This window comes from Kogia breviceps, chromosome 5 (genome assembly GCF_026419965.1).
Source record: "Kogia breviceps isolate mKogBre1 chromosome 5, mKogBre1 haplotype 1, whole genome shotgun sequence".
NCBI lineage: Eukaryota > Metazoa > Chordata > Mammalia > Artiodactyla > Physeteridae > Kogia > Kogia breviceps.
In genome coordinates this window covers 90213581-90647038 of record NC_081314.1, presented here as the reverse complement: position 1 = coordinate 90647038, position 433458 = coordinate 90213581, and the positions used below count along the sequence as shown (strand labels likewise).

The window sequence follows — 433458 nt, the reverse complement described above, 5'->3', positions numbered from 1 at the left end:
CCTGTGTGACTTTTGTCTGTCCTCATGGACTTCTCTCTTTACAAGAGAAGGGAAGGCAACTCTGAAAGCCGAGTCCAACAGGAGGGTAACGGGAGCCAGCCAGCCACTGAGAAGAGGCTCTTGGCAGAGAGGCCCAGGGTAATAAGAGCAGTTCCCTTGGAGGACACAGGTGTGGTAGCCAGAGGGGCAAAACCGCACATAAAAAGGCCTCTTCACACCTCTGACAAATGCTGGGGAGGCAGCCCCACCTGTTAACACTGGATGGCTGAGGGATTAGCCCGGTTTTATTTTAGCAGCAGGAGAAGCCAGTGGAAAACCAGAGTCTATCTGGGGAAGGGACTTTCCATGGTTGAAGGAGATCACCCAGTCAGCTCCTGGGGTAAAGAGAGTGACAGCTTCTTCTTTTGTAGCTCCAAGCAGCCACCAGAATGTCCTGTGAGGTCGCAAAATGCATGTGTCTGGGGAACATATAATACCCAAATGTTTCTCCTCCTGTGAGACAGTCTGTCTAAAACTCGGGAAAAAGGGAAAAACAAAGAGTAACATTCTTCATAGAAGGAACAGTTGAATCCAAGAAAAATTCTTGAGTCAGATTTAGTCCACATATGTTCGCCTGCTTGCTGTGTGACCTTGTGCAAATTGCTGGAACTCTCTGATCTTTATTGCCACATCTACATGACGCTACATGAAGGTGACAAAGGTGGAGCTGTGTAGAGCATCTGGAGCGGTGCCCGCAGAGAGAAGGTCCTCACCTGCACCTCTCGAATCCTGCAGGGTGGCAGGGCCAGAGCAGGTCTCCCTGCTGGGCTGCACCTATTGCCCAAGGGGGCCCTTCACTGAAACCAGCTAGCTGTTTCCTGTCCTCAGGTCCAGGAGGACCTGAAGGTGCTGGGAGGCCTCTTCACCTTCAGAGAAACTGCCCAGAATTATCACACCTCCCAAACCCCCTTCCTTGCCCTTTAATTGCTGCATTTCATTGTCTCTGGCCCTTAATACTCCAACACAGATGAAAAATTGCTGCCAAAGCTGGGGCCAAGTGGAAAGTCTGGCTGTGTATAAAGTCACACCTCATTACTGCCAGTTCTTCTCTGGGAATCTCAAAGAAAACCTAGACTTTCTCCTCTTTCCAGCATCTATAGCTACTACAGTGCAGGGAATGCCAGGTGCAAACGTTTCCCCTGACCCTTATCACCAAATGTGCCGTAGGGAAAGCCTGCATGTTCAGCCTGTCTGAAGAGGGACTTCAGCCTGCGGGTGAGAAAACAGGTCCCAGAGGAAGCCTGGGAGGGTCGCTCTGGTTTTGAACTGATTCTAATGTCCCCTGGTGAAACTAAGGAAAAGCATTATGAGTAAAGATACAACTGGCTTCTGCCTGAAGCAACGTAAAACCCAAAATTACAGTCTTTTTTTTTTTTTTTTTTTGCGGTACGCGGGCCTCTCACTGTTGTGGCCTCTCCCGTTGCGGAGCACAGGCTCCGGACGCGCAGGCTCAGCAGCCATGGCTCACGGGCCCAGCCGCTCCGCGGCATGTGAGATCCTCCCGGACTGGGACACGAACCTGTGTCCCCTGCATTAGCAGGGGGACTCTCAACCACTGCACCACCAGGGAAGCCCCTTTGCTTTGTTTTTAAATGCTGTTTGGTGGTTTTAGGGAACTGGGTTCATTTTACCTGAAGCACAGCAACCAAAACGCGGAAACACTGACGTCTGCAGCAAAGACAGGGCTTATCCACAAGGGAGAAAACTGGAGAACAAATCTCAAATCCTCCTCCCCGAAAGTAAGAGACGCGGGTATTTATGGGACGAGGAATGACGAAGCGGGCTGCTCTGAGGCACGGGGAGCATGGGAAGCCGGGGAGGTGGGGAAAGTTGATTGGGAAAAGGTGGGGTCATCACCGTACTGCGCAGGCGTAACTAAGCTACGGGCCTCTGCATGGCCCAAAAGTCACGGGTGGACATTCGCGCATGCCCAGTTGGAAGGTCAGTGGTTCCCACCCACCCAGTTTTTTTTAACTCTTGACATTCTTTGTGAATTAGGACTCTAAGTCCTTTAAACAGAAGACTATCCAAAATAATTCAAAAGCTCTCTCTTTTAAGGTGCTCTAATGTTGCCAACACAGAAAAATGTTGAGTTGCATTTTATGATTTATTTTTAGAAGTACACTTTTTAAAATTAATTAATTATTTGGTTGCACCGGGTCTTAGTTGCAGCACATGGGCTCCTTAGTCGTGGCATGAGAACTCTTAGTTGCAGCATGCATGTGAGGTCTAGTTCCCTGACCAGGGATCGAACCCGGGCCCCCTGCATTGGGAGCACGGAGTCTTATCCATTGTGCCACCAGGGGAGTCCTGCATTTTATGATTTTTATTACATTGCTTACCTGAGCGTTTCACAAGGCTCAGTACCCGGTTCTAGGCAGGCCCCTTTGAGGAAGAGGACAAATTCAGGTCTAAGGTTTACTCTGCTTCTCTCTCAATGTGGGATACCTTGTAAAGTAACCTGCTTTTTAGGAGGTCCATTTATCCTTTATCCTCTCCTTCCTCACCATTTCTCTGTTCAGTTACATAGAATCAGAAATACTGGGCTTCCCTGGTGGCACAGTGGTTGAGAGTCCACCTGCCGATGCAGGGGACGCGGGTTCGTGCCCCGGTCCGGGAAGATCCCACATGCCGCGGAGCGGCTGGGCCCGTGAGTCATGGCCGCTGAGCCTGCGCGTCCGGAGCCTGTGCTCCGCAACGGGAGAGGCCACAACGGTGAAAGGCCCGCGTACCGAAAGCAAACAAACAAACGAAAAAACAGAAATTCTGCTTCAGCCAATAGTCAGTCAAGAAATATCTGGGCCAAGCGCTGTGAGGAACTGGGCAGAGCAATGGGCAAAACACCCAGTCTCTTCAATCACGGGGTCTATGATCCAAAAGGGGAGAGATGCATGAAACAAATAACTTGTTCATTATAAGTGGGCAAAGAGCTCCAAGAAGAGAATAGCCTTAGAAGAATCTTATTAGGTACAGATGCAAAGAAAGTCCAAGTAATTATCAGCAATTTTTATCCCTAGATGTGAAGCCCCTAAATTGCTGCCCCCAGAAGATTAAAGTTGGCAGAACCGATTATTAAAACAGCAAACATTTGTTATCAGACATTCTGCCAACGGTTTTATATACATTCCATGCTGGATCCTGAAACACTCACCACCACCAACCCCATGAAGTCGGTATTATTACTATCATCCCCATTTGCCAGACAGAGAAACTGAAACTTAGAAGTCAATGTCCACTAGATGAAGTGAAGGGTGCAGAAGCCTGGATTAAGAGTCAGAAATGAGTGGTTCAGGTAACAAGAACAGAGACCGGGAAGGTGGATGGTGTTGCAGCCCTTATTTGTTCATGTATCTATATATGCAAAACACACAGGCTAGAATTCTATAACCCTTGAACATATTAACAAAAAGAGAAGGTTTTTCCAAAATTCAGAAGATGTGTCTGTTATATAAACCTGAGTGACAGTGAAACCTATCATGCGTTAGGAAAGTCAACCAATAAAACTGCAGCTTTGGATCATTTTGGCTCTTTAAACTGGAACAGTGGGATTCAGAGGATCTTGCTTCAGTTTCTAAGCTTGTAAAGTTAAGGACCAAAGTCCTTTTTATACATTCAATGACTGCATTTGGCAAAGGGCTGTAGACCCAAAGATTCATTTTATTTTATTTTTTATTTATTTATTTATTTTTTTTTTTTTTTTTTGCGGTATGCGGGCCTCTCACTGTTGTGGCCTCTCCCATTGCGGAGCACAGGCTCCGGATGCGCAGGCCTAGCGGCCATGGCTCACGGGCTTAGTTGCTCGGCGGCATGTGGGATCTTCCCGGACCAGGGCACGAACCCGTGTCTCCTGCATTGGCAGGCGGATTCTCAACCACTGCGCCCCCAGGGAAGCCCCAAAGATTCATTTTAAATTAAAATATATGTAGCATAAGGTGTCAGGTTTCTACTGGGAACCTGTTGGTTCAGAAACAAAATTAACAGTGGAGAGAAAGCACAGGAATAAGTGGGGGATTTTTTTGTTTTGGTTTGGTTTTTTATCTGCATTGGCTCTTAGCTGCAGCCTGCGGGATCTTTTGTTGAGGCATGTGGGATCTTTCACTGTGTCGCACGGGCTTCTTTCTAGTTGTGGCGTGGGCTCCAGAGCTCGTGGGCTCTGTAGTTTGCGGCATGCGGGCTCTCTAGTTGAGGCCTGCGAGTTCAGTGGTTGTGCTGTGTGGGCTTAGTTGCCCTGCAACAGGTGGGATCTTAGTTCCCTGACCAGGGATCGAACCTGCGTCCCCTGCATTGGAAGGCGGATTCTTTACCACTGGACCACCAGGGAAGTCCCTGGAATAAGTGGGTTTTTAAATTTCCTAAAACATGTTCAGAGACTCAAAATACTGTCAAGAGTCCTAAAGTCCTCCAGAGCTGCCTCTGAAACCAGTCTATGCTGGTCCAATAGGTCAGGCAGAATCTACGACTCCCATCGATGGCTGAACCATCTTTGTTCCTGGTGGCTGGGAGTATTTCCATTCCACCAAATTGAGGCAGAGGAACTGGAAAATCATAATTCTTAAATTGGGGGTACAATGATAATGGAGATAAAATTTTCTAAATTGTCCAGAAGTAAGACCAAAAAAAAAACCAATACGACTTCGTTTGAAACACCAACATACTAGCCAATTTTCTTCTCCTATACTAAGCTGTCTCTTAGGCTTAAAAAACAAAAATTAATGTGAATTTGCACATTTGCCACTCAGCAGCATTTCTTTTTTGAAATGGGATTTAACCTAATTGAATCACAAGTTCCCAGAAGGAAATGTCCCTGAAGCAGTAAGTTCTCTACCACTATTATTAGGCTTCAGTCTCTTTCCAAACCACAGATTTGAATGTGATAAAGCAATGTAAGAAAACACCACCCAAACCAGACCTGCACAGCACACACTTAGTTAAAACCTGGATTTTCACATCTTTTCCAAATCTGTAGTTTATAGGGTCATGTGAAAAATTAAGTGGCACATTGGTACTAGGTAAGCAACCTACCTGACTTCTGAACTTATGTAGGCAGCAAATTGGAATTATGTCCTTAATTTCTCACAGGAAGAAGAAAAGGTCAAAAGAGGTGTTGATACTGACCAACGAACCATATACTAGTGGAGCCCTGCATTTCAGTCTCCCACGTAGGGCAACAGAAATGAGGAATGTCATGGAAAGTAATCGCCACTTTACATTTAAATATTCCTTTGCAACTATGTGAAACCTCTTCAGATATAAAACCTCATTTGTCCTTCACAACAACCCTGTGGTCTGGACAGTACAGATAATGTACCAGCAAATAAATTAAGATGCAAAGAAGTTATGCCACTTGCTCAAAGCCACATAGCCAGGCAACAGGAGCCAGATACAAAATAGTGCCTTGGCCTTTTCTTTTGCTAAAGAATGACAGTAAAATAACTTTTAGGTTTTGCTGACTCAAGAAATTTATCATGAGAAAACCAAGATCATCAGATCAGACTTCCATAGTTTTTCCTTAACCTTTTTATTTAGGCACAAAATATATTCAGTAATGTACAAAATGTGCACTAATCATAAGTGTATACTGATGTGTAAATTTTTACAGATATATTTACACACACACACCATTGTAACCAACACCCACATTAAGAAAGAAAACATTTCCAGCATCACTGTGCCTGTTCCAAGTTAATCCCTCCCCAGAGATAACCACTATTCTGACTTTTCTCCTCCTAGATGAATCTTGCCTATTCCTGAACTTTATAGAAATGGAATTATGCAGTATGTACTCCTTTTTGTCTGGCTTCTCTCACTCAATGTAATGTCTGTGAGAGTCGTCTGTGTGAATCAGTAGTTTCATTGTGTGAATATATGACATTTCACTTATTCATTCTCCTATTGATGGATGTTTGGGTTGTTTCCAGTTTGGGGCTACCTGTAAAGAAATCTTCTATGAACATTCTTATACATTTCTTTCGGTGAACTTATACATACATTTTCCCCAGAGTATATACACAGTACACTATGGAATTGCTGAGTCATGGGATAAGTCTTTAGTTTTCAAGGATACTACCAACTGTTTTCCAAAGTGGTTGTATCAGTTTACACTCTCATCAGCATCATATGAGAGTTCCAATTATTCCACGTTTGCCAACACTCGGCATTTGTTGGCTCTTTCAATTTTAGACTTTCTGGGTGAGGTGTAGTAGTATTTCATTGTATTTTATTTTGCATTTCTCTGATAACTACTAATGTTGAGCACCTTTTCATATAGAATTCTTGGCCATTTATGTGAAGGATTTTTTCAAGTTCTTTTCCCATTTTTTAAATCGGCTATGAGTCTTTTTCTTTCTGATATATATAATCTTTGCTAGTCTGTGACTTGATGAAGAGACATTCGTGATTTTAATGAAATCAATCTAACTTATTTCTTCCTTTCATGTTATAGTCAGATGATATTTCCTGTGGTTTCTTCTAGAACACTAGTTCTCATTTTCTGGTCTCGGGACCTATTTACACTCCTAAAGATTGTTGAGGACCCCCCAGAGTTTTTGTTTATGTGAGTTAATATCTATTAATATTTACCACATTAGAAATAAAAAATGGAAAATTTACAAATATTTATTCATTTAAAGATAACAATAAACTCATTACATAACACAAATACAGTCCTCCCCTGGTATCTGAGAGGAATTGGTTTCAGGACCCCCTTATACCAAAATCCACAGATACTCAAGTCCCTTATATAAAAGTGGCATTGGGCTTCCCTGGTGGCGCAGTGGTTGAGAATCCGCCTGCCGATGCAGGGGACACGGGTTCGTGTCCCGGTCCGCGAAGATCCCACATGCCGCGGAGCGGCTGGGCCCGTGAGCCATGGCCGCTGAGCCTGGGCGTCCGGAGCCTGTGCTCCGCAGCGGGAGAGGCCACAACAGTGAGAGACCGGCGTACCACAAAAAAAAAAAAAAAAAAAGTGGCATAGTGTTTGCATGTAAAATATGCAAATCCTCCTGGGTACTTTATTTTATTTTTTTTTTTTTTTTGCGGTACGCGGGCCTCTCACTGCTGTGGCCTCTCCCGTTGCGGAGCACAGGCTCCGGATGCACAGGCTCAGCAGCCATGGCTCACGGGCCCAGCCGCTCGGCGGTATGTGGGATCCTCCCGGACCGGGGCACGAACCTGTGTCCCCTGCATCGGCAGGCGGACTCTCAACCACTGCGCCACCAGGGAAGCCCCCTCCTGGGTACTTTAAATCATCTCTAGATTACTTATAATACTTAGTACAATGTAAATGCTATGCAAATTGTTGCCAGTATGCAGCAAATTCAAGTTTTGCTTTTTGGAACTTTCTGGAGTTTTTTTCCCAAATAGTTTCAATCCACAATTGATTGAAACCTTAGATATGGAACCCGAGGATACTGAGGGCCAACTGTAACATCTTTTATGAAAAATAACTATATTTCCCAAATTTCATGTTTTGTAATGTTAAAATCCATTGGTCTATCTTTCAATTTGAATGGATCTTTTTACCGATGCATGGTTTTGTAACAGCATGCCTCAGTCACTTGGAAAATATTGGCTCACTGAATTGTGCAAATCTTTCAAACATTACAAATTGAATTGTATAATTATTAATTATATATATGTGTATACATATACTATTCATTTATATCACTACTGATCTCATCAGAGCGGTCTTAATGGGAACCTGTCAAGCTCACAGTAGTGGATACAGTGCATGTACATTTCATTCATTTTTGAGAAAATGTCTGCCAAATACCCGTCTGAATAACTATAGATTTTAGTCATTCTCTCAGCTAAAAATAGTATTCCATAAAGAAAACCAGGAGTTCATTCTGTAATTTAACACCAGTGCTTTTCCTTGTGAAAACCACCATCCTCTGGCTTGCAGCAGAAGTGCTTTTTTTTGCTTCCCATGTGCTCACACAATATTTAAAAAGGATATTAAAAGGAAGCGTACCCAAGAGTTAAGATTGAATGAAATTGTTAATTTCTGTTGCTTCATCAAGGAGATTCTAAACTACGTTGTTTGGGGGGTTTTTTTCTATGACTTTATGATGATTAAAAATACAGTGACTATTACTACTAGCACAGTAGTCAGTGTCACTGCCTTGATTTGTGCTGAAGTACTAGCAGTTTTACCCACCATTGCTTTTGCACCATCAGTGCATATGTCAACACAGTATATAGGCGTATCACATCTTGGTTCTATCATAAAAATAATTTTGACCTCACAGATTCCCTAAAAGGGTCTCAGAGAAACCCAGGGAGGCTGGAGACTACATTTTAAGAAGCACTACTCTAGAAGCTTTAGTGTTTTACCTTTTACATTTAGGTCTTTGACCCGACTCAAATTAATTTTTGTTTATCATGTGAGGTGGCGGTGGGGGGCAGGTGTCTAGGGCTTCTTCCCCTTCCATACTGATATCCACTTGCTCCAGCCCATTTACAGAAAAGACCATCCTTTACTCACTGAAATAGAATTGGCACCTTTGTCATCAATCAAGTTGACTATACGTGTCTAATCTATTTCTGAATTTTCTGCTCCCTTCCATTGGTCTACTGTCCATCCTTGTGCCAATATCACACTTTTTAATTATTGGAGCTTTATAATAATTTTTAAAAAAATTTTATTGAGGTATAATTGACATATAACATTATATTGGTTTCAGGTGTACAACAGAATGATTTGATATTTGTATATATTGTGAAGCCATCATCACAATAAGTCTAGTTAACATCTGTTACCATACATAATTACAAAAAAATTTTTTTCTGGTGATGAGGATTTTTAAGATCTACCCTACTAGAGTAGTTTTGAAATCTGGTGGTTTAAGTCTTCTAACTTTGTTTGTAAGATAGTCTAGGGCTTCCCTGGTGGCGCAGTGGTTGAGAATCCGCCTGCCGATGCAGGGGACGCGGGTTCGTGCCCCGGTCCGGGAAGATCCCACATGCGGCGGAGCGGCTGGGCTCGTGAGCCATGGCCGCTGAGCCTGCGCGTCCGGAGCCTGTGCTCCGCAACGGGAGAGGCCACAGCAGTGAGAGGCCAGCGTACCGAAAGACTATTCTAGGACTTTCACATTTATATAATTATTATATTAAATACTATATAAATTTAAGAATCTGGTTGTCAATTTCCACCCCCCCCCCCAAAAAAAAAATCCCTGCAGTGATTTCAGTGGCCATTGCCACTGATCATCTTTGTCTTGATCCCAACTTGTTAAGTATGATATTAGCTGTAGTTTTGTTTACTAGGGTTTTTTGGGCAGAAATGCTTTATCAGATTGAGATTGCTCCCTTCTCTTCCTCTTTTGTTTAGAATTTTTACCATAAATGGATGCTGAATTTTATCAACTAAAAAGTTACCATATTTTAAAAATAGGGTAATTGAGTTACCATATTTTTTAATCTTTTATTCTGTCAATACAATGAACTGCATAAATTGATTTTAAAATGTTAAAACAGCTTTGCATTCCTGAAATAAACCACATTTGGTCACGATGTACTATTCTTTTCTTATATCACTAGATTTGATTTGCTCACATTTTGTTTAGAATTTTCAGGGAATTCCCTGGGGGTCCAGTGGTTAGGACTCTGCACCTTCACTGCTGTGGGCCCGGGTTCCACCCCTGGTTGGGAACTCTGGCCTGCAAGCCATGCTGTAGCCAGGAAAAAAAAAAAAAAAAAAGAATTTTCACAACTATGTTTATTAGGGATATTGGGCTATAATTTTCTTCTACTATAATGTTGTGACCGATTTGGTATCAAGGTTATATTAACTTCTTAAAACAGGTTTGGCAATGATCCGTCTTCCTCATGAGTTTGGGTAGATTGGTATCACTTCTTCCTTTAACATTTAGAGGAATTCCCCACTAAGATCTCTTGGGCTTGAGGGTTTTTTGTGGGAAGACCTTTAAAAAAATCAAAACAGCTATTGAGATATAATTCACATACCATAGAATTCCCTCATTTAAAGTGTACGATTCAAAAAAAAAAATAAAGTGTACAATTCAACAGTTTTCAATGTATTCACAGAGCTGTACAGCCATCACCACAATCAATTTTAGAACATTTTCACCATCCCCCATCAAAACCCCCCATACACTATAAGCCACCTCTCACTTTCTCCCGAACTCCCCCACCCTAGGCAACCACAAATCCACTTTGTTTCTTTAGATTTGCCTATTCTGAACATTTCATAGAAATGGAGTTATGTAATACATAGTAGGAAGGTTTTTAATTATAGATTCAATTTGGCTAACAGGTATAGAGGTATAAAGATTTTCTGTTTCTTCTTGTGTTCCTTTTGGTAAATCATATTTTTCAAGAATTTTGTCCGTTTCATCTCAGTTGTCAATAATATTGGCATAATGTTGTAAGTGATCTTTTTATGATTTTAATTTTTGTATGATCTTTTGTGAAGTCCCCTTTTCTATTCATTTTATTGGTAATTTATATTTTCTTTTTTTCCCTGATCAATCTTTCTTAGGAGCTCTTTTTTTTTTTTTTTTAATCTTGTCCAAAAATCAACTTTTGGGTTTGCTGATTTTCTCTATATATGTCTGCCTTTTCTTCTGCTTATTGGTCACATTTTTCTGGACATTGTATCTATTTCCTGGATATTGTACATAAACGAACAGCAAAGATTGAAGTTGTGTTATTTTTCACCAGAAGGGAATCACGCTTTTCCTGTTAGACAGAGAGTTGAGCTGGGTGAGAGCTGGGATGCAGCTGTAGTTAGAGGCAGCTCTCTTGTGGTTTTCAGTGTCTTGAAGATGAGACTGCTTCATCTAGCGGGAATTTGTCTCCTAAGCTTCATAAAACTGTGGGAGCTTTCACTCTGCCTTTTCAACCCATACTCATCCAATGTCTCAAGGGGATAAATAGAAAGGCCAGAGATCTCACCTCACCTAGGGAGGCCTTTTCTCTCTCTGTTTTGTTCAGATCTATTTATATAGTTAGAGGAATTTTGTCCTCTATATCGATGGGTTTTAGTATCTTTTTAAACATAATTTTCTAATTTGTTCTAGAGGTGCAGTGAGATTGATAACATGCCACTAGCTATTACATTCTATCCAAAAGTGAAAATTCCCTGGATAGCTTTTTAAAGAGATGTAAGTTACTAAAATCACTTTCCTTCAAACATCTAACTAAACTGGAAAGCTAATAAAACATTAAATATATGGCTGTTATGACTTGCACATTCATTTTAGGGATATTGAATCTATGCACAGTGGTTGCACTATTACAGGTTGTATGCACTTTGCAGCATATTAGGATTCCTTGTATAACCAAAATATATGATACATCTATGACCTCTGTATGAGAGGCAGTGGGCAACAGCAGAAAGAATACTAAACTCTTGATAGTCAGAATACTGAGCTTTAACCTGAACTCGCAAAAAGCTAGACCAGGAAAATATAGTGAGCACTAATTTCCTGGAGAACATGTGAAATAAATGCTCTCTAAAGTCCTCATTTTACCTGTTTTAGTATTAGGACATGTTTTACTCATTCATAAGACAAAAATGTCAAGTGTAAGTGAGATGAACACCTGAGCATCTGCTCTCAGATTCAATAGAACCTACCAATGTTTTGGGAGGTTTTTTGTATAAATTTATTTATTTATTTTTGGCTGCATTGGGTCTTCGTTGCTGTGTGCGGGCTTTCTCTAGTTGCAGCAAGCAGGGGCTACTCTTCGTTGCGGTTCACGGGCTTCTCATAGTGGCGTCTCTTGTTGCAGAGCAGGGTCTCTAGGCGCGCGGTCTTCAGTAGTTGCAGCACATGGGCTCGGTACTTGTGGCTCGCAGGCTCTAGAGCATGGGCTCGGTAGTTGTGGCTCGCAGGCTCTAGAGCGTGGGCTCAGTAGTGTGGCTTACTGGCTTAGTTGCTCCACGGCATGTGGGATCTTCCCGGACCAGGGCTTGAACCTGTGTCCCCTGCATTGGCAGGCGGATTCTTTTTTTTTTTTAAATAAATTTTTATTTATTTAGTTATTTTATTTTTGGCTGTGTTGGGTCTTCGTTTCTGTGTGAGGGCTTTCTCTAGTTGTGGCGAGCGTGGGCCACTCTTCATCGCGGTGCGCTGGCCTCTCATTGTCACAGCCTCTCTTGTGGTGAGCACAAGCTCCAGACGCGCAGGCTCAGTAGTTGTGGCTCACGGGCTTAGTTGCTCCGCGGCATGTGGGATCTTCCCAGACCAGGGCCCGAACCCGTGTCCCTGCATTGGCAGGCGGATTCTTAACCATTCTTAACCAATTCTTAACCATTCTTAACCAGGGAAGTCCCCTACCAGTGTTTTTTTTATTTATTTTTTTTTTGTGGTATGCGGGCCTCTCACTGTTGTGGCCTCTCCCGTTGCGGAGCACAGGCTCCGGACGCGCAGGCCTGGCGGCCATGGCTCACAGGCTTAGTTGCTCCGCGGCATGTGGGATCTTCCCGGACCAGGGCACGAACCCGTGTCTCCTGCATCGGCAGGCGGATTCTCAACCACTGCGCCACCAGGGAAGCCCCCTACCAGTGTTTTTGAAGTATCTCTCTTGATACCTTCTCCCTCCCTCCTTTCCTAAGAAATTCAGGGAGTTTCCTGAATTGTGGGTTTCTCATTTCCTCAATTTATAATTTTTGTTATTTGTTTCTTGGCCACACCATGTAGCTTGTGGGATTTTAGTTCTCTGACCAGGGATCAAACCTAGGCCCTCAGCAGTGAAAGTGCAGAGTCCTAACCACTGGACTGCCGGGGGAATTTCCCCTCAATTTGTAATTTTTCCCACATCTGTAGGCTGTCCCCAAAGAATAAATTGTTTGATTTAAAGGTATTTAAACTTTACATAGCTTTATACTGCACAAGATCCTCAGCAACCTATTTTTTCCCCTCAAACTTCATGCTTGTGAGATGTGACAAGTTGATGTGGTTAGTTGTAATGAAAGACCTAATTCTTGTCCCAAAGTTTTGTGCTTCAGTTTCCACCACTACAAATACACAAGGAGGAGAGTTTAAATTGAATCATCTATCAATTCTCTCCAGATCTGAAATTCTAATTCTACTTTTTACAATAAATATAGAGGTGTACAGTTTACTCCAAAAAGATAGCGCTGATCATAATTATGATTTAACTGAGGTTGACTCGTTGATCAGAAACAGAACCCCATGGGAAACGTCATGGTATCATTTTCAGACATTTTGGCAAAATTTAAAGATTACCTGAATATGAATCTTCAGTATGTAAGACAAATCATTTTAATACCAGGTTTGAAGCGGCGCAGGCAATGATGAGAAAAGGCAGAATTCACAATGCAAAAATGCAAAGTTTATTTTCTTAAATAAAATACTATATTCATATCTATACAAATAATTATTACAACCATTAAAATGTTACATTTACCAATAAAAATTTCAAAACTTTAAACAAGAGCATGGTTCAGAATATTCACACCCTAATACAATGCATTTGTAAAAAGATGTCAAAATAAACAGGACCTATTCTTATTTACAACTGTAGGACAATCCTGACCATATTATACATATCTGCTCTGGATTCTATTACAAAACAAATTAGTTCGCATTAGAATTATAAACCAGGTAATTTACAGTAATAGGACACAGTGCACAGCAGACATTGCTGGCGTGAGAATAGTTACAAATATTACATACACTACTGAAAGCACTACAGTTAGATTTTTTCTGGTGACTGCCCTACAGTAAGCTTCTCACCCAGTGTATCTATAAATAATTTGTGAAGGTAACTATGTTCTCAGATTTTTCCACCCACTTTTACTGAAATGAATATATATGTGTATATATGGAGATATATATATATATATATATATATATATATATATATATATATATATATATATATATCTCCTGTTGAAAGTGGAAGCAAATCTTTTCTTCACAGTAACACAACTGCAGCATTTTAAGCAACACTGTCTGGTCCCTTTCTTCTTGGAAGATCAACAGTTCAACTCCCCCTAAAAGTTACCAATATAGTCATGTCCAGTGCCTCACAGATGAAAAATGGTTTTAAGACTTCGGGGATGGGGGAACAGAGGTCCAGAAAAGCGAAGAGGGGACTGACATGGAGTAAACTTTAAGTTCCTATGACATAGTATGGTGTATAGCTATACGCACAACTGAGGGAAAAAAATTAATGATCATCTTTTCAAAAAAGTGTTAACAAATGAAGAGTTGTCATCTATGTCTCATGAGATCCCTAGTGACAGATTATGCAGTCATCCCAAATAACACCAATTTGGATACTATCCCCAATGTTTTCAACCCAGGTTGGCTCATGTTTATGAAGCATCTGAACACAGGCATGCGCCAGAAAACGATTACAGTTGACAGGGTTTGTGCAAATCTAGAAAGAAGAATGTTGAATGGCCACCACATACAAGCTCTGAGTTTAAAAGGTGTCTTGCATCTAACTAGTAAGTGTTCTACAAGATCAGCTTTAAAGATGGCTCAGAGAATGATAAGGCAACAGTGAGAAACATCAGCTGTACTTGTCGTCTAGGTGTTTGATTACACAGCATGTACCATCCCGGCCGGTCCTTCGCTGTAACAGAGGAGTGAGTGAGCAGTATGTTCCAATGGCTGGTCCTAGGACCAGAGGCACGGTTGCAGGTAAAGTGCAGTCGCAGGGTAGCGGCATGCGGGCACAACTAGAAGCTCTGTGTCCAAGAAGTCCCTCAACACTTCTTCCCAGAACACCTGGATTGCCTCAGTCTGAACCTGATGTCCCCCACAGACCCTAGTAGAAACACTCTTAGGCTCACACAGGAGTGTAGAATGCAGGGAGAATATTGTTAAGTAAAAAAAAGGACCCTTTTCTGTTGAACTCTGGAGGAAGGAGAAATGGTATCCTTCAGCCAAAAACGTATCGGAGAAGAAACTAATTTCTGGTCGTTAATTTGCATAAAGGTATCATAAAATCATCACTTATTATTATTGCCCTCTGGAAGTACACAGCCATAGGTCTTTATCTCTGGGCAAAGGCAGATTTAGAGAGACAACAGAATTAGAATAACGACTCCCAGGTTCCGAAGGATATCAACCCAAAGCCGTCTGATTTTGGTACCACCTTTGCCCTTTCTTTACTCCTCCATGGGGGAAAACAAAACTCTCCCAAACAAGGGACAGAACTATATGGCACATTAAACATTTTCAATCGGTCGTGAACTACTTTTGTTTCAAGAAATTCTCGTTGCCCCTTAATAGAATAGGAGATATAATGGTTTCCAAAGGCAGACATTTGGGAATCACTGATTTGGAAGTATGAGTCCCTATCACACGCTGATCCAATAGACACTGGACCCAATATATGTTTCAAAGCAGAGGAGTAATCATCCTTCTAAGGAAATGACCAGATTCCCTGCCACCTGTTTGACATGGAGCAGACGGAAGACAATAAGAGCCTAAGTACTTACGTATCAAAGGAAGGATAAAGCTAAGAAGATGCATATTAGTGAGTCTTTACCCTTTCTCAAATTTTAAAAACGTCACTCCCATTAAAATGTATTGCTACATTTTTTTTGCAGTAAAAATCTTAGCCTCTCCATGAAATGGCCAACGTTAGAAGGCAAGAGCAAGGCAAATGAATTATCTTGAAAATGTTTAAATAATTTTGTATAGTAAGAAGCCTGATTTTTTAAAGTTGATCCTCATTGCAGTTCACCCTGATGTGTGACTGAAAATCACTGAAAAAGAACATTCTTTCCTCGTTCTTCTCTTCCCAAAGTTCTGATACATTACATTTTATAAAGCATGATCACTCTGGAATTTAGACTCCTTACTTAGAAAAAGGGTGCCATCTCTGGTACACCCCAAAGGTCTTAAAATAAAAATAAACTACCTGGAGCAGTATAAAACATCCCGAAACAACCTGTATGTACCAAAAAAAGAGAAATGACATCAAAGTTGATTTCTTTTATCCATGATTGACACATTAGAAGTTTTTACATGATGAGAAATCTGAAAATTTTCACCTCATCAGAAGTTGCTGTGTAAAATGTTCAGAGGAATCAACCACTTTCTGAAACTGATTCTATGTGATCAATAACACTACAAGAGAGAAAAATGATTTAATCAATGACTCTCACTTATGACTCATACATAAGTTAGTGTATTTCTAGAAATTACAAATTTATCTGTGGAAATGGTTTTACATTCTATAGACATATATTAGCAAGCCATGAGTAACATTAAATTTACTATAATAAAAACTGACTATGTTCTCTGCCATTCCTTTGCCAAAAATTATATCCAGAGCTCGTTAGATATTAAATAATAAATTTCCTCTCCCAGATCATGTAGCTCTAATTATCAAATACTTAATACTGCTGGTAAATCTCATATACTCGTGCTTATAAATCAAGTAAGATTACTGTGCTCTGAACACTTTCAGAATTGAGTTTGTGTATAAAATGATCTCTTACATACATATATACATGTCTGTAAGATAATTAGAGCTACATGTAAGCAGGAGCCAAATTATTTGCAGATGGTCATATCTTTCCTCCAATGGTCAAATAAGCCTTACGTAGGGGGTAGAGACTCTTTCGGGATCAACGTGTTATATTCCTGGAATGAAAGCTCTGAGGAATGTAAATGCTATCTCTGAACAGAGCTGAGCAGAAAAATACAATCGAGGCAACAGAGAAATATCTGCAAGTACCAGGCTTGGGGCCTTTCCACTGAATGTTCAAATCGAGCTTCTTCTTAGCCTGTTACCTTAGTTCCAATTCTAACAGTCCCCAGTTCTTCAGAACTCAATAGCCACTGTGTGTGTGTTGGCGGGTGCAGGAGGAGGAGGGGGAGACGGAGAGAGAGAAAGACAAGGTGAGAAAGAGAGAGGGAGGAAGGGAGGGAGGGAGAATGAATAGCTGGACACATTGAAACCAGTCCTTGAAATTAGCAGACTGGACTTTTTTCAAGAACAAAGAAAAACTTGAATGTTAAAGCTTAAAACTCAGTTAGTTTGTTTTCTTTTTAAGTTATAAACCTCACATATTTTTTCTCAATTAACTGCTGTGTTTATCTGCTGTCTTGTTTAAGTAACTTATTCATGATGCTCTCCTTATTCCTCCCCACGAGCGTTTTGAAGGGAGAAAATACAAACATTTTTCTTATATTTTTTTGCCCCCAGGAGGCTGCCTCAGTTGGCAGCAGGAAGAGACAGGAAAATTTGGTGAGAACAGTTGAAGAGGCACAGATGACCCTTTTGCTGAGTCTTTAATAGAGGTATTCACTGGAGTTAACTGCTCTAACCAAGCCTTAGGAGGCTTTTTTTTTTTAAGGAAAAAAAACCAAAATTCTGGTCCGTGGGTTCACTTTGCTAACAGAGTAGACAGAACAGTTTATATCTCCCACTCCATCCCATTTTTGGCAGACTGTAACAACAACAAAAATTAATGGGCTTGAGAATGTGAGTATATATGTTTTCTTAATTTTTAATTAAATTTTCAAAATTCAATACATGAATTTTGAATATATTTTTAAAATTCATTATTAACTTCAGCGGGGCTTTTAAAAAAACGCTACGTCAAGTTCTTCTACACTTCAGCAGGTCTCAGGTCCCAATTCCTCATTTTCAGATGGCAGGCCTATTTTTAAAGAGCCAGTTTATACTTTAAAATCTATGTCCGAGTACACACACACTCACACACATGGACACATACAAAGACAATTTTTTGAAGCACCATTTCACATCTACCATTAGGAAAAATAATGAACAAATTCATCTTCTCACTGTAATTCTACTATGAAGGGTAATAATGCAATATACAATGCCATATTTTAAATATAAATATCAGTAATGAAAATACTGACAGAGCTTAAGACTCTGTTCAGAAATATTTTAAAAGTGAGGCTCAAATAACTGTGTAGATTCCAAACACACTATTTACTGATCAGTCCCTAATGATTAAACAAATATAAAAGAACTTATTTCAAGATCAAATAAATAGAATTCTACAACAAAACTCAATGAATGAAAAAATCTTTAACTGAACACATGCAAAACTCCACAATACAGCTGCTTTTATCCTTATGGCCTGATGCAAAATCCAAGTACAAAATGGAGAACATCTATGTACTTTGCTTTTTAGCTTTCCACTTTTAAGGCTACTTGTTTAAGGAAGACCTTTGCTTTACAGGATCTTGGCACATTAAAGGATAACATGGCTCCCTAATTTGGAGAACAAGACATGACATTCAGATAATTTATGAATTGTTATAATTAAGAAAGAAACCTCTACCTAAACCAAACCTTGTGAATAAAGGTCGATTAAACAACTCATTTATTTGCTAACTGCTTGACTTGAATCATGGACATTCATTCTACATTAATTCAACACCTGCCATGGGTAAGAAACTGTTCTAGATGCTGACACTGGCCCGTACTTGGTTATGAGCCATTGTGTTATATCAAACTGTCTGTACTTTTGGAAAGCAACTCAATCAGCTCAACTATCTATTTTACAAATTATCAACAATCAAGTTTAAAATCTAGGTTCCTTCCCAGCACCCAGGACACACCAAGATGATCTCCCTCAACTTCCAGCCAATTAATATCTAGGGAATGTCAGATTACAGATCAAACTTGAAAATGTAAATCTGCTTGGAAAATTTAAAAAGTACCCCATGCAGTTAAAAATGAAAGATAATTAGTTTTCGACAACCCAGTATTTGCCTCATCTCTGACACGGCTTCCCTACATTCAGAAGATAACTGACAATTGATTATACAAACACAAGGAGATACACTCACACAATCTCTCTCTTCCTGTGCACATGTGTGAATACACACACAAATACATTTGTAATCTCACCCGTTACATTTATGTTTAGTCAGTCAGTATTTAAACAGCTGAACTGCAATCATGACCTAAAATATGGCTTATGTTGTGGGCAGGTCTGTTTGAGGACTGCTTGGAAGAGTCCGAGGCAGAGGCGTTTGCTATCGTAAGCAAAGGTGACATTGCTGAGCCGTCAGGGAGAGCTGTAGCTATTTCTGGAAACAAAGATGTCATATTAAAATTGGATAAGTGAGAGTTGGTCATGTGCATTGGGGGCATGTCAGGGAGAAGAGGAAAACTTGGTTGAGCAAAACCAACAGGTCTGGGAGGAGATAAAATTGATCCAAATCGGTTATTCAAACTTCCACTGTTTACCTTCTCTGTGCTAGGATTCGAGAACATCTGATTAGAAAAATAAGGGATTGAAATATCATTGGACAGTGTAGGATGAGCAGGAGAGTACGGGGGATAGAAGGAGGGGAGAGTATTTTGGGGATCTACAGGGATGAGGGCTGGAGTTCGAGTGGCACTAGGCTGAGTAACCTGTGGAATGAAAGAAGTGTTAGCATTTATTGGTGGATTCATGCCACCCTCAGGAATAAATGGAAAACCAAAATTTTGTGATAGTGTATGCTGGTCAGGTGCTGAATTATCATTAGGTACTTGTGGGCCATCAGGCATGAAACGAACAATACTTCCTCTCTTTTCTGTAGTGGGTTGTTGGCGTCCGAGAATCATACTGCCACTAGTAGACAGAGGAAGATGGGGAAGACTTGGATCAAAGACATTACTGTGTCTTTGGTTTCCAGAGCGATTCCTTTCAGGTTGACGAATTTTGGAACCGCTGCTGTCTTGCAAGGGATGCCTTGATCGCTGGGGGACTGAAGAGCTAGTCTGACGTACAGGAGGCCCTTGGTCAGCATTTCCGTGAGACACAGACGGATGCGGCAGACCTGGCCTTGCAACCCCATGCATGTTGGTTGTGACTGGAGGGTTCATGTGGCCCTTGGTCCCGTGACTGTCAGTAATCCTCATGGGATTGGACTTCTGTACAGAAACGTTGGGACTTGTGTTTCGACCTTGAATATCTCCTGAGGAAGAAGAACTCGAAAATGGAATATTCAAAGTGCTGTTCCTGGTGTTAATTGCACCCAGGGACATGTCACAACTCTCCCTATTCTGACTCTCACTCTCTCTTCTAATATGGACACTTTCATGAGTTGGGGGACAATTATACTCGATTGCAGAGGAGGGACCACACTGTGTATTCCTCTGATGCTCAGGGAGTGATCTCTGGCTCCCAATGACCTGATCACCCAGCTGAGGGGCAAGTAAACTCTGCATGAAACTCTGGTGACATGTATTTTCACTGTCCCTTGGTGGGATAGCATTTCCTGTTGGGATGCTCTGAACTGGTGGGTAAGGTAATCTCTTTTGGCGGTCAATTGGTGGTGGACCAGGGTTTTGACTAATTCGAAAAGCCTGGGACTGCATGCTCCTCAAGGATGACACAGGGTTACCTATTTCATTATTTCTTGAAGACTGTACTTCAAAATTACTCTGGGGCTGCTGACTGGCTCCGCTTGGCTTAAATGTCTGACAGTCAGAAAGGCGGATATCTGAGGTAACAGTATGGTCCACACGACCCTGCATATTATGAATGGCCAAACTCTTATTTCTGGGAACGTCAAGGTAGCTTCTCATTTCAAGCTGATCTGAAATTCTGGAACCCTGAATCGATATACCCATTCTCTGCTCTGAATTGGAAGATGTCTTTCCAATGAGCGCCTCCGCAGAGTAACTTGAAACTCTATTTCTCTCTGGCCTGTGTGGAGTACAAGTCATGTCTGAAGGTCTCGTCACGATACTCGGTTGGGACACCATTTGCTGCTCTATGCCTCTTGATGTCAGAAGCCTCTGCATTGGATTATGCCCAGATACGTGTTCAGAAGAAAGCCCCGCACCTTGCTGCCGGCTTCCCACCTCCTGCTGGTGCATGAGGTCTTGACTGAGATGGTTATGGTGACTCCGGCTTGTGGAAGGGTTTTCACGACTCTTCTCTGGCTGGGAGCTTCCAAAGTGTTGCTGCATCTGTTGCTGCATCTGCTGATGGTGGGGGTGTGGCTGACCACTCTTGGGTCGGGATTGGTCAGTTCCATGGTGCTTGGGTTGTAGAGAAAGCTGAGAGGCCTGAGTGCCCTGAACAAGAGTCCTCTTTTTCTGCATCTGAACTTCCTGTTGCAGGGTTCTCTGTTGGTGGACGTGGGGCTGAGAGTGGACAGAGCTCTCCGCATGAGGTACGTGATGCTGCAGTTGATATAAGTGATGCCTGTCTCTTAACTGCCCCGCTTGCTGCTGCTGCTGCTGCTTTAAGTAGAGATGGTTACTATGCAGGTGAGGCACCCCTTGAGCTGGCACATGCTGCTGCAGGGCCTGCAGACGTTGGCTGGCCTGCGTTTGCTGCTGCTCAGCCACGGAAGGCTGCGAATTGCACTGAACCTCAGTTTGCCTCAACGCAGGGGCCACAAAGTTGTTACCAGGTGGGAATAACCGTGTAAGGCCGTCTCCATGTGCTGGGTTGCTAATAGGCACAACTGAGTTTGAAGAGTTGGGAGGGATCTGACTAACCATCATTTGAGTTTGATCGGAAATGCTGTCTGGAGTTCGGCTCACCAGGGACAGACCTTCAAGCCGGAGGGGAGCCGGCTGACAGTGCTTTTGACGTTTAGCTGAAGACAGTAAAAGGTCATCTTGGACAGCACGCTTAGCAGAGTTTTTACGGCTTTCATGACTTGGCTTTAAGAGTGGCTCTTGAATCTGTGGATTTGGTATGGTACCAGCCATAGTATTTAGCTGTTCTTGGGAGTATTCGGTCATCAGAGATGGTCCAGGAGGCTGACTGCCATAGGAGCTAGATGAAACCGTCAGATTAACTGTTGCAGGAACAGCTGTTTGCTCTGAAGTTTGGGATAAACCAGCGCAGCTGACCAGAGGATGGGTGATGCTGCTCTGATGGATAAGATTATTCACACTTAAACTGGTGATGCTTGGTGGCTGAGAAGTCGAAACCTGTAGAGAGGCATTTGATGTTTTCATTCCTATAGAACAACTTGGTTTTTCAAGGGGCCGACCCACAGTTGCTTCAATTGAATCCTGAGAATTAAATTCATTTGGTGTTGCATCTGCCTGTCCTGGGCCATTCTCTTTAGATATCTGTGTTTTGAAAGGCTGGTCTCCCTCTAAAGAGGATGCTTCAGAAGGCTTTGAAGGAACTTCCCTTATATCGGCCTGGGTGCCAGCTCTTCCCTTCTCAAGGTTCTCCTGGTCAAAAATAGCTCTTGCTGCAAGAGCAACTATATCAGTCTGCTCTACAAAGGTACAGCTGTCACATGTGTTAGTCGTTGCATTGCTGGTGACATCCTCTCTAGTTGTTTCAGGAAGCATGGATGCCACTGAGAAACTACGACTACTGCCAGAGCTGGTTGACATGGGGGAGTCAGCCTGCCTACTGGTGAGCAAAGAACCATTAATAACCTCCTGATCAGGGATGCAGGAATGATGCTGTCCTGGATCTCTGTCGTCACTGCTCATCAGTAATAGCTCCTGTTTGGGATGTAAATCAATACTTGAATGGACTATTTTAGAATTTTCTGAAGGAAAGTCAGGATGGTCCACCTGGACTGAAAGAGATGATTTCTGAGGGTCTTTGTCTTTAGCAAGACCAGATAGCAATGCAGTTAAACCCTGCCCCTTTAAGAGACCTGTGGTTTGCACTGTAGCTGATGAATCTTGCTCAGCCCTGCAAGGTTCAGCAATGACTTCTACCTCAGAAACACAGTCAGTACTTGCAGTGCTTGTGGCAGATGACAAATCAGAAACCTGAGAAACCAAAACGTGGGGATCATTTGCAGACGAAATCAACACGTTGGCTGAAGTGCAGGATTTGGCAGCATCTGGCAGTGCCGAACTAGTTGGTGACTTATCCTGAGATGTCTCTCGTTGGAAAACGGGGAGAGAATCTTTGGATTTTGCTGGGGCCATTGTAAAATGTTCACTTGTTACAGATTCTTGGGAGGATGAGCTAGACTCTTCTGCTGACTTAGATTTGGGTATGGACTCAGGTATCACTGATTCAGAATTCAGAACATCCAAAGAATGTGAGCCAGAAACACTTACACTATTTGCCTGGGTCATAGTGACAGATGGTAACACAGCAGGGAGGCTGTCCAAAAGTCCATCATTACACGATGGCTCTGTGGAGCCTTCGGTGCTGGGGCAGTCTAACTTACCCACATCTCTGGCTGGATTCAGGGTGCAGGCTGACTTATTAGTGGCTAAGTGTTTCTTGACACTCGGCTTCTTATTCAGCCTTTTGGACTTCACGTTAGGCAAACAAGCTACAGTGTTCATTGAGGGAGTGGTCACTAGATTATACGTACTGGGTGGTGTGACTGAATTCTCCGTTGTCATGGGAGATGCTACAGCTGTTGTTAATGAAACACAGTTAGCTGGGGTGGTTTGACTATTTGCAGCAGTTTGAGGATTGGCAGGCTGGCTAACAGACAGTTGTACACAGCTTTGCCCAGCCATCTGCGATATGCTTTGATTGAGGCTGGCCAAAGCGCCAAATGTATTCAGGGCAACATTGGTATTTGGATCTTCGCTGGTGGTGGGTTGAATAATTTGCATAGGGGTTTGACTTGTAGTGCCTGATGAAGACATCACAGGCTGCAAAGCAAAGAGCTGTCCATTTAAAGAAATGGTTTGAGGCTGTTGTTGGTTTGACATGGTTACAGAAAGTGTTTGTGTTGAATTAGATGCTGATAAAGATGAAGGTCTTGGTAATATGTGGACAAGGTGCTTTCCTCCAAAACTCTGTGGGGTCGAAACATTTTGCACTGAATTGTTAGACCCTATGATAGCACTGGCTCCATTGACAGGGAGTCGAACAGAACCAGGAGGTGGAGCGGAGAGGAGTGGCAAAGGATTCTGATTAGCTGCCTGTATGATTACTATCTGTTGACCTACTGTTTGGTTGGGAACCTCTGCCCTCATCATTGTTGGGCACGGGGTGGTGCTGGGTGGCTGAAGAATGATAACGTTTTGATTAGCAGGAGCTGCGTTAACAGCTGACCCAACTGGCTGAGCCATCTGAATCACTTGCATTGCTGAATTCAATGGAAGGATACTTTTTGGAGGCTGAGATTTCACTTGTGGCTGGGCAATCAGTGACTGCATAGGTAAAGATGGACAAGAAGGCAAGGTTACAACTACTTGCTCAACTGGCTGCCCATCTGCTGGAAAGGAATTATTCAAGGTGACACCTGTAGCCACACATCTACTGTGGTTGGTCGTGGTCGTGGCTGTGCTAGTACCAGACTCAGTTAATACCGGAGTCACAGAAGAAGACGGTGTCTGGCTTAAGGGCTGAATAGTGTTTCCCGCCAGTTGCAAAGTAGTCCACGTCGTCTGCGTGTTTCCAGCTGAGGAAATTCGGGTAAGGCTATTAATGTTTTTCAAATCTGAAGCACTAACAGCTGAAGAAGGCAAAGAACAAGAAAGAGTCCAACCACTGTCCACAGGGTTTGCAGAAAGGGTGCTCACAGGGGTGGTGGTCTCCCCTCCTCCAGGGGCAGATGGGGCCACCACTGTAGTAACACTTGTCAAGTCTGCACCCTTGCTAATGCTCGCTGGACAAGAATCACCTGCAGATCCTGGAGGCTGGGAGCAGACTGCCGTGGTAATGGAAACAACAAAGGTGGTTTGAAAATCACTTCTGCACTCCTCTACGCTCAGGCAGGACTTGCTTCCTTGGTGTCCTTTAGTGGCGGTTGCTGAGCAGCTGGAGGAGATGCTTGTGGCACAAGGGACTGTTTTCTTCAATAATTTGGGGCTCTCTTGCCCATTCTTATTTTCAGAAGAATTTTGATCCTTTAGACATGTGTGCAATGAATGATGCTGGGGTGGTACAGGCCCGACAGGGACAGTGATCAGTGAGCCACTGCTGGCACCAAGCACACTCGACTCGCTTTCGGAGGTGGAAACCTCAAGAATATTTTGAGCAGAGATGGTAGCAGGAAGACAAAGAGGAACAGGCTGGTTGGCAGCCAGTGCAGAAACCGTGGTCTGATGCCATGGCTTGTTTTCAGAAGGGTAAACTCCAGAAATAGACACAGGAGTCACAAGATTGCAAGTCCTCTGTACTGGCACCACATTGGCAGTTTGCTTCTGTAAATTATGACCAACGTTAAAGGTTATCCCCTGAACAGCTGTTCCCTGGCTATTTCCACCAGGCTGACTCCCATTGGAATAAACAATGATATTCTTTTGAACCTGGTCACTGGGAATAACAACAGAGACCTTTGAGTTTTTAAGATTTCCTTTCCAGTGGATTGTGGGGTCGTCGTATAAACATATGTCATTTGCTTTTAGTAATTCAATATATCGGCCATTTTCTTTTTGAATTTCTTCCAGTTGTTTCCGTAGCTTTTTAATTTCTTCAGCTACAATATCAAAAACAAAAATAAAAAAATTACCTCTAAGTGTCAATATTTATAATAATTTAAGAAACAGCTGTATACTAAACTACTGAATTCTAATTTTAGCATTCTAAATACCTCAGTTGAGAATCTTCAGCTCTTTTCTAATATAAGTTCTTTCTTCTTTTTAGAATGGTATCTCAAATCTCTATCCTAATCCTTTGAAAAGTATGTATCTTTAAAGGTCAACAATTCAAAGGTCAAAAATTACTCATAATGTAGAAATCTCAAAATTCCAACATTCAAAATATGGCAGCAAGGAAAGACATACTGATCTCATGGTAACATGCTAGGAAAATAACACTGAATATCAATATAATAGCATTTAAATGTTGCAATAACTAACATTACTTTATGGTGGTAACAGAGAGTCTTTTTTTTTTTTTTTTTTGGCCCCTCTGCATGACTTTCAGGATCTTGGTTCCCCAACCAGGGACTTAACCTGGGACCACGGCAATGAAAGCCCAGAATACTAACCACTAGGCCGCCAGGGAACTCCCGACAGTCTCTTTTATTTTATTTATTTATTTTTTTTTTTGCGGTACACACGCCTCTCACTGTTTGTGGCCTCTCCCGTTGCGGAGCACAGGCTCCGGACGCGCAGGCTCAGCGGCCATGGCTCATGGGCCCAGCCACTCCACGGCACTTGGGATCCTCCCAGACCGGGGCTCGAACCCATGTCCCCTGCATCAGCAGGCAGACTCCCAACCACTGCGCCACCAGGGAAGCCCCCAGTCTCTTTTATAAATGGCTCTAAAATGGTTTCTATTTCACCCTTTGAAACAATAGAGACCAAGCAGAACGTGTAAGAAGTAAGATGGGAGAGTGCTGAAGAAAGCACCAACCGTGAAACTTGCTTTTTCCTTGGTAGGGCCAATGTGTGTATGCTAGTGAGTAATGAAGATGTCCATGATGCCCTACACTGTTTTAAAGGAGACAGCCTCAACCATGGATACTAAGGGTCAGCCTTGGCTATTGGTATGTATGCTCTGTGACCCTATACATCCCCACCTGCCTTGCCATAGTAGGTATTCTCCCCCATTCCCTCTGCCAAAGGCAGCCGATCCTCAAGGCCAGTACCTTATAAGGTAGCCTGAAGTAACAAGTTCTGTTCCAACAAGGAGGAGCTGAGACTATCAGATTGTTTTTCTCAGCTATTTAAAGAAAGAGCCACAGAATAAAGATGCCAATGTGCTATGGACATTAGAAATTAAAGGACAATTATCATAGACCAAATAATAAAGAAGATTGTTCTCACGTACTGTGCACTTACTATATGCCTGGCACTTTTCATTCACTGTCTCATTTAATAATAATAACAACAATAACAGATAACATTTATCAAGCATTTACTCTTTTTTTTTTTTTTTGCGGTACGCGGGCCTCTCACTGCTGTGGCCTCTCCCGCTGCGGAGCACAGGCTCCGGACGCGCAGGCTCAGCGGCCATGGCTCACGGGCCCAGCCGCCCCGCGGCATGTGGGATCTTCCCGGACCGGGACACGAACCCGCGTCCCCTGCATCGGCAGGCGGACTCTCAACCACTGCGCCACCAGGGAAGTCCAGCATTTACTCTTGTGCTGAGCTTTACTCTAAGTGCTTTGCCTGTGTTATCTCTTTTAATCCTCATAACAACCACGAGATGGGACAACCACCTTTGTCATCGTCACTTTTAGCTGTAAGAAACAGGTTCAGAGTAGCTATATAATTTGCCTAAAGTCGACTAGATAGATGCTATGATTATCCTCATTTTAAGACAGGGAAACTGACACTTGGAGAGGTTAAGTAACTGGCCAAAGGTACTGAGTGAGCAAAGGAAGCCAAGACTCAAGCCCAGGTGATCCTGACTCCCAAGACCACTGCTGTGGCCACTGTGCAAGACTGTCATGTGGACAGTGAGTATGTGGAGGAAGCTGCTGGGAAAAGAAGAGAGAGCAGATACAAAAAAGAACCAAAGAAAGGATCATGACTGCAATGACAACACGGTCGGACTTAAGGGGCCTCGGGTGCTGCCCCAACCCCAGGCCTGGCTGTTCAGCTCTTCCTGAACCACCTGTGACTTGTATTTCTTCAAGTTTCCCTTTTCCCTAGGGTAACTCGATTGCCTCCGATGCTGGGCTGTGAAACCAGAGGAGCCCTCATTAGAAAAGTCTATACATCACTCTAGCCTTACTATCCCTTTCGTGGGTGCCTCAAAATGGTTACCAAATATTGATTATGTATCTAATTGCCCGACAGCATCATAAAACAGGACCTGGACCATAAAAGACAGCTGACTGAGGGGAGGGGTAAGTTGTCAGCTAACTGAAAGCAAACAAGAATTCAGAATGCCGACCTTCTGGATGTGCTTTCCAGCATCCTTCTCACTTCCTACAATAAACACAGCCCAGCATTGCTCCCACATCAGCAAATTCTGAGGTTTCTCTCCTTTTAAGGTGACCTACTGGGTTGTCACAGGAGATTCTCTCTGCTCTTGTCAGAGACATAAATAAAAGACAGTTCAAACTGGCCTACCACTCGGAGCTTTCTACGTGCCTGGGGTATTTTTCTTTTTGGCTGTCACAAGGAAACCTCTCCAATGCAAATGGGAAAAGAGAACTCATCTGATAGCATAAAAAAGTCACCTCTAAAAATCAAATGTCATTAAATGACCAGGCAGTCTCACGCACACATTACATGCAGTATAAACAATTATGAACTGAATGTTTTGGCCTTCTGAGTTAACTCCTAGTTAAGCTGGCACAGGCATATCTTTATCTGCTTTAAGTTACACTGAGCAGGACTCCTGCTGCATCTTCTTATGGGATTCCCCTAGCTGGAAGATCCACCTGGAAGGAAGGAGATCCAGTATTATCTGCATCATGAGTTTAGCAAACATGAAGTACAAGAAGAGTAAAAAATCAAAATTGTGTATGCCTACAAGGTTAGAGTTGCTCAAAGAAGGGGGAAAAGAGGTCAACTAGGTTGAATTTATTTGCAACGCTATTCTCACAGGCCCACCCAATGCATGATCTTAAGGTACTGGGGCAAAAAAGCCTTCTGTATCCTAATATAAGTTGCACTGTGACACAAAGGCCTGAACATTGAAAAAAACAACAGAAAGTAAGAATCTTAAAATCTTTACCTTGTTCATTGTTTCCTCCATTAAGCAGGAGTTCATCATTTTGCCTTTTCAATTCTGTTATATACTTAAAGGCTTGGTCCAGGATCATATTCTTGCTCTGCCAAAGAAAATCAACCATTTAAAAGTTTCACTGAAGGGTAAGAACTTGCCAGAAGAAAGTTAAAGCTTTGGTTTTATCACATATATGTGATATGTATCTTTTCAAAATTTAAAACTGCCACCATATCCAAAACTTCTACTGTTCCTCTTTCATTTAGTAAGTATTTATTGAGGCTCTGTTCTAGGCACTGGGGATGTAATAAACAAAAGGGACAAAGTTCCTGACCTTGAGGAATATTATTTATTTATGAGGAACTATTATATATTAATATCTATTTATATTTATAAAATCAGGTGGTGATAAATATTATGAAGAAAAATCAAGTAGGTACTTCACTCTCTGTTAATCTAGTCACCTCCCTTGCCCAGTCCAGGTTTGAGTTTAGATGCATCTTTCTCTAGGAACTCTTCCCTGGGCCTCTCTGTTCTAGCACTCTATACTTCCTTGGCTAGACGGTAGGTATTATTCCCCTCTTACTATGATATTTACTGTGTGCTTTATTATTTCAGATCACAGAAGAGCATAATGGGTGGGAGCACAGATGCCCCCACTTAGCATTTCTGTAACTTAGGAAAGTTACTTAGTCTTTCTAAACCTCAGTTTTTCATTTGTAAAATGGGGATAATAAAAGTACGTACCTTGAAGGGTATGGTAAGGATTAAAGTCTTTAATATAGAGAGAACATGTAACACTCTGAAAACACAGTTAGTGGGGTATGGAAAGTGCTTAATAATTGCTAGCTTCTTGTAGCTACTCTGTGTCAGGTCCTATGTTAAGTACTTAAAATGCATTATTTCTTGGACTCATTAGAAGAACTATATTGTTATTGCTTATTTGTTCAGCTTTATTGAGGTATAATTGACAAATAAAATTGTAAGATATTAAAAAAATAATAGTAAAGTAGGGTAAGGAGGGGGCCAGAGAGATGGCAGAGGTTACTCTGTACTGTGGACTGAATGTATGTGTCCCCCCTACAATTCATGTGGAAGCCCTAATCCCTGATGTGATGGTATTTGAAGGTGGGGCCTTTGGGAGGTAACTAGGTCATGAGGGTAGATCCCTCATGGATGAGATCACTGCCCTTAGAAGAAAAGACATGAGAGAGGTGATCATTCTCTCTGTCATGTGAGGACACAACCAAGAAGAAAGCCCACATCAGGAACCGAACCCGCTGACACCTTGATCTTGGACTTCCAGCCTCCAGAACTGTGAGAAATACATTTTTGTTATTTAAGCCTATGATAATCTTCTTATAGCAACCCAAACTGACCAAGACATTCTGCTACAATCTATTTCATATAGGGAGGTTGGGGAAGGCCTCTCTGTAAGGTGATATTTAAGCAAAAATCTGAAGGGAGTACAAGAAATTATGCCCTGTGGATATGTGGACGAAGAAGGCTCAGGTATCAGGATCAGCAAGGACAAAGGTCCTCAGGCGGGGCTGAGTTTGGCATGTTGGAGGAATAGCAAGGAAGTGAGTGAGACTAGAGTCAAGTATATTGGGAACAGCAAGAGGAGAGAGGCCAGAGAGAGCCTTCAAGACCATGGAAAGATTTTAGATTTTCATGTTATTCTTTACTCTGTCAACCACAACTACAAACTATTCTAAATAGTAAGTTGAGATAACAATGTCACTTGACTGAGTTTTGGTGTCATGCTCCCAATATATTCCATTCCTAAGCTTTCTCAAAAAGATCGTATTTTATGTCAAAGTTCCTGTATTCTTTACTTAAATTTTTAAAATTGAAAATACAATATATGCATATGGCAAAAAAAATGTAAATAATATGAAGAGATATATAATGAAATGTACATTCCTTTTGACTTTAGCCCTCCAAACCCCTTTCCGGAGTCAACAAATGTAAGTTACTTATGTATCTTTCCAGAAATATTCTATGCCAATACATATATATATATATATGTATATATATATATATATATATATATAAATCTTTTTTTAAAAACTCAGATAGAAGGATACTATAAACAGTATGTTATATGGATGCAACTAGAGGTTATCATACTAATTGAAGTAAGTCAAAAAGAGAAAGACAAATACCATATGATATCCCTTATATGTGGAATCTAAAATACAGCACAAATGAACCTATCCATGAAACAGAAACAGACTCACAGACATAGAGATCAGACTTTTGGTTGCCAAGGGGGAGGCGGGGAGGGAGAGGGATGGACTGGGAGTTTGGGGTTGGTAGATGCAAACTATTACATTTAGAATGGATAAACAATAAGGTCCTACTGTACAGCACAGGGAACTATATCCAATTTCCTGGGATAAACCATAGTGGAAAAGAATATTTTTTAAAAAAAGAATGTATAGGGCTTCCCTGGTGGCGCAGTGGTTGAGAATCCGCCTGCCGATGCAGGGGACATGGGTTCGTGCCCCGGTCCGGGAGGATCCCACATGCCACGGAGCGGCAAGTCCCGTGAGCCATGGCCGCTGAGCCTGCGCTCCGCAACGGGAGAGGCCACAACATTGAGAGGCCCGTGTACCGAAAAAAAAAAAAAAAAAATGTATATATGTGTATAACTGATTCACTTTGCTATACAGCAGAGATTGTCACAACATTGTAAGTCAACTGTACTTCAACAACAACAAAAAAGTTTAAGTATGTTACATTGTTTTGTTTTAATTTTCAAAAATATATTTTGGGGACTTCCCTGGAGGTGCGTGGTTAAAAATCCGCCTGCCAATGCAGGGAAACGGGTTCGATCCCTGGTCGGGGAAGATCCTACGTGCTGTGGAGCAACTAAGCCTGTGTGCCACAACTACTGAGCCTGCACTCTAGAGTGCACGTGCCACAACTACTGAAGCCCGCATGCCTAGAGCCCGTGCTCCAAAACAAGAGAAGCCACCGCAGTGAGAAGCCTGCACACCACAACAAAGAGTAGCCCCCGTTTGCGGCAACTAGAGAAAGCCCACGTGCAGCAACGAAGACCCAGTGCAGCCAAAAATAAAATTAATTAATTTAAAAAATATATTTAGGGGGCTTCCCTGGTGGCTGGTGGCGCAGTGGTTGAGAGTCTGCCTGCCGATGAAGGGGATACGGGTTCGTGCCCCGGTCCGGGAAGATACCACATGCCGTGGAGCGGCTGGGCCCATGAGCCATGGCCGCTGAGCCTGCGTGTCCGGAGCCTGTGCTCCGCAATGGGAGAGGCCACAACAGTGAGAGGCCCGCATAACGCGCAAAAAAAAAAAAAAAAAAGAAATTTTATATATATATATATATCTTGGATGGTATGGTCATTTTATGGACCTTCGAATCCTTGAGCATGGTATATCTTTCCATCTGTTTGTGTTGTCTTTAATTTCCTTCATCAGTGTCTTATAATTTTCCAAGTACAGGTCTTTTACCTCCTTATTTAGATTTATTCCTAGGTATTTTATTCTTTCTGATACGACTGTAAATGGGATTGTTTTCTTAATTTGTTTTTCAGATAGTTTGCTGTTAGTGTATAGAAACATAACAGATTTCTGTATATTAATTTGTATCTTGCAACTTTACTAAATTCATTAATGAGTTCTAGTAGTTTCCTGGTGGCATCATTAGGATTTTCTATGAAGAGTACCATGTCTTCTACAGACAGTGACAGCTTTACTCCTTCCTTTCCAATTTGGATTCTTTCTATTTGCTTTTCTTGTTTGATTTCTGTGTATAGCACTTCCAGTACTATGATGAGTAAAAGTGGCAAGAGTGGGCATTCTTGTCCTGTTAGAGGAAATACTTTCAGCTTCTTACCATTGAATATGATGGTAGCTGTGGGCTGTCATATATGGCTTTATTATGGTGAGGTATGTTTTCTCTAAATCCACTTTGTTGAGAGTTTTTATCTTAAGTGGATGTTGAATTTTGTCAAAAGCTTCTTCTGCATCTATTGAGATGATTATAACAAATTCTTCAATTTGTTAATATGGTGTAACACACTGATTGCTCTGCAGATAGTGAACCATCCTTGCATCCCAGGGATAAATCCTTCTTGATCATTGTTTATGATCCTTTTAATGTACTGTTGAATTCAACTTGCTAACATTTTGTTGAGGATTTTTGCATCTATGTTCATCAGTGATACTGGCCTGTAATTTCTGTGCTCATGGATTGGAAGGACTAATATTGTTAAAATGAGCATATTACCCAAGGCAATCTACTGATTCAATGCAATCCCTATCAAAATACCAATGGCTTTTTTCACAGAACTAGAACAAATAATTTCAATATTTGTATGGAAACAAAAAAGACCCCAAATAACCAGAACAATCTTGAAAAAGAAGAACAAAGCTGGAGGTATCATGTGTGATTTCAAATTATACTACAAAGCTACAGTAATCAAAACAGTATGGTACTGGGACTTTACTGGTGGTCCAGTGGTTAAGACTCCGTGCTTCCAATGCAGGGGATGTGGGTTTGATCCCTGGTCAGGGAACTAAGATCCCACATGCCGTGTGGTGCAGCAAAAAAAACCAAACAAATAGTATAGTACTGTCATAAAAACAGACACATAGAGCAATGAAATATAATAGACAGCCCAGAAATAAACCTATGCACTTATGGCCAATTAATCTATGACAAAGGAGGCAAGGATACTTTGGTGGTACTGGGAAAACTGGACAGCTACAGGTAAGAGAATGAAATTAAAACATTTTCTCAGACCATATACAAAAATAAACTCAAAATGAATTAAAGACCTAAATGTAAGACTGAAAACCATAAAACTCCTAGAAGAAAATATAGGCAGAACACTCTGACATAAATCATAGCAATATTTTTTTGGATCTGTCTCCTCAGGCAAGGGAAACAATAGCAAAAATAAACAAAAGGGACTACATCAAACAAAAACTAAGACAGTGTCCTTTCATAAAGCAAAAGTTGAGACAAAGGCAGAACCTGATAATGCCCACCTACTGCACAGTGAATGAAACTATCAACAAAACCAAAAGGCTGCCTACTGAATGGGAGAAGATATTTGCAAATGGTATATCCAATAAGGAGTTAATATCCAAATATACAAAGAACTCATACAACTAAATATCAAAAACCAAACAACCCAATTTAAAAATGGGCAGAGGATCTGAATAGACATTTTTCCAAAGAGGAAATGCAGATGGCCAACAGGCACATGAAAAGATGCTCAACATCATTATCATGAGGGAAATGCAAATCAAAACTACAATGAGATATCACCTCCCACCTTCCAGAATATGTTATCAAAAAGACAACAGGGACTTCCCTCGTAGTCCAGTGGGTAAAACTCCATGCTCCCAATGCAGGGGCCTGGGTTCAATCCCTGCTTGGGGAACTGGATCCTGCATGCATGCCACAACTAAGAGTATGCATGCCGCAACTAAAGATCACGCATGCCACAACAAAGATCCCGTGTGCCTCAACTAAGACCTGGAGCAACCAAATAAATAAATAAATAATTTTTAAAACCAGAAATAACAAACAAACAAAACCCAAAAACAACAAATAAGAAGTGCTGGTGAGGATGTGAAGAAAAGGGAACCTTCATGTCCTGTTGGTGAAAATGTAAATTGGTGCAGTCACTATGGAAAACAGTATTGAGACTCCTCAAAAAATTAAACATAGAATGACCATACAATCAAGCAATTCCACTCCTGGATATTTATCCAAAGAAAACAAAAACAATAATTCCCAAAGATATATGCATCCTTATGTTCATTGCAACATTATTTACAATAGCCACGATATGGAAACAACCTAAGTCCTCATCAATAGATGAACGGATAAATAAGATGTGATTTGTGTGTGTATATATCTATATCTATGCTATACTTTCTAAAGGCTGTATTTATTTTGTTTACCAGTCTATTACTGATAAATACTTAAGCTATGAAAGAGGAATTTCATTTTTTTTATTCTTCAGCTTTTATAAATGTTACAGTGAATGTTTAAGTTCTACCCAGTATTTATACTATTAAATATCTCCGGTACTTTATCTGATAGCTCTCTTCAGGTAGCAGTTGGTGATTTAGGGCTTTGGTTCAGCAAGTTACGACTTTGGGTCCCTTAGGCTGGGTCCCATCAGAAATCCAGTATAACCCAGGAAACACTGTACTTTAGAGAAAGAAACTAAGATAGCGTCCTTTCTTAAAGCAAATGTCGAGACAAAGGCAGAACCAGATAATGCCCACTTACTGCTTCTCTACTGCAGATGGGGGTGGGGACATGTGGCAATAGTTAAGAAAATCTAAATCTATTCAGCTTCTGGAGACCAAATAGTGACTTCCATTGCACATTCTAGGACACCAAGAAAGAGAAACGATTATGGTTTCCTTTCAGAGAATCTTGTAGGAATAAAAGCCAAGGGGAGGAACATTTTATTGGGCAAACACCAGTACTTAGTGAGCAGCTACTATACATTGATATGTGAAGAAAAACAATCAGAAGACATAGTACCTGCCCTTAAGTTTGCTTGTGTGTTAAGGAAACAGAAAGTACCTTTTTAAAAAGACTAAAAAACACATTTATGCAAGACTAGGTACCATCTTGTAGGTGAGAATGAAAAGAAACTGAATTGTAATACCTTGCTGAGGGAGACAGTGCTGTGAAGTGAACACATTGATCTGGCCCTCCCCATCAAAAGCCTGGGATGGTTTGGGACTGGGAAGCTCCAGCTACCCCAGAAGGTGGGGTGAGGCATGGGTTAAAACTGAGGGGACTGATAGAAAGATTCTTCTTTTGCAGTAATAAGAACCATACACACTCACACACACACACACACACATCCTATGCAGCTGGATGACTTCCCCTCTTCCCCAACCACAGGAGACAAGTTTATTTTCTGTGAAATTTGAACCAGAAGATTTCAGCCTCAAGGATACTTACTTGGCACAGAAGTGGACAAGATGAGGCTCCTAAATGAAAACAGGGAGGTAAAGTAAAATCCTGCCTTCTAAAGCATGAGACTCTCCAGCACCCCTTCCCCATCCCAGCTCCCAGAAAAATGGCAATGAGCCTTATAGTTCTTTTCCCACCATTCCCACTCCTAGGTAGGGTGCTGAAGGATCCTTCTCTGGAAAATAAAAATTAATAGCTAACCCCAAAAGAAGAAATCTACAAACACTGATATTGTTTAGTTCAGCAACAATAACAACAACATCAGCTCACTAGCCAATCACCAGACAGTTAGGACCACGAAACCACAAGCCTGTTCAATCAGCTTTTTAATGCCTCGTTCTCAAATATGAAAAAAACAGCTAAGTATCATTAAACATTTAAGGAATGTCTCCAAAAAGAAAGACAAAACCTCAAAACAGAGGAGGGGAAAAGGAAATCAGAAGAAATGAAGACAATATAGAAAATAGAAGAAACATTTAAAAAAACCAAAACCCTATATAATATTCTCAAAGCTGAGATGATATTATATCCATTAAAAAAACATGTATGAAAAGGAACAAAGAATAAGAAAAAAGGACTTGGAAATTTAAAATATAAGAGCTGAAATTAAAAACAGAAGAGTTGAAAGAAACCAACTAATTGAGATTGAAAAGGAAGGGTAAAGGGTTCCAGAAGTAAAGGTTCAAAGGAAAAATAGGGAAAATGGAAATTATGTGGCAATTTGATCATATAGAAACTGTAGTAAGAGACTGTTGGAGGTGTGGAAAGAATTAAAGATAGGCAGGTATATAGATAATTGAGCAAATGAAAAACAATGAGGCAATTATTAACTCTAAAAAACCATTAATGGCAGGGAACAAAAATAATCATTCTGAGCACAGAAACAACTTAGGGAATTATCTGATCACAAGCAATTGGTGAAAGTATGAGTGGATTTCTTACCTGTTTCAGCGCAGGGGAGCATGGGATCAGCTCTCCTATTCTGTTTATCCCAGCATTGATTTTCTTCTTTCTATGCCTCTCCACTAGATAGAGGAAAAATTCATTTATCAAACCTTACAGTACTACTGCCAAAGTGTCTCATTCTCCCTGGGTAAAGAAATTTTAGGTAAAGAAATCCCTAAGAAAGTCTTATCAAATAGTATCTACTGAATACAAACAACTACAATAAGATTTCTAAGAATGTCATATTCTAGGTCTAGTGTTATGGAAATCAATCCATTTATTAGGATTTAAAATAATGGAATCTATAACAATTAAATTCAAATTATAAACACAAAGTGCTAATACTACATTACTCTTAGGCCATTATCATATTTCAAGGAATTATTAGAGACTTTAATGATAACTAAATTACAAGAACCCACTAGCTATGTTACTAGAAAGCTGCTTCTTTATAGCACATGGGCAAATTAGATCTTTCAAGACAGATTAAAGAACTTTAACACACCTTTTAGGCTGACTAGAAGGCATTTTTGGAATAGAAACATCTATTAGTTGTGACTTAAAATAGACAAGAAAAGGCACTGGTTTATTTTTTTCTATGGGGTCTATGCTGTTCACTTTGGCCCATCTAAGCTGAACAACTGACAACTTCTCCATTAACTGAGAAATGTTCCAGGCTTACGTGCTACAACTTTAAAAGTTGTATGAGAGGGGCAAGAAGATACAAGCGATGATCTAAATAGTTTTTCTATAAGACACTGTAAATAGAAAAATCAGTCTACTTTCTGTTAGTTTTCTAAAACCTTCCTTTTAACAAAGGACTTCAGTGCTTCTAAGAGGATGATCCTTCAGATATAGCACAAGTAGGTCTTGTTTTTCAAAATATATACTTTTTGCTTCATAATCTAGCAGTAAGAACATCCTTTCAATGACATCCATTTACTCTCTCTTAATAAATTACTATCAGGACATATTTATGGTCCCATGTGACATTTGATTCCAATAAAAAGATTTAGTTCATATGGCTAAAAAAATTAGATTTATTGATGTGGCCAAAAAGAAAAAACAAACCACAAAGCAATAAAGTATAGCTCACCTTTCTTCTGAATTCTCTAACAATAGTATTTGCTGTTATCTAAGAGCATAGTTTTTAATGTGTGTAGATAAAACAACAAGAACAACAACATTAAGACTCTATCCACAGTGATAAAAGGGAATTCAAAGGTAGTAAAGGCCCATTCTGGGGAACAGCAATGTCCTACCAGTGTTCAACACATCTTTCCATAGATAAAGTTTTCCCCAGGGTCCTTTCCTTAGGGAAGGGAAGATATTATTTATAGAGTAATAGAAATTGAGTCTAAAATATATATTTTTAGATCTGACTGTAGTCCCTGATGGAAAATAAAATGTTAAAAATGTACCAAATTGTCAATGTATGCACAATTACTTCTATAAATATTTACCTGGCTGTGGCCTATAATTTTGATGTTTGAGATAAAAATCAAATATTTTTTTCTAAATTTTTTCTTATAATTGAGAACTCCACAGCTTAATTTAAGACTGTTCACATTTCAAGTACCTTTAAGATCTACAGCCTGCTCCCCATTTCTTCCCTACTCCTCTAGGCAGCTAGCCCACTCTAGAATTTCTGCAGAGGTACATACTCTTCACTCTTTTCAGGAGGAGTATATCTGGAATTCCTCAATGGGTGAAATCACTTAAAACACTAGCTCCAGGGGTATATTAATCCTTAAATTATTTAATAGGCTGTGAATCAGAAAATGATAAGCCATCTTCATGAGACTTAGGGAGTATTTTGTCAACTAAAACAATATAGAACAAATTATTTTGTATAAAATAAGTAAGATACAAGGGTATATTGTACAACACAGGGAATACAGTCAATATTTTATAATAACTATAAATGGAATATAACCTTTAAAAGTTTGAATCACTATGTCATACACCTGTAATTTATATAACATTGCACAACTATACTTCAATATAAAAAATGCAAAAAAAATAAATAACCCAAACAATAAAGGAACACTTTCCTAAAATGTAATGAATAATGATTCTGTGCTTATAACATAAAAACACAATCAACTGCAGTATAATTTCATTTTGAATGCAAAAAATGCTAACAAATAAAACTTAAATTGCTGTTTCTACCTGCATTGTGTGTCTCCCGATTTTTCTTTCTGAAACAAAAAGTACAGATAAAAGGAATATGAAAATAATAGGAAAACATTTTACTTTATATTTTCAGAACCATAAAAATTAATTTTATGAATTTGTATTTGTTCTATCAATGAGAAGCCATTTGAAGGAAAATTTTCTTAATAATATATTATGGTATAAAAACTTAACTGTAGATACATCAGTATAAACTTAGAATTCACAATTTCTCAAAGTAACTACAATTCTCCATTTTTCCATACCCAGAAGTCATTTGTTGGGAAGTAAGTCAATCACTGAAAATCTTACCTATTTGAAAAATGTACTTAAGGGGCTAGTCAGCTCTCTAAGTGATGTGCCAAGCACAGCTGCCCCTTGAACAACATGGGTTTGAACTACACGGATCCACTTATACTTGTATTTTCTTCAATAGTAAATACTACAGTACCACAGGATCCGCAGTTGGTTGAATCCATGGATATGGAACCATGGACATGGAGAACTGTGAATAGGAGGTCTGGCTATACCCCTAACTACACACTGTTCAAGGGTCAACTGTCGGTGATCTCTTTTTTTTAATAAATTTATTTTACTTTTTTATTTTTGTCTGTGTTGGGTCTTCATTGCTGCACATGGGCTTTTTCTAGTTGTGGTGAGTGGGGGCTACTCTTTGTTGCAGTGCGTCGGCTTCCCATTGCAGTGGCTTCTCTTGTTGCGAAGCACGAGCTCTAGGCACGTGGGCTTCGGTAGTTGTGGCGCGTGGGCTTAGTTGCTCTGGGGCATATGGGATCTTCCCAAACCAGGGCTTGAACCCACGTCCCCTGCATTGGCAGGTGGATTCTTAACCACTGCACCGCCAGGAAAGTCCCTGTAGGTGATTTCTGATGTTTGCTCTGGCATCTGGCCAGGGGTAGGGATGAGTATGCACAGAAGACAAGCAATGGTACAGAAGAGCCTTGTAATCCCCAGGGAGGGAAGTGTGGTAGTCACTAGCACTCATGCACTAACAACTGGCATCTGAGCCGTCTTTTGCATTTATGTACCTTAGGTTATCCAAACTCTTACATTTTCTTAAAAGCTGATCTACTAAAAACACCATTTTTCCCTTTTATGTACAATTACTCAATACATAAGAATTCTCTAATAGCTATTTGGTAAGGAAAGAAAATAATGATTTTAATATTTAATAATGGAAGCGTTGGCCATGCAATTCTAAGCAGAAACATTGCCCAAAATGCTAGAAATTTTGAAGGAGGTATTATACAAAGAACCAGAACTAATACTGTAATAATGTGCATATTGGCATTAATGGTTTGTAATGTCACAAAATGTCTATTCAAACTGACTGCAGCCTAAGTGAACTTAGTATCCACCACAAAGACTAATATTGAATGCAAGTAAAAATTTCAGGAGAAACTAAACATTTAGCATAGATTAGCTATTATACTATTTTAACTACTGATAGTCATTTTATTTCTTACACTGCTAGTAGAATTTAAAGGACAGGTAAATTTTAATTATGTACCCCTTTCAGTTAATCTATTTATATTTATCCACACCTATTTTTGAAGAGTAATGGTTTTCTAGGCATCCAAATGAAAGTTCCCTAAAGAACTACCTATTTAGCAAAGTGGGGATTAATTCTGCCTCTTATCTGCCAAACTGTATTATTTTTGGACTGTGTCTTCATACCTGTGCTGCTTTTTTGTAGGAGTCTCATTCTCTGTCATTTCTGGCATGGTTACAGTGATAGGAACCTACAAAGCATGGAAAGACATGTCAGAAAGTCTAAAGGCATTCTAGTACCTTGGAGAAACTGATTAATAGCAATTTGGTTTGAATACCAAGGTGCTAAGAAATAAAAGTGACATCATGAAAAAGCACTGGATTAGGTGTTGTAGATAAGTATAAGAAGATAGGACAAAAAATATTATAACCAGCAGGTGGAGAACACGGTGAATGTCAAATGTGAGGTATAGCCAGAAAGTGCTTGAGAAGATTGGAGGAGAGAAAGGTCATTATAGGTTTGGAAATCAAGAAAAGCCTAAAGGGGGTGTAGATTTGAGCAAGACCTGGAAAGACAGGTAAAACACACTTGTGGGGAGAGTATGTTCTTTGTTCATGATACTGTTTGTTCATGACACAAAATTTAAAACAATGGTCCTCCTCTCTGAATGCAGAAAAAACAAAAGTGACAAGTACACAAATATATAATATTCCATATATGGAAGCAAGTATTCATTCATTTATTCATTCACTCATTTGCCAGGCTTCTTTCATTTCAAACTGCTAGAAGTCTTAAACATTACCACTTGAGAATCATTAAAATCTGAGTTTGAGTATGAAAACTCTATTTATATTTAAAATATCATGATACTAAAGAATATGTACAATATGGAAATATACACCTATGCCAAAAAGCCTGAAAGCAAATACATTAAAATAGTAATCACAGTTACATAAGGCCAGGAATATTATAGGTGACTTCTTTCTCTTTTCTGATTTTTAAGAATTTTGTAATGACAACTTTAATGCTTTTAAATCCCAGGGATTGACAACTTTTCAAAAGAGGTCTGTCAAGTTGGGATAACTGTTCTGATACACTGGAGGAGGTTGCAAGAGCAGTTTCCTATTTTCTCTTTGAGAGAAAAAGAAGGCAGCAAGTAAGGAACCGAAGTCAGCGTGAGTTTAAAATCTGGTTCTGCCATTTCCAAGCTGTGAGGTCCTGGGCAAGTTATGTAACGTCTTGGAACCTCAGATGCTTCATCTTGAAAGTGGGTCATAATCACAGTATCTAGATTATTGGGCTGTTTCAAGAAAGGAATGATGAAATAATGCAGGGAGAGGACAACAGCATGGTGCCTAGCTGTAGTAAGAATTTAATCAACATTAGCCATGGATATTAATGAGGTATTTCAGGTTAAGGCTTTAGCTCTAGAAAAAGTTCCTCCTTCTAGAAAGAAGGAGAAGTAGATGCAGACAAGGTGCTGACAGAAAAGTACTACTAAAGCAGCCTGAGGAGAAATGTGTGCTCTAGACCCATTTCCAGCAGCTTATTCCACCTTCTCCCTAACATTTATGAAGGTCCAGATCAACCTAAAAAACAAGTTCACATTAGATAACCACAGAATGACAATGTGAGACACGTGGGTAAATAAATCAATCCCTGTGACCTTTCTCACCCAAGGGCTTGCAGAATTTCTTCACTTTTGATTCCTGGCTTCCAACGCCTCCCGTTTCTGATCCAAATCTATCATCTTCTGCCAGAAGATGGTCTATAAGTTATGTTTTCTTCTTACTACACAAGAGAAAAATCAGTGAATGTTTATAGGTTTCCATTAGCAGCATGGAAAACAAGGACTAGCAACCTAGAGCAGGAAGGCAGATTTTCCGTGGCATACAGGATGATCCTGAATTCTCCCCACCTCTCAAAAGTTAATGAACCTGGTTGCTTTCAAAAGTCACTTCCCCATGGGTTATGAGTGCTCCACCCTGCACAAAGATGGTAGCACAGCAGCCATTGAACAGTCTCCAGGAGGTGATTCTCCCCTTTCTCATGCATGCTCAGTTTTCCTTGCCCTCTGCTGTCCTCAATTCTAAAATTATCTTTCTTTCAATCTCCTACTTCCCTATTCTCTCTTGTGTGAATGACTGAAAACTTACTCAAGGACCTACCGCTAAGGCACCAGGAAGACAGCCTTCAGATCTGCGCGGTCTGGGCTCTTAAAAAATGCAGATATGGGGAGGGCAGAATTCCCTGGTGACCCAGTGGGTAGGACTCCACGCTTTCACTGCCAGGGCCTGGGTTCAGTCCCTGGTCGGGGAACGAAGAGCCCACAAGCCTTGCAGCATGGCAAAAAAAAAAAAAAAAAAAAGCAGATATATAGGGGCTTCATCCCAGACAAATGAGAAGTGCTATGTAGGGCCCAGGAATCTGTATTTTCAACAAGGTCTCTGGGTGATTTGTTTACTTTTTTTTCTTTTTCTTTTCTTCTTTTTTTTTTTGGACAAACTTAGCTCCTCTTTAGGGCAATATTTCCTAAACATTCCTGATAACCTGAAGGTACTAGTTTAAAAATACAGATTCTCAGCCCATCCCAGACCCACTGAATCAGTCTCTAAGGAAGGAATTCAAATCTCTGAGGGAGGGACCTGAAATTTAATGAGTGCCCCCAGGTGGTTCTTATCAGGACAATTTGAAAGCACAGGCAGATACCTTGGTGAAATTTCAGCGACCTGACCAATACTCTACTGTAGGAGAGACTGTTTGGGATGTGGTATGAGAGTTGACCAGATAATTTTACCTATAAACCAGTAAGGTCAGATTTGCCTCATACCCACATGAGTCAGCATTTGGTCATTAATATCACAGTTCCAGTTGTTCCCCTGTAGCCCTTTTGCAAGTTTGCAGATTCATGTTACAATTAAGATACATGAACTAAAAGTCTTAATTTTTTTTAACATCTAGAATCTTAAAGTGAATGGCACTAGAGGCCTATCACATAAGTAAACACATTCAATAAACTTCACTGTGGTGAAAGCCAGTAGTTTACTGAAAGAGGAATATAATGGCAAATCAAAATCATCCAGTTTACCAAATGTCACTATAAATATCCATCTCAAAGCACATTTTAACCAATTCAATTAATCTAATCAGTGCAAAATTATTTCCATGTCCATTACCTCCTGATATTAAAATTGCATTCCTGACACTGAAAAAGAACATTTACTGGAATGAAGAACTATATAATATTGTCATAAATCCTTGTCCACTTATTAATTAACCTACTAATAAGGAAATGGCACTTTTAATACAATATTTATGTAAGTAAATACAAATATACCCTTTAAAATACTTAAAGTGCCATGAATTTTTGAAAATTGTCAAAACGTTACATTAGTAATCTATGGATTATTATTTTTCACGGTAAGAAAGAATTATTTTCTGAAATCAGTCAAACCCAGTGGTTCTCAAAATGTGGCCTTCAGATCACCTGCATCAAAATTACATCTTTTAAAACTTTTTTTCCCCTCAGGGTAAAGCTTACATATCAGTCAAATGCAGATTTTAGTGTAACATTCAGAGAGTTCTGACAAATGCATACACCTGTGGTGACACAACCCCTAGCAAGGTACGGAACATTATTATCATCAGAGAAAGTTTTCTCATGACCCTTCCTAATCAGTGCCTTCCCCCTACTCCCAGAGAGGTGACTAGCCTTCTCATTTTTTTCACCACAGAGCTTTATAATGTATTAACTGCGAATGCTACTGTTTCCAACTTTTACTCAACATGTTGTTAAAATTCATTTGTAGTTTGTTCCTCTTTACTCCTGAGTACGAATATATAATGTGTGTGAATTATAACCCAATTTGTTCATTTTTCTGTTCACGCATACCTGGATTGTTTCCATGTTTTGGCTACTATGAATAAAGCTGCTACCCAAGAACACTGTTGTGTAAGTCTCTTTGTGGATATAGTCTTTCATTTCTCTTGGTAAATACCTACAAGTATAATTGTTAATCACGTCCCCTTAAGTTCCACTCCTAGGTATTTACCCAAGAGATGTCACACTTTCTCCAGAGTGGTAGTACCATTTTGCACCGCCCACGACATAGAAGAATTGCTGGTTGCTCCACAGCCTCGTCAGCACTGGGTTTTGTCAGCCTGTTAATTTTAGCCATGCTGGTGAGTATATAGCGGTATCCCATTATAGTTTAATTTGCACTTCTTCATGACTAAATATTGAATGCTTTTTTTTTTTTTTCTGCGTCATGCAGCTTTCGGCATCTTAATTCCCCAACCAGGGATCCAGCCCATGCCCCCTGCAGTGGAAGCTAGAGTCCGAACCACTGGACCGCCACGGAATTCCCTTGAATGCTTTTTATGTGCCTATTAAGACCATTTGTAGATCTTCTTTTGTCTGTTCATATCTTTAACCAGTTTTTTTGTTTTTTTTTTTGTATGCGGGCCTCTCACTGTCGTGGCCTCTCCCGTTGTGGAGCACAGGCTCCGGACGCGCAGGCTCAGCGGCCATGGCCCATGGGCCCAGTTGCTCTACGGCATGTGGGATCCTCCCGGACCGGGGCACGAACCCGTGTCCCCTGCACCGGCAGGCGGACTCTCAACCACTGCACCACCAGGGAAGCCCTAACCAGTTTTTTAATTGCACTGTTTATCTTTATATTATTGATTTATAGGAAGTCTTTATATATTCTGAGTTATTAACTGACATATCTTCTGGACACCTGTCCTTTGTCTGAAATATATTTTGCAAATACTTTCTCCTATTACGTGGCTTGCCTATGCTTTTTCTTATTTTCTTTTTTTCTTTCTTCAAGTTCATTGATTCTCTGATTTGATTTGATTGATTTTTTGGCTCCACCTCAGGGCATGTGGGACCTTAGTTCCCCACCCAGGGATGGAACCTGCGCCCCCTGCACAGGAAGCAAGGAGTCTTAACCACTAAACTGCCAGAGAAGTTCCTACCTATGCATTTTCTTAACTGTGCCTTTTGGTGAGCAAAAATTCTTGATGAAATATAACATCACTTTTTCTTATCAATTTTTTCTTTTATGATTTCTTTTTGTGTCCTGTCCAAAAAGCCTTTACCCATCCCAAAGATATTCTCCTATGGTTGCTTCTAGAAAGTTTATAATTAATTATAAATTAATTACTAATTAATTATAATATTTAGGTCAATGATCCATATTATTTATGGCATGAGGTAGGGGTCAAAGTTCTTTGTTTTTCATATGTACATTTAGTTGTTCCTACACCATTGCTTGAAAAGATTTCCTTTCTTCAATGGCATCTTTGTTAAAAGTCAAATATCTGTAACAGTGCAGTTCCATTTCTAGGCTCTCTGTTCTGTTGCTCTATATTCTGATCTATCCTTATACTGTCACCACACAGTCTTGATTAAGCTTATGTTTAAAATATAGATTCCTACACCCCACTCCAGACCTAATGTATCAGAATCATGGGAGGGAGAGGTGCAGGAATATGCAGTTCTAACAAGCTTCCTAGTTGATTCTTATACACCCCAAAGTTAGAAAGTATTACATTACTTTAACAGTCCTTCCTCTAAAACTGATACAAATTGGTGAGCTTACAAATTAGGGTCCCCTTGGAAAGACCAGTGAACTTGCATTTGGGAAACCTGAGCTCTGTCTCAGATTTGCTACTCAATAGCTATATTCCATTTTATTTACCATAACCCAGGGCCTAAGTTTTTTCATGTGTAAAAGAAGAGGGTAGGTCTAGACTCAACTGTTCAAGTATGGATTGAGTATGTACACTGCCTAGCAATTGCAGAAATAAATATGAATACAGTCTAGATCAGGGCTTTCCAAAAAAGCTTTGTGAAGTGGAAAATCTACTTTCCATATCGTCACCACTAGTCACACGTGGCTATTAAGTGCTTGAAATGGGGCTAGTGAGACCATGGAATTAAATTTTTCACTTTATATATTTTTAAGTAATTTAAATAGCTACTTGTTGCTAGTGGCTACTGTACTGGACAACACAGGGAATGTAAAAAATAAGTTAAAAGGTGAAAGATGAATTAAAGGATTGGTTAATGAATGTCAGCTTCCTGGTTTTGGTATTGTCCTACAGTTATAAAAGATGTCACCTTTGGGTGAAGCGGGGTGAAGAGTGCATGGACTCTTTGTACTGTGTTTGGGTATTCCTTTGAGTCTATAATTATTTTAAAAATAAAAAGTTTTTCGGGCTTCCCTGGTGGCGCAGTGGTTGAGAGTCCGCCTGCCAATGAAGGGGATGCGGGTTCGTGCCCCAGTCCGGGAAGATCCCACGTGCTGCGGAGCAGCTGGGCCCGTGAGCCATGGCCGCTGAGCCTGCGCGTCCGGAGCCTGTGCTCCGCAACGGGAGAGGCCACAACAGTGAGAGGCCCGCATACCGCAAAAATAAATAAATAAATAAAAATTTTAAAAAGTTTTTAAAAGGGAATTCCCTGGTGGTCCAGTGGTTAGGACTCCGCACATTCACTGCCGAGGGCCGGGGGTGTGGAGGGCAGAAAGAGAACCTGGACCAGACTGTAAAGGAATTTTCTATGCCTAATGAATGTGTTCAGATTTTATCTTAAAATCAGTGGTTCTTGAATAGCAATCCAAGAAACTAGCCTAGCACCACTGGTCTGAAGTATAATGAAGTCCCCCGGTCTACAGTAAAATAGAAAAAAGGACAATGCAGTTAGGATATTTTTCTTTTTTATTGCTAATATAACTTAAGTACAATCAGTCACCAACTTAAGTTCACTGCTCCATGCTTTTTTGCAGGCCACAGCAGCGAAAGCCCGTGACCCTAACCACTAGGCCACCAGGGAACTCCTCATGTATTTTTATACATGAATGCAACCATGTAACCACCACTCTGATCAATATATAGAACATTACCAGCACCTCAAAAGGCTCTTTTGAGGTCACTGCCACTTAAGTCCCTGAAGTTTCTTTTAAAAGTATATATCCAGGGATTTCCCTGGCAGTCCGGTGATTAAGACTTCGCCTTCCAATGCAGGGGGTGCAGGCTCGATCCCTGGTCGGGGAGCTAAGATCCCACATGCCTTGTGGCCAGAAAACCAAAACATAAAACAGAAGCACTACTGTAACAAATTCAACACAGACTTTAAAAATGGTCCATATCAAAAACTAATAAAGAAATATATATATATATATATATATATATACACACACACAAAGAAGATATATTTCCAAAGAAGACATACAAATGACCGACAGGTATGTGAAGATGCTCAACATCATTAATCATCAGGTAAATGCAAATCAAAACCACGAAGAGATCTCACTTCACACCTGTTAGAATGGCTATTATCAAAAAGTCGAAAGATAAGTGTTGGTGAGGGTGTGGAGAAAAGGGAACCCTCTTGCACTGTTGGTGGGAACATAAACTGGTACAGCCATTATGGAAAACAGCATGGAGGTTCCTCAGAAAATTAAAAATAGAACTACCATATGTTCCAGCATCACACTTCTGGGTGTATATCCAAAGGATATAAATCACTATCTCAAAGAAATATCTGTACTCCATTCACTGCAGCATCATCCACAGTAGCCAAGATATGGAAACAACCTAAGTGTCCACTGACAGATGAATGGGTAAAGAAAATACTGTACTATATGAATGTATTATTTTGTATATTGTATGTGATATATATATGTATATGTATTATCATTCGGCCTTAAAAAAAGGGAAATCCTGACACTTGTAACAACATGGATCAGCCTGAAGGACATTATGCTAAATGAAAGAAGCCAGACACAGACAGACAAACACTGTATGATCTCACTTATATGTGGAAACTAAAAAAGTCAAACTCATAGAAACAGAAGGTAAAATTGTTGTTACCAGGGGCCAGGGGGTGGAGGAAATGGTCAAAGTGTACAAACAATCAGTTATACATTGAGAAAGTTCTGAAGACCGAATGTACAGCATGGTGACTATAGTTAATATAAGGTATTGTATATTTGAAATTTGCTGAGAGAAAAATCTTAATTGTTCTCACCACAAACGGTAGCTATGTGAGGTGATGGATGTGTTAATTAGCTTGACTGTGGTAATCATTTCACAATGTACACTTATATCAAAGCATTATGTTACATACCTTAAATATATGTAATTTTTATTTGTCAATCATACCTCAATAAAGCTGGAAAAAATATATGTATATATTCAGAAGTGTGCCACTACCTCATACATTGCTGGTGGGAATGTGAAATGGTGTGGTCACTTTGGAAAACAGTCTGGCAGTTCCTCAAATAGTTAAACACAGAGTTGCCATATAATCCAGCAATTCCACCTAGGTATATACCCAAGATTGAAAACACATGTTCACACAAAAACTTATACATGGATATTTGTAGCAGCAATAGTTTAAGAGTTGGAACAAGCGAAATGTCCTCAAGTGACAAGTAAATAAATGTGATATATCCACACAGTGGAATATTATTCAGCAATAAAAAGACATGAAGTACTGATACATGCTACATCATGGGTGATCCTTTATATTATAAACATTATATTAAATGAAAGAAGTCTGACACAAAATGTCACATATTGTGAACTTTATATATTCCATTTATAAGAAATGTCCGTAACAGGTAAAGCCATATAAAAAGAAAGTGGTTGCCAGGGGTTGAGAAGGATAGGGAGTGAATGCTAAAGAGGAAGGTGGGGGGGGGTCTTCAGGGGATGATGAAATGTTCTAAAATTAGATAACGGTTATGGTTGAACAACTCCATAAACATACTAAAACCCATTGAATTACTCTTTAAATGGTAAACTTTAAATGGTAAACTTCATGGTATGTGAATTATATCTCAATCAAGATCTTAAATTTTTTTAAAAACTGTTTGATAGAAGTCTCTTTGGGTAATTTGAAACTCTCTACCCATTCATATTTTTCATCACTTTGTACATCTGCTTTCTTTCAGCATATAATTTCAAAATTCTACTTAGTTACCAGTCATCCCCAATTTCCCTAATACGGGGAAAATGTGAAGCCACCAAAAAGTACTGGCATTTATTTAAGATTTAGTTTAACTTTCAGTGGCAAGTTGCATTTTCTTCCCACCAAGAAGCAAATTAGTGGTAAAGGTTAATTTTAATTGTGTCTTTAGATACTATGAAGAGAAAAACCTAATTCTTATAAAAATTTCAAGTTGGAATTAAAGTGTCTTAATTGAAAATATTTTATGGCACATTGCTTAAACATTATTTGTCCATGGGTTGAGAAAGATCTTTTCAATCTCTGTATTTGTCTTGCTGCTGTTTAACGCATTCCTAAGCATTTTATAATTACTTAAAATGTTTTAAGAGTGGCTATGTAGATATGCAATTTTAAAATATGTTCTATTTCTTTTTATGAGATCTATTATAAATCCTTAGTCCTCTCCAATCAAAATGATTTACACTACTGAACTAGAATATGATCCATGGAAATTACAATGCAATCAAGCATTAATTCCTGGTCTGGGTCACAGTCATTAAAATGTCAGGCCATAGGCAATGCTATGTTCTGTTTTTTACTTAAGGTGGGCATTTCTCCATGTCATTCAAAATTGTGATTACAGCATTTATGTTTAGTATCTTGGATATACGTAGGCTATCATCTAATTTAGTGCTTTGAGGCATCTTTGCTCTCTGTATTTTGCTAGATGAGCTACTATTTGCATTTATCTTCTCCAGCATTTTAGGTTAATAACCTCCTACCTGGCCTATGGGGTTCAACTCATTAAATCTTGAAATCTGGCATATATGTATTAATAGTGGGAATAGCACACGGGTGCTTTTCACACCCAAAAGAATCCTTTCTCTATGCATGTGGTTTCAGCAGCTGCTTTCCATCTTGGTGGGAACTTGAGGAGCTGTTTATGAGTGTTGTCTTCTGCTTTCTGTAAACGCTATCAGAAGTTCTAATTTTCTCTGCCGTTAAAGAAATATTACATCCTTTAACAATGTCTGTTGGCTCCCACCATCATGTTGGGTGTAATCAGTCATAGAGTTTTCATAAATGCCAACCTTGAGATGCTATGACATATATAAGAATATGAAATAATGAAGTCCTGCTTTTACTGTGCAGTTGAGTGAAACTATATTTCAAGAAAAAGAAATAAGCCAAGGGCACAGTAATTTGCCGAATGCAGTTTTAAATTTTTATTTTTAAGCTACATAAGTAACCTGTTTGTATAAAAAAGGTTTTTATTGAGATATAATTGACATATAACATTATATTAGTTTCAGGTATACAACATAATGATTTGATATTTGCATATATTGCAAAATGCTCACCACAATAAGTCTAGTTAACATCCATCACCACACATAGTTACAAAATTTTTTCTTGTGATGAGAAGTTTTAACATCTACTCTCTTAGCAACTTCCAAATATTCAATACAGTATTATTTTAAAAATCATTTTTGAAGAGTCTAGAAATGTATAAAGTTAAATGGAAAAGTTATTTAGCTCTATAATTGCACTCTTCAGGAATAACCACTGTAAACAGTTCAGCATTTTTCAGACCTTTTCCTTGCTCTTGCCCATACAAACTACAAATATTGATACTTCTGGCTCAGAAACTATATCATAATTAAATTCAAAGAGAACTCCATGCTTTAAAGCTTTTTGTTTTTTAATTCAGTTGCAAAAATAATCCTTGCTCTTTGTAAAAATTTTACAAAGTAAAAAAAAATCTGCTTTATTTTTACTTAGAAATACATTATGGACATCTTTCCAGTAAGTACATATCAATTTAACTTACTCTTTTTAATACCTGCATAGCATTGTGTAACATGGATGAACCATCATTTATTTAGATGTTACCCATTGATGAATACTCTTTATCCCTCTTTCTTATTTATTTATTTTATTTTATTTTAAAAATTTTTATTGGGGTATAGTTGATCTACAATGTTGTTATCCCTCTTCCTTTTTTACTTCTGGGTTTTGTTTTGTTTTGTTTGCTATTAAAAACAATGCTGACCAAAAAAAGGGTACAATCAACATCTTTTAAATTTTTCAGTCCAAAGCAACACAAAATATCTTATTATTGCTTAACTTGCATCTCCTTGAGGATTAGTGAGGCTGAATACCCTTTCACATGTTATAAATCATTTATATTTCTTTTTTCCATGATTTGCTTGTTTTTATTACCTTGACTTTTTCTTCCTTGTAATTTCAACTTTTATATCCTCTTCAAACTTAGGTAAAGTAAAAAGCTTTCCAAGAAGTTATATTTCTTCTTTTTTGGTTCCACTTTTGTTAAGAGTGTGTGTGTGTGTGTGTGAGAGAGAGAGAAAGAGAGAAAGAGAGAAAGAGAGAGAGAGAGAGAGAGAGAGAGAGAGAGAGAGAGAGAGAGAGAGAACTATTTCCATGCATTACAACTGGCAATAAAAAATTTTCAATTTTCAGAATTTGAGATCTTCTGTGTAGCCCTGTTACATGATATATTTTTGTTAAGTGTTATCTGAGTATTTGAGAAGAGTGTGTATTTTTAGCTCCTTAGGTATAAAATTTTATCAACTATTTTAAATTAAATGTTTGTTGTCTGAGTATGTATGTATTTTATTTTTAACCTTTCTGCATTATTTTGTTTATATTTGTTTAAAATAATACAAATCTGGAGATTTGTTTCTACATAATTTAAGAGCATTTAAAAAAATGAGAATATATTACAGTCACATTTATTGTAACTATTGCTACATTTGGTCATATTTTGCTTTTTTTCTCTTCCCTCCTCCAGTAAGTTTTTACTTTTCCTTGGCTGGCTTTTTGTTTATTTTCCTCAATATGTTCTTTCCTTCTATATCTATTCTATTCATAAATATCCTTAACAATTTTATGAAACATACTGTAGTGGACATTTGTTAGACATTTTCTCCTCTCCGCTCCATGAACTTCCCCAATTCTCACTTAGGTACGTACCCCTCCCCTGCACAGCCCTTGTGCTTTAGTAGTAGGCCTTGGCAGGTCTTGGCAAATGATTTTTTTTTCTGACAACAGTGACTGGTCTCTGACCTATCCAATCAAAGCAAAGCTCAGGACTTTTCTTTGATGATGTGGGTAGCTGTGCCCTTTCTCTCTCCAATTTAAAGAGAAAGCAGGTATTGCAAATACTGAACTTGCAGACATCTTGCAAAAGAGGGAAGCCAGTCTGAGGATGAAATTGACACACAAAGAAAAGCAAAGCTGAGAGGATAACGCTGACAGAAAAGGAATCACATATCAATAACTTAAGCTATACTAATATTAAATTTAAACAAATTTTCTTCCTATTAAAAACAGCATCTATGGTCTCCTCTTCTACCTATAGAAGTTTTAACACACTCTAATTCTTACCCACCAAATGCCCACCATCTCCCCTCTGCCAAAGACTTACTGAAATTGTGCAGAATTTTAGTTCTAGAATATTAGTTCTCCTCCTAGATATATATTTCATGTCCAACAGCTCATAGTTTTCTTCTTTGTTCTTTTGTATCATGTTTTGGAAAAACTCCTTGGTCTGATCTTCTAGTTCATTAATTCAGTCATCTATTACAACCATGCTGCTATTCAGCCTGCTATTAAAGTTTTTATTTCAGAAAATCTGTTTTCAATTTCCAAAAACTGACTTGTTATTGTTTCTTTTTCATAGCACCCCGCTCTTATTTTACGGAAATTGTATTCCCTAAAATCTTTCAGGATATTTTTGAATAACAAATATTATCTTTTATCTATTATATTCAATTTGTTTTCTCAAAAATCAATTCCTCTGTTTGTTCAGCTTGGTGTCCCTCTTTCACCCTCTTGATTTTCCTTAAATATTTAGTGAGTCTTGGTTAATCGAACTGATAGCTAAAGTTGGTTTCCCCAGCACAGTGGTTCTCAACTCTGGATGCACTGTAGAAATTAAAAAAAAAAAAAAAAAAAAAAAAAAGCTCCCTAGGTGCTTTTAATGGGCATCCACCACTAACAACCACTGCTTTAACATATGTGAATATCATTCTTCTCCCCATCATGAAAGTGTATGCTGATTATGAGAGTGCTGGCTATCCAGAGAATCATGCAGAGATGGAGGAGAGCAGCTAGATGGGTAACTTCTGAAGGAAGGAGCCCTACATTCACAGGGGCAGTTAGAAGTTCTCTGAGGTAGAACCCTGATTCTCTCTCTGGCCCTCAAGCCCAAGATGGAGATACACCCAATTTATATAAATAAGTTCTAGTAGCTTAGCCCAAGAGTAAACACTGTAATTAGCTGTTCTAATTAGGCCTCGTACAGTTGTTCTAAAATCCAGTAACTAATTACCTTTTGACCACTGTTACCATCTGAATATTGGCATCCCCCCAAAAATTCATATGCTGAAATCCTAATCCCTGAGGTGATAGTATTAAGAGGTGGGACCTTTAGGAGATGATTAGGTCATGAGGGCAGAGCCCTCATGAATGGGCTTGGTGCCCTTATAAAACAAGGCCCAGAGAAGTCGCTTGCCCCTTCCACCTTGTGAGGATTGTAGCAAGAAGTAGGCAGTCTGCAACTCAGAAGGCCTTCACCAGAATCCAACCATGCTGGCACCCTGATCTGGACTCCCAGCCTCCAGAACTGTGAGAAATAAATTTCAGTTGTTTGTAAGCCACCCAGTCTATGGTATTTTGTTATAACAACCAAAATGGACTAAGACAACCAACCTCAACTTTTCAAAGTCTCTGAGAACTGGGGTTTTCCACAATTGTGTTGGCAAAACTCACTTTTCTAGTGTTTCTCCTTTAAGCCTGTATCAGGTTGCAGATTTCTCAATGCTATAAGGTTTGTCATCAACCGGCTCCTATATGCTTTTCACTTCTCCTAAAGTCCTCAATGTTTTTCATCTTTAGATGACACCTTTCCCAGCTTTTCAACACTAATAAGGATGTGTCCTTATTCTCCCATTTTCTTATTCTTCTTATTTAACTGGATTTTTTTCATTATACAAATAAAACACCCTTATATTAAACTACTCCGATCATTCTGAAGGATTTAAGTTGTAAAAGTAGTAGTCTTCTCCACCAACTGTCCTCTTCAAATTTCCTATTAACACTCTTTAGCGGCCATGGCTCACGGGCTTAGTTGCTCCGCGGCATGTGGGATCTTCCCGGACCAGGGCACGAACCCGTGTCCCCTGTATCAGCAGGCGGATTCCCAACCACTGCGCCACCAGGGAAGCCCCCTATTAACACTCTTTAGTACTTTCTTACTTTTTGGCACTGTAAGATGCTCCAGACTCATCTTGTGACATATATCCTATTGTTTCTCTGCAGAAGCCTGACTAATAGAGTGGGTAATCAGTGAGCATGCTGCTAAAGGAATGAGTGACAGGGGTAAGGTGCAGGAGCTTTTTAAAGCTCCTCAAGTGACTCTGAGGCATGGCCACTGTTATCAGTAATACAGATTCTCTCAAGTTCCCCATATTCTTCACCTCACATTAATGAATGAATGGTAGAGTGGAATGAGACTAGCCTTTGATATCAGACTGAGGATCAAACCTCAAAGTTGACATTTACTGGCTATTCGGTTTTAAAAATAAGTAGTCCTTGAAGTCTTAGCATCCTCACATTTGAAATTGGGAGATTATCACCAACCCCTCAAAGAACTCTTAGGAGTTTACATGATAATACGGTTAATGGATCAAGCAAAGTGTCTGGTATGTAGCAAGAGCTAAAGACACTCTACTTGCCTTTCTTCCATTTCCCCCCTAATTCACTGGGAAGATGAAGGTCATGTGGTTCACGTTCCTTAACTGGATCCTACATTTATCATAACAGACCTCTGTCTATACATCTGCCCTTTCAGGCTACCAGAACATCCTAAAGCTAATTCCACCATCTGTGGAGAAAGATTCTATACTTGATTCTTTCCTCTTTAGTACTATATTCCCTCCTTAACCATTTCTCTCTTGTTTCCAAAATACAAAGAGTTTCCTCATATTAAACTGGCATTTACTGCCTTTTCTGTTTATCATTCCGTTTCTTTCCTCCTTTCCTATGAAACTTCTCACCTTTCCTTCACTGGCCAATCTCTTCTAAACCCCATGGCAGTATGCCTTCTGATTGCTCCTGCCAACCAAAACTGCTTTCTTAGAGGTCAGGGACTATTTTTCACCAAGTCAAAGGTCTTCTCCTCTCTGCGGGATTTGAGGATGCTGATCTCTGCCTTTTCTTGAAATTCTCTCTCCCAGGCTGTCTTCCTCTCTCCAATTATGCATCATCTTTCTCTAACATGAATCCTTGTCTTTCTCTCACTTTGACTTCCAAGGCTGAATGATTTTTTTGTTGTTTTGTTTTGTTTTTTGTGGTACGCGGGACTCTCCCTGTTGTGGCCTCTCCCGTTGCGGAGCATAGGCTCCGGACGCGCAGCCTCAGCGGCCATGGCTCACGGGCCCAGCCGCTCCGCTGCACGTGGGATCTTCCCGGACCGGGGCACGAACCCGCGTCCCCTGCATCGGCAGGCGGACTCTCAACCACTGCGCCACCAGGGAAGCCCCTCGCAGTGAAGCCCCTCGCAGTGAAGCCCCTGAATGCTTTTTCTCTATTTGCTTTTTCACTGCAAAGTTTCAAATTGTTTCTGTGTAAAAGCTGTTATGTTTTCTACAATAAAGCTACATTTCAACACTGATCTTGTTCCAAATCTTCCGTTAGGCAAAGCTCTCCTCAGAGCAATTCATTTCAAAACCAATAAACAAGAGTCTGTTTGCAACATGTCAAATGGCCTTGCCTCTTAAGAGACCTATTTCCAATTTCTCCATTTTATCAACAACACCAAAATTTTAACAAGACTTTAAACTCAAAAGTAACCTTCAGATCTTCTCACCGAATCCTATCAATTTGTTTCACAATGTTCTTCTCATGTTTGTTACTACCACCTTAGATGAGTCCCCATTTTACACAGGTCTGGCTCTTTTTAGCTCCCAGTCTTTTCCCTATTCTTCAATTGTTTTATACTCCAATGTCGCATTCATCTTTCCATTGCACTGTATCCCATCACATGCCTGTCCTGCTCCAGAATCTACAGTACCATTTTCCAGCATCTACTGTATCAAATCCAAACTCTTGGGTCCTACCTTTCATGACTCTACCTCACACTGCCTTCTTTATTGGCAGGGCTCACTCCATTTCTAACTAGTACAACACACAGAGGAGCAGGGTTATACAGCTGATCACATCATCTACTCTTCCCTCCTCCCCAGTTCAGACAGATTTTTCCCTGTGCTCCTTATCAGCTAGCTTATTTTTTGCTAAATCTATGCTATTTTCCCACTGACACAACCTTTCCACTTTGCTCTGCTTATCCAAATCCTATTAACTCTTTAAAGCCCAGTGCAAGTATGTCCTCTTCTATAAAACCTTCCCTAATATTTCCAGCTATCACTAAACCTTCTACCTTTGTTGTGGACTCTATCACTCCCACTTCTTAGCAATTTTGTTACAAAAATATATCCTTTCTCTCATATATTAATCTCTCCTTCCCTATTAGTGCTTTTACATTAAAATATATTATTCATTTTTTTCCTATTTAAAAGATTAAAAAATTTTTTTTTCCTTTTCTGACCTTGCCACAGATTCTAGATGTTCCTATTCTCTTCTCCCTTCCCACCAACAGGCTCCTTGAACAAGCAGTTTAGACTCACTGTCCTTTCTTCCTCACTTCCCATTCGCTCTTCAACTCCCTGTTACATGGCTTTTATTCCTAAAACTGTTTACATCAAGCTCACACATCAAGATCTCCACACTGCCAGATCCTATGAACTCTGCAGGAAATATCTTGGTTTTGGCCTTCTGGCAATACCACCAGCTCTTCCTTTGGACAGCTTCCCTGTCCGATTCCTGAGGTCTGATATGACTATCAGACATGGGCTCACCTCTGGGGCGGGCGCAGGGCTGACCAACAAGACTGTGCACAAGGAGGAAAAGTGGCTGAGGCTGAGTTAGCCCCACAGACCCATGTGATCCTAGAAGCTGCTTTCTCTGGTCTTCCCAAGGCTTCATTATTCTACCTTCGTTCACTTCCATGAACTTACCAGTTATCTATCCATAAATCCCCCTTTTTTGCTTAAGTTAGCCAAAGACAATTTCTGCTGCTCTAACCAAAGAGAAATTGATCCTGCAAGTGGAGTAGAGGTATAAGTGGTACCTCTCATGGTTACACTACAAATTTCTTCTCCCTGTCACCTGCACTACAGGCTTCTGCTGTTTAAGAAATTATAGTAGCTAAGGGGAGACTGCTTTCGCCAAGGGCCCCAATAAGGGCTTCATTAATTTGGAGGGAAGGCTGTCTGGGGCTCCTCATGCAGCCAGGTAAATAGACAAACGGGAAGTCACAAGGAGCATAGGTGGGAACTAGGAGAACCCTGGGACACCTCGATTTACTAATACTAGCAGCAAAATTACCACACTACTGCTACATTACACAGACAAGGTCTGCCAGGGCTCAGACCTCTCAGGAATAAAAGTGTGCAAACCACACATGTTTGACTCCAAAGTCCATGCTCTTTAACATACCACTTTCTACCATGACAATCTACTTGTAGCTCCTTAATCAAGAAATGCCCCCTCTCATTTCCATGCCTTTGCACCTATTACTTTGTTTGGAATGCTCGTATCAACTTTCTAACTGGGAACTCCTAATTATCCTCTTTGAAACTTTCTCTGATCCCTAGAGGTTAGTCCCAAACATCCTGACATAATACAGACTCCACAATATCTTAACAGGAAATACACTCTGTATGCTTACTGGCTATTCCTACTAGACCATAAGCTTCTAAATGGTAGACACCACATCTTCCATATTTGTATGCTCAACAAGTAGTACTCAGTATGGGAGTAATAAATGTCTATTGAAGGAATATCTGGTCTTTCTTAATTTTACATGGTATTAATCACTGCATCATCAATTTTGAGTACTTATATTTAAATTAGCTAATGATTATTGTGTTCAGTCCCTTATTTGATATGATGCTCTCCAGTCCTCCCAGTAAGTCTAAAAACTTCTTGAGAGCTGAGTCCACACCATTTACTACTTCTGTATTCTCTTTAGCACCTAAGAGTATTGGACACATGGTAAGCACTCAATAAATACTTGATGAACTGAATTAAGAACAGGATATTAGCACATTAATAGGAGCAACTTATTATGCCCTACTGATCTAATTAAAAGATCTGGACTTCTGAAGTAGTGCAATTGTACCCATATGGAAAATTTAATGAGAAAAAGAAAAATTATCTAATTGGACAGTTAACAGCTTTTCTCTTAGAGTTCCACAAATATTTTACAGATAACAAGAGTCAACTTACAGAGCTCAGAATAAAAGACTCAAGGCATATATCTCCATGCATATTGGAAGGATGATTACATGTTTAAGTGATCTATCATAACCATAATTACTTAAATTCCACTAATCCTTAATAAATCCATAATAGGAGTCTAGGACATAAAAATATTTAATAGTGAAATCAGTTAATGCCAAATCAACCTATGCTAAAGATGTATATGGTTATCTTTGCATAATACATAACACAACAGTCATTTACTCATTTCACAAACATTTTTTGAGTGCCTACTAATAAGTGCTATGTTAGGTCCCAGAAGTACAAAGATGAAGAGAACACAGTTGCTATGTTCATGGGGTTCTAGCTCCACATGCTGCAATGGTATTTAAGAATACAGTGTGAATCGTACCTCCTGGAGCTCTCAATGTGGATGCTCTAGGGGTAGCAGGCTCATGGAGAAGGTGGATAAACACATACTCAACGGCAATGTGATTAGTGTTAACACAGAAATAAGTACAAGCTGTTATGGGGCCACAGAAAATAATCAACCTACTGAAGAAGTCAGGAAAATACATGGAAGGAACTGACATCCATACATGAATTCAATGTGAGTTAAGGTGTGAGGAAGCTACCACGACAGAAACATCTGGGACCGAATCAAACCTGAAACTATTGTTGCAAGCAGAGTGGGGAGGTTTCAAAGCAAATCAATCCAACTCACAGCGAACTGTTGTAGAAGAGCGAAAAATAAAATACTCCTTGCCGTTAAGTTTGAGAATAATGAAACACATATACAAAAGAAGTTATAAATAAATGTATTAAAGAAAAAGAAAGTTAAATCACCACATGATGTAACCACAAAGGGAGTTTTTTAAACAATATGTGGATTAAAAGTTCAAAGGGAGCCAATCACTAAAGAGAAAGAGCTGTCCAGGAAAAAACCTTCATTGAAGTTTAGGGTTAGAACTGTTGTCACTGGGGAGAGGGAGCACAGGGAGGGGCATTCATATGCTGAGAAAGACCAATGTCATCAACAAAAGCAGGGATCTGAACTGCATATCTGTGGGACCACAAGGAGGCTCATGTTGGGAAGTAGTGGGGGGAAAGCTGGACACATGAGTGAAGGCCTAATTTAGAAGAGCCTGGAACGCAAGCCTAGTAGATTGGACATTGTTCTAGACACATTAGTAGTTCTCAACCCTGACTGCTGAATAGAAACACCTGGGGAGCTTTAACAACTACACCTACAGCTGAGGTTAACCCCACATCAAAAGTAAGAGACTCTCTGGGGCAAGCAGTTTGGGCATTAAAATGTAAAAGTACATAAGATGATTCTACTGTATAGTCCAGACTGAGAACCACTGGGTTAGAGGATAAAAAGATAAGACATGAAAGATATGGTTAAGACCCAAGCTTGATTCAGTCTCTGTTTATGAGCAACAATTTTGAAGCCTATCTCCTAACTTGAGTTAAACATTCTCAGTTTTCTGATGTTTCTTTTCCCTTGTTGACAATGCTAAGGTCTGAAAATAGGAAAACAGCAGATCAATTTCTCTTACCTGCCTATTTCACTGACTGCACAGTCTGCAACTTTAGAATTTTATTTCCATGAAATAAAATTCATGGAATTTTATTTATAGCATTTCAATCCTATGCTGCCCTTGAATCCCTGCAATGAGGTGCTTTTATTCCAAAGAATATTCTAGGCTGCATGCATGTCTGGATTTTATAAAACTTCTTTTTTAAATATAGAGAGAATGTACTACCTATGTATAAAAAAGTCATACTGCTTAGATTAGAGCAAAACGTGAGATTAAGTTCTTCTTTACACTGTTCCTGAGACAGGATACTGTTCCTGGTTTCTGAAGTGCAATGATTACAAAGTATTTTGCTTATTGTAACAATTACTTTTAAAGTACTTCACAAATAAAGGGAAACACCAAATGTATCCCATACAGCAACTCTGTACTACATTAAACGCGCGTCCTGTGTAGGAGGAAAAAGTCATCAAAGTGATTAGAGTGCATGACAGCCTGTTGATCCTTCAAAAAGCAGGTTTGCTTGTTTGCTTGGCTGCTTTTTAAGAAAAAGCAAAGGTACAAATATGCTTCAAAATCCATGTTACTCACGGAAGGGTTTATTCAAGAAATCTGTACTTTGATTAAGCAACTGTCTTTTTTCCGTAAACTTAAGTTAGCCACAACTGTCTAGTTTTGTGTGGTGTTAGGTCCATATATCTACTTAATAGTAAAAGTAGCATGAGAACGTAAGCTGGAAGTCTTTAGCTGGGATCCCACATATAGGTTTATGCATTCTCTTATCTCCAGATAAAGTTAATAAATTCGAAGGACCATATCCCACTGTAACAGTAGTGGGGGGAGGGGGAAGGGGACAGCGGGTATGGGAGAATCGTTCCTATTCAGAAAGGAAAAGAAAGGCTTCTAAAAAGAAGACGCAAGCCTAACTCTCCGACACAGGTGTCAGAGTTAAAAAGCAAGTCACAGGAGTCTGACCATTGGGTCCGAAGGAAATTCGGAGGGCAAGGAAAGAAGAAGGAATGAAGGAAACAGGAAAAGGTGAAGGAGGCGGGCAAAGGCCATCCGGTATGAACCTGAATGCCCAGCTCTTTATGCACCCGGGGCAGCGTGGAGCCCTTCTCGCCCCGCGCGCATGTCGGGGGTCGGGACGCAGCGCGAGCCCCCCACGGGCCTGGCACCAGGGGACGCGGGGCGCCGGGAGGTCGGGGAGAAGAGGGGTGCGCGCACCTTCGGCGCTCGCGCCCCACTAGGCTCCGCACGCAGGGGTCCCCAGGAGGAAGACACACTTTGCACAGCCCTCGCCTCCGGGAGCGGGGAAGGGGTGGGTGGAGCAGAGCCCGGAGCCGCCCCCCGGAGCCGCCCCCGCAGCCCCGGCCCCCGCCCCGGCTGTCAGCGGCCCCCTCCAGCAGTCACTCACCCCGGGGCTGCGTGGTCTCGGCCGCGGCAGCGGCGGCGGCGGCGACCCCAGCCTGGGTCATGATCCCAAGCGGGTTCCGCAGGGTTGTCCGACCGCCCGGGCGAATCTCTCAGTCTGCGGCCGCCGCCTGCTCCTCTGGGGCTGGGGGAGCGCGGGCCCAGGCCCTCCTCTCCCCCCGCCCCCGCCGCCTCTTCCTGCGGCCACTGCCGCAGCTGCGAGCCCAAGCCTTCAAGGCCGGAGACCCGGCGGCAGCGCGGCCTCAACTTTCCCAGCCCCCCTCCCCCCGCCCCTCCCGACCCCTCCCCCCGCCCCTCCGGAGGCCGCCGCTCAGCTCGCGAACAGCCTATCCTGGGTGCACCGCGGTCCCGCCTCTGCCACTCATGGCACCAATCCGATCCCGGGGAGGCTGCCGTGGTAGCCGATCAGAACCCGAGACGCCGTTGCGCTCGGCTAGAGGGCGGGAGGAGGTGGAGGGAAAAGTGAAGAGCGAACGGGCCTCTGGCGGCCCAATGAGGAGGGCCGGGGGGCGGAGGTGTGCAAGTTGGGTTGAAGGAACAGGAAATATTCTTAAAGGTAGAGTGATGGGCAGGACGGAAAGCCAGTAGGTGAATGGGAATGAGGTGGGCCTGGTTCCTTAAAGGGGATGCCTTGAGAACCTAGAAAAGGTGTTTTAAGAAACTTCTTTGTATCATGGTCTCTGTTCTGCTTTACACGTCTTCGGTAGGAGTTTGGAAGTGGAAAAACTGGAAAGGAGGAGGGCACGGAAGGCTTTCAGAAACGATTAGAGATCCTCTTAGCCTAGAGGGCAGGAAGGCGGGATGATGCCTCTGTAACACAGGAGGTGGGGAAGAAAGAAGAGAATGCAGACGTCTCCGGCTGCCATTTCACTGGAAGATCGTTGCCGACCTGACGCTGCTCAAATTTGTTGGCTGTGGTCATCTGTCATCTTTCATTAGCCACAAAGGCGGATTCCTGCGAACTGGAGATGACCCTGTTCAGAAATGTCCTGGGGGCCTCCTAGCTGGGGGAGGCGAATATGTGACATTCGGGGATGGGATTTGGAACTTCAAGCTTGGGTTCTTATGGACCTAAATCTGGGAGGTACAGAGCCGCGGGTGATGGCATGGAGACCTGAGGGTCCGCTAATTCCAAGATGGGTTTGGGGCCCTGGAACCGTGGTCACAACTCCCTTTTCCTGGTTTTACTTCTTATTTCATAACCCCTCCTCCCCTGAAACAGGTGTCCTCCACCTAGTGGTGGTGAAAGATTTCCAAGCGCTTCCACCACCAGGTTCGGAAATGTCCCAGATCTTACATGTCCAGGGGCTAGACCAGGCAACTTCCAGAAGGTGCACACAGGGCATGGCATAGTGGGAATTACTTGAGCCTGTGTACAGAGAAAGCTGACCTTGTATTGGGAAAAGGTGTAAAGTTAAACAGTAACCACACCTTATGTTTGTACAGCAGTTTAAAAGCTATGATGAAACAGAAGGCCTTTAGTGTTACTTGTAAACTACGGCATGATAAACAGCCTGGAAATTTTCTTTAACTCTTGCATCTCAGCATATCAAGTTCTTGCCTCTGAATGCATTTAGCATACCCAAATCAAAGCTGCAGATAAGAAAGACCCTAGGATTCAGAGCCTAATAGTAATGCTAATATAGCACCTGAAATTGTATAGAATTAGTTAGTATGTCCAGCTGTAGGAAATAATTTCCATTGTGATCAGAATATAAGGTATTCTGGTTAATAAACATCGTATCTCGGGTATGTATGATTTTCTAAGCAAGTGCAATGCATCGAGCCTAAAGTAAAATAACACAAATAGTTTTGACAGTTCAGAAAACAGTTGTTAAGAGTTTCTTTGGACCACCATTGAAAACATATGAATACCTTTCTGGCACAGTGTAGAGATGTTAAATAAGATAAATTTCTATTTGATAAAAGGTGGGGGTGGTAAATTGGGAATTTGGGATTAACAGATACAAACTATATAAAAAACGAGGACCTACTGTATACCACAGGGAACCATATTCAATATCTTGTAATAACCTATAATGGAAAAGAATCTTAATCACTTTGCTCTACCCCTGAAACATTGTAAATCAGCCATACTTCAATAAAAAATTAAAAACAACAACAGAAAGGTCTGAATGTTCGCTTTTTAATTTAATCCTCATTCCTGACTGAAGCCCAAGTCCCAATCATAGATCTCTTAGTTGACTTTGCCTATTCAACGTTGGTTTACAGCTCTAGATGAGAGGATGACATCAGAATATCACACCAGTCCAATTCCCGGCTAGCTGACATGTGCTTATAGTGCCTACACTGATAATAAAATATGGTGGCCGAGTGAAACTGGTCTCCCTGCCTCTAGGCCAAATCCATTCTTCACACCTCTGGAGTAAATCTGATTTTCACCCACATACTTAAGATCCTTCAGTGGCTCTAAAAGACTCTGCATGATTTACAAGCCCCTTGCTTGCCTTCCCAGTTTCATTTCCTGACACCTCTTTTTTCCTGTTCCTGGGGATGAAATACTAGGGGACGGAGGGGCTCTCTGGGCTCTGCTCTACCCAACACCTCCCTGCTCCAAGAGGAGGGGGTCGAGCAGAGTGTGCCTCCTCGCGGGGGACCCCTGCGTGCGGAGCCAGGTGGGGCACGAGAATGGGTGTGCGCGCGCCCTTCTTCTACCCAACCTCCGGGCGCCCCGTGTCGCAGGATGCCAGGCCCGCGGGGGGCTCACGCTGGGCCCCTAGCCCCAGAAGCATGGAGGGCTAGAGAGGCTCCAAGCTTGCGTGTTCTTTTTAGAAGCTTTCGGAAATGAATGGCAGCGGTACAAGCGAACGGTCAATTGTTTTCCAGGATGGTTGTAGTATTTCGCATTGTCAACAGCAATATATGCGGATTCCAGGTACTCCACATCTCCAACTCTTGATATGGTCAGTCCTTTTCATTGTAGCCCTATGGTGAGTGTGAAGTGGTCTCTCTTGATTTTAATTTGCACTTCACTAATTACTACTGGTGTTGAGCATATGTTCCATGTTTATTGGACAGATACACATCTTCTTTGGTAAAGTGTTCAAATCTTTAGCCCATTTTAAAAGCAGGATGCTTGTCTAGTTATTGAGTTGTAATAGCTCTTTGTACCCTCTGGATAAAAGTTCTTTCTCAGATATATGTTGTGCAAATATTTTCACCTAGTCTGTATCCTGGTGGCAGGGGGACAAAACCAAGATCACTTTCTTAAGGAATCTTCAATAAACTGAACATATTCAAAATGTACAACATGGCAGTTTGTAAGCACCTGTGAAACCATCTCTACAATAAAAAATGAACATATCTAGCCTGCCCTCAGTTTTCCTTGGCCTCCTTATTCACTCCTTCCTCTTGCCCTCATCCTGTTCTCCAGGCAGCCACTAATCTGCTTTCTGTCACTATACATTCGTTTCATTTTCTAGAATTGTATATAAATGGAATCTTTCTGTTTATACTCTTTTTTTTTTTGTCTATCTTCTTTCATTCAGCATGGGGTGGAGGGAGAGATTCATCCACTTTGTTGTGTGTATCAATAATTCACTAGCTTTTGTTGCTAAGTAGTATTCCATCATATGGATATATCATATATATTCACGTTGGTGGACAGTTAGATTGTTTGCAATTTTTGACTACTACAAATGAAGATGCTAGAACATTTGTGTATAAATTTTTGCATGGACATTTGCTTTCATTTTCCTTGAGTAACAATTTGGTAAATATCCAGTGGAATGGCTGAGTCATATGCTAAGGGTACCTTTTTTAAAAAAACCGCCATATTGTTTCCCAAAGTTGTACTATTTTATATTCTCACTAGTAGACTCTAAGGATCTGAACTGTACCATAGCCTTATCATAATATGGTCAATCTTTTAAAATTTTAGTCATTCTAATAGGTGTATAGAGGTATTTCCTTGTGACCTTAATTTGCATTTCCATAATGACTAATGATACTGAGCATTTTTCATGTACTTATTAGCCATTTGTATATCTTTTATGAAGTTCTGTTTAAAGCTTTTGCCCATTTTTATTGGGTCATTTGTTATTTATGGAGTTTTAAGAGTTCTTTATGGATTCTGGCTACATAGCCTTTATCAGATATGTGATATACAATATATTCTCCCAGCTCTGGGTTGTCTTTTCATTCTCTTAACTGTGTTTTTCAAACAGTTGTTCTTAATTTTAAGTCCAATTTATCAATTATGGCTTTTATGAATTATGCTTATGGGGTCATATCTAAGAAATTTTTGACTAACACAAAGTCACACAGATTTTTCTATTTTTCTTCTAGAAGTATTATAGCTTCATGTTTTATATTTAGATCCATGGTGCATTTTAAATTAATTGCTGTATATCACAGAACTATGGATGAAAAATTCTTTTGTATTGGGAAGTCCAGTTTTTCAAGCACCAATTGTGGTTTTTTTTATTTGTTTGTTTTTCTTTCTGGCTGCACAGCACAGCATGTGGAACTTCCCCTACCAGGTATTGAACACAACCCGTGCCCCCTGCAATGGAAACATGGAGTCCTAATCACTGGACCACCAGGGAAGTACTCAAGCACCAACTGTAAAGACCATCCTTCTTCCACTGAGATGTCTTTGTACCTTGGGCAAAAATCAGTTCACCATATATGTGTGGTTATTTCTGGACTCTATTCTGTTCCATTGATCTGTTTGTTGATCTTGACACCAATACCACACTGTTTTAATCATTGCAGCTTTTTTGTTTTTTTTTAATTCACTGCAGCTTTATAAGTCTTGAAGTCAGGTAGTGTATGTAAGTCCTCCAATTTTCTTGTTCTTTAAAAAATTGTCTTAACTATTCTAGGTCTTTCACATTTCCATATAGACTTAAGCTTGTCAAGTTAAGAAGAAAAAAAAAAGCCTGCTAAAATTTTGTATGGGATTTATAATTCAATTTGGGAAGAAATTACAACTTAATATTAAGTCTTTGGATTCATGAATGTATTCTCTCTCTCCATTTATTTGGGTCTTTTAAATTTTCCTCTGAGAAGTGTTTTATAGCTTTATGTATACAGGTCTTGCATATATTTTGCTAAATTTATCTCTAAATATCGCATGTTTATACTACTGTAAATGTTATTTAAATATCTAATTTTAATAGCTGGATGTATGATTGATATTTGTATCTTGTGGACTTGTTACACTCACTTATTTAGTCCTAGTAATTTTTTTTAAGTTATCATTTTCTACTACATCATATTATCTGCAAATAAAGACAATTTTCTTTCTTTCTATCCAATCTACCTACAGGCTTATTATTTCTTTTTCTTGTCTTACTGGACTGGCTAGGGCTTCCAGGGCAATATTGTATAGAAGTGGTGAGAGCAGTCATCCTTGCCTTTTTCACAATCTTACATATAAAGCATCCAGTTTTTCACTATTAAGTATGATGGCAGCTGTAGGGTTTTTACAGATACCCTTTCCAAGTTAATTTCCTTTTTATTCCTTTGTCATTGAAAGTTTTTATCATGAATGAGCACTGAATTTTTCTGCATCTACTGAGATAATCATGAGGGATATTGGTCTACTGTTTTCTTGTAATGTCTTTTTCTGGTTTTGGTACTAGTAGAATGCTGTTCTCATAACATGAGTTAGGCAATATTCTTTTTTCTACTATTTCTTGAAGAATGTAGAATTGGTATTATTTCTTCCTTAAATATTTTTTAGAATTCACAAGAGAAGCCATTTGGGCCTGAAATTTTCTTTGCAGGAAGGATTTTGACTACAAATTCAATTTCTTTCATACATATAAGGCTATTCAAGTTACCTATTCCTTATTTTTTTCTAATATTTGACTTTTTTTTTTGGTTATCAGCTTTATTGAGATATAATTCACATACCTTACAATTCACCCATTATGGTTCAATATTCCATTATACACATATGAAACATTTTGTTTATCCATTCAACAGTTGAACATTTGGGTTGCATCCACTCTTCGGCTACTATGAATAACACTACTATGAACACTCATGTACAAGTTTTTGTGTGGACATGTTTTAATTTCTCTTGAAATTATATACTTACATACCTAAGAGTGGAACTGCTGAGTCATATGTTCAACCTTTTGAAGAACTGCCAAACTCTATTTCTTTTTGGGTGACCTGAGTAACTTGTGTCTTTCACATAATCTGTCCATGTTATTTGTTGAATTTATTGAATAAAGTGGTTTGCAATATTCCTTTATTATCTTTTTATTGTAAGTTCTGTAGTGATGTCCTCTCTTTCTTTGCTGATGTTGGTAATTTGTGTCTTCTGTGTATGGGGTCGGGGAGAGTGGTCAGTCTGGCTAGAGGAGAGGTCTATCAATTTTAGTTTTTTGAAGAAATAGCTTTTAGTTTCATTTAATTTTCCTACTCTTACTGTTTTCAATTTGATGGCTTTCTGCTCTTTATTATTTCCCTCCTTCAGTCTAGTTTAGGTTTAATTGGCTCTTTTTCTAGTTTCTTAAGGTAAAATCTTAGATCTTTGATTCAAGATCTCATATACAAGCAACAAAGATTTAGCGTATAGCACAGGTAACTAGATTCAATATCTTGTAATAAACTATAATAGAAAATAATCTGAAATAAATAACTGAATTACTTTGCTGTGCACCTGAAACACAATATTCTAAATCAACTATACTTCAAGGAAAAAAAAAGATCTCATACACACATTTAATGCTATAAATTATCTTTTAAGCATTTAATCCTACAGCTTTGACATATTTTCAGTTTCCTTCTATTCAATTTTTTTCTAACTTCTCTTGAAATTCCTTTTTAGACACATGAGTATTTAGAAGAATGTTGCTTAATTTCCAAATATTTGGGGGATTTTTCAGATTTATTGATTTTTTCTATAGTTCTGGTGTGATTAAAGGATGTGGTTTGCATAGTATCAATCCTCTTCAATATATTGTGACATACTTACCGAGAGTTCAAAATCTCTATAACAGATTTGTCTATTTCTCGTCAGTTTCCTCTTATTATTAGGTTCATATTCATTTAAGATTATATTCTCTTGGTGGATTCCTTTATCATAAATATCCCTCTTTTATCCCTGGAAATATATTTTGTTCCAAAATTTACTTTGGTATTAGTTTAGCCACTCCAACTTCTCTTTCATCTGTGTTTACATGGTGTATCTTTTCCACCCCTCTTCTGGTTCACTTGTTTGCGGGCCTCTCACTGGTATGACCTCTCCCATTGCGGAACACAGGCTCTGGATGCGCAGGCTCCGCGGCATGTAGGATCTTCCTGGACCGGGGCACGAACCCGTGTCCCCTGCATGGCAGGCGGACTCTCAACCACTGTGCCACCAGGGAAGCCCGTGGTTCACTTCTATTTAAAGTGGGTTTCTTATAGGTAGCATGTTATTTTGTTTAATTCAGTATGAAAAATCTCCGCCTTTTAATTGGTGTGTTTAGACTATTTACATTCAATGTAAGGATCAATATGGTTGTATTTGAAGTTTCCATCTTGCCATTTGTTTTCTATTTATCCCATCTATTCTTTGTTGTGTACATTTTATACCTTGCCTTCTTCCACTTTAATCATATTGTTAGTTTTTAAAAGCTGGGTAATACTGAGATATCATATTTTATCATATTTATTGTGAACATTATTATACAGCTCAGTCCCTTAACTAATTGTGACCTTGAGAAAGTTACCTTCTCTAAGCCTGTTTCTGAAACTGTAAAATGGAGCTAATGAAAGTTCCTACCACAAAAGACTGTTGTGTGAATCCAGTGAGAGCATCGATCAAAGTGCCTGCCACATGGTAACCTTTCAGTGTTATAGTAATGAATGAATTCAATGCCAGACAGTGGTGTTAGGCCCTGAGGATGCACGTATTTTCAAATTCTCATCATTTAGGCAAAAATAAGGCCATACTTTTGCAAGCTGCCTTATTAGTTTCCTTTTCCATTAATTGTATTTCCTTTGTGAATTATGTCCTTTCACCATCAAAAGATCTCAATGTTTTTCTTAGGTATGAGCTCTTTAGACAGAAAAACTGTGTTAATGCAAAACTTTGCAGTCCCCTTTCTAATACACTTATTTGTAACTGTTAAATCTGACCATATTTTTTAAAACTTTATGATTTTTGTAACTTTCCTGGAGGATATGCCTATTAGAATTTTTAAAAACTTCACTCTTTCAGACATTTTTACAGGCATTTTATATTCTTCACATCCACGAATGTGGTATATCACCACTTTATCTCTTCCATTAATTCATTCAGTTTCAAAGGAACTTCGTATTTTGTATAAACTATAGCTTTTACTAATCTCTCTCCTCTGTGATCACTGTGAATGGGTTAGTTTCCCATTATCTAGCTGGTGAGTGCTGACAGTATGCTCCTGATACTTGTGTCTAGCTTTTTTTTTAAACTTAGTTGGTTCTGTATTGAAATGTTGAGATAACTTGGGCTTTTCAATTCCAAAGTTTTACAATGATCATTCATCTCTCTTTTTTCCCCCCACTCTTAGGTATAAAAACATTAACAATTATTCATTTTGTATTGAGAACCAAAGTAAAAATGGACTGAAATGTTTTCTCCAAAATTCTGTAAAATGTATTACACCTACCACTCCAACACAGTACCTCATGGCAACTGAAATAATGTAATGTTTGTTCCCTGTTAAGATCACCAGGGCAGGTCTGTGCCTATCTTTTTCACTGTTGTATCGTCAGTGCCTGAACCATTGTGGGTACCTTCTTTGACCTTATCTCTCTACTAAGTCCTGCAAGTTACAAGAACATTAAAAAAAAAAAAAAAAAAACACCAACTTTAAGGACTGGCAATAATCCAGGAACCATGCTCTAAATCTGTCCCAGGTTACATATTACTAGCTGGATTTCAATTTGGAGTGAAGAGACACTAGACAATCTCATGTAGGGAAAGAGGGTTTTGCAAGAGAAGGGGAAGCTTTTAGTATACGGTAGTTGCAGTTAAAATTGCAGGAGTGGGCTTCCCTGGTGGCTCAGTGGTTAAGAATCCACCTGCCAATGCAGGGGACACGGGTTCGAGCCCTGGTCTGGGAAGATCCCACCTACCACGGAGCAACTAAGCCCGTGCGCCACAGCTACTGAGCCTGCGCTCTAGAGCCTGCGAGCCACAACTACTGAAGCCCACGTGCCAAGAGACCGGGGTCCGCAACAAGAGAAGCCACTGAAATGAGAAGCCCGCGCACTGCAACGACGAGTAGCCCCCGCTCGCTGAAACTACAGACAGCCCACACACAGCAACGAAGACCCAACACAGACAAAAAAGAAAATTAAAAAAAATTGCAAGTTATCAGTGCTTCAACTAACCAACTAAATAAGACATCTGATGAAACCTGCACAGTATGAACACAGGTCATGATTTACTTATATGTAAAACAAATGAATTGAATCAAGTCCCTAATAGGTGGTCTTTCCTAGTGTCTGTCAACAGAAGAAGTTTGTTAGAGAAACCAATGAAGGAGGACCTAGGGAGGTAGAAGTTTTCTTTGGATTTTGATGCAAAAGGTCAAATTTTGTGGAAGGTCATTCTTATTCTGGCTAATAGTATAATCTCCAGCTAAGATGCCAGTTGCGCTAGTTTGCTGTTTCTAAATTGTAGCTTTCTCAAGGCAGTTTAGAATGGGATAGGCTGAGAACTGGGTGACAAGCAGAAACTCTACAAAATGTAACTTAGATGGTTTCTGTTGTATACATTCTGAATTTGTATCCCTTTCGCACTCCCTTTCATATTTTTAGTCTCAGCTCTTCTACGGGAATTAGGCTTTTTGTTTATACTCAAACCAATGTTAAAGAAAGCAAGTCAGCATAAGGAATATTCCTCTCCACCAAGTTCCTTCCAGTAAAGTCAAGGTCCTTGGAGGCTCTGGTTGTTATTTTAGTAAAGAAGCTGGCCTCTACTTAGAATGAATTCTATGTAAATTAATTAGAATTTTACTTCCCTTTAAAGAGACTATGATTTTTATCTGCCTAGTTCACTGACATATCCCTAAAGCTTAGAATAGGTGTTCAACAGATTGCAAAAACAATTTTCAACATTTACACCAGCGAAAGGCAGATAACTTTCTCACATTGGAAGATGGTAAGGATAAAGAAAGTCATTAAACTGCTTTTAGATTGCTATAAGATAGCCTTCATCTTACCAGATTTTACTGCTCTATATACTAATTATTTCAAGTTGTGTATTCAAATTTCACCTGCTAAGCAGTTATACTTGTGGTACCTGTTTTTAGTATAGTTTTCACTTTAGTATAGAGATTACTAATGACAAATAGGATTTAAGATTGTTCAAATTTTTATAGAGAAATTTTGATATCGCCAGTACGGTTTCTAAAAGATGAACTAACTAGATGAGCTCAGAAGTTTGGTCAATGAAACAAAGAAAAACATTATAATCAGATATCTTGAGGGTACAGCCACTTAACGTGATTTAATTTATACTACTTAGATTCCTTTATAAAGGATGTCTTGAGGGTTTTTTAAAATATTTATTTGGTTGCACCAGGTCTTAGTAGCAGCAGGTGGGCAGGCTCCTTAGTTGCAGCATGCAAACTCTTAGTTGCGGCATGCGAACTCTTAGTTGCAGCATGCGTATGGGATCTAGTTCCCTGACCAGGGAACGAACCTGGGCCCCCTGCATTGGGAGCGCAGTCTTACCCACTGCGCCACCAGGGAAGTCCCAAGGATGTCTTGAGTTCTTGAAGACAGTAAATAAATAAGAGTAAAAACCGGGGCGAAATTCAGCTATGTGGCAGATTAGTTTCAGTATATCAGGAATAACTAATTCCAAGTTCACTCACTCCAAATATCCCTGCACAATAGACTATTTTCCCAAATGTTGGATTTAAGCTTCCATCACAAATTAATATAAAAACAGGCTATAAGTCTTTGAGATTTAAATTCCAGCCTGTTTAAGCGGTGATTGATTCATACTAGCTTTATGCTCCCAGTTATTCTTGGAGTATGCTTTGATTCTAGATACTTTTTACCGAACTGTTTTAGAGAATTGAAAAGGTTGAGAACTTCTGCCCCAGTAACAGATTACGTATTCTCTTCACTTAAAATTCCTCAGTGTTCCAGCAAGATAACTATACCTATCAATACATTTAAAAATCTGACTCAAGCCTTTTTTTCCATATGGCTATGCTACTTGGCTGTATCTTAAACTAGGACTAAATTTCTGTAGTACAGCACTGTAAAGTCCAATTCAGGACCCTCTGTCATATGGTTTATTCCCTGAAAATTTCTCAAAGGCTCATCACTCCTACTCATCCCCACAGTACTCAACTTCCCAGGAATGTTCAGATCACACAACTAGAAAAGCACGACCTGGAAGACAGATTAGTGAGCCCACACAGTTGAAAACTCAACCCAAAGAGCAGAACTTTTAGGTCCACTCCCTATTTCTTTAACATTCTTTTTGCAAAATTAATTAATTAATTAACTTATTTGGCTGCACCGAGTCTTAGTTGTGGCCCGTGGGAGATCTAGTTCCCTGACCAGGGATCAAACCTGGGCCCCCTGCACTGGGAGCACAATCTTAGCCACTGGACCACCAGGGAAGTCTCTTCTTTAACATTCTGAATATCGGTAAAGTGCAATGCTTTCTAACCCTCATTTAGGAAATTAAGCCCTTCAAAGTTAAGATTAACAGAACCTTTCCAACTTCCCTGTGTTGGCTGTCAATAAAGCCCGACATTTTCTCCAAACATGACATGGTAGCCGGGTCCACTGATTCCCACCTCCTGGTATTAATATCCTTGTGTATTCCCCTCCCACACTACCAGGCTAGTACAATGGCTGGTCTTTGTGACCAATGCAATATGGCAGAAGTAATAGGTATGTCACTCTGAAGGTAGGTCATACAAGAGTATGGCTTCTGCTTATTCTCTTGGATCACTTGCTCTGGGGCAAGTCAGCTGCCAGCTGTCACTCAGGCAGCCCTGTAGAGACACCCACATAGTGAGGAACTGAATCCCTCCAACTAAGTGAGTCAGGCATCTCCGAAGTGGCTTCTCCAGCCCTGGCTGACAGTCCTGTAACCTGATGAGACCTTAAGACAGAACCATGTAATAACTAAGCTGCCCTTGGATTTCTGACTCAGAAACTGTGGGTGATGATGCATGTTCATTGTTTTAAGCTGTTAAATTTGGGGATGACATGATTAAGACACATCGGGCAAAGATCACCCATTGTTTCTTGAATGGAATAAGCAAAATTCTAACACTTTTGACTAAGATATTGAGTTAATTTTGTTAAAGACAAAATTCTAAATTCGTATGTTTGGTACTCAGAAAAAACTTAAAAAGCTATTCCCAACTCACTCAACTAAACTCCTTCCTCACTGTTAACAGAAAGAAAAAAATCTGAATATGTGTTATCTCTAGTCAATGCACACTGCTAATTAGCTCACAGCCTAAAGTGTCAGGTGATTTTAACAATTGCATTCAAAATATAGTAGCAGTTAAGACAGCTCTTCAGATCTTATTTTTTCTCTCATTGAGACTGAACTGCAGATACCAGGCAGTGTTTCTAGCAAGTTCCAAAAGGTCTGAATTACGAGGCCTTGATTACACTGGCCTATTTTAATTAGTTTTAAATTAGGTCTTAAAGAAAAGTGAAAGTACATAAACCAGTATGGGCAACAGTAAACAATGACTACATATAGCTGCTGATCTCAGAATTCAACACAATGCATTTACATTTCTTTGACATTTACCAGACATCACAGATTACTACCAGAACATCATGTAAGTTTATTTCAGATGTAACAGCAATGTTAAAATCAACAAGTTTAAATCTTAACTGCACCAAGTAAACTCAGCTATTTAAGTATTTTTAAAGTTATTCCCTCCAAAAAACTGAGGGAGCTTTTCTTTTCCACCCCATATGTCATGGTTTCCCAATAGTTCTATTTTTGGAGGTCTTTCAATTGATGAGTAAGCCGCTTTGGGGATATTTCAGAACTTCTTTCCCCAAATGAAAACTAATCTGGACAAATTATATATTGCATAGATTTCTCTGCAGATTCTTTTCTTTAGAACCTAAATGCAATTACCATACAATAAAATGTTTATCTATTTGCCCTACAGAAAAAAACTATCTGCCCTGAAAAATATGATGGATATATCCTGTGATCTTCCAGTTAACAGAACTGTTTTACCTCAACGATAATTTTTATCAAAATAACCAACTGAACATGGGACATTATTTGCCTTTACTGACTCATAGGCACATGAACTAGTGCCCAGCTTCTACCTCTTCTACATCCTCCTCCTCCATAAGTGGATGGAATTATTTCATGTAAGTTTGATGTAGGACAATTCACCCTTTACAAACACAATTTAGGTTAAAGTCAGTGACTAGTGTGGAAAAAGAAACACTAAAATGATAGGGAGCCTACACACTCAATTCAAAATTTAATATTTTTTCCTCCATAAATAATATGTACTTAATTGTCATGAGGCAGCTATTCGGTTTTCATTAACCACATTCAGGGATACATTCATAGGACTGATTAGATAGTCCAGGTGAAATGGTTATAGAAATAGAGGCAGTGTCATCTCACAAAACTCATTTATATATCAAAATCTATTTTGATATGCGAAGTTTACAAAAAGGTTGAATCTTCAAACTAATTATGCCTTCTGTAACTCAAGCACTCTTCTCTTGGCAAGAGCAAGCTGAAGCTTATCCATGAAGGTAAAGGTGCTTAATGCTAAACTTTTCTTCTAAGCTTAGATTTGGACTGCTTAAGAAACTGATACCCAAGAAACCAGCATGGTCTTTCTACATTTTTACTATCTTAAGATTATAACCCTATAAACTCATTTATCAACTATCTTCCTTTTCTACATTATTCTTGGCACTCAACTAAGACTGCTGAAGTCTATTGTACCTTGTATTTTTACATTCTCAAATAAGAACTTAAGATTATAAAATGTGCATCAACATTGTGTAAAATAATTTTGTCATTCAACATATTTGAAGAGATGAAACTTTTTGCCAGGATTTACATAAGAGGATAAATATTATGAATCAATCTTCCTTTTAAAGTCAAATGACAGAAAATTCAAGCTCTGTGCATTGTTTTAAAGTCTAATGAAAACATTTCTTGGGCCACCAGTATTGGCAATGTAGAAAATTTTAAATATTGGAGATGGGATTATGGAGGAAAACATGAAAATTTCAGATGTCTTCTATCCTACAAAAAGTTATCGACCCGTCAAAGCCACTCCCTATGTGCCAGGAAACGATCTGGCATAAACCAGTCCTGTCAGTAGAGGAGGTCACAGTGACATTTGCATTATTTAGACTTCTACTTTTTCCAAGAATAGAAGCAATATGTTTAATAATTCCCCCACCCCCAAATCCTTAAACTCAATATCACAGGCACAGAATGTAAGCAAATCTGGGATGTTCTCCAACAGATAAGCAATTAGCACAGCTATGTTATTCTCAAAAATACTGTCTAGATAGTCCTTCCTCTAAAATCAAATGCTCAGTGGCCACACTTCTAACAGTCTGAATTAGCTGACATTTAATGCATTTGTTGTGCCACAAGTCCATCTAAGCTTCCTTTTAGGTATTTTTTAACATGTCCAAGAGACAACACCTGCTTCAGGTTTATTTAGGGGCATTGACCTATAAGGACATCAACTCCATTTTTAAGGTCTGACTAACTATTGTGGATTTACTGAAGAAAAAGGACAGGAGAAAAAAAAGCAAATCACAACAAACCTCTTTAGGTCAGTTAAAGGCCATTATCTCTAGCTGGGATATTAAAAAAAATTAATCTCACCAGCCCACACTCCTAAAGTTAATGCCACTTCTAACAATCAACAGCAGGAAAAATAAACCTGCTAACAACCAGCCCACTCATTAGCAAAAAGCGGTTTAACTCAAATGCTGAGACCAAAGTATAATACTACCTACTCAGACTGTTCCACCCACCGTCAGCCACCAGTGAGGAAGGAAGAAATAAATGCTTAACAGAACAAAATAAGCTTAGTACTTCTTACAAGGATAACAATGGTCCGACTCCTGAGCTAATACTCAGAAGGACAAAAGGTGGAGTGAAGGCAATGTATAGGGATTAGTATCCCACAAAATCTTGAAAATCCCAAAGTACCACAAACACACTAAACTTGTCTATGAGTCAGAGAACAAGATATTGCTGCTGCTGCTTCTTGTCCTTTGAAATATACAATATTTTGTAGGCTCTGCCCTTCAATGTGAAAGCAGGACATTAAAAAAAAAAAAAATGAAATTGACACTCAAGTTTTTGGGACCATATATCTTAACTGTGAAACTAAACAGATCTCTATACCTTCTCCTTCCTACAATCAAGCCACCTCACAAAAATAAGAAAACTAAAACAATCCAAACATGATTAATAAGTCCTTAAAAGTTTAAAACTTTTAGAGGAAAGGGAAGGAAGTTCTGAAAGGAGGAAACACAAGAACAAGGAAGGGGGAAAGGTTTAAAAGAAAAGGTGGGGGGGAATCAATGGGCCTCTCTTTTATTTGGCGACAAGCAAGTGCAAGAAAGTTCATCTGTAATTTGTTCAGTTGTCTGTCTTTTGCACATCTGCGTTCTGGCCAGAAGGGACTTTGAGGTTTTTCTGCAGCACATGAGCATCAGCGGGCTCTATCCTCTTATAGTAGTTCTTCTTTGTCTCAATAATCTCAAAGCCAAACTTTCTGTAGAAGTCAATTGCAGACTCATTGCTGATCTGGACATGCCTGAGATACAAGAGGGTATTGGAAAAAAAAAAAAATTAAGATTCCATCAGCTTCTATGTGTCCTCCACAGACAGCTATTGGTTGGAGCTGGAATACTGCAGACCTTTGTTAGACTCTCTTTACAATACTAGTTATCAACAAAGATTAGGTATTCATTTCAGAGAAACTTTGATGACAAATTCATACTTCTAACCTAACTCTTAATCTAACATTTGGAAGACAGCTAGCTGAGATTAGGAAATGTAGGAACAGTGTTTATTCTTAAAATCAACAAAGGTTAAAGTATCATAACATTTTTTATTTCAAGAGGAGAAAAGGTTCCTGTAACTAGAAGTGCATAAATAACTATAGGGATGATTCAAAGACCATAGTAACACATTAAAAAATAAACAAACAAAACCTAGGGTCTCAAATGCCTGAATATATCTTTCTGATTGATAAAAAAACACGTTAGATTTTAAAAATAATTTGTGCTTTCTCAATTTCTCCTCAAAATAGCATTATATAATTTAATCTCTCCCAATGCCAAAGTGAAAATGAGAATAATCTCAATATCTGTATTATAAAGAATCCACATAGGGAACTATATTCAATCTCCTGGGATAAACCATAATGGTAAAGAATATTAAAAAAGAACGTATGTATGTGTATAAGTCACTTTGCTGTACAGCAGAGATTGGTACAGCATTGTAAATCAACTATACTTCAATGAAAAAGAAAGAAAAAGAATCCATAGTTGCCATCTTAGCCTTACTCTTAAGATTCAAGTATAAATCAGCTAGGTACTCTCTGATTTTGATGATTAAATTCTACTACTAATGAGCATGTCACTGAGAGCCTTGAACAAAACTCAGAGTGCAAACAGATGGCATGATAAAAATAATATTAATGGTATTAATTTATTAAATTCTGAATTTGAGTTTTAATCTTGGTTTCACATATGTGACTTTAGAGCTCCCACCCCAATGTAATAAAGCAAAACAAGAATGTTTTATCACAGGTTCCTTATCTATTATTAAAACAAACTTCATAACTACCACTTCCATGGTATTTCCCAAAGACAATAAGTGACCAGATTTTAAATTTTCTAGTAAAGATTTCTATTGCCAATTTATTAAATTATTTAGATAAGATCATTAAATGACTTTACTTACAGATAGATGTTGTCAAAAGTGCCATCTTTTTCACAGATGTTTAAGACATGATTTAACATTTTAGTTCCTATTAACAAGACAAACAACAATTAAGTAATCTCATAAAAATCAATCTTTAAACTAAACATCTTACTGAGTCCTAAAAGAATTTGAGGTAAACACCAGACATCCTGATTTTCCACAATTTTTTTCTCTCTACACTACCTACTGTGTTTAAAACTGCTAGCAGACAAGCAATCTTTATATACAGCCCTTCCAGGAAGAAGGAAAACAGAAAAAGCAAAAGGGGTATTAATAACAAATCTATTTATATATAGGGCTTTCAATTGAATTATATTCAACTGACATATAAAACAGTTCTTTTCCACCTTACTTTATATAATTCAGTAACCCTTTCCCAGTATTCCTAGAAGAAATATTGTCTTAGTGGGGCCAGGAACAGTACCAATGTATTTATGCTTCTTTAAAGAAAAAAACAAAACAAAAAACCACAAATAATTTTACCTATTCCTAGCCTTCGGTATGGTGCCAGACATCCTAGTGTCATGATGTAAAGTCTCTTCTGATTCTGTGAATGATCCACCCTACAGCATACTGCACCTACTGCAATATCATTGAAATAGGCTGCCACGGAAAATATAAAGATATAAAGTTTAGCAGAGAGAATAACATATTTTACTGAATCTTTCCCTCCCCTTATACGACTAAATTGTTGTTATTAGCATTAATTAAATTTTATCAGCTACTCAATAGCCTCAAAAATATCCTATACCTTAAGAATTTAAGACCCCTCTTAAATATGTGAAAACACAGACACAGCCTAAATAAGAAAAGATATTTAACATTTCCTTTTGAAATTCAAGTATTTTATTTTATCTTGATTTTTCTCAGAACCTGGATCACCCCCATTTCCTCACTTGTAAAACAAGGAGATCAAATCAGTTAACTCTTTTTTTGCCCTGATATTAAAAACTAGAGGTCAAGAACATGAATAAACAAATGAAGGGAAGAAGAAAAACCATATCATACCAAGTTTTGCTAGCTCGCCAACCTCCAGCACATCCTTATAGAACTTGTCATTGTAGCTGACTGGAAAGATCACCTGGTTTAATCTCTTCAACTGCTTAATATTGTGTGGTGTCACATCTCCCAGCTCGATCCGGCTACTGGAACAAACCAAAATGTACTCAATAAAATATAATTAGCTTCATTTGTTAAGATGGACATATTAAAAGGGTACCCAGTCTTTTTTACATGACTTATAAATCCAACCCTTTCACAGTAATCTTACACTCCTATGAAGATCACCATTTATAAGCAGATTTTGCCAGTCATTCCACCCAGGTTCCAACTCCTAGCTTTCATACAATTTTATACATTTAGAGACAAATACAGTAAACAACAATTACTAAGAAGGCCAGAATAATAATCTACATATAAATGCTGCAATTTTCTGAAAAATTTAAAGACATCTATTACTGACCAAAAAGACTGATGATACCTAATTGGCAAAGGGGTGACAAGTAAGATATTTATACTCTGCTGGCAGAGATGTAAATAGATACAATATCTCTGGAAGACAATCTACAACTATGTACTAAAAAGCCTAAAAAGTACACCTCCTTTGTCAAAGTATCCCCACTCTAGGAATTTATTCTAAGAAAATAATCAAAATATGCAAGAATCAGGACGTCCCTGGTGGCACAGTGGTTGAGAGTCTGTCTGCCGATGCAGGGGGACAAGGGTTCGTGCCCCAGTCCGGGAAGATCCCACGTGCCGCGGAGCGGCTGGGCCCATGAGCCATGGCCGCTGAGCCTGCGCGTCCGGAGGCTGTGCTCCGCAACGGGAGAGGCCACAACAGTGAGAGGCCCGCGAACCGCAAAAAAAAAAAAAAAAGCAAGAATCACGTGTATTCTGGTCACTGGACACAGGAACCACATACACCAGAGTCACAGAGGGTGGCGACCAAATCCAGATTCCTGGACGCCCCACCCCCACCCCCTTCAGAAGCAGAGTCTCTGGAAATGGAACATGGGAATCTACATTTCAGAAGCAAAACAAAACCAACCAAACAAAACAAACCCCAGCTTGAAAACTATTTATCAAGAACACAACAGTAGCATTGCTAAGTAACCATACTTAACCAAAACAATCGGTTCCATGGGAAAAGGGATAACCACTAAAAAGTTTCAGACTCATGGTAATAAAGTTGATTTGACTACAGAGCTGTCAACAAATTTTTAAGCGCTCTAATCAATCTCACCACCACATGCTAAAGGTAGATCAAAAGTGACAAGACAGGGCTTCTCTGGTGGCGCAGTGGTTGAGAATCCGCCTGCCGATGCAGGGGTCACGGGTTCGTGCCCTGGTCCGGGAAGATCCCACATGCCGTGGAGCAACTAAGCCCGTGAGCCATGGCCGCTAGGCCTGCGCGTCCGGAGCCTGTGCTCCGCAACGGAGAGGCCACAAAATAAAAGTGACAAGACAAACCTGAATAGCATCTACACAATTTTTCTTCCTATTATCACCAGCACTATCATTTGTAGAGTTGCTTACATACACTATTTGCCTTCTTAAAAACCTTAACACACCTGAAACTAACACATTGTTAATCAACTATACTCCAATATAAAATTAAAAGTTTAAAAAAATTTTTTTTAAATTCTTAACAGTGGGTCATAAAAACATTTAAAGAAAACAATGTCATTCGCCTGCCAATGCAGGGGACACAGGTTCAATCTCTGGTCTGGGAAAATCCCACCATGTGCCACAACTATTGAGCATGCACTCTAGAGCCCATGAGCCACAACTACTGAGCCCACGCGCCACAGCTACTGAAGCCCGCGTGCCTAGAACCCGTGCTCTGCAACGAGAAGCCACCAAAATGAGAAGCCCGCACATTGCAACAAACAGAAGTCCCCGCTAGCCGCAACTAGAGAAAACCTGAGCGCAGCAATGAAGACCCAACACAGCCAAAATATAAATAAATTTTAAAAATAGTATCTTATAAAAAAAACTGTCAAATCAAACTAAAAATGAGTTCAAAAATAAAACAATCTGATGCCAACCAAGCAGCAGAAAATGACGTATGTCCTACCACTAGGTGCTAGTTCCACATCACAACTGCATTAGTCAATAGCAGGAAAATGCAAACAATGTACCCTAATAAACCATTTACATCATATGCACAGAGGTTTCAAAAACTCTGTTAGAGAAGCGACTAAACAAGAAAGCTAATCATCACACTTTTATAATGGTAAAAAAAAAAAAAGGAAAAGAAAAAAATCTGAGTGTCCACCATTAGGGGATTGGTTAATTAAATAAAGCATGATACATTTATATTAGAAAGACATTGATATATTGTTTCCTGGGGAGATATATATATATATATATATATATGTATCTCCAACTTTTGTTAACATACAGAAAAATGTTTAAAAGCACATTCAAACAATGTGTGGTTTGTGGATAATTTTTCTAACAATATTCTCTGAAATGTTAATAAGATAATCAGAAACCAACAGAATGTATTACAGTTCTTAAAGAACAAAAAACCCTGATTACAGACCATTATACTTATTTGGAACTTTAGCCTTCCTGCCTCAATTATTTCATTTGTATGCTACTGTTTTTCATTATTCACTATTGTGACTGACCACCCTTGTATATCTTGCATGTCTTCTTAAAATGTAAGCGCACTGAGTTTCTTAGCAGCCACATAAAATTTTAAGATGCAGGCATCTTAGTAAAAAATATATAGATTTGTTATATTCTCTTTCAATTTCTAGCCACATGAGTAAATATGAAGTAAATATGGCCTTCTTCCCAAGTATTTGACTAAAATGAATTCCCTTCATGACTCATATCTCTTTTTTTAAAGTTAATTTATTTAATTTATATTTATCTTTGGCTGCATTGGGTCTTCATTACTGCGCGTGGGCTTTCTCTAGTTGCCACGAGCGGGGGCTACTCTGCTGCCATGCACAAGCTTCGCAGTGTGACGGCTTCTCATTGCAGTGGCTTATCTTGTTGCGGTGCACGGGCTCTAGGTGCGTGGGCTTCTGTAGTGGTGGCGCATGGGCTCAGTAGTTGCGACGCATGGGCTTAGTTTGCTCCATGGCATGTGGGATCTTCCTGGACCAGGGATCGAACCCATGTCCCCTGCATCGGCAGGCAGATTCTTAACCACTGCGTCACCAGGGAAGTACTGAGTCATGTCTTCTTTACTTCTTTTTCATGTTACATCTCATTCACAGAAAAACTTCCATTTTCATTAAAGCACACCCTGGCTTTCTCTTCTTTAAGGCTGAGGTAAATGACATTTCCCCTTAAAATACAGGGATCACATCTTACCTGCACAGTCTCTTTTTTTTTTTAAAAAAGGATTCCTCCCACTTGATTAATACATCCATCACCTACTTTTTTTGGGTAAGAACATTTAAGTTCTACTCTTGTAGCAAATTTAAATTATATGATACAGTGTTATCAAATATGTTATACTTTAGATTCTCCGAACTTATTCACCTTATAGCTGAAAGTCTGTACCCTTTAACCAACCTTTCCCTATCTTCCCCACCTGGAAACCACTTTTCTACTCTGTTTCTACGAGCTTGACTTTTTTTTTTTTAAGATTCCACATACAAGTAATACTATGCAGTATTTGTCTTTCTCTATCTGGCTTATTTCACTCAGCCTAATGCTACTCTTTAGTATTGTACCACAGATTGGGTGCAGTAATTTATTTTAAATATAAGTTAGCTTATTATATTGATTATATTTAGAACACACCATTTAAAAATTAATCCAGGGGAATTCCCTGGCGGTCCAGTGGTTAGGACTCCTCGCTTCCACTGCAGGGGGCAAGGGATCAATCCCCGGTTGGGGAACTAAGATCCCGCATGCCACATGGGGAAAAAAAAAAAAAAAAAATTACTCCACTGCACTTAAAAGCCAGTCTCTGTATTTTAATAGTGATTGAAAAATTACATTATGAAATCTAATAGTAAACAACAATAAAGGAAAACTTCAGAATCTAGGAAGTTAAGCTTCTAGATAATAAGTGAAAGAACTTGAGTTTTTTTTTAAGAATAATTTCAAGTAATTACCATGCTTCAAGTATATGTATAAGTTTTAAAAGAATAATAACCAGGTATTTCATGACTTCATACCGAAGGAAAAGGCGGTCATGGTGCAGTGTGGTAGACTGAAACTAATAAAAGGTAACTACTAAAAAAATTTCCATTAGGGTGGGCAGATCAAGACTAAATACAGAATACAATATTGAATCATTAGGGAATAAGCAGCTTAATCCTTCCATGTCTAATTTTAAAAAATGTGTCTTGATTAAAAAAAAAACAAACCCAACACCATAGAAATGAGTTAGACATATAGTCTTCCAATATTCCTCTATGCACATATATACTGACAAGTTTTCAAACAGAATTGGAATACTGTGAGTATTGTTCAGTAGCTGTTTAAGAAAGAAATTAATCAAGTTTGATTTTTTAAGTTGAAGTATAGTTGATTTACAATATTGTGCCAATCTGCTGTACAGCAAAGTGACTCAGTTTTATACATATATACATTCTTTGTTTAATATTCTTTTCCACTATGGTTTATCCCAGGAGACTGCATATAGTTCCCTGTGCTATACAGTAGAACCTTGCTGTTTATAATCATTTTTACTATTACCAGACTGTCAGCATATGCTAGAAACAGAATTTTAAAATGTCTATTAAATATAACATTGTCAGCAAAATTCACCTTCAGATACAGTTTAACTCTCCTGAACTGGAACACTTCTGTAATCCTGATCACTTAGCTCCAAATTATTCTAAGATGTGGATATTCTAAATATATCAGAGTAATATCATCAACTTGTAAATATAATTCAGTAAAGAACGTGTAGTACCAAAGGCATAAACATAGAGTTATGTAAAAATATCAAGTAAATTAGAACATCATTTGACTGTAAACAACCAAAAAGCTTTTAGAAGTTAAAAGAACTTGATTAGAAAATTAAATAATAGAGATTTTAAGAATTCCATCATGAATCTAAAATTTTCTATAGTTCTTATAAACGTAACAGTTGCCTATTCAAAGCATAAATCAGTTCTACTTCAATAAATATTTCAACACCTATGTGCTAACACCTGGAATGCAAAGGAGTTTACATTCATGTATTCCCCAAACCACAGGCAGTTTGCTATGGTAAAACAAAGTATGCTTTGTGTAAAAATGTGGAAGCCAGGGTTGGAGAGGAGGGCCTTGCACATCAAGATGGTACTTCATTGTCTTCTCTACATTCTCTCGGTGACCTCAATCTATATAGTCTTATGGATTTAATGCTGCCAACTCCCAAATTTCTCTCTAGCCTAGAAATCACTCCTAAATGCCAAAGCATCTCAAGTAGACAGCTCAAATTAAACATATCCAAAACTAGCTATCTGATCTTCCCCACACAATCTGCTTTACCTGTAGCTTTCCCTATCTCAGTTGGTGGCCTTTCCATTCTTGGCTGCAAGTTTACTCTCTCACCTCCTTTAGGTCTGTTCAAATGATATGTCAGGAAGTCTTACTCTGACACATCTTTTTTTTCCCTTATAATATTCTTGATAGGTTTTCTTATAAATAAGGTTTGTTGGCCTCAAAGAAAGTTTGGAAGTGTTTCTTCTTGCTCTTCAGTTCTGTCAATACTTGCTTCTGTATTTTCAAGTTATGTTATTAACAGCATAAATATTTGGGACTGTTATGAGTTGATGAATTGATCCTTTTATCATTTTGAGATGTCCCTCTTTGCTGTAATATTCCTTGCCTTAAAGTCTACTGTGTTTATCAATATAGACACACTGTTTTCTTCTAATCAATGTTGCATGGTGTATCTTCTACCACCCTTTACTTTGAACTTCTATGGCCTTATATTTAAAGTGTCTTTCTATAAACAGCAAATGCATACATAACAGTCTTGTTCCTTTAATTTGGTAATCAGAGTATTTAGTCTGTTCAGATTTAATATAATTATTGTCGTAGTGTATTCAAGTCCACCAGCTTGCAATTTTCTAATTTGTATAAACTATTAGTTGCTCCTTTATTTACCAGCCGTTTTGGGGGGTCAATTTACTTTCTTAGGAAAAAAAAATTTTCTTAGCTAAAACAAAACAAAAAAAACTTTTAAAAGTTCACATAAACTTTTTTTTAATTCCTTTTTTTTTTTTTTTTTTGGCTGCATGGCTTGTGGGATCTTAGTTACCCACCCAGGGATCGAACCCAGGCCCACAGCAGTGAAAGCACCAAGTCCTAACCACTGGACTGCCAAGGAATTCCCTATATAAAATTAAATTAACTTCAGGCGTATAGCTCTGAGTTTTGACAAATACGTATAGTCACCTAACTACCACAATTATCAAGAAACACAATGGTTCTATCACCCCAAAAGTCTCCCACATGACCCTTTGTAGTTCAGCTCTACCACCACTCCCAGGGCACCATTAATGTTTTGTTTCCCATAGTTATGCCTTTTCAAGAATACCATATAAATGGAATCACACAATACATTCCCACTTGCTTGGCTTCTTTCATTCAGCACAATGCCTTTGAGATTCACCACACTACTGTATCAACTTCATTCCTTGCTTTGCTGAGTAGTACTCCATTGTATGGATGTACCATGGTTTATACTTTTGTTGAAGGGCATGTGGGTGTTTCCAGTTTTTGGAGATTATGAATAAAGCTGCCACAAACAATTTCTGTACAGGTTCTTGTGTGAATGTAAGTTTTTCTTTCCCTTGAATAAATACGTAGGAGAGGGGATACTGGATCATTAGTTAAGTGTACGAGAGTTTCAGGTGTTCTGCATCCAAACCAGTGTTTGGCACTATCAACTTTTAAAATTTATGCCATTCTAACAGGTGTGTACTGACATTTCACTGCAGTTCTAAATGTGCATATCCCTAAATAATGGTGAACATCTTTTCATGTACTTCTTTGCTACCCATATTATCTTCATTGGTAAAGGTGCTACTGAAATCTTTTGCTCTTAAAGAAATCCTGGGTTCAAATTATTGAGATTTAAGTTACTATGAATACATGTCCTTTGCGAGTTATGTATGTTGCAGAGGATTTCTCCCAGTCTGTGGCTTTTTTCATTTTCTTAACAGTGTTTTTCACACAGCAGAAGTTATACATTTTGATGAATTTCTTTTGTGGATCACGCTTTTCAGGGTAATATCTAACAAATCTTTGCCTAACCCAAGGCCACTAACATTTAGATTTTTGTTTTCTTCTAGAAGTTTTATTACATTTAGGTGTATGAGCCTCATCCCCTTACATCCCTCTCATTTATTTTTCTCTTAAAACAGCCTTCTTGTGGTATAATTTACATACTATAAAATTCACCTATTTTAAATGTACAATTCAATGGTTTTAAACTATTTATAGGGTTGTGAAATCATCACCTCAATTCAGCTTTAGAGTACTCACATCACACGCCCAAAATCCCTTGTGCACAGCTGAGATAAATCCCCTTACCTACTCCAAGCCAGCCACTAAATCTACCTTCTTTCTGAAGACTTGCCATTTCTGAACATTTCATACAATAAATGTGGTCTTTTGGACTAGACTTCCTTCACACAGCATAATGTTTTTGAGGTTCATCCATATTGCAATTTGTGTCAGTAGTTGAACAGTACTCCATTGTATGAATATACCACATTTTGTTTATCCATTTGCCACTTGATGGGCATTTTAACTGTATTTACTTCCTGGCTATTATAAACAATACTGCTATGATTACTGCATACAAGTATGTGTGCAGACACAGGCTTTAGTTTTTTTCTGGTAGATACCCACAAGTGGGACTGCTGGGTCGTATAGCAAATATGTTTCACTTTTTTAAAAAAATTGGAGTAGAACTGCTTTACAATGTTGTGTTAGTTTCTACTGTACAATGAAGCGAATCAGCTATATGTATACCTATATCCCCTCCCTCTTGGACCTCCCTTCCACCCCACCCATCTAGGTCGTCACAGAGCACCGCACCGAGCTGAGCTTCCTATGCTTTATAGCATGTTCCCATTAGCTATCTATTTTATGCATGGTAGTGTATATGTCCATCCTTATCTCCCAATTCATCCCACCCTCCTCTCCCCTGCCCCATGTCCACATGTCCGTGCTCTATGTCTACGTCTCTATTCCTGCCCTGCAAATAGGTTCATCTGAACCATTTTTCTAGATTCCATACATATGTGTTAATATATGATATTTTTCTTTTTCTGGCTTACTTCACTCTATGATAGACTCTAGGTCCATCCACATCTCTACAAATGACCCAATTTCATTCCTTTTTATGACTGAGTAATATTCCATTGTATATATGTGCCACATCTTCTTTTCCATTCATCTGTTGTTGGACATTTAAGTTGCTTCCATGTCCTTGCTATTGTAAATAGTGCTGTTATGAACATTGGGGCACATGCTTTACTTTCTAAAGAAACTGCCTGTGGTAGCCAGAATAATGGCCCCCAGAGGCTGTCCATGTTCTAATCTCAGGAACCTTTAATATGTTATTTTACATGAAAAATGGATTTTGCAGATGTAAGACCCTGAGATGGGAAAATTAACCAGGATTATCTGGGTGGGCCCCCTGTAATCACACAGGTCCTTAGGAGTCAGAGAAGATGTGATTAAGAGCAGAGACAAGAGAGACTTAAAGATGCTATGCTGCTGGCTTTGAAGATGAAGGCTCATGAACCAAGGAATGCAAGTGGTCTTAGAAGCTGAAAAGGCAAGGAAACGTATTATCATCTTGAGCCTCTAGAAGAAACACAGTCCTGTTGTATCAGTTTCCCAGAGCTGCCTTAACCAATTACTACAAACTCAGTGGCTTAAAACAACAGAAATGTATTCTCTCGAAGTACTGGAGGCTGGAAATCCAAAATAAGAATGTCAGCAGAGCCATGCCCTCTAGGCTCCGGAGCAGAATCTTGCCTTGCCTTTGCCAGCTTCTGGTGGCCTCAGGTGTTTCTTGGCTTGTGGCAGCATAACTCTAATGTCTGCCTCTATCTTCACATGGTCTTCTGTGTGTATGTATGCTCTCTCCTTATAAGCACATCAGTCATTGAGTATGACCTCATCTTAATGACATTTGCAAAGACCCTATTTCTAAATAAGGTCACATGCTAAAATTTCAGGTAGACAGGAGTCACTATACCTACCATCATGTTGATTTTAACAGAGTGAAACCCCTTTCAGACTTTCCATCTCAAGAACAAAGATGATACATTTGTGTTGTTTAAGCCACTAAATTTGTAGTAATTTGTTACAGTAGTAAGGGAAATCTAATATGTTGCTAAACTGTTTCCCTAAATGGCCAGACCATTTACATTCCCATTAGCTATGTTTTATGGTTCCAGTTTCTCCACATCCTCACCAATGCTTTTTACTGCCTTTCTGTTTATAGCTAGTGGTGTGAAATGATAATCTCATTTCAGAAGTAAAAGAGTAGGAGCCCATAAAGATGTCCAAGAAACAATGTTCAAGAGAGTAGAGATAAATCTAGAGAAGTAGGGTCATAAAATCCAATATTGGGTTCCAAACCTGGCTATACACCAGAATCATTCTGCCGGTTAAAAATTCAAATTCCGGGGCTTCCCTGATGGCACAGTGATTGAGAATCTGCCTGCTAATGCAGGGGACACGGGTTCAAGCCTTGGTCTGGGAGAATCCCACATGCCGCGGAGCAACTAGGCCCGTGAGCCACAATTACTGAGCCTGTGCGTCTGGAGCCTGTGCTTCGCAACGGGAGAGGCCGCGATAGTGAGAGGCCCGCAAACCACGATGAAGAGTAGCCCCCGCCTGCCACAACTAGAGAAAGCCCTCGTATAGAAACGAAGACCCAACACAGCAAAAATTAATTAATTAATTAATAAACTCCCCCCCCCCAATTCAAATTCCCACATCCTACCTTGGAATCTTTACTTCTGTAATAAAGCTTGTTCTTTTAACCATACAAATGAAACACCCACTTTAATCAAGAAACTTCCTACTGCATGTGTGTAAATTTCTAAATCCAAGGAGTCTGGTAAGGGAAATAGAGACTAAAGACAGGCATAGGGAAGTGGAATAGACCACTGCAAAAAAAAAAAAAACTATATGATCAGAGTGGGTTTCCATAAAATGTTAATCATTTCCCCATAAAATGTTAATCATTTCTCTTATGCAAGCGGTACAGTATGTTACACTATAGCTTTAATGTATGTGACATAACTGGTATTGAGGAACTGTGACTCAAACTCAAATCAGCCTAACTCTGAAAGCTGGATTTTAAAAATCACTACACTGACTGCTTACTTCAGGTAAGATTTCAATATAATTTAACAATATAGACTATTTTTAATTTATTGGTTCAAGACCTCTGTTCTGTAGATAAGCCCCAAATTCCTGGCCTAAAAGTCAAATCAGCCATGTGGCCACATCTACTTGACTCAACAATTTTTCGTTTTTCCAAATTAACTTGGTTGCTAATACTTAAATCAGAAGATTTTACATAAAGCCTACGTTTCTTGTTTTACTCATTTACCTTATCTGCTTGGTTCCAGGTCCTGGGTTCCTGTTGGCACTAGAGTTCACAACTCTAATTAAAAAAACTGAAGACAGTAGTTATTAAAGTAACTAAATTATTCTCTTAGCTCAAGTAAATTCACGTGACATGTTATTTTTTCTTGTTTTTCAAATCCATAACAAACTCCAATGCATCTTCATACCAAAGTTTTGAGACTAAGATCTAAGAAGGGGGGACAGACTCATACAGCACAAGAACCCACAGAAATGTGAACCAAGTCCTTAGATCTGGAAAACACAGCTACTTGCCTCCTACTTTTAGCACCACAAGATTAGCCTGTTACTCAGTCAAATCTCAGATAATCTTTGCGCTTAGAATATAGTAGTAGGAAATCTTTACCCTTGGCTTAAAAAACAAGTGGTATGATAAAATGGGAAAAGTATTTAGTACAGCAACATCAGATAACAAGCACTCAAATGTTTCTAGCTTTTAAGGGTAATGTCAATTATGGCCATAATTAAAAAAACTAAAATTTAGTGGCAATATTCTGAAAGGCCACAAGATGGAGATACAACTACACAAAAGTGGGTCTTTCTTGTGCAAAGTCTGACTGCTAAAGTTACATAGCAAAAAGAGGAAATGATGTATAGAGAAAGCTTAAAGCCTTTATACTTTAGATGGGTATTTAAGTGCACCTTGGCACAAAATTTTAACTGTCTGGTCACTTCTTATGAAGAGTGTTTGATCTGAAAGGGACCTTAGAACCACTGGCTCTCTTCCCCTTCATTTTGCACATGATGGAAATGAAGCCCAGAGCCAGACGTGCCTGTAGTTATACAGTCAATTATCAATAAAGCCAGAATTAGGCTTATGTCTACGAATTCCATTATAGTGCAAGATTAGCCACACCATATGACTTCCCTCAAAGGAGTCATCTTTACTTCTCAAGGTTAAGAGAGAGAGAGAAATACCCAACATTTATCTAAGGTGTACTGATGAAGAACTTTTGCATAAAATTTAAGTCTTTTAGCAAGGATCAAAGTATGCCCACGGTCCTTTGATTAAAAATTTCAAGGGGCTTAGAGATAATTTTTTCTTAGCTAGCAGTAATCTGGCTCTAAACTCTTGCCTTCAAGTAAATTACATGAAAGAGTGATTCCTCTAAAGTATAAATTCCTTCAACCTAAAAGTAAGCCCACTCAGCATTTATCAAAGCACAGCTTAAATACTAACTGCTCATGAGGCCTTAACCTGTCATCCTGCTGAGATTTCCACCTCATTTGAACTATATTACGGTTGTATTCTTACAAGGCACAGAACTTCTGCACTGCTATAAACGTCTGTTTTCGAACCTTACCTCTTCTCCTGAACTACAAGACTTAGGGCAGAACCTCAACTATTTCAAGGATTGCTAAATTACTTTTAGTAAATCTAAGAATCTCTAGGATCTTAGTAAAACCGATCAGCTCTCTTTCATCTCATCCAGATTTTAGAGCAGTTTCTCAATCTTCGTACTACTGATATTTAGGGCTTGATAATTTTGTTGTGAGGGTTTTCCCAGAGCACCTTGGGATGTTTGGCAGCATTGCTAGCCTTACCCACTAGATGTCAGTAACCATCCCACCCCACTGTGACAACTAAAAATGTCTCCAGACATTATCAGATGTCCGGAGTGGGGTGGGAGGTGTACCGCTGGTTGAGAGTCACTGATCTAGAGGTTTAGCAGGTATCAAAAAAGCAGTGGTGGGTGAATCAGTCCTCCAAGCTGTGTGACTGCAAGTATCAGGTGTGTAAAAATCTCAGTAATTATTTGGTTGGGTACTAGAAATGCTAAACACACACAGGGACACAATATACTCAAGGTTATAACCTAAAAAAGAATAAAATTATCCTTTGAAAAGTTTTTCCATTGTTATCAATTAGGAAAGCCCCTTCCCAGCTATGGCTCTTCCCCTACTACTACCTAAACACTGATGTTTTTACTTACAAATCTCTGAATTCAAGCACATATTTCCAATGGCTTACTATCTCTACAGGAATCACAAATTCAACACATCAAAAACTGAACTCAGGGCTTCCCTGGTGGCGCAGTGGTTGAGAGTCCGCCTGCTGATGCAGGGAATACGGGTTTGTGCCCTGGTCCAGGAAGATCCCACATGCTGCGGAGCAGCTAGGCCTGTGAGCCATGGCCGCTGAGCCTGCGCGTCCAGAGCCTGTGCTCTGCAACGGGAGAGGGCACAGCAGTGAGAGGCCCATACTGCAAACACAACAACAACCACCAAGAACTGAACTCATGGTTCTCCATAGGAAATCTGTTCTCTACCTTTACGAACAGCTCCATAATTCATCCAATACAGACACTGAGCTTTAGATGTACTCTAACATCCCATTTTAATCCCTGGTAATTCTGCCTCCCAACTAACTTTATAACCTGTTCCTATACCCTTTCTCTTAGCAGCATGGTTCAGGCCATCATTTCAACCCCTCATTTCAACACATATTTTAATAGCCTAATAAAGGGGAATAAGACTAGAGCCAAGGAGACAAACCCATCACAATGCAGTCAGAATAATCCTTCTCAAACACAAATCTGATCACTTTACTTCTCTGCGTAAAATCTTTCAAAAATTTGTGCATAATCTACCAAATAAAATTCAAGTAGCCCTTCATCACCTAGCTGTGGCCACTGGCCTAGCCTTCTCCCCACCCCGCCCCCATTGTTTTTTGGCCATATAAAACCACTCAAAAACCCCACCACCCAACAAGCTTTCTTCCCTTCTTGGCCCACCTCTATATTTATTTTATACTATATTTATAGATACATTAGTAGACTATGGATACTATCTTAGAGCTACTGTGAGGATTAAATGAGACTATTGCCTGGCACATTGCCTTAACAGTGCCTCCTCTGTAGAACGTAATAGTGGCATGGGGAAGGGATGGGAGAGCAGGTCCCAAAAAGCAGACACAAGAGCAAAATGAAGAGCACAGCTTAAAAGAGAACAATTCAAATATGATTCCAAAGTTTTGTTTCTTGTTATCATAGAAAGCTAGAGCTGACAGAGGCCAGGAATGGCAAACATGCAACACACGTGCCATTAATAATCAATGACATCACTTGTTTTCCCCACAGTCTGAGAACTCATCAAAGCTATCAACAGACTATAATACTGATAAGATACTATCAACAGGTTAGAACTGGCACAAGAACTCAAACCTTCGGCCTTTCCTATTCAGGTTCAAGCTGTTCTCTTTAAAGACAAAGAAATGAGGGAATTCCTGGTGGTCCAGTGGTTAGGACTCAAGTGATTTCACTGCCGGGGCCTGGGTTCAATCCCTGGTTGGGGAACTAAAGATCCCACAAGATGCTAAAGAGACAAAGAAATGAGGGCCCAGAAGTCAAGAAACTTATTAGTCAGTGTCCCTACTACTGCTAAGTATTATTGGTGGCACACTGAACTATAAAATGTGGTTGCTTTTAGTTCAAATGCCTTTTGCATTATAGTAAGTCTCCTTTTTGAAGATAAATTATGCTACAAATAACAAACTCTACATTCTGGGGGGTGGGGGGCATCCAAATATTTCCTTAAATATATCTTAGTTTTCTGGAAGGAGAAATAAGAAATGTTTAAAATACATACAAATGGCCAGTATAAATGGGAAATGTCCAACTCCACCAAGTAAGTAATCAACAAGAAAGGAAGAAAGAAAGGCCATTTATCACCTAATCAACAAAGTAAAATTAGAATTAAGGGTATACGTGTGTATGTCCTCAAAACCAACTTGTCAAAAAACTATTAGTTATTTCTATCATTTTAGAAATGCTCAATATATGCCAATATATGTAAATTACAAAGGTAATTTACACCACCCATCACTGAAATGGCAGCCACAATGTCTTCCTCCATTTCCTTTAAGTTTCTGCAAGTGCTCCTCCCTTTCTCCATCAGTCCTTGAAGAAGAGAAGGGCACTCTCATATACTGCTGGCAGTATAAATTGTTACTATCTTTCTGGAGGTCAGCTGGCAACAAATATCGGAGCTTTAAAATTGGCAGTACTTTCTGATCCAAAAAATTCTCTAGTGAATTATCCAAAAGAAATAATTAAGGATGTGTGTCCAGTAGTTATACAAGCAAGCATTCTGCTCCACCGAAGACTGAGAGGAGAAGTCTGAACTTGGGAAACAAGGTTTTCCCTTAAGAACAGCTTCAGCAATGACAGAGGTAGAATACAGGTTGTACTAGCTCAGGCAAGGCAAATACATACTTCCAATTACCCCTTCATTTACCCAGAGGATATGACTGGATTATAATATCTTAATCAAAAACCAGGAGTGGTTACCACAGAGGTATAAACAGCCACACACTACGTGTCGTCCCACATTTGAAACATTTACCATCCAGGAACTAGATCCTAAGGGAAGAGATCATGTTTTAGACAAATTTGTTTTTTTCAGGGTCTAGCACAGCACAGTCCAACAGAAATATAATTCGAGTCACATATGTAATTTAAAAATTTCTAGGTCCAGGGTTCAAATCCCTGTTAAAAAAAACTTTTTTTCCCTAATATCTACACTAACAAGGCAAAAAGAAACAGCTGAAATCATTGCAATATGTAATCAAAATAAAATGACCTCTTAAAAAAATCTTTTTTTCATACTAAGTCTTTAAATCCAGTGCACATTACACTTACGGCACATCTCAGTTCAGATGGTAATTTTCCTTGGAAATGTTTTATCTGTACTTATATTTCATAAAATTTACAGTGGATTCACATATCCAAGTTGTTTGAAATATACATAAAAATTGTCCAACAACTGACATTTTAATTCAGCTCTTCAGCAACACAAGACACATTTCAACTGCTCCACAGTGAATCATAGCTAGTCACTACTGTATTGGACAAGACAGGACTAACGTTCTGCTAATAAGTCAGGCACTAAATGAATGTAAACAGCAGATGATGGAAGAGAACAGCTCAAGAGAAAGGAGTGTTCTGTGACAGCACAATTATATAACTTTGTAGTTATTAAACTATAATCATACAATTCTCATTTTTATGATGGGAAGGATGTTTCTATTGATTACTACTGGTATTCTAATGGTTTCTGTAGGCTGCACTTTAAAAAAAAGAAAAAAGGACAGCCATTTAAATAATTGAGAAGGTGTTTCTTTCCAGATGGCACAAAGCTGGAAGCCATAGCTAATACCCAGAAGAGAAAATCAGGAGTCAAAAGAATTTCTACAGACCAAAAGAGAGGATTTAGCAAAGTGAAATTTAATATAGATATTAGTTTGGTCTGGCAAAAGCACTGGCTTTGAAAGATAATGCTTTATGAGTGCCTTTAAAAAATCTTTTCCAACCCACAGTTCTTGATTATTGTGCGTTTTGTTCAGAACTTTACCAACAGCTGCCCACAATTTGGGGAAGAAATCACAACACTGATGGCAACACTGCATTACTCACCAACGCACACATCTGTACTGGTAGCAGATATACTTTTTTTTTTTTTTTTTTTTTTTTTTTTTGCGGTACTCGTGCCTCTCACTGCTGTGGTCTCTCCCGTTAAGGAGCACAGGCTCGGGACGCGCAGGCTCAGCAGCCATGGCTCACAGGCCTAGCTGCTCCGCGGCATGTGGGATCTTCCCGGTCTTCCCGGACCGGGGCACGAACCCGTGTCCCCTACATCGGCAGGCGGACTCTCAACCACTGCGCCACCAGGGAAGCCCCAGATATACTTTTAAAATTATACACTTGATTATATTTACAGATAGATGCAAACACCTGATCTTATGATTTATGGTGGTGTTGTACCTGCTCATCTGCATACTGAAATAGATATCTTACTGCAGTTTACTTTCTTTTTATTCTCCTTTTATATTAGTTAGGATATTGATTTTTTAAAATTATGGTACAGACGGGTTATATATATATATATATTTTTGGCGGTACGCGGGCCTCTCACTGTTGTGGCCTCTCCCGTTGAGCACAGGCTCCAGATGCGCAGGCTCAGCGGCCAATGGCTCACCGGCCCAGCCGCTCCGCGGCATGTGGGATCTTCCGGACTGGGGCACGGACCCGTGTCCCCTGCATCGGCAGGCGGACTCTCAACCACTGTGCCACCAGGGAAGCCCCAGACAGGTTATATTTTATATGAATTCATCTGAACAAAGCAAGGCAACATTACAAAGTATTTGTTAAAATCCAGTAACTTAATCAACATCCCACAAATCATTGGCTTCACAGAAGCAAGGAGTATGAGTTGCGGTTTTACAAAAGTTCCCGAATTCTATATACTTCAGGCTTACTGGTTTTCTGTTTTTATTTTTTGGGTTTTTTTTCCCCCGACAAAAACAGCAATAAAACCTTAAAAAAACACTTTTTTTGACGTATAAGATACACTCAGTAAAGAGCACAAATGTTGTTACAGCTCAATGATTTTATATATACGTATAAACCAGTGCAACCAATACCCAAGAATGTCTCTAGCACCTCAGTAAAGTTATTTGTGCCCTTTCCCAGTCCATAAACTGTCAGAAGTAACAATTACTTTCTGAGTTCTTCAACATAGACTCATTTCTACTTGCATTATCTTATATTTTAACACTTCAGTTAGGAAATTACGCTGTTCTATATATTATTGCTGTCATCTTTACTTTGTTCACATGTATTCACATCTAGTTAAAAACATCTTTATTAGAATTTACACCTCTTTGCTACAATTAAAGGGCAAATGGATTCAGTTTTACTTTCTATTATATTGACTAATTACACTGCCATCTCAATTCAGTTATGGCTGTGTGTAGCATACCTTCTTGCTTGAATATCACCCTCCCTAGAGGGGAACAGATAAAAATAATCAGCTTATCATCCACAAATTCAACCTATAATATGTCCCTGGTTCATAAAAACAAGCAACATCAGTACAAGGGAAGTAACACCTCATAATATACTTCAAATTTCTAAACCATGCATATAAATGCATGCAGTAATTAACAACTGGAAGTTTATCTACTATGAAGGAAAGGCAAATACATGCCAATACCATGGAATGTCCTACTGCTACCAATAAAAAACTAAGTAAAAATATGAAGAAAAAGCTAGGTGAAATAGTTAAGTTTTAAAAGTTTCAAAACGATAGACAGTATAATATAGGCAACGATGTAAAATATTTTAACAGTAGACTGATTCAGAGTGAGGAGCTCTGCATGTTTTCAATTTTAGATATTTGTATTCAACTTACAGTTCAATTAGCTCAATATACAATAAAACACTTAGCAAATAAAATTTCGTACAAAAACCACATAATCAGGACCACTGTTTCATTTTCACAGGCCTTCATAAACCAAGAGTCAGGACTATAACACTGACTACACTGTACACAGTGATACAAATCTTTGAACTCAAGGACCTTAAAATCTTTTAAATAATATCTACTGTCTTCATTTGTTCAGTGCCTTAAGTGCAAGACTAACAAATGAAAAAAATTTTACAGTCCCATCTTACCCTGGGAATTAGTTCACTTTAGAAGTTCCTCTGAAATCATCTTAAAAGTTTACCATTAAAAACATGATCTTAAGCTCCCAACAGTAAGAGGTGATAGGAACTAGATTTAAGGACTCTACATTTTAGGCATAGTTGCTGGCATAAGGTACAGATTCAATAACTATAAATTTCCTCTAAATTTGACCAGTTACTCATTTCTGGAGATTGGCCTCCATCAGTTTGTTACATATAAAATAACCATTTAAAATAAAAAGACAATTGCCTCATGAGTATGTTAACTGAAGGTAGATTATTTCTACTGCCAAGTTGGTATCAGGAAGACCATTACATCCTAAGCAGACTGAGCTAGACCATAAGATTTTGGATCTAAACATCCAGAATAATTCCTTGGAGGCACTCCTTTATAAATCCATGCACAATCTCAACACCAAGAACTCTTCAGCCTCACTTTTATTACTTTAAACAACGACAAATAAGCACTGAGTGCCAATGAGAACACAAAAACAAGTAAGAGACAGCATCCATACTCAAGGAAAAAAAGAGATAAATCTCGCCAAGTTATACTGGATCGTATACAAAACAGCCAAACTTCCTATATCATGATTCAAGTGCAGCACATACTTCAAATACCCCTCAATTAGTATCCTGATTGGAACTCTTTAGAACTTGATGTGAATTAATACAGGTACTGTGAAAATTTCTTCATGATTTCTAAACTTGATACAAAACACGCAATTCGACATTACAGTGGATTCTCAATATTTAAAGCAAAATCAGAGTAAGGAATCACGCTACAGACCTTCAAATTAAACTTTCTTGGATCTCTTCTGCGACCTCAAACACATATACACACCGAAGTAATATACAGACCCTTGTTTTAGGCAGTATGAGATTACTTAGAACACTGACGTCTACTTCATCTTCAAAAGGGCTGCTGAACAGTCTGAAAGGCTTCGCTAACTCAAAACACAGTTACAATTCTTTAACTGACTTGCTATCGTAGAGAACACTCAGCACCTCAGAAAGCTTTTAACACTGATTAAGATTCCATTTCGTTCTTTAAGGGGGGTAAAGGCAAGCTTCAAAACGGCTCACTCCGTCAATATGTTAAAACACCGTGTTAGGTAATTAATACTTTAACAGTATGCTATTTAATAGTAAGATGACATCTTATCCAAGTGGAAATAGTCGAACCAAAATAATGCCTAACTTTGTCCAAAGGAACCTGTGAAAGAATATTCACTTTGCCAAATCCCTGAAGAAAGCGTCACTGGGAACCCAGGACCCCCTCGCGGCACAAGGGCAACAGTAAACGGCTGGAGCAAGAGCTCCACCTACTGATCAGCAATACTTCCTTAAACATTTTGGCACCCCAAGTCTTCAGTGCTCACGCTCTCCCCCTCCTCCACTCGCTCTGACCCAACCCAAATCCAGTTGAGTCACTAGCTCTTAATACTCCTTTCCGTGCTCTTTATTCCAATTCCTGCTCCCTCCAGAAGGTTCTGCACCGCTTCCAAGTGTGAATAAGCCCGAAAGGTGTCAAAGACCACAGTTCTCAGTGTCGAGCCGAAGAAGACAACCAGACCTCTTCACTCGGAGTGGCGGGCCGGGGGTGGCTCCGCCGTCCGCTCCTGGGCAGGAGGCCTCAGGCGCCACAAGACAGCTTTTCCCCGCCGCCCCACTCCGCAGCTGGTGTGCACTAAACCCGCACTCGTCCTCCAGGCCCAAACCCTAGGTTCCCCGGGTCTCGCCCTCCAACAGCCGGAGCCGAGCCTCCGCCCCCTCCATGAGCAGAGAAGCCCAGAAACCTCCCTCCGCCGGGTCTTCGCCCGGAGTCTCTCCCTTCCTTCGCAGCCCCCTCTCCCCCGCCGGTCGGGCCCTGCCCGGCTGCCCTTCCTCACCCTTTCATCTTCCCTGCCTGCTGAGGCCGTTGTTACCACCGATATCAACGCCGTTGTCGTCGCCGCCCTGAGCTCTCCGCGCCCTCAGCTCGGGCCACTCCACCCCGCAAGCCGGCCTCCTCGCTTAGGGCAGGGAGCTGAGCGGGTGACGGAGGCCGCGAGAGTCGAGCGCGGCCCTGCGTCTCCAGAGGGGGCGGGGGTGCCTCCCGCCGCCGCGCTGGTGCCGCCGCTTCTCCACACGTGCACACGGGGCACTCGGCTCCCGCCCGCCGCCACCGAAGCCGCCAGCCAGACCCGCCGCCGCGCTGTGACCTTTCACCCCGCCCCCTCTGCGCGCCGGCGCGTCGGCAGCCCGGCGCGCAGCCGCACTGCAAGCCTCCGAGTACCCTTCCCCCTCCACTTGAGGACCTCCATCTTTCTACTGGGCTCTGCCTTCTGGCGTCATCTTCCTCCTCCCATCCCTTACGACGCAACTTGTGGGGCTTGCCGGGTAGGCCTTGGCGGTAAAAGTCAGATTTTTCCACCCCTCCCTCACCTCTCCCACTTCAACAAGATCAGTCTTCCCCGACCCTGGTCTTCCCAGCTGGTAGTCTCCAGTATGACCTTCAAACGCTCCTGTCTCATAATAAGATTTTATAAAGCTGGTTCCTCTAAATGTAAAGAAGCCTGTGGCAGACTTAAGTAAATTAGTGCTTTTAAGACAAATAGGTGTAATTAACAATTGGCCGGATAAGTTGGCTTTCGTCCAGCACGTTTCGGTTTCGATATCACGTGATGGCCCCAAACCCGTAAGCCTGGGATTTTGCCGGCGGGCCCCAGGGGGGCGGAACTCTATCGCCATTTCCGGCCCTAGACCACGGCGTGAACGTCACTTCCTTAGTAATGCACTTTAGCCCGTTCTACCCACGCCTTCTACGTTGCACTTTACAACATAATCTTTGTGGATATTTCTGATTTGTTTTTGTTTTCGTAAAATCTAACCGCAAGAAAATTAATGTTCAAACGATCCGCGAAAATACAGGTGCCGGAGATACGGCAAGCCCGGTTGGGGAGAACAGGGCGGAGCCCGGGGTCACGTGACTGTCTAGACCCGCCCCCCCCTCTGCAGCTGAAGACTTCCCCTCCCACAGTGACAGAGCCTCTGGGTAGGTGATCGGCAGTTTCTGGATCTCGAGCCCCGCAGGTGAGTGGCGACCGGTAACCGGCGGCTGGTTGGGATAGAAGAGAAGAGGTGGGAGGAGGAAGAGAAGGGAGAGTGTGAATGGTGGCCTCTGATGTCCCGGGCTTCTCCCCGCTGTCATCCTGCACTGGCGATCTCATTTCTCCAGTTATCTTGACACCCGCTCCCTCACTGTGGTTGCCCCTTCAACCTAGGAGTTCACATGCCCACCTTTCCCGGGGCTGGGGTGAGTGCCGCCATTATGCTTCCCCTTTCGAGTCTTTGGGGCTTCGGATAGTGGGATTGGTTCAGGCATTCTTCGGGGTCTGCAGTAGCCTCCAGGTCTCAATCCCCAAAACCCGTTCTTTGGCAGAGGCCTTGTAAGGTCTTTACCTTCAGCCCCGGGCTGGGGAGCGGGGAGATAGGAAAACCCCGGAGGCAGAGGCGTCTCCTGTGAGACAAGCTTGGGAGAGAATGTCACTGATGTGGCCCTCACTGCGGAGTCACTGTAAAGCTTGCTTCCGAATGTGCATTCTCAGTTAATTCTGAGTTTTTATCTGATATTCCTGCGAGAGGCGTTTTATAGATGTCCACAAGGTTTGAATGGATCTGGAAGGGTAAAAGGTGGCTGTTTACCTTTCTCTTCTCTGACTTAATGGTGCAGAAAAGGAGAGGACAGTTGAAAGAATAAATATATACTACTTTCAAAACAGGAGGTGTTGGTAATGCGACAGTCTAGATTGAATGGGGAGGCGTTGAAAGATGGTGTTGGCGGTGTCATGATCTGCAGGAGAGCCAGGCTAGCTTATGGAAAAGTGACCTCCCTGAAAGGGAAGTAATTCTTCAGAAACTAATTGGGCTGGAAAGATAATTAAACTAACGTGTTTGACCATAAACTTAAAGGTAAGGAGGTTAAGTCGAGATATTGCTGACTTCATATTTTCTGCCTTTGACATCCTCTTGCCATTTCTCCCTAAAATCCTACTTAATTGCCATTCCCAGTCAATTCCTTGACTAGTGGTAAATTTATATTAAGTAACATTTGTATCCCCCCTTAGCTTTCCCCATTTGTAAAACTCCAGGTGACCTCTTCAGATTTTGATGAACAGTATTTTCTGAAAGTGCAGAAAAGATTGTTTAGGTTTTTGCCCAACCCAGTGTACTCCCATTTCACATGTAATATAGTAACCAGTGTTTTGACCCCAAACAATGTGCCTTAGGGAAGAGTGTTTTTCTGTTTGGGGTTAAACTCTTGTTTATACTGCAAACTCAGAAAGTCCCTTGGTTCTTTTAAATTGAAAGGCCTTACAGAAATCACAAATTTGATTTTTAAAATTTAAATTACACTTTTTCTTAATCTGAAAAAATTATATTCTTAGTTAAGCCTTAGAGTTTTCTAACCCATGTCATTGAAGAATCCATTAAAAAGACAGCTGAAAAATGAGGAAGATGGAATCATTATCTTTGAGTGGTGGGTATGACTGACTTATTTTTATTTTTCTGGTATCTTCCAAATTCTCTGCAATAAACTGGTCTTATTTTGTTAAGGGGGAAGTTAAAATTCTAGAGTAATATCAATTTAACAAAATGTTTTATGGTAAGTTCAAAATAGAGAAACTCGCTTATTTGATGCTCATTACTAGAAAACATAACCTTAAAGATCTTTCTTGCTTTCTCTAAGTAATGACGAAGGCCACTGTTATGATTTACAGTTTTAGCATTTTGTGCATATAAACTATATTGGACAAAAGCACTAATTTGTTCGAGATGTTTATGTATCGGTATGCTTGCTACCGATATAAATATAGTTTTATCCATTAGTTTGCTACCGATATAAATATAGTTTTATTCATTAGTTTGCTCCAGAGTGAGGTTCCCTGATCACTAGAGGAGAGAAAAATGTAAGCAGTGTTGCTTCATTGCCCAGGTAACATTCCACCAAATAAGAGGAATTCTTGAAGTCCAAACCAGTCCTGTCTGGGTGAGACCAAAATGGAATAGAGAAAACAGTCTAAAAAGGATTGAGTACTAGAGGAGAAAATGTCAATGTGAAAGGGGTTGAATGAGTTTGCAATTTTACTTCACAATTCCCCTGATTTTAGGGAACTTGCAAAAGCAATAATTTAGACCACTAATGAAATCTGGAAGATTGGCAGCAGGAATTGGTGACTAAATTGCTACTAAAGTTGAATTTGAAAAAGAGCTTTGACGTTATACACGATTTACACACACAAACAAATGGTATGAAGTGTGGAAACCATTTCTGAGATGAGCTTTTTATCAATCTATGAGTATTATATGCAGAAATCTTTTTTTTTTTTTTTGACCACGCCACGTGGCTCATGGGATCTTAGTTCTTAGTTCACTGACCAGGGACTGGACTGAACCGCCCCCCCACCCCCCACCCGCAGTGAAAGCGTGAAGTCCTAACCACTGGGCCACCAGGGAATTTCCTATATGTAGAAATCTTAACATTCATTAGAGAATTGTGCTGTAGTCCAACATTAAATGGCACACGGGGTTTTTTGTGTTCGGGTCCCTGACACCTCTAGTGTGCTTATTCTGAGGTCTTTCTTATATTTCACTGCCTTTGTAGATTATGGCCACCACCAAGATGCTTTTTTCCTCTGTGGGCAGAACTAGGCACTCACTTCTATAGACTACTACACAGTATTTTCTATTCTTCTATTTTCATTTCTAGCACGTTGTATTTAATTACTGTTTGCTGGGCTGTTCCTTAGGAAACTGTAAAGCTCCTAGGAATTCAAGGACAGTGTCTCTACTGTTGTGTCCTTAGCACCAGGATGCCGAAGTACTTGATAGGCATTCAATAAATTGTTTATTGAATGAGTGTTTGACAGTTGGACAGGGAGATTAAACTACTTTTAAAGTTCTTGCAGATCATAGCTCCTACTGAGTATGCACTAGGTATTAGCTTTGAAATATAAATTATTAATAGTAACCATCCAAATCATGGTCAATAGAATAGATATAAACCTCAGATGGACTTTATTAATGTAGTGATCAACTTATGTTCACAACATATGTGTTTGCATGATAGGGAAGGGAAGAGGAGTGAGTTGTGTTTATTGAAAAAAGGGGCACTGTACAGGCTACATGTGATATAGCACTAGACTAAAAGTCAGAAAAATCATCATTAAGTACTGCCACTTTAGCTATATGCTTTTAAGTAAAGTTGGGGATGGGGGCTTATGGTTTGATACTTAGGAACCTTTCTATCAAGGGTATTATGATTTCAAGTGAGATAAACCCTAGGTAATCTATGTGAAAGTATTTTTAAAACTAAGTGGCATTTCCTGATCCTATAGACCTGGGTTCAAGTCTGGCCTTACCACTTATTTAAGCTGTGTGACCTTGGACAATTTACTTAATCTAAGCTTAAATTTCGTCGTGTTTAAATCTATGCCATAGATACTATTAAATTAGATCATGAGTGCAGAGGGCCTAGTACATACTTTGTACATCTAAAAAATTAACTTTGCTGCTATCTAGTTTGATTTTATATACTGAATTTCTAAAGGAGACTTTTAGACATCCTGTAAAATTGAGCAACATGTTTGGGGTATGGAGTAAGGAGTAGAATTTGAAATGAGGCTATTACCCAAAAATAGCAAGAAAAATGTACTTCTAGCAAATATTCTAAAATAGATTTATTAATAGGAGCTGAGAAATATCAACATAAAGTCTATTATTTTGGCAACTGCAGTGACTTAATATTTTCTATAAAGATTTTCCAGAGCTTGTGATCATTAATATGTGGAATCAATTTAAGGAAATATTGTATTTCTAAATTATTATCCCTACAATGGATTATAGAAATATATTAAAATTATACTACCCTATAGAGGTAGAACTTTTGAGTTTAGCTTATATTTAAAATTTCTGCCTTTTATTCTAAATGTTTTTATGCCTTATTTTTATCCTCACTTGAAGTAGACATAGGAATATAGAGAACACAATGGAGACGTGAACTAGAGTAAAATTTTTCCCTTCCTAGGTTGATGATTCACAAGGTTTAGTGGTTTTGTGTTGGAAAATATCAGTAAATTAAACAATAATTGAAGTGTAGCTATCATGAGTTTATGTTTCACCTTAGTCCTGAAAAAAATAACTCATTTGTTCTAAGGAAAGATTTTATTAAGAGATTATTGAATATTCTCTTTAATGTCTTTAATGTCAAGTTTTCTATTATAGTGAAATAAATTATGATCAATAACCATATTTTCCATTTAATTTTTCTGTAGAGACTTTAAAAGTTTACTATTTTCTTTGTTTCCTGTTGTGAACTGAAAGTGACTTCGGTTTATATAAGTGTATTATTTTATATATATATATAGGATATACATATTATATGTATAGTTAATACATATACATTGTGTGTGTGTGTTTATAAAGATAGCTGAAATAGATGTATATTTTCATAGTAATAAATATTTTTGCCTGTAACTATTAAAGTCATCTTTAGAATTACTTACTACTATGAATAAAATTATTTAATGATTAATTTTTTTGAAACGCCCCTTTATATTTGTTTGTAGTTAGCTCTGTTTAATAAATTTCACAACTGCACTTAGCCTTCAAAATTGGTGGTATTTCATAGATATTTTGAGATTTAAACTGTTTTTTTTGTTGCTATTATTTTGGTGTCAATATTATGACTAGCTACTACAATAAAATTTTCAGTGTTTTTCTGAATCTTAATGCTATCTGTAGAAACGGTTGTTCTTTCATTGACAAACCTTTAAAAAATTATATCAACAACATGCCATGTTTTATTTCTTTTCTGAAAAACAGTGAAGCTTATTTCATTGAGAATAAAATGGGTAATGCATGATACAATGCAAAAGAGCTCCACATGTGCTTGAGCAATGAAAAACAACCAGACTGTTTTGTTTCAGTTATTTCTTAGTTTAATTCTTTTAAGTGTTTATTTAAAAATAGAATAGAGAAGACTAAATTAGAAAACACTTATAAAATTGAAGAAAGGGCATGATACAGAAACTGTATGTGTAGTAATGATTGTATATACATTTTGAAAAAGATGGACAGAAATGCATCGAAATAAGTCAGATTAGGAGATTTAAGAAAGTTTTAAAATTTATATTTGAGTTCCTACAATCACTGTTTATTTCTTTGGGCAATTTTTTAATTTGGTATGGAGAATTAAGGCATTTAAATGATGATTTCTTCTTAATTACTTGGATATCCTAAGTGAAAATGTTTTGACTTATCCAGATAACTGACTACGTTATTTAAGTTTATAGGTGCAGGTATGTTTTTAGGCCTCTGTAAGCTCAGCAAAATTTTAAAAAGCAGAAGTAAATCCCAGCATATAAAAGAATTTAATACATGGTGAAGTGATATTTCAGTCCAGTGGGGAAAACAGGGACATAGATAGTAAATGTAACACACAGCTTGTCTGTCTGGAAGAAATTAACTTGAGCCAGTACTTTGCAGCATATGCAGAAACTAGTTTCAAGATGGATTAAAAACTTATATATTTTGGGGGCTTCCCTGGTGGCGCAGTGGTTGAGAATCCGCCTGCCGATGCAGGAGACACGGGTTTGTGCCCTGGTCCGGGAAGATCCCACATGCCGCGGAGCAACTAAGCCCGTGAGCCATGGCCGCTGAGCCTGTGCGTCCGGAGCCTGCGCTCCGCAACGGGAGAGGCCACAGCAGTGAGAGGCCCGCATACCGCAAAAAAAAAAAAAAAAAAAAAAAAAAAAAAAAACACCTTATATATTTTAAATAAAATATTAAAAATATTAATTCCTAAAATTTTTTTATATATACAATCTAGATGTAGTGATGACCTTTTAAACCAAGATTGGAAATCTGAAAGTCATAAAAGTAAACATAGGTGTATGAGAACATATAGAAATGAAGAATTTTTCAATGGCAAAAATAGAGGACAAAGGCCAGATTGAAAAAAAATTGAAATATGTATAAGAAAGTTAACATTTGTCAGAACTTTTACATATTAAGAAAAAGTCCACACAATAGAAACATGGGTAAAGCATATGACCAGAACTTCAAGAAGAGAAATCCAAACATTCAACAAACTTATGAAAAGATGTATAACTTCACTAGTAATCAGTATACTAACAATGAAAATTTTCTTCTGATTAACAGAAATTAAGTGGTAAACCTACCGCTAGCAGGGATGTGTGGTAAAAGATTTTCTCATAAAATGCTAGTGGAGATGTAAATTGTTACAGAGATGTAAATTGTTACAGTTTTTTTTTAGTAAACAATCAGGCAATGTCTGTTAATATTAAAAATACATATTCTTCCATCCAGCAATCCCAACGTATGGACTCTTTTCCTTAGAATAAAAACACCAGTAAGTGGCAAGTGTTCACATGAATGTCCATTGAAGCAATGTTTGAAGTAGCAAAAACCTGGGAACAAAGGGAATGTCTGTCAGTAGGAGTATTGATATATAACTTATAGATTTTATGTTTTTAAAGTCCATTAAAAGTAGGAGTTAAATCCATACTGGTGAATCGAAAGGATTTCCAAATACATCCTAAAAGGATCCATCGCGTATCTTAAGTGAGAAAGGCAAAGTTTAGAGAAATATATGTAACGAGATCCCATTTTTGTTAAACAGCTGAAAAACACCATGAGTTTTGTATATGCCTATATGACTGTCAACACTGGAAGGAGGAAGTAAGCAAAGGAAAACAGAAAGACAAAGAAAAAAAGGCAGGGTATTCACAATAACACATGCATAAAACTACATGTTTGTGCGTATCTGTACAAGTTGAATTGCAGAAAGGATAGTCACCAAAGTGTATGTTTAGTGGTTACCTCAGTACATGGATGGGCATTTTAGGTGGTTTTTATTTTCTTACCCTTTTCTGTATTATGTGGTTTTATTTTTACAATGAACATGTAGTGTTTCTGTAATTAGAAAAAACTACCTTTTTAAAAAAGAAGGGATTTCCCTGGTGGCGCAGTGGTTGAGAATCCACCTGCCAGTTCAGGAGACACGGGTTCGAGCCCTGGTCCAGGAAGATCCCACATGCCATGAAGCAACTAAGCCCGTGTGCCAAAACTACTGAGCCTGCGCTCTGGAGCCCAACGAGCCGCCACTGCTGAGCCCACATGCCTAGAGCCTGTGCTCCGCAGCAGAAGCCCGTGCACCGCAATGAAGAGAAGCCTCCCCTCTCGCCGCAACTAGAGAAAGCCTGCTGCACACAGCAATGAAGACCCAACACAGCCAGAAATTAATTTATAAGTTAATTAATTAATTAAAAGATCTGTTAGGCAAAGAAGGAATTAACAAAAGGAAGAATTCCATTTGAAATGGCCAGAAATGGTAATTGTCTGAAATTTTTTTTGTCTTAATTACTTAGGTATCTGAGGGGAAAGTGTATAAATTACCCTGCTAATTCCATAAATTCTCCTTAATTTTGTGTATGTGATAACCCATGGGCATCCAATACGAAGTTGTCATTAAAAATGTACAGGAAAGTGATAGGCATTACCAGATAGGGTTACAAATTTTATTTTTGGTATGGATTTTAAGTCCTCCATAAATGTTTTCTGCCTTGGAGATAATAGAGCATATTGCACGATTATGGAGTCTGTTACCTGACGTAATCGTTTGACGGTCAGCATAAGGGAAAGTCCACATTTGGGTTTTGGTGAATAAAAAAACTAGATACGGTCTTCCCTGGTGGCGCAGTGGTTGAGAGTCCGCCTGCCGATGCAGGGGACACGGGTTCGTGCCCCGGTCCGGGAAGATCCCACATGCCGCGCAGCGGCTGGGCCCGTGAGCCATGGCCTCTGAGCCTGCGCGTCCGGAGCCTGTGCTCTGCAAGGGGAGAGGCCACAACAGTGAGAGGCCCGAGTACCGCAAAAAAAAAAACAACAACAAAACAACTAGATACAACGTTAACTCTCCTTAGAAAGCTTCAAGTAAGAATGCCTGTAAAGAAGCAAAATTAAGTTAATACTTGATTTCAGTCCTTTTAAGAATCTGAAATTAATATATCATTCAAAGCCGTAATAGAAAATAACAGATGCTTTAGAGCAGCTGTCCCCAACCTTTTTGGCATCCGGCACCGGTTTCATGGAAGACAGTTTTTCCGACGACGCGTTGTGGGTGGGGGGCGACGGTTCAGGCGGTAAAGGGGCGTTGCAGATGAAGCTTCGCTCGCTTGCCTGCCACTCACCTCCTGCTGTGCGGCCCGGTTCCTAGGGGTTAGGGATCCCTGCTTTAGAGTGAGATTTGTTGCGTGTTTAAAGCATTTGTATTTGTTTCTTATGTTGATCTTTTTTGTTTCCCCTTTTCCTTATCCGTTTTACTAACTTAATTATGTATATGTTCTTTATTGTAAACTGTACACATTTTTCCCCTCCAGTTTTATTGAGGTATGATTGACATACAGCACTGTGTAAGTTTAAGGTGTACAACATAGTGACTTACATACATCATGAAATGATGACCACAGTAAATTTAGTAAACATCCATCATCTCATAGATACAAAATTAAGGAAAGTTAAATTTTTTTTCTTGTGATGAAGACTCTTAGGATTTACTCTCAACAACTTTCATATTTAACATTCAGTAATATAATTATATATCATGTTATACAGTACATCCCTAGCACTTATTTATAACTGGAAGTTTGTACCTTTTGACCACCTTCATCCAGTTACCCCTCCCCCTGCTCCCTTATTTCTAGTAACCACAAATCTGATCTCTTTTTCTATGAATTTGTTTTCGAAGTATAATTGACTTAAAGCAAATACCATGTTAGTTCCTGCTATACAACATAGTGATTCAATATTTCTATACATTTAAAAATAATCACAGTAAGTCTAGTTACGACATGTCACCATGCAAAGATATTACATACTTACTATATTCCCCACACTATACATTTCATACCTGTGACTCATTTATTTTGCAACTGGAAGTTTGTACCTCTTAATCTCCCTCACATGTTTCTTTCCTCCCTCAATCCCCTTCCCTCTGTCAACCACCTGTTTGTTCTCTGTATCTATGACTTTTTTCTGTTTTGTTTTGTTTGTTCATTTGCTTCGTTTTTTAAATTCCACATATAACTAAAATCATACAGTATTTGTCTTTCTCTGTCTGACTTATTTCACTAATACCCTGTAGGTCCATCTCTGTTGTTGCAAATGGGAAGATTTCATTCTTTTTTACGGCTGATGTTCCATTGTATGCACACACCACATCATCTTTTATCTTTATCCATTTTTCTGTTGACGGGCACTTAGGTTGCTTCCATATCTGGGCTATTGTCAATAATACTGCAGTGAGCTTAGTGGGGTGTATATATCTTTTCTAGTTAGTGTTTTTGTTTCCTTTAAATAACCAGGAGTGGAATTGCTGGATCATATGGGAGTTCTGTTTTTCATTTTTTGAGGAATGTACAAATTCCTTTTTTTTTTTTTTTTTTTTTTTTTTTTTTGTGGTACGCGGGCCTCTCACTGTTGTGGCCTCTCCCATTGCGGAGCGCAGGCTCCGGACGCGCAGGCTCAGCGGCCATGGCTCACGGGCCCAGCCGCTCTGCGGCATGTGGGATCTTCCCGGACCGGGGCACGAACCCGTGTCCCCTGCATCGGCAGGCGGATTCTCAACCACTGCGCCACCAGGGAAGCCCCAAATTCCTTTTGAAAAGAGTTGGGATATATGTAAATAAAAAATAATTTTAGAGTAGTATTGAGAGGCAACATAGCAAGTAAGGAGGTTAGGGGTGTAGGTACTGGAGCCAGACTGGCTCAAACCCTGGCTATGTTACTTCTTAGCAGTGTACTTTCGGGAAGTTTCTTTTATGTTTCTGTATTGCATTTTTCTCAGCTTTAAAATAAGGATATTAAGAGTATATTTATTTCGTTAAGTGTTGTGAGGATTAAATGAATAATATAAGAAAAGTGATTAGAACGACTGTTACATAATAAGAGCCATGTACATATCTGCCATTATTATTTAGTTACTACGCTCTTTGCTCAGTTAATTAGGTATATATAGTAATTTTATCACTTGGCTTAATTGGTTTAGCACTCATCGAATCACTCAATATTTTTAACTAAGTTGAATGGATAATACATGTACAAATACAGTAAAATTTTTATATTCATACATGTGTGCGTTTTCTCCCCTTCTCTTCATCCTTACTCTTTTTTCTCATATATTTGTTCACAAAGGTAGCAGCATCTTGTTATGTTATTCCCGGGCCTTACATTTTTCATTTAACACTCTTACCTTGGAGATTTTTCCACATTGATACAGTTAAAGATGCCACATTCTTTTAAATAATAGTCTAATATTCAGTTGTACTAATGTACCATCATCATCCTACACAACAATTTTTGGAGAGTTTACTCTTGTATCAGGCACTTTTCTTGAATTAAGTCATGCAAGACTTGCAACAACCTTATGAGATAGGTATTATTTTTATCCCCATTTAACAGATGAGGCAGTTTAGGCTTTAAGTGGTTAAATGCCCACCAATGTCACACAGTTCATAAGTAATAGGACTCTGGAGTTGAACTCAGAGAGTCTTTTTCTAGAGATTACTATCTTAACACCACAGCTCTCAGACTACCAAAAGTTATTTAACTGCATAGTCTCCATATTAATGGACATTCCAGTCTTTTGCTGTAAGAAACAGTGCTGTAATAGATTATTTTGTTAATAGCACATTTTGTACACATAAATTCCTAAAAATGGAAGAGGTGGGTCAAAGGATTTTGAATTTTGGTGGGTATTGCCAAATTATTGTCCAATTTAGGGATGCACTGAAGGTCAGGTTTGTCCTCAGTGTTTTGCCAAAATCTGCCCATTTAGCTTGAGTCTTCGGGAAGCTGAATAGCTGAATGCCTTTAACATTTCTAGCATCCCTGAATTACGTGTGATCTACCATCATGTGATAGCATAGGTTACCCTATATCTAATCAGTATATAACAGTGTCAGTATGAGAACAAGGTCTGACAAATGTCATGACTTTGTTACTTTCAAATAATGGTAAGCATTCTAGATATAACTTGACATGCTGTTTATGTGACTCATACATTGAAATTCTATCAGTTGAATGTAAATTATTAAAAGTAAAATACCACAGTTGTTAATAATTGTGAAAGTTTCTGACTTTATGTACCAAAACAATTATGTTAGAGCTCTCAAATAATACATAGGGAATCAGATTGCCAATTAATACGAACATTGAGAGTGTGATAGCTAGCTAAATGTAAGAATAACTGTATTTTGTGAAAAATGGGTTGTCACTCTATAAGTCCTAGTCTTAGGTAATGCAGAATCAGACAGTGAGGGACTTTATTAAGATGAGTTACAATATCCACAAATTATTTTGAATATAACATACTTCTGTTCAGTGTCCTCTATTTCATTTGTTTCAAGAAAGAAAAGTATCTCTTATTAATCCAAAGAATAGGCTAAGTGACACCCAGATTCTTCAATGTGATCCAAAGCAGACACTTAAAATACAGAATGTTCAAGTCCCAACTTGGTACAGCCACAGGGCTTGAATGTAGATTTATAGTACCTGCTATTGTTCAGTGGTGTGTGTGTGTGTGTTTTAAATATGATCTCATCCTCACCCAAAGATGCTGTTGGATAAGGAGGGTGGGGGAAGTACCTAAAAATAGGCAATGATAAAGACTATTAATTCTTTATTGTAAACTATTTCTACCTCAGAGAAGAATATAACAGACTATAACAGACAATAACTCCCTCTACCTTCACCCTCCAAATGAATCATTGTACCATAGCAACTTTGATATCTAACATTAGAGCTGAGCCTGAATCTTGGAGGACAAACCCTTCTATGCCTCATGCCTCATGGCTCAACAGTTCAAGATAATATTCCTAAATCCTCACCCAAGATATTGCCATTAAGCCCTGTTCTGAAACAAAGATGAGTAAGTACTTTAGAGGCATCTCTGACTAATATACTCCTGAGCTGTTAAGGGACTGTGGAAATTCTCAGGATTTGCCAAACTTGACTGGACAAGTGGGTGCCCACACAGCCTTATCAAGAGCCACATTAGTTCATTCTAAACAGACAAACGCCTGTGTGGTGGTTTTCAGCTGTTCCCCCTACAGTATTCCTAGGGTTAAAGTTCTCTTCTTAGCATCCTAGGCATACATAGCATCATGTAGTCTTCTGTAACAGCTGACAAGTAAAAACAAAAGGGAATATGATGTATTCTGTGTAAGCATTATGCCCTTACAGGAGTCATATTGTCAATACTTTGTGCTTTTTAAAAAAAGTTTTATTGAGGTATAATTGACATAATTGCAAACATATTTCAAGTGTACTGTTTGACATTTTGATATATGTATACACCCATGAAACCATCACTACAGTCAATATAGTGAACATACCCATCACCCTCAAAAGAAATTTCCTCGTGCCTCTTTGTAATCCCTTCTTTCTGTACCTCCCCACTGCCCATCCCCAAGGAACCACTGATCTCTTTTCTATCACTATAGGTTAGTTTGTATTTTCTAGAGTTTTATATAAATGGAACCCTTTGCCCGGGGCGGGGGGGTCTACCTCTTACTTTTCCATGTTTCAATGATGCATTTCTTTTTATTGCTGAGTATTCACTTTATACCACAAATGCCACAATTTGTCTATCCCTTCACCTGTTGATATTTGGGTTGTGTTTCTGCTTTTTGGCTGTTATGAATAAAGCTGCTATGAACATCCACGTAAAAGCCTTTGGACATAAGCTTTCACTTCTCATGGGTAAATACCAAGGAGTAGAATGGGTCATATGATAGGTGTATGCTTAACTCTCTAAGAAACTGCCAGATTGTTTTTTATAGTGGTTGTACATTTTACATTCCTACCAGCAGTACGTGAGAGTTCTAGTTCTACATCCTTACCAACACTTCCTGTGGTCAGTCTTTTAAAATTTTAGCCCCGCTAGGTATGGAGTGGCATTTCATTGTGGTTTTCCTTTGCATTTTCCTAATATTAAGCATATTTTCATGTATTTATTTGCCAGTCATGGGTCTTCTTTGTGCAGTATATCTTCAGATCTCTTGCCCATCATTTTAATTGTGTAAAATTGTCCATTTTAGTCAGTTGTCCATTTCTGTGTGTGGTTGTATAGCCTTTTTAAAATAATAAATTTATTTTTATATTTTTGGCTGCGTTGGGTCTTTGTTGCTGCGTGTGGGCTTTCTCTGGTTGTGGCGAGTGGGGGCTCCCCTTCGTTGCAGTGTGCAGGCTTCTCATTGTGGTGGCTTCTCTTGTTGGGGAGCACAGGCTCTAGGCACGTGGGCTTCAATAGTTGTGGCACGCGGGCTCAGCAGTTGGGGTACTCAGGCTCTAGAGCGCAGGCTCAATAGTTGTGGTGCACAGGCTCAGTTGCTCTTCGGCATGTGGGATCTTCCTGGACCAGGGCTCAAACCCGTGTCCCCTGCACTGGCAGGCAGATTCTTAACCACCGCACCACCAGGGAAGTCCCTGTATAGCCTTTTTGAGCTAATATTTGTTTGTAAAGTTTTAAATAATAATACCAGGCAGAATAATGGAGATAAGATTTTATCTATTCTTTGTATAATTATTTGCTGTTCTAGCATTTATAACATCAAACAAAATAACCACTAAAACTTTAACATTTTAAACTTTTAACAAACATTTTTATTCTTTTAAATCAAAAGGTCATTCTATGATGGTAATATTTGGCTTCAGCTTGGCCTCAGGTAAATACTGATTTTTAAAACTTTGGCTGTTGGGCATTAGGCCAGAATGTGTATTCAGTGCACTTCAAAGGGGTTGTATCAGTTTTCAGTCAGTAAAGGCGTGTGCCTGTTTCCCACACACCTTGCCAGAATGTCTCTGAGCAATATTTTGTAATTGCCTACTATGTGTCAAGGCGCTTTACTATCTCATTGGGGTACTCATTGAAGAAAGCAGGTGTGGTCCCTGTTTTCCTCACACTTAAAGTCTGGCAGTAGAAACAGACACTGAAAAATTCTGTTCCCAGATTTTTAATTACAGCAGTGGTAAATGCTACAGAAGAATAATATTGAAGGCTGTGAGCACATACCAGGGGGAACTGGAAGTTAATTCCTTAGCAAACCATACTATTGAAAACCTCCATCTGTGGTTAAGTCCTCCTCTCCCCACAGCCAATTTAGTTAAATAAACCCTGGTTGTTATTAATCATAGAATACTAAGCAGACTGTTAGAAATGCAAATTTCTTGCCCTCTGAATTCAGTCTGTGGACTTTGACTGAAGTCATATCTTTATTTTTTTTTTTATTTTTATTTTTTTTATAAATTTTTAAAAAATTTATTTGTTTTTATTTTTGGCTGTATTGGGTCATCGTTGCGGTGCGCGGGCTTCTCATCGCGGTGGCTTCTCTTGTTGCGGAGCACGGGCTCTAGCCACGCGGGCTTCAGAAGTTGTGGCGCACGGGCTCAGTAGGCATGGTATGCGGGCTCTAGAGCGCAGGCTCGGTAGTTGTGGCGCACGGGCTTAGTTGCTCCGCGGCATGTGGGATCTTCCCGGACCAGGGCTCGAACCCGTGTCCCCTGCATTGGCGGGCGGATTCTTAACCACTGCGCCACCAGGGAAGCCCCTGAAGTCATATCTTTAAATCCAGATTGTGAAGTGTTTTTTCACCTATATATATTAAAGTGTTCTTTTCCTCTTTTGTCCCCAGTTTATGCTTTATGTCATATTTTTATTTTATTGCAGAGATTTTATGAATTCCTGAGTTGGAGGTAAACCTAGTTAGGGTGATGGTTCCTTCTAAACATTGAGTTAATAAGCCTTCGCACAGTTTGTGAATTGTCTTTCTTTTCTATCCCATCCATGAAATAAATGACAGGACAGACCCATTTGAATATGTAAGCATGATTTTATAACACAAGGTGTAGTAGCATTTTTACTGCAACACTGCTGAAGCTGACTCTTCTCCTGTGTATACCATTCTCAAATACATGCATTGCTTGTGTTTGGCCTGCTCATGATGTGTTTTCTTGGCAAAGCAATCAAGGAAATTTCTCATTAATTAACATTCAAAAGAGTGGTATGGTAATTGTAGGCAGTTTTGAGCAATAGTTGTTTTTTTAAGTAGTTGTAAAATTTCTGGGTTTACTGCTTTTGAAAGGGATAGTTGTCATACAAGACTGTTGGCATTTAAAAAAAATAAAAGCAACTCATAGGCAGTGTATCTGAGAAAACCTGTCCAAAAGCCGAAGAGCCATTGCAATGCTCAGAGCCCATGAAGAGTAAGGATCCTCTCAGAAGAAAATTTGTTAAGGACAGTCCTCAGCACTGTAAACCTGGAGTTATAGACTGTTTAGCCCAAGAAATTTCATTATTATTATTATTGTTATTGTTATTATTAAATACTTTTTGGGGGGAAGACTGTAGGATTTTAAATAAACTAATACTTCATTTTTTATCATTATTGGATTTTAAAGATATTTCTAGTTTTTCACTATTGTAATGTTAAACACATAGGGAATTCCCTGGCGGTCCAGTGGTTAGGACTCCATGCTCTCATTGCTGAGGGCTCGGGTTCAATCCCTGGTTGGGGAACTAAAATCCCACAAGCCGCGCAGTGCAGGCAGGCAGGCAGGCAGAAATAAATAAATAAATAACACATATATAAATAAATCCTTATCCACTTGTCAGATATATTTCCAGAAATACAATTTACAAATCAAAAGGTTTGGGGACTTAACCACTGGTGGCACAGTGGTTAAGACTCCACACTCCCAATGCAGGGGGCCCGGGTTCAATCCCTGGTCAGGGAACTAGATCCCACATACATGCCACAACTAAGGAGCCTGCCTGCTGCAACTAAGGTGCCCATCTGCCACAACTAAGACCTGGGGCAACCAAATAAATAAATAAATATTTTTTTAAAAAAGATTTGAATATTTTTAAAGGCCTTGTGTATTGCCAAATTGCTTCCCACATTTCTTACAAAATAATAAACCCAAATTGACCTTTCTTTGATGCTTATAGGTCATTCTCATGGCCATTAATCAATTCATAAAATCTTTCCTTGTCTCTTCTATTTATTCTTTGAGTGTAGCTCTTTAATGATTTGTTACTTTAAATCTTCAGTGGTCTAAAATATTAGGTAATTGAGTCAATAAGACTATACAAAGTTCTCTTGCAATGTGCAGAAGCTTTAAGACTGTCACTCTAGCAGTTCAGAGATCTTGTTTTTCTGTTTCTTAGGTCTTTATTCCAATAAAGGTTGGCAAGTCTGACCACTTTATATATAAACATTATTGTGCTGTATTTAGTTCTAATACCATATATTATCGTTTCTAAGACATACTTTCCCCCCTCCATATCTCATACCTTTGAAATTAGTGTCTGTCCTGCAGTTTCTGGAGTGCCTTAGTTTAATGTGTTGGTTTTCCTCTTAGTAGTACATCAAATAAAGGAATATGTTATAATTGATGGTATTTTAGATTAGATGAAATATGGTAATACTTCTAGGTAGGAGTGTGTGTGTGTAAGAATTGCTCTTGTGAGACAGCAGCATAAGAGGATTCATATGGATCCTTAGTTGGTTGCCTTACCTTGGCTTCACCTAGTCAGTAAGTTAAAGTGAATGAAAGTATACTAGCAAAACGTAAAAAATAAAAATAGCAAAAAATGGGAAGCCATAAAAAATATAAATAACAAAAAGTGGGGTACTATAGTTTAAAGAGAATTATTACATAAACTATGGTATCTATGTAATGGAATATCATACAGTTTAAGATGATACTTATTAAAAATATGTAAAATTGTATTATAGTATTGATTACAATTAGATAAAAAATTGTGAGGAGGGGGCTTCCCTGGTGGCTCAGTGGTTGAGAATCCGCCTGCCAATGCAGGGGACACAGGTTCGTGCCCCGGTCCGGGAAGATCCCACATGCCGTGGAGCGGCTGAGCCCGTGAGCCATGGCCGCTGAGCCTGCGCGTCCGGAGCCTGTGCTCCGCAACGGGAGAGGCCACGGCAGTGAGAGGCCCGCGTACCACAAAAAAAAAAAAAAAAAAATTGTGAGGAAATAACATCAAAGTCAACAGTATTCAAGTTGTGAGACTTTTCTTTGGGTATTTTTTAAATTATAAGCATATTGCTTCTGAAAATAAATGTTAAGCAAAAGTATGTAACAAATGCTTATTTTCTTTACTGTTTGTATCATTTAGCTATCTTTTTGGCTGTTAACGTTCTTGGTAAGTTAAAATATAAAATCAGTGACTCGTTTTTTTCTTTGTAACCTGAAATCAAGAAATATTCTAAAAATTCACATAGAAGTCTTATGGGATATTAATGTTAGCGTCACTCTAACTTTTAACTCTTTAATAAGTTTTATCTTAGAGATAAGAAAAATAAGAGGAATTTCTCAGATACTGTTTCAGGTAAATTTATTATTCCAAATTTATGATAGTCTATTAACCAGAAATTTTCTACTACTATTCCCTGTAGCAAAATTTTATTGGGTCTGTTTTCATTTATATTCTTATTAGTTCCAAATATGCCCATTTACTTCACAGTTAAATTTATTTTTACTATTATCAGTTATTTATGTTTGTGTTATAAAGCTAGGCATTAATAAAACACAGCATTGTGTGTTGTTCTTTAAAAATCTTAGTTTTTTAGGAGATGGATATTCTAGAAACAGTCAATTCTTGGTTGTTATACTACTTGCTCTTTAGTTTGTGAATGATCTGTTATGTCATCTCTTTGATCTTCTCCCTTTTGCCTGCATATTAGTCTTTGCCATTCTAACAGAGTCAGTTAATAATGGAAAAGAGGCATCCTGGGCTTTTTTTTTTTTTTTTTTAAGGTAATAGAGGTTAAAGCTACTGGCTAAATAAGGTCTTTTTTAAAAAATTTATTTAATTTTGGCTGCGTTGGGTCTTCGTTGCTGCGCGCGGGCTTTCTCTAGTTGACTGCGCCGAGCGGGGGCTACTCTTCGTTGCGGTGCACGGGCTTCTCACTGCGGTGGCTCCTCTTGTTGCAGAGCATGGACTCTAGGCACACAGGCTTCAGTAGTTGTGGCACACAGGCTCAGTAGTTGTGACTTGCAGGCTCTAGAGCACAGGTTCAATAGCTGTAGTGCACGAACTTAGTTGCTCCGTGGCATGTGGGATCTTCCCGGACCAGGGCTCGAACCGCTGTCCCTTGCATTGGCAGGAGGATTCTTAACCACTGTGCCACCAGGGAAGCCCCTAAATAAGGTCTTTTGAATTATTTGTTATGATTATAAATGCTTAGATGTTAAAATCAGAATAAATTTGGGCTTCTCCACTCCATAGCTCTAATCTTGAGTGGGTTGCTTAAAGTCTCAAAACCTGTTTCGTAATCAAACAATACCTGCCTCCTAGGACTGTTGTTAAGGGTTAAATGAGATGTGTTTATTTTTTAACATAATGCCTGGAGTGTGATATGTGCTTAACAAGTAATAGTTTATCTATTTTTAATATCAGAACATTTTATTGAGTTACTGCTGTGCAAGGCTCCATGCTATGTGGAGGGAAGAGAGTAAGAAAATGATAAATTTATGCCCCTTGAAGGCAGGGATACTTGAGTCTGTTCATACGACAGTTCTACCATTGGTCGTAGGCTTCTAGCCTATAAATTTCAAACCATAGAACTTATACACTAAATACAGTATTTCGTTATTCTGGTTAATACTTTGGATTATCACCTCAGTATAACCCAATTTTATTTATAAAATTTTGAAGTGAAAGGAATCTGTGATTGTTTATTTCTAGAAATGCTATCAAAATTGTTTATGGATAAGCTTGTCATCAAAGCATAAGAATATGTAGCCAATAAGATTTGAATTCTATTCCCAGCTTAATTGTCCACCCTAGCTTTTATCTTTACTATTTCTTTTACAGGATTAGTTGTATTTTAATAATGAATTTCACTTATTAAAATTCCTATTGTAGTAGGAATGAATTTTTTCTGATTCTGTTAGTCCAGTTTGCCATCTGTGATCTTCCTATACTTCTCTACTCTGATTCCCACTTTTGTCTGCATATTTCCTTGTAGTCCATCTCAAGTAATTTTTTGTGAACTATTTAAGTAATGACCTTACAGATGCCTTTATTCTTAACCTTTTGGCCTATCCATTAAAAAAAATAACACTATGAAATATGTATACCATATAAAAATATTAATTCTTGAAATCCTCTTCTTTCTGTTTTGTTATAAAGGCAACAGGGACCCAGATGCTTTCTGTCTTTCAGTTTTGCTGTCCTTAGCAAGGTGGCCTGTCTGCTTAGATTTGCTTCTTTCAAGGTCCCAAGATGGCTGCATGTCCCACGCAGATGACCAGATCCCAAAGGAAGAAGTGTTTTTCATGGCCTGTATATTTTAAAAGAGCAAAGAAATCATTCCCAGAAGCTCCCCAGTATACTTTGCCTTACCTCTTATTGGTCAGAACATCATAACATGCTCATTTCCAAAACAGTCATTGACAGGGGACCTGGAATTACCTTGATGTGTCTACCAAAATTTGAACCAATTTAGGGTTTTGCTAACAAGATAAAAAAGGGGGAACTAGTTATGCTAGTCAGTAATCTGGCACATAAGCCTTTCTAATGGTGTTGCTAGGGAGGGCGGTTAAATAAAACGAATAGAAAAGTACTTCAAAAAATGATTGTGTACTATACTCTATGAATATAAGGTAGTGCTATTAGCTGGAATTCTACCAATTCTATAACTTTCATTATAATTTATAGCAAGCATAAAAATATTAGACAGATTCTTGATGCCTTTCTCCAAGAAGGTAAACTGTATATGAAAATAAGTATTTGCTTTTAGTCAACTAGATTCTTCTTCATCTTAAAAAAATAAATCTATTATTTCCAAAGATAGTCTTCAGTCAGTTGTATAGGATGTATATTTCCAAGTGTTATGTTAAGTATCAATGAAGTGCCCCGGTATCAATTAAGGATTTTGTATGTAAATAAATATTGTCTTAGAACCTTGGTATTTAGCTTTTACATAACACCTTACCCTTGCCTCCAACAATTGTATCATCCAAGACTGGTAGTGAAAACATTTCTCGACTAATGAAATTACTAGGTATAGTGCATTAACCAATAGCAATTTGTAAGGGATCTTGTAAAACAGAAGGAACAAAAGTGGGCCTCTGGTGTTGTGATTTGCCACTGCAGTGTTTTGCAGTGTTTGGGGGAGAGACTAGTGACTCATTAGATCAAATGGTTGCCTGTGCTATCTGGATTTTTCCCCTTCTACAGCAGGGTTTTTTGTTTTTGGGGTTTTTTTTAAAATCTTTCACAAATATGGGGGGTGGTTACAGTTTGTGACTATTAGAATTTTGGATTTTTTTTGTTTAGTTTTGGTATTTTTGGCTGCATTGGGTCTTCATTGCTGTGTGGGGGCTTTTCTCTAGTTGCAGTGAGTGGAGGCTATTCGTCTTTACAGTTTGCATGCTTCTCAGTGCGGTGGCTTCTTGTTGTGGAGTGTGGGCTTCAGTTGTTGCGGCACGTGGGTTTCAGTAGTTGTGGCTCACAGGCTTTAGAGCACAGCCTCAGTAGTTGTGGCACACAGGCTTAGTTGCTCCATGGCATGTGGGATCTTCCTAGACCAGGGATCAAACCCGTGTCCCCTGCATTAGCAGGCAGATTCTTAACCACTGCGCCACCAGGGAAGTCCCCAGAAGCTTGGTTTTAATTGCATTTACTTTTTATCCTTAAAAGAGAAGTCCAACAGCTAAAGCCAATTTTAAAAATATAATCAAGTTGATTTCTCTATGAGCACAGGTACATATAACACATTGTTTTAGCGAAAGCAACTGTTTTTAAAGTAAATATCATGCTTTTATTTTCTAAACAATTGAAAGCAACAATAATAGCTGCATGTCGTATTAGAAAGGAGTTATTACATAGCACATAAAACTTCATGTAGGATTAAATCATATCATGATAGTTTGGATCTTATGGAGATTTGGCATAAGATTAACTTTCAGTATAATCTGACTTGCAGTATCATTTGCTTATAGCAAGTTAAACTTGTTTTGGGAGGTTGTTGTCTTAACATTTTTAAAAGCCTACCCTGGGAATTCCTTGGCTGTCCAGTGGCTAGAACTCCACGATTTCACTGCCCAGGGCATGGGTTGAGTCCCTGGTTGGGGAACTGAGATCCTGTAAGCCACACGCATGTAAGCCACACGCACGGCCAAAAAAAAAAAAGCCTATACTTTTTCACATAGATACATAAGCATTCAGTAGTGAAGCAGAAGATTTTAGTGGGGTATTTTTATTTTCACTCTTTTCATAGATAACAATGAAGGGTGGTTAATGGATACAAATTAGTATGTTGTATGACCATGTCTATCAAACTGCTATATGCTTTGCCCTGTTCAGTGGTTGTCAATACAATATGTCTACCTAATTTATCATTTTTATTTTATTTGTGGGGAGGAAGCACTTCCATATTTTTTTTGTAAAACACACATTGTGTATGATGATGTAGAGGGCAAAACTTGTTTGGATTAAGAGGGTATACAAGAGCAGACAAAGAAATTTGGCTGCATACAGTAGACTGCTGTAACATCCTGTTGTCTGTCAAGATTCTGGGGAAGTGGTAGGGAGGTATTTATTACTTTAGTGCTTACTTGTTTTTCTGCAATTGGAGTGCTTTGATGAAAAAGCTTTAGAAGTATATTATCTATATATATGTATGTGTGTGTGTGTGTGTGTGTGTGTGTGTGTGTGTGTGTGTGTGTGTGTATATCCTTATATCAGTGCTGTGGGAATTGCAAATGTTAATGTTCAAGAAAGCCTAGTACCTTGGACTGATCCTTGGAAGTTTCTCAAAGTGTTTCACTGTTAAAAGGTTCAAGCCTGAAACTTATGGACCAGGAAAACATATTTTCCAATATCAGAAAATAGTACTTTAGACTTCTTTTCCTGTGACTGCTGGTGATGGGCTGTATCTAAGGTTTATGTTGAAGGAGGAGGAGCAAGTTCCTTTCAGAAACGAAGGCTTTCGTTGCATGGGAACCTTAGCCGGAGAATTGCCTATTGGGCTGTGCTTCCTAAACCCACTTTTGTATGGTTTTTTCCATTTCACAAAGTAACCAATTACAAGATTACTAAGACAGAAAACAGGCCAAAAATTGTAGTGCTTCAAGTGTGAGTCTAAGTTTCAGTTATCCAGGAAGTAATTATTCAGTTTGTTCATTGTAAGTATTTTAGGTTCTCTGAGATGTCTAAAAGGAGTCTGGTGTATAAGATTTTCTTAAGGATCAACACATGTGAAAGGAAGGGGACGGAAACAGAGTTGGTCTGGGGAAGAAGTGCAAATGCATTGCAAGCCCGACAAAGCCTCAGCTGACCAGGTGGGATGATCTGGAGTGAGCATGTATTGCTTGTGACGTCCCGCATTGGGCTGATAGGGCTGGGCCTTTCTTTATACCTCCACTTTGCTCAGTCAGCCGGTGCATGTTGCTCTGTGAAGGGTGTGAATGTGGGCAAGGCAGCTCTCTGCATCTGAAGGGCTGACAGCTGTTGGCTATCCACTTCCTTGAAGTGGAATCTGAATGTTGCAGCTGTGTCTAATAAGATAAAACATATAGTCTTGAGGTAGAGACTATCGTCCTCTGTACCACATAGGATTGTTTAGATGTATACAATAGAAATCAGCCTAGTTAATTGAGGAGGCAGAGTGCAGTGCTTAAAGAGCATAGGCTTTGGAGTCAGACTGCCTCGGTTCATGATCCCACCTTTACTGTTTTCTGGTTTTTTGATCTTGGGCAAAGTTACTTACATCTCCATTCTTTAGTTTCTGCATTTGTAAAATGGAGATGGTATTAGGGGGTATGAAGTTATTCAGTAACTATTCACTGAGTGCTTATTTTCTTTGCCCAGGCACTGTTTTCTTTACCCTCGTGAAACTAAGTATTCTAGGGAGTGATACAGATGCTTATACTAACCACAGTAAACAAGTAAATTAAAAAGAAAAAATATTCTTTCAGGTAGTTAAAAGTTCTGTGAAGAAAAGCAGGGTAAGAGCATCGAGGATGACAATGGGAAGAGAGGGACTATTTCATGAGAGTGAGGAAAAGACATTCTAGGCAGAGCACAGCAAATATAAAGGTCTGAGTTGCTGAAGCCAAGATTAAAATTTAATATGTTGAAGCATCAAAAATGGACAAAAATGCTTGGAATTCCTACATTTTATACCTTAAAAACTGGTGTTTTCATAATTTTCTTATTTTATCATGAAAGATGTGTTAAGAGCTGGTTTTTGAATGTATTTGTAACCACTTCTCTGCATATCATACAATGGTGTACAAAAAGCTAAATTACTTGTGACCATTATCATGTTTTTCTCCTCTTAACATTGACTTTTTTTTTCCTTCCAGTTTTATACTTATTGACTGTATTCCCTGCACTGTACATTCATGCCTGTGACTCATTCATTTTGCAACTGGAAGTTTGTACCCTTAATCTCGCATTTCTTTCCTTCCTCCACCTCTTTCCCCTCTGGCAACCACCTGCTTGTTCTCTGTATCCATGACTCTGTGTTTTGTTATGTTTTGTTTTGTTTTCTTTTGGCTGCACAGTGCAGCATGCTGGTCCCCGACCAGGGATGGAACCTGTACCCACTTGCAGTGGAAGTGTGGAGTCTTAACCACTGGGCCACCAGGGAAGTCTGGTTTTGTTTTTTAGATTACACATTTAAGTGAACTCATGCAGTATTTGTCCTTTTCTGTCTGACTTATTTCACTAAGCATAATACCCTCTAGGTCCATGTTGTTGAAAATGGCAAGATTTCATTCTTTTTTACAACTGAGAAATATTCCATTATATTTGTATACCACATCTTCTTTACCTATTCATCTATTGATGGGCATTTAGGTTGCTTCCATATCTTGGCTGTTGTAAACACTGACTTTTTAAAAAGTAGAATCATCTTGATTTGCTATAAGAATATTAATCAGATGGATGGAAATTTGTGGATCTGGTGAAAAGCATATTTAAGTGAATTTATAGAATTATCACTTAGGCTCTTGGTTCACTTATTAGTTTGATATCACTGTTCCTAATGCCTGCTGCCTTTGGCATAAATTAAACAATATATGCCAAAAAATAAAGTTTAAAACCGTAGAATCATCGGTTTCCTATGGTGGCTAGGATTATCCAGCTGAGTGATAAATCCACAAGGCAGCTGAATCATGAACAAATTCATTTGATTTCCACTAATTATTGCTCATACATTTGGAGGCTCTTGTTGTTGTTTAAAGGGAAAGTATGTAAACACCTGTTTTTAAAAATCAGAACAGATACTATTATTGCTTCATGAACATTCTAGAACACCTTCATGAACCCTAGGAGATTTAAAGCATCTGTAAGAAAGTTCTACTGTATACGCTAATGCCTCCTTATCTTCCAAGTTTCAGCTTAGCCTCCTCCAAGTCACTCTTGTCCTGCCCAAGTCAAGGTTAGATGCCTCTTCTAAATCACTCTGCACTACTCTCTGAGAGCACATTTGTTACCCTATTGTAACTATTCTTACTCTGCTGTATTTTCAATCTATGATACAGCACCTGGCATATCACTGATGCTTAAAATAAAATCTACTTTGTTTTAGAAAATAAAGTTATGGTAAAATACACATAATAGCTAAGAAAGAAACTAGCCACTTGACTAGATTTGGTTCATATAACAAGAAGATAAGACTATGTTAGGTTCTTTTTAGAAATATAGGCAATATTAGCTTGTACTAACAGAATAAAGTTAGTAGTCATCAGTAATACTTTTCTGTTAGGCTTACTGTTAGGTGCTTCACAACAATCCCAGTAGATTTTACAGATGAAATGAGTCTCAGAAGGTTGAAAGAATTTGATTTGCTCAAGGGCACAATTTATAATTTCAGACTCCCATTTGTCTGACTCAAAGCCTTGGTCTCTGTTTCTCAATAAAAAGAAAGCAGCCAGAACAGATGAAAGTGGTACTCTTCAGAACTTACTCACATGACATTTAGAATACAGTTTTTAATTTTGTTTGCTCTGTTTTTTTTTTTTTTTTTGCGGTACGCGGGCCTCTCACTGTTGTGGCCTCTCCCATTGCGGGGTGCAGGCTCTGGACGCGCAGGCCCAGCGGGCATGGCTCACGGGCCCAGCCGTTCCGTGGCATGTGGGATCTTCCCAGACCGGGGCACGAACCCGTGTCTCCTGCATCGGCAGGCGGATTCTCAACCACTGCACCACCAGGGAAGCCCCTGTTTGCTCTGTTTTAAAAGAAACATTGACATCGTGAAATACTTCTGGAAGAGGGTAGCCTCAGGGGAGAAAGATCTGAAAAAGGCTATCTTCTGAGGGACAGTTGACACCAAAGGTAATTCCTTGGGGAGGGAAGATACTCTGTGTGGCTACAGTAGTTGGAAGAAACGGCCAGAGGGTAGAAGTTGGGGAAGTAGATTTAGGTTGGATACAAAACAACTCTCTAAGAGGGGATTTCTAAAAATAGAATGGCTTTTTCAAAACTGAAGCCCTGTTTAAATGGTACTATTACAGATGAATTTTTTGTGAGCATTTTACATCTCACAAGGAACATTTTGACAAACTAATTTAATCATAGCCCCAGGGTAGGTGGTACTCATGTTTTTCAAATGAAGATATTAAGAGATTTTGATTTATCCAAGATCTCCTGCAGCATGTCACTGGTAGAATCCGGATATTTCCTAAGCCTGCTGACTCAATATTTCATGATATTTCCACTTTAATAGGCAGATGATCATGTATCATAGGAAATACCCATATTTGGGGAAGAAGTTAGACTGTATTATTATAAAGTTCTCTTCTGACTTTGAACATCTTTGATTTTCTGGAGATTAAAATTTGACCTCCTTTGCTTGTTTAGTACTTCTTTGAAGACTTTGCCCAACCCATATCCCAAATAAATGCTTATCTTTAAATTTTGTTTTTTCCCCTGTTATCTAAGTAGTTGCTAGAAAAACTTTCATCTTTTTATAATCTAATCTTTTGCAGTCCCATTCCTACTTACTCAACAGTTCCTTTCTGCATTTTTAGGAGACTGGAAAATCCTAATAAACCAGTTTCCCGTTTTCTTTACTTCCTCCCTCAACTGCCCTTTCTCCAATTTTCCTACTGACACCAAAATCTTTGCCTCCTTTACATTGACATTTGTGACTGTAATATCAGATTTATTATTATTTCTCCATGATTTCTAAGGACTTACACACTAACTTCATCTTTATCAGTAAATGACCAAAGTGATAATAGTCTCTACCTTATCACTGATACCATCTTTAAGGTATTGGTACTTTTCTTGCCCCTTTGATCATATTCTCACTTGGAAGGTCTCCCATATTGCCATGTGGTGTTTTTTTGTTTTTTAACATCTTCATTGGAGTATAATTGCTTTACAATGTTGTGTTAGTTTCTGCTGTGTAACAAAGTGAATCGCCATATGGTTTTGATCTTTAATTGTTTTTACTCTTACTTGTTTCTTTAATCACTCTTTAATTCTTCCCTGTTACCCCTGTACACAGTCCCCCTTCTGAAGGCACTAAGTATATCAAACCAGAAATCCACTGTTAATGACTTTATTGTTACACACCCCTCCCAAATTCTTTGATACCTTGGTTAATGGATTACAAATTGTATTCCAAGGAGTGTAGGGTTCTGTAGCCATCCTTCAGTGGCTCCAGAAAGACTGAAAAACACCACTCTACCCTGCCTGAATTAATACCTAAGCCTCAAGGTTTGATTTTCCTCTCTTTCTGTATTCTTTCTATCTGGACTCAACTCAGCCTTGAAACTTACTTTCCAGTTACCTGTTCCCCTAACTCATCCCCATTGGTTTACGCTTTTCCCACATCTCAATCAATTTCTCCTTTGCTCCCAATGTGTTGTCATTTTGAACACTTAAGCAATTTTGTTTTATGGTACAGTTGTTTAAAGCCAGTGAAGTCTCCTTTTATTCAAGTCTTTATTCCCTAAGTTTAACACAGTACCTTTTCCTTGGTAGAAGCTCAGTAAACATTTAATAAATTGAGTCTATTTGTTACCAGTTAAGTTGTATGGACCCCTGCTCGGGCCCTAGCCCACTGAGGCCCTCTGCCTCCACAGAGAAGGTTTTTTTCCATTCGGGTTCCAGCAGCCAAAAAATGAAACCAAAGCGGAAATTGAAGCAACAGAAGCTTTATCCAATGGCCAGAGAATGGATAAGTGGGAACTTAGTTCACAAATCAGGTTCTCGCCTTAATGGCAAGACGGATTTGCTTTTAAGGAGTAAGGACAATGGGGGGAAGGAGTGAGACTAATGATGGGGATGCATATGCATTCGTTTTCTGGGAAAGAGGCAGGTTTTCCTGGAAATGGGATGCCACCACTTTTCTGTCCGTTTTTGGTCAGTGACTTCCAGTCATGGCCACCGGTAGGTGTGTCATTTAGTACACTAATGTAGTAAAATCAGTGTAGAAAAGGGTCTCTTGGAGTTCAGATTCATCGCCATCTTGGTTTCAGTTGGTTCTATTCGGTTTTTGTTTTTCTCTACCTATAGCTTCCTTTCTTTGTGTTCAGACCCTGTGATTTAAAGATATATGTAAGTTCCTATTCCAAGGAGGGGTTGGTGGGTTTTGAGCAAGGGTCTGGTGACAACTCTGGTAACATATTGACACTCAACGCATAACTATTTCCGGAGCTTTTCAACTTCTCTTCATGCCTGCATCCCTCCCCCTACTTAAAGTTAGATTAGTTAAACATCATTCTTCTCATAACAGTTCTCCCTCAATCTTTGGTTATTTCCTATTGTTTGTAGGATAAAGTCCACTAGGCATTCATTTCAAGACCCACAAATTAGTCTCTCTAATCCTGATTTCTCACTGTTGCCATAACATAAACCTTTTATTCAGTCAGGCTGGTCTGTTAACTGTTGCTGAATTTTTTTTTTTTTTTTTTTTTTTTTTTTTTTTTTTTTTTTTTGCGTTACGCGGGTGTCTCACTGTTGCGGCCTCTCCCGTTGCGCAGCACAGGCTCCAGACGCACAGGCTCAGCGGCCATGGCTCACGGGCCCAGCTGCTCCACGGCATGTGGGATCTTCCCGGACCGGGGCACGAACCCGTATCCCCAGCATCGGCAGGCATACTCTCAACCACTGCGCCACCAGGGACGCCCTTCTGAAACTTTTATTTCCCTTCTTTTGTTCTCATTATTTCCCCACCTGAAATACCTTTTGCTCTCCTTCTTTTCCTATGCTAATTCTATCTGACCTTCAAGATGTTTTCCCCAAACATTCTAATCTTTGAACTTTTAGTAAATAACTGTGTATTATTTGATACTTTATTACACATTGATCTGTGACCTTTACTTTATGGTTGTTTGGAGACGTTATTTAGCTTTTCAAATGTACATATATTTTATCTTCTTTATTAAATTGTCAGTAATAAGTTAGACCAGCAGTTACATAGAAACTTTCTACTTTGGGATCTGTAACCAGTTTTCTATTTGGACTTGAATAGTTCATTGTTTGGGTTTTTCAGATTGCACATCTCTAAAGTAAAGAAGTTGAACTAAATTTCTTACACTATTCTGTGTTCTGCTAAAAAAAGAAAAAAGGGAAAAATGGTCCCAGAAATATTTTAAAGGTAGATTTTTACATTTTAACATTTTAAAAATGTAAGATATAACTTGTTAGATGATAAAAAAATAAAGCAGGGAAGGAGGGGAGGTATTTTAAATAGATGGGCAGATAGGCAGAGAAACCTCTCAGAGAAGGGGACATTTGAGTAAAGACCTGAAGGAGGTATATAGAAGCTGACATCTGGCAGAAGAATACTCCAGAAAGGGGGAACAACATGTACAAAGACCCTGAGGCAGAATGTGTATGTGCTTTGAGTAACGGCAAAGAGTTCAGTGTTTATGCAGCCTGATTAAGGGGAAGAGTAGTTAGAGAGGAGGTCAGAGAAATAATGGGAGGGAAGATGTTATCAGGCTAGATAAGAGGTTAGAAAGAATTCACAGTCTGTTACATTCCATGGGGTATTTTCTATTGAATGTCTTCCATACTAATATATAATTATGAGTTTTAATAACTGTAGACTATCCAAGAATGAGATACTTTTAACCAAATCTTAAGAATTTTATATTTTACTTTGAAGAAGTGGTAATAACTCAAGAATACGCCAAAGTTCACTACCTATATTGGTTCATTTGCTTTAAAGTTTGTAATTATAACTTAATTTTTTTTTTTTTTTTTAACCGTAGGTAAGTTAACATGATGGATTTCTCCAAGCTACCCAAAATACGTGATGAAGATAAAGAAAGCACGTTTGGTTATGTGCATGGGGTCTCAGGACCTGGTAAGTAATACATAATCTCAATAGTAAAAATTCCTAACGTCAATTAATGTCTTTTCAAGGTGTTTTAGGCAGAAATACACAAGTTTCTGTTCACCTACATAAATTCTACTGTAACATTTATTATCTAAATTTGATAATTATTGAGGTACTAATTTGTGATATCCTGTTTATTATATAAATGTATAGTTGGTGTTATATGTCTTAATTTTTTTGTTAAACGTGAGGTTAAAAAACTATAAAGTTGGGCTTCCCTGGTGGCGCAGTGGTTGAGAGTCCGCCTGCCGATGCAGGGGGCAAGAGTTCGTGCCCCAGTCCGGGAAGATCCCACATGCCGCAGAGCGGCTGGGCCCGTGAGCCATGGCCACTGAGTCTGTGCATCCGGAGCCTGTGCTCCGCAAGGGGTGAGGCCACAACAGTGAGAGGCCCACGTACTGCAAAAAAAAAAAAAAGCTATAAAGTTTATAGGTTTTAGTATGTGATACCTAGATGTCTGTTAATTGGATTTGAATTTTAATAATTGCTTTCAGAGCATTTCTCCGAAATATCAGCCTTGGCTCTTTGCATGTATAAATCCTTCTGAATGGTTATTCAGATATCACATAACTAGCTACCTGTAGGAAAATAGTCTTATGACATGATAATGAGAATGGAAAGCAGTTTATGTTTGTTCTGCCCACACTTGGGGTACTGCATTTTAAATAATAAATTTCGTTCTAGTATTCATTTTGTTATTCCACACTTCTACTGCAAAATGTGATTCATAGTTTCCATAGGTAAAGCTGCTCAATGATATGTATCTTTAGTGCCATGGAAATTCATTTTTCCTAATATCTTTTTACAAAGTCATGTTGTAGTCTTTTTCTTGTTCTAATCACAGAAGAGGTGATGACCCTTTTTTGGTGTTAATGCAAAGAAAACACTGTCAGTCACTGTGCCTATTTCTCCCTAAGAAGCTTCTACCGCTTAGAAAGTGGTGTTTGAGCTTGAACTTATTAGCAGATAATATATTTCACTGTTTTCAATCTCTTTTGCCATTCGGAGAAATAATTTTTGCCCCTGAGGATCATAAGGTCTTTAGGAAAGACAGGCTATACACAAGAACTCTTAGGGAAAAGGCAAAAGAACACTATCAAAAGAGTTTAGGTAAAAATATTTTTCTGAAACTTGTAGTTAACTACTCTTGGAACCTATTTATAATTTTTAAGTGTTTAATGAGATAGTAGAAAAATGGCATACTTTTGTTTATGAAATATGATTTAAAACTTTAGTGATCTCTCGTATTTTGGTGCATCTTAACTATTCTTAAATATAGGTTCAGAGGTAAGTATTTATAAAATTAATAAATTTCCATTGTTCAATGTTAAATAAATATTAATACCTTAATAGTTTTCACTCGAATATTACCTAATTCATAGTTCTAATTGATTGTATCAGAAGGCTAAATATTAAAATAGACTTATTCCATTGAGGCCTGCGCAGGTCCCAACCTGTCTGTGGTTTGGGGTTGCTATCCGCCTCATAAAGCATAGTAGAGGCTTTGTCTTCTGGGAAGACAGAAGTCATCTTCTCCTGAAAAGGCCTCTTACATAGCTGGCTTTGGCATCTTCCAGGAATAGGAGGGCAGGAATTGAGGCCTCATGAGTCTGGTAGAGAGACAGAGAGAGGTAGAGGTAGAGAGGTTGAGGTTAGAGAGAGAAGACAGTGGTTATAACCAGAAAGTCCAGAGTGGGATGTTGTTACTTCCATAACTTATCACTGTTAACTCAGCCTGGGCTTCATGACAGTCGTAGAAGTGGATTCCTTAATAACAAAAAAAGACTTATTTCTACATATCTAAAAATGTACAACATTCCCCTCCTTCCAGAAAAGTAATTTTTGCTTACTAGACAACATGATCAAAGCTTCCCTGGTGGTGCAGTGGTTAAAAATGCGCCTGCCAATGCAGGGGACACAGGTTCCATCCCTGGTCCCAGAAAATCCCACATGCCGTGGAGCAACTAAGCCCGTGCGCCACAACTACTGAGCCTGTGCTTCAGAGCCCACGAGCCACAACTGCTGAGCCCGTGTGCCACAACTACTGAAGCCTGCATGCCCTAGAGCTTGTGCTCCGCAACAAAGACAAGTCACCGCAATGGGAAACCTGCGCACCGCAACAAAGAGTAGCCCCTGCTCACCGCAACTAGAGAAAGCCCGCTCACAGCAACAAAGACCCAACTCAGCCATAAATAAATAAATAAGCAAACAAACAAATAAATAAATAAACCAAAATAATAAATGTATATTCTAGTTCAGTATTTATAAGAAATAGGGATTTTTAATTAGGATTTCACCCAGTGGTGGTGACTGATTATAAACATCCTATGGGATATGAAATAAACATCCTATGGGATATGAAAAAAATTTTTGATGCAAATGGGAGGCTTTCTAGGTAGATCCGTCATTAGTTTATCAAGAGTCTTTGTTCCAGAAGAGTTTTAAGAACCACTGGTATAAAGTGTTAGAAAGTAAAGATGTTGTTTTATATAATATTTCTCAAAGCAATGGTGACAACACAGCAAACTGATAATTGTGTGGCATTCTATCATGCAGCTAGCTAAAGCTCTTGTTCTCATTTTAGTTTTAAAGGTTTTTTTTTTATTACTATTGTTCCAAAACCCATCATTCCATATATTATAGCAACCTAGGTTGATCAAAACTTGCCTCAATGCTACTAGGTAAGAGTTTGTCATATAGAACTTCAAAATGAATATAGTTTTCATGTATATTATGTAAATAAGTAATCTTTAGCGTAACAAATTTTATTGTTTACCCCGATTATGTCATATGCTAAAAATGTCTTTTTTTTTTTTTTTGGCTGCATTGGGTCTTCATTGCTGCATGCGGGCTTCCTCTAGTTGCAGCAAGCAGGGGCTACTCTTTGTTGTGGTGCACAGGCTTCTCATTGCAGTGGCTTCTCCTGTTGCAGAGCACGGGCTCTAGGCACACAGGCTTCAGTAGTTGTAGCACATGGGCTCTAGAGTGCAGGCTCAGTAGTTGTGGTGCACGGGCTTAGTTGCTCCATATCATGTGGGATCTTCCCAGACCAGAGATCGAACCTGGGTCCCCTGCATTGGCAGGTGGGTTCTTAAACACTGCGCCACCAGGGAAGTCCCTAAAAATGTGTCTGTTGATCAGCAAAACGAAAAGACAACATATGGAATGGAAGAAAATATGTGATGTGACTGACAAAGGGTTAATAACCAAAATATACAAACAGCTCATGTAACTCAATATTGAAAAAACAAACAACCCAATCAAAAAATAGGCAGAAGACCTAAATAGACATTTTACCAAAGAAGGCACACAGCTGACCAACAGGCATATAAAAAGATGTTCATCGGGCTTCCCTGGTGGCGCAGTGGTTGAGAATCCGCCTGCCAATGAAGGGGACACGGGTTCGTGCCCCGGTCTGGGAAGATCCCACATGCCACGGAGCAGCTGGGCCTGTGAGCCATGGCCACTGAGCCTGTGCTTCCGGAGCCTGCGCTCTGCAACGGGAGAGGCCACAACAGTGTGAGGCCCGCATACCGAAAAAAAAAAAAAAAGATGTTCATCATCACTAATTATTAGAGAAATGCAAATCAAAACCACAGTGAGGTATCCTCTCACAGCAGTTAGAATGGCTGTCATCAAAAAAGTCTGCATATAATAAATGCTGAAGAGGATGTGGAGAAAAGCGAACCCTCCTACACTGTTGGTGGGAATGTAAATTGGTGTAGCTACTATGGAAAACAGTATGGATGTTCCTTAAAAAACTGAAAATAGAGCTACCATATGATTCAGCAATCCTACTTCTGGGTATATGTCCAGCAAAGAGGAAAACTCTTAATTTGAAAAGATGCATCTACCCCAGTGTTCATAGCATCACTGTTTACAGTAGGCAAGACATAGAAGCAAACTAAGTATCCATCAGCAGATGATTGGCTTAAGAAGATATGGTATATATATACAATGGAATATTACTCAGCCATAAAAAGAGTGAAATATTGCCATTTGCAGCAACATGGATGAACCTAGAGAATATTATACTTAGTGAAGTAAGTCAAAGACAAATATTATATGATATCACTTATATGTGGAATCTAAAAAATAATACAAATAAATCTGTATATGAAACAGAAACAGACTCACAGACATAGAAAACAAATTTATGGTTACCAAAAGGGAGAGGGAAGCAGGAAGGGACAAATGAAGAGTATGGGATTAACAGATACAAACTATTGTGCATGAAATAGATAAGCAACAAGGATTTACTGTATAGCACAGGGAATTATATTCCATATATTGTAATAATCTATAAATGGAAAATAATCTGAAAAAAAAGTATATAAGTGAATCATTTGCTGTACACCTGAAACTAACACAGTATTTTATTTTTTAATATATTTTTTTGAATTTTTGAATGTTATTTTATTTATTTTTTTATACAGCAGGTTCTTATTAGTCATCCATTTTATACACATAAGTGTATACATGTCAATCCCAATCTCCCAATTCATCCCACCACCACCACCACCCCACACCCCCCACATTAGCCCCTTGGTGTCCATACGTTTGTTCTCTACATCTGTGTCTCTATTTCTGCCCTGCAAACCAGTTCATCTGTACCATTTTTCTAGGTTCCACATAAATGCGTTAATATATGATATTTGTTTTTCTGACTTACTTCACTCTGTATGACAGCCTCTAGATCCATCCACGTCTCTACAAATGACCCAATTTCATTCCTTTTTATGGCTGAGTAATATTCCATTGTATATATGTACCATATCTTCTTTATCCGCTCGTATGTCTGTGGGCATTTAGATTGCTTCCATGACCTGGTTATGGTAAATAGTGCTACAATGAACATTGGGGTGCATATGTCTTTTTGAATTATGGTTTTCTCTGGGTATTTGCCCAGTAGTGGGCTTGCTGGGTCATATGGTAATTCTATTTTTAGTTTTTTAAGGAACCTCCATATTGTTCTGCATAGTGGCTGTGTCAATTTACATTCCCACCAACAGTGCAAGAGGGTTCCCTTTTCTCCACACCCTCTCCAGCATTTGTTGTTTGTAGATTTTCTGATGATGCCCATTCTGACTGGTGTGAGGTGATACCTCATTGTAGTTTTCATTTGCATTTCTCTAATAATTAGTGATGTTGAGCAGCTTTCCATATGCTTCTTGGCCAACTGTATGTCTTCTTTGGAGAAATGTCTATTTAGGTCTTCTGCCCATTTTTGGATTGGGTTGTTTGTTTTTTTAATATTGAGCTGCATAAGCTGTTTATATATCTTGGAGATTAATCCTTTGTCCATTGATTTGTTTGCAAATATTTTCTCCCATTCTGAGGGTGGTCTTTTCGTCTTGTTTATGATTTCCTTTGCTTTGCAAAAGCTTTTAAGTTTCATTAGGTCCCATTTGTTTATTTTTGTTTTTATTTCCATTACTCTAGGAGGTGGATCAAAAAAGATCTTGCTGTGATTTATGTCAAAGAATGTTCTTCCTATGTTTTCCTCCAAGAGTTTTATAGTGTTTGGTCTTACATTTAGGTCTCTAATCCACTTTGAGTTTATTTTTGTGTATGGTGTTAGGGATTGTTCTAATTTCATTCTTTTACATGTAGCTGTCCAGTTTTCCCAGCACCACTTATTGAAGAGACTGTTTTTCTCCATTGTATATCCTTGCCTCCTTTGTCATAGATTAGTTGACCATAGGTGTGTGGGTTTATCTCTGGGCTTTCTATCCTGTTCCATTTTGATGTATATTTCTGTTTTTGTGCCAGTACCATATTGTCTTGCTTACTGTAGCTTTGTAGTATAGTCTGATGTTAGGTAGTCTGATTCCTCCAGCTCCGTTTTTTTCCCTCAAGACTGCTTTGGCTATTCGGGGTCTCCATACCAATTTTAAGACTTTTTGTTCTAGTTCTGTAAAAAATGCCTCTGGTAATTTGATAGGGATTGCATTGAATCTGTAGATTGCTTTGGGTAGTATAGACATTTTCACAAGACTGATTTTTCCAATCCAAGAACATGGTATATCTCTCCATGTGTTTGTGTCATGTTTGATTTCTTTCATCAGTGTCTTATAGTTTTCTACATGCAGGTCTTTTGCCTCCTTAGGTAGGTTTATTCCTAGGTATTTTATTCTTTTTGTTGCAGTGGTGAATGGGATTGTTTCCTTAATTTCTCTTTATGATCTTTCGTTGTTAGTGTATAGGAATGCAAGAGATTTCTGTGCATTAATTTTGTATCCTGCTACTTTACCTAATTCATTGATTAGCTCTAGTAGTTTTCTGGTGGCATCTTCAGGATTCACTATGTATAGTATCATGTCACCTGCAAACAGTGACAGTTTTACTTCTTCTTTTCCGATTTGTATTCCTTTTATTTCTTTTTCTTCTCTGATTGCCATGGCTAGGACTTCCAAAACTGTGTTGAATAATGGTGTTGAGAGTGGACATCCTTGTCTTATTCCTGATCTTACAGGAAGTGCTTTCAGTTTTTCACCATTGAGAATGATGTTTGCTGTCAGTTTGTCATATATGGCCTTTATTATGTTGAGGTAGTTTCCCTCTATGCCCACTTTCTCGAGAGTTTTTTATCATGAATGGGTGTTGAATTTTGTCAGAAGCTTTTTCTGCATCTATTGAGATGATCATATGGTTTTTATTCTTCAGTTTGTTACTATGGTGTATCACCTTGATTGATTTGCATATATTGAAGAATCCTTGCATCCCTGGGATAAATCCCACTTGATCATGGTGTAATCCTTTTAATGTGTTGTTGGATTCTGTTTGCTAGTATTTTGTTGAGGATTTTTGCATCTATATTCATTAGTGATACTGGTCTGTAATTTTCTTTTTTTGTAGGATCTTTGTCTGGTTTTGGTATTGGGGTGATGGTGGCCTCGTAGAATGAGTTTGGGAGTTCCTTCCTCTGCACTTTTTTGGAAGAGTTTGAGAAGGATGGGTGTTAGCTCTTTTCTAAATGTTTGATAGAATTCACCTGTGAAGCCATCCAGTCCTGGACTTTTGTTGGAAGATTTTATATCACAGTTTCAATTTCATTACTTGTGATTGGTCTGTTCATATTTTCTGTTTCTTCCTGGTTCAGTGTTGGAAGTTTATACCTTACTAAGAATTTGTCCATTTCTTCCAGGTTGTCCATTTTATTGGCATAGAGTTTCTTGTAGTAGTCTCTTATGATGCTTTGTATTTCTGCAGCTAACACAGTATTTTAAATCAAGTATAATTTTATTTTAAAACTGTCTTTTTATGAGATAGTATGTTCCATAGTAGGTATTTTATTTTTCCTATGAATATATGAGAGGTGTATTATAGGATTTATTGGATGTTTTAATTATCTTAATACTCATTTGTTCTTTTCAGTGGTTACAGCTTGTGACATGGCAGGTGCAGCCATGTATGAACTGGTGAGAGTGGGCCACAGTGAGTTGGTTGGAGAGATTATCCGATTGGAGGGTGACATGGCCACTATCCAGGTGTATGAAGAAACCTGTATCCTTTTTGATTCAATTTCTAGCCATTTTCTATAAATCAGAATTGAAAGATTTATGGCAAAGGTAGAAGCAGCACCAATGGTATCAGAAACATGGAATATTGGTGTTTTTAAGAAGCCTGATATAAAGGAGTTTATAGAAGAAAGGTACTAAGAATTAGTGCTCTTATTTTAAGAAATTAGTATTATCTCCTGACCTTTCATTGCTCTTAATATTTCATTGCTCTTATTCTCAAGATCAGCATTACTTCTTTGGCTACTTAATTAAGTTTTATTTGGTACAGCTCTTTTGCCATACTAAAATATATGCTTATGGTACCTGTTCTCTCTGTCAGTATTGGAGTGCTAATTTTAAACAAAATCTGAAAATTTTTAATAAAATTAAAATTTTTAATTTGAAATTTTTAATAAAATTAAGAGTCTTCATAGCTATGAAATCATCACTAATCAAAAGGATTTTTTTCTATTGTTAGGTTTATCTTTTATTTAGTCTTCTACATGGTTTGAAGGTTTAAAATAAACAAATGAACACGTATATAGTGAGAACCCGCTCTGCCTTTGTTATCCTGTATTTGGCCAATTTTCAAAACAGACGTGCATTCATGCAGCCTATTTTGTTAGTTCCATTTATTTTGTATCCTTCTAGTTTGTTATATGAACCAATATAAATACTTATTTTTATTTTTATTTCCTCTTTTCCCCAAAAGATGCACTGTTATGCACCTTGTTTTTTTCACTTAAAAATATATGTGTGGTGGAAGATGGATAAATATGTGATAAATTTAGTACAGTGTTTATGGTAGATCACTGTAAAATTCTTTCAGCTTTGCTGTAGGTTTGAAATATTTCATAATCAAATATTGGAAATGAAAATATATTTTGGAGATCTTTCTTAAAAAATTCATAGAAGTGCCTAGTCTTTTTTACAGCTACATAGAATTCCAGCTTATGAATATACCAACATTTATTAATAAATCCCTTAATGATTGTTAAGTCTAAAGATTTTTTTGGTTGTTTCTTAGTCTTAAGAGTTTAAGTTTTTGTCCAGGTCCTAATATCCTTTTTAGGGAACTGATATTCCTCACCAGTATAGTTGAAACAAAGTATGATGAAGAGGCTTTTGCTTCTATTTTTAAGCCTGTGGTTCCCAAACTGTGCACCAGGGCACTCTGGGCAGTTGCAGCAAACTCATGTGGGTGCCCCAGGATATTTTAAGGTTTTACGGTAAACACGGGAATATTAGACATTTTGTCAGACACCACGAGAACTAGTAGCTTGAGATAATGAACATTTTTATTATTTGACTGTACTATATTCTTGTCGATGATATCATATCTTTGCGAAGCTGAGTTTTGGCAATTGCTAAGCTAAAAGCCAAGTGTCACACAGAAATGATGTGGGATGAGTATTCAATCTGACTACAAGGTTTGGAAATTGTAGAATACCCAACAGGCACATAAATCCCATTCGTAAGAATTGAGATTATTTTAAAATGAAATTTAAATGTTCTTTTTTCTTTCAATTTATGTCTATTTTTCAAAGTACTACTTAGTTGTTAGGACATACACATATATTAACATGTTTGGACATAATTATTAAATAGATGGAATTATTATATATATATATATATCTTTTGTTGTAGGTCACTATGAAAAAGTTACTGAAACACTAAGGATGCTTTGGACTAAAAGTTTGGGAATCTCAGGTTTAGCGCCTTATGTATCATTTCCTGTTAAACTGTGGTATTTCCTTTTTATAGTATCTCTAATCTTTCATAGTGAGTTTTTCTCAACTGCCGTTTCCAGCTGGTGTGTCTGTTGGAGATCCTGTACTCCGCACTGGTAAACCCCTCTCAGTAGAGCTTGGTCCTGGCATTATGGGAGCCATTTTTGATGGTATTCAAAGACCTTTGTCAGATATCAGCAGTCAGACTCAAAGTATTTACATTCCCAGAGGAGTAAATGTGTCTGCTCTTAGCAGAGATGTCAAATGGGATTTCACACCTTGCAAAAACCTACGGGTATGTCTTTGTAACCTAAATTTCTAACATTGGTGAAAGAGTGTGAAAAGAGTGTTTACTGAACTATTTTGTACTCTTAGTCAAAATAAAAATAGACCACAGAAGCATAGTTTACATCTTTTTTTTAGCTCCACTAGAAGGATCATATAACAAATGTGTTCTATTGATAAGTGAAGCAAATGATTTAAATAATAGCAAGGGTGAGTCTGCTTGACATTTATTGAACATTAAATGGCTTGACATTTATTTAATCATTAAACAAGTGCATTTGTTCTCTAGGTTGGTAGTCACATCACTGGTGGAGATATTTATGGAATTGTCATCGAGAACTCCCTCATCAAACACAAAATCATGTTGCCCCCACGAAACAGAGGAACTGTCACTTACATTGCTCCACCTGGAAATTACGATACCTCTGTAAGTATCATATAAACTTTATCTCACAAGAGTGGCCCCACTTATATGTGATAGTTGCCCAGTTTTAGTACTCTGAATAGTTACAGAATTCATATTTAATGTGTATGTTTTAAGTTACTCCCATAATTATATTTTTATTTAAGATTTTTTTCTTTAAAACTTGAGCTTGGGAATACAAAAAGCAAAATATATTATTTCTTTTTGAAGAGAAATAGCTAGTATAGTATTTTCCTACCTTCTTAACTTATGCTACATTATTTAAACCTCTGATTCTTCAGGCATAGAATAGACTTTGATCTTTTTGTCAATCTCTATTCACATAATGAATTATAGAATGGATTATATAAATTCTTACTCTGGGTGAGCCATTTAAAACTTAGTCCTTTAATGTTATTGATAGTCACATCATAGCAAATACAGTAGATGCATGATAATCTTTGTGGGTATGAAGATAACTTTATTGAGAAGATCATTGTAGCATATAATTTTTTCCCAATAAAATATGATAAAAGATAATTTTCTAATCATTTCACAAGAATCAGTCTGTGCTCTACAACATATACAGAACAAAAGAATTAAGATCGGGATTCTGGGCAGTCAGCTAACCTTACTCACTAGCTTAGAGACTCACCTATACTTGAAAGAAAACCCCGAAGCAGACAATTCAGATTCATGCATCAACAAGATTACAGATGTCTATAGGTCTATGGACTGTGAGATTGTTTGTGAATAGTTAAAACCATCTCAGTGTTCACAAATGTTAGAGTATTACTCATTATCTTTTTGCTTTTTTAAATAATTTAAAATATTTAACTTTATTAAATATGTTAGGGTTCTTAATAGATTATTTTTAATTAAAGCAGTATAAGAGCATTATAATAAAGTAAGCAAATAAAGAATGGAAAATACATTATGAAAGCTTTCATTTCTTCCCTCCCTCAGTCCCAGGAGTATCTTCTGTACCCTTCAAGAATTTTTCCTGTGCATATTCATGTAATTTATTTAACTATCCCTCTATTACTTGACATACTCCTTTCTCCAAAACTTATAAGCTTTTTTAAAAAATCATTAAGATAGTAATAATGCACCTGGTTTAAAAAAAATTAGAACAGTATGTAAAGATTTACAATAAAAAAGTATAAATCTCCCTCCCCACTTCCACATACCACCTCCCTAACCCCCAAAGAGAAATCTGGCATTACTTTGATTTTAGAGGAAGAAATGTTTATAATGTACTTAAAGTCCTGCTGTATTTTTGTAGGATGTTGTGTTGGAGCTTGAATTTGAAGGTATAAAGGAGAAGTTCAGCATGGTCCAAGTATGGCCTGTACGTCAGGTTCGGCCTGTCACTGAGAAGTTGCCAGCTAATCATCCTCTGTTGACTGGCCAGAGAGTCCTTGATGCCCTTTTTCCGTAAGTTTGATTTGTGTCCCGTGGTTTTCCCTCAGAGTTATTATATGTGCTTATTGTTTCACTTCTTTATAGATAAAGATTTTACGTGCTAATCCTATAATACATTTTATCTAGAGAAATATATTTTACAAGTGCTTATTTAGAGAATCAAACTGTTGAAGAAAGTTTATTTTTTCACAGTTGCAAAAGGAAAAATTAGTTCTAAAACTTTCTGAAAAAATGAAATTTCCAGAAGGAAATCTGTGCCAAAACAATATAACTATTTTTCTTAAGTTATCCTAGAATTAGTAAATTGGTGTCACTATAAAGTTATCCTAGAATTAGTAGATTGGTGTCCTATAAATTGATGACTTCTAACATCAACTGGGTTCTCTATGCTACCCAGCAATCTTTCTTACCTTGTAGTCTGCTCTTTGCCATTTTCTTCACCACCTGCTTAAAAACCTCCTTTCTCTTTAAATCTTAGGCATCACCATACTCTGCTTTACTTTTAACAAATAACTTCATCATTTAATTCACAGAAAAGACTGAAGCAGTGATGTAGTAATTCTTTCAACTTCTGATCACCAACCCATGTATATGTCTCACGTACTCTTCAGCCTCTTACCTTTAAACCTACTCTGTGTGTTGTTCTCACTATTACTCTCTCATAAGATCTTCAGTACTTTGACTCTTCTTATTTAGTCAGTTCCTCCTGTTTCCATATCCTTCACTATCCAGTTTAAATTTAATAGTCTGTCACTTTTACTAACATCTGTCAGTATTTTAAATTTTCTTGGTTCCTTTGTCTTCTGTCACGCCCACCTGGCAAAATATCAACTGTGAATCAGTCCTGCTGTCTCTTTCTCCCAAATCTACACACAGGCTGCTGAGAAAAATAAATAAGTTGCAAGTTGGTATCTCACCACTGTGGCACCGTCATTCAGCATTTCCCTAATTATCATTCTCCTCTCCTCAGTGACTATTTCAAACCTCTCCACTTGCCTCAGAGCTTCAACTCCAGTCTTCTTTCTCCTTCATTCTCAACAAATGATCATGCTAGATCCTTCACAGAGAAATGAGAGGCCATCAGATTTGGAACTCCATCAGTTAATGTACATTCCCATCCATCCCTTACTTCTCTCCTTTTTCTGGAGTTTATCCCACCTCATGTTTCCTCAAAGACCTCCCATTAAGTGATATTCTCTTTATCTCCCATCTAATGAGAAGAGATCTACCTTCGACCCTTTTCCCCTTTCTACCTTCCACTACTTTTCTCCCTATCTTCACAGCCAAACCTCTTTAAAAAAGTAAATTAGTTGTCTCCACTTTTCCCACTAATTCACTACTGCTCTGCCCGTGGCGCCACCCCTCAACCGAAAATACTCTCACTAACAACATCAGTCACTCCCAATTCAATAAGTTTTAGTGTTTTCTTAATTCCTACAACTTTGGATATTGGATATTGCTTTCTACTCCTTCCTCTTTGAAACACCCTCTTTCTTTGTTTTTCCAGTTAGCTTCTGTCTACAAGAAGCTATTGCTTATTCTCCGTTGCAGGTTCCTTCTCCCTTAATTTTGATATTTCTTAGAGGTTTTTCCTTTTCTTTCCTCATTATAGTCTTACCCTCTGTGGATGACTTCATTCTCTCTCGAGACTTAAATGTTCATCTATATATGATGATTTTTAAACTTGTATCTTCATCTCAGATCTCTTCTGAGTTCCAGACTCATATATCCACTTCTGATTATACCTCTCCTTTTGAATATTTTATAGGTGCCTCAAAGTCAGTATGTTTAAAACTAAAATATCATCTTAATCACCACTCCTTTCCTTGAAACTCTGCTGCCTCTCTCAACCAATGTCATTATCATACATCCAGTGAATGCCTAAAATCTATGACTTCTCTCAAGTATCATTTTTACCCTCCCACATCTAATTAGTGAACTAATGCTGTTATTCTATTCCCTAAATATTTTTTATCTGCATCTGTCATCTCTACTCCATGACTATAATTAAGGATCTTTCCCTAATTCCTGTAATAAACTCATTTAATCAGACTTCCCATCTTCAGTTTTGCCTTCTTTCCAACTGGTTGTCCATATTACATAGTGATCCAACTAAAACACATATGTGATCCTGCACAATTTTGCACAATTTTGCTTGAAACCCTTCAGAGCTCTTTGTTGCTCTCAAGACAAACACACACTCTTTAACTCCTTACAAAGCCACCCATGATCTGGCTATTGCTTACCTTCCAATATTGTCTCAGCCACTTGCCTGCCCAACTGCTTCCTTATGCACCATCTTCCAGGCTTAACGAAGGACTTTTAATTCTTCAAGCAATGCTCCCCCTTGCCCCTGGACCTTTGAGCATTCTAATCCCTCTATGTGGAATGTTATTTCCCTGTATCTGGCTAATTTCTATTTTCTTTCAGGTCTTAGCTTCTTTCGGAAAGAATTCCCTAACCCCACTCCCATCCAGTGTCAGACTTTGTACTCCTTCCTGTGTACTCCCACAAACCTTGGATGGTCTCTATGATAGCACTTTTCACATTGGATTGTTGAACTTCTAAAGTGGGGCATACCCAGCCTTGCCTCCCCACCCCGGCTTAAAGGTGATTTGAAAGACATATACAAAGCCGTAGGCTGAATGGACATGCCTTCTTAGTGTATCAGAGTCACTGAAAGGTTTGAAGGAGAAAACATTTTAATGCGCATTAGTTTCATATGAGAAAAGTCTGTTGTTATTATTAAGGATGCAGTGTTTGTGTGAATTTTATGATAAAACACACTATTACCAAGGAATTTCCCTTAGCATTATGTCTCATTTTTCCTGCCCAGACACTCCTGCCTGACACACACACTCACCCGCACACACACACTCACCTGTGACATTCACTTCCCCCTGCCCTTAAGGGTATTTCACTTTCCACTGACACTTTTTAGGGCAAGTTTGAAAGTGGTTGCTAAACGGTACTGTAATCACAAGCTGACTCTCTAGTTTACTCCACTGGAATGGGAGCTCTGTGAATACAGAAACATGGCTCTTTTCTCCACTGTTGTCTCTCCAGCATCTCCAAGCATAGTTTGTAGTACCTTGGAAGTACTCCATAAATCGTTATTGAATGGGTAAGAGGGGATTGACTTAACACCTTAACCAAAGTCTTTGTTTATTAACCTCTGTAACAAGATAGGAATTTCTTAGATCTTATTTTTTACCTCAAAAGACAACTTTCAAAGTGTTTATATTTTTCTTTCAGCTTTCTTTTTTTTTTTTTTCTTGCGGTACGTGGGCCTCTCACTGCTGTGGCCTCTCCCGTTGCGGAGCACAGGCTCCGGACGTGCAGGCTCAGCGTCCATGGCTCACTGGCCCAGCCGCTCCACGGCATGTGGGATCTTCCTGGACCGGGGCACGAACCCGTGTCCCCTGCATCGGCAGGCGGACTCTCAACCACTGCGCCACCAGGGAAGCCCCTCAGCTTTAATTCTTATATTGTCCTTTCACAAACTAATTTATTTAAGCATTCAGAATATCATTAGTACTATTTTATTTATTTTCATATTCCTCTTCCCCAGTTACCTTATGGAATATACTTTCACTTTTCTCTATTAAAGATTATAGAAATGATTAATTTATAATAAACAACATATACTGCTATAGGTGGAAACTAGGGAGCAATTGTTACATATCTATCTGTATACCTGTCTTTGTATATATATAGATACAGATGACAGTATTATAAAGTGCTTTTGTTCTTTAACTTGTGTTTCTGTGTCACTTACCTACTTTATTTATTGGTATGTATTAGCGAGTAAAGTAATCCGTGCTTGTTTTATTTGTGTAGGTGTGTACAGGGAGGAACTACTGCAATCCCTGGGGCTTTTGGCTGTGGAAAGACGGTGATATCGCAGTCTCTATCCAAGTATTCCAACAGTGATGTGATCATCTATGTAGGATGTGGTGAGAGAGGAAATGAGATGTCTGAAGTCCTCCGGGACTTCCCAGAGGTCTGTATCTATAAAGCTTCCAATACTAATCTAGAGAAAGTACCACTAATCAACTGTAATTGGCAATTAATAAAGCTTTGTGTTGGATCTGGAGCAATGCTCTCATTTGTCAAGGATCTTTTAAGGAATTTTCTAATTATATCTGTGATTCAGTTTGTATACTCAAGGAGAGGAATTTGAATTTTTCAGTCAAACACTTGAAAGTTTCTTTTTGTGGTCTGGTGGTTTTCAGTTATTGGGAGAAAGATACAATAGGCAAAATATTTATAGGTGTGAACTTTACATAGCCTTTATATGATCTACTAGGTTATTGTGTTAATTCCTTTTTCCTTAAAATAATGGGCTTCATTTATGAAATGGAAACACTGACTGTTTTCTTTACAGCACAGTGGGATAGAGGGAAGAGGTTGGAGTGATGGAAATATGGCTTTGGGAACACAGATTATAAGAGGGATTAAATATAAACAAGTTGTGAAAAGGGGACTAAAATGTTCCGGGGATCACTAATAGATTGTTTGCCTCTAGCTCACGATGGAAGTTGATGGTAAGGTAGAGTCAATTATGAAGAGGACAGCGTTGGTAGCCAATACCTCTAATATGCCTGTTGCTGCTAGAGAAGCCTCTATTTATACTGGTGAGTATATGAATTGGAATAAAAGCAATTAACATATCTGTTCGTAAGTTGAAATCTAGCACCAAACTTTTTCTTTTCCAAAGAACTTTTCTTTCATTCTAAAGGACCTTCATACACACAACCATATGTTCCTAGAATATATTTTTTTTAATATTTCACATATTATTATATCTTGAGAATATGTCAGTTTAAGACATTAATAGAGCTGCCACAATCTTTTTGATGACTTGAAAATGATGTATCTTCTACTACTGGTTCTTTTTTTATTACATGTTTCATCATTGCTCTATCTCTGGATATATCTGTATCTCTATAACTTGAATTATCAGCTTTGAACTGTACTTTGAATATCAGTATGTTTATATATTATCTTCCATCTTTGCTCCCACTTCCATCCAGCTTTTGGTGCTTTGATTTCTACATTTTCAGGATTTATAATGTTTATATTCTGTTCTATAACCATAAATCCAGTATTTGTATTAGCCTTAGACCTAGTAAAATGGAGTCATGCCCACTGACAGTCCCTTGACCACAATTTTTCCATTTGTTTCATGGTTGGACAAAATTTGAATTCTTGTTTCTTTGTAAGTCTGGGTTTTTTCAGCTGCCTTTAAATTTTTTTTTTTTTATTTTTTTTTTATTTTTTTGCGGTACGCGGGCCTCTCACTGTTGTGGCCTCTCCTGTTGCGGAGCGCAGGCTCCAAACGTGCAGGCTCAGCGGCCATGGCTCACGGGCCCAGCTGCTCCTTGGCATGTGGGATCTTCCCGGACTGGGGCACGAACCTGTGTCCCCTGCATCGGCAGGCAGATTCTCAACCACTGTGCCACCAGGGAAGCCCTGCCTTTAAATTTTAACAGTTTGGCAGAGTATAAAATTTTTTGATCATTATTTCTTGCCTAGAGGACTCTTATTGCAGCATTAAGTGCTGGGGAGCGAGCTGACACTGACCTACTTTTTTTCCTTTTATAGGTGCTTTTTCTTTTTACCCAAAGGAATGTCTCTTTAACTTTGAAGTCTTCTTTTTTTTTCTTTTTACTTATTTTTTGGCTGTGTCGGGCCTTCATTGTTGGGTCTTCATTGCTGCGTGCGGGCTTTCTCTAGTTGCTGCAAGTGGGGGCTACTCTTCATTGCGTTGCACGGGCTTCTCATTGTAGTGTCTTCTCTTGTTTCGGAGCTCGGACTCTAGGTGTGCAGGCTTCAGTACTTGTGACACAGGGCTCAGGAGTTGTGGCTCATGGGCTCTAGAGCTCAGGCTCAGTAGTTCTGGCACACATGCTTAGTTGCTCCACGGCATGTGGGATCTTCCCGGGCCAGGGCTCAAACAGTGTTCCCTGCATTGGCAGGCAGATTCTTAACCATGGCGCCACCAGGGAAGTCCTAACCTTGAAGTCTTATAACTTTATTAGGATATATCGCAGTATTGATAGTTCTGATAATTTTTTCCTGAGACATAGTGTACCTTTTAAATCTGTGAATATGTCTTTTATTTTGGAAAATTTTTGAGAATTGTTTCTGAAACCTTTTCTCTTCCATTATGGTTATCTTCTTGACACTAAACATACAGCATCTCCTTTAGCTGTTTCCATATGCATCATTTCCTCTCTAATTCTTTTTATTTAGCCTTTTATCCATTTTTTCACAGGGTAATCAACGTGTATTCTTTGTATTGCTTCCAGTGAAGCCTTTATGTCCTTCTAGCTCTTTGCTGAGTTCTGCTGACTCATGAAACATCTTTTGTGATCTTACTGTATATTCCTTGAGATTTTTATTTTGTGGTAGGATGCAATATTAAGATTTTCTTGTATTAATTAATTGTGGTCACAGTTTTCATTTGTTTCTTGGCAGGTTCATTGTTGTACTCTGCTCTTCTGTCTCCTTTTTTCTTTTATTTTTGTTTAGTTCCTGTGCTGATGTTTATTATTACTATTACTCATCTTTGCAGGAGATGGGAGGGAATGGTTGTTACTATGGTCCAGGGTAGCAGGAATTCTTCCTGGTAATCTGTGAAGTTTGTTATAGCATAGGGTTGTGTAAGTTATTTTACTTTTTCTTTCCTGCCAACAAAAATCCACAGCTACAAGGCCACTTACAATGAATTCTTTCTCTTCTACCCTGCCTCATTCACTTTTTACTTACTAAAAAGGAGTGCCTTCCTTTGTTTTATTTGTCCCCATCTCTCTACTTCCCCTTGATGCCAAACTGGGTCCAAGGAACCCCTGCCACTAGCCCTGTACCCCTTTTACTGTGTTCCAGGCAATGGATTCTTGGTTTTGCCCCTCAGGATATACCTTCTGGTTTGCAAAAGCTTAATCTGAGATGTGCAGCCTCAGGTGAATTCTTGGTTTCTTTCCACCCCCTTGTTTGTTTTTTATCTCATTTAGTTGGCTTTCCTCATTATTTTGTTGTGAAGCTAAACATGGCCCCTAGTTTTGTTTTGTTTTGTTTTTGTTTGTTTGTTTTTTTTGCTGTACGCGGGCCTCTCACTGCTGTGGCCTCTCCCGTTGCGGGGCACAGGCCCCGGACGCGCAGCCTTAGCGGCCATGACTCACGGGCCCAGCCGCTCTGCGGCGCGTGGGATCCTTCCGGAACAGGGCACGAACCCGTGTCCCCTGCATCGGCAGGCGGACTCTCCACCACTGCGCCACCAGGGAAGCCCTGCCCCTAGTTTTTGACTATGGAGTTTGTGTTTCTGTATTTCTTGTTCTCCTTGTTTGGTGGTTACTCTTATGAGGAGAAGGAGAAAGTGACATACTCATCTACTATTTTAGGACAAGAAGTCTACCTACTTCTTTTAAATGGCTGCACAGTATCCCTTTGTATGGATATATCATAATTTATTTAACCAGCATCCTTTTAGGGGGCACTTGGATTATTGATAATTTTTTTGCTCCCACAAACTTCACACCATAAAACATTCTTAAGCATGTTTTTTACACTGTGGCTTTGTATGTTTTATGCGCATGTTTCTTTGTATTTTTGTCAGGTAAGTTCTTAGAGGTAAAATTGCTAAGAATACAACTGTTAATGTAGATTTTAGTTTCTAATAGCTCTTCAAAAGGAATAACAGTGGACAAGAATTCTGCTTCTTCATAATGCTCATTTCTTCAACACTTTCTTATGATCATCATACAGAAAAGTTGAAAGAATATTACAGTGAATACCCATGTACCCCACACCTAGATCTGATAATTAGTATTTTACTGTTCCTGCTTTATTAGATGCCTATTCGTTCTGTATTTCTTACAGTGAACTAGCATCTTTTCTGTGTGTATTAACCATTTGAAAACTGCCTTCTGTCCATTTTTGTATTGGTAGTAGTTGTTTATCATATGGATTGGTAAAGTTCTTTGAAATCAGTCTTTCATCTGTTATGAGTTGCAAATATTGTCCTAGTTTGCTTATCTTTTGATTTTGTCTGAGGGTTGTTTTTTTTTTTTTTCTTGTAGGCACTGATATCTTTAGGTCTATGAAACTGGTCTATGCGACTTCTTTGAGGTTTAGTCATGTGTATCTGTCTCTTCTATCAAGTCTTTTTAATAAATACATACACACAGGCATTAGTGAATGTTATCACAGAGACATAGTGTAATTGTATAAGAGAGGATCTGATTCTGCCATCAGATTGAAATATGTGATAATTACTCTGTTTTTTAAGCCTTAGTAATGATAAGTGGTATTTCTTAAAGACTTTATTCCTTGGATCATATTTTGGAAGCCTAAGTCAGTATTTTTTATTCTGAAGGATGTAATATGATAAATAGTAAAGTTCTAAGTTTTCCAGCAACTATTTTGTTTTACTTATATAAGCATCTGTTTCTTTACTGGTAAAATAAGGGAATTAGGGCAGTAGATTTGGGGATGCTTATGATGTAGCAACAAATATACATTTCTAATATCTTAGAGTTGTATAGTACTTTGTACTTTGCAGAGGGCATTTATAGAAATCATTTCATCTGATATGTATAGATAGATAGGGTGAGAGTTATTCCATTTTCACAGATTAGGAAACCACACTGGGAAATGAAGTTATTTTGCTAAGATTAATGACAGAATAGGAAGTAGAACCCAGGACTTCTTTCTGTATATTAGCTTCTTCTAAGTGGTTTACTGTATGTGATTTTACAGGAGAGGACCCAATCTGCATAGCAGAATGATCTGGATAATTAAGATTATTACTCACGTTAATAACATTTGTTACTTTTGAAAAATAACCAAACAAGCTAATTAGTTGAGGATTTTTTGATGCCTGTGTCTAATTATCTCAACAAAGAATGGGAGGAACGTTTTTTCCTACTTCTAAAAATGTATACTAGGCTATGATAAACCCAAACATACAATTGCTTAATAGACACTTATTTCAGATGATCAGGGCAGTCTTCGTTATTCTGTCATTTTTGGGCTGGGATGAAGGCTGAAAAGGGCTCTTTCGTTTCGACACATATCTTGCATGGGTCCTGGGAGTTCTCGCCCTCTCAGTAAGCCAGAAGGAAGAAGTAGCATGGAAGGATGTGTGGCTTGCCTGGTGGTGGAACACATGACTCTTACATTCCATTAGATAGGGGTCAGTTACTTGCCACATCTAAATGCACAGGAGGTTAGACAATATAATTCAGTTGTGTACCCAAAAGAAGCATCACAGATTATGATGAACAGCTAGCAGTCTTAGGAACTTATTGCTTTAAATTTTTCTTAAGGGTGAAAAAGACAGAATTATACTTTATAGGATTATAACTTGTAATATTCTTCCCAATTTAGGAATTACACTGTCAGAATATTTCCGTGACATGGGCTATCACGTCAGTATGATGGCTGACTCTACCTCTAGATGGGCTGAGGCTCTTAGAGAAATCTCTGGTCGCTTAGCTGAAATGCCTGCAGGTAAGTCTTGGTATTGCTTATTACATAAGCAAGACTGTTAGGATTTGGGGATTGGCTTAGAACCTCTCCTTAAAATTTCTTTTCGTTTTTCAGATAGTGGATATCCTGCATATCTCGGTGCCCGTCTAGCCTCATTCTACGAGCGAGCTGGCAGAGTGAAATGTCTTGGAAATCCTGAGAGAGAAGGGAGTGTCAGCATTGTAGGAGCGTAAGTATCAAAACTGTACTTTTCATAAGAAAAAAGGTTATTTACTTTAAAGAGACAATATTTAGCCCCCCTGAGAGCAGTGATTCTTAACCAAGGTTGCACTCGAGTCATCCAAGGAGCTCTTTAAAATGCACATGTTTAGGTCATCTCTCCATGTTCTGGTTCTATAGATTTGACTTGACTGATTTATTATATTCAAGTCACGATATCATAGAAATAATTTAGAAAATTATAGACAAGGTAAGACTGTATCATGATAAAAACAATGTGAAGATTCACGATCCCCACATAAAGCCATACTTTGTTCTCAGACCTTTTCCTTCCTTCCTGCTTCATCTGTTTGATTAGAATAGTGAAATGGATTATAATTAAATCTGTCGCATTTCTCAAACTAGGTGTTTAATAGTTGTCATTCTTAATTTTCAACTTAGTACTGGGTTTTATTTAAGATTTTTGCATAAGATTTTCTTTCCAAAGGTCATATTTCTAAAGTTTTTTACATTAAAATTGACTTGCAAAAAATTGCTTTTATATACAAGTTATTTTCCATGAGCATTTCTAATGACTTTTTCTTCTTTTAAATTTAGAGTTTCTCCACCTGGTGGTGATTTTTCTGATCCAGTTACATCTGCTACTCTTGGTATTGTTCAGGTATATCTTTCCCTAGTGTAGTCAGCTTCTGAGCTCCACCCCACCCCAGGCTGTTCTCGTGTTATCCACATCATTGTGAAGTATTTCGTTTGGTCACTGAAGAGTAGGCAGTGGTGAAGTCTGTTTTAGCAACATTCTTACTACTGAAAGTCTTCAGTGCTATCTGTTCTTTCTTAGCTCTTTATCTAGAGTTTATAATAGACTTAATATCTGTAAGTGGAAAATACATCCGGGTAGCAGAGTTTTATTCGTGTTAGAGTAATACTACACTTTGAGTTAGAGTAGCCCTAGGAGGAGAAACAAATGGGCCCCAGAAAGATATAATGGCAAAAACCTCATAGAAGTTTCTCCTCGTGGTATGGTCCAAGGCAGGTAACCCTATCAGAGGGCAGCTCTTTTCCATTCCATAGTAATCCAGAACCAGCGCTTCTTCCACCTTGGGCTCCACCTAGCCTGGTAATTGTCTGCATCGGGCTGATACAGGGGGACTGTGTGGAAGGCACACCTACTTTGGGCTCAAGCCTGGTCACTCCACTCTGTTAGCCACACCGAGATGAAAGCAAAGCTTGGAAAGTGTAGTTTCTGCCTAGGCAGCTTCCCAGTGACAAAGGCATGAATTCTAGTGGATAGCCAGCCAACTTGGCCATTAAAAGTAAGCCTGGGGGGTGGTGGTGGGATGAACTGGAAAATTGGGATTGACATGTATACACTAATATGTATAAAATAGATAACTAATAAGAACCTGCTGTATAAAAAATAAATAAAAATTTTTTTAAAAGTAAGCCTAAATGAAAGATGTATATATATCAGAGCTATAATTTTTTTAATGTTGACATATTTATAAGCATATGTATTATTCATATGGGAAAAATAAATATTTGCCTATATTTCTGTCAGTTTCAGATAAAGGAAGTGGCAGAGGCTAAATTTACAATTTTCAAGATATTTAACCTTTGCTAAAAGTTTAAATTTTTAATTACAGAGAAATGGGGAGCAAAGTTAAGAATGCATAAAATACATATGAATGTGTAGCCCAGAAAAATGACTGTCAGATCTTTTAGGATTGGCCCTTAATGATAGGGAACTGAATTTATTTAGAACATTTAGAGGTTTTCATTAAAGTGAAGTATCTATCTTAATAAGAATTTTCTGGTTCATCTTTATATTGCACCGTCATAATCTTCAAAGGAGTCAGTTTTTTTGCTCTCACATTTGACATATTACTAAGGAAATTTTGATTTGTAGATATTACCCATACTGAAACTAAAAGAAATACATTTTCCTATTTGCAGTTTTATTCTATTTCATTTATACTTGTTATATACTAAAAAGATAAATAATTTGACCGGAAAAATATAGAATTGCATATTTAGGACAAACAAATATATTTCAATACTTCAAAAAAATTGTTTTTCAGAAAAATGTTTATGTTTTGTTTTTGATTTTATCGTTAAATCAGGTGTTCTGGGGCTTAGATAAGAAACTAGCTCAACGGAAGCATTTCCCGTCTGTCAACTGGCTGATCAGCTACAGCAAGTACATGCGTGCCTTGGATGAGTACTATGACAAACACTTCACAGAGTTTGTTCCTCTGAGGACCAAAGCTAAGGAGATTCTGCAGGAAGAAGAAGACTTGGCAGAAATTGTACAGCTTGTGGGAAAGGTAGGTTGTAAAATCTTGTGGAAGACAGGTCTGTGAGTTGCACTGAAGCTTTTTAAGGACAAACAGAACCTTGGATATGCGGATTCTTGCTGGGAGAATGAGTATTTATTAAAAATTTTTTTTTAAACTAATAGAATTTTAGATTATTCCTTTATCCAGCAGTTATTTGAGGGACCTGCTTGTGTTATGGAAAGTAGAAAGATGATTGGTGTTTAGATTATTATTGAATAACAAACCACTCCAACATTTAGTGGCTTAAATAGTGTTTTTTTGCTCATGGTTTTGGGGGTTAGTGGGCTCAGATGGGAAGTCTTGCTTGGGTCCCCTCATACAGTTTTTGCAGTCATATGGTGGCTGAGACCATAGTCATTTGAAAGTTTCTTCCCTCACATGTCTGGTTCCTGGGCTAGGATGACTGGAATAGCTAAGGGTTGACTGGGCATTTCTCTCTCTATGTGGTGTTTAAAAAAAAAATCAGCCTATTTGTGTACCCATGTTCATAGAAACACCTAAGCACTAAAAGATGGGAGCAACCCAGATGTCCTTTGCAACACACTTGTGCGCATACGTGCACACACATGCACACAAAATGGAGTTAATATTCCATTGCAGCCTTGAGAAGGAAGGGAAATTCTAACACATGCTGCAACATGGATGAACCTTGAGGGGACATTATGTTAGGTGAAATAAACGAGTCACAAAAAGACAAATACTTATATATAACATATCTGAAGTAGTCAAATTCATAGAACTAGAAGGTAGAGTAGTGGTTAACAGGGGCCGGGAGGGTGGAAGAAGAGTTGTTGTTTGATGGGTATAGAGTTGCAAATTTGTAAGATGAAAAGTTATGGAAATCTGTTTCACAACAATGTGAACATACTTAAGCTACTGAATTACACATAAAAATGGTTTACCATGGTAAATTTATGTTATATGTTTTTCACAACAAAATCCAAAAAAGAACATCAATCAGGAAGTAGTTATGAAGTGAATTTATTAGTGATAGGTGATCGTGTGTTGATTATGTGGTTTCTGCATGCTAACTGATTAGAACTATTGGTCCCATGTTATGGCAGTAAATTTCTAAAAATGTATTTTTTCCTCTTCTAGGCTTCACTAGCAGAAACAGATAAAATCACTCTGGAGGTAGCAAAACTTATCAAAGATGATTTCCTTCAACAAAATGGATATACTCCTTATGACAGGTAATCTAGCCTGATTTTCTTTTTTTAATTTGAGGATATTCTATCAAGTTTTGAAGAAGGAGCTGCCTACACATTAAAACCCTCCCCGCCTTTTTTTTTCTCATACAGCCACACTCTGACTCAGTGTATAGGTTTATTTTATATTTTCATAGCAGACATCTAGTGATCCAGTATGTTCCCTTAACTTTATCTTGAGTTGGCTCGTTTTTCCAGTTATGACAGTGTTTTCACTCATTATCCAGACTTTTTTTTTTTTTTTTTTTTTGTAGTACGCGGGCCTCTCACTGTTGTGGCCTCTCCCATTGTGGAGCGGCCATGGCTCACGGGCCCAGCCACTCCGTGGCACGTGGGATCCTCCCGGACCGGCGCACAAACCTGCGTCCCCTGCAACGGCAGGTGGATTCTCAACCACTGCACCACCAGGGAAGCCCCCCAGCCATCTTTAATTAGATTAAATTGTGGCTTAGTGTACGGAGCCTGGGGATCATTGCCTCTTTCAGAAGCTTTTCTCACTACCTGTTACCACAGCCCGTGCTTCTTCTACTCTTTTCCTAAATAATATACTTTCATGCCTCATTTCCCAAGAGTTCTAGTCTTTCTTTCTTTCTTTCTTTCTTTCTTCCTTCCTTCCTTCCTTCCTTTCTGCATTCAGTCTTCATTGCTGCACGTGGGCTTTCTCTAGTTGCAGGGAGCGGGGGCTACTCTTTGTTGCATAGCACAGGCTTCTCATTTTGGCGGCTTCTCTTATTGCAGAGCACAGGCTCTAGGCATGCAGACTTCAGTAGTTGTGGCACGTGGGCTCAGTAGTTGTGGCTCATGGGCTGTAGAATGCAGGCTCAGTAGTTGTGGTGCATGGGCTTAGTTTCTCCGCGGCACGTGGGATCTTCCTGGATGAGGGCTCGAACTCATGTCCCCTGCATTGGCAGGTGGATTCTTAACCACTGCGCCACCAGGGAAGCCCAAGAGTCCTATTCTTTTTCTTTCTACTGAAGTCCCTGTCAGACGTCTCACCAGTCCCTCCTACTCCTGCCCAGTGCTTGTTCTTCTTTATTGTCTCTGCTACTTCCATGGCTTATTTAAAAGTTCCCATTTCTTTTAAACTTTGATAATTTGAACCCTTTCATCATAGGCTAGTTTTTCCTCCCTCAATCATATTTGGGCCCATATAAGACTGAAGTGGAAACTGAACACATAGGAAGATTACCAGAATGTAAGACAAGCAGAAAATATGACAGTATAATCAGTAAGGCTAAAAAGAAATCTGTATCAGGAACTTAAGAAGCTCTAGGAGCCATCCATACAAAGATAACTCCACAAAGGGAAAATTATTTGAAAAGAGTGTAATAGAGTGTGCATGAAATTGTATATGCAAATAAGTTTAAGTGCGTTGGAAATTTGATTAGAATGCATGTGATCCAAGTTGAATATTAACTTCTGTGTATTCATTATTAAAAGATACGGGTAAATGAAAATGAACACATTAATGGAGGAAGGGAATGCTTATTAACTTTAGGAAATTACAGTTCCCTGCTTTCCTATTATTTATTAAACCTTCACTGACTGTCACAAGGGAGTCTTTACAATTCAGTTATGTTACCATTTGGGTAACTCTTTAACTGCACTGTACAAACACAAACCCTCAGAGAGTCATTAGATTGTAGCAGTACTGTTTCATTGTTCTTCCTGTTTGATTGTGTTAACAAAAATTAATGTCACTCTTTAAATAAAAGAATACATAGCTCCATCTCTCCATCCACCCCCTATTCCTGAGACATCTCTGTCCAAAAACTCTGGTTAAGTATTATTGATCTTTTCCACTATTCTATTTTCATTCCTTATGTATCATGCAATAAATATAAGTAGTGTGCATATCTAAATAAAGAAGTTAATGCTTTGGTATTTTACAGATGAAGTAAAAACTATGAACTTGCTTTGGATTTTGTTTTTGTTTATTATTTTGACTTTCATTTATCCTAGGTTCTGCCCATTCTACAAGACAGTAGGGATGTTGTCCAACATGATTGCATTTTATGATATGGCCCGCAGAGCTGTTGAAACCACTGCCCAGAGTGACAATAAAATCACATGGTCCATTATCCGTGAGCACATGGGAGAGATCCTCTATAAGCTTTCCTCCATGAAATTCAAGGTATATTTGTTTCTACCATAAACTTTTTTTTAGTAGTGTTTCTTTTTTATTTTTTAAACTATTTGGGTCCCAAACCTGGTGTGTGAAACTGGCATTTATCATTTTCATACATGCTCGGGTTATGTAAAACCAGAAGAGACCTCAAAGCTATGTTCAAATAGGAATTCACATGATAAAGATTATAGTATGTCACGTCTAAAATAAATGCTGACGTGTTTTCCCTTTTGTCTTAACTGCCAGGCAATTTAGAGCTAAAATCATTGCTAAGCAGCAGTTAAACTACCTTACCTCAAGTGCCTGTTAATATCTAATCCCGATGCTCCTCGGAAACAGTTTCTGCTGCTTACTTCAAGTATCCTATTACACATCATTTTTACTTTTAAGTAGACTCTCATTCTTTGGGAAGCACACAACACATAAATAGATAATTAAGTGAAATTATCTGTAGAAACTCAAATGTGTAAGATTGTTTTTAAAATACTTGATCAGTCAAGTTGTATTTAATTATTTCTAAGTCATGACATCCAATTATATTTACTGATCTCCTACTGAGAAATGAAGAGTGATTCTCTGAATATGTATGTTATGCATATAGTGTTTGCATTAAAGATTGGAAGTAAATTTGTATAGACACTCACCGGTATCAAGGATTTTAAAATATTCACACCCTTTGAGTCCTGTCTTTCCATTTCAAAACATATAACCCAAGGAAATAATTAGAGATTTTGATATGGATGTATGTAGAAGATTGTATATTAAACTTTTAAATGTCATCCAAAAGTGAACGGAGCCATTGTGGCATGTACATTGCAGCAAAAATATTATAAAGGCATTAACATCTTTTTTTCAAAGAATATCCAAAGACACAGGGAAACGCTTATGGTATAATTAGTGAAAAAAGTTGGTTGAAAAGAAATTCCATATGTAATTTGATCCAAATTTTATTTTTAAAAATTATACATTCATAGGAAGATGATTAAAAAATATATGCAATAATATAATAGTGATGACTTCTGGTAGTATAGCTAAAGGTGCTGTCCTTTTCCTGCTTACAGGTACATTGTATCAAATTAACATTTCAGTTGTTCTTTAATATCATTAAGTATTTTTCTGTAGCACTATTTTGTGGCTGGAGAATAATATTTTCCTGTTCTTAGGCATTTAGGAAATTTCCAGTTGTTGGAATGGACAACTTTGTTCATGTAGTTGGTTTTGTGTATTTTCCTAGTATATGTTCTCAGAAGTGGAATGATTGGGTCAGAGGGCTTAAACACTTTAAGGTTTCTTTCATACATTTTACTCAATTAAGTTGCTTTCCATACAGATTTTTTTTTTTTTTTTTTTTTGCGGTACGCGGGCCTCTCACTGCTGTGGCCTCTCCCGTTGCGGGGCACAGGCCCCGGACGCGCAGCCTTAGCGGCCATGGCTCACGGGCCCAGCCGCTCCGCGGCATGTGGGATCTTCCCGGACGGGGCACAAACCCGCGTCCCCTGCATCGGCAGGCGGACTCTCAACCACCGCACCACCAGGGAAGCCCAATACAGATTTTAAATGGGGTGCATTTTGAGGTTATTTTAGAAGTTTTACTCTCCTGTCCCAACGTGATACTACCAGACCTTGAATAGTAAATTCTGTTTTGATTAAATTCCAACTATCATATACACAGAGAGGAACGCATCTAATATGCATTGCTGCATAATTTCCTAATATTTTGCATATTGTTGAGGGTAAATCCATTGGTTATTGAATACAGTTAGCAGGCAAGACACAAATGTGTCTTCTGTTTGGTTGGACGACTACTTTATACATTTCTACCCTTAAAGGAAAAAAGAAAAATAAGTTTAATTCTGCCTCCTGCCTGTGTTTTACCCATGTACCTCAACCTAGTACGCAAATATAGTAAATATAAATAACTCACTATGTGTTCTGAAAATTATTTTCCAAAGGTAAATTGAATTCTGTCATGTCTTCTTTCAGGATCCAGTGAAAGATGGTGAGGCAAAGATCAAGGCCGACTATGCACAACTTCTTGAAGATATGCAGAATGCATTCCGTAGCCTTGAAGATTAGAACTGTGATTTCTTTCCTCCCTTTCCTCAGCAAGCTCTCATATGTGTATATTTTCCTAAATTTCTCATCTCAAACCCTTTGCTTCTTTATTGTGCAGCTTTGAGACTAGTGCCTATGTGTGTTATCATTTGTTTCCCTGTTTATTTGGTAGGTTTTATATAAAACAAACATTCCTTTGTTCCAGTGTTTGAAGGGCCTCCCTCATCCTTTCTCCAAAGTGGTGAATGTAGTAAATAGGATATACAATGCCTACACTACTGTAAACTTGTATGTAGGGTGACGTCTCTCCTTGTCCTACGTTTGCCCTTTCCTCATCGCCATTAAATTGTAAACAAGACTACTGCGTGTACTCTCTTTGCAATGGATTTGGAATGGAAGGCCAGACTTCTATACATTTTGTCAGGTTCTTTGTGAAATGACTCAATATCTGTGTGGTAAAGTTATTTTGTAGCTTAGCATTCTGCTAAGTAACCTGCTTTGTAGGAAATAATTACTTTTTAAAAACATGAATAATTAATGTTTGTATTATGTGTTGCTTCCCCCAGTGTAAATCAAGAATATTTGTGGCAAACTGTTGAGAACTGTACTGTTTTTAAAGCAGGCATTTGTGGGACTCAACACAATAGATGAATCAGTGCCCTCTTAAAAAGTAAAAAAGGAGCCAGGGGATCAAACTTAGATTAACATCATCTTGTTAAAGCCTATTTTATTTCATTAGGAAAAATTCGGTATCAAGGATTATTATACTGCATTACTAGGAAATTCTTTTTAAAATTACATTTAAAACAATCACCGAGAACTTAATCCACATCACACCCTCTTTTTTTTCCTCAAACATCGTAGAAGCCTAAGCTTCTGAGAATCATGTGGCAATGTCGTGGGCAGTAAAATGCCACAGAGAAGATATTTAGTAGTGGTTAAAGGCTTTTTGCACCTTTAAGGACCAGCTGGGCTTTAGTGATTCTTGGGGCCAGAGTGGCATTATGTTTTTACAAGATAATGACATTTGTCACATGTTTGTTTGTTTGCTAATTGAATTTTTGAACAACCAGCTTCGTGATTGTAAAAAATATTATTCTTTCATGTGGTTTTTGATTCACTGGCTCAAAAGATTTCCTAGAATACCTGTAGCTGTAGCAGCATAACAGTTTCCATTCTGTTTCATAGGGATGAAGTTAATTCTTATATCTGCTGATAACAGAATCTGGGTCATGTGGAAAAAAGATCATTTCTTCCTATATTTTAAGTATATGTTTTAAAATAAAAGTTTCTGTGTTTGTATGAAAAGGCACATTAGGTAATGTATTTCTTTTGGTCTGTTAAGGAAAGATGCAGTTAGAGAATTCAGCTATGTTTGTTTAAATCCTTGCAGATTACATGTTCTTACAGTGGCCTGCTATTCAGGATAAGTATTCTGCCATGTATCTTTTTTTAACCTTTTAGAATATTGGAAGATAAAAATTGTGCAGTGATTTGTTGAGACGTGGATGTAATGGTGCTGCTGAATCAGTTTGCTTTCCAATGTGGCCTTCTACCCAGAGGCCCTAAGACCAGTGGAAATTAAAAGAATTTCAAAAACTTTCAATTCCTACCTTAAACCTACCAGCAAACTAGGATTGTGTTAGTAATGAATGATATAACAAAGAAAGTTTGACCAAGTTTCTGTTGTGTTGTTCTGAATTTGCAATGTAAATTCTTACTCCTTTTTAAGAATGTTGATATATGGGTGTGAAGATGCTAGAGAAACTTTGCTTAGAGCCTCATTGTAAGTGTCCCTTCACCCATATGTTGGTAGAATTTCACATTGGTCACTGATCATATTTCTTTAGTAAGAATGTGTTAAAGTTAACAAGTCTTTCAAAAAGATGATGCAGTTCTATATTTATTGTGCTGTGCCTGATCCTAAGTGGAGCCAGTTAACAAGTTTCATATGTATTTTTCCAGTGTTAAATCTCACACATTGTACCCTTTGGAAACTTCATTCCATCCTGACAAACGAATAGAAGAGGTCATATACATTGCCTCCTAATCCTTGAGGTTTCACTATCTTTATGTTAAAAGTTGTGTATAATTGTTAAAATCTATGAAAGAATAAAAAGTGGATTTAAATTAACATTTTTCCCCTTTTTTGTGGGTGTGGCAAGATCTGCTAAAAAAAGTGCCACCTTATTGTATTTTGGCTTGTTTTCAGTATGAACTTTAAAGTTTTTTATTTCCCTCTTTATAGATTGTTACTTAAGATCATGAAATTGAATTGGCACCCTCACTATAGACTGCAAAAAGTCCTGTAATCATGTACCACTGTGATTTGGAAATACAGTACGTGGAATCCCATAGCATTCTGAATATTACTTTAAATTGAAAAAAATGAATGGTTTCTAAAAGTAGACTTATAAATGAAAGGAAATCAGTGTACTCATCTCTGCTTTTGACAAATGAACTAAAGCTTTGTAATTCGTAATTCTGCAAGCCAAATTATTTAAGATCCAATGTAGCAATATGGATTTTATTTCCTTAAGTGTATCTTTAACAATTTCTAAAGGCGTAAGAAGCAGTGTGAAATGAAAAACTCTACATTACTGTTGAGCACCAACTTTATGTAGAGAAATACTTAAAAATTCATGAGAAAGCTTATTCATTATAGAATGGGTTATTTTTAGTCTTTTTTGGAATAATCCAATATTTTCAGATTATTCGTTTTTTGGGTTTTTTTTTTAGATGTTGGGGGTAGGAGTTTATTAATTAATTTATTTATTTTTGCTGTGTTGGGTCTTCGTTTCTGTGCGAGGGCTTTCTCTAGTTGTGGCAAGCGGGGGCCACTCTTCATCACGGTGCGCGGGCCTCTCTTGTTGCGGAGCACAGGCTCCAGACGCGCAGGCTCAGTAGTTGTGGCTCACGGGCCCAGTTGCTCCGCAGCATGTGGGATCCTCCCAGACGAGGGCTCGATCCCGTGTCCCCTGCATTAGCAGGCAGATTCTCAACCACTGCACCACCAGGGAAGCCCAAGTTATTAGTTTTAATATATTGCCACAATATAAGGGTATGATGAAGGGAACCAATTTTCCCAGGTGAGGTATGATAAAATGCCTCTGAAGTTGTTTTAAGGGTTCCCTTTTAGTTCGAGTTCCCCCAGAAGTTGACACTGAGACATGCATTTGCATGCAGGCAGTTTATTTGGGATGTGATCCTAGGAAAGCACCAGTAGGGGAATAGAGAATTAAGACAGAATTGAGGGAAGCCAATACGTGTTCTTAGCAAGCAAGTCAACATTTTGGAGCACCATCCTGCTGGGGAGTTGTGGGAACAACTGAAAGATATGCACCTCGTTATATTCCACCTGGGGTGCAAAGGCGCTAGCGTCCTTTCAGCATCATTGATTGACAGCCATCTGCTGTCAGTCAGGATGTTCCCACTAAGACAAGGAGAGTCAGTGCCCAGCACATGAGTATAAGTAGATCGGGCTCTGGTGGCCACAGGAAAACCTCTGCAAAGAGATTTAGGTGCCGGCAGTTGGGAGGTCAGCTGGTGGGCACTGAAATGGTACTCATGGCTGAAGAGATTTGGGTGGGGAACTCATAGCATCTGCTTCCGGCCTCTTAAGAACACAGAAAAAAAAGATTGTTCAATCAATAACTGAAAAGCCATTCTGCAACATAAAGAAGCACCCTGTAAAAGGATCAGGACACTCTTTGAAAAGAGTTTTTAAAAGAACATCCCTTCAAAGAGAAAAGATGTCTTTTAAAGAGCAGATAGTACACACACCAATTATGGTTATAAATAGGTAGATGTGGTGTTTAATGCTCCTGAAAGTAAAGCAGGTTCTTGGATTAGTGGGGATTTTTATCATATATTCCAACCCCCTCATAATCCAGAAGAGAAATGGAAGTTCAACTGATTGGTCCAGTGTCACACAGCCACTTAATATCAGAATTCAGACCTCCTGATTTCTAGTGTCTCTTTGTACTCAATCATACTGTATATCTTTTCCTTATTATGTACTTTTCATTCAGAACCAAGAAGTTGGGTTTATAAATGAGACAGATAACGTAATCAGAAGAAAAGTAGGGAGAAATGACTGGCTAGCCAAGGTGCTTGTGGACATTGTCATGACTCAAGTCATTTTTAGAAGGAAAATGTGTTTGAGGAATTGTTGACTTTGAGCCAGAGTTTAGGAAGGTGAGTCTAGAAATAGCCATTTTTACCAGAATTATATAACAGAAGTCTTTAAAGTGGGGAGGAGTAAGAACATAAACAATTATAAATACCTTATTAAGGATTTATATCCAGAATATATGAAGAACTCCAAGTCAAAAAAAAAAAGATAAATGATGACATAGATAAATGGATGAAAGTCCTGAACAGGCACCTCACAAAATCGTTGAATAATGATGGTCAGCTTCTAGTCATCAGGGAAATGTGAATTAAAATTACCATGAGATACAATTTTATATACACTAGAATGACTAAAATGGAAAGGACAGAGAATACCAAGTGTTGATACAGATGTGGAGCAACCAGAACTCATACATTTTTGGTGGGAGCATAAATTTCTACAGCCACTTTGGAGAACTATTTTGGGTGGTATCTACAAAGTTGAGTTAGTAATACCTAATACACAATAGAAATGCATACATACATGTTCACAACCAGAAGATATGACCCAAAACGTTTATAGCAGCACTGTTTGTAATAGCCCCAAACTGGGAAGTACCTAAATGGTAGTATGGAAGAATGGATAAGTGGGTTGTGGTATATTCACACAGTGAAATACTATATAGACGTGAGAGTTAATGCAACAACATGAATGAACTTCACTAATAATGTTTAAAGAAGCCAAACAAAAGAAAGTATACTGTATGATTCCATTTATATAGAATTCAAAAGCATAAAACTAATATATGGTGTTTGAAGTCAGGATAGCAGTTACACATGTGGGGAAGGGAGTGTCATCAAGAGGGTGGGATATGGGGGGCTTCTAGGGTGTTGGTAATGTTTTGATTCTTTTGGATCCTGCCATACATGGATGTGTTCATTTTGTAAAAATTCACACACATGATTCAAGCACTTTCCTGTATGTATATCATACTTAAATAATGTTTACCAAAAACATTGCACTTAAGGGATTTCTATTTATTTAAAGTATAGTTTCACACTAAGATATGTATAGTGGTGGTTTTAAAGTGCTTTTGAATTTTACCTAGTAAAATGATCACATTTTTGTTTGTTTGATTTTTAAATGTGCACTTTTCTAGCAGTGGTGATAGATTTGAATTTTTCAATCCAGGAGCTCTCAGATCTGTTTGCAACAAGTAACTTACTTTGCCAGACAGCTGACCAGGATTTGGGGAAAGTATGTTCTTGGAACAGAATGAAGCTAACCAGACCACACAGTCAGAAAATGCAGACACTGTTGGCTTGTTAACAGTGCTATAGCCGGTCCATGCAAATATGTATTCAGGTGTCCCTGAATACACATCACAGCCCTTAAAGCAGCAGTGGATGACTGTTAAAAGCAGCTTTGATGTTTTAAATATAGATGTCTTAATGAGCTGTTTCTCAAACTTGTCTGAATATAGGAAATATGGGACTGTGTTAATGATACAGATTCCTAGGCCCTGCACCAAACCAACTGAATTGGAATCCATTCTAAGGAAAAGGTATAGGAGTCAATTTAACAAATATCCCACATAATTCTTACCATGGGGCAAGTTTTAGGACATAAGTATCTTTATTCAATGCTTAGATATTAAAAGGTAACCCAGGAGACTTAAATAAGTATTCTCTGAATACTAACAGTTCTACTACAATCTCAGTATTTTAAGATTTTGCTGAACCATTTATCCTTTAAGACATCCCCTGTTATTGGCCTTAAACAGTGCTCTACTGATTCATGTGTATTCTGACTAATTGAGATTCAGAACTGTCTGGCAGTAAGACAAAGTTTTCCTAAATCACGAAATTTGAGCAATAATAATTGTTATACCTATGGATTTCAAACAGGATTCTGTTACAGTGGTTTCAGGTATTTACTGAATGGACTAGCAGTTTCTCTTCTGTTCATTTCTTTGTATGCAGGAGATTTCAGAAAGGAATCAAAATCCTGTGATATATTTGAATTTTTTCATACACAGGCTTAATTTGTGAATAAAATGATAGAAGAATATAATTTAGTCTCATTTTTTAAAAACAGCATTTGTCCTGGGATTTTAAATTCCTTTTTCTTTAATCCATTACAATAATTTTTTAGTTTGATTTTCAACCATCATCTGAACAGCTCTTATACTTTTATAACTTCCAAGTAGTACATCTAGCATTTACTAGATGACTTAAAATTGCACTGAGTTTTAGACACCTTGTGTAAAAGCCACGTAACTTTCAGTCACATAAAATCATATTCATGGCCTTTATTTTTATTTATTTATTTATGTCTGCGTTGGGCCAGTTTCTGCGCATGGGCTTCCTGTAGTTGCGGCGAGCGGGGGCTACTCTTCATTGCAGTGCACGGGCTTTTTTCTCATTGCGGTGGCTTCTCTTGTCGTGGAGCACATGCTCTATTGTGCACGAGGCTTCAGTAGCTGTGGCTTGCGGGCTCTAAAGTGCAGGCTCAGTAGTTGTGGTGCACGGGCTTAGTTGCTCCAGCATGTGGAATCTTCCTGGACCAGGGCTCGAACCAGTGTCTCCTGAATTGGCAGGCAGATTCTTAACCACTGCACCACCAGGGAACTCCATGGCCTTTATTTTTAAATTGCATGCTTTATTTCAAAGTCTTTATAAAGACCTTTTGACACTTGTCCTAAAAATATGATTTAGGAAAGTATTTTCTCAAGCATGGTATTGTAGGTTGGGTTCTTTGGAAACAGATGGTGAGATAGAGATGGAGGTACAAGTTGCTTATTTGGAATCAACACTAGAAAGGAAGGGGGTGAAGCGGGATTGGGCAGGGAGGAAATCAAAATACAAAGCAGGTTTGGCAAAGCCTTAGCCACCCCATTGGGGAAGCCATGGAGGAAATATTGCAGATCAGAGTTGACATGCATCAGACTGAGACGGCCAGGCCTTAGTACCCCAGTGCCTCTCTCTCTCTCTCTCTCTCTCTCTCTCTCTCCCTCCCTCCCCCACCTCACGGAATCCCGGTTCAGGCTGCCCTGTGAGGATGTGACCTCAGGTGAGGTGGCATCTGCAGACCTAGCCTAGAAGGAGCTGACAGCTGTCAGCTGTCTGCTGACCACACTTCTGGCAGCTGACCAACAAGTCTTTCCTTGACGGGGGATCGCACAGCACAGCTCTGTGTCCATGAGGTAGTTTTGGGGGAGAGACAGATGTATAGTGTACATAAAAATGTACTTCATGAAAATGTACTTCTGAAATAAGTACATTTTCATATGTACATATGAAAATATACTTCATAGCCAAGATTTTAAGGATTTGCTTAGGGAGGAGGCCAAGCTAGTAAAAAAAAAATTGAGCCATTTCTAAAGAAAAATATTAAGTACAGAAAACTGCTGGCAATAAGAAGATATGGCCAGATCATGAAGGCAGTCTTCAAACCAGAAATTTTAACAACCCCTACGAGTGAAAAGCCGGACTCTTTTTTTTTTTTTTTTTGGCGGTACGCGGGCCTCTCACTGCTGTGGCCTCTCCCCTCTCCCGTTGCGGAGCACAGGCCCTGGACGCGCAGGCTCAGCGGCCATGGCTCACGGGCCCAGCCGCTCCGCGGCATGTAGGATCCTCCCGGACCAGGGCACGAACCCGCGTCCCCTGCATCGGCAGGTGGACTCTCAACCACTGCGCCACCAGGGAAGCCCCGGACTCTTTTAGTGCTTGTTAAAATGTCAGTGCTTACTGAATACTTCTGAAAGGACCAATGTTGGCCTGATTCCATATAGAAATTCATCATCAAGTGCAAAACTCTTCAGGAAGTGACTAATTCAAAAATAATAAAACATATTTCTTCACATTTGAATCATGTGACTTACCTAGTCAAATAGTTAAAATTAAAAATTAAATAGAATGAATGAACCGACAAGAACCATTTCAAATATATTTCTTTCTTGTAGCAGCACCTCTTGGTATTACTTTGATTAAACTACTGCCAGGTAAGAAGTAGTTCTGTGATAAACATAATTAAATAAATCTCTGGTATTTATAGATTTGCTCAAGTAAGAAATAACACAATGCACCTCTGTAGCTGCTTTGTGTCTTTGAGGTGTCTTTTTGGGCTTCCCAAAGGGAATTTTGCATGTGCCAAGTTTCCTGTGTTTTTTTTTTTTTTCTGCTAGGCGGGCCTCTCACTGTTGTGGCCTCTCCCGTTGCGGAGCACAGGCTCCGGACGCGCAGGCTCAGCGGCCATGGCTCACGGGCCCAGCCGCTCCGCGGCACGTGGGATCTTCCCAGACCGGGGCACAAACCCGCGTCCCCTGCATCGGCAGGCAGACTCTCAACCACTGCGCCACCAGGGAAGCCCCAGAAGATTTTTGAAAAAATATTTTATAAAGCATTTGTAGTTATTCTTGGTGGGAAGTTTGGTCCAAGTAAATAGCCCACCCTATTACCAAAACTACAATTAGAACTCTACCATGTGTTCTTTAAACCTCACAACAATTCTAAGAAGAGGTTACTGTTCCTCTTTTTTCCAGATAAAGAAGCAGATGAGGCACATAGAAGAAACTTACACACAATCATACAGCTAGTGAATATTAGAGCCAGAATTTAAATTCACTTCTATTTGGGGAATTCCTTGGCAGTCCAGTGGTTAGGACTTGGTGCTCTCACTACCAAAGGCCTAGATTCAATACCTGGTCAGGGATCCCATGAGCTGCAAGGTGCAGTAACAACAACAGCAAAAAATCCACTTCTATTTTGCTCAAAGCTTTTTCCCTTAGCTACCCAACAATATGCCTTACGCAGAGTGAAGACTTTTGGTAACTTTTCTGAAAAGTAATTTAACCTTTTTGTTTTGCTTTTTTAAAGTATTAGATAACAGTGAACCCAGATGCTAAATAAAAAGGTGTTGGAACACTAGAATCCGTGTTTTTTGCTTTTTTTTTTCTTTTTGGTGCTGGAACCCGGGATCAAATCCAGTTTTATTTTGAACAATTATATTAATAACAACTACCAAAAATGTTCTGGAGTTAGAATATGCAACTGAAGGAAATGGTGACAGCTTAGGAAAAAAAGAGAAAAGAACACAAATAAAAATATTACCTGTAGTTGATCCTGTTGGTGAACTGCCCATAGTCCATTTACCAGGCCAGTTCACCGCCTCCAACTGTGTGTTGACCGCTAAGATTCATAGCAGCACATTTGTACTGAAACTTGCCCTCAACCAAAAGGAGCTGCCACATGTGGCAATGCCTGGAAGGTTAAGCATTCTGTGCCTGTGCTCTCCCACCACCCCACGCCCGGTGGTCCCAAGCCAATATGAGGGTATCAAAGACCAATCCTCTTGCCTCAAGGTGAATGTCGCCATGTGTGCCTGTGACGACATTCATGCTCTAGAGCTTCCTGTGGGATCAGGATGAACTTCAGCTGCACCCACATGAGTGTCTACTTTGCCTCTCCTTTCCTGCTTCTCTTATAAGTTTCCCCTGAGCAGCATTCCCTCAGCATGTCACTTGTACAGGAATCTCTTTCTCAGGTTCAGTTTCCAGGGAATGGAACCAAACACATAACCTTCCATTTCCTCCCTTTGGACCATTTTCTCTTCCACAGAATTTCTCACTGAGTAGAAATAACTACCAGGATTTTTCCAGCCATGTTGAGCATGGTCAGGCATCTTGTTCTGAGAAGTTTCAACTGAAAAAAGTCCTTCAAATTGTAATCTTCATTTTGAAAGAATTGAGAATTCAAGTCCACATATTTTTCTTCGATGACCTTCTTCTTTTCTAGGATCTGAATCACGTACAGATGCTGTTTCCCAGGGGTTGGACTTACTTTTAAATGCACTGTTGTGTGGTCCAAGGCAAGATACTCACTGATATTAGTATTCTGTTCTCTGTTCCCAGCAAACATAGCTACACAAAAAATACTACATATTTTACAATTTGTATATATTTAACATTGAGTTCTAATCACCGTGAGCACAATTTGTATTCTTATCTTTTGTAGGCAGAATTAGCACTTATCCGTGAATTGTTATAATTCAATGTTAAACTGCTAATGATCTTGCTAGAGATTTTAAAACATAATACTCCTGTGGCCTGTTAGATTCAATAAAATAGATAATATAGTTTCCAATATGTCTAATTTCTAGGAAGAGTGTTATATAAGGGAAAACATTGTCTCAACATGTTTGATGATCTCTGAATTTAATTACACCATCAATAGTCTATTAGAAAACATTTACTTATATCTTTGTAAAAGCAAAGCATTTCTACTTAAAGTAGCAATGCTAAAATTGTGAGGTTAAGTGATATCATTAAAGCAAAGGAATAGGAAAGGGGTGTGAGAGATGGCAGGTCAAATTTAGATATGTTTGTTTATTTAACACCATAGGTGACAGTGCTACATTAGATAATATAAGGCATCCGATTTCAGAAATTGGCTCAAGGTAGATTTAAATAATTCATGGTTTAATGAAATGAAATCTAGAAACCCAATACCTTTAGCAAATGACATAGGAGCTCTCTCAGCTTGCTTTTCTCTCTTTTTATCCCAACATTAGCTTCTACTTCACATGTACCCTTAGATTTTGCCAGTCTCTAAAGTTGTTCTCTCCAGTGGATCTTATGCTACTCTCCCAGATAACTTTATTATCCCTTTCCCTTTCTCAATCCTCTTTTTCTCTTTTGGCTCTTTCCTACTAGGCTAAAAATACATTCAGGCCACTTGCATCTTACAAAAGTGATTCAAATCAAGACCAAAATCTTTCTGTCAATCCAACATTCAACAAGCAACATTTAAATAAAAAGGGAATTACTTTTGTTAGTTGTTTATTTTTCATTAACTTAAAAATACTATGAAATGTATCATGCATACAGAAGAATATATAATATTTACATGGGCAATTTAAAGAATAGCATACATATGTATGTACCCATTACTCAGATTAAGAAATAGAACATTAAAGGAACACAGAAATCCTGTGTCTCTCCTCAGTTGCATCCATCTTCCTCCCCGCAAAGGTACACATCACTCTGAATTTTGTGTTAATCAGTCCCTTGTCTTATTTACAGATTTTCCACTCACATATGTATTCCTAAACAATATTCCTTAGTTAAAAAGAAAAAGAAAAGAAAAGCTGAGTAGCAAGCACCAAGCTTCCTGTGTAAAAGAAGGGTGACATTGCCAGTATCAGATAACAGCTTTTAGGAGAAAATAAACTGAACAGAGCCTATGGGTCATGATTTGGTCATTACACCAGTCGGGTTCCCTGAGCATTTATAAGAACTTCTTCTAGGAAGTCAGGGGGCAAGGGCTTTATGGAGCCCTGAGAGCATAGCGCTCATCATAGTTTAGGCCCCTGGACCAGATAACAGATATTTAGCAAACATATGGTCAGAGAGAGTAGACTGCTCTGTGTTTTCTGCTTCTAAATCTCCTCTGGCTACTTCCAGCTCTCAGGAGGAAGTCAAAGCAGAAACTTGTGACGTGAAGCTGCAGAGCATGGAGGGAGAATAGGAGCTTAACAAACTAAGTACGGGAAAGAATCTGAGCAAGACCCCTGTGGGGATTTTGTCCTCAACTAAAAGAAGGTAAATGGCAACAGGGATCTTGGAAATGAGCACTCAACTGGTTTGTCTCGAGTTGCACTGCCCCTGTCTAAACAGTTGTCTTCTATATCTTGTCTCCAGCTGTTGTTCTGGGATCTTCCTTCAGCATCTTCTTGGGGGTTCCTTTCATTTCTCTCCTGGTTCCATTTCCTGTTTTTTGTATCCCACTTTTTGTCTTTACTGGTCTCTCAATGAGCAATTTCTCCAGTAGCTTCTTTCTCAGATGGGGTGGTAAATTTTTTGAGACACTGTATACCTTTAAAAACATATAGTTGCCTAGTAACCTGGAGGTGGTGAGATGATCTAGGGTGTGTAACTGCTTCTCAAACAACTTTGACCTTGCTCTCCTTATTTTAGCTGCTATTCTACTTCCTCTTCCCTTTTTATTTATCACCAGTTCCACACATATTTTGGTGTTGCCAATTCCTATGCTTTTGGGGGATTCTGTGGTATAAATTGGGTTGGTCTCAGTTTTCCCCACTACCAGTTTAGGAGTTGGCTTTCTCAGTTTTATAAGTCAGTTACCACTTGTTCCCCTCTTTCTAGAGTGAATCACAGCTGACCATTGACTCCAATAGAATGTGGTATAGGCAACACTGTATAACTTCCAAGCCTAGGTCATAAAAAGCATTGCAGCTTTCACCTTGTTCTCCTGGATCAACATACTCTGAGGAAGGCCCCGCCAGCCATCTTAGAAAGGTCCATGTGGAGAGAAACTAAGACCCCAAACCAACAGCCTGCACCAAGTTGCCAGTCACTATGTGAGACACCTTGAAAGTGCTTCCTCCAGCCTTAGTCAGGCCTTTGGATGACTAGTGCCCCACAGTATTACTGAGGGCAACCTCAACCTCATGAGAGACAGTGAGCCAGAACTTCCAGGCCAAGCTACTTCCAAATTCCTGATCCACAGCAACCATGAGAGATAATTATTATTGTTATTTTCAAGCCACTAAGGTTTTGGGTGATTTGTCATGCAGCTATACTAACTGGAACACCACTGGGCCCAGAGAAAAAGTGATTGCCTTTTCTTCTGCTGACTAGTACTTCCAGACTCTTCTCCTTCACTCTTCCCTAAAACCCTAGCTCTCACTTTCACGCCAGAAAAGTATGCCACGGACTACCTCCCTTCATTGCAGTCATCTACGAAGTCACAGTCCACATACTCTTTTTTACTGAAGATTTTTTCCCCTTGTTCATGGTCACTTTCCTCTGTGCTACTCTTTTTACACTTGGTTTCTTGGTTTGTTCGGGCTGCTATAACAAAATACCACAGACTGGGTAGCTTATAAACAACAGAAATTTACTTTTTTCACTTCTGGAGGCTGGAAGTCCAGGATCAAGGTGCCAGTATGGTTGCGTTTTCATGAGTGCCCTCTCCTTGATTTATGGCTGGCACCTACTTTCTGTGTCCTTACCTGGTGGAAGGGCAAGGAATCTCCATGGGGTCTCTTTTATAAGAACACGAACTCCAATCACCTCATACCTGCCAGAATGGCTATCATCAAAAAGAACACAAATAACAATTGTTGGCGAGGAGGTGGAGAAAAGGGAACCCTCCTACACTGTTGGTGGGGATATAAATTGATGCAGCCACTGTGGAAAACAGTATGGAGGTTTATCAAAAAACTAAAAATAGAACTACCATATAACCCAGCAATTCCACTCCTGGGTATATATCTGAAAAAAAACAAAAACAGTAATTCGAAAAGTTACATGCACCCCAGTGTTCCTAGCAACATTACTTACAATTGCCAAGATATGGAAACAACATAAGTGTCCATCAACAGATGAATGGATAAAGAAGATGTGGTGTATATATACAGTGGAATACTACTCAGCCATAAAAAAGAATGAAATTTTGCCATTTGCAGCAACATGGATGGACTTTTTCATCTTCCCAAACTGAAATTCTGTACCTATTAAACAATAGGGGATCCATTCTGCCCTGTCCCCAGCCCCTTGAAACCACTGTTCTACTTTCCGTCTCTGAATCTGACTACTCTAAGTACCTCATAAGTTGAACTAATTTTGGAAATTTATACTCTTTATCATGTGTGGCCATGGAAATCTCTGTTAGCTTAGTGGTCAGCTAGAGATTTGACAGAGATTTCCTTAAACTCCAGGAACAGAAAGAAAGAAATAAAGAGGGGGGGGGGGAAGGAAAGAAAGTTAATTCAGTCTTTGCAGATGCCCTGACTTCAAAACTCATCTAGGCAATTTACAACTCTGCCCTAGCTTTCCCTTTCTGAAGAGGGTGAAAGTCAGCCAGAGGTGAGAGCTTAGGGCCTTAGGTCTTTTCTGTGCATGATCCAAGCTCTGACATATGTGTGACTTTCTGGATTCCCTGGAATTTCTGGGAGCTTTTCAAAGCCCTTCTTCCCTAGCCTTTCCTCTCAAACTTCTCAGATTGTTTATTGTTTGCCTCAACTGTTTTCCCTTGTCCCAAATGGCAGGCAGTGGCTATTACAGTGTTTACCTTCAAATGTTTTCTGTAAATACCACCCTCTTCCCCTCCTTTAGGTAGAGAGTTCTGAGTTAGGTGAAATAAGGCAAATCCTTTAGCTGGTCCTTCCAGGAGCCACCAAGACAGGTCAAAGCAAACAACCACAATTCTTTAATAAGTTCTGTGCTACTCCTCTAATAGTGGGAACCAGTTCTAGAAATGTGGGCTATTGTGAAGCAGGGGGTGGTAGCAGAGTAAAGTAAAATGTCACAAAGCTCTCTTACTGAGATTTAGCTCTTTTTTTTAAGTTAAGCTTTCCCCTGATTATTGTAAGCTTTTTGTTGGATTCCTGAGTTGCTAATAAGTAGGTCCTGACAGTTTTTGCCAGCTTAATTGTTTCTTTTGTGAAGATACAGACTTTCAGAATTCCCTACTCTGCCATTTTTGTTGATGTTACTCCCTCTCACTTTTTTTAAAAAAATTGAAGTATAGTTGGGGCTTCCCTGGTGGCGCAGTGGTTGAGAGTCCACCTGCCGATGCAGGGGACACGGGTTCGCGCCCCGGTCGGGGAAGATCCCACGTGCCACGGACCGGCTGGGCCCATGAGCCATGGCCGCTGAGCCTGAGCATGCGGAGCCTGTGCTCCGCAACGGGAGAGGCCACAACAGTGAGAGGCCTACGTACTGCAAAAAAAAAAATTGAAGTATATTTGATTTACCATATTATATTAGTTTCAGGTGTATGACATAGAGATCGTCCTCTCATTCTTAAAAAAAAATCAGCATAGAATTCCAATGGGTGGATGTACATAATTTAGCCAGGCCTTCATTGATGAACATTTATTTTCAATTGTTGCTAATGCAAACAATTCTCCAGTGAATAACTTTGCACATTATTTTGCATGTATGCAATTAAATCTATAGGAAAAAGCCAAGAAGTGGAATTGCTGCAAGAGTATCTGCATTTTGTGATTTTTATTTTTTGTTAAATTTTTTTTTTAATTTTAGGCCATGCCATGTGGCATGCAGGATCTTAATTCCCCAACTAAAAATCCCCTGTGACTTTTATAGCTATTGCTAAAGTGCTATATTACTTTATACTCCCACCATGAGAGTTCCTATATCCCTGACAGTCTTGCCAATAGAATGTGTTATCAAATTTCTGTACCTTTGTCAATCTAGCAGGTGAAAATGATATTTCAGGGTGGTTTTAATTTCTTTTATTCCGAGTGAAATTGAACATCTTTTAATATTTTTTAAAGAGGCACTTGTATTTCATTTCTGTGAACTTTCTGACATATACTTTATCAATTTCTTACCTGATTGTGGTTTTTCCATTTCAGTTTCTAGAAGTTCTTTATTTATTAGTGTGACCTCTCTTTGAATACATGACCATGAATCTCATTTAAGCATTGGTGTTGCCCAGCAACCCTGTTTCCCTCATACATCAGTCCATTTGTTTTCCTATGGTCCCAAGTAAGTGTTTCATAATTTCTCCTTTCTCCTCAAACTTCCAACAACTTGTCCTCCATATTCACTTTCAGGCTTGGGTGTTTTTTCACTGAGAAATATCAATGCCCTTCAGCCAAAGGCCACCAGGAGCACACCTGTAGTGGAACAGCACTCGTTGCCATGAGCGTGAAAGCACATCACGAAGAACCTTGAGGACGTCTCAGTAAAAGTGTGTTAGAAAGGATTTACTATGGGATTTGGGTTTGTGTTGGGGGATTTTGTAGGGAGGATTCAAGAGGTGGGGATTCTCCCTGGATTATATGTTGTCAGAAAGCTGCAGTAATTCTATGATTGGGCATCTTCATACATCTTACCTAGAAGATGGGAGCAACAAAGTGAAGCTAAAGCTGTGACTGGGAAAGAAGCAGGTGTCACTCATTAGCCAGCTTAGGGGGATATTTGGTCATTTTGGTGGTTTGAGTCACGTCTATATTTTTGTGTCTGTTTAGACATGACTATGACCCCGTTTTTGTCTTGTTCTACCGCAGTCACAGAGTGGCTTTGTTTGACATTAGTGTGGTGTGAAATTTATGTGTGCACAGAACACTGTGGCCTGGCTGTGAGTGCCAGGCTGTCTCCTGGCTGTCAGGGCTGCCTTGACGCAGTCAGAAGAGAACTTCCACAAACTCATCTCAGCACATCTGTTCACTTACCTGCACTTGTGCCCATTTATTCTTCCTTGAGACTAAGGAAGAACATCCCAGGTTCCTATCGGGGCCAGCCCATCCACTTGCATACTGAATCCTACCCCCTTACCTATTCAAGGTCTTTGCTCCAGCGGCTCTCCCTACCCTATCTCTCCTACATTAGTGATTTTCCCTCTCTGTTGGGTCATTCCCATGAATCTTCAGACATGTTGTTATCATTCCCGTCTTAACAAACAAACAAAATTTAAAAACAAATCTAAACAATAAGCCCCCTTTTGACTCTAAATGCCCCCTCTAACTCCTTCCCTATTTCACTGTCTCACTTAGAGCAAAACTCTTCAAACTAGTTGTTTATACTCACTGCCTTCTACTCTTTTCCCTTTCCTCCTGAATCGGTTTTCCACTGACATTGTTCTTGTCAAGGTCACCAATGACCTCCAGATTGATAAATGCAGAGCAATCTAGAACTATTCTCAGTTCTTATCTTATCTGATCTATTAGCAATATTTGTCATCTTTGCTTTTTCCATCCTCTTTGAAATATTTTATTTGGCTTCAGGTTGAAGTCCTCTACCTCATGGACCATTCCTTCCCAGAGTTTTTGCTGTTTCCTCTTCATCTCCTCAACTTCTGCATCTTGGATTGTTCCAGGAAGAAGTCATCAGGTGTTTTTACTATCTGCATTCACTCACTTGGTGATCTCATCCACTTTCATAGCTTTAAAAACCATTGATATTCTGATAATTTCCAAATCTCTATCCCCAGAACTTCGGGATTATGCATACAACTTCCTATTTCACATATCCGTTAGGATGTCTAATTTGCATCTCAAACTTAACACATTTAAAACCAAACTCACAGCTCTCCCCAGACTGTTCTTCTCTTAGGCTTTCTTATCTCATTTAATAGTTGTTCCATCCTTTCAAGTGTTCAGGCCAGTAGCTTTAGAGTCATCCTGACTTCTTTCTCTCATACTACACAACCAATCCACCAGAAAATCATTTTAATTCTTCCTTCAAAATACTGTCTATGCAGAATCTCACCACTACCACCACTGCCACTCTGGTCCAAGTCATCATCCCTAATCTGAGTTATTGCAGTAGCCTTCTAATTGGTCTCTTTGATTCTGTCATTGTCCCTTTATCATCTCTTCCTAACATTTGTGGAGTTTGGGACAAGGATATAAACGGATGCGCATATTTGCTTAAATTTGTAAAAATTATAAATCAATAACTTAAATATATTCTACTTTCCTATCTTTGCAAATATATCACTCCAAAGACCTAAAAATCCAGTTAGAATTTAGAGTTCTTGGGCTACCCAGAGTTCTATGCCAGGTATAAGTGATGTGGAGATAACTATTTCCTGGCCACTAGCCTGCAACCTGCCCTTCTTTTATTCCAGCTCTGGCTCCATTCCCCAATGCAAGGACCCTTTTGTCCATGCATATGGACACTTAGTCTACAAATCCAAGCTCCATTTACACCCATTACAAACAGCCGCTCCTTGGTAACTCCACAGGCTTCGGGTGTGCACACCAGTGATGTCATTTATTCTTGGAAGAACAGATTCACGGAGGAGGTCTTTGTGGTTCATGGAAGTGGACTTGGGGCAGTTTGGGCAAGGAATTCAGAGTTCTGGCTCTTTGCAGTGTGGTCTCTAAAGGGAGGAATGTGGCCAGAGGAGGCCTAGAGTAGAGCCTATAAAGTAAGGCTCAAGGCAGGGGCTCTTCTTATCTGGATGTCCGCTTAGGCTCCCCTTTACAGTTTGTAAGGGGAGAGGACAGGAGCACGGAGACCAATCAGGAGACTACAGTAGACAGAATGGTCCTTTTACAGAGCGAGTCAGATGGCACCACTCTTATTCTCACAGCTCTCCACTGGCTTCCATCTCATGCAAAGGAAAAACCAAAGTCTTTACAATACTTAAAATCTTCTGCTAGATCTGACTTGTCCTCATCCACCTTGCCTGATTGGTCTCATTTACTTTAGTCTCCCCCTTGCTTACTTGCTTCTGTCCACACTGGTCTCCCTTGCTGCTCCTCAAACAGGCCAGGCACCCTTCCACCCCAGAGATTTTTGAGCTCACTCATCCCTCTGTCTAAAGCCCCCTTATCCCAGATATCCCTGTGGCATATTCCCTTCTTCCCTTGTGCCTTTATTCAAATATTACCTTCTCAGTGAAGCTATGACCTGCGTATTCAAAATCTTTCTGTTTCTTCCTTGGTTTGTGGTCTCCAAAGCCATTATCACCATCTGGCATAGGTGTAATTTTACCTATGATCTATCTCCCAACTTTAGAATATAAGCTCCATGAAGACTGTGATTTTTATCTATTTTATTTATGAGCTCCCAGCTCTCGGAACAATGTCTGGTCCATACTAGGGGCTCAGTGTTTATTTCTTTCTTTTTTTTTTTTTTTGCGGTACACGGGCCTCTCACTGTTGTGGCCTCTCCCGTTGCGGAGCACAGGTTCCGGATGTGCAGACTCATTGGTTATGGCTCATGGGCCCAGCCGGTCCGTGGCATGTGGGATCTTCCCAGACTGGGGCACGAACCCGTGTCCCCTGCATCGGCAGGTGGACTCTGAACCACTGCGCCACCAGGGAAGCCCAGTATATACCTATTGAATTAATGATTACAAACCATTTAAAATCTTTTTTATTTCAACACAGTGCTGCTTAGAGACCAAAATAAAATGTGTTACAATTTATTAATATAATACCAATTTTGTGTCTGATTAAAGAGAAATAAATTAGCCCTATAATAATCTCAGTCTCACATTTATATGAGTTTTATATGATTGTTTATCTCCATTTCTATATTTTAAATTTAGGAAATTTAAGTTATTATTTCTGCCAAAAGCAAAACATAGTGCCTTCCAGATAGTAGGCTCTTCAGAAATCTGTCTAAAACATATAATGCCTTCCTAAGTTTCCACTCAGTAAATATACTGTAATTTAGTTACTATCATTTCCATTTTTTGGATGTTTACTTTTCTAATATTTCACAAGTATAAGAAATCCTGCAGAGAACATCTTGATGAATAAAGGATTATTTCTTTAGTGTAGATTTGTTAAGTACCAATTTATACTATCACACAATTGAATTATAAACATGGTTTGTCATTTTAAATGTGCAGTTCTTTGATTACTATATACTAAAAAGAGCAAACCTTAATTGAAAATTTGCTCTGTGCTAGAGGCTGTGCTATTTTATATAGATTATCAAATTCGAGTCCATTATTACTTCATACTTATTAGGGACTAAATATTTGTATCTGCTTTAAATTAATACGTTGAACCGTAACCTGTCAGTTTGGTTGTATTTGGAGTCAGGAAGTATTGTAATTAAGGTTAAATGAGGTCATAAGGTTGGAGTCCTGATCCAACAGGATTAGTGTCCTAGTAAGAAGAGACACCAGAGAGCACACCACATGAGGACATGATGAGAAGGTGGCATTTGCAAGCCAGGAGGAGAGTCCTTACTAGAAACCAAACTAGGTGGAACCTTGGTCTTGGACTTCTAGCCTCCAGAACTGTGAAAAGATACATTTCTGTTGTTTAAAGATACCCAGTCTGAGGTATTTTGTTATGGTAGCTCAAGCTGACTAATACCATACTGTTGCTATCTCTACGTATCAAATGAGGACACAGGTAACAAGAGATTAGATGAGCTGCCAATATATGGTGGAGCCAAAATTTGAACCCAGACAATTTTTACTTCAGGGCCAGCCATTTGTTCTGCCTAGCCAATGGGATCATCTAATCATATCTTTTTTTTTTTTTTTTTTTTTTTGTGGTATGCGGGCCTCTCACTGTTGTGGCCTCTCCCGTCGCGGGGCACAGGCTCCGGACGCGCAGGCCCAGCGGCCACGGCTCACGGGCCCAGCCGCTCCGCGGCATGTGGGATCTTCCCGGACCGGGGCACGAACCCGTATCCCCTGCATTGGCAGGCGGATTCTCAACCACTGCGCCACCAGGGAAGCCCTAATCATATCTTTTTTTCATTTTATCTATGAAGGGTCTTTTTTTTTTTTTTTTTAAATTACTTTTATTGAATATTGAGTAGATAGAATAATTATATGATAGGAATATATATATTATATATCTATATAAGTAAGGTATCCAGAATGACTGTATAACAACTTTATACCCCTGTCCAATTTGAAGTTCCCTATGCACCTCCCTGAATCTAACCTCTTTCTTTCCCTCTCAAAGGGAAATTGTGCTTATTGGGTTTTTTTCTTCTCTGGAGTTTTATTATATTTGTATCCTTTAACTGTATTTGCTGTGTACTGTTTGGTTTTACATGTTTTGAAATGTTATAAACTGAATCTTACTGTATTTTTCTGACTCACTTCTTTAACTCAACATTATGTTCTTGAGATTCATCCATGTTATTGTGTCTTAATGTTTAATAACTTCTCTATGCATTTAAAGATACCAAGTCTTTGTCTTTTTTTTTTTTTTTTTTGGTACACGGGCCTCTCCCTGCTGTGGCCTCTCCCGTTGCGGAGCACAGGCTCCGGAGGGGCAGGCCCAGAGGCCATGGCTCACGGGCCCAGCCACTCCGCAGCATGCGGGATCCTCTGGGACCGGAGCACGAACCCATGTCCCCTGCATCGGCAGGCAGACTCTCAACCACTGAGCCACCAGGGAAGCCCAAGTCTTTGTCTTTTAAAACGTGTTATTTGTTTTTAACCTTTGGAATTTTATATTTTAATGGACATTATTAATTTTTCTGTTATATCTTCTATTGTTTACAACATAAATAATTTTTACCCTAGCAGAAATTTGATATTCACTGCTATTCTCTTCTTTTTCTTAAAAATTAGATTTTTAAAACCAATGCCATTCACTTTAAATTGGGTCTAAAACCTGAATAGTGATTCGCTCAGCCCAACCACAGGATCTTCCTTTATCAGATGATTTTCAGTTTTTCAGCCTTTACAAATAGTTTAAACTATTTACTGGGGGCAGCACTGTGAGGGGTTTTAGAACCAGAGCAGCGTGAGGAGAGTGAAGTATGCAGTGACTGCAATGGCTGGGCAAGGGGTGTTAGGGTGGGATGGATGAGGAGCTGTTCTGTGCAGTGGACAGCTTTAATATATATTGCACATCGAAACAGATATGGCAACTGATTGTAACATGATTTGGGACTAGATTCTTTTGCTATAAAGGACATTATTGGGACAATTGGTAGAACTTTAGTGGGGTGTGTGAATTAGAAGCCAGTATTATAATGTTAATTTCTCAGTTTTGTTGGTCATATTGTAACTGTTTAGGAGAATGTCCTTGTATGTAGAAAATATGCACCAAAGTGTTCTGAGTCCATAGTTGACTCTCAGATGGTTTAAGGAAAAGGTTATTGTAATATATTTGCAACTTTTATGAAAGTTTAAAATTGTTTCAATATTTTAGAAAATTTTAAATAGTTAAAAAATACTTTGCATACTGATCCCTTTCATCTTACCATTAACATACTATTTAAAAAAAATACTGGCATTATTAAACTCTTTCAATCCAAAGAAGTGTGTGGCTTCTGGTTCAAAGAATAGACAGTCATTTTTTCTTCAGCCTATTCTTGTACACAACATTGAAGGAAAACACAGCTTATGCAAAGTTTTGCAGGACAAGGACAAGAACCTATCCTTTCTTGATTATCTTATTAGGTAATTTGTCCTTTAGCATGTATTATATATTTTAAAAATACACTCAATATCTGACTTTCTGTGGAACTGGATTTGATTCTTTCCTCCTCCTCAACTTTACATGATTATTTTCAAACATACAGAAATAGAAAGAATCACTGAACAGTGGTATACCTGCCACAAACATGCAATAATTGTTAACATTTTGCTATTTTGCTCTCTATGTATTGTCTTAGTCCACTCAGACTGCCAAAACAAAAATACCACAGACTGTGTGGCTTAAACAACAAACATTTATTTCTCAGGGTTGTGGAGTCTGGGGAGCCCAAGCTCAAGACAACAGCAGATTCGGTGTCTGGTGGGAGCTGGCATCCTGTTCACAGACGGCAGTCTTCTTCACTGTGTCCTCCCACGGTGGAAGCAGATTACGCGTCAATCTATGAATTTGGGGAGACACATCAATTCTCTGGCAACTATCTTTGTTGAAGCATTTGAAATCAAGTTGCAGACATCATGACACTTCACTCCTTAATACTCGAGCATGAATCTTCTAATAATAAAGACATTCTCCAACATAACCAAAAGTATTAATTATCCATAAACGAATATCAATAAATTTATCTATGTCATTCATTATTTTGTAACACTAGCTCTAATAAATGTTTCGTATTCAATATTCCTCAATTGTTCTAGAAATGTCTTTTATAGCTTTTTTGGAACTAGCATCTGCAACAACATTCAATAGCTTTTTATCAATAACTTCAATTGCTTATTTGAAGGAACAGCCCTTGCCATGAAATTCACTTTTTCTGCACATTGGAGCAGCGTACGTATAAATGAGAAGCAGAGTGGAGGCTTTTTGAGGAGTGACTTGTGCCTAAGAAGCCACTTCACGGTAGGCACATGAGTTTGAGGTTGGGAGGTAGGGAAGGACAGGGACTCATCCTGATTCCTAGCAAAGACAGGCCTGCCGGCTAACAAATTAACATTACATACTGGGGTGGGGGTGTGTGTGTGGAGGGGTGAGTCGTGAATGGCCGCCAGAGGGCGCAAGACGCGCCGACGGGACCCAACGTGGCCCTCGGAGGGCGGGCGGGAGGGACGCCCGGGGCCAGGAGCCCGGAGTGAGCGCCGGGGGCGCCGCAGGGCGCGCGCCTGTAGCCCCCTTCCCGCGGCGCGGCGCGCGTGCGCGGTACCTCGGCGGCGGAGGGATCCGCAATGGAAGGCGCTCTGATGGTCCGCCAGGTAAGAGGCGCCGCTCTGGGTAGAGTTACCAAGCGAGGGATTTACCCGACAGTTTTCTTCACAAAGGTTGTTTGAACCCTCTCAGATTATGAAAATTATTTCGTCTTTTTCCTTTTCTTGGTGCTCTTTAGAGTAATTTGGCAAGTTGTTACCGAGGAAACGGTGTCCTGTGCTTCCTGGGAGCCTTTCCGTCTGCGCGGTGGTGGGAAGATCTGCTTGTTTTTGGGCGTGGAACGCTGGCATTTGGTCCCGAGATGTCCTAGTCCGGTCGCCCCAGCCTAAGGCCCCACTGTCCTGATTCCGACCTGGGATCACGTCGATCCAGTCTCACGCCATTCTCTTAACTTTCAGCTCTTGATAAAAGGGCTCACTGTGCTGTCAACCGCGTTTTTGGTTTCAGCTAGTTTTATTTGTTTACTACCTTATTTGATTAACGGAAGAACTTGCTGATTAATCTCTAGGGTGAAAGCCCACTTTTGTTGCAGGAGTACCTGCATTTCTGAACACTATCCTCATTGCTTTTACGTTGGTTGTGTGTGTGTATTCTACTTTTAGAGAGTTGCAGTCAGTGCAGTCCCTTTTAATCAAGAGCATTTTATAGTTTATAAAACGGCAGAGGCACTCAAATAATTGTTGGATGAACAAATAAATGAATGTGCTATGTCAGCTGATTCTCAAAACATTACTGCAAAGTAGGCCAGGTAGATATTTATGGACAGAAGCAGTCACTCATTCAGCTATGTACCCGGCACTGCGTGTTTGGGATAAATGGGGAGCAACACAGACGTGATTCCTGCTCTCAATGAGCTTATTGTCTATACTAGAGAGCATTGTTACTCAGACTGTGGAGAAAACAGATTTAGAGAGGTTGAGCGACTGCAAGTGACCGCGTAGCTAATACCTTAGAGAGCTATGATTCTGCTGTGGCCACTCTGTAAAGCCAGAATGGACTCCTACCCGACATTTGATTTGGAGAGAGAAACTGACGATGCCACACACACACACACACACACACACACACACACACACACACACACACACCGTGAAGAGGTTTGTTACTTTTATTTAAAGGCTTATTACTTATATATGTACATAGTGAAGAGGAAAGAGCAGGGCAGTCTTCTCAAGAAGATCCAAAATGATTTGAAAGGGCAAGGGAAGGAGGCTGGCTCTGGGCTTTTATTGTGGTTAGGGGGTGGGGTCATGGGTTCCTGTGTACCTACAGGGTCTTGCTTGGTTTGACTCTCCCACCCACACCAAAGGAAAGAGCACCCAGGCTTTTTTTTTTTTTTTTTTTTTTTTTAACCAACTTGCCCATTTGAGGGACAGGGAGGAAGAAGGAGGGGGTGAGGCCTAAAAGCTGTCAGCAGGCAAACCTAAAAAAATTGAATGAGACTGTTTACAATTCACCGTTGGTGTCTGACTGATGACTGAAATGTACCGTTTTTCATTGAGTTTAATTTTGAACTTGTTTAAGCCATCATGGCTGTGGTATGAGGGCTGCAGCCTGAAGTCAGTAAGGAAAATGTAAGTTCCATGGAATGCCTTGTTCAAGAGCCCAATGATGTGTATTTTGAGAAATAAAATGAGTACCTTGGTCACTATTAGTAATGTCTGGAACTCTTGATGAGGATGAGTGTATTGGTGAGGCCTTTTATTGTGGCTTTAGTATATGTATAGACACGTGGACCATGATTTATAGTTTGAGTATCTGAAAGCAAGAGCGTTCCAGAGTTCTTTACTCCAAATGGTACAACTCCCAGGCAACGGCCCAAGAGTCTGTGAAAATGTGCAGATGGAGCCGATTGTTGGCCAGAGCATTCAGTGTTAAGAAAACTGTGGGAAGTTCAGCCAGTTGTGCTGACCTCTGGGTCCTTTCCTTCATCAGGGACATCCTGGTTAAGGGATGAAAAGCAGTAGGTCTCCAGTGAGCTCCAGCATGTGTAGGGGTCGTGGTGCTGTCCACTGAACAGCAAGTTTGTCCATCAGACTTAAGGTGGGAGTTAGAAGTGTTGAACTCCTATTGCTTTCACTCAGTTGAATCCAAACTTGTCTCCAGGTATTCAGGGGGTTCGGGAGAGGGGTGACCTCTTCTAGCACCATGACATCTGAATGAGAACAGGGTAGGGCCATGCCTGCCTGTAGGTGGGATATGCCAGAGGGCCCAGATTTGTTTCTGTCCCGTAGTAAGGAGACCTTGGTGGCTATGCTGAGCTTGCAAGGTGTTGCTTCCAGGACCCAAGGCATAATGGACAACTGGGTCTGGAGGGTCATAGGCTCAGGGCTTGTGAGAGCCTCTGCTTCTAGGAGGGTCAAGTGTGCTGTCAGTCATTGCTGTTTAGTCCCTTTTTTTTTTTGCGGTACGCAGGCCTCTCACTGCTGTGGCCTTTCCCGTTGTGGAGCACAGGCTCTGGACGCGCAGGCTCAGCGGCCATGGCTCACGGGCCCAGCTGCTCCGCGGCATGTGGGATCCTCCTGGACCGGGGCCCGAACCCGTATCCCCTGCATCGGCAGGCGGACTCTCAACCACTGCGCCACCAGGGAAGCCCTGTCATTGCTGTTTAAATGGCATATTGTGTGGAGGTGAGGAGAGAGTTTCTTGCATCACAAGCCAGTGGACAACTTATGGACACTGTGGGTGGTCCAGAGACTCCAGGAGTCATGAAAGGAGGCTGCTAAAGTCTCTACAGTGAAGGATTCTTTGTGTGTTTATATGTGTGTTTGTGTGTGGGGTTTTTTCGTGTGTGGGGGGATAGGGGGAGGAAGTAGCACTGGTGGGAGTGTCTGTTATATTATAATTTTGACAAATTTTAGAATCTTTTCTGAGAATCCACCTGTTAAGGGTGGATTGACCTGTAAGTAACAGCATAAACAGGCTTAAGTAAAATTTGTAAATGAGTAATATATAGCCTCCAGTATCCAAAAGGACCTAAAAGATGTTGGACTTTGTTTTTTTTTTTTTTTTTTTTTTGTGGTACGCAGGCCTCTCACTGTTGTGGCCTCTCCCGTTGCGGAGCACAGGCTCCGGACGCGCAGGCTCAGCGGCCACGGCTCACGGGCCCAGCCGCTCCGTGGCACGTGGGATCTTCCCGGACCGGGGCACGAACCCGCGTCCCCTGCATCGGCAGGCGGACTCTCAACCACTGAGCCACCGGGGAAGCCCGGACTTTGTTTTTTTTAATTTATTTTATTCAAGTATAGTTGATTTACAATGTTGTGTTAATTTCTGCTGTACAGCAAAGTGATATATACATTCTTTTTCATATTCTTTTCCATTATGTTTTATCACAGGATATTGAATATATATTGTTCCTTGTTGGACTTGTTTTAATGTTGCTCCTTGACGTCGTCAGGGATGGAGTGGCCCTTGGTTTACCAAATAGTTTTCACGAATGTAACCAAGGTAGCAGGCCTTACACTATGTGTGGGGCAATGACCCATCCTCTTTTCATGAGTATTTATACGTCCTGAATGGGTGTGTCAAAAGAATGTCCTCAGAGGAGGATGTAATCAATGTATCATCATACCTGTGCTCCTGGAGAGAATTGGATACAGTTACCTATAAAGGTTGTATGTGGTGGCAAGGCTTTTGAGATACCTTATGGGTAGCCAGGTAAAGGTATATCATGTCCCTCTGGAGGGGAAGGCAAACTGTGACTGAGAGGTCACTGAACAGAACATATTTGTCAAACGTATAACATCCAAATATTTACCAGTTTCTGATTGGATGGTGTCAGTATTTTTAATAGTATTGTGTAGAGGGGCCTTCACGGGTAGGACCATAGCATCAGGGATACAGTAATCAACTGTGAGGCACTATTCATTTTTCCATCTTTACCAGGCCACATTGGGCTGTTAAATGGAGAAGCAATAGGGATAATCACTTTCACTAATTAGGTCTTATATAATAAATCTCAATCTTTGAAGGCCCTGTTTTATTTTACATTGAGCTATGTTAGCTATTTTAACTAGGGGTTGAGGGGGTGGTCCATACGGTCTGACTTTTATAAAAGCATTTTGTAAGCCCCAAAGACTTGATATAAATTTATTACTCCTTGGGTCAGAGCATCCTTTGCCACTACAGGATATTTTAGGGCAATGTGTTCTATGACCAGGGAGAATTTAGGCAAGATAGTAGTTCTGGTAGTTAAGGTGAGACATACCTATTTGTTGTCTATTTTATGTTGAGTAATTCCTCTAAGATTAGAGGGTAACTTGTTTAAATTTAGTTCTATAGATCTTCAGGTATAACTGTAGTTTGAGCCCAGTATTGATTAGAGCCATGAAGATTTGCCAATCAATGCATTTCAGCAGATGTTGAAGTTCATTCAAAACCTATGCTATAAATCCCACTCAGGTCCTCAAAGTGCAGCAACAATAGATGAGAGGGGGTAGGGAACTGAAAGCACCAAGGTATGGGATCAGAAGGGCACAAACAACTGATGGTTGCAAGGCAAATTTAATAGCAAAGCATAGCCATATATATACCCCTAAAGCAGGGACTTTGCATAGACATTGTAAAGCAGGGACTTTGCATAGACATTGTAAAGCAGGGACTTTGCATAGACATTTTTCTATAGAACTGGGCTTTCATCTCGGCTAGTCGCCATCATATCTGCATCAGGGGGTTTATTGCTTGTTCCACAAAGGCACCAACTTCCCCTCCAGGGTTGCTTTTCCTAGCTTTAGGGAACAACCAGGGACTCCCAGTAACTGAGCAGGTCTCTGGATTGATCTGGCCAAAGGCCATCTCCTTTTTTACGTTCATACCATAAAGTCCAGGATGCATACCAAGGAGAGTACAATCGGGCCCTGAGGCTTATGAGGGTCTTAATGGCGCATTCCTCAGAGGGCAATGCTCGCCACATGCATATATCTAGAGAAAAGATACATGCACCCCAATGTTCATAGCAGCACCATTTATAATAGCCAAGACACGGAAGCAACCTAAGTGTCCATGGACAGATGAATGGCTAAAGGAGATGTGGTGCATATATATACAATGGAATATTACTCAGCCATAAAAAAGAATGAAATAATGCCATTTGCAGTAACATGGATCGATCTAGAAATTATCATATTAAGTTGAAGTAAGTCAAGGACAAAAATCATACAATGTCACTTATATGTAGAATCTTAAAAAAAAATGATACAAATGAACTTATTTACAAAACAGAAAGAGACTCACAGACGTAGGAAACAACCTTATGGTCACCAGAGGGGATGGTGTGGGGGGAGAGGTAAATTAAGAGTTTGGGATTAACATGTGTACACTACTATATATAAAACATAAACAACAAGGACCTACTGATGTTGAATATCTTGTAATAACCTATAATGGAAAAGAATCTGAAAAAGAATATATATTTAGAACTGAATCACTTTGCTGTACACCTGAAACTGACACAACATTGTAAATTAACTATACGTCAATAAAAAAAAGGTTATATATTTTTTAAAAACCCTATGCTGTAGAGGTATGAAAGCCAATCTTTACCTTTGGTTGTATAAATTATTTTAATACGTTTTGGATTTCCAACTGTGTGAAATTGTGGACCTCTGTTTCAATTTTTTGTTGTTGTTGTTGGTTTCTTCTCCCTGTATCCAGCCGTGTTTGTTTCTTTTTTTCCTCTCTCTTTTTGATGATTAGTGAACGTACTTCCTGTGGAGGGGGTCCTCTCTATCCTTTCATATTTGTAAATTTCTTCCTCCAGAGAACCTCATATCAGTAGCACCAGGGTTAGGGGCTTTCCCCATGGCAGTGGTTACTTCATAGAATTTAGGTTACTCAAGCTGAAGTTGTGTTTGAATTACCCCTTTACTGGGCCACATGGGTGCTGTGGGAGCTTTTCCCTGTAACCCTGAGGATCAACATTTTTGTTAAAAGAGGCATAGGTGGTGACTGCAGTAGTGGCAGAAGCATTTAAGAGTCCAGGTGAGCTTTGTGGTCTTATGATGGATGCCGCTCCACCCCCGCCCCTTTTTTTTAGCTCCATAGTGACTGCTCTTTCATGAGTGACCACCCCATGGGCCAATATCTTGCATAGGGTATAACCTTTCCCCTAAGCACTCTATAGGTTGAGGCCAGTGCCTGGTTGAGACATCTGATTCATTTATTTTATTTCTTCATGTTTGTATAAATCAGAGTTAATTTACCAATTTCCCTACCAATGGACAGTAAGGTTGTTTCCACTTTCTTAGTATTACAAACATTGTTAACTTCATGTACCTTAAATTGCTGGGTCGTAGTACATGTATACCCATCTTAGACCCTACTAGGCATTGCAAATTATTCTCCAAAGAGAGAATGGTTCACTCCCATTACTTTTTTTTTTTTTTTCTGTTTAATTGTTCCTCTAGCTGACTATGAACTCCTGGTTCACTCTAGTGCCAACTAAACTACCTAATAAATAGTAGTAGTTGGAAAGTATATGTTGCATGTATAAACATATGAACTATAGAAGCAAAAACATATTAATTACTCTTTTCTAAAAGCTTAAATATTGTCCTTTTTATATTTGAGTATTTTGAACATTAACTGTTTTCTTTTTAAAATGGGGCATTTCTCAGTAAGTAGTTTAATTGTTTGATACTTGTTTCCAGGTAATAAATGAAAAGGATTTAAGCTTTGCTGCTGAGTTACAGGAAGAGTTAGAGGAAAATCTTAGTCCAGTTGTGGATGAGAATAATATAGTGTCAGCTACAAAACAGGGGCCAAATTTACATAACTGGAGTGGTGACTGGAGCTTTTGGGTAATATATTTTCTTTCTTATACCTTCATTTTAATCTTAAAAGCAAGATTTCTTTGTCTATAGCAATTCTTATTTATAATATTTTCTTATTAACTTCTAGACTTTAGATATCCAGAGTCCCAAAGACATTTCTGATTATGCTCTCCTTTGGCCACTAGAATGCAGTGTTGTGGCCACTGCATTGTGATGCAGTGATGGAGTAGAATTATCTGCTTCAGTTTCCCTGGGAGAAAACTACACCACAGAAATGGATTCCACTTACATTGTTGTTCCTTATATTGGCAAGAGACTAATATCATACAGAAACTGTATTTCTCAATGTTACTGAGAAACCAGTCACTTTACATAATTTTGATTTAAAGAATTAGTTTCTGTACCTAAAAGGAGGTTTAACAATGTTTGACCTGTAGTGTGTAATGATTATAGGATAGATTTTAAAGGTAGGAGTTTCATATTCTTTTTGCCCTGTGTTCACCTGGTTGTATATCCTGGATATGCTTCAGGTTTCCCCACTGTAAAATGAGACTCCTGCTTGTTGATTAGGAGCACAGAGTCTTTGGTAAGAACACCATTTCTGTTACCATATGAATGCCAGCAGTTATTATTTTAAAGGGCTCATTCTAAATCTAGCAATTCCTATGAGAGTTATGAGCCGTTTGATAGAATCTGGTGTAATGCAACTGTAAGTGAAATTTACATAGGATTCTAAGGCATATGTAGTTCCAATACTAATTCATTAGAAAGCTCGTCTCTTGAGGATTAGGTATACTTGGTAGCAGAATTTCTTATAATTTTAGACTAGATTAAGAAAAAACATATTAACAGGTTATAAGGATCAGTTTAAGCACCATTATTCCGTTCATAATTAGCAGCTCATTTATTGAATGCTATTGAATCTTAGCATAAATAACAGGTTCTTACTGCCCATTAAAAAATTTAACATCATATTTTTTTTTGGAATCATATCCTAAGGAAAATATTTAATTGCTAAGAAATATACTAAAATAGCTACATATCCTAAAAATCATGTCATCTATATTGATTATATTATTTTTGGTCACATTTTGAGGAAGTTTATGACTGCTGTAGGGTTTTCACCCTTCTGCACTGTGATTTTTATAGCTTATGTTTTAGTTTGGAAAACCTTTATAGCTCCAAGTGTCATCTGCAGGGCTAGACTGTAGCAGTTCCTGTGGCAGACTTAAAACAACAAAAAAGGGTAAAGCAAGAAAAGGAAAAAGCAAAGGAATGAGAGGATTTAGAAATAGAGAGAGAAAAATAGAGGTATGTATTCTAGAGCTTTGCTACTCTTTAAGTTTAGTATGTGGGGCTAGCAGACTTGGCATTACCTGATTAGAAATGCAGAATCCTGGGCCCAACCTCAGACCTACTGAATCAGAATCTTCATTTTCACAAGAATTCCAGGTGATTTGTATGCACATTCAGGTTTGAGAAGCACTGATTTAGGGTGTCGAATGTTCACTTTGGCTCAGTTTAAGTTTCTATGATGATTACAAACACTTTATTTTGAGGACCTTTTATATGAATTCACATGGAATAGATTTAGAGACAAATACAACATCTCAGAAGTTTTACTGACTTTTCCAGAGGTCACTTATCCAGAAACTAGAACTATCAGAACTTAGAAGCAAACAAAACCAAAAAAGAACCTGAAGAGCTAAATCAGAGTTCATGCGGATGGATCTTGTAAAAGGAGAATCCCTAAGCCTTCATTTGGAATTTCTTTAATGTATTTTTGACATGTTTTTTATAAGCCTAAATAAGTAGGTTCCCATTGTATAATTGAATAGATTATTGGAGATGGGAATTATTTGGTGATGACATATAGACAGTAGCAAGAAATGATAGCAGAAGCTCAAAAAGTGTAGGACCTTGGGCCTCTCAATGTGGAGGCCAAAGGTCTATGCAGATCATTGACTCTAATATAGTAATGTAGCTGGTAAAAATGGTTAAGAAGTCTGGAAAATAAATAATGCATTTTTTTCCTTCTGCCATTTTAAATCCATATGCTTCTACCACTCTACTCCACCATGTTGCCATTTTCATGTTCTCCCGGCAATAAAGTAGGAATTGAATGAATACAGTAAGTTGCAGAGTTCACCGAGAGATCCAAAAGTAACAGAACGAAGACCAATATCATAACAGGAAAATATTCATGAGGCACATGACTGGGTAGTTAAGCAAAGAATTAGTAGAGTGTCAGAGCCATTTCACTGGAACACCCAAGGAACCTAGTTTGGCGCCTTTTCACTTTGGGAAAGTTTCTACCAAAAAAGATTGAGCACTTTGTAAACTTTTGGTATTTAAAGTGTTAAGCCCCAGGGATCTGAAAACTTCACTTATGTGGAATATCTCATGTATTCTGGCCTGGCTAACTCTATTGATCTAACTGTAATGAATTTAGAGGCCAGCATGATATAATTGAACAAATTGGAGATCAGGAACAAAACATCTGGGATAGAGTGCGTGCTCTGCCCCTGGTGATTTCACTGTGTAGTGCTCTGGAGTATGTTGTTTAACCTGTTTGGCCTCAGGTGGCTCACTTGTAAAATTCGAGATTGGGCCGTAGTATTGCAGCACCAGTGTGTCTTGAATCAAGAGAAAAGAGGTTTATGGCTAGCCAGTGCCCATAATTTACAGTCCTGAAAGCTTTATGTCAGTCATAAGAGAGTATGTTACATGGGGAGCACCTTCCCTTAACATTGTCCCAGTTGTAAAAAGGTTGAAAAGTTCTAGATAAGAGGACATAATATTTGTACTATTGGAAAATTATTTTGATGCTTTCCCGCAAATAAAAAAAATTGTGAAAACTTAACAAAAGGTTACAAGAAAGTGAACCAAAGTTTATTAAGTTCCCCCCCCCCCGAAGTTGATTTCTTTTAGACCCTATCCATTTAATCTTGTGCTACTTAACAGACTGGCTAGTGTCTTTCTGACAGTAGGATTTTAATTTAAATGAATATGATTAAATCACCATAGTAACTGATACTGAGATCAACAGCTACAGATTTTCGATTTCCATCTTATAATATAAACATAGGAATCTTGTTACATTTGTTTTATTTTTTTATTTTAAAATGAAAATATTTAATCCTAGTATGTAGGAGATTAGTTTTATCATTAACTTTTAAACCCTAATGTAACAAAAAAAATGATGTGAAATGAAGAAATGAAATTTAAAATGAAGCTAATAGCAAATAACTATTTATGCTTTGCCCTTTAATGGTTAGCAAAAATACATAGCAGAAGAAAAAAACCCAAAATCAAAAACTTCTTTTTTTTTTCCTGACTAAAGTAATGGTATAGTCCCCATGGATTAGGTCCCAGAGGAAAAGCATAGAGATCTGCAGCAGATGCATTTATTTAGTGTTAACTTCTCTTAGTGATGTAGAGCTAGCAACTGTTGGGAGTAGATAAAAGCCTTTGAGATTTTCTGTTATGTATGTTTAGAAGACGACATCCTTTACTGGATTTTAAAAAATTTTTATTGGAGTATAGGTGATTTACAATGTTGTGTTAGTTTCAGGCATACAGCAAAGTGAATCAGTTATATATATAATATATCCACTCTTTTTGGTTTTTTTTTAGATTCTTTTCCATATAGTCCATTACAGAGTATTGAATAGAGTTCCTTGTGCTATACAGCAGGTTCTTATTAGTTATCTATTTTATGTATAGTAGTGTGTACAGGTCAATCCCAATCTCCCAATTTATCCCTCCCCACCCCTTATTCCCTGGTAGCCATAAATTTGTTTTCTACATCCGTGACTCTACTTCTGTTTTGTAAATAAGTTCATTTGTACCCTTTTTTTTAGATTTCACATATAAGCATATGATATTTGTTTTTCTGTGTCTGACTTCACTAAGTATGAAAATCTCTAGGTCCATCCATGTTGCTGCAATACTGGATTTTTAAAATAGAAGCATTAGTGCTTTGCGTAAGGTACTTAATAACGTTCCCACTTAAAAGTATTTGTCACTTGTATATACTTATTCCTTAATAGCTGATTAGTTGATATTTGCATTTTTAAAGTGGAAGGATTTATAAAGTTTTCTGAATTGTGTAAGTAAAATTAAAACTTTGTTAAGAGGTCCTTGATGTGTTTTTCTTTAAATAATTGTGTATTTGGAAATCTTGACAAATATAAATAGACTAAAGAAGATATGTGATATCAGATCCTTCAGTTCTTTGATTTAGTAAGGGAAATAGGAAAAAGTAAAGGTAGAGTAGGAGAATTTTAAAAGAGATTAGAAAATTTGTTGTTTCTTTTTTTGCTCTAAAACATCTTAAGAGCAAAACAAGTCTAGATTTTAAAATCTTATCTACATATGTACAGATAATAAGTAGTATACCTATGTTTTTTTTTTTTTTTTTTTTTTTTTTTTTTTTTTTTTGCGGTGCGCAGGCCTCTCACTGTTGTGGCCTCTCCCATTGCGGAGCACAGGCTCCGGACGCGCAGGCTCAGCGGCCATGGCTCACGGGCCCAGCCGCTCTGCGGCATGTAGGACCTTCCCAGACTGGGGCACGAACCCGTGTCCCCTGCATCGGCAGGCAGACTCTCAACCACTGCGCCACCAGGGAAGCCTATACCTATGTTTTAATAAAAAAATATTATGTTTGAAGTTTTCTAGATCATAATCTAGCTTTTCTTATTGTACAAGAAATCAGAAGTCTTGATTGTGTGCTTTGTCATTGACGTATTGCATGATCATATTATGGTTATTCACAGGTAAGCTTTTCCACTTATAACTGGGGGATAAAACTTGCCACAAACCGGATTTATAGGTACATCATGACGATTAATTAATGTTGTGCTGTACATTTTTTTAAAAAGCCCACGGGGATTAATTAGTATGTTTGTAACAAACTTTGGCAACTAAGAGGCTTCCTGTAATATGCTGTCCTCCACAACATATCTTGGATTTTTTTCAAGCTAAAAATGATATTTTGTAATTTCACTTTGGAAACTGATAAAAAGAGTAAACTTGTTTTCCAATTTCTGTTGGCTTAAAAAACATGTTTTATGCAATTAAAAATTTCAATTATAGATAGCTTTGTTTGAAAAACCTAGTTCTCTTTTTAACACTTTTAGATTTAATTATAAAGGGATAGAACTAACATTTCTAGCAATGTGGAGAGAGGACTGTCTAACTTAAGCTCTTTTGCTACCAAGTACCTAGAAATTCTGAGTGAAATGTTACAAACATCTTTTTAATAAAATGCTTTTCTGGGCTCTCAAGATAGCAAGGGAAATAACTAAGGGCTAAAGGAGAAGAGGGAACTGAATGCCAGAGTTGTCAGCATGAGAATTAATGCTGAGGCAGCCCTGAGGAGTTTATTAGTCTCAGCAACCAAAGGTGTAATGGCCACCCGGGGATAGGGGATGATGCCTTGTATTTGTAGGAATTGGAACTGAGAACTATTTACAAAGCTATGACTCTTGAAAAGTTTTACCCTCTGTGAAAGGGCAGGTTGAAGACAAGGAAGCTTATCTGTCTCAACTTGGGCTTGGGGTGGTGGGGGAAACTTGGACTAACTGTTGTTCATCTCTCATGAAGTTTTGGGGCTTGGATTTAATACTGTATGAGTGAGCAGAAGATTCAATAAATAGCATGTTAGTCCCTCTAAAACTTCCTGTCGATCTGCCAGAGTGAGCTTCTATTACCCTAGTCACACTTGGCTCAATCATTAAGTTATTTTAATTGCATCGTTTCTCTGGTCAAGATGTTACCAAGCAGTAAAATGGCCTAATGGTAGTCAGTACAAATAAGGGTATGGGGTGTTGACATCTGAATCAGCATTAAAAGCACTATAAACATTTTCCCCTCTTACATAGAATTAACACCTTTATTCTGTCCCTACCAACCTTTCCTTCTTTTACTCTTTTTTTTTTTTCACTTGTAGTTTTGAGATAATTTTACATTCACATGTAGTTGTAAGAATAATAGAGATACTCTGTACCCTTTAAACAATTTTGCCTAATGGTAACATACTGCAAAACTGTAGTACAGTATCACAGCTAGCATATTGATATTGATAAGGTCAAGATATGGAACATTTCTTTTGCAACAAGAATCCTTTTTATAGGCACAACCCTTTTATAGACACAGCCACTTTATTTCTGCCCTTTGCCCCTACTTAACCCTTGGCAACCACTAACCTGTTTTCCAGGTTAGTGGAAAACATTTTCCATTTTGATAATTGTTTCATTTCAAGAATATTATATAAAAGGAATAATATAGTTATGTAACATTTTATATTGGCTCTTTTCACTCATATTCCCCTGGAGATCCATCCATTTTGTTTTATGTACCAATAGTTTATTCCTCTTTAATGCTGAGTAGTATTCCATGGTCTGGATGAATCACAGTTTAACCATTCTTCCATTGAAGAACATGTGGACTGTTTCCAGTTTTCAACCATGATGAATAAAGCTGCTATAAACATCCACGTACAGGTGTTTGTGTGAACATAAGTTTTCCTCTGGGATAAATGCCCAGGAGTGCAATTGTTGGGTCATCTGATTGTTGCATGTTTAGTTTTTAAGAAACTGCCAAACTTTTCCAGAGTTGCTGTACTATTTTACATTTCCACTAGCAAAGTAAGAGTGATACAGTTTCTCTGCATTCTTGCCTCCTTGTTGACAGTTTTTATCGTGAAAAGGGCCCTTACATATAAATTTAAATTTTAGAATATAGCCGTATCATGTTTTACTGCACTTCACAGATATTGCATACTTTACAAATTGAAGGTTTGTAGCTTGTGTTGAGCAAGCCTATCAGTACCATTTTTCCAACAACATTTGCTCACTTTGTGTCTCTGTGTCACATTTTGGTAATTCTTGCATATTTCAAACTTCTTTTATTGTTATATTTGTTATGGTGATCTGTGATCAATGATCTTTGATGTTAGTATTGTAATTGTTGGGGAAGTTTTATGTGAGAACATAAAACATTTATCTTATCATTTATCTTATCAAGGTAAATGTTTTACCTTGATCAGTAAATGTTTTATGTTCAGACTGCTCCGCTGACCTGCCGTTCCCCTGTCTCTCTTCCTCTCTGTGGACCTCCCTATTCCCTGAGACACAATAATATTGAGATTAGGCCGTTTAGTAACCCTGCAAGTGTTCAAGTGAAAGGAAGAGTCATACATCTCTCACTTTAAATCAAAAGCTAGAAGTGATTAAGCTTAGTGAGGAAAGCATGTCGAAAGCCGAGGTAGGCTGAAAGCTAGGCTTTTTGCGTCAGTTAGCCATGTTTCGAATGCAAAGGAGAAGTTCTTGAAGGAAACTAAAAGTGCTACTTCAGTGGACAGGAATGATAAGAAAACGAAATAACCTTATTGCTGATACGGAGAAAGTTTTAGTGGTCTGCATAGAAGATCCAACCAGCCACAACAGTCGCTTAAGCCAAAGCCTAATGCCAACAAGGTCCTAACTTTTCAGTTCTGCAAAGACTGAGAGAGGTAAGGAAGCTGCAGAAGAAAAGTTTGAAGCTGGCAGATGCTGTTTTATGAGGTTTAAGGAAGGAAGCCATCTCCATAACATCAAAGTCCAAGGTGAAACTGCAGTAAAATTATCCAAAATATCTCGCGAAGATAATTAACAAAGGTGGCTACACTAAGCAATAGATTTTCAATGTAAACAAAAGAGCCTAATATTGGAAGAAGATGCCATCTAGGACATTTATAGCTGGGGAGAAGTCAACGCTTGGCTTCCGAGCTTCAGAGAACAGGCTGACTCTCTTGTTAGGGTCCAATGCTGCTGGTGACTTAAGTTGAGGCCAGTGCTCATTTACCATTCTGAAAATCCTAGGGCCCTTAAGAATTATGCCAACTCTACTCTGTGTACAACAAGGCCCGGATGACAGCACATCTGCTTACAATATGGTTTACTGACTATTTTAAGCCCACTGTCGAGACCTGCTGCTGAAATAAAAGATTTCTTCAAAACGTTACCACTCATTGACAATGCATCTGGTCACCCAGGAGCTCTGATGGAGATATACAAGATTAATGTTGTTTTCATGCCTGCTAACACATCATTCATGATGTAGCCCATGGGTCAAGGAGTAACTTCAACTTTCAATTCCTATTATTTAAGAAATACATTTCATAAAATTATAGCTGACATAGGAAGTGATTCCTCTGATGGGTCTGGGCAAAGTAAATGGAAAGGATTCACCATCCTAGATGCCATTAAGAACGTTTGTGATTCTTGGGGAGAGGTCAAAATATCAGCATTAACAGGAGTTTGGAAGAAGTTGATTTCAGTTCTCATGGATGACTTTGAGGGGTTCAGTACTTTAGTGGAGGAAGTAACTGCAGATGTGGTGGAAATAACAAGAGAACTAGAATTAGAAGTGGAGCCTGAAGAAATGACTGAATTGCTGCAATCTCAGGATGAACCTTTAACGGTTGAAGAGTTGCTTTTTATAGATGAGCAAAGAAAATGTTTTCATGAGATGGAATCTACTCGTAGTGAAGATGCCATGAAGATTGTTGAAATGACAACGAAAGGATCTAGAGTATGACATAAACTTAGTTAATAAAGCAGCAGCAGGGTTTGAGAGGATTGACTACAGTTTTGAAAGAACATCTATTATAAGTAAAATACTATCGAACCGTATTTGCATGCTACAGAGTAATCATTCATGAAAGGATGAGTCAGTCAATGTGACAGACTTCATTGTAGTATTATTTTAAGAAATTTCCATAGTCACCCAACTTCAGCAACCACCACCTTGTTCAGTCAGCAGCTGTCAACAATGAGGCAAAAATCTCCACCAGAAAAAAGATTATGACTTGCTGAAGGCTCGGATGATGGTTAGCATTTTTTAGCAATAAAGTATTTTTTAGTTAAGGTATTTACATTGTTTTTTTTAGACATAAAGCTACGGCACATTTAATAGACTACAGTATAGTGTTAACATAACTTCTGTATACAATGGGAAACCAAAAAATTTGAATGGCTCACTTTATTGCAATATTTACTTTATTGCAGTGAGCTGGAACTGAACCTGTAGTATCTTTGAGGTATGCCTGTGATCTTGTCTATATCTGCAAACGATCTTTCTGGGATTTTGATAGAAATTGTGTAAAACCTATATATCTTTGGGGAAGATTGACATTTTTACTACATTGAGTCTTTCAATCCAGGGACGTGGTATGTCTCTTTTGTGTATTTAGATCTCTTGATTTCTTTCATCAATGTTTCCTAGTTTTCAGCATACACATCTTTTCATATTGTGTTCATATTGGGATTTCTGTTTAAACAATCATATCATATATAAACAAAGATGGTTTTACTTCTCCCTTATTGATCTGTATGTTTTTTGTTTCCTTTTCTTACCTTATTGTGCTAAATAGAGCTTGCAACACTATGTTGAATAAGAGTGGTAAGAATGGACATCCTTGGCTTTTTCTTGATCTTAGGGAGAAAGCATTAAGTCTTTCACTATTGAAGTATTTTGTTAACTATACATATTTTGTAGATGTTCTTTATCAAATTGAGGAAGTTTCCTGAATCCCTATTTTTCTGAGTTTTTAAAATCACAAATGGGACTTCCCTGGTTGCACAGTGGTTAAGAATCTGCCTGCCAATGCAGGGAACATGGGTTCAAGCCCTGGTCCGGGAAGATCCCACATGCCACGGAGCAACTACGCCCGTGAGCCACAACTATTGAAGCCTGCGCACCTAGAGGCCCTGCTCCGCAACAAAGAGAAGCCACTGCAGTGAGAAGCCCACACACCACAACAAAGAGTAGCCCCTGCTTGCTGCAACTAGAGAAAGCCCGCGTGCAGCAACAAAGACCCAATGCAACCATAAACAAACAAACAAACTAATTAATAAAATCACAAATGGACATTGACTTTTGTAAAATTTTATTTCTGTTTCAGATGATGTAGTAATGTGATTTTTCTTTTTCAACATGTTAGTATGGTGGATTATGTTGGTCGATTTGTGAATGTTGAACCTGCCTTGGATTTCTGGAATAAACTCCAGTTGGTCATGTTGTATAATTTTCATATATTGCTTTATTGCAGTTGCTAGTATATTGTTGGGGATTTTGCATCTATATTTACGAGGGATATCGTTCTATAATTTTCTTTTTTTTGTACTGTCTTTATCTTGTTTTGGTATCAGGGTAATACTACCTTAATATAATGAGTAGGGAAGTGCTCCCTCCTCTTCTGTTTTTTAGAAGAGGTTGTATAGACTTGGAGTTAATTTTTTTTAAGTTTTATAAAATTCTCCACGGAAGCCATCTGGGCCTGGAGATTTCTTCCTTGGGAGATTTTAAATTATAAATTCAATTTCATTAATGGTTGTAAATCTTTTCAAATTATTTCATATTGAGTGAGTTGTGATAGTTTGTGTCTATTCATCTAAGTTGTCATATTTCTATTGTAGAGCTGTTTATAGTATTGCCTTATTTCCTTTTGATGTCTTTGGAGTCAGTAGTGCTATATACCTTGTTTTATTCTTCATATTGGTAATTCGTATCTTCTTGCTCAAAGTTTTTTTTCCTTTGTCAGTCTTGCTAGAGGTTTGCCAGTTTCATTGATGATTTTAGAAGAATCATCTCTTTTTTCATCGATACTCTATTGTTTTTGTTTTTCTGTTTCATTGATTTCTCTTACCTTTATTATATACTTTTTTTTTTGCTCTTGTTGGGTTTATTTTGCTCTCCCTAAGTTTTTGAGTTGGACATAGATTATTAGACTTTTTCCCTTTCCTAATGTGTGCATTTAGTGCTATAAATTTGTTTCTCAGCTTCATTTGTGTCCCACAAATGTTGATATATTGTATTTTTATTTTCATTCAGTTCAGTATATTTTTTATTTCCCCTGAGACTTCCTCTTTGGCCCATGGATTATTTAGATGTGTGTTGTTTAGTGTCCAAGTGTTTGGGGATTTTTGTGCTATCTTCCTGTTACTGATTTCTAGATTGATTTCATTATGGTCAGAAAACACACTCTGTATGATTTCACTTCTCTTAATTTGTTGAGATATGGCTGAACATATAGTCTATCTTGGTTTTTGTTCCAATACACTTGATATTATCAGTCTTTAAAGTTTTGCTAACCTTATACATTTGAAATAATACCTGAGAGAACGTAGATGAACTAGACAAATTCCTAGAAAAACACTAACTACTGAAACTCACTCAAGAAGAAATAGAAAATCTCAAAAGACCTATAACAAGGAAAGAGATTGAATTACTAAGAAAACCAAACCAAACCAAACCAAAGCAAGAAAACTTCACAGAGTAAAGCTCAGTACCAGATGGCTTCACTAGCAGATTCTACCACATTGTTTAAAGGAGAATTAACACAAATCCTTCAAAATCTCTTCCATTAAAAAAAAAAAAAAGGAACACTTCCTAAATAATTCACTGAGGCTAGTGTTATCCTGATTCTAAAACCAAAATTAATTGAAAATCTATACATTGCAGTGAACAACTTGAAAATGAAATTGAAAAAAGAATTCCATTTACAATAACATCAAAAGAATAAAATACTTAGGAATAAATTTAACAAAAGAAGTGTAAGACAGGAACATTGGAACTATGAAGCCTCATGTAAGAAATTTTAACTTCTATAAATAAATGAAAAGATATTTTTTGTTCTTGGGTTGGAAGATTTAACATTGTTGAGATAGCAGTACTCCCTAAATTGATCTACAAATTCAGTGCCATCCTTATCAAGATCCCAACTGATTTTTTTTTTTGGGGGGGGTGGACATTTACAAGCTGAATCAAAGTTTATATGGAAATGCAAGGGCCAAGAATATCCAAGACAATCTTGAAAAAGAGTGAAGTTAGAAAATAAAAACATCCTAATTTCAAAACTTACTACAAAGCTACAGTAATCAAGACAATGTGGCCCTGATATAAGGCTAGACACATAGATTAATAGAATAGAATAGAGTCTAGAAATAAACTCTCACATTGATGGTCAGTTGATTTTTGACAGCGGTGCCAAAACAATTCATTGAGGGAAATAGTCTTTTCAACAGATCGTTCTGGGACAATTAGATATCCACATACAAAGGAGTGAATTTGGACCCCCTATTTCATACTGAATACAAAATTAATTCAAAATGGATCATAGACCTAAATGTAAGAATTAAAATTGTAAAACTTTTAGAAGAAAACATAGGTGTAAATCTTCATGACCTTTGGATTAGGCAATAATTTCTTAGATATGATACAAAGCTCAAGGGGCAAAAAAAAGAAATAGAGAAGTTAGACTTCATCAAAGTTATAAACTTTTGTGATTCAAGGAGTCCATTAAGAAAATGAAAAGACAACTCACAGAATTTGAGAATATATTTGCAATCAAATATCTGATAAGGGACTTATACTGGAATATATAAAGAACTCATAGCTGAATAATAAAAACACAAATAACCCAATTAAAATGTGAATAGACATTTCTCCAAAGATATGCAAATGGTGAATAAGCACAGGAAAAGATGTTCAACATCAATCATCATTATCTAAACATAAATCAAAACTACAATCGGATACCGTTTCACACCCTCTAGGATGACTGTAATGAAAAAGACAGACATTAGGTATTGGTGAGTATGTGGAGAAATAGGAACCCTCATGCATTGCTTGTGGGAATGTAAAGTGGTGCAGCCAATTTGGAAAATAGTTTGGCAGTTCCTCAAAATGTTAAACATAGAGTTACCATGTAAGCCAGCAATTCGACTCTTGGGTATATACCCAAGAGAACTGAAACATATTCACACAAAAATTTGTACATCAGTGTTCATAGTGGCAGTATTCATAATAGCCAAAAAAATGGAAACAACACTAATGTCAATCAACTGATGAATACATAGATAAAATGTGGTATAATATATTCATAAAGTGGAATAATATCCATAAACTGAAATGTTGTAATGTTTCATGCTACAATATGGATGAACCTTGAATACATTATGCTAAGTGATAGAAGACAGACACAAAGACCACAATATTGCATGGTTCCGTTTATATGAAATTTCCAGAATAAGCAAATCTATAGAGACAGAAAGTAAATTAGTGGTTGATAGGGGCTGGGTGGAGGGGCAAGTGGGGAATGACTGCTAATTGGTATAGGGTTTCTTTGGGGAATGATAAAAGTTTTTGGAATGAGATAATGGTGATAGTGGCACAGCTTTGTGACTATACCAAGACACACTGAATTGTATATTGTAAAAGGGTGAATTTTATGGTATGTGAATTATATTTCCATTTTTAAAAGTGAGTGCCTTGTTGACATGGAACTCTAAATGACTATTTTCTTCTACATTGAATGGGTAGAAATGGGCTCTCTGAAGAGATTCATTGCCTCTCTAGTAGTACAGTAATTCTTGATTTAGCCCATTCAGTAATCTTAAATAATCATTCATTCTGTTCATCAGGATTTTTGTTTCATTTCCTTCTGGGCCCATGATAGATATTAGTTTCTCCATGTACCTGAATTAAGTGTAGCCATGTGACTATTTTTTTGTCAATGAAATGTGAACAGAATGCTGTGTGTCATTTCTGGGGAGAAGCCATTAGAGTTAGTACACTCTTTGCCATGTTCTGTCCCTGGATGGTGGAGCCTTTATTAACGTATGTCCCTCTGTTAGGAGAGTGTGGAGCTAAGCCTTTTGCCAACCCAAATTGTTCATTTATGTTTAAATGGGAAATAAACCATTGTTCTTGTAAGCACTGAGATTTGGGGGTTGCTGATTACTACAGTACAATCTAGTCTTTTATGACTAATGTACCAAGTTAATTTACTCTTAATTTTTACACTTTCTCTTATTCCAATCTGCTATCAAAACTGCTTTAAAAATCTGCTTATGAGTTTATAGAGTGTGCCATAGATACTAATCAGTGAGACTCTCCAGATCATTTTTGACTAGCTGGTACCAGCCATTAGGATTTTTGGACTGCAAGATTCTAGTTTATTGAATTTTACTGTATTGACATGTATAAATATGCACCAAAAGTGTTGGAATTACTTAGAATGAGAAGATTGTTATTTTTTGAAAATGATTTTAGAGAAAGAAGAAATTGGGACCTTCAAGGACGGATACTTTAAAATATATATATATTTTTTTATATATACTTCACAAAATATATATATATTTGACACACTGCGTGGCTTGTGGGATCTTTGTTCCCTGACCAAGGATGGAACCCAGGGCCCTGGCAGGGAGAGTGCCGAGTCTTAACCACTCTGATTGCCATGGCTAGGACTTCCAAAACTATGTTGAATAATAGTGGCGAGAGTGGGCATCCTTGTCTTGTTCCTGATCTTATAGGAAATGTGAACAAAATGATGTGTGTCATTTCTAGGGGGAAGCCATTAGAGTTCGTACACTCTTTGCTATGTTCCTGTCCTTGGATGGTGGATCCTTTATTAGCGTATGTCCCTCTGTTAGGAGAGTGTGGAGCTAAGCCTTTTGCCAACCCACATTGTTCATTTATGTTTAAATGGGAAATAAACCATTGTTCTTGTAAGCACTGAGATTTGGGGGTTGCTGATTACTACAGTACAATCACCATTTTTTTGGTGATTTTTTTCAGATTTTCACCATTGAGAATGATGTTTGCTGTGGGTTTGTCTTATATGGCCTTTATTATGTTGAGGTAGGTTCCCTCTATGCCCACTTTCTGAAGAGTTTTTATCATAAATGGGTGTTGAATTTTGTCAAAAGCTTTTTCTGCATCTATTGAGATGATCATATGGTTTTTCTTCTTCAATTTGTTAATATGGTGTATCACATTGATTGATTTGCGTATACTGAAGAATCCTTGCATCCCTGGGATAAATCCCACTTGATCATGGTGTATGATCCTTTTAACGTGTTCTTGGATTCTGTTTGCTAGTATTTTGTTGAGGATTTTTGCATCTCTATTCAATCATCAGTGATATTGGTCTGTAATTTGCTTTTTTTGTGTGATCTTTGTTTGGTTTTGGTATCAGGGTGATGGTGGCCTCATAGAATGAGTTAGGGGGTGTTCCTTCCTCTGCCATTTTTTGGAAGAGTTTGAGAAGGATGGGTGTTAGCTCTTCTCTAAATGTTTGATAGAATTCACCTGTGAAGCCATCTGGTCCTGGACTTTTGTTTGTTGGAAGATTTTTAATCACAGTTTCAATTTCATTACTTGTGATTGGTCTGTTCATATTTTCTGTTTCTTCCTGGTTCAGTCTTGGAAGGTTATACCTTTCTAAGAATTTGTCCATTTCTTTCAGGTTGTCCATTTTATTGGCAGAGTTTCTTGTAGTAGTCTCTTAGGATGCTTTGTATTTCTGCAGTGTCCGTTGTAACTTCTCCTTTTTCATTTCTAATTTTATTGATTTGAGTCCCCTCCCTCTTTTTCTTCTCATTATTTCTTTGAAAATGTTTTAAATAACTGCTTTGATGTCTTTGCTAAATGCAGTATCTGGGAACCACGAAAGACTCTATTGCCTGCTTTTCTCTTTTCTTATTATGAGTCACATTTTCCTATTTCTTTTCATGTTTCATAAGTTTTTTGAAAATTGGACAACATAGGAACTTCCCTGGTGGTGCGGTGGTTAAGAATCACCTGCTGATGCAGGGGACACGGTTCAACCCCTGATCTGGGAAGATCCCACATGCTGCAGAGCAACTAAGCCCGTGCGCCACAACTACTGAGCCTGGCTCTAGAGCCCGCAAGCCACAACTACTGAAGCCCACGTGCCTAGAGCCCATGCTCCACACCAAGAGAAGCCACTGCAACGAGAAGCCCGCACGCCACAGCAAAGAGTAGCCCCTGCTCGCTGCAACTAGAGAAAGCCCATGCAGCAACGAAGACCCAACACAGTCATAAATAAATAAATAAAATTAATAAAAAAAGAAGAAAATTGGACAATATAGATAACATATTGTAGCAGCTGTGGTTTATGATTGCATCCTTTCTACCCCTAAAGCTTGTCATTGCTAATTTCTGTTTAGTAGCTTGCCTAGAGTAAATCTGTGAAATATGTTTGTCCTGTGGTATGTGGAAGCAAATGTCTTGGCTCAGTTTATTATTATTGTTGTTGTTTTATTTTTAAGGCTGATTTCTGGTGTCATCCCTTATATCAGCCAATCATTGGTCAGAAATTGTGCTCAGAGACAGAGAGCCAGTAAGGCTTTTCCCTTCTGCTGACAGATCTGTGTATAGATTGGGTAGTGCATTTGAAATTCAGATCATTTTCAAGTTTGTCCCAGTTTTAATGTTCCACTGAGACTTCTTGTATCTCCATCCTGGAATGTGTGGATAGTTTGGGATTTCTCCAATCTGTTACACATGCATGTAGTCCCTGTTTATTTAGGATTACATGGAGAGTTTATCAAGTTCATCTGTGGCTATCTCTCTTCTAAAATCTCTCTGTTACACCCCCTCCTGATCTGACAGTCTGCTTGTTTGTTGTCCTAACTGAGACTTCAACCTCCACACAGTTGGATAGCTTCAGAATTTTTCCTTTCACTTCTGGGATAGGTTTTCTGCTTTCCACTCTGAATCAGCTGAGTCCTGCTCTGTCAGCATCGCTGCTAGTTTTCATGGCCTGTTCCACCTTTGTAGAAGTACTATACTGACTTAACTTGTGGGGCAGGAAGAGTAATGAGCGCAGGCCCAGGAAAGAGTGCCACAGATTTCTGATGCTCATACCCAGGTTCAGTGGATTTTCCTGAGAAAATATTTCTCCATTTATTGTATGCCTTTAGTCAATTTCCAATCATTTGAGATGATTGTTTTTGACAGTTGTTTTCTTTTTTTTTCCCCAGCTATATATTTGACTTTGCAGAGAGCATTTGCCAAAGTCCTCACTCCATCATCCTGGAAGCATCCTTTGCTTCCTTTTGGTGTTTTTTGAAATGTTTATGTGGTTTTTCATATAAAGACAAACAAAAATATTGCATAAAAAGTGTATGATTTAAAAGTCCATTTTAATGTTATTTTCTAAGATACTACAATTCAGTTCATTTAATGATGATTATAATTAAACAGAAAATTAATTTTTTTATTGTTGCAGATTTCAAGTTCTGCCTATAAAGACAGGAATGAGGAGTATAAAAGACAGTTCACACATCTACCTGATACAGAGAAGCTGATAGCAGGTAAAAAACCAGGAAGTTACAAAAAACCCTTTTACTACTTCATCAAAGTAGAGCTCATGAGTGACAATATTTGTAGAAAATTTAAGCCTTTATGCTACATAGAAACTATTTTTCGAGATAAGCAGCATCTTATCATCTGTAATTAGACAATGTAAAACTAAGTTGTCATTCAGGGAGAAGTGATTTCTGCAGTATTAAGTACAATTGACCCTTGAACATTGAAGAGTTAGGAGCGCTGACTCTGCAGAGTCAAAAATCCACGTATAACTTATAGTCAGCCCTTCATATCTGCTGTCCCTCTGTGTCTGTGGTTCTGCATCCATAGATTCAACCAACAACAGGTCTTGTAGTACTGTAGTATTTACTATTTTAAAAAATCTGCATATAAATCCACCCACACAGTTCAAACCCATGTTATTCAAGGGTCAGTGCTAAAAAATAGACCTAAGAGGAAATCATTTGTCAGTTTCTTCTGGTGCTTGTTTCATATGGTTTTGTAGGCAAAATTTAAATTTGATGTTCAGTATATATTACTGTTCCTCAGAAAAAAGTGCTCCTTAGCAGATTATAGAGTAATTTTATAAAAACTTTTAGGGCTTTATCATTATTCATATAGTCTTTCAGGTAGATTTTTTTTGAAATAGGCCTTAAGAGGAAAAATTTAGTCATAGTACTTACAAAAGTGCTTTATTTTTGCTATAAGTATAATATAGATTCATCAAAATACTGAAGTTGGCTTTAGTTTTAGTACATATTTCATTTAAACCATTTATTCATAGGAATTTCTCAGATTTCTGGTGCTGTTGGTTAATATTCAATTCAATGTAACTGAATTTCTAGAGAGTTCAGTTTAGTTCTTTAAATATCAAAGAAATGAATCAAAACAATTTTTAAAAAGATTGGAATGTAATATAGTCTCACGATAATAGAGTGTATGGTAAAAAAGTGAAAGATCATTTCACCCAAGACCACTCTGACCTTCTTCCTGGGTGATAATCACTTTTAGCAATTTCTTATGTATATTTCCAGAAATTTTCTGTATGTATATCAAGAGGAATATATTCCTAAGAGAACTTAAATGGGAGCACACTGTGCTTACTGTTTTCAGTCTTGTTTAGAGCTCTATTAGCACTACTTATGGATCCACTTCATTCTTTTAATGGCTGCCTAGCAGTCAATTGAATGAATTTTGTACCATAATTTGTTTAATAAATCCCCTACTGATGGACATTTTGATTGATTGCTTCCTGTATTTTGCTATTACCACTAATGCTACATTGAACCTTCATGTTCATTTGTTTTGGCACGTATGTGCCACATGTATTGTAGGTTAAATTCCTTGAAGTGGAATTGTGACTAAAAGGTAATGAGCATTTAAAAGGTTTATACTGTTGCCAAGTTTTCCTCCCAAAAGGCTACACCAATATTCATTCTCATCAACAGTGTACGTAAGTATCTGTTGTGCCACACCTCAGGAACTTTGCTTTAGCAAAATTTGATAGATAGAAATTGATTTAAATATGCATTTCTTTAATTATGAGGGAGTTTGAACATCTATAAATCATTTGTATTTTTCTGTGAACCTTTCTTTTCATAAACTTTGCCCATTTTTCTAGCAGTTATTTGTCTTTTTCTTGTAATAGCTTGTTAGATGTTAAAAAAATTAGATATTTTTCACATGTTGTTGCAAATGTGTCTTGCCAGTTTTGTACTTGCCAGTCACTTGAAATCAAATACTTTTCATGGAAACCTTTATAAAATATTTTATACTCATCACTGCTTTCTTGAAAGAAATTAATCTGATAATACAGTGATATATACTCACTATAAAGCATTAAAGCCATACAGAAATGTATAAAGAAAAAATTGAAAATCATTGGTGATCCTACTACCTATATGTAATTTTGCTTAGTATTTTGTAGATATCTTTCAGTATGTATATTTGCTTTTAAAAATTTACATTTTTTGTGTTTTTCCTCACTCACTGCTATAATAAACTTGTTCATTGTATAAAATTTGGAAAATACAGGCATTTACAAAGTAGAAATCTAAAACTACCTATAATTGTAGTATCCGGAAATAATGTCAATGACACACATATCTATACAAATTAAAATATCTAATTGGCATCATTCTGTGCAAATCGCTTTAAATTCTTTGATTTAACCACATATTGGATCACTGTCTTCTGAAACAGAGAATCTTAAATTTAATTTAAACTTTTATTTTAAAAAACAACTCATTGTCATTTCAAATCCACAATATTATACTTTATAGGCTAGTTCAATAAATATTTATTAGTACTCAGTATGTGCCACACACTGTACTGTTTCTGAAGAACTTGGAGTGTGGTGGGAGAGCAAACATATATAAACAAATCACTGGTTCAGGGTGATATGAGCAGTTTTAACAAGGTACAGAAGTGGTACAAAGGAAGACATAACATGGTGGAGGAAGGCAAGTATTTTAATTTGGGGCATGTTGAGGTTGAGTTGCCAAGACAACTAAAAAAAAAATATATATATATATATACACATATATATGTGTATATATATAATATAAATATTATCTGGAAATAAAGATTTAGTGTACACCACAGTAACCTTCTAACTTGTCTCTCCCCTATTCTTACATGCCTTCAATCTACTTTAATACTGTAGCTACAGTGGTTTTTCTAAGATGCAGATCTGATCAGATTAAAACCCTTCATGGATAGTATTCCAATGACCTCAGAATAAAGCATGACTGCCTGACTTACGTGGCCTTTCATATATGTGATGTATCCTCTCATCCCTCATCCTTCATCAAGGTCCCTTCAGTCTCTAGCCTTCTGAAGGCAACCTTCTTTAGATATGTCATTTCCTTTTGTTTTCAGGCCTTTTTACTTCAGTTTGCCTAGAACTGTTTTCCCTCCTCTGTACCTGGCTATCTTTTGTCTATATATTTAAAAATATATATTTATGTATTTTATGTATTTACATATATATTTTATTTGTATATTTCTCATTTAGCAGTGCCTTTACTGTAAATTTGACTGGGCTGGTACAGCTCTCGTATTCAGCTACTGCTAACCAGAGTAACAGTAGTAGTAGTTAAAATACTGAAACATTGACTGGTAAATAGCCATTGCCTTTAGCCCCCCCAAGTGACTCCTCATACCTTAGCTCTCCTGGCTTCCCTTCTAGGATTCCCAGGGCCTTCCCATGATCCAGCAATGAAAGGTTTTATATCTGACATAGAAAGGTCCCTGTAGAACTCTGATCCAACACTATGGTTGGTGATCAGTGCCGTTACTTTAAATATCACCTCTGGATAGATGCCTCCACTCTGTGTTCCCTTAAGTGCCTTGCACTTTTCTCGATCATATATTTACATAACCATTATTTATATTATTTGCTATTGTAACCCTGATACTAAGGTCAGTACTCTACTTATAATAATGGGTGCTCAGTGATTGAATGGATGGTTGATGGATAGAGAAATGAGTGAGTAAATGAATGTCAGTGTCACTTGAAATCAGGAGAATAGATGAGCTCAACCATGGATAACATATAGAGTTAAAAGAACACTAACAAAAGAATCATGGCAGCAGTAGAAGAAAATCCAGTAAAAATATTCAGAAGGAAAGGTCAATTAATGTGTGAAGATCCGGAAGAAAGGAGTATCACAGTGTTTCAGGGTGCAACGAGTTGTAAGAATCAGAATAATTTAACAGTGTGAAATACAGTTGAACTAAATGAAAATAACAGTTTGTGGGATTGATCTAAAGTAAGTATATAGAGGAAATGTATAGTGTTAAATGAATATATTAAAAAACAAAAAGGAAGTAAAATCAGTAACCTAAGCTTACCCCTAATAAATCTATAATAGAAGAGGAAATTAAACCTAAAGGAAACAAAGGGAAAGAATGACAAAGACCAGAGCATAAATTAATGAAATTTAAAATAGAGAAAACCAATGAAGCAAAAGCTGGTTCTCTGAAAAGATGAATAAAATTGAGAGACTGAGAGCCTGGTTGACCAAGATAAATGATAAATGACACATATTACCAATATCAGGAATGGAAAAGAGTCCATCACTACTGATCCCATGGATAGTAAAAGGATAATAAGGAAATACTATGAACAACTCTATGCCCATAATGCAGTAATTTAGATAAAATAGACTAATTCTTTGAAAAATACAAACTACCAAACATCACACAAGAAGAAACGTATAGCTGGAATAGTCCTATACCTAGTAAAGAAATTGAATTTGTAGTTAAGAACCTTCCATAAAAAAGAAAACTTGGTCTAGATAGTGTCAATGGTGAATTCTATCAACCATTTATAGAAGAAATAGTATCATCCATTCCAGAACATAAGAAGGATCACTTCCCAACTCATTTTATGAGACTAGTATTACCAAAATACCAAAACCAGACAGAAACATTCCAAGAAAAGACCAATATCTGTCATGAACATAGAAATAAAAAGTTGAAACAAAATATTAGCAAATGAAATTCAGCATTTATAAAAGGGATTATGGATTATGACCAAGTGAGGTTCATTCCAGGAATGCAAGGCTGGTTAAACACTTAAAGAAAAAAATCAATGAAATTTATCATCTTAACAGACCAAATATGGAAAGCCATATGATCGTCTCAGTAGATGCAGAAAAAGTGTTTGACAAAATTCAACATTCATTCATAAGAAATCTCTCAGCAAGTTAGGGATAGAACTTCAATCTCCTTAGAAGTAGCTATGAAAAACCTACAGCTAACATCATACTTAATGATGAGAGAGTGAATGCCTTCCACTTAAAATTAGAAACTAGGCAAAGATGTCCTCTCACTACTCTTACTCAACATTGTACTAGAAGTTGTAAGTACAATGAGTGCATTAGACTTGAAAAGAAAATAAAAGGCGTATACATTAGAAGAACAGGAAGAAAAACTAACTTTATTGCCAGTAGACATGATTATTCATGTAGAAAATCTCAGATAATCTACAAAAAACTTCTAGATTTAATGAGTGAATTTAGTAAGGTCTCGAGAGTCATATGTATATGTACTAGCAAAGAACAGTTGGAATAGAAATTTTTAAAATACCATTTACATCAGAACTTCCCAATAATGAAGCACTTAGGTATAAATCTAACACATATGCAGGCTCTATATGCTGACAGCTGTAACACATTGACAAAAGAAGTCTAAATAAATGTTTATAGATTGAAAGACTCAATATTGTTAAGATCTCAATGAAAAATCCCAGTAAGCTTTTTCATAGATGAGTAAAATGACAAACTGATTCTAAAATTTATACAGAAAAACAAAGGAATTAGAATAGCCAAAATAATTCTGAAAAGAAGAACAAAGCTGGAAGACACACATTACTCAGTTTCAAGGCTTATTATGAAACTACAGTAATCAAGAAAGTCTGGGATTTGCCAAAGGATAGACATTTAGATAAATGGAACAGAAAAAAGTCCAGATATAAATTCATACAAATATTGTGAACTGATTTTTTTTTTTAATTAATTTATTTATTTTTGGGTGTGTTGGGTCTTCGTTTCTGTGCGAGGGCTCTCTCTAGTTGCGGCAAGCGGGGACCACTCTTCATCGCGGTGCGCGGGCCTCTCACTATCGCGGCCTCTCTTGTTGCGGAGCGCAGGCTCCAGACGCGCAGGCTCAGTAGTTGTGGCTCACGGGCCTGGTTGCTCCGTGGCATGTGGGATCTTCCCGGACCGGGGCTCGAGCCCGTGTCCCCTACATTGGCAGGCGGATTCTTAACCACTCTGCCACCAGGGAAGCCCTGTGAACTGATTTTTGACAAAGGTGCAAAGGCAATTCAATGGAGAAAAGTTAGTCTTTTCAACAAATGGTGCTGGAACAATTAGATGTCCATATGCAGAAAAGCGAACCTTGATGCCTACCTTACACATTTTACAGAAATTACCTCAAAATGGATAATAGAACTAAATGTAAAACTGTAGAACTTCTAGAAGAAAACATCTGGGTTTTTCTAGAGGAAATCTCTACAAACTCGGAGTTGATGGTGAATTTTTAGATGTAATACCAATAGCATGATTCATACAAGAAAATAATTGATAAATTGTACTTTTTTTGCTCTGCAAAAGATACTTTTTAGAGAGTGAAAATATAAGACACAAGGAGAAAACAGTTGTTAATCACATATCTGATTTTTTCTTTTTAAAGAAACACTTCTATCCAGAATAGAAACTATTCTTAAAAGTTAACAGTAAGAACACAAACAACCCAATTAAAAAATGGGCAGATGCTCTACCAAAGGAGATATATGGATAGCAAATAAGCATATTAAAAATTGCAAACTATCATTTGTCATAGGGAAATACAAATTAAAAGCACAGTTAAATAAATGACATAGCTAATAGTCTTACTAAAATTAAAAACAGGGACTTCCCTGGTGGTCCAGTGGTGAAGAATACACCTTCCAATGCAGGGGACGTGGGTTCAATCCCTGGTCAGGGAACTAAGATCCTGCATGCCTTGGGGCAACTAAGCCCACGTACCACAACTACTGAGCCCACGCACCTCAACGAGAGAGCCTGAGTGCCCTGGAACCCGTGCACCACAACTAGAGAGAGAAAAACCTGCATGCCACAACTAGAGAGAAGCCCGAGCACCACAAGGAAGAGCCTGTGTGCCTCAGCAAAAGATCCCACGTGCTGCAACTAAGACCAGATGCAGCCAAAATTAAATAAATAAATAAAAAGTATTAAAAAATTAAATTAAAAAACAAAAACAAAACAACTGACAACACCAAATGATGATGAGACTGCAAAGCTATAGCAACTCCACTGTGTTGGAAGATGTGGGTGACTGTGGCTGACCTCTACCATAGGGAGTTCACCAGGCAGTTATTTGATATCTGTCCCTGTTCTAGCTATCCCTATTTGTACCTGCTGATTCTAAGTGTGAAGTCTCTCTGGGGTGGCATAGGGAAGAGTGGCTGTTATCTCTGCTGCAGCCTCCCTGTATATTTTTTGAGCTGAGGCTTTCTCCACGCTGTGGTTTACACATTTTTATCCACTTTTTGTCTTCTAAAATTTATCAAAACTTCTAGTTTTTATACCCACCCCTCAGCATTGTTACGAATTTAATCTCTTTCATACGTCTTCCCTGTCATTTCTAAGGAATTTTGGAGCACGAGGGGAAGTAGACACGTGTCAACTTAAACCGGAAGTTCTATGTACTAGTTTTGTACTAAAATAACAATATTTACACTGCTAAATATGTTTGTTGATTTGAATGTATTCACCTTGAGAGAATGCTTTTTTCAGTGATGTCATTGCTCAAAACATTTTTTAACTTCTCTGATTAAATGAGTGAACAAGGCAGATTTTCATGCTGGAAAATGTTGTGTTGGGAAAATATAATTAAAAACAAAATATCCCACCACCCCAGAAAACCTCTCCACAAAAGTAAAAGAGAAAGAAAACACTTGGTTTTATTACTGAATAAACATTAAACTAGAATGTGATGTGCATCACAGGCAATCTGCAAAAGACATTGTGAAGGCAGAAAGAAATCTTACCCTTTTATATAGGCGGGCAGGTACAACCATTACGTATTCTAAAGATAAATGATAACTAGTCCTGGGCTTCCCTGGTGGCGCAGTGGTTAAGAATCTGCCTCCCAATGCAAGGGACATGGATTCAACCCCTGGCCCAAGAAGATCTCACAGGCCATGGAGCAACAAAGCCCGTGTGCCACAACTACTGAGCCTGCGTTCTAAAGCTCACAAGCCACAACTACTGAGCCTGTGTGCCACAACTACTGAAGCCTGCGTGCCTAGAGCCCGTGCTCTGCAACAAGAGAAGCCACGACGAGAAGCCTGCGCACCACAATGAAGAGTAACCCCCGTTCACGGCAACTAGAGAAAGACCGCACGTAGCAACTAAGACCCAACACAGCCAGTAAATAAAAACAAATAAATATATAAATTTATTTAAAAAAATGATAACTAGTCCTCAAGTAAGAGGACTTGATAGCACCATATGTGACATCAGTTCATCCTAAATTCATCTGGTAATTGGGGCGGCTGTGTTAGCTAATTGGCTTTATCTGAAAGAAAAATAAACTCACTTCTTAAGGAGTTAGTTTTGCAACTTGGATCAAGGCACCCACCGAAATTAGGCTCCTACCCACTCACAGAAACTGGGACATGGGGTCTTATCTTCCCTGATGTTTACATGTGAAAGAGATGGCTCCCAGGTCCTGGAGAAAACATTCCTGGGTTATAAAACTGGCAAGAGACTTATTTTACTTTTTAAAAAAATTTTATTTTTATTTATTTTGTTTTTGGCTGCGTTGGGTCTTTGTTGCTGTGCGCGGGCTTTCTCTGGTTGCGGTGAGTGGGGCCTACTCTCCGTTGCGGTGCGCGGACTTCTCATTGCGGTGGCTTCTCTTGTTGCAGAGCACAGGCTCTAGGTGTGTGGGCTTCAGTAGTTGCGGCACACGGGCTCAATAGTTGTGGCTTGCAGGCTCTAGAGTGCAGGCTCAGTAGTTGTGGCGCACAGGCTTAGTTACTCCGCGGAATGTGGGATCTTCCCAGACCAGGGCTCGAACCCGTGTCCCCTGAATTGGCAGCTGGATTTTTAACCACTGTGCCACCAGGGAAGCCCTTATTTTACTTTTTAAAAGATTCACGTCTCACAGGTACAGAGAAAGAATTTATAAGCTTTCTAAAGAAAATGCGCTAAGGGGTTGGGGGGTGGTCTCTTTCCCTTTTTCATGAGGGAAAATTAATTTTTTTTCTGTTTCAGTTTGTATCTACTCTTACAGTTTTCTCAGGTAAAAAGCAAAGGGGGAAAAAAAAACAAAAAAAATGTAAAGTATAAAAAATGAGAATGGTTATCTTTTGTTGTTTACCTACTAAATCTGAAGTCAATCCTAAAAATGTTGTTCCAAAGAGTCTTTCTTAAGCAATATCAGCTTTCTTGGGCTCCCAAAGGTGATTGCTGCTAGAAAAGAATACTTTGGGATGTATATTTCCTGACATTATTGTTTAAAAACACATTCTCTTAATTCAACATCATTATGGAGGTATGCCTAAATTCTGTAAAATTAAATAGTACATCTTGTTCATTTAAATATGTGTATACTACTTATTGTGCAAGCTTACTCCAGAAGTATATAGTGCTGATTCACTCCACCTGTGTTCCCATAGCACTCTGTACATATTTCCGTGGTATCCTTTATTATATTATAGTTATTAAAATAAATCTTTAAGTTTTAGAGCCGTTCAATTGTACTGAAATTGATCATGTAATAACTAGTAAGTTGATGTTAATGCACACATCAAAGTGACCTATTGAAACTGTGTAACTCAGATTGGAACTCAAACCCAGGGTCTTTTTTTTTTTTTTTTTGCGGTACGCGGGCCTCTCACTGTTGCGGCCTCTCCCGCTGCAGAGCACAGGCTCCGGACGCGCAGGCCCAGCGGCCATAGCTCACGGGCCCAGCCGCTCTGCGGCATGTGGGATCTTCCCAGACCGGGGCACGAACCCGTGTCCCCTGCATCGGCAGGCGGACTCTCAACCACTGTGCCACCAGGGAAGCCCCTCAAACCCAGGGTCTTTTAACTGAGATCACACACCTGTCTCAGGACTTAATGAAACTCGGGTTCTTGATGCCTTGTCACAGATAGAATTCAGTGAGAGACAAAGTGATAGGTAAGAAGTGGATTTATTTAGGGAGAAACACACTCCACAGACAGAGTGTGGGAGCTCAGAAGGCAAGAGTGGCACCAGGGTATGGGGTTGTCAGTTTTTATAGGGGTGGGTAATTTCATAGGCTAATGAGCAGGAGGAGTGTATTCCAGCTATTTTGGGGAAGGAGTGGGGATTTCCAGGAATTGGGCCACGACCCACTTTTTGACCTTTATGGACGGCCTTGGAACTGTCATGGTGCCTGTGGGTACGTCATTTGGCTTGCTGATGTGTTACAGTGAGCGTATACTGAGGCTCAAGGTCTAGTGGAAGTCAGACTTGTCTGCCATCTTGGACCTATTTGGTTCTAATCAGTTTATGTCGTGTCCTTGGGCTGTCATTCTTTTAAAGGTTGTGCCATGCCCTCTTCTCTCCTGTTTCACTGTGTTGCTTGGTTAATTTACTTAATTTTATTCTAACTTTCCAATAACCAATTATAAAGTTATAAAATCCATAAAACAATTTTTGACAAACATTATTTTCTTATTCAATTCTAGATGAATCATATTGTTAATATGACTTAAGTCAGGTAGACTATTGCTTTCTGAAGTGCTCATTATTGTTGTACATGTTTGTTTATCATTAGGGAAATTGAGAGCAAAAACAAAGTAAAATCCCTTTGCTCTTTAAAAAAAATTTTTCTGGGACCTCCCTGGTGGCACAGTGGTTAAGAATCGCCTGCCAATGCAGGGGACATGGGTTCGATCCCTGGTCTGGGAAGATCCCACATGCCGCGGAGCAACTAAGCCCGCGCGCACGACACAACTACTGAAGCCCGCGCGCCTAGAGCCCGGGCTCCGAAACAAGAGAAGCCACCGTAATGAGAAGCCCGTGCACTGCAACAAAGAGTAGCTTCTGCTCGCTGAAGCTAGAGAATGCCCACGCTCAGCAATGAAGACCCAACACAGGCAAAAAAAATAAATTAAAAAAAAAATTTTTTTCATTTCTTGCCTAGGACATATTGCTAGGAAACTATCTTACAAAAAATCAATTTTCATGAGGTATAAGTTTACTACAATAAAACACACCTGTTTTAGGGAGACATTTTAAAAACCCCTGGAAAAAATCTGTCAATCTGTATCAATTAGTCTTCAGTTAAAATGTTAGCATAGGGGCTTCCCTGGTGGCGCAGTGGTTGAGAGTCCGCCTGCCGATGCAGGAGACACGGGTTCGTGCCCTGGTCCGGGAGGATCCCACATGCCGCGGAGCAACTAAGCCCGTGAGCCATGGCCGCTGGGCCTGTGCGTCCGGAGCCTGTGCTCCGCAACGGGAGAGGCCACAACAGTGGGAGGCCCGCATACCACAAAAAAAAAAAAAAAAAAAAAAAAAAAAAAAAAAAAAATGTTAGCATAGCTTTGAATAGTTAATGTAAAATAGTGCAGCGGTTCTCAAAGTGTGGTCCACAGACTAGCAAAGTTGGCGTCACCTGGGACCTTGCTAGACGTGCCGACTCTCCCCGCAGCCCAGATGTATTTAATCAGAAACTCAGGGAGGGGTCTAGCAATCTGTGTTTTAATAAATCTACCAGGTATTTCTGATCTGATATTTGAGGAGCGTGGAATTAATAAAGTGTTTCAGCGCTTTAGATAAAAATTTCAGGATACTTCAAGGTGACCTTTAGCCCCTTCCCTGTTTTAGAGATGCATATGAGTAAAAGAGTAACTTAATCTGCTTATTTACTAGGATTTTCTTCCTTTTTTTGGTTTGATGGCATCTTAGTTTTGTTTTGCTGAAGGAAGCACTGTGAAAGACTGCATTCCTTTGCTCTATTTTTAGTATTTGCTTAGAAATTTAACACAAGCAAATTTAAATACTTTAAGGTTCATAACCTCAATAACTTTTTCCTAAAATTGCTAATCACTTATATAGTTTTAAAATTTATCAATTAAACCAAATCTCTTCACAGCAGTTCTTTATATCTTATATTATTAATAATTTAGTAATGCTATTTACTTTAGTCACAGAGACAGGTCTTAATCTTAGAGGCATGGTATTAACTTGCTTGTAGACAGTGGCATTTACCAGAGCACTCTTGATTTTGCTGGATTGTAGTGCTGAGGTAGAGAGGATCAAACTTGAAACTAAACTTAAAACGTATACAATTTTTAGAGTCATCCTTGCTCCCTCCCTCACCCTCATCCAACATCTAATTAGTTACCAATTCCGTATCAGTACTACCCCTTAAATATCTCTGAATCTAACGACTTCTTTCTCTAGTACTGTCATCTTTTGGTCTGAGCCACCATCAGTTCCCCCCTGGATTTCCAACTGATTTATCTGAAACCATATTCACAGTGTGAATAAAGTGGTCTTTAATAACATACATCTGATCATGTCCTCCCACTTAAAAACTCACCGATGGCTTTTCATAAAATCCATGCTATGCCATGGCCTGTGAGACCTTACATGAACTAGCTTCTTCAGCTTCTCTAGCAAGAGATCTATCTTTGTATAGTTGCTCAAAGATGTTTCTTTCTACCACAGGGCCTTTGCACATGCTGTTCCCTCATGTTCCTGCTGACCCTTTGTTAATCTTCAGATCTCAGTTTATAGATTACTTTTTCTGGAGAACTTTTCTATGTATACTCTCCCTGCCCACTCCCCCATACCTGTATACCCCTTGCTATATGCTCTCAGCTTTCTCCACACGTTGGTCATTATACTTATGTTTCTATTTGTTTATTGTATGCCTTCCCCTCTAGACAGTGTTCCATGAGGGCAAGGTCCATTTCTGGTAACCCTAGTGACTAGCAAAATATCTGGTGTATGGTGCCCAAAGTATAGGAATAAGTGAATGAATGAATGAACAAAGTGATGACTTTCCATGTGTTCAAGTAGTATAAGATATATGAAGTTGCCACATTTTTTTGTTACTAAGCTCTTCCTTATTATTATTGTTTTTTAATGTAGATTATGCTTGTGCTCTTCAGAGGGACATTTTGCTTCAGGGACGACTATACCTTTCAGAAAACTGGCTATGTTTCTATAGCAACATCTTCAGATGGGAAACTACAGTAAGATGTATTTTCATTTGATTTGCTGATACAAATAGTTGCATAGATAGAACTGTATACAGTCCTTCTGAAAACAATGTACTTTAGATTTCAAAGTAAGTTACATGTATTTATCTATACTTGTATACATCTAGATATATTCACGTGTAGTATAAGTGTGCAATATATTTTTCTTAATACATTGAGCTCCATTTGTATATATTTAATATAGTTGGAAAAAGAGATTTCAGGTTGAAAAAAGCTTGAACATACCTCCTTTTGGCTGCCAGAAACATGTCTTATGTGACAGAATGTCTGAAGTTTTTGTGTGTCTGTGTGTGTGTTAATGTGGACCATAAATACCCATGTGTCTTTTCACACTTTATCCTAATATTAGGTATAGGAGCTGATGGAGGAAATTACTGAAGGGAAGAATATCTGTTCACCGTGTTTGTCTCAGAGAATGTGGGCATGTGCTTATTAACTCCTTTAGGTTTCTCACCTGAATATTCTGGACTGGATTGATGTAGTACTTGGTATTTTGCGTTGTGTATGTTTTTGAGAAATTCGTTTTGCAATTTTTTATCCTTTTTTGTGTGTTTAGATTTCTATTGCTTTAAAGAACATAACCTTTATGACCAAGGAGAAGACCGCTCGACTCATCCCAAATGCTATCCAGATCCTTACAGAGGGTGAAAAGGTGAAAAACTTTTCTACCTTTGCCTTGTAACATAATGTGGAGAAAATCTGCCTCATACTGATCATCAGTGTTGGGAATGTAAGCAATTCTTCTTGGAGTTAGGAATATTTAATAGTATTTAATACTAGATTTCTGTATACTTAAATACTTATTGGTGACTAACTTTAAATGACTGATAAAATTTTTTGTAGTTTATAGTTTACAGAGAACTTTCTCCCATATTTTTCATTTCTTCATTATAAGAGTTAGGTAGGGTAAGCCTTAGCAAATATCATTATTTCTAAATACCCTATAATTCCATGATCGTTGTTTGGTCAATAATACCTGCACAATAGCAACTAATAAAAACCAGAGTGAACAGAGACTTGGTAGCATGCAAGTAAACACATAATCACTACAATCTTTTTTAGAATGGTGATTTTCTTTTTTTTTTTTTTTTTCTTGTGGTACCCGGGCCTCTCACTGCTGTGGCCTCTCCCATTGTGGAGCACAGGCTCCAGACGCGCAGGCTCAGCGGCCATGGCTCATGGGCCCAGCCGCTCTGCGGCATGTGGGATCTTCCCGGACCGGGGCACGAACCTGTATCTCCTGCATTGGCAGGCAGACTCTCAACCACTGTGCCACCAGGGAAGCCCGCGATTTTCTTTAACTGCCATCATTTTTATTATCCACCTATAATATCCATCATTTCTTGGTATGAAGAATCTTTTTCTACCCACCTGGAAAATTGATACGGGCTCTGTGTGTGACATTAGCAGCATAATGCTAAGAAAGAAAAAGAAATAAGGAAGGAAGGAAGGAAAAAAATGAAAGTGTGGAAGGGAATGAAGGAGAAGAAGGAAGAAAGGAAGGAAAGGAGGAAGGAAGGAAGGAAATGAAAGAGAAAATAGGAAAGAGAGTGGGGGAGAGGGGAGAGAAACGATTATGAGATTGAATCATTATGATGATACTTTTTAATCTTGTAAATTTCTTTCACATGCACTTTCAGTTTTCTTTTCAAACAATCTCATCCCTTCAGAACACTGCCAGGTACAGTACAAAGAACTTTTCCCCTCTGAATTATTTGAGAATAAGTTGTCACTCTGAAGACTCATCACTCCAGACATGATCCCAGATAGTTTATCATGTATTTCTTTTTTAAAAAACATTTTTACAGTTTAATTTCAAAGAAATTAAATTTCTTTAATTTCAAAGAAAAATCTCAAGTTATATTTATTAGCAAACATATTTCAGCAAGGGAGTTTTTCATCCCCCCAAAAGATGGCAGATGAATATGAACCTAATATGTGTTTAAAGAAAATATAGCATGTATTTCTAACGAAGACATTCTGCTACATAACCACAACATGACCATCAAATTCAAGAAATTAACATTGATCATTATCACTGCTCAATTCTCAAACCTGCTTCAGTTTCCTCAGTTATCCCAATAAAATCCTTTATAGCAAATAGGCCCAGTTCAGAAATACCTATTACATTTAGCTGTCATGCTCTTTAATTTCCTTATTCTGGACTAGCCCCTTAGTCTTGCCTTGACTTTTGTGCCCTTGATGCTTCTAAAGATTATGGGTCAGTTATTTTGTAGGATATCCCTCAATTGTGTTTGTCTGATATTTTCTTATGATTAAGTTTGTTATACAATTTTGACAGAAATAACACAGAAGTGATGTTCTCTTCTTTCCATTGTGTCCTATCAAGTGGTACATGCTTTAATTTCTACCATTACTGGTGATATTCACTTTGATCACTTGAGTAAGGTGGTGTCTGCCAGACTTTACTGTAAAGTTAGTCTGTTTTCCTTTGTAATAATGTTTTGTGGTCAACTACTTTGAAACAATGTAAATATACTATGCCTCACAAAATTTATTCATTTATTTACTTATATCAATATGACCTCATAGCTTCTTATTTTATTCAATGAATTATAATCCATTGCTATCATTATGTATTTTGATGCTCAAATTGTCCCAAATTTGGCCAGCGAGAGCCCCCTCAAGCTGGCTCCAGTGTCGTTTTGACTGTTCTCAGCATTATTTGAGCACTTTCTTGCTTTTTAGCACAAGATGTTACAGGTTTTCTCTGCCTCAGTCCTGGAATCAGCCATTTCTCCAAGGAGTTCTGTTTTCTTTTAGTGGAGACTGATATTTAGAAGCCAATTTGTTCATTGCTATGGGGTATTGCTGTTTGAGCCCTCTAATTGAGCAGAACAAGGGGATATACAATATATATATAAATTACACAGCTATATACATAATACACACACATATATTCCCACTTATACATCTACGTTTATCTATCTATCTATGAATGATAAATCACCAATTCACACGAATACCTCTAATTCTAGTCCAACAACACAGAGTTATTTTTACTTTTCCCCTTTATTTTTTTTGGCTGCACCATGTGGCATGTGGGATCTTAGTTCCCTGACCGGGATGGAACCGGTGCCCCCTGCATTGGGAGTGTGGAGTCTCAACCACTGGACTGCCAGGGAAATTCCTTTCCTTTTGTATTGTAACTCCCTTCCCTGACTGAGAGAAACCAGGCTCCCATTATCCTTAATATATTAACTTTGATCAGTGGACCTGTATGTAACGCATCTTCATGTCCTCTGCCGCCCCTTCCCTACACTGGATTTCTGACACGTAGAGTCAGGTTGCTGCCCACCCCACCACCACACTAGGGCTCTCATCCTGAAAAAGCTCTCCTCACCCTGCTTGGGCTCTGATACTCCATACAGGGCAACCTTCTACGAGGACAACCTCCTCATTCTTTTCTGGTGCTAACACCCTGCTTTGGGCTACTGCAGCTCCTCCGCCCCCTACCCTTACCTCTAGCGTGGATGCCTTGCTTTCCTCTGTTCTGCTAAACAGCTGTAGGGCCAAACTGTTCAGGAAGGGAACAAGACCTAAAATAAGCTTATTCTTAATTTTACAACAAATGTATGTGATGAGGAAAAAGAATCATAAATTTCTCTATGGCAGGACAATCAAACTAAGTCAGAATTGAAACACACATAATGCACCCGAACATGCCCCCGTTTGGGACGAGTCTTTCCCAGCGTGCAACGTTCATCTACATTACACGTTAACCAGACCTCCTCAGAGCAGGAGAACGGTCCCATTTTTCAGATGCCAGCGTTGTAATTTTAAGATTAATATTTCTTTCTCTGTCCCATGCAGGGAGTTGCAATGAACCTAAAGGCTTGCTCTGTATGTGCACTCCTGGCCAAACATCTCTGATGAGCTTTATGTATAATGTTAACCTGTTAATATGATACATAATTCTTTGTCTAACTGCATCTCTAACTCCTGACTAGTGGGACAGTCCTCAGAGATATCTGAAAGACTGTCTCCTGGGTTATAATCCTCAGTTTGGCTTGAATAAAATTCTCTTTTTTTTCTTAGCTTGATTGTTATTGAATTTTTGTCTATATATATATATACACACACACACACACTGCATTGTTTAAAAAAATCATCAAACAGTTCTAAAACTAACATCTTCCTTCCATGCCTGTAATACTCAATCCCATTGCTTTTTTAGAGGCAAACACTGTTATCAGTTTTGTATATATCTTTTCAGACCTTTCAGACCTTCTTCCTTTGTATTTACATGTATATATGCATACATATAAACATATAGTTTTGCTTTGTTTTTAAAGTAAATGCTATCTTATATGTGTTGTTTGTCAGTTCTCCTTTCTTTAAAAAGAACTTAACATTATTTCTTGGAGTCACGGGTTAGCACATATAGATTGGCCTATCTCTGCTTATTAAAGTGCTGTATAATATTTCATAGAATGGATTTACCATGGTTTCCTTAATCGTTCACTTCCGTTGTTTTATTACAAACAGAGCTGTGGTGAACAGTCTGACCATGCTTTCTTAAGCTCATCTGTGGCTCTTTCTCACATAGGTAATGGGATTTCAGAGTCAAGCATTTAAATTTTAATAATGATAACAACAGCTAGCATTTGCCGAACATACTTGTTCTAAATATTGTGCTAAGTTTTTTTGTACATGTATTTTCTCATTTAGTTCTCAGAAAAATTTGCTACCGAAATTATTCTCATTTTGTAGATGAGGAAACTAAAGAAAATAAAAATGACTCAAAGTGATAGAACTGAGTGGTAGAGCCAGGATATGAACCCAGGTAGTTTAATTGCAGAGACACTGGTTCTAACTACCTCACTGTATTGATTCAGTGATCTCTTTTACCATCATCATGGAGAAAAAAAATCTACACTACTAAGTATTTATCCCTCCATGTACTGTATGGTTAATGGAAGGTTAATCATGGTACTTTTAGTTGTTTTCATTTCTAGCATACGTTCTATGCCCCAGCAGCTTAGAGATATCATTATCCAGAACTCCTCACAAATTAAGGTTATTATAATAATAATTATTTATTAGTTGGCCGTGCTGCACAACTTATGGAATCTCAGTTCCCCAACCAGGGACTGAACTCAGGCCACGGCAGTGAAAGCCTGGAATCCTAACCACTAGACCACCAGGGAACTCTCTAAGGTTATTATCAAAGTAAGATATATTAGTAAATTTTTGAAGTTGGATATCTAACAAGGAATAAAATAAGATGGTAATTTACATAGATTGCCCAGAAAGATGGGAGTGTTAAGGAGTTGAGAATGTGGTTTTGGTATATAAGAGTGGATAAAGTTGATAACAAAGTATTTAGTTTAAAAAGTGGGAATAGTAAGCATAACACCACGGTGAAAAAGAGACGGACTAGGAGATATTTCTTATCTATATATCTACATACAAGGTTGTAAGATTATTAAAATTTGGTCTAAGAAAAGGAGATAAAGGGTAGTAAATAGTGATCATTAGGTCACAATATTATATGTGTAATTGTATTTGGAGGAGCTCCTAGATATATCCCCATTATAAAAAGTTTTGCTTTTTGAAGAATATTATATAAACTAGGTTTCAGTTTATTAACTGGAAAAATACTACTTTAAAATCTTTCTATGAAAAATATAAACACCTCAAATACTATTTTGTTTGGCATTTTATTTAATAAATCAAAAATGGAACTGAGCTTTCTCATTCCTAAAAATAGCCAGTCAGTCATGCACAGTCACTAACTAGGGGATCAGAAGAGATGATACACTGAGAGACTATATTTAGTGCTGCCACTTGTCATATTTTCTCATAAAAGCCTATTATAAGATACGACTTTGCAAAAATCATTTGCATGCAGAGGAAGAGATGGGGCTAAAAGCAAACATGGAAATATAGATTGAAGTATGCTATTTTTCTTATACAAATTGAAAGCAAAGTTTAGTGTTAACATGGGTGTTTTATATCTATAACTAATTGAGATTAGGTATTTTTGGATTTTTTTAGAAGACTATGAAACATGATATAATTTTAAATTAGGATCCTTAAAATAAATCTATCTCTGAAGTCCACTTGCATTTTTCTCTTATTCTTTGTGTATATTTGGCTCAAACAGCCACCAAATTATATCTCTCTGCAAAGTTCAGAATAAATAAAATTTTAATTTTTTTCATAAGTTTATTTAGATTGATTTTTTTTTTTTTTTTTTTGCGGTACGCGGGCCTCTCACTGTTATGGCCTCTTCTGTTGTGGAGCACAGGCTCCAGATGCGCAGGCTCAGTGGCCACGGCTCATGGGCCCAGCCGCTCCACGGCATGTGGGAGCTTCCCGGACCAGGGCACGAACCTGTGTCCCCTGCATCGGCAGGCGGACTCTCAACCACTGCGCCACCAGGGAAGCCCTAGATTGATTTTAATAATTAAACTACAATGAATGTAAATAGCTACCCAATTCAAGCTCCTTTCCTAGTAAATATTGATAAAATTATTTTGCTGTAAGGTACAATTTTAAAAGACACCTTGTTCATGTACCAGTTATGTGGGTTTTTCTATTATAATGAGAAGTTTAACAAAAATTAGTATATAAAGTAGGCAATGGTGACCTACTCGTTTGCTTTGACCATATCAAGTCACAGCAGACTGTCATGACAGATACTTTCCCTTTTTTTTCATGACATTAAAATTGTCCTATTATTTGTCTTTGCAGTTTTTCTTCACATCTTTTGCTGCCAGGGATAGAAGTTACCTCAGTATCTTTAGGTTGTGGCAGAACGTACTGTTAGACAAGGTAAGTGTTCATACCAGAGGCTGGTGCTTGTTATAATAGCAACCTCCCAGTGTGTACCTAAACAGTGTTTGTGAGTTGAAAGCTCCTTTTTATTTTTCTGTGGTTAATTTTGACTATTCAAATCCAAGAAGAAACTTGAAGCAAAACAAAATACATAGTTACAAGTTAAGATGTTAATTGTAATCCCCAGAGTAACCACCAAGGAAATAACTGAATAATAACTTACCATCCAAAATATGGTAAAAGAAACATAAAAGGAATGAAAATGGCACACTAGAAATACCTATTTAACACATAAGGAGGCAGTAATGGAGGAATAGAGGGACAAAAAAGGCCTAATAAGATAGCAGACATTACATTAGCAAGAAAACAAATAGCAAGATAGCAGACATTACATTAAACATAAGTGGATTAAACTCCTCAAGCAGAAAGCAGAGATAAACGTGATGCAACTATGTGCTATGTATAAGAGACACATTAGATTTATTCATTTTTTATTTTTTTAACATCTTTATTGGAGTATAATTGCTTTACAATGGTGTGTTAGTTTCTGCTTTATAACAAAGTGAATTAGCTATACATACACATATATCCCCATATCTCCTACCTCTTGCGTCTCCCTCCCACCCTCCCCATCCCACCCCTCTAGGTGGTCATAAAGCACCAAGCTGACCTCCCTGTGCTATGTGGCTACTTCCCAATAGCTATCTATTTTGCATTTGGTAGTGTATATATGTCCATGCCACTCTCTCACTTCATCCCAGCTTACCCTTCCCCCTCCCCATGTCCTCAAGTCTGTTCTCTACGTCTGCATCTTTATTCCTGTCCTGCCCCTAGGTTCTTCAGAACCATTATCTTTTTCTTTTTTTTAGATTCCATATATAGACACATTAGATTTAAAGATAGAAACAGTTGGAAAGTAAAAGGATAGAAAAAGATATACTATGCAAACAATATCCAAAAGAGAGCTGAAGTGACTATAGTAATATCAGACAAAATAAGCTTAAAGACAAAAATTAGTAGAGACAAGGAAGAATATTTTATAATAAAAGAGGCAATCCATCTGGAATTCATAACAAGTATAGACTTATATGCACCTAATAAGAGAACTCTAAAATATATGGAACAGAAATAAATCACCACATAAACATAAATAAATAAATAAAATACATGGAACAAAAACTGGCAGAACTGAAGAAAAAATAGGCAATTTAACCATAATAGTTGGGAGATTTCAGTACCCCCCACTTTAAATGATGTATAGAATAACTAGACAGAAGATCAATAAGGAAATAGAAGATGAACAAAACTATATAACTAGAGCTAAAAGACATCTGTGGAACATTCCACTCAAAACAGAATACACAAGGGCTTCCCTGGTGGTGCAGTGGTTGAGAGTCCGCCTGCTGATGCAGGGGACACGGGTTCATGCCCCGGTCCGGGAAGATCCCACATGCTGCGGAGTGGCTGGGCCCGTGAGCCATGGCTGCTGAGCCTGCGCGTCCGGAGCCTGTGCTCTGCAGCGGGAGAGGTCACAACAGTGAGAGGCCCGCATACCGCAAAAACAAAACAAAACAAAACAAAACAAAAAAACAGAATACACATCCTTCTCAGGTGTACATGGGACATTCTCAGAATAGACTATACACTAGGTCTTAAAACAAGCCTTAATAAATTCAAAAGGATTGAAATAATACAAAATGTGTCCTCTGATCACAATGGAAATTAGAATTCAGTAACAGAAGAAAATTTTCAAAATTCACAAAAAAGTGGGTATTAAGCATAACACACCTAGAAAGCCAATGGTGAAAGAAGAAATCACAAGGGAAATTAGAAAATACTTTGAGTTAAATGAAACAAAAACACAGCATACCAAGACTTATGAGATACAGCTAAAGCAGGGCTTAAGAGGGGAATTTATAACTATAAACACCTATATTTAAAAAGAAGAGTGATCTCAAATCAATAAACTAACTTTCTACCTTAAGAAATAAGAAAAAAAAGAGGAAACTAAACTGAAAGCAAATAGAAGCAAGGAAATAACAAAGATTAGAAGAGAAATATATGGGACTTCCCTGGTGGTGCAGTGGTTAAGAATCTGCCTGCCAATGCAGGGGACACGGGTTCAATCCCTGGTTTGGGAAGATCCCACATGCCACGGAGCAGCTAAGCCCGTGTCCCACAACTACTGAGCCTGTGCTCTAGAGCCCGAAAACCACAACTACTGAGCCTGTGTGCTACAACTACTGGAGCCTGCATGCCTAGAGCCCATGCTCTGCAACAAGAGAAGCCCACACACCACAAAAAAGAGTGGCCCCTGCTTACCGCAACTAGAGAAAGCCTGCATGCAGCAACAAAGACCCAATGCAACCAAAAATAATAAATAAATAATTTTATTTTAAAAAGAGAAATGTATGAAATAAAGAATAGAAAAATAGTGTTAATCAACAGAACCAAAAGTTCTTTATTTGAAAATATCAACAAAATTGACAAACCTTTAGCTAGGGTTACCAAGAAAAAATTAAAATTATTACATTCAGAAGTGAAAGTGGTAACATTACTACCGACCTTACAAAAATAAAGGGCTTATACTATGAACAATTGTATGCCAACAAATTAGTTAACCTAAATGAAATGGACAAATACCTAGAATGTCACAAACTATTAAAACTGACTCAATCAGAAATAGAAAATCTGAATAGACCCATAACAAGGAAAGAGATTGATTTAGTAATCAAAAATCTACCTACAGAGAAAAGCTCAGGCCCAGATGGCTTCATTGGTGAATCCTGCCAAATGTTACAGTAGAATGAATACCAATCTTTTGGTCTTTCACAAAGTATTCCAAAAAATTAAATAGGAGGGAACACTTCCCAACTCAGTCTATGAAGCCTGTATTACCTTGATACCAAAAACAGACAAAGAACATCACAAGAAAACTACAGACCAATATTTATGTTCATTGTGTCTATAAATGTAGACACAAAAATCCTCAAGAAAATATTAGCAAACCAAAGTCAGCAACATATAAAAAGATTATATGCCATGATTTATACAAGGTTGTTCAACATATGAAAATTGATCAATGCAATACACTATATTAGAAGGGAGGACATGATCATCTCAATCATGATCATGTCAATCAATACAGGAAAAATATTTGACAGAATCCAACATCCTTTCATGATAAAAAATAAAACAGGCTAGGGCTAGCAGGAAATTTCATCAGCCTGATAAAATTCACACCTACATATTTAATGGTGAGAGGCTAATGCTTCTGCCTTAAGGTCAGGAACAAGGCAAGGATGTCTTTTCTTGCCATTTCTGTTCAACATTGTATTGAAGACTCTAGCCAGGGAAATTAGGCAAGAAAAAGAGTAAAAGACATCCACATTAAAAATGAAGAAATAGAGACAGCAGAAGCAAGAAGAATTACAATCCTGCAGCCTGTGGAACAAAAACCACATTCACAGAAATATAGACAAGATGAAAAGGCAGAGGGCTATGTACCAGATGAAGAAACAAGATAAAACCCCAGAAAAACAACTAAATGAAGTGGAGATAGGCAACCTTCCAGAAAAAGAATTCAGAATAATGATAGTGAAGATGATCCAGGACCTCAGAAAAAGAATGGAGGCAAAGATTGAGAAGATGCAAGAAATGTTTAACAAAGACCTAGAAGAACTAAAGAACAAACAAACAGAGATGAACAATACAATAACGGAAATGAAAAATACACTAGAAGGAATCAATAGTAGAATAACTGAGGCAGAAGAACGGATAAGTGACCTGGAAGACAGAATGGTGGAATTCACTGCTGCAGAACAGAATAAAGAAAAAAGAATGAAAAGAAATGAAGACAGCCTAACAGACCTCTGGGACAACATTAAATGCAACAACATTCGCATTACAGAGGTCCCAGAAGGAGAAGAGAGAGAGAAAGGACGTGAGAAAATATTTGAAGAGATTATAGTTGAAAACTTCCCTAACATGGGAAAGGAAATAGCCACCCAAGTCCAGGAAACGTAGAGGGTCTCATACAGGATAAACCCAAGGAGAAACACGCCAAGACACATAGTAATCAAATTGGAAAAAAATCAAAGACAAAGAAAAATTACTGAAAGCAGCAAGGGAAAAATGACAAATAACATACAAGGGAACTCCCATAAGGTTAACAGCTGATTTCTCAGCAGAAACTCTACAAGCCAGAAAGAAGTGGCATGATATACTTAAAGTGATGAAAGGGAAGAACCTACAACCAAGATTACTCTACCCGGCAAGGATCTCATTCAGATTCAATGGAGAAATCAAAAGCTTTACAGACAAGCAAAAGCTAAGAGAATTCAGCACAACCAAAGTAGCTTTACAATAAATGCTAAAGGAATTTCTCTAAGTGGGAAACACAAGAGAAGAAAAGGACCTACAAAAACAAACCCAAAACAATTAAGAAAATGGTCATAGGAACATACATATCAATAATTACCTTAAACGTGAATGGATTAAATGCTCCAACCAAAAGACACAGGCTTGCTGAATGGATACAAAAACAAGGCCCATCTATATGCTGTCTACAAGAGACCCACTTCAGACCTAGGGACACATACAGACTGAAAGTGAGGGGATGGAAAAAGATATTCCATGCAAATGGAAATCAAAAGAAAGCTGGAGTGGCAATACTCAGTTCAGATAAAATAGACTTTAAACTAAAGAATGTTACAAGAGACAAGGAAGGACACTACATAATGATCAAGGGATCAATCCAAGAAGAAGATATAACAATTATAAATATATATGCACCCAACATAGGAGAACCTCAATACATAAGGCAACCGCTAACAGCTGTAAAAGAGGAAATCAACAGTAACACAAAAATAGTGGGGAACTTTAACACCTCACTTACACCAATGGACAGATCATCCAAACAGAAAATTAATAAGGAAACAGAAGCTTTAAATGACACAATAGACCAGATAGATTTAATTGATATTTATAGGACATACCATCCAAAAACAGCAGAATGCACTTTCTTCTCAAGTGCGCACGGAACATTCTCCAGCATAGATCACATCTTGGGTCACAAATCAAGCCTCAGTAAATTTAAGAAAATTGAAATCATATCAAGCATCTTTTCTGACCACAACAGTCAGAGATTAGAAATCAATTACAGGGAAAAAAAACGTAAAAAGCACAAACACATGGAGGCTAAACAATACATTACTAAATAACTAAGAGATCACTGAAGAAATCAAAGACGAAATCAAAAAATACCTAGAGACAAATGACGACGAAAACATGACAATCCAAAACCTATGGGATGCAGTAAAAGCAGTTCTAAGAGGGAAGTTTATAGCTATACAAACCTACCTCAAATAACAAGAAAAATCTCAAGTAAACAATCTGATGTTACACCTAAAGGAAATAGAGAAAGAAGAACAAACAAAACCCAAAGTTAGCAGAAGGAAAGAAATCATAAATTTCAGAGCAGAAATAAATGAAATAGAAACAAAGAAACAATAGCAAAGATCAATAAAACTAAAAGCTGGTTCTTTGAGAAGATAAACAAAATTGATAAACCATTAGCCAGACTCATCAAGAAAAAGAGGGAGAGGACTCAAATCAGTAAAATTAGAAATGAAAAAGGAGAAGTTACAACTGACACCACAGAAATACAAAGCATCCTAAGAGACTACTACAAGCAACTCTATGCCAATAAAATGGACAACCTGGAAGAAATGGACAAATTCTTAGAAAGGTATAACCTTCCAAGACTGAACCAGGAAGAAATAGAAAATATGAATAGACCAATCACAAGTAATGAAATTGAAACTGTGATTACAAATCTTCCAACAAACAAGAGTCCAGGACCAGATGGCTTCACAGGTGAATTCTGTCAAACATTTAGAGAAGAGCTAACACCCATCCTTCTCAAACTCTTCCAAAAAAATTGCAGAGGAAGGAACACTCCAAGACTCATTTATGAGGCCACCATCACCCACCATCACCATTACCAAAACCAAAGTTACTACAAAAAAAGCAAATTACAGACCAACATCACTGATGAATAGAGATGCAAAAATCCTCAATAAAATACTAGCAAACAGAATCCAACCACACATTAAAAGGATCATACACCATGATCAAGTGGGATTTATCCCAGAGATGCAAGGATTCTTCAATATATGCAAATCAATCAATGTGATGCACCATATTAACAAATTGAAGAATAAAAACCATATGATCATCTCAATAGATGCAGAAAAAGCTTTTGACAAAATTCAACACCCATTTATAATAAAAACTCTCCAGAAAGTGGGCATAGAGGGAACCTACCTCAACATAATAAAGGCCATATAAGACAAACCCACAGCAAACATCATTCTCAATGGTGAAAAACTGAAAGCATTTCCTCTAAGACCAGGAACAAGACAAGGATGTCCACTCTCACCACTCTTTTTTTTTTTTTTTTGCAGTATGCGGACCTCTCACTGTTTTGGCCTCTCCCATTGCGGAGCACAGGCTCCGGACGCGCAGGCTCAGCGGCCATGGCTCACGGGCCCAGCCGCTCTGCGGCATGTGGGATCTTCCCGGACCAGGGCACAAACCCATGTCCCCTTCATCGGCAGGCGGACTCCCAACCACTCTGCCATCAGGGAATCCCCCACTACTCTTATTCAACACAGTTTTGGAAGTCCTAGCCACGGCAATCAGAGAAGAAAAAGAAATAAAAGGAATCCAAATTGGAAAAGAAAAAGTAAAACCGTCACTGTTTGCAGATGACATCAGTAATACATAGAGAATCCTAAAAATGCCACCAGAAAACTATTAGAGCTAATCAATGAATTTGGTAAAGTTGCAGGATACAAAATTAATGCACAAAAATCTCTTGTATTCCTATACACTAATGATGAAAAATCTGAAAGAGAAATTAAGGTTTCACTCCCATTTACCATTGCAACAAAAAGAATAAAATAGCTAGGAATAAACCTACCTAGGGAGACAAAAGACCTGTATGCAGAAAACTATAAGACACTGATGAAAGAAATGAAAGATGATACAAACAGATGGAGAGATATACCATGTTCTTGGATTGGAAGAATCAATATTTTGAAAATAACTATACTACCCAAAGCAATCTACAGATTCAATGCAATCCCTATCAATTTACCAATGGCATTTTTTACGGAACTAGAACAAAAAATCTTAAAATTTGTATGGAGACACAAAAGACCCCGAATAGCCAAAGCAGTCTTGAGGGAAAATAATGGAGCTGGCGGAATCAGACTCCCTGACTTCAGACTGTACTACAAAGCTACAGTAATCAAGACAATATGGTACTGGCACAAAAACAGAAACATAGATCAGTGGAACAAGATAGAAAGCCCAGAGATATATCCATGCACCTATGGTCAACTAATCTGTGACAAAGCAGGCAAGGTTATACAATGGAGAAAAGACAGTCTCTTCAATAAGTAGTGCTGGGAAAACTGGACAGCTACATATAAAAGAATGAAATGAGAACACTCCCTAACACCATACACAAAAATAAACTCAAAATGGATTTGAGACCTAAATGTAAGATCGAACACTATAAAACTCTTAGAGGAAAACATAGGAAGAACACTCTTTGACATAAATCACAGCAAGATCTTTTTTGATCCACCTCCTAGAGTAATGGAAATAAAACCAAAAATAAACAAATGGGACCTAATGAAACTTAAACGCTTTTGCACAGCAAAGGAAACTATAAACAAGGTGAAAAGACAACCCTCAGAATGGGAGAAAATATTTGCAAATGAATCAACAGACAAAGGATTAATCTCCAAGATATGTAAACAGCTCATGCAGCTCAATTTTAAAGAAACAAGTAACCCAATCCAAAAATGTGCAGAAGACCTAAATAGACATTTTTCCAAAGAAGACATGCAGATAACCAAGAAGCACATGAAAAGCTACTCAACATCACTAATTGTTAGAGAAATGCAAATCAAAACTACAATGAGGTATCACCTCACACCAGTTAGAATGGGCATCATCAGAAAATCTACAAACAACAAATGCTGGAGAGGGTGTGGAGAAAAGGGAACCCTCTTGCACTGTTGGTGGGAATGTGAATTGATACAGCCACTATGCAGAATAGTATGGAAGTTCCTTAAAAAACTAAAAATAGAATTACTATATGATCCAGCAATCCCACTACTGGGCATATACCTAGTGAAAACCATAATTCAAAAAGACACATGCACTGCAATGTTCATTGCAGCACTATGTACAATAGCAAGGTCATGGAAGCAACCTAAGTACTCATCGACAGACGAATGGATAAAGATGTGGTACATATATACAATGGAATATTACTCAGCCATAAAAAGCAATGAAATTGAGTCATTTGTAGAGACATGGATGGATCTATAGACTGTCATACAGAGTGAAGGAAGTCAGAAAGAGAAAAACAAATATCACATCGTATTAATGCATGTATGTGGAACCTAGAAAAATGGTACAGATGAGCTGGTTTGCAGGGCAGAAGTTGAGACAGAGATGTAGAGAACAAACGTATGGATGTAGGGGGAAGCCATGGAGGGGGCGAGGGTGGTGGTGTGATGAATTGGGCGATTGGCGTTGATATGTATACACTGATGTGTATAAAATTGATGACTAATAAGAACCTGCTATACAAAAAATAAAATAAAATAAAATTTAAAAATTAAAAAAAATAATTTTAGGAACTATTTATTTTAGTTCTTCAAACAGAAAAACTGCCTGGAGATAAGTTCTCTTTGGTAAGTTTATATTTCAACACATGTGTCTATTTTATATAGTATAGAGATATACACAACATGAATTGAGTAAAAGCTCTAAGAAAGATCTGTCATTTCAAAAAAAATATGAAGAAATAAAGCTATCTCCATTGACAGATGACATGTTTTTGTGTATATAACTTGCTAAGAAAACCAATAAAAATGTGCGAGAACCAATAAATAAGTTCAGTAATGTTGCAGAATGCGTGATCAAGATCCAAAGATTACTTATATTTGTATACATTCACAATAAAGAACCTGAAAATAAAAATTTTAAAAATTCATTTACAATAGCATCAGAAGGAATAAAATACTTGGGAATAAATTTAACAGAAGTATAAGACATGTATACTGAAAACTACTAGACATAGTTGAAAGAAATTAAAGGAGACTTAAGTAAATGAAAAGAATCTCATGCTCATGGATTAGAAGACTTAATATTGTTAAGATGGCAATACTCCTCAAATTGATCTGCAGATTCAGTGTAATCCGTATCAGAATACCAACTGGCATTTTTGTAGAAATTGACAAGTGGATTCTAAAACTCATATGGAAATGCAAGGTACCCAGAATAGCAAAAACAATCTTGAAAAAGAACAAGGTTGGATGAATTAGTCTGTTAGGTCTGCCATAAAAAAATGCCATAGACCGAATGGCTTAAACAACAGAAATTTATTTTCTTAGAGTTCTGGAACCCAAAGGCCCCATCTCCAAATAGATTGGGAGTTGGGGTTTCAACATATGGACTTGGGTGGAACACAATTCAGACCATAGCAACTTCATTTAACCTTAATTTCCTCCTTAAAATCTCTGTCTCCAAGTGTAGTCATATTGGGGTTGGAGCTTCAGCATGTGAATTTGGGGGAATACAATTTGGTTCATAACATTGGAGGACTTAACACTTTCTTTTTTTTTTTGCGGTATGCGGGCCTCTCACTGTTGTGGCCTCTCCTGTTGCGGAGCACAGGCTCCGGACACGCAGGCTCAGTGACCATGGCTCACGGGCCCAGCCACTCCGCGGCATGTGGGATCTTCCTGGACCGGGGCACGAACCCATGTCCCCTGCATTGGGAGGCAGACTCTCAACCACTGCACCACCAGGGAAGCCCAACACTTCTTGATTTCAGTGTTTACTACAAACCTGAAGTAATCAAGGCAGTATACTCTGTGTTTGGTTCATAACATTTGAGTACTTACACTTCTTGATTTCAGTGTGTACTACAAATCTGCAGTAATCAAGGCAGTCAATACCTGGCAAAAGTCTAGACATAGATTAATGGCATAGAATTGAGAATCTAGAAGTAAAATCTTAAAATTAATTATCAATCATAAATTGATTTTTGACAAGGTTACCAAAATAATTCAGTGGGGAATAAATAGTCTTTTCACCAAATGGTGCTGGAATAACTAGATATCAACTTGCAAAAGAATGAATTTTAACCCCTACTTCATACCATATACAAAAATTAACTCAGAATGGATCATAGACCTAAGTGCAAGGTCTAAAAGTATAAAACTCTCAGAAGAAACTATAGGCGTAAATACTCATGACCTTTGGATTAGTCAGTGGTTTCTTAGATATGACATCAAAAGCTCAAGTGACAAAGGAAAAAAGTAGATAAATTGGATTTCATCAAAATTAAAAACTTTGTGCTTGAAGGAGTCCATCAAGAGAAGGAAAAGGCAACCAACTCATGGAGAAGACATCTGCAAGTTATATATCTGATAAGGTATTTGCATCCAGAGTTATATATCTGGAGAGAAAATATCTGCAAGTTATATATCTGATAAGGTATTTGCATCTAGAGTTATATATCTGGAGATGAAATATGTGCAAGTTAAGAGTATATAAAGAATTCTTACAGCTCAACAAGAAAAAGACAAATAGCCAATTAAAAAGTGGGCAAAGGATTTGAATTGTAATTTCTCCAAAGAACATATACAAATGACCAAGTGCATGCAGAGATGCTTAGTGTCATTAGCTGTTAGAGAAACATAAATCAAAACCACAGTGAGATACCACTTTACACCCACTGGGATGGCTAAAATAAAAAGACACACATTACCTAATGTTGAAGATGTGGATAAACTAGAGCCCTCATACGTTGCTGGTGGCATTGTAAAACTTTGAAAAATTTGAAAAACAGTTTGGTAGTTTCTCAAAATGTTGAATATAGAGCTACCATATGACCCAGCAATTCCATTTCTAGGGTTGTATGCAAGAAAATTGAAGGCATATGTTCACATAAAAACTTGCAGTCAAATATTCATAGCATTATTCATAGTGGCCAAAAATAGAAACATCAACAGATGAAAGTATACATAAAAATATACAAAATGTATATTCATAAAATGGATAAATAAAAAGCAATAAAAAGGAGTGAATTACTGATACATGGTATAACATGGTAAACCTTGAAACATTATGCTATGTGAAAGAATCCAGTCCCAAATGAACACCTATTGTATGATTCTGTTTTTATTAAATGTCCAGAATAGGCAAATTCATAGAAGTTGAAAATAAATTTGTTGCCAGGGGGAGGGAGGAATGAGGAGTGACTGCTAATGAATTTGGCTACCTTTTAGGGTTGATGAAAATATTCTAAAATTCGTAGTGATAGTTGTACAACTCAGGATATGCTAAATACTACTGAACTGTATGCTTTTAGAAAAGTGAATTTTATGGTATGTGAATTATAGCTTAGTAAAGCTGTTATTTGTTATTAAAAATTTTTTTAAACAGACATTTATTTCTCTATAGCCATTATTTTGTAAAAACTTTAAAAAAGATTTTTATTTTATATTGGAGTATAGTTGATTTACAATGTTGTGTTTCCGGTGGAGAGCAAAGTGATTTAGTTATATCAATACAAATACATATATCTATTCTTTCTCAGATTCTTTTCCATATAGGTTATTACAGAGTATTGAGTAGAGTTTCCTGTGCTATACAGTAGGTGCTTGTTGATTATCTATTTTATATATAGTAGTGTGTATCTGTTAATCCCAAACTGTTAATTTATCCCTCCCCACCATCTTTCCCCTTTGATAAACACAAGTTTGTTTTCTAAATCTGTGAATCTGTTTTGTAAGTTCATTTGTATCAGTTTTTAGATTCCACATGTAAGTGATATCATATGGTATTTGTCTTTCTGTGTCTGACTTACTTCACTTAGTATAATAATCTCTAGGTCCATCCATATTGCTGCAAATGGCATTATTTCATTCTTTTTATGGCTGATTAATGTTCCATTGTATATATGTACCACATCTTCTTTATCCCTTACTCTGTTGATAGACATTTACGTTGCTTCTATGTCTTGGCTATTGTAAATCTTGCTGCAGTGAACATTGGGGTGCATGTATCTTTTCAAATTATGGTTTTCTCTGGATATATGCCCAGGATTGGGAATGCTGGATCATATGGTAGCTGTATTTTTAGTTTTTTTAAGGAACCTCCATCCTGTATGCTTTTAGAACAGTGAACTTTATGGTAAGTAAATTATAGCTCAGTAAAACTGTTACTTTTTTAAAAAATGGTTTGGGGGAAGAGTAGAGATTTCCAGCTGATAAGAAAGGCTCCTTCTTTGCAGCAGGAGCTTAAACACCACTGGCGGAAACTTGACCTCCTCTCCTACTCGCTGCCCAGCTCAGCTCCTCACTGGAGTGCACAGCTTTTGCCTAAGGGCTCTTAGGATTGAATGACTTCCAGTTTTTCAGGCAGTTGCTGAGGCCTGGGTCTTTCAAACAGTGCTCTGCTCTGATGCTTTCACTTTGCAGGAGCGCTCGTGGACTCAAGGTGATCTGGAAGTTGGGAGATGGAGGAGAGAAGTGAGTGGGGGTGGGGGAACTTGCCAAGCACAGACCCTCCTCCCTCCTTAAGGGAACATTTAAGGCTGGCAGGGTAGCCCCAAGCCCAAGCTCCCCCAACCCCCTTGAGTCTTTCTTGGAGTTTGGTTGCCCAGTCTCCCCATACCCATGCTCCTAACCTTGGAGATGCTTAGGGCGGTGGGCCCGTGGATGCCAGATCCAGCGGTGCATGGCAGCCACCTGGGAGAGCACCGAGCAGATGTGCTAAGGCATGAGTCCCCCGCAGCTCCACTCTGCCCTCCCAGGTCGTGCTGCAGGAAGGGGGCTGAAAACTCCAGTGTTGCTCTAGGGACATGCCATGGCTAACCCTGCCTCCAAATACCAGTTATTTTCGAGTACGCTGGAAATCCGCCAGGTGCGTTCTCTCATGCTAACGAGGAACCAAAGACTGCTATGCAGCCTGCGTTTGGTTATACCCTAGATCTGAGTGTTCTCTGCAAGCCACTTTTGTGCTTATCACACTCGAGTAAGTTGGGATGCATCCTCATGAAAACAAATACCTCCTGGGAAATGATAAAGTTCAGGCTTACAGATGAGCCGGGGAGAAACTGACATCTGAAATTTAATGAGAAAAGAAAAAAAAAAAACCACACAACTCTTTGAAGTGGGAGAAAGAGAGGGAATTCCAGAATACTTCTGAGGCCACCATAGCCAAGAAATGGCTTGTATGCTGGCTGGGAGTAAAATCTAACCCTCTTTGAAAAGATCCTCATGTCACCCGTGTTCTTGATATGTACACGAGGAGTATCACCATCTTTACTGTAGTTATACCTTTCAGATCTTTGGATTATTTGGTTATCTTTAACATTGAACATGCAACTCTATTTCAAGTGGACACTCTTTTTTTTTTTTTTTTTTAATTTTTTGTCCATGCTGCTCGGCTTGCGGGATCTTAGTTCCCCCACCAGTGATTGAACCCGCAGCCTCGGCAGTGAAAGTGCGGAGTCTTAACCACTGCGCCGCCAGGGAGTATCGCTATACTCTCATTTTAATAAAGAGAACGGTTACCATTTCTGCTCTATACTATGACAAAAATCAACGTTTATGCATATACTATATGTTAAGTACTATACCGACCTTAATTAAAGTTGAAGGTGAGATCTAAGGTTTAAAACTGTCCTAATTGGAATTTTGAACACTGTAGAATTCACCCAGAAAAGGAATTATAAAACAAAATCAACAACAAAGCTACCCTTCCTGTGTTCTCTAGTGATCTTTGAAAAACAATTCTTTTTAACGTGGTAACATGTATAACAATAGTAGTAACTCCCACTTAGGAAGTATTAGGTGCCAGGCATAGTGGTAGGTGCTTGGTGTAGTCTTAGTATTGTCTGTAATTTTACGAGCCTCAGTTGTCTTCTAGTTTTTTAAAGTGATAAAGCCACATTGGTTAGATTCCTTGATCTTTTGTAATACTATTTTTTAAAAGAGAAGGTAAAAACCAAAATTCATAAAATACACAGCCTAACTACAAAATTCTAGAAAACAACACAAGTAATTTGAATAATAAATTTTGTATATATTCAAACTATTTTAGGGAATTTAAGTTCAGAATATTATAATCATGTTTACTTTTTTTTGTGGTATGTGGGCCTCTCACTGTTGTGGCCTTTCCCGTTGCGGAGCACAGGCTCCGGACACGCAGGCTCAGCGGCCATGGCTCACGGGCCCAGCCGCTCCGCGGCATGTGGGATCTTCCTGGACCGGGGCACGAACCCGTGTCCCCTGCATCAGCAGGCGGATTCTCAACCACTGCGCCACCAGGGAAGCCCATGTTTACTTTTAATTAGGGAATTTGAGAGTAAAAGTAAATATGTGTTACTTTTGCTTGCTGTTTGTGTAATAAAGCCTTAAAGACATAGCATATTAATCTAGATAAAAGACTATTCCAGTAAAATTGATTAAGACAATAGAATGATTTTAAATCTGTTTGTGTGTGTGTTTTATTTAATTCTCCAATAAGAGAAATCTACAAAAGGGGAAAAAGCTGGAGGCAAATATGGTGCCTTTGAGAAAGAATGCTTTTAAAAGTACATTTTTTTTTTTTCATTTGTAAGGTTCCTCTGATGCATTGCTTCAGAAAGGACAATTTATTTCTGGTATTTGAGTTAGCTTACCATAAGTCTTCAATGTTTAGACATGTGTCTAAACTGTCCCCATGTCATTCATGCTGTAATTAATAGCACTTCAGCTTAGTTCACAACCTTTGAGTTTAGCACCCTTCTTGCAGATAGCACATTGAGTGTTTGAGATTTGTGAGGCCAGAAGACTGTGGCAGCTCCATTCTTGGTTACAAACAATTGATGTTTACTGTCTTTTGTAAAGAACCTCTCAGCCCTTCTCCACTCCAGCCCTCCACTTTTTGTTTGAGTTTAAGCCCCGCCCCCTTTCATGTTTTGTATCAGAGCCAGTCTTCCTGCCTGTTTTTGTATGGTCCACAAAGTAGGAGTGGTTTTACATTTATATTTCATGACAATTATATGAAATTCAAATTTCAATGTCCATTAATAAAATTTTATTGAAACACAGCCATGCTCATTCTTTATGTGTTGTCTGTAGTTGGTTTCACACTACAGAGGCAGAGTTGAGTAGTTGCAACAAAGACTAAATGGACCACAAAGCCTGAAATATTTACTCTATGGTCTTTTACAGAAACAGTTTTTTAACCTCTGAACAATACTAAACCAAACTCATCTTTTTTTGAAAAAAAAAAAAAAAAAAGCATACCTGCTAATGTTAGCTTCCTGCTTAATACCCATCACCTTTGGATAAAAATTTTTAATTGTTTATAGAGACTGTATGATCTGGCCCCAGCCCACCACTCCAGCCTCATTAATACTTTTATGTTTCTAGTGATATTATCATATTATTAGATTTAGGATTACTCATGCTAATAATACAGGCAGGATGTGTACAGAATGAAATTGTTCTTTTTGTACTATTTTTTCTCTGAGAGATATAATAGTGGTATCTCTTGCCAGTACATGGGGGCTACTAGGAAGCTAGCTCTCCATGGAAATTTAAGAGTACATATTGAGAGTAGATGTTTAAATCCAAGGCCTAATAGAGTAGAAATCTGCACTCATTTTAAATTCTAAAGCTTAAAGAGACAGAATGGCTTTCAGGCTTATTCCCAAAGGCCAGAAGTAGGAGGCATGTGTCAGAATTAGGAAGGAGGTTATGAGGGGTGTTTTGTCAATGTATACAGACCCACCGTCTTCCAGTTTTGATACATGTCATTCCATCTTCTATTTTGGGAATCTCTAGTTGAAGGATGACAGGAGAGTATCCTGTTCCTCAAGTGGGTTGGGGAAAAAAGGATTTAAAACAGTTTACTGATTGTATTAGTATATATAAAGAAAGAATATGTTGGTCTGAAGGGGGCTTGGCCAGACTTAGGCCAAGAACTTAAGACTTAGGCCAGAAAAGCAAAGTCACAGAGGCAGACTTTGACCACTAGAGAAATGTACAAAGATGGGACAGAGATGAATCATCAGGATCCATCAGTGTCACAGTAGTTTTTCCTTTAAAACTGTCTACCTTTGCTCTGACTTCATGCTTATCATGCAAATTTCTGATTTCTAGTCTGATTTCCAGGATATTCGGGTACCTGGATGGTAGGATGAACGAATTCTGATGATTAGAAAAGATTGTTCCCCTACTATGCATTAGTATATTTACTACGGATCATGTATATGCAGCTTGTGAGTGTGGCTGGTTTGAGTCAGCTGATCTGAGTGCACCTCTAGGACGTCAACAGTGCTGAGGCCATTCTGCAAACAGTGGTTAGTTTATCAAGTTAGTGTCACCTTTGAGACCTTTCAGGAGAGTGTCATACAGCTTTTTCCTGCAGACTCCTCAGCCTTATCAAACCTCTTATTACTGCTTATGCCCCTCTCCAATGATTCTTTCTTTTGGAATTACTTGGAATTCTAGAAGTTTTCCAGTAGTCCTATAAATCTAATAAGTACAATATTCAAACCTACCAGGAAAAAAAATGCAAATTGCTAAGTATTTTAGTCACATATTCTATATAATAACCTGGCAGTGTAGAAGTATTAGTATTTGTATATTGTTCCCTCTTTTTTACCTTTCTGGTTGGCAGAACTCCTCTGCCTATTTTCCCTTGGTCAGTGAAGTATACCTCCTCCTGCCCAGTCACCCAAGCCAGAAACCTGGTGCATCCTTGTTTCTTACCTCTTCTTCGCCAACATGTCATGTTGGTCATCAGGGCCCTCATCATTTCCAGCTTGAACCATTACAGTAGTCTCCTAAGGATCTCTTTTTAACACTCTAATCTGTCCTTTAGGTCAGGGGTCCCCAACCCCTGGGGGGGTTGTTAGGTTCCTGTTAGGAACTGGGCCACACAGCAGGAGGTGAGCGAGCAAAGCTTCATCTGATGCGCCCCATTGCTCACATTAGGTCCCTGATGCCAAAAAGGTTGGGGACCACTGCTTTAGGTTGTTACCAAAAAAGTAGTCATTTTAAGAGTGGATCTTTAAAAAACGCACTTCTGAACTTGTTGCTTTTCTCTGTGTAACTAGTAGGTGCCTTTTTATATTTAGCATGGAATACAGGCTCTTCATGACCTGGCTGCTTCCCCCTTCCCCACTGACTCTTTCCTTCTTCCTTTTTGTGTCTTCCTCTCCCTGTCCTCCCCAGTCATGGTGAACTGGCTTGCCAGGCCGCTCCACTTCTCTGCACACTTGATTTGGTGTACGTGAGTTCATCTTACTTGATATTTCAGCAGCATTTCACACCATGGCACACTCCCCCTATTTTGAAACACCTTCTTCCCTTGATTTCCATATCATTCTTTCTGAACTTTGCTCTACCTCTCTTGTATTTTTCTGTCCTTTTTTCCTCCTCTTCCACTCAGCCTTTGCATGCCAGACTTTCTTTGGGCCTAGTCTTAGGTTCTGTTTTCCCTCTTAAACCTACTGAGCTCAGCTCTGCTCCATATCCAGTGGTTTACGATAAGGGATTTTTATATTTAGCAAAAGTATATAAAAATCATTTGAAGTACAATTAATGTATACTTTTCTCATAGCTATTTGCTTACCATGGTACAGTGAGGATATGTATCTACGGTTTAGTTCAGTAAGACCTGACATAATATGCCAAGAGCACTGGTTTTTAGGGAGTAAAAGCTAGCCCCATAGTGAGCTGTCTTCAGATTGAGTGAGCAGTATCCTCCAGTGTCGCTTTGGTCCCTCATTCTGCTATTGTATAAAATGATTAGATTTTAGCAACCCTACCTCCCCCCAAAAGGTTGATCCTTGCAGTCTATCAAGTAGCGTTTGACATGTTTACACACTTTACCAGACTAGATGTAACAGCTAGGTAGCTGTTTCTAGCTAGGTAGAAATTAGGGCAGGATTTGGTTTTTCATTTAGAAGAAAATTTTTCTTCTGGGAAATAAACTAGAACTGGTAGATGAGACTCTCTATAGTGTTTATTATGGTCCAGGTAGGTCCCTGCCAGGAAATTATTCTGAATAAAGGAAAAAATATTTCTAAAGGAAAGAATTATTGAGTAATCAACATGTAAACTTTCCAGTGATGAAAGATATGCCAACTGCTTCTTGGAGTTGCTCCACCTGAATAGCTCATTCTCTTGACATTTCCTGACATTCCATTTATAGTACTCAAGAGTTGCAATCCTTGATAGTTGTAAAGGGTTAATGCAGGAGTCTGATGGGGATGTGACATTAGTACTGAAGAACTGGGGTATGAAGAAGCGATGACATTGCCAGAATTGAATAGGAAGTATTAGCATGGAGAAGAAAATTTAACCCTTAATATATTTAATTTTTAAAATGAGATTAAAATCATACTGCAAGAAGCATTTTACATAATTGAGCATAGGCAAGATATTTTCATTTGCATTTTTGGTTTCTAAGCAGTGTGTAGCACAGAAGAAATTGGGAACTGTCTCTTTAATAAAACCCTGTTTACCTACCCTCTTCTAGTAGGAGTGGCTTAGGAACCTGTAGAGTGAGGTGTAACTTCCAATTCTGCATTCTGAAGTGCTGCCTTGGATAAGAGTGCTGATACTACAAACCAGGAAGTGACAAATAATTTGCCTTAAATTATAGTAGAGCTTGTCTTTTATAAGGAAAACTTCTCATAACAAAACTAGAAGATTGAGGCATGGTTGTCACTAAATGTTTGGAACTCTGCTGCAGATAAAGACTTTGCAACGTACTTAGAATACAAAGCTTTCTGGGCCAGAAATTGATCTGACTTTTGAGCCTTATCTGATTACTGCTTGATTCGTCTTTATTTTGTTCAAGTGCTCAGCAGGTTGAACGGGGAGCCTTCCTCCCCATTGTTAGCAGGTAGGTGGTCAGCCTTTGTTTAAAATTTAGGTTGTTTTTTAAGGTTACTTAACCCTGGTTCTGCTGCTGATTATTGAAAGAATTATGAATATCAGTCTGGGTATATGTTTTAATGTTTGAATATTCAGCATGGCTGTAAATAATCATTTTTGTGACTTTCTGCCAACTTTGTAGAAAAAGTCATTTTTAACAAATTAGCAAATCTATAAGGTGACAAATTAAATGAGTTCTATTTTGTTTTCTATTAACCTTATATGTTTAAATTTAATTAACAGATTAAAAGTATATTGAAGTTACTCTGCTATTAACTTCTTGATAGTATTTGATAATATATTAAAAACATTTATTGATGTAGTCAAATAAAATTGTATTCTTGTTGTAACTATTTTACATATAAGTTTCATTTCTTTCACTCTTAGAAAGCTGTCTGAGTGTTTAGCTCATTGTTTATCTACTTGCTTTAGTTTGTTTTTGGAATACTTTGATACCTATTATTTCAGAAGACTTTTTATGAAAGGTTAATCTTCCACAAGTATATTGAAATATTGCTTGTTTCTCTTTATAAAGTTAACCATGCATTTATGACACTAAAATTGTTTCAAAGGTAACATCTTTGGAATATTGAGCTAATTATTCGTATGAGCTAACTGCTATTGTGGAAAAAAAAAAGCCATTCACAAATTGTTCTTCTGAATGTGTAAGGGTACGTTTAGGATCCAGAACAGTGGTTTAAAAAAAAAAAAAAGAACAGTGGTTTGTTTCTCTACCACTAGAGATCCTTTTTATTTTTCTTCTATGGACACTATGCTTCAAAAGACTTTTTGTCAACCAAATAAGTGGGGTATATTAAATAATAAAATGTTAGAACATTATCGTTTATTAGGGATACATTATTTCCAATGAGAGTTTCTTATCAGCCTGAGATAACCACTCTAGGTTAATATAATTCAGCCCCGAATGAAGAGGCCTGACATTTTACCTAGCTTGAAAAACTTTATTGTAGGTAACTGTTTGCATATTTTTTACTTTTTGAAATACTGATAGTAACATCTGAAGTTTCAACAACTACTCTTATGGAATCTTTGAGTTTCCATGAAATGTAATGAAGGTCATCTAGTGTAATGTAACAAACAAAGAAACCATAGCTACTAGACAGAGAGGAGAAACAGGGAAATAGAAAAAAGGAAATGTGGTATTTGTCATTGGGAAAGTCTGCGAGGAATTCAAGGTGTCTGTATGTTTTTGCCCCATAAAATTTCCCTATATTTATCCCTAATATTTAGCCACTTAAAATTTTTACTCTGATTAGTCTGATAAATTGATAACTGACTTCAAAACAAATGTTGCTTATATTTTTCATGTATTTTATTCTATATTTTTATGTAACTTCCCTCTCCCAAATTTTTTTATTTCTCCATTTCCTCTATTCATGTCCTTCCTTCAGCTTAGCTGAAGACCCTTCCGCAATGTGAAACCTTATCTGATCACCCTAAACCACAGTAATATTTCTTTCCTTTAGATTTCTATATCATGTTGATTCTACCAGTTCTTTAGTACATAATAATGATATAGCTTGTCATATTTAACTTTTATTTAAAAGTTTGCAGTGTTTCTTCAACTAAATTATAGTTGTTTGAGAGCAAGTAGGACATGATTTTTATCCGTTTTAGCATATAGTGCAGTGATACACATGTGGTAGGTTCTAAATAAATATCTGTTGAATGAATGCGAGATGTAAAGAATCTTGCCAACAGTTGCTTCAAGTGTTATGCTGCCTCCCTCTACCTTGCTTAATTAGGTAATTAACCATCTATAATGTTTCTAAAAATCAGACTGTTGGTTGTCATACTATTATTGTTTTTGTTTTCCTTTGTAACACATACTTTTTTTATATTAGATTATTTAACACTGATATGATACCTACAAAGAAAGAACAAGCTGGACTTTATTAAAAATAAATAAAAATAAAAACGGAAATATTCTGATTTCTAGACTATTGCATTTTATATTTTAGGAAAATATAATTTTAAATTTACTGATATATGAGGTTTCAAATGCAGTTAAAATATTCAGATACATTGTGAATTAAGGGGAGGGATTCTGAACTGACGTTTGTTATTCTGAATGGTGATCCAGTCATCCTGGTAGACTGGTTGGATTGCAGAATTTAAATCACAGATTAGTAATTGCCAGAAACGATGAACAAATTATTTTATAAAAAGAGGGTATTAAATGTCTTACACCCATTGACAGTAGTTATTATATTACACACTTTAAAATCATCATCTACCTATTCCCAGTATCAACTATGTCGGATACATTTTGTTAACCCACTTTTTATAGATAGAGAAAACTGATATCTAGAAAGGTGAAATAACTAACAAAGCCATACACTAGTAACTGCACAACAGGTCATTTTGACTTCAGAATTCATGTTTTGAATCACTATGTGGTATACTATGTTATGTTTTCCAATAGTCAGGGTAATCTTTCTGTCATTCTAGAGCTTGACCAGACAGGAATTCTGGCAGCTGCTCCAGCAGAACTATGGCACTGAGCTAGGCTTAAATGCTGAAGAGATGGAGAATTTTTCCCTGTCGATTGAGGATAATGTGCAGCCAAGGTACTGCAAAATGTTTCGAAATGTCAAGATTTATTAATCATTAATCAAAGCAGAATTATTTTAGACTTTACTAATTCAGGCTTTCTTTTTATTCACCATCCAGTGAAATTTGCCTCTTGCTTCTCTGTAGTGGAATGAGTGAAAGGTGAGGACAGTGAGTAGTTTGCTAAATTGGTAAGCAAATACAGGTCAGATGAGGAAATGTTAACTTTGTAACTGTGTCACCTAGGATTTGCTTAAAGCATGGGGTTAGTAAACCTTTTTATTAAGAAAATGGAGAAGTACCTAGTGAAATCTCTTCACCTATAGATAACAATAAAGAAAATTAGCTGGAAGATATTTTAAGGGATACAAAGATAATACGACTTTTCCTCAAGGATACCCTAGCGTAGTACTTGACATGTAGTTGGCACTCAATAAATATTGAATGCATTAATGAAAGGAGCTTGTAGCACTACAGGGAATACAAATAATTATAATACAGGGTTGAAAATGATAAAGGCCAAAAAGAGCAACAGATAATGTGGGAAAAATTCAGAGTGGAGAGAGATTATTATTATTATTTTTTTTTTAAGATTTATTTATTTATTTATTGGCTGCATTGGGTCTTCCTTGCTGCGCACAGGCTTTCTCTAGTTGTGGTGAATGGGGACTTCTCTTTTTTGTGTGTGTGTGTGTGTGTGCATTTACATTTTTTTTTTTTTTGAGAGAGATTATTTTTGACTGATGGGAACTCACTTGGAAGAGTGGACATTATTATTAACCTGTACAAATAAAAGTGCTTCTTGTCCAGTGGTAATTGAAGTCAGAGCAATAAAAACAACTAAGAATAATACATGAAAATTCTAGAGCAAACGTTATGCTAAGTGAAAGGAGCCAGTCACAAAAGACCACATATTGTATGATTCTATTTATATGAAATAGAGTCCAGAATCAGTAAATCCATAGAGATAGAAAGTAGATGAGCAGTTGCCAGGGACTGGGAGAAAGGGAGAGTGGGGAGTGCAGCTGCTGATGGGCACAGGCCTTCTTTTGGGGGTGATAAAAATGTTCTAAGATTAAATAGTGGAGATGACTGCACAGCTCTGTAAATCACTGTATTGTACACTTTAAGTGGGGTGAATTTTATGATATATGAATTATACCTTAATAAAAAATTAGGTAAATTATTTATTTAAAAATTCTGTAGCAAGTAAGTCTTAAGATGGAAATCTTTCAAAGTCTCATGTGTGTACAAAGATTTTATTCTATCTAGATAAGTCTTCTAGTTATACTGATCCTATTTATATTGTGTCAGCTCAGCATGAATATTTTACAGTCTTTTTGACATGGTTACACATGTATATTTTATTAGTTTTCTGTAAAGTTAAAAATTTCCACTGGACTACTCTCCTTGTGCAGTTTACTAGGCTTGGGATTTCCCTGGATCCTCATTCCTTCTTCTAACTCTTTTTCTCATTCTTCCAGTCTCTGAGGGAGGCATATCTACCTCACACCTTTATTTCCTCAACTCTTCCATCTTCTTTCTTTTCACTTTCAATCTTTCCTTCACTCTCCTTCCTCTTTTTTTTCTTCATTTCTCCACAATCCACCTCCATCCTTAAAATCCTCAAGTACAGACACTCAGCTGCTGGTCTTGTCTCCAGGAGCCGTTTTCCTTGTTTGGTTCCCTCGGAGTCCTGCTATTCTGCCTGGCCAGGAGTAACTGAATAGTAGACCTAAGTATTATTTGGGTGGAGCAGAATAGGCTTTTTTAGCTTTTCCGTCTCTTTGTCAGGATAATACGGATTCAGATGTCAGGCAGCCACTTTATTTTAGGAGAGCTTTAAGTCTAAACATAGCAGTGATTACATGGGAATGCTAATTGCTCAATAAAGTTGAGGTCTGGAAATTAGATCCATTGTGCTGCCTTCATATTTAATACACTTTCCTGTTTTTCCCCCCCACTCTCTGAAAGAGGAAGAGAAGGTCCCAAGACATTTATTGTAATCTTGTCCCTATGACCATTTGAAAGCTTTTCCTTTAACCTTAGGAATTCCTGTTCTCAGGAACGAGAAGAACAAGAAGGGAGGCATGGATTGATGGATGGGCTCTGTGCTCAGACATCAGGAGCTTCCCCTTCCTGGAGTGCTGTGCCATCTCAGCTGGGACTGAATCTGAAGGAAGGAGATGAGATCTAGAACTGCCTTCCAGTGTTGCCTGGCATCCAGCTCAAACACCTACCCTGCACCTTTCGAAGCTTCTTCATTGTCCACAACTGAAATTTAAATAAGCAGTGTTCATTTTATTAGTTGCTGTTACGGCCACTTGCACTTGGTTAATTTCTTAATGGTTTCTGAATTTTATAAAATCTTATATGAGCATATTTTATTTTCAGCAGTGAAGTCAATTTGCATGTGATTTAAGAAGATAGCTTTGTTATAAGTAGAAGCTTATTTGTTACATTACAAAAAAAATTTGTTGTCAGAATGCTTTATAATAGAAAAGGACCTCAGTGAGGAGACTAAATCAGCTATTTGTGCGGAAGTGACCTTGTTTATGTTCTATGATGTGTTTCTTACAGAAGTCCAAGAAGAAGCAGCTTGGATGGCTGTGGGGAGAGAGATGAAAAATTATCCAAGCCAATCAGTTTTACCCGTGAATCAATTAGTCGGGTTTCAGAAACAGAGTCGATTGACGGAAATCCACAAAAAGGGGTTAGTATATGATATCCCATTTAAAAATCTGTCTGATACTGCCATGTGTTCGTCATAATGGAAGAGCAAATAAAAATACAGTATACAAAATGTTTAAAAACTTAAGATGGCAGGCTGCTGTTTTATTTCAGGACAAGAGTTTTAAGCCTGTAAGTTGCAGAGGTTGTATGGGAATAATATGTGGTTCTGTTCCGAGCTGGATATGGTGCAGTTACCAGGCAGCTCCCTGAGCATCAGTCTGTAAAGGGGATAGACATCACTAAAAATACAATAAGGTGGAGAAATTCATAGTCAGCAGAATTTTTCCCGTAGTAGGTAGTGTGCATAGTGGAAAGAATCTGTTTTGAAGGGGAGATGAGAACTCCGAGCACCATGCTTGAATAACAATAGATGCTTGTTAAACTGATTACTAAAGCAGGCGCACCCAGTTAATTACTGCGCGCTTAGTTAGTTAGTTACTTTATTTTTTCAAGTATTATTCTAAGCCCTTCAATTTTTTAAAATTGCAGTGAGTTTCTATCACCTGAAGTCATTATTATTACTACTTTTTATACTCAGTTTGTCCCCTCTGCCAATGGGAGCCCCCCTTCAGGTTGGCTCCTTTGTCCTTTTGAAATAATCAATAATCTTTGATGACTTCCTTTCTTTCTGGTACAATAATGTGTCCTAGGCACATTTTGTATACTTTCTGTCCCAGACTTAGTATCAGCCATTTTTTTCTAATGAGCCATAGTTTTAATGAAGAATGGTACTTAGACCACATTCTGAGTGCTAAGAGTGTACAACTTTTGTTCTTCTGATTGGGGATGCAAGTTTGGGGCCAATGCTGAATTTCTCATTTTAGATCAGAGCATTGGCTTCAAATCCTACATCTGCCACTTGCTAACTGTATGACCTTAAATAAATTAACTTAATTCCTTAACCTTTCTATGCTTTTGTTTTCTCAGTTGTAAGATGAGGACACTAATACCCCACAGGGTTTTTTAATTAGGACTCAATGAATTAATATATGTGAAAATGCATTGAACAGTCCCTAGCACATATTAAGTATTCAATAGCCATAAGCTATTATGATTGAAGGTGAATCTGTGTGTGGCCAGCAGTGGACCTTTTCTACCTTCTCTGGAGCTCCCTGCATCTGCTGTGAATAAATGTTGGGGAAACATTGAAACTGGCCAGCAGTGGACTTTTTCTACCTTCTCTGGAGCTCCCAGCATCTGCTGTGAATAAATGTTGGGGAAACACTGAAACAGAACATATTTATGTAAAAGGCCACCAAGTTATAAACTTGTCTCAGGCAATCATCATGCACCTATCTCAGTCTGATTTTGTGTTGTGGATTTCACGTAAAACTTATTCATCAAGAGACCCTTAGGAACTTACTGGTGGTGTAAGGGAGGTGATTCTGAATGCCAACCCCCTTGTATGTTCTCACTGAGAAGACCAAACCACTCAATTTTGGGGTGGTAACAGGACAGGGGATCTCTTAAGGATCTCCTCCTTTTACAAAAGTCTGACTTTGAGGACTGGGTTCTCAGAACTACTGATATTTCTTGAGTCCTTCCTACAGCCTCTTTGACAATGTCTTCTGTACCTGCTCTTGGGATAATTTAACCTATTGGTCCTTGCTTCTAGTTTTGTCCCTAAAGGAAGTCATATGTTCTCTAAGGAAAGGGAATGGAATGTAGAGGAATAATTTAATGTTTTAAGATTGATTATATATTCATTGATGTTTAATATAGATGTTTTCAGGTTATGGAATACAAGTAAGTTAGAAGTTTGGTCCTTTTTTTCCTTTTGCACTCAAGAGCAGTAAAGTGAGATTCTCAGATATCATGAATATCATATGTCACTTAATTTGTTTCATTTTTACTTCCAACAAAGTTGGAAATAACAAAAAGTTAGAAATAACATTTTTTCCAAGACTAAAATAGGTTTTTCTTAAGTTATAAAATTAATACTCTTTGTAAAAATTCAGGAAATATAGAAAAATATACAAAGAAATAAAAATTGTCCAGATGCTAACCATTCAAAGATAGGGACTGTTACTTTTCCTGTAAGTACCTGTCCATGTTCTTTATAATAGGAACTGTATCTTAATTAGAAACAACAGGAGAAATATGTGTGGAAAGTTACTCTAGTTAGCATCTAAAGAGACCCTGGGTCAGCTAATAAACCTGTTGCTTCATAGTGTGGAACTCCAAAATAAATCAAGTCTTGATTTTAACAATACTCTCTAATTGAAAAATCAATCCTCAACTAGGATAGTATAATCCTTTAATAAATTGAGTCCTGGGTCCCGGTTGGTATTCTGCTTTCTGAGCGGCGAATGGAAACCGGTCTCCTCCCTGGAGCTGCTTCTGTTGTTCAGTGCTGCTCAAAGATCTCATGGGGCAGGAAGTTATAGATACGCTTTTGCTGTCTTTCATCTGCTTATACATAGACAATGCAAGAAAGTACATTGCTGTGTAGTTTATATTTATCACACTGTTCTATAAAGGCTAATTATAATACTGTTCTACTTGAATACTACTAACACAGCAATAGCATTCATACTTTAATGCCTAATATTAAATTTATTATAGAAATGACATATCTTTATTAAGCCATTCCCAGAAAGTATGGATAGCAGTATATATTGAATGTATTTTAATGCCCAATTCCTTAGTCCCTTAACAGCAAAGCCAACTCTGTTCTTATGGGTTTGCTGTGATTAATCTTCCCTTTTAATCTTTTCTCCCTCACTGTACTCTTATGTGACTTTTATCTCTCTTTTTTCTTTCCCTTTCCCCTTTAGTTACTGGTCTTAAGAGATGGGTGAGTTCTCTTCCTGGAGGTGATGGGGCAGGTATTGTCTGGGGAAACTAACTGGATTTGACTCCATTCCTTCGCACACCCCAAAGAACTGACTGTTCTATTATTTTTGTCCTTTGTCCCCTTTCTCTTCGACTTACGTGATTCATATATTGTTAATTGTGTGTGAGTTCGTTTTTTATGATGTTCTTCATAAATTTATTGTTCATTAATGTATAAGAAGATGTCTTTAAGATAGTCTATGTTATCTACCAATATTTTTTGGACTGAACTGGAAATGTGATACAAACATAACAAATTTTTCAAAAAGCAGTATTTCAAAGTGTCTTTATTATTAAAGATCTCATTGTTTGCTTTTTAGGGGTTAGGGAAAGAGGAACCCCAAAGTGAGAAACAGATCAAAAGTCCTTCACTAACTTCAGAAAAGAGGTTAAGTAGACTGTCATCAAAATCACTGGACTTGAATAAAAATGAATATCTTTCTTTGGACAAAAGCAGCACTTCAGATTCTGTTGATGAAGGTAAAGAATTTCTTATAAATTTTAGTAAAATTTCAGTTACGTCTTTTAATGTTTACTTTTATATTAGGTGTGTGCAAATTGAGCATTTGGTTTTTGCATTAGATAGTCTAACTCTGTAATGAACCAAAAAAGGATGGAAGTTAATAAGAAATAGAGGAAAGGGGCTGCTAAATCTAACCTCTCTCCACTTTTCAGAAGCCTGGAATTTGAAAATCTTTATCACGTTTAGCTTTTAACGTCCCAAGCCTTAAGATGGTGGAGATGAAGCAGTAGCAAGGGAAAAGCAATTTTTTTCTTTTTATCTATGACTCATTTGTAACTGGATGTTGTACTTCTTATCTCCCTCACTTGTTTTTCTCCTCCTCCAACCCCCTTCCCCTCTGGCAACCACTTGTTTGTTCTCTGTATCTATGACTCTGTTATGTTTGTTCATTGTTTTGTTTTCTAGATTCCACATATAAGTGAAAGCAGACAGTATGTGTCTTTGTCTGACTTATTTCACTAAGCATAATACCCTCTAGGTCCATCTGTGTCAAAAATGACAAGATTTCATTCTTTTTTATGGTTGAATAATATTCCATCGTGTGTGTGTGTGTGTGTGTGTGTGTGTGTGTGTCTGTATATTTTTTTACACACACACATGCACACCACACCTTATTTAACCATTTGTCTGTTGATGGGCACTTAGGTTGCTTCCATATCTTGGCTACTGTAAATAATGCTACAGTGAACATAGTGGGGTGCATGTATCTTATTGAATTCGTGTTTTCATTTTCTTCAGATAAATACCCAAGAGTGGAATTGCTGGATTGTATTGTAGTTCTATTTTTAATTTTTGAGGAACCTACATACTATTTTCCATAGTAACTGCACCAGTTTACATTCCCACCAACAGTGCACAAGGGTTCCCCTTTCTCCACATCCTCCCCAATACTTGTTATTTGCTGTCTTTTTGATGACAACCATTCTGACAGGTGTGGGGTGGTACCTCACTGTAGTTTTGGTTTGCATTTCCCTGATGATTAGTGATGTTGAGCATCTTTTCACGTGCCAGTTGGCCATCTGTATGTCTTCTTTGGAAAAATATCTATTCAGGTCCTCTGCTCATTTCATTTTTTAATCAGGTGGTTTTTAGTTGTTGAGTTGTATGAGTTCTTTGTATATTTTGGATATTAGCCCCTTATCAGATATATCGTTTGCAAATTTCTTCTCCTATTCTAGTCAGCCTTTTCATTTAGATTATAGTTTCTTTCACTGTGCAAAAGCTTTTTAGTTTGATCTAGTCCCATTTATTTATTTTTGCTTTTATTTATCTTGCCAGAGGAGATATACACAAAAAAATACTGCTAAGAAAGCTGTCAAAGAATGCACTGCTTATGTTTTCTTCTAGAAGTTTTATGGTTTCAGGTCTTATGGTTTCGAGTCTTTAATACCGTTTGAGTTTAAAAAAATCATAATAAAAATCTTCATGGTGTAACACTATAATTTTACTACTTTCTTTTTTTTTTTTTTTTTTGCGTTATGTGGGCCTCTCACTGTTGCGGCCTCTCCCTTTGCGGAGCACAGGCTCCGGACGCGCAGGCTCAGCGGCCATGGCTCACGGGCCCAGCCGCTTCGCGGCACGTGGGGTCTTCCCGGACCAGGGCGTGAACCCGTGTCCCCTGCATCGGCAGGCAGACTCTCAACCACTGCGCCACCAGGGAAGCCCTACTACTTTCTTTAACCACAAAAAAAAAAGAGAAAGAGAGAGATTCAAATGAGAGAGAATGTAATAAATGTAATAAATGTAATAAAAATAAAAAGCAGTTGCTTAAGGGAAACTTTATAGCAAGTCATATTTTCTTTACTTTCTCTTAAATTAGAACCAATAACCTAGGGCTTGTCATGCTTATCAAGTGGGCATTTCAAGGAATTTTTTTTCTTTTTAGCTGTAAGATTATTGACACTGAAGTCAGTGAAGTGAGGAGACAATAGGAAAGATCTAGGGTAGTAACTACTTCCAAATTTCAAGAAAAGAGTAATGCCAGTGGAGTCTTGCTATACCTGCTTTTGTACCAGCATGTTATATTAATATTCCTACCAGAATATTGGTGATGGGGACGTTGTAGTGTTTTGGATCTGTCCGACATGATTGTATTTGCTAGTCCACTCACTGTTAGGCTTAGACCTGGTTTGGGAACCCCTGAAGGCTGTTTACTAAATCTATGAAAACCAAAATTAGATCCAAGGCAAATCTAAATCAAATCCAAATCAAGTCCAAATCTAAAATCAAATCCAGATCCAAAACCAAACCAAGACCAAATCCTTGAAAACCAAATCCAAATCAGGTTCAACCTTGGTTTGGAAACACTGAAGCATCACTGATGAAAACTAAACCCACACTCTTAAAAACATAAATTAAAAAACAAGTCCCTAAAATATCATAGAATGCATTAAGAAGACAGTTGATGTGTTCTTTTGGAAAGATAGTCGAGAGGAAGTTTTTTTTAAAAAAGGATCAAGCACCAGAAATGACTAGACTTTCTTGGTGTCCTTACCATTCGTGCTTGGGTATGCAGCTCTGTGAATTAGTTATCCCCTGCCTGCCTGAACCTCTAACTGTAGGAAGATCTACTCTGGCACCCAGTGGCCAGACACGTAAGTGACAGCAAAACGGGGATTTTTTTCCCCCCTTCTTTCTCACCTGCTCTTTTATAAGAATGGGCCTTTAAAAAAATGCCTTACTTTCTTTATTGAGTTCCTAAAAAATTAACATTAATGATTTGAAGGATAATATTAAAACTCATATAAGCTGTGTCTTTATCTAGAAATAAGCAAAGAATAATAGTGATGTAGTTTCTGTATTGCATATGAGCCCTAATCACCCATTTTTAGAAAATGGAAGATAAAACAAATTGTGTTTCCTTAGTTACTCAATTAAACTCCAGATTACCTAATTTTCTTGCATACGTACCTATTACATTTTTCACACATCCTCAAAATACTGTCAACATCTGGTTTCAGTTTTATTCATGTCCAGGTCCTTCTCATATTTATGTCTTAATTTTCCCACGATTTCCACTGGCCACTCTCAAACTTATATGCTTGAAATAGTATTTCTTCTTTATTGGAAATAGTAACCTGCTACTAAGTTGAGCAGTGTTCCTTTCCCCATTTAAAATGCCACCTGCTAGCTTAATAAATTTCCAGCAATATTATTGGTGATGTTATTTAGGTAGGAAGCTTTAAAGTACCATGAATTTAATAAATAAACAATCCCAGGGACTTCCTTGGTGGTCCAGCGGTTAAGACTCCGCGCTTACAATGCAGGAGTCCAGGTTCGATCCCTGGTCAGGGAAATTGATCCCGCATGCATGCCGCAACCAGAGATCGTGCATGTTGCCACAAAGATTCCACATGCCTCAACTAAGACCCGGCACAGTCAAATAAATAAATATTAAAATAAAAATCCCAGGTGGAAATAGTTTATTTCATATCCTTACTTCCTCAAACACATTTGCATACAAAAAGTATTATTGTTAATTTCCAGCATCAATACCACGGATTATGTTTTATCAGTCATGATATAGAACATTTTATCGAATAATGGAGTTTAAATGAAATATGAAGATATTGTATTGAAATATTTATATAAGTGTAATTTATGTCCTTCTTAAATGTGAACAGGAAACTTACTTTTGAAAAATTATAGTTCCCAAGCTCCTTAGAGAAATGGCTGCTTCTAGGGCCCGGTTGGGGAATATGCACAATGAACCTGGAACATCTTGTAGTGCCAGAATATAAAGAAGTGCTTGAAAAAGAAAAACAGAGGCATGTCAAAAGGACATAGGAGTCAACCTGAAAGAGCTTCTAATGGCCAAACAAAAAAAAATGTGAGCAGCAAAATAAATAATGATAATACTGCATTATAACCTAAAGTATAAAATAATTATTCATAAGTCCATACTGATACCAGTGATTGAATAAATATATAAATGGGGGAGCAAGCATGAGTCTTCCTTACAGAGTTCCAAATAATATATGTAGATGCTCCCCCTTCCAGGAGGTGGAGCTTAATTCTCCTTCCCTTGAGTATGGGCTGAACTTAGTGACTCATTTCTAACAAATAGAATGTGGAAAGAGGAAAATAATACTTTTGAAGTGGAGAAGCCTGCCAGACACCACCAAGTGATCAAGGTTAACCTCATCATAAGTCATGCTGATATGTGTACACCGTGAGTTTGAGGAGGAGGGTACTTCACTTCTGTGGTATTCTTCCCCCAAATCCAAACCCCAGTCTAATCATGAAAAAAAAAACCTCAGATGAATGCAAATTGAGGGACATTCTACATAATACCTGACCTGTACTTTTCAAATGTATAAGGGCACTGAAAAACAAGGAAAAAGTGAGGGACTGTCATAGATTGGAGGAGACTAAGAAGATAACAACTAAATTCAACATGGGACTTTGGATTGGGTTCTTGAGCAGAAAAGGACATTACTGGAAAAAATAGGAATAAAGCCCAGTTTAGTTAATTGTACCTCTAAAATTATTAAAAAATAAAAAGTTTAAAAATATGATTGCAAGTTTAAAGTGCTATAAATAAAAGTAGACCCTAAGATTTTTTGCATTTTCCATAGTCACTTATTTATTCAAAAAGTTTTTTTAAAAATTTTTTAATTTATTTTTTGCTGTATGCAGGCCTCTCACTGTTGTGGCTTCTCCCGTTGCGGAGCACAGGCTCCGGACGCGCAGGCTCAGCGGCCATGGCTCACAGGCCCAGCCGCTCCGCGTCATGTGGGATCTTCCTGGACCGGGGCACGAACCCGTGTCCCCTGCATCGGCAGGCAGACTCTCAACCATTGAGCCACCAGGGAAGCCCCAAAGAATTATTTAACACTTACTGTCTGCCAAACATGTAATGTACTTAGGTGTTTGAAATCAACACGATCCCTGCTCACATAGAACTTAGAATCTAGTGCAGGAGAGAGACAATACACAAGTCACTAAGCCAATAAAAATATAATTACAAGTTGGGATAAGTTCTGGGAAGGTGATGAGCAGGATTAATAGAATCACCTGTACTTGTTTGCTTTCTTTGTGAATACATGAATTATTTTTACAATGAACATGTATTACTTCTATGTCAGAAAAAGCTATTTCTCAAGCTTAATTAGGAAGTTGCCTCACAGAACCTTAGGTAATTGCCAAGTTTCAGTGATTCATTTCTATGCGGAAGGAGCCATTACTTGAAATTGCAGTGAATAGCTTTTGCCTACACAGTATTGTTTCAGGGAGAAGGTAAATCAGTATCTACCTGATATCCCTAAGTTCTTTGCACCTGTAGCAAAATAGGGAGACACACACCATTTCATGAGGGAGAATAACCAATAGCTGGAGTGAAGGCAGAGCTAGAAGAGTTTTTCTGATTCTTAGACCACTATCTTTTACTTTAAGTGACTGCTTCTCATGACTTAACATGGACAGGTGCTTGACACAGATAATTCTTAGAGCTTGATTTGTGAACTGTGGGGAGCTTTTGTCACAGTTGTCATTCTGTACTGACAGGCATAATCCTTGAAATAATAAATAATCCCAGTCCTGAAATCATTAAAATTTCACATTGGATTGCTTTACTCTATTTCCTTTATTCTACCAGGCTCCTTTTCCTAGATGTCCTTTTTTTTTTTTTCATTTCCTTTTAATTCTTCTAAGTTAAACTCCTTGACCTGTAAAATAGAGGTTTAGTTTGTGTGCTCTGGAGCTACAGTGAATGCAAATTCCAATTCAGTCACTCACTAGCCACAGAGCTTCTGCGAGCTTCAGCAATTCTCTCAGGGTCTCAGTTTTCTCATCTGTACAATGGAGATGAAGATGTTAACACCTCTTATCTCACAGGATTGCTGTGAGCATAAGAAGAGTGAATATTTGTAACGTGCTTAGCACAATATCTGCCATATGCTAAGCACCATAGATTCCTGGGCTCTTTTATGCAGTGTTTCCAGGGAACATGAGGAGAGGTGAGCAGATGTTGCTTCTTCGTTTGCTACCAGGAGTTTTCAACGTAATTATCGCTGTCAAATTCTTAGAAAAATGTAATATTCCGTTGGGCTTTATTTAGCTTTGAAGAATACTTTTCAGAAGGATTTCTTTTAATGTGTGGTATTGAGAGTAGGTAATGGATACAGTGATACTTGTCTTGGGGGAATGAGCCAAGTTTGAAACACTGTTCAGGCTAGTAAGTTAGTGAGTGCAGCAGATAGATATTTGAGTCATTCATGACTTAGTAATTACCGAATGTTTGCGTATTCAGAAATAGGACCTGCTATTCACCTGCTAGATACCACCCTATGTGTCTCAGTACTGCCCTTGTCACTCTTGAAATATTTTTTTGAGTGCTCGCTTTGGCAGGACATATACTAAAATTGGAATGATACAGAGAAGATTAGTACGGCCCCTGCACAGGGATGACACACAAATTCATGAAATATTCTTTTGAATGATATATTGTGGGAATTTGATATTCAAGTTAAATATTTCTCCGGGTTTTGACTGAACTATTGATCATATATAGTTTAACTACTATATACTATTATGTATAGTTGTACATAGTACATATGTATATAATACCAACTTAGAGTTTTAATAGTGTCCTGTAATGTACTGATCATTGTAATCACATTTAAAAACCATTTTGTGCCCAAAACAAACAAAACAAAACCTTGAAATTACCTTTCCTTGATTTCTTCACTTTTTGTTCCATGTTTTTTGTTTCCCCAGAAAATATTCCTGAGAAAGATCTTCATGGAAGACTTTATATCAACCGTGTTTTTCATATCAGTGCTGAGAGAATGTTTGAATTGCTCTTCACCAGTTCACGCTTTATGCAGATATTTGCCAGTTCTAGAAATATAATAGGTTGGTCTTGTGTTCTTATCTAATGATAAATTTGGGAGAATTTTATTATCCTTAGAGGGTTGAGCCTATATACATTGATTTATGTTGTCAACGGGAAAATTTAGACAGGCTTCCATTTTATTTTGGTGATGTATAAACTGGTGTTTTGGCTAAAATCACATGTAAATAGTATAATTGTCCAATTAGTCAGGTCCTACCTACAATTAAGTTCAGACCCTTTGAGAACTAAAACTCCATTTATTTATTAATGTAGCAGTTTAGTTGGGTTGAACCACCTTTAAAAGGGTTCTACTGTGGAAAAATTGGATTCTAGTAGAGTATAAATTGGTGCAATCACTTTGCTAAATGGTTTGGCAGTATCTACTAAAGCTGACTCAACAATTCTACTATTAGGTATATATAACCTTCAGAAATGGGTACATGTGTATCTGAATGACATGTACTGCAGTGTTCATAGCAGCATTATTTATAATGGCCCCCAAACTCAAAACAGCCCAAATATCCACCAATAATAGAATGGAGAAACAGATTATGTATGTTCACACAAAAGAATACTGTGTAGCAATGAAAAAAAAAACACACCTGCTACTTATAATAATATGAGTAAATCTTACTGATATTCTGTAGTATTAAGCAAAAGAAGCCAGACACAAAACAGTACATACTGTGATTTCTAAGTTTAAAAACAGGTAAAACTGGGGCTTCCCTTGTGGCGCAGTGGTTGAGAATCTGCCTGCTAATGCAGGGGACACGGGTTCAATCCCTGGTCTGGGAGGATGCCACATGCCGTGGAGCAATTAGGCCCGTGAGCCACAACTACTTAGCCTGCGCATTTGGAGCCTGTGCTCTGCAACAGGAGAGGCCACGATAGTGAGAGGCCTGTGCACCGCGATGAAGAGTGGCCCCCGCTTGCCACAACTAGAGATAGCCCTCGCACAGAAACGAAGACCCAACACAGCAAAAATAAATAAATTAATTAATAAACTCCTACCCCCAACATTTTCTAAAAAAAAAAAACAGGTAAAACTTATTTATGGACATAAAATCAGCATACTAGTTAACTGCCGTTGGTAATTGGGTGGGTAAAGACTGGGAGAGGGCTTCTGGGATGCTGGTAAAGTTCTCTGTCTTGATCTGGGTAGTGGTACACGTGTGTGTTTTCTCTGTGAAAATTCATGGAAATTTGAGATTGCAGTGTCTATGGTCTACCTTAATGAAAATACCAAAAAAGAAAAAAAAATTCCAGTTAGGAAGTTAGTTATAAAAAAATTTTATTGATTATGTATTAAAAGTTCTATTTTGGTAAACATCTCAAATAAGCTTATAGTCAATTTGAAATTGAATTTATCCTAAATATTTCAAGATATTTTAGAAACTTTGGGAGCATGTGGTTTAGCTTGCTATATAAAATTAGAAATCAGCAGTAGCAGAGATCCATATAAGCTGAGTCATTTAACATAGTCAAAGAGAAAGTTATTCTACAATCAATTTAAATATAATTTATAATTTAGCCATTTTATTAACGATTAGATATTATTCCTTTATTTGAAACTTTTATGTAAACATAATTACATATTCATAGATTATATCATTGATATGGATTCAGTTGTAAAGAGTAATTTTTCCTTATTATTTATAGTAGAGTAGCAAAGCACTTTCTAATTGATAGCTATTGAGTCCTGTGATTATATTAAGAATGTCATGTGTGGGTTTTTTTTGTTTTTTTATTGCGGTACGCGGGCCTCTCACTGTTGTGGCCTCTCCTGTTGCGGAGCACAGGCTCCGGACGCGCAGGCTCAGCGGCCATGGCTCACGGGCCCAGCCGCTCCGCAGCATGTGGGATCTTCCCAGACCGGGGCACGAACCCGTGTCCCCTGCATCGGCAGGTGGACTCTCAACCACTGCGCCACCAGGGAAGCACGAATGTCATGTTTTTAAAAATCATTACTTTTTTCAGTTCTTCCAGTTTTTTAAAAAAACATTTATTTTTGTCTGCATTGGGTCTTCGTTGCTGTGCGTGGGCTTTCTCTAGTTGCGGAGAGCGGGGGCTACTCTTCGTTGCATTGCGCGGGCTTCTCATTGCGGTGGCTTTCTTATTGCGGAGCGCGGGGGCTACTCTTCGTTGCATTGCGCGGGCTTCTCATTGCGGTGGCTTTCTTATTGCAGAGCACGGGCTCTAGAGCACAGGCTCAGTAGTTGTGGCGCACGGGCTTAGTTGCTCCGTGGCATGTGGGATCTTCCCGGACCAGTGCTCGAACCTGTGTCCCCTGCGTTGGCAGGTGTATTCTTAACCACTGAACCACCAGGGAAGCCGTAGTTCTTCCAGTTTTAAAAATGTATAATACCTCAGGGATATAAATCTTTCTTTTTACTCAGTAGCTTATATTTAACTGTTCTGAATCATTTTGTATCTTCTTGCCATTCATGTCTACCTGGGGAACTTGCTATTTCAGAAGAGTAGGATACATTATTTCTCTTAATTTTCTAAGATGATGCCTATTGATATTGCACCACTATTTTTATGGCTGAAAAGGCCCACAAGAAGCTAGCATGTTATTCCTCGCTGGTACTAAATGAAGTTTGTTTTTTGAACCATAGCTGCATTTGGTGTCTGATATCATATCTAGCTTCAGTATGGATGACTGTGTATGTTATTTGATGCTATAAATGGCTTTGGGCAGCAAAGGCTTATGGCTAATCACAAATATAAATAGTTATAGGCATGTTGCCTTTAGACCTAGAATTAGTCAGAAGGTTTGCCCCAAAAGAGATAATCTGCTTATGATTGCATGCTATTATGTTATCTTCTGAACTTGTTACCTACTAATCAAAGTTGTGTTTCTTGAGAATGGGTCTCAAAGGCTCCTTTCTAAAACTATCAAGAATTTAATGGGAAAGTTTAGTATGGTCAGTTATTTGTGGATTTAACCTAATTTCAGCACTAAAATGGCTACTGCTGGATCTATTTTTTAATAATTATTTAAAATTATTAAAAATGATGGTAATTCTTAATAATTTTCAATAAAAATATCTAAATTGGATTCTTTTAAATCTTTGTTTACTATTGTATGACACTACTTTTGTAATTCAAAGCTCAGTTTTAAGTCTTTTTATTCAACTTTTTAATTTTGAAAAAATGTAAACCTTCAGAAAAGTTGCATGAATAGTATAATAAAACCTATACCCATTACCTAGATTCACCAGTCTTTTTTCTTGTGGTAAAATGTACATAACATAAAATTTTCCATTTTAGCCATTTTTAAGTACAATTCCGTGGCATTAAGTATATTCACATTTTGTTGTGCAAGCCATCAATATCATCTATATCTAGAACGTTGTCATCTTCCCAAACGGAAACTCTGTACCTATTAAACAATAACTCCCCATTTCCCCCTCTCCCCAACTCCTGATGACCACCATTCTACTTTCTGTCTCTGTGAAGTAGATGATGTTCTGGCACATGATGTTCAATAGGCTTGTTGGTAACATTGGTGAAAATACAAAGGGAAGAGACACTTTTATCTTTGTTGATAGTTGCTTTGTTGAATTATGTGCAGTTTTAATGGCAGAATTCAATGATATCTTTAAATTCTGTTGCTGATTAACAATGGACTATTTGTATAATTTTTCTGAAACAGGCTGACATATGACCAAAATGATCTTTTGTAAAGTATTTTATAATTAATTTTATATCTCTTTCTTGGACAACTAAATAAATCATTTTTACAGCAAATTCTCTATTGTAGATCCCATGGTTTGTAATGTTGCCTTTTTAATTTGCTTGCACAATTTTTCTAGATATGCAAAAGGCAGCTTCAGGATCCCTCATTAAATCTATAGGCCTAACTAAATGAAAGAAGTTGAACAAAAGTGGATATATCATAAAGCCTTGCTTCAATCCTTTGATGATGGGTAGTGGGTTACATAAATGCTCCTATGTTTTAGGACATTGATGAATAGCAGCCAGATATACTAATTGCCTAAATCCATTGTGCCAACAACATTAGCCAGCTTAGTCAGATCTTTGAATAGAGTTCATGATGCTGTTACCTATATTTTCCTAGTGTTTGGCTTGTTAAAGGACCTTTGTTAATGTATGGTGTTATGTTCTAAAGATATATTTCCCTTCAAAGTGTATTTTTACTCACTGTGTTGTTGCTAAGTAAATAAAAGAGAATTTTGACCAAGATCTTGCCATAAATGCAGAGAGATTATTCTATAGCTTTCTTCATATAGAAAAGGTTACATAGTTTATTTATATTCCATTGCTCCCTCCTTGATTAAAGATCTCGGCAGATAAGCCATTAACACTACATGATTTCTCATCGACGTGATTTCCCCACAAGTTGGGATCGGATCATATTGCTGCATAATTCAAGGTCTTGTCCTCAGGGATGGAAATGTTGAAGTGTTCTATCTCTGTTTAATAAGGCCAGCACCGTTACTTCTCTTCGTAGGTACTGGGGACATTAAAGAGAAGCCTACTGGGGCTTCCCTGGTGGTGCAGTGGTTGAGAGTCCGCCTGCAGATGCAGGGGACACGAGTTAGTGCTCCACATGCCGCGGAGCGGCTGGGCCCGTGAGCCATGGCCGCTGAACCTGCGCGTCCGGAGCCTGTGCTTCGCAGCGGGAGAGGCCACAGCAGAGAGAGGTCCGCGTACCACACACACACACACACAAAAGAAGCCTACTGATGAAATGACTTTTAATTTTATCTTCTAGAGAAAAGAAAAAAGTTTTTTAATACACTATAATTTAGAAGTAAATGGATCAGAGATGGGGCGTATGTCACATACAAGAAGAGTGCCTAACATGTGATTTTACTCTTGTTTAATGTTAAACTAATAACACAGTTATAAGGAAGTTAGGATTGGTCAAAAATAAAAATTGAAATAATTCAAAAACTCCCTCTTTGATTCCATTCCAAGCCATACCCCTCAAATTTCTAGAACTAACTCTTTTTATATTTGCTGTGATTAGATGTAGTATCTACCCCTTGGAATGTAGAACCTGGAGGTGACCAACTGAGAACCATGACCTACACTATAGTCCTTAATAATCCACTAACTGGAAAGTGCACCACGGCCACTGAAAAGCAGGTATGTCTATGCTGCCAGTATTCCAAAAGAATTGTGCATGTGGGAGGAGGGAAGATGCTGTCATAGGTCCTAGTCACCAATTTACAGGACAGTTTCAACAAATAAACAGCAAGGAAAAAAATAGAGGAGAAACTGTGTACAGGTGAAAAGAGATTTAAGAGGTATATCAACCAAATTAACTCAATCCTAATCAGACAAACCAACTGTAAAGGGGTATTTCTGAGATTTAAGGAATTGTTCATTTTTATGTGCAATAATGGTATTGTAGCTATATTTTAAAGAACAGAATATTTATCTTTTAAAGGGATATACTGAGGAATTTATAAAGAGATATACTGGTGTATTTTTGGATGAAATTATGTTGGTATCTAGGGTGTCTTTTAAAAGTAATCTAGTCAGGGCTTCCCTGGTGGCGCAGTGGTTGAGAGTCCGCCTGCCGATGCAGGGGACACGGGTTCGTGCCCCGGTCCGGGAAGATCCCACATGCCGCGGAGCAGCTGGGCCCATGGGCCGTGGCCAGTGGGCCTGCGCGTCCGGAGCCTCTGCTCCGCAACGGGAGAGGCCACAACAGTGAGAGGCCCTCGTACCACACACACACAAAAAAAACAAAAAAAACCAAACAACAACAACAAAAAGTAATCTAGTCAGGCAGAGGGTGGGAGTAGAGGGAGGGACTATGGGGAGAGGTACAGATGAAACAGGACTGGGCAGGAGTTAATATTGTTGAAGCTGGTTGATGAGCTTATGAGGGTTTATTGTATAATGTTCATTTCTACTCTTGTATATGTTTGAACTTTTCCATAGTAAATGGTTTTTAAAATCTGATTTACTGGATCATGTCAAGGGTTAGGGCCAAATAACTAGATGACTGCTGTGACATATGAGGAAGAGATTGTAAGATATTTAATGCTCTCTCTACTGTGTGACTAGCATGGCACTGTCATACAGTGGGGTTTATGTTTGGCCAGTTTTTGTTGACATATAGTATAACTGTTCTGCAAAGTTAGAAAATATTTATCAACATCTGAATTAGTTGTGCTATCATAGTTTTTGTCCGTCAGTGTTCAAAAGGACTTAAATTTTTTTCTACCAAAGATTTTCAGACATTTAAGAGAAGTTGTGTATTTTGAATTGGAGAGTCTTTGATAACCTTAGAGGATGGACAGAATCGGTAACGTGAAAATGAGAAAGATTTGGCCAACAACCACTTCTGATCCTGTTTAGGGAAAGCAGTGTTTTGTTTGGTTGTCTCCTTCCTTCACGTTTTTGGTGAAGGGTGGTTTTGTTAAACTTTGATGAATTTTAGAGTAGGGTCCTAGCTTTGTTCAATTGAGTTTTGAATTGTTTCTCTACCAGGAACATTTGCAATTCTTTATAAATTACTAACACACACGAGAGATTATGTAGTTCCTTTCTCCTCCTCATGCCTAAAAGAAAGGAAAAAAACAATTATACAGTGAAATGACAGAGAGGTAGCAAATACTATTTCTGCAGGTCCCGTCTCAATTCACAGATCTCACAGCCAACATGGTGGCCCTTCTGGCTCTGTATATAGGTTTCTCATGTTTTTTGAAATTGGTGAGAAGGAATTCTAATGTATAGGCTCTAAATTGGCGAGGAATTTGATGTATTAAACATGTACATGTAAAAAAATTTAATCTTATTTTGGCAGAGACTGTATAAAGAAAGTCGGGAAGCACAGTTTTACTTGGTAGATTCAGAAGTGCTGACACATGATGTCCCTTATCATGATTACTTCTATACTCTGAACAGATACTATATCATCCGATCTTCAAAGCAGAAATGCCGGTTGAGGTGAGCTGCTGTAAATGAGTGTTCTAGTCAGGACAGGCTACACTGTGTGCTGGTAACATATCAATTCCGAAATCTTAGTAGTAGCCTTACACAACAAAGCTTTATTTCTTGCTTTATGTGTCCACCAGCAATCCTCAGAGGGGCAGGGATCCTTACTTGAGGACCCAGGCTGATGAAGGCTTCGACCTCCTGGGGCTGCACAATCCAGAATATGTGTCATTTCATTTGCCACTGGAAGAGAGAGCTGTAGAGCTGTGCTTGCAGTCCAGTGGCCAGAACTGGTCACAGGACTGCGTTTAATGGCAAGGGGACTGGGAGACTTGAGGAGCACATGGTGGGCGGGAAACAGCTCTGTTGCGATGGGAGACCAGAAATGTTGGCGTGTTGAAGATGGTGCTGGGCCATCAAACAATTGGCCCAGTCTCAGCTAATGTAGTGACTTGCAGCTAATGTATGACCACTAGAGATTTTTTATACGAGGCATTTAGGAAACTTAAAATTTATTTTGCGCCTTTATTGCTATTTAAGTAAAGAAAATTCAGAGTTAGAGAAAGGAAAGAAATAAAATGCCAAGTTGATGAAATTTTAGCAGCTCCCAGTAATTTTTTAAAGAATTCATTATCAGTGAACAATTTTTTTTAATAGTATTAATGACTTTGAATCCTTTTGGCTTTCCGCTGAATTCATTCCTACATCTAATTGTAATGTTAATAATATAATTAAATTTTGTAAATTAAATATTCTGCTTTCTTCCTTATCTATTAGAGTTTCAACAGATTTGAAATACAAAAAACAACCATGGGCCATTGTCAAATCTTTAATTGAGAAGAATTCCTGGAGTTCCTTGGAGGACTATTTCAAACAGCTTGGTTTGTAAATTTCTTGATTTATCTATTTTTGTAAAAAAGGCATTTATTAACAGAAGCAATGGATTCCTCATTTGGATTCATAGCAGGAACTGGTAGATGATGTTGGAATGACTCCTACTGAAGTGGTTCCAACTACTCCACTTAGAATTTCAAAACTTCTAATTTTCATTGGTCTACCAAACACTTACATAATGTTTATGATATGCCAGACGTTGTTCTGTGTGTTTTATAAATATCAACCTGTTTTTTACAACCCTGTAAGATATAAGTACTGTTACATTACAACCCTATGAGATATAAGTACTGTTATTTTTTTTTCCATTGAAACACACACACAGAGGTTAAGTGACTTGTCCAAGAGCACACAGTTAGGAACTGTCACACTCTCTCCCTCTGTAAGCAGCCAAGGAAGCTGACTGCAGTGAGAGACTGGGTAATCCAGTCATAAGTATGCACTTGTGCCCACGAAGGGCTGGAGCATCCTCAGGCCCACATCTCCCTTACCAATGCAGCTTTCCTCGGTTTACGCAGGCCCACCTAGCAATGGTACCATGTACATGTGTGGATTTGGTGGAGGTGGGTACTAGACTGGGGAGGTGATGTAGTTGTTCTGTTTGGATATTCCTTAAAATATATATGAGGAAAAAACATATATATATACATATGTGAGCATAATTAATTTTAGTTAAAGAAAAGATGGTGGCCAATCAACTCAGGGTAATTTAAGGCTTCATCACCCAGCTTGTTGATTATTTATTTTCCTTGTTTCCTTGTCTTTGGTTATTTCATTATTAAGCTTCAGATCACTAGAAAAATGAAACTCAAAAATGAGTTTGGCCACTAGATAATGAACTTCTAATGAAAAATCTGGTGAAGAGAAAGGTTAAAACAAATGTGAAAAATGAGGTTTTTATTGATAGGTTGCTTGCAGATTTTCTTTACTAGTGCTTCCTTTTTTGCAAACCCTCATTGTAAATTAGAACTATTATATGCTTCTCCTTCCTTTGAGATTGACAATCAAGTACTATAATCTATCTTGGAAATCTTCCTAATGATCCAATGTAAGTAGGTTGTTTCCATAACTGAAATCTCTACATTAATATTTAATATAGCACATGGCAAATTTGCTCTGATGATCCTGTCATTAATTAATACAGTTCATTCTTCCTAGAATAATGCAGCCTCATTATGGGATCATTGTACACTCCAGAACTTTTCATTAAGAGTAAAGTTTGAATCTAGGCCATAAGAATCTGAGTAATAGTTAAAGAAAGTTACCAAGGTCTCAAAAAAAGCAAACTGAGAACAAAACAACGACCAACCGCCCAGTATCTTATAGTTGAGAAGGTTTCTCCACTATCTAAAGATTTTTTTCTTCTTAGAATCAGATTTGTTAATGGAAGAATCTACAGTAAATCAGTCCATTGAAGACCCTGGAAAACTTAGTGGCCTACGAAGGAGAAGGCGAACAGTCAACAGAACAGCAGAAACAGCTCCTAAACTTTCTTCTCAGCGTTTTTCTGGAGACCTGGGCTTAGATGCCAAAGGGGATATTACAGGTAGCTGTTTCCTGGTAAACAGAGATGAAAGGTTTTTTTCCTTATAAGTTTACTTTATATGAAGCCAAATATGCCTCTTGTTTATAAGACACGTCAGTTAGGAGGTCTCCCTTTCTCTCCTTTTCCAATAATGTTTGTCGAACTCTGAACTCCTTAAAGAAAACCATTATATAAGTATAAAGGAGCAGTTACAAAATGGCAGGCATGTGGCCAGTAGAAGTATTTTACTGGGCCCACATGGTATTATAAACCTTGGACATTTTTATATAGAGTCTCAGATCTGGCAGCCCTGGACCCACATCCCTTCGTAGCAGCAGGTGGTTGGAGCTTAGCAGTAGCTGCCCCATTTGACTGAGCGTGCACTCTCCCCAGGTTACCAGTCCCCACAACTCTTACCCTATTGCTGGACGCTTCACTCATTAACTTCCTGCCTAGCATTTGTACACATTTGATTTCTACCCTTGAATCTACTACCATGTTTGTATGCTTTTAATCCTTATGTACTGTCAGGGCCAGCCCAGCAAAATTGCAGAGATAGAAGTTGACTTTTATTATCTCTACTCTCAATTTTGAAGACATCTTGCCCCTACTAACTGTTGTTCCCTCCCTCTCAGTACTATAAAGCTGTCATACTTTCTCATCCTTCTACATTATCAGATCCTTTTCTAAGGTTTACATCTTAGTGTGAATATGTTTTTCTACCATTTCAACTTAATAGCTGTTTAATTTTGGGATTTGGCAACAAAATTTGGGAAACAGAACAGGTGTGGATGATTTAAAAAGTTTTTTTTTAAGGAGGGAAGCATTATACGTAAAACTAGTTCAAATATTATTTGCAGAGATGGAACTTAGCTAGAGATCATACATGATATATTGAATTGCTTGTTTAATTTTAGAACAAATTAATCTGTAATATAGGCCAAATTTGCAGAACTGATATAGGGTTTCTTTTTGTAGATTTGTTTACTAATACTCAGGATATCAGAAGTCAAAAGAGGGGTGCAGGGAATTCACTGTAAATCACTTTGTCTTTACAAATAATTTTAAAAGCTTCTTTTCCAGTACTTTTCAAATGAAATTAAACAATCCTGATTCTAATACGGCCTTTTTTTGTAATTTTCAGGAAAGGAAAAGGAAATTGAAAGCTATAACACTATCCTTATTGTTGTGATGAGTATTTTGTAAGTATTTGTGTTGAATGCTTAGTTTGCTTGTGCCCTCACTTATCTTTTAATGGTTTCCAAAAGAATTTGAACGTATTTGGATATTATTATATAGAAATTACCACAATTTGACCAACTTTGGCCTACAAAAACACTAATTTTATATGCTTCAGTCTGATAGTTTTTGAATGATTTTCAGAAGAACTGTTAAATTCGAGGGAATACCAAATACACATTCAGTAAATGTTTTTGTTTTTTAAACTAATCTGATATGTTTCTACCACCATAGATTTTTAGGGAAGTACCATAAATTTAAAGGAATATTTTTATATGCAGGCTGATGAAATCCCAGCAATGCTATTTTACTCTATTTGCTTATTCCAGTGGTCCTTACCCTTTACTGTGCATAAGAATCACTTGCTGAAATACAGATTTCCCAGCCCCAGTCCTACAGATCGAGTCAGTGGGTCCTGAGTAGGGATCAGGAATCAGTAGTATTCTAAAACACACGTGAGGGGCGGAGAGAAGATGGCGGAAGAGTAAGACGCGGAGATCACCTTCCTCCCCACAGATACATCAGAAATACATCTACACGTGGAACTGCTCCTATAGAACACCCACTGAACGCTTGCAGAAGACCTCAGACCTCCCAAAAGGCAAGAAACACCCCCACGTACCTGGATAGGGCAAAAGAAAAAAGAATAAACAGAGACAAAAGAATAGGGACGGGACCTGCACCAGTAGGAGGGAGCTGTGAAGGAGGAAAGCCTTCCACACACTAGAAGCACCCCCTTTGTGGGCAGAGACTGCAGGTGGCAGACGTGGGAAGCTTCGAAGCCGCGGAGGAGAGCGCAGTAACAGTGTGCGGAGGGCAAAGTGGAGAGATTCCTGCAGAGGATCGGTGCCAAACGTCACTCACCAGCCCGAGAGGCTTGTCTGCTCACCCGCCGAGATGGGCGGGGGCTGGGAGCTGAGGCTCGGGGTTCGGTCGGAAGCTGGGAGAGGACTGGGGTTGGCGGCATGAACACAGCCTGAAGGGGTTAGTGCACCACGGCTAGCCGGGAGGGAGTCCGGGAGAAGTCTGGAGCTGCCGAAGAGGCAAGAGACCTTTTCTTCCCTCTTTGCTTCCTGGGATTAAGCGCGCCGCTTAAAGGAGCTCCAGAGACGGGTGCAGACCTGCTGAAGAGATAAGAGACATTTTCTTGCCTCTTTGTTTCCTGGTGTGAGAGGAGAGGGGATTAAGCGGCCCGCATAAAGGAGCTCCAGAAAAGGGCGGGAGCCGCGGCTGTCAGCACGGACACCAGAGACGGGCATGGGACCCTAGGGCGGTTGCTAACGCCTCCAAGAAGCCTGTGTGTGAGCACAAGTCACTCTCCACACCTCCCCTCCCGGGAGCCTGTGCAGCCCGCCACTGCCAGGGTCCCAGGATCCAGGAACAGCTTCCCCGAGAGAACGCACGGCGTGCCTCGGGCCGGTGCAGCATCACGCTGGCCTCTGCTGCCGTGGGCGGGCTCACCCTGCATCTGTGCCCCTCCCTCCCCGCAGCCTGAGTGAGCCGGAGCCCCCGCATCAGCTGCTCCTTTAACCCCATCCTATTTGAGCGAAGAACAGACGCCCTCGGACGACCTACGCACAAAGGTGGGGCCAAGTCCAAAGCTGAACCCCAGGAGCTGTGCGAACAAAGAGGAGAGGGGGAGGTCTCTCCCAGCAGCCTCAGAAGCAGCACATTAAAGCTCCACAATCAGCTTGAAGTGCCCTGCATCTGTGGAATAACTGAATAGACAGCAGACCATCCCAAGTTGAGGAGGTGGACTTTGGGAGCAAATTATATTATTTTCCCCTTTTTCTCTTTTTGTGAGTGTGTATGTGTGTGCTGCTGTGTGAGATTTTGTCTGTATAGCTTTGCTTTCACCATTTGTCCTAGGGTTCTGACTGAACCGTTTTTTTAAATAAAATTTTTCTTCTTAATAATTATTTTTTATTTTAATAACTTTATTTTATCCTACTTTATTTTATCTTCTTTCTTCCTTTCTTGCCACTTTTCTTTCTTTCTTCCTTCCTTTCTTCCTCCCTTCATCCCTCCCTCCCTCCCTTCCTCCCTTCCTTCCTTCCTCCCTTTCTTCCTCTCTTCCTTCCTTTCTTGCTTCCTTCCTTCCTTCATTTCTTCCTTCCTTCCTTTCGTCCTTCCTTCCTTTCTTGCTTCCTTCCTTCATTTCTTCCTTCCTTCATTTCTTCCTTCCTTTCTTCCTTCCTTCCTTCATTTCTTCCTTTCTTGCTTCCTTCCTTCCTTCCTTTCTTCCTTCCTTCCTTCCTTCCTTTCTTTCCTTTCTATTTTTTCTCCCTTTTATTCTGAGCCATGTGGATTAAAGGCTCTTGGTGCCCCAGCCAGGCATCAGGGCTGTGTCTCTGAGGTGGGAGAACCAACTTCAGGACACTGGTCCACAAGAGAACTCCCAGCTCCATGTAATATCAAATGGCGAAAATCTCCCAGAGATCTCCATCTCAACACCAAGACCCAGCTTCACTCAAGGACCAGCAACGAACAGTGCTGGACACCCTATGTCCAACAAATAGCAAGACAGGATTACAGCCCCATCCATTAGCTGAGAGACTGCCTAAAATAATAATAAGCCTATTGACATCCCAAAACACACCACCAGACGTGGACCTGCCCATCAGAAAGACAAGATCCAGCCTCATGCACCAGAACATAGGCACTAGTCTCCCCAACCAGGAAGCATACTCAACCCACTGAACCAACCTTAGCCACTGGGGACAGACACCAAAAACAATGGGAACTACGAACCTGCAGCCTGAAAAAAGGAGACCCCAAACACAGTAAGCAAAATGAAAAGACAGAAAAACACACAGCAGATGAAGGAGCAAGGTAAAAACCCACCAGAGCTAATAAATGAAGAGGAAATAGGCAGTCTACCTGAAAAAGAATTCAGAATAATGATAGTAAAGATGATCCAAAATCATGGAAATAGAATAGACAAAATGCAAGAAACATTTAACAAGGCCCTAGAAGAAATAAAGAGGAAGCAAGCAACGATGAGCAACACAATAAATGAAATGAAAAATACTCTAGATGGGATCAATAGCAGAATAACTGAGGCAGAAGAACGGATAAGTGACCTGGAAGATAAAATAGTGCAAATAACTACTGCAGAGCAGAATAAAGAAAAAAGAATGAAAAGAACTTAAGACAGTCTCAGAGACCTCTGGGACAACATTAAACACACCAACATTCGAATTATAGGGATCCCAGAAGAAGAAGAGAAAAAGGGACTGAGAAAATATTTGAAGAGATTATAGTTGAAAACTTCCCTAATATGGGAAAGGAGATAGTCAATCAAGTCCAGGAAGCACAGAGAGTCCCATGCAGGATAAATCCAAGGAGAAACAGGCCAAGACACATATTAATCAAACTATCAAAAATTAAATACAAAGAAAACATATTAAAAACAGCAAGGGAAAAACAACAAATAACACACAAGGGAATCCCCATAAGGTTAACAGCTGATCTTTCATCAGAAACTCTGCAAGTGATGAACGAGAAAAACCTACAACCAAGATTACTCTACCCAGCAAGGATCTCATTCAGATTTGATAGAGAAATTAAAACCTTTACAGACAAGCAAAAGCTGAGAAATTCAGCACCACCAAACCAGCTTTACAACAAATGCTAAAGGAACTTCTCTAGGCAAGAAGCAGAAGAGAAGGAAAAGACCTACAAGAACAAACCCAAAACAATGAAGTAAATGGTAATAGGAACATACATATCGATAATTACCTTAAATGTAAATGGATTAAATGCTCCCACCAAAAGACACAGACTGGCTGAATGGATACAAAAACAAGACCCATATATATATATATATATATATATATATATATATATGCTGTCTACAAGAGACCTAATTCAGACCTAGGGACACATACAGACTGCAAGTGAGGGGATGGAAAAAGATATTCCATGCAAATGGAAATCAGAAGAAAGCTGGAATAGCAATTCTCACATCAGACAAAATAGACTTTAAAATAAAAACTATTACAAGAGACAAAGAAGGACACTACATAATGATCAAGGGATCAATCCATGAAGAAGATATAACAATTGTAAATATTTATGCAGCCAACATAGGAGCACCTCAATACATAAGGCAAATACTAACAGCCATAAAAGGGGAAACTGACAGTACCACAATCATAGTAGGGGACTTTAACACCCCACTTTCACCAATGGACATATCATCCAAAATGAAAATAAATATGGAAACACAAGCTTTAAATGATACATTACAGAAGATGGACTTAATTGATATTTATAGGACATTCCATCCAAAAACAACAGAATAAACATCTTTCTCAAGTGCTCATGGAACATTCTCCAGGATAGATCATATCTTGGGTCACAAATCTAGCCTTGGTAAATTTAAGAAAATTGAAATCGTATCAAGTATCTTTTCTGACCACAATGCTATGAGACTAGATATCAATTACAGGAAAAGATCTCTAAAAAATACAAACACATGGAGGGTAAACAATACACTACTTAATAACGAAGTGATCACTGAAGAAATCAAAGAGGAAATAAAAAAATACTTAAAAACAAATGACAATGGAGACATGACGACCCAAAACCTATGGGATGCAGCAAAAGCAGTTCTAAGAGGGAAGTTTATAGCAATACAATCCTACCTTAAGAAACAGGAAACACCTTGAATAAACAACCTAACTTTGCACCTAAAGCAATTAGAGAAAGAAGAACAAAAACCCCCCAAATTTAGCAGAAGGAAAGAAATCATAAAGATCAGATCAGAAATAAATGAAAAAGACCTGAAGGAACTGATAGCAAAGATCAATAAAACTAAAAGCTGGTTCTTTGTGAAGATAAACAAAGTTGATAAACCATTAGCCAGACTCATGAAGAAAAAAAGGGAGAAGACTCAAATCAATAGAATTAGAAATGAAAATGGAGATGTAACAACAGACACTGCAGAAATACAAAAGATTATTAGAGATTACTACAAGCAACTCTATGCCAATAAAATGGACAACCTGGAAGAAATGGACAAATTCTTAGAAATGCACAAGCTGCCGAGACTGAACCAGGAAGAGATAGAAAATATGAACAGACCAATCACAAGCACTGAAATTGAAACTGTGATTAAAAATCTTCCAACAAACAAAAGTCCAGGACCAGATGGCTTCACAGGCAAATTCTATCAAACATTTAGAGAAGAGCTAACACCTATCCTTCTCAAACTCTTCCAACAGATAGCAGAGGGAGGAACACTCGCAAACTCATTCTATGAGGCCACCATCACCCTGATACCAAAACCAGACAAAGACGTCACAAAGAAAGAAAACTACAGGCCAATATCACTGATGAACATAGATGCAAAAATCCTCAACAAAATACTAGCAAACAGAATCCAACAGCACATTAAAAGGATCATACACCATGATCAAGTGGGGTTTATCCCAGGAATGCAAGTATTCTTCAATATATACAAATCAATCAACATGATACACCATATCAACAAACTGAAAGAGAAAAACCATATGATCATCTCAATAGATGCAGAGAAAGCTTTTGACAAAATTCAACACCCATTTATGATAAAAACCCTGCAGAAAGTAGGCATAGAGGGAACTTTCCTCAACATAATAAAGGCCATATATGACAAACCCACAGCCAGCATCGTTCTCCATGGTGAAAAACTGAAACCATTTCCACTAAGATCAGGAACAAGACAAGGTTGCCCACTCTCACCACTCTTATTCAACATAGTTTTGGAAGTTCTAGCCACGGCAATCAGAGAAGAAAAAGAAATAAAAGGAATCAAAATCGGAAAAGAAGAAGTAAAGCTGTTGCTGTTTGCAGATGACATGATACTATACATAGAGAATCCTAAGGATGCTACCAGAAAACTACTAGAGCTAATCAATGAATTTGGTAAAGTTGCAGGATACAAAATTAATGCACAGAAATCTCTTGCATTCTTATACACTAATGATGAAAAATCTGAGTGAAATTAAGAAAACACTCCCATTTACCATTGCAACAAAAAGAATAAAATATCTAGGAATAAACCTACCTAAGGAGACAAAAGACCTTTATACAGAAAATTATAAGACACGGATGAAATAAATTTAAGGTGATACAAATAGATGGAAAGATATACCATGTTCTTGGATTGGAAGAATCAACATTGTGAAAATGACTGTACTACCCAAAGCAATCTACAGATTCAATGCAATCCCTATCAGACTACCACTGGCATTTTTTACAGAACTAGAACAAAATATTTCACAATTTGTTTGGAAACACAAAAGACCCCGAATAGGGCTTCCCTGGTGGCGCAGTGGTTGGGAGTCTGCCTGCCGATGCAGGGGATGCGAGTTTGTGGCCCAGTCCGGGAGGATCCCGTGTGCCGCGGGGTGGCTGGGCCTGTGGCCCATGGCTGCTGGGCCTGCGCGTCCGGAGCCTTGTGCTCCACGGCGGGAGAGGCCGCGGCAGTGAGAGGCCCGCGTACCGAAAAAAAAAAAGACCCTGAATAGCCAAAGCAATCTTGAGAACGAAAAATGGAGCTGGAGGAATCAGGCTCCCTGGCTTCAGACAATACTACAAAGCTAAAGTAATCAAGACAGTATGGTACTGACACAAAAACAGAAATATAGATCAATGGAACAGGATAGAAAGTCCAGAGATAAACCCACACACATATGGTCACCTTATCTTTGATAAAGGAGGCAAGAATATACAGTGGAGAAAGACAGCCTCTTCAATAAGTGGTGCTGGGAAAACTGGACAGCTACCTATAAAAGTATGAAATTAGAACACTCCCTAACACCATACACAAAAATAAACTCAAAATGGGTTCAAGACCTACATGTAAGGCCAGACACTATCAAACTCTTAGAGGAAAACATAGGCAGAACACTCTATGATATAAATCACAGCAAGATCCTTTTTGACCCACCTCTTAGAGAAATGGAAATAAAAACAAAAATAAACAAATGGGACCTAATGAAACTTAAAAGCTTTTGCACAGCAAAGGATACCATAAGCAAGAACAAAAGACAACCCTCAGAATGGGAGAAAATATTTGCAAATGAAGCAAATGACAAAGGATTAATCTCCAAAATTTGTAAGCAACTCATGCAGCTCAATAACAAGAAAACAACCCAATCCAAAAATGGGCAGAACTAAATAGACATTTCTCCAAAGAAGATATACAGATTGCCAACAAACACATGAAAGAATGCTCAACATCATTAATCATTAGAGAAATGCAAGTCAAAACTACAATGAGGGGCTTCCCTGGTGGCGCAGTGGTTGAGAATCCACCTGCCGATGCAGGGGATACGGGTTCGTGCCCCATTCCGGGAAGATCTCACATGCCGCGGAGCGGCTGGGCCCGTGAGCCATGGCTGGTGAGCCTGCACGTCTGGAGCCTGTGCTCCGCAAAGGGAGAGGCCACAGCAGTGAGAGCCCCACGTACCACCAAAATAAAAATGTACAATGAGCTATCATCTCACACTGGTCAGAATGGCCATCATCAAAAAATATAGAAACAATGAATTCTGGAGAGGCTGTGGAGATAAGGGAACACTCTTGCACTGCTGGTGGGAATGTAAATTGATACAGCCACTATGGAGAACAGTATGGAGGTTCCTTAAAAAACTACAAATAGAACTGCCACACGACCCCGTAATCCCTTTACTGGGCATATACCCTGAGAAAACCATAATTCAAAAAGAGTCATGTACCAAAATGTTCATTGCAGCTTTATTTACAATAGCCAGGACATGGAAGCAACCTAAGTGTCCATCAACAGATGAATGGATAAAGAAGATGTGGCACATATATACATGGAATATTACTCAGCCATAAAAAGAAATGAAACTGAGTTATTTGTAATGAGGTGGATAGACCTGGAGTCTGTCATACAGAGTGAAGTAAGTCAGAAGGAGAAAAACAAATATCGTATGCGAACACATATATATGGAATCTAAGAAAAAAACAAAAATATCATGAAGAGACTAGGAGTAGGACGGAAATAAAACACAGACCTACTAGAGCATGGACTTGAGGATATGGGGAAGGGGAAGGGTAAGCTGTGACGAAGTGAGAGAGTGACATGGACATATATACACTACCAAATGTAAAATAGATAGCTAGTGGAAAGCAGCCACATAGCACAGGGAGATCAGCTCTGTGCTTTGTGACCACCTAGAGGGGTGGGATAGGGAGGGTGGGAGGGAGGGAGATGCAAGAGGGAAGAGATATGGGAACATATGTATATGTATAACTGATTCACTTCGTTGTAAAGCAGAAACTAACACACCATTGTAAAATAGTTATACTCCAATAAATATGTTAAAAAAATTAAAAATAAGTAAAATAAAAAAAAACACGTGCAAGTTATTCTGATGCAAATAATCTGAGGATTGTAGGGTGAGAAATACTGGGGCAGTTAGTCTGAATCTCAGAGTGTTCTACTGGAATCTACTCAGCCAGTGTTATTTAGACTACTGTTATCTCCATGGCTGTACCTGGATCTTGAGGTAGTCCATCACATTTAATTGAATTAGTTCTAACTGGATGACACACTCTGGGTTTTGGAATGAAGTTCTTATATCAGCTGTTTTTTCTAATTATAGATTTCAGAACATACAAAATGTTTGTTATGCCTTTGAGTTTTATAAAAGGTTTTCATATTCTGCTTCCATTGGTTTGCTGTGACAATTTTGAATAGTAAATATTATCTGTGATCTTTTGTATTACTTTGTAGAAGATTTACAGTCAGATGTTGAAATGTTGATCTATACCCCATTTCAGTGACACAATAATTTCATAGATTTGATTTTCTTGCTATTACCTTAGTTTTCATTCAAGAAAAATCTTCTGGATGGGTAAAAGTGAATACGATATATTTTTAAGGGCAAATCAATATTTTAACAGAAAAAATCAGAGAGATATGATGCCACATATGTATTTGCATGTATGTGTAATAAGATACGTTCATTCACTTGAAATACTATTGTGAGAACCAACAGAGTAAGTTTATTTTGCAGGTAACGTTTTATATATGATCCAATTAATGTATGTTTGGGATTTGAAATTTTGTCTAAGTTGAACTAGAAGAAATTTTTGCTGCATGGTGATTTTGTGAATGTGAATTTGTTTTGGCTTCTGCTGAGAATAAGAGGTACATCATGATCTATGTAAGATCAAATCCATATTGATCTTCATTTCCTTTCTGAAGTGCAGTATTATGTATGTATAATTGCTTAAGACAAAAGCACCCAAAAATAGATCTTGAAAGCTAACATGGTAGATTTCTAAGCCGGTAGTCGCACATCCACACTGGCTGGGATTCCTAGCAGAGAAGAGACATCAGGGACAATCGCAACCTGCTTATTTGGGGACTTTATTGTCACTAGTTACCTTCTAACTATTCCCTCATCATCCACTGAATACTTACAAGTAAGTATTTCATACAATAAAATAGGGGTAATTGATTTAAATAATAACAGTAATTGGAAACTAGTCTGGATAATATACATTTTTGAAGGTTCTGTGTGTCTATTCTGCACTAGCAGTGCTTTAGATCTGAGTAATAGTGGATTAACCAGGTCTGATTTGCTCTGCCTAGTTTGCTGTTGCTGGTTTTATTGAATGTGACTCTGTTTCTGAAGCTGTCAAAGATAGAGTATGCTGCTCAGTCCTTTTACCGTCTTCACCTCCAGGAAGAGAAATCTGTAAAGTAAGTCTTCTTCCCTGGCAACCTATTATGTCAATAATTCCTTTGCTGCAGGAAACTTAATTCCAATTTTAGAGATTTTGGTCTGCCAACTGTTCTCTAGTCATAAACTTTTCTGTTTACTTTTTTGTTTTATTTGCAAATTTATAGGGCACTGATGATTTCTAGAGACGAAAGCCTAGAAGCTATTCCCTTGATCTTTAAGACGGTATTTTTCTTTCAGTTTAGCCTCTGATATGGTGTCAAGAGCAGAAAATATTCAAAAGAACAAAGATCAGACCCATCGCTTAAAAGGAATGCTCCGGGACTCCATCGTGATGCTGGAACAGGTCAGTACCTCTGTGTACCACGTTACTTAGTGAATCAGCTGCTCCTCTGGTTGTGAGAGAATATACACTGTACCATTATTTGAAGAAATCCCCCTCCTAGAGGCATCTACCCTTGCCAGTTTCTGGATTATACATTTTATAGTCACTTTTTGTTTTTAACAAAATGGGAATGTACTGTACTTACCGTTGCATACGCTCTTTTTCCAATTAGTAATATATTTTGAAGATGTTTCCCTATCAGCTTGTATACATATACCTCATTCATTTTATTGGTCCTTCTATATAAAGTTTCATGCTCAATATCAGCTCTTTTTATTTTGTTTTATCTATTAACCATGCTCATTATTTTGTTTTTATATATTAACCACGTGTCATGGAGATACTTCCATATCCTCTTCTTTTAACAGCTGCATAGAATTCAACTATACATATGTGGCATAATTATTTTAGCAGTTCTCCATTGAAGAATGAACATTTAGGTTGTTTTGGTGTTTTGCTGTAAGCGTTATCTCTTGAACATAGTGTCATCAATGTGTGCTGCTCGGTTCTATGAACCAAAACTTAGGATTCCCTTTGAAAAATGAAGACTAATACTTCCATTATAATATAATACATGTATACTTTTCAAAATTGAAAAATAGAGAATAGAAGAGAACCTACTAGCATTCAGACATAATCACTTTTAACATTTTGTTTTATTTGCTTCCATCCTTTTCTTCTATGCATTGGTTTGTTCTTTAGAAGATTCAATTATTGAGCATTTCTTAGAACATCATGTGGGGCACTAAAGGTACTTCCACTAGGCACTCTTCAGATGCACAGTGCCTGCAGTTAGTAACTTTCTCCTCCCCCTCAGCAAGGGGTAGATCATACTCTCACTTTTCTTCTCATCCTTTCCACTCATTTTCTGCTGACTCTGAACTCATGACCATGCCTCAAGGAGAAAAGAGACCCTCCCACTCCTTCTATAACCAGATCTACAGACCTTCCCGTTGCTGCACCCGTCCTGTTCTGCACTCCATTAGAAGCATCGCTCTGCCTGTGGGACGCAAGTCCCAGCACGAGTTGGCAGGAGACTCCATCCACCCCTCTAGCTTCCCCATCTTCAGGCTCCCTCATTCAGCTGGATCTTTACCATCAGCACCTTCCCTGCTCTCTTATCTCCTACATTAGAAAACCCACGTCATCCATATCCTTCTCTATCTGCTCATCTATCGCTCTCCTCCCTTTCACAGTCAGGCAGTCTCGGAGTTGCCTACTCTGGCTGTCACTATTTTATCCTTTATAACTCCTTCACTTTTTTGAGGTTTTATTTTCACCAAAGTCACTCGTTCACATGAAGAGTTAACTTGTCCTGCAGGGTTGTTTCAGAAAAATAGCAATCCTGGTATCCCCTTCTCCATTTCTTTCCCAGAGACTACAATCTAACTTTCTTGGTTTATTCTTCTGGTGTTTACCTTCATATTTATAAACAACAAGCATGTGGTGATACTTCTTGATTTTTCAGTTTTAGATGTTATCTTTTGACTTCCTGTTATGGAGACTGGGATTTTGTTTTCTTTCACCTCTTCATGCTCCCATTTCTAATTCCCCCATCCTCCAAAGGAACTTGTAATTTTGGTTACAGTATTCAGTGTTGGCTTTGTTTTGACTGAGTTTACTGTTCTGAGCTGAGCCATAGAATGAACTGTGGCCACTTTTTCTTACCCCTGAAATTGTCTTCTTATTACAGTTGATTATTTTATCGTATTGTTTATAAGTGTTTCATGCCCTGATGCTCTGTCTCCTCTCATCATCTTCGGTCACCTCAGGTTTTCAATCCATGGAGCCTCTGATGGGCTCCAGGCAGGGTCAGTGGCCCTCTCTGCAGGTGCACAGCTATCATCTTGGGGCTCCTGTTTCCCATATCCCATGTTTTCTGCTTTCTTCGTTTCCTCCCTCCTTTTTTTTTTTTTTTTTTTTTTGGTACGCGGCCCTCTCACTGCTGTGGCCTCTCCCATTGCGGAGCACAGGCTCCGGACGCGCAGGCTCAGCGGCCATGCCTCAGGGGCCCAGTCGCTCCGCGGCATGTGGGATCTTCCCGGACCGGGGCACGAACCCGTGTCCCCTGCATCGGCAGGCGGACTCTCAACCACTGCGCCACCAGGGAAGCCCTCCTCCCTCCTTTTAATAGAGCATATCCTCTAGTAGCTTCCTGAGAAAGATGGTATGGAGGTAAATATTTTAAGACTTCACCTGTCTGAAATTTTTTATTCTGTCCTTCCCCTTTGATTAATTGTTTGGCTGGGGATAGAATTCTAGTTTGGAAATAATGTTCCTTCAGAACGTTGAAGGCATTGCTCCATTGCCTTTTGGCTTCCAGTGTTACTACTGAGAATTCTGAGGCTGTCAGATTCCTGATCCTTTGGTCTGGAAACTGGTGCCCTTTCATCCTGGGATATACTGAGCTATCTGGCTAATGATTTTCTCTCCTCCACCTTCTCTCCCCTGACTTTCTATAGCACCTGTAATCAGGTAGGTATCTGCCTTCTGTTGGACAGGTTGTCGAACCTTACCTTTTCTTTCCAGCTTCCATCTTTTTGCCTTTTTGTTCTACTTCCTCAGAGATTTCCTCAACTTAATCTTCAAACTCTGAGTTTTTCAGTTTTTGCTAACAAGTTTTTAATTTCAAAGAGCTGCCATTTCTCTGAATTTTCTTTTTTAATGACATTGTGAACTTTTTTTTTTTTTTTTTTTTTTTTTCCGGTATGCGTGCCCCTCACTGTTGTGGCCTCTCCCATTGCGGAGCCCAGGCTCCGGACGCGCAGGCCTAGCGGCCATGGCTCACGGGCTTAGTTGCTCCGCAGCATGTGGGATCTTCCCGGACCAGGGCACGAACCCGTGTCCCCTGCATCGGCAGGCGGATTCTCAACCACTGCGCCACCAGGGAAGCCCGACATTGTGAACTTTTTAAGTGGCCATAATATCTTTCTCTCTGACCATATTACTGATAATTAAAAAAAATTTTTTTTTTCTTCTTCTTGCATACCCACATTCCAGCAAGGTCCTTTCCCCCTGTTTTGATTTCTGTCCTTAGGGTTAGAGGATTTCTTTAGATGTCTGTAGTCCTTTGCTGTCTGCTTGTATGGATCCAAAGTTCTTATCGTGTGGGTTGGGCTGGTCTGCCCTGAACTTCTTGGTAGATCTGGCTGGGCCGTTGGCTAAGAAATCCTGATGTCAGTATCTTTAGGTCTTTTCTCTTGGTCAGTTTCCACAGAGAAGACTCTTCCTGTCTCCTCCCTGAAGGACTAAGGGCTGGCTGCCAGCATTTTAGGTGAGTGAGAGTAGAGAGATTGAGGAGGGCAGGGCAAAGGGATGATCTCAACGTGCAGTATACGTGTTTTTGTATACTCCCCATTTTTGGTATGGTACTGCTATCTTTAACAATGTGTTGGTGTCCTCCTGGCCAGACTGCCAGAGACCCTCTTTTTTATCCTCTCCAGAAAATAGGACTTTAGGCTTCTGCCCAGGTAGTATGAGAGGCCACATGTCCAAAAGTTCATCCAATCCTTATTTCAGTCCCTTCCTCTTTATTCCCATTTCCAGAGATGCCTGTCAATTCCTGAGGCTTTAGAGGATTCTTCAGGGTACATTTGGCTGGTTCTCAGCTTTCCCTACTGTTAGCTTAGGATTCAGTGTTTTCAGGGCTGACAAGTAGTCCATCCGCTATCCAGTTTCCAAAGTTGTGTTGCTATTGTCACCTTTTCTGTTTTCCTCCGTCCTTGTGGACTTATGTCTTAAAAAAAAAAATCCCTTTACCGTGCTTTTGGTGGTGTTTCAGGAGGGAGCAAAATTGGATGCCTGTATTTAATCCGCTCACTCACTCTTCAGCTCACACTGCCTTGATTTCTTCCCCCATATCTTCCACTGATACTGCTCAAGCTAAGCTCCCCAGTGACCTCTGGCTTTTAAAGTTAATATACCTGTTTTTTTTTTTTTTTTAAGTTTTCATCTTACAGTGCCAGCTTTTGACAAAGCTGACCATTCCTTTCTTGAAATGTATCTAATCTTCCCTTTTTTGGAAGCTTTATTTTTGGACAGCTTTATTGTGATATAATTCACATACCATAAAATTCACCTTTTAAAGAATTTTTAGCGTATTAACAAGGTTGTCCCACCATTGCCACTATCTGATTCCAGAGCTTTTTTTTTTTTTGCGGTATGTGGGGCTCTCACTGTTGTGGCCTCTCCGGACGCGTAGGCTCAGCGGCCGTGGCTCACAGGCCCAGCCGCTCCGCAGCATGTGGGATCTTCCCGGACTGGGGCACGAACCCGTGTCCCCTGCATCGGCAGGCGGACTCTCAACCACTGTGCTACCTGGGAAGCCCCCAGAGCATTTTATCATCCCCCAAAGAAGCCCTGTACCCATGAGCAGTCATTTCCATCCCTCACTCTCTCAGCTCCTGGAAATCACTAATCTACTTTCTATTTCTATGGGTTTGCCTATTATGGACATTTCATATAAATGGAATCATATAATATACAGTCTTTCATGCCTGGCTTCCACTTAGCATAATGTAAAACTGCTTTTTGCTGGTTAAAACCATCTCCGCTACCTGGCCTCATCCTTGCCCAGTGCTGCAGGCTTTTGTGTTAGATTCTCTTCCCTTCTCCTTTACTGCCCTCTAGGTGATCTTAGCTGCTCCCCTAACTTGGAATACCTCATGTGCCAATGGCTCCCAAAGCATGTCTCTCACCCTGACCTCTTCCCTGAGTCCAGATTCATACAGCCACTTGCTGACTTGGCGTCTTTACCTCGAGGCTAACAGGCAAACTGATCATGTCCAAAACAGAATTAAGTTTTCATCTTGAGCCAAACCTAGTTCTCCTCTAGTTGACCTAATTTCAAAAAATGATACTACTGTCCTCCAGTTGTTCAAGTGAAAAACTTCATACAGTGTGTAAGTATGTATTTATCTGTGTAATTATTCGTTTTAGTTCTGAGTCCCTCACTAGTCTGTAAGCTCCATGAAGGCAGGGACAGTGCCTATTTGGTTCACCATTGTATACCCAGTACTTAGCACAGTGCCCAGCACGTAACAGGTAAGCAAAAAATATTTGTTGAATGAATGAACGAATGAATGAATACAAAAAAGAAAAAGACGTGATTCTTTTTTTTTTGTTTTTGTTTTGTTTGTTTTTTTATACTGCAGGTTCTTATTAGCCATAAATTTTATACACATCAGTGTATACAAGTCAGTCCCAATCGCCCAATTCAGCACACCACCACCCCCACCCCACCACAGTTTTCCCCCCTTGGTGTCCATATGTAAGACATAATTCTTGCTCTCAACTTGTCTACAATTTTATTAGAGAAGTCAGATGTCCATGTGTATTGCTAAAGACTATTTAAAAAAAAGTGCAAAATTAAGCGTCAAAGTAAGTAGTAAAGCTTTAGGAGTTTAGAGGCAGGATGATTAGGGAAAACTGCATGGAAACATTGGGGATGGGTAAGTTTTAGTTAGGTGAAGATGAACATGAGCATAATAGCAAGCAAAGGCCTTGAGTGGAACTTGAGTTGTTTAGGGGATGGTGGGGAGACCACTGTAGCTTCAGAAACCATTTCAGAAAACAAGCCCTTCACTTTGGATCATTTGATGAATAGACTTATTGGGAGGTAAAGCACACAGTAGTACATTGTAGGAAGAAGTGCAATACTACAGCAAATGAAAAGAACGCTAGCAATCACACTGACAGGTAACCGAAGGAATCAGGTGTTTTATAGTTAGTCTTTTATTTGGGCATCAGTATAGACAGAATCTTATTAAATGCAAACTTTTGGCATACAAATAATCAGAAAAATTTAAACAATCTGATTTTGAAAATTTTTCTTTGCAGTTGAAGAGCTCACTCATTATGCTTCAGAGAACCTTTGATCTACTAAATAAGAACAAGACAGGCATGGCTGTCCAAAGCTAGTGATCTTAAGGACCAAAATTATAGAGATATGTGGAACCAAAAGAAAACGTCTTGAAGAAAACTAGAGGGTGAAGGATTTGAATCGTCATAGGAACATTTCCATATTTTCTCATTATTTGTACTTCTAATATGAACATTCTTTTTAATAACATTTATTGGAGAATTAGTCTCTGATGGCCTTAAGAATCCATCCTTTCATTTCTTATACATAATTCTAAGCTGTGAATTTCTCCAGTGAAGCGTGAAATATATTGTGGATTTGAATTTCTATGATACAAAAAGAAAATGAGACATTCTGAACTGAGTGGTATGGCCTCATTTTCACAGTGAGGTTTGAAGTTTGACGCTTTAAGTTTATCTGTTAGCACAGAATCAGTATATGTCCAATAGGCTGCTTTCACAGTTGAGATACATTCAAGAGGATAAAGAAGACAATATAAGAAGAAATCTCTAAATTGTTACTAACTTTGAAGGATCAGTTTTCAGGAATCTATTATAACATTTATAGATTCTTATACTGTAAATATTATCAATACAATGTCTTCATTTATTTAGCATGTAAATTCAGTAGTCAGACCTTTTGAATCTACATGTTGATGATTATTATCTGAAAGGTTCCTCAGCCATATGGTATCTTTATGAAAGAAATAGGTGTTTCTTCAGGTGGCTCTCACAGCTGAGATTATCTTGCCTCTTCATACATCATATGGCAGAATAGTCAATTTTGGAAAAGGAAACATGTAGTATACCATCTCTCAAAACGAAGAACCATGCTCTGAGTTTTAAAAAATAGAAGATTATGTTAAAATCTGGGCATTTTAGTGACAGATCAAATGAATACTTGAACTAAGCTTGGCTTCAGCTTAGCAAACTTTCATGGTGGAAATGAGCCATCTGGTTGAAAATATAATTTGTGGACTACTTTTCAGTAGCCACGTATGGCTTCATTTGCTCATTCACATGTGTGGCTTTAGTCAGTAAGTTGTAAGCCAGACACAAACTTCAGTTCTTTAAGAAAGAATTTGGGGGGCATTATCTCCCAATGATAATGCACTGACAAGTTGTAAATCAGACATGAGCTTTGGCTCTTCATTAAAAGTTTTTAGGCTTATGTGTCTCAATACAAGTGATGTCTCCGGAACAAGAGAAGGACAGTGCAGAATAATTTGTATATATTCTTACTGCTTGAATAACAATTGCCTTTAGTTAGATGTCTCTTTTTTGCCCAGAGTCACCCAAGCCACATGGGATTGCTAAAGTCATTTTCGAGATGCCCATAGAGAATGAAATTATTGACTGGATTAGAGGAAAAACGGGTTTCCCTGGGTGAATCTCAGCTAACCTACCTTGGGATACCAGTGTACCTAACTGGAGGTTTTTTGATAAGGATTTATGATGTGTCCGACTGAGCAACAGTGACTGGATTGTAAACTTGAAACCTCGTTCTCTGTTAATTTCACAAAAATGGTCACTGACAAGCTGAGTATTTTTGTGATATTACTTTAAAACCTGTACTTCATAAAATACCTCAAAGAAAGTTACCAAAGTTAAGTTGCTTTATAAATTATGACTAAATATGTATGCATTCAATTAATTGTATTTGAGCCTATGTAAATTGAATATCAATAAAACCCCAAATCTCTGAGTTGTTTTTCTTCTTTTTCGGTCAAACCCTCCCCAAACTAGAAAGCCTGTTTCTGTGAAAACGTATACATGGGCCTACACCCTTTAAAAAAAATTTTGTGTAAAAGTGAAACCCAAAGAGGACTCTCATCTTAGGGCAGTTTCATTTCAAATATGCAGCTTTCTGGAGCAAGAGTACTAGATAGGCCTGCTGGTCTCATGTAGAGACTGCTGGCCAGAAATCATGAAAATGAACAAGTTGGATAATTAACAGATCAGGGACAGTGACCCGGGCCTTTAAGAGAAGGTTAGCGAATTTGGGGGCGGTACGTCGGTAACATTTTGCCGTGGAGATCTCCCCCAACGCCTGTTGCTGGCGTCTGAACGAAGACCTGCCGACCCACGGGTCTCACGTATTTAGGAAACTCTCAGGGGTCCAGGTTTCCCGTATTTCCGCCTTCGCCGACCCGAAGGCTCGGGAGGCTGCCCTGCCCACGCGCCGCCCACAGACACCCGCGGGTCCGGGCGGCCGCCTCTGGGGCGGGGCGGGGCGGAGGTGCGGGGTCAGCCCGGCGCCCAACCGCCTGGATCAGCTGCCTGAGCCCCGCCTTCGCTCCTCCGCTCCCCCGGGCGCCAGGGCCGCGGGCAGGGGGAGGGGCCTCGCCGGAGGGCTCCGCACGTGCGGGCGGGGGATGCCCGGCGCCGGGGGCGGGGCACCCGGAAGCTCGCGGACCTGCCGCGCTCAAGCCGGCCGGCCGGGGGTCGGCAGGGGACACGGCAGGGGTTGGCGGGGGGCACCACGGGAGGCGGGCGCACCGCTCCAGCGGCGGCCGGCTGTGGTCACAGGTGGGCGGCGGCGGAGAACGGAGCCGGGGTCCCTGAGACTCCAGCCATCGCGCCGGGAGCCCCGTGGAGCAGAGATCGGCAGACGCGTCCGCGCCTCGGGAGGAGCCGACCCTTCTCCTCTCCGCCTCGGCCTCTTTGACTGCAGCCGCACCTCGGCCCGGGAGCGCAGGTAACTTCCCTCCCAAGGTCATTCTTCGGGCTGGGCGGTGTTCTCGGCCCACCCACGTCCTCACGAGTGGCGGGGGAGGGAGAGGCGCGCCCACCTCGCGGCGGAGAAGTGGGTCTGGACGGCGACCCTGAGCGCTGCCCGGACGCCGGGTGGTCTCTCCGGAGCCGGGTAGTCGGCCCCAGCGGATACACTCTTTGTCTCCGCCCGCAGCACCAAGGGTGTTTCCACCCGCACCCTGGCTTTGGGCGGGGACAGCCCGGCCCTCCCCAGCCTGCACCCGCAGGTGAGTGCAGCCACCCTTGCCCCGGCTGTCCCGGGCCGCGTAGTAGCCTGTCGTCATGGGAACGGCTAGCGCCCAGGCGGCGCCTGTCCTGGATGGGGACCTGGCGGTGAAGGCGCTTGGAGCCCCTAGAGCCATAGAGCTCTGTGTCTGGCCAAGCCGAGCCAGTAAAGCCTGATGAAAAGGGGACCACCTCCCCCTCTTCTCATTTTTGATTTCTCAGGCGTTGGCGGTTAATCAGGGATAGGCTTGGATGTGCTTACAAGATGTGAGTTGTGTTCTTTCCACTTTACTTCCTGAGGGCTTCTTATGCCTCATGGTGACAGGTGGAAATCATGACCAAGAAGGGCAGTATGAAGCCAGCGAAGAAAAACAAAGCGGAAGAACCTGAACTGGAGCCTCTGTGCTGCTGCGAGTACCTAGATCGAAATGGGGAAAAGAACCACGTGGCTGCTTGTTTGTGTGATTGCCAAGATCTGGATGAAGGGTGTGATAGGTAAGAGCTGTGTGTTTCTTGATGCTGATCCCTCCGGCCCTTTTGAGAACTACCATGTATACTTTCAGCTTAGCCATCCAGGACACTAGAATTTGCTCTTCATTCTATTTCCACTTATCTCCAACTGAAAGTTGTCTTTTATGTCAAGTGTGAGGACTTTATAAAGATGAATTATTACTCGTAGTGCACAACTGTCTGTTCAGCTCAGTTTAGTAGGACATTATTATTTCTCATTTAAAGGGAGGAGGTCACAGAGAGAACAGGCAGGTAAAGGGATAGTAGGCAAGTTAAACACATTAAAAAAAATAAAATGCAGGCCAGAAGAATCTGTAAGTTTAAAATGAACACATTAGTACCAGAAAGTTCCTACAATTCTCAGTGGTCTCAGCATTCAGAGACTGACATCTTGGGACTGGGTTGCACTTGGCCACACAGTGCCTTGAGGGGTGAAAAATCATTTTCCTGCTCTCGGAATCGGTTTCACCCCTTGTTTCTGGGGAGGAAATCCAGCCAGAAGGCATGTTACTCCCCTGGACTGGCTGTTTTCAGCATGAGCAGCCACACAGTCCTGACTGATGCTGTTGTATCTGGCTTTTATTTTCACCATTATCCCAAGCGATGGAAATTAACTATCCAAAGAGATGATTTCTAACATCACGGAAAAAATTTTGTGCTAAACAGTAATAACCTGGGTTTTATCCATTTTCTAAATAATTATATATTTAAAAATTATCACATGTGAAGCATAATGTGGGGAGAACACAGATGGTGGAAACTTGCTTTTCCCATCAAACTTGCTTTTCCTATTGCTGATTTGGAGCTTGGTATGTTAATCTCGCCATGAGAAGCGTTCTTGGGGACTACTGTAGTCTAGTACCCCATAATCCCTTTGTAATTCTTCCTTGACAGTGTCAATAGTCTTTTTTGGCCTATCCCGTTGCGGAGCCTGTGCTCCGGACTCGCAGGCTCAGCGGCCATGGCTCACGCTCCCAGCCGTTCCGCGGCATGTGGGATCTTCCCGGACCGGGGCACGAACCCGCGTCCCCTGCATCGGCAGGCGGATTCTCAACCACTGCGCCACCAGGGAAGCCCGTGTCAATGGTCTTTTACAGGTGTCTTTAAATGTAGGTTCTTTAGTCTCCGTCTAAAATCCATACTGAGAAAGTAGAACACTTTGGACTAATGAATGGAGAAATGATGCCTTTTCTGTACCTCCATCACTCAAGACCACAGCTCTTCCATTGGCCTTCTAACTCTTCCTCCCTCCCAGCCCTTGAGACCTGGGCTGTCCCTGAGTTTTCTTCTCTCCAGACGCTTCTGGATGAGATGGGCTCCCAGCATTTCCACAGACCCGCTGCTCTGTATGCCTCCCATATAGTTAGTTCCCATTCACTTCCAAGTCTAGCCCTATTTTTAAAAATTCTAAATTTCTAAAACCAATGTTATCCTTCCTTAAACTGTTCCTTTCCATAATAGCCTAAGTATGCAAATAAGTCAACAATACTACCTGTCCACCAAGCTCAGTCATTTGACTTGTACTAGTTTGACCTCCACGTTTCCTTATGCAGCCCCCTGCTCTACTGAACTGGTTTACTCCCCCGGCCCAGGATAGGTTTTGTGCGGCACACGCATCTCTCCACTGGAACGCCTCCTTGCCTTCCTCTCCACCCACAGGAATACTAGCCAGCTGTCAAGGTGGAGCACAAATCCCTCTTTTCCCACAAAGACCCCTGCGATGACCACCCAGAAGTGTGTCCTCTCCTCTAAGCACACCTTACCATGTTTGACTGTAATAGTTCATTGGGTGATTTTGCTACTTTATCACTTATCTAATATTTCTTGAGTTCCCGTGTTGTCTTCACAACTAGATTGTGAATTTTTTTGAGATTTTTATGTCTCTATGCCCACCCCAGTCTGAACAGGACTTATGTGGAATATGTGTGTATTCCTGTGTATTTGTTTCGTGGAGAAATAGTTCCGTTAAATATCTAAACATTTTCTCATTCGTATTAAAAAATTATACATGAATCTGAAGAGCTGGTGTTTAATAATAAGGAAGTAGAATGCTTGGTCTTCGGCATCTTTTATCATTTATCCTGCTGTCTGGCCTACAGTGTTGAGTGGTTTTTAATTCAACAAACACGTCGGAGGTGCCTTCTCTGTGCTCTCTCTGAACAGATGGATCACGTGTAAGTCCGTGCAGCCCGAGACCTACGAAAGGATCATGGATACGATCTCTGACCGCCTCCGGATTCCTTGGCTTAGGGGAGCCAGGAAAGTTAACGTTAGCCTCCTTCCCCCACTCTTCCTGCTGCCCGTCTTCCTCCGAGTGGCTTCGTGGCATTTCCTCCTGGGGGTGGTGGTTTTGACCTCCCTCCCTGTGCTGGCTCTGTGGTACTACTACCTCACTCACAGAAGGAAAGAACAGACTCTGTTTTTCCTGAGCCTCGGACTGTTCTCCCTGGGCTACATGTACTACGTGTTCCTGCAGGAGGTGGTCCCCAGGGGGCGTGTAGGGCCCACTCAGCTGGCTCTGCTTACCTGCGGGTTACTTCTCATACTCTTAGCCTTGTGCCGAGCCAAGAAGGATCCAGGCTACCTCAGAAACCCAGCAAACGATGACAGATCTGTAAGCGGCAGCCAAACCGAATGCCTGAACAGGACAGGGCCGGAGAAGCCCAAAGGGTACCCCGGCGCAGACCCAGCGGGCGGTCTCAACAACCGCGCGCCCAAGGATGAGCCTAAGGGCTGCCCCAGGACGTCGGCCGGAAGCCCCGCCACCGGGAAGGAGGACTGGTGCGCCAAGTGCCGGCTGCTGCGGCCCGCCCGGGCGTGGCACTGCCGGATCTGCGGCGTCTGTGTGAGGAGGATGGATCATCACTGCGTCTGGTATGTTGGAAAAATCTGGAGGCTTGCGAAGGGTACATTCACGTGAGACTCTCTAGCCGGGTTTGCTCTTCCTTTGTGCCATCCTCAAATTTCTCTCCTTCCCAGCTTTACACCTTGGAGATATTTGTGGGCTGTTATGATGTTCCCACTTAGTCATCAGTTTTTTGAGCTTCACAAATTTAGTTCTTTTCAGTCATTTCCTGAAGGTGTTTTTTTTTTTTTTTCCCCCCACTTTCTCTTTTGAGCTGCCCCTCATCTTCTCCTTTCTAAGAAAGAAGTATCTACAGTTAAATGACGTTTTTAAAAAGAATATCAGACATAGTCTAGGCACATCTCCCTGTGCTCACGGAGCTCAAGAAAGTGTTCCTGTACTTTTAGGTGACTCTTATCCTCTGACCATGTATCCGTCATCATTTTGATGCTACCAATGATTTCTAGTTGACATTATTGACTTAAGGCCCTGCCAGATAACTCCCTATTTGGTTAGTGGTGCAGAAATGGGCTTTTTGGGTACTGCTTTGCTGGCCAGTGACAAACGAGGACACCTGAGGACACCTGTAAGATGTGCGGTGCAACTTTTAAAGAAAATGTTGCAGCTTTACTGAATAAATCTTAAACTAAAGGAGCGTGATTAATTCAGATATGAATGCTGTAAGCATGTTTGCAACTTGCTCTTGAGGCAGTTATGGTCAGTGAATTATTCCTTTTATCTAGGATTCTGATCATGTCACACTCTCACCCTCAGAAGGGGACATGGGACAGGGTGAGGGTGCAGACAGCCCTGGAGGACACAGGAGCAGACCTTAAGTTTAAGGCTCATGAACAGGGACAGCTTTTTTCTGGGGCTTTGTCTTTAGGAATAAGCAGGTATTTTCATTTTTAGGTTTTCCTCTTCTCTGTCTTCATCATTTATTCTTGTGCATACCTGGGTGTGTGTGTGCGTGTGTGCAGGGTGGTGGCCCATTTACAAGCGCTGGTTTGCAGAGGTCCTGACAGCCTCTCCTGTGAGATCTCTGCCCGCTGGAGCATCCCGGCGTGCAAATGGCCATGACATGGAACTCTGTACCTGACAAGTAGTCTGCATACTATTGAGTTCTCTACCCCACACTGTGTTTCTAACCTCTTGGGATCTTTTATTAATATGTGTATGTAATATATGTTTTCCCACATTGTATAATACTTCTGATTTAGCATTTTTAAGTTTTTATAACTCTGATAGCATCCTATCCTTATGGTGGTGATTACAGTGTTACCTCTCTTAACATTGGGTAACAGACTTCACTTATTAATATGTAGAAAGATTTGTTAGCCAGGTTCTGCTTTTTTACTTAGTCTTGTCCTTAAGCTAATGATATGATTTCACTTTGCAAAGAGCGGAGAATATAAGACTACATCTCTCAGCAGACAAGTTTTTAATTCCCTATAATTGAAAAACAAGAGAACTTATTTTTTAATAACTGAAATTCACACTATCTCTGTTTTAAAAGCTTTCTTGTTTATTGAGCTATTAGAGAACTTTTAAAAACATGTTTGCTTTCTTCCCCTCTGTGCTGTTTGGAGGATAAATAGCTGTGTTGGAGAATCAAATCATCAAGCATTCATGCTTGCCCTTTTGATCTTCCTGCTCACCTCGGTGTACGGGATAACGCTGACCTTGGACACCATTTGTACAGATAGAAGTGTCTTCACAGCTCTCTTCTATTGCCCTGGAGTTTATGCAAATTACAGGTGAGACATGGATACCCCATACAGGGCCCCACGGAAGAGGGAGTGAGTGGATTTGCAGTGAATGTTCGGGGCTGTGATTCACTGCTAGGTTAGGGGTTCTCACCCAAAACACAGGACAGGTTCTGGGGATGCTGGGTATCCCTGAAATTGCCAACACACAGTTGTGCAGTGGATATGTGCATTTTTCTGGGTGATGTCACAAGGAACGTTGACCTTAAAAAGTGAGGAACCAGTGCTCTGCAAGTAGAACTAGGCTTACTCAGGGACTTTGGAGTCAAACGACCACTAGCATGCCCAAGGTAGCCACAGTGAAACTGAAATGATAACTAAAGTAGCAGTCTCTGGGTATGGATGTAGTCTCTTTTGTCGCTCGTTATCGGGGAAATTCTCACTTTATTGCTGTTTTCTGGTGCTTTGTAGCCCAGTCTTAATTTACCGCTTCTGACCCTTTCGTGAAATGCTTACAATCTCTGTAACCTTTCTTTTCTATTTAACCTCCATTGATTTTTTTCCTGTTCTACTTTTTTTTTTTTTTAATCACCACTCCTGATTACTGTGGTATCTAGGTCAGAATTTCCTCCAGTGTTTTTAGGTTGGGGCCCGTTTACACAGTGTGATGATCTCCATGCTGTAGAAGTGGGAACTTTCTAGTTTTGGCCTAATCCCCTGCCCACCCTGTCCCCAAAAGCTCTGCTTTAGGACATTTATCACAACCCACTAAGAGGAATAGTCACCGAAGGATTTCACAACCTATCAAGAGTCTCAACACAGAGAAGACAGGAACTTAACCTGCGGAGGAGGGCCCATCTGTTCTAATGCCCACGAATGTCTAGCTCTGCAGTGGCGAGGGGGAGATCTGTCCACAGACTGGTACAGACAAGGGCCCGCACAGGGGTGCTATGTGGACAAAGCAGGGAGTGTCTTGAAAACAAAGAGCGAGAAGAAAGCAGAGGCCCTTGGGGCTCGTTGTGTCTGTATGTTGGTAAGCACAAGTTTTCTAGGCTTTCTGTGGGCCCCATAAATGAAATGAGGAACATAGTCCTGCTACTGTGTTCTCAGTGCTATGGACCCACGATTCACGTCTCCTCACTGGGCCTCAGTTTTCCTCATCTTTGTGGCGATTTAATCATCCCTGAGGTCCCTTTCAGCTTAACAGGTGAATATTCTGAATGAATTTCCTGCTAACTCACGTGCAGATGTTTGAAAATAATCACTTGGCAGACGTTAATCGGCAGCCTCTCCTCACAATCTTAATGCGCTGGAAGCAGCTTGCTTGTCCTGTGTGATCCTGTTTGGTTTTAGAAAGCGGGATTTGAAATGTGATGGTGCTCCTTCAGAGCTGACAAGGAAAGGGCTGCAGGTGCTGGGAGCCGTCCTCTTACCTGTGCTCGTCAGCCTTATACGGAAAAGAACGGGATGCGCAACCTTAGCACTGCTCCTCGGTTCCCACCCACAGCTCCCTTGAGGACGTTTACAGCAATCTCACAGCACCTCCGTTTTCTTCTGCGTTAAGAACAATTTAGGAATTATTCATGCAACAAACAGATCTTGACTGCGGTTGTGTCAGACACTGTTGGCTGTGTGGGGGACACGAAACACACAAAACAGTCCCTGCTGTTCTAGTATCACATCCTAGAAAAGGAGGCACCAGTAATTATAAGATAGAACATGTTAAGAGTCATAAGTGAAGCAGGTTATTGGCACTCTGAGGAGAGAAAAGTATCTTCCAAGTGGGGTAATCAGGGAAGGGGCCAGCGTCCTTAGGAGTAAGTACTACGTGTGTACAATGTTACCATGGGGAGAACTCTCTGAATGTGAAGTGTTGGCCGCCCTGACCTGCCTTTTCCTGCTCCCAGCTCAGCTCTGTGCTTCACCTGCGTGTGGTACTCTGTGATCATCATGGGGGGCATGGCCTACATCTTCCTGATCCAGCTGATAAACATCAGCTACAACGTGACGGAGAGGGAAGTGCAGCAGGCCCTTCGACAGAAGACGGGGCGCCGGCTGCTCTGCGGGCTCATCGTGGACACAGGCCAGTACAATCGGGGCTTCCTGCGGAACTGGCACCAGTTCTCCACCCTGGGCACACACCCCTTCCACCACCCTGGTGAGGACATTGTATGAAGTGCCTTCTGTACGGCTCCGGGGGCGGGAGGGTGTCTCCTCCGTATGTGCAGGATGCTTGCGTTTATCCCCAGTTTCTTAAAGGCATTATAGGGCCATGCTCAGGTTTAGGCACTGGACTGGGAAGAAAATTAATTTTTCTGACTTCACAATTTAAGGGATTTTTATATCAAAGCAGTAAAAGTAGAGCCATTCCTTTCCAGTCACCTTATTAACTAACTCAGTCACCAGAAGTTGAAAAGGATGTGGATTGCTAATGTAGAAATTGATAGAAGCAATTGCCACCCATTAGTATGGGAGAAAGAGCTTTGGATTAGGGTAGTTTCTAGTCCCTCTTTCAACTCCTAATAGCCATGCGACCCTTGGTCAAGTCACTTCCCTGAGTCTCAGGTTCATTTGTCAAGTGGGGTACTGATGCTGCCCTGGCTACCTCACAGAGCGGTTGTGCAGGGGGACACGGGAGGGTCACGGGAGGGATGCGGTATGTGGAAAGCACTGAAAAAGAACGAAAAACTAAAGCACTAGAGAGGTAGGAAGTATTATTAGGAGACTCCTAAGACTGGAAAAAGTATTTCAGGTCAGACTATTGAAGCCAGTCCATTTTCAGCATTTCAGAGTGAAAAAAAGATCCCCAAATACCATGTTGTACAGTTATGGGGATTTCTCTTTCTGAAGTATTAGACATTAACTACTCAAACAGGGTAGAAGATGACCAAATGGATTTACGCTGTCATCTGATCTTGAAAGTTGATAATAATTACAAGCCTAATTATTGCTACTATAATGCACAGTGGTCATGAGTTTAGGTGATGAATTCTTATATTGATCTGATTTCTTATGGATTTATTCTGTTTGGATTTACTCTAAGTAACTCCAGTAGGCATCAATGTTTTTTTCCTCTTCCCATGTGTTGCCTGGTCAGGTGCTAGCACACTTGTGACAATGGCTGGATGAGAACAGACACTCCTATCGGGAAGATTGTACTCTCTTTGTGGGTAGGGTGGCTGGTTAATATCAAGAGCTTGACTTTTATGTTGATATAAGTAATTCAGACACTGTCAGTAATAGCACTAAGTTGCAAAAACCAGTATCCTGGTGTTCACATTATCCTGGCATGAGCTCTCTTCGAGGGGCTGATTGACGTCTTCCCACTTAACTTGCACATTACTTCTCATTCACCTTTCCCAAGATAAAAGTATCTCACTAGGAGAGAAGAAACAGGGTATATGTGGTTTCCACTAATTAATAGATCACTGTTCTTCCCTAGCTCTTCCTAAATTGTTTCTTTAATCGTATCTCAAAATGGAAAACGTGTAAAGGATTAAATATTTAGCGTGGGTCTATTCTGGCCTAGAATTAAGATGAGGCAACTTCCCATGGGGAAAAATACCCTCTTGAAATATTTGGTTTTGCACCTGTACTTTTTTTTGGAACCCCAAAGAATTCATGAGCCCTTAAATTTGTTTTGGCTAATAGCTTAATATAGGGAAAATAGTGCCAGCTTTTTCAGTCCGTCTTTCTGTGCATGCTGCTGTAGCAAGAGGTTTATAAAGGTCGAGAAGAAATATTGCTACTTCTACAGCATTGCCACCCTCTGCAGCTGGCACCATCCCTAGTCCTGCCATTAATCTAGGCTGTCCTGAAGACAGGCACCACATTTTTATACAGGCTTGTCGTCGCTCTCCCTAGAGATGGATTGTTTAGTGGACGATAGGCTCCGTATTCCACTAGGATGAGCCAAAGAGCAAGTCTGGGGATGTTAGCAGAGTCTGTGGTTTGTACAGTGGTACCCTGTCCCTGGTCCAGAATCAAGCGTTCATTTGGAATTAACATTGGAGGTGATGTAATGAATTCCTTGAGAGAGAGAGAGAGAGAGAGAGAGAGAATAATGATGTCAAGGACAGCACATGTGGCCAGAAATCTCTGCTTGTAGTCTCTTGAATGCCAGTTGTATAGCCAACTCTGATTGTCTAGCAATTGATGATAAAATTCATAGAAATGTTAGTATAGTCAGTAATCTTGGCCTCTTGCCAAATCTTTAACAACAATCAAACTATGATGTGCTGAAGCTGAGGAGTACCCTAAAGACCAGAGTCATTTGGGAGAATTAGGAATGATCATCGTCTTTGTAACAATGCACTCCTAACAGGGTTATCTGAATGGGGCAACTCACTGTTTCCCTCGCTCAGATAAGAACTCCTTGTATATTATTCTGGCTGATCGGAATTAAGGTGCTTGTTTGAAGTTGAGAACTTCATTGTTGGCAGTTTGCAGAAGAAAGCTCAAACCTTTGAAAAGCTCCGTGGTTCTGTGGAGGTAAAAGCCTACTGAAGTATTTGTACCGAAAGGAGCAGCAACCAAGGCGCTATGTGTGAGCAGTTTCTGTAGACTGTGGGATATCCTTGGTCTGTACTCCTGGACTTTCAACCCTTTTCAGGGTCTGGAGCTATTTGAGGGATTTCGTCCTTTTAAAGGACAAGGCCTCTGGGAACAAATGAGTCCCGGGCGCAAGTGGTGGCGGCGGGTGGGAGAATTGCCCTGCGGACCTGTAACCGCAGTTTCTTGGCCGTAGGAGCAGGCCCGCCCCGACATATTTCAGGCAAGTGCGTCCCTCCCTTTCACCCCACATGCTCAGTTTCTGTTAAACAGACTGGATGTGGAGTTGAGTAAATGATTGCTGTAGTCTGACCGCTTATATTACTGTCAGGCCACTGTATACTCTTCCTGGGGGAGAGAAATGGGTCCACTTGAAAGATGTGAGGGAGAAATAGTTGAGGATCAGGATTGCATGAAGGGAGAAAATCCTTCAGTATTTAGAAATGTTCCTTATGCTACCCAAAGAGTACTTTGTGATTATAGCTGGGCACACCTCAGGTGAACTGACCATTGACAGCGGCCCTTTGGTAGGCTCCTCTGATGCTGCTGAATCAAGCCTGAAGTGTGTTTGGGGGATGCTGGGCTGCTCCTCTCACGTCAGCCACCTGTGTGTCTGTTTTTAGGATCCTGTAAATCTTTGCTCTCCAAGTACTGGTGGTCTCCTTTCGTGAATGAAGTAAATGTTGTCTTCCACTGTACCATCTGCCTAGCAGAAAGACTGCTACAAACTTTCTCTTATGCAATAGTCCTTGGTACTTCTAAAATTTTTAGCAAGAGAAAATTTTCTATAATAGAATCTTCCACTGCCAGAAAACACAATGCTGGTAAGGTTCTCTGTAATAGTGACCATCTGCTTAATAGACTGTTTCCTTTGGGTAGGACGTTAGCTTTTTATTATAAAACGCAACTAATATAAGCAAAAATATGACATCTAGAAGCACAGTTTTAACCGGGATGTTTAAAAATTAATGTGAGGTTTAAGCGTCCCGGTAAGCAGGTTTATATGACTTCATTTTAGCTATATTTTGGTACCCTGCATTTTAAAAAGGAGCAGTTCCTCAAACGAGCAATGGATAATAGAGACTTTTGCTTGAGGCACCTGTTTGGAATCTGGTTTTCTCATCAGCAGCTTGACAAGTATGCCATTTTGTATTAAACACTGCCAAGGTGATGCAGGGGGAGAACGAGAGCTATGTTTAACTGATTGCTGAATAAAATTCGGTATGTTATTGTGGATGTTTGTTGTGATTAATATAAACTTTTTGCAAAATCAGCTACATTTAATCCTGTTTCTAATGGACAGTTATCCCCACTTCAGTTGGCACTAAGGGTTTCACTGAAGTATCAGCAGCAGGCCAAAGGCTGAATGGTTTAGTGGAGACACATTCCTTAGAGGCTGTGACTGTTTCCAAGATGGGCTTGTGACGTTACTAGCTAGCCTTCCCGATGGTACCTTTAACTTTGCTTTAAAACTCATACTTTAAAAGCAAACCTTTAAAAGCAGAGCTAGTCTATTCTAGTTATCGATGCAACTAAAATCCTCTATTTCTTCACATGGCGCCACTGACAAGATGCTGTGTTACGGAGCTCAGCTTGTCGCGATTCTGTGGTCTAGGTGATTGGCCGGTTGGAGTTGTTGGGGCCTCTGGAGCCTTTTCATCTGATTACGTTTCTGGGTCTGACGTTAGACTAGAGGAAACCCAGGAAAATTTATTTAATATTAAATTTAATGTAACTGATTCAGCAACGTTGAAGGGGACTTGTGAAGCCAACACTGGACGCTGAGGGCTAAACGTTTTGCACTGTTTTTATACTTGTATTCATATCCTCTTATCACCTCAGACTCAGACACAAGGCCTTTCAAGTGGAGATTTTAAAAATTACTGCCATTTATGTAAAATAACGTACTGTGACCAAGTTGTTTAAAGGGAAAATAAAGTGCTTTCTTTAAGGAAAATCGTTGTTGTTTCTTGGTGTGTCTCCTGAACTCTTTTGCTTTAAGAAAAGCCTGCATTAGACCTGGGCTGCCTCTTTGGCTACCTAGATGTCCCCATCCTGTGGAACCCTAAACTATTCCTTTCCTTGTGGTTACTTTTCCAGTTTTGTAGGCCAGGGATACTGCTTATTTGGGAATTTTGTCAGCAGTAACACTTTTAAAATCATACCTTTAAGAGAGTGCAGCAAGAAACGTTAGGTCATTTACTAAGTCACTTACTAAGGAGGTCATTTTCTAAGTTATTTCCTGGTGTCTCTTTAGAAGGTTCTATAAGTAGATTAAGAAGTCCTCGCTGGCCCAATGAGAATACGGGCTGTTGAAGACTCAATCTGTAATTGATGCTTGAGGTGAAATAAAACTAAAGTAAAGCTTAAGAGAGAAAACTTAAGCTTTATGGGATTTATTTAGGCCCCTGGCAGGTTTACTTGAGGTAGTCACCCTTCTGTATCTACTGGCTTGGCATTAAAATAAAATTGATATTTTACTTCTGGGGGCTAATACTGGCCAATATTCTATAACTGTGCTATTGATAAGTAAAAACAGATAGTGATTTAGATGGGAATAGGTTAACTATGAGTTACTTTTAGTCGCATTTCTTTAGTGGACATTAGTCTTAAAAAGAGTTTTTAGATGATGACTTTATAATCATATTAAAGGAAAAGATGAGTGGGAACAGGGACACTGTGGAAGAAATAAAGTTCAATATAGTGTATTTTGTCATATCTGAGTAAATCACAATACATTTTCTATAGAAAAAGGATATGTGATTTTGCAGGTGGTGTAGCTAGATATCCCTTCTAGGAAGTAAGAGACAATAACAGAATTTATTGAACAACACACAGGGTTTTATTTTACCAACTCAAATTTTCAACTTATCAAATAATAGTAGTTACCCTCAGGGCTGCAAGGGACTGTCTCGTTTTACTGTGTGCATTTACTGCCTGAATTCGTTGAAATGAGCATGTAATTTGTAATGAAAACTTTTTTTCTAGCAGGCAACTCTCTCAATTCACAGGAGTGTCTTGTCAGCTTTATATTCGTTAGCATCTTAAACATTAAAACATTCTTTGAATTCAAGATAAGTACCTTGATACATAGACCAAACTGAGCTGAGGACTGGAAGACTGATCGAGTGTGTTACTTAGAAGTTGCAGTTGGGAGCACGAGTAGACATTTTAACAAATTGCTGGACTGCCTTTGATAGAGCCTTTAGCTTTTGGACTTCCCTTCATGCTTAGCAAAGTGCACTGAGGAGAAGTATCTCTGGTGCTCCAGTTTCTCTGAAATCAGGATACACTGCTACCCTTTGCAGCAGCTGCCTAGAATGCCTTTTGATCCATGGTTTTCCATCAGGTGGGCAAAAAGGACAGGGTCTGGCAGGATGCCTGTTGCTGATGCTAAGGTACCAGATGACTGGCCCTCCTTTTCTAAGTGGTCACTACTTTTAATTTCTATTTAATTAAAGTTACATTTGTCAACAGTTCACATTAAGCTATAAGGACATATTTTTCTTCACAGTCTCAGGCAAGCAAACACTTGTCCTTTTTAAAGTTTATGATCCTAAAAATACATAGGGTACATTTGAACAGCAGAGCTCTAGACTGTTCCTTTGGATGATCCTGCTGTGATAAATGCGTTAGTGGACTGATTAGCAACCTAGGAGAAATCAAAGAAGGAAATACAAAATCACAAAATAATTTCTTTGATCCAAGAAGTATGTGACAGAACATAAACCAGATATATGCACGCATATCGCATATGTGGGTGGGTGGAGATCACTCACACACACACACACACACACACGGACTGATGGAGATGCCCATTGTAAGCACTGCAAGCACTGCACTGGGCCGCGGCCACTGGCACACCAAGGACTCCTTACCCATGGGATGAGCATCTGATTGCTGTACACCTGAGTCACAGCGGTATGAGCATCTGGAAGTCTGGAAGAATTTCAGCTACCTTCCTACGGAGCTGCTCTCGCCTTTCTTCTTTTCCTCTTTCCTCTTTTGTAAATTTTGCAAACTTCTTCCATGTCTGAAATGTGATCCAGAGAATCCTCCTTTAAGAATAAAAAGGAAAAAAGTGAAATATGATGGAAAAGTTGACTTTCCATCTAACTGAATTGCAAACTTTAAAAAAGTAATCCTATGTGAATAAAATGTTATATGAAAGGTATGGAAATCACAATTGGGATTCAGACAGTAAGAATGCTGCAAAGAAAATGAAGCAACAAAAGAGGATGGAAGTGACTAATGGGTTACTTTTCTCTTCCATCAAGTGGTCTTCCATCAGAGGTCACCCTCTGTGAGAAGGTGACATCTGAGCAGAGCACCTGGTGGCCTCTGAGTGCAGGCCATGAGATGTACTCCTCAGGGGGTCTGACCACAGCCTGCACCTTGTGTGTGAGGCAGGGCTAGTGGAACAAAGGCTCCAGCAGCCAAAATCCTTGAGGTAGAGATGCTGGGAAAGCACGTGCAGCACATGCAGCACATGCCACAGTTACTAGCATCGAGGTCCTGGTGCTTGGACGTGAATTGTTTAAAAAGCCCACTGGTAACCTCACCTCCAACAATGGTCTTGAATTTTAGTTGAGGAAAAAAATCTTAAGCCAGTTGTCTGCTGATGGGCATTTGGGTTGCTTCCATGTCTTGGCTGTTGTAAATTACGAACATAGTTGCTATGAACATTGGGATGTATGTATCTTTTTGAATTAGAATTTTCATTTTTTTCTGGAGTGGGATTGCAGGATTATATGGTAGCTGTATTTTTAGTTTCATAAGGAACCTCCATACTGTTCTCCATAATGGATGCACCAATTTACATTCCCACCAACAGTGTACAATGGTTCCCTTTTTTCCACACCCTCACCAGCATATATTATTTGTAGACTTTTTCATGATAGTCATTCTGACTAGTGTGAGGTGACATCTTGTAGCTTTGATTTGCATTTCTCTAATAATTAGCGATGTTGAGCATCTCTTCATGTGCCTGTTGGGCATCTGTATGTCTTCTTTGGAAGAACGTCTATTTAGGTCTTCTGCCCTTTTTGGGATTGGGTTGTTTTGTTTTTTCTATGAGTTGCATGAGCTGTTTGTTTTGGATATTATCCCCTTGTCAGCCACATCATTTTCAAATATTTTCTCCCATTCTGTCTGTTGTCTTTGTTTTGTTGATGGTTTCCCTTGCTGTGCAAAAGCTTTTAAGTTTGATTAGTTCCCATTGGTTAATTTTTGCTTTTATTTCTTTTGCCTTGGGAAACTGATCTAAGAAAACTTTTCTACGATTTATGTCAAAGAATGTTTTGCCTGTGTTCTCTTCCAGGAGGTTTCATGGTGTCATGTCTTACATTTAGGTCTTTAAACCATTTTGAGTTTACTTTTGTATACGGTGTGAAGGAATGTTCTAATTTCATTGATTTACATGTAGCTGTCCAGTTTTCCCAACATCATTTGTTGAAGAGACTGTCTTTTCTCCAATGTATATTCTTGCCTCCTTTGTCATAGATTAATTGACTATAGGTGCATGGGTTTGTTTCTGAGCTGTCTATTGTGTTCCATTGATCGGTAAGTCTGTTTTTTGTGCCAATACTACATTGTTTTGATTACTGTAGCTTTGTAGTATTGTCTGAAGTCTGGAAGGGTTATACCTCCAGCTTTGTTCATTTTTCTCAAAATTGCTTTGGCAATTCTGGGTCTTCTGTGGTTCCATATAAATTTTAGGATTATTCTACTTCTGTAAAAAAAATGTCATGGGTATTTTAATAGGGATCACATTAAATCTGTAGATTGCTTTGGATAGTGTGGCCATTTTAACAATGTTAATTCTTCCAATCCAAGAGCACAGGATAGCTTTCCATTTCCTTGAGTCATCTTCAGTACATCTGAAGTACAAGTGTACTGAAGTACATCTTCAGTACAAAACATTATCAATGTTTTGTACTTTTCAGCATGTAGGTCTTTCACCTCCTTGGATAAGTTTGTTCCTACATATTTTATTTTTTGATGCGATTTTATTTATTTATTTTTATTATTATTATTTTTTGCCTGCATTGGGTCTTTTTTGGCTGCGTTGGGTCTTAGTTTCGGCATGCAGGATCTTCGTTGCGGCACGCGGGGTCTTTCGTTGTGGCACACAGTCTTCTCTCTAGTTGTGGCGCGCAGGCTCCAGAGCACGTGGGCTCTGTAGTTGTTGCACGCGGGTTCCAGAGTGCGTGGGCTCTGTAGTTTGCAGCACGCGGGCTCAGTAGTTGTGGTGTATGGGCTTATCTGCCCTTCAGCATGTGGGATCTTAATTCCCTGACCAGGGATGGAACCCACATCCCCTTCATTGGAAAGCAGACTCTTTACCACTGGACCACCAGGGAAGTCCCTTGATGTGATTTTAAATGGGATAGTTTTTAAACTTTCTGGTATTTCATTATTAGTGTAAAGAAATGCAACAGACTTCTGTATATTAATTTTGCATCCTGCTACCTTGCTGAATTCATTTATTAGTTCTAATAGTTTTGTGTGGAGACTTAGGGTTCTCTATATAGAGTATCATGTCATCTGCAAATAGTGACACTTTTACCTCTTCCCTTCCAATGTGGATACCTTATTATTATTATTATTTTTTTGCGGTACGTGGGCCTCTCACTGTTGTGGCCTCTCCCATTGCGGAGCACAGGCTCCAGACGTGCAGGCTCGGCGGCCATGGCTCACAGGCCCAGCCGCTCCGCGGCATGTGGGATCTTCCCAAACTGGGGCATGAACCCGTGTCCCCTGCATTGGCAGGTGGACCCTCTACCACTGCGCCACCACGGAAGCCCTGTGGATACCTTTTATTTATTTTTCTTGTCTGATTGCTGTGGCTAGGACTTCCAATACTGTGTTGAACAGAAGTGGTGAGAGTGAGCATCCTTGTCTTATTCCTGAATTTAGTAGGAAAGCTTTCAGCTTTTCACTATTTATTGTATTGGCTGTGGATTTGTCATAAGTGGCCTTTATTGTGTTGAGATATGTTCCCTCTATACCCACTTTAGTGAGATTTTCTATCACGAATGGATGTTGAATTTTGTTAAATGCTTTTTTTGCATCTATTGAGATGATCATGTGGTTTGTTGTTCCTTTTGTTAATGTGGTGTATCACACTGATTGATTTGCATATGCTGAACCATCCTTGTGACCCTGGAATGAATCCAAGTTCTCTATTTTGTCTGATATGAGTATTGCTACCCCCACTTTCTTGTTGTTTCCATTTGCTGTCCTTACTTTCAGTCTGTGTCTTTTGCCCTGAAGTGAGTTTCTTTTTAGGCAGCATATTGCAGGTTCCTGGTTTTTTTATCCAGTCTGCCACTCTATGTCTTTTGATCAGAGCATTTAGTCTATCAGCATTTAAATTAATTATTGATACGTATGTACTTATTGCCATTTTAATCCTTGTTTTCCAATTGTTTTTGTAGTTCTTCTTTGTTCATTTCTTCTTCTTGCTTTTACTTTTGTAGTTTGATGATTTTCTTTTGTAGTATATGCTTGATTCCTTTCTTTTTGGTTTTTGTGAATCTATTGTATGTTTTTTATTTGTGGTCAACATGGAGTTAAAGTATGTTGACCCATAAATACGTCTACTTGCTTTAAACTGATGGTCATTCAAGTTCAAACACATTCTAAAAGATATCTACATTTTTATACCTTCCTCCCCCACGTTTTGTGATTTTGATGTCCTACTTTACATCTTCATGCTTATCCTTTTATTGTTTACTGTAGTTATAATCTCATAAATTTTTCATTGTTTTTTAATCTATGTACTGGCTTATTTGAGTGATCTTCAGTCCTTAACTATATATTTGCTCTTCCTATTGGGATTTTCCCTTTCCTATGGATTCTTCTTTCCATTTAAGGAAGACCCTTCAACATTTCTTTTAGGTTAGGTTTGGTATTGCTGAATTCTTTTAGTTTTTGCCTGTTTGAGAAATTCTTTATCTCTTCTTCTATTCTAAATGATAATCTTGCTGGATAAAGCATCCTAGGTTGCAGGTTTTTCCCTTTCAGAACGTTGAATATATCACGCCACTTCCTTCTGGCCTACAGAGTTTCTGCAGAGAAATCAGCTGATAGCTTTATGAGGGTTCCCTTGTAAACAACTCTTTGTTTTTCTCTTGCTGCCTTTAGAATCCTCTCTTTAACTTTTGCCATTTTAGTGGGTGGGCCAATAGGTTCGTTTGTTTTTTTTCCGTAAGATGGCTCTAGTAGCACTTAGCTGTCTTTAACTTCATTTGAAACAATTTTGTTAGATTGTATGTGACAGCTGTCATATCAGCATGCATTTTAAAAAAGACATCAAAATTGGTGAATTTTTATGTAGCCATTTTAATATTGAAGATGGGAGAAAACCAACATTTTTGGCATTTTATGCTTTATTATTTCAAGAAAGGTAAAAAAGAAACTGAAATGCACAAAAAGATTCGTGCAGTGTATGGAGAAGGTGCTGTGACTGGTCGAATGTGTCAAAAGTGGTTTGCGAGGTTTCGTGCTGGAGATTTCTCGCTGGATGTTGCTCCACGGTTGCGTAGACCAGTTGAAGTTGATAGCAATCAAATAGAAACAATAATTGAGAACAATCAATGCTATACCACGCAGGAGAGAGCTGACATACTCAAGATATCCAAATCAAGTGTTAAAAATCATTTGCCCCAGCTTGGTTACATTCATTGCTTTGATGTTTGGATTCCACGTAAGTTAAGTGAAAAATACCTTCCTGACCACATTTCCACATGATATTCTCTACTGAAATGTAATGAAAACATTCCATTTTTAAAACAAATTGTGACGGGCAATGAAAAGTGGATACTGTACAACAATGTGAAATGAACCGCCACCAACCACACCAAAAGCTGGTTTTCATCCAGAGAAGGTGATGTTGTACATATGGTGGAATTGGAAGGGAGTCCTCTGTTATGAGCTCCTTCCGGAAAACCAAACAATTAATTCCAACAAGTTCTGCTCCCAAGCAGACCAACTGAAAGCAGCACTCAACAAAAAGCGTCCAGAATGAGTCAAAAGAAAACGCATAATCTTCCATCAGGATAACACAAGACCACATGTTTCTTTGATGACCTGGCAAAAACTGTTACAGCTTGGCTGGGAAGTTCTGATTCATCTGCCATATTCAGCAGATATTGCACCTTCGGATTTCCATTTATTTTGGTCTTTACAAAATTCTCTTAATGGAAAAAATTTCAGTTCCCTGGAATACTGTAAAAGGCACCTGGAACAGTTCTTTGCTCAAAAAAGATTAAAAGTTTTGGGAAGATGGAACTATGAAGTTGCCTGAAAAATGGTAGAAGGTAGTGGAACAAAAGGGTGAATATGTTGTTCAATAAAGTTCTGGGTGAAAATGAAAAATGTGTCTTTTATTTTTATTTAAAAATCTGAAGGCACTTTTTGGCCTGCCCAATAACTACTATTATTATTTTTTAACATCTTTGTTGGAGTATAATTGCTTTACAATGGTGTGTTAGTTTCTGCTGTATAACAAAGTGAATCAGCTATAGATATACATATATCCCCATATCTCCTCCCTCTTGCGTCTCCCTCCCACCATCCCTATTCCACCCCTCTAGGTGGACACAAAGCACTGAACTGATCTCCCTGTGCTATGTGGCTGCTTCCCACTAGATATCTATTTTACGTTAGATAGTGTATATATGTCCATGCCACTTTCTCACTTTGTCCCAGCTTACCCTTCCCCTTCCCCCTCCCCATGTCCTCAACTCCATTCTCTACGTCTGTGTCTTTATTCCTATCCTGCCCCTAGGTCCACCCAATAATTATGATATATTTTAATGTGGGTCTATTTGAGTTTATCTTGTTTGGGAACTTCTGTGCTTCCTGTACCTGAATATCTGTTTCCTTCTGTAGGTTTGGGAAGTTTTCAGCCATAATTTCTTCAAATACATTTTTGATCCCTTTCTCTTTCTTCACTTTCTGGAACCCCTGTTATGCATAGGTTGACACACTTTATATTATCCCATAGATCTCGTATGTTACTTTTGTTTGTTTGGGTTTTTTTTCATTTGTCTTTCTGTCTACTGTTCTTTTTATTTATTTTTTAACATCTTTATTGGAGTATAATTGCTTTACAATGGTGTTAGTTTCTGCTTTATAAGAAAGTGAATCAGCTATACGTATACATATAGAATAGCAGTCATGCGGCTGCTTCCCACTAGCTGTTTTACATTTGGTAGTGTATATATGTCCAATCCACTCTCTCACTTTGTCCCAGCTTACCCTTCCCCCTCCCTGTGTCCTCAAGTCCATTCTTTAGTAGGTCTGCATCTTTATTCCCGTCCTGCCCCTAGGTTCTTCATGACTTTTTTTTTTTTAGATTCCATATATATGTGTTAGCATACAGTATTTTTCTCTTTCTGACTTACTTCACTCTGTATGACAGTCTCTAGGTCCATCCACCTCACTACAAATAACTCAATTTCATTTCTTATTATGGCTGAGTAATATTCCATTGTATGTATATACCATATCTTCTTTATCCATTCATCTGTTGATGGACAGTTAGGTTGCTTCCATGTCCTGGCTATTGTAAATAGAGCTGCAATGAACATTTTGGTACATGACTCTTTTTGAATTATGGTTTCCTCAGGGTATATGCACAGTAGTGGGATTGCTGGGTCATATGGTAGTTCTATTTTTAGTTTTTTAAGGAATCTCCATACTGTTCTCCATAGTGGTCTGCTGTTCTGATTGGGTGATTTCCATTATTCTGTCTTCCAGATCACTTATTCATTCTTCTGCATGATTCAGTCAGCTATCCATTGCTTCCAGATTGCTTTTTATCTTGGAAATTGAATTATCTTTGGTTCATTTTTTTAGTTTCTAGTTCCTTGTTACAGTGATCTGTTTATATTGATAATCTTTCTTAATTCAGTTAGCATTTTGATTACTACCTTTTTGAACTTGAGTTCTGGCAGACTGGTGAGCTCTGTTTCATTATTTGTTCTTTTAGGGGATTTCCCTTGCTCTTTTAATTGGGAGTAGTTCCTCTGCTTTTCATTTTAGTTAACTTTCTCTGTCTCCATGAATTTAGGAGAAACAGTTATCTATTTTGGTCTTAAAAGAGTGTTTCTATTTGAGAGTATCCCTGTGTAGACTGTGCATGTCCAATATTTTTGGTGTGAGGGCTGGTTTTGATATGGACACCAGCCATGTCTGTCCTCAGGGTGTACTGGCCGTTGTCACTCTGATGGGGGTGTGGTTGGTGTTGGGTGATCTAAATCCTGTGCAGGGTGTGAGGCAGGACTTCCTCTCTGCTCAGTGGCAGTCACCACCCTATCAGGTTCCCAGTTGTTGCAGCAGAAGCCCTGAGGGTCAGGCTTGATCAGGCTCCATTACCCTTGAGTGCATGCTCCGCCCCAAAGGTGGGGAATGCTGAAGGAACTGGGGCTCGTGCACTTACAGAACACCAATGTGCCGCCTAAGTAGGTGATGTCAGCTCTGCTCAGACGCAGCCCAGGGTCACATCTCTTCCTTTGCTGTGTTTGTCCCAGATGGAGTGCAAGGCTGTGGTGTGGAGTGGGCGGGGCCGTGGCATTTGCTAGGCTGGGGCTGGGGGTCAGGGCACTGTGGCTGCAGGGATTGAGGTGGTTGTGCTGCCGCCTGAGATCTGGGCTGCCTCTGTGGCAGCCTTCTTACAGGACCGGTCTCCCCCAGACCCAGCATCGAGCTGTGCTTTGGAGTGGGCGGGGCCGGGTGCTCCTGTGGCGCCGCTGGAGTGAGCTCTGACAGTGGTTGCCGGTGCCCCACCTGGATCACAGCCCAGTCCCCCAGGGCTGTGTCTGAGCAGCTAGGTCGAGCCTTCTCCCTGGGCCTGTCTGCCCCAGATCCTGTGCCAAGCTGCAGTGTGGATGGGGGCGGGGAGTGTTTGCTCAGCTGGGGGATGAACCGCTGCCTGCTCCTGGGGTGCTGCTCGAGTGCCCGCCGACAGTGGCTGCTGCCACCCCACCTAGATCACAACCCAGGCCCCCCCTGGGCTGTCTCTGTGTAGCTAGACCGAGTCTTTTCCCATGGCCCGGTTGACCCTGACCTCACACCAGACTGTGGTGTGGAGTGAACAGAGCAGGAGTGTTCGCCCCGTTTGGGTTAGGGAGTCTGGTTAGGCAGCAGCCACCAGTGCAAGGCTTTCTCTGCCCTGGCTGTTGCCATGTGTGCACTCCTTGTGAGTCGAGTTAGGCTTCTGCAGCTCTTCTCTCTGTCCCAGCAGCCAAAGGGGCTTGTCTCCTCCGTTCAGGGCCCCAGGACTGAACACTCAAACTGTGGCTCGGCCTGCTCACTCCCCAGGGTAAGGGTCTGCCCATGTGGACCTTCTCCTCCTTTCAGATCCCTCCCAGGGACACAGGGCCCAATGTGATGCCTTTTTTTCTGCCCTACCCGGTTAAGTGGAGATCTGTCTTGCAGCTTTGGTTGTACAGAGTTCTGCTGCCAGTTTCTAGTTAGTTTTCTGTGAGAATTGTTCCACATGTAGATGTATTTTTGATGTGCTTGTGGGGAGAGGTGAGCTCCATGTCCTCCTACTCCACCATCTTGATCCCTCCTAGGCAAAGAAAAGGCATTCCTAGAAGAGGGTGTGCTTTGAGTAAAGGCAGAGGCAAGACTAGCTAAGTGTATATTTTCACAAGTAGAGGCATAGATGGGATTTATTGTGGCTTCATGACCTTCTAGTGAAGCCCCCCTAGAATGCATTTCAGTCCCCATTAATTGTATGGCTGATGGATGGTTGATGCTTCTGATAATGTTGATTTTTTTGTTGGTGGAGGTATTACTGTTCAGTTAAAAAAGGCTTCAAGGAGTGGAGCTGCTTAATTTGCTTTCTTCTTTCATCCATCCAGTCCACCATTTATAGCTTCCTGTACTCGACTATATGACACACTCCCAGTCCTTGACCCTATCTATCTCCCACTCTCACTTGCTGTTCACAACTTTCTTCTGGCTACACTCCCATTTTCTGACTTCTTCATTTTAGCTCCTACTGTTCTATCCTGACTGAAATGCTCTGCCCCCTGGGGAAATCTTCCTAGATTGTCTTTGTGCCTGCATTTATCTTCCTTCCTCTGAACTCCTAAAGCACATGGGCACAATCACTGGTTTGGTGCTTATTTATAGTCTCTATCTACCTACCTACCTATCTACATCTATCTACCTACCTACCTACATCTATTCACCTGAGGTCCACCAACTCCTTGACATTTTGTGTGAAGTTGTATGTGATGTGCATATGTGCATTTTCTGGAGAGCAGGTCTGTGACTTTCATTACTACCTCACAGGGGTCTATGATTCCAAAGTGATTAAGAAATACAGTATCAAGGCGATACCAGACATATAAGAAGTACCAGTTCGGCTGAGAAGAACTGGCCAAGTGCATAGCTGAGCTCTAATCACAGAACTACACAGTAACTGCTGACAATGAGAGACTTAGGTCTGGAGACATCTCTTAGTCCCACCATGTATATAAAAAATACCAGATTTGTAAAATTATAAATCTATAGCCAATTACAAATTATATACACCTAGAAGTGATATAGATATGCAGAATTAAACCTCATGGTCTTACTAGGAATCATCTATTCAGTGGTATTCTCACCCACAGCTTTTCTATACAATGTTCTTTCATTCAAATAAAATTAAGAACTCTGAATATCAATTTTTAAGTGTTAACATTCCTTTTAAAAGATCCATTAGTGTCACTCCTGCCATAAAATGCATCCATTTGTGTACCAAATATCTATCATACACCCATGTACTAGGCTCTGTCATGCTGAGAATACAGTTGTGCGCAAGATGTGATGGGGAGAGACGATAAACATGTAAACAGTAAATGACAATTTCAGAGAGTCTTAAGTGCTGTGAAGAAAATAGGGCAGGTTATTGGATAGACATGAATGGAGGCAGGTAGAGTGCATCTGAGTGGAAACCTGAATGGTGAGATCTGGGTCACGTGAGAGCTGTGACACAGACGTGAGTGTTGTACGTCTGAGGAACACTGGGGGAGGCCAGTGGGGCTGGACCATGGTGAACAAGGGGCAGAGTCGGAAGAGCTGAAGTCACAGCAGTGCTTTTACATCAAGTGGACTCTGGCTGAGAATTTACTTCTTGTTGAATGCATGGATTCACATAGTGATTTTCTAACTAACTTCAAACCCTAAATAGGACCACTATCTTACTATTGTATTTTAGTTTACAAATGAGATTGAATTATAAAAATGGGGAAGAAGACTGACTTAGCAAGAAGAGGATGATTTGGAGCCAGAAAACCTGATTTGGAGTCCAGGCTCCACCACTTGTTATTTGGGCAATTCATCGACCTGAGCGGCTCCACCATTTGTTATTTGGGCAGTTCATTGACCTGAGCGTAGCTTCATTTTCTTTGCTTGAAAATGAGAATCCTGATATCTGCCTCCTCCCCTCTGGCCTACACTCATCCATCAGATGAGATGGCATGTGTGAAAGCCCTCTTACTGCCCTGTGTCACATAAGGCAGCTAGCTGTCCCAGTGAATCTCTCGATCTGTTTTTGGCAGCAGAGAAACAGAAAACAAAGGCGGACAAAAAGGGTGTTTAATAGTAATACATTAACAATGACAATAAACAAAACAACAGCTATTATTTGGGGCCAAGGAGTACATTAACTGAGGTCCTATGTTACCTTGTTTAGTCCTTACAACAACGCTGTAAGACAGGTTCTGCGGTTATTCTCATTTTATAAAAGAGGAATAGGGAGGTTCAAATGTGAGCATTTCTTCAAAGGCAAGTCCTCTGAATACCCTCATTCATTGCCTATTTATTTTAGACAAAATTAGAATCAACTTGCTTATGTTTTTTTCTGCCCACAGATTTTAGTACCTGTAAATTAAACAAGGATGAGCAGGTTTTGCTGGAGGTGGGCACCCTACTGGCAACAAGATAGAAACACTTTTATAAAAAACCAGACACACACACACACAAATACAAATGAAAACAAAGCAACCAAAAGTGAATTGATATAGTGAGAAAAGGGACACTTCTACACCTTCATAATAGTCTTCACGCCTCAGAACCTGGAGGCTTATGCCCACCACATTAACTGGTGCTACTAAGGAATGACATTAATTCACCAAAAAAGGACAGATCGTTTGTTTACTCTCCAAGGGAAGGGCATAATGAAATTTAGAACATTTTTATCCAAAATGCTTAAAGTTATAAAACAAAGAAAAAGCATACTTATATGGAATACCTTATTCCCCAAAGACACTGAATTAAATGTCATCACTATATTATAAATATTAATATGACATATAGTATGATTCTACTTATATAAAGTTCCAAGTCTTGAAGGGTGCATACTTAGGAGGTATAAATAAAAAGAAGTGCAAGGAAATGTTTATCATAAAGGTCAGGAGAGTAGTCTACCTTCAGGAGGAAAGGGTGGGACCTGTGATTGGGGAGGAGCCCGTGGGGACTTCTGGGGGCCAGCAGTGTCCTACTTCTCAACCTCAGGAGTGGTGATAGGGGTGTCCACTTTATAGTTCATTAAGCTGTATTTATAGGATTTAAGCACTCATCTATATTTGTGTTATATTTCACAATAAATAATGTTTAAAAAAAAGAAATTAAAGAAAAAACTATGACAAAGAACACAGTACCTCTGTTTAGCTGTGTTTCATATATTTCAAAATTCACTTTTTTTTTGCGGTACGTGGGCCTCTCACTGTTGTGGCCTCTCCCGTTGCGGAGCACAGGCTCCGGACGCACAGGCTCAGCGGCCATGGCTCACGGGCCCAGCCAGTCCGCGGCATGTGGGATCTTCCCGGACTGGGGCACGGACCCGCGTCCCCTGCATTGGTAGGTGGACTCTCAACCACTGCGCCACCAGCGAAGCCCAAAATTCACTTTTAAAAAAAAAATTTTTATTGGAGTATAGTTGCTTTACAACGTGGTGTTAGTTTCTACTGTATAGCAAAGTGAATCAGCTATGTGCACAGTTCACTTTATTCTCTTGCCGGTCCTGTGAGGAAGGGAGGGCAGGCATCCTCCTCCCCTTCCTCATTTTAAAGATGGGGACCCTGGAGTTCAAGGGGGTTACTCTCTTGTCTTCACCCATGCAGTCAGGGGGCGAGCTGGGACTCCCACCCCTGCTGCGTATCTCCGAGTGCCCAGCTCTCCTATCCTCCACCTTATCTTTTCAGATACATTCCAGGCATAGAATCTATTGCAGAGCAATTGTGAAATCAGTGAGAGAATTTTTGTAGAGATGAAAACCTCACCTATCACTGTGCTCCACCGCAACCTTGTGCTTGTTCTGGGAATCGATCCTGGCCTTCCTGACCATGTTATACCAGGCCCTGAAAATCTTCTTCTGAAGAAAATGTACACACAGTGTTCGTACTTCTTCCTCGAGGTCAGTCAGGTACTGGGGATGAGAACAGGGAAAAAAGTGAGACAAATAACATCACAGACAAAAGAATTCAAGCAAATAAACAGTACAAAAGAGAAAGAATCGAATCAGACATAAAACAAAGGACACTGGAGGCATAAGGAGAAAGGATGATGTGGCAGCCAAGGCCATATCCTCTGTAAGGTATTAGAAGATAATAAATGGAATCAGAGGGATAGAAACAGTTATAAGACTGAGGGCGTAGGTTTCTAGTAAAACCACTTGAGCAATTATGGGACAAGAAAGAAGAAATTAGTATAAAAACAAAAGCTGATGTAATGACACATTACAGTTTATAGGGATACTCTCTATGTGAAAAGAAACGTGCTTAAGATTTTATACTAACTAAACATTGATTTGACATTTTCAAATTCATTTCAAAGCAGTGAATTGAATTGCCTCTTCTATATTGTTCTTGAAAAAAACATAATGACTGTTGACATCTGGAGTGCACCTAATTTTCTTACATAGGGTTGGGCAGGGACATGTATTTAACACTCCCTTCACTGGGGCCTTACCTGTAGCCAGCTCTGGATGACTCTCCTAAGTAATATTTGGGAATAAAATTGATCAGCTTTGGCCATCTTCCTAGCCAGACTTTCCTGACTCCACTGGAACCAGGTCAGCAGGCATTTCCTCTGTAGGGCCAAAGAGTGATGTCCTTTGGCCACCTGGACAGTTTTTTAAACGAGAAAAGGAAATTATTCCTTATATGTTAAGTCATTTAAGGAAATACACATCACCTTGGCAAGTGATGCTGTAAACCACATACAGGCAGTTACTAGAGAGAATAATCTTACAGACATTCATCTATGTCCTAAAAGATTTGACTACTGACTGTATTACACGGGGACTTTAGATTCACAGCATGCATAGCCTTTCAATGCTGACTCCCTGAAGACCACATGACTGGCTGGTTATTCAGAAAATGGAACAAACAACCTCCAAAACCATTTTGTCGCTTGCACTGAGTTTTAAAGTGCATGGGTGGCAACATTCTTGGTTCCTTCTCCTGGAGCTTGGGCAGCAACTGCATAACAAACCTCTCTATTATGTGCTTAACACTGTCTAATTGAGGAAATGCCAATACTTTCAATTAGTTTTGTAGAATGAGCTGTCACTAGCACTGAAATTTAGACATTATTAATAAACCACAAACCATTTGGTAGAAAAATAACATGATGAATAATTTAATATCTTACCAACTTAAAGGGCTCAGAGTATCATTCTACCAAAATAAACATACAACTCAGACTTTACAGATTTTTTAAAAAGTAACTGTTACATTCTCTTAAGAGGCAGCGGGAAAAGCCCTTCTCTCTTAGTCCCTCCCCATTAGACATTTTTCTGAGTCTTGTCTCACCACTGAGCACTGTGAATGTGACTGATCTAAGTGAGTCCCTTGGCAGTCACACATACTGGCCAAAATGACACCTGGGAGCCAAAAGGCAAGGGGAGCCAGAAACACACAACCTCCTACCCTCTCTGCTCTCCATCTTCTAGGAAAACACAGAGAACCAGGGAGAAAAAGAAAGATCATCAGAAGATCCCTTGAAAATTCTGAAAATTGTTATTGGAACAAATGAAATATAGCACATGTGAGTTTAAGGGAAAATGCTAAATAACTCTTCTAAAAAAAAAACCAAAAACGTTATAAAGAAGCGAGGAACTGTTTAACTGGACCCTTTTTCTTTCTTAATTTTTTCTATCCCTTCCTGGATGTCAGCTCTGATGGATGAAGAAGATACTGCTTCCTCTTACTGTCCTCCAGAACTTTTCCTTTTACTTCTTTCTTTTTTTTTTTCTAACTTTCTTGCTTCTTCATTTTTTTTTTTTTTTTTTTTAAACTTTCAGCTGGTGGTTGGTATCTACATATACCTCTGATTCCTACACAGCACAAAAACATGCCTGAACTGGGCAGGATTTTTGGAGGAAGGGGTTGCTGAGCTCCATTCTAGCTTTGTAACCAATGTGCTGTGTGACCTTAAGCAAGTCAGTTTTCCTCTCTAAGACTCAGTTCCCTTATTTACAAATAGAAAGAGAAGGAGAGGATTACTAATATTCTAAAATACTAAGATATTATCCTGTGTGGTAGGCTGAATAGTGGCCCTCAGGGATGGCCACAAACTAATCCCTGGAACCTGTAAATGTTACCTTACATGGTAAAAGGGATTTTGCAGATGTTATTAAGTGAAGGATCTTAAAATGGGGAGATGATCCTGGATTATATGGAAGAGCCCTAAATGTAATCACAAGAGTTCTTGTAAGAGGGAGGCAGGAGGATCAGCATCAATATGAGATGTGACATGAATGTAAGAGATTAGAGTCAATTGAGGAAGGGGCTACGGGCAATGGAATGCAGGCAGCCATTAGAAGCTGAAAAAGGAAACAGTTTCTCTCCTGGGAAACTCCAGAAGGCAGTTGTCTTGCTGACACTTTGACTTTAGCCCAGCAAGTCTGATTTTGGACTTCTGACCTCCAGAAATTTAAGATAATAAATTTTTGTTTTAAGCCACTATGTTTGTGGTAATTTGTTATAACAGCATAGGAAACTAACACACTTGTTACAAACTAGAGAGGTGATTCTCAAAATGTGGTGCTCAGACTACTTGGATCAGAATCTCCTGGGCTACTTTTTTTTTTTTTTTTTTAAATATTATCGTTTATTATTCTACTGTTTTTTTTTGTTTGTTTTTTTTAATTTTTTTTTTTTGCCACGCCATGTGGCATGTGGGATCCTAGTTCCCCAACCAGGGGTCGAACCTACGCCCCCTGCATTGAAAGCACAGTCTTAACCACTGGACCACCAGGGAAGTCCCTGGGCTACTTTTTAAAAATGCAGATTCCCTGACACACCGCCCCCAGCCCCCTGGCCAACAACCCAGACCTACTGAGAACACCTGGAGGTGGGAACAGGAACTTGCATTTTTATAAGCTCTCCAGATGGTTTTATGAATAGGAAAATTTGGAAATGCTGGATTCAGATCTGTGTTCTCCTGTTTTTATTTTAATTAGGTTTTTCTATATTTAAGGCCTATAACTGTCATTTTGAACTCAAACTCCTGTTTCTTTTTATATTCTTATAAGTAAATTTTTTAAAATTTAATTTGATTATTCACCCATAGATTATTTTGCTTCTAAATTTTATACCTTTCTTGATTTTACTCGGTCAAAAACAGGGACCAAAAAAGAAGAGCTGATAAGAATTTAAGAGTGAGTTTTTCTACTTCCTGTCTGCTTTTTGTGTATTAATAATTAAAAACAAAGAAACAGACAAAAGCCAGAGAGAATAAAACAAAACTAGGAGCACTCAATTGGATAACAAACTATCTGATATGACTAATGTTTGTTGTAGTATATTGCAAGAAGCAAACTTCCATTCAGATTTCATTTCCAGACTCATTCACTCAGAAAACTAAGGCTCAGCCCTCCCATATCATTACCAGGAAAATAGCAATGCTTGGGGCACAGATGGGTCAAGGCTTCCAAGAGGAGGGATCCTCACGCCCTCAGGCCTGACCACCACAAATTGTCCTCCTTAGCTGGTTTGAGATACTCAGTGGTTCCAGGACCACTGGTTAGGAGGCAGAGGACAAAAAATCTGAGACAGAAAAACAGTGGGGAGGGCATTTAGGGAAGATAAAAAGAAGAAAAGAAAGTGTGAAAATAGGATGAGAACAAAGAGAATGAAGGGTGAATAGACTGGCTAGGGGAGGAAAAAGAGTAGCCTAAGTTACGTTCACAAAGGTACAACCTGCAGCATTACTGAATGTAGTGGGATTCTTATGATACCAGAGCATTACTGTTCATCTTTAATCCTGGTTTTCATAACCAAGAAGATTAGCCTTACTTTTTGGTATTAACTTGGCCAAATGTGTAAATAAGAGTGGTCATAACTGGTAGGCATTACTGACCTTATTATGAAATAGAATTCTAAAGATAACATTTTATCTATTTTGAGCTTTTGAGCATTTAGTTAAATGCCATGTTCTGTGCACTGGATAAATTTGAATTTCAGTGGTATTTGATTTCATTTATCCCTGTGTGGTAGAGTGGATGACTATTCTGGATAATAGGATCAGACACCCACACACTTGCATGTGATTTCATCCTGTCTCCCAATGGAGTAAATGGAGCCTCTTTCTCCTCTCAGTGACCTTGAGTTTGGCCCTATGACTTGCTGTGGCCAATGGAATGTTAGGGGACATGATACAAGCCAAGGTTTCACATGGATTTACATAATTGGGTTTGGTCTTTGTATCTCAGACATTTGCCAGGTGAAAGTGTGCCCTGAATAACAGCTGGAGCCAGAAAGAGGCTGTGGAGAGATCTGAATTTGATCTAAACTGGCCCACAAACATGTGGGAAATAAATACCTGAGTTGTAAGCCACGATATTTCAGGGCTGTCTGTTAGTCAGCTTTACTGCAGCAGAAATCTGATTAGTATACCTTACGGTAATTATTTTTCCTTTATTACATGGCTATATACTGCTAAAACTGAGAGAGGCCTCTATTCATCCTACCTTGGAGGTCTCTAATAAAAAATGTACTCTAGTTTTTTCCAACCTATTCAGTTACAGAAGTCTTTCTCTACCTTGGAAGACCAAATTCAAACTTTTATCTAAAACAAGTATATATCCACACTCAATTCATTTATCTTTCTGACTTTTAAATCTCCAAACGACCTCCAAAGCCTCATTGGGTGTTTATCCTATTTTAAAGTTCCCTGGCTGATTTTGGGGGGATAAGAGTGTGACACTATACCTGGAGGTTTTGCTTGCTTTGCATTCTCAGTCTCTTCCAAGGCTCCAGACCTTTTTTTCTTAGCAATACGCTTTCATAATGTTCTTTGGCTATTGCTTCCAGCTGCTGGTTCCTCTTAATTCTCTTCTGCTTCTCTAGTTCTTTCTGGAAAAAATAAATAAGTAAAAATGCCAACGAGGAACCAAAATAGTGACATAGGAAGTTCCTGAACTTCCCTCCTCCCTTGGATGCACTGAATGTATAGCTACACGTGGAGCACTTCCCTCTGAAAGAAATCCAGAAACTAGCTGTGTGACTTTTCCACATCAAGCGAATGAGAAAATACCTACATTGATACATCAAAAATATTGATAGGAAAGGCTGAGACACAGGCTTGCCATAAACGCCACCCCTGGCTCAGTGCCCTATAATAGGGAGGGAACTCCCAACTCCCAGCTTCTTCCTAAGGAGTGAAGGATTTGGACTGCACATCTAGCACCCCAACTTTAGACAACCATTCAAGCAAGGGACGGGCCCCCAAAACACCAACAAGTGCCCACGAGACACACAAGACTAGAGCAAACAAAGAAACAGGTCTTATTGGATGAGAGTACTCACTGTGGCTATCCTCCTATACTCACTCCTATGCTCTGAGGACTCAGTCCTGAGAAAGCTGGCAAAAAGCCCATTTCCCAGTCTTTCCCTGAAAGAGATTTGACTTCATACTTTACAAACTGCTACCTGAAGGTCCAGATTCTAATTTAGCACGCATCTAGGAGCTGGCTGAGATCCTCACCAGAGCATGAGGGAGCCTTTGGGTACTTCCTCTGCCTTCTCCCTCTGGCTCACTCCAAAGGTAAAACCAGATGGCTAGCGTCTATCTGAAAGGAGCTTGTACACACATTTTGCATGCTAACTTTTGTGACTGCCACCTGAGTGGGATGGGCCTCTGGACTGCCTAGCTCTGATAGCCAGTGGAACTTACATTCACAAGTCCCATAGGACTACGGCAAACAAGCAGGCTTTAAACAGGCACAGGAGAAACCTCCCTGCCCCCCCATCGCCCTGGCCACCCAGCCCGAGGTGTATAACCTGGGCTCAGTGAAACGGAGCAGGAAAAACACACATCTCCTAGTTTCTCCCGGGAAGGGGCTTAACTACGCATTTTCACAGCTGCTGCCTGAGGGTGCAGCTTCTAATCAGTGTGTATCAAGGTGCTGACTGAGATCCTTTCTTTCAGTACACCGATAGGTCTTGGCACACGCTCAAATATGGAGAGCTACTAAGGACAAAGGCAGTGACAAAGGTTTGAGAGACAACCAGGGGCCCGGGCCAGGCTGATGAGATTCATCTTCTGCATGTGAGCACTCTGTCAAGACTAGCAGAGGTGACTGTTTTATCTAATGCACAGAAACCAACCCAGAGAGTCAAGAAAAATGAAGAAACAGAGAAATATGTTCCAACCAAAAGAGCAAGATAAACCTCCAGAAACCAGTCTTAATGAAATGGAGATAAATGATTTACCCAACAGAGTTTTCAAAATAATGGTCATAAAGATGCTCACTGACTTCAGGAGAGCAATGCATGAACAAAGTGAGCATTTCAACAGAGATAGAAAATATACAAGTACCAAACATAAATCATACAGCTGAAGAATACAATAATTGAACAGAAAAATTCAACAAAGGGGCTCAACAGCAGACCAGATCAAGCAGAAAAAAAGATCAGTCAACTTATAGACAGAGCAGTGGAATTCAATTGGAGGAACAAAAAGAAAAAATAATGAGAAAAAGTGAAGATAGCCTAAGGGACTAATGGGATACCATCAAAGGGAGAATAAACATATTATAGGAGTCCCAGAAAGAGAGAAGAGAAAGGGGCAGAAAACTTATTCAAAGAAATACTGAGTAGTTCAACTTCACATGGTCAGGCAGCTGGAAAGATGCTTAGCATCTGTAATCCCTTGGGCTTCAATGATACAGTCTTTTCCCAGTGCCAGTTCTAAATCTGCTCCATCCTGTAGTACTTTATCTGTGACTGTTTTTAACCACAAAATTCTGCTGATTAAAGAGGCAAATCCATATAAACTTGGCCTTTTAAACAATGCCTTCACTCTGCCATAACCAGTCCCTCTTCCTTAACAACACTTTTCTTATTTATTAAACAACTTAGCAAGCAAAAGAGTTTTCCCAACTTCCTCTTTTATAAAATTTTATAGATCTTTCAAAGGGAAAAGTACTTTATCTCCATCTTTGTCTCATATTTCTCTACCTCTACACCTATGACAATATACAGAAACATTGGTATACCCTATTCTATAAAGCCAATTACTTCTTATTTTGCTCTAGTCTCATTATAACTACATTTCCTAGGTTTTGACCACTCCCTTTCCAGAATCTTGCATCATGAAACATGTGCACAGGGAACATTCCCCAGCACAGATCACATGCTAGGCCACAGAATAAGTCTCAATAAATTTAAGATTGAAATCATGCCAAGCATTTTTTTTCTGATCACAATGGTATGAATCTAGAAATAAAATTTTTTTAAAAAGGGAAAAAAGAAAAAAAAGAAATACTGGCTGAAAATTTCCCTAACCTGGAGAAAGAAACAGATATCTAGGTCCAGGAAGCCCAAAAAGTACCAAATAAGATGAATCTAAAGAAACACAACAAGACACTTTATAATTAAATTTTCAAAAATTAAAGACAAAGAATCTTAAAAACAGCAAGAGAAAAGCAACTTGTTAGGTATAAGTGCACTCTTTATACACTGATAGTATAAGACTACCAGTGGATTTTGGGGCAGAAATCTTGTAGGCCAGAGAAGTGAGATGTTATATTCAAATGCTGAAAGAAAAAAACCTGCCAATTAAGTATACTCTACCCAGAAAAAATGTTCTTCAGAATTGAAGGAGAGATAAAGAGTTTTCCAGACAAACAAAAGCTGAAACAGTTCATCACCACTAGACCAGCCTTACCAGAAATGTTAAAGGGCCTTCTTCAAGTTGAAATGAAGAATACTAATAAGTAATATGAAAAATATGAAAGTATAAACTCACTGATAAAGGTAAATATATAGTTAAATTCAGAATACTCTTAATATTGTAATGGTGATGAGTGAATCACTTAAAACTCTAGTATAGGTTAAAAGACAAAAGTATTAAAAATAACTATAACTACAGTAACTTGTTAATAGATACACAATATGAAATTGTGACGGGGCTTCCCTGGTGGCGCAGTGGTTGAGAGTCTGCCTGCCAATGCAGGGGACACGGGTTCGTGCCTTGGTCTGGGAAGATCCCACATGCCGCGGAGTGGCTAGGCCTGTGAGCCATGGCCACTGAGCCTGCGCGTCAGGAGCCTGTGCTCCGCAAAGGAAGAGGCCACAACAGTGAGAGGCCCGCATACCGCAAAAAAACAAACAAAAAATTGTGACAAACACATAAACTATGGTGGGAGAAGTGTAAAAGTGTAGAGTTTTTGTATGCATTTGAAGTTATCAGCTTAAAATAGACTGTTATAACTATAAGATGTTTTATGTAAGTCTCATGGTAACCATAAAGCATAAACTTATAGTAAATACACAAAATATTTATAAATCACAGCACAAATACATATAATACATATAATCATATAACCAAATACATATAATCAAAGCACAAAGGAATAATGAAAGAGAGGAAGAAAGGAACAAAGGAACTACAAAACAGCTAGAAAATAATTAACAAAATGGCAATAGCTAGTCAACACCTATTAGTAATTACTTTAAATGTACATAGATTAAATCCTTCATTCAAAAGACACAGAGTAGCTGAATGTATAAAAAAAAACAAGACCCAGGCTTCCCTGGTGGTGCAGTGGTTGAGAGTCCGCCTGTGGATGCAGGGGACACGGGTTCATGCCCAGGTCTGGGAAGATCCCACATGCCGCGGAGCGGCTGGGCCCGTGAGCCATGGCCACTGAGCCTGCACGTCCAGAGCCTGTGCTCCTCAACGAGAGAGGCCACAACAGTGAGAGGCCCATGTACTGAAAAAAAAAAAAAAAAAAAAGAAATAGAAAAAAAAACCCAAGACCCACTATGTGCTTTCTATGAGAGGCTCACATCAGCTTTAAGAACACATAGAGACTGAAAGTGAAGGAATGGAAAAAGATATTCCATGCAAACAGGAACCAAAAGAGAGCAGGGGTAGTTATAGTTACATAAGACAATATAGACATTAAGCCAAAAATGATATCAAGGACAAAGAAGGTCATTATATCATGATAAAGAGGTCAATTCATCAAGAACATGTAACAATTTAAAATATTTATGCATTCAACATTGGAGCACCTAAGTATAAAGCAAATATTAACATTTTGAAGTGAGAAATAGACAAATACAATAACAGTAGTGGTTTTCAATAACCCACTTTAAGCAATGCATAGAGCATCTAGACAGAAAATCAACAAAGGTATATTGGACTTAAACAACACATTAGACCAGATGGAATTAACAAACATATACAGAACATTTCATCCAACAGCAGCAGAATGCATATTTTTCTCAAGTGTACATGGAACATTCTTCAGGATAGATCATATGTTAGGCCATAAAACAGTCTTAATAAATTTAGAAGACTGAAATCATACTAAGCATATTTTCCATCTACAATGTTATGAAATTAGAAATCAGTTACAAGAGGAAAACTGGAAAATTCACAAATATGTGGAGATTAAACAACATGCTTGTGAACAACCAAGGGTCAAAAAAGGAATCAAAAGAAAAGTAAAATAATAAATTTAAAAATATCTGACAAAAATGAAAATGGAAACACAACATACCAGAACTTATGGGATACAGCAAAAATCAGTTCTACAAGGTAAGTTTAAATGCTTACATTGAGAAAAAAGAAAGATCTCAAATAAACAACCTAACTATATACCTCAAGGAACTAGAAGAAGAACAAACTAAGTCCAAAGTTAGTAGTAGGAAGGAAATAAAGATCAGAGCAGAAATAAATGAAATAGAGAGTAGAAAGACAATTAAAAAGATCACAGAAATTAAGAGCTGTTTAGAAAAAAAACCAAAACAAAACAGATAAACCATTAGCTAGACTAAGGAAAAAAAAAAAAAGACAAAAGCAGAAATGAAAGACATTACTACAGAAAACTGAGAAATACTAAGAATCCTAAAAAAACTACTATAAACAATTAAATGCCAACAAGTTAGATAATCTAGAAGAAATGGATATATTCCTAGAAACATGCAACCTACTAAGACTGAATCATGAAGAATTAGAAAATCTGCATAGACTAATTACTATAGACTGAATCAGTAATCAAAATCTTGGATTTGACACCAAAAGCAAGGGCAACAAAAGCCAAAATGAATAAGCAGCACTACATCAAACTAAAAAGCTTCTGAACAGCAAGGGAAACCATCAACAAAATGAAAAGGCAACATATAGAATGGGAGAAAATATTTGCAACCACATATCCAATAAGGGGTTAATATCCAAAATATATAAGGAACTCATATAACTCAATAGCAAAGAAACCCAAGAAACTCATTTGAAAAAAATGGGTAAAGGATCTGAAGAGACATTTTTCCAGAGAAGACACACACAAATGGCCAACAGGTATGTGAAAAGGTGTTCAGCATCACTAATTATCAGGGATACAAAAATCAAAACCACAATGAGCTATCACCTCACACCTGTTAGGATGGCAATTATCAAAAAGACAAGAGGGCTTCCCTGGTGGTGCAGTGGTTGAGGATCTGCCTGCTGATGCAGGGAACAGGGGTTTGTGCCCCAGTCCGGGAAGATCCCACATGCCACAGAGCGGCTGGGCCCATGAGCCAGGGCCACTGAGCCTGTGCGTCCAGGGCCTGTGCTCCGCAACGGAAGAGGCCACAAAAGTGAGAGGCCCGCGTACCAGAAAAAAAAAAAAAAAAAAAAGACGAGATAACAAATGCTAATGAGTATGTGGAGAAAAGGGAACCTTGCACACTGTTGGGGAATGTAAATTGGTACAGCCACTGTGGAAAACAGTATGGCGGGGTTCTTCAAGAAATTAAAAATGGAACTACCATATTATCCAGCAATCCTATTTCTGAGTATATATCCATAGGAAACAAAATCACTGTCTTAAAGACATATCTGTACTCCTATGTTTATTGCAACATTATTCACAATAGCCAAGGAACGGAAACAAAGTAGGTATCCATCGATGTATGAATGGATAAAAAATGTGCTATAGGTACACACAATGGAATATTATTCAGCCTTAAAAAAAAGAAGGGGTGGGATAGGGAGGGTGGGAGGGAGGGAGACGCAAGAGGGAAGAGATATTGGAACATATGTATATGTATAACTGATCCACTTTGTTATCAAGCAGAAACTAACACACCATTGTAAAGCAATTATACTCCAATAAAGATGTTTTTTAAAAAAAAAAAAGAAGGAAATCTGGTCATTATTTACAACATGGATGAATTCTGAGGGCATTATGCTTAGTAAAATAGGCCAGAGAGAGAAAAACAAAAATACTAAGTGGTATCACTTATATGTGGAACCTTAAAACAAAAATGGGTTGAAATTGTACAAACAGAGTAGGAATGGTGACTGTCAGTGCCTTTGAGGTGGGAGAAATAGGTAGGGCCTGGAAAAATGGTACAAACTTTCAGTTACAAGATGAATAAGGTCTGAGGACCTAATGTATAACACGGTAACTATAGTCGATAAAATTTCATAATTGAATCTTAGAGAGGAGAAAATAAGCGTTCTCACACACACACACAAACACACACACACACACACACACACACACACACAATAAGTATGTGAGGTGATGGATATATTAATTAACCCAGTGGGAATCCTTTTACAATGTCTACGTATATCAAATCATCATGTTTTATGTACATTTTAAGTATCTTACAATTTTGTCAATTACACCTCAATAAAACTAAAAAAAAAAAAGATGCAATAACCTAAAAACTCATGAATTTCATTTCAACAAATAGCTAATTAGTTTAATTTGAATATGTAACCACTAAACAGCATGTTAATCATGGTAACAGAACACTGGAACATTAAAAAAAAGGAAACAATTCTGCAAAGAGGGTGAGGAAAAGTTCCTCATGAATCCTGCAAGAATCAGGGCTATGCATATCCTTGGATTTATTCAGCATTGTTCACAGAAATGATTTACATCTCACCAAGTTACTAGAAAGTAAAACAGGAGAGCGATCAGTATTTTCCCCTTATTATTTTGGGAAACGTAGCAATATAGCCCCTTCATTTAGATCATGGGGTAGAAATTTATATATGAATAGTTCTATTCAAATTTAAAGATACTTCATACTCCATTAAAAGTCTAGTGATGGCTGTTATGCAAGTCACAGGAGCAAAAGCAAAGACTTCAGACTGTCTTCACAGTAGTCAGTCTCTGCAGTAAAAATCACTTAATTTAAGCTTCTTTTTCTTTATTTGCCACAATTTCACTTCAAGAAAACGGTTGTGGTGAATTGGCTGATTCTGACAAGCTACTTAATTGCCTGAGTCTTCTCTGAGAAAAAAAAATGAGAGAGATAGGGTACTGGAACATTTCTAAGGTGGAAGGGAGATTTGCTCTGATCTTCCAATCCAAACTACCTTTATCTGTACACATTCCTCAATGAATATGAAATGTCCATATTCTCTAAAGGATTCAACCAAAATTACCTTCATAATCTTTATTACAGACAGTTGAGATACTGAATTGAAGGGACAGAAAAATTATTTTCGAGAATTTTCTTATGACCAACAAGAGGAAGCTGAGAGATAAGTGGGGAGGAAAATGAAAGCTGGCCATTTTCACATCCACTGAAATGCCCCTGTAGCATTGAGGCAGCAGTTGCAACTTGTAGACAGAAATCTAACACAGTAAGCCTCTGGAGAAGCCCTCAGCCTTGGCCAATCCCGTTCACACACACACCTAAGTTATCTTCCTAGAATTACAACTCTATGGCTGGTGTCATAGGCTCTTAAGGAAAAACATTTTCATGTGGCTTGTGGGGGAAAATGGCCTATTTATTTATTTAAAAAAATTTTTATTGACATATAGTTGATTTACAATGTTCTGTAGGTTTCTGCTGTACAGCAAAGTGAATCAGTTATACATATACATATATCCACTCCTTTTTAGATTCGTTTCCCATATAGGACATTACAGAGTATTGAGTAGAGTTCCCTGTGCTATACAGTAGGTCCTTTTTAGTTGTCTATTTTATGTATAGTAGTGTGTATATGTCAATCCCAATCTCCCAATTTATCCCTCCCCCACCTTACCTGCTGGTAACCATTAAGTTTGTTTTCTACACCTGTAACTCTATTTCTGTTTTGTAGATAAGTTTATTTGTACCCTTTTTTTAGATTCCACATATAAGTGATATCACATGGTATTTGTCTATCTCTGTCTGACTTACTTCACTCTGTAGTGACAATTTCTAGGTCCATCCATGTTGCTGCAAATGGCATTATTTCATCTTTTTTATGGCTGAGTAATATTCCACTGTATATATGTGCCACAGTTTCTTTATCCATTCCTCTGTTGATGGACATTTAGGTTGCTTCCATGTCTTGGCTATTGTAAATAGTGCTACAATGAACATTGGGGTGCATGTATCTTTTCAAATTATTGTCTTCTCTGCATATATGCCCAGGAGTGGGATTGCTGGATCATATGGTACCTCTAGTTTTATTTTTTTTAAGGACCCTCCATACTGTTCTCCATAGTGGCTGTACCAATTTACATTTCCACCAACAGTGCAAGAGGGTTTCCTTTTCTCCACGCCCTCTCCAGCATTTATTGTTTGTAGATTTTTTAAAAGTGTACTTTTCCAAGGAAAAATAGAAAGAAAAACATTTAATAAATCAGATATCTGCTTGAGCCAAAATTCTGTATTCACATGCAGCAATTTACTTTAATGTGTATTTCCTCCCTTGATTAAGGTTTCCTCAATAGAGTTGGCCGTATTTCATTACTATTACTGTATTTTCCATTTCCTTGTATAGAAAATGTCCATAACACCTGCATCTAAGGTTTATTGGGAGGATTACATGAAATGATGCTGTCTGCCTTGAGATGGCACTTATATTGGGGATCTATGCAGCTAGGGTTTCACAGAGCATAATTCACTCAGGCTAAAAAGGGACACAAAATCAGGGTATCTTTCTGATTTAAATTATTCAACAAATGACTCATTTGAATATATATATATATATATATATATATATATATATATATATATATATATATATCTCCACCACTACTGCTTTGAAAGAAAGACAAGGAATTACAGCAAGAATTAAGAAGAATACAGGCAGTCGACACTATTCCCACACTCTGCCTTCCATCCATTATAATTCACCCTTTCATTGTGCTCTGGAACGTATTCCCAGTTAGGCACTCTGTAATTTATAGTCTTTGCCCTCTTGTATCATGAATTTCTCCCTCGCTACTAGATCATTCCCATCAATATGCATATATGTGCTGATACCGCCCATCTTTTAAAAAACAAAATAACACTCAAAAGACCAACTGCCAACAGAAAAAAAAAAAAAAAATCCTTCTTCGACCACATGTGACGCCTATTATATGGGCTCCCTTCCCAGCAGTCCACTGAAAACACTCTTGTCTATGTCATGAATAATCTCCATGTTGCCAAATCAAAGTTTCACTTGTCTGTCCTCTTTTTAATTGAACCCAGCAACATTTAGCCCAGTTAAACATCATCACTTCCTTCCAGAAATACTTTTTTCTCTCAGCTTTTCAATAAACAATTCTCCTGGTACACTTTCTACCTCACTAGCTCCTCATCCTCTGAGTAGTTATTCAAATATTCTAGGACTTAGTCCTGGATCCTCATATTTCTCCTCTATCCAGACAATCTCCCAAGTTGATTTCATTCACTTCCAGAGCATTAAAAACACTGACATGTTTTTCACTCCCAGGTTCCTTACTACAATCTTGATGTCAGGTCTTATATATTCAACTGCCTATTTGACATGTTCACTTGGATGTCTAATAGGTATCTCACAATTAACCTGCCCTTGTGGCCCTTACAGAGGCCTCCTCAGCATCTACCAGCTCAAATATCACTTCTTCAGAGAGGCTTTCCCCATCTTGCTTTCCCCATTATATCTCTCCCTCTACTTCTTAGTTATTATCTTGTTTATTGCCTGTTTTTCCCAACTATCATATAATCTTTATGAGGGCAGGGCTATTGTCTGTCTTCTCCACTGCTCTAATATCTAGAACAATGCCTAGCACATAGTAGATGCTCTACATATATTTGTTAAATGAACAAATATGCTTGCTAAGCAATTATGAAAGACTTCAAATCTTGCCTGGTCTTCTCTGATAAATTTACCTTTCCACCATAAACTTCATCAACTGTCTATTAATACAAAGCATAAAATACACAGCCATAAAAGTTACTGCCTGATAAGTATTTCTAGAATACTTTTAATAAAAATAAAGCAATGGGATGTTAAAAGGAATTTAGATTATCTTCAAAAGATCATTGTGTGAGACCTGTGACTGGCCATCTTACTACTGCACCTGATAGGCTATCCTGTCAGGGTCACAGGGACATTAAGCCACCACTTGGAGCATCACTGACCATGCTGCCATAGGTGGTACTTCTGCCATTGCTAAAGTGGCCCCTCTCTGAAGAATGCAATACTTGTAGATACAGGCAAATTGCAGATAACAAGAATCTTTCACAGAGGGCAGCCATGTCTAGACCTTGAACCACTTCTTTTTTGGTTTTTTTGGTTTTATTTTTTGGCCATACCACGCGGCTTGTGGGATCTTAGTTACTCGACCAGGGATTGAACCAACGCCCTTAGCAATGAAAGCATGGAGTCTTAACCACTGGACCTCTAGGGAATTCCCACCTCTTTTTTTTAATATGGAGGACAAATTTGTCATGGGCTTGTCCCTGAGGAATTCTTCCAGTTCTGTATCCTAAAACTGGTATCACAGAACTGATCTTGTGTTTTCTACCCAAAGGAATATATGTGATTGCTAGAGACCTTTATCAACAGTAGGGTTGCTCATCTATGTAATTAGAAATAAGTATGGTACCTCTGTTGGACAATTTGCTGATAAACTTAATGAGCAAAAACAGCCCAACTAGAAGAGAGGAAGCAGGCTTCCATCAAACACATCCAGGATGCAACTGATTTGGACAAGCCACAGAAGGCACTGGTTGAGAAGTGTCATTACTTTTTTGATGTTCAGAGGAATAACACTGCTATGGCCTGGGAGGTTGCTTACTGGTAATGGCTAGATAAAGTATATAGGAGGTCAAGAATCACCTGTGCAGAAGATGATGCATCAAAAGGAATACAACCACATGATAAACTGGGTAGAAAAACATATTGTGCAGAGCATCTTTGCTCAGAAGCAAAAGGAGACAATTGCCAAGTGCATTTTAGATCTAAAGCTGCTTCCAAAGAAAGCTCAAACAAGTCAGTCTATAAATGCATCCATCTCAATTGAGACAGCTACAAACAGCTGATTTACTAAATGGAAACTAGTCTATGCGACAAAATCTTTTTGTCCATTGTAGACTGAACTTACATTTTACCTTTCCTAAAAAAGAAAAGATTTGGGCTTGGATAGTGAGAGAAACAGGACAACCTATTGGCCAGTAATGTATTTCTCATCCTTCTTGCTCTGTATAAGCAGTTTGCTTCCAGCAAGAAACAAGCTGGACAGATGGATAACAGATTAATGACTTTTTATGAACCAATCAGAGAACTGAAACCATCCCCAAATCTGGAGACAGGTACCTTCAGGGAGACACAACACCCAAGCATTTGCTTATCTGAGGCAGAAGCCACCCTACACCATGAGCCAGTAAGATCATTAAGCTAGAAATCTGGCTTACTGCTGGAGGCCAAGGGTGGGCCGGCATGAGAAGGGTGAAGCTCCTGGGGGTCACAGTCATAGGGAGGTTCCTACCTTTTTGCTCTGGGAACTCCACCAGGCTCTCACAGAGAGGATCAGGGAAAATCCTGATAAAGTCCCCACCATGGTTCTAGCTGGGGGAGAGGAACAGCAACCACTGCAAGATCTGCCCCGACTCTTCTCCGGGGCTTCATCTGCAAGCAGCGCCACCTGAAGGCACTAGTGTAATGCCACTGCAGCTGGGGAAGGGGAACTCTGCCCAGACCAGCCTCCCTATCTCATTCAAGTGAAGAAGGAACCTCACAGAGGGAAGGGCTTTAAGGTCACAGACCAAGACAGTGGATACTGAAAGAAGGGAACACAGGGGCAGGGAAAAGCTCTGCCCCTAGAGTAGGAGCAGAAATTCTTCCGAATGGCCAATACTGTGCACTCCAAAGAGAACATTAGAGAATGCTCCCCTCATCCACACCACACCAGCACGCTAGCAAACCTCTAGTAATAACAGAGGAGTACAGCTGGAGGATTGCAAGACAGATTTTCTCAAGGAACAGCACAAAGGGAAGACCTAAAGCCAAAAGAGAGGACAAAAAAAAAGTCACTAGTGAACACTGAAGTCTATGGTGCCCATAGCAACAACAAACCTCAAGAATGGTAACCATAGCAATAATAAACTTCAAACATAGCCCAACTCCTGGCTACATTAACATAAATCTCCACACTAAAGGCCCATTTATCTCAGTTTCTATTGCCCTGTACATGTCTGGCTTTCAACAACAAAAAAATCAGACATTTTAAAAGACAAGAAATAAACAGTCTGAAAAGATAAAGCCATCATTAGAACAACACTCAAATATGACAGATGTTGGAACTATCAGAGAGGAAATTTTAAATAATTTATGATAATATTAAAAGCTCTAATGGAAAAGGCAGTCATCATTCACGATTAGATAGGTAATTTTAGAGATATGGAAACTATAATAAAGAGTCAAATGAAAATGCTAGAAATCCAAAACACACAGTAATAGAAATAAAGAGGGCCTTCAATAGGCTCATCACTAGACTTGATACAGCTGAGGAAAGTATAGTTTACTTGAAGTTGGGGCAACAGAAATTATATAAACTGAAAAGCAAAGAGAAAAAAAAGAGTGAAAAAAAACAACAGAGCATCGAAGAGCTGTGGGACAATATCAAACAATGCAATACAAGCGTAACTGGAATCTCAGAAGGAGAAGAAAAAATGGGGCAGGTAAAATATTTGAATAAACAATGGGTAAAACATATCCTAACATTTCAGACAGACACAAAGCCACATACCTAAGAAACTTAGAGTCCACCAAGCAAGGAAAACAAACAAACTTACTATACCTAGACATATCATATTCAAATTGCTAAAACCCAAAAACAGAAAAAATCTTGAAGGCAGCTGGAGGAAACCCATCGTACCTACTCTTATGGATTTAATGTTTTTGTTCCCCTCCAGATTTATATGTTGAAGTCCTAAACCCACACCACCCACCACCCCAGTGTGGCTGTATTTGGACATGGGGCCGCTAAAGAAGTAATTAAGGTAAAATGAGGTTCTAAGGGTGGGATTAGTGTCCTCATAAAAAGAGACACCAGAGAGCTCACACACTGTCTCTCCCCCTCTCTGTGTACATGCACCAAGGAAAGGATGTGCGATGACACACTGAGAAGGTGGCCTTCTACCCACTTGGAAGAGAGCTCTCACCAGAAACCAACCATGCTGTCACCCTGATCTTGGACATCCAGCCTCCTGGATTGTGAGAATGGTAATTTCTGTTGTTTAAGCCACCTGCCCTGTGGTATTTTGTTATGGCAGCCTGAGCAGACTACGATATCTACAAAGGAACAAAGATAAGAATTAAAGCAAATTTCTTGCCAGAAATCAGACAAGCAAGAAGACAACAGAGTGACATTTTTAAAGTGTTGAAAGAAAAAAACTGTAAAACCAGAATTCTATCAATATACCCTGTGAAAATACCCTTCAAAAATGAAGGAAAAATAAAGAATTCTCAAACAAATAAAAACTAAGGGAATTCATTACCAGTAGACCAACCCTGTAAGAAATGTCAAAGGACATTCTTCAGGCAGAAGGAATATGACATAGCTTAAAAACTCAGTCCTACACAAAGAAATAAAGAGCACTAGAAATGGAAGAAATGAATGTAAAATATAATTTTCAGCTTATTTTTAAATACACTGAAATATAACTGTAAAGCAATAACAGTGACAAGGTGATGGGTATTTATAATATATATAAAAGTAAAATATATGACATATATGACAATAATGATGAGAGACTCAATCTTCCCCCTGAGATCTGGACTAAGGCAAGGATATCTTCTCTCAGTACTATTCAACCTTGCACTGGAAGTCCTAGCTAGTGCAATAAGGTAAGAAAAAGAAAGAAAAGGCATACAGATTGGAAAGGAAGAAATAAACTGCCTTTATTGGCAGACAATATGGTGGTCTATGTGGAAAATCCCCCCCCAAAAATCTACCAAAAAACTTCCTAGAATGAATAAGTGAATTTAGCAAGGTTGCAAGATACAAGGTCAACATACAAAAATGAACTGTGTTCCTATCTACTAGCAATGAATAAATGGAATCTGAAATTTTAAAAAGATGTCATTTGCAGTAGCACCACAAAAATAAGTACTTAGGTATAAATCTAACAAAAAATATATAAGATATGTGGAAAGCTATAAAATACTCATAAACAAGCCAAAGATCTAAATAAATGGAGAGCTATATCATGTTCACACATTAAAGACCCAATGTTGTTAAAATGTCAATTCTCCCGATTTGATCTATACATTCAATATGATCCCAATCAATCTCAAAACGGTCCCAAAGGTAGCAAGCTTTTTTATACAAATTGACAAGATTGTCAATTTATATAGAAAGAACAAGAAACTAGAATAGCCAAAACATCCTGAAAAAGAAGAATAAACTGGAAAAATTCACATTGTGAGACTGCAAGATTTACTATAAAGCTACAGCAATCAAAGATAATGTGGTACTGGCAAAGGACTACACATAAAGATGAACAGAACAGAATAAAGCCCAGAAATAGTCCCACATAAATGCAGTCAACTGATTTTTGACAAAAGTATAAATGTAATTCAATGGAGAAAAGAGAGCCTTCTCAACAAATGATACTGGAAGAAATGGATGTCTATATGCAAGAAAATAAACTTGATACATACTTTACACCTTATGCAAAAATTATCTCCAAATGGACAACAGATCTAAATGTAAAACATAAAACTATAAAACTTCTTGAAGAAAATATAAGAGAAAATCTGAGTGATCTTGGATTTGGAGATTAGTTTTTGCATACAATACTAAAAGCACATCCAGTGAAAGAAAAAAAAATCAATAAATTGGACTTTATCAAAATTAAAACTTTTCCTCTGTGAAAGTCACTGTTAAGTGGATTAAAATACAAGCCACAGACTGGGAGAAAATATTTGCAGTCACATATCTAGTAGAGGACTTGGTCCAGAATATATAAAGAACTCTTAAAACCCAGTAAGAAATAACTTAATAAGATAATAAGCAATAAGAAATAACAACTCAATAAGAAAATAACTCAGTTGAAAAATGGGTCAAAAAGATCTGAACAGACACTTCACCATATAAGACATGTAGAAGGCAAGTAAACAAATAAGATGCTCAACATTATTTGTTGTTTGGAAAATGCAAATAAACACCACAATGACATACCACTCATGACACACCTATTAGAATGCTTAAAATGCAAAAAACAAGCAAACAAACCAACAAACAAAGGACAATAACAATTGCTGACAAGGATGTGGGACAAGAGGAACTTTCTGGTGGGTATGCAAAACAGTGCAGCGACTTTGGAAGAGAATTTGGCAGTTACCTACAAAGTTAAACACAGGCTTAGCATACTACCCAGGAACCACACTTCTAGGTATTTACCTAAGTGAATTTAAAACTTATGTCTTTGTTGTAAAGGAGAAACTAACACACTATTGTAAAACAGTTATACTCAAATAAAGAAGTTAAAAAAAAAAAACTTATGTCTAAACAAAAACCTACATGTGAATGTCTGTAGCAGCTTTATTCATAATCGCTAAAAACTGGAAGCAGTATTAACAGAGGAATAGAGAAACAAATTATTTCAGAATAAAAAGTCTATTTTTAAAAAATGGCCTTCAGCATATAAATAAAAAGGTTTTGAAGAATTCTGAATAACAAGTGAAAATACTCATGATAAAATCCTAAATGAAAAAAGCAGCTTAAAAACTATATACACCTACACACACAAATTATCAACTTAACTATTAAAAGAGAGAGATGCATTGAGATAAAAGAACAGAAGTAAGTATTCTAAGATATTAAGAGTAGTTACCTCACAGATTTTTTTCCCCCATCTTTTTTGCATTTCTCCAGTGTTCTACAATGAACAGATACGAGAGGAGAAATATTCTGTACTGTGTATTTTTAAAATGGTCTCACTTCTTTACAGTAGCATGCCCCCAGTTCTTCATGAGATATTGCTGGCTGCTCTATAAAAAGGGTTCTTTGGTCAGCCATATGTGACTGCTTGGCACACTGTCCCTCTTCTGGAGACTCATAATACTTGGTAGGATGTTAAAGGTTCTGAGAAGGCAGCTAATAATGAAACTTGTTTAACTTGATTTTTTTAACGAGCATTTACCAAATTTTTTTGACCACAGAACTTATATTTTCTCAAAACTACTTAATATCTCAGGAACTACTAGGATTACACAGAACACATGTTGGGGAAATGTTCACTTAGAACCCCTCAGGTAGTTTTTAAGGGAAGTACCTGAGCTGTTTCTGGAGATTTCTTTGGCTGATTTAGCAAAGGATGAATTATATATGCCTTTTGCTCCATGGACAAGATGACCCATTATGTGGATGACAGTCAGCTTCTTCCCCCAGCCACTGCTGTCACTGCCCAATGGGCTCATGAACAAAGTGGCCATGGTGGCAGGGATGGGGGATATACATGGGCTCAGAAATATGGATTTCCCCTCACCAAGGCCAACTGGCTATGGCCATGCTGAGTGCCCAATCTACCAGCAGCAGGAGAAACTAACACAGAGTCATGGCCCTATTCTCCAGGTTGATCAGACAGCTGTCAGGTGGCAGATTGATTATATTGGACTGTTTCCATCATGTAAAGGGCAAAGTTCTATTCTTACTGGAATAGACATTTACTCTGGATATGGATATGCCTTTCCTCCCCGTAATATTTCTGCTAAAACTACCATCCATGGACTTACAGACCATCCCTGGATTTACAGAATGCCTTATTCACAATCAAGATTTCCACACAGCATGGCTTCTGATCATGGAACTCACTTTACAGCAAAAGTACAGTAAAGGGCCCATATGCATGGAATTTACTGGTCTTATCATGTATCCCACCATCCTGAAGCAGCTGGCTTGCCAGAATGGTGGAATGGCCTTATGAAGACTCTGGTGCAACACCAGCTAGGTGGCAGTACCTTGCAGATCTGGGGTTAGGTTCTCTGGAAGTCTGTATATGCTCTGAACCAGCATCCAGTACATGGTACTGTTTCTCCCATAGCCAGTATTCATGGGGTCCAGGAAGCAAGGGGTAGAAGTGGGAGTGGCACCACTCACTATAACTAGCAACATTTTTGCTTCTTTTCCCACAAATTTATGTTCTGTTGGGCTAGAGGTCTTGGTTCCAAATGGGGAAATGCTTCCACAAGGAGACATACAATGATTCCACTGAACTGGAAAGAATGCCACCTAATCATTGTGGGCACCTCATGCCTCTGAATCAACAGGTAAAAAAGGAAGTGCTGGCTGGGGTGACTGACCCCAGCTACTAGGGGCAATAGGACTACTACTCCACAGTGGAGGTGAGGAAGAGTATGCCTGGACTATAGGAGACCCCTTAGGGTATCTCTTAGTATCACCATGCCCTATGATTAGGGTGAAAGGAAAACTACAACCCAATCCATGCTGGACTACTAACGGGCCAGCCCTTTCAGGGATGAAGGTTCAGGTCATCCCACGATTAGCAGCGATGCTTGCTGAAGACAAAGGATCGAGTGGGTAGTGGAAGAAGGTAACTATAAGGTGACCTAAACAAACTCTGGGGAGAGAGGAGGGTGGGACAAGGCAGGAAAGGCTAACCATGTTGAGCTAAGATCTGAGGAATGAATAGGTTTTCATTAAATAAGGTAGAGAAAGGGTGGAGGTGAGAGAAGAATGTTCTAGACCAAAGTTCTCCAGAGGGAAGGTGCACACGACCACAGGACTGCACACACAGGCTTCAAAGGACAGGTGGCTGACCAAGTAGAAACTACTAACCATTTTCTTCAGTCTCTTCTCTTCTCGTTTTTTCTCAAGCTGAGCCTCCTTTTCTTCTGCCTCCCTCTTCCGACGCTCCTCCTCTTGGGCCTTTAACTGGGCCTGATCAAGATTAGAATTTGTAAAAATCAGAACCCTCAATTTGTGTGGAAATAAGATCTTTTATGTTGAGGAAAGTCAAGTATCTACCAAAGTGCTTGCCCAGTCTCTGGAAGAAGCCTGCGCTTTGTGTTAAAAGTAGAAAACCTGACCAGCAGGTGGTCAGTAGTGTAACCTAAATGTTTCTCCAAAAGAATTCTCTTCTACTTGGAGAGATGAGACTAAGCATGAATAAGGCCATTAACTTTTCATTACAAAATGATTACTTTTTAGTTCTAATTTTCATTTATGAAATACTAAGTCCAAACTATATATAGCGTAAGAAAAATTTTTCTTCCATTTCACCAAAAAACCCCAAAGCTGTTAGAACTACTTATTTTTTCTTAGTAGGTACAAAATTTACTTCTGGCAGTCCAGATCAAAACTTTGGAAGATAAGAATTACTCACCTTTGTAAACTTATCAGGTTGGACATTTACCTGTAGCACATTAGTCTTGGTTATGTGTAAATCTTCTAAGTTGCCAGCTCCCAACAACTTTCATAATATTTCCTTCCTGCTATACTAATGATGCTGATGTTTTTTCCCTTCATTTTCCTAAACTTATCACAGAGTTCAGGCCGGGAGGCAAAAAGCCATATCCAAAGTTGGTGTTACACTATTGCCTTAATGGTCTTAAACAAGCTAGGTTTCATTTTCTAATAAAGATCTATACAGATCCTCTTTTTTGCCTCACTTTGCATTCTTGATTTATTACCAATTTCTCTTCTTCTTTTTTTTTCTTCCTCTCTGCCAAGATCCGCCTCCGTTCAGCTCGTTGAACTGCTCTCTCTTCCATGGCTAGAAAACAGTAATGCAGTTCCAATATAAAAAATATAAGGAATGCTACAAAAGAAATGTCTCCATTTTATAGTAAAATTTAGTGTTATTGTTAAAAGTTTTAAGTTGAATGTTCACAATCTCAGAAATATATGTATGTGCATAAAATTTATATAAAAATATAATTACAGGGCTTCCCTGGTGGTGCAGTGGTTAAGAGTCCACCTACCAATGCAGGGAGCAAGCACAGGTTCAAGCCCTGGTCTGCAAAGATCCCACATGCTGCGGAGCAACTAGGCCCGCGGGCCACAACTACTGAGCCTGCACTCTAGAGCCTGCAAGCAACAACTACTGAGCCCGCGTGCCACAACTACTGAAGCCCGTGCTCCTGGAGCCCATACCCTGCAAAAAGAGAAGCCACCGCAATGAGAAGCCTGCACACCGCAAGGAAGAGTAGCCCCCACTTGCTGCAACTAGAGAAAGCCGCGCACAGCAACAAAGAACCAAAGCAGCCAAAATAAATAAATAAACAAAATTAAAAAAAAAAAATATATATATATATAATTACAGAAACTGTAGGTATACACACACACACACACACACACACACACACACACACACTCCCTACAGGTTAAAGACCTACAATCCCATCCTCAGAAATGATGAACAATTTGAAGATTAATTATTTTTTTGTTCACATTTCTATTAGAATAACTGTTCACTGGTTTAAACAAGATTATCTGTCTTGATGATACTTTTAGTACATGAAACCCAGAAACCAGAATTTTAATTTGATAATTCTTTTAATGAATGTAGAAAACTTTAATTACATCTAACAAATACTCTGAGAATAGAATCACTCCTCAAATCCCACTGAGTTTGCTACTTTTTCCTAAGTCACTATACATATGTCTGTATATGTAACAACAATGACAACAAACAAACTGAAGTTTGGGGTCATGATGATTACATTTTAAACTAGTTTTAAGGCCTGGATATCCAGATGGACAGGAAATGGAATTGTACTAGGCATCTGAAGAACTGGCATCTGAATGAATGCAAGTGTCAGACTCCTGTTCTTGACAGTCTATTAAATATCCATCCAAAACAAGCAAATGTGCAAGATGGCTTGACAATACGACTCTGTCACCAGTTGGGGTTTCATAGGCAGGGGGGCATGGGTGGGAAGAGTATCAAGTTCTGCTCACCTAAGTGAGCCAATGGTTACTTTCGGTTCCTTGTGCTATGTTACAGAGAAGAAAATTTAAGTCCAAGTTTCAAGAATTAATAAACAAAAAACTCGCCAGGCTATTTCTTACAGATATTAAGTGTCTGCTTTGCTGGAAAAAGAATAGTGGGGTTGGCACAGATGGCAGGAATGAGACTCTCTTTAAAGAGGCAGAAATAGACTAGAGGATTAAAGTGAGAGAGCCCCGAGAGGCAGAGTCTGTGGTAATATGCCCTTTTTCCATCTTTTCTAGAGCCAGTCATTAAAGACTACTTGAAAAGTAACCAGGTGTTCCAAAACATGCTAAGTCTTTGATCAGATAATAATTTTAAAAAAATAATCACACCAAACCGGGCATTTCCTGAGCATCCTCATTGGTGGACAAAGAGGGCATAAACTGCTGACCTGGAAGAGAGTCAGTGTAAAGATGGCTGATTTCTTCATTAACAGGAATGGACTTCAGGCACATTGTCCTTCAGGTGACATCACTTCCTGTTAGGGCAGCAATCTTACCACAGATGAAAAATCAGATTTACAAACCACAATGTAATTGTCAAAAATGCCTACCATTTCATATAAACATATGTTCAGTGCATGACTAAGTACAGAGTAAAAACAACTGGTAGATTCACTAGGGGGTTTCTGAGGAATACTTCTATTCTCATAGTATGGTTTGGTTTAAATAATGATTTCTATGCACATTAAGAATGTTATTAAAATGTCTGGTTTGATTTGTAGAGACGTGGATGGACCTAAAGACTGTCATACAGAGTGAAGTAAGTCAGAAAGAGAAAAACAAATATATATCAACGCTTATATATGGAATCTAGAAAAATGGTATAGATGAACCGGTTTGCAAGGCAGAAATAGAGACACAGATGTAGGGAACAAATGTATGGACACCAAGGGGGGAAAGTGGCAGGGGGTGTGATGAATTGGGAGACTGGGATTGACATATATACACTAATATGTATAAAACAGATAACTAATAAGAACCTGCTGTATAGCACAGGGAACTCTACTTCACTCCGCTGTACAGTAGAAACTAATACAACATTGTAAAACAATTATACCCCAATAAAAAAAAAATTTTGTTTTAAATGTCTGGTTTGTGGATTTCATTCTAAAAGCCTATCAAGGCGCAACCCATTATAAAATGATGTAATAACTTGATGTGGATTGCTGTAAACTGATCAATACTTTAATGTTAACAAAGTACAGTGATAGGTGATCTTTATCAGGGTTTATTCTTAGCAGCTACGTGGAATTTTTTGTGTAATTGTCCCATTTCTAAAATCACAATCCAAATATCAAATTACAGAAAAATTCTCAAACCTTTCAGCAATGTTTTGTTTGTTTGTTTTTTGTTTTTGTATTGGCTAGGAAGACCAGAAAGTTTGGCAAAAAGGGCAGGAAAAAGTCGTGGCATTCTCTGGTGTATCCACTTCTCATGTGTCTACACATCTTAGACTTTAACTAGGTTCTGCCGAGTCTCAAAGCCCAAGAGTTGCCAGGATTCAGTCCCAACACATTCTACTCCAAGAGGAAAGATAACCACAACCAAGGCCCCACCAAGTCAGCCCTGCCTTTCACTACGGGATGGGGTGCCATCAGCTGCCTTGGATTCCTTCTGGGTCCAGACAGAGAACTTGGGGAGTCACTTCTACTACCTTCAGTCCCAGGAGAAGCAACAGGTGAACTGCGGGAAAAAAAAGGAACAGAATTCAGACCAATCACCAGCTTCGTTCAAAGCCCTTAAACCTGAGGAACTCAACGCCTTTTACAAACTTTAATTAATCCTCACTTTCTGAGATAACTATGTATTATTATACCCATTCAATAAATTCGTGTAATGAGGCGTGGAAAGGTCGAGTGATTGGCCTGAGTCTACAATGTGAGTCAGGCGCTCTGATTCCCATCCCAGTGTTTCAAGTCAATACATATCACCCACTTCTCATCCTACTATTTATCACACATACTGAGTATGTCACAAGCATGTCTAAAACCATCTTAAATAGCTTTTGAGAAATTTGGACTCTAATTCTAGGCTCAAAGATGTTTACTTTTATCTCAAACAACTACAGACTTAAGCTAGGTAACTGGCCATACCCAAGGGCTGCTCCATTTGGACCTGATATTGTCTGACCTGGTTCTCAGCCCTAAACATAATCAGAAATCCAGAAATTGAGTTAGAGCAAGTAAGCATTTTTCTCCTTTACTGGCATAGTGACAGAGCTCCTCAGACAAAGGCAGCCACCATACAAATGCTAACTATATAACAGGATCCTTATAGGCAGCCACTTGCCTTAAATACATTTTGGTACCTGTCACATACCAATCACCATGCACGGGGCTTCTCTGCTTTGCGAGTGCACAGTAAAAGAAAAGGAGCAATTATAGACTCTGGACGCTGGGTAAAGTTCAGGAGCCTTTCGATCACAAGGTAAAAAACCCCCAATAAAGAGTCCAAACAGTGTTCTGATACAATGGACATACTTTGGAAGCACCTGGCAGGTTCTTTTCCGTTCATCTTCTCCGGGGTTTGACAGCAGGCAGCTCTGTGTGTTGGCATGCCCTGCTGCCCGCTGAGCCTCTGCCAGCCGCTGGTTTTTCCTCAGCTCCAGAATTGTTTTCTGCTGTTCCTGAAGTTTCTTCTTCTGCTTTTCAATCAGCTGTTGCTGGAAGATGTGGCGGTTATGGAAATGACCCATGCACATAGGTTCTGCTTTCTGGCTGCTGGTTCTGAGCTTCTCTTTGTTGCCAGGCTGTTGGGAGGGCTCAACATCTAGGGCCTTGTGCAGTTTAGTGTCAGATGTATCCAGAGGGACATTCTGGAGGGGAACCTGCAAGATGTCCTTTGTTGGTCTTCCTAGATGGGGGCTGGGCACATAACCATTGCTCCCCGAGGGAGGCTTTTCCCACAAAGAGGGGACGGCAGCCACCTGAGAGAAAAGGAACGTGTGATAGCCCAGCTATTTAAAGGACTGTACTGGTGAGATCCAACTCTACCTAGTCAGCACTGTTCTGTTCAATGGCACAACTGCCCTGCACCCCAGCCAGAGCTGCCCTGTGCTCCTGGCCTGGCTATCTCAGAAGCCACCAGCCTTAGCCCCGTGAGTCACTCTTAGAATGTGCTCTGCTGCTCACCACAGAAGCTGGTAGGAGAGTGGGTACAATCATACGAACCACTGTCATGGCCAGGATATCTGTAATCAGAAAAATGTGCTCTTAGAAATATCTAATTTGGATAGTTTGTTTGTGAATTAGGCATGATTACTCCAGATATATATTCCAGGAATTTAATCTGCACGAATTGACCCTGAATTTTTCAGCAAACTGAAAATATTGTGGCAAAGTATATACTGTTTCTCAAGAATGTTTGAAAACTAAGGAATAACTTTATAAATCAATAATAGCTCTTTAATAATAACAATAGCTCTTTTTAAAAAAAATTTTATTTTTATTTTTTTACATCTTTATTGGAGTATAATTGCTTTAAAATGGTGTGTTAGTTTCTGCTTCATAACAAAGTGAATCAGTTATACATATACATATGTTCCCATATCTCTTCCCTCTTGCGTCTCCCTCCCTCCCACCCTCCCTAACAATAGCTCTTTAATAACAGCTCATTCAATGTCTCTCTTGACACCAGTAAATTAATCACAGGGTATTTGTCTATTTCAGGATCAAGGCCTAGATTAAAGCATACAGCTTTAATCCAGCTATTCCCAAACAATTTATTTATGGGAAATATTTGCAAGCCCACAGCCCACAATCACTGGGCAAATATCTGCATTATATAAGAATGCTACCTATTCATATTTTGTATTAGCATATGGCTTAATAGTTTTCAAAGTTTTATCACATAAATCTCATTTAACAGACTGAGGTGTCATACTCAATTACAAATTCTATACAGATGGGAAAGATGCAGAATTCTTAATCAGAAAACTTTATACTGGCTAAAATAATGTCACAGTTAAAATCTTTCTTCTAGAATAGTTTGATTCCATGGTCTAAGCTCTGATCAGTTTTTGATTCTGTCACCTGCAGTGGTGTAAGGAGAAAACTACTGTGAACTATCTTATTACCTTAGAAGCTTCTAGCTCTAACAGGGCGCCATATTTGGGAACTCAAAAGATATTTTTCATAATGATGGAAATATTTTCCATAGACTCAGCCAAAGTGAAAGATGTGATATATGGAAACTCTGAAATGTTAAATATTTTAAAAAATAGCCTTCTATTTCAGAAATGTCAGTGGACATTTATTCATGAGAACACCTGCTTAAGCAATTTAGCATCAAGCAGGGTTTGTGTTTTAGGCCCTTTTAAACTTTGTGGTAATGATAAATTATTAACCCAGCAAGACCGTAAAAGCCTTGAGTACAGCAACAAGATTTCTTTTGGATCATGGTAACTTTTTAAGGTGAAAATAAGAGAACGAAAGAAAATCTTAATGGTACAGACTGTACTTAATAGAACAGGACTGAACAGTCTGGCTCAATTAGAGAAAATCACCTATTAGCTAACTGATAATTTCAAAAAATTTCAAGGTATAAGATATGGGTTTATGTGTTCCTGTGACTGTACAATTAATGAGCATCTAACTATAGATTTTATATTGTCATTTGTTCATGTTACACTATATACTCTGGACAAGATCAGAATTTATCTAGTAATCTATAGAGTCTATTATAGCCTTTTATTTTAATTTGCTCTATTTTTCACAATTTTATCTTTTCTTCATAAAATCTTTTCTCTTGACTTCAGAGATCTGGAGACTTTTCTCTTGAGTCTAAATTATACATACATTTAGTAATTTTTCTGTTTAACACAGGTAACAAAAGACTTTCTGCTGACTTTTTCCCATTTGAAGATAACAGTGGAACTTTGTGAGGTAAAAGGTTCCACAGAGCTATTGGGTGGAACCAATAAGATTCTCTTGGGTCTCAATGGAAACGAGATTATCTAACTGACATAAAGGTACATAAATTGCCTAGGGGAAGGGACCAAATAAGCATCCTCATGATCCCCCTTTGTTGAGACACTAAGCTTAAATTAAAACCAGCATACTTCCTGGCAGTAATAACAATAATCACAATAAAAAGCAAGGCTGGGAATCATCGAAGTGCTCAATTTAACTTCACACATTTGAGTTAAGTATTGACACTTAAAGGCATTATGTAGAAGGTGGCAGGGGAAGGGTTAGGGGAAGGATAGATTGGGAGTTTGAGATTGACACGAACACACTGCTATATTTAAACAGATAACCAACAAGGACCTACTGCATAGCACAGGGAACTCTGCTCAATATTTTGTAATAACCTAAATGGGAAAAGAATTTGAAAAAGAATCAATACATGTATAAGTATAACCGAATCACTTTGGTGTACACCTGAAACTAACACAACATTGTTAATCAATGATACTCCAATATAAGATAAAATTTAAGAAAAAAAAATGAGTTAAATAGGTTTCCCTACAGATTAATAATTCTGAACTTAGAGCACAGAATTAAAAATAAATGTACAATGTAAAAGAATGAAATTAGAACACTCCCTAACACCACACACAAAAATAAACTCAAAATGGATTAAAGACCTAAATGTAAGGCCAGACACTATCAAACTCTTAGAGGAAAACATAGGCAGAACACCATGACATAAATCACAGCAAGATCCTTTTTGACCCACCTCCTAGAGAAATGGAAATAAAAACAAAAATAAACAAATGGGACTCAAGGAAACTTAAAAGCTTTTGTACAGCAAAGGAAACCATAAACAAGGCGAAAAGACAACCCTCAGAATGGGTGAAAATATTTGCAAATGAAGCAACTGACAAAGGGTTAATCTCCAAAATTCACAAGCAGCTCATGCAGTTCAATATCAAAAAAACAAACAACCCAATCCAAAAATAGGCAGAAGACCTAAACAGACATTTCTCTAAAGAAGATATACAGATTGCCAACAACCACATGAAAGGATGCTCAACATCAGTAATCACTAGAGAAATGCAAATCAAAACTACAATGAGGTATCACCTCACACCAGTCAGAATGGCCATCATCAAAAAATCTACAAGCAATAAGTGCTGGAGAGGGTGTGGAGAAAAGGGAACCCTCTTGCACTGTTGGTGGGAATGTAAATTGATATAGCCACTATGGAGAAAAGTATGGAGGTTCCTTAAAAAACTAAAAATAGAACTACCATATGACCCAGCAATCCCACTACTGGGCATATACCCTGAGAAAACCATAATTCAAAAGAGTCATGTACCACAATGTTCATTGCAGCTCTATTTACAATAGCGAGGACATGGAAGCAACCTAAGTGTCCATCAACAGATGAATGGATAAAGAATATGTGGCACATATATACAATGGAATATTACTCAGCAATAAAAAAGAAACGAAATTGAGTTCTTTGTAGTGAGGTGGATGGACCTAGAGACTGTCATACAGAGTGAAGTAAGTCAGAAAGACAAAAATAAATACTATATGCTAACACATATATATGGAATCTAAAAAAAAAAAAAGTGGTTCTGAAGAACCTAGGGGCAGGACAGGAATAAAGATGCAGACGTAGAGAATGGATTTGAGGACATGGGGAGTGGGAAGGGTAAGCTGGGACAAAGTGAGAGAGTGGCATGGACTTATATATACTACCAAATGTAAAATAGATAGCTAGTGGGAAGCAACCGCTTAGCACAGGGAGATCAGCTCGGTGCTTTGTGACCACCTAGAGGGGTGGGATAGGGAGGGTGGGAGGGAGATGCAAGAGGGAGGAGATATGGGGATATATGTATATGTATAGCTGATTCACTTTGTTATAAAGCAGAAACTAACACAACATTGTAAAGCAATTATACTCCAATAAAGATGTTAAATAAATAAATAAGATAAATGTACAACTAGGAAAATTATTTGTATTCAAATATGACAGACAAATAGTTAAAAACAAAATAAAACTTAACTGTATATAGTACCAAACACCATGAATAAACCAAAAAGACAAATAAAAACAATGAAATAAAACTGCAGAATATATAATAATAAAAGTATCAGTAGTCTTAAAAATATAAAGAGCTCCTATAAACAAGAAAAAGATATTCAAGGATAAAAATGGATAAAAGGCATCACTATTCATCTTCCTATACCCATTTTTAGATACATATATATATGTAAATGGAAAATATAAAAAATGTTTAACCTCACTAGTAATAAAAAATGCAAATGTTGAAGCAATAGTAACACAAAAAATATTTTACCTGTCAACTTGGCAAAAATGATAAATATGTTATCAGGCAGGAAAACAGGTACTTCTTTGACAACCTTCCTGGAAGGGCAATTTGGTAAAAGTCTTTAAAATATGCATTCTATTTTTAGGTATTTATCCTAAGTTAAGCCTTATGGATGTGTGCAAAGACTTAGCTACTTGTTCATTGAAGCTTTGTTTATAATAGTGGCAAACTAGAAACAACTTAAATGTCCAGCAACAAAGAAGGAGGTATACAGTCTAGCTCATGGTTCATGACAGAATTTCATGCAGCCATTAAGAAAGATGGCACAGAATGACAGTCCTTAACCAGGGGTTATACATCAGGTTCACCCATGGAACTTTAAAAAAAGTATGGTGCCCCACATCCAGAAATTCTGATTTAGTAGGTCTGATTCTGTGTTATACTCTCAGTTGGGAACTACTGTTGCAGAAGTAGATTTAGTGACACAGAAAATTCTCGTTACATTGCAGAAAATAATTTTAGAAAAACAGATTACATTATTATTAAGTAGAAAAATATATTCTCATCAAAGTGGGTATAGAGGGAACATATCTCACCATAATAAAAGCCATTTATGATATACCCATAGCCAATATAATACTCAATGGTGAAAAGCTGAAAGCCTTCCCAATAAATTCAGGAACAAGACAAGGATGCCCACTCTCACCACTTCTATTCAACACAGTATTGGAAGTCCAAGCCACAGCAATCAACAAGAAAGAGAAATAAAAGGTATCCAAATCGGAAGAGAAGAGGTAAAACTGTCACTATTTGCAGATGACATGATGCTCTATACAGAGAACCATAAAGATTCTACACAAAAACTATTAGAACTAAGAAATGAATTCAGTAAGGGGATTTCCCTGGAGGTCCAGTAGTTAAAACTCCATGCTTCCACTGCAGGGGGCATGGGTTTGATCCCTGATCAGGGAACTAAGATCCCACATGCCATGTAGCATGGCCAAAAAAAAAAAAAAAAAAAAGGAATTCAGTAAGGTAGCAGGATACAAGATTAACATACATAAATCTGTTGCATTTGTTAATACTAACAATGAAATATCAGAAAGAGAAAGCAAAAAAGAAAATCCCATTTAAAATTACATCATACTGGCACAATACTATAAATCAACTATACTTCAATAAGTAAATGAATTAATTAAATAAAATTGTGTCAAAAAAATCCCCAAAAAACCTAGGAATAAACTTAACCAAGGAAGTAAAAGACCTATACACTGAAAACTACAAAACACTGATAAAGGAAACTGAAGGTGATTCAAAGAAATGGAAAGATATCCCATGCTCTTGAATTGGAATAATTCATACTATTAAAGTGGCCATACTACCCAAAGTTATTGACAGATTAAATGCAACACCTATCAAAATACTCATGACATTTTCCACAGAACTATAAAAAATAATCCTAAAATTTATATGGAATCTCAAAAGACCCAGAATTGCCAAAGCAGTCCTGAAGAAAAAAAAAACAAAGCTGGAGGCATAACACTTCCAGACTTCAGACAATATTACAAAGCTACAGTAATCAAAACAGCATGGTATTGGCATAAAAACAGACATACAGATCAAGGGAACAGAATAGAGAGCCCAGAAATAAACCCACACACCTACGGTAAATTAATCTATGACAAAAGAGGCAAGAATATACAATGGAGAAAAAAGTCTCTTTAGCAAGTGGCGTTGGGAAAGCTGGACAATCTCATGTAAATCAGTGAAATTAGAACACTCCTTCACGCCATATACAAAAATAAACTCAAAATGCTTTAAAGACCCAAATATAAGACATGACATCATCAAACTCCTAGAAGAGAACATAGGCAAAACATTCTTAGACATAAATCACAGCAATATTATCTTACATCAGGCTCCCAAAGCAAAAGAAATGAAAGCAAAAATAAGCCTAATCAAACTAAAAAGCTTTTCCACAGCAAAGGAAACCATCCACAAAATGAAGAGACAACCCACTGAATGGGAGAAAACATTTGCAAACAATGCAACTGACAAGGGGTTAATATCCAAAATATACAACAATGAATACACCTCAATATCAAAAAAGCAAACAACCCAATAAAGAAAATGGGCAGAAGACCTAAATAGACATTTTTCCAAAGAAGACATACAGATGGCCAACAGGCACATGAAAAGATGCTCAGCATCACTAATTATTAGAGAAATGCAAATCAGAACCACAGTGAGGTATCACCTCACACTGGTCAGAGTGGCTATCATCAAAAAATCTACAAGCAATAAGTGCTGGAGAGGGTGTGGAGAAAAGGGAATCCTTATACACTGTCAGTGGGAATGTAAATTGGTGCATCCACTATGGAAAACAGTATGGAGATTCCTTAAAAAAATAAAAATAGAGCTATCATATGGATCCAGCAATCCCACTCCTGGGCATACATCCAGAAAAAATGAAAACTCTAATTTGAAAAGATACATACACCCCAACGTTCATAGCAGTACTATTTACAATAGCCAAGACATGGAAACAACCCAAGTGCCTATCAACAGACTAATGGTTTAAGAATATGTGGTGTATATATATACAGTGGACTATTACTCAGCCATAAAAAAGAATGAAATATTGCCATTTGCAGCAACATGGATGGGCCTAGATAATATCATACTAACTGAACTAAATCAAACAGAGAAAGACAAATATTATGTGATATCACTTATGTGTGGAATCTAAAAAATAATACAAATGAATGTATATACAAAACTGAAACAGAGTCACAGACATAGAAAACAGACTTATGGTTACCAAAGGGAAAAGGGAAGGGGGAGAGATAAATTAGGAGTATGAGATTAATGGATACAAATTACTGTATATAAAACAGATAAGCAACAAGGATTTACTGTATAGCACAGGGAACTATACGCAATGTCTTGTAATAACCTATAATGGAAAATAATCTGAAAAAATATATATATATAACTGAATCACTTGTGCTGTACACATGAAACTAACAATATTGGAAATCAACTGTATTTCAATTTAAAAAGGAAGAAAAAATACATGGCCTTCCTTTTCCTGTATTATGACAGATTAGATATCCTCAATGACTTGACTGAAGAAAATTTAAAAGCTAAATACAATATTAAAGAGAAAAATCTGCATATGCCTGAATAAAGACAAGATGGCTATACTTCAATATGTTATTTATTGGTGGTTATCTCTAAATGATAGAATTATTGCCTATTTTTCTTTTTCCTCTGTCATTTTCTCCTGCCAAATTGCTACAATTAATACATATGATTCTTCTTATTAGGAAAATAAAAACTTAAACATTCCCCTCTTATAAGTCACAAACTCATTTAGAAAGGAAATGCCTGACAATCAAATAAGAGGTGTTCAAGAGTTGTAAACAATGCTTTACATAGCTGTTCCTGAAAGAATCTTTTGCTTAGTTGTTTTAAATTCCCTGTCTATATTACGTCTCTACCAAGTTTCAACTATACCAGTTTGTATGTGATTATAAAAGAGGATTCAGTTCAAGAAAATCAACACTGACTGAAAGATAAACTTTGTGTACTGTAGCAGCTCTCATCTTTTAGATAGCCCAGGCCAGGCAACCTGACAACAGCTAACATACCCTAGGCTAGTATAAAGTATAAAGCTCAAAAGCAGGAAGACTAAGCAAAGGAAAAGCAACTTACCTCTCCATTTCTAGGTGGATCCTCCATGGCTGTTGCCTCCTCAAGTAGACTGATGCTTGATGACAGGTTTGCACTGAGTTTCCCTAGTGACGCTGCCTTCAGCAGCTCATTCATTTTCTTCCTAGTTTCCTCCTTTGTAACAGCCAGCTCTCTCTTTTGGATCTCTGCACGATGCCAATGCTGCCATTCTGTAAAACGGTGTCGGAGAACTTGTTTCCGGTTATAGTCAGTGGCCAGTTGTTGTTTTCTAAGAAACAAAGCACTTCCATTAAAAAAGAGAAGCCATTTACTGCTTTTTGGTTGATAATATAAATGAAATACAAGTCCAAAGGAGTCCCAGAAATGCTCCATTTTAGCTCCAGCTTATTCTTTTATTTAAGCTCAAAGGAATCATTTTATAAAGCTCCCCAAGGCAAAGGGTCTGCTAATAGAAGTCACTGGCACCTCAAGGCATTGCTCCAGAAGAGTGACTGTTCTGTTCTATCACATCACAAAGGCATATTCAATTTTTTGATTACCATAAAATAGTTTCTGAGAGCTTTTGGAGGGGAAGGAGCAGAAAGAATAGGTATTCAAATAACTGCTTTTAAAAAATAAGCATACATGAGGGAGATATTCAGCTATATTTGCAAATCTAAGGAAGACAAGAGGTTTGGGAGAAAGAGAAAGGAACGAAACTTAACAAGTGAATTGTCAATAATTAAGAATAAGACTTATAAAAATCAACATGAAATTATGAGGGTGGATCTTGTGAAAGAAGGACTTGGTCAGGGAAAGGATCTCTATAGAGAAGGTCTCATTTACCAAAGCCATAAACTGAGTGAATGAAGAAGTGCTTTGTGAAGACACTTGTTGAACATTAGAAACGTGTGAAGGGCATACACAAGGCACTTGCTCTCAGAGAACTCACTCACAGTCTAGTAGAGGGTCTGATTCACTCTCTTCCTAAGGAGGAGCTCCTTTTGATTCCTGGAGACTTCATGATGTTAGGGGACGTGAGAGTGGAGTTGGGAACTGCCAGCTACATTCCCCTCCCAAAGGGACTCTCCATTAGGAGACATGTTTGTGGCAGCCAGTTGAGAATTCAAGTGTAGAGATTTCTGAGATCAATCTATAAGTGGATGATTACTGTCTCCAAAGAAGTGAGCTGTAGAGCTTGGAACTTATGTCACAACCGGGGTCAGTTTTGAGGTTTAAGACCCAAGATTGTTTAGATACCTACGTGATTTTATCTTGTAAAGAAGACTGGAATAAGGTCTCTACAACGCTATTTGCATATCCATTTCTGTTAAACATACATAATGTTTAACCCTCCTCATGGACTTTCTGGGGTCATATCAAAAAAATCGTAACATTTTAAGCCAATGAGTCAGAAGAACATTTCTACAGTTCTTAAATGCTTACGTGACTTTTAAACCTTTTTTGACTGCCACCTAAAGAAAAAAGTGTCACACTATGACTTCAAAATAAGTTGATGTGTGTACGTGTGCATGAAACAAAAGTATAAATAATTGAAACAAAGGTTCCACCAAACGATATTCACCCTTACTACCAGAGATGTACTCCAATGTTTCTTTTCTAATCTTTTCTATTTTTTAAAAAATATGCCTCATCTTGAGCCTGATTTTAGGACTCATTAATGAGTTAAAACCCTTAGTTTGAAATACTACTCTAGAGCCACAGAATTTAACATTAAGTCGGAGAAGTTGGGTGAAACAACTGAGAGTAGTGTTGACTGAAATAATAGAATTCAGGACAAATGTTAACAGCAATTCTGCCAAGAGCATATTTCATTATATATAATTGCTTCTTTCTAATGCAATGATAGATAAATACGACTGACTAATGGTTTTTATAATAAAAATACAATATAGGTGGTAATAAACATCTATATATAATATTTTACTTTGATGGAAAAAAAGTATCTGAGACTGAATAACCTTGAAATAAAAATTTTAAAAGAAATAAGAATAATAAATCAGGTAGCAACGCAGGTAAGAACAAAGCTCCCAAAATATCAATGTCTAAACAGTGAAACAAACAAAACATCTGATGGCATTTTACTCAAGTAAGTGGAAATCATGTATTTCCACAGACTAGATGTATGTTGCTCTGTCTGATTAATGTAAAATTTGATTTACATCAATCTGCTTAGGAAGGAGGAGTGTGAAATTTACCTGATGAATTAATTTCATGTTTTTACAGCATAAACAGCCAAAAGCCACACTGGAGTTCTGACTGTCAAGGAGAGGGTTATTTGGACAGTAGGAAAAGGCAAAGAGAAAAATATTTCTGTAAATACAACAAAAAGACTAAACAGTAAAAAAAAAAAAGGTGGGTTAAAAAATACGTGCTAATTATTGTGTTTAGAGCCCTCTCTATCATGAGCATGCAGGAGATTTGAAGATGTACTTAAGATATCTATGTTCATGGGAAGGGTAGGAACACAGAAGCTAGGGATCCAGAGACAAGACTGGTTCTACTCTTGCTTGCTTGCAATTCACTTCAGCAGAGTGACAATATTGCAGATAAGTCCATTTCTATACTTTTTTTTTAAAGAATGGATGCACTTATAAAGTTATTTATTTAATTTATTTATTTTTGGCTGCATTGGGTCTGCGCTGCTGCACATGGGCTTTCTCTAACTGCCGCGAGCAGGGGCTGCTCTTCACTGCGGTGTGCAGGCTTCTTATTGCGGTGGCTTCTCCTGTTGCGGAGCATGGGCTCTAGGCACGCAGGCTTCAGTAGTTGTGGCACACAGGTTCTAGGCACATGGTCTTCAGTAGTTGCAGCACGCAGGCTCAGTAATTGTGGTGCACGGGCTTAGCTGCTCTGTGACATGTGGGATCTTCCCGGATCAGGGCTCAAACCCACGTCCCCTGCACTGGCAGGCAGACTCCCAACCACTGTGCCACCAGGGAAGTCCCCATTTCTATACTTTTTAAATGATGACACTAAAAACACAAACATTTCTGAATGTGAAAAATCACTAAAATTTATTAAAAGCTTAGTCAGATGTGATTTACTTGGGCATGCTAACCCAAAGAAATGGTTCCACAGTTCCCAGATAATCATAAAATGAAGAACAGAGTTTCTTTATGAAAAACATCCTATCCCAATATGTTTCCAAGCTGAAATCAGGGAATTTCTGGCAAGGGTCTATAAACTGATCATTATAATTATACAACTGCATGCAGAGAAAGAGTGTCTCTAAAGAACTAAGAATATAAGATATATAGGTTTAAATATGAATTTAAATATGAACCAGGATGCTTAGAATCAACACCTCAAATGATACTTAGTTATTGATGCACATTCTAAAACACAGTAGTCAGAAGAACACCAACTAGATATAGGACGCTGGGCAAGCAGCTGAAAGTATCTAAATTCCTCCTCAAAGATGGTGTCACTCTAACGACAACAACAACAAGCCCTATACTGCCTATCCTACAGAATTTTGTTTTTAAAGATGTAATTAAATTTTTAAAAGAATCTGAAAATATAGAACAAATTCACATGTAAGGTAATAACACTATCTTAGGACAAGACTACTAGATATCTAAAAAGTGTCTTGAATTTTTTAAAGGGAAATGAGAAATGACAAATAAATAACCACATACTACTGATCTCATTGAGTGCTGAAATCTGAACAGAACATAAAAATAGCAATGATGCAAACAGCTGCATTTGGGACAGGCAGGTTCAGCAGGAATAGGAATGCATAAGCTAATGCATTAAGAAATGCACCAGGGCTTCCCTGGTGGCGCAGTGGTTGGGAGTCCGCCTGCCGCTGCGGGGGACGCGGGTTCGTGCCCCGGTCCGGGAGGATCCCACGTGCCGCGGAGCGGCTGGGCCCGTGAGCCATGGCCGCTGGGCCTGTGCGTCCGGAGCCTGTGCTTCGCAGCGGGAGAGGCCACAACAGTGAGAGGCCCGCATATCACGAAAAAATAAAAATAAAAAAAATAAATAAATAAAAAAAAAAAAAAAAAAAAAAAAGAAATGCACCAGATAGCCCCCTAGGGAAAATGTGGAAGATAACACAGTTCTGTTTTAAAGAGTTTTTTTTTTTTTTTTTTTTTTTTTTTTTTTTTTGTGGTACGCGGGCCTCTCACTGCTGTGGCCTCTCCCGTCGTGGAGCACAGGCCCCGGACGCGCAGGCTCAGCGGCCATGGCTCACGGGCCCAGCCGCTCCGCGGCATGTGGGATCTTCCCGGACCGGGGCACGAACCCGCGTCCCCTGCATCGGCAGGCGGATTCTCAACCACTGCGCCACCAGGGAAGCCCTTAAAGAGTTTTAAAGTGAGCCAGTCAATGCAAGTCTGGTCCTCCTGCCTCTCTGGCAGATATCAGGAGCTTTATCAGCTTCATCTAGATGCCATGTAATTTCTAGCCTCTCAACTGGATACCCAGGTGAGCAAGGAGGGGAGGGCAATGGACCATGACTAACAGAGGTGCTCCATAAATGACTGCCCTAAAGCACACTGAAATCAGGAGTGCTGGGAATGGGGAATATCTGACAGTCTCTTTTCAATTCAGTCTCCCCAACCCTAGGCTAGCCTGGCGGGTTCACCCCAGCCTGTTGCCACACAAGCTGCATATGGGCTGGTTTACCAGTTTTCCCCTAAACTGAAAAGTGCTCTCTTCTACTTAGCCACGATCTGTCTCTCCCAGAAGATGGGACCAGAGAGTTTCTATTTTTTAAAAAGCTGCTTGGGGGATTGTAATGCATGATAGCCAAGTCTATGTCACTCCTAAGTTTTTATTATATTATTGTGCCTTCTGTTGCAATTATTTTTAGTATTTGGGTAAATTTTTAACTTCTTCACTTAGACTGAAAACTCCTAGAAGGCAGGAGTACCCCTGCTGGTACTTAAGAAAGAGTCTAGGGACTTCCCTGGCAGTCCAGTGGTTAAGACTCCACATTCCCAATGCAGGGGGCCCGGGTTCAATCCCTGGTCGGGGAACTAAGATCCCGCATGCCTCATGGCACGGCCAAAAAAAAAAGTCTAGTACACAGTAAGCATCAGTAAAGCTGACTCACTGAATATATGCTATCAAACAGAATAAATGAATGAGTGAATGAATGAATGCCATGGTTTGAGGGACATCATAGGGCCAGTTTTTCTACTGGCCTGCCACTGTACCCTCAAATCCCCATCACTTACATTTGGGGCACTGTTTCCAGACAATGCCTATTAATGTATAAGTTTCCTGGGAGGGATAACGTCAGTTGAGGAGTACAGAGACAGAGCATGAGGGGATAAAGGGACACAGGGAAGAGATAAAAGCCTGTTCCAGGAAAGGCCCAAAGTATTTGGTACTGAGTACCAAGGCTCAGGAAGGGTGGGTAGAGGATGTTGAAACAAACACTGCTTCTTCCCAATTTGTCTAGCGCTGGCTGTAAATTGAGAGAAGGGAGAGAGGAGGAATGAAAAATCTGGAGCCAACTTTCAAAAGTGAATATGCTAAAGAATTAAAAAATACAGTTCAAATTCCCATGGCACCATGTCCAAGGGTCTAACTTAGCGTATGTACCAGAATTTTGTTGTATTTCCTCAGTGACTGAATCCTGAGTTCGAGTTTGGGAATATTTGTTAATGTTGCAATTGTATTACAATATTGTATTGAAATTTTATAACACCATTACCATAACTACTTTTAAAAGAAAAGAGATGGACAAAAATTCCTATTAGGGAAAGCAAGGTACATTTTCTAGAAGAAATACATGGATGACCTTGGTGTGGAGTGAGACTCTGAGCACAGGCTCAGTAAGAAAATATGGTGGCTGGACTTCCCTGGTGGCGCAGTGGTTAAGAATCCACCTTCTAATGCAGGGGACACGGGTTCAAGCCCTGGTATGGGAAGATCCCACATGCCGCGGAGCAACTAAGCCCGTGCGCCACAACTATTAAGCCTGAGCTCTAGAGCCCGCGAGCCACAACTACTGAAGCCCATGTGCCTAGAGCCCATGCTCTGCAACAAGAGAAGCCACTGCAATGAGAAGCCTGCACACCACAATGACGAGTAGCTCCCACTCACCGCAACTAGAGAGAGCCCACGCCCAGCAACGAAGACTCAAAGCAGCCAAAAATAAATAAATAAATTTATAAAAAGAAAATATGGTGGCTAAATCATGAATGAGAAGAAGAGAGGGATCTGTTGTTGCTCCAGAGAGAAAGTGGGAAGAACAAAAAGGAAAGAAGGCAAAGAAAGAAGCCCCAAAGGCTGGGCCCTGCATGGCCAGTAAGAGGAAAGCCCAAGTGGCAAAAACAAATGTGGATTTAAGAGCTGGAGGCTAAGGACACAGCTGACATCTGAGAAACAGACACAGCAAATGATTTCCATGTCCCGGTGGATGGGCCAAAGAACCACCTATGTCTTGTCAATCTGGTAAGAGTTTAGTTGCTACAATGAGTAACCCATTTACAATAAATGCGCTCTATCCCTCGATCTCACTATTTAGAAAAAAGTGCTTGAAAATGTTATGGAGTTAAATTGCAGGAGAGGAAGCAACTGAGCTCTTCATTCATCCACTAACTCACCTATTTTTCAACAATTATGTATTTGGTGTGCACAGAGGAACTGGGAGAGACTCCGATGAGCACGGTAAAGAGGGTCCTGGCTCTCCTGACACCCTCGATCCCACTGACATTTCTTGGTTTCTGCTTGTATTGATAGTAGCTACCTTTGAGCTTTTTTCTCCACCTCTATTATCCCAACGTTCTTTGAACAAAATCACCTAACAATTTCCTAAAACAATCTCTAGAACAACGGACAACAGGCAGAGAGTCTGGGAAGCAGCATGAAGGACAGTTTGTATCTAATAGATCCTTTCTTATATGTTTCTAGCGTGACTTGTTATTTGTTCATTACTTCTCTTGTTTTACATCTACAATCATCTGAAGTCAACTGCAATATAACTGAAAAACATGACTGTCTTAGGGAGCCATCACCTAGACGCTATTTAACTAGGAGCAGCATGTTATAGGAAAAAGCATCTGACTCAGCATCGAAAGGACCAGGCTTAGTCCTGGACTGGCTACTCCTAACGTTATGACTTTAGACAGTTGTTTATCCTTTTTGTGCCTTACTTTTTATCATCTATAAAATGAGGGGCTGGATCAGATGCTCCTTGAGGTGCTTTCCTACTCTAAGAATTTTTTGCTCTAAAGTTTTATAGTAAAAAAAATTATTATAAGTTAAATATTTTCTAACTCTGACAGTTAAAAAAATGTAGCACCCATTCTGAACATTTAAAAATAGACACTTGAAAATAATTCACAGATATGAGACAAGAAGTTCTAAGAGGATCTTTAAAAAAAATTGGCACATAATGCTATTATGAAATCCCCATTTAGTGCTTTTATATTTAAATAGTTTAATTGGAATGGAATCTGAAGTTCTTCAGATTTTTCTTCTACAAGTTTCTTCTGGCATGTAAATTTCACAGACCACTTTTACCTTTAACATCTTCGTTGCCACTCCCTCTATGCCCTCACTCATGATGCTTCCCCTTTCCCACACCTCCAATTTCTCATCTTTATCCAACAAATCCAGGTTTGAGTAAGTTATCATCCCAATTCCTTAGATCATTCACTAGGTCCTGAAAATTTAGACATAAATTGTGAAAGAGCTTCCCCCCCCCCCCCCCACTGAAGATTTCTCCCAGCATACTGTAGGAAATGAAAACTGTCTAGGTCACCCTCCTGCTGAAAAACCTTCAGGAATTCACCTTTATTTACCTAAGAACGCCTAAACTCCTTGCCCTAGCATTTAAGGCCTTCCACAAGTTGATGAACTTGACAACCACATGCTTGATGATTTCCAGCCACACGTAATGCCATTACCTCATCTCCCTCTTTCTACCTAGGAACATCCTACTTACTGTTCAGAGCCCAGCAAGACCCATCTTCCTGATAAAGCCTTTCCGGACACTCTGTAGGAGCCTCACCGGTTACTTCCCTCTACTAAGTTCTCAGCTGCAGGAGGAGATGCATTACAAAGTTTATAATGTTAATCCATACCTGTACTGTTTCTAGATCTCGTTTTCCCCACAAAACTGAGTTCTTTGAGGACAAGGGGCCATGTGTCAGGCTCCTAAGTATTCTCCCCAGGGCCTGATGCTGTCACAGGGATGCACAACTCCAGGGGGCACCATTCCCTTCTACATGACGATGCTTTCACGTACCATTCATCCAATTTTTCACCCAGAAGGAATAACAGAGTTGCTGGTAGAAAAGTGATTAAACATAACACCATGAACTGCTCCCTCCAGCTCCCCCAACCAATAAACAAATGGCTCCTTCTACATCTATGATTTCAGTTCAAGAATGCAAAGTTGACCTTGGAAATGAAAAGAAGAAAATGTATTTGATTTTAGGATGATGGAACAAAGAAAGTTTTATTTGAAGGCAAATTCTGTGTCATTCACAAGCCTAAGAGGGAGCTGATATAAAGGTGTCCAAAACCTCTAAAGAAGGTGTGGAGGAAGGGAGAAATCACCCTTGCCAGGTCTGCCTTCCCAGATGAATGTTCCCTGTCTCCCTAATTAACATTCCATGTGCAGACAGTGATTTCTCTTAATGAGAATTACTACCACATAAGCCAAATTCTGTCTTCTAAATTGTAAGATGGTCCAGGGTGCAATGATACTACATCAAAGGATAAGGGGAAAAGCATAATACTTGCTTCCTTTAAAAAAGGAAAGCATGTACATTGGTATATGTTAATCAAAAAATTTTTTTCGCTTATAATTTTCTGTTACAATTTTCTAGTTTGGGATGTAACAGAGAAAAACAGTGATTATCATATATGATAAGTAGATGAGATGATTCCAGTGAACAGCATTTTTAGAGCTTATTTCTGGATTCTTCAGGAGGAAAGATGTCCTACATAAACATACTAGAAGGATTTTCATGGCATAAGTAATAGTACCTGTTTTCTTCCCTAAGGTCATTTTCCATGGCTTGAGTCTCCCGCCCCAACTTCTGGGATCTTGTGTAGTCTCTCCAGGCCCGCAGGACCTTCAGTTGCAACTTCCAGTCAGACAGGGTCCCAGCTTTCCCCAGCTTAATCCTATGATCAAGAATCAGCTTGTGCCAGGCAGAGAAATACCGTTTTTGACACTGCAATGGAAACATTGGAAAATCAGTACTAGGGTTTCTAATATCTACTAGTGAGAAACCTCTCCTCAGATAACTCCCTGATACTTTTTCTAACAAATCTAGGAACTGTTGTCTTAATGGAAGGGGAACAGACAATTGCTTTATGCCCAAATAAATGACAAAAAATATTCAAGCCATGCAACGAAGGCACTATCAGCCTCACGGCAAACTAAAACATTTAATTCTCATTGTAAGGCACCAGTCCTGTGCAGAGCTGGAGTAACTGTCACAACTAAGATCTAAGTTAAGGGGCTTGTTTGAGAGACTTGAAAGGCCTGCTTCCAACAGATCTCCCCTGCCAGGCTGTCTTGGACTTTAAAATACCATTAACCATTATCACCACTGATGTCCTGCACAAATGAACATGGGAGATCCCATAGGATGGAATGGGGTCTCTGGTCCCTGGGAACAAGATGGCTAAAAACAGCTTCAGCTGGAGCCTGCATGTCCGGAGCCTGCGCATCCGGAGCCTGTGCTCCGCAACGGGAGAGGTCTCAACAGTGAGAGGCCCACGTACCGCAAAAAAAAAAAAAAAAAACCAGCTTCAGCTGGGCTACTGACCACGTCAGGGCTTTGGTGAGCACTCCTACAGAAGCTAGATATGCAGGCTGCTTGTGTTCTTCCACTATATGTATCTGACAACAAATCAGACAAGGTCTACTGACCCTATGCATGGCCCCAGAATGGTCATCACACTGTGTTATAATCACCTGTTTACCAGTTTCCACAAGACTGTGAGCCTCCAGAAGGAGGCACTGGCAGATCTGAGAGTACCACGTGTGAGGAGCACTAAAACAGAAAGTAACCTCATAGCAAGTGACTCCGGGAGGTATAGGAGATGCCTGCTGACCAGCTTCGAGAACTTGGTAGCCATATCAGGGTCAGCCCTATTTATTGCTTCTTTCTTTTTAAAAATACTTGTCTTTCACTATTTCAACATTTAGTAAGCTGTGTTTGAATTTGGGAATTCTGAACAAAGTTGTTTAAGATATAATCTCCATTTCTGAAAGGTTATAGGGAGAGAGAATATATAAATTAAAAGACCAATAACATGAGAGAGCACAGGCTAGACTTCTTAGAAATAGCCCATTTGGCCTGAAATATTTTCTACAAAAGAAACCAATTATATTCCCATTTAGACAAACTACAAAATCTTCTTTATTATAATTTTCCATTACGAGAAACCATGGCAGTCTTTTAAAAGCCCTTGTTCCCTTTCCATTATGTCAAATGAGGGCATGTTTCCTAGACCTTCGCCTTAGATTCTGTGGAAGGAAAGGAGGGAAGGAGGGAGAGAGCAAGAGAACAGCGAGGAAGGGAGGAAGGGAGGAAGGGAAATCTGCTGAATATAAGATATGCCTTCAGTCATAACAAGGAAAAGACACACAGCTTCCTGGTTGAGAGGGTATGCGTTTTGCATTATTATTTACTTATCTATCCCGCAAAATACAGCATGGAAAAAAAACACAACAGTGTTAACTTGTGCACCACAGTCAAAAGAAAATATATCTATTTACCAGTTTCATTTAAGAGGTTCTTCTTAAAAGACTTGATGAAATAGTCTATGTATGGGTACTTATCTCTAATTTTAACTCCTGGAATATTTCTAATGATGAAATAGTATAAACATAATCCACCTTGACAATAATAGCACTGTTAATAGTGTCCTTCTTGGATTTCCACATTTTTTTTCTCTAGTCCAAAGCATTTCACATGTACTATTTTATTATCTCATAGACCATCATTACAAAATAGAGAGACTGCAGATATTATTATAATTTACCTTACCAAGCCAAACTTCAAATAGAGAACGGATAATGACTATAAAAAGCAAAGAGTTAGTGGTATACCTAAGGCTAAATCCGAAACATTCAGGCATCCTGATGACCCTCATCTACTAGGCAAAAAGTCTCTTTTAAAGAGGAAGAACAAATTACTAGCTTTTTTTCTGAAAGAGAAAGAACTTGATGTACAACTTACTATAGTAGAAAAGCACTGCTGGAAAATATCTGAATTTAAGAGGGGGAAAATTTGAGTCTGTAAATGCCATAGTCAATATATTTCTTTAAAAATACTTAAGTTTAGACTGTGAGAGCAAAATGATCGGTTTTGAAGGTCTATAATTCAGTTTCACTACACAGAAGTTAATAGCAGCAAAGTGACATACTCATATAGTAACTGCTTTCTTGAAATCAACTTGCCATTGGTTTTTTTTCCCCACCTACTCAAAAGAGCAATCCCATTTAAATTAAATTAAAAAAATAAAAGTATGAATCAAGAATAGCCACTTAGTTATTCTTGATTCACAGCAAACATTATTTAGGCAAACAGGAGTCCCATAAATGTGCTTGAAGGAAAATACTTGGGAAAGGAAAACATTCTCGGTCCTGTCTTCTCTGGGAGAAGATGCTAGCACTCCACTCCTACTTAGAACGGACAAGAAGTGGCATAGTTCACAGTCACCATCTATTCACATCTCCTATTACCCTCCCCCAAGTGGCGTCCCTGCAGCGCTCAGGCCTGCTTTTCCTCTTCAGTTCTACACTCGAACTACAGCAGTGCTCTATCCCTTTGCTCTTTGAAACAAGAACTATTATTTAAAACCACAACCGGTCAGAAGAGGAACACCTTCTGCTTAAGCCAAAGAACTTAATGTTTGAACTACATGGACAAGTAGTCTGACCTCCCTCCGTTTCTTACCTAGTTCATTTATTTCTGCACCATGTTTTTATTTCTGATAGATTCTCAAATATAGTCATGAGTTCTTTTAGTAATTTCTACCATCTCTTTATTATAGTTGTGGTGATAATTAAGGCTTGTTACAGGTAAGTAAAATACTGAAAATCACTGTAGGAAGAACTGCTCCTAAGTACATATCTACAATAATTTTTAAAATAAAATACTACAAAGTGAAATTTAGAAAGTTTTTAAGTGAAATGCTTTTCTCCTTTCAAAATCAAAATCTTCCACGAGACATCATTTGGTCATTAAGGATTCCTCTCAAGAGAAGAAATGACACTCACCCTGCTAAATTTATTACCTGCACTGGAGTTACCCTCCTTTTGTTGGCAAGAAAAGCTCTCTTCCCTGAAGTGTAATCACACTGCTGTCACTAGGAATGATTGACGTTAGGTGGAACAGCAATTTGCTATCTAATCTTCATTGTAATTCTAACCCTGTCAACTAGAGATGCTTGTTCTGATTAATGAAGTGGGTAACTCATCAAAATTCCTCAGCTATTTCCCTTTTGTCAGAAAGCTCAGTGATAATTGCATCAAAATTCTCCGTCATGGAAAAATAAACAATGAATTGTAAAGAGGACAAAAATGTCAACAAGTTTACAATTTATTTTTGCCAAATGGAACTAACTGTGGTGCAACTCATGGGGAGCCGGACAAGGACCAAAGGTTAGAGATAAAGGGCCCAGCTGACTCCTGGCTGCTTCCAGACCCACAGGAACAGACAGATGCTCTAATACTACCCAAGAAAGCAGTCCTCCACTCCTTTTTTCCTTTTTGAGGACCACTACAGCTAGGCAGAAGACCCAAAGATGCTAAGAAGTATTTGATAGGTGGAGAGGAGGATCCTGTTCATGACAAAATGAATGCCCCTGGGAAGAAGCAGCACTGAAAAGCAGTCCCCTATATCCCATCCCATCCCTGATTTTCATAATTTTGCCCCAAAGAAAACAGAGGAAATCACTGTGTCCCCTACTGCCAACCATATACACTCCTATAACTATTATACATAAATACATTAGGGAAAATACATTCAGTTTTCAGCACTGTGCTAAGACCTGGGTTTGCTGTTGGGTTCCATGGAAAGGCCTAAACTCTGACAACCACTGCAATGTGAAATGGTAACACTAGCTACAGACGAAAAGCTACTTTTGTTATATACTAGAAGCTGTGATGCTCATTTTACTTCTGTATTTAATTTTTTCCCCTTCATTTTTTAAACTTAAAAAAAAAACCCTCACTCTATTACAGAAATTTCATAAACATACCCAAAAGTAGAATAGAAGAATAAACCCCTCACTCAGCTTCAAAAATTACCAGCATTATGCTGATTTTGTTTCATTTCTCTTCCACTCACTTTTCTTTCCTGGAGTATTTAAAAATAAATTCCAGACATCAGACATTGTATCATTTCACCCATAAATGCACTGATATGTATTACTTACAAAAGGACATTTTGTAAACTCTTCTTAATTCTGCTAAGAAGTTTCAATCAATAATATTGCTGTATTTATTTAATTCTGTTTCACTGCAGAAGTAGCAGAATTTCAGAAAGCAACTGCTTAGTCTCATCATATTAAATTCTTAACCAATAAAATGCTCTGGGATCTTTTAAAGAAGAATGACCACAATACAGCCTATAACCTGACCAGGATAGGGCTCCTTTCCCAACAAAGCCTGAACCAATTTTCATGACCTCATGTCTTTAGGGAAGGCAGGCCTACTGCTCATCAGCTTCTCTTTCATCTTTCTTTCCCTTCTAGACCTTCTTCCTCCCTCTACAATCTCCACTCCTTGCCCATTCTCCCCACTCCCAGCATGCCCCACAAACATTACACTATGCCAAAAGTACAGCTGACCTCAGAATATATTAGACAAATGCTGGACTCACCTCTAGAGGTCTCTGACAGTAAGATGATGATGTGATGTCATTTGTTCCTCACCCATATGGTTCTTAAGATCCTTATAAATATTCACCTGAAATTTCTAGTGTTTAGGGGAAAAGATACTTTACTCTGCATAATTTTAGAGAATGGGCTTAATTTATGCCAAAGGCTCTTTTCTTAACTTCTTAAAAGCAGAATTTAATCAGTACTTTTTTCAAAAGACAAAAAAAGAAGATCAGGTACTTTTGAATTAGAACCTCTGGGATCAAAATGGTGTTTTGAAAAGCAAAACACTCTTGCAATGTTTTGGTAAACTGGCTCTCACTGTCCCTTCTGTGAGAATGGGAAACCTGGTTTACTCACAGGGTGAGAGTAAGGAAGAGTACAATAACAAACTAAACAACCTCCTTACCAACACCAACAAGATTTTATTTGGAAATTTTCCATAGAGTGGCTGTATGAAGTTATATATAATAATGCTTCAAAGCCCTCCTAAAATGCACAGCACACAATGTCCTTGGCAATACGTTTAGAGGGGAGAGTTACATGAATCCCAATATTCTTCGGGTGTGTGCCCAACACTTCTCTTACTCTGCAGTTTTATTTGCAAAGAGGCTTTTCCTTTATTTCCTTCCCCAAACATAAGACAACATGGCTGAGACAATACCAGCAACTGCTATGTTTCAGCTCAGGAATGGTTGTGTTTCAGTGCTATGTAGGCAGTCCTGCTAAAACTAAGATTTTGGGGAAGGAATCATGCTGTATAAATGAGGTTCTTAACTATAGTTTTCAACACCTTGAAAAAGAGAAAAGAGGCTTCTCTTCCATGGATTCCCACATTCCCTCAGTTTAGTTCGGGGCAGCCTCTTGGAAGGCACTATGCCACAAGCATAACATCAACAATGCCTCCTTTGGGTCATTATTATCTTATCCTCTAACAGAGATACGTAAACAAGCAAATCAAAACCTTCCTCCCCTAAAATTAAGATTTAGTTAGTGTCAATGCATCTTTCTTTGTTTTCAACTTTTACAAGCAGGAAAGAACATAGATTTTTTTATCTGAAGAAAACATAAAATGTATTTCAGAATAGAGTGAGAATTAAGAAGGCTACTTTCCAAACAGTATAAGAATTTCATACTTAATCCCTTGTTGTTTCTGCTAATTAGCATTGACAGTGTATTGCTGAATCTTCCCAAGAGATTTCACTGCAAGATCAAAGAGAAAGTAGGATAGGATGGAAGTAGAAAGTTTCTATATAAAAATAAGTGTTTTTGACAAAATAAAGAGAACTGGCAATGAAATGAGTGGGAAAGAGGCATGAACAGTGCTGCACCTGAACTTGTGTTTTGGTAAGAGCTTGCTCTGTTTCTCTCAGAAAGTCTCCTATTAAATAATGTGGCCCACGCATAGCACAGGGAGATCAGCTTGGTGCTTTGTGACCACCTAGAGGGGTGGGATAGGGAGGGTGGGAGGGAGGGAAACACAAGAGGGAAGAGATATGGGGACATATGTATATGTATAACTGATTCACTTTGTTATAAAGCAGAAACTAACACACCATTGTAAAGCAATTATACTCCAATAAAGATGTTTAAAAATATATAAATAAATAAATTTCTGACCCACAAAAAAATAATAATAATAACGTGGCCCAAATGTGATGTTAAGAAATTGTTTGGCGGAACAAACCCAGAGTCAAAGCACAAAGAATACAGGACCTAAAAGGGCCTGAACTAGAGCAACACTTAGAAACAGATTCTTTGAAGTCTTCCTGCAAACTATATAGCTTGCTGTTGGGTTTGTGCCAGTGAACCATTCTGAGGGTGCTGACAAGAGCTTCCTGCTATCTAACTGCTCACTGCAAGCCAGGTAGGCATTTTCCCACTTTTTATTCTGTGGTCATATTTAGGCTGCTGAGTATCCAAGTTTCATCACCCAAGGGCAGCTTCAGGCTCCTTCAGAGCCAGGCTAGGAATGTAGACTGGGACCAAGATAATGAGCCCAGAGGGCCTGCTACTCTGGTGGTGTTTACCAGAGGACATCCTGTCTCCAGCCAAGGCTACATAAAAGCCTGAGGAGTGTGGTAAGCGGATTTCCCCCTGTGTCTCAGTTATACCCACATACACTGGGGAAATCTAAATTAGAGGTTCACTAATAATAATACACATGAATAACATAATCATATGGAAGGGGAAGGGGAAGAAAAGAACCAACCTAAGTAACTTTGGAAAACAATTTTGGCTGAGTAAGGCTGCAAACAAAAATAACTGTACAAATATTACACTGTAGCTAGTAAATTTGTTTCCATAGCAGTATAGGTTACCAATTCTGAAACTACTTTTATAGTATACTAGGACTAAACAAAATAAATAAATATAATTTAGATAATAAGCTCCAGGTATAAACAAGCAAGGGGGAAAGGCTACACTAAAACCTGTGGTGCTAGATTAGGGTTGAAGTTATCATTATGAACTCACAATTATTTTAATATATATACAGATAGATAGAGAAACAAGTAACAATTAAGGAAAGGGGAGGAGAGCATGACCCCTGTGTTGCTGCACTGGAACTGGATGTATCAGTATGAATTAATGGATTTTAATGTGTACACAAACAGACAGACACAGAAACAAATACAATGTGTGTGTATGTGTAGTTAGTACATATACAACTATTTCCCAGCTTTGTCAGCTGAGAGGGCCCAGAAAACATGATACCCCAGTAGCAGTGAGCACAGCTAGTACCCAGATCTTGGTTTCCAAATATTATTCTCCAACAAATGGAACCAGGGTTCCATGTATTGATAGAAGTGGTTGATTCCAGAGCTAGGGCTGGGAAAATATAAGATAAGCCTGGAACATCTTGTGGTGCCAGAGAAATAAAGGATTTTTTCAAAAAAGTATTTTGAAAGGGCAAAAGAGTCAACCTGAAAATTTTCCCAGTGGCCAAGTTTAGAAAATTTTGAGAAACAAAGTAAAAATAATACTAGAATATAATCCCTAGGATAAAGTAAATATCCACAAGTCCATACTGATACAAATAAACAACTGAATAAATGAATAAATAAATAAATGGGGGAGAAGGGACAGGTTTTCCTTCTAGAAGAATTTAAATGAATACATGGAGACAAGAAGGGAAATACAAAATCATCGTTAGACAAATACCACATTAGTTATTGTTACAGGCAAGACCCATCAATGAATGCTAAAATTAATAGGTGAAAGTTTAAGGATAAACAGAATATTTGCATAGTTTCACAATATTTCCTCTAAGACACTTAAAAATTACAAAGGGAAAAATAGTAACTTTACAGTGGAGAAACCCAGCAGACACAATCTTAAGTGATCAAAGTTAACATCAACAGTAATAAGACATATTAACATTATGTGGAATTCCCTGGCAGTCCAGTGGTTAGGACTCCGCGCTCTCACTGCAGAGGGCCTGGGTTCAACTGTTGGTCAGGGAACTAAGATGCCACAAGCCGTGTGGCATGGCCCCCCAAAAACAAAAACAAAAAACAGAGATTGGTTCAAGATGGCAGAATAGAAGGACGTGCTCTCACTCCCTCTTGTGAGAGCACTGGAATCACAACTAACTGTTGACCAGTCATCAACAGGAAGAACTGGAACTCAATAAAAAAGATACCCCACATCCAAAGACAAAGAAGAAGCCACAGTGAGATGCTAGGAGGGGCACAATCACGATAAAATCAAATCCCATAACTTCTGGGTGGGTGACTGACAAACTGGAGAACACTTATACCACAGAAGTCCACCCACTGGAGTGAAGGTTCTGAGCTGCACGTCAGGCTTCCCAACCTGGGGGTCCGGCAGCAGGAGGAGGAATTCCTAGAGAATCAGACTTGGAAGCCTAGCGGGATTTGATTGCAGGACTTCGACAGGACTGGGGGAAACAGAGACTCCACTCTTGGCGGGCACACACAAAGTAGTGTGCGCGTCGGGAACCGGGGAAAGAGCAGTGATCCCATCGGAGACTGAACTAGACCTACGGGCTAGTGTTGGAGGGTCTCCTGCAGAGGTCAGGAGTGGCTGTGACTCACTGTGAGGACCAGGACACTGGCAACAGAGGTTCTGGGAAGTACTCCTTGGCGTGACCCTCCCAGAGTCTGCCATTAGCTGCACCAAAGAGCCCGGTAGGCTTTGGTGTTGGGTCATCTCAGGCCAAACAACCAACAGGGAGAGAACCCAGCCCCACCCATCAGCACACAAATGGATTAAAGTTTTACTGAGCACTGCCCACCAGAGCAACAGTCAGCTCTACCCACAAGTCCCTCCCATCAGGAAGCTTGCACAAGCCTCTTAGACAGCCCATCCACCAGAGGGAAGACAGCAGAAGCAAGAAGAACTACAATCCTGCAGCCTGTGGAATGAAAACCACATTCACAGAAAGATAGACAAGATGAAAAGGCAGAGGGCTATGTACCAGATGAAGGAACAAGATAAACGCCAGAAAAACAACTAAACGAAGTGGAGATAGGCAACCTTCCAGAAAAAGAATTCAGAATAATGATAGTGAAGATGATCCAGGACCTCGGAAAAAAAAATGGAGGCAAAGATCGGGAAGATGCAAGAAATGTTCAACAAAGACCTAGAAGAATTAAAGAACAAACACCTAGAAGAATTAAAGAACAAACAAACAGAGATGAACAATATAATAACTGAAATGAAAAATACACTAGAAGGAATCAATAGCAGAATAACTGAGGCAGAAGAATGGATAAGTGACCTGGAAGACAGAATGGTGGAATTCACTTCTGCAGAACAAAAGAAAGCAAAAAGAATGAAAAGAAATGAAGACAGTCTAAGGGACCTGTGGGACAACATTAAATGCAACAACATTCGCATTATAGGGGTCCCAGAAGGAGAAGAGAGAGAGAAAGGACCTGAGAAAATATTTGAAGAGATTATAGTCGAAAACTTCCCTAACATGGGAAAGGAAATAACCACCCAAGTCCAGGAAGTGCAGAGTCCCAGGCAGGATAAACCCAAGGAGGAATATGCCGAGACACATAGTAATCAAACTGACAAAAATTAAAGACAAAGAAAAATTATTGAAAGCAACAAGGGAAAAATGACAAATAACACACAAGGGAACTTGCATAAGGTTAACAGCTAATTTCTCAGCAGAAACTCTACAAGCAAGAAGGGAGTGGCATGATATACTTAATGTGATGAAAGGTCAGAACCTACAAATAAGATTACTCTACCCAGCAATGATCTCATTCAGATTTGATGAAGAAATCAAAAGCTTTACAGACAAGCAAAAGCTAAGAGAATTCAGCACCACCAAACCAGCTCTACAACAAATGCTAAAGGAACTTCTCTAAGTGGGAAACACAAGAGAAGAAAAGGACCTACAAAAACAAACCCAAAACAATTAAGAGAATGTTCATAGGAACATTCATATCGGTAATTACTTTAAAACTGAATGGATTAAATACTCCAACCAAAAGACACAGGCTTGCTGAATGGATACAGAAACAAGACCCATATATATATATGCTGTCTACAGGAGACCCACTTCAGACCTAGGGACACATACAGAGGGGATGGAAAAAGATATTCCATTTAAATGGAAATCAAAAGAAAGCTGGAGTAGCAATACTCATATCAGATAAAATAGAAGAGACAAGGAAGGACACTACATAATGATCAAGGGGTCAATCCAAGAAGATATAACAATTATAAATATATATGCACCCAACATAGGAGCACCTCAATACATAAGGCAAATACTAACAGCCATAAAAGGGGAAACTGACAGTACCACAATCATAGTAGGGGACTTTAACACCCCACTTTCACCAATGGACATATCATCCAAAATGAAAATAAATAAGGAAACACAAGCTTTAAATGATACATTACAGAAGATGGACTTAATTGATATTTATAGGACATTCCATCCAAAAACAGCAGAATACCCTTTCTTCTCAAGTGTGCATGGAACATTCTCCAGGAGAGATCACATCTTGGGTCACAAAACAAGCCACAGTAAATTTAAGAAAATTGAAATCATACCAAGCATCTTTTCAGACCACAACACTATGAGATGAGAAATCAATTACAGGGAAAAAACTGTAAAAAACACAAACACATGGAGGCTAAACAATACGTTACTAAATAACTAAGAGATCACTGAAGAAATCAAAGAGGAAATAAAAAAATACCTAGAGACAAATGACAACAAAAACATGACAATCCAAAACCTATGGGATGCAGCAAAAGCAGTTCTAAGAGGGAAGTTTATAGCTATACAAGCTTACGTCAAGAAACAGGAAACATCTCAAATAAACATTCTAACCTTACACCTAAAGGAACTAGAGAAAGAAGAACAAACAAAACCCAAAGTTAGCAGAAGGAAAGAAATCATAAAGATCAGAGCAGAAATAAATGAAATAGAAACAAAGAAAACAATAGCAAAGATCAATAAAATGGAAAGCTGGTTCTTTGAGAAGATAAACAAAATTGAGAAACCATTAGCCAGACTCATCAAGAAAAAGAGGGAGAGGAATCAAATCAATAAAATTAGAAATGAAAAAGGAGAAGTTACAACAGACACCGCAGAAATACAAAGCATCCTAAGGGACTACTACAAGCAACTCTATGCCAATAAAATGGACAACCTGGAAGAAATGAACAAATTCTTAGAAAGGTATAACCCTCCAAGGCTGAACCAGGAAGAAATAGAAAATATGAACAGACCAATCACAAGTAATGAAATTGAAACTGTGATTAAAAATCTTCCAACAAACAAAAGTCCAGGACCAGATGGCTTCACAGGTGAATTCTACCAAACATTTAGAGAAGAGATAACACACATCCTTCTCAAACTCTTCCAAAAAATTGCAGAGGAAGGAACACTCCCTAACTCATTCTACAAGGCAACCATCACCCTGATACCAAAACCAGACAAAAATACTACAAAAAAAGAAAACTACACACCAATATCACTGATGAATATAGATGTAAAAATCCTCAACAAAATACTAGCAAACAGAATCCAACAGCACATTAAAAGGATCATAAACCATGATCAAGTGGGATTTATCCTAGGGATGCAAGGATTCTTCAATATATGCAAATCAATCAATGTGATACACCATATTAACAAATTGAAGCATAAAAACCATATGATCATCTCAATAGATGCAGAAAAAGCTTTTGACAAAATTCAACACCCATTTATGGTAAAAACTCTCCAGAAATTGGGCATAGCGGGAACCTACCTCAACATAATAAAGGTCATATACGACAAACCCACTGCAAACATCATTCTCAATGGTGAAAAACTGAAAGCATTTCCTCTAAGATCAGGAACAAAACAAGGATGTCCACTCTTACCACTATTATTCAACATAGTTTTGGAAGTCCTAGCCACGGCAATCAGAGAAGGAAAAGAAATAAAAGGAATCCAAATTGGAAAAGAAGAAGTAAAACTGTCACTGTTTGCAGATGATATGATACTATACACAGAGAATCCTAAAGATGCTACCAGAAAACTACTAGAGCGAATCAATGAATTTGGTAAAGTTGCAGTATACACAATTAATGCACAGAAATCTGTTACATTCCTATACACTAATGATGAAAAATCTGAAAGGGAAATTAAGGAAACACTTCCATTTACCATTGCAACAAAAAGAATAAAACACCTAGGAATAAACCTACCTAGGGAGACAAAAGACCTGTATGCAGAAAACTATAAGACACTGATGAAAGAAATTAAAGATGATACCAACAGATGGAGAGATATACCATGTTCTCGGATTGGAAGAATCAATATTGTGAAAATGACTATACTACCCAAAGCAATCTACAGAATCAATGCAATTCCGATCAAATTACCAATGGCATTTTTTATGGAACCTGAACAAAAAATCTTAAAATTTGTATGGAGACACAAAAGACCCCGAATAGCCAAAGCAGTCTTGAGGGAAAATAACGGAGCTGGCAGAATCAGACTCCCTGACTTCAGACTGTACTACAAAGCTACAGTAATGAAGACAATATGGTATTGGTGCAAAAACAGAAACACAGATCAATGGAACAAGATAGAAAGCCCAGAGATAAACCCACGCACCTATGGTCAACTAATCTATGACAATAGAGGCAAGGATATACAATGGAGAAAAGACAGTCTCTTCAATAAGCAATGCTGGGAAAACTGGACAGCTACATGTAAAAGAATGAAATTAGAACAATCCCTAACACCATACACAAAAATAAACTCAAAGTGGATTCGAGATCTAAATGTAAGACCAGACACTATAAAACTCTTGGAGGAAAACATAGGAAGAACATTCTTTGACATAAATCACAGCAAGATCTTTTTTGATCCACCTCCTAGAGTAATGGAAATAAAACCAAAAATAAACAAATGGGACCTAATGAAACTTAAAACGCTTTTGCACAGCAAAGGAAACCATAAACAAGATGAAAAGACAACCCTCAGAATAGGAGAAAATATTTGCAAACGAATCAACGGACAAAGGATTAATCTCCAAAATATATAAATAGTTCATGCAGCTCAATATTAAAGAAACAAACAACCCAATCCAAAAATGGGCAGAAGACCTAAATAGACATTTCTCCAAAGAAGACATACAGATGGCCAGGAAGCACATGAAAAGCTGCTCAACATCACTAATTATTAGAGAAATGCAAATCAAAACTACAGTGGGGTATCACCTCACACCAGTCAGAATGGGCATCATCAGAAAATCTACAAACAAATGCTGGAGAGGGTGTGGAGAAAAGGGAACGCTCTTGTACTGTTGGTGGGAATGTAAATTGATGCAGCCACTATGCAGAACAATATGGAGGTTCCTTAAAAAACTAAAAATAGAACTACCATATGACCCAGCAATCCCACTACTGGGAATATACCCAGAGAAAACCATAATTCAAAAAGACACATGCACCCCAATGTTCACTGCAGCACTATTTACAATAGTCATGTCATAGAAGCAACCTAAATGCCCACTGACAGACAAATGGATAAAGAAGATGTGATACATATATACAATGGAATATTACTCGGCCATAAAAAGGAACAAAATTGGGTCATTTGTAGAGACGTGGATGGATCTATAGACTGTCATACAGAGTGAAGTAAGTCAAAAAGAGAAAAACAAATATCGTATATTAACACATATATGTGGAACCTAGAAAAATGGTACAGATGAACTGGTTTGCAGGACAGAAATTGAGACACAGATGTAGAGAACAAACGTATGGACATCAAGGGGGGAAAACGGCGGCAGGGGTGGTGGTGGTGGTGTGATGAATTGGGAGATTGGGATTGACATGTATATACTAATATGAATAAAATGGATAACTAATAAGTACCTGCTGTATAAAAAAATAAATAAAATTAAATTAAAAAACAAAAAAGAAAAAACAACAAAAGAAACCATTAAGTATACCTGATATTATAGTGTCAGGGGCACAGCATCACTTCTTGTAGTATTCTTACTAGTAATGCATAATCTCAATCTAAACAGAAGAGAACATCGGAAAACCCCAAATTGAGAGACATTGTACGAAATACCTGACCAGTACTCTTCAAAACTGTCAAGGTCATAAAAGAAAAGCAAAGATGGAGGAACTATTACAAACTGAAGGAGACTAAGGAGACACTACAAGCAAATGCAGCATGAAATTACAGATCAAGTCCTGAAACAGAAAAAAGACCTTAGAGGAAATATAGGTGACATTCTAATAAGTCTTGCTAATTGTACTTAATGGTATTTTACCAATGTTAATTTCCTAGTTTTGATAATTAAGTTATGGTTATGTAAGATGTTAACACTGAGGAGAGCTGGGTGAAGGGTATTCAGGAACTCCATGTACTATTTTTTGTAATTTGTCTGTATGTCTAAAATTATTTCAAAATAAAGATTCAAAAATATAGGTTCAAATCAAGCAGAATCTGTGACAAAGTAGAGATAATTTATTCATATTGGCTCATTTTTAAATATACCAGCTGATCCTTGTAAAGCTGAGTAATCTGTTTTGGTAGGCCAGTAATTTTGTAAAACTCTTTGTGTGTCTGAAATTCATACCTAGCACTTCTTTCTAAAACATATATAGTCAGCCCTCTGTATCTGCAAGCTCTACATCTGTGGATTCAATCAACCATAGATAGAAAACATTTGGAAAAAAAGAAATTTCCAGAAAGTTCCAAAAAGCAAAACTTGATTTGCCAGGCTGGCAACTATTTACATAGCATTTACATTATATTTACATCTATTTACATAGCATTTATGCTGTATTAGGTGTTGACCTGGAATAAATAGACTGCCAGTGTTTACGCCAGCAAAGATGGATTTATTTGGAATCAACAAAGAATTGCAATTTGGGATCTCCAACCTTGGTAATCCATTGCAAGTTCTTTCAGGGCAAAGGGAGGAGAACTCTTATACAGGGAAAAGTAAGTTGGGAGGGCTGTAGTAGGCAAGGTCCATGGCTTTTCTTTGGCTGAGTTCGTGCCAGAAAATAAGGGTTTTTCTTCTTTTTGGGCTCTGCTGTTGTCACAGGGCATGAGAGCTCCCTCTTCTGGTCTTCTGACTCTACTTAATTCAGGTTTCTATTTATAATTTTTTACATAGGTGTTATAAGTAATCTAGAGATGATTTAACGTATACAGGAGTATGTGAATAGGTTACATGCAAATTCTATGCTATTTTATATAAGGGATTTGAGCATCCACAGATTTTGGTATTTGCAGGGGATCCTGGAACCAATACCCCTTGGATACCAAGGGACAACTGTATTACTTCTTCTTGCACAGTGGACTTCAATAAAATTTAAAACTTAATCTTATAGGGAACACACATCTTATCCGTCTCTCATTGGTTGGGGAACAAACATATCATGGCCCTTTTTCCTTATGTCTTCTCAAGATGGCCCCCTCTGTACTCATTTCCTTTCCTATTTTCTTTCATAAATCTGAACTGTTACTGTAGGAGGACACATTAACTCCATCCGTCTCATGGAGGGGACGCAGCATCCAAAAGCCTTTGCCCATCTTTTCCAAAATGTTAATCCCAACTCTTAATAGTTCCTCCTATCACACTTGCCTCTGCCTATTCCTAAAGCCAAAACTCTGACCAAACTCATTTTATATTTGAATAATTATGACTTCTTGCCTATCAGTCCAAAATGCTACCATCAAACGTGTCTAGTTTTAAAGAATTGCTTTGACTACTTTACTTTTTCCCTCATATCTTAGTTATCCATATCATATTCACAGGCCTGTTTTTGATTTCTAGGTCCCTTTTAGTCTATCCTACATTTATCAAACTCCCTCAATCTCTTCCTGACATTCTTTTCTCTTGTTAAATCCATCCATTTATACATTCATTCCATTAACTTTCACTGAATTTCATCAGCGCCCAAGGCCTTGGAGTGGATGTTGTAGGAGATATAAAATATACATATTTATCTTTTCTCATCTGACCACCTCATTTACAAATCTTCCAAGTAATTCCTTTCACCTGAAATGTTTATAAACCCCAAATTTATAGTGTTATCAATCCCACTTTATTGAAAAAAAATTCTGCCTAAGTATCCTGGGGAGGATGCTCATTAGTCAATAAAAGATTGGCCAGTTAATTTTATAAAAAGTGAAACTAAAGAAAGGGATAGAAGAGTAAAATAAAATGCAGACCATTAAAAGTAGAAGCACAAACATGTCACTGTTTAGGATCTGAGCTACCAAAAGGTAAGTAATTTTCTGAATAATTCTTCTGAAAAATCCAGAACACAATGGTTCATAAGACTGTCAAAGTGGAAGCTACGCTTTCAAACTGCCAGAGATCTACATTAGTACTTGCATGCAATTCTAAAAAGGGTAATTTAGGAAGACATCCCAAATTCATACCCCAATTTCCCAGGATCACATGGAGTATATAAGAATAGCCCTGAATAGAGGATTGAAGCACTCTCCTGTGTACTAAACCAGCTGGGTAGCACAGAATAAATGGTGTGGGCAACTTTGGTATTTGTAACAAGGCTCAACTGGGCTTAGTGTTACACTGTCCATCTCTGATGGAGCCCTTTGTCATTTATGCTACAGAATGCTGAACAAAGAGATATTACAATTCCTACCTGGTGATTTTCCTTAAAAGTTTGGATTAATAACTCTTTCAGTTTCTTCTTTCTTTCTTTTGCCATTTTTTCTTCATCCAGAAGAATATGAACACTTTGAAACATGCCTTTCTCTGGATTTTTTGGAGAATTTTCTTCTTGCTTTTTCTTCTCTCTATTAATAACAATTAAAAAACACAAGTATGAATAATAGACTTAACAATGAGTAATCAGAACATACCATAGTGGAATGCACACTGAATTTTCCATCAGAAGATAGAGATTTTTAGATCTGGCCCTAAAACTACAAAGTAGGGTGATTTTTTTTTTTTTTGAGATTTAGTTTATTCCTTTATAAAATATAGTTAAATGAAATAAAATTATAATGTACTCTGAAAAGGAGAAAGCCTTATATATATTTTAGTAAAGTATTTTTATTGAGTTTAACATTGTGTGATACCTTGATCAAAATTTGAGAGATAACAACTATCAGGTATTCTTGAATATAGACATAAGTTCTCTCTCTTCTTACAAGGGGAGACAAAACAGGACCCTCAGGTAAGAAAGGAATGACATTTTTCCCACAAGGTTTTTACAAGGTTTCTAGGAAGAAAAATAATAAAAGAATCAGGTGTTACTGAATAAGGAGAAAATGGAATTTATATTAATTCTAAAATAGCTGTAAAGAGAAAAAATAGAACTTAGTAACAATAAGGAAAAGGACTTCAGGCAAGTTAACAAGAATCTCTTTGTAACTTTGTTGCTCATATGTCTGCTTATCTCTTTCTCACTCACCTACCTTTTCTTTCTCATCCAGGTCATCTCTCTTACACTGAGCAATCCAAGCCAGCTCATAGCCACTGCCTTCTTATTGGAGTGTATTAAATTACACAGGTGTGTGTAAGTGTATAAGGTATATATTTTATCAATGATGTAATAAAGATAGCATCTAGTCAGGAATCTGGATTCATGGGTTCTGGCCACAAATCAGCTGTGAAAACTCAGGTAAGTCACCCAGTCTTTCTGAATTTCACTTTACAGTTGTGGAAACTCAAATTGAGAGAGGGATGACAATAATCTATAGACATTCATTCATTAATTATCATATATCATACAGGGAGCACACAACCTTATTACTGGTGATATGAACCATCATTTGATTAAGGTGGTTTCTCCAGTGTAAAGTTGCTATTTTTCCCTTTGTAATCAATAAATCTCTTAGAGAAGATACTTTGAAACTATGCGATGAAGCAGATTTAGGACACCTTACAAATACATTAAAAAAGCCCTACCAACAATAAAATTTTATTGACTCTTTCCAAACTTACTAATGCCATAACAATGTTATATTAGATAGTTACAGACAGATCATAGTGGGCATTTAAAGATATACAGTTCTAATACCATGGATGCAGCCTTTAAAAAAAATCAAAATACATATCTGTTATGAAAGCAATGTTTGCTCATTGTGCAAAATTGGAGAGGTATAAAAGCCATCCATATTTCTACCCAGAAGAAAACCCTGATAACATGTCAGTGCTGTTTCATTGTAAAACTAGTATTTATTAATTTCTCCAATATTTATTAGTGTCTGTTATTATAAATAATATTATTTTCATTATCTTTGTATACAAATTTTTGGATTTCTTTTTATTTTCCTTAAATATAATCTTTATTATTTTTTTAACATTTTTATTGGAGTATAACTGTTCTACAATGTTGTATTAGTTTCTGCTTTACAACAAAGTGAATCAGTTATACAATCTTTGGATTTCTGATCACTTTCTACACTTGATCTTAGCCAAAAGGCCAAGAAGCGATTCTGATCACTTTCTTAGGGCAGTTTTCCTAGGACTGGAATTCCCCGGTCAAGTGATAATAACATTTTTATGGCTCTTATTGTTTATTGCCAAATTGCTTTCTGGAACGTTTAAACCAGTCTGTCCAACTAGAAGTACTGCATATTACCTGTCTCACTGTATCTGTGGATAAGATTTTTTTTTTTACCCACTTTTATTTATTTTTTATTATATTTTTAAACATCTTTATTGGAGTATAATTGCTTTACTTAGTTTCTGCTTTATAACAAAGTGAATCAGCTATACATATACATATATCCCCATGTGGATAAGCTTTTAACTTTTAAAAGAAATGACTGGTTAGTGAATGTCTGTTGAGTGCCCACTGTGAGCAGAACTTCCTGCTACCAACAAATATTACTTGTTTTCACAATTTATTTTAGGTCAGCCTAGATTCTTCAGGGCTTGAAAACAATCTGAACAGCAAGGCTGATCTTAGCAAGAACTCACTAAAAAACTGGAGATTGCTTTCTGAAAGGAAAGGCCTCTGGAGGAGGCTTCAGCCTGGCACTTGGAAGAATGAAATGCACATCCACTACTGAGCTGTTTTAAACTGGGTAGGATGAGAGCAGTCAAGAACACAGGGGGAAAAGCTATGTAGGCTGATGGTGGTGGAAGGGGGTGGCAGGCTAATAGGTCTTTCTGGCCCCTCAGTTTGAATATTCAGGCATTTCAGGCACATTGTCCTAAGGTTTTTGCAGTTTATGCACCAGTGCTGTTTCTCAGAATAAATACATTAGTTATTTCATTTATGAAGCTCATTTTCTGCATGAGGATACACAATAGTACTACATCCTGTGAGGACTATTTTGATTTCCCTCTTATGTCAGATATTCTTTTTCTTTATCAGTAGCAGTAAGGCAATGGTGACTCTCTGTATGATTATCAGAAGATAAGATACTGAGGCAATTCACAATAGAATGAGACATAATTAGCAAACGTGCATAAGGAAACATGTTCAATCTTACAAATGTTCAGGTACACAAAGAGGTGCACACTAACCAATAGAATACCTATTAAAAGTGCAAAAATATTGAAAATGATGATCTCCCCCAATGCTGAGTGGGGCTCACTGTCAGCAATTGTGCAAATATGCACAACTCGTCTGGAAAGGAATTTGGCAATGTTTCAAAAGTCATAAAAAACCTACACAATTTACCTCAGTAATTACACTCCTATGAACATAATTCAAAAGAATGAAAAAGCTATATGCTTAAGGATGCTCACTGCACTATTGGTGAAAAATCTGAAATTAGCTGAAATACTTACCAGTATAGGGAGTGGAGGTCTTTAAATAAATTATGGTATAGGAACTCAATAGAGTAATATACAGACCTTAGGACTCCAGCTGATGTGGTTATTACAACAAGCAGAATAACATATTAAATGTACTTTATGGTTGCGGTTAAGTTTATAAAGGGACCAAGACCAGGAGGAAACATGGAAAAATGAAAATAGTTAACTTGTTAAGATGGTGGACTAGTGGGTGATTTCTCTTTTGTGTTTTATTATTGCACTGTCTGTGCATTTTAAGGACCTTTAAAGTACTTCCAAAGTGACTGCTTAAACAAAAAAACTTCACGCTGCTCATAATGCCTGGCTTACATTTTCCATGCTTCTTCCACAGTGCGTCTCCTCTCAATTATCTCCCTCCGCAGCTTTACCATCTCCCTTTGAATCTTCTCCTCCTCTTTCTTGGCCTCTAGAGCCTTTCTTTTTTTCTCTTCTTGCACCAGATACTGAGCCTCTAAGAAGGCTGCTTTTTTCAGGGTCTTTTCAATTCTCTGGCACTCCAGTTCTTTCTCACGTCTTAAGCGATTTTCTTTTACCTTAAAGAGAATACAACAAGGGTGAAATGCAGCCTTTCAAGTAGAAAGGGATATGCAAAACCTTAGAACACATTTTGAAGTTCAGAATACAACTACTTTGAAACATTTTGGCCCAGAACCCCACTGTTTATCAGAAAAATAGGGGAAATTCATTTGTTTACTGGGTAATGGCCTACACAAAATTTTAAATGAAGTCAGGCGAGATGACTCCAAACAATTTGGGAATGATCGGCACGACAGAAAAGCTGAAAATCCAATGGGTTGGATGCCAAATTCTGGATTCTTATTTAGTAATGATTTTCAATCCATAAGGTTTTCCGAGGTGTACATTACTGTTATTTATTTAGGCTCTGTCTATATGTTAATTATAATTTAAGAAAGAATAAGGATATTTTGGAGAGGCTACTTTGTGAAGGCTAGAACAGTGATTTACTGCCTTTTAAAGGAGCATCACGACCTTTTATTCAATTCTATCTTTATTTGAATTTATCAATGATTCTGGATCATATTTAGAAATCAAAACCACAAACTTCACAGATATTTCTGAATAAGCACAATCATTTTTTTCAAACTCAATTCTTTAGACTAGCTATGAATTAAGGAGTGGTTCTTTCCTTCCTGCTTCATTTCACTTTACCCTTATCTTACTCTTCAGTTATGATAAGACTTCTAGATAGTGGCTACCACTTACTGAACCTTTTCTCTTCCCTTTTATCATAAATCCAAACCAGGATCATGCTTCTACTCCAGTTTCTCTCACATCGTTAGTGCTGCTTTGGCATACATTATGGTTTAAAGTAATCAGAAATTCAGTGTTATAAAAAGATAGCATACACACATATATACATAATACTACTCTGGTCTTGGTTCTGAACATGTAGTAAAGACTTGGTCTTTTGGACTTCCTGAAGTTCCTCTACAAAGTGTTGAGATGAATCTTTTTCCTATAACATACTATTCCCTTTGGAGAAAAGAAAGTTCCCATACGCCTTTCTAATTCAAAACAGTTGAACTAGATTTAATTCAGCTCTGTCCTCCCTTTCAAATTATAATCACAAATAAGTGAATTTTTCCACTGTCTAGAAAAGAATTATCATTATAACATTCACCAGAATATTCACAATATTAATATCTTGATGTCATAATACAAAAACCAAATTCAAGCAAAACCCAATGTACATATTTATAATAGGAAGTCTCACATCCAAACTAATAAAGTTTAGCTCACCACTCTCATAATCAAAATCAATTATTCCTCTTTTTGGTTTTCTTAAATAAATTGTTTCCTATCCTCAGCTTATGAGCATTATTTTTCTTCTTAAGTTCTTATATTTTATTTTTATTCTTTCTAACCAAACCACAGATGGCACCCTTTCTCACAATAAAGCCTAAGTCTTTATTTAAGCTTATTAAATGTGTTACACAAAAATTGCTTCCTGTTATCCATTTTAATTTTGCTTTTCCCTCCCACCTGCTTATGTCTCATCTCCATGGTAAGACGAGGATCCTTCTGCCACTTCTTGTCTTGGTTTTCATTCATTCCAAGATCTTCCAGTATCCCAGAATCTACCACGTCTTTATGGAGCAGATGGTCTATGAATTTTTGAAAGGTGGTACTTTCGTCTTCTTCCTCCAAATAACCACATAAATCTGGGGGAAACATAACAACAACAAAGAAGGAAAAAATTTTTAATTTTTTAAAAATTTAATTTTAGTACAATTTCCATATTTATGTAAATAATCCTGGTACAATAAAAATACAAAGCTGGGAGTGTTCAATAAATAGTAACTGATAATGCCAATTGGATGAATACAGCCCTCAGCAATTACCTTCAACTAAGAGGAAAAAACCTCCACTCATGAGGAATTGCCCTCATCCAAGTCACTAATTCCCTCACTGCCAAATTTAAAAGTTATTACTTTTACATTTATGTTACAAGGATCTAAACATCCTTGAGGACTCCATTGCTCTTTTTAAAAAAGGCTTTACTGTGGTATAATTGACATATAATAAACTTGTAAATATTTAAAGTCTGCAATAAACTTTGACATATATAGATACCAGTAAACATCATTACAATCAAGATAATGAATGTGTCTGTCAGCTGCAAAAGGGTCCTCATGCAGATCTACAATCTCTTCCTCTCACTCCTCCCCATGTTCTTTGCCCTATCTCAGGCAACCCCAGACCTGCTTTCTGCCAATAGATTAGTTTAAATTTTTCAGAATTTGTTATCAATTAAGTCATATACTATGTACTCTTTCTGGTCGTCCTTCTTTTACTCAGCATAATTATTCTGAGATTCATTCATGTTGTTGTATCAATAGTTTATCCCTTTTTATTGCTGAGTAGTATTCCACTGTATGGGCATACCACAATTTGTTCATTCATTCATCCATCTGGGGATAAACATTTGGGTTGCTTCCAGATTTTGGCTATTACAAATAAAGTTGTTATGAAATATGTGTACAAGTCTTTGTATGAACATTTGCTTTCTTTTCTCTTGGGAAAATGCCTAGGACTGGAATGGTTGGATCACATAAGTATGTGTTTAACTTTTTAAGAAACTGTCAAGCTGTTTTCCAAAGTGGTCATACAATTTCACATTCTCACCAGCAGTGTAGGAGGGTTCCAGTTCCTCCACATCCTTACCAAAACTTGGTATGATCAGTCTTTTAATTTAAGTCATTTTAATGGGTGCACTCATGGTAGTTTTAATTTGCTTTTTCCTAATGACTAGCAATATTGAATATCATTCTTTATGATGTTTTATTTAGTTCCATACATTATTGAAAACGGTGTACTAAAGTCTCCAACTGTTATTGCTGAATTATCTATTTCTCCCTTCAATTTTGTCAGTTTATGCTTCACATATTTGGGGCTCTTTTGTTAGGTGCATATATGTTTACACTTGTTATGTTTTCTTGATGGATTGACCCTTTTATTATTATAGAATGTCCTTCTTTGTCTTGAGTAACACTTTTTTATCATAGAGCCTATTTTTTCTGAGATTAGTAGGCTGCTCTCACTCTCTTTAGGTTACTGTTTGCATAGTACATCTTTTTCCATCCTTTTATTTTCAAGCTGTTTGTGTCTTTGACTCTAGACTGTGTCTCCTGGGACAGCATATAGTTAGGTGATATTTTTAAGTTCATTCTGCCAGTCTCCATCTTTTGATTAGAATGTTTAATCCATTTACATGTAATGTAATTCTTGATAAGGCAGGATTTACACTTGTCATTTTGGTATTTGTTTTCTATATGTCTTATGTAAATGCCCCTTTCAGGATGAAAAATTTACCTTTTATTACTAGTTTGCTGAGAGCTTTAATCAGGAATTAATTTTGTCAAGTATTTTTCCTGTACCTATTGAGATAATCATATGTTAGTTAATAATTGTTTTAAATTTATTTATTTATTTATGGCTGTGTTAGGTCTTCATTGCTACACGTGGGCTTTCTCTAGTTGCGGCAAGCAGGGGCTACTCTTTGTTGTGGTGGCTTCTCTTGTTGCAGAGCATGGGCTCTAGGCGTGTGGTCCTCAGTAGCTGTGGCATGCAGGCTCAGTAGTTGCAGCGCACAAGCTTAGTTGCTCCACAGCATGTGGGATCTTCCTGGACCAGGGCTTGAACCCGTGTCCCCTGCATTGGTAAGGGGATTCTTAACCACTGTGCCACTAGGGAAGTCCGTTAGTTAATAATTTTGATAAACATCCTTTTTTAAGGGCTAGGTAATATTTTTGTTCAATGTTTCAATCCCCCAAGAAAGTAATACTACAAGCATAAGATGAGTGAGGCCTGATAAGATACTAGAAGGTAATAACAAATCTAAGTAAAGAGATATAATTAGATATATTAGCACCATATGAAAGAAAGTAGCAGTTTTATTATATTTCAGACATGCTTCAGAATAAATATTATGTACTGAAATGCCCCACTTTAACAATGATATCATTAAACTAGAAAACATCCAGAAGGTGGCAACCAGTATATCTAGAAACAATGTGATATAAAGAACTGTTGAGAGTACTGGTGCTATTTAATCTAGGAAAACTGATGTATATGAAGGATCAGATATGATTACAACTCCCATAAGAAAAGAAAAGACTGTTCTTGAGAGAGAGAACAGGATGTTATTTTCTGTTGCACAAAAGGGTAAAAGTTACTGAGGACAAAATCCTAATTCTCCTAACTAAGAGAGAATTTATGAATATTAGAGCCTCACAACAGCTGAATGGGCTCCTCCCAGAGTGCAGGCTCCCTATCCTGGGAGGTGTTCAGGCAGAGATTGCACTACCCCGTATTAGGGATACTAGAGAAGAATCTCTGTTTAAGGGGGTGAAGAGGGTAGATCGGATTAGGTGATCTTGAGGAGTCCCCTAACTTTAAGGGCTCATGACTTTGTGATTTGTGAGCTGGGGATTTTGTAGTGTCCTAAACAAGGGAAATGCTGCAAGATGAGTTCATCAGGGGTGTCTGAGCTGTGCATGGCAAGATGCCACCACCATCACTATGCCTACCCTTATGCTTAGGGAAAAAAAATCTTAGACTCTTTGGGTACAACTGAGGAATCCTCACAAGTTAGCTATTTAACTTGTCTGACACTAACTCTGTGTACAAGTAATAACCTCCCTTATAAAGATATATGAAGCATTTTGTAAACACAAAATGAGATATCAATGTTTAAATATAGTAAAACAGGGCTTCCCTGGTGGTACAGTGGTTGAGAGTCTGCCTGCCGATGCAGGGGACACAGGTTCGTGCCCCAGTCCAGGAAGATCTCACATGCCGTGGAGCGGCTGGGCCCGTGAGCCATGGCCGCTGAGCCTGTGCTCTGCAACGGGAGAGGCCACAACAGTGAGAGGCCCGCATACCATAAAAAAAAAAAATATATATATATATATATATATACACACACATATATATATGGTAAAACATTTAAAAGCCATCAAAGTAAATGGTCATCCAACAATATATGGAAAGAGACACTCTTAAACAGCATTGCCATTATAATCATAAGAAGAATTACAAATAATAGGATATTTTAATTTTTAAAAAACCACGAATTTACTGAGGATATAGATAAGTAATTTAAATTGAATCAAGAAAAATTAAAGCCAATTACAAAACTAAGCAAAACACAGAAAAGTCAAATAACATATCATTTATTATTCAAAACAATTAAAAAGACTTCTTGGACACATTCATTGGATGTTAAAGCTTAGCACAATTAAATAAGTTCTTACCATCGAACTTGTCATATTTCAAATGCCCGTTGGCTTCTGGCACAGGAGGGATATGTGACACAGTGTCTTCAGCATCACCGTCCCCATCACTTGCTAGTTCTTGCTTAAGTTTGGTATCTAACCAGTCATTGACCAATTCCTGAGCTGTCAATAAAACAAAAACATCTTTTTACTTCGGAGACTTTCTTCATTTGCTGTTTTCATTCATTCAATAAATGTTAACTGAGCACTTATCATGTGTCAAGTACTGCTCTAGATGTTGGGAATACACCACTGAACAAAACAGGAAATATAAAACCTACCACCATGAAGCTTATGTTCTAATTGGGGAAGAGAGACAATGAACAAGCAAGTCAGAAAAACAGAGCAGGAGAAGGAGAAATGGTGTATAAGAAATGAAAGATGGGTGTTGATGGTTTTAAATTAATTGGGTAGTCAAAGGAGGCCTCACTGATAAGACATTTGAGCAAAAAAGGGAAGGAAGTGAGGGAGTGGGCCATATGGCTATGTAAGGGAAAATTAATCTGTGCAGAGGGAAAACAAGTGCAAAGGCCCTAAGGCAGTAGAGTGTCTAGTGTATTGGAGAAACAGCACGGAGGTGGTATTGCTGGAGGAATGAGTGAAGGGAGAGTAGTTGGAGATGAGGTAGAAGAGGTAATGTACGGATCAGGTTTAGAGCAATGGTTTTAGAGCAGTGGGGGTGATCTTACTCCCCAGCAGACATCTGGCAATGTCTGGAGCCATTTTTGGTATTGGCTATTACAGCTGGGGAACTGGGTAGTGGCCAGGGATGATGCTAAACATCCTACAATTCATAGGACAGGCCCCACAACAAAATTATCTGGCCCAAAATATCAACAGTGTTGCGGTTGAAAACACTTTGTTTAGATAAGTCTTGACAGCATTCTAGGTACTTTTTACTTTGGCTTTCACTCTGTATGTAATGGGAGGTTTTTGAGCAAAGAGGTAACATATTTTAATAGCATCACTCTGACTACTATGTTAAAATAGACTATACGGGGACAAGCTCAGAAGCTGGAGACAACAGTTGAGAGACAAATATCCAGAAAAGGGGTGATGATGGCCTGGACCTGAAGTGGAGGTACTAGAAATGCTCAGATTCTAGAAAATAATGTTTTGAGGTGGAGTTGACATGATTTGCTGATGGGCTGGATATGGGATGTGAGAGAAAGAAATTTAAAAGGGTTTTGGCTTAAGCAACTACAGAATGGAGATGTCATTTACCGAGATAGGGAAGACCAAGGGAGCAGCAGGTTTGTACAGATCAGGAGTTCAGTATCAGATGAGTTGGGTTTGAGATGCTTATGAGACACCCAAAAAGGGATGTCAAATAGGTATTGGCTATATCATCTGGATTTCAAGGGAGAGGTCCAAGCTGAAGAAATAAATGTGGGTGTTGTCAGCATACAGATGGTATTTAAAGCCATAGAAATGAATGAGATTGGCAAAGGAGGAAGGTAGATAGAGAACTGGTTCAAGGACTAAGCCCTGAGGAACTCTAGTATTTAGGGGTTGAAGAGATAAGGCAGAACCAGGTAAGTAGACTAGGAAAGAGAGACCATTGAGGTAGGAGGAAAATCAAAGAGTGTGATATCCTGGAAGCCAACTTCCATTTGGATTTCTTTCTTAGTGACATTCAGAAAATCTTCTTAATTATAGAGTTATGAGAGAAAATGTCTATTTTAGCATTACTTTCATCATTATTATACAGCTCTTATGGATAGGGCATGGGCGTTTCAAAGAAGAAAAATGTCTATTTCAGTATTATCTTCATCATTGTTATTATCATTATTGAACAGCTCTATGGGAACAGAGTGTTTCCAAATACTAAATGATGCCAAGAGACATTTAACATAGATAGGAATGCATGACATGTAAAAATAGAAAAAAATGAATCAAGGTGATAGAAACTAAGTGTAAAAAGTATGCTAGAAACAGACAATAGTGGCTTTCAGAGGAAAGTAGAGAAAAGGAGCAGATATTTACTGAGTAACCCTGTGTACAATAGTTCACATATTTATAATAAATTATGTGTAAAAGAATTTGGATCTACTAAATGCCATTTATTAGTAAACAGAGGTTTACTATGAAGTGCTCCAAAAGAACAAGGAAAGAGAATGTCTCTTGGAGGGTTCAACTGTAGTAATGCTTCATGTTGGATCAGAGGCTTGACGCCTACCTCAAAGCAGAGTTTCTCAAAGTATGTTCCCCAGAACACTAGTTCTTACTGAATATCAATAGACAGCTGATGAGAGGAGGAAAAAAGGATATAAACCTTTGAAACACATGTTCTATTCATACACTAGTACTTTCGAATGTGGATCACTAGTTTCTCAGGATATTAATATGTATTTCAAGATAAAAAGAGTTCAGGTTCTAGGAAGCTTGGAAAATAGGGTAAGTAAATATATATTTAACTGAAGGACTTTTTAGAAATTTTGAGTGGCTAAAGTATATTGTGTATTCCCATTGGTGGGGTGGGAGAAGGAGTGGGTAAGACATAGCCTTGCCAATTTCTAAATCAATCTCCTTTTTCCAACTCCAGTACCACCAACCACCCAAGACCAAGTGCCATTACAGCTCACAGAGACCACTGCAATAGCCTCCCGCTAGTCTCCCTTTTCCCTGTTTCTCCCCCTATAATTCATTCTTCATATATTAAAAAAATTATCCTACTACACCTCTGCTTAAAACCCTTCAGTGATGTCTAATCATACTCAGAATAAAATCTAAATTATTTCCCCAGGCCTATAAGGCCCTATGTGACATGTATTCTGCTCACTCCTGCAAGCTCACCTCCATGGGGTAGCTGCAGCAACACTGGTCTTCCTTCAGTTCCTCAAGCACACCAAGCTTGTACTTTAACTTTTTTTTTTTAAACATCTTTATTGGAGTATAATTGCTTTACAATGGTGTGTTAGTTTCTGCTTTATAACAAAGTGAATCAGCTATACATATACATATATCTCCATATCTCCCCGCTCTTGCATCTCCCTCCCAACCTCCCTATCCCACCCTTCTAAGTGGTCATAAAGCAGCGAGCTGATCTCCCTGTGCTATGCTGCCGCTTCCCACTAGCTATCTATTTTACATTTGGTAGTGTATATATGTCCATGCCACTCTCTCACTTTGTCCCAGCTTACCCTTCCCACTCCCCATGTTCTCAAGTCCATTCTCTACGTCTGCATCTTTATTCCTGTCTTGCCCGTAGGTTCTTCAGACTTTTTTTTTTAGACTCCATATGTATGTGTTAGCATATGGTATTTGTTTTTCTCTTTTTGACTTACTTCACTCCATATGACAGACTCTAGGTCCACCCACCTCACTACACATAACTCAATTTCATTGCTTTTTATGGCTGAGTAATATTCCATTATATATATGTGCCGCATTTTCTTTATCCATTCATCTGTCGATGGACACTTAGGTTGCTTCTACGTTCTCGTTATTGTAAACAGAGCTGCAATAAACATCGTGGTACATGACTTTTTTTTTTTTTTTTTTTTTTTTGCATTACGCGGGCCTCTCACTATTGTGGTCTCTCCCATTGTGGAGCACAGGCTCCAGAAGTGCAGGCTCAGTGGCCATGGCTCACAGGCCCAGCCGCTCCGTGGCATTGGGATCTTCCCAGACCGGGGCACAAACCCGTGTCCCCTGCATTGGCAGGCGGACTCTCAACCACTGTGCCACCAGGGAAGCCCAACATGACTCTTTTTGAATTATGGTTTTCTCAGGGTATATGCCCAGTAGTGGGATTGCTGGGTCATACGGTAGTCACATTTTTAGTTTTTTAAGGAGCCTCCATACTGTTCTCCATAGTGGCTGTATCAATTTACATTCCCACCAACAGTGCAAGAGGGTTCCCTTTTGTCCACACCCTCTCCAGCATTTATTGTTTATAGATTTTTTGAGGATGGCCATTCTGATTGGTATGAGGTGATACCTCATTGTAGTTTTGATTTGCATTTCTCTAGTGATTACTGATGTTGAGCATCCTTTCATGTGTTTGTTGGCAATATGTATATCTTCTTTGGAGAAATGTCTGTTTAGGTCTTCTGCCTATTTTTGGATTGGGTTGTTTGTCTTTTTGATTTTGAACCGCAAGAGCTGCTTGTAAATTTTAGAGATTAAACCTTTGTCAGTTGCTTCATTTACAAATATTTTCACCCATTCTGAGGATTGCCTTTTCACCTTGTTTATGGTTTCCTTTGTTATGCAAAAGCTTTTAAGTTTCATTAGGTCCCATTTGTTTATTTTTGTTTTTATTTCCATTTCTCTAGGAGGTGGGTCAAAAAGGATCTTGCTGTGATTTATGTCAGAGTGTTCTGCCTATATTTTCCTCTAAGAGTTTTGTAGTGTCTGGCCTTATATTTGGATCTTTAATCCATTTTGAGTTTATTTTTGTGTACGGTGTTCAGGAGTGTTCTAATTTCATTCTTTTACATGTAGCTGTCCAGTTTTCCCAGCACCACTTATTGAAGAGGCTGTTTTCTCCATTGTATATTCTTGCATCCTTTATCAAAAATAAGGTGACCATATGTGTGTGGGTTTATCTCTGGGCTTTCTATCCTGTTCCATTGACCTATATTTCTGTTTTTGCACCAGTACCATACTGTTTTGATTACTGTAGCTTTGTAGTATAGTCTGAAGTCTGGGAGCCTGATTCCTCCAGATCTGGTTTTTCTTTCTCAAGATTGCTTTGGCTATTCGGAGTCTTCTGTGTTTCCATACAAATTGTGAAATATTTTGTTCTAGCTCTATGAAAATGCCATTGGTAGTTTCATAGCGATTGCATTGAATCTGTAGATTGCTTTGGGTAGTATACTCATTTTCACAACGTTGATTCTTCCAATCCAAGAACATGGTATATGTCTCCAACTCTTTCTATCATCTTTAATTTCTTTCATCAGTGTCTTATACTTTTCTACATAGAGGTCTTTTTTTCTCCTTTGGTAGGTTTACTCCTAGGTATTTTATTGTTTTAGTAGCAATGGTAAATGGGAGTGTTTCCTTAATTTCTCTTTCAGATTTTTTATCATTAGTGTATAGAAATGCAAGAGATTTCTGTGCATTAATTTTGTATCCTGCTACTTTACTAAATTCATTGATTAGCTCTAGTAGATTTCTGGTAGCAGCTTTAGGATTCTCTATGTATAGTATCATGCCATCTGCAAACAGTGACAGCTTTACTTCTTCTTTTCTGATTTGGATTACTTCTATTTCTTTTACTTCACTGATTGCTGTGGCTAAAATTTCCAAAACTATGTTGAATAATTGTGGTGAGAGTGGACAGCCTTGTCTTGTTTGGTTCTGATCTTAGTGGAAATGGTTTCAGTTTTTCACCATTGAGAACAATGTTGGCTGTGGGTTTGTCATATATAGCCTTTATTATGTTGAGGTAGGTTCCCTCTATGCCTACTTTCTGCAGGGTTTTTATCATAAATGGGTGTTGAGTTTTGTCAAAAGCTTTCTCTGCATCTATTGAGATAATCATATGGTTTTTCTCCTTCAGTTTGTTACTATGGTGTATCACATTGATTGATTTGCATACATTGAAGAATCCTTGCATTCCTGGGATAAACCCCACTTGATCATGGTGTATGACCCTTTTAACATGCTGTTTGATTCTGTTTGCTAGTATTTTGCATCTATGTTCATCAGTGATACTAGCACGTAGTTTTCTTTCTTTGTGACATCTTTGCCTGGTTTTGATATCAGGGTGATCATGGCCTCATAGAATGAGTTTGGGAGTGTTCCTCCCTCTGCTATATTTTGGAAGAGTTTGAGAAGGATAGGTGTCAGTTCTTCTCTAAATGTTTGATAGAACTCGCCTGTGAAGCCATCTGGTCCTGGGCTTTTGTTTGTTGGAAGATTTTTAATCACAGTCTCAATTTCAGTGTTTGTGATTGGTCTGTTTATATTTTCTATTTCTTCCTGGTTCAGTCTCAGAAGGTTGTGCTTTTCTAAGAATTTGTCCATTTCTTCCAGGTTGTCCATTTTAGCGGCATATAGTTGCCTGTAGTAATCTCTCATGATCGTTTGTATTTCTGCAGTGTCAATTGTTACGTCTCCTTTTTCATTTCTAATTCTACTGATTTGAGTCTTCTCCCTTTTTTTCTTGATGAGTCTGGATAATGGTTTATCAATTTTGTTTATCTTCTCAAAGAACCAGCTTTTAGTTTTATTGATCTTTGTTATTGTTTCCTCCATTTCTTTTTCATTTATTTCTGGTCTGATCGTTATGATTTCTTTCCTTCTGCTAAATTTGGGGGGGGGGATTGTTCTTTCTCTAATTGCTTTAGGTGTAAGGTTAGGTTATTTGAGATGTTTCTTGTTTCCTGAGGTAGGATTGTATTGCTATAAACTTCCCTCTTAGAACTGCTTTTGTTGCATAGCATAGGTTTTGGGTTGTCAGGTTTTCATTGTCATTTGTTTCTAGGTATTTTTTGATTTCCTCTTTGATTTCTTCAGTGACCTCTTGGTTATTTAGTAGTGTATTGTTTACCTTCCATGTGTTTGTAGTTTTTACAGATTTTTTCCTGTAATTGACATGTAGTCTCATAGCATTGTGGTCAGAGAAGACACTTGATACGATTTCAATTTTCTTAAATTTACTAAGCCTTGATTTGTGACCCAAGGTATGATCTATCCTGAAGAACATTCCATGAGCACTTCAGAAGAAAGTGTATTCTGTTGTTTTTGGTTGGAATATCCTATAAATAGCATTAAGTCCTTCTTGTTTAATGTATCATTTAAAGCTTGTGTTTCCTTATTTATTTTCATTTTGGATGATCTGTCCATCGGTGAAAGTGGGGTGCTAAAGTCCCCTACTATGATTGTGTTACTGTTGATTTCCCCTTTTATGGCTGTTAGCATTTACCTTATGTATGTGTTCCTATGTTGGGTGCATAAATAGTTCCAACTGTTATACCTTCTTCTTGGATTGATCCCTTAATCATTATGTAGTGTCCTTCTTTGTCTCTTGTAACAGTCTTTATTTTAAAGTTTATTTTTTCTGATAAGAGAATTGCTACTCTAGCCTTCTTTTGAATCCCATTTGCATGGAATATCTTTTTCCATCCCCTCACTTTCAGTCTGTATGTGTCCCTAGGGCTGAAGTGGGTCTCTTGTAGACAGCATATATACGGGTCTTGTTTTTGTATCCATTTAGCCAGTCTGTGTCTTTTGGTGGGAGCATTTAATCCATTTACAATTTCTTAATTGTTTTGGGTTTGTTACTGTAGGTCTTTTCCTTCTCTTGTGTTTCCTGCCTAGAGAAATTCCTATAGTATTTGTTGTAAAGCTGGTTTGGTGGTGCTGAATTCTCTTAGCTTTTGCTTGTCTGTAAAGGTTTTAATTTCTCCATCAAATACGAATGAGATCCTTGCTGGGTAGAGTAATCTTCATTGTAGGTTTTTCCCTTTTATCACTTTAAATATGTCCTGCCACTCCCTTCTGGCCTGCACAGTTTCTGTTGAAAGATCAGCTGTTAAAGTTATGGGGATTCCCTTGTATGTTATTTGTTGTTTTTCCCTTGCTGCTTTTAATATTTTTTCTTTGTATTTAATTTTTCATAGTTTGATTAATATATGTCTTGGCATTTTTCTCCTCAGATTTTTCCTGTATGGGACTCTTTGCTTTTCCTGGACTTGATTGACTATTTCCGTTCCCTTATTAGGGAAGTTTTCAACTATAATCTCTTCAAATATTTTCTCAGTCCCTTTCTTTTTCTCCTCTTTTTCTGGGACCCCTATAATAAGAATGTTGGTGCATTTAATGCTGCCCCAGAGATGTCTGAGACTGTCCTCAATTCTTTACATTTTTATTACTTTATTCTGCTCTGCAGTAGTTATTTCCACTATTTTATCTTCCAGGTCACTTATCTGTTCTTCTTTCTCAGTTATTCTGCCATTGATTCCTTCTAGGGAATTTTAAATTTCATTTATTGTGTTGTTCATCGTTGTTTGTTTGCTCTTTAGTTCTTGTAGGTCCTTGTTAAACATTTCTTGTATTTTCTCCATTCTATTTCCAAGATTTTGGATCATCTTTCTTATCATTACTCTGAATTCTTTTTCAGGTAGACTGCCTATTTCCTCTTCGTATGTTTGGTCTGGTGGGTTTCTGCCATGCTCCTTCAACTGCTGTGTGTTTTTCTGTCTTCTCATTTTGTTTATCTTACTGTGTTTGGGGTCTCCTTTTGGCAGGCTGCAGGTTTGTAGTTCCCATTGTTTTTGGTGTCTGCCCCCAGTGGTTAAGGTTGGTTCAGTGGGTTGTGTAGGCTTCTTGGTAGAGGGGACTGGTGTCTGTGTTCTGGTGGATGAGGTTGCATCTTGTCTTTCTGGTGGGCAGGACCGCATCCAGCGATGTGTTTTGGGGTGTCTGTGACCTTATTATGATTTTAGGCAGCCTCTCTGCTAATTGGTGGGGTTGTGTTCCTGTCTTGCTGCTTGTTTGGCATAGGGTGTCCAGCACTGTAGCTTGCTGGTCATTGAGTGGAGCTGGGTGTTAGTGTTGAGTTGGAGATTTCTGGGAGAGCTTTCACTGTTTGATATTACTTGGAGCCGGGAGGTCTCTGGTGGACCAATGTCCTGAACTCTGCTCTCCCACCGCAGAGGCACAGGCCTGACAACCAGCTGGAGCACAAAGACCCTGTCAGACACATGGCTCAGAAGAAAAAGTAGAAAAAAAGAAGGAAAGAAAGAAATAAAGTTATTAAAATAAAATAATTTAAAATTATTAGAAATTTCTCTTTCTCTTCTTTCTTTGCACAGCTCCTGGGGTTCAGCTTTGGATTTTGCCGCACCTCTGCGTGTAGGTCGCCAAGGGCATATGTTCCCCGCTCAGACAGGATGAGGTTAAAGTAGCAGTTGATTAGGGGGCTCTGGCTCACTCAGGCTTGGGGGAGGAAGAGTTTCAGAATGCAGGGTGAGCTTGCAGTGGCAGAGGCTAGTGTGATGTTGCAACAGCCTGAGGCGTGCTGTGTGGTCTCCTGGGGAAGGTGTCCCTGGATCACAGGACGCTGGCATTGGCAGGCTGCACAGGCTTCCAGGAGGGGAGGTGTGGAGAGTGACCTGTGCTTGCACACAGGCTTCTTGGGGGATGCAGCAGCAGCCTTAGCATTTCATGCCTGTCTCTGGGGTCTGCACTGGTAGCTGCAGCTCTCATCCATCTCTGGAGCTCATTTAGGCAGTGCTCTGAATCCCCTCTCTTCCCATACTCCAAAACAATGGTCTCTTGCCTCTTAGGCAGTTCCAGACTTTTTCCAGGACTCCCTCCCAGCTAGCTGTGGCACACTAGCCCCCTTAAGGCTCTGTTCACGCAGCCAACCTCAGTCCTTTCCCTGGGATCCGACCTCCAAAGCCCAAGCCTCAGCTCCCAGTCCCCACCCATCCCGGTGGGTGAGCAGACAAGCCTCTTGGGCTGGTGAGTGCTAGTCAGCACTGATCCTCTGTGTGGGAATCTCTCTGCTTTGCCCTCTGCACTCCTGCTGCTGCACTCTCCTCTGTGGCTCCGAAGCTTCCCCCCGCCACCCCCCGTCTCCACCAGTGAAGGGGCTTCCTAGTGTGTGGGAACATTTCCTCCTTCACAGTTCCCTCGCAGAGATGCAGGTCCCATCCCTATTCTTTTGTCTCTGTTTTTTCTTTTTTCTTTTGCCCTACCCAGGTACTTGGGGAGTTTCTTGCCTTTTGGGAAGTCTGAGGTCTTCTGCCAGTTTTCAATAGGTGTTCTGTAGGAGTTGTTCCACATGTAGATGCATTTTTGATGTATTTGTGGGGAGGAAGGTGATCTCCACATCCTACTCCTCCACCATCTTGAAGGTCTCTCTGTACTTTAATTCTTTTTTATTTTTTTATTTTTATTTTTTAAAAGGCGATGTTGGGGGTAGGAGTATATTAATTAATTTATTTATTTTTGCTGTGTTGCGTCTTCGTTTCTGTGCGAGGGCTTTCTCTAGTTGTGGCAAGCAGGGGCCACTCTTCATTGTGGTGCACGGGCCTCTCACTATCACGGCCTCTCCTGTTGCGGAGCACAGGCTCTAGACGCGCAGGCTCAGTAGTTGTGGCTCACGGGCCTAGTTGCTCCACGGCATGTGGGATCTTCCCACACCAGGGCTCGAACCTGTATCCCCTGCATTAGCAGGCAGATTCTCAACCACTGCGCCACCAGGGAAGCCCTGTACTTTAATTCCTGATGCCACCTTTCCCAATGTCTAGGATGCTCTTCCTCCATCACAGCTCACCTGGCTCTTTCTTGTTATTCAGGTCCAAACTTGGATGACTTATCACTACCTGACCATTTATTTTTCGTTTTATTTATTCCCATTCTAGAATGTATACTCCATGAAAGCAAGGACTTCATCTTTTGTTCATAACCTGCTCTTCCAATGCCTAAAATAGTCCCCGACACAGAGTAACAATTTAATATATATGTTGAATAAATGAAGAAATAATCTGAAAAACTGGATACATAAATGATCCAAATGGAAACTGGCTTCCAGGACATGGCACCCTGGCTTTCCTCCTACCTCAGGGGCCTCTCCTTTCCAGTCTTCTTTGCTGGTCCCTCCTGATGTCTTCAGCCCTAAACAGTGGAGTTCCTCAGGGCATCAGTAACTAAAATACTGAATTCCAAAGGAGTAAATGTTTTGGGGAGGCAGGGAGGTGAGGTCAGCTTTAGACTCTCTTCATAAGGAAAGAAGTTGATTTATAAACTAGTGGTCAGATAATCTGTATGACAGTAGATCAAGTTAACAAGCTGCCCTCTGTGCCACAGGATTAAAATCTTACACTTACTAGATAACTGTGTTATGTCAAAACTGCCTCTGGATGTGGTTCCACTTCAAGAGACAAAATAAGCCTTAAATGTAAACTGACTTGTATTATTGGAGTTAGAGTAAATTAGCTTCAGGGAAGTAGAAACAAACAAAAATTAAGAACAAAAGAAAGAAAAGCTTTCATTTCATATTTTGAAATACATTATGAGTTATGCTTTAATAAGTTGTACTCCAAAGAATTGTTAACATCGCAGCAAAAAATGTATTCTCTTACCTTCTGCATAGACTTCATCATGATCCTCTATTTGCTCAGGTGTTTCCAAATCTACAATTTGGCCCCAAAGCCTTCTGGATAAATCTGAATTTCCAGCAGAAAATGCTTTTGAAACTGCAAATTCTAAAGCTTTCTCCACTCTCTTTAAAAGAAAAAAGAAAAAATCCACTAAGATGACAGCTTTCTTCAGGGTTAGAGAATTTCTCTCCTATTTAAGAATCTGATTTTCTACCAACTACCAAGATACTTTCATTTTTCCATTTTTAAAGGATCTCTGAGGTTTAAACATCCACCCTAAATAATTTCATTCATTAAATATGCGATTAATTACAGTATTTTACCAAGTTTTAACAGGTGTTCACAATGTATATATTTGAACAAAAGGTAATTTAAGCTTTAGATAACTTTTGTTTAGAGCATTAGTAACGGAATCATGACACCTGGATATTTTATTTTTAAAAAGTGTCCACGCCACTAGGACTTGCATATGAATTTGAACCAGAGGCAGGTAGCTACACTTCCTCAAATTACTACCTCTGAAAGGAACTTACCATCATATATTAGGCAAACTGTAAGTTCAAAAAAAGTGGGATAAACAGAGTCACTGAATTGCAGTAATCAGGAATATTTTAACTCAACAGTGAGAATCTAGTAAAAGCATGGCCAAATTCACAGGAATGGAGAAGGGATTAGAAGAGGTGGACAAACTCTTGGCATTTTGGTTTACCTGCACTGTATAAAAAGTGTATTTTACAATTAACCCCCGACTTCCCCCCCCCCTCACCCCACAAGCTGGTTTTTCTCCATGCCTGTTGTGTTCCCAGCCTTCCAACTCAGGTAGTGACAACTCTATTCTTTCAGTTCATCAGGACAAAAATCTTGGAGGCCTTCTTGAATCCACTCTCTGTTATCCCACACATAATCTGTCAGGAAATCTGTTGACTCTAATTTCAAAATATATCCAGAAGCTGACCCCTTCTTGTTACCTCCAGTGCTATCACCCTGGTCCAAGGCACCACCATCTCCTGACACATTTTCTGGAATAGTCTCCCACCACAGCAGCCAGAGAAACCCTTTTAAAATGAAAGCCGTCTCATGTTAACTACACTCAAAACCTTTCAATGGACTTCCCTGGTGGTGAAGTGGTTAAGTATCCACCTGCCAATGCAGGGGACACGGGTTTGAGCCCTGGTCCGGGAAGATCCCACATGCCGCAGAGCAACTAAGCCCGTGTGCCACAACTACTGAAGCCCGCGCGCCTAGAGCCATGCTCCGCAACAAGAGAAGCCACTGTAATGAGTAGCCCCCACTCGCCACAACTAGAGAAAGCCTGCGCACAGCAACGAAGACCCAACACAGCCAAAAATAAATAATTTTTTTTAAAAAACAAAAAACCCTTCAATGGTTCCCTAGTTCACTCAGAACAAAAGTCGAAGTCCTCATGATGTGCTTCACGGTCCTCCAACATCAGGCCCTTCATGAGCTCCCTAAGCTCACTTGCCGCTCCTCCCACTGCCCACTCTACCTCAGCCACTCTGACCCCCTTGTTCATTCCTCCTTAAACGTGCCAAGCACATTCCCATCTCAGGCCTCTGTGCTTTCTTCCCCTCTGACTGCTCTCCTCCAGAAGGCCGTACGACTCTTTCCCTCTCCTCCTCAGGTCTTTACTCAAATGTCACCTTCGTAGCAAGGTCCACTCTGACTACCCCTTAAAGAATTGTAACCACCCTTCTCCTGGCTCTCCCAGTTTCCCTCGGCAGTTCTGGCTTTCTCTATAGCACTTATGACTTTACAACAGATTTTATCATTTATTGTCTCCCCTAACTTGAACATAAGCAGGGATTTTTGTCTTTTTCATGCATGAAACCCCTAGCACCTAGAACAGTGCTTAGTATGTAACAGATGCCCCATCAAAGTTTGTTAAAGAATGAATATGTTAAAGAGTTATTCAAAAAAGCCACACTTTCCCATAGTTTATATTGTTGTCTGACCTACTTTGAAAATGATTTTTCCTCGTGCCCTTCGTGTTAAGACTGGTAGTACGACCGTCAAAACCTGCCATGGGCTTTACCTTTTAAACTCACAAGGGTTTCGTATACTAAGTTTCAATTAGACAGAAGCAGAGGAATAAAGTTGAAAAGGCAGGGGTAACTTGAAAAAGATGCAGAAAATAGAACATATGGGAAAAGATATGAATCAGAAGAAAAATGATCTAATCAGGGTTAGAGTCAAGAAAGTATAATTTACTCTTTATGAGGTCACTCTGGAGAGATCTGTTTCTCACATTATCTTTCCATTTATGCCCCCTTCTTCCATTTTGAGTGAGTGGTCCACTCAAGTGGATTTGGAAATCTTAGTTCTAGAAGTTGTAACAGTTTAGGGTACACCCACAGTTGGGATATATTAGGGAACAAAATCAGACAAGAAGACAGAGGAGTGAACAGAGAGGTATTAAGAGAAGCAAAAGGAAACAGTGTTACAAAAAGATAATGGAGAAGAGAATTTCTAGAATTAAAAAGTGATAACTGTATCAAACAGACCTTAAAAAGTTTGAGGACAAAGGGACCACTGGATTTACTCAGGAAGTCATTTATGACAACTTTCTGTGGAGTGGTAAGAAGTAGAAACTGAAGGAAAATAATTTTGGACACAAAAGGATATTAAAAACACAAAGGCAAGGAGTCCAGGCTATATATCCAAAGATACTGGAAAAGAAAAAGAAATAGTATGGCAATCAGAATGGACTGCATGGTGAAATGAGAACTTCTTGATTTTTTTCAAGACGGGAGATTTGAGGGTATAATGGAGAAAGAGCTACTGCAGAAGTTTTAGAGGAATGATAAAATCTAACCAAGTCAAGCTGGCTGACAACGGCATGAAAGAGGAAAACGGTGCAGACAAGTCACAGCAGAATTTTATCCTTCTATTTTACCTAAATCTTCCCCTCTGGAGGAGATGGTGACTAAATGTACAATTAAGCCCTGCAAAGGCTTGGCATTCTGACTTTGAACACTGACACACAAGCTGAGCCTGATGGAGACTGAGAATTGGGCTTCCTAGAGGCCAGCCTCCATGACGGTGGACCCATTTTATTGTCTTCTAAATCAGGCCTTCTGCAGGAGCCAGGAAGCTTCCCTGGCCCCATTTATATGAGCGCCCCATGCCATGAGCTTCCACTGCATCCTTAATTCTCCCAACAATTTAAAGTAAGTTGTTTAGCCCCCCACTGGACTATAAACTCTGGGAGGGTAGAAACTGTACCTGCCCCGTGCACTGTTTTACTTCCGGTGCCAACATAGTGGGCTAGTACTTGGCAGGAACTTAATAAATATTGACTGGATGAAAAAATGGTTAACAGTGATTATATCTGGCCTAGGTTCCACCTGGCCTGGTGCTCATACTGCCTGTCAATTTAGATAAGTAATAGCTCTTCAAAATACTACCAGGCAGAAGGGTATTTTCCCAGGAAGATACTGCATGATTTTGAAACATGTGGTGCACAAATGAGTATGGCAAGTTGCCAAAATGACACTCGGAGGCACGCACTAGAAGTGGTTTAATGGTACTTTCAACTTAAATGGTACTTGGACTCAAAAATATACGTCTCAGGCCTGGAAGAGACCTCAGAGGTTATCTAACCCAATCTACCACCATCCGCCACCCCTACTAAAAGCTCAAACATATTCCTCATTAGTCCTAACATTAAGTGACCATTTAGAACCCACTTGAATACCTCTAGTGATAGAAAATCCAACTGTTTATAAGAACGCCCACTCCATTTTTGGATTGCTTTAGTTACTAGAAGATTCTTACTTGTGATGCATGCATAGCTTTTACCTATTGTATTGCTCCCACAGGTCAATGTAACTACAGTACATTCTTTCCAATTATCTGGGGAAAGCCACAATGTCCTCTCCTAAGGCTTCTCCTCCCCTCCTCCTTTAATCCTCTTCAGATGATCCTCATGGCATTTGAAAGGGATGTCCACCTGTTATCTTGTCATTCATACTTTTACTAGAAGCCACAAAATCATGAAAATGTACTACAGTACAAAACTAAGGCAATATATATATAGTCACATGGGAATGAAAACAGCAAAATATATGCAAAATAGAGACCTATTAGTATTCCTATGCCATCTGATTATGTGTGACTCTTAATTCTCTTTCTATCTTAATTATGAAATATCCTTACCTTAATCCAGTGTTCCACATTGTCAGGGTCAAACACAGGCTGTAGATAATATATACAGAATATTAGTACCCAGCAATGTATCTATCAACTTTGCCATTTTAATTTGTCTTTCTGGTTGAAGCATGTGGACAAGCGTCCTTTCGTCTTTCCCCAAAGCATTGCATTAGAAAGTTCAGCAACAAAAAAAAATACAGAATGCTGGCAGGATGAAGAAAACACGAAGCCTTCTCTGGAACAACTTCTGACTGCTTTATCTCTTACCTAGACCCATCTCCAGATTCTGATTTAATTGGCCTGGGGTAGGGCCCATGTGTCAGTATTTTTTTAAAGCTCCCCAGGGTTAAGAGCCAAGATAGAAGAATGCTACATATAATATTCCTTATAAAAACCCAAACAAGCACTGATTAATTAGCCAGGTTATTCAAGTCATGGAAGCAAATCTGCTTGGAGAAAGATGTGAGCCTCTCCCCAGACCCCTCTTTTCACGAGTAACTTGTATTTACCTAGAGCAGGGATATTGTTTGGTCCAATAAGAAATGGGGGGTAGAGTGAGGGCTAACCAATCTTCCACTGTTTTACAGAGCAAAAGTAAGGCAGAAATCACATAAATTTCTACCCAGGTCAGTCAGATATTAATCTGAAATTAGAAATCAGACCAGTAGGACACCTGCTTTCTTCACTGTTAACTCTCAGAAGTTTGCAGAATTCCCTCTAATAGCAACTTAACAAATAGAGGTATTTGCTTTGCTAATAATTCAGGTAGGTTTTTAAATAAATAAGGGAATATCTAAATGAGCATGCTGACACATACAGGAGGGAAAGGTATAATACTATCCTTCACTTATATAACACTTCCCCTTCAAAGCACCTTACAGATAACTAATTAATGCAGCTGTACTGCTGAATAATTTTGTTGCTGCAACAAAGAAACAGCTGATCCTATTCAAACATAATTGAACCTCAAGGAGCTCTTGTGTTTTTACCTTTCTATCCTCTAGTCAGTAACAATGAGCACTAGTAGCAAAAACTTTCCTTTTGGGGTCCCCAAAACTGTCCCCAGTTTTTACCTTTCATCACCAAGTTTATACCCATAACCTACTTTGGACCCAATCTATTATGGAACTGGTACAACAGGAGCAGACTCTGTTTCCAAGTCTCTCTAATGCTCCAGTCTGCACACTCCAGCATCTGGCGCAAGATATTCACCAAGTAGAGTATGTCCAGTGCATTATTTAGCTGGTATATTTAGAACAGCCTGCAAGCACAATTGCCTAGGGGCCTCAGAAACGCCACATGTCTACAGAATATTTTTTAAGGAGGTGTAACTTAAGGGTGAAAACAGCTGTAAGCTGAGAAATCCTCCATTTGGTACTCCCATTTACATTTAAAGCACTCAATTTTGTGACTTAAAAAAAGTATCTGTGGGGCTTTTCTGGTGGTGGAGTGGTTGAGAATCCGCCTGCCAGTGCAGGGGACACGGGTTCGAGCCGTGCTCCGGGAAGATCCCACATGCCGCAGAGCAGCTAAGCCCATGCGCCACAACTACTGAGCCTGCACTCTAGAGCCCGCGAGCCACAACTACTGAAGCTCAATCGCCTAGAGCCCGTGCTCCGCAACAAGAGAAGCCACTGCAATGAGAAGCCCGCGCACTGCAACGAAGAGTAGCCCTCTCTCACCACAACTAGAGAAAAGCCCGCGCGCAGCAACGAAGACCCAACGCACCCAAAAATAAACAAATTAATCTTTTTTAAAAAGTAGTCTGTAAAGCACACTCCGTGTGCCTGTGACTTTTCACATGTCACTTACACGTTTCAAGTTTACAGTGGGGTTATCAGTTTTCCATGTCTTTGGATGCTAATGCATCAAAGAAGGTGGCAAATATAAAGAGGATCTATTTTTTGATTATTTCTAGAATTTAGATTTTCAAGTGAATCAAGCATTGATATAGTCAATATCCACTTGCATTTCTGAGTTCATTTTAGATACTTTATGTAAAACTAGAAGGGGAGGAATATGAGGCCGAGGACTTAAGGTGAAGATCTTACCCCTCCAATAAAGAAGTTTCCTATGATTTGCAAAACATTAAAAAAAAGAAGAAGGAGGAAAGAAAAGAAAAGAAAAAGAACTGAAACCGTGCGGGAACTTCCCTAAAACCAGGAGTGGTGGGGAGCAGGGATAGCTCTCGAATTCTCTTCACCGGGATGGGCACTATCAAGACTCTCCGGTTTTTGAGAAAAGCGTTAGATGGAAACAGTTCTTCCACGACGCTGCCCATCAAAGCCGTAAAGCAACCAAGCCCCAAAGTTCCTAGGCCCCCTTCACTTAGAGCAGTGCTGGCTCTCAGTGGGTCATGGCAGGAGCGGACCAGGTAATGATGCCCCTGGAGGAAGCGCAGGGAGGAAGCGCAGGTGGGGCTGGCTGGCCTTAGGGCCGGTTCCCGCCTCCCCTCCCCTCTCCAAGAGCTCCCGTTAGGAATGGATCACCTTGGTGGGACTCGGCTTCCTTGTAAACTGTTTCCACCCATTCAGCCCCGACCTCTTCCTTGAGGAGGTCCTTTCCTGGGGCGCCAGAAGCATTTTCCAGGTTCAGGGCCGGACTTAGGCCAAAGCTGAAACAACCGCTCCTTTGCCTAGACTGCTTCCGGGTCTCTCTGGGAGTTGTAGTTCCTCTGCCCACAAAGGCTGCAGGTGTGGGACGCCGCCGAACCACCACTCCCAGGAGGCTTTGCGCAGGCGGAACGTGTGTGCTCAGTTACCCACGGCAATGGTAGCAGTCCCTCGGCCTTGCAAACACCAAAGCTCATTTTCAATTACCTTTGCCTTTTCCTGGCGCCCGGTGATGACGCAATGCTCCCTGATTGGCTCTGCTTCGGAGGCTGTGGTTCAGGGAGCCGAGAATTCTGAAAGCTGGACACATGGTAGCGAACGGCAAGGAGCTTAAGGGGTCTCAAGCCCAAAAAAGTTGGGAGGTTTGCAGGTAAGTGCGCCCTTTCCCTGTTGGTGTGGGAGCTGCTACGCATAAGGGGAGGCTGCTGCGAGAGAGTCGCGTCGCGTCTAGACGCTTCCTGGTTGTGTTGCGGTAATTGTGATTGTACTCGCGCCATGTCTCTAATTTTTCTGGGTCTCCTGGTGGATCCTGGCTTCTGTAAATCCAGATTCTCCCAAATCGTGTGAGCCTCACCGCATCTCAGAAAGAAAAGTGTCTCCTTTCGACCGGACTCTGCTTAAAGGTCAAGTTTCCGTGCGCAAGTTTTTTCTAGACTCCCCAGGATGCTTGGGAGGGTTGGGCCGATCTCGAATACCTGATCTAAGCGCTTCGCGAGGTCTGGGGCCCCTGGAGACGGCCCATGGAGTGAAGCTAAATCCATCGTTATTGACTGAGCCTAGGTGTTCCTGGGGACAGTCCATGCTGGGATATGTAGGTTCATAAGGCAGGGTAGAGATTTAGACCCAGCTACTTTGTAGTTGTATGACCTTACGCAACTTGTTTAATAACTGTCGGACCCTCGATTTACTCATCTGCAAAATGGGAGCTATAGTACCGAAATCATTAGAGTGTGGTACCCATTAAAAAATCAATGTATGTAGAGTACTCTGCCAGGAAACGTAAACTGAAATAGACTTGAGATTTGTCAAAAAGATCAGGGAAGCTGTGCCCTCAAGACTACTGCAGCAATCACAGGACCTGTTCTGTAACTTGAATGTTCATCAGAAGGGTGATGGTAGATTAAATTGTGTTACGTCCAAGCTATGCAATATCATGAAGTAGTTATTTTAAAGGGTAAGTTAAATTCTGTGTCTCCTCTTCAGGAAAAATATCCGTTGTGTATTCCTGGGCGAAAAGTAAATTTCAGAGATGTGCTTATAGTATAGTATATTTGCATTTTTTAAATTAAAAAACACCCTTTCCCATACAAGTATATTTAAATGTTTGTGTGCATATACAGAAAGGTTGTAGAGGTTGGAGAATGGATAGAGGCAGAGAAGGGAGATAAAGGACGACAAGAACAGTAGTAACAGTATAGTAAAATGGAAAATACGACTGTAACATTATATCTTAACATTACAGTTAATATGTAAACATTGCAAGTGTTTATGAACAAGGTGGGACTTCTAATAGACTACCAGCCTATTAGAGTACAGCCTCTAAAGGCAGACTTCTATTATTTAAGTGGCTCTGCCACTTTGTAAATGGTCACTTTTTTAGCCTTAGTTTTCTGATCTGTAAAATGCCCGTAATAATAGCATCTGCCTTAGATTGACATGACAGTACATAATAGTGGAGTTAACATGTGAATAACAGGACCTGATACATAGTAAACACCCAATAAATGTTGCTACTGTTATTTATTTAAATAGGTGACACTAATTTAACTTTTATTGTGATTACTGACATATTTGGACTTACTCCTGCCATCTTATTTTGTATTTTCTATTTTTGATGTGCTTTTTGGTCTCTTTTCCTCTTTTTTTCCCTTAAGTATTAACCAATTTTTCTTGATCCTTCCCTGCCCCTCCCCAGCGGGTTTGGGAATTATCCATTTTCAGTAATCTTTTAATGCTTACTTAAAAATTTTTAACGCGCATACTTAAAGTTTAACATTATTCATGATCTCTCTCCTCCTCCCAAATAGTGTGAGAATTTTAGAATAGTACCTCTGAATAGTTTCCTCCTCATCTTCCATTACTAGTTTCTAGAATTTTAGAGTCCATCATTTCTATATGTCTTTCTTAGTCAGCTCAGTGCACCATATTGTTTAGGAGTCCTGCATACTTTTTTTGCATGCATGTACAGTGTACAGTGTGTTTGTGTGTGCATATTTATAAATATATATATGCAGTTTTTCTTTTGCAAAAAATATGTTCACCTAAGCCTGCTCTTTTCCCTCAGTGTATTGTGGTCATCGTTCCATGACAATCTGTAGAGAATCCATTAAGAAACATTTTAAAAATCCCTTTTTTCCTAAGGGAATGGAAGGAGGGGAGAAATATGTGGCAATGGAGGTATTAAGATACGTACAGTGCTGCCACAAGTGTAGGGAATCTTGGTTAGCCCTTGTAAAAGCATAGATCTACTTGTCCTTAAAGTGATTAAGAGTTTTTCCATTAACCATTATTTCCAAATGGCTCTTTTAATGGTTTTTAAAGATTTTACCAGGAAGTGAAAATGTAGATGTTTGTATATTGAGAAAAGCACAACCCCAGAAATCTTAGAAGAGACTCACAACAAGTGAAAGGGAAAAGGGTAATGATACGAAGCCAAATAAAAACCAGTTAATATTTTGGAGACCTTTAGTTTGTTTCTTGAGAACTTTGCTTGGATTAATAGACTATATCACTCCAAAAGCATGTTTTAAAAATATGTACATGAATATGTGTATGTGTGTACATATTATATTTACATTACTCCATAATAAAACCTTTTTGTGTTCAAGCCCCTAGAAAAAAGGTGCAATTATAAAAACACTGCAAATTGATCAGTAATGAGGAAAGGAAAGCTGGGTTCAAAGCTGGACGGAGTTGCATGTTATTTTTTAAATGTTGATGTCCAGCTAAAGTACATTCTCTGATGCTTTCCTCAGATTTAATATTTGCATTCATCCTCACAACACACAGAATCACCAGTAGCAGTTTATCTATTACAATACTTTTCTTTAGACACATTTGTCTACTTTTCCTTGCTTACCCTTTTTCCTTTGATGCTGTGCCCATTTACTGTGATTAGGGTAGGACTCTTAAGAAACCCCAAACAGCAGAATGTGAGTACATAGCATCAGAGTCCCATACTGTGGAGAGAACCAAGTGGGTATTTCTCTCCAGCTGACCTAGTGGGTTCAGTAAACTAAGCTAAGGATTTTCAATTTCATCCTTAAAGTTATGGAGATTAAACTTTTGTGCATTGTATCACAGGAGGACCCATCTGCATCTAAGAGCATGGTGGCTGAGGTCCTCTAGAACTACGACGAACCTGTAATGACAGACCTTGGGTTAAGAATGAAGGAAGCTATTTCTTCGATTGAGGAAAGAGTGGGAAGAGGAGAGATATGCATATACAGACATTGTATTACTGTCACTTCAAAGATGTGATCAAAAGCTCAGGCCTCTTGGCGGAGACCTGGGGTCTGGACTAAGTCTGATTAATCTTGCTTAGCCTCAGATTTGTTATTGTGGAATGGCAGAAGGGATGATGAAGTCCATGAGGAGCTCTCAGTTTGGCATCTCTGGTAGTAATGGTCAGACTTAACTATATTCAGCATTTCTAAAGTCTGATGGCAATCATACATTACCTGGGATGTTAAACAGAAGTTTACTAAAGCACTGCAGTTTGCTGTTTTTACCTGGAATTGAGTTAACTTGACATGGAAAAGCACATTATCTCATGCTTGTGAGCAGCTTTGATTGTCAATCTTTTATGTTATTTATTAATAAACTGGAAAAATGAAAGGAGGGTTTGATGGGGAGAGATAATAAAAATTGGTAGCATTCTAGAATCCTAAACTTCATTTTTCAAACATGCTAGTTTTATCCTATGAAGGCTCTTCCTACTTCTATATGGATTTAATTTTAAAAATACAACTTGTGGGTACATTTAAACGCTTTACAAAACTTAAGCAGCTCAGATGAGACAGAACTTTTGGAGTAAGGGGAGGAACCAGCAAATTCTCTCTAGGCCTTTCTGAAAACACGCGGGACAATGCAGTTTCTTCCATTCTCAGATGTGTGTGAGGGTAGTAAGTGCTATGTTGTTGCAGTATTAGTAATCTTGGTCCATTAAGTTTTCATTAGTTCTTATTTATGTTTCAAAAACCTATTGTTCCATATTTGTTGATTCTAATAGTCAGAATAATAGGGTTGATTCATTAACTTTGAAGTGAATTTCTTACTTTCATGCTTCCCCCGCTTCAGTTCTGTAGAACTTAACTTAGATTGCAAAATACATTCTTTAACTTTGCTACAAATGGCTTCCAAGCTCTGTTAGTTTAAAAGATTTTTATCACTTGAAACCAGAAGTTTATGTGTATTATTTGATAAATCAGTAAAAGGAGTATGAGGGACTTCCCTGGTGGTCCAGTGGTAAAGAATCCACCTTACAATTCAGGGGACACAGGTTTGATCCCTAGTCAGGGAACTAAGATCCCACAAGCCTGCGCACCACAACTACTGAGCTCGCAAGCCTCAGTGAGAGAGCCTGAGGGGTGCCCATGTGCTCTGAACCCCGCGAGCCACAACTAGAGAAAACCCTCAAGCCACAACTAGAGAGAAGCCCACGCGTCGCAAGGAAAGATCCCGCATGCCTCAACAAAGATCCTGCGTGCCGCAACTAAGACCCGATGCAGCCAAAAGTAAATTAAATAAATAAATAAATAATAAATAAATCCTTTTTTTAAAAAAGGAATATGATTGTATAAACTAATGACTCTTATTTTCTCATGTATTTTCTATATGACATTCTCATTAGCCTTTAATTATTTTTTTTTGATATAAACTTTATTTTAACAGTTTTAATGTGTAATAGCATGGCTTTAAAAAGATAGCTTTTATATTAACCTTTGTTAAAATATAATAATTTTTTTCTCTTAACACTTCATTTCTGTGGGTTTCAGTGAGACATTTTATCTTTGTGATAACTTGAAATAATGAAGGTAGAGTCACAGAAAGTTGACCAGCCTTTCCCCAAATACTTATACTATTTTTTATAATTCATGTTTAACATGAAATCACTTATTGAACCATACGGAAAGTAGTTATTCTTATTTCTAAAATTCAAAAGACTGTTAACTATTTTATTTCAATATAAAAATTTATAACTCCCCAAAAAGTAATATTTGCATTCCTGAATATTTTTTAACTAATGATAAATAATGCTTATTTATTTGGTAACATCTTAAACAATGGTTGACTTTCAGTGTGTGGTTTAGTATAATGCTTAAGAGGATAGGATCTAAGGTCGACACCTTTCAGAGAGCTCTATTAATTTATATATTAATAAAACTGGGCCTAGCCTAACTGGCAAAAATTCCAGAGGGTATGGTATCAATACTTGCTGCAGAGATGCTGGTATTTCAAAATGCTGGATATCCAGTGACATTTTGCAAATCATCTGCCATGCCTGGTCACTAAGTTTTACAGGGCATTTAAAGAAGTGGGGCCCAGAATTTGCTTCACTGGATAATAATTAACACAATCCAACAAAGTAATTGACCATGTTTTCTGATTTTTTTCCCTGTGTATCTGTGGAATTTAGAAAGTATATCTTTTTTGTTAATCAAATATTTTTCCTTCCCAATTATAAGAGTAATGCAGCATTGCTTATGAATTGCATGGATGCTCCACACAGTTTCTCACCTCTATTTGGACGCCGTATAAGAACAAAGTTGGAGAATAATCCCACCTCTCTGACATAACCTCTGTTTATCTTTTGATGTATGTTCTTCCATATGTTTTAATAAAAGCAGAATGCTGTTTTGGAATCTGTTTTTTTCATTTAATTAAATATTAGGAAAAATTGCTATGTTGCCTAGTATTCTCTCAAATTAGAGAAAGAAAAAAAATGGATCAAAACAGTAATCAGTATTTCCTAAGCAGTATGACCTTTCTCTATACACATTTTCATGGCTGAGAGCAATCCTTGGCTTCACAGTGCTCTTTCCATGATTAGTCTTTACTCCTGTCCTTCTGTTTGTTTGGTTTCCATCAGCTCAGACAAAATTTCCATGACTGAATTTAAGTGTGGTTAATGTCATTATATTGTGCTGGGACTTTGGGGAAGGTGTCTTATTCTCTCTGTGTCTTTTCCCATTCCCCTATTCCTGATATCTAAAAAAATCCTAGGGCTTCCCTGGTGGCGCAGTGGTTGAGAGTCCGCCTGCCAATGTAGGGGACATGGGTTCGTGCCCCGGTCCAGGAAGATCCCACATGCCGCGGAGCGGCTGGGCCCATGAGCCATGGCTGCTGAGGCTGCGTGTCCGGAGCCTGTGCTCCACAACAGGAGAGGCTACAACAGTGAGAGGCCCACATACCACAAAAAAAAAAAAAAAAAAATCCTAGACTGGAAGTAATAACAAACATGCCATCTTTTTTTTTTTTTTTTTTGTAGTTTGCTTGGGAAAATGTTTAACTTTTAGATGTCATGGAACTCCTTCTGAATGTAATGTACTTTTCTTATCAGGACCTAGAGGAACCCCTTAGGATGAAGCTAAGTCTTACCAAGGTGGTTAATGGCTGTCGCCTAGGAAAAATAAAAAACCTAGGCAAAACAGGGGACTGCACCATGGACATTCCAGGCTGCCTTCTGTACACCAAGACTGGCTCTGCCCCACACCTGACCCATCACACACTGCATAAAATCCACGGGGTTCCTGCCATGGCTCAGCTTACACTGTCATCACTGTAAGTATGAGACCTGATCATTCACATGTCAACCCTGGCAGCAGCTTGGTTACCTTAATAAGGTGTGGTAAAGAGAAAGACTTTTTTGCTCACGTGTAAAATTTGTAGGTTTTTTAGAATGAAATCAGAAGAGAGGTATCAAATATTATGCATCATCTGGCCCTAATCTGGAATCATGGGCCAGACCTACATGATAGAGCTGCTTCACTTTTCCATACCACCCTCATTGCCACTGCTCCCAGGGGTGACAGGGCCTGGAATGCTCTATGAGGGCTAAACTTGGAACCTAGGGGCTGTCTTCACGCACCAGCCTCAAAGTTTTCTCTGTCTCTGCACGTGTTCTACTCTAGGGAAACAACTAACGGAGTGAGATCATTTTGTGTAATGTACATACTGACCTCATCCCTAATTGAAGAATCTGCTATAAGATCAAATAACTGTAAGATTGTGTTAATAACAGGGATTTTAAAGGGACAAGGGAAAGAAGAAAATCTAGATATTCTGAGGCCATTGCTCTCTTTGCCAATTTCTCCTCTCACAGAACCACTTGCAAATTGAAGAGCTTTGCTCTGGCTAATGAACCCAACCTAATGAGTGGGGACTCTTGAATAATGGTGTACTTGGCTGTTTGAGACTACATTTACTGTCACGTAGCTTGTTTGGGTGAGAAGAGGGCTTCCATTGTTGCATAGAGTATCTGTAGAATGATTCATTATTATGTTACATGGTTTTCTGTTTTGCTTACAGGGCAGAACATCATGAAGTCTTGGCAGAATATAAAGAAGGAGTTGGAAAGTTTATAGGTAAAAATTAACCAAGTTATTTGTGTGTGCCTTGTGGTGTATTAATTTGGAGGTTGGAGATGCTGTTTATTCTTTGATCCTTCATTCATACATTTATTTATTCATTGATTTAATAAGCATTTAATGAGTATCTAAGAACCAGGAACCCCTTTGAACTGGGGATTCAAAGATGAGTGGGAAACAATTGCTGCCCTCATGAAACTCAGAGCCTAGTTGGGATAAAGATAAACAGGTAATTCTAGTAGAGTGTGGTGACTACATTTGCAGGATCAGGTGTAGATACATGTATCATGAGAGCCCAGAGGAAGGAACACATAACCTGTTGTTGGGTCCATGTAGAAGGAGGTCAGAATAAAGGAAGGATTCTTGACAAAGAAGATGAGGGGGCGCCTTAGCTGGGTCAAGGAGGAGTAGGAGTTAGCCAGGTCAGGAGGTGGGCGCAGTGGTGGTGGTAGACAGGTGTGAGCAGACACTGCAGGCAAAGAGCAAAGACCTAGAGGTGAAGGACTGCATGGGACACACCTGAGAGCCAAAGCAGGCTGGTCATGTTTGTGCCTAAAACATAAGGCAGAGGATGAAGAGTTTATATTCAGCTATATTCTGATATGTTAATATTATCTTCTGTTCCAGAAATAGGATTTTGAATGCTGATATATGTGTCCATTTATTTATAGGAAAAGCTTAGCAGGGACAGCCAGAGAACCAATTCTTCTGTAGACCATTTTCTCTTGAAGCTTTTCTCAATATCTAGGACTCACTTAAATGAATGAAAATCCTGCTTCCATTGGTTATTCAGTCCTCTGCTTCTGAGGGAAACTGCATGATGACTTGGTTGTCACAAGGGCCTGTGTTTCAGTAGAGGAATTTATATAATATCGTTTTCCTTGGTCTGAGAACAATTTTAATAACCAGCTTTAAAGTATACAAGCATATAATTAAGTGAAAATAGCTAATATAAGCTTTCTAGAGATAATTGTAATAATTGAAATTGTAGACAATAAGGTGGAGAACTGCAGAGATTTTTGTTTGCTTTATATTTTTGGTCTTTTTTCAGCAAAATTCTATTTTTTTTCTTATGAAAATGCAGCATATGAAATTTAAGTACATATGGCTTAGTAAACTTTTTTTGGAATTTTTTTTTAAACAACTATCTTTTTGATTAAAGAACCTAAGAAACTGGCATCTTGAGTAAATGAAACTTACTGAAAATGAGATCCATTTGCAATGTCCTACAGCTTTTCTATAATTCTGCCCCTAGGGACCCATAGTGTGGGCTGGATTTATTATTAATAAGATTACCTGTTGACTGTATAATTTCATCTTTCCAGTAGCTAGTTCCCCTTGGATAGTGCCTAGAATGACCATACTTGATATTAAATTCTTCAAAGCAAATCAAGTAAGCTCAACATATCATTAAACACTTTCATTGTATCGTACTTTCAGGTTATACCTTTCCTTTGTAGCAACTCACTGTCTTTAGACATGAACCTTTACATTTAATTCTTCTTTTAGGTTAGTAGGTTTCAAAGTAATCTTTTCATTCATGTTCACAGGCCTCCTACAATTCTAAGATAAAGTATGAGCAATTTATTTTGTTTTAGACTTCCTTAATCCAGCAGTACACATTATGAAGCTGCTCTCTGTTACAACCCAGTGTAACTGTTGATCTAAGTGCTCTCAAGGGTTCTTTTTTTTTATGTTTATATAGGCATGCCAGAATCACTCTTGTACTGCTCCCTGCATGATCCAGTCAGCCCTTGCCCAGCTGGTTATGTAACAAATAAGGTATGTTCTCAGAAGGTCCTCCAAGGCCGAAGGTTTTTCTCAGGAAGTCAGCCTATGGGATCTCTCAGATTCAAGGATCTCACTGCTTGGGATGCTGAACCATTCCAGACCCCTTTATGCCTTCTCTTTATTTCTACGACTGTAGTGGGATGATGTGGTTTACAGGAGTTAGAGTGGGGCAGCCCCAGGATGAGGTTAAGGTAAGGACTGTATCCTCAGCTTTTTCATTGTTGCCCAAAATTTGGGAGTAGAGAAAGGTCAAGTACATGCCAAGAAAAGAAATTGCTATGATGGTAGAAAACAATAGTCTTTTGATACCATATTTTATTTGAAGTTTTAACAACCTCAGGAATAGTGGGGAACGTTGCTGATGAGTGTTATCACATGTATAACTATATATAGTAGAATCTCAGTATAATACTGCTTTTTAGAACAGAATTTGAAAAGCTGGAGATTTTAGCTGGTGAAAAACAGTATTCAAAGGACTTCCTTAAAAGTTTTAAACTGAGATATGGTCCCATTACATTGTCCCTGAGGACAGCATTCTGGAAAAGCTTTAGTATATATTGCCACTTTACAAACAGTTACTTTTCCTGCACCCACTTTATTGATATCAACAGTGTCTATTAATCTTACCTAAGATAACTATTTTAAATTTGTCTTCTGTTTTACACTTCTTTATATTTTGTAATTTGAATTCAAAAGAAAATATTTTGACCTTGGTTGTCTATTCCATTTATAAGGGAGAAAGGATTCATTTAAACAGTGTTCTTGGGGCTTCCCTGGTGGCGCAGTGGTTGAGAGTCTGCCTGCCGGTGCAGGGGACACGGGTTCGAGCCCTGGTCTGGGAAGATCCCACATGCCGCGCAGCAACTGGGCCCGTGAGCCACAACTACTGAGCCTGCGCGTCTGGAGCTTGTGCTCCGCAACAAGAGAGGCCGCAACAGTGAGAGGCCTGCGCACCGCGATGAAGAGTGGCCCCCGCTTGCCGCAACTAGAGAAAGCCCGCGCACAGCAACAAAGATCCAACGCAGCCAATCAATCAATCAATAGAAATGCTGTAGAATTTAAAAAAATAAAAAATAAAAAAATAAACAGTGTTCTTATGCCAGAATAAAAAGATTATATGTGGCCCCACATTTATGTCCATCTCTTCTAAAAAGAGAGATGCTGTAGGGAAAGGAGAAACCAAAGGTACATATAGAGATTCTTATGTACTATGGGATTTATGTCTTTGCACATATTTCTGTATCTAACTCAATCTAATAAATACTTATTAAACATTAACAATGTGTGAGGCCCCAGACTGTGCGTTTGGGGTACAACCATGAATTCGGATACTCTAGTCAGACATATATACAATGGTGTGATAAAGGCTATCTTTTCTTTTTCTTTCTATTTTTCTTTGTTTATTTATGGCTGCGTTGGGTCTTCGTTGCTGCTCATGGGCTTTCTTTAGTTGCAGCGAGTGTGGGCTACTCTTCGTTGTGGTGCGTGGGCTTCTCATTGCAGTGGCTTCTCTTGTTCCAGAGCATAGGCTGTAGGTGTGCGGGCTTCAGTAGTTGTGGCATGTAGGCTTAGTAGTTGTGGCTCGCGGGCTCTAGAGCGCAGGCTCAGTAGTTGTGGCACACGGGCTTAGTTGTTCTGCGGCATGTGGGATCTTCCCGGACCAGGGATCAAACCCGTGTCACCTGCATTGGCAGGTGGATTCTTAACCGCTGCGCCACCAGGGAAGCCCCAGGGCTATCTTTTCTATGAAAGAAATAAATACCAATTGCTGAAAGAGCTTATAAGAGTGAGCATTTGATTATGCCTTGTAATGTTTGGGGAACACAATAGAGTAGATGGTATTTGAACTCTTATGTCTTGAAGAGTATTTTACCAGGCAGAGAAGTAGGAGAAGGCCATTTCAGTCAAAAGGAACAATGTGATCAAAGACAGAAGAATTAAAGTCTGTGGTGTATTCAGGAACAGCAGGGAGTGGCGGAGAATGGAAGACTGGGCTTCTGGAAAAGTAATTATAGAATTCTGAGTGCTAACTCAGAAGTTGGCTTGTGTGGCCATTGAAAGACTTTATCGGAGTCCCTCTGAGCTATCGGGTCCTTAGAGAATTTGGAATATAGTATAGGAAACCTCTTTACCCACTGTGTCTAGGATATTGAATTGCCACCATCTCTCCATCTGTAAAGAAGAGTTGAGTTCAGGATTACTTTGATCATTTTATTATTTTCTTTTTCTTTGCATGTTACTATCCTAATCCCTCATCGTCTTGTCCTATGGCAGTCAGTGTCTGTGTGGGGTGTTGGAGGACGAGTGGAAATGACTGCCTCCAAGTTCATGGCAATTCAGCAGGCCCTTCAGCCAGACTGGTTCCAGTGCCTTTCAGATGGAGAGGCAACTTGTGATGAAGCCACTTCCATGAAGAGAGCCAGAAAGTCTGTTGACCGATCGCTTCTATTCCTGGATAATTGTCTGAAGCTACAGGAAGAGTCAGAGGTAAAGCTGTGCCACTCACCACTCCTTCCTCTTAGAGACTCTCGCTCATTTACGTTCCAAGATACCACCCTTTCTGCTTATTTTTCTTTTCTGCTCCTCATTTCTTGGTCTCTTACTCTCACCTGAGTTTTTTTCTTTAACATCTTTATTTGAGTATAACTGTTTTACAATAGTGTGTTAGTTTCTCCTTTACAACAAAGTGAATCAGTTATACATATACATATGTTCCCATATCTCTTCCCTCTTGCATCACCCTCCCTCCCACCCCCCCTATCCCACCCCTCTAGGTCTCACCTGATTTTTTTCCTGATTGTTTTATTGCTCTTTAGGATTCTGTCTTAGGCTCTCTGTTCACCCCTCACTATTTGTCCTCCCTGGGCAGCTCCCCTTAGTTTAAATTGCTGAAAATTCTAAAATTGTGTATGTAATGGAGATCACCTTACTTAGCTTCAGAATTACATAACCACAGGCCTTTGCTAGGTCCTGTCACTAGAGTATTCCTCACATGCACCTCAAACGCAGAGATAACCAAACTCAGTATCTCCCCTCCTCACACCTGCTCTTCCTTTGGCTCTCCCTCAATACTCTGTCTCCCTTTGTGGCAGCCCCCAGCTCCTCAGCCCAGAGATTTGAGTCTTTCAAGACGCCTTGTAATGTCCAAGTAATATTCAGTTTTTCACTCCACCTTGGTTTCAGTTCCCTAAATAAGTCTGGAATGTGCCCCTCCCCACCCTTCTTGTCTCCTTAAGGCACAGTAACCTCATCATCTCATGAGCTGGGGAAGATGACGCTGTAGCAGTGAATAAAGGATCTTGATAGCAGAGTTAATAAAGCTGGAAAAGGAGGGGTTCATTAGGAGAGAGCAGAGGAGGTGGGAGAACAGGAGATACGATCAGAAGAGAAGCTTTCAGTGTCTGATCATTTATGTAGAGTAATCCTGAGCAACAAGTGGGCCCTACTACGGCAAAAGCACACGGAGTTTCAAAAACATCATTATTTTGAGTTTACCAATAAAAAATATAACTTGGCTTATCAAGTTAATATACATGAAATAATTAGAGGAAGCTTACTTGTCGTTCTTAATAGAACTCTCAGTATGTGCAATAAGGGTCCAGCATGGGGCCATGACTGTGGGTCTGCATTGTTTGCTAGCAATTGTTTTGAGCCAGTAATTATCCTTGTAGGATAAGTAATGTTTGGATGAGGAGAAAGGATGGAAGACAGGGCGTGTGATGGAGCATGATTATTAGATGAGCCTCAAATCCCTCTTCTGTGTTAAGTCAGCCTGACCATTTCACATTATTTCCGTGCGTTGGTCAAATGCAGGGGTCCCTCTCTGTACCCCTTATGCTCATGCTCTTGTCTTGACATGATTATTGATAGTGCCCCCTTTTACTTTTAAATGTGTCCCGTTTTAGACAATAAATTATATGGTTATACTTCTTACACGCGTGAAAATGCATTTCCCAGATGGGGCCGTACCAGTTACTGAAAGGGGCAGGCCGTGTAACTGTCTGCTTTGTATGCCTGCACACACCTTTTCCTCTTCCTGTGGTTTCTTCCCCTCTTATTCACTGGCTCCTCTTACTCTGAATGCCCTTAAATATTGAAGCTCCTCAAGGTTCTGTTGTCGGCTTTCCTTCCTTCTCCATGCCTTCCCTGGCCAGGGATGGCAAATGAGTTTCATCTCAAGGTGCTTGTAGCTGCTCCCAGGTACAACGGATTGAAGGGCGGCCTGCTGGCTGGCTCTGTCTGCCATGGCAGCAGGCGTGGGGAGCAGCAGCACTGTGTCAAGCACCTACCGTTCTGTCTAGGCTTGGGCAGTCACACTTTATATACATATCCCTGACTTTCGGTCCGTATGTTCAGTGGCTGATACCTCAAACCCAGAATGCACGAAGAGGATAATCATCTTGCCTCACCCTCCACTGTTTTCTTAGGATTCCCTGTCTTTGCTCTTCTCGTTATCTCCCCGGACTTCTGAAATTGGAGCCAGGAGTCATCCTAGATTTTTGTCTTCATCCTCTCCCCAGGCAGCTCTAATCGGTCAGGTTGAGTTGATTGTACCTCCTGACGAAGTTTCAAGTGCTCTCTCTCTCTCCTCTTCACCCTGCCACCACTGCCTTAGTCCAGATCTTCTTCGTCTTTCCCTGGATGATTAAAGTCGTCTCCTACCCCATCCTATCCTCACCCTCATTCATTCTCCACACAGCAGCTGAAGTGTTCTTTCTGGAGGAGTAGTCTGATTGTGTTCCTGATTGTGAACCTCCTGCTTAAACCAAAAAGCAAAATTCCCTCTTTATAGCCTTCCAGGCTCCCTCCCCATCCCTCTCTTCTACCAGAGAGCCCCTGTCGATTGGTGTTTTTCCTTGCAAACCTTATTTTTTACAGTTCCATACACATAACTGTTACATATATGCATGCCTATATGTGGTTTTTATTACATGAATACAATCATCTATTCAAAAATGTGCTTGTTTTTGTTTAACAGTATCTTGAGACTTTTCCTGTCAATGTATATGTTAATATATGTTCTGCTTTCTTTTTAAAACAGCTATATAGAAAGCCTACTATGAACATATTATATTGATACTTTACTTAAGTCTTTATTGATGGATATTTAGCATGTTTCCATTGTTTCGTTATTCTAAACATCCTTCACAAATAAACCTTTGTGCATATGAATGATTATATTTGTAGGAGATAGTCTTTGAAGTGGAATTTTAGGAAATATAAAGATAAAAGCATTGACTTTTTTTTTTTTTTTTTTTTTTTTTTTGCGGTACGCGGGCCTCTCACTGTTGTGGCCTCTCCCTTTGCGGAGCACAGGCTCCGGACGCGCAGGCTCAGCGGCCATGGCTCACGGGCCCAGCCGCTCCGCGGCATGTGGGATCCTCCCGGACCGGGGCACAAACCCGTGTCCCCTGCATCGGCAGGCGGATTCTCAACCACTGCGCCACCAGGGAAGCCCATCATTGACGTTTTGATAATGTTATCTACTTGTCCTCCCAAGAGGCTGAACTAATTTTTATTCTCTCTAGTTATCAGGGTATATAAGTGCCATTTCTCTAACACTTTTACCTCTGCTATGTTGCTCTCTGTCTTAACTTTTTTGTCGGTGTGATGGGCAAAAATGGTATCGAATTATTTCCAGTTTTCATTTCCTTACTTGTGAGGTTTAGTAAGCTCTCCGGATATGTACGAGGCATTCACATTTGTTTTTCTGAAGTTCATAGTCACATATTTGCCTAGATTTCTATGGGGTTGTCATTTCCTTAGAGGATTTGTTGGAGCTTTACCTATGGTGTAGACATTTATCTGTTCCTCCAAAGAATAAGTTCCTCTTTGTCTTTGTTGATAGTATATTTCACTAGGGAATTTTTAATGTTTTTGTACTCAAATATGTCTGCCTTTTTCTGTAAGCTTTAGCTTGCTTTGAAAGGCCTTCCTTATCTCAAGACTATAAAAATATTCAACCTATTCTTCTAATACTTGTATAACTATATTTTTTATGTTTAGATCTTAGGACCGTCTGGAATTTATTTTTGAGGATGGTGTACAGTAGTAATTTTTGTTTTATCTTTTTCCAAATGGAGAGTCAGTTGTCCCATCCAAACAATTTTGCAGTTCCTAAAGTTATTTCTAACTAAGAGATTTAGAAGTAACCTAAGGTAGACCAGGATAGCCATTTATAGAAATTAAAACTGTTGCTTTTGTTCTTTTCCTTTTATACCGCTTGGTGTGTGCTTAATTTAATCTAAGCTAAAGCATGATTAACTACATTGATTGCCTCAGCTTCTCTTCAGTCTTTTCTTCCCTTTTTGAGTGGCTTTCAAATTGTGTTCCTTGGAGCCTTAAGGGTTCTTAGGAAGGCGGTAAGGCTCATTTAAATAAGGTCTCCACTACTGGAAACAGTTAAAAGCGTTCAATCCTTTCTTACCTTAGGTCCTCCAGAAAAGTATGATCATTGGAGTGATTGAAGGTGGAGATGTGATGGAGGAGAGGCTGAGGTCAGCACGAGAGACAGCCAAGCGGCCTGTAGGTGGCTTCCTTCTGGATGGCTTTCAAGGGACTCCAACAACCCTGGAGACTAGACTGCACTTGCTGTCATCAGTCACAGCGGAGCTACCGGAGCACAAACCAAGGCTAGTGTTCAGTTAGGGTGCAGGCCGAGCCTGGTGGGCTGCAGAGCAGGGGTGCTGCCAGATGTGTGGTATGCAGTCTGTACATGGGTGTGTCTTTTGATGTTTTGATTATGTTCTTTCTGGGCTGAGTCTGCTGAGGCAGGCTGTGGAGGAAGTTTCCATCAAGGCTGTCTTGCCTTTGATTTCAGAAGGTAGATCAGAGGACACTGCCATGTGAATTCGTTTATTTGATCCTCATTATAGGTGAGGGCAAGTGTTATACTGGTTCCCCTCATTCTTCTGCCAATTGTAAATATTGTTCTTTATTCACTATAACCTGGTGCCTGGGGACAGATATAAAGTCATGTGGAACTCTAGCCTTAAGCAAGTAAAGTTGAGGACAGACCTGGGATACCTAGTGGAATGAAGATGGGTTCTGTCAATAAGGACCTTTACGAAGTTCTTAGATTTGAGGCAGGTAGTGAGTTGGTATTATTTTTTGACATCAAGGGCACTGGCAACCCTAGTGGGGTTGGTTCTTTCCATCAATCACAGGATTCATTATGTGCTGGAGAGAAGAGTGATCTGCAAGATTCAAAGCTAAACATGCCCAAGTTTCTGAGTATAGCCAATGTCTTATTAGACTATCCAAATTTTTTCTTTTTTCCTTTTTAAAAAACTGTAGTCTTTTATCCCAGTTGATATGAATATGCATGCTTTTTTCCTACAGATATATTAAGAGGTTTGATTATGGGGTGCTGCTCTATACCCCTTGGGCTGCTGGATATGTATATGTAATTTTACTACTTTTTAAAAAATCCAGGTATAGCTTGCAGTTAAGTATATGAATCTTATGTATACCCTGATGAATTTTTATTCATATATATGCTTGTGTAAACACCAGCCAGAACAAGATATTGCCATCACCCCAGCCAGCATTCCCCGCTGCCCCCCCGCCAGCCCTAGTTTTATCCTAGCTCTCTGTGTTCATTGCCTTCCCTCCTGTGCTTATTTCATTCTGGTGCAGATGATAATTCAGCACTAGTATTTCTAGTCATTTTCTGGACTTCTTTTGAGTTAAGTGCTCACAGATGTCTGTTACTGGATTTGAAAGCTGGGATTGTTTTTCTTTCTATAAGTGTGTAGAAACGCCAGCTTCAGTTGGAGAGGAGTTCTAAAACATGACATTACTTGAAGGAAACTGTAGTCAGAAAAACCAGCATATATTTAAGGGTTCTGGTTGTTTAATATTACATAAGCCTTTTTTTGGACTTCTTTTAGAAATCAGGGAGTCTATAAGCTTTTCTCTGCCAGTTTGTAAAAGGGACTGTGAGGAGAAAAACAAACATAAAAAATAGCAGCCAGCCAGCCCTAGTCTAGTGCATTTCCCCATCTTGTTTCAGTGGCAAAACCTGGTTGAATGTTATTAACACTCTCAGAATTCATTACCCATTGCCTCTGGAAATACCATCTCATTCTACCATGCAGACATTTTATTAATGGAGAAAATATAAAGAAGCATAAAGAAAGCTGAGTAGATTCTTAGAGCCTATGGGCAGAGTTGAAATTCCGAGAGCAAGAATTGCTTTGTTAATGAACCTATGAAGAATACAGTAGATAAAAATGTCCTTCTTGAAGCAATTATGAGAAAGAATTATAAGCAAAATACAGTTAAAACATGGAAGAGTATTTGAAGGGGAAATAAAGCACACAGCTTTGCACTAAAAAAATCTTATGTAGTGGATAGAAAGACTACAGAGTTCAGTCTGAGACTACGGAGGTTATTTCAGAAGGGATGAGAAGGGAAGGAAAACTAACCTTTGTTAAGCTTCTCTTTGGGGCAGAAACTACACTTTGTGCTTTTGCGAATATATCATTAATCCTTACAACCAGTCTATGAGGTATGTCTTCTTGCTCTTGTTTTTAAAATGAGAAAACGAAAACTCAGAAAGGTTAAGAAACCTTCCCAAAGTAACACAGCAAGTAAATAAATGGCAGAGCCGGGATTCTGGTGCAGGTCTCTCTGCCTCCAAAGCTCTATGTTCTTTCCATACACCTCCTTATCTGCTGCCTGCCACGCTAACCATGATTTTTATTATTGTTACTGTTAATGCCCTCTGGAAAGACTCTCTGATTTCATTCCTGGCATTGTTCTTATGTCACTGTTCATATTATTTTCACAGACTCATCTGCGGTGTTAGCCAGCCAGATGAGGTGCTTGAGTGTATTGAAAGAGGAGTGGACTTATTTGAGAGTTTTTTCCCTTATCAAGCAACAGAGCGGGGATGTGCCCTGACTTTCAGCTTTGATTACCAGCCGATTCCTGAAGAGACATGTAGGTCTTTTGAAGTTTATCTCTGTGTTACCCTTAAATTCTCTCTATTTCCTATCAATTTTTGCCTTGAGTTACAAGCCAGAAATATGTGCATACTATAAAGCCAGCCTTTTATAAAACTGTGTCTTTGTTTTTTATCTGTATGCCCTGGCATGTTGGCACACAAAACCAGGCACTTAATACTATACACATAGCTGGTCAATATTAGGAAGTGATTTTGTAGTGAGCAGAACCAAGAAAAACAAAACCTCTTCTATTAACAACCTGAAGAAAGAACATTCAGAGTGAATAGTGATGAAAATCTAAGAAAAGAAAACCTTTGAACTGCTTGGTAAAAGTTAATTTGTTTTTTCACAAAAGAGTTCTTGTCTGCTTTTTGCAAACCCCATGCTATTAATATACGGGGAGTCTCATGCCCTCTGATCCTAGTGTTACTTTTGCTTTTTTGGTTTTTTTATACATACTGAGATGTGAAAGCTGTTTTCCTCTGCTAATGGTGCTTTGAAGCACTGCCATTTTCTTTTAGTGTTTAGTTATTCACAAGTCAAGAAAATCAGTTTCAGATTCTAACATTTAACAGGCAGTAGAAAAGGAACCAGGATACAGACTTTGGGTTGGGGTCCCTTGAAGTGTCTCCACAGTGTTTCAGGAGAATGTTGTGTGCCTGGCCTTCCGTCTGGCCTTCAGAGTGTGCTTTCCTTTCTCTCCTCCTGCTCTCCGTTGAACTCTTGCTCTATCACCGCCAACCTTAAATTTGAGTAGGGCCAGAGACTTCTTTAAGGGTTCATTTTATTCCCCACAAGTGATGAAAATTTCATTCAGAATATGTTACACTCCTATAAAGCAACTTAAGCATTAATCTAAATGGAATTCTAGAAACAAAATCAAGTTGATCAAATTCTTATATAGAGAAGGTCAATTTTACTGTCTTTTAGACAGACTAGAACGTAATTTATACGGATAGGCACACCATAAACACTTTATACATGTTCATGACTTCATTTACAAGTGAAATTATCTCTGCCAGGACATAGGTGACTGATAGTCATTCTGTACCGTGAATATGCAAAACTCTACAAAGAACCTGATATTGAATTCTCTGGAACAAACACATTCCTTTTGGGCCAGAGAAAGCCAATTTCTTTATGATTGGGAAAACTGAGTTTGAACATTTTTATGCAAGTATTATGAATCACATTTGTGTGCGTGTGTGTATAGTAAATTGAGGCTTTTTGCCAATTACAAAGTGAAAATTTTAAAGGAGTACGTTGCATAATGTAGGCAGCAATTCCCTCTAGTAACACTAGTTACTATGCAAAGAGCCAGCTGCTCTGAAGAGAGGCAAGTAGATAAGTATTTCTGGTGTTTCTCTTGCAGTTCCAGGAGTGTTCTTTCTTACAGCAAAGAGTTCAAGGGAACAACTCAAGTCCCAATTTAATTATAAGATATATACTTGTAACTACTATTCACTTAGACATAGTTGAATCTCCAGGTTTTGATACTATAGATAATAGGTCATTGATCATCTTGTTACATATTGCTTTGTTCTTCTTGTGCTATTTCCTTCAGATAAGTTCTGAGGAGTGGAATTACAGGGTCAAAGGGCATGAAATAGTAACTAAAATAAAATTCTCCCAATGGCCACTCTTTATCTGATCTTCATTCAAGACTTTTTGTTGGTTTGTCCTTTAGTATTGCAACAAAATGGGACACAGGAAGAAGTAAAATATGTGGATCAAACAAAGAAAAGTAAAACAACCAGCTGCAACCAAGAAATGACATCATTTGAAATTAATCTGAAGGAAAAAAAGTAAGGAATCTTTTTTAAAGTATGGATTTTGATTTCTGACTTTTAAATTTCAGTCTGTTTTGAAAGTTTATATAACTGTTCCCTTTTCAGTTCATGACTTCATAAAATATTTATAGTTGGATATTGTTTGGGCCTTCTCAATTCAGTGCCAGCAGTACTCTTTTTTTCTGCAGATGAATTTGTGTACTTTGTCTTGTCAGAAAACTGAGGCTAGATAACTGTTGTTTTAGAAGAGCTGTCAGAAAAATTAGACCAGATCCATTGTTTGGTGTTCTTTACTCCTTATGATTACTTTAAATAATAACAGTGTAAAATAAGGATTTCAAGATAAAATATTACAACAAAATTTTTAAGTTTTAAGGAATTTAAGCCATCTTGGTTATATACAGATTATAAATCTTAAATAAAATATTTGCCTCTGTAAAGACTGAACTAAGATATCATAACTTTGTATTTAGCCAAAAGTGGAAATAATCAGTGAACCAGTGGGCGGTTTTTCTGTGAACTTGGTATACTCACTTTAATGCTGGGGTGTTTTTGGTCTTACGTAAAGGGACATTTTAGGGACTCAGACTTATTTATGTCTATCTAGTAACATTACAGTCTTGAAAATTTATGAATATGAAATTCCTAGTTCTTATTTCTATAGTGATTTCTTGATTGTAGGTCTGTAATGGTGACGTTTATCACATTTGACTTCTTGAAAAATAGCCAAGGAGATTCATTTCCATTTTTAAAAAGCTAGGGTGATATAAATGGTTACTACTAAAATTCACTTTACATTATAGATATAATTGGAAACTGCGATATTTTTATCATCAGCACTAGAAGTTCTGGAGATCTGGCGTTCAGATTGTAGCCTTGCTTGTGACTGTGTGACCTTGGTCAAGTCATTTAACTTCTTTTTAATAGCTGATAGAAGGTAGCACGTATATAGGGCTTAGCATGTACCTAGCAGTGTCCTTTACTATATTAGCTTATTTAATTCTTGTAACAACTCTATTAGGTAGGCACTGTTACTACCTTATTACATTTCAGATGAGAAAACAGACGCAGAGGGAGGTTAAGTGACTCTCCCAAGTGAGTTGTGAGCCAGGAACCAACCCCAGGCATTGTAGCTCCATAGCCCTCCCTCTTAAACCCCTTGGCAGTCTTCACTGGTAAAGTGACAGGAAAAATGCCTGTCTCCATGGGTGGCTGCAGAGATTAAATGAGACAGTATATGTAAAAGTTTTCTGTAAACTGCAAAAAGCTATGCAAGTAAAAGGTCATATCATCTCTTCTAATATTAGCTCTGGTGGCAAGTGGGAGAAAAGTGTCATTCATCAGAACAGTGTCTCCTAACATTTTTGTGTGCCGTCACAGTGTGACTAATCCTGCTCAGCAGGAGGGAGCGAGCACGTGACTCTTCTGGTGCTCCTTGGTAAGCCTCAGTCTAGCAGGTTGTATCCATCTGAGGAAGACTCCTGAGTCTCCTGGCCGCCCATTGTACTCTCTGTTAACTTTTGACCACATTGCCGTCTTTAGCAGGTGCCTGGCACTACGTTTGCCAGTTGTGTTACTATTGGTTATGTGCCAGCAGGATAGGTTAGTCTAGGTTGTCAAGGTCTTGTTTTCCTCACTTTCCAGAATATCATTGTAACTTCCTTTCTCAGGTACCAGGAGGACTTTGATCCGCTCGTGAGAGGGTGTCGCTGTTACTGCTGTAAGAATCACACTCGTGCGTACATCCACCATCTGCTGGTGACCAACGAGCTGTTGGCTGGAGTCCTGCTTATGATGCACAACTTTGAACACTACTTTGGATTTTTCCAGGCCATCCGGGAAGCACTAAAAAGTGACCAACTGGCAAAGTTGAAAGAGCTCATCCACAGGCAAGCATCTTGAGACCTGGTACGCATAACCTGACTCTTCACATTGAGCCTGCACTACAGTTGTAATGTGGGAAGAAGAGAGCAGGAAGTGATCTTCACTTTAATCACTTATATTTGAGAATGAAGTCTACTTAAATAAGGAACTTCTGTACTGTACTCTGCCCACCTGAGGCTAAAGAGACTTCTTCTTATGACTGAAATGACCTAGAATGACCTAGACTGATCAGAAAGAATTGAAACCTGACCTTGAATATTTCTGCGCTAACTCTTTTAGTCAACAGAGATTCGTTTAGTCAAAGATAAAAGCTTTAGATGTGAAGGACAGCCTTGAAGTGGGGATGATGAGAATCTGAGGGTTCACTGAGTTGGATTAGAGCTTGAAGGGAGCGGATTGGTCATGAGTAGCATGACCTCTGTGGACACATGCCTGTTGACCAAGCAGGAATTTGTCTGATTCAAGAGTTTTCTTTATTTTAATCCTTATATTCTCAGGGGTCTCTTTTGGACACTTGTGCCTTCCGAGCTGTCCTGGCAGTGCAATCAACCAGAAATGACTCTTGTGATTTAACCAGGCTTACATCTCCATGGAATGTGGAGCTCACACATTGCTCCAATGACCAGTTGGCCCAGGGCACACTCTTCGTTTGACCATATGGTCTTTCTGTGACTTGTCTCACTAGAGTCAGCGCAGTTGCCTATTGGGAGCTGAAAGTTTGCCTAGCTGCTTTCATCTGGTCGTACAGATCCACTGTGGTCTGCCTTTTAGGCTCATTAAGAGTCAAACCACATAATAACTGGAGCTACATCACCTGGGGAGATTCAGTCACCGTGTGTTCACTTGGACGGAACCCTGGCCTGCCAGTTAGAGGATTGGGTTTCAGTTCTACTCAACTATGGCACTTGGGCAAGTCACTTAACCTCTCCATGCCTGTTTCCTCCTGAATAAATGGGGACAGGCAAAGTGAATAGTACTAAACGAATTTCTAAGGTTCCATCTAGCTCTAATATTTGGGGAACAAGAAGTTTTAGATTGGAACCATAGCTTTATGTGTATCCTTGTTTATTGAACACTATTGGCCTGATACAATATGCGGTGGTGCCAGGAGTCAGGCAACAGTAGAGATATTTGAGAGCCTAAAAAGGTTTAGCCTGTGGATTTTAAAGTAGTTGGTAAATTGGCATCAACAGGTCCTGAGGCTGGGAAGACCTTTGCTGATCACCTCTGATTCTCTGAATTTTTTTCTGCTCTTGTCAAAGGAATGACATTCTTGTTGATGGTGTGACAGGTGATTTTTATATTCTTTGTCCTTTTCTATATTTGTCAAGTTTTCTATAAGAATACACATACATGCACGTTTCACACATAGTTTTTATAAAAACAGCAGAACCAAAAAGATGCCTTTGTTTTGTTTGTAGGGGTATAAAATATATTTGTTTTTTTACATTCTTGTGCTACAGTTTTCTATTCATTTTAGTGGGCATTACTGAACCTTGTTTTTAATTATTATGTGGTTACTATATTTTTATATTTAGGGTGCCCATCTATACTGTTTTCTTTTATTAGTGGTTTAAGAACGCCCGTGAATTCCAAAGCTCATGAATTCCAGAATTCATGGATATTCTTACAACCTCTCCTCCAATTAATGGCAAGGACACTTATGAAAGACAGAGTTTCTGTTCTCAAGAATCTGCTTGTTTTGGGCTTCCCTGGTGGCGCAGTGGTTCTGCCAATGCAGGGGACACGGGTTCGAGCCCTAGTCCGGGAAGATCCCACATGCCGCGGAACAGCTAAGCACGTGCGCCACAACTACTGAGCCTGCGTGCTGCAACTACTGAAGCCCGTGCACCGAAAGCCTGTGCTCCGCAACAAGAGAAGCCCCCGCTCATTGCAACTAGAGAAAGCCTGCGCTCAGCTACGAAGACCCAATGCAGCCAAAAATAAATAAATTTATTTTTTAAAAAAAGAATCTGCTTGTTTTGAAATATATTGGATTGGAGTTGTTCATATGTTTATAACTCCTGTTCAATGCCAAACCCATTGTTGGAGGAGTATTAATAAATATCCCAGAATCCATATAAAATTTATGAGTTTTATTTGTGTTCAAAACTGAAAATTTTGTCCAACTTGGTCCATTTTTCTGGGTCTTAAAAAAATGTTCCTTTCCTTTAATGTAAATATATTAAGGTCAATAGCCAATAAACATTTTTAATTAAAAAAATATACTAGTCTGGTTTCCTGTAAATAGTAATGAGTCTATTAAACAAAACGTTAAATTTCCATGGTACCAGAAATGTTCTCTGTTAGAAAAGAATTTTTCTACACCTATTCCATCTGTAGTCATTGAAGTGGGGACATTTAAGTGTACATTTAAGTGTACTCACAATGCAGAATCTAAGAAAGAGATTCAGGGATGCACCTGTCTTTTTACATTATACAATCAAGGGCCTTAAGGCTATGCTAGCACATAATAAAAAAATAATAGCCACAATCTATGGAGTACTTTTACTGTGCCAGGCACCTTAGTAAATGCTTTCCACACATATCTCATTGACTCTGAGAGCATGGCTGTGAGTTGTTGATACTATTATTCCTAGCCTGAGTTTCGGGAAGGTTGAGTAGCCTTCCTGAGGGCCTACCAGGAATTTCTGGAAGGTTGAGTAGTTTGCCTAAGGACCTACCACTAGTCAGCTCCCAGGTTAGACTTGGCGCCATCTGACTAAAACTCAACAGTTAACCATTGCAGTAGCTTCTTCCTGGTGGCTTACTCCTGAGTTGAAGGGGCTATGAGAAGTGAGGACTGAAGAGATGGGCCTTCTGGCCCTGAGGTGTGGGGTGCTTCTAGAGCTTAGCTGCAACTCTGCGGTGAGCATTGACCTCTGAGGAATGCGCAATTAAGACCCTCATAAGCCTCAGGGCCCGATTGTACTCTCCTTGGTATGCATCCTGGACTTTATGGTTTGAACTAAAAAAGGAGATGGCCTTTGGCCAGATCGCTCCAGAGACCTGCTCAGTTACTGGGAGTCCCTGGTTGTTCCCTAAAGCTAGGAAAAGCAACCCTGGAGGGGAAGTTGGTGCCTTTGTGGAACAAGCAATAAACCCGCTGATGCAGATATGGTGGCGACTAGCGGAGATGAAAGCCCAGTTCTATAGAAAAATGTTTATACAAAGTCCCTGCTTTACAATGACTATGCAAAGTCCCTGCTTTACAATGACTATGCAAAGTCCCTGCTTCAAAATGTCTATGCAAAGTCCCTGCTTTAGGGGTATATATATGGCTATGCTTTGCTATTAAATTTGCCTTGCAACCATCAGTTGTTTGTGCCCTTCTGATCCCATACCTTGGTGCTTTCCGTTCCCTACCCCCTCTCGTCGATTGTTGCTGCACTTTGAGGACCCGCCGCGGCTGGCGGCACAGCTCAGTCCTGGTTTCCACTCCTCCACTTGAGACTAGCTGGCCCTGGCCTGTGTGGCCCATGGTACCATGTTGGCACCTGTAGGTCTGTAGGTGCTCAACGTGAGTTGCCATTCCACATCCCCCAATCTTTCCTGACCCCAGTTAGGGGACTGTAATCACACCTTGAATGGTTTGGAGAGGGTTTCTGTCTGTGATCAATTAAAGTGGACTCTTGGGGCATCAATAGGAGTCTGAGGTTTCCTATATGCCTTGGGGGAAGGATATTTTATTATTCTCTGGGAATAAAGGGAAAAGATTCTTTTAAAACATTTTTCAAACTAAATACTTGCGTAATTAAAGCAATTTAATAAAAATTTCAAACAAAGACCATCAAAAGGTCAAGATTAGAGTGTGTAAGTAACCATCTTCTCCAGGATGTTTTTTCCTGTTGAGGCAGCTTGGAGCTCACTGAGAAACCACAAGAGTTAAATGATTATCCTGTGCCTACCTAATTAGGAACAGGCTGCTCTCTGCAGTTTGATTAGTCTGGCTTCTAGCGATGGGATTACAGCTTATTAAAACTGACAGTGCTGTGGGGGGGCAGGGAGCCAGGAAGGTCAAACTTACATGCTGAGCCAGCCACCAGCAAGGCTCTGCCTTTACCTGAAGGTTTGGTATAATTGGCATTCATCCTAATATTCTTTTTCATTTCTTTTATTTTTTTCAACTGTCAAGTCTCTTCCTCATTTTACACCTTTTCTCTCCCTTCTTCCTCATGGGAGTCCCTGACTTATGACCATATAACCCAAATAACAGTTGGCCAAACCAGAAAAGCAAGCCCAGTGTAGGCGGTGTGAAGTAGGGTAAACATAACATCCTCGTTGTTCACAACAGTCCTGGTTTATGTCTGTGGTCCAGGCGTCATTACAAACAGCACCCCCTTTTACTCTCAAAAGTGCCCTGTTTGGACAAGTTAATATGGTCACCCTAATGTGAGTGGTGGGGATGGTCAAACTAGAGAGCAGATGCCCCATCTAAACAGGACAGCTGCTACCCACCTCTTGCTAACTGCTGCTGTGGGTCCAGTGCTGTCAGATCTTCCAGTGTTTCAGAGAAGCCAAAAAAATCTGGATTTTCACGTGAAAGCTCACAATTTTTAAATGCTGGATCAATTTTTTAAAAATATTCTGCTAGCCGGACAAAACCTAGGTGTGCCTAGTTTGCAGCCTTTGGGTTAGAATCTGGTGGGAAGACTGGCATCTTTAACATTTAACAGTTACTCAGTGATGCATAAAAACATATAGAAAAAGCACCTAGAGTTTCTAGCTCCTGTAGCTGATTACAGATTTCCCCATTAAGAGATCCCCATGTTAGGAACCAAATTATTAGTTATGCTTTTTATTAAAAAATTACCAGTTTGCATAATTAATCAGGATGCATTTTAAGTTCTACGTTTTTTTGTTTATTGTGTAATGTATCACTTGGAAATACCAAGGAAATATCCTTTTGTTTTTAGTGATGCATGAGTGGAACTAATGCTAGTTGGCAGTATTTGATTGTAAGAATTCAATAAAGTAGTTGTTGTTTTTTTTTTTTTAAGAGATCCCTATGTTGTCCCAACTCCCTGGCACAATCCGCAGATAAAACTCCCAGAACCATTCCAAATCTGCTCAAAGGGAAGGTATGGATTGCCTTGTTCAAACTATTTTATGGTTGAGAAATGTTAGGCCTGGAGAAGAAAGAGTAGCAGTCACGGTGTCTTTCCTCCTAAGGAGTTTAAGGCAGAAGCATGTTTCTTTCCACTTAAATTTTGGCTCTCCCCCGTCCTACCCTATTTCCTGACCCTTCCAGGGTCAGCAGTGATTTCCCAGTACCCGCTTTCCAAGGATCCTTTCTGACTCACAAAACCAGCTGGTACAAGGACATAAGGTCTCCTATCACACCTTCCAGCATTAACAGCAATAGTCCTGGCTGACACAGCTCAATTACTGTTTTGTCGAGGGAACGAATATTTTCAGAGCGGTTGAGGCATTATCTTCAGATTTTCGCCAACTGAGCACTGGTTAGAAGTGACTGGCCCAGCAATACGTGGTGGGAACTAGGCTGAATGTCTTGTTAGTGTGGTTTTATCTCACTTTACGCTAGGCAAGCTCCCAGTGACCCGACACATTTTTATTCTCTTCTTTGACTCTGTTCTGCTTTCTACCATTAGCATCTTCTAGTGCTGGCCTCAAAGCAATTTCCCCTGCTCCGACAAGAGGAACTCAGAGTGAACTTTTCTTTTGTTCTTATTCCTCACAATCCACTTTGAGACCAGGCTGAAGTTGCCAAGGACTTCAAACGCCTGTGCTCCTGCCAGTGTGATTCAGAGGGATTAGCGCGTCCCACTTTGTACACTCTCCCTAATGTTCGCCTCTTTCTCTAAACTGCTGTCCCCTGCTGTCTGCTCCTTTGTCTGAGAAATACATTTTCTCTTATTATCCCCTTGTTCCCTGCCTCTTTCTGATGACTTCGGAACAAAATCAGTATGTGGCTATTAATGGTCTTCTTTCTTAACAGCCCAGAGTCACTTCCTTTTATTTAGTCCGTTTTCCCTTCCCTCCCGAACAACATAATCATCTCTGCTTCAAATAAGTTTCACAACCATTTCATAACTACGCTTTATCGTTGCTATCAATAAGGCATATGAGAGAGGAGATAAAAGTAAGGGAAGAGAAGCCAAATGTGAGGGGGTGAGGGAATCTCCAAAACTGAGAAACGGGGCAAGCATCTTCGGGATGCTTCTTTCATGAAGAAATTAGGTAAGATTAGCCCTCAAGACTGGACGTTACAAACCCAGTGGTCTGGTGAAGTTTTCCTCTAATTTTTATGGATGGAATGGGAAGATGGTCTCCCCTCGGAGGATCTGATTTCCTTCCAAATGGTTAAAGTACTACTCAGAACCATCCCAGGATCATGTATGCTGGTCATAAATCCTTCCATAGAATTCAATTACATAATAGATATAAGAGTTTTTCAAATCACACCTCCCAAAAGCTAAAATATTTACCCACATTTTCCAGCATTTTCCATTCCCTACTCATTTATTTTTATTTTCGTTTAACAAACTTATAGAACATTTTCATGACACTTCTTTGTATCATTCCCCATGATGCCAGCTGAAGAAAATACAAACTATGTAAATATATTCAGTCCCCCACATAGTAATTACACATCAAAAGAGAAGAGAATGACAGAGCATGTTCAATTTTTTCTTTTTTTACCCTGTATCTGATTTTGGTGAGACTCCAATTTCATATTGTCTGAGTAGAAAAGTCGCTTCCAGTCATGGGAAAAAAGTCAGTTCAACTTCACTTTTCGACTTGAACATTCAGCTAGTACCACAAATCCAACATGTCAGAAACTAGATTTATTGTCTATGTTCCTTCAATCAAACTGGTTCTCCACTTCAACTTCCTTGCCTCTGTCAGTGGCACATGTCTTCTAGTCAATCCAGCTGGGAAACTTGCTCCTTGGATGAATGGTATAATTCATAAAAGGGATGGGGATAAGATATTTTAAGGGAGAGAGCAACAAGGCTTGATGACTGGTTCAGAGGATGCAGTTAAGTCATGATTCAAGGAAGATTACCACCTGTTCTGCCCTCATCCCCTTCTTGTCTGATCCCACTCCTCTCTTTCTCTTTTAGTTTTACCATTCACTACTACTAGGCTAAGCTGTCATAAATGTTA

At 38.9% G+C, this 433458-nt stretch overlaps 7 protein-coding genes, 2 non-coding genes and 1 pseudogene across 21 annotated transcripts; 7 read left to right on the top strand and 3 right to left on the bottom strand.

Moving 5' to 3' along the window:
- Positions 1–13416: 13416 nt before the first annotated feature.
- On the bottom strand, positions 13417–61646 carry USF3 (upstream transcription factor family member 3). Of its 3 annotated transcripts, none has more exons than XM_067034620.1 (7): positions 61381–61646; positions 41782–41906; positions 40301–40365; positions 38603–38631; positions 36428–36510; positions 28511–28607; positions 13417–25352 (listed from the first exon to the last, which is right to left on the bottom strand). In XM_067034620.1, exons 3-7 carry the CDS (start codon positions 40345–40347, stop codon positions 18913–18915), a joined length of 6696 nt encoding a protein of 2231 aa, XP_066890721.1. In that variant the 5' UTR covers positions 40348–40365; positions 41782–41906; positions 61381–61646; the 3' UTR covers positions 13417–18912. The 3 variants fall into 3 exon arrangements, with proteins under 3 accessions (XP_066890721.1, XP_058919841.1, XP_066890722.1); XM_059063858.2 differs by having other exon boundaries at positions 41791–41906; XM_067034621.1 differs by lacking the exons at positions 40301–40365; positions 41782–41906; positions 61381–61646 and adding an exon at positions 35474–35502 and having other exon boundaries at positions 38603–38630.
- Positions 61647–74158: 12512 nt separating this feature from the next.
- Positions 74159–99708, bottom strand: NAA50 (N-alpha-acetyltransferase 50, NatE catalytic subunit). Of its 2 annotated transcripts, none has more exons than XM_059064272.2 (5): positions 99290–99708; positions 79354–79490; positions 78829–78948; positions 78325–78391; positions 74159–77170 (listed from the first exon to the last, which is right to left on the bottom strand). In XM_059064272.2, the coding sequence occupies exons 1-5, from the start codon at positions 99295–99297 to the stop codon at positions 76993–76995; spliced, it is 510 nt and encodes a 169-aa protein (XP_058920255.1). In that variant the 5' UTR covers positions 99298–99708; the 3' UTR covers positions 74159–76992. The 2 variants fall into 2 exon arrangements, with proteins under 2 accessions (XP_058920255.1, XP_058920256.1); XM_059064273.2 differs by having other exon boundaries at positions 79354–79487; positions 99290–99659.
- On the top strand, positions 99704–160773 carry ATP6V1A (ATPase H+ transporting V1 subunit A). Its single transcript, XM_067034635.1, has 16 exons — positions 99704–99792; positions 100311–100472; positions 129726–129820; positions 137231–137359; positions 139166–139380; positions 139660–139797; positions 141059–141210; positions 145039–145201; positions 145727–145835; positions 150592–150714; positions 150808–150922; positions 151510–151573; positions 153033–153236; positions 154347–154441; positions 156419–156590; positions 158568–160773. Exons 3-16 carry the CDS (start codon positions 129736–129738, stop codon positions 158658–158660), a joined length of 1857 nt encoding a protein of 618 aa, XP_066890736.1. The 5' UTR covers positions 99704–99792; positions 100311–100472; positions 129726–129735; the 3' UTR covers positions 158661–160773.
- A 20997-nt stretch (positions 160774–181770) lies between these two features.
- GRAMD1C (GRAM domain containing 1C) lies at positions 181771–288113 on the top strand. Of its 2 annotated transcripts, XM_067035356.1 has the most exons (17): positions 181771–181868; positions 205681–205765; positions 218408–218511; positions 219095–219190; positions 225259–225339; positions 246852–246970; positions 249534–249666; positions 252842–253001; positions 259762–259899; positions 264879–264997; positions 266670–266812; positions 267578–267681; positions 269064–269240; positions 270364–270421; positions 280075–280185; positions 280406–280511; positions 286389–288113. In XM_067035356.1, the coding sequence occupies exons 1-17, from the start codon at positions 181842–181844 to the stop codon at positions 286467–286469; spliced, it is 1842 nt and encodes a 613-aa protein (XP_066891457.1). In that variant the 5' UTR covers positions 181771–181841; the 3' UTR covers positions 286470–288113. The 2 variants fall into 2 exon arrangements, with proteins under 2 accessions (XP_066891457.1, XP_058921133.1); XM_059065150.2 differs by lacking the exons at positions 181771–181868; positions 205681–205765; positions 218408–218511; positions 219095–219190; positions 225259–225339 and adding an exon at positions 244028–244347.
- TRNAV-UAC (transfer RNA valine (anticodon UAC)) lies at positions 256268–256339 on the top strand. Its single transcript has one exon. It is a non-coding gene; the product is annotated as a tRNA-Val (tRNA).
- On the top strand, positions 259377–259478 carry LOC131757929 (U6 spliceosomal RNA). The gene has a single exon (XR_009336073.1). It is a non-coding gene; the product is annotated as a U6 spliceosomal RNA (small nuclear RNA).
- Positions 288114–288897: 784 nt separating the features above from the next.
- ZDHHC23 (zinc finger DHHC-type palmitoyltransferase 23) lies at positions 288898–333716 on the top strand. 4 transcript variants are annotated; one of them, XM_067034613.1, is made up of 6 exons: positions 288898–289107; positions 289714–289883; positions 292062–292772; positions 294342–294500; positions 296357–296607; positions 333629–333716. In XM_067034613.1, the coding sequence occupies exons 2-6, from the start codon at positions 289723–289725 to the stop codon at positions 333700–333702; spliced, it is 1356 nt and encodes a 451-aa protein (XP_066890714.1). In that variant the 5' UTR covers positions 288898–289107; positions 289714–289722; the 3' UTR covers positions 333703–333716. The 4 variants fall into 4 exon arrangements, with proteins under 4 accessions (XP_066890714.1, XP_058921140.2, XP_066890713.1 ...); XM_059065157.2 differs by having other exon boundaries at positions 294333–294500; XM_067034612.1 differs by having other exon boundaries at positions 289689–289883; positions 294333–294500.
- CCDC191 (coiled-coil domain containing 191) lies at positions 301820–404365 on the bottom strand. Of its 3 annotated transcripts, XM_059065156.2 has the most exons (18): positions 404200–404365; positions 401717–401755; positions 397523–397664; positions 386454–386597; positions 382681–382859; positions 380986–381209; positions 377543–377696; positions 360554–360744; positions 351620–351866; positions 343158–343603; positions 342248–342360; positions 339372–339454; positions 338518–338619; positions 320225–320368; positions 315978–316130; positions 315290–315435; positions 302879–303058; positions 301820–302652 (listed from the first exon to the last, which is right to left on the bottom strand). In XM_059065156.2, exons 1-17 carry the CDS (start codon positions 404290–404292, stop codon positions 302914–302916), a joined length of 2745 nt encoding a protein of 914 aa, XP_058921139.1. In that variant the 5' UTR covers positions 404293–404365; the 3' UTR covers positions 301820–302652; positions 302879–302913. The 3 variants fall into 3 exon arrangements, with proteins under 3 accessions (XP_058921139.1, XP_066890712.1, XP_066890710.1); XM_067034611.1 differs by lacking the exon at positions 320225–320368; XM_067034609.1 differs by lacking the exon at positions 401717–401755 and having other exon boundaries at positions 404200–404358.
- Positions 331144–331756, top strand: LOC131757576 (ATP synthase F(0) complex subunit B1, mitochondrial pseudogene; annotated as a pseudogene).
- Positions 404366–404455: 90 nt separating the features above from the next.
- Positions 404456–428413, top strand: QTRT2 (queuine tRNA-ribosyltransferase accessory subunit 2). 4 transcript variants are annotated; one of them, XM_067034616.1, is made up of 10 exons: positions 404493–404692; positions 410885–411105; positions 411853–411908; positions 413617–413693; positions 415977–416189; positions 420135–420334; positions 422497–422648; positions 424341–424458; positions 426114–426351; positions 427897–428413. In XM_067034616.1, exons 2-9 carry the CDS (start codon positions 410906–410908, stop codon positions 426343–426345), a joined length of 1248 nt encoding a protein of 415 aa, XP_066890717.1. In that variant the 5' UTR covers positions 404493–404692; positions 410885–410905; the 3' UTR covers positions 426346–426351; positions 427897–428413. The 4 variants fall into 4 exon arrangements, with proteins under 4 accessions (XP_066890716.1, XP_066890718.1, XP_066890717.1 ...); XM_067034615.1 differs by having other exon boundaries at positions 404456–404692; positions 426114–428413; XM_067034617.1 differs by lacking the exon at positions 410885–411105 and having other exon boundaries at positions 404471–404692; positions 426114–428413.
- Positions 428414–433458: the final 5045 nt, after the last annotated feature.

Coding starts and splice junctions, on each gene's coding strand:
- QTRT2 (XM_067034615.1), top strand. CDS start 410,906: ATGAAGCTAAGTCTTACCAAGGTGGTTAATGGCTGTCGCCTAGGAAAA. Junction 411,106..411,852: donor CAGCTTACACTGTCATCACT/GTAAGTATGAGA, acceptor TTTTGCTTACAG/GGCAGAACATCATGAAGTCT. Junction 422,649..424,340: donor GCCGATTCCTGAAGAGACAT/GTAGGTCTTTTG, acceptor TTTGTCCTTTAG/TATTGCAACAAAATGGGACA.
- ZDHHC23 (XM_059065157.2), top strand. CDS start 289,723: ATGACCAAGAAGGGCAGTATGAAGCCAGCGAAGAAAAACAAAGCGGAA. Junction 294,501..296,356: donor GGAGTTTATGCAAATTACAG/GTGAGACATGGA, acceptor TCCTGCTCCCAG/CTCAGCTCTGTGCTTCACCT. Junction 296,608..333,628: donor ACACCCCTTCCACCACCCTG/GTGAGGACATTG, acceptor GTTCCCCTCCAG/ATTTATATGTTGAAGTCCTA.
- CCDC191 (XM_059065156.2), bottom strand. CDS start 404,292: ATGCTTCTGGCGCCCCAGGAAAGGACCTCCTCAAGGAAGAGGTCGGGG. Junction 386,598..397,522: donor TGATGAAGTCTATGCAGAAG/GTAAGAGAATAC, acceptor TTTTATTGACAG/CTCAGGAATTGGTCAATGAC. Junction 316,131..320,224: donor AAAGCAAGCAAAACCTCCAG/GTATAGTGTCAC, acceptor AAAACTGTCCAG/GTGGCCAAAGGACATCACTC.
- USF3 (XM_067034620.1), bottom strand. CDS start 40,347: ATGCCAGAAATGACAGAGAATGAGACTCCTACAAAAAAGCAGCACAG. Junction 36,511..38,602: donor TCGGGAGACACACAATGCAG/GTAGAAACAGCA, acceptor TCCTCTATCTAG/TGGAGAGGCATAGAAAGAAG. Junction 25,353..28,510: donor TGGAGGAAACAATGAACAAG/GTAAAGATTTTA, acceptor TTGATATTGTAG/CTGAAGAAATTAAAAAGCTA.
- GRAMD1C (XM_067035356.1), top strand. CDS start 181,842: ATGGAAGGCGCTCTGATGGTCCGCCAG. Junction 266,813..267,577: donor AAGCAGAAATGCCGGTTGAG/GTGAGCTGCTGT, acceptor CTTATCTATTAG/AGTTTCAACAGATTTGAAAT. Junction 270,422..280,074: donor ATTGTTGTGATGAGTATTTT/GTAAGTATTTGT, acceptor TGCTCTGCCTAG/TTTGCTGTTGCTGGTTTTAT.
- ATP6V1A (XM_067034635.1), top strand. CDS start 129,736: ATGATGGATTTCTCCAAGCTACCCAAAATACGTGATGAAGATAAAGAA. Junction 137,360..139,165: donor CCAGGTGTATGAAGAAACCT/GTATCCTTTTTG, acceptor TGCCGTTTCCAG/CTGGTGTGTCTGTTGGAGAT. Junction 150,715..150,807: donor CTTAGCTGAAATGCCTGCAG/GTAAGTCTTGGT, acceptor TTCGTTTTTCAG/ATAGTGGATATCCTGCATAT.
- NAA50 (XM_059064272.2), bottom strand. Junction 78,949..79,353: donor TGGCGAGCTAGCAAAACTTG/GTATGATATGGT, acceptor TTTCCGTGGCAG/CCTATTTCAATGATATTGCA. Junction 77,171..78,324: donor ACTTTTGACAACATCTATCT/GTAAGTAAAGTC, acceptor CTTGTATCTCAG/GCATGTCCAGATCAGCAATG.